The sequence below is a fragment of the Vidua macroura genome, chromosome 2 (assembly GCF_024509145.1).
Source record: "Vidua macroura isolate BioBank_ID:100142 chromosome 2, ASM2450914v1, whole genome shotgun sequence".
NCBI classification, from domain to species: Eukaryota; Metazoa; Chordata; class Aves; order Passeriformes; family Viduidae; genus Vidua; species Vidua macroura.
Genome location: NC_071572.1, coordinates 14,354,141 through 14,930,856, shown reverse-complemented (window position 1 = coordinate 14,930,856; position 576,716 = coordinate 14,354,141). Strand labels below are relative to the sequence as shown.

The 576,716-nt window shown below is 39.1% G+C and overlaps 3 protein-coding genes and 1 long non-coding RNA gene across 7 annotated transcripts; 1 reads left to right on the top strand and 3 right to left on the bottom strand.

The window, feature by feature from the left end:
* Positions 1-289,061: 289,061 nt before the first annotated feature.
* Positions 289,062-295,243, bottom strand: LOC128804181 (uncharacterized). Its single transcript, XR_008435961.1, has 2 exons — positions 291,621-295,243; positions 289,062-289,651 (listed from the first exon to the last, which is right to left on the bottom strand). It is a non-coding gene; the product is annotated as an uncharacterized LOC128804181 (long non-coding RNA).
* Positions 295,244-299,527: 4,284 nt separating this feature from the next.
* CNKSR2 (connector enhancer of kinase suppressor of Ras 2) lies at positions 299,528-501,794 on the top strand. Of its 3 annotated transcripts, XM_053971090.1 has the most exons (22): positions 299,528-299,790; positions 335,564-335,727; positions 347,680-347,882; positions 359,161-359,248; positions 374,240-374,281; positions 383,574-383,693; positions 390,220-390,279; positions 394,936-395,004; positions 407,887-408,033; positions 417,667-417,800; positions 421,513-421,724; positions 425,634-425,723; positions 427,081-427,295; positions 445,353-445,401; positions 446,289-446,461; positions 448,544-448,617; positions 451,044-451,115; positions 456,868-456,935; positions 461,505-461,605; positions 462,787-463,324; positions 496,868-497,064; positions 500,086-501,794. In XM_053971090.1, the coding sequence occupies exons 1-22, from the start codon at positions 299,727-299,729 to the stop codon at positions 500,299-500,301; spliced, it is 3,096 nt and encodes a 1,031-aa protein (XP_053827065.1). In that variant the 5' UTR covers positions 299,528-299,726; the 3' UTR covers positions 500,302-501,794. The 3 variants fall into 3 exon arrangements, with proteins under 3 accessions (XP_053827065.1, XP_053827064.1, XP_053827063.1); XM_053971089.1 differs by lacking the exons at positions 496,868-497,064; positions 500,086-501,794 and adding an exon at positions 485,673-487,872; XM_053971088.1 differs by lacking the exons at positions 496,868-497,064; positions 500,086-501,794 and adding an exon at positions 484,957-487,872.
* A 2,208-nt stretch (positions 501,795-504,002) lies between these two features.
* On the bottom strand, positions 504,003-505,790 carry KLHL34 (kelch like family member 34). The gene has a single exon (XM_053971827.1). The coding sequence runs from the start codon at positions 505,788-505,790 to the stop codon at positions 504,003-504,005; it is 1,788 nt and encodes a 595-aa protein (XP_053827802.1).
* A 19,617-nt stretch (positions 505,791-525,407) lies between these two features.
* SMPX (small muscle protein X-linked) lies at positions 525,408-566,635 on the bottom strand. 2 transcript variants are annotated; one of them, XM_053970624.1, is made up of 5 exons: positions 566,552-566,635; positions 562,962-563,021; positions 557,597-557,686; positions 553,864-554,017; positions 545,934-545,958 (listed from the first exon to the last, which is right to left on the bottom strand). In XM_053970624.1, the coding sequence occupies exons 2-4, from the start codon at positions 562,998-563,000 to the stop codon at positions 553,877-553,879; spliced, it is 270 nt and encodes an 89-aa protein (XP_053826599.1). In that variant the 5' UTR covers positions 563,001-563,021; positions 566,552-566,635; the 3' UTR covers positions 545,934-545,958; positions 553,864-553,876. The 2 variants fall into 2 exon arrangements, with proteins under 2 accessions (XP_053826600.1, XP_053826599.1); XM_053970625.1 differs by lacking the exons at positions 545,934-545,958; positions 566,552-566,635 and adding an exon at positions 525,408-526,425 and having other exon boundaries at positions 562,962-563,015.
* Positions 566,636-576,716: the final 10,081 nt, after the last annotated feature.

Sequence of the window (576,716 nt, the reverse complement as noted above, 5' to 3'; positions counted from 1 at the left end):
CCAGCATCTGTAGCTGCACAACATTACCCACTTTTGTACTTAAGAGTTTAGTGGCTTCATAAACAAATCCATATGACCTACAGTTGTAATAAGCTAATGCAATTCTTTTCCATAGCATGTATCTTCAGCATGGTACAGACCACTCCTCTGGCTACTCTCCTCTGTGCAAATGAATTATGCACCCTCTTTGTTACCTGGCTTGTGGTTATTCAGGTCTTTTCTCTGCAGTTTTAGTTACCAGTTCCACCATGATTAGCAAAAGGGGATCTTTCACCCAAGAAAAGTGCATCAGTGGCAAATAACTAAAAAACTCATATATGCAAACTAGCTTTGAAATCATTTCACCTCTACTTTTAAGGTGTATTATTTACTGCTGCACCAAAAATTATCTCAGTAATAGAAGAGGTATTTAATATATTTTGTTTTCTCTTTTTATAAGGTCTAATTGAGATTGTTCATTGTAGAGTTTACTGTGGCTCTGCTGCAGCTTGTTATTGTGATCACTTTTCCTGAAAATTGCATCTTCTGAGTCTGCCATAGAAAACCCTTTTTTCTCCACTACCTCCTCAGACTATATGTCTTGATTTGAGTTACAGTAGTGTTCACATGCTGAACTTTTCTTCTGTATTTGTACTCTATGGAACAGTCATCAAAATACCAAGAAACTAAACTGATTTTTTTAAAAAAAGATATTTTAAGTGTTTATCCTCTTAAAATAAAAGAATGATTGCAATGCCTAGCGTGGTCACAGTTTAAAATGTTGATGTCTAGCAATTCTCTTTTGAAGCTCTCCTACTGTATATACAAAAACATCCCATTGTTCTTGGGCTTTTAAGAAATACAACTGCTGCTGTAGCCTGTTGTGAAATTAATTCTAGAAATTTGTTTCCTGTTCAAAGGCTGGGTGCTTAAGACAGCAGGGGATGTAATTAAAAACCCTTTAAAAATTTCATGAATATAATAAAGTTAACCAAACCATTTCAGAAGTATGGTTTGTGTAACTGAGAAATAATGAAGTGATGCTTGTGGAGGTCCATGCTGGCATCTGCTCTGAAGAGCAATAGAGCATTTGCAAAGCTTAGAAAGACACAGAAATAGGAGGATCCTTGAAAGACAAAAATTATTAAGTCCATCTGATGATTTAACCAAAGTGCATTATGACTTGAAGGGGAGAGTAAAAGAGAATGTTTCACCGGACATGAAGGAATATAAAACTCACCCACACCCTTTCTTCTTCAAACAATAGCTCAACAGCTACAAGTGCTTGGCAAGTTAAGCCATGTAGGCAGTAGGAGGTACAGAGATTATGTAATTCTTCAGCTATCTCCCATTTTCATTTAAATGGGTCAGCACAGCTTGTACATAGAGTCTACTAGAGGCCATAGTTTCAATTTATCTGTAATTGCCTTGCCCTGCTATGCTCGGTACTGTGCTCTCACTGTTTTTTATGGACTTGGTTTCCCATAAGAAAAAGATTGGAAGAGGTTTAATGGCTGTCAGGGTGGCTGAAAATAGTGCTAAAGAGAGTCAGATAAGAAACGGAACCTCCTTGTGAAGAACCAGCTGCTCCTGGACACATCCAAAGGAACTGCAGGCTGAGCAGATTGGTTTTTGGGAATGAGTGAATCATTGGTGTGTGGTGGGGAGTGCTGATGGTTGGTACAACTGCCTGCTTGGCTTTCCTGGGCCAGGAGAACACAGATTATGGGGCTGGCATTTTGCTGCGTTTTTATTTTCTCAGGATATGTAATTTTCTGTTCTTTTCAAAGTCAAATTTAAATAGGAGTAGAAGCTACCTTAAAGCCATATTGCCCCCTGCATTTATATTCTAGTACTGCTCTGAGCACAGAGATGAAATAAAACAGGATCAGGCTCATATTTTTTCTCTTCTTATCTCCCTTGCTTTTTATATTTCCCAAATAAGTGTTGACCTCTGAACCCTTTTACAGAGTATTTTTTTATATTGTAAAATTACTTTTACAGAGTAATTTCCCAAGGCTTACAAACCACCTTCTTAGTCAGCTGACTGTTTTACAAACCTCTTATGTAGTATTTATTTACTATGTATAAGGATTCCCTTAATGAAGTTATTTTCCTGTATTTTTTAAAGTCCTTTAAAAGTTTATCCATATGGCAGTTACTCCATTATCTGCCTCCTCCTGATTTTTTTAGAGGACTGGCTGTGTACAGTAGTTATCCTCCTGAGATTTCAACTAACTTCTCAATTGCTTACTGACCTTTATCTTTGACATACACATAATTTTAAAAGGAAATATACTCTTCGAGAGTTTCATTCCTTCTGATTATGCCAGCTCTTTCAGAAATGAACAGCTGGAAAATTCTCTGAAGCAGACCTGTGTGGTGCCACATTAATGGAGTGCTTTCTTGGAACAGAAGAATACATTATAGCTTTAGCCACAAAGTGCAATCTAAAAATAATTCTACTCTGCTCCAGACATATGTATGGATTGATTATTTTTCTCCTTTAGAGGTGATTTAAGCTATTAAAATGTAGGATGAGTTCAAGAAAGGGAAGTGTGATTAGACCAGGTGCATTATATTTTCATCAGCTTCTGGGTTTCTTCTAAGAATTGTTAGTTTTAGCTTTGAAATGAATCACTTGTCATTTGCATACTTAAGTAAGACTTTACTTTTGGCAAACAGTTAATGCTGAAGTTTTAATGTGGAGGAGTGGAAATGAAAAACATGATTTTCAGGTAACTTTGCTGAATTTTATTCAAGATGGAGCTGTGTTTAATGCTTAATGTTTAATGTTTAATTGTTCATTGTCTTTGGCGCTGCAAATAAAACAGAGTTCACTCAGTCTGCATGACCTAATAAAATGCCTTTAGAATGTGAAGTTTAGTTCCATATTTTGTGTGTGGCATGAACGCATAAATAAACAAAAAGTAGACAGAGTTCTTCCTGAGCTGCTGGACTTCATTGAAGACCAGCACATTCCTGGTAATGCATCAGGCTTTGGTGATGTTGAGGGGAGGAGAGGGGGCATTGTAGGGTTCTACTCTCCAGGGCTCTGTCTCCCTTGCCAGTCAGTTTGTGAGGTGCCTCTGTCCAACCTCTGCCTTCCTGCACACCTTTTCTCCAGTGTGTTTCTTCCGTAAAGGACAGACCTTTACATGCTGTTAAACTCCTCTTCTGTCCATCTTTGCAAATCTTCTTAAATAACTGCTATTTCTTTGCCCTTGCCTCTTCCCAAGTACCCAAGAATGCCAGTGTCTCAGCTGGACTTCTGTCAGGTCCTGGAAGCAAATGAGATTGTAATTACCTGCATGATCTGTGGAGCAAGAACTACAGAAATCTGGCAATATTAACTGCTTTTTTTTTTTTCTTAAACTCAAAGCAGAAGAATACTGCTACTTGCACAGTGAATACTCTGTGGTGGTAAATAGTTCTGTCATGTTGCAGAGTTCAAGAAGTATTTGGAGGGTGCTCTCAGGAACATGGTGTGACTCTTGGGGATGGTCCTGTGCAGGGCTAAGTGTTGGAGTTGATGATCCTTGTGGTGCACTTCCAACCCAGCATGTTCTAGGACTCTGGGATTCTGTGAATACTAAATACATACGGTAGTTAAAAAATACAGTACAGTCTATAATATAAGGGTTTTTAATGCTGTCCCACAATTTGAATCTTTACTGTCTCTTAAATTCCCTAAAAGACAGTCCTAACTCAAGTTGATAAAAGTGCAAAAGGTGGATAATAGTTTTTGGCAGCTGGCTAGAGAGCATCTAAAATATTTTATATGGGAGGATTTTTGAAAATAACCAAAACCCCAAATCACTTGCAACTTCATTAGTATCAGTAACCAGAATATAACAAAAAGTTTGTATATGAATTGTCATAATTTTGTATTTCAGAGATGAATTGGGCACTACAAAGGTGGCAATAAGGCTGCTTCAGGCTTCTTGCAGTATGACTTTAAAATATTCTGTGGGCTTGAAGATTTTTTGATAAGCACCAAACCTGTAAACATCATTGTACTATATTTAGGGATTGTGAAATAAATGTAAAATAATTCTTTATGAGGGATAAGAGGCTGGTAAAAAACCAGGGAATGCAAATGGACTTTTTTCACCAACAGTGATTCATGTTTGGGGTAGACGCAAAGGCTATGTCTAAAGCAGAGACCTAGAACTATTGACATACTTATGGAGCAACAAAGTACTGCAGCCAGCGCCAGAGGAGATACAAATTGCTGGCAGCACTCTCACCCTTTTCCTGCTTCCACAGAAATGGGGCAGATAAAGCACAGTTTGTACAGCCCAGTGGTTAGATGCAGAGTGTGAATAAAACAGTATCATTCCAATGGATATCTCTAACTCCTGTAGTTTCATATAACTGCTGAGTTATACTCAAGGATTTAATAAAAATATGTCTGATTTATTGTCCTGGCTGGAAATCAATGGAAGATGATCAGCAGCAGAAATGTCCATTAGTATTGACATGGCATTCATACAAGGAAGCTTCTTGTGCTGCAAACGTAGTTTTCCATTTTGAAGAAAGAAAGCTGTTTGAGAAAAATGCTTCTGTATCAGTTGTAGTATTATTCAGAAAATAGAATTCAAAGGGAGAAAAAGAATCACCAGTTGTCACGTTTGCCACTTGAATGGGAGGTTATCCCAAAGGAGACTGGCAACATGAGTTATTAACACAGCTTCTCTGTTAGGGCTGTTTTTTGAGAAAATTTATAAACTAAAAAGTTGACAAAACTTTTTCTTTACAGATCAATGAGACTATTTTATAATGAAGTGCTGATAAGGCTGGAAACTACAATGGATGCTTACACCAAAACCATATTGGACATCAGTATTTTCTTCTATAAGGAAGAGGAAGGAACTGATTTTTAAATTTTTTCCCTGTTGTCTGGGATGGGGATTTTGAACTTCTGTGTGTTTAAAGAAAGACTTTAACATATTAAGAGTTATTCTACACAACTGGCAAACTGCACTTGGTCACACCCCATATGTGGACATGCTTTGGTGAATTTTCTTTGCTCTATTAAATGCTAATTTCTGTATGTATGACAAATTTAAGGGGCCAGTGAGCAAACTGAGGGGTTTCTGTGAGTTTTATATTCCTGATCCTAGTTCTAATTGCAGATGGAATTTCCTGTGCATTTCTCCATGTCCTGAAGTTAAAGTTTTGCTTTCACTTTCTCTTATTGCTCATGATGTCACATTTTCGATGAAACAATGACTAAATGAAGGACACCCACATTTCCAAGGAGACCAGACATCATTTCACACCAAGTAGAATTTGCATATATTTGTTTCTCTTTCTAATCCTGATAAGAATACTTGTGCTTCATGAAGGGTGAAAATGCAGAGTGAGTGTCCCACCGGCAGGGTGCCCCAAAGGGACAGGGCTATATGAGGGGGACGGAGTTCACCACCATCTGTCATCTCACTTTGCTTTTCTGCTTGCCATTAAGCTCAGAGTTCAAGAGCTGGTGATGGTGCACTTATTTCTCCTGCTGAGTGAACACAAGATGGCCTGAAAAAGGGGAATCTTTCAGCATAATGACATTATCAGGCAAGGTGATTTACTACTGGGGAAAGAGTCCATTACAGCTTCTCTGACCATGTTTCAAGGTTTTGCCTCTTTTCTCTCCAACCTTCCCAATAATAATGATGTAATATATTAAATTAAGTGGTAACAATCTATGAAGCGGTGGTTATCATTAAATATTTATGCTTCTGGAGTGTTGTAAATGCACAGTGACCTAATTAACCATAGGTAGTCTACAATTATCCCGTGGTAATTACCCTAATTTGAATTGGTTTATTATGGGAAATAGAATAGAATTTGTTTTCTGCTTGGTACTGAAAAATAGAGCTGGCAATTAACTAAAAACAGCAAATGCTTCATCCAACTTAAAAAAATTAAATTGCCCTCTTACAGCCTATCATAGTTTACACAATTGGAGCAGTTTTACAAACAAAACTAATAATCAGATCCAGCTTCTTTCCAGTATGAAAGACTACATACTTTCATAGCCTTGTCTCTCTGTCAGCGTTGACTGATAGCTGTGATGCACAGAGGTCCATAAAAAAGCCCAAAGGGCTATCCACACAGAGGCACACAGATAATTTGCTTTGTGAAGATATTAGAGGAGTTAAGGGAGCAGTGAGAAAGCACACGCTTTCTTTTGCTCTGGGAATAATTCAGCTGTGGACATGGAGAACTGAGTCTCTTGTTTAAGCATGATAAGCAATATTTCTGACCACTCCTCTCCTCCCTTGGCCACTGGGAAAACTAACAAGTGTAAGACAGGGAGATCCCAGGCTGTTTGCAAGAGAGCAGCCCTACTCTTGTGGAGCTGTCACAGGCAAGTGGATCTCTCCAATAGCCCAGGCAACTTGGCACTCATTCCAAATGCTCATTCCCAGGGTTCTGCCAGCAAGAGAGTGAAACACTCACATGCAGGACATGGCAGGTGTATCCAAATGCTGTTGGGCACCATCCTGAACCAAAGAAGGCACGGGATCTCTGGACTAGACTGATTCCCACTGGCCAGGGCCATAGCTGGACATGCAGTTCTGCTGCTACTGCTTAGCTGAGTAAAGGTGGTGTTGTCCCCAAAATCCCATCTCTACCCCTCCTTCCCTGCCAGATTCCTTACACACCAATGCTAGGGTGCTGGGAATAGCAGGAAGCAGGAACAGCCTTACCTGGAACTGCTCCTGGCAGAAGAGGATCTGTAATTGCAGCATGAGGATTGAGGACAGAATACTGCCACAGTGAGGAATCTCCTGTTTCTAATTTTATTTTCCTATCTGTTCATAAATGTCGTGAAAAATTAAAAAAGAAGTGTAGGGTGTTACAAAGTCCTGTCATACAAATGTATCTTCTAAGTCATAAATTAATGATTTGTTTTCTCCATCTGCTTTGCCTGATACAAACAGGAACAGTCTGCTTTTGCTGAGAGTGGAAATGCCTCTGCTGAAATGATCTCTTGGAAATAGGAAGATGCAAGATGAAAATGTTCAAGTAGATTGTAAAGCCTGTACACTGCTATAAACAGAAGAAAAATTCACAAAAGGAAATAAGAGTTGGAGGATAATGATTGATCTGTATCATAGGCTGTCCTCATGTGGTATGTATGTATCTGTTTTCCACAATTAAGGAAAACCTACTTTTTTTTTTTTTTTAACTCTACTTCTAAAACATAACCTGCCTTTCTTTTTGTTATGTCTCTGACTTTGTGTTGTTGGGACTTAGTTCCATTCTTTTCAGTGCTGTTTTTATTTTTTGCAACAATTACATTAGCTGCCATCTCCAAAGAGGAGATTTTCCAGTTATAAACGAGGTTAACTGTGAAAAGTAAGAAAAAGAAGATGCTGAAGATGTGCCTGAGCAGTATTACTACATCACTTCCAAAAGGTAATATAAGCTGATGCTTTGGAGACAGTGAACAATGGCTTCAGTCACAGTAAAGGAGGTAAATACTGTACTTCCAGTTAAATGATTTTTTTCTTCATTGCAGGAAATAAGCAAAAAAAAAATTGTAAATTGCTTTTCTCTGTTTTCCAAATATCTTGGAGGCTAGCAAAACTTTGTGGGTAGTTGTTAGCTATTTGCCTGTGGTTATGCCTGAGACAAGGAGGTTGTTGGTGAAGTTTTCTGCATTTGCATGGTAAATTTCAGAAGACCTTAGGGACAGAAGGTGGGGAAATATGTTGGTCTCATTGGTAGAATCAGCCCTGAGCTGTACCATGGTCTTTGCTTCTTCTCCAGACTCTAACCAGGGTATGCTGGGACTTCACTTTGTGGGGCTGAGGCAAGTGGAGGCATAATACAGAGAGGTGAGATTATAGAAAACAGTATTTTTGCTTGTCAGCTCAAATCAGACTCTCAGGAGGAAGATAATTGAGGCAGCACCTAACTGGAGAAAGAGCCAGAAAGGGCAAATCTCTTTGCAAGGACAGTCTATGGAGTATATTGAAAAATGATGGCTCAAGGACAGTCTATGGAGTATATTGAAAAATGATGGCTGTCTTTCACAGAAATATTATTAAAATTATATTAAAAAGTATGCACGTGCATGTCAATTTTATATTTTAATTTTTCTCCCTTAGCTCATCCACATGTTCCTACCTCTTGTATTTTACTTTGTATAAAACCTCTTCATTTATAAAGTCTTCTCTGTGAAACTCTTCTTTCCCTCCCAGGCATTTCCAGCACAACTCAGCACAGTGTGACTCACGTGTGACATTCTGCTCAGCCCCTCCAAGGGATGGAGACCCTGGCCAGGTTACTTCGTTACCAAGGAACCTGCAAAATTATCACTCAAATCACCCCCCCTCCTCCCCTCCTGTGTTGCCTGAGATGTTCATGTTTTTATGGAAGAGCCAGTTCCCTTAGTCCCTATTTTCAGGTTTGTGCTAGCAGCCCCTAAGAATGAACATTGAAGATGGAGGTGAAAGGGCATCTGTCAAGGTGAAGGTCTGCACAGACAAAGCAGAGTTTTGGCTTTAAATGGAGTTTACTGGGCAGTACTACCATAGAGACTGCAGACATGGATTTTTTGAGCAGTGCAGATTGTCACAAGAGCCCTAAATATGATCCTTTATCTATTTGCTTGTTTTTGAAGTACCTCACATTTTTTAGTTTAAGCAAGCATCAGTTGCATTTTACAAACTTGTTCCCCTTCAGTCTTGAATCTTGTATACAGAGGAATATAATGGCAGAGGGAAACCAAGCACAGTATCTGGAAAGACTGCTTGAAAACCTCTGCAAACCAGAATGAGGTTTAGGTGAAGTGTCTAAGTGAATGTAGCCTCCTTCAGGATTGCAAAGGGCATTGCCATCCAGAAATTTTGGCACAACTTGTCTGCAAGCTAATTCTGATTCTAGGAGGGACCTGGCCCTCACAGCATGACTCTGTCTGGGTTCACTATCCTTCATAAGCAGCAGCAGGTTTTATTTGCATTAAATGTCTCCTTGCTCTTATGGCAATGCCCTTCTCCATCATTCAGTGTAAGGGCATTTTTACATGATACCGCATTGTGCTATACAAATATAACCTTTAAATTTAATGTCATTTTAAAAATAAATTTAACTGCTTAATAGTTGCCAGAATGACATTTAGCATTTGCTTTTTGTTTTGAAATAGACATGCTTGTTTCGATTCCATGCTCTAGTAAGAAGTGCACTATTTTTAATGGGCTCAAACACACTGTTAAACTATTTTACATGTTACCACAGTATCCCCATTTTTCTTTAAGTTATTAATTTGTTCCAGCACTCCCTCCTTTGGCAAGAAACTCACTTGCATAAACTGTTGGATCAGCTTTTGACTGATTTTGAACTCAGTGATTTTCTGCTTCAGCAGAAAAAAGAGCTGAGTAAAAGAGGTTTTAGTTTAGAAATATTTCTTCTCCACCAGGAATTTGGGTGTCCATTAACTCCAAGCAAGAATGGAGACTCTTAGCTCTTGGCAGGATGGGCTTGCCACTTTATCCAGGTTCCAAGGATCTGTGCTGCTGCAGTCTCATTCCCACTTGTCCTCTGTTTCTCTGTGCTTTTCTGACTCTGTTCTTTAAGTGAAGGCATTGGTTTTCTTGGAAAGAGTTGCAAAACCTACCCCTCCCTCTGCCACAAATATCCTATAAGATGCAATACAGGTAATTTCTCAGAAGTGTGCTTTTTCTTTTTAGTGGGCATGTAAAGTGCTGCTAATCATTAGTGGGTGTTGAAGGTAAATGAAAGCCAAGCTGATGAGTGAGTGATGCCTGGCAGGTAAATCCGTTTCTTCTCTCAGTTGCTGTTGTTAGTTGATGTTGCTTGCAGCAACTCCTTCCTTGCTTTGCTTCCATGGAGTACTTGGGAAACAAGGGGAATATTTATTAAAATGATAATACCGCAATAGTGTGAGACATTTTTTCCTTGTTGGGATTCATTCTAAAGCAGTACATTACAATGGAAAATGCAGTCCTCTGCAACAGGCACTGCAGCAAAGCAAACCTTGAAGTGCTCTTGAAAGCTCTCAGCGGTTCCACTTGTGGGACGTGTGGAATGTAACGACTGCGATAAGTGACTCACCTTGCTCAGTCTCACAGATGCCAAACTGAAATGCACAGCTGTCTCTTTGGGGTTCTGTAACACTTCTGTTCACTGTGGTGGAGCCAGGTTCCAGATGGAAAATTTAAATTCTGTGAGACAGCCCACATGAAAACCTTGTGTGCCCAAAGTCAGGCTGAGTTGTGTGTTCAAATTCTCAGGGGACAGTTGTTTTATGCTTTCATTTTCAGGAGATTTCAGTCCTAAAGTGAACTTGAATCCAGGCTTCAGGCAACATTTACAAGGATACAACCCGTGAGGCAGGAGGCTAAATTTGGATTTGATCCACTGTCGGCCAGTAGCTCACTGTTGATGGGTGTTGAACACAGTCTGCTGGAGGCAACTCTGTCTCAAAAAGTCCCTGCACTAATGGTCAGTAACTATGAAGGAAAAAGTAGGGAAACACAGCTCAAGGCCTGTTACTAACATCATTGTCCTGAGCCTCCATTGCTAACACCCTTCAGCACAGTCTCCTGGAGTAAGTGGTTCTTTGCTCTAACCCAGTGGGACTGTTCCTGTGTGCTTACTCAGGTCAGTGATTCAACTTCACTTCCAGATATAAAAAATGGGATAATGCCTCACCTTAACTCTGTGCATATGACAGGTAAATCAGGGTAGACATCTAAAAATATTCAGGCATCTGAAATGCAAACTATCACACAATAAGGTTTTCAAAATACCACAGGTATCTAATTTCTCCTGGAGTGAAACACAGTGAATTACCTCAAACACTTGTTGCTTATATTGGGCTCAGCTCCCAAAGACTGTGTGGAAGGAGTTTGCACAAAGCTGTGACCCTTCTTGCAAACATGAATATGACTATTTTTTTTTTCATTTTTCTTAAAAAATGAGATGACTTTTGTTCAAGTTTTTCACTGAAATTAAGATTTACATGCACAAGCTCAAATAACACCCTTTTTTTCACCTGCCTACTGTTGCTCTGTACAGCTAGCTGACTTTTCAAGGGGTTTAAAGATTAAAATATACATTAATTTGCAACTCCCTTTCTTTTGTCAAGTCTTGGTCACAAATGCAGCTTTATAAAGGCATCTGGTTGATATGATTCAGAACATATTTTACAAAACCACTTGGCTCTGTGGAGAGATTTGATTTCTTTGTCAGCGAGAGTGATTGACAACCAAAAGCCACACAATGTAAAAAGAGATTCAGAGGCAGGATCTGACAGTCCATCACGACAGACCTGCCGAGTTAGCAAAGCCCCGGGCAGGGATCCTGCTCGGGGCTCGGCGATGGGGGCAGGCACTGCTCAGGTGATGAAGGCGTGTGAGGAGTGCACCAGACAACGCGCAGGGGATGGCAGGGGAAGCCTGTGCCGTGGGAGATGCTGTGAATCCCCTGCTGCCAGAGCATCTGTCCCTGAGTGTTACAGTGTGCTCGGGCTATACTTTCCTCCCTTTTCGGGGACCCCTGTGACTGGAATCAGATAAACAGGGTCCCTTCCTTCCTGCTCCTCTGGGGTTGGTGGAGAGCCAGAAAGCCCTCCCTGTCCAGAGCCTAGATAAGGCCATGACCCTTCCTATTTGGTCTCTCTCTTTCTTCCCCTCTATCTCATGGATTAAACAAGTTTGGAGAACCACATCGGGAATTGGAGCCTCTTTTGTACCTGTGCCCATCTCCTGACGTGCCTTCCCTCAAGGCCCCGTATATCTGGGCTGGCCTGGTGATTCGGGGGGCTGAGAGGGTAGGCTTGTCACCTGAGCGCTGCCTGTCCCCAGAGCCAGCCTGGCTGCGGTGCAGCTCGTCCTGCCCTGCCCGCGGACACTGGGCACAGCTGCTGGAGGCCCTGCGGGTGGCTGGGATGGGGAGCACAGGAACGGATCTTGTCATCATCCGTGCCACTCGGTGGGTCTGGCACCACCTCAAGCAGACATTTTTGGCCACTGCTCCAGTAGACTGAGCTGGGACACAACACCAAGTTTCGGCCCAGGAAGTCTCTCCGAGCTGTGCTTGTGAGTGTGGCCAGGTGCTGTGGAAGTGGATTCACGGAGCTGAACCTTTGCTGCAGCCTTCATCTGGGACAGCTGCTCAGAAACCTGTACGTTACCACAATCATGTTACAAGTGCTAAATGCTGAATCATGCACCTACCAAATCTGTCAGCAAAAAAATTTATAGGTAAAAAATAAGTCAGTACATCTCTTTAAAGTGTTGTCAGCATTTTATCAGGGTAAGTACTTAGATCTTGTAACTGTATGAGCTTTCCAAAATATTAACTTAATTGCACAGCCACCTTCTTATCTAATTTGCCCCTAGCCAGATCTTTGAATGACTCATACTTCAAAGATGATAGTAAACCCACATGTACAAAGGCACTTGGAAAAACTATTTCTTTGAAATGTAACTGATTACAAAGTAGTGTTGATTCCCTGTGCTTTCCTTGCAGCATTAGCTCTTCTGTGGGCATGGGGTGCTCTTGTAGTTTGTCAACCGCTACCACCATTTAGGATCAGTTAAGCTTTCTCACATTAATTAAAAACTGTAATTAAATAACCAAAAAGCCCTCACTATGACTCAGTCTCAGAGTGTGCATCTGGCCCTTGTTTGAGATGGGGGAAAAAAAAGTGAAGTTATGTCAGAAATTTCCGGGATGTTTTCTTTTGATTACCTCCTAAAGGCACTCTGATGAAATGGTAACAGCTGGGAAATAAAAGAGAGAGAAAGACATCTTTTATTGAGGTGGAAAGGACTGTGGCAAATTCTACTACTTATGTTGCATTTTGATCTCAGAGTGCAGTATAGGACTAAGAGATCAGGAACAGAAGCTGCAAAATAAATATTATTGTAAAATATCTTTTAATATTTAGCCCTGTAACATCTCAGTGAACTTTATTTGAAATTTACCCCATATTAACACAAAAGGGGAAGATGAGTGCTAAAGAAGCAGATTTACCCTGCAAGTAGCTACTACTGTATTTAATAACTATATATTTATGTATTTTAAAGGATTAGGGTATGGTTTCTGAGTATATTTGGGAAAGAAGAAAGAAAGAAAGAAAGAAAGAAAGAAAGAAAGAAAGAAAGAAAGAAAGAAAGAAAGAAAGAAAGAAAGAAAGAAAGAAAGAAAGAAAGAAAGAAAGAAAGAAAGAAAGAAAGAAAGAAAGAAAGAAAGAAAGAAAGAAAGAAAGAAAGAAAGAAAGAAAAAAAGAAAGAAAGAAAGAAAGAAAGGAAAAGAAAGAGTGAGCTCTGCATAAGGTTCATCATATTGCACAAGATCTGCCACCGCTAATAAAATTTTACCCCTTCTGTGTTGTTTTAGTGAGCATATGAGGGAGGGTAGGATACCTCAGTATCTGTCTCTTGATGAAGAGGACATACATGTTATAGTTAAAGCATTCTAATGATTAAACTGTCCTGATTGTAAAGACAGTACTTATTTCCTCATAACTCCCAATCTAGATCTTATGAGAACTGTTAAAAAACATTTGTTGAGCAGCTGTCTCTAGAAGGAAGAGTGCACTAGTGAAATGTATTTCTTAAATGGATACAGATTTTGGTGGACTGCTGTTTGGAGTTCCTCTTAAAAAAAGATTTCAGAGTGAAAAAATGTTCACTTCTAAATACACCTTTTTTTTCTACAAAAAAGAGGTTCAAAATTATATTTACTGAGCAGAAAATTTGGAGTTACACAAAGTAATTTTTTGAAAGTGGGAAGCATGTATGGTAACTGCTGGCTTTATAGCTGAATTTAGTTTAAAAGAAAAAAAAATATCTCTTCCAAGACAGAAATTTCCTTTTTATCAGCTCAAGATTGTAATTTCTGTCATGGAAGATGGCAAAAGAGCAATTTATTTGTTTGTTTACTTTTTATTTATTCCTATGTTCAAGTGAAAAACACATCTTAGGAGACTGTGATGTCACTTGTGAAATCATAGTCATAACACCACATTTGGGTCATCTAACTCATTTGGGTTGGAAATCCAGCTCCCCATCTTCCACTGGGCCAGATTGCTCTGAGCCCCATTCACCCTGGCCTTGAACACTTCCAGCTATGGGACATCCATGTTTCTCTGGGCAACCTGTGCCAGTGTCTCACCACCCTCACAGCAAAGAATCTTTTTCTAATATCTCATCTAAACCTGCTCTCTTTGAGTTTAAAACCATCGCCCCTTCTCCTGTCACTACAGGCCTTGGTAAAATGTCCCTTTCTAGCTCTCTTGTAAGTCCACTTTTGCATATATTGAAAGGCCACAATGAGGTCAACCTGGAGCCTTCCCTTCTCCAGGCTGAACAGCCCCAGCTCTTTCAGCCTGTCCTCATGGGAGAGGTGCTCCAGCCCTTGGATCATCTTCAGGACCCTCCTGTGGACCTCTGTGCAGAATAAAGGAAAGAAATATATGTCCTGTGCTTTATCTGGTCCCCTCTTCCCATGAAGGTAAATCTCAAGAATTAGAGAAGGGGAAGACCCAAGAAACACACCTCTGAAATGCTAGTTGACAAAGGGAGTTGTGTAAACACAAGCTGGACTGCTGTGAGTCTGGTGAATGTAATCTGTTAAAATTTATATTGCTGCTTTTCCATTAATTCTGAAGACAGTAAATTGCAAGGTTGAGTTTGTTCTAAGTTTGTCAGATGTAGCCACTTGTCCACCATTTCCAGGAGGAAGAAATGGCTACACTTGGACAAGAAGGCAAAATCATGATCCAAAAGCAAAGAAGGGGATTTTGCTTCATAATTTGGGATTATGAAGCACTTCTTCAGAATGTGCTTCGCTAGAGAATGATTTTAAGAATTGGGATTTCTGTTTCCAGCTATAAAAACCTTAAGAAGGTATTAGAAAATGCAAAGCTATGTGCATAAGCTTCAGAGCCACTGTGGCTAATTTATGTGTGTCTATGGGAAAAGGTGAGGTGCCTTATCCTTGCAATCTGTATTTTTCTGATGGGACAGTCCTTTCTGCAGGTTCTGGCCCCAGATCCAGCATGTTGCTTAATAACCTGAAGATTCCTGTTGGCAGGAGCAAGAGTTAAAGCAAAACCATGCCAGAGGACCTGGATCCTAGTGACACCATGGTGTCTGCTTGAGACACTTGAGAGGTGTCTGCTCAGTGCATGTCTCTGCTTCTGGAAAGGGAGGAGTAGGTGGGTCATGACGTGTCCTCACTGCATGGTTGAGGGTCAAGTTGAGAAACGTGGATCACACTGAAGTGAAAAGCTACATCCCAATCTTGTAGTACAGTATTACACAGAGATCCTGTTTGGCTCATGTCAAAACATAGTCTCCATGAGAAAAGACATCTACTCTCTCCATATGAAAAGACATCTACTCTCCACAAGGTTGATTAGCTCAAGCACAACACGGGGCAACCTACACCACCAGAGATATCTCTGTTTATGTTAAGTTGAGCTAAATCTATCTCTTATGCCTTATGCCATCATGTAGATATATCCTTTCATTTTTTATGTATATATATGCCAGCATTCATTAAAACCACCCATGTCTGTTTCCTGGTAAAATTGAGCAGTTTCACATTTTAGATGACAATCAGAATTCAGGATGAAAAGAAGGGACTTTCTAATAAGGAGCCCATGCAGTCTGTGGACTGCTATGGACTCTTTTTAAGTTTTTCTAGGCATATTTTCAGGTTTTTGATTGCTTGGTTCTCAAAATCCATGTACTAAATTGAAGCAGCTGGCTGATGTTTCATTTGTTCAGTGTGTATCTGTGCTGATCAGCTTTGCAGCTAGACTGAATGTTTGCTAAAATCTCCTCATCTCTGTACTGGAAAATGCTTCTTCTGAGAATTGTTTGAAACACATGGTCAGTCCACGGCCCAATCCTCTTTCTAAACTGGAATATGAAACAAAAAACAAGAGAATGGTAATTTTACAAGTCAGTGCAGTATCTTTACAAACAATAGTTCTATATTTCTCTCAGTGAACAATTAATAGCAGTGGGTTTCAGACGCATATTCTATAGTGGTATAAACTACATTTCAGTAGACATGACAAAGAAAACTTGTCTCTTAGTGGAAAATTTCAGTAAGAAATAAAATAGAGTTTCACTCTATAAAAAGTTTCCTGGCAAGTAAGACCTCTTACATTTGATCCTCTCAAATATTTGTATCAAAAAGGGGTGTCAAATTTCTTCAAGCTCTGCTTGAAGTTTATTTGGATAACTTGTTAAGTTTGCCTGTTGGTGGCTATGCTATGACTGACTGTCACTGATCTGGCTAAGCAGCCTCATTTTTGGACAGATGTGTGGAAACACTGAGGTAGGGAGAGGACAGTTTGAGTGAGATTCAAAGATTAGATATCTGCATTTCAGACAAGTGCATCTTATGAAGACCCCTGAGAAGCAGTGGATACTCTGTGTGATTCACATTAATCAGAGTAAATGAGATTGTGGTCTAGAAACACTTCAGGTTGTGTAGATAGAGACATCTGCATTTGATAACTACCAACCTGGCAATCATGGCAAGCAAAGTCACAGCAAGACTTTGTTTGGTCCTGTTTTCACTACTGACATGAAGCAGAAGGAGAGTTTATACAGGAAAAGGTATATTCTCTTTGTTGGTAGTGGTTTGATCTGTATTTGGAGAGTGTGTGCTTAGAAGGTGTCAGATATTAATTAAATACATAGATTACAAAAGAAAACAATGCATGATGGTTATGCTTCCAGGCTCTGAATTTCAATGAATGTTTAGGATGAGGCTGCAGATGCTTTCTGCTTTGCCCCACGCTTACCACCTCAGTTTAGCAGTTAATGGGATTTGCAGAAGTGCAAAAGGTCCAGTGTAGCTGATTAGCTTTTGTGTGCTGGCTCTTTTTTATTCTAGAATTGGGAAATGCCAAATGTTTTTTATCAGTCCTCTCACCCTTAGTCCTGAGTGCAGTCAAGTACCTGTGTGAGTCAAGTCCAAGCCGAGGTTGCCCTTGCAAATGCACGGCTAAGGCAGATTCAGGGAAAGGGAGATTTGTCTGTAGAAGCTTCCATCGGGTGAGGAAAGACTGGGGGAGCTGCTTTGGAACTCAGGACACAGTAATGGTTGCTTGCTTGCCAGTGCACGCTCCTTCTTGCCCCATATCCAGAGCATTGGCTCCTGGGCTGCGAAGGAGCGTGTAGAATTCTTCTGTTGGTTACTCTATCCCAAAACTCCTAATGGAGTAATTTTGAGACCAGTTAGGTTTTTTTTATAAAAAAAAAAAACAACCAACCAACCAAAAACAAAACCACAAACCCCCCCCCAAAACCCACAAAAAACCACCACCCCCTCTGCAAAAAACCCAACAGTTTTATCCAGTTTCTCAGAAAAACAGGAGATGACTTCATCTTATCATAATTGCTGAATTTATTTTTAAGGTGGGAGAGCATCAAAAGCTGAAATCTTGCACGCCTCCTTTAATATATAACATCCTGATTGTAGTGCCCCAGAAAAATTAACAAGTATTCAAATAACCCTAACTAAAAAGGATGTGAGTCCACCATTATCCAGACTGCATGACTCATTGATGTGAAGGGTGAAGAGCACAGCAGAGTGGCATTAATCACTTGGTTCTGCTACAGGAAGAAAAGCATTTGTGTGATACTTTATTTGCAGAATACCATATGCAGAATTAGCTGATAGTCTCACAAAGACTCTAGGGATGATGATGACAAAGGAACATCCCACTTCTAAATAATTTTGCAAGGCCATTTAGTTCAATTTAATTTTAGACTTTGCATTTTTCTTGGCAATAATACAGAAAAGATACTCAGATTTTTTCCTTTTTGATGAAAAAGAAAAGCTTAATTTTGTGTTTAATGGCTTCTTGTCTCTTGGATTTTAGAATATGACAAAAACTCACATGAGTCTGAAAATACAATTTCATGACTAGATTTTGTAAGAACAAGAGAGGAAAAAAAACCCCAACCTTATGACAAGGCTGAAGGCATCAACTTTAGAGTAAGTTTTTGGATGAGTTTTCTTGAAGATGCTCTCAGAAAAGTCATATGGTGTTAGCTGAGTTCTCATACCACAGGCAGCTGTGCTATTAGAAAAAGAAAAACAAATGGGTGAAGTAAAACACTGGATACTTAGACTCTCTGAAGAATACCCAGGATCAGAAAACAGAAAAGAAAAAGCAATCTGAATGGAGAAATGGACCAAAAGGGGTATCAGTGGCATTGTTTGTGATCACAGGTGGTACTGGTGGTTTTGGTGTATAAATGTTATAAATTACCATTAGCGAAAATGTACCTGGCTCAGAATAAGATTACTGGTGATAGTCATTGTACCTCTCCAAGGATCTCAGAGAAGATGGATAGAGCCCTGGACTGTGCTGGGCAAAGGTTCATGTTGCACAGCACTGCTCATAAGTGGGGCAGCAGACAGAGAAAATCTCAGATGTGGTTGATATTACAAAATCCAAACACAGAAGAAAAGAGACTTGGTGCATGAAGAAGTGACAAATTCAAAGTTGACAGTACAAAAAACAACATATGGAGCTTCATATGCTATGGCAAACACCACAAACTGTAGAATGGGCTGGCATTTAAAAAAAATGTTAATATGGTTTGATTATTGTTGTTGTTTTTGACTGGGGAGCTGTTGCAGAGCTTGTACTGAGAGCCAGCTGGGACTGATTACTGTGAGGATCAGGACACACCGAGCAGGGCAGAGCAGCCAGATCCAAACCCCTTGTGCAGCAGACCTCTGCCAGACCCCTGGCTTGGAGTGGCTGCTGGATTTCCTGTGGTACAGAGCACAGAAGGATTCCCAGTCTGAAATTGCTGTGTCTTAACTGGAGGGTTTTCAGATTTGTCCACACACCACCATTCTCACCTTGCATAAATCACTCCAAAGAGCTGTTATAAGATCAGACAGGGGGTTCTTTCGATGTGATCCATGGGGTTTCTTTTGGTGTTGTCAATAAGCTTTTCAATTATTGTTAATTCAGGTGGGGTGGGCCTATGATATCAACAGAAAGTTTTTGATTACAATTTTGATGATAATCAAGGCCTTTTAGCTTCTAATGTGCTGCTTTGATTTAAAATAACTCTCAAACATTTCTGAATTTGCTGAAGTAAAAAAAATGCTCTTAGTTTTTACACAGTCTTCAAAATTTGCAATCCTAAAACACACGGTAAACATATAATTCATACAGTGATATCAATAGAATTGTTCTTATGCTTAGAGATGTATATGTCTGCAAGACCTTAATTCTATATTGTCATAACTATGGACTAAGACATAAGTGTGAGCTGGGTCTGATTTCACTAGGAAGTTGAATATATTTTACTTTCAGTGGTCAGGTTCAAAAACTAAAAAAAAAAAATTCACTCATCATCTTTCCTGGGTCAGTTAACCAGTCTGAACCCAAGCTTTGTGTTAAAACTTGATGGCATTTTCTTCCTTATGATGGATATATTTGAAAAAATCAATGCTAATGCCTCCCCTTGCAAAGTATTAATTGTCAGGATGAGCTAAACACATTCAGCCGGTTGTTTCTGACCCACAGGAGATAATCACCATCTGTCTTCACATCACTTCCTACCTTTGCTGCCTGCAACTTTTTTCTGTCATATCTTAATACTCAGCAGTCAATTTAAACTCAGAAACTTGTTCTATATTTGTTTACCTTTGTAAAATGCTTCTATTGTTTCAGACCTGTACAAATATTTGTGTGCCTGAAATCTTGCTTTTTCATTGATGTAAACGGGTCTAAGAGATTGCCTGTCTTTGCAAATTGTATCTTTTCATCAAGAAAGACTCTTTAACCAATTCATCTGAACTGACCTGAGTTTTATAATGTCTTCCAAACTTACATAGTTCTAACACAAAAAAATCTAGAGTGAATTCTATATGATCATGATAGGGTAATATTTTTTCCCTGTCATACTGGCTTATTGAAGCTCAGAAGTATGTGTGCTCACTACAGCTTATCTTACTTCAGGACTCGTAAATTATTTTGGTCAATTTGATTTCTATTTCAAGAAATTATTTTCAAGTTCATCTTGAGAAGACAACTGTTTTGTTAACAGAATTATTGACTGAAACCTAAGACATTGAATGAAGTATGATATGATAAAACTGACGTCTTGTAAACATTTCCCTGTTCCTGAACACAACCTTAATTAAATAAGAGCTGCAACACTAAAATACTCTATATACACTAGGTTCATGCTACCTATGAATTATAAAAAATGGAAAATCAAGGGTATCTTAATAAGGAAATCTGTTTTTCTTTGGTCCTATTTTCTTACAGAAAGTTTCTCTTTCACATTTTCTCTGTTGCATTTTAAATTGCAATATTTCAGCTCTTTCAAGCTCTGTGAAATAAATCACATGTCAAGAAGTCACATATCTGTATTTCCTTCATATACACAGTCTGTAAGAGCACTCCTATAGACTTCCTACCTTGCCATGGGGAATCATTTATATTTTACCTTATTTATTCACAGTACAAGCAGGTCTTAGGTAATGAAAACAAGGGCAGTGGGAAATAATGTCCACAAAAAGTACTCAAAAGGTTTACATAAACTGCCATCTGAGCTTCTGTAACATGCAGATGTGACTGCGTGGATAACAGAAATACCTGTCCTTTCAGCTGTCAACACAGCTTGGCAATTTTACCGAATTGCCCTTTGGGTGCTCCATTTGCTGCAGTTCTTTGACTGGTCTTGCCTTACTACCTTTCACAGGCAAAGTTAATGGCTCTGATCATTCCTTTCTACTCACTTCACATATTCATTCTGACTCAGCCTTTTCTCTGACTCACAATCTGTTTCTATTTCCATAACCATGAGTGCATGTGAAACATGCTGGGCTAATGTGGAATGGCACAGGCATCGCAATGCGTTATTCATACCTGTGTGAGAAACAGCCACTCATTCCTTGGTGCATGTGCATTGACTCGAGAGCAGCTGCATTTCCTGCCTTCTCCCACTTATTCAATCACTTGGTAAACCTTCTTCTACAGTGCAGGGGATAAATCCTCTTGTTCTCTTGTCAGAATGGAGCTGCCTCAACATAACAGGATTACATCTTCAGCCAACTTTGAAAGAATTATCAAGAAAAAGAGAAAAAAAAAAGTTTAGGAGTTCTGATGGACTTGCTATGCTCTTGTTAAATCAAGATCAGTAGCTGCAATACCTGTAGGTATTCCAACTGCTTCAAATATTGGGGCTTTCTAGTGGAAAGCCCACTGTAAATGCAAAATCGACTGGGTAGATTCTCCTTGTGGATGTATCTTATTATATGCTATGTAAGATGCAAAATTGCAGGGAAATTTTGAGCAAACTGTGAAACTCCTGACATATCTCCAAAATCCACAAAACAAACAGAAACTATTAGCAGAAAGAATATCCTTTTCTATACTAACATCTGTGAGCAAATGGAACCAGGTAAGAGAAGAGATCTACAAAATAATCACAGCATTATCTATTACTTTAAACATGACATTAAGGTAACAAATTGGCTGGGTTTTTTTTTTTTTTTTTTTTTTTTTTTAATTTGGTTTTGGTTTTTTTGTTTTTTTTTTTTTTTTTTAAATACTGGAACATTATTACATAAAAATGTGAAAAACCTGGAGATTTCAATTTATCAGAATATTCTACTAATTCTACTTTTATACATAGATTATTAATTGGCAAATTTGACCTTTTAGATACCTTCTAAGAGGTCATGGACTCGCTGATTGCTATAGAACAGCAGAGTTGAATCTTCCAGGAGCTCTTACTGGCTATCCAGAAATGTGGCAACAGCTCTAGATCAATTGCTTGATGGTTAAAGAATATTGGTAGTATGTGCTGTTTAATCTACAATGTCAATACACGTGAATGAACTTCATACATGCAGTAAGTCAGGTTCTTACCCGTGAAGACATCCAGGTGTAACAAAGAAATCCTGACATGCAAGAAGATCTGATGTTCAGCCTGCCTTGAAAATGGCATAGTCTGTCTCAGAAACTTCTGGTGGACAGGAAAGTAAATCTTAAAATGCAGGTTTAAATACCCGGTTAGTCAGAATTAGAGGAAAATCTGGAGGTAGGTGGCATAAGGGCAGAAGTTTTAGTATTTCAATATTTCTGCTCTGCACAATGTTGCCAGGGACAAACACATCATATGTTCTGAAGAGGCTTCCCTGTAGTCACTGCAGCATCATACTGAGCACAGGCTCCAAAAGCCTTGAGTCCATTTGGAAACGCTGGAGATGACACATCTGGTAAATAGGTATGATGCTCTGCTTTTACAGCTCCAAGTGGGTGGATCACTGGGTGTCACTCTTGGGTATAGTGGTGGAAGCAGGGAAGGGAGGCCAAAAAGAACTTGATTGGGCCAGGGGAAACCTCATTTCTTCACTGTAACATTGAAAAAGTGATATCACAGAGCAAATATTATTGTAAAACATGATTTTGGCTTCCTTATTTCCACCCGCCCTTGTTTTACTGCGAAACACTTATTTTCTGGAAGTTTTGGATGTTTGATTTATTTGTTCAGGGGTTTTTTTTTTTTTGTTGTTTGGTTTAATGTATTTTTTTCTAACCACTATGGTGCTATTAATAGTAATTAAATCCAGTGCAGTAGAGTATTTTATCTTGCTCAAAATTATTACTAAACAAGAATTGATCAGACTTTTTTTCATCTTCAGTTTTCCCTAATAGCATGCCCCTTCTAATTTGCCATTTGCTGAACTTAGTCTCTTTACAATAGCAGCACAATCTTTACACACAGAAATTTTTGTCTTAAGACTGCTGTTATTTTAAGCTGGCCATGCAGTAATAACAGACAGCAGCTTGGTTTTTCAGGAAGTGTTTTAAAAAACAGGCATCAGTGACTCAGATGCAATTAGTATTTCAGTATAGCATGCACCTACCACCCTTCTGAGTAATTTTCTGGATTATTTGAACAATCTGGAGATCAAACTTTAAAATTTGCTGTTTTTCCATGCAGGATATTGCATTTTGTAGGAGAATAAGATATGAGTTGCTTATGCTATAACTAAAAACATATGAAGCACTTGGATACTCCAATTATCTTCTGACTCATTGAAATTTGTATACTCTCTGTGGACCTCCTAAACACTACAGTGAAAAGAGTAGAGGTTATAGATATCTGGGTAATTGAATTGAACTCAAATAGTTCATCTGGTTTCAGCAACATTTCTTGTATTTTTTACTCTGGAGCTGTAATTTCTTGTTGTGAAATCATCTTGGTGAGAAAAAAAATCAAAACCAAACCAACAACAACAAAATCCCACAACAAACAAAACCAGCTGCAAGAACTAGATTAAAAAATTCTCCATTTTTTTATTTTTTTTTTTTTTGCTATGTATTAAAGTTGGTATTTGAGTGCATAGAGCAAAATTAACTGGAGGGAGGTGCCAGTGCATCACCTCACACTCTTTCCCTGGGAAACCCCTGGGACCTCTAGTGTTGGCAGGTGTTGGCATCTGCTTTTCCACCCATGGTCTTGGTGACACTGATCTTTGGCCACCCTCCACATCGCTGGCCTATGCTCCCTGTGCACCCTCCTGAGCCCCAGGGCTGCTCCTGGGAGTTGCCAGTGCTCAGCTCTAGGGAACATCCATCTCTGCTGCCTGGCATGAAGCTTTCCATCCCACCAGGGCTGCTTGCTTACACATCCCTTTCAGGAGACAGTGCAAGAGGCTGGCAGTCTTTCTGAGGGGTCTTTATGTAACAATTAGTGTGGGGTTTATACTCCTTCAATCTTCTTTGGGACTCTGGGGTACAGGGATCTTCATACAAGAAGTGTGAACTAATGCTCTGTGCTGCATGTGGAGTGAAAGTTGTCTCCAGGCAGAAGCTCTACTGGAGCTCTGGTAGTGGGAAATGAGCTGTCTCCCAGCATTAACCAGGGTATTGGTAATTTCTCTCTGTTTCAATATTTTGTTTAATATTTGATAGCATTAAATAGAGAGCAGAAGACACTTAAGTGGTGCCAGGGACTTTGCACAGGAGTCTCATAGCCAGTTCCCAGAGGGACTCAATCACTGCTCTTTGCTCAGTAATGATGACTGAGTTACAGTGACTACATGGGCTGTAAATTTAAACCCCAGTGTCTTCTTACTGCAGTTCCAATATCTTTATTCTTCCCAGCTTGAAGATGAAACTTCATATGGAGAAGTTCACTGACAAATTCACTGCTTTAAAAGGGCATAAGCAATGCTGTTTGCTATAAACTTGTTAAACTGTGACATCAATATTTGGGATGATAATGATTATAGAAGGGCTCAGTGAGAAGTAATCTCAGTCAATGGACAACAGCTCAGAAAATGAGCAGAAATTTCTTGTCTTTATTTAAGACAAAACTTAACTCGAATCAATTTCAGTTTATAAAGATACAGAAAGCCTGCCAGTGGCAGAAATTGTGCATTGAAACAAAAAAATTCTGTGGAACTCTTCTCAAAAATGTTTGTTGTAGTACTGAAATTCCTAGCATGCTGGGGAATACTAGGGAAGATTCCTGGACACAGTTCAAGTCTTTGCAGTTAGATACTACCAGTATTAAAGAAAAACATAGCTGCTTGGAAAGAGCAGAATGGCTTTTTGATTGAAAATCAAAATAATAGTAGAAGCTTGCATGGCTTTCAGCCCCCTTTGCTCAGCATTCACTGAGGTCATACATTTAAATATGTTGCTTTAGAAAATACTAACAGAGTATAAGGCACATTACAGCTTTTCTGCTCAAATGAACGAATTGAAAACTACATTTCTTCTCCTGGAAACAGTCATCTCACACTATCATTGCCTACATTTGGCAATAAGTTTTAAAAGAGGCTCTCCTGTTATGTGGGTTCCTAAAGCTCAGAACATGTTTGTCACTAGACATCTCTGTCCCAAGGACACAGTGGCTTGCTTCTCATAATTTTGCTTTTATTTGTTGCATTTTTACCTCCTCCAAAAAAAAAAAAAAATTAATCAAGTGAAGAGAAAGTGAATTAGCCTTGGAATAAATTTATGGGTAAACATGTTCTTGAAAGCTCTTAACTTTCTCAGTGTAGTAGACCGACAAGAAAACACACAGAAGCAAGAAATCAGAGACTTGCCATAGTGCATCTCTGATTACAGTTGTATTCTCCTCATTTGAGAGAGCATGTGAGAGATGCGTGATTTACAAATAGTGCCCTTATAAACCTGACCAGTCCTTTGGGCTATGGATTCCTGATCGTACAGCTCATGCATTCCAGTGAAGCATTTGTATTCCAGGTACACTGCTTCTTTTTAAAATTCTTCTAAATTCTTCCCATTTCGCTTCACCTCTGCCCATCTCACCTAAGACAGCAGCACTCATCATAGATGCAGGTATTTCTCTACTACACTCTTTCATGGCACACGTTCAGTCTCAGGAGATTTGCTTTCACTGCTTCTGTATTTTGAACAGCTTGAAAGAAGCGATGGCTGAAAGAAGGGTCAACAAGTTAGCTTTAAAATGATAAATAGACTGGTTGCTGGCATGCCTGAGAATTTTTGGGGCATATTTTATATTTTCCTTCTCACTGGTGCTTCTTAATTTCATACAGAAGCTTGAAAGGACCTCTAGTATTAATGAAGATCATATAGAGATTATATTTGGCAAAAACACAGTGTGATCATGCTGCATCTGTTATCTGAAGTAAAAACTGAGGTCAGAATTTTAATAAAGAGTATATGAATATTTTTGCATCTACAGAATAGCACATGTCAGTTTTCAGTGCAACTGCATCACAATGACTGCTACTGCCTACGCTGACTATGCCAGACTGCATGGTCTTCTCTCTCTGTTAGGCTGGTAAGGTCCATGGAAAGCCAGCCAATGCAGAAAACTAAGAATTGCCTCCTAATCCTGAGGATGATATAGGCTTGGTACAAAATAATTGTCTTTGTGAATGCTGAAGTAGGAAGAAAGAAGAAATCAATACCAAAGAATATTGAGTAATTCAGCAGTAGGGTCGTATTTGTCAGCTAATATTTGGTGTCAAACACAGGAACTTTCATGGTGATTTTCAAAGGAAGAAGAGAACTGTCAACCAGACAGTCATAAGAAGGAAGATTACTGAACTGGAAAAGAAAACAGTCTGGATGGAATGGGTGTGAGTTGAGGCACAGGTTTTCCTCAATCTGTAGTCTGCAATGAATTTTCTGTAGAAATCCCTGATGGAAGGCCCAGTTTCTCATTAAGCAAAACCTTCAAAAAATTGAAGCAAAGAACCACTGCCCACTCTGGAGATGCTCTTGGTGAGCCCTTATTTTCAGATAAGAACATCACTGCCCATACTCAGTTTACTGCCTGGTTTTGATATTTGAATGTTGGAGAACTGGAGCTGGAAAGAAATTATCCCTGGCTATGAAATCACATTAGCCTTAGCAACATATTTGAAAGTTGTAAATGAAAATTTTCCTCTGACCAATGTAGAAAAGCCATTGCTCAAAGTGTCTGACCAAAGCATTAGTATTTTTCAATGAACCTAGCTCAGAACTATAAATGTATCTTGCACATGACAATGTAGACTATTGAATAGTTTCATTTCTCTAGTAAATAAGCAAAAAAAGGAGAGATATATCTCCTAGGATACACTAGAGCTATTTTGTCCAATCAAATATTTCCCAAGGCTTTTGAAAAACGGACAGAGGAGGATCATTGCTTTGCCTCAATTACATGCAACAGAGAACTGAGTTCCTGAAGGGAAGGAAAGTCTCCAGGGTAATTGTCTTCAAATCAGTTGTCAGACTCTTAAGATTCAGTTTATAAGAGCCTGCCCATACAATGAGAAAGAATTCTGTGTTACTCTGATCTGTTACCAGCAGAGCTCAAGATGAATTCAACAGTCTTGATGGGACTTGTACTAATGACAAGTATGAAAGAAGTATGCTATATTCCAAATATTTTTTTTTAGTTGATAAGTGATCTCTCAAGAGTTCTGTTATTCATTAATGCGTTGTTACCCAAACCAAGCTTTCCTATGAATGTTTGTGTATTTTATAATCATTATAGTGTATATATTCTACCTTGACTACTATCTTGAGACCACAAAAGTGTTATGCCAAAGAAACATCCTTTTTTAATATAAATCAGCTTTTAAAACACACTAAAAAGCCAGAAGAATGCCAACAGAGTTTCCAGCTTGTTGAGATTTGAAATTCTTCTGGAATTGTACCTCTCACTGACAGGCAGCTGCATTGTGTAGCCATTGTTTGGAGAAGTTCCTCCAAGCTCTGTGCCAAATATGATACTGTGATTTAATTTTAAAACCAGAAATGCAATTCTCAGTATGTAGACACTCAGATAACAGCAAATGCAGAGTCCTCAGCAATCTGAGTCACTAATGCTATTTCCAAGAGTATAGAACACATAATTTGACAGAGTGAACCTGTAGAGCTGGGATGAAGAGCACAGGTAACCTCTCCATGTAGGCAGTGAGGCTCTCTCCCACAGCACTGGCTTCTCTCTCCCAGCTGCTACCTCTGCCTCAGCTTATTAACTTTCCTTTCAGGCTGTTGTGCAGGGGTTTGGAAAGCAGTAGCACTTTCTTTCAGAAAAAAAATTTCCTTTGTGCCACTATGAAAACACATTGTCTTTTCTCAGGGGCTTTGTGTTTGAAATAAGCAGAAGGGTTGACAAAAACAGAGATACTGTATTTGCTGCTGGGTAATTGCTTGGTTTTATTAACAATCTTGGTCTGGGAGTCACCTAGATGGACAAATGATTGTGTCCATGCAGGGCTTGGTTTGAGGCAAAAGGGAACCTGGGAAGGCAGAAGAGAAAAGAATATGAGATAAGGAAATTGGTGTCCTACTTATGATTGTGGTAAAAGAGGTCAGAATTTACCACATCTCTCACTTAAAGGAAAAGATTCAGCAGCATAACACCTGAGGGTCAGAAGAAACAAAAAGGAAAAACACAGTAAACAAAAGCAGAATATGTGTTCTCAGCCATGTCTTACTTGTACTGCTGTGCATATAATTACAATAAACATGTTGATATGTATTGACAATAGAACCTCATTACTGTGAAAGGAGACAGTGGGAAAAATTAGTCAGAGAAGTCTAATACTGAAAAACAGAGCTAAAACCAATCCTACAGACTAACTGTAGAGGTGTAAAAGTAGATAAATTCTCCACAGTTCTTCAGTAAATTGAGGGAAAGCATATGTCAAAAATAATTAAACCAGCCAATACTTCACAGTCACAGTGTCTGAGTTACTCTTTTTTTCTGTATCTAAATTTCAAAGCAGCAGCCTCCTTTCCTTGTCTGCACAGCACACTGCTTCCAGATGGGTGACTTATGTAACTCTGTAAGAGACACCAACTCAAGGTCTGAGGTGTGCAGAGGAAACAAGAAGAAACTGATCAAGAGAAGAGAGGAGAGGAAGTGTCAGGGTAGTCAAGAATACTGCTCTTGATACAATCCTCAGCCCCTCATTCCTTTCTGACCCCTACAAGGATTGACAGGGCTGGGAGACAGGAAAGTTTGATGGACTCCATCAAAGTCACACATTTCTAACTGCTTAAGAAAAGTTTCTCTTCTTTCTATGCTAGTATCACTGTAACAGTGCAACTCTTCTAGAATATGAGGTATCCTTAAGCCTGTTTTTTTTTTTCGTTCCTCTTATTCCTTCCCTTTTGCATCCTTCATGATGTACCTTTGTGATGTATGACTTCAGAGTCTTCCCTCTGTTTCTATCTCCTATTCCTTTGTCTCTGTTGGAAAATTTCAGGGCAGGGATGGTAGAATGGAAGTATACTGTTGCACATGCAACTTTATATCTTCATTTTTCTCCACTGCTCTAGTGATGGGTATTACTGAGAGCTGCCCAGCTGTGGTACTTTTGTTGCCTTCTCCATTCAAGGAGGCAATAACTTGTGCAGCTCAGTGTCAGCTCCATGGTAGCTGACTAAAATACTGCCTAGATACTGGCAAAAAAAGGAGTGAAACCCTTTCCAAATGATTTGCTCTCTTGGCTATGCTCCTACATCACTGTTTCCTAAAGGATGCACAGTTCTTTAATGCCTGCGATAGGAAATCAGGGAATCCTACAGAATGACAACTTTCTTCAGCCTCCAGTTCCTTGCTGACACTTTATCAGTTCACAACAAGCAAAACTGGAACTTATCACTTACACTAAGAGAGACAAGAAAATACATTTTCTGCATCTTGAATATTTCACTGAGCTCTATCCCATCTGTCAATGTCTCTTTGATGTGCAGACACAAGCATTTGAAATTCCCTTGATCTCAAACAATGATAATACTCACTGCCTTAGCTATAGCAATAGAAGTTCCTCTTTGCTGATACAAGGCAACACACATTTAGCTGATTACATGTTGGGACCTCTACAATACTTACAGTAACCATGCTTTCCAAGATCTCAGACTACATGTCTCAGAATCCACACTCAGTGTTTATGACTGTGATAAAACATATGCTTGTTCAAACAAGTTTATCCTATCTGTCTTTTCAAGGTCTGCAGAGACACACTAGTTTGTGCAACTGCTGTATTACAGCATTATTTACCACTATTTATATGAAAATACTTATATTGTCAACACTTACTTTATGTACTTTGTCTAGATTTGCACGATAATGAATCTTTGTGCCCACTAAAATAATCTACCTGTCTATTTCCTGTGCCCCTGTCAATATAATCATCAACTTTTAATTCCCGTAATATGACACATTTTGCTGGAATTCCAGTCACGTGAAATGGATTGTATATTCAGGGCTGAGCTGGCAACATTTTTTATAATCTACCTTTTGAGATAAATAAAAGCTTTGGTTTCCAAAGCAATCGGTCATGTACCACTGGGCTTTGTCTGGCACCATCATCACTCTCTACCTTTGACATGAAATAGTTTTGCATTTGCAAGTCTCTAAAAGGACAGGATGGAATCTTTGTCTCAAATTCCTATATTTATTCTAGAGCAACGTGCCCAGATGAGGACAAGCACTCATCACTCATATAACCAATTCCTTTCAAATCAGTCTGACACCCAGGAAAACAAGAAGCTCTGGGAGGATGTCATGGGCTGCGGTCAGCAGTAATAGCAGCTCGCTTATTTATAGTACTTTTCATCTAGAAGAACTCTGAATGCAAACATGAAGGCAAAATTAAGAAAGTACAAAGTAAGAGCAAAGCATTGATTGAGTAGTGGAGACGCCAGCCTGTGTCTAAGGAATGAGGGGCAGCACTAATTATAAACGTATTGCTTTTATTGTCATGTTTTAGAACTTTAATGGTCACCTAATGTATTTTTTATGAGATGAACATACTTCTTTCAAAACCTCAGAAACACGTGCAACTGCTTTTAATTTCAGTGGGAGTTGTAAAAGCTCATTAGCCTCTAGATTTGTCCTTCAAATGTATTTAATTAAATATATAAAGGAGATAACCAGAAAGCCTGAACTGTCTGAGACACAGCACCAAACCTCTTTTTATTCTAGGAATAGTCATGAGTTGGTCAATTATCACTTTGAATTAAACAAATTGCACAGCTTCCTGGGTTGAAGTGGGCTGCAGATCGTGTGTCCCACTTTGGCATCTCCTGCGCTGATCCTTTGCCTACACAGTGGTGGAACAGAAGCAGCACTGCCGCAGATATTTCAGCTTTAGCTCAGAACAGACAAATGGCAACAGAATGTTTGTGGCAGCTTCACGATTTCTTTGAACTACCTTTATCCCAGAACATGAAAATAACCCAAATTTTCAGCTGACAGACAAAGTACTAATCCATTCCGTGCCTCACATTTTACAGACGTTGCATAATTTTCTGGCACCCAGCCACAAAAATTCTCATTTGAAGGAATGCTTTATGGAATGACAACATCCAGGAGAAGGGCTTGCAGGACATGAAGTGACCAGCCTCTCTGGAGCCCCCTAACCTTGTCCCAACTAAGCATGCTGGAAAAATTGTTATTTTATAGTCATGGAGAACTTAGTAAGCTTTCTGTAATGGAAATGGAAACACAGTGTCCCTGCCCTAAATAACTCACTTCAGTTGCAATGCCATGAAGGAGGATGGGTAACAAACCAGAATAGAAAAAGGAGTTTTTGGGAGGAAGCACACACTAGCTTTGACAAAGTTATGCAGAAACTGAGGAAGTATAAAGCCATATTCAGAACATCAGTCACTTAGCAAAGGCCTTGCATAGCAGGGTACAGACAGAAGTAAAAGATTTTTAGGAAAACTGTAAAAGCAGATTTTTTTCCCCCCCTCGCAATTTTCTTGAGGGCTTGAAATAAAAGAGGATCAATATGGTAAAAGCAGGACAGAATAAAGCAGCACACTGCCTTACACAGGATGTTCTGAGCATGGAGGAAATAGGCTGGTGGGGCAGCTGCAGCTGCAGGTATGTGCCAGGGTCTTGCTGGTGCTGCAGCAGGCTTGCTTTGGAAGGGCATTTACAGCTCCCAGGGTTTCCAGGAATATCAGGAACAGGTGAAATAGCCCAGCAGGTCAAAGAGGTCCTGGGGATTATTAAAATGAGGTGCTGGAAGTGGTCACAAGATATAAGACGTGAAGATCAGTGGGGAGGGCAGAGAAAATAAAAATTTCACAGTAGCATGTCACTAATAACATGGCATCTTCCAACCTATTTGGGCATCTGGACCTAGCTGTCCAAACCTGCTCCTGTTTTTCTTCAATTACTTTTTCTGTTCTTGTGGAATTTGTCTTCATTCTCTTCTTTACCATCACCTTTAAACTATTTCTGCAAGAACGTTTTCCTCCTTTCCTCACAGTGCATGCTGTGAGATAAAGAATTTTTCCTGATTTTCCATTTAATTTGCTGTCAGCAAGCCTCGCCATAAAAATTCTCTCTCAGTTCTTTACTTCACCTCTTAGTTTTTTCTTCATCTGTTATTAATTTTATAGATACTATTTTGCTCTCAAACTTACTGAAAACCATTTCCAGGAGACAATACAGAAAATCAAGCATTTTATTTCATCAGGGATTTATTCAATGGATTCTGGTTTCCCTTTGCTGGGAAGTAGCTGTTTCAGAAGACTGCTGCTGAGTATGTAACAGTCAAGAAACACAAAAATAAAATAAAATAAATATTTGGAGTAAGTAAAATAAAAATATGCATCATACTCAGAATAGGTAAAAAGCTTCCTACTTTTTTTGCCCCATGCATAGGGGAAAAATGCAAGAGTTATTTCCTGGGAGATCACCATGAGCTGTGCAAGTAAGAACACTGTTTTGTGCATTGTAAGGTAGCTTTTCAGAATGGAAATACCAGACAGAAATAATTTCCTAAGAGTGCTGTGGTTGATGGTAGATAAACAGGAGACACTCAGAGCTGAACTAGCAATGAACTCTTCTCCAGGATGGCAGGGTTGGCAAGATGTCAGAGCCCATTATCCCCTCTGGAAAAGCAGAGGGAGATACCAAAGCAGACAGACGCTCCCCTAATGCCTTGTCTAAACTACATTATTGATCTCTGTCAAGATCCTCTGCCTCCCTCTGTGTCTGGCTTGCATGAGGCAAAGCTGCAATGAGCAATCCAAAGCACTCAAATTACAAGAAGAGCTGTATTGATAAAAAAGCCATTTTTGGCTTTTTACCTTAGCTGTAATTGGGATAGAAATCTCATAGGTCAGGCTTTGCAGCCCAGGCAGGCTTTGCAGTGGGCAGATCATTAATAGATCATTGAACCTGATAAATTCCTACATGTGCAGGCAAAATTTCAAAAGCAGTGCTTGAAATGAGATGCCTTTGCTTTTGCTCAGCCTGAGGTTCCTATATCTAGACCCAGATTTTTTGCTTCTCTGAGCACTTGAGACTTCTGCTGATCTCTCTCAGAGTCAGGAACCAGCAGTTGTTCTGAAAATCTAGCCTGCGGTAAAATTTGGACCCGCTGTAGTTAAAAAGAACTTTTCCAAGATTTCATCTGATATAACTAATTCTGAACACTCAAGAATTAAGTGCTTAGAACGAGATGAATGCATTTCCTGCTAGGCAAAATGGAGAAAACTTTTAGCCACTTATCTGAAAAGCATCATCTGTGTGATCAGCAAAAAAAAACCAGTATCAGTGAAATCTTCGAAAACTCAAAAGAAGGATTCCTAAAACTTTTCTTATATGCCTTTACTTTAATTTAGATGTCAGTAGCCTCCCTTGAAAGAAGGAAAATTTGATTTTTTTTTTTTTTTTTTTTTTTTTTTTTGTATTTACATAAATTAAAGTTGTTAATACTGACTGTGAAGCCCAGCCCCTGGGGCACATGGCACATGTGGGCTGCCAAAAGGGCTGGGCCTCAGACTGTTGAAACAGCCTCTAATGAGGGAGAGTATGTCTCATATATATTTTATTAAAGATATGGCATATAAAATATACATAATGCCAAAATTCAAGTTTGTAACTGCAAGTCTGTTAACTTCCTAAGACAAAAAATAATTATGGGGGAAGAAGAAGCTCTATGAATAACTCTGGGAAGAAGAAGCCCTATGGAAAACTCTTCTATGTAGCAGAAAGGAATCCATTTCAGACAATTATAAGAGTGCTCCATTAGCATTTGTGCAGGTCCTAAGCAGTTACACAAGAATGCAGCTCAATGAGATTTTCTGAATGAGTAGATAAATAATAAGGCTCTTGAGACACATCATTTGCATTCAATAATAGCTAGAAAATGCCTTAATAAAAATGAGCAGCAGGAATACAGGGATGGTAGCCTGCTCACAAGATAGGATTCTGGATGTGGGGTTTCCACAGCTGTGTCCTAATTTAAGGGTCTAATTTAAGAAAAAATTAATTATACCCCAGAATATCTGTTTTTCCCACTGTCTTTAAAATGGGCTAGAGGTGAGCACTCAGCTGGGACATCCACATTGTACTGCTGGACGCAGAAGAACTTTACCTTCATATGGTAACAGTTTATTACAGCAATCATGATTTTTCTTTATATACCTCAATATATTAGCTTAGCCTCCATCTCCCTGCCACAATTTCTTAAAGTTTTAGTTATCAGGCATTTGGTAGGGCTTTAACACTGGATTCCAATGCTTTCTATCTCGTTGCTTTGATGGTTTCTGGGAGTACATAAGCAATTTGGAAAAGTCTCTCCCATTACTCATGTGGAAAAATATACAGGATGTCTTTGTTAAATATTAGATTAAAAATTAAATAATTAGATTAATTATATTCTGTCCTTTTCATCATGGAATAGTCTTAAATAATCCTTTGCTGTGTCCTCTCTTGGCTCAAGCTTTCTTTTGGGAGAATAGCTGCTCTCCTTTGCCATTCCTGGGCTGGCATTACTCAACAGTCTCTGGGCAAGAATTCCAAGCCAAACACCATGTCCAGTGGTTTCTGTCTGGAGAGGATATGGGTCTTCCAAATTCACCTGAAGTGAATAAGATTATAATAAAATAAAAGAGAATAAAAGATTGTGTTGCTACCATCTTTAGAATTTCCATTTCTCCTGAGGTAAGCAGTAGTTATTGTCTGTCTACTTATTGCATCATGTCTTACCTCAGACAGTATTTAATCCAAGGTAGGGTCAGAAGATTGCCTTGTAGTTTAATTGGAGATAAAAGAAAGAATTCTAATTTTAAAGACTTTTTATAGGCTGTGTTTTGTGAATATTTCCTTGACAGAGGAACAAGTATTTTTATAAGCTATATTTTCAGACCAGTTCAGTTGCTTAAGGGTATCAGCCATTGCACATTAATTTGGAGTAACATTTTAAAGCTTTAGAACAAGATTCTCCCTGGACATTTGTGCCCTGGTGAATATTGCATAAAGGAAAAGGAATAAGATTTTTTAGAATATTTTCTTTTTTTTTTTTTTTTCTTTTGTACACCATGAGTTCAGCACTTTTCCTTTGTATTATTGTCTGTAAAACAGATCTCAGAGGTAACTTTACCAAGTGTCTCAGAATTATATCAGCTCCCTCAGTGGACTGTTGTGGAACATTGCTTTTTTAGAAATGTAGCTTTTACCATTAACTTCTGGAGGGAACAAGCTGAAAGCTGTAAGTGAATGATGCTCTGCCAGGCATGACTCTTGATTGCTGTGACAGGTGATTTGGAATGGAAAGGATGGTGAGTAAGACGAGGCAGAGAAGCTGAAGCACACATATCCATGTTCTTTCTGTGGAAGATGCTACAGAAATGATGCAATGATTTCTGCAAATCACGTTTCCAAGGAAAAAGCAGAAAATCAAAGTGTTCTAATAGTAACTGTGGTGACATAATGGCATTCTGGAGCCAGGATAATGCAGGAATGGGGGACAGGGCATGTGAAACATTGCCTGTGCACAGCTATGGCCTCTCTGTTCTAGGAAGTCTGCATCCAGCTGGACCAGCTCCTGGCTACACATGGCCCCCTTGCCACGTGGCATACAGGGCAAAGGGAGTTGCATTTCCCCTGTGTGGGAAATCACAAAGATGCTGCCCTGTAGACTTCTGGTAAGCCCAGTCCCCTCCTATTCCAGCTTTGAGGTCTTTAAAGAATGTGATTCTTGGATTTTAGTCCATCAGAAAAATTATGTGGCTGCAGCCCAGTGAGATCTGTGTGGGAAAAGCAGGATTCTTCTCACCTAATTTATGATGTCTCTGCCTCTGACGTAGATAATCTGCATCTGTTCCACTCACTGTAGACTCCCTTGGACTCAATGAGGAGGAATAAACACTTTTAGGACATGAATCATCTGATGCATTTTAGACATTTACATTAGAGCTGGATCACTTCCACTGTAGCACTGCCTATTTCCTCTCTATTTGATTATAGAGAGAACTTGGCTCAGAAATAGATGTCACCATCTAAAGTTAGGTGGGATGAATCCCACACAGACAGCCTGTTGTAGATGTGCTAACTGAATGGGAGACTCAGGAGCATCTTTTTTTTCATGGTGTTCTGAGGAAGAAGTCTAGAAAAGGACTGAGAAGGGGGCGATGACCATGTTCTAGAAAAATCTGCGTGTGGTGCAGAGAATAAAAAGTATGAGTGCTGGAAAGAGCTGGAAAAGGGAATAAATACTGCATTGAGATGATTGCAGCTGATAACAAATTATTCAGAACAGTCTAATCTAAAGCTGACTGCAAAGAGATGTAGCAGAATCTCTTAATACTAACTAGATAATAAAATGAAAATGAATGCTCATAAGTGCAAAGTAATGCAAATGGAATAAAAATAACTCAAACGATTCATACATATTAACAGGCTCTAAATTAGCTATTACAATCCAGGAAATAAATTTTGGAGTGACTGTGAATAGATTTCTGGAAACATCTGATCCATGCCCATGGGAGGTCAAAAGAACAAATGAAACACTATGGATTTTTGAGAAAGGGATGGAGTAAACCCAGGAAATGTTCTTATGTCACTGCATAAATTCAGTGCTTCCACAGCTTGAAGGAGTGTACAGTACATCCCCAGCAGCCTCAAAGCAGGTATAAGAAAGCTGGAGATGAGAAAGAGAAGGGCTGCAAGGTGATCAAAGATACACAACAGCAAAGACAGACTTTGGCTTCCAGTCTGAAAAAGAGATGGAAGAGAAGGTAATATGATAAAAGCTTGTAGTACTATAAATGGTTTAGGGAAGGTGAATTGGGAATTCTTACATGCAATTCTTTTGTCTGTGAGGTTGAGGAGATATCCAATGATATTAACAATGAATTAAAAAGAAAACACAAAAGGAAGTATTTTTACAATATTGAAAATTGTCATAGCACTTTTTTCATTAAAAGGCCAAAAGGATTAAAAAGCAGCTATTAGATGATATAAAAACTATCAACTTTCTGAGTATTAAACATTGTGGTCCAGTAAAAGTTCCCAAATAGCAGCTCCTAAACAGCTAATTGCTTGAAAGCTGCATTTATTTTATCACTGTATTTCTATTATATCATGGAATACCTCTGTTTCCTGACATACTGGCTAATAAGTGCTGTTGATTCCATGTTCTGGGCTAAAATGGCATTTAACCTGATGCAGTGTGGCAGTTTTTGTGTTTCTAAGTGCAACAAGAGACTGAGGAATAGCCAAAAAGAAACACATTGGAGGAGGTCAGCATCATGGAGGATGTTTGTACCATGGGCTAGGAAGCCTGAGCTGAGAAGGGAGCAGTTGTACATTTCCTTGGATATAAGCCTGGCATAAGAGATGGCAAAGAACTCCACTGAAAGGCCACCAAGATGTAGCAACATAGATCTCTATCATGGGAAAGCCATTTGACTTGGGGAAACAGGTGTAATTTATTGTTCTTTTTAGTTCAACATCATTGTGAAGGCAGAGTGGTCTTAGCTGAGGTGGGTTCTGGGTTAGTGGCCCTACTTCAGTATCACATCAAAACCACTGGACTTGATTGAAAGGGGCTGCGCTTCGGGCACAAAGAGCTCAGAGCAACAGGGACAGCTGGGGCTGTACTGCAAAGCACCAGGAGGATTAATTCCCAAGGACTGCAGGATGGACTTTCCCCTCTCCCTCCTCCCACAGTCACTATGCACAGTCCTGGGCATTTAAAGGCTGAAGTAAATACAACAGACTCAGATGTATTCCTTTCCTAAAGGTACAGTCTGTTAAAAACTAAGGGAAGGAACTCTAGAAATCTGAGAGCAGACATGCAGTTTTCTTATAGGATGACTGGGCAGTGGATCATGATATCTTCAGGGGAGTTAGATCATAAGTGTAACTTTTCTCCCTGACTGTGACTGAAGACAGTGGAAGGGCTTCAGATCTGACTGTGTCCTGAATTGCATATTCCATAAATGTTGTTTACATTATAATGATATAATTAGGATGGCTTAATGACATAATTAAAAAAACCCTCAATTTTTATTATTTACATTTTTGTCTACAGACATGGATTTTTCTTTGCCTGATATTAGCATGCAGAGTTGGAGCTAAGTCTTAACCTCTTCTTATTGCATTCAGGAAATCAATTTGTTTTGCTAAAATGAAACGGACATACAGCCTCAAGGAAGTCCATTTGAGTGTGACTAGAGATACTCATGACTTCACCAAGGTGTCAAAAATTGTTCTTACTGCCTGCATTCTTCTGAAGGAAATAAATTAATTTAGAAAGTGTCATACTGAGTCTACTGAACTGATGGCAATATTCAGCAGGGTTTGGGATTGCACCCAAAGGGTCATTCTGTGTTGAACAGTATGATGAAAGAAAAAAGAGAAAATGCATGCTGATATTTAATCAAAATCCATTTATCTCTCCAGAATCACATCTGCAGCTTCCAGTGATTATCATCCCCCCGACGCTTCCCCCCCTCCATTACCATTCAGCAGAGGAAGGATGGGTGTTCTTTCTGCATTATCTAGTACCTACAGCCCTGTTCACTTGATTCCTATTCCAAACGTTTCAAAACCTCTCTTCCTGGTGATGCTGCCAACCGCATGGGCTTTTAGATTCCTGGTGAAGTTGTCAGGACTGGCATAAACCAATTTAAATTTATAATTTCTTTCAAACTAGGGCAGATTTGGCTTGGCAGCCTGTGGGATGTGATAAACATGGAATTCCAGCAGCAGACAAATGATGTAAAGCTAACCTTTTATTTCGCAGCTTTATCATAACCAAATTATAATAATTATAAGTATAGGTTATAATGGAGTTCTGTTCACACTGAGTGACAATCAAGGCCATGTAACATGGTAGATTTTGCAGCCCTAATCTAAGAAAAGTGACAGGTGCTCATGGAGTCTTCTGCACTGCAGCTTGAGCCATGACACACATCACTGGAGCAGGAGTCGAGTCCAATGCATCATCTTGGCACAAGTGGTGGGATGAAGGATATGGAATATAAACTGACAAACATCATTTGGGTGCAAAATATTTGTGGGAACCAGTGTGTTGTCACTTCATCCCTTCAAGTGTACCATGAGCAAATCTGCATCTGTTATGCAACCATTTTATCAGCAGAATCTTAGCATAAAGTATACATCAAGAAAATGTTGAAAAAATAAGAACTTTTCATTGGCGATATCAGGGGAGTTTGTTAGCAGCAACAGAGTTTTACACCTGCCTTGCCAGACTTGATCTTGAGAAAAGTGAATTTCTACACTTAAGCCAAAACACTGTGATGCCTGTCTTCTGCTCTTGATTCAACAATCTTTATATATAAAATATTCTGATGTTTTCGGGATTTTCTTTTCAAGGCTGAAGTAACATTTGAGGAAGCTTAGAAACACCCCACTGAATTCAGGAGCATTTCAGATGCTCAGGTTAATGCACCTCAAATCAGTTTCAGTATTTCTAAAAAGTGTTACATATAAGTACAGCATTATAAATGCCCATAATTGTAAATTATTTTAATCTTTAATGTTTTAACAGTACTACTAACACAGATATTCTCTGATTTCTAAAAAATGCTTTCATTATCTCTAGTTTGCTTTTAATGAAAACCTTGAGATTGCAGTCTATGATATCCTTCCTTGTTTTCCAATAGCTTTACTTTTCAATAATGATTTTGAATTAAACCTCTTATTTAGGTGCTTTTCCTTCTATTTTCCTTATGTGATATTTCCTCTCCCAGTCTATGTGACTTGGATGCTTTTCAGGTCTGATTTTAGTGTAGGCAATTTTCTCGAGAGAGCTTCAAGACTGCATTCTACAGAGGATATGTACAGCATTTTCCAAAGTGCTTAACTTCATATATGCATCAGAGATGATGTGGTAACAACTCTGAAGTCATTACTAAAACCCTTGTCTCCTTCCACTTGCCTCCCAAGAAGTAATTTCATTGCATTCCATGGTTTCTCTTCCCTGACTGTCAGGCACAGAACAAATGGTTAATGCTTTTAAAACAGGAAAGCTGAAACTGGCTGGACTTGAAGAGGTTGCAGCCTGGATAAATTCCTTTACCACCTGTGAGGTCCAATCAATACCCTCTCTTCCTTTAATATGGTTCAAAGTAAAAAACCACCACCACCACCAAAAACAGCACTCAAGGGTTTAATTTATCAAGAAAGGCATTTATATTATCCAGACATAGTATGTAGTGGTTGACACTCTGGACAGAAATCAGTAACTCCACATGAAGGCACATTTTCTCCAATGAGACATCTTTGAACAACATGTACTTCACATTCACATTTTCCTTTGACTGGTACCTTCTGTCATTGATGACAATTCCTGTGTGTGCCGAGACACTCCTTGCAGGGCTCCCTGCAGCTCCATGGACATCCTACTTGCAGTTATCTAGGGAGGAGTGTTTGCTCTAAATACAAAGCAGAAATGCAGAAACTGAACAGGAACAAACCTCTGGGCACTGTACTAAGACTGGCAGCACTGACAGTACTGCTGCATCACAGCCAGTTGCTCTGCCACTACCTGCAGCTGTCAGCTTCTAGGAAATGCCAAGTGTCATCATCTTGTACTTGGACCTTAAATACCTAATGCCTCCCAGCATAACTCATAGCTAAACTGAACAAAACTGCAGGGCCCCAGCAGTTCAGCTCTGTTCAACTCTAGTGGCTGATCCATTTTGACAACTGGTTTGGATTTCACAGTCTAGGTGAAAAAAATATGAACCATAGTTTAGCTCATTTTTGAGGCTGCTGAGTCATCTTCTTGCCTAGACCAGGGCCTTTCTATTTGCAGACTATCAAAAAATAAGTAAAGTTAGAATTTGAGGGCCACCTTCTGCTGCATGTTTTAGTAATACCAGTAATCAGGGGTTCACCTGGAACACAGACAAGTTAATTCAGTCTGGCCAACTGCTTCACCTCCCCTTCTCATCATCTGAAGTGCTGAGAGTGAAATTTAGAGGTTGGTTATGTAGAACACAACCCCCACTGATGTGTGGGCACATCAGTGTCTGCTGCTGCTACCTGCTCAATTAATTGCTTATCTAGGGAAAACTGGCAATCCTGTGGGACTTGTGTTTTTAGCATGGAAGGACCTGGATTTGCTCTGTTCAGGCAATAGAGTTAGTATCCTGGGAATTGTTACACAAGTACAGTTACACTTCAAAACAGATGTTCAAATCCATTAGAGAAAAGTGCCAAGGCAATTTTGAAATTCCTATTTATGTATAGAAAATTTCTATATTGCCCCAATCTCTGTATTGCCCAAATTGCAGTACACAGTTCTAATTGGCCTGAGCTCTTCAAGAGACACCTTTCTGAAAGCTTAATGCTTTCTGAAAATGGTAATGCTTCCTGAAAAAGGAAGAAGGACTCTATAGATGAAACTTGATGTACATTTCAGGAACTCAGCATGAAAGCAGGCAGGTTCTACCTGCCACCCACTCTTCCCATGGCTAATTGCTGCAGGATTACCTCTTCTCTCTCTTCTACTGCCCGTGTAGGTGAGCAATGAATTACATAAGGCACCAGGTACAAAACAGCCAAGTTCATTTTGGCAGGTTATTTTTCAGACAGGACAGTTGTCTGTTAGAGTCTGGGGCAAAACCACTTGCATTGCACCACAAACATGGAGAAGAGAGTGTGAGGAAGGAGGCCTGGGATTGTTTAAACTGCTGTAAGTGACACAGTTGAATGAGAAACTATGGCTGAAAACCAGTTTCATGTTTTTTCTCTCCTTCCCAGCAAATGAACATTATGATTGTTTCTCTGCTCCAATCTCCCATAGAAGCCAAATGCAAGGCAGAGTACTATAAAAAGGAAGTGATTCATCTCAGCTTCCTGTGAAGATCAGTGTTTTTCTGGATGATCTTGTGCTTAGTGTGAGCTTTGTGTGCTGCAAATGCAGGACTGTCTAAGAACTGCTCTAGGAAGTACATGCTGGTATCAATGGTTATCAATGGGGAACAGTAGTTGATGCCAGGGTCATGTTCTGCCATCTGTTTGTTCATCTTTCCCATGTGAAAGCCTATGAAAATTGGTCCTTCTTGTTTCTGCCAGGAAACAGCTGGCCACAACTGAGGAGCGGGCCAGAGGAAAGAGGGAGCTTGGATCTGGGGGGTGTTTTTGGTTAGTCTTAATTTTTTTCCCCCCCAGAAATCCCCAGGCAAACACTGAAGATATGTGATTGTTCACAATTCTTTTGCAGGGAAGTTGCTTCAGCCACCTTTGGAAGCAGCAGGTCAAATAAGGGTGTCATCTTCTTCAGACAGAAGAAACTTCAGGTTTCTTAAATATTAAACACTCAAATTCAGGCAACATAAGAATAAGTGTGAAAGGTTTAAAAATACAGAAGCTTTTCTAAGGGAGATTGTTGAGACCGATTACCTTATTTTAATGTTTATCTGTTACCAGTATAACTTCACTTGATTCCACTGTTTCTTCACTTGATTCCACTGTTTCTTCACTTGATTTTGTCATATCTGATTTACATCTTTATGAAAGAGAATGAGATCAAAGGAATGATGAAACCACTAAGAGTCATTTTGTCATTTATTCTTCTCACTGTCACTAAAGCAGGACAGTTTCATAATCAACACAGATCTCTTTATGAGCTTTTCCTTTATCCAGGAAAGTATTAAAGTGCCAGCCCAAGTCTACTGCTGTTCAGGAGGACATGTCTTGGGCTGATGTATATTACTGAGCAGAGATCAGTAATATCTTTATACCCTTTACTGTATTTAATTTATCTAATTGTATCTAATGCCCTTTATTATATTTAATTTTCTGCGCAGATGTTTATTATGTGGGTATTCAGGAGAGTATTCTGGAGATATACCTAATGAAAGAATCACTCTATTGAGCAGGACATATAAACATGTAACTAATATACTTCAGTTGCAATATAGCATTTATCTTTGCATTTTGTTGGTGCTTGTTTAGCTTGTTGGTCACATCAAAGTTCCTACTGAATTTACTTCAACAATTTCACAGAATCTGATGAGTTTTTATTTTCAGAATCAAATACAAAATGTAATAAAAGGCAAAAAAAAAAAAAGAAAAAAATGTTACTGAACTGCATTTAATTAAACATAACACAAAAAAAATAAGAAAGAAGGACATAAGTGAAGCAATTAAAATACAGGTTACAGTTGAGAAAAACAGCAGCCACACATAAAGAGAATAGTTTGATGGAATGGTACTAAGGTTATCTGAGTTTTTTGTCAGTTTATGTGATACTTCATTCACTTGGAATCAACCTCCCTTACATTTCTTAAATTGTTATACTTACATAAGATTGCAAAAAGAAAACTACACTCATCTTATTTGCATTTTGAACATGGTATAGGTAAACCAGCCACAAGATGGCAATACACCATGCTGTGAAAAGATAATTACTACATTTTGTCTGATTTTAACCCCTCCACAAATGGCTGAAACGAGCTGCCTTTTTAGCTTTGGAAAATTTAATGCAAACTTTGGGAAACTCAGTGAGGAGTAGTCACAAAGTAAAAACTTTAAGAACCACCCCCCACTCCCCCAATCCCTCTGCTACTATAAACAATTTATTTCTCATTTGTTTTCACTCTTCTGTTGTTTCTCTCCATTACTATTACTTGCAGGGAGCTATTGTTTGAAGGACTGAAAAAGCGACGGGACACAATATCCATTAGCATCCCTGCAGAAAGGGACAGGTCTGTGCTTATGGAGGCCACAGAGACTAAAGCTGATTTCTCTTGACAATCACAGCATGGCTCCATCGGTGGTGAGTAAGAAACAGACACCCTTCTCCCCTGGAATAATAAAAACAGAGACAGCTTAATGTTATGAAAAGGATAGAAATGTGAGGGTGCATGGTTCAAAGACATGTTCTTATGGACTTCAAATGGAAAGTTCTGCAGTAAACTTTAGACCATAAAAGGAAAAGGTGGCAAAAAGACACTTGAAGGTTTTGTCTAACTATAAAATAGCACTGAGTCACCAGTATGAGGTATTTGCAAGGAAGGTTAGTGTAATTACAGGAGTTAGCAGGTGAAGCCTCAGATGTTTTGGAAGGATGTGGCATTGCTGTTTGTTTGCATTCCATTTGCACCACAGCGATCTGGTACATCAGGGCACAGCTGGCAGGGCAAGGAGACATTCCCCTCCTTTTCCCTGGAAATGTAAGTCAGCTTTGTGATGTGGTTGCAAGACAGGATGCTGGGAAGTGCCTAGCTGACGTACTGCATTTATAGAGTCAGGATTAAATTAATCACTAGATCTGAAGGCAGGAGGAAGTTTTCCCAGGTCAGAAGGTCAGGGATTGTTTACTGTGGTTTATGTTTTCCTGGGTAACAGAAGGGTGTCACGTACATCCTAAGGCCACCTGGGAATTTCATAATTTTCTTCTTGTGATGTGTTCCAGGTGACTTTTGATCTTCTGCTACCGCCTTCAGCTTGTGTCACGTTGTGCAGAACAGGTAGATCTGTGGGCTGTCTTGGGTAAATACTTGTTACACCATGCACTACAACAGAAGGGCTCTGGACTAAAACATCTAAACATCTTTTTGTTATATGACCCTGTAGCACAATACTTCATCAGTTCTTGTCTCTAAATGCTTGGGTTAGAAAATGCTAAGGAACCACTGATGTAGCTTTAGATTTAGCCAAAAATAAGCAGAATATGGTACACAGAAACATAAAATCATTTTGGTTGAGAAAGAAAATCATGGAGTCCAACCATTAACCCAACAATGCCAAGTCCACCACAAAACCACGTCCCTAAGTGCCACAACTGCACATCTTTTCAAATACCTTCAGCAGGAGGACTTAACTACTTCCCTAGGAAGCCTGCTCCAATGTTTGACAACCCTTTCAGCAAAGAAATTTTCCTAATATCAAATCTAAACCTCCTCTGGTGCAATTTTAGGACATTTCCTCTTGTCCTATCTGTTGTTGCTTATAAATGTAACTGAGATATTGACCCTCACCTTGCTACAACCACCTTAGTTGTAGAGAGCAATAAGATCTGGCCCCCACCCCTTCCAGACTCCTCTTCCACAGGTTAGACAACCCCAGCTCCCTCAGCCACTCCTCATAAGACTTGTGCTCCAGACTTTCCCCCAGCTTTGCTGCCCTTGGAAATATTCCAGCACTTCAATGTCAAAACACGCTGTAGTGAGAGGCCCCAAAACTGACCTTGCCAGTGTTGAGTACACAATCCCTGCCTTGGAGACAATCACTGCCTTGGTCCTGCTGGACACACTAGTGCTGATCCAGGCCAGGATGTCACTGGCCTTTGTGGTCTGCTGGGCACATCCTGGTTCATGTTCTGTGGCTGTCAACCAGCACTCCCAGGTCCTTTTCCCACAAGGCTGCTTTCCAGCCACTTTTCCCCAAACCTGTAGTGATGCCTGGGGTTGTTGTGACCCAAGTACAGGACACGGCACTTGGCCTTGTTGCAACTCATACAATTGTCAGCCCATCAATCTAGGCTGTCCAGATCCCTCTGCAGAGCCTTTATACCCTCCAGCAGATCAACACTCCCAGCCAGCTTGGGGTCATCTGCAAACTGACCAAGGGTGCCTCCAGTCCCCCAGGCAGATATTCAATAAAGATATTGGACAGGCCCCAGTCTGAGCCTTGGGGAACACCAGTTGTGACCGGCCACCAGCTGGATTTTGCTCCATTCACCACCATTCTCTGTGCCTGGCCATCCAGTCAGGTTTTACCCAGCAAAGACCACACCCATGCAGGCCATGAACAGCCAGTTCCTCCAGGGAAATGTGGTGGGAAATGGTGTCAAAGGCTTTACTGAAGTCTATACAGACAACACCCACAGCCTTTCTCACCTCCACTAAGGGGGTCATCTTCCTACAGAGGAAGACCAGGTTAGACAACACATCTATTCCACTTCTGTCATTTTGAGTAGTTTATTCCCTATCCTGCTGGCTTTGAATTTCCATCCTGCTACTACATTCTCAGACTGCCTGCTGTCATAAAGATCAAAATAAGAAATCTGTTGAATTGTTGACCATTTCTGATGACCACAAGATCACATTTTATGCTTTTCTATCCTCTAAAGAAAATCTGACAATGCAAATTGAAATCCTTCCTCTCTCTTGTAGACAGCTGTGCTACAGTTTGTGACTGGAGTTTGAATTACTAATACAATTTTGACTACAGTTTCCTATATTTCATGTATAGCTTAAAAATTTAACAAGGAATTATATGCATCAACCTAGGAATTTTTTATTAGTTTGCTCTGCATGTTTCCTTATTACATCCACTAAAGAGTTGATGTATACCCTAATTAACCACTTTGATTCTTTTTATTGTAAATTGCATTTCAGCTACTGTCTGCTCCTTGCTGATGAACACTTGCAATGAAGACAAACATTTTTCTTGGAGGAATTGCATTATTACAACATGAAATAGATTGAGAGTAGTTTAATGAGTAGTTCAGTGTCTTCTTCTGAATACTGTTTATTCTGGGTACACCAGAACAAAGACATCATGATGCTGATGGAACTGTTTTATGAGACTATAATCCACACATGGAATATAGTCAAGCTGTAGGGTAATATATTCATTGTTCACATTGAACCTAAGAAGGACAGAGACAACTGGCATTTATAAGGTTTGTGTCTCTCAAGTACTAGATGGTTCCAGCTGAGTTTTTTACTTTGGCTCCAGTTTTTTTTGTTTGGTTGTTTGGTTTTTTTGTTGTTTTTTTTTTGTTTTTTGTTTTTGTTACCATAATCACTAATTTGTAGCAATCAGTGTTGTAGTTTTTATCAAGTTGCATTAACTTTTTATTTGACTTCATTTCATTGATGCTAGATTTGGAAGGAAAAAAAGGAGTAAATTCCACCTCTTGTTTCCTCTCTTTCATGTGTGTGAATGTCCAGAAATGCCTTCACAACATCTGTTATACAAGAAATGTGTCATAATTAAAAGGAGAAAGAGAGAACGCCCATAGAAAAAATGTCTGTCTACCAGTTCATAACAGCTTTTTACTATAGTCTGAGATGTGGAAGAGGTTATTAGAATGCTATGGATGCTTCAGAATTTTCAGTGGCTCCTTTCCTCACTCAAAAATATTTTTTTTTTTTTTTTCAGAAAAAGCCTGTTTGTGGGAAAGGTTTAGTCTCATTATTCATGAGACATCTCTCTTAGTCTTCTGAAAAAAAGAAACAAATCCAGTTTCTTTTTGACAACAATTTTTCCTTTATAAAATGAAGCATCTTCTAAAAAAAGTACCTTCATAATGATCGTAACAGAATCTCTTTGTCTAGACAGGATTCTTTGCATTTGCTTAATTTATGAATGCATTTTAGATTTTGATTTATGGTGATTTAGTAAGGAAAACTGAAAAATCTTAGGAATTTTCATAGAAGGGAAACTGGGTTTTTGTCCAGCTTTACTGATTGTGTGTCTCCCTGATCATTTTCTTTTATTAGCTCCACAGTCTACCTCCTATATCTGGAAAAATATTTTTCTTATATTCCTGTTCTCCTGGTCATAAGTCCTATATCTTTCTGATTTAAAAGAAAAGGACTCCAAGAGGTATCAGTTCAGTTTCCTCCTTATTCACGGCCTTCTTGTTGATACTTTCAATTTGTTCCTTGCTGGGTGTGGTATATGTCTCTGTAGCTTTCTGTGACCACTTCATTCTGTGTAAAACGATGGCTACATGCTGCTACCAGCACCTGCAGATGGGGAATTCTGACTGGATGCTGATTTTGCACACTTTATCTGAAATGTATATGAATGTTATAAAGAGAAGTCTTAGACACATATTACTGCTGGAACACATGTAGAACTCCAAGGCTTAAATATCTGGCTGTTGTTATGTGGGAAGGAACAGAAAAAACCAGGAACAAAAATCAGGACCATTCTCAGTGATTTTAGCTAAGAACCATGAACAGCTGTTTTTCTAGGTGCTATACTATATCAAGTAACTTATGTGTTTTGTGGAGTTATTTTGTTTGCTTGTTTGTTTCCACCCCATATATCCAAACAAAGTAATTTGGGAGCGACTCAAGGAAAACAGAATCACTACTTTCCAGTCAGTTAAAAATGCAGGTACCAAATTTTTCAGCTCTAAGTGTGTTGTTGCCGTGCATTTAAATGGGTAAGTGCACATTAAGATCACTGTAACCCTTTCAGATTTTTCCCATCTCTTTGTTCTTTCACTCTTTTCAGCCATATAGATTTTCCTGATATCCTTCCTTTCCTTTTCTTTACTCTGACTCATTGATTAGTGATTGACACATTACTAATGGGTTTTTCTGTGCTTCAGTTTCTCCCTTTGTGAAATAAGGAACATCTATTTTTGCTGTTGTGTCAAGGTAATAGATTTATTAGGAATACCTCAGCTAGTCATTGATATGTTCCCATTAGAAGGCAGCTCCTTAAATCAAACCACTGAGGTACTACCTCTCCATGCTCTGAGGTACTGTAACTTGAGGTGTTCAAATACTGCTCCTATTCTAAACTATCTTGAAAGAAAGTTAAAATACTATCTTACATTATACTAGTAAAGTATTCCTTGGGAAAGGTGGCTGGCTTGTTTGTAAATGGGATAAAATGCAAAATTTAGAATATATTGAGATAGTGATTTCTATCAGAAAGTAAAATGTAACGGTATCAGTTGTGTTTTTTTCTTAAAGTGTGTGTGTGCATGCTTGCTCCAAATACTGCTTTCAGTAATTTATGAGAATTATAAAAGCAATGGAGAAATAGGCACTGGTGCTTTAGTAAAAGCATTGCCAGCAAGTTGCAGGAGGTGATCCTGCCCTTCTATTCAGCTCTGGTGAGGCTGAATCTGGAGAGCTGTGTCCAGTTCTGGACTCCTGAGGACAAGAGAGACACAGAGATCCTGGAGTGGAATCAATGGTTGATTAATGCACTGGTACATCTCTCTTATGAGCAAAGGCTGAAGGAGCTGTGTATGTTCAGCCTTGAGAACGTCATCAGTGAACCTTGAGGGGACCTCATCAGTGAATGTAAACCTGGGTTTGCATGGCCAGGTTTGATAGCAGGGGGGCTACAGGTGGCTTCTGTGAGAAGATGCTGGAAGCTTCCTTCATGTCCGGCAGAACCAATCCCTTGTGGCTCCAAGACAGATGTGCTGCTGGAAAAGGCTGGGCCAATTTGAAATTATGGTAATACCTCTATGACAACATTCTTAAGAAGAAAAATTTTAAAAAATTATTGTGCAGGTGTAATTGCAGAGCAGGGGAAGGACTTTTCTCCCTGAGCAGTGGTAGAAACAACGTGTGATGAACTGATCTTAACACTCATTCCCTTGTCTCTCTGAGTTGCTGCAGGGGAGGAGGAAAAGCTGGGAAGGAGGGAGAAGTGGGGGGAAGTTGTTTTTTAAGGTCTCATTTTACTTCTCATTGTCCTGCTCTCATTTGGTTAGCAACAAATTCATTTAATATCTCTAATTCAAGCCTGTTTTGTCCATAATGGTATTTGGTGAGTGATCTCTCCCAGTCCTTATCTCAACTCATGAACCCTTTGTTATATGTTCTCTCCTCTGTCCAGCTGTGGAGGGGAGTGAGAGAATGGCTTTGGTGGGTGTCTTGTACCCAGCCAGTGTCAGCCCACTACAGTAAGTACTGGAAGGGAGTGTGTCAAGAGGATGGAGCCAGAATCTTTTTGGTGGTGCCAAGCAATAGGACAAGCGGCAACAGGTAGAAACTGATGCACAGGAATATGAGAAAGAATCTCTTTCCCATGCAGATCAAGCACTGGAACAGATTTCCCAGAGAGGGTGTGGAGTCTCCCTCACCGGAAGTATTCAAGAGCTGTCTGGACACAACCCTGTGCCATGCGCTCTGGGATGACTCTATTTGAGCAGAGAGGTTGGAACAGATGATACACTGTGGCTCCTTCCAACCTGACCCAGTATGTGATTCTGTAATTCGTGCATGATGTATAGAATAATGGTGGAGCTTGGAAGGCACAACTGGAAGTCATCTAGTTAGAGGACTCTGTTCAGTTAGGTTCACCTAGAGCTGGTTGCCCAAATCATCCAAGTATGGGCAGACTACATAAGTGGCCTGCGCTCAGATGCTTGCTCCACGTATGGAATATGAGTCTCCTCTTGAGGGCAACCTTGGCAAAGCTCAAAAAGTCAATGCTGTTCAGGCCTAACCTTGAAGAATGAGCAAACAAACTCAGCTGACACAGTGTGAACTAAGCCTCATCCTCTCAAATGTAGAGGGAGCTAATCTGGTGTGGTCATTTATCATGACTATTCATGGTCTATGGCTCTGATATGGCCTTCTTCCTGTACAAACAGAGAAAAGGAAATTCTCAGTTAACTCCTGCTTCATGGGAACATTTGGACTTGCTCATTTGGCCAAAGCTATGTGAAGAATCTCTCAAGGAGGCTTCTTCCCCTCCTGTCTCCCTCCTGCAATTGCCTAAGGCCTCTGAAGCACAGTGAGTGCCTCATCTCCTTTGTTAACTGCCTTCAGACTGCTCGTTAGACAGCACTATTCACAGCTGAGCCTGGCTGTTCACCAGGAAATGAATGTTATCCAAGTTTCGGATCAAAATAGAATGAATTAAAGGCTTTTAATCTCAGTCTTTGCTTGTTTTTCTCCAAGCTGCATAATTGAGCTGCCATTTCTAAATCATTGTTCCCAGCTTCGTGTCACTTAACATCTCTAGCATTTCAAGCAGATTAATCTTGAATCCTTTACTGTATAACCACATTTCAACTAGAAATAGCAGCAAATCCGAGACATTCTGAATCTCATCTTTGCATCATACGTAGCCGGTGTTATTGTTGCAAAGTAAAAACCAAGCAAGGATGAGTGTGTAGTGCTCCCTAGCATTGAGTGGATAAAGAGGGGAAGGAGTCTCCTCTGCACATGCAGAGAAGTGGGATAGCACAATCTGCGTTGTGTGGCAGTGGCTGAATTTCCTTCTGGGAGCTGAAGGGGACTCTTGAATGGCTACTTCCAGATCTCTAAATTTATCAAAGTCGACACCTTACTTTATGTTATTAAATATATATAATTTTATATTTTATTAAAATGAATCTCATTTGCATGGGAGGCTATAATTAGTGCAGAAATAGCAGAAATTACATTAGTTATGGTAAAATTGTGAAACAGCAAGGAGGAATGTGGGAGAAACAGCTACTGCAATCCCCACCAACAGGTTGAGAGTTTAGTGAATCCATAGGTTACAAAACATGTCAGTACCAAGTGGTCAACTTTATTTCCTTTTATAACTTCCATTTCATTTTTTCTTTATCTGTTCTTTCACTATCTTCTATCTCTTGTTGCAAATAGGGCTGTTGGAAAAACCCCAAACCCAACAACCCAGTATGACATGGACAGTTTAATAGTAGACCTGTATTACTTGGGAACTGTGTTGAAGTCATGAAGGGGCAGAGGCTTAGAATCATCCCATAGGATTACTCCATCTAAGGTATGAAAAGGACATGGCAAAATGGGATCAACGGCTGAATTTTATGATTTGCCTTCTTTGAGAAGGGGAAACTATCTGTATATATGTGTAAGATAGTATGTATCAACAACTTGAAAAGAACAGCAATGTCGTGCTCCCACTTCAGCTGTGAATCCTTAAAGCCAGCACTGGAAAATTCAAAATCCCTTTGGTTTAGAAAACATTCTGACAAGATTGTGTTCCTGTCTTTTGTGCAAAGCTACCTGTGCAGAAATCAGCTAAGGAGTGAAAAGGCACAACAAGCTGGTTTCTGATGGAAAATATATAAGGAAATTATGTGGGAACTGAATATAGGACCTGGAAATTCAGTTCACTGTTGTGGTGGAATGGGAACATTCTCTAGGAGGAGGAGATTCTCTCTAAAATGAGGTTTGGGGGTTAGGATGGTAAAGAATTATGGGGATTTAGAAAGGTTTCAGTTTCAGGTTGATGAGGGTTTGGATTGCAACTGTGGAAGTAAACGGTACCTAGAAAAAGAGTGTCTGTGGGGTTTTCTCATCCCTGTCTGCGCTCCCGATCTTCCCTGTGGGACTGACGATCTCTGCCTCCTATTGTCACAACCCCCTTGCACACACGGCCACTTGTGCCCGCCCCATCCCAGTTGTCCCTGCAGACGCTCGCTTTTTCCCGTCATTCTCCACATCATCCCCTGCTCAGCCTCCCGTACGTTCTCACCACAAACGGGGGAGAAAAAAAGACGTATGAAAGATGTATGGCAGCAACACTGCGAGAAACGGGCGCTGGAGATAAGGGCAGCACTGCCGAGGAAAGTCACCCTACTGCCAGCGCCAGCCTTTCTGCAGCGGCCAGGGCGCTCGGAGGGGGGCGAGCCGCCGAGCCGGGAACGACGGCGGCGCTCGGCGGCTTTTTCCGGACAAGGCGGCGCGGACCGCCCACAACCTCCGCCGGAGGCCTCCCCGACACCGCCCGGGGCCTCCCCGACACCGCCCGGGGCCGCCCCCGAACCCCGGCCGCCCTCAGCGCCTCGCGCCGGCCCCGCCGGCAGGTGGCGCTGCCCGTGCGGGCCGGCAGGTGGCGCTGCCCGCGCGGGCCGGCAGGTGGCGCTGCCGGGCCGGCCCGCGGGTGCAGCCGCCATTTGTCCGTTTTGTTTTGTTGTAGGGTGCAAAGGTGAGGGAGAGAAAAAGCCTCTAGACGGATTTGAGAAAATGAAAGTCTAAAGCAAGCTGGGTGGCAATGAGGACAGCGCCAGGAAATTCATCCCTCTTCTTCCCCACGCCCCCTCGTCCCATCTTTCACAGAATTGTAGAGTCATAAAATGTTAAGGATTGGAAGGGGCCTCAGAGACCATCTCGTCCCAGAGCCCCTGTCCTGGGCAGGGACACCTCCCACTAGACCAGGTTGCTCAAGGCCTTATCCAGCCTGGCCTTGAATACTGCCAGGGCTGGGGCACCTACAGCTTCTCTGGGCAACCTGTTATGGTGAGATACTTCTCACCACCCTCGCAGTAAATAATTTCTTCCTAATATGTAACCTAAATTTCCCCTCGTTCAATTTATTCTCATTAATCCTTGTCATTCCAAGGCACTACTATCACTATTGTTCCTGTCAAGAACTTTATGTCATTTGGGGGTGTTTCTGTGTGTTAGGCTGGGGATATGCTTTGACAATACCAAGGAAGCAGAAAACGAGTCCTGTGACATTGGCCTGGGTGCTCAGTAAAACCGTAGTGGATTCAGTGTGGGGATGAGCTTGTGGAAGGGTCCCTGTCAGAGCTGCTCACCTCCACAGGCCTTGGATTCATCTGGAGATGCTTTAATGTGTGTTTTGCTGCAAATGGTGCTTGGACTGCTTGGTGTTGAGTTTTGCTGGCACCAGCTGTGTGCCAGATGGTACTCAGTGTGTATTTATGCTGACATTTCGAGACATCGTGTGGAAGCTGGTCCGAGGAGGCTGAATTCTGCCACTGGTGGTGCTGCAGTCAGATTCTGCTGACCCTGACTGGAGAAACTAGCAAGGAGTTCACATTTTCCACCCCAAGGCTTTGCAGCAGGTAACCTGCTGTTTGTCGTTTTCTCTGTCCTCTCAGCAGTGGAGTTCAGCCATGTTGTCCTTGTCAAAGACTAATAGCGTTAGTGACATTTCTACTGGTTTTTCATAACTTTTCAGCAGACCTGAAATTGGCTAACCGTGTTAGATAGGAGAAAAAATGAGATTTATGGGTTCTGCATAAAAATCTTTAAGATGTCAGCCAGCTTGGTAAGGAGAGGGAGACTTTTCACTTTAAGAAATAAACTTCAGAGTAAAGGTTTGTTTCTATGACACAGCTAAAAGGGAATTAACAGTAAGAAATTAATCTTTAAGAGCAGCCCAAAGTATCAGGAGGGAGGGAATTTAAATAAGGGTAACATGTTAATTGGCTCTAATTTCCAGAGTTTCATCTGTTTTGCATAAAACTTGCTAGAACACAGCTGCTCTAAAATGAGTCTTGTGTTTTATGTCTATACACTACTCCATGTGCCTCTCATGACAGTTCAAAAAATTAGCAAAGGGGGAAAAAAAGAGGAAAAAGCTGGCTGTTATGGTTGCATTATAAAATTATTAATAAGGTTCCTTAAAAAATATACTTGATAAGATTACTTTAGATTTCTCAGTGACAGTGATTATAGTAAGTTACAATATTGACCATGGAGTTTAGAGGATGCCCAACTTTCTGTAGGCCTAAAGGCTGCCTGAGGAAAGATGCAAGAATTTAGCTCCAATGTAGTATCAGTCATTATCTTGTCTGACAGAATTAGAAACACATTTTTTACCATGGTAGAGGTTGTAGTCTTAGAATTCAAAAAATTTATGCAGCTGCAGGATGCTCCTTTCATCCCATTCAGGTGAGCCTGCCTTACAGTGCTATGCCCTAGACATGAATGGGGATTTTCAGTTCAGTTTTCAGGAGCAGCTGCATCAATAAGTCACCTTTTTAGCTGCAGTGCTAATGTACAGGTGTACATTAACACTAAAATCCCGTGGTAGCAATAAGATCATTAACAAATTGACTCATGTAGTTTCAAGACTTTCTTCCCATTTTTACCTGCTGAAAAATGTTCACCTTCTGTTTAAAAAATATTTCCCTGTCACTAGAGGACACTATTGAACAGAAAATGTTGCACTTGAGCGCTCAGATGAGAGATTGCCTGTTCCCAAGTGCCAGAAACTTGGAGAGAAATTCAGTTTTCAGCAACTGATTTTAACTCAACTTCTCAGTTTTTTTTTTTTTTTCGTACCTGTACTGTCACTTTAGTATCCTTACTCTTCTCCACTGGGAAAAACCCACTGGAATCATGTCAGCCAAATATCAGACCTCTTTCACTGTTTCCCTTACTGTTTCATGCACTTAAACTGTGGTATGTCAGGCTGAAATAACAGCAGTGGTGCCAAAAGACAGGGAGTAAACAGAGAACTGGGTTAAGGCAATTTCCTCCATGGATATGATGATGGCTCTGTCATTTTATTTGTGAATGTTGCTGATGTCTTTCTTCAATACCATTTATTATCTTTCATTTCAAGAATCAGAGAAAATTAGCAAGAGGCTCTCAAAGTTTCATCTTGAAAAAAACTTGTGTCTTTCCTATGGAAAAAAACAACAACATTTAACATATGACAAATAACAGGCACAAGAAATGTCTGTCTAAACAGGAGAGCTGCTGAGTAAAAGTCTGAAGAAACCAAGTTTTGACATATTTACAGCAGACTACTCCATCCTACTGGGATTAGCTTGCAGTATGAAACACCTTTATTTTGGAAACCATTTTGTGGTTTGATGTAACTGTCTGCTTATAGAATCTGGGAAAATTCCACATGCTATACCCTGTAGACCTTTTCTAAGAAATGTAATAATGTTTCCTCATATAGGGAGGAAGAGATGTGATGACCTAAGGCATGTATTGTTGAAAACAAGGATGTGGTTTTTCCAGTACTGTCCATCTGGTGTCTTTCATAACGCAGTGTTAATATAACTAAGTTTGTAGAAGACCAGAAGCAAAAGCAACTGCTTAAGGAACTGCAATAATGAAACCCTTTAACCAGTTTTGTTCTGAACACGGTAAGATTGAAGTAGATGGCTGATAGCCAACACTCAGCAGTGTCAAAGAAAGCAAACAGATGATAAAAATAAATAGGTAGAGAAAAATGTTTATGCTGAGTTCAAGACATTGAGACTGAAGAAGATGGAGATCAAAGGACTACAGAGAACTGCACAAACCTATGGTTTGAAAATCATCTTGCAAACCACTTGTAAAAATATATATATTTTGTAGTAGTCTGGCTTTCATTAAGAAGATGGAATAAATCACTTTGCCTATATTTTGGTAGTTTAAAAACTGTATGCTATATATGCAACAAATTTTTGGAAGTGACTGCTTATGCACAAGCACTGATTTTCCTGGAAAGCAGCATGGGTTAATTATTTGTTGAGTGAGGTGGAGTGCCAAGATACGGTTTGTGATTCCTTCTTCAGGCACAGGACTGGCTAGTTTCTATGTCCTTTTCCTCTCCTTATAGAGAGAGGCCCTGTAGAGTAGCAGTCTTATGAAGCATGAAGCATTCAAATCTTACGAAGCAGCTCAAACCCACAGCAAATTGAAATACTGTGTGAGCTGGCACAGGCAGGCCACAGGAAGAAACACAAAACCATGTATGAAATGCAAAGAGTAAATCAATGTTTGTTACCTCCCCAACCAGGGGATTCCCAAAGCAGCACCTGGCCAGAGGCACACGGGCAAGGATGCACCATGGAGTGCTGTCCATGCTGGAAGTTGGCCAAACCTGCCGTTCTGGATTCCTGAAGGTGTAATTTACCACTGTGCTTTGGTGTTTCCCACACCAAGGCTGGAATCTCAAGCATATTTGATTGGGTGGCTCTAGGTCTATCACAGGTCTGTTTTATCCAAACACAGATATTCTTGTCCAACACACAAGACTAAAGAACAATTAGTATGATATATGTGGTTTTGGCACCCCAGCTGCAAGTTCTTGAGTGTATTTAGTATCCTTCTCACTAATCTTCTATTATTTTCCCACAAATACTGAAACTGAAGCTAAGGAGGAGAGTACAGCTGGATGTTCCCAGAGTATGTTGTGACTCCATGTTGTGGCCTGCACAGCTGCTGGGGTAAAGGACAGTCTGTGCAAAGATGCTCAGGTCTGCTCAGTTCTATACTGCAAAGCATGGTGAGAGTCTGCTCAGGTATTGTTTTTTCTGTTGGCACAGTTATGTACTGGGCTGTAAGAGGATCCTGAAACCTCCCAGCTGGTATTTGTAGGGTCATTTACTGAAAATTGGTATCGAGACCCTTTAGCTTCCCATCAGATCTCAGCTGCCTAATTTGTTTGAACTTCCTCTTCTGTTTTTCTTAATGGTGTCTGAATCTAAGGCTCAGAGAAAGAAAGTAAAAAATAACTGAAAGGAAAAAAATAAGACTACAAGATCAGAGAGTTCATAAGACTCTTTTTATGTCAGCCACTAGATGACAGAAATACCACAAGTGTATGGTATATTACCTGGGTCTCTTTCTCACTTTATATACAAGGTTATTCAAACAATAAACTGCACTGCCTGATTCTCTCTGTATATAAGCACTCGTAAGAGTGCTCTGGTTTGACCTGTGCATTTTCTGTGCTTCTTTTGCTCAGTTTAGTGGGTGAAATTTGGGCAGTGTCCCACTGAATAATACATGTGTCTTTTAATAGCATTCATGGGTTGCTTTGTGTAGGCACTGCCAGAAGCCAGTGCTGATGCAAGGCTTGCACACTTGTGACACCAAGTACAGACAAATATGTAGGACTACTGTGTGCAAGGCTTTGTCAAACCTCTTGTGTGAAGTTGTTCTGGTTTAGGGTAAATTTGGGAGGAAACCTCTGAAGGGGTCCCTCTAGAAAGCAAATTCAAGCAGCACCTCCCCCTACTGGTTCAGGAGACAAAAATCTCCTACTAGAGAAGTGGAAAAAACGGTTTATTTTAAAGCAAAGTACTCACAAAGATGAAAAATGAATAATATTATACAATGGAACCTCTCGTTGTTCTGAAGAAATGGCAAATTCAGAAGTTCTCTTGTAGTTCAGAGTCCTTTTCATGGGTGTGTCCTTGGCTTTCTCTCAGTCTCTTCAGGACTTGGGTCCGGTGTCCTGGCCGCAGTGCAGCTTGGGGGCCCCCGGACAATAGTCCTGGTGTTCCTGGACTGAACAATAACTGAACAGTTCCAAAAAACTTCTGGCCTCAGCTAACTAAAAACAACTAACTAAAAGCAAAGGAGAGCTCTCCTACTGTCTGTGCTGCAGACAACACACCAAGAGAGAGCTGAAGCTGTTATCTCTTATGTTTTTGAATACAGCCGCAAAAAATTCCACTGCTTTTCCTTCTCCCCCACTTCACTCTCAGATCTAGTTTTAAAGGTACAAAACTTATTTCTGGGCTAAACAGATGAATGGGGATACAATTCAGCATCATAAAGTCACCCCAGGACAGAAGTGCATATGACACAGCCTTTTACAGAGTCAGCAATTAGAGAATAACCTCTTCTATGCTTTCATTTAGATGAGCAACTAATATGTGTGTTGATCAAAAGCTGCCAAAATAGCAACAAAATAAGCTATTGAGATCATCAGTGTGTTTGGTTTCTACCTATTTTGTAGGCTCTGGAGTTAATTTTTATAGTTGGCACCAGTTACATCTGTTTTATTTCCAGTCTCTTCTTTTCTGGGTTTGGTTGGGGATTTTTTTGTTTGCTTTTTCTTTTCTTTTTGTTGTTGCCGTTGTTTGTATGTGTGTTTTTAAAACTTTCTTACTCTTGGGTCACAATTTATTTATTAGAAGAGTATTTGGAGATGTTTATGTTTTCTTCTCTGAAATATCCCTGCCTTGTAATGACATTAGCTGGAGAGTGATGTTAACCTTTGGTTAACAGCTAATATTTTCAAAAGGCATGCCCTTCTGCACTCCAAAAGCAGTGCCAGCTCATTTAATTGTGCAGTAGACCCCATCCCTCACTTGTGCTTGTATAGGAGAAGAGAAAGAGGGGGATCATCCTCTATTACAGATTTAGCTGTGGGATGAGGAGCAGAGAGGAGAAAAACTTAGGTGCCAGATTTATATAACTGGATGCAAGCCACTGCAGTCTCTGCAGCACAGGCCACATGCCAGATCTCTTTCTTAGCCTCGTAAGGCAATTGATTAAATCAAGTTAGCCACTGTATGTTTCTAAACTTATTTTCTTGCTGGCTCCCTTTTATCTAATTTTCTTCCTTCCAGAAGATGCTGCTACAGCTACTCATAGCATTGCTGACTGTGAAAGTGGCAGAAACAGTGGATTTTTTTGTTAGTTGGAGCAATATGACAGTAAAGAATATCTGCCTAGGACATATTGCCCTGATAAAAATTCCATACAGTTACTGCAGGTTGTGTCCTCCCACTTGTATTTCCTGACTGGTGTTTAATGAGGCTCTGTCCTGATCTGAATGGCTGGTAGAGTGGGTAAGATGCCCATGTGGTTGTGCCACACCACAGGCAGTGCTATTGAAAGAACTGAAATTCTCCTAGCCTTTTGGTAGTGCCATGTCTGATGTAATTGGAGTAGGTGACTAGTTCTCCAGAACTTTTGAGGTGGATTTGCTTAAAAGCCTTTCTTACATTGAACTCTTGAAGTTCCACAAGATTTTAAATTAAAGAGACATCAGATTTTATGAAAGTGTACATTAGAATACTTAGCATATTTTTTCCCCTTAAGTAATGAAAGCTGAAGGTGACTAGAGATGGAATAAAGGCCTGTAATTGCATCTCCTTCTGTCACTGTCACTGCAGTTAGATTCTTTTCTCCTTCATGTTTCAGACAGCTCGGTAGCTTCCTGGGTTACGGCAACTCGGTGAAATCCTCCCTGACTGAAAGTTTCTCCTCCATTACTTCAGAGCTTGGAGCATCAGCTCCCCCACTTTTCCCAACAGTGCCTTTTCTCTTGTGCTGCAGGCACTCTGTTCGTTGCTGAGCTTCTTCTCTTCTTGTAGCACCTTGTAGACTCTGGAGTTTTCTCACGCTTACAGTTTGGTGACAAGGTAATAGCACAGACATGATAATAAGTGGAAATATGTTTAAGTTGATTAACTCTGGATAAAAATTATCCCAATTTTGCAAGAACACCCACTCTGAAATGAAATGAGGTCACTCCTGACTGGTGATAGCTCCCATGGCTACATTAAATCTTCTTCATCTTACACAGGAACTCTTAGCATTCTTCCAGGTCATGATCCCAAAATCTGTGGTAGATGGCCCCCGTAAGTCCCATGACAAGATTATTTTAACCTTACTCTTTCTGTGTAGGACTATTTACGAGTAATTTTTATGATTATTCGATTTTCATTTCCTCTCCATTTGAAACTTCTCCTGATGCTTTCCTTAAGCTAAAGGAAGTTGTCCATAATTTTTTCCATTCTCCTCTGTGTTATAGTTACTCCTGCTGCGTAGCTCAATGCTTGCTATGAAATGTTAACTAAGAGTGACATTTTTAGTGGTTGCATGTGGCCCACCTACTGCTGTTTTGAGTCCCTAAATCTCTTGCAGAAAAGTCTTAGTATTAATTGGAACAATACTAAGAAAACATTTATTGCTGATGGGAACACTTACAATGGGACATTTTTAAAAATGTGTTTTTTACAGGGAAGAAAATGCTAAAACCAAAATTCTTTTCAGAAAAGGTATGCATTTCAAACATGGAATTGTAAACACAATAAAATAAAATTTATTCTTTAATCTTGATATTCTGAACACAGAAATTTTCAAATGTGTTTTTGGGGCAGTGAACTCAATCTTCTATCTTGTCCTTGGGAAAAATAATTTGCATTGCCAAATATGGTTTCCAAATCCTCTCAAATTAAAATTCCTATTATTGAAATTGAGCATTGAGGTTGGATTTGATCAATAGAAAACCAGAATGGAAATTTACCAGGTTATCAGTAACCACTGGACTGGATTTGCAGGTGCAGATATTCAAAGGTTGCCTGGACACAATCCCACTCTAGGGAACCCTGCTTAAGGAGGGAGGTTGGACCAGATGATTTCCAGTGTTCCCTCCCAACATTACCTATTATGTGCTTCTGTAAATTCTGTGAATCCTTCATTCAGGACTTCAGCATTTCTGTGGCAGCACAAGCAAGATAACTTCTTATTTTCCTGTTCCTTATAGAGGAGATGGTTGACCAGTCTAAAAATCACCCTGGAATTGGTACCCAATTGGGGATCTTGTTGACTTTGTAAAAGGTGTTGGCCTACTTAAGGAATAAATCATCATGCCAACTTGGAGATGTAAGACTAAATTTTAATGTGAGTAACAGTAATCTTTTAAAAATGCCCAGACAAAAACATACTATAAAAACAGACCATGATATGGGCTTCTGTATTTATTTAAACTCCCCAAAGTTACTCACATATTCTTTCACATTTCTTAAGAAAACTTTCATGTTAAAAAGAATCTCAAAATTGAATTAGCTTGAGAAAAAATGTGATGATTAATATTTCAGCATTACCTGAATCTTGTTCTCTAACTGAAAATAGAGAATAATGACTTAGAAATTGTTTAAAATATAACAAAGTATACTGTTTCACATAGCTGCATCCTTTCATTGATTTATTTAAAATTAGCAATGATCATTCTGAAATAGATAAGCCTTTTGAGGGAATTTATAGTTTTTGTTTTGTTTACAGAGTACATGTAGGATTTTTATAAACAGTTTTAGGGTTGTGTGATTTAGCTTGTATCTGTACCATATCCTGTCACTTCATTTTGTTAAGATGGACACTGCTGTCAGAAATCTTGTGACTCAGATTTAGAGTTTGAGCTCACCTAGAGCTTATGTTTGGCTGCTAAGTAATAACCTGTCTCTCATTTGAGATGGAGGTTTTGATCAGTTCTTTCGTTCTGTTCCTTTCTGCATCTACACACACATATATATACTTCAGCTAACCCCAGTAATTATCTCTCTTGGCTGATTATTTTGGAGGTGATGATGTGAGAGTCATAAGCATTCATTTCTGTAGCGTTATCCTACTCCACCCCCTCACCATGTGTTGAATTGCTATGGTATTTTTGTTCATCTCTTGTCTAGTCTTCTCCAGCCTTCTCTTTTCTCAACATGGATTTACAAGCTTATAAGAACTGAACCTTTGTTATTTTCTCCTTTCTCCCCCACCTTTTTTTCTTCTCTCTTCTAACTTAATGTGTGTTAGTGAAATCAGGGAAGAAGAAAATTGGGCTGCTTGCTTTGCGTTGGTGTTTACTATGAGTCATAACAACAGCTTGGTTCTCTTAAAAACTTTTATGGTGGGAGAATAAACAGCATGGATGCAGTAAGAGAAACAGCAGAATGTACTGTACTTGCAGTTCTCTGACTCAAGGACATAATTGTGGATGATGGGAATGCATTTTGATAGAGGTTTGCACTTATTCATGCCATGGATATATAAAATTTCTGCTAAGGAAGCAAATCTGATTGCTCAAGGTTTGCCCTGGTTGCATTGAAACTGGACTTACTGGGAAGGATTTTGGCAGCAGCTGACCTTTCATAGAGCTACCTAAAATAACCTTGGTGTGAGAAGTGAGTTTAGAATGATTATTTTGATACTGACAACACACAGAAGTTTAACATGAGATGACGTATTCATCATACCTCTCTGTAGTTATCTGCCTGGAACTACCCACATTCAGAGTTTAAGAACTATTTCATTCTTATGCCTGGAATTACCTTGTTCCCAAACGGCTGACAATTTCTTACAGTTATATATACCCAGAGACAAGGGTTTGCCTTCCATTGGTACAGAACTGAGCATATATTAGGATTCCAAATGATTAGTCATATGCCACGTGAAGTGTATGCTGTCTTGATTCCTAGTTGAATAATCAGCTATAAAACACTCTATCCCCAAGTAAGGGACTGAAACAAACAGTAAAAGATGGAACTCAGCCCTGTGGCTGAAAGTCTGTTTATCATGGTGATAAACAAGACTCAAGATCACTTTCTTGATTGAAAATCTACTGGACAATAATATTTTGACTTCTTTGTGTTCAAAGAATTAATGCTGTTACAGGCAGCTTACAAGATAGGTTCCAGTTCCAGCATTTGGTGCAGAACACTGGGAAAACAATGAATACTCAGACATAATGTAAGGCTGTTAGGGTAATATACATAATAGAGTACATGTGAATTGAGACAGGAAAAAAACATCAGGATAAAGTAGAAGGCTACAACCCAGTGATTTCAATTCACAGTGTCCCATAAAATTTAAAAAACTATTTGAACAAAAATTACCTGCATGCAGTAGGAAAAAAATGCTCACTAGACAAACAGATCCAATGTTCAGCTCTGCTTAATGGTCAGTATTTGCCAGCTCCCCAAGCCATGCTATTTTACTGGCAGTAATTTTACAAGTGAATAGTGGTGTTGGTTGCTGGTCAATCTCAGCTGTCCTCATCTACCAGTGGACAGACTAGACAAGAAAACAAGAAGATGGGGGTTACACTTGTTTACACTTGTCATTGAAAAAATCCTTTCAAATTGATGGCCATGCTACTCTATCTTCATACAGAAAATATTTACCAGGAATACCAAGGAGCTGTTACTTTTATAAAAAAATAATGTTTGTGCTTTGGGGAACTGCAAAATTCCACAATTTTCACAGAGTACATGAGAACATGAGAAATGACTGCCTGGCTTATCTTGATATTCATGCTACTTATGGATGCAAAAGGCAAATAACTACACCACTTTGCCTTCTGAAAGAATATATAGCAAGTGATTTGTATCAGTACCAGCAGAATTGTTATGGGTACCTGGCATTGCCAATTATAAGCAAGAAACAGGCTGGAGTATTGGCCCAGAACATGCTGTATTAGAATCTGTTTTCATTAGTAAGACTAAAGAGAGAGACAGAACTATAAATATCATTGACCAATTAAAACTCAGTGGGCTGTTTATGTTTCACACCTGGGCATCACTTCAGAAAAAAAGTAAAATAGCCTGAGAGCTGAGATAAGTATAGTATCAAGTTCTGAAAATAAAGGCAATTATATGAATGCCAGAGTCACACCTGAGTAGGACTGCTGTGAACTGCCTACAGCTGCTGGGCGGAATCAGGGTGCATGCAAGGTCAATGGCTATGCTGAGCCTGCTCTCAGATGTTTCAGTGTTGGCTAAACTTTAAATAGAAGAAAAGAAATGTAAAAGCATGACTTCTGTCAAAATGGTTCACCTCCTGTGAACAGAAGATACCACATAATTTCTTGACTCAGGAGAAAGATTGGTCTGGGGATAAATTTTTGGACAGTCGTAAACTGTATTCTGCCAAAGACCTGAAGTAACCGTTTAGATTCATTGGTGTTTAAGAGCAGAAGGGATCATGTACCTTTGCCTGTTCTGTGATCTGGGATGCAAAACCTCATGCAAGTCCAGCATCAAGGCTCTGGTTTTTTACTTCATGATATGCTATATAGAAAATGTCTTAATTTACATGAAGTGGATAGTAACCTCTCCTCAGAAGTTATTTGCCCTTATAATTGCAGCAGTATGCTTTGTATTTAATCCAGATTTCTCTAATATTCATTATGCTGAGATTTCTATGAAAAGTATCTTTCTAAAGGTGGTGTCTCTATACTCTGATCAAGGGGGCTAAACAAACATTCTCTTGGATAGATTTAGTCACTTAGTCATAGACACATATTTTATGAACATGTGTAGGTTTTGCAGTTTTTCTTAAGGCACTTGCAATGTGGACACCTACATTTGTCATAGCCTTGCATTTGGATCTTCAGTTCAGTCAGTAATTTAGCCATGTACCCCAGCATCCTTCTAAATTTGAGATTAGAGTCCTCCATCCATTATGTGTTTCAGCATATGTTCTTTTTCATTAGATTTGTGTTTGGCTGTATTCAAATTGATGTTATGTAAATGAAACTATGTCACCAAATAGTTTCACCACTCAATCTGATCTGGTGCCACAATTAATTTGCACTCAGTTGCCCTTTTGTCAATTGCAAATATTGGTTATTCATGAAGAGATGGGTTTGGATGAGGACTCATGGTCAGTTTAGAAGTAACCCCTGCCAGTGTCAGCAAAAAAATGGTCACAGCAGAGCGGTCTGACATTCATAGTTATTGTTTAAACCATCCATCAACCAATCCTCAATCTGTTTAGTTTATTCCTTTTTTATGTGACAAAACTAAATTGTTTATCACAATGTTTTTATCAAGAAGTTTTATTAACATTCTTGCCATTAACTGAAACACAAATTAACCAAATATGTAGTCCCATCAACATTTAAGACCTGTTTTCCATAAAACAGTGATTATCATTATATTGTGGCTGTATTCTGAATCATTCTCTTTACTGCTTTCCCTGTGATGATAGTGCACTAATTAATATGCAGTTAACCAGGTTATTGTCTTTATCATTTTTATATTGCTAGCTCACATACATTTTTTTCTCCAATAACCTGAATAATTACTATTTTTAGTAAAAATTATTTTCAGTGTGGTACATAAAAAACAATAAAATATGCCAATTTTGCCAGGCAGTGAAGAAACATGAAACAGTACAAAATCCTTTTCTGGTAATACTGTGCAGGATGGGTTCTTCTTGTTATGCTGATGTTTAAAGACAATTTCACACTAATGGGAAAGTAAATCAGGAGAAGGCAAGAAAAAATTATCCTCTTCCAGGTGACTGTTTCCTTAATTCTCAGGTTTTTAATGTTTGTAGCGCTGGTTTGGTCACATCCTGCCTCAAATCATCAGCCATGTGGTTTGAAACACTCCAAAATTGGTGGTCTGGAATTGGTATAATAGATTTATGTATTTGTATGCCAAATAAAGTATAAAATAAAGTAATCACTGAGGATTGGAACAATTACTGTAGGCTGCTAACCATATGTGAGAACAAAGTGCGTGACTTTCATATGATTAGAATGAATCAGAGGTAGCCCACTCTGTATTTCAGTGACACTTATTAAATGAATTCATAAAATGAGTGTTTGGAGTGCTTTAGATGGTATTAACCATAGATCTTTTAGATTAAGGGTTATTTCTGTTTATGTCATCTTGTTTAATGCATAGTGTTTGGTTTGTACCTTCAGATTCTTAGTGATTGCTGCATTTGATTGAGGCCATAAAGGAAAAAAAAGCAAGATACAGGTGCTTTCGAAGTATATGGATGTCAAATGGAGCTGAAGTCACTAAATGTGGCATTTCATTATATCCACTGGCTTACAACATAAGAATCTAAATATAGAAATAATTAAAGGCTTGCTTGCAATTTCACAATCATAACTGCCAAGATTCCTCTAGTGTCTAATGGGATTTAGATCAGACCCCTATTGTCGTCAGTCACTGTTAATCAATATAAAAATGTATTGCTAAGGAATTAGGAGATTTGGGCTTTTGCCATTTTTAATTCTGTGAAATTTTTTACTATTGTTGTAGAAGGTATATTTTAAAGCCATATGTTGTGTAAGCGCCATGTCTCATAATGCAGCAAACATCTGCCAGAGTTTGGAGGACAGTGTTTTGAAAATAGACTGGTCTAGGAATTAATAAACGTGCACAAATTTATTGGATTTCTAAGTATTAAATGAGTTGAATTTTTTTTTTCCTTTTATAAAAAGCAAGTGCGGTTTATTTTCATAAAAGTATGTAATTGGTATGTAGCAACCCATCTCCTCATGAATAGTAGTCTTAAAAAAAGACCTGCCTGTCAAAAAAGAGGTCTCAAACCTCTCTTTGTTCTCTGCTAAATAAAAAGAGGTCCATTACTAGCTATCCAACCAATATAATCTTAATTTAATATTTAGCTTGGGCCTAATGCTCTGTGGACATTTGTATAGGGAAAAATACCCCAGCTCATGCATTGTCCAGGTCTTGACATTTGTGTTCAGATCAGTAGTTAGAAGAGGCTGGACTGAATTAATTCCTGTCTTTATGTTCAAGGAATTAGGTGGCAAGTAGGGGAGAGACATATGTATCATTTATGAACCAGCTGGAAATCATGTGTCACCATTGTTTAAGGTGGAGCAGCCCTGGCAAGCATGTTGCAGTATTCAGTCCCTGTGCAGGAATGCAGCACTGGATAATCTGTCTCCCCTTGTGTGAAGTAGCATTAATCACATGGCTCACATTTCATATGTTCCCGAGCTTAATATGGAATATATCCCTGTTGGCTCTACATGTTCCGTGGTTTGTGTCTTCATGAGAAACATAATTACAGCAGACAAGTGTTTGGTTAATCACGCTGATTTCCATGTGTGCAGTTTGCACCTTTACAAATACGTAGTGCTTGGAAATGCATCCCTTAGGTGATGGGAGTCAGAGGAAATCTGTCTTGGGAAGAGGAATAAAGCTTTGGGGACTTAGGAGTGGGAAGATAGGCAGAAGCCTGGTCTCTTGGGTAACCTTTATATCAATTATACACATTTGCAATCTATGCTGGTAAATTTTTAGTTTTTCACAGGTAGCTTGTGGGAGTTGCTTGTGAAAATGTGATGTTTTTAAACACAACCTTGCACTGAAAGCACTCTACAAAGTTTGGAGGATAAAGGTGGAGGGTCAGGAAGCATGAGAATGCCACACTCTTCAGGTATCATCTAACAGTTTATAGCCAGAGTAATAGGTCTTAAATATCCTGAGTTTTTTCAGGGGCCTAATCCACTAGATGCCACTTATTTAATAAGTAGTAGTATTATATAATACATATTTAATAAGGTAGTCTTGACACATTTGATATGGACTGATTCATCAGCTTCTTCTGTTGTCCTTTTGTGTCTGACACATTTACTCATGTTTATTCTGAGTCTGAATTTTTCAGCTTCAGACCAAGCTGGATACTGCTGAAATAAATTACTAATTACTTGAGAAAGATCTCTCTATATTTGTATTGTGGACATTGGACAGCTCTGAGTCTTGTCAGCACATTTAATGTACTCACTTCTAGGTTAAGAAATGAGCTGTGTTTGAAGGATAGCTCTAGGTATAATTTTCAAAGTTGGTCTAATAGCAAGTTTTCTGTTCAATTTTTTTTTTTACCTCTGTCTGGCATCATATAGTGATGAATCAAGTGATGCTATGCTGTGTGTCAGATTATTTCAATGTATAGTTTAAACTGAGAAGGATTTGCCTAAAATAATCAGCATCCTATTTTTTTTTTTTTTTTTTTTTTTTTTGGTGCAAATTATTATTTAGAAGTGTGTCTACAGGAAGCAATTCACAGAGATTGGATATACCATTCATGTCAAGAGGAAATGAGAAACAGCATACATTGTTTGGGGAAGATACTCCTCTGGAAATCATAATTCCATACTATTCTTATTGAGCAGGAAGACTGCCTGTAATCTTGCTTGAAATGTGCTTGTAAATTTTATCCATTGGTAGCAAAGGCATCCCAGTGTTAATGGCGTGAGAAAGCTGGACTGTGAAAAAATGGATGCCAAGCATACAGTAGAAGGCACTTCAGACTGTGCCTGAAAGAATTAAAATAAAAAATAAACCTAGTGTGGGAGGAAGATATTAAACTCACTGAGGAAGAAGTGGCTTAAGTCTTCATCCAAAGATAACAGCCTTTTTTATTCCCCTCAAGGTCTGTGGGGTCAGTCTGTTTCTTTGCTTGTCAGTGTATAGTTCTTACAGTTTGCATGTCTATGAATAAAATATTTTGAGAATCCCTGTGTGAAAAGTGTTGCCTGGGGTAGGTATGGTGGAATTCTGGGGAGAGACGTTATAAGGATTGCTTATGTTTATATCCATTGGGCCTTTAGATAAACTTCAAAGATAACATGTGGAATACTGGTTTTCGAATTCAACAGATACAGATGTACTCTTAACGCCTGGGTTTAGTAGCAACTTCCCAGGAGGGGATAATCTCTCTGATGTCTGGTTCACTTGGAGGCTTGAGGAAAGAAATTTCTTGTTTCAAACTTCACAGAAGCAGACATGAATTAAGGAGGGCTTTTTTGACCCAAAGCACTCTCCACCCAGCCTGTTTTATGATGTATATTAATCAAAGGTAGCTCAGGGATTCCCCTCTTTTAACAGTGATATAAAAATACAGAAATCACTATTTGTAGAAAACTCTGTATATAGAAATCTTTATAGAAAAAATAATCACTGCTGGGAAAAATAATCTAATCATACTGAGTTTGATCGAATTATTTTCTACCCTGCAACTAGTAAAAGTATTTGCAAATTACACTTGTATCTCAGAGTATGAAAAATTATTATTATTAGCAGTACAGTCAGGGTCTGGTTGTGATAGAGTCAGTTTGTTGAATTTCTGGGGAAAAAGCCTTACTTTATTTGCAGATTGATATATTTCAAGGCTAAATAGATCTCTAAAGTATAAGGCCAAAAAAAAAAAAAATTAAGTTTAAAGTTATGTGTTATTTCCAAGCCCCACTTGGAAATTTTGGAGATAAAATTGTCTAAAATTGTATTTCAGGTAGTTATATTGTGTACTCTGAGTACAGTAGTGCACTACAGTACTTAGAGCTGATGTCTATTTTGTCTGGAATATTTAATTTTAAATGCAAACCTAAAGGATAAGGAAAGAAGAAAAAGCTAAGCAAAGCAAAGAGAAAAAAAAAATGAAGCAAATTTTGCATCAGATAAAATTTGTTTTTCCAGTAATTACTTAGATAGATCTGTAGTTAGGCTTTGTTTTTTCTATCTCAAAAGGAAAGTAGCATGTAAGCAAGAAGTTTTACTTCAGGGACAGTTAATTATTGAACTGATTAATACAACTGTCTGGATACCAGGTAACCACCAAATCTGCCCTGTCACTCTCTCCCTCAACTCAACACAGAAGAGGAAATACAATGAAAGACTTGTGAGTTCAGATAAGGATGGGGAGAGATCACTCACCAGTTACAGCCATGGACAAAACAGATTCAACTTGGGAAAATTAATTAGTTGAATTTATTACCAATAAAATCAGAGTAAGTTAATGAGAAAATAAAAACAAATCTTAAAAACACCTTCCTTCCACACCTCCCTTTTTCTTGTGCTCAGCTTTCCTCTTGATTTCTCTACCTCCTCCTCTGCAGTGACTTAGGGGCCTGGGGAACTGGGACTTGGTCAGTTCATCACATGTTTCTGCTGTTCCTTCCTCCTCAGAGGAAGAACTCCTCACTCTTCCCCTGCTCCATCATGGGGTCTCTTCAATAGGAGACAGTCCTCCATGAACTATCCAAGGTGAGTCCTTCCCATGGGCTGCAGTTCTTCACAAACTGCTCCAGCACAGGTCCCTTCCATGGGGGCAGTCCTTCAGGAACAGGCTCCTCCACTGTGGATCCCCCATGGGGTAGCAGGTCCTGCTGACAAACCTGCTCCAGTGTGGGCTTTTCCCCTCCATAAATTCTGCAAGGACCCTGCTCCAGCATGGAATACCTATGAAGTCACAGCCTCCTTTGGACATCCACTTTCTCCAGCATGAGGTCTTCCACACAAGGCAGGTTCATATTGGCTGCAGTGTGGACCTCCATGGGCTGCAGGGGCACAGCCTTCCTCACCATGGTCTTCACCACAGAGTGTGGGGGAATCTCATCTTTGGCACCTGGAATCCCTCCTGCCCCTTCTTCTGCACTGACCTTGGTGTCTGCAGGGCTGTCACTCTCATGTGTTCTCACTCCTCTCTTCTGGGGCTGCGATTGCTCCTGTGCAGTGACTTTCTTCCCTTCTTCACTCAGTTATCCCAGAGGTGTTGCCACTATTGCTGATGGGCTCAATTGTGGCCAGCAGTGGGTCCATCTTGGAGCCGGCTTGGATTGGGTCTGTGGGACATGGAGGGAGCTTCCAGCAGATTCTCACAGAGAACAGATAGCAGTGGGACCCTGCAGTCCCACTGCTATCAAAACATGGCCAAGAAAACCCAACACAGCAACCAATTATTGGACTGAGGCCACAGATTCCAGCATAAGCTGAAACATGGATCTTTGGGCACAATAAAATGAAGAATGCCAGAGAAAAAAAACCCCATAGCTCTGAAAATATGTACCACCTTCTTTCAAGTCAAATAAATCAAAGAAACTGAAGTCATGTTACTCTGAAAACACTGTCATTGCCCTATTCTTTGGATCCTTTGTAGGTGCATTTTACTGTCAAAGTTATCCATAGGCCAAAAGATTCAGGTTGATTTAGATTGAAGATACTTTGTTGTTCTTTGTAAATAGATAACAGAGAGGATAAATGTGGGATGAGAAGAGCTGCAAAGGAAATTGGGGCTCATTCAATGTGTCTTTGGCACTTTATGGCATACACTCTAAGCTTTTTAACTCCTGTCATCTTAACATAGCCTGTAATTATTCCTCAGGGTATGTCAATTATTCAATGCCTTTTTAAAGCAACTAATAAGCTATCATTGACAATTTTATGATTTGACTTCTACTGGCATTAAAGTTACTGATTTTTTCCTCTTCAATAAATATTTCCCAATAATTTGATGAAGTTAATTTATTATTTGTATACTTGTGCTTTACTAGAAAAAAAATATCTACAAAACCTTACATAAATTTGGTACACATTAAACCAAAAATTAGCCAAATTGTGCTTTTTTCTTTTGGCTTAAGTACCATTGTTTGTATTCTTGAGGTAGGGGAAGGCACTGTGTTGCAATTTAATATGATCACAAGTTACAAATAATTGATTAGAAATGTTTCACTGCATTAAAAGCTTGTTCTTAAGATGGATACATTTGGTAGCATGTGGGTATTGCTGAGTAAGTAGCACTTTGCTACACTCTTACAAAGCAATAGCTGCTCTGTTTCCTAGAACCAGAACTGGGAAAACCCCCTATCGGGAAGCTAAAATTGCTTACAGATGTAGGTACTTGTGTACTACACGTCGCATGTTTTGCATAAACTCTCTCCTCATGTCCCTTCCCTAAAAGAGGTCTTTGAACTTCCATCAGCCTAGGACAGAACCAGTAATAGTAAAAATGTGTGGGCTTGACTGATGGGCACTGGTAAATGTGGTAAGAACCATATAACTCTGCTAAGAGCTCTCAGAGGAAATCCAGGTATCTTGCACCTTTTGGATTATTTTATCACCTGTACAGAGGTGGCCAGTGCAGGGGTACTGCTGGGTGAGACCCAGTGGTGACTCACTTTGCACTCACTTTTCTTTACTATTCTTATTCTTATAAAAATACGAAATCTTGTGATACCTGTTATTCATCAGAAAATGTTTTGAAAATAGCTGTCTTCATTTCTTGAAAGTGTGTAAAGTATTCTTCTTTATTCCCTTCCTGCCTTCCTGAAATGGAATAAAATAAAAATCTAGAGGTTGTGACAGTAGAGAAAATGTTTGATTTTAAAAATACCATGTAATGCTGTGCTGGTGTGTCAAAAACTGACTGGTGGTGCTTTCCCCTTTTTGAGCTGACAGGAGGGTATGAAACTGATGCTGGTAGGGTTTAAAAAACCCTGAGTTGGAGTATCTGCAGGAATAATTCTGTGTCCTGGGATGAACTTAGTTGGCCAAGTCATTTAATATTGTCTCAGTGCTTTGGGACACCAGTGACTAACTGTAGGAACTGTAGGAATGGTTTCCAAGCAAGCACAGTCCTTGTACAAACATACAGTATTGTTCTTGTGAAAGGAGATTGAAAGAGATGGACTTTCAGCGTAGTGATCACTGAGGAAGGGAGGAGGAGGAACCGCTTGGGAGCACGCTTAAAAATAAAGATGTAGATCAGAAATAAGGAGCTTAAAAAGAATGATGTAGATCAGAAATAAGTAGCTTATAAGAGGAAAGAGAAAACCTTTGGAAGGCTCCCTTATGAAGAAATTACATCTAGAATAGGAAAACCAAGAAGCAAAACAATGCAAGTGAGATCTAAAATTTCCATTATAGCTTTTAGAGGTGTTTAATTATCTCCAGACCAAAGCATCATTTAAATCAGAATCATTTCCTAAGCAAGAAGCCAGTGAGGTAGAAAAGCATCACCTGTAAGGTTACTCATGCTGACAAAGAGACAGAAACTTTCAGATATTTCTAATTTTCTGGAACCATAGCAGAGCTAATGTAAGAAATGCAAAGGGGAAAAAAAAGACTTCCCCCCCACCTCTGGCTGGAATTGTGCCTGGGTAGAGATCAGATCTGAGTTGTAATCAGCAACACCTGTTCTTCTGTTTGTGAAAATTTAACTGTCCATCCATTTAAGTTTTATTTTTCTTGTGGGGCAGATCAATAGCTGAATAACTGATTGGTTGACTAATTGAACAACTGAATTATTGAAGATTTTAAATGTGAATTTCATGATGTGGCATGATTAGAGACCAGGGCAGGTGCCAAGGGAAATTTTAAGTAAATGAATTAAAGTAGCAAAGGTAGAGTTATCCAAGACCCTTTACTCAAGGTAAGAGTATGCCTGTCAGTTCTTGATCTGTGTATCCTCAACTTGTCCTTTCCATAAGTAATAAACCTTCTTTTCTCTCCAGAGTCTGGAGTCCCAGCTTTCCCATTTCTAAGTAATTCATGCTGCCAGCACTTCTCAGCAAACACATATTTACACAATGTCAGGATTTCATTCAAAATTATAAAATGTGTCATGGCCTGATTTTGCAAAAGCTTTGCTCTTTTTTTGACCCAACTGAATCTTTCCTGAAATAAAAAGGATTTGAATAGAGGCAGACTGCTCCTCTTGTTGGTTGGAGAAGCTGTAAGTGTAGTATTACCATACTTTTGTCACTTTTATTTTCCTAACCATTCAATTACTTATATATATCTAAGTTAGTATCTTGGTGTTTGGCTATATTTTTAAGATCCAGCCTGCTGTTAGGAGCACCCCAAGACTTGGAATGAACATATTGGCATTTTTGTGACTGTCTTTTAAACAATTACATAGAATCATCAGATTGAAATAGATTTTTAAGATCATCAAGACCAATCTTAAAGTTTGTAACCAAAGGTCTGACCAGCATTCTCAGCTGGTATGCACAGTTGTGAATCATAGCAGAGGGTGAAAGCAAACGCCTATGGCTGAAAGCATATGGATATTTGTTGTCGGGAGTATTTATGCAAGATTTTCAAAATTCTCTCATGAGCATGCATTAATGACCCTGATTACCCATATGAATTAGAGGAAAACTTTATGGTTTCCCTTGTATTTAAGTCAGCTTGTGCTTTCCACTATAAAAACAATGTTTCATTTGAGAAGTCTCAAAGATGGCAGTTTATAGCTCATCTCTGATGATAACCAGAGAGATTTTCTGTTTTAAAACTTATTATTTCTTACTTCTTTCAGAAAATATTTGTAGCTAGAGAAAATAATTGAATATTGCAGCAGAAATGCTATACTACAAACGCCACAAAGGTGTTAAACCCCAAACCCCTGAATTTCAAGCAAACTCTAGCAATAGGCAGGAAATGTTGTATTTATGTTGTATCAAACGGTGCATCAAGAAAGGGCAGAGAACAGTGCATCAACTGCATGGGAGAGCAGTTGTTATTTAATTGTATAAAATTACATGCCTTTTTTTTTTTTCTTCAGTTTAACAACTTTAAGGTTCATGGAACATACATATTTACAGTACCTTGCAAAAAAAATACTGTTAAAAATTGCCTTGTATGTGCTGTGGTCACAAAGGGCAGACAGAAATTCTCAAATGAGAATACAGGAGACAAAGATATGGTACAAAGGTAATACAAAGTGATGAACTTGCAAAAGAATGCAGTTTTCCTGTTTTTAGCTAGTGGTGTAGGCACTTCTGTGCTGATTAGTAACAGGTTATTAACAAGTTTTTGAATTAAAGTAAAGGAAAAAAATGAATAATTTTATAAATTTCACTTACCTATTGCGTGCTGGTTGCCCACTTAGGGGCTTTCTAGTTAGAGGTTTAGAGTCTAAAAGAGTAATTGAGAACTGAATTGTGTTGACAAATGTAGCAGGGAACCATAGTTTGTTCTGGCATGGCCTTAAAAGGAAATTTGGTTATATTAGATAAGGGATCACAAAATCCCCATTTAATATCATGTACGGTAATCTAACATTGTATCAAATGTATAGTAGCTTTCAACACAGAAATGTTGCTGTGTTGACTGTGTTTTAAAGCATACTATTCTTTGGACTAGAGACTTGTATTTCTTTCTCCTCCTCAGAGTCTGGAGTGCTGGGTGTCAGTGAGTGATGAAGGAAAGGAGAGGGGGTGTTCTCCTGAGTGCTCTGGCACATCCTGATATTTGAGTATTGTTGGGTAGTGCTTGTCTGTAATCTTGTGGAATTCCAGCTGCATGTGTATTTATTATGCAGGAAATGCTGTAAATCGGGAGTGTTCCACAATCCCGCTCTGAAAACAGAGGAGAGAATGTCCTTTGGGAAATTACATGAAAAGGACACTTTTAAGCTAGAAGTGGAAGCTACATGGGGCTCTTTTCCTTACCCTGTATTGATATGGTGCACAGCAAGCAAATGGTGATGCCTCTGCTCATGACAGCAATAGCCCAAGAGTGGATTTAAGCTGGAATTTGTGCTCACCTTTTCTGTCATAGTGTGTTCCTTAAGGAGTTATATATGAAGCATATTGGATTCCAACTTATCTTTTTTTTCAGTTTTCTTCCTTATCAGCCCTCTAGAAGGCATCTCAAAAGCTGCACAAACACTTAACAAACACTGATATTTTAACAGAAAGTTTGACTTGCACAGTGCTATGATTTCCTTCGCAGTTTCTGTTTGGGAGAATCATTGGCTTGCCTCCATGGAATATTGAATAAACACAGTAAAATAAGAGTGAAAGATTAGAAATAATTCCTTTCTCTGTGCAAACCTATGCTAGGGCTGCCCTTACTGTACAGGAGACACATTTTATTTAAAAGCGTCTTATTTAATTCAAATTGTGCAATTCAGTTTGGCTTGTACTGCCCTTCTGAAAAACATTTCAGAGCAGAAGAAGGGCATTCATTGAAGAGAGGAGCACAAAACAAATGGCTTATTTGAGTTTCTATATTTCCCAGCTAGAAAAGTGTTCTGAAGGTAAAACCCTCTCTCATATCTGACTTAGGTGTATATGTTGTTTATCTTGTATCTCACTATATAACTCTCCAACTCTCTATCTCTGGTTTTAATAAAGAGAACATTAAATAGTTGCAATGCCTTTCATTGCTAGTGGATGAAGGAGGGTCTGCTAGTAAACTATGGATAGGTTTATGTTTCATTCCAATACTGGTTGAATAGTTCCGTAAGTAAATAGGTCATGCCAAATTAAATATGGAAACCTTATCTTGTATTAAGATAACTTCATTCATAAACTTAAAAACCAAAAGCTGTTGGTGAAGCCCACACTATTGGTATGAAGGATGCAACTTGTAAGATCAGCATCCTTAGTAATGGTTTTCTTGCTTTTTAAATTTGCAGTTGGTCCCACACCCTTACATAGTAAAAAAAAAAATTAGACATCTCAGACACCCATTAATTCCTATGTACCATAAGACTTACAGTTCCTATTTTATCTATGTTGTTGTAGGTCCTGAGACATAACTGAGTGTTAGGATTTTCATCAGCAGAAGTCATTAAAAACTCTTCCATTTAGGATTTCAGAGAACAGCATTCCTTCTGCTTATCTCCACAGAGACACCTCTAAAAGCCTTTTCCTAGAATTTATGAAAATAGTCCAAAAAACATTCTTGTATGTGCTCAGTCACGGGTCAAAATTCCATCCTTTGTCACTGGCATCCCAGAAAAAGAGCTGATCTTTGCTATAGAGCTGTCCAGAGGGCAAGAATTCAATCTTAATGACTTTCAAGGGTTTGTGTTTTGCTTTGGTTTCAATGCATGTTATAATTAGTGCATAACCAAAGCCCTCAAAGTGCTGTGTAGGAACAGAATTCTGATTTTGCATTTTGGTTTGAAGCCAGGACGATTTAATTGAGGAATTCCTCCATTTAATGAAGGATTTTTTCTTACATTTCACTAGTTGCTCTCTCTTGGTCCACACTAGGTACAAACCCCTTTCCTAATGACACTTTCTTATGCCTGTAAAACAAACCATTTTCAACAAGGCCACCAAATAATTCTGCTCTTTACAATCCAGGCCCTTGGAACAGGATGAATTATTATCTTGAAAGAATAAGTTCATGGAGATGAGAAGAATTTTGGATTATTTTGCTGTATTTTTAAGATGCAAAAGAAATTATTTGCAGAACTCTCCATAATGAAAAATATATGTGTTTCTGAGAGGATAAATACTCCCCATTAAGGTGGAACATATGTGGAGAATAAAAGTTACAGGATAAAAGAAGGGTGAGAAAGAACTGGATCAAAACTACTTTGTTACTGTTACTTTGAATGTTCAGTTTCTAGAAACTTCCCAGAAGTGCTAATTAATCTGTAAATGCAAGTCAAAGTATAGTTTTATTACTTGAAACATACAATTATCTGTATTACTAGTGTATCTAATTGGCAACTAATAATTTGTAGTATGTATAGGTAGATAATTTAGTTAAAATATATTGCCTCTCAGATTAGCAATGAAAAAGCTTTGACATTCTGCTGTGCAAATCGAGGGCTGTGTTACAGAATAATATATTTGGATTAGAAACAATGCTCTTTCAGTAGTTTTATAAGTATTAAAAATATTTAAAATATGTTTCCATATTTCCCAGAGTGCCCATTTAATGGTAATTTAGTTGTAGGAGAGTGTGTCACAGAATTATTTGTTGAATCAGGCACAAAAATATTTATTACATCTTAATATATACCTGAAAGCATCTCCCCAGCTAGTGCAGGATTATTACTTACTAGGTATTCTTCACAGTTTTGCTCATTGTTTAAATGTCACAGGATTCCCCCACTCCTTTGGTGTGACAAAGCTTTAATCCTACAGGCAGAGCTGTGAGTGGCAATCTAGTAAAAACAGAGTTGTGCTAGTTTTGAACAAGACGGCTCAGGCACTGGTAGCTGTCTGACTATAGCTTAGAAGAGGGCAAGTGCCAGGGGAGCCAGGTTGTGCCTTGTGTTGCCACAGGAATACACAGCTGGAATGCTGCTGTAGGGCTGTTGCACAGCTAAGGGCAAGAGGTACCTATCTGGGACTGTCTGCACTTCTTGACTGTCACAACAGGGATTACAGCCTGTTTCTGTAGTTTAGGAGCTGATGTTTTGGACTAAGCTTTGACTAACCTAGCTTGAAGAATTCAATCTAGCCTTCCTCTGTATGTTGTAATCCTTTGAGCACATCAGTTTTATCCACACTGTGTCCAGCTATTGGGAATTCAGTGAATTTTTCAGGTACATGAGAAACTGTGGTAAGGGTTTTTTTTGCAGTGTTATTGTCTGCAAATCAGGGGATTGAGCAGGACCTCTGGGTCAGTCCTGATTATGGGTAAAGACATTTCCCTTTCACAGTCAAGGAAAGAAGGAGGGAATGAGTGCCATGAGGAAATGCAAAGAAAATTAGGTGTGGTGGTTAAAACTCCTTACACACCAGTAACTGGAGTGATATATTTGTGCTTATGTTTGTGTGCTAAATCCACAAGGCATGGGATGCTGTAATTAAATTGTGACTACCATTGACGGAGAAGTTGCATTCTCTTTCTGTGTTGCTCTTAGGAGAACAGCTCTCTAAGTATTCAAGAATGCTGCAGCTTTTCTTTTCTAAAATCTAATAGCTATATCCCAGTTTTAGTCTTAAAGTTAAAAGTTCCCCTTGGCTTTCCTCACAGTCTTTTCTGTCTCTGGAGAGACACTGCCTGTGCTGCAGCCTTTGGACAGAAGTGATATTGTTATGTTTACTTAACACTTGACCTATTATCAAAGATGATGATTGTCTCTCTGCAGCACATGCTGGGTGCACATGAGGTGCCTGGGTCACAGGAAGAGCAGAGTAATACCTGTTAAGATGATCTGGTGAGGTGGATGTACACATACAGGCAACAATAGGGATCTATGTGAGGGGAATATTCAAGAATGAATCACTTAAGAGAGAGCAACTTATCCTGCTCCACTGAACACAGGACTCTTTATGACTCCTGCTTGCCTAAAGCTACTCCTGCAACACTTCCCTTGAAAAAGTGCAGTGAATTGATAGCATCTGTCAGAATGAATCAGCAGGTATAGTCAGATGTTCCCTGAAGGCCTTGTGCATTAGAAATCATGGTAACAAAAGAGCTTGGTTGAAGGTCCCTAGCTCATATAGGAGGTCTTTTCTGTGCTGTGTCCCTTACTGGGAATAAAAAACCAAAAAGTATCACAGTATTGCTAAAGGTAAAGTTGAAATGGTTGCTCTGTTAGTCAGAGCCATACATACTACCCTTAATTCAACAGAAGTGTCTATTGACGTTGCTGGCACTCAGAGTGATCAAGGGTGACACAGGCTTTCACACTCTCTACAGCAGTTTGCAATTTCTCTGAGAACAGGGTCTTTTGGGGTGCAGTCCTCAGGTTAGGCTAAGATGTGTGTCAGAAAGCTTTTTAATTTTTTTTTTTGTGGAATGGTATCTTTTCAGTTAGTATTGGAACTTTTGTTCTCTACTGACATCATCCTTCTATGGTGCCTGGTGACAGGACTTGTGGGAATGGCCTGAAGTTATATCAGGGGAGGTTTAGTTTGGATATTACTAAGAGGTTCTTCACCCAGAGGTTCGTTGGGCACTGGAACAGGCCCTCTGGCGAAATGGTCACAGCACCAAGTCTGACAGAGTTCAAGAAGGGTTTGGGCAATGCTGTCAGGCACATGGTGTGATTATTAGGGATGTCTTGTGCAGGGCTAAGAGTTGGTCTCTATGATCCTTATGAATCCCTTCCAACTCAGCATTTCCTGGGATTCTGGGATGCTGTGATGTTGCCACAAGAAGTGCCAGTGTGACCCATGCACATATTTTCTACTAAATTTTGCTTATTTAATATCCTAACTACTACCAAAAATGGAGTTCATTAAGGTTACACTGCACAAGATACCAGTTCACTTCACAAAGTGGAATGGAAACCAATTGAGGTTTCTCACATTTATTTAGCTGAAGTTTATGTGCTTTCAAAAAGAAGAAACATTTCCTGGATGTAATTTGTACCCAGGAAGGGTACCCTGAACTTCATGTGCTGTACAGCATACATACAGGTCACAGACAAACCATATGACAATATCTGTAAGCATCATAGCTAAAAACTGATTAATTTCCCACCACACTGCTGTACACAGTGTATTGCCTCTCCTCCACACCACAGGGATGCTCTGTGTGAAATTGCACTGTTGTTTTTGTTGGCCCTGCTCCTTCCCTCCAAGAAGCCAGGTCTTGAAGGATTAACAGGGAATCCACATTAACAGAGAGCGTTTATCCTAAAATTAGAGCAGATTTTTAATGTGCATCTTTGTCATTAAATAGTGATAAAATTCAGTGATGTCTTTAAAAACAAAAGTAAACAAAATTATTTCTCAAAAGAATCTGTCAAGGAAGAGCTAAATGATCCTCATCAGAATGAAGTGTCAGCTTATGTTTAATGAAGGATGATAGTTTTCCTTTGGAGATAGAAAATATAATCTCTAAATTTGAAATCCAGAAACTGAAGGAGGAAAGATGACTAAATGAAACTTTTTTTGAGCTAGAAAAACTTTATTGTTACCTGAAATACTGTGCAATGTTAGCACTTTTTTTTTTTTCTTCTTTCTTTGTTGGTTTGGAAAACAGAAATAATGATATTTAGTATTTTAATTTTTTATTAAAATTCTAATCACATGAACTGTAGATTACTTGTTCCTCAGTATCTGTGCTTTTTAGTGTCATCCACTTTTCATTGAAAAAGGTGGTATTATAAGGAAACAGAATTTTATTAGAGTTGTTTTATTTTCTGTAAATTTGCTAGAAGATTGGTGCAGCTGCTCTTTATGGATACAGAAAACAATGAATCTTTCATCTTCAGTTGAAGCTTGAAGGACCTGAAGATACTCAGTTCCTCTTCAAATTAGGTTAAATGTAAATAACTCTCTTTTTATTTATAAAGAGTATCAATCTGAATATATTAGTCATGCTTAATTCATACCTCTTCCAACCCAAAGTGTAAATGGCAATGCAGACAAATTCTGGTTTGGACCATCTTACCTAGAACTGTTTTCTCATTTTGTCTTCTTATTGCACTTTGAAAGATGTATTTGGTAAACAGTTTTCCAGTTCCAGAAAGAGGCCATCCTGAACTCCCCTCAATAGTGAAGAACACCATCTCTCTTTTTGAATGCTGGAAATGAAAAGCTTGAATATGCAGATAGTTTGCCTATAGGAATTCCTTCTGGATTGAAACTTGACATACACAATCTTCATAAAATAAAACTTTGCCTTGTCTATTATTGTATAACAGCCAATAGATAATGGGGGGTGGGGTGGGGGGAAGGGAAATGAAAAGAAAAATAAAAGAAGAAAATGCTTGGGACAGAAAATAATAGATCTGGATAATTTTCTGATATACTGTCAGTGAGTTGTCCCATATACAGAATAGATTATTAATAAATCTGCTCAAAGTAAATGCATTGTGAAAATCTAGTAATTTACAAATATTAAGTATTTCATATACAAAATAACAGCATATTTCACTGAAGACAATGAGGATATATTACAAAGTCTTATGGAAAAGATTAATTCTATTTCTATTCTATTCTATTTTCTATAAGGACATATTTCACCTGCTGCTATTTCCTTTCTTCTATGTGAATTAGAGTGTCTTTTGAATATGATAATGCCTGATTTTATTGCTCCTGTGTTTTCCTTAGAAAGCTATAGCTCAGATCTTGTGATAGTGGAAACACAAAATTAGACTGCTGGTTTTTTTTCCCCATTTAAAAAAATCTTAATTTTTTTATAGTAGAAGATTTTAAAGACAAAGTTATAAAAACTAAAATTATGCAGTAATATGAATCAAGAGAGTATTTGGAGGGCTGAGGTCTCCCCCTCTTCTGGTTGACAGTGTCATCAGAACTAAATAAGGGGTTATATCTGTTAAATAGCTTTTAGGCCTCGAGGTATTTTTTCAGATAATATGTAGTGGAGCTGTTGCTTGCAAATATAGTAATGGGATTAATTAGGCAGTCGACAAAACTCTATAAATGCCATACAAGATCATAGCCCATAACTGCCTTCTGACTTTTTACGCTTCTCTTTTAAGAGGTCCTGATGAATTATGCTAGATATAACTTTTTATGTTGTATTGAGTATTCATTTTGGTATTTTTAAGAAATATTGATCACCCATAATTTTGTGTGAGGGTTGCAGCTCCTCTAATTGTGGGAGTGCAGCATGTTCTCAGAAAGGAAACTCACTGAAGAAAGAAAACAAACTGTTCTCTACCAGAAAGCTGAACAGCATGTTGAAACCTCATGCAAACACAAGTTAACTGGAAATGGAGGGACAAATAGGCTTGGCAGTCTGTCCTTAAAGTATCATGCAACGAAAAAAATAAACTCCTTCACATGGAGTACATTTGAAGGGGGTTGGGAGATTATTTGAGATTTCATGTCAAGTATATTTGTTTCAGCAAAATATAAAACTTCATGCTGCATTTATTTTTTTTTTTTTGGTCAATGGTTGAAATGTTCTTGAACTGCTCTAGGTAGCACTGAACATAAATTTTCCCTCTCCTTCATTTTCATTCCATCCATGGATGCTGTCCACAGTCTATAGGAAAATACCTGTAAGAATATCTGCCAGATAGAGAGATAGACCAAAAGCATAATTCTCAGTAGGACAGGGCAGAAAATACAAAAAGCTATTACAAGATAAGGTTAGGGAGCTCACTCAAGAATTGCCATAATGGGAATAAAAACCTCAACTCAGTTAAGTGAATTTTATATTTTTCTAACAAATAATAAAAGAGTGGGATAATGACAAATAAAAAAAAAAACCCTCAACACAATTTCCCCCTACTTCTTCCTTCCTTCCAGGCTCAACTTTATTTCTGACTTCTTTACCTCTCCCCACTGACTGGCTCAGGGAAACAGGGAATGGGGTTTTCAGTCAGATGATAACACATTTTCTCTGCTTTCCTCCTTCCCTTGCTTCAGTGTGGAATCCCTTCCATGGTACATTGTCCTTCACGAACTTCTCCTATGTGGATCTTTTCCATGGGGTGCAGTCCTTCAGGAACAGACTGCTCCAGCATGGATCACAAATCCTGCTCCATGGATCACAAGAAAACCTGCTCCAGCATGAGCTCTCCGTGGGGTCACAGCCTGCTTCAGGTGCACCCACCTGCTCTGGTGTGGGTCCTCCAGGGGCTGCAGGTAGATTTCTGCTCTCCTGTGGACCTCCATGGATTCCCTTCTGTAGGAGTGAACAGCCTACTACACTATGGTGTTCATCATGGTGTTCCCCTGGGCTGCAGGGGAAGGTCTACACTTGCACCTGGAGCACCTGCAGCCCCTCCTTCTTCAGTGACCTTGAAGTCTGCAGAGCTGTTTCTCTCACACATTCTTAGTTCCCTTTCTCAGCAGCAGTTGTTCAGCTTTCCTGCCTTTTCTTAAATATGTTAGTACAGAGATGCCACCAACATCTCTGATTATCTCAGCTTTGGTTTGTCTTAGAGCCAGCTGGAAATGATTCTGTTTGACATCAGAGCAGCTTCTGGTTTCTCCTCACAGAAGAGGGAGCATTTCTGTAGCTCCCCCCGCTCCCAAAACTTTTCCACGTAAACCAATATACATTAACTTTCATTCCATCCATGTTGATGCTGCCCACAGTCTATAGGAAAATGCCTGTAAGAATATCTGGCAGATGTCAAGATAGAACAAAAGCATCATACTTTAATGTTGTGCGTGTGGAATGTGGTATTATACAACCGCTGTGCTTAGCTGGTGTGTAAAAAGCAGTGTACTGCAAAAATGCAAAAATAAATCTATTAGTGTGCATGCTGTAATAAAACCAGCAACAGCTTTAAAATTAAGAAAAGAAATACCAACTACAAAAATATAATACCAACCAACCAAAACCCAAAACAAAATCCAACAGATAGAAGAAAGAACAAAGGGAATTTTGCATTTTTAGGATCAGAGCTGACTGCTGTAGGGTGGTTTCAGCACATAGCTAGTAAAAGGTGAGTAGTTATTAACCATACCTTTTTGTTGCAAAGGAGCCAACTATGGGGCTTTGTAGGAAAGAAGGGTAGACTCTCACCTTCTCCTTCCACTTGCCTTTGAAAGCCATAAACTTCCCACCTCGTATCGTGCTCCACCTCTTGGGAGAAATCACCCATCTTGCATTTCAGCCAAAAGTCTCAGCACTGCTCGCTGTCCTGAGTTCTTCCATTTATGACACTCGGTGGTTTTCCTTTCGTAGAACTGACAGTTGAAGTTAGGAGCCATGTAGGTCACTGGAGGCTTTGCTCAATGGTGACCCTTGGTTTCATCAGTTTCTCATCTAACAAAAGCCTTGGGACAGGACTTGTTCATATTCTTATGTTCTACTTAAACATTTTTTAAGCAGTAGTTCAATAATTGCTATGATTACTAATAGACCTGTCTTGATATTTAGGCTGGGAAATGCAAACAAAATATGTAGCCTGTGAACTACAAAGCACATATTCATTTACTTGAACAACAAACACATCAGGTTCTTCCCCACTTCCCTACAGTTCATCATTTGGGACTGACAGAGCAGTGTCCAGCAGCAAAATTTTGTTTGCCATGGGTAGATGAAGTCCTAAAAATCCACTTGAATATGCAATAAAAGGCTAGAGAAGGGAGAGTGATTGTCTTAATGGCAAAAACATTTATAAAAAATATCCCTCTTCTGTAATGAAAATTCATTTAATATCCTGAGATCTGAACTGCTTTCCACTAGTGTCCCAATAGACCATGGTCTTTCAAATGAAGTTTAAAATGTGAAGTTGAAACTATTTTACTTTTCTGAACTAAGAAGTTTTGTTAGATGGAGTGATGACAGTGGAACTCCAGTGGAGTAAGTGAAGTGGTGGCATCCAGTGGCAAGCATTTGTTCCAGCTTCCTGTATTTATTAGTGCTGAAACAATTGTCTTCTCCATACATGATCAAGTTTATTAATTTGAGGTTCCTTTTCAAACATGATTGCATTTCATTCAATATCAGTCTTAACTTTTAGATTTGTACTTGTCAGTTTGTACCAACATTTATATAAATTATGTAACATTGTGATTGCTAGATTAAAATGGTAGGAATCTTTGGTAGGTAATATTTAACATTGTACTACATTTACATTTGATGAATTTCAAAGAATATTTTCAGCTTCAAAAATATATTTTTGAAAAGGCAGATATTTTCTCCAATAAGTTTTCAGTGTCCAGAGTTTAAACGTCATGAGTTAGAGAAGCACAGTTTTTATTTTTGCGAATTATATTTGAATAAAAATGACCTGACTTCGTAGTCAGTTTTCCCTTTGTATGACATCTGAAGTGATTTAGCCAAGTACATTTTTCATTTTAACAATACTGGATAGGGAAGAGAGTGAGGTTATTTGTCTTGGAAAAAAAACAAACAGAGAACTGTCTTTCAAATATCTTGTAGTTTTATTAAGAAGACTTTTTATTTAATCAGGTCACATCCCTTTTCTTGAGACCTGAATAAAGTCTACATAGTCACAAATTTTGAAGTAAGAAGGACAATCATGGATGTAATGTATTCCACGCTTCTACATTTTTGAAAACAATTTGTTTTACCCTATTTTAAAGTGTTTATTTTGTCTGTGTTCTATATGATGAGGTCATTTGTGTTAAAAATAAATATTTTTGCTATTGGACATCAACCACCACAGTCCAAAGTTGCTGGCCTTATCTGTGAGCTGCAAACATACATTTCATGGTCAACCACAAGTATTTTCTCACAGGCTGTTTTTCAGAAACCTTTAATGTCTCGGAAAACCATCCTATTCTTCTCTGAAAGCAAAATACCTCTCCAAATGCCTTAAGTTTTTTTCATTAACAGATTGATCTCCTACTGTAAAAAAGCTACTCACACAGTGAACTATATTGATTAATTAAGTTGGTAATGTGAGTGCAATTGACAAGCTAGAGATGTGGAAAATTGCAGGGAAAGAAAGGAGAATGTTATACTTTCTCTCTGTGTTTAAGTGTCAGCTTTGATAGCAAACATATCAAACATCTGTTCAATAACCTTTCTTCAAAGGATCTTTTTTAGAGAAGCCAGGCTGATGCAAATAGTCCCTTACCTTTGAGCTCTCCTACTAAGTTTGGATCAGACCTAATGTCCAGGTTGATGCAGAACAAGGAGAATGAGATAAATTCCTTCTAGTATAGCACTAAAAAAGAAAAGGAAAAAAAATTCAGTGGGAAACCAGACATATTTTAACAATCTCCCACACCAGACATACATATTTTCATCTCTATCCTTTACAATCCAAAGCCTTCTCTCTAAGTAATGCAACAGGTATCTTAGTCCAGCATAAGTGGGCTACACAGCTGCACTTACAATCCTTCTGTGCTTTCCAAGTTCCTTTTAAAGAATGGAGGAACAGGTGCCACTGATGCCAAGGGTAGCAGTGCCTTGCCCTGTCTTAAGATGGAGCTTGGTTCATTTACAGATGAGATTATATGGCACAGTTGTTTGTGGCAGCCAGAGAGAGGCAGATAACAATTTCACACTAGTTATCTGTGACCTTTGAGAAATCTTTCTGAATATGGTTTCAGAGAGTGGAGACTGTTAGCACAGATTGCCTTGTTGCTGCCCTAGTTACTTCTATAGAAGGAAATAATATGGTGAGGGTGGTGTTAGCAAAGCCAAAGCAAAATATCTTTATTTGAAAAATACCTGAAGTTTTTAGCCAAACTCTTTGAAAACACACTTTGTACCAGCAGAGGTTAGATGGTGATTGTTATAATTTCTGTCTTTGTGATTTTTCACACAAAAGAAGGCCCTGAAAAGTGTGTTTGACTTAATTCAAAGCATCAGCATTGAATCAGTGGTATGACAAGTCAGAGAAATTGTATTTGTAATTTTTTTTCATTTTAACTCAAATTATTACAGATGCACATTTCCTCGTAGTTATGTGGTATGGCTTTTAGGTGAGAATGGTGTTTCCCATTGTCAGTTCCTGGAGATTACATTAAAGTGGTTTCATGAATGACATATGGATCAGGAGGGAACCCTGAATTTCTAAATATAATTTTCTAGAAGTTTCAAGTTCCTCAAAACCCAGTCTAGGTGATAGTTCATCTCTAAAAAGCTGTATTTTAAGTAAAGCTGCCTGGCATTTGGCTCCTGTTGTATACCTCATAAATATTAATTTGATATGAAGAACAGAAAACCCATAGCAAACTTAAGCATCTTAAAAAAGAAAGAGTAATACCAACTGAAAAAAAGATTGTTTTTTCCCTTAACCTCTTGCTAAAAAAATATGCACGGCAAATATGCAAATATCTAAATGTGCAAGAGTAGTATATTAACTGTGTAAGTAATAAATGACCTTTAATTGTCTGAAGAAATTATTTTATACTGCAGGGTTAGCATATACAGCTGATGGCATTTTATAAGAAAGAAAACAAGTGATACCTTTTCTCTGAGTAGTTTTGTTTATTAATAAGTTCTTGTCATGCTCTTGTAGGTTGGTGTGTTTGGAATTTATATGGATTATACACAGAGAAAATCCAAGGCAACCAGCCATAATTTCAACGTGACCTTGACTTGACTGATGGTAGTAAAAATGACTGAAAGGATGAGCAAGAGCTACGGAAACAATGTTATTTTACTGCTACATGCACTGTAAATATCTCCAGAATCCATGCTTTACACCTGTAAATTTAGGTGTATTCTTCAGTTCTAGACACCATAGCCACTCCAAGGAAATCACAAAGAAAGGTGTAAGGCAATGAGAATGTGGTAGGTAGGTGTCTTGCCAGAGCTGTAGGAGACTGCATTTGTTGTGGACAATTTCACTTACACCAGTCATGAGCTGGGCTATACCAGCTTGCAAGGGAATGGTGTTTACCACTCTCAAATCTGGAATATTTTTTGCTTCTCTCAAGTGGGTAAACAAAAAAACTCAAAGAATTCAAAACTGATAATCAGTTTAAGAAAAAGTGTGACCTTGATTTGTTGGGTTGAAGTTGTACATGTGTGCACAAGGGTTACTCATTCTTTCCTTTTTTCCAGAGACAGTGCCATGATCAGAACACTGAAGATTATGAGGGCCCTGGGGATACAATGGGAATGAGGGCCCTGGGGATACAATGGGAATTGTATAACTAAATTAATATAGTATAAGATTAGTATAACTAAAGTTAATGTTTTAGCTTTGTGATCACTCTGTACTGGTGTCATACACTCTAATTCTCTAGGAATTACTAGAAGAAATTTGCAGGTTTTATCAGAAACCTGTCTTTTGAAAAAGAAGAATTTTAAGATTTTTTTTTAAGTGTACTGTTTCCCAGTGCAGAGTATTCATCAAAGTACAGAGTCTGTGCATAGATCAGCTTCGGGCACCTGTAGTACTTCAGTAGCTGCTGCCAGAGAAATCAAAAGCTCCAGCTTTTTGCTCTCACTATCCCATTCACCCAGTAATGATGGAGCACAAATAGGAACATTTCTCAGAGTATCATCTCTCTGATAATATGACCAGTAAGTCTGCAGGTGAAAAACTCATCCATTTTCTTATCCTTTCACATGCTGAGACAGTAGCAACTGCAGGTTTGAAACAGAAATTAATGTCACAATATACTCATATGCAAAAATAAGTGGCTCTGCTCAAAAATTTTATATTCCCTATTTTCAGTATGGGCAGTATTTTGCAAACTGCAGCAGGTTTCAGAATGGAAGAAACTTTCCTGAATCTCTTATAGCTGTAAACTGACATGTTGAGTTTGTTACTCAGAGCGAATGGCAACTGATATAAGATAACCAAGCAAATAATACCTTTGACATATCTTAAACACATTTACTTGATAAGTTTTTTGTCTCTTTTTGTCAGGAATGGTAACCTGAAGGTTTTTAAACAGTTTTTGTAAAGATTTGACCCTAAGAATACTTCCTATCTTTGATTGCAGCCTCGTGGGATTTGAGCTCAACAGTTTTATATTACAGCCCTAATTTTCATAGGCTCTGACTCTTCTGAGCTTTTGAAATATGCAGACTCCTGAGCAGTAAACATCTCAGACCTAGGCTGCATTTTCATGTCATGACTTCTCCTGAACAAGAACAGAAAATTACTTAAAATTTATATTCCGCGTAGATTTTATGTAACTTTATGTAATTTTACTAGAAATTTGATAATATTGCTGGAAAGCCTGAATGGATTAGTATCAACAGTCTAATAAGAATGGTAAGTAAGTGAAAAAATCTCTGACAATTGTGGTGAACTAGATTTTATTTTTCTCAGTGCCAGTGAAAGAATAAGAAAGTCAAGGTAAGGTGTCCTACAAAACAGCACATGAAAGCAGCATTGTGCTTGCTGCAGGTTGTAGTTCATACTATGATCTTATTTAAATTGTTACATGAGTGGTTCATCCTTTTCAATATTCTCTCTTTAATGTACCTGGTTATATATAGGAATTTCCTCCACGTAGTTACATCCAGGACTTCAGCATACACAGAGGAAAAGGATAATATTTACGAGGTCTTTCCCATAATCATTTCAGGCAGTCAGCCTATTTGCTGGGGGTCTGGGGAGCTTAGAATTGCTGGAGCTGTTGTAACCTGAGTGGAAACCTAGCAATACAAAGTCTAATTAAATTAAAACTACCACTAAAAAAACCCCAAAAACCAACAAAAATTAAAAGCAAAACCAACCAACCAACCCAAAACAAGGCAAGAGAGAGAGAAAATATGTTGTGTCATCTTAGTCCTTGTTGGCAATGGTTTCAGTGATCAGGATGCCCACTACAGAGTACAAGATGTACCCAAAGCACACTGAGCAATCTGTACAGATGTTCTGCACTCACTTTTGCACAGCTGTGGGCTACTCTATATGAGGGCCAATGCACTCAAAAGTCAGGCTGTGTTCTACAGTGCAACTGAACTTTAAACACATGGGTTTTAGGCTGAAAAAGAAGCTTTGATTCTTTGATTTTTCTTTTTAGGATAGTCTCTTGAAGGAATTAATGCAATTCTTTTCAACAGTATTGCAATGAAAGGTGATCATCATCTTTCCCTTGGAATTTTGTGAAGCAGAATCACTCCTAACAGCTTCATGATGGGAGACCTCAAGTAAACCTGTCAACCTTGAGGGGATTAGCAGGTTCATCCTGAGCAATGTGGCAGTCAGAGCTGAGAGGTGTAAAAGCTAGTGACTGGCTTTTCAGGGTGCTTAAAGACTTTGTGGAGCTTTGCATAGGGTTGAAAGTGGTAAACCCACTATTGTGACCTACGATATAAACAATTATTTACCAACTGCTTTAGTTTCTTTTGTAGTAGTTGTTCCCCACTCTCTGTCCTGACCTGTTCTGTACTGTTGCTAGGTACTCTTAAGTGCTTCTTATGTTTCACCCCAGTGGGGAATTGGGGACATGATAATTGCAGAACAGTGGAGGTGGCTAATAAAACCATAGTTCTAAAATGAGCCCTGCTTTTTCTAGCTTATTATTTTTTCAGGAATTCTTCCTTTGGGATAAAAATCTGTTGAGTCAGAAATGGATAAGGACAAGTGTTGTGGGTTTAGACACTAAATGATTGTGTTCAAGGGATATTACCTACCAAAGAGGTAACTCCCTCCCTAATTCAGGATGTCGTGCCTGTCTTTTTTGTTTAGCTGGAGTGAGGTGCACAAATGCAAAAAAGGAGATTTAGGATACAATATGGACAAATGCCTCAGACATTAATAATGTGAAATAATAAAATTAATACCTTATAAAAATGTATATTTTTAAAATTATTGCAGAATCTTCCGAATTTCTCTTTTACATGAGTTAATTCTTAAAGGTAGGTATCATTGAGCACTGAGAAAATCATAAATACAAATTAAAATGCTTCATATGTATGTCTACAATTTCTATATACTAACCAGTATCTTGATGCTATTAGCCCTACCAAAATGCTGAAGATCTCTTGGACTTGTTGCTATGAAGAATTATGGCCAAGTTAATAGGAATAAGAAGCAGCCAGATAGATATGAAAAACCCTTACAGATATTAAAAAATGGAGGCTGTTCCTTGTTACACTACCACACAAAATAACTCACACATGGATGCTAGATGCAAAGGGGGAAAGAAAAGAACCTAAAGAGAGATTTTATTTTCTGACTCTGTAATATATACAATAGTAAAAGTGACAGCGGATTGGAGGGTGCCACCTCTCCAACCACACTGGTCAAACTAACAGTCCATCGGTTTTCTTTACCCGCAAAGAAGAATGCAAAACAATCATTGTTTATATGAACAGTGTGAGAAAATTCAGTAGAAATGTGTAAATATCAGAAGGCATGGAAAACTTTTAGAAAAGCTTTAAAACTCTCAAAAAACCAGGGTGACAGTTCCTCTCACTGTAGACAAGAGGAGGCCAGACAGCAGGTGAAAAGAAAAGCACTTAAAATGGAAAAATCAAATAGAAAGGTAATTTCTATAAGTTACAAAAAATGAGATGAAAATATGTGAGTTTATATTAAAAAATTATTATACAAGTTTCTTGAACAAAATCACATACCAAATTACTTCCACTATAATTTGGGAAGTGAATTTATATTTTGATAGCACTGAAAATGAAGGACTGCTCATCTTGGGAGAATTTACAACTTTGATTTTTGTATGTCTTGGATGCTGAGAGTTCAAGAAATTATGGGCCTCAGGCCACTCAGCAATACTCTTGTGCCACCGCGCCCGCCCTGAAGCTCCCTGGCTTCGCCTGCCCGGCAGAGGCACGGTCAGCAGCAGGGGACACTCCCATGTGTCTCGAGGAGATTCGGGGAGCGGCTAAGACAGAGCACTTCGCTGTCTGCCTTGTATGGAGGAGAGGCAATGTCCGAGGAGGCAATGAGGGAGTGGACTCAAGGCCGGGGAAAAAGTCTCAGGTTTAATCCAAGCTCCGAGGAGCTCCGAATGCCATTGTACCCGACAGCCGAAAGTGCTCTCGCGGCTTTTGCAATCATCTTAAGTACCGGGGCGGTAACCAGGGGGAAGGGATGCCCACCAACCAATGGGGGAATTCGGGGGAGTGGAAGGCGGAAGGATAGACAGACACACAAACCAATGGGGGAAGTTCAAGGGAGGGCCCCCTGGCCCTCGTCCACTCACTCAATGCCCAAGGTGGAAGATTCTGGGAGAGTGGGATGGGGAGCCGAGTGATGGACAGGGTACCAGGGAGGGGACAGGGGAGTGAATGAGCATTTTCAGGGAGATTGGCATTGAGAGAAAGGCGGGAAAGCTCGGGGTGGAACCACAGGGAGAAAATGGGGGGTGAAGGGGCAAACCATTACAGAACTGTTACAGAGATATAAAACCAAAATACAACACTCTTGATAACCAGCTAAAATATGCTTACAAACACCTGTGTGTAGAGCAGCCACTGTCCCAAACTGGTTTGAGTGGGGTTCCACTGGTGATAGGTGTGTGTGTATCTTGAAGTCTTGTATTAAAATTCTTAGCAGCTGTGCTTGTATAACTGGAGGAAAGCATAGCTGTTTTAATTCATAAATATGGCTGAAACTCCCTGGCATTTTTTTTTTTGTGTGGACTGGTTGGTTTTGATTGTGAAAGACTCAAGGACTTTGCAGAAAGACTGAACAATGAGCCAGGAAAACATTGCAGAGCGTTTGCTGGCAATCCCAGGGGAATCCTGGAGACAGAGAGCCACCAGACAGACACAAGTCAGTGGGAAAGACCTAAAAGACCCATATAGCAGGTGCTATGTATGGATGCACACTAGTGCAGAAAACAATTTTAATAATTAATGATGACCATAAAGTCCAATATGGCCCTATTACAGCACAGAAAAAAAAAAGTTAAAAGTTATTCAGGAGAATATTGATTCATTTATTTGATGTACAATTTGGGCTTTTTCTTTAAGAAGCATTTTATGTGGATGTATTTCAAAATAGAGTACTTTTGTACTTTTGCCCACCATAGGATTTATAAATTATACAGCTTTTCATACCAATAAAATCCAGTATTGCAAGAGAACAAAGATTTAAAAAGGGAATGGATGATAAAAAGGTGCAAAGACCTGAAAAAAAAAGGATGTTTGATGAAAATGCCAGATAGAGTATAGGTCATTGCATAACATTGCCCCTGACCAGTCTGCATGGTCGGCATGCCCTGTGCTGCTTCCCCTGGTGCAGTCCTGTTAACTGAAAAACAAATTTTTGAATTTGGGATAAAAAAATTTCTTCTAAGTGCCTATCTTTTTCCCCTTTGTGTCATTTGCAGACATGCTTCTTAGTACCTGTCAATATACATTCTTTCTTTCTTTCCTTATGGGTGAAGTCTAGAAATTAACTTTGAAGTCCCTGGAATAGTGTCTGCAGATCATTATCTATGTACATCCCATTTAGTTTAATTGAGCTCCATTTAAACTTAAATATGTTGTCTTGAAAACCATTTTCCAGAACAGTCCTCAGAGTATCTTGGAAAGAATTCAATCCTTGAAAAAAATCAGTTCAGTGTTCCTAAACCTCTGCTCATGGGAAGTTAACATGATCTTTAATCATTTTCCAGGGCATTTTCCCCACTACTTTTAATACATTTTTAAGGAGCTCATTTTGTTAAGAGCATCCCAGCACTCATAATGAGTATGAGTAATACTCTGGTTTGTTTGCCTCAAACTGGAGCAGAGTTAAAACACAGTCTGCTTCAAGGAGCCAGCTGGTTTTGCATTCTCTTTCAACAAAGAGAGAGAATAAAGGTTGTTCTCTCTAGCAACTGTGTGCACTGTAGCCTTCACTGACTACACAGTTTGTGAACATACCTGAGCTCACACTGACCTAAGCAAGCCCTGGTTCTGCTGGAGTGACAGGGACTGTTGGCTGCAGATTCCCAAGGAGGGGAGGCTGTGAGTTAGTACTGTGCTGACCCCTATGACAGTGACCACACCTCACTAAGCTCTGAAGAGGAGCTTGGAATTGTCCTCTGGAGATGTTGGCATGGTTGTGACAGTGCGGGATTCCATTCATAGTTTGTGTTGTGGGTTTAAATGGCGTTTCAGGATGCAGATCTAGAGCTGTTTTCTACCCTTGATGAAACCTGCAGAGCTTTTATCTTCAAAGAGGGCCAGTCCAATCTCTCTTTTCAGTACAGAACTAAACTGTTTGTAAGAGGAATACATTATGTCACAACAGAAAAATGAAAAGAAAGAAAGAAGCTGCATGAAACTGCATCTGTTTCTTGGATGGCACCAGAGACATTTCTTGTAGTGAGGCAAGTTCTTCCCAGGGATTTTACTGGGAAAGTTTTGGAATGTAGCATGGTGCCACACTCCTTCCCAGTTTTTTGCCTGGCCTTCCTTTGCATGGAAAACAAAGCATGAGATAAAGAGTAGAACTGGGCCAATGTACAGTCAGCCCTACTCCCACCATGAGATAACCAAGGTGTATGAATGGCCCCTAAAAACTGGGAAGCAGACCTTTGTCCAGTGATATAGACTATCTTAGTGCTACAGAACATAGCAATAGATTCCATTGGTTTTCTTTGTCACTGATATGAGAAACAGGCAGGTTTAAGGAGCTCCTGTGAACTACCCTTTTGGAGCTGCCTGTCTCTTTCAGTGAGGATAAAAGGAGTTTGGGCAGCTGAACTCTCATTGTAGGTACCAAAGTCTGATAGAACGATCTGAGGCCAGAGAGTCCTTCAGTAGGGCCTGAGCAAGGGCTCTGTCCTTTGAGTGTTTCAGGAATCTGAGGACTCAAAGTGATCCACAAAGTCTAAATCTGGGGAAAGATCCCATCATACATGAGAATTAGGAAGAATGGTTCACTCATTGGTTTTTGAACAGAAGGGAGAAAAGGAAATAGATGCAGTTCTCACTGAAATTGCATGTAAATTCTATTTTCTAGTGACTACCTTGCTAGTGGTGTGATGCTATGCAATCTTTTGTGATGTAATGTTTCAGCCAGAGGGGACAGGAAATGAATCAATTCTAGCATGTGAGTGTCAGTAATTGTTTTTCCTAATATGAATTTGAAATGAAATGTATACTGCAAAGAATATTTCAGTTCTGGGAAAGATCAATCCACTCCTGAGGCCCCTATCCTTGTTAATAAGTTGCTTCCTTGCAAATAGAAACTCAGTGATCCTTAAAATATCCAGAGGCTTGTATTTTAAAAACATCGATGCTGCTGCAGGCAAGGTGATTGCAGCCATTAGTTCCTCTTTATGTCAGAGGAGGATCTGGCATCAAAACCCCAGAGGATTTCTAAAGTCTCTCACCAATGCCTTAAAAACAGAAAGTCTTTATTGCATTCACAATAGGAAAATCACTAAAGTGGGAAACTTCCCCTTCACTAGTGCCTCTGATGAACTGGAAAAATCAAAGCAATTGTAAATGAGAAATATTGCCTACTTTTCTTATAGTTTAAGTGTTTTACACCCTGCATGTTTGGTTCAGGTTTCATATATTCTCCCTAGTAGCCATAAGAATGAATTGGCAGACTGCTAAACACACAATTTTCTGGTTCCTTTTTTAGTAATCTGATGTTTTATGTGGTGTCAAAGATGTCTATAAAATAGATGCCTAGCCTTTCTGAAGTAGAGCCAACCTTTTCAAACCAAACAGATGTGCTACTAGTACTAACCATAATTATTAAATAGTAATTGTATTGCCTTAATATTTTGTAAAGTCTAAAATAAAAATTGTCAGAAAAACTACTGCCAACAAAAATTCTCATATAGCTAAATAGCCTTTAAAGCTGAAGTTACAATACAGAAAGCAATACCCTCAGCTGATCCACACTAAAGGGAGCAAAAAGATGGACAGCTGTTTTTTTAGCTAATTTGTTCTAGCCTATTTAAGCTAACACAACGGATAAGGTCACTCAGGCAACTTCAGGACCTGTCATCTGCTTTACCTGTTTGAAAGTAACTCTTGAGAGAAAACCTCATCAGAGAGGTGGAAGAGAATTGAAATTAGCATGAAATAAAGCATGTGTTGCTCACTGCTCCTGATGTTTGTCTAAGAACCGACATGTAGGAAAATTAATAAAGCTGGAGAAGTTGGTCAAGAATAGAAATTCTTCCTTTGCAAAGAAGAATGTGTTTCAGAGCAACTCCAGTTCAATGACCTTCTGGTGAATTTGGAGAGGAATTCTGGATAGCTCTGAGGTTCTTGTTGAATCTGCCTGGATCTTGAAGAACTGGAGTTTCCCAGCCCTGCAGCTCTGGGGGCTGTTCATGTGGCAAGAGAATGCAGGGGCTGAAGATCCCATATACTTATGGCAATGTGTGTTGCAGGTGGTGATGAAACTGGCTGCCAAAACTGTTTGCTATATAACATTGCTGGCTTTAACAGATTTTAAGTATTTGCTTCCAGAAGTGCAGTGAGAGACTAGGCTGATGAGGGTATACCTCTGTCTCACTCCTCTTCTCCCCTGTCTCTCTACAGACTTTATTACTCAGTGAAGGCAGTGTCTTTCTTTTTGGCCCTTCTGGTTCTCTTCTAGTTTCTTAGAGTCTTGATCTGCTCCTCTAGCTGATGGATGTTGGTAATAGGGGTTGTAAGTTGCTGGAGAAAGTGTCAAGAGCCAAGGATGGGGAGGAGGAATGTGGCTGTGGTAGAGAAGACAACGACAGCTATTTTTTTGTGATTCTCCATTCTGGTGGAGAATCCCTTCTCTGGGAGAGGGACATCTTTCCATGCAATTGCACATGGAAATATTTAATTAAACTGTGAAATTTATTTCTTTTTTTTTTTTTTTTTTTTTTTTTTTTTTTTTTTTTTTTTAGTTGAGAAAATTCCTCAGGGAGAATATACTTTGTGTCCCCTCTTCTTGTGAAACAAAAATATGAACCAGGCAGGTTCCTTTTGTCCAAAGATGATCCAAAGTTCCTAAGTATTAAGTATCATAGAGCAAACTTTAACAAAAGTTGCTTTATCCTTACTTACAATGGGCTTTCATTCCTTGTCTCAATTTTATGTGGGAATGAGTGAAGACTGTGCCAAATATATTTAGTTTTCAAATAACCCAATAGAGTAGAGCTGTGCTTAGGACATGATTAAAGAGGGTATGTCATCTGAACTGAGCACGTGTGTTAGTAGAGATGACAAACTGTTACTTAGGACTTCAGCCAGAGTTATTTATGCCAGGCTGAGCAGGTGTATTGATGAAGAAAGTTCCCTCTCAATAAATATGTAAATGTGTGTATGCATTGAAGAAGATGGGCAGAGACAGTCTCTGAGCTAATGGATGGTTGATTTTTACAGGCAGAAGTTCCAACTCAAGCATAACATTTTCCTTTTGTCTAGAATGCCGAAGGGCTTGTGTGCTCTGACCTTTACCTAATCTGACTTTATGACTGTGCATCTCCCACTGGTGTTACTGGGAAGAAACACTGTTAACGGTCTCTGTCAGTGTGTTTGCACTGGAGAGACAGCCAAGATAGCTGTAATTAAGATAGAGTAGCAGCAAGCAGTCTAGCTGTGGTCATAAAGAAACCCCATGCCTTTGTGGGAATAGTGTTTCCACCAGGCTGTCTCGCTGGTTTAGAAATAGCTGTAAGGCTTTGCTCCAGCAATGCTTCCTACTCCATGATCCAAAGATGCTCCTTGAGACACAGACTGTGGTCCATGAAATGACTGGAGTTGCTTTATTTTCTTCACATAAAAGTTCATTTCTTTTCAAAACAGTGATAAAAAATTAAAAGGAATGAATGAACACTTATATTTTGCTCTATTTTTTGCTTACTTACAAAGGAACAATTGCAACAATGCAGTGAGTTGTGGTGGCACAAAATGGGCAAAGATTTCTTAGGTAGAAGGAGGCTGAGAAACTGTTCGACTCCATGCTGTTCTGTTGCAAATGATATCGTATATCCCCCCCCAGAAGGAAAATATATTTTGAAGCCTAGCTGTGAGAGAGGAGGAATGACTGCGTAGTGGAAAATATCTCTTTGTGCAGTTTATAACATGGAAAGGCACTACTTGGAAAACTTTTCAGAGGTTCTATTTTTGTGTTAAGGACCATACAAATATAAATGCAGAGTGGCAGGTTAGAGCAGGAACAACAACACTTTGTGAGCCATTTCTGGCTGTCCTTAGTTCTCTTATCATTCTCCACTGAGCTGTCACCTCCTGCGGCATTGAACTATCATTTTGGGAACTTCTGATTTGGTGGAAGGGTAGCCTTTCCTTTGAAGGAGAGTAGGATTTATGCCAGTAGTTCAGAAAAGACCACAGAAAATTGCTGCTTGCCTCAATCTAATTTGCTTCCAGGGCTTTTCCCCTAGCTATTTTTTAATTGGGTGTGTGATTAGTGGGGAAGCAAAGTTGACTTACATTTAAAGATTGCATCATCTCTGTTGAATACCAGGAATCCCCAAGGCTCTGGCACTGCTCTCAGTAAAACAGAGGCTTTTCTGAATGGCTTGCATTTCTCCTGCCATTAATTCTCCTTTGGCTTTTTCTGCTTGTCTGTTTCTTCTTGCTCGTCTAGTAAACTAAACGAACCTTATTTACCTCCCTCAGGTCTTTTTTAGATTTTTCCCTGTGATTAGTCATTTGTCAAGAGAAAGGTGAAGCAGGTTTACAGTATTGCCAGTGCAAAGGTTGCTCACATGAAAAAGAAAGACCTAGCTTCCAGGTTCATTGACAGAATTGTGGAGATTTGCCTGTTGAGTAGATGACTTGCAAAGCTTTTTGCAGTATTGCTCTCTCTTTGCCTTAACCTGAATATGTTTTCTAGTGCTGTATTGTGTGGGTTATTGCTGCTAATTGCAAAATATGTCACACATTAAATCCAGAACACAGTGATATTTGGGCACACTTGTGCAGATCCTGAAGAAGTATAAGGAGTCTAAGCAGCTTAGTGCTTTTAATTTTAAAACAGTAAATGGAATTTCTATTTGTTGTTTATCCATTAACAATTTTAAAGGCAGAGAACTTTTCCTCTAAATGTAATCAACTCTTTGAGACTAAAATATAACATTTTCTGTGGTACATCAGGCTATTTTGTCGTTGTCTGTAGTATCCTGATACTGTCTGTGACAAGTAGCAGAAAGGTAGAATAGAAAAGAAGGAACATGACTTCTTATAGAGTAACAATTTAAAGAAACTTTATGGTGGCCTGCACAAAACAATCTTGGCCTGTGCTTGGGGCCTCCAGATATTATAATAAAAGCAGCTTTTAAGGATCATATAATTTATTTTTTATTGCTAAAATTCAAATATATGAAAAATTTTCCCTTCACTGCCATCCGTGCCATTAATAATACAGCCAGTCTGGAGTTATTGTTATGTTATTGTCTACATTTTTAGATACAGGTTATGAGGAAGTGAGAGCACAGCAATGGTGGTAGGCTTAATGACTTCTGCTTACATTTAGCATGCAACAAAGCCACCCACCATACAGCTGATAAGAAAGCTTAGTCCAAATCAGAGTATTTGAGCACCTAATAAGTGCCATGTATCCTTTATGATGTTAAAATTAGGTTAATGCAGTCATGTATTTACACCTGGCAAACAGTTCCTGCCCTTACTTCAGGTTTTCCATTGTCTCCTTGATCTACCAGGAGCAGGAAGGAGCTGTTAGGAAGGTCCTGCAAGCCTCATGGCAGTATGGAGGATCTGAGCCTTGTAAAACCACATGTATGGTTTGTTTGTTTTTTTTTTTTCTCTTCTCTTTTGCCTTACCCCTCCCCCCCCGCCACATATTCTTTGAGAGATATTCAGTGTATTTCCTCTGCACAATCTTGTTAGCTGAAAGTCTGGAATGGGAGGTCTTGAGGAAGCATGTTTTCAAGATGCTGGCAATGACAAAGTCATGGGTGACCAGCAATACTGTGTTCACAATCTTAGCTGGAGGGGTAGACATGACCATGGAAGGATGAGTGACAGGAAGAAATTCTGCAGGGCACAGGACCTCAGCAGAGCATCTACCTCTTTGTATAAGCTTCATTTTCCACCTTTTAAGCTCTTTGCTGCTATTACATGCTTGAAGACAGCTGGCCCATCCCTGTAAACTTGCTTGTGGGCTCCTGGGAAAGCACTGTTGTTTTTGTAAAATAAATACACTTCATAATTAATTAAAGTTGTCAGATTCCATGTCTTAAACTGAGAAACTATGCTGCATAATTTCAGTGTAATAAATCCCATAATATTTTGTGCCAAAGTTCCTACTTTGACTATATTCCTCTGTCTTCTGATGTGCAGGATGGAATGTTAATTTGGAATAAGGAGATAGCACAAAATATATGGGAATTGGAGGAGGTGATGAACCTAAGGGCATGACAGCATCCTATTTCTGTCCTACTGAAAAAGGACATAAGCAAGCCAACCCCAAAGTCCTTAGTGTTTGAAGGAAGAGCACCAAAATTTGCACAGCTTGGAAAAATTTTATTGCCCTAGTGATGCTCAGGGGAGGCACCACCAAATGCAGAAGGAAATAGGAAGCCCACAGCAGGTGCTGGAGTGGTACCTACTGCTCTCTTGCTGAGGTTGGTGAGTTATGGGATGGCAACTGAGATTTCCTGCAGGATGGTTCTACTTATGGCTGCAGCTGGCAATATCATAGTACCAAAGATAACAGAAGATTTAATCTAGAGGATGGTTTGGCATGATGGCTGCAAATGTGGCCCTGAATAAATTGATATGGAAAAAGGTTCTAACCATTATGGTGTAAGGTTCAGGAGCAAGTCTCAAAGAGAGGCATTGGATATTAACAGCCTGGTTTGCAAGGGATAGAGCTCTGAGGCAGGGGCTCAAGTCCCAAGCTGTCTCTCATGTTCTTACTAGGTTTTATTTTATTTTTTTTTTTTTTTGACTCTGACCCCAGTACATTCTAATTTTTAACAAGGCAAGAATTGTGCAGGAGCCTTAGTCTTAGACATCCAATGGTGTAACACCAGAATGCCAAGACACCTTTATCAGCCCTTAATCACCTTAATTTTACTGTGTGACCCTGAATCATGATGTTAGATTCTGCTGTTTAATAAATGTTGGAACAGCACCACTTCCTTTCTGTCTGCTTACCCAGCTTTCCTGAGAGGCAGGAAGAACAGGTTTAATTGACCAAAAAAGTGGCTTGTGTCTGACATTAACTAGGATAAAATGTGACATTCTGAAACTGCCCTTCAGATCTTGTAGAAATATAAAATTATCTGGTTCTGGCCACTCTGGAGACTCAAGTAAATATTCCTATACTTAAGATGGGATGTTAACAGGAGGAAGGAAAAACACTGCAGTTTTGGCCATGATTTCATATAGTTCTGACTTTCTGAAATTCTTATTTTTCAGTTGTAAAACTAAAACACACCTGTATTCTTTGTCTCTTCTCAGAAAATTAGAAGTCCCAATCATTTAAATCAACTTTGTGTAAGTCAGGGAGACTTAGTGGCATACAGTATGGCCTTCAAATGTTGTATTTCAGATAAAGAGCAAGACTCCTATCTACTCACTAAAAGTCAGTACTTAACAATAGCTCTTTTTCGGAACCCCAATGAAAGATGCCTACTGTGTCTAAAAAGTGGGTTATTTTAGCTCTAAATTGCCATTTACCTCCTACTCAGTATTCTGACACTTGGGACTATTTCTGCTTCATCCTTGAAAGCTTTCCCAGTACATATTATCAAGTTGAAACTCATAAGCAAAGTCCTGTCCTTGCATGACTTTTTCCTCTAATTTAAATAAATTTTTAATAAGGCAAAAAAAAAAAAAAAAAAAAAAAACCTCACCAAAAACCAAACACAAACCAGCAACAAAAAAAAAAATTTCCCTCTTTCCTGATGAAGATCTATGTAGCTAGCTCTTGCAGGAGTCATCAGATTTCTCAGCTGATAACTTATCTATTAGATTTGTCTGTCCCCACGTTTTTATGCATGAAGTATAAGTGATCTGTGTGGGAAGATTAAACAGTTTCTTTTCAATTTATGCCATTTCATAGTATAAGCCAGGTCATCTTAATACCAGTTACTTTATAAAGTCAAACTGCCTTAATGTGTGTACTTCTGTCAGCATTATGGTAATCAGTTTGGTGTTCAGGCAGTGTGCCATACAATATCTTTTTATAAATCTATAGATTTCTGCCCTTACCCAGACTTTTCTCATCCAGTTTAAAACTTGATTTTTCCTTTCATCCCTTTGTGACTTTCCAAGCAATCTTTGCAGAGCTCTAGTTATGTCAACTCTTTAGCTCTGGTGCCTCTAGCCAAAGAAAATGTTAATACTTCCCATATAAGAACAGAAATGGGAGGGTTATACACATCAGAGTAAAACCACATTTTATTTGTTATCTAGCATGCCCATTTTTTTTCAAGGGTTCCTGTAGCTGACTACTCTGCTATCAGGATTAAAACCCTTACTGTGGCTCTGAATTCCATGAAGCTTAGACATATCTGAAGAATTCAATTTACAGTCATATTAAGAAACTTAAAAACTCATGTTTTTTTTGAAAGAGCTGTTTAGTTTGCACTTTGATAGTGCTGCTAATCTACAGCAGAAAACAGAAGAAGACTGTCTTAGTTTAACACAACAGAAAAAGTTCTTCTCAGGCATAAAAAACTTTAAAAATCTTAATATTAGAACATTAAGAAAATGTTTTGAAATAACTATAGTGCTATTTTTCATGCTGCCCTCTCAAAATATGAGTTAAACAGTCTTGTATGCATTAATATGCAGAGTCTCAGCATGACACAACAGGGGAGAGATGAAGAGGAGTTAACAATTCTTACCCTGGCCTTATAGAATTAAGACATATTCTTAGACTTAGATAAAAATAGATACCATTAGGTAATGTTTGGAAATTTCTTTTTTTCAGATTGGACTACCAGTAGAGTTTAAGAAAGATAGGGAGCCACCTCTCACTGCAAATCAGTGTGAACTGACACCACCATTCTTTTTAACATCTTCTGAAAAGCCCAGCATGCAATATTCCCTTCCCTTCCCTTCCCTTCCCTTCCCTTCCCTTCCCTTCCCTTCCCTTCCCTTCCCTTCCCTTCCCTTCCCTTCCCTTCCCTTCCCTTCCCTTCCCTTCCCTTCCCTTCCCTTCCCTTCCCTTCCCTTCCCTTCCCTTCCCTTCCCTTCCCTTCCCTTCCCTTCCCTTCCCTTCCCTTCCCTTCCCTTCCCTTCCCTTCCCTTCCCTTCCCTTCCCTTCCCTTCCCTTCCCTTCCCTTCCCTTCCCTTCCCTTCCCTTCCCTTCCCTTCCCTTCCCTTCCCTTCCCTTCCCTTCCCTTCCCTTCCCCTCTTTTTTTTTTTTCACTTTTTTTATTCCTTTTTTTTTTCACCTTTCATTGCTTCATTCAGAAAGTCCAAATAATTATTGCCTTCATTCTACTACACCCTCCTACTTCTTTTGAAGAGACTCATTTGTAGAGTCATGGAAGTGCTACATTTTTGTGAGTTGTGTTTTCTCTGTGTGCATATGTGTGGAAAGGACGGAAGATCATCTGGAAGGATGCATAACTTGTTTTCTAACAGTTGTTGCATTTCCCTTTCTCAAAACTCTTTTCTCAAAACTCAAAAAGGGGATGCCCTTTCTTACTGTGTGTTTATCATCCAAATTAAATTTTATACCAACCACTTCTATCTAAAATAAATATTCTGAAGAAATGTGCTGAAGTTTAACATAATTTCTGTCTTGATGCTTAAATAACACAACTGAGGAGACCACCCAGGAAGCATCTGTATTTGACTGAGAGGCTGGGGTTTTTTCTGATCCCCATCTTTCATTTCAAGGAGAAAAAGCCTCCCTATAAGCAGACTACAAGAGCCAATATTCCCTATAGTAGAGAAAAAAAACTTCATATATTTTGATAATTCAGGTTTCTTAGCTGACCGCTGATTTCCTCTCCCACACTCCATGTAAATAAAGAATGAAAAGAAAATGAAATTAATGAAATCCCTCCCTTATTTGAAGGCCATTGCAAAGCTCCCATTGCATTTATCTGGGCTAAGACACTTCTGGAAATATTTTTAATAATTTACTCAGTTTATGATCTTTTCAAGCAAGAGAAGGTAACAGTCCTTATAAACATCCCACAAGACTGGGAAATTGTCTGGGAGCAATTTGATCCCAGAGAGGAAAGTGTTGATGATCCAATGCTACCAGAAGCAGAGTCTGAGAGGGCTTTTTAATCCACATTTATTCTGTTTTGCAGCCTGTTGTGAGCAATAGCTGTAAAAAATAGTAATGTGTCTCTTAAAAAATATGAGTTCAATTGATACAGTGATATGACTGCTAACAACACGCTCAAAGATGTGTGTTCCTCTGCTACACCCACCTGCTCTTATGGGGCACGGGAGTCTGCTTTCCTCTGCCACAAGATGATGGCATCAAGACCAGTCATGAGACGTGACTTGAGGTTCAGTAGAGCGATCTTAATGGGGCTACTGTCTTGTTCTTTGCAGATCCTTCTGCTACAGACTACTGGGGGTTTGGAGGGAAGGTCTGAATAATGCTTAGTCACAAGGTGATGTCCTGGTCCTGCAGCAAATGTGTTTGGCAAGAGAGCTGCTGTGGGTGACACATTCTGGAGATCAGGCTCTGAGAATAAAAGACTGAATCCTGTTGTAGCCTAAAAAAATCCAGCCGTGCCTGTAGTTGTTATTTCCCAAGGGCCCTAGCAATACTTGCCCTCTATGAGCAGGATTCAAATTAACAAAAAGTGAATACAGCTAGTGAAAAAACTCTAGCGTGGGTGGAAACTATTGTGTACCTTTTGGAGCCATATTGAAATTTTTCCTTAATTAACAGAAGAATAATATGAGAAGTGTGTTGGTTTCAAGGACCAACTAATTGATTTTCTGCAAGAATAAAATATGCTTTCTGCTTCAAACAATTGAATCTTCACTAAAGAAGTAAGAGGCTTGTTGCAGAGAACTGGAATTACAGCATGTGCTTTGCTGTGCTCATAGTTGTGACTAAAGTCAAACCAGAAAAAGGGAGCTGATTCTACTAATATGGCTCTTCTTCTTAAGGAATTGAATGAACCAAAATCTGCATATGCTTCACATGCTGCTCTTCATGGCCAGAAGGAGAGTAAGGGATGGACATCAGGGAGTTCAGTCAGTAATTCCTTTGGGCTAGTGAAACTCATTAAGCTTAAAAAGAGAAGGGGAGTTCCAGGCACAACAGTTTCTGACAGTCCCACTTGTGTTTGTCACTTCAAGAGCACTTCATGTTGAACTTTCAATAGTAGCTAATTCACTGCTGAATCAGTCTCTAAAGCCTTCGGAATAGTTGTGCCTTTGGAAAGGAATAATCTGAGGAGAGAAGAATCCTGAAAAATGAAATGAAGGAGGAAGGAATTCTCAGTGTCTAGGCCCTGACAGAATAAAAATTTCACTATGTGTTTCACAGTTTGAAATGAAGCAGACTAAAATGTCCAATTTTCTTGAAAACTCCTTATAGTGAATCCCAACCATGTGCTTAAGACTTACTGTTCTCACTGGAAATGAAGCATCAGAAAGGTAAAAAAAGTCTACTTGCAGAGAAGTGTTCTAATTTCTTTTAGAACATCTGCATCCCTTTCTGCATCCCCACAGCTCCACTCTTGCAATGACATTGATGCTGGAGTCAGTACTGTCCAGCAGCATTTCCAGCTATCTGCTTTCATATGGCTGGTTCTGCTTCACTTATTTTGACTCCTCTGAATTCCATCTGAGTTCCAAATTTGTATTTGGCTCTGCCTACCCAAGTGCATGTCTCGACATGTGAGTGTGCTCTGGTAATGACGCATTCCTTCCCTTGATGATGATGTAATTTTTGCCATCAATCCTAGTTTTGATGAAGAATTTAGTAATAGCGATCATTCAGATGAAACACCAATAACATCTGCTCACCCTCTTTTTTCCTAGACTTGTTTCTCTTTGAAAGGACCATCTGTTTCAGAGTACTTGCACTCTTCTGAAATGCCCCTTTTCCTTTTGCTTTTTTGTTTCAGAGTTTTATTCTTGTCTTTCCATCAAGCTCTGTAAAACTTCGCCTTCTGTTTCTGATAACTGTCTACAAGATTTGGATCTTTCCAACATGTCATGTTCTCACGACTCTGTTGTGCCTTAATTTTCTTTCAGTGCCCTGCCTCTGCTTAGCCCTTCTTCCTCTGCTCCCAGAAACTCTTGAGATAAGTGACCATAATGATTTGGTCTAACACTGACACTAGTGAAGTCACTGTGCTGACAGATCTCCCTATGGTAAAATATAAACCATGTATGCTATTACATTCAGTGAACTAAGTGTTTTGTTTCTTTTTCCCAGCTCCATCTTAAACTAAACACATCTTTGTCTAATCACTACTACTAAATGAATTAGTGCCATTCCATATGGCGCAGAGGCTTTTTGGAAAAAAAACCCACAAAAAAAAATCTCTTCTTCACAAATATTTTCAGAACTGCCACAACAACTATTGAAATTTGCTAGACATATTCTCCTAACATAACCTTGGTTAAGCCAAGGTATGATGCTTAAAATATTTGAATTTACCAGGAAATTTGCCTTTCCTTCTAAAGACTGTGTGTTAAAAGCTCTTGTTTACCTGTGAATCTCTTATCGGAGAGAAAATCATGTATTATGTTTCAAATTTCACATTGGTTTTGCTCATCAGAGATAAAATGGTCATCAAACCAAAACAGTAGGCTTTGGAAATCAGGAGGGCTCATTCTCAGTGTAGCCTGAAACATGCTTTGGGATCTTTGGCTTGCTATACACTAGATACAATAATAACACTCTCTTCAGACACCAATTGCCCAAAGGTTTATTTTGTAAACACTTTTAGATCCTACAGTGGAAAATGCTACATGAAGTTTACAGTTAATGATGTCCAACATAAAAAAAAAAAAAGATATTGTAAATCTTCCTCATGCTTTTTATCAACTGTTCTTGTGGATAATGTCCTGGTTAAATCCCAGTGCAAAATCCTGTCTGGATTTCTCATGTTCATTTTAACTGGAATAAATGCCATGAGTTTAGTCACACAGAGGAAGTATTCACAATGTTCCTCTTGATGCAATTCTTTCAGATGATTAGTTTAGGAGACTGGTCTCCTTAAGCTCCCTCTGTCAGTGGAGTGGGATGTTCCTCCAGATGACAACTGACAGCAGGAGCTTAACAAATGTGTCAGTAGCTCTATCTGTACGTAAAAAGGAGGGGGTAGAAAGGATTGCACCCACATTCTTTTGGCAGATTTTGTTCTAGGTCCAACTAGGTCCCTTTCCATAGCACCAAGCATGTCTGGATTTTCTTCTGGCCAGCATACAATGGCTAGATGGTCTTAAGATATATGATTTTTTTCCTCCAGTTCAAATTGCCCTAAATACTCTGATAGGCTGTGCTACAAAATATTATGCATACTCTCCAGACAGTGGCCCCTATCTGGAATAAACCAGCATTAGATTGCAAATTGGAGACGTCTAGTATGCTGACTTTAGAACAAGCCTGGGAGAAAAACACAATACATGAAATTAGAAGGAACAAAACAACAGAGTAAAGAGGTAAACACCAGAAGTGGACTTTCTGTAGTGTGGGTGTTCATTTTTTTTCTGGTTCTTTGTTTGTTTGTTTGTTTTTTCAGGGAAAAGTAACTGAATTAAGCTGTGATCTTTCCACTGTTGCTAAGCAATGCCCAAGTCACCAACATCTCTGTCTCTTTACTTTGGTTCTTCAGTGGAGCACTGAAAAGCAGACTTCAGCTCTGAAGTACACTGTTGCCCCATATTGGGTGAAATTATTAATGTGGAAAAATTAAAAAATAGGGAGGAAGACAGATAGAAATATTACAGAATTCTTTTTATGTAGTTAAACCAAGGTTTTGTTTTCTGATTGGCAACTCCCCTCTCTCTGGACTCTTGGCTCTGTCTTACTTCTCTTCCCATCTGTCCATGTCCTGATTTCCCTTTGGAAATGCCAAGTCTGAGCCCAAGACTAGGCTGAGACTTGAAACTCTTTAACATTTCCAAGCAGTCATGTGCAGTCATATAGGTGGGAATAAAATCTCTGTGGGTTAACATCTACCTACTAGAAAATGAATAATCTCCTTTATCCTTCATCTTCCTCATGCCTCCTACCCAGAAAAGGTGCTCTGTTATGAATGCCAGCAATTGCATGATGCTGCAGAGAAGGCTTTATATCATATAACATGGAGGAAGAAGCATCTGCCAGTAAATAAAAACAGTTCTGAGCGTGATTGTGATTATAATGACCTAAATCCTAAGAATCCTACCCTATAGCTCCTGAACTAGAACTATCATAGAGAGTACCCCATTTTGCTAGGCAGGGAATGAAAATGATTCCTGCAAAGGAGAACTTACAATCAAAGTACAAGATGGAAGACAACAAGAGGTTATTGCACATAGATAGGGAAAATACATGCTAAAAACAAAGAGGTGTGTTTCAATGTATTTCTTTCTGCTCTTCCCTTTCAGTCAAGTACAGCATTGCCAGTGGAAGGGTGAAGCAGTTCCATGTTAGGGTCATTACAGTGGTTTTGGGTTCCTTTAGGTAGCTGTGTTATTTTTATGCTTACAAAAAAGACTATAACAGGAACTGGAGAAGGGAAAAACTAGGTATGGAAAAGACAATGAGGCCTAATCACTTTTGGAAGCCCAGACAGTTTTTTAATAGTGGTTCCTTAGCTTCTTGACTCTTCAGTGTTCCAATTTTCAATGGTGGTATACTTAATGCTTACGCTTAAATGACATCTTTCAGGGAAGTTTTGTCAGTATTTTTGAAGTAGCACTGATTTAATAAGGTTTTTAAATGTAAAAAAAAAAAAAAAAAAAAAAAAGAGCATGGGCAAAGGATGGCATAAAGACGAATAATTTCAAAGGGAAAAAAAAAGAATATGCCTCTATGGGGATAATAATAGGTTAATGGATGAACAGATGATGGTAGTTTAGAAAGGTTTCTCTGAAGGCTCAATCTGTGGTATGTTAGATCCAGCTGCCCATTGCCCAGGGGCCTCTTATAGCTGTTGAGAGTTACTGGGACACAAGAATGCTTCAGCCCATGCCCTACTTACACAGTCTTGCTTTGAAGGCTGCCAAAAATCTGTTGGCAAAAACATTCTTTACCACCCAAAAATACCCCTCAAAAAGAGTCTCTTTTTTTGAAGGAGACAACCTCCCCAGCTGCCTTGCATTGCTATTTTGGTTTCTTGGTACCATTTGCTGAACAACTGTGTATGCCGCTATTCCCGTCCCCCAGTGAGTAGAGTTTTACCAGGGCCACTGAGAGGGCTGGAGTTCTCTTGGCCAGGCATATGATGTAGGAACACCTTCACAGTTCCTCATCCCCTCAAATTTGTGGCTTTTCCAGGTTGTTTCCTGCTTGGTTTCAACCTTCTGCTCTGGGCAGGAGGGAGCAGTCACTGCTTTGTGACAGATGGTCCTCCTTGAGGTGAGTCCTTTGTAGCTCTGCAGTATTGCAAACTCTCTGGGATCAGGGAAAGGGACACTGTTTAATACAACAGAGTACCATCATTTACTCTTTCAGATCTTCCTTAAGATCTGTGAACCTTTAGAAAACAAGACAAAGGAGAGAGGCATTAGGGAGAAAGGAGGATGGTGAAAGGAAAATCAGAGAAGAGGGGAGAGTATCCTTGCATCAGTAGAGCAGGTGTGACCTTCTGTCATTGCTCTCCACAGATAATAAAACAGTGAGTTGGATCAAAGGGAAGTTAAGGTGGTCTTACCTAGTATGGACACAACATTTTGCTGTGGGTAAAAACGTTTGTAGTAGGAAGTTATTAATATATATATTAAAATATACACTGGTTCAATAATTACATGTTTGCCAATAACTCTAGAGCCAGCAGAGCATCCTCTTAGAGCAGCTGACAGGAGCATTGTTCTTTCTGAATGTAGGTATAACAATTGTTTTCAACAGATATAGTGTAATTCCCCATGCTCAAATGCAGCTATACTTTACTTTTCTTTTTTTACTTAGTTCTGGGGAAAAGGGCATTTTTCTAATCTACTAGAAAAAGTGTTTGTGAAAAATCAACTGCTTTTTTATACAACGGATTAGTTTTATGGGCATTCAACACTGAACCTCCTTAGCATAACCCACTCTTACCTGCCCACACACAAATACTCCCAGGTTTTTAGTACTTTACACTCAGTGGCACTCCAGTTTCTGTGAGAGTTAACTGCTCTCTTTATTACTTCTTCCATTGTCAGCAGAATGGTGCTGAAATAAGTCTTAAAGAATCTTCCTTTTTATTGAATGTTAAGAATAACTTACTTCAGATGGCAGGTTGAATAGTTAAGAAATAAAACAAAAAATAGTAAATGTTCCTCCCCATATAATTTTATTCGAGTCCTTGCATGACTGAATTTAATAATAGAACTGTTACTGACTTCAGCTGGGAAAGGTTTGTACCTTGTCTGGAATATATTGGAAGAATAAGCCTGGAAATTGTGATGGATGCACTCGACTCCTGGTGGTTTGGTTCATTCTCCAAGGAGGTAAAGGCCTGAGCCCTAAATGGGACAACAGTTCCTTTTGTTCCAATCTGTTCTCTCAAAAGCCACAGAGAGGCAGAATGGCCCAGTGAGCATCAGTGCACATGAGGCTGGAACACCAACCATGTGATTTACACATGAACAGAGTGTGGGCTTTCCAAGACTCATTTATCAAGGGGCAAAGAAAGTTGTGGGTACAAGGAGTCGCATGCATACCTTTCCCACGGCGTTTAATTTGACTATGAATCAACCACTTTATCCCCATAACTATGACAGCCTAAGGGAGCCACCTTTGAGCTCTCCCTGCTAAGCAACCTGGCTGCATGGCAGTGAGCTCCCCTTGATCTGGGAAGCCTCTCAAGCTTGCTCCTTGTGACCTAGACACTTCTTTGGTAGGTGACTGCCATCATGCATAGCCTCGTACTAAAGGGCACTAAGGGTCTTTGTAACTTTGATTTTTATTTTGGTAAGTTTGGCTCTGCCTCAGTACTTTTGAATCATTGTTGTGTCCCTTGTGCAGTACTATAACAGAGTGAACCTTGCCATCAAATGTTGGTAAGTTGCAGTTTTATAACATCACATTTCAATAAAACCAGCTTTGCTGATATCTTTGATGCTAGTTCTTTAAGTGGTATGAATTTCCTATTTGCAGCAAACTGGCACAGTCAGAAAGATCTTGAATCAGGATTCACACATAATATTCTATTCTTGGAATGTTTTCTTCAGAGAAAAACGAAGTTTAGGGATCAGAGCTTCATTGTAGGCCTATGTGTTTATCTGTAAGCAATGGATGTTTTCTGTTGTCTCACTTCAAGAGCTCTTTACAGAATTATTATGGCTATATATAAAATGATACATAATAATACGTAATCAATATTATGAAATATCATCTGAACTAAATATGGGATACTTTAAAAGCCAGTAATCACTCCAGAGAATACACTTTTAATGAGTTTTCACTTTCAATTTGAGATACCGCAGTAACCATGCTGTTTAGTAGGAGATGGAAGGACATGTTTCTAGTCTTCTTTTGTATGTTTCCATTATACATTTATTTTTTCTTGTACTAATTTTTGTTCAGAACAAATGTTAATGATTCTACAAAATGTTGAAGAACTTTTTATTTTGTGCTTTATGCCTTTCCTTACAATAGTGTTCTCATATGGATAAGAAGGGCAATTATGGAACTGGTTTTTATGTTTTGTAATTTTCTTTTGGAAGTTATTTCACTGAGATGAGCTCTTTGTAGATAAAAAGACACTGCAGGGTTGTGCATGATGCTTGCACAGCAAATCACAGACAATATTTTGCCTGTCTTTCAGCCCAGAATGTTTTGTTCAACACCACACTACTTTTTTTTTTAATAAGGCCTTAACTTGAAAGAAATATCCCAACTAACCTTTATTCATTCTTTCTCTTTTCATTCACAGATCTCTTTTCTTGCATTTGCTCTTCATCCTTGATGCCTATTAAATCTCTGAAACTAAGGTGAAAGGTGCTTCTTACAGCTGAGCAGCACATCATCTCAGTCTTGTCTATTCCAATGACCCTATTTCAAAATTGGGGTTTTCTTTTCTGCATTGAAAATTTTAAACCACTGTCTTTCTGACAATTTCAAGTTTTAAGCTGAAATATGCTGGGGCAGGCCTTGAATTATGATTTGGTTTTGCATTACAAATTCATTGCTTGTAGATGCTCGTCATGTTGTAATGCATCTCTACACAGATGACAGGATTCAACTCTTGCCTGTTGTATTTGGCTTCCAGTGGTTGACTGAGCAGTGCTTTTTTTTTATTTTCAGGAAGGGCACGTGAAATGTGCTGAGCAGAAACAAAACACATTACTCTGTAATTCACTGGAGTATTATGTGCCCTTCATGCAATTTGCATGACAGCCACTGCCTTCTCTTTGCTGTTGGAATCTTTGCCTCTCTGCCATTCCCTTGTGAATTTCTTACTTTTGTTCATGAAATGCCAAAATTATTTGCCACTGCAAAACATTGTATATTCTTGCTAACTGGGACATTCTTTTTTTTTTTTTTCTTCCTTCCTCCCAGCGTGATCAGGACACAAGTTTGTTCTACAATACAGTCTCCAGTGATGTTTCATTCAATTTTAAATGTCTTATATAAAAGAGGTCTGCTTCTTTTATATAGAGACTATTTAATGGTATTTGAAGGCCAGATTGTGACTTGAATTTTGTATATCTATAAATCATGCAACCTACCTGAGTTCTGTTTTCAAGCGTACAGAATGTAAGGTATTGTATTCAAAGAAGAGGTACAAAAGAAGTGTCAGTGAGCTTTCTGCTTTGCACCACCTCAGGTCCCAGGGCAAAGGTGGAAGTGCAGAGTAGTTACTGCAGAACAGGCCATCAGTAAAAAAAAGTGTGCTGGCAAAGAGATGAGCATGACTTCTTTCACCCCATCTGGCTTCTCTGATGCTCTTGGTCATTTTTTTTCTCTTTCATTTGTGTTCAAACTGAGAGCTGTGGTGATAGGTAGAAAAGATCCCTATCTATTTATCAACTGAGTATCATCCTCTGAATTCTACAGAAAATGTTTCCTCTTTCTAGTTATACATTTTCATCAAAACTGGGCCATTTGCTGAATAATCAAAGGCCTTGCTTGCCTGTCCTAGATTAATCTGGGAATGAAACACCTACAATATTTTAAGCAGTCATGTTGTAAAATACAGATGGACTTCATGTACCTGTGAAGTGGAAGTTAGTGCAAATTCCTTCTTGCCATTAAGATTTTGCCAATGTCTGTGGATGGACTGTAAGCTAAGCTGTATTATCATAGTTCCTGGAACAACACAAGATCTCAGCTAGACTTTATTTGTGATAGGCTAGAAGCCAAAACTGACTAAACTTTGTAGGTTTCTTGATCATGACAAATGAGACTAAAATAAAATATGGTATAAATTATATATTTTAAACTATATATGCTGTTGTTCTGAAAGGGGAAATAGTGTGCTCACTGAATCTCACCTGACTATTCCTTCAATTTTCCAAATTCCTGTGGAGAGGGAAGAACTTGTGTTCTACTTGGGGATACCCTTTGTTGATTTACCCCATCATAAAACTTCCCTGTCTTGTTCTCATTGTTGTTTGCTCAGGTGAAAAAAAAAATAGTGTTTGTTTTTCTTTAGCTACTAAAAACAAGGTTATTCTGCATTTAAAGTTTCATTTGCCATATGTAGTGTTAGCTTCCCTTCTTTTTAGAGATTTAGCAAGTTCATAGTCAAATATTTTAGTATAAATCCATGTTTATGACTATGAGTACTTGACATTGGTGAGATTTCAAACAAGCCTGTAGTTAAACTGAATTTCTTCATATGGTCCGTTCCTTTTTTCCTTATACTGCAGGTGGTTCTTGTGTATTTAAGGTCTCTTAAAGGCTACTTAGTCATTTGTGCTTCTTTTTCCACTAATAACTCCACAGAGCAACAGATAAATTAATTCTTTCCATGTGGAATAAGAAGGCAGAGTCCTGATTATTGCCATTCTGGGTGTGAATGTAATGAGGTGTCAAGGAAAAAATAGGTTTGTAGTGTTTCTTCTTAAGTTGGATGTAATTCAGTTCAAGAATAGCTTATTCTGGAATTAAACAAAATTGTTGATGAGGCTTTCATAAAAAATTAAAATTTGACTCAGCTAGTAGTTCCTATATAAAAGATCAATATACTTCCTCATATAAAGAAACTGTGTTTGGAACTCATTTGTAAGAAAGAAATAGTGTAGTTGTGTTTTTATTGCTTTGTTCCTTCATCCTGCTTAGGCATGACTAAGTCAGTATGTGAGCATCTTTCTTCTGTCTTTAAATACAGTTAGTGGAGGCTTGTTTATCATCAGCCCAAATTACTGCCAAGAACTTCCTTGAGAAAGAAGAGATTTATTTTAAGACACTGAAAAATGATCTGTCTATGAGAATTGGGACAGAAAAGTTTGATGACATTCAATTGCTGTTCCTAAGCCTGTTTGACCTATGAGAGACCATTTGACTAAGGACCACAAGCATTCAACAGAGGGTTTGTTCTTTATAATGAGATTATGAGATGCTTGTTATCATAGCTCTTTTCCATCCTATCATTAGACAAAGCATGTTGTTTGATTAATTTTTTTTTTTAGGATTTTGCTAAGTTCTAAAAAACTAATTGTTGATAATAGAGTCAAGCAGCCGTAATAGCTAACTCTAAAGATATAATGCAGCATAAACGAGCAGAATACCTTGCATCTTTTCATGCCTTCTCATCTACAAAATCTTTTTCCTTTTCCTAACAACCAACAGAACCAGCAAATGATCATACTGGACTGTTTCTTCTTTATTGTGTACTTGCTTCTTCTCAAGATGATAACAGATCTGCTATTCAGTTCAAAGGAACAGGTTCAGCATCTGTACAAACAGCAAACAAACCATCTGTGATAATGAAGTCCTGTTGCCTTTGTATGTTAATACCAAAATTCAGAAGAGCTGTGTCTGCTCCTCTTGTTTGATTGGCTGGAGAAACCATGCTGTGATCACAGAAAACTGCTGGGATGAAGGCCCTGGCAGCATCTAGAAAAATATGAACAATGTGGATGCTACATCATAGCCTTTTTGTATTTGGTGAGATTAGCAGCCCCCAGATGTATAGGAATAACAGATGGACATACAGTGGCTGTGTGCTTTGTGCATAGCTCAGGGTAGTTCTGCTCTGGCAGATATTGATCAGTAAAGAGGATGTTCTGTAAGCTGTGACTATAAAGTTTTGGTCTAGCTCCATAAATTGTTTTTTATTTTTAAATAAAAAACTCAATAAAAATATGAAATTTGACATTTTAATGTAGTGAGATTCCTACGCTCAGTTTTATTGGCTGTGTCAAATGTTTTGTGCTAGCATGCCCTGATGTTGTCAAGCCTTCAATATATTGCACATACAACACAGATGAACATTTTTTCCATTCCCTTTTCTTTCTATATAAAATATTAGAAATTAGTTCTGTATTTGCTTGATCAGTGATAAACTGCTTTCATCCAATGAACTGCGAGTCTGTTGCATTTAAATCCCTAAAAAAGTTAAACTCTAATCTGTACAGTGACCTGAGTATATGATAATATCCTGAACCTAAGATAGAGTAAATTTTTCATTTGCACTGTTAAGGCAACTCTTTCTAGGACCATCTTAAATAAATACACTGGCAGTAAGGAAAGACAGTTAAAATTAAATTATGCAAAGGTGATTGATTACTAGAAAACTAGTAATAACTAGAAAAAAACTAGAAAAACTAGAAAACTATCTGATAAAACTCATGATACATATATGTTTAAAGTTCAAAACCAATATAACTTGGATTCTGACATAGCATGTGGTCCTTCTTCTTACTGACATGATAAACTGAAAGGTGTCTTTTTGAGTTCACCTTCAAACTTCAGAAGAAAGCTAATAAAATAAAAAAAGGTCAGGATTTGTGGGAGACAAACAGCTGCCAATTTTTAGAATATGAAATACCTCTGTGGTAATTCCACCAAACCCAGTAAAACTATTGTTGGAAGAAGGTAGGCTTCCACAGAGGTAAAGATGACCATTAAAATTGAACCTCAAACCTTGATACAAACTGTATCTTAAATGAAGACTCATGTTCTCTATTTTGATTCTTTCTTTTGTGATGCAATTCTTGCAACTATTCTTTTTTCTTAAAACACACAACTCATCACTTATCACAATGTACCAGTCTTGATAATTATTTTCAAGCTTCTCTATTCATGATCACGAGCATGCCTGGATCTTGACAGTCTTGAGCTATGAATCAAACTTGCAGCAAAATTACACATTTTTTAGGAAAGGCATTTAATACTCACTATGTCTACAAAGGCAGACTTCTCACAGCAATATCTAGTGACTAGGAGATGTGCACACCAACCAAAACTGAACATCATACCTATTTTAGGAGTATGAATACATTCAGTAGTAGAACAGCAGCAGATCTTGGCTTTTTAGAAGCATTTCAATTTTTTTTGTTCAGATGCTATGAAACACTTTTTTTTCTTTAAGCTTAAATAAAGAGACCAACTGACTACTATAAATGTTCTACTTATGTGTTTCCTTGATTCTAATGGAAAAGAACAACATAGGATAGTGAAAGAAAGTACATTTATATGGTATTGGTAAGTAAATGTGAGTTTCCTGGAAGTACTATTTACCTTATATGAGATTCCTCCCTTTCAGGCTCAGGATTCAGAAGCTTCCCCTTTACTAAAAGCAGAATTAATACTGCAACGTGAAGTCATGAATTAGTGGGAATACATGTGCTATTTTTGTATCTACATTATTATTCCCAGGCCAACACTTACATAGATAGATAATGGCAAGAATATGTTCTTCAGAAAAAATGTCTTTTCAGGAAAATACTGATGATTAGGAATCATTGTGTGACATCCTGGTAGTGGAGGTGACCTGGTTCTGCTTCCTCACTGAGCACATTTTCTCTGTATCTGATAGATTCATCCTGCATCAGGAGAATAAGGGAGTGGGTGAGATGAGATTTGAATTGGAATAATAATTATTCTACCATATAGAAGTTCAGGGCAACAGAAAAAAATTAACTTACTTTGAAGGAGAACAGGACTTTGTCTAGAAGATCTTGCAATTATATGGTTCCCATGCTGTGCTGTTTCTGCTGTCTTCAATCTCTTTTCTTAATTTTTGTTTTGTGTGACCCTGTTTCCTTGATATTGTTGCTAAAGATCTGTTCAGACTACAGTTCCTGTTTTCCCACCTTTACTGTCCACATGCCACAAGTCATTTCCCCATCTTGCTTTGTTGCCAGGCTCTTTCCTTTCCTTGCTGGCATTTGAAGTTCTTAAGCAGCTTCCCAGATTTGACTATCACACGCTTTAGTACAGAGTTCTCATCAGATTGTTGATGACCTTTATCACCTCTGAGAGAAAGGATTGTTAATGTGCTGGTGTGCCTGTTCCGTATTTCTAGGCAGAGTAATCGTCACTTAAGAGAACCTAAATAACACCATAATACACCACTCAAGATTGCAGCAGTGCAATCATGGATAAACAAGGTCCTGTCACCACTGTGTGTTACATTCTGTTCTTTCTATTAAACCAGCTTGTAAATTAGCAATCCATAAAAAAAATGGATCAATAGCAAACCTTTTGTTACTGGTAGAGAAACAATTCAGGGATATTTTACAACTCCAGTGCTTAGTGCTTTCTCCTCATAGTCTGATGGAAATTATAAAACAAAACACCTGATAATGAGGTGGCTGTTGAATAGTAAACTTCTGGGGGTTTTATTATCATTTCTATTCCATTGTTTGGGATCTGGAGTGTGGAAGGGGGACTGTTAGAAAAGTTTGTTTCTATAACAACACGGTGTAAAAATGGAGTTCCCTTTCTCAGCATCTTTCTTGAAGTGGAAAAATACCAGTTTATTTCAGATACAAGGTATTGGACGGCACTAGCAGTGTGTGAGACAGTAAGTAGTGACAGATGGAGTTAAAAGCAATGCTTGTGTGTGTGCAATATTGCTCTAGGGTGATAAAGCTGTTTTTCAAATTGTCCTAAGTTTTTTTTTAAAGCTGCATGTATGTGTGCTCACCTGAAATCATGTTGCTGACTCTGCTTTCTAACCCCTCCTTCTGATGTTAACATTTTAGGAAGGAATCACATTAGGGTATCGTACCTGAGTAAAGTCAATTCATCACCAGCTTAAGATTGAACATTATTGTGAAAATATGTCCTATAAGTCTTCCCATTTTCAAAGAAAGAAGAAAACAGAATGATTTTAGGGGCTGCCTGGATGAATGTTTTTGAGTCAGCTAAAATCCATGTACCTGGTAGTTCTTCTTCATCCTGTTACCTGCAGGACTCCCAGGACTATTCAGCCAGAGTCTGGATTAGTCCTATTCCACCTGGTATTAATGTGACAGAATTCATAAGGTTTATGAAGGCTCACAATATTGCTGATTTGATGTTACCTTTCCTGCTGTCACCTCCTCTCACATACATACTTGCAAGTGGGTGTCTAACTTTTATTGAAATGTATACAAAAGACTAATTTAGAGAAGCCTTTTCCTGGCTGCTGAAAAGATGAGGCCTGGTGACTAAGTTAGGCTTTGTTTTTTAGCTGTTTGTTGCATAGTTACTCAAATTCATGAGAGATATTTTAGGTGATACACTTAAAGGTTGCATTTCCAAACCAGAGAATCCAATATATTAACTTCCTGTCATTGTTCCTATTACATTTGAATTAGTTTATTCTGATTTCAGCAAGGAACTGCAGAACTTTTTTAAATTGTCAAAAATGCAAAATTAGAATATTCTGTGATTGCTACCTATGGATATATCTATTCCCTTCAATGTCTTTTCCAGTACCTCTTTTTAGGTTTTAAGGTAAAATTCTTGTGGTTTTCCATGTTGTGCATAAAAATGTGTAATTGTTACTCCTTGTAGCTAGTCCCTGGGAGTCAAACCAGATGTTCTAACTGGTTTGTAGCTTATACAGTTCGGATTCATTGGCCGGTTTAGAGCAGATAACCTTAAAGCCAAGTTGTGTTGAAAAAGGGAGCCTACCATGGCTCAGAGGAGAGCAGCAGGCAGTGCTGGGTCAGTGGGGTCAGTGCTGGCATGACATGAGCAGTGCTGGGGTTTATCCAGTCCAGATCAGCAGCCTGACTGGGTGAGCTGGGTCCTTGTTCCTTTGGGAAACCCTGGGCAGGAGGGTTGTGTGGAGGAGGTGGCCAGAGAAGGAGAAACTGATGTCCTTGGTGGCTTTGCTCCAAGGTGCAACAGTATTGTGGGCAGGAAACATCTCCAAGCCTTGTGAGAGAAAAGGATTTGCTGACTGACAAAGACTCAGAACCACCTCTGAGAGGAGCAGATACTGTTTAGTCTCTGTCTCTCATGTGCGTCTTCCCTTCTTTGTGGTAATGGGTGTGCATTTTATTTGGGCATGAGGGAAAGAAATGTGCTCCTTTCTTTGGTGTTGATAAACTGAATTACATTCTCCCATCTTAAAAACCATTGAAATTATGTGCTCCATCACAAAAGTGTATATTTGTTTTCTTTAAAGGGAGCTCTCAAGGTTAGCTTTGCTTATTTAAGCACCATGTTAAGAGAGAGAGCGAGAATTACGCTGGAGAGAACATATGTATCCATGTGCACAGAAACATCCTTGTGGGGAGGACATGGTGTGCATGCCCTCAGGAGGAAATGGTCTTCCAACCCCACACCTTCTCATGAAGGAATGCAGGCAGCAATACCTTTGCTGGGCTGCATGCAAGGCCCAGAACACATAGAGGAGTCTTCTCCCTTCCACCATGGGGAAAAGAAGAAAGGCCGGGTCTCTGGGAGGCTTTTTCTTTCACAGATGGGATGTACATCCCTTCTTTGCAATCTGAGTTCTAGCTAAATATTAAGATAGGACAGCATACAGTTGGAGTGCTACAGGCTTGCACGCTAACAGATTCAGCTTGTTCTTTCCAGATTGCCAAAGCTTATTTTAAAAGGTCTTATTATTGGAGAGCTTCCATTGTGTATCTAAAGCCACTGATCTCTTACTGTCAATTAAATGAAAACAAGTTGCTGTTGCTTTTCAATTTAAGGGGGACCTCTCAATAAAAATATGTTTACCAACAGTTACACATATGGAAGTGTTTTAAAAATATTTTAAGTGCACCGCAATTACCTAAAGGTGTGAAATGAAGTTGCTTGTGTTCACTGCGTCACAAGCAAGGCCTGAAATTTAGTGACTATCAGGGCTACTGGGCTGTTTTTCCATATATATGGCCAATAAAATTAGAAGCCTTATCTCTAGGCAAATTCATTTATATGATTATTTCAGCTAGAAAAGCTAAAGTATGAGTTTCTTAAGTGAATACTTATCTCTTTATAGTTGCAGAGAAACACTGATATATGAAACACTGATGTACTGTTCCATGCTCTTAAACACTTAATTTATACCATATACCTGTGTATAATGCAGGAAAGTTTGAAAGATAATGGCGGATTTGTGAGAAAAGCCTTTACTTTTAGCGCAGAAAAATATTATTGTGGTTTATGCAGTCAAATTATAACAAAATAGATTCTGGTTTTGGTGGAAAATGCATTCACATGTGAATCTATAATTGTAAAAGTAAGCCTCCTGTGATTCATGAAGCTAAAATACTCATGGGTACAAAACTGCTATAGTTTTGTGCAGAAATAGAAACATTGAAGCACATGTACTTCACTGCACATGAATCTTGGGTTCACATCAGAAAAGCTGGCTTTCTGTTGGTGCTTAACTGTTTTTTGTTGCACGTCTGTTGTGGTGGTGCTGTTCTCCTGACACTTTACAGCACTTAGAAATGGTTTAGGTGACTCACTTGCAGGAAAAAAAAAAAAGGGACTTGAAGCATTTCTAATAATGGAAAGAGTGACAAGGGAAAACGATTATTTCCAAATCTGCTCCATTACAAAGCTCTTAAACATTTTTTTTTAATGTACTGGAGCACAATAATTGTAACAGAGGCTTCACTTCCTTCATATATGTGAAATTCAGTACATAAATTAGCTAAATGTGTCAAAAGACACCTCAAATAATGTAGAAGGGCATATTATCAGTGGTGTTATAGCTGTGGGTTCTACTGGTCACATCAGTCCTCTCACTTCAGTTGAAATTGATATTGAAATCTGTGTAAACTGAACATCTTCCAGTGAGTTTGAACAATAATTTAAATAGAGGTTAGAAGGAAAAAGCTTTGCATTCATGATATTTCAGGCATGTTGTGAGCTAGAAGTGTCTGTTCAGATATACAGATATACACAAAGAGACCTGTACCTTGTAAGGTTTCACATGATCTACAGGTACAAAATATTATCTTACATTTCCTAATAAAGCAGTAATCATGGGAAGTTTCTCCCTTGCTGCTACTGACGATGTCAGCATGGCTTCGGGTTCCTTCTGTCTCGCTGCCAACTCATTGCATGCATATTTTTGTACATCGTCCTACTCTTCTTGAGATCACTTGGACAGCTGAAATCCCATGCAAGGGGCCTCACTAACATTTGTCATTAGTTCTGTTCCAGCTTGCATTGACACTGTCAAATTACTTTGGCAAGGTGGATGAAATATTAACATATAATCTTAGAATTGCTATGGTTTGAAAAGATCTCAGAGGTAACTGAGCCCAACCATTAAGATGTCCAAAAAACATCCCTAAGGACTAGTTTTCAGATATTCCTCCTTGTCATAGGTGGAATAGTGATCTGCAGGAAATGCAAATTCAGAGCTTGCTCTTCTTTAATTTCTTCTCAGTGAACTCATTGCAGGTGAAGGCAGAAATCTCTTAGTATATCAGGCAGAGACCTGTGCTTAGAAAGTACTGGTTGGAATTGAGATAAAGATATTCTGACACTTTTTAAAGTCAATTTCTATTGTATTTCTTGTAGGAAATGATAAGTTATCCAAGAATGTGAGGGCAGTTTGCCCTGCTGCTCCTCCCCTGTACTCAAGGTCTCTTTTGTTATTTGTGTTGTCACACTGTGTCTCTAGACCCCAGCTGTGATCAAGTTCTCATTGTGTGAGAGACCATAGAAATGGATTGTATGTCACAGTCCTTGCCACAATGACAGCACAGTTTAGCAGGGGAGGACAAAAAGGGGTAGCTAAGGTAACAGAGACACGCTGAGACTTGGGTAAAGTCACTCAGTGAGCAGCAGGAAGGAGCAGCCAGAGGACCATTGTTTCCAAGTCCCAATTGCACTGCAAAACTACTGACAGATGTTTCTTTTTAAAGGAAGACTCTCATCATAAAAAGAAAATGTTATTTTTGAAAATTTTCTTGCTAAAGAATCTTTAGAAATGGCAGATAGAAAAGAAACTGAGAAATCCTAGATGGATCATTTGAAAAAAAATTAGGTATAAATCACTTTGAAAAATATTTGAAATAAGACTTGGACCACTTTTAGTGACATTCTCCTAGCTACCAGCAAATTCATTGGAAGTTTCCTGTTATTTACTTACATTTAGATAACTTAACAAACCCCAAACCCAACTCTGCACTGGTAGTTGGTTCATAAAAATGGTACAGAAAAAAATTGCACTCACATTGACTTCTTTTAAACGATAATCTACCCGTATTTTTATTAGAAATAGTATTTTCAGTTGGGCTGGGAAATGAAATAACATCAAAGAGAATCTCATCATATATAGTAAATTTGAGTCTGTTTAACTCATATCAATATGAGAATTTACAAGCAGATAGATAAATCAGAAGTAGAAAGAAACACAAGAAGCAGTCTTGGAAAAAACTTACAAGTATGTGCTACAAGTCCACAGTTTATAATGATGTTAAATAGACTAGGAAGTAGAAAGAACAGACAGAAGGATCAGAGCAGTGGAGTAATGAACAATGTGAATTATGCTCAAGTAAGCCTTTATTGACTTTATTGATGTTGGTATTAATACCAAAATCTGGTAGGAATATATGTCCAAATGTCTGTATACTTTCCTAGTCATATGGGTTTTTTTCTCTAATTAGGTCTTCCAGAACAGCTGGGAAATCTGGCCCAAGAAACAGTTCATGTTCTGCTCATTATCTTCAAAAAGGGTAAGTATCTAACTCATTTGCAGGTAGTGTCTTTTTGAGCTATCCTGGTGCAGACAGAGGGTTTAGTTTTATAACACTAAATTCTAGAGAAATTTAATGGGATTTGAGTAAATCCATTATTCCTTATACTTTAAACATGAAATTTGACATTATCTAAGATAGATACAACATGTAATAAATTGTACATAATTTATGTTGAAAAAAAAAAAAGACTCTTGTAGACTCAAAATGTCCACTGAAGTGTGTTAATTGCCTTGGTAATTTAAAATTTAAAATTAAAGCACCTTACCTGCTGCATTTTTTGGAATTGTATTTGTATTTTTTATCAATACAAATACAAGAAAGGTTAATAGAAAATTGCCAGCCATGAATTATGAGTTTCAAACTTGTATTCCACTGGCTGCTGTACCACCTGTTAATAAGTAAACCAAGCAGCAGTTGCCACATCACTGAGAATGACTCATCTCTGTAATGAATACCAATTAGGATATCAACATATTCAACATTCTTATTCAATATTCTTGTTCTCTCTCAATATTGCTACATTATTGCAAACTCATTTAAAGAATTGTGTGGTAAAAACATTTATTTTACAGAGCAGAGAGAATGAAATCACAAAAATATTTCTGTATCTCAAAAAATTGGTCAATTTCTTTGAAATTAAATGGGCTGATTACAAATTTACATTTTTCTAGTGCAATGTTAACATTTTGATTTAATTTTTCTTATTCAGAATGCAAAAAAAAAAGAAAATTCCCCCAACACAATTTTCCACCATATGGCAGTGCTGGCTTCAGAGCAGCTCTTGTGCTAGGCACTTTACTGTCTCTTCTATTCTGCCCTGAAAATGTAACAGTTCAGCAGAACCCTGCTTCCACTGGCTCCTCTAATTTTAGTTCAGACAAACAAAATAGGCAGGTAGCACTGACGAGGGACAACAGTCTTGCAGGGGAATATTTGATGTGAGACTTTTTTTCACTTGTCCAATTAGAGTCCTCATTAAAACATAGGACTGTTGAACAGAAGGAGCTAGGATAATACACCAGCCACAAGTCTCATTTACCAAGATGCACATTTTATAGCTTACAGTGGTCTTTCTGACTACTGGTGAGCCAGAAATGGACTTCTCATGCTCTCTACCACTAGGCTTTGTCTATGCTAGATTGATTTTACAAAAAGTGAATCATGAGTCATCAGTCTCATCACAGCTCTGCTTGGGACAAGATCTGGTTATAGGATGCATGTAGCTACATACCTGGCAGCAATGGCTTTTTATTTTGGGTGCTGGGTCAGACCTTTCCTTTGCCTCTTTCAAGTTTGGTGGTTTTGCCATTGGAGAGGAAGGGTGTGATTGTTCCAGGATTTAAACTTTCAATATTTTCCCCTTTTCTGACCAACCTGTCCTTTGAACATATTCTATGATTGAGGTAATTTCATTTGATTGCAAAGTTACAGAAAAAAAAATAAAGGGAGAAAGTAACATCAACCCAATAGTGGAACTGTTCAAATCCCATGTATGATGCCATGCATGTAGACAAGGAGCCCAAGGCTTCAATTAATGAGCGGAACAGGTTTCCCTCTAGAGAGCAGCAATACCACCTAACCTAGCAGCTAGGTGTCTGCTCTCCTTTGCCACCTTGTCCCCAGAGGTCCCTGGTGAAGTGACTGAGCTGCTCATTATCATTTGCTAAATTGCTTGAGATACTAAGGTAAAAGGAGCCATTTTGGTTCTCTGTAGCCTACTGGGCTGTAGTTCTTGTGCATTAAATAAGGCAGAAAGTGCCTGAGCTACCAAGCTGGACTCCTGAGAGCAGCAATGCAACCAGGATCTGACTTGCAGAAGAACTGTTTCCTAGAGTCAGGGTTTTCAAAGTGAAAAGAAATTAGTATTTCTGTATAGAAGAATTTTCTCCCATGAAGATTTCTAGAAAGTATAGAGAGTTAGGTTTTATACCCTCCAAATGCTTTTGAAGTGAGTGAGCCATTTCAGAGTCATGCTAAATAAATGGGAGTAAAGAGGAAATCTGCACTTCATGAAGACTTTCTGACATACTGTGTGCTATGACCTGCCCTCAAGAAGGTGAGAGTAACCCAGGTTCTTGTTAATGGATCCCTTGGGGCAGATTAGAGTGAAAGAGCATCTAATGACTGGTGTTTCTATATATATATATATATAATTTGTGTAGGGTCTATTTTAGAACAGTTTGGTTGCAATGGAAAGCAAGTATGTAGCCATTTGGGTTATCTTTATCTATAGTAATATATCAATATGAAAGCATCAAAATATTACTTGAGAAAAGGATAAGAGTAGAAAGATGCATAATCACCACCCATGGATCTGCAACAAGATTTGATTGTTGTTGTTCATTGAAGTGATGGTCTTGATCTGGCTTGATCCACTCCCCAAGAAGCCCCCAAAACACAAAGTCTTATGGGTTAAGACTTAACACTCAGGCTGGGTGGGAAGAACACCCAGGTACCTCCCCTGTGGGTGGGGAAGTTTTACACTGTCTTTTGCAACAGACCCTGGATCTGCTGCAATGCCTTTGGATCACATGCAGTTCTCTGGTGGAATGCTTCAGGCGTGGGTCTAGGGGTGCTGCAGGGGTCCCTGATGGTTTATGGTGTTTCCTCAGCTGCCTCTCACATCAGCAGAGTTAAGCCAATAGCGCCTCATCAGACCTTCCCTGCAGGGAGGGGAGTTTTACGACTGAGTGCACCTCCCACACCTTGGAACTCTTGTTTCATTCCAAGCATTGTGCTGGTTTCCTAGGACATAAAAGTAAACATGATTCAATTTCACAGTGACTTCCTGAAGCTTCTCTAGATCCTCAAATAAATATTGTATTCACAGTGAACGCAATGCTGACACGTTCATTCAAGGAGCACTTACTGCAGATGAGAGTTATGTACAGTTAAAGTGTGCATAGAGCTCTTAAAGTGATGAAGGGTACTCAGCTCTCTCTGATAGCAAACCTGTCATCCCTGGTATTGCTTCAGAAGGAACCCCTACAGAGAAGCAGAAGTGGGGGGCTGTGTGTTGGATAAGATGTGCATACAGAGTATTCCCTGTGATACACAGGGAATGCAGAATATTGTGGCACTGTGAATTGCATGAAGGCAATTTATAGTGAAGAATAATAGAATCATAGCATCCATTAGGATGGAAAAGGACCTCTAAGGTCATAATCTCCAACCACTAACCCATCACCATCTTGTTCACTGTACTGTAGAACTGTGAGCCCAAGACTCCTGAATGTAAAAACAGGAAAATTCCCCTAGCAAGGTCCTGCTTGCCACACAGTGAGCCAAAGAGGAGAGAAAGAGCTTCCAAATCCAAATAGAGATGGGGAAAATAGGGGTTCTGTATGTTCCTGAATGCAAGATTCTTGGGGGACAAAGAAACCAGATCCCCTCTGGTGAGGAGATATATCTGTGAAATGGCTCACGGTTATGTATAGGCCCAATGTTTGTCTCACACAAACAGAGAACTTACAGGCCAGGAAGATTTATTTATACTTAGAAAAAACTTTGCATAAATGCATAGTAAAAGGAAGTTTTCTTCAGGGAAACACAAATGATTTGTGAAAAATATTGCCTAAGGCTTACATGCTACACTGTAAACAAATATGGATTTCACATAGATAATATGGGTGATTTATTGATAAATTCAAAATATACAAATGTAAAGACGGATATAAAAATGTTTGTTCTAAATTTAATCAAACATTAATTAAAGAATTATGTGAAGTAAGTGTTGTTCCATTATATTTATTTTCCTAAGGGAAGGAGAAAGGACTGGCTTTATAGTCATGTAAAGCAGGTGCTTCCCCACCACTGCCCATACAGAGACTCGATGTGTCAAGAAAAAAAATGCTGATGTTTCTTAACAATTTTTGCCTAAGTTATACTTGCCTGTGCAAATGTACAAGTAGTACTCTGCTAGATCTAGCAGTAGAGATGGATCCAGGAAACCAAATCAGGTTATGGTTTTGAAGATCCTCAGCTTCCTTGCTGTGCAGAGCTGGAGTTTGAATTGATCACTATTTCTACAGAGAAGTGCTCCAGGCACTTAAAGGGTGGAGAACTTCATTTATCCTTGAGAGAAGAGTCCCTAGAAGGCCCATCACAGAGATGAGATCATTGAATTGCTGGTTTGACAAGGACAAACTATTAGGAAATCTATATTTTTACTTGAGATGTAATTCAATTTTATGTTCAATTTCTAATTCAATCTAATTTTCTGCATAATAAGGACAGTGTGATTAATTAAATATAAATGGTCAAATGAAAAGGCAGTTATGTTCTTCCTTTGTTCAAAGTTGATACATGACCAGAAATACTACCAACCTGGCTGGACAGTTATAGTATAAAAATCACAACACTGATACTTCAGAAATTTAGTTTTGCATTCAGGCTGTGACCTGACCAGTTTTGATTTAGTTGAATTACCCAAGCTTGGATCTGAAGTTGACTGCAGCATAATTTAGCTATCTGATAGCCCTCCAAGTGTGTGATTGAGCTATCTGACCTTCCTGTGCTGTTTTTTCTTTTTCTTCTCCTGATTAGATTAGGTTCTGCCCTAAAATCCATTCTCTCATTTCAGCTTTTGATTTCTAGTTTAGTATAATAATAATAATAAACAATTTCTTCCACTGCTTCTCACTCTGTTACTGAAAATAATCCTTAAGATGTGTTACTTTAAATAAAATTAGTCAAAGCCACAGTTCCACCTCCTTCACTCACAGAAGCACTAAATCTGGTGTGAACCTTGTGTTAATGACTCCTCCAGGACTTAATCCTTACACTTGAGTCTTGGTTCACTCTCCTCAGGCTTTGGTTTCATCTAGTTTAACAAGTGGGTTTTGGTTTGTTTGTTTGTTTGTTTGTTTGTTTTTAACCATCCCCATTTGCAAAGTGAATTTTATTTTGGTGAAATGTGGGATTTCATCCCTGTGTCTGTGGTCCATGTACACATGCTGCTGTTTCAGCTGCAGGCATTGCTCAGCCCAGGTCTGTGAGAGGTGGCCCTTCTGCTCAAAGCATCTGCTGATGTCAGCAGTCAATAAAACAACTGGTGTTGCTTGAAGCTGAATTTAATTCACCTTCTAGGATGACAAGAATTCTTACCTGCCACGCAAACAGATAAGGATTTACTGTTAGTACATTCTAGATACCATGGCTCTTTAGCTTTCAATTTTTTTAATCAAGTAGAATTTTTTATCAAAACTAGCTAGCTGTGAGCATACAGTAGCAAAACTGCATCTAAAACGCAGATCTTTTAGGCTCCCTATGTGTTTTACTAACACTTGAAAAAAGAATTAATTCTGTGTGCAGTCTGAGTCATTTTGCAATGAACAAGCTGTTATTTATGTTTTAACATTTCCTGAAGAGACAATTTCTATAGAACATCAGGAAGCAGCCATAAAATGAATATGGAAAAAATTGACACAGAAACAAGTAGATTTTTTTGCAGTTGGCTATGCAGAATAATTTCATAGCAAAAGGTAGCACATGCAGTAGAAATTGCTGGCTTTTGTGAGTTGGCAGAAAATATAATTAAAATAAAGAAGTGACATCTTATGTGACAGAACCTGAGTAGGCAGCACAGCATTTATCACCTCCTGTTCACTAGCTTTTCTTTTTTAAAATTAGTGAGATTTATCTTATATGACGCCTACTCATGGTCTTGTTGGCATGAGCGAAAACAAAAAAAGAAATATAGCGATGTAAAATAACACCAGGAGTTACTGCAGCCAACAAAAAGGGACAAATTCATCCCTGATGCTGTGAAATAGAACTGCACAAGAGTGGATATAGGCTCCAAAGTGTTTCACTTCCTGGGGTTATTCTTGTTTGTTTTTTAGTTTTGTGCTCATACATTCTAATCCTATCTAGGCAAAGCTATAGATTGAGCTATCTTCTACAAAATGAGACTTGGACTCAGATCCTGATTTCAGCTCTGTAAATTTGAAGTTATTCTGCCAGAGTCAATGAAGTCATTCTGGGTTTATACTCGAAAGCCTTTAATCAGAATATGTCAGTGAGCAGGAAGATGTGGCACCTGAAAATCAATGGTTGGTGCTGCTGTTTTTCTTTCAGGCTGAGAATTTTGACATCTTGCTTGCTTGGTTTTCAGTGCTGAGTTTTCTGATTCAGCCAGGCTGTGGACTGAAACCAGTAATATTCTCTACTATGAGACATGGAATCTGAGAGGTTTCAGAAAAGAAAAGAAAACCAAGCCAAATCAAACCAAGTCAAACCTAACGCAGTTTAATTTTAGAAGACTCAAACAATCAATGCTTTGGAATGCAGGATGACGTGGCTTCAACAAAGACATGAAGGAGTGCTGTCAGAGAAATCTGCAGATAAGAGGAGCAGAGCAGGGAAGAAGGTGAATAATTTTATGCATATATTTATTAAACCAGAACTTGCAAAAGACCTCAAGTAAATCTGCATGGAGTGGGTGGAAGGACTGGAAGCATGATCCTTAGAATAACTGTATATACAAGGTTTTAAAAACCTACTTTTAGGAAGGCAGTGAGGTGAGAGAAAAGTGTGATCAGTATTCAGATTTTAATTTTTTATGTTGTTTCTGATGAGTCACTTTCCAATACCCACACTTGAAGAATGCTTCTAAATGTACCCCTCGGGTGCATGGAAGCACACACTTAATTACAAGCCAATGTTGATACAGTTATTCCTCCTCAGTGAATGGGATGGAGGCCAACATCCCCTCCCCTCCCCTCCCCTCCCACTGTCCTTAAGATGCCAGTTAACACCAAAAGTCGAGGCAACCATTGCTTGCAGTCCAGAGAGAGCAAAACCAGCTGTTGTCCTTTTCTCCCCTCCTGCCTGGTGCACCTACAACATCTAGCCTGCAGTCATTTGGAAACAAACACAAATCTCTCCTTGGCTTTGTGTGAGATTTGTAGGGTCCTTACATGCAAAGCAATGGCTTGGGCAGTATGTGGCTTGTCCTTTTTCAAGCTCTTTTTATTCCAGCAAGAAATATCTGTGGTGTGAGCGAACCCAGTTTGTCTGCATACAGAACCATGAACTGCACATCACGTTCTTTGGTTTTTCAGTAAGGATTTAGCACCACACAAGCCTAGAAGAAAGGTACATGAATACAGCACTGCACCTTCTACAACATCTTGGTGCACGTGTCACTGTGAAAAAGGAAAGGTGATAGGCTCAGGTGACCATGTCAATGCTGAGGGCTTCACCGTGTGATTTCACTCTGCACTGAGTGCAATGGGAGTTTTGGATGAATGATGACTGCTCTTCTGTACAATTCCATTACCCTGTGCTCATGATCTTGCCTGTCCTTTTTACTTATTAAGTGAGCCATCCTCAGACCATCTGTGTTTTTGTAGTAGCACCTTGCAGCCTTGGAAGTAAACCTCATAAAAGCCTAGTAAAACATCTGTGATCATTTTCTAGCTATCAAGATATTTGAGGACATTAAACACCAAGCTGTGTGGGTACCATGAGGCTGGAGAATATGCAGGACTTTATTATAAAGTTTAAGGTGGTGGATTGTCCAGTAATATTTGTTCTGTAGCAGTGCACTCTTTTAAGAGGTATCTCTAGCAATGGTAGGACTGTTTTACATAGAGATCTATGACAAACAGAATTGCTGCCTTCCTGCAAGTTACCAGTCTTAAAGTCATTCACATCCATTCATATTTTCATGATCAGGGTATTGGCAACAACAATGAATTTAACAAAAGAAAAAAAAAGAAGAAAAAGCATTTGCCACAGCAAGTTATAAACTGACATGTCTCATTTGAGCAGTGTCACTTACAACCAAATATTTAGACTCTGAATCAGGATAATGAAAAAACATTTTCAGGAGTGTGATGGAGCTTCTGTCTAATTGACACTTGTACTTCCCTGCAGCTGGGGAGGATAAAGTTTCACAGAAGTATGAGCAAGTCGACAGCCCAAGCTCCTGCAGGCTTGACACAGTTTGGGTGGACAGTATTTAAATCAGTTACATCTCTTACTCTTCTTGATAAATTCTTTTGCTAATAAGGAGAGAGGTGTCACCTTAGTTTGTCACCTAGCAACCCCAGATGAGTGCTCTGAACAGCTTTGAATGAATAGTTGCCGATGGATTCTTAAAAATAGCTGGTTTGTTTTGTTTGGTTTGTGCAAGTAGAAGGTGTGGTCCCCCATATGTGCTTGTGTGAAATGATAAGCAGGAAACTGAAGGGAGGGTGACACAGAAGAGGAAATAAAAATAGAATCATATGGTGTAATTGGCATGCATATATATAGAAAATCTGCTTCTATTCTTTTAAGTCAGCTCTGCATAAATTTGTATGACATACCTCAAGTTCCCTGCCTGTTCCATGGCACGCTACTCAGATTCTTTCCTACAGAAGAAATGGGAACATAGATACTTTGGTATGTAAACAACACCCCACTTATCCCACAGAGTAGAAAAATTGGTTCAGGGATTCATTATTTGCTTACAATAGGTTTTAAGATTGTTCATTCTTGCCACCATTAGACTTCACCCTTGGATTTTAGACTTAAAGAGCACCTGGTAGCAATAATTGAAATTACATTAATGGCAGCAGCTGGGTGTAGGGGACAGGGGTGGGTGTGGCCACCCAGGTCAAGGGGAATATCTCCCTGTCTGCCCTGGGGTGCTCTGACTCCCAGGAAAACACTGACTTTGACCCTCATTAATGGAGAAAGCCTCCAAAGCCTCAAAGTAAACTAGAAACCACAAAAGTGTGAAATAGATTGTAGAGATTGTAGATGGTAGTTTAGTATGTCACATGGGTGAGAAATTTAGGTTTTAGGATTTTTGGCATATTGTAGATGGGTACAAGATGGAGGGTACAGGGTGTTGTCTCAGGTTTCTTTCTTCTTTCTTCTTCTTCTTGGGTTTGGGTGGTGTATCAGAAAAATCTGCATTGCGGGTCTTTAGGGGTTAGAAAGGGAAATAATCTAGGTGCCACTCCTTAATTGAGTAGTTTAGTTTTTGATTAGACTTAAAAGGCCTTGCAACATGAGGCTGTTAACCATTTTTGTGCTGTTTTCCTGCATGCAAGGTCTGGGTGCAGACAGCATGCTAAAGTCTTGATAAGATAACAACAAAACAAGAACCTGAAGACTGAAAAAGTCCTGTGCGTCTGCTTTTCCTGACAAAGAACTGCTTCAGGAGGGTTTCCTTCTGCCAGGGGAGCCCTCAGGGAGCTGCCCAATGTGGGCCCAACAAATTCACAGGGAGGAAGGGTGGCAGCTATGGGCAATGACAGCTTTGCATCCTGCTCTCTTAACAGTGCTGTAGGGAGGGGGCCAGAACCCTCTCAGCTCATCTGGTGGAGTCACACCTGGACAGGACAGGCTCACAGTTATCCCAGAGCAGGTTGATATCCTGCAGCAATTAAAAACCTGTTAGCCTCTGGGGGCTGGGTTTGCTTAATATTCCCTCTGCAATGACCAGCCCAATGATGCAAAGCACCTTCATGACCACTTCAACTGACCACCAGCAACTCCTCTTCCAAAGATTTGTCTCTTGGTGACTGAACTAATTGAGTACTTTTACAAGCCCCTGCTGCCATCTTACATGTCATGGGACGTTCCTATATGAAAAGGAGCATGGTCATACTATAACCAGCTTCTCTTTGTTTGGGACACTGTATAAATTACTTAACATCTTGACAGATTGTATTAATATATTACAGTGAGCTCTCATTTTAAATTGGCCCTGTAACATAATTTTGGACATAATTTGAGGGCATAATTTTGTATGATTGTGCCTCATAAGGAACAGAGGATTGATTTCTTTAGAAATCCAAAGCTTCTGATTTCCGCAACATTAAAAGCCAAAAGTATTGCAGCTGCTATTTATTTTTGTGAGACACTTCTTTCATTCATGCAGTAATTTACAGCATATTATTTTTGTTCAGTGTAGCCCACTTTAAAAATAAAGACAGCACTACAGAATGCTTCTGAATTCTTTAAAAGCTTTCTTGGGTTTTTCTTTCAGTTTCCAGTGTTTTGTTTGAAAAATAAGAAACACATTTTTGTGATGAAGCCTGTATTTTGAAGCCTAAACTAGAGGACAAAAGAAATGTTTACAGAAAGTGGGAGAGAGGTTAGGTGGGTTGGCTAACAACAAGGTGTCATTAATGTTTTTGGTTCATTGTCTCTGGGGTAATCCATATCACAGTGTAGGCTAGTTTTTCTTTAGTTAATTCAATAATTTAATAAACCGGTTGTTAGCTGTGTTTCCATGCAAATGTGAAAAAAAGTGAAGATGTAACAGTGAAAATCAAAATATTTTAAGATGTCCGGTATATTAATTTTGCGCTGTCTTTTGGGTCAGGAAAGAGTGATGGATCATCTTCATTCTTCTCTTGTGTTGAATATTTTTCATGCCCAATTTGCTCTTAATTTTTAGTATTTATGTTGTTATTATTCAGTCTTCTAACTTTAGTAAGTGCTAGATTTCAGCTTTTCTCTAATTATGCTATTATTTCAGTCTTCCAGTTAGTTTAAGATTTTATCCCTTTTTTTCCCCCCTCTAATACTTCCGGAAGATTGGATTGTCATGAGCTAACAAGTCTCTGTGTAGGATCAGAAGTTTTGTTGAACATTATTTCCCCCCTCGGTTATTTGATCAGACCTTCCATCACAGTCTCTTGGCAGTATCTTGCCAGAGGCGTTGTACTGAGGGAACATTGTGCTCGTGTGTGTATGGATGTGGCCCTACAAAACTACATGTTAGGCAGGGACTTCATCCTCCAGTTTGAAAGGACCCCCAGTAACAGCCAGTGAAAGCATTGCCACGTGTCTTAGAAAGTATGGCTGATGTATGACATTTTCCTACATGAAAACCACATCTAACATCACATTTTTCCCTCCAAGCCCAGCTTTGGTCATCTGCTTGAATACTGAGCTGCTCAGGGACCCTGTGTGTTGCAAAAATGCACTAATTACATGTTATCACACCCATGCAGTTGACATGCTGTTGAACAATGTTTTTCTGTGACACTGTCATGTATCTGACAGGCCTTTATCACAGAGCAATGGATGTGAAGCCATTTTTTGGATGCAGTTTCTTGGTGTGTGCTGGGGCAATGTGCTTATGCCCCCCAAAATCCTTGCTGTGACTGTGGTAATGGCGTAGCATTTCTGATTCTTGTCTGCCTGTCGCTTATCTTAGCTGTGGTTGGTGCTTACCATCTTCTCTCTTTCCTGTAGACATTAGTCCCTGAAATTTGTCTCTTAGTGTAAAAATCCTTCAGCTGCTAATCCACCAAAAAAGCTAAGGGTATTTTTAGAAGTCCTGGTATTCTACTTGCTCCGCCAGTGGATTTAAATTTTTAAAAGCTAGCTATTGAGTTCTGCAACTAGGTCCTCCTTTTCATAAAACACAATACTGACTAAGCATTTTTTATCAATATAATGTGGAAATGATGTTAATCCAGTATTTTGACAGCTATACAGTGATAAAGCTTGTAGAAAATAAGACATGAGAAAATAAGGTCTGAACAACAGGCAGTATGGTAAGTGTTAAGTTTTTTGAAGCATGAAGTGTGTGAAGTAATTGGACAGATTCAGACATGATGTCCACCTACAAAAGTGTCTTTAACAGCAACCAATAAAACACAGAGAAAGAAAAATATCCCAACATGCTTTCCCTGGGTATGTCTGCTGAACTTCCAGACACCCATGGCTTAGGCACCTCTTGAGATAGTGCCTAGTAACCTTTTGTGCATTTTTTTCATCAGAAAACATGTCTAAACTTTTCTTTAATTTATGTAAACTTTCCTTTACACAATACTGAGACACAATGAGTTTTGAAGTTAAAACACATATCATTCAGAAAGCTACTCCCTTTTTCTTTGATCTCTGAACATTTCATTTGATGATCCTGGATTCTAAATTATGATTTTGTACACCTTTATTTCATCCTTTGACTTTGTTCTTCCAGGCTGAAGACTTCTTGTCTATATACTGTTTTCTTGTCCAGATGCCTTTTTTGCCTTAAGTGATGTTGCTGTTCTCTGCATCCTTCTCTGTACCTTGTTCTTCTGTATGTTCATGGAAACATCCTAGAAGCATACTGATGTGATGAGGGGTTATGCCTTGAACAAAGATTTCTCATTCATATATGAAGTGATTTCTCTCCATTCTAATGAATGCTTTCCCTCTCTCTTTGTGGCTGTCATGCATTTTACATGAGTATGTTTGAATCTTAGGATTTTCTGCCATTTATAACTGTTTTTATTTTCTCTTATGTTCATTTGTACCTGTAATAGTTCTTGGCAGATTACCATGCATTTCTGAAAATGGAATTTTCTCCCTTTTCTGTGGCTCTTGTTCAAGCAGTTTATATGTCTGAATTTACTAGTGCTGGTCCAGAGTTTAGTATTACTTTGAGTCTCTGTGTGAGCTATAATCAACAATTTTAGGCCACAGTTAAGAATGGTCCATTGAATCTATTAGCAAGGAACAAATGTGAAATGGGAGATAGAAATGCTATAAAATTACTTCACTATGCAGGCAAAGAAGCTTATTCCTGAAAAAAAAAGTAAAGCTAATAGATTAGCAAAGAGGTAAATGCACAGGAGATACCAAATAAAGAATTTTAGACTTTTCTTGGTGTTGTGGTTTGACACTGGCCCAACACCAGGCACTCACGAGAGCCGCTCACTCACCCTCCCCTGCCACAGCTGGGCAAAGGAGGGAAAAGGGAAAAAAAGTTAACAAAGACTTCATGAGTGAGGTAAGGACTGGGAGAAATATTTTAAGGCCAAAACAGGCTCAACTTTAGTTGCAAAATGAAATTTATTACTAACAGAATCAGAGGAGGACAATGAGAAGTAAAGTAAGCCCTTAAAACACCTTCTCCCCCCCCCCCCACCCCCCCCCCAGCTTCTCCCTCCTTCCCACCGACAGCGCAGGGAGACAGGGCAGGGGGCTTTGGTCAGTTCATCACCGAGATTTTCGTCCGCTGCTCCGGGAGAGGAGCCCGTGCCCTGTGAGGGGCCGTGGGGTCCCTCCCATGGAGACAGCTCTCCGTGAGCTGCCCCGGCGTGGGTCCGCTCTCATCAGCAGCAGCCAAACCGCACCTGCTGCAGCGTGAACTGCCCCAAGGGCCGACAGTGCCCCCAAAACTGCTGCGACCTGGGGCTCGGCCCACGGGGTGCAGCCCTCCAAGGACAGGCTGCTCCAGCCTGGGAGCAGGGCCCCTCTCCCCCCGGGTCTCCCACTGGATCACAGCCTCCTCCAGGCACCCACTCCAGCCTGGGCACCTCCTCCATGGGCTGTCGGTGGATCTCTGCATCCCCCGTGGATCCCCAGGGGCTGTTCATGGATCTCTGCATCCCCCGTGGATCCCCAGGGGCTGTTATGGATCTCTGCATCCCCCGTGGATCCCCATGGGCTGTGGGTGGATCTCTGCATCCCCCGTGGATCCCCACAGGCTGTGGGTGGATCTCTGCATCCCCCGTGGATCCCCATGGGCTGTGGGTGGATCTCTGCATCCCCCGTGGATCCCCAGGGGCTGCAGGGGCACAGCTGCTTCACCACGGTCTCACCACGGCCTGCAGAGCAATCTCAGCTCCAATGCCTGGAGCACCTCCTCCCCTCCTTCTCCCCTGACCTTGGTGTCACCGTGTTAATCCCTCACATGCTCTCACCTCCTCCTCCTCTTCTCTTACTAGAAGTAAAAATTTATGACTTTGTTTAGATTTTGTTCTTAAATATGTCATCACAGAGGCGTTACCAGCCTCTCTCATTGGCCCAGCTTTGGCCAGCAGCTTGTCCCTCTTCAGAGCCATCAGGGTTTGGCTCTGCCGGCCATGGTGGGAGCTTCCAGCAGCTCCTCACAGGGGCCATCTCTGTGGGCCCTGCTACCCAAAACCCGGCCATGGCAAACCAGTGCACTTGGCAATGTGGATTTTCTTTGTAATGAGTTGTAGGGATCACTTCTCAGTATGGAGAGTAAGCTAACAGCAATATTTGACTTTGTTTTAGTTTTTTGGTTTGTTTTTACGGAATAATCATAACTCAGACTGGATCAAAGATAAGTTTAATGAACCAGGGACTTCATTAACATTTTGCATTCCATATCTCATGACTGGATTAAAAGGACTTTCATGTTCTTTGAGGAGAAAATGTGTCGGCCCCCTATAGGACAGCCTCAGAATCCCAGTTGGACTTGGTACCATAGGGCCAAGATTATACAAAACAAAAATAATCTTCATCCCTTCCACTGTGCCTATATCTCTGCTTCAGAAAAGTTTAATGATTCACATATTTGTGCTTAGGTCTGCAAACAGGTTTATATTTTATCCTTTTTTCCTCTGTATTTTGTAACTGCTGGTTTGATTTTTTTACTTTCTCACAACAATAATATTAAAGCATTATAGGTGTATGTGTATACTTGTTTTTTTCTTTTTGGTCAAGAGCTTAAACAGTAGAAAACATTTTCTTCTCCTTCTGGCAGGAAAGAGCTGTTGTTTTTGCTTGCAGTCCAGCCTAATTTGCACCTGTGTGCAAAGGGGACTTGAGGGAAGAGGAGAATTCCTGTGAGACTGGCTTCATTTTTCCACGGCTAACAGAAAAATAGGAAGGATCAGAATGGGAACTTTTGTTTCTGAATGATGATGTCTTTGCAAAAAGTACCTCTTCAGGACCAGTGTTCACTCAGTATTTACCACTGAATCCTTACTGGCAGAAGCAGCAGCCAGTCTGGCTTTCTGGAGATCTGCTGGAGGCAATGCAGGACCAATGATTTATTTTCACCTTTTATAACCTGTTATCCTGCCTGAGAGCTGAAGTTGCCTATAGCCCAACCTTGCAACACCTTGTCAGAGTGCAAGTATTGTGTTCTGCAGCCCTTCCCCAGCAAATCTGGATCACCTGACAACATAAAGCAAGTCAGATCCCAGATTGTTAGTGCAAGAGAGAACATTTGTGGAGTTTCCAATAAAAAGTGTAGTGACCTCATGGAAACACATACAACTTACTCTGATGGACTTTCAAAAAGCAAATCTAACTACTGCATTTCATAAATTTGTTTGGGTGAAGAAGTGAACTAGATTATTGGATCACTGCAGAGAAGCTGCTTTTCTGCCAATTGACAGTCAAAATTAGGTAGAAAATTGCTCAGAGGACTGGAATTTAGTTACACAAATTTAAAATTAGAAGAACATTTTGTACTTTATGAAGGAAAACATATCTATAACATTTGGTACAAGCTAACATTAGTCAGGGTAATTAAATTCAATGTTTTTAAAGATTAATAGATGTTTTACTTCAAGTGCTTTAGCAAGCACAGAGCTTGGAGGAAAAAAGTATTGCTCTGCTATGTTTTCTACTTTCATGGGTTCTGATACATTAATTTGCCAGGGTCAGAGGAGTGGCTGGTTAGGTGGATTCTCTTGATTTCAGGTAGTTTTCATAAGCAAATTACTGTCCTAAGGAGATAAACCCTATCTTTGAAGTTATCTAAGAAGTTAAAAATAGAACTGACTGAAAAAGTATTTTCAGTTCCAATAGAAGTATTGATTTATTATTTACCTTGGAAATAACCAGAAAGATTAAAAAAAAATAAAAAGGAAAGAAAAGAAAGAAGAAAACCTAATCTTCTCCCCCATGCTATTTGCAGAAGTTTTTATTGTAAGACAAATTCTTGACACCTTCCCATAGAATTGAAAGGGAAATTGTATAAAGCTGTTTTCCTATATTTCTTACCTTCCAGGCTCATAGAGTCAGGTGCACATCAAAATGATGAGGCCAGCAGGAATGATGTCAAGCCAAGCTCTGCAGCATGCCATGGGGAGATGGAGCTGTGACCTCTGAGATAGCAGAGATGATTCTTGCAGTCAGTTTAGGGAAACTGGGACTTAAGAACTTTTTGGAATCTTCAATATCTGTGTCCTCTGTGCAGTCAAGCAGGATCCCATAGCTGCTTGATAAAACCCTTATGAGCCTGCCTGCTCACAGCAAATCCCCAGCACAACAGTCAGCACTGTTACAGTGGAAGAAATTAGGTAACCCCCACTGGTGAGCATGTGGCCCTTGCTGCATGTGAGGTAAAACTGTTTCTCTGCAGTGTTGCTTTGTTATTTTAAATCTCAGCTGTATATTTATTCCGTTTTTATTTTTACAAAAGCATTATATAAATATAATATCTCTGTGATCACTGACAATTTAAAAATGCTGAAAAAATGTTCAGTCTTTGTGGGGCTGAACACTCCCTTTGTCAGCTCTGGTGGTGGCATCACTTTGGCTGATGCATCACAAAACTATCTGATTACATGAAAAAAGTCTCAAAATGGTGATATCCCATTACAGGGCATCAAGTATTCCCCACACATATATGGCAACTGGCCAGGTCTCTCCTTTTACTTGGGAGCATGTACTATGTCAAGAAAACCACAAAACAAAGCACTTCATGCAGAATTTGGAGATGCATGATAACAGAACAGCTTTTATCCCCATCTCTTAAGGTGTTTGTAGAAGCCAAGCACAAACTAGCCCACAGGATAGCAGACATAGGTAATAAGAAGAAAAATTTCTGCTCTGTAAAATGTACTCCATAAATTAGACCAGTAACAATATGAACACTGACAATAGGCCATGCTAGATAAGATGGGGTGATTGTGGTAAGTGCTTTTGAAAGCAATTGTATTAAAAGACATGGATCTGATTTTTTTCTGTTTTTTTTTTTTTGTTTTGTTTTGTTTTGTTTTGGTTTTTTTTTTGTTTTGTTTTGTTTTGTTTTGTTTTGTTTTGTTTTTTTTTTTTTTTTTTTTTTTTTTTGTTTTTTTGTTTTTTGTTTTTTTTGGTTTTGGTTTTGGTTTTTTTTTTTGCTTTTTTGTTTTGGTAAAAGCCCTTATTTTTTCCCTTTGTGTTTTTAATGAGCAGGCAAGAGAGGGGGAATAGACTGTGCTACAACAGAAGTGAGTAGAGGAAATCTCACTTGCTGGAAGCAGTAGTTACAGGAGGATCAAGTCAAGCCACAGAACTCATCCTGGCAAGCGGAACTTGTTCTCACGCAACCCAGTCTTGTGAGTAAAAAGTCCTTGCATTTGGAGTATTGCAGGTTGATGCGTTCTATATTTGGCCCTCTAACAGTGATGAATTCAGAAAGGAGTCAGGGAAGTGTGTGCAGCAGTCTTGTTATAAGGGCAGCTTAAAAATAACAGGTTTGCCAGCCCAGAGAATCAGCAAAAGAAGGGACAACAAAAGATTTGATAGGAGATAGGTAGCATTACTTGGAATCAGCCCTGTTAATCAACTAGGAAATGAAAAAGAGACAGCATTTGAGATCTAAACAGCAAAATCACAAAATGGAGGATTAATTATTTTGAACACTGGGTATCAAGAAAAAAGGCACTTGGTTAGTAAGCATCAGTTTATTAGGAAATGTAGGAATTGTAAGTATCAGTTCCAAAGAGATGGAAGTGTTGGCCAATTAACACCTGCAGATATCATCTCTATCCTGTATCTTAAATCAATTCACCTTAGTGGAAAAGGTTTGTGAATCTTGAAAATATTGTTATGTAGGCAGTTCTGAGAATGAGATTGAAGCTCCGTGCTTCTTATCTGAAAGTATATAAGGCCAGTCACTAAAAGAGTTCAAATTTGGTGACTTTCTCATAATTTTGAGTATTAACATTTTTATTTTAAAATATTATAGAAATAAATTTTGACGTAAGTACAGAAGTTCATTCAAATTTGTCATTAGAAAATGACAAATATTTGAGGATGAAGAATAAAAAACATCGGACAGAACAGAACTGGCCAAAATAGAGGTGTTTCAAAATCAACGTGCATTTCCAAAAGGAGAAATTTTAATGAAGGAGCACTAGTGAAGTGTGCATGTCGCTGAATATTTTTCAGACCTCTGAATTTAATACAACTTCTGGACTTGATCATATTCCTGCTGGGTTCAGTGAATTTATTTTGACATTCAGAGCCAAGGGGTGGGGGAGAAACCTGTTTGTTAAAAATTATCATTATAGAGAATCAGAAATGAGTACTCATTACTGAACTCTGGGAGATTAGTCAGCAAGCAGCTGGCTTTGACCTTGGAATGCAAAGACAGAGGAATATGTGGGAGTCAGGGAGAACTCTGTCATGGCTTGACTGACATCCACCTACTCCTGTATATGTGTTTGAGATGTACATTCTGTCTTCCTTTAGAAATTAATCTTTTAGGAGCCTGTTTTCTTGGAATGCAATGTCTTAAATTGCTCTGCAGGAAGGGGATATGCTATGAGGAGCAAATGGGAAGTTTATAAGATCATTCATGTTACACAGCAGCCAAGAGACAAAAAAATACCCATGTCAACTATTATGAGTTCCATAAACTCCTAATGATTGACTATGGCATTGATTTTAATATGCAGATTAAAGCAAATGTGTTTAGTGTCAGGGGAGAAGAATGAAAATTAGAATCAGTTATGATTAAAAATCCCATACTGTGGCTGGGAAGGAAAGGTATTCCACTGTCAGTGAGGGGTATGGCTGACAGAAATGTGTAGAGTGCAAATGAAGAAATGTGTATGCTGTATTTTGTAAAGACGAGTGAGACATGGAACGAATGCAAAAAGGAAAATGTAAGAATTGTTTTCTTTAGACTAGCATATATGATATTGGTCTGTGAAGTAAATAAGCTTAGCAGATATATCTGTAGCCTCCTTACATTCTATAGAAATCAGTATTCAAATAACAAAATAAAACACTGAAGAAAAATTGTCTTTTGATTTTCTGGTTTATGTACTGAAACTGCTCTCATAAATGCTATTGGTTTCTATTAGAATTTGGATATAACTCCTATGGTGATCTGAATTTATTATGCTGCCCTGAAAGGTTGCCAAATGTGAATTGCTGCAAAGTGAAATTAAGTTGGGTTGCTTTCAAATATGTAAGTATATATAATACAAAAGTAGAAGTATGAGAAGTAATGTTCTTTTTGTACTACTCACTGGATTTTTTTTGAGGAATTTTAAGCAAATATATATAGATGTTTTTTGTGACATTGAGGAAGGACTTACATAAAACACCTTTATAGATTTTAATTCACCATCTTTAACTTGAATCCTGGTTAGGCTTCAGCGTTCTAGAGGCAGAGTAGAGCAGAGTCTCATACATTCTGTGATGGGACAGTCCTTAATTCAGGGCTGCAAAGGCTGTGCCTCCTAGGAGCAAGTCACTGAGGAGGCATTGCCCTGTTTGCACATGGCCACTTATGTAGGGCAGACTTGATTTCCTTCTCCATTGAAAGTCAAGGATTCAGGCATCACCTCCAGGTGGGAGAGAGGAGCACCTCTGTTGCCTCCTGCAGGACACTGTGACTATGATGCTTATTGCAGTTGTGGCTAAATACCACAACCTATTCGTGAGAATGCACATTTGCCAGGTAGATGGTGACTGCTATGTTGGAGTGCTGATTCCAGCTAAATACATTGTACTTTTCAGGAGATTTTTCTATTACCAATAAAAATCACCTTAACTGATTATAGGGTGAGAACAGAAATATCTCTTTAAAAGCTTTTAAAGTCTTGAGTGTTGTACTGCTGTAGAAAAAACCCATCACAGAGAAATTTCATGTTGGAGCTAGGATGAGGAAGATCTGTATTAAGACTCTATATTTTGAAATAAGTTTTAATTTTTTATAAAGTATCTGTGTTAGTGAAGGGCTGTCATAGAATCACAAAATGGATAAGGTTGGAAGGTCATGTGGTCCAGCCTCCCTACTCAAGCAGGGTCATCCCAGAGCACATGGCACAGGATTGTGTCCAGACAGTTCTGCAACATCTCCAGTGAGGGACTCCGTAGCCTCACTGGGCAATCTATTCCGGTGCTCTGTTAACACATTGCTGCACATTTAAGATCCAGGATTTATAGCTTCCCTTGCTACATTTTATGCCACCGGTGGGACTACACATATTCTGTGGCATGCCTTTTATTAATTAGGCTTTATCTATTTGGTTTGGGGACAGACAGAGGAACTTAATATATTATTACTAACTAATGAGCAAATTCTACTTTCTGATGATTAAATTTTCAAAAGTAATTTGAAATATAGATTGTATGCTCTTCACAGGGAGACATCATCAGATGGACTTCATTAATTAATCAGTAACATTTGCTGCATAGCATGACAATGCAGGTGCTAGAATAAAATAACTATTATTTGAAGTTGTTTTTCACATTTTTCATTGTTCCATAGGAGAATAGCCCAGGGCTTATTTTCTTTGTGGTGTTAGCTCCATTTATAACTCAAATTCCGTACAGAAGGAAAATGCCTTACTTTAATATGTGCTAGTACTTCTGGATTGAACTATTAATCTGAATCACCCAAACTGATCTTGTCTCGAGTTAGTGTAGCTGATTAGATTGTGTGGATGTGGACTGTATCTGTGCTGCTGCAGCAAGTCATGTGTTGGTTTGCTGTAATTTCCTTCTTCACGATACAATAAGACAGACAGTCAATTTCTTCCCTGGTTCCTTCTTGGAAAAGAAAAAAATTGTGACTCAGCTTATTGCAGCAGATAAAGTTGTGTGCAATCCGCTTTAGAAATCTTTGTGCCAGATTCAGACAGTGGTAGTGCCTTTTGTGGGCTCAGCTCTCTGTGTGAGAGAGCTAACTCAGTGAGAAATTTATAAGCTAACTCTTGCAGTGAAGACAGACTCTCTGCTTCCTCTAATGTATCAAAAAAGTCAGTAACCAACCTTCCTTTCCTTCCTTTCCTTCCTTCCTTTCCTTCCTTTCCTTCCTTTCCTTCCTTTCCTTCCTTCCTCCCTTCCTTTCTTCCTTCCTCCCTTCCTTTCCTCCCTCCCTTCCTCCCTCCCTCCCTCCCTTCCTTCCTTCCTCCCTTCCTTCCTCCCTCCCTTCCTTCCTTCCTCCCTCCCTCCCTCCCTTCCTCCCTTCCTTCCTTCCTCCCTTCCTTCCTCCCTCCCTTCCTTCCTTCCTCCCTCCCTCCCTCCCTCCCTTCCTCCCTTCCTTCCCCCCTTCCTTCCCCTTCCCCTTCTCCTTCCCCTTCCCCTTCCCCCTTCCCCTTCCCCTTCCTTCTTTTCCTTCCTTTCCTTCTCTCCAGGAGCCCGTGGCTGACACAGCACAGAGAGTGAGGCAGAAAAGAAGCAAAGGGTGAGATTAAAGGAAGGACTAAGCTTTACACTGTAAAGCATCATGTCAGATGTCTGTCCACAATGGTCCATCACTCTGGAGGACTAGGACCTCAAACCACTACTGGAACTGAAGTTCATACTGTTCAAGTTTGGCTTCATTGTTTTGCAAGGATTCTATTGACACAGAATGCTTCATGGGCATTGCTGGGGGAGTAGACACAACACTGGTAAAGCTCTCTGCTGGAATCTCACTTGCTGGCAGAGAATCCATTCAGCTGAACATGAAATTCCTACTGCTGGTTATTCATCTGTGTACTGACCTTAAAAGTCAAATTGTTAGGGACAGAAATGAATGTAAGCAGAAACATGCTGATTAAAGGAAAAAAGGTTGAAAGATGCAGTTTTTTTGTCCTGGCTCTAGACTATTTCTAATTCAAGTAAAGTAAACAAGTTACGTCCATTGAGAATTAAGCTAAAGTTTCTACAGTTTGAAATTATCCTCTGAATTTTGCTTGATTTTTTGACAGTGACAAAGACATCTTCATGGAGATGGCAGAGATCACGCTGACAGAAAAGATTCCCCTGTGTAGCTCCAGGAGGGAAGGGTGAATGTCAGGATAAGATGTGTTCTGCAGAGAATAGCTTTTAGGCCCTGAAAATGCCTGCTTCTTAAAGCAGTCATTGGAGCAATGTCAGGAGAACCAAGTCCTGAATTATCCTGATAGGGGACCGAGTCTACTGCTAAATAGCTGCAACACAATCATTATCACAATAGGCTCAGATTTCCCCTGCAATAATGCAGAACCACATAAAAATCAGAAACTATTTCAAAGAAATTAAAAGGACTGCCAAAAGGAAAAAAAAAAGTTTGTGGCATAACATGATGATAGCTTAAATATAATATACTGGAATGTCAGAATAAATGCATTCTATTTATGGAAAAAGAAAACTTGGAAGAGAACTCCAAACAAGTCTTCAAAGTTAAACATCAGAGGAAGGGGGATTACTAGGAGTTAAGAGGCTAAAATGAACATCACATTCAAATGGAAAAAGAACTTAAGTTAAATGCAAAATTAATAAGGTAGGAAAAAAGACTTTGGGCAACAATTTTATAGAGACATAAAAATATAGTTATTTGTCAAGCATATTAGAAAGCCTGCCAGAAAGACTGTGGGGCCAATAGATGATCATTGTTTAATAGCAATTCTCACAGGGAAAAAATGCAGAAAAATTAAACCAATTCTTTTCACTGAACATCACCACCAAGAAGACATTGAAATCAGAGGGCTTTGTATTACAGGATCAGAGTTTGAAACTAAACTTTCTCAAATGAAAGTGTCAAAAGAATAAGGTTTAGAAGACATAGATAGACTGAATACAGACAAATTACCTGAACCAGGTGCTATTTATTTGGGATCCCTGAGGGAACATAAATATGAAAATAAAAGCCTTCAGCTATGCTATGGAGTCTATTGATTAAATCAGTAGTGTACTAGATGAGAGTGAAAAGGCAAATATAAATGTAACTTTTAAAAAGGATTAAAGTAGGATAGGGAATTCAGACAATCTATAAATTTGGTGTTAGAAGACATGCTACAACTAATAGGCAAAACGGTGAGAAAAATATAAAGAGGAAGAACTGACACAGTTTTTGTGAAGGGATTAGTATTTTTCAAATCTATTTGGATTTTTTGATCATCACTGAATACACTGAAAATGTGATCCAGTTGATATTCTGCCAAAAAAACTTTATTATTAGGTCCTTTGCTGAATTCTCTGAAAGAAATTAAGTTGAGGTAGGATGGGGAGAAAGCTCTGCATGTTAATAACTATTTAAAAGGTAGGAAATGTAAAGGAGGGATAAAGAGTCTATTTCATAAGGGAGGAAGGTAATGGATTCCTTCCTCAGCATCTCTGCTGAGGTATTCCACTGTTAAATATACTAATAAATAGTTATACATGGTATAATTGAAGTGTGTGTGCCTGTATAATATACATATATGTATACTTATGTCTGTATTTGAATATACAGATGACAACATAACATGAAGTTCCTATTCTGTGCCTACAAATAGAAGTAAAGCACTAAGGAAAACCTATTGTGTCTATACACCCACAGTGGGATCAGCACCACATTACCATGCAAGACAGAGAGTCCAGAGTCACTGGGGATTGTTCTCTAAAAACATTGATTCAGTGCTCAGCACTGCTCAAAAAAAGCAGAGAGAACATTAAGAAAGGTATTAGGGGGGGAATAAAGGTGGTGTTTCCTATTTTGCCTTTTATGATAATGTGAATAAGCATAGTTTATCTGCATTGTGAGTACATTTGTGGAGGTCTCAGCATCATTCCTTGCCTTCCTAAAAAATGTTATATAATTATAAAAACACTATAGATCTCTCTTTTGACATATATATATACACTGTGTGTTATTTATATAATGTGGTAAGGATTGTTGCTGTGTAGAGCAGATCCATACAGGGAGAGATCCCTGATACGATTCAGGTAGCAAGGCAGAGGGTTGAGAGGACAGCTATCACTGGGGAGCAGATTTCAGACATGTGCCTTTTCATTCAGGACAGAATTAGTTTTGGGCCTCACTGCTATTAGTGGGGGCTAAAAATGTATGTGGGTCCAAATAATGACTGCAAAACCAGTATATGGAGATATGTCAGTTGAAAGTTGTGGCCACAGTGGCACAGCAGTGTTCCTTTATTGACTGGCACTGCTGTGGTCCTGCCCCATCCAAGCCAGATGTCTATTTGCCCTTGGCCCATGACCGTCTTGTACTGGCATTGGTACACACCTGAGGCTGTTTCAGGTCTCTGAAATATAGCACCATTAATCCCTTAGTTGTAGGGTTTCTGTTCTGTCATCTCCTTTTACTGGTTCGTGCCAATGCCTTGATGAAGGGGTGAGCAGGACCATATTGTTGGGTGTATTAAATTATAAGTCCTCCGGGTTTCACCCGGGTGCCCAGCCAGGGAAAACCCTCGGCTGACCGGTCCGCGGGGACGAGGTGGCGGGACCCGGATAGCTCCACCGTAGGGACGAGAGGACTCCGGAGTAGCTGTATTCCTAGAGGCTTTATTATAGGAGAGGCGCAGGAACAGGAGGAGGAGATGAGGGACACAAGCGCTCTAGGAGGCAGCAAACTCCGGAAGCCCCGAGGGAAGGCGGGGCTGGGTATTAAGGGCAAAGGAGTAGGAGTGGTTAGGGTACAAAACAGCCAATGGGCAATGGGTAAAGGGGGGGAGACAGAGTGGGGTGACATACAGAGAACCAACCGGGGTACAGAGGAGGAGTGGTATTCTAACAGCGGCCAATGGGGATAACACAATAATTGAACTTTCTGGAACTGGGGAGAGTACCAAGCATTGACGGACAGCTCTTCTGGGGCGGAGAGCAGCAGTTGATTGGCAACCTTTTCTAGACTGTTGCTGCCTCTCAAGGGAGAGCAGGAACCCCTCCCACAGTTGGGGTGGTGTTTGTCTTTATATTGGCTCAATCCGCCTTATACCTGTACCCTGAGCTGGGAGAAGGACAAGGAGGAAACTTGTCTGCTCTTCTATTTCTTGGTGAAGCATTTTGCACAGGCTCTTATAAGGGGCAGGGTGGATGGGGTCTGGTTCAGCTTGCTTGTGTTCTTATGGCTTGTATTGGTTTGTTGGTTTATTTCTGTTAGGTTTAGCTTCCTGGCTGCAGAGGAGGAAAGTCAGACTTTTTTCTCTTTTTTTTTTGAGAGACAGCTGAAAGGCACAGAAATTAATTCTAGGCCCGTGCTAATAGAGGGTCTAGAAAGTTTTCCATAGAGTTCTTTTTCCTCATCTTGGTTGTTTCATCTGTGGCCAGAAGGGAAAAGAGCTGGCAAGGTGCTCTCACATTGCCAAAACATAAGGCTCTACACTTCCATGCACATTTTGGGTCAGAATTGGTTGGTCTTAGGAGTCAGGTCTTGAAACTCTGACTTAGACTCTCTGCCCTGAGAGAGCCATTCCTGCTTGCTTCATGCCTGAGTGGGACAGAACAGATCTGCACAATCTTGCTTGGGAGCAGGATGTATCTTACCTAAGCTGAGCTCCAGGCTATGAAGTTGTGTACCACACAGGGGATGGTAGACCCAACTTTACTTCATTTGTGGTCCAAACTAGAGTAATCTCACAGACAAGTCCCATCAGGTAGATTTGATTTGAAGAAGCATTGTTGACTAATCAGTAGCTTATGTTAAACACATGTGTGGGAAGAAACCCCACACTTCACATACAGGTATATCTGCAATTAAAATAGAAGTGGGAATGCATGGAAGAGCTGCCTGTTGAAAACTATTCTCTCAACTCTTCTGAGAGCCAAGGAAATTTAGAAGCCCTTTGAAGCAATTTGTAGGTTGCAAAAATAAATATATAAATAAATAAAAAGGTTAATTGAAAATTGGTGTCACTTAAGTATTATGATCTTCTTAGAAAGGCTGACAACTCCAAGAGGAAATACTGATGCTTTGCATGAAATCTTGTTGTTTGATATCAACATTAGTACTCTATCTGTGTTAGAGCCAAAGTATTAATTTCCCAGCCTTTGGAATATCATAATTTTACATCATTAGGTGCTATTCAATGCAATAATCATCTATTTTTCAAAAGTAGAGAGGCTTTAAACAGAATGAAGGAGGAAATGAGTGTTTGCACACGCCAGTAGATTTGTCTGAAACCAAGTACACCTATTTCTGGTCTCTTGTTTCCATAAAGAATAGATTGACAGTGGTTAGCAGGGGAAACGTGGCACATGTAAATGCCAGACAAATAAATTCAAACTTTTTTTTTTTTTTTTGTGATGAATAGCTCAGTGTAAAGTTCTTGTTGTTCTAAATAATACTTATAATTTAATTTTCCTGGTCCCTTAAATGAACTTGAAGGTATTGTGACAAAAATTGGGGGAAAAAAAAGGAAAAGGAAAAAAAAGGTGAGTCTGCTCATACTTCCTGAGCAATTAGTTGCTAAATGTTTAACAAAAGGCTTCCTAGGTAAGACAGGGTAATTTGATGGAAATATTTAAGTGATTTGTATTATTTGGTAGAAAAATCTAACTGATTTCTATTACTTACTGTATCTTATACCAACCCCAAGTGATGGCTTTAATACAGGAATGTGTTTTTTCTAACTGCTCTGTGTGGTGAGATAAGGACGCTGAGCTTGACTGTTGCTCACAGAAGAACAGAGCCAGTTTATAAGGCATTCTGTGATGGAGGAAACCATGATAACATCATCTTGTCATCAGGCATTAGTAATCTTTGGCAAGTAGTTTTTTCTTTTTGATCTGCTACCCCCAAGTGTTTTCTGGTGGATCTGTGGACTCTAAATTGAGAGTGAATGTCTGATTGAAACCAGACATATTTTCCTTATCATTGCTGGATTCCTTTGAAGGGAAAATATTCTCTGTGTGTGATTCTGTGTGGAATATGGATTTTTGATACCCAGTGCACTGGATTTATTTCTTCATACTTTTTCATGCTAATTTTTAGTGATTAAAAGTAATTAGCTTTCTACAGAACCACCTGGAAAGCAGTGAGAGGGATATGGGGCTGGTCAGGGAAGGAAAGAACAGGGCTGGCAGCCAAGGGGGCCAAAGCCCAGGGCTGGGCTTCTGCAGGGAGACCAGCACAATGGAGAGATATAATGGAAGTCAGATCTCAGAAAGAACAGAAATTAAGTTTGCTGGGGACTGATGGACTGTGCAGTACTTGGGGCACTTCAGAGAGTCGCTGGATTTGCAGGAACCAGTCCTATGAGCAGAGACACCACACAGAGGGAGAGAGTAGATTTTAAACCTTCATTTGCACTCTGAGACAGTGGTTTTGGGTTGATAATGGTTAAAAATCTGGTTTGGGAGCTCACTCTAAGGAGATGATCTACACAGCTCCTGCTCAGACCTCTATCTGACTTGGTGGTCCTTTACAAACTCATCTTTGCATGTACTAGTTGCCACTGCCAAATACATTTCACACTTAACACACAGGTCTGATAGTTGCACCTAGAAAGGAGACATGCAAACTTATGATCCAGTTGCAATCCATTATTTTGAGTGATATAGCATTGTAGGATCTAGGACTGCTTGGAAGAATTGGGCCTGTACAAAACAAAGGCACTGTTTCAAAGACTTTTAGTCACCAATTTTTGAAGGAAGCCATGATCTTAGGAGTCTCCTTCTTTTTGGAAATATTTGCTCTGAGCATCTCCTTAACACATGGAACATGGCATGTTCCATGAATGTCCACAGAGAAAAGGTCTCCTGCTTTCTTCTTTGCCTCTTCATGTACTGAAACCCAGAGTTGTGGGATAGAGTTTGGATAATGATGAGACATTGTTATGCTTGTTGTAGACCAAAAGGTCAGAAATCTCCACCTGTGACATTCATAAAGATGTTTAGAAAATACAGTAAACAACTTTTTATGTATACACAGAAATGTTACAGAACAAAACAGACTGCACTCTATCTGCTTTTAATTTTTGGGTAAAGCTCTTTGTACTGATGAGTATTCCTAAAAACAGGCCCTCTGAGACTTCACTACTAAAGGAAAATAGACCAACTTTCAGTGTACAAAATACTCTCCTTTTTAAGTTATTTGTATGTCAAAGTATCTCCATGGAGCCTAAGAATGGGGCTTCTCCCTATGTGTCAAAATGACCTCCACTGTTACTCACAACAGTTTGTGATCACGTCACTTTTGGCATACTGGCAGATTGCTCATGTATAAAGGCACATCATATTTCCAGTCAATTTACTGTAGAGATTCTTTCACTACTGCCGGCAGCATTTTCATCTGAGTTATATCTGTGGAGAAACATCTATAGGTACCTAGTTTTTGCTGAGATCTATCTAGCATATTGGTGAGCCTGAGACGAATGCAACCCAAATCAGAAACTGTAGCTCAGTGTTAAAGTAAATATTTCCTAAGAACTTTATAAAAGTTGACACTGATGACCTTAGAGTGGTGTTTGTCATCCTGCTTTCTGAGGTGCTGATTGATTCAGCAGCAGATACTAGTTCTGCAGGAGTTGTTAAGTGTAGATTAAAAACCTAAGTTGGAGAAAATTTTGAGTCTGAGACCTCTTACAATTATGTCAAGGTTGAGTTGGCGATGGTAATAGTTGAGTGGTTTTGGCATTTTCTGTCTCTTCTGTTAAACAATACCTTTATTATAAATGATGTATATAACATAAAAATAGTGTGTAGCCTTTGCTTCTGATACTTTTAAATTATTATTGTCTGAGAGCAAGGTGAATATTTGGTCCCCTGCTAGTGAGAAGAAGACTATTTTCAGAACATGCCTTATACTTCCTATCCTTTCTCTTTTTCTTGTATTCATCAGATGCATTTTTTGCATGATTCCAGAAGTAATGAATTATTTGCATTTTGTATTGTCTCCGTCTCTGGGGTTTAAGATACTTGGGCTAAAGTTTGATGTATTAAGAATTTCCAGTATAAACAAAGGCAAAAGCAAAACTGAGTAACAGTAGCTGATTAACAAAAACACTATTCTGGAGGTAACTGAGAACTTCAATGCATTAAAATTTGAGAGCTTTCCAAGTCAGAGTTTAAAAACCCCTAAACTCCATTTTGGTGTACAAATTAATGTAAATTAGTACAATATTTTAATGAGGTGATGGAAAGTTGCATTAAGAAAAAAAATATGGCAACTCTGGAAGCAACTTTATGAGGATTGTGTAGGATATGGATATAGATATATGTAAGGGTGATAGATCAAAATCTGAGCATAGGAAAAAAGCATATCCAACCATCAAATATCAAAATATTGTGGAACTCACTATGAATGCTATCAGTATTTGGAAATGCCATTTAATACTCTTAGTAAATACTAAAAACTGACTTTACATTTGGTGTTGAGACATGAAATGGATGAAAAAGTGTCGATTATGTTCTCTGGAGAAGCTTCTGCAATGAACTGTTGCAAAATTCTTAAGCATTTGTGGTGGTTTTGCCATGGAAGTATGAATAAAATTAATTAGTCCCGAGGCTTGAAAAGTATATTCTGACCTATAAAACATATTCTGATCAGATTTAAAAGAAATATTAAATAGATTTCAATAGTCTATTGTGGGATGGAGAGGAAAGTGGGATTTTACCTTTTTCTGATCTTGTTCTAGGTTGAAATCTGTCTTCACAAGCTAGGGGCATTAGTGGGATTGTACCAAAGTGTTTACAAAGCCAACTTCTCTCTACACCCTTCACGATAACCTACATATCACAAATGTTTTATTGGAAATTTAAGGAATTTTCGGAAGGCATGGCACATACACTGTTTATACCACACTGTCCTCAATTGGACAGAAAATGGGGTTTGATTTCAAGTATTATGGCTGTAAGAAAGTGAGCAAAACGTCCAGAGGTGCTCAGAGACCTGTACACAGATGCTCTCAGGGGTGGTTCAAGCCTAGGCCTTTGAAAGATGCTTGAGCCATAACATGAAGAAACATGTCTAAAGCTGAGAAATGTTGCGAGCTGGACTAATTTTCACCTCCTTGTAATTTCACAGAGATGATGTTTCAGTGTCATGTTTCAATGATCACCCAAACTCACAGGCTGTTGGCCAACCGTAAGGAGACCTTGCACTGTTGAGCCACAGAGTGCCAAAAATGCAGCATGAGTATTGTATAAGCTGCTATGTTAATAAAGCCATCAAAATGCTATTATTATTATTAATATTTTTGTTATTTGTATAGATTGATGTGCTAATTTGTGTCAGGTGGTGCTATTAAAAAGCAGTATAACTTGCAGAAAGGTTATGCCCTGATGATTCATTTAACAGAAATTAGGTTTATTATATCCCCTAAAATTAATTCAGGTAAGAACAACATAAAGGCAAATAGAGCAGGATATAATTGCTCTGTAGAAACTGCTCTGCAGAACAAGGGCTCCACCCTTCCAGCCCTTCCAAAGGCAAACTTTATTACTGCTGCTGATGTCTCTCAGGGAGCAGGATGGCAGCAGAGGCTGCTGGTGGGGGAATCTTGCTGGTGCTCCTCAGTTGGGAGCCTCGGGCTGGCACTGTAAACTGCAGTGTTTCAGATCACTGCTGGGGACTGCTATCGTGTTGCTTTACAGGGTGCAGCTGCTGGGAGGGTGGAGTGGATGAAATCTTTCCATTTTATAAGCTTGTTTGACATCAGCAATTATCAGCTCACTGCCGTCTGTGAAGTATTTTCCCTGTTCCAGCAGCTGGGGTGCTGTTTTCCCGCTTGCTGCAGTGTAAAGATTAGATTGCTGTCTCTAGTGCTGAGATGCTGCAGGCTGAATGATAACTATGGCAGGCAGAAAGGGTGATTCCTAAAGTGCTCCCGGGAGCCTCATTGATTTATTTATTTATTTTTCCCTCACTGCTTGCCTGCAGGAGTCTTATAGCTGGTGCAGCATCAACAATCACTCCAGGTCAAGCTGCATTAGCCCAAGTGCTAACCTTCTAACAGATTCAGATTGATGAATCCAATTACAGGGCTTTACAGCCTGTTTAGCTTTGTTGTTGCTGTTATTATTGTTATTTATTCCTGTCTGCGTTTAGCTGTGCTGCAACCCATTTCAGTGTGATTAAGGAGGTTCCTTTTGATAATGTTTAGGCTCAACAATATAATGACAGGGATGCAGTATAAATTTTTCCTTTTGTACTTTCCCCATCTGACAGTTGTTGGTGTGAGCCTATGGGTCTTGCAGGTCTCAGTATCCTTATTTCTTCACAGCTTTGACTGCATTATATAACATCTTTATTTTTTCCCCAAATAATTCTGACAAAAACCAGTAAGGAAAACATTTGTTTTATCTAGTTGTTAACCAGATAAGACAGTATAAAAAAGATCGTCTCAGATGCAAGATAAAAATCTCTACATACTCTTAAAATGCTGCAGTTTCTTTCTTCTGTCCAAACTTATAATTCAATGGCTTAGGGCTGACTCATGATTTCCATATGCTTGGGACTGGCAAGAGAGACTATGTACAAAGGGCAGAGAAGGAGATAATCAGATTTGTGATGCATGCAGAAAAAGTCTGTAGCATTTAAGGTCTTTACCAAAATACTCCATGAGTCCAAGCAAGTTACAGTAAGCAAATTGTCTTTGAAAAAATTAAAGGATATCTAATTGAATTTTCTACTATGGCTTCCATCAATCTTGTAGTATGTTCTGGGCTTGATAACAATTAAAGCTGGTGATTAATTTTCAAACATAAAGCAGCTGAGAGAATATATAGAGGGACATATTATTGAAAATATTGCAAAGTTTTTCTTGTTGCAGCTCTGAATGTCACCAGACAGTTGTATGAACTTCTAAAATTCAAGTCAGAGAACATCTTAAATCTGTCAGGAAAGCCATATTAAAGGAATTTAAGTAATGATGGCCCACTAGTAGGGAAAAAAACAGCTGGAATTTTTTTTCAATTTTTCGTACATTTATATGCTATAAATGTCTTCCTTATCTTGGTCCCCCTTTTCAATATAATTTTTTCTAAATAACCGCTCTGGTGTTTTCTAACTACCTGAGATCCATTCCTTATGCCATTATCCGCCTCTAGATTAAAATACTCCATACCTACATAATAAAATTTATGTGTTTACTCAGTCCCAACTTTATGTGAACTAGTTCAGTGAAAACTAGGACTGGGCCTAAGTTTCTATCTGAAATTAAAAACCGTGGGTTGAAATTGAAAGGTTGGACTTTTGCATTTTTGTCATCCTCTTTAGGTTTTGAATAAGAAAATAACAATTCCAAAGAACAAACTGGCTAAACCTTTTCCTCATTTCCTTTGATATTCATACATGACCCGTGAATTATGAAACATCTGATGAGAGGTTATTTTCTGCTGGGATCCCTGGTAGAATCATGCAGTTTGGAGATGTCAGACCACTATGCTGACTAACACATGAGACAAGATTTAGTAGCACAGATGATCACATATTAATGTGCCTAAGCAAATCTGGGATTGAAGGTGATTCACCTATTGCAATCCTGGAGAGCTGGCAGCTAGGACATAACCATCTGCTTCTCTTTGCACAGAGATACTCAGAAGTTTAGAGGATTTCTTAGACAATGCTTTTCTTTAGTCTTGTGGAATTAATCACCTAATGGGTAAAACACTTGATGGATAAAAAGGCAATGTAGGAAAGGCAAAATACCATTTTTTCTTTAATGGGGTGGAGGGCTTATAGAAGAATTTTTAGCTGTTTTGATAAATGAAACATGTGGAAATGGAGTAAAAGATAGTTCGGAGTGTTTCATTAAAAAGAAGAGAAAATATTACGAGACTAATCGTTAATCCAGGTGTCCTTAGTTCTCTGTGGTAATGGGAGCATGACAGTATAGTTGACATTGGTGTTTGATCATTCTCAGCATCTGTAGATTCAAGATCTTCAAGCAAAATTAACATCACTATTCTAGTTGTTCATCTTCGTGTGATAGATTTTTTTACAGAAAAGAAAAGTTCTTTCTCTTTGGTGTGATTGTAATGCAGGTTCCGGCAAGGTTGGAAGGGTTGGATCCATAATTTCCCCCTCTGTATTCTTCTGTTAGTATTTATTTAGCTATACTTTCAAATTTTCAGCAACAACCGTCCAAAGCAGAATGCAAACAAACTTCTCACAGTTCCCTGGGAGAACTGTTTTTACAAATGACAATCAGCTTGCACCAATTATTTGAAAGCATCCCTTTTTTCAGAACTGATACAGTTGAATCTGTGAGTACCATGACAATCCACACCAATAACAAGAAATCACTCTAGCATGCCAGTCCTTGCACTGCAAGTCAGTTGTAGGTCAAATTGAGCTAAGGTTATTCTGATACAATATAAGTCCAGAAGAGTTCAGTTTCACATGCAATCTTGCGTTTCCTTTACAATCAGTTCTCAGACCTCATGTTTGTTGGGTATTTTTTTTATCTTGAAGCACAATTTTTGTGAAGCATCTCAGGTAAAACACCTTAAAAAGGAAAGAAGTTCCTGTGAGAGCAGCTGTAAGAAACTAAGAATGTGTTTGGGAACTGGAACCAGTTGTGTAAGATGGTTCTTCAACAAAGAATAAGTCATTATCTTCCTACTAAATCCAAATTCAGCATTACTCCTTGCAAGACATAATTTCCTTAACATATCTCTTCATTTTTAAGGCTGACATATCTAGACAAAATGGTAGCTGATGACAGGATTAGGAATGGTTAGTCAAGACAGTGTAACATCTGAATAAAGCTTTGACAGGGAGACTGGACCCAGCATGCTGATATTGCACAGGCCATCTTGTTAGATATTTACTGTGTTATGAAATAATATTTTTGTTACATTTCTGATAAATATAATTATAAACTACAAGCTAGGTATTATTTAGTGGTTCTTCATAGCAACCACTCTTCATGGGTTTTCAGCTGAAACATATTCAAGCTGCCAGTAGGGAACCAGGACCTATTTCTGCGTGGGAAAGATCACAGTTTCTCAGTGCTGCCTTCCAGAAATAGCAGGGAAATTCATCAAGATTTTCTGTACATTCTCTCCTTTTCTCCTACATACAAACCCATGCAGCCTTCTGAGGATAGCAAGCTAAGCCAAAATGAAGTGTGATGTAATGGTCTGTGATGCTGGGGTGAGGCAGGACTGACCCTGCATCTCCTGACAGCAACGCACAGTCTGCTTGTTACATGAGAGACCTGTAAGCCTGGCCCAGTCACCATCAAGGCCAAATACCATGCCATAGGGTATCTGATGGCACACAGACTTTGCCAGTTGTAAAGGATATCAAGGTGGCTGTTGTCTTACAGCAGAAATGACCAAAAACAAAGTATGCTTAGTCCTGGGTACATAGCACAGGGGATGCTGAATGGAGATGTTGAAGATTCTAAAAATATGAAGATAATACATTGATATCAACTGTTGGAAAATATCTCCTTCCAGAATTATGTAGAATTCCACCAGTGGGAGATATAATTTAAAACATAAAAACACCTGTGTGCAGAAAATGAAGTCTGTGTCAAAGATAAGCTAGAAAATATTATGCTCATGTGTGTAGTACAAGATGATGTTTTCATGGGTTTATTTTCAAGTGTATTTTACTGCAAAATAACATGGTGGAACTTTTTTGTTGGTTTGGTTTTGTGGGTTTTCTTCTTTTTAAAATGGAATTAGTTAAATCATGAGGCCATGGTGTATCAACAGTATCAGACTGGCTTACTTATCTTAATTTCAGCTGAGATCTAATTACATACTCCCCTGCTGGACTTTGCTGAGAGAATAATTTGCTTATATGATGTTATGTACAGGGAGCTGTGGTTAAGTGTCAAGTAGAATCTAAATCAAAGTAATAATCAGGCTTTTTTTAATACCTAGTTCTCTGTGTTAGGCAGAGATTCCAGTTGCAGTAGGTCTGAAATGCTAAACCTTGGGGACATTCTGTTGTGTGTTGACTTCCTCAAAATCTCTGTGCAGGATGGATTTGTCTCCTCCATATGTATATAAAAATGTGTGCAGACGTGTGTCACTGTCCCAGTGCTGTGTCTCCTCAGTGAGTACTGTGCAAGTGAATTTGAACAGGGTGAGTTTGCACCAGCTGAAGGTAAAGTGAGCTTAGGAACAAACAAGCAGTAGTTGTTTTGCTTTCTCTAAACTCACAAACTTCATTAATGCAGTGCAATGAGGCTGCAGGACCTTCTCTTCTAGAAACCTCAGTTTAAGTGGGAGCATTGCACGGAGGTAACACTGGAGTTGGAGCAAAAGGCAGTTTCAATGTCTGGACTTCAGAGATGTCTGAAGGTATTGTCAGATTGGTTGCTTATCTGAGGCCAGCATTTCTCCTCCTTAATCATCATCACAGGCAGTTAAAACAGAACTGACTCCACTCTGTATTATTTTAAAAGAGGGTAAGGAAGACAGATCCTCAGTTGTTATCTCACCCTCAGTGGGTGAGAATCCTATGCACTTTTGTGACATGAGCATGAGGCATCTTCATTGAGGCATGAAGATTTAAGGTATCCAGGAAATGGCACCTAATATTTTACTGCAATATCTTAGAATTTGCATTTCTTTCTAAAACATCTTTTTGCATTTTAAAAGTTATTATTAGACTATGCAAATTTAATATAGATTTAACTGTAAAGCATATTTTAATTTATTATTTGAATTATCATAATAGCAGATGTTTTCCATGCTGTGGTGGCAGTGCAGATTTTATGTCCTTAACACATACCCAGGTGGATGTAAATATTAGTACAGCCACACTGTTTTTCATATTCATCTGAGGAATCCAAAGACTAAATTTATTCTTCATTATCCATGGAGAGAGTATTTGTGATAGTTCACAGCTAGATTAGTGATCCAAACAGCAGCCATATGCATATGGGTTGTTTGCTGAGTTGTGGATTACTTTTGAAACAACAGATGAAAGACTACTCATTTCTCCAAAAGCTGATGACAAATGCAGACTGATTAACTTACTTCTAAAATATTTATCAAATGTACCTGTGGGTAAGGTACATTCTCAAAAAACAAACTCCTTTAATGATGGGATTTATGCTTCTATTTGTACCTTAATGTTTTGGCTCTGCTAAATTTGCTCATAGTTTCATGTTGCCACCATATTATCTGAGCAATTTCCAGACAATAACAGGCAATTATAAATTCCTGGGAGCAGGAACATTTGTGGGTTGTTTCATTACAAATGGGAGCTAACTTTAAATAACTCCTCACTAGTCTTTTAGATAAAATTCCTAAACCCTCAAGGATCCTTGAAATGCAGACTCACAGCCACTCACTAGGGGGGCTGGTTAGAGTTTCCATTCCTGTTTGACTCAGCCAGTTTGATTTTCCTTTGCAGGTAGGGTTAAATATTGGCAAAGTGAAATTTTTTAGATGCCATTTGTTGTATCCTTAAAAAATATTCCAGTATAAAGACTATGAGCAAGCTTGCTGATGGTAAGACTAGGTTTGTCTAACTTCTCTGGAAGCTCTGCTTGTGAATAGCTGTAAAGTTTCATCTTGACCTCAGTATTTTCATTTTAGTTTCAGCATGAAACCTGGCAAGCCTAATTTGTTTTGTTTTGCAGTTGCATTAGTCTAAGAGTGCACCAAAAAGATCCCATAACTGAACTTTATGAGAATATTATCCTGCAGCAACACACAGGATCACAGAATGATCAAGTTTGGAAGAGACCTTCAAGATTACCTAGTACTACCATCAACCCAGCACCACCATAATGACCCCTAAACCATGTCCCCAGGTGCCACATCCAGATACCTCTTGAACACTTCCAGAGATGCTGAGTGTACTACCTCCCTGGAAAACTCTTTCCCAATATCTAATTTAAATCTCCCCATGTGCAACTTAAGGCCATTTCCTTAATGAGATGTGGACCAGACCAACCCCCACCTGGCTACAACCTCCTTTCAGGTGATTGTAGAGAGCAATGAGGATCCCCTGAAATTTCTTTTCTCCATACTTTTCTCCACCCCCAGCTCCCTCAGCCACTTGCAAGACTTGTGCTCCAGACCCTTCACCAGCTCCATTGCCCTTCTCTGGACACTCTCCAGCACCTCAATGCCCTTCCTGAAGTGAGGGGCCCAGAAAATGGGCAGGGGATTCAAGGTGTGGCCTCACCAGCATTGAGTAAAAAGGGACAAGAACTTCCCTGGTCCTGCTGGTCACACTGTTCTTGATACAGGCCAGGTTGCCATTGGCCTTGTTGACCACCTGCCTCATGTTCCTCTGTCTGTTGACCAGTACCCCCAAGTCCCTTTCTGCTGGGCAGCTGTCACACCCCAGTCACTTAAAGGGCTAAACCAAGGTTCTCTTGCTCTAGGTAGGCACAAAGGTGGAATACCAGTCAGATGTCTTCAAGAGGTAAAATTCACACAAAAATTTACTGGCAAACTATGGAAAATCAAGGAACTTTGGCAAATGATTCAGTTAAACATAACAACACTTATCACAGCATAGACTTAGCCCACTGATCATAGAAAACCTTTAAACCCACTTGATATTTTGTTCTGTGGAAAGAGAAGAAGAAGAAAGGAAGGAAAACAGAAGGATGGGAAAGATATAGAAAAACAGATATATAGCTAACAGCTCCTGGGTTCCAGCGATGTAAAACTCCAAGTTCAAGGTAGAGTTAAAGGACAACGTGCTTGCCTTGTGGTCAGGCTTCTTAAAGCCTTGGCCTATTCTGGGCCTTCCTCCCAGCTGGGACTTCACTTGCTTGGCCACTCAGGGGCTGGGTTAGGTGACACTGAGGGGCTGCCTCTGGTGTGTCATGACTGACAGACACTGTGGGACAGGGGGGTATGGGGAGCAGGGCACTGCCTCACCAGAGCAAGGTCTGACCCACTCCCTACCACACATTCCAAACAGCCCAAGATGTCTCAAACCAGATTAGTCTGTCCAGTTTCTGACAGAAACTCTCAAGCCCCTCTTCCCCCACCTTGTAGCACTGCATGGGGTTGTTGTGACCCAAGGGCAGGACCTAGCACTCTACATTATTGAACCTCATGCAGCTGTCCTCAGCCCATCGGTCTAGTCTGTCTAGATCCCACTGTAGAACTTTCCTACCCTCCAGCAGATCAACATTCTCACCCCGACTGGTGTTGTCTGTGAACTTACTGAGTATGCCCTTGATCACCTCATCCAAATCAATTATACAAATATTAAACAGGGCTGGTCCCAACATCAAACCGTGGGGACCACCACTTAGGACCAGCCACCAGCTGGGTAAAGCTCAATTCACCACCTCTCTGTGGGTTCAGCCATCCAGACAGGCTTTTGCACAGTGACAGTGCATCCATGCAAGCCAGTTACTCCAGGAGAAAGCTGTGAGAGACAGTTGAAGGCTTTACTGAAGTCTATATAGACAACATTTACAGATTTTCCCTCATCCACTAACTGGGTCACTTTGTCATGGAAGGAGACCAAGTTGGTCAAGCAGGACCTGCCTTTTGTAAACCGATGCTGGCTGGGCCTGATCCTTTGGTTGTCCTGTACATGCCAGGTGATGGCACTCAGGATGATCTGCTCCGTGACCTTCCCCATTACTGAGGTGATGATGACAGACCTGTAATTACTGGGATCATCCTTCCAACCCTTCTTGTAGGCAGGCATCACATCTCCTAGTTTCCAGTCACCTGGGCGTTCTCTGGTTAACCAGGACTGCTTGTAAATGATTGAAAGTGGCTTGACAAGCTCTTTTGCAAGTTCCCTTATTATTTTCAGGTGCATCCCCTCTGGGCCCATAGATTTGTAGGTGTCTAATTGGCATAGAAGGTCACTAACCATTTCCTCTAGATTGTAATGAATGATGAATATGATGAATGATGAGATATATGTAAGTAACCAAGACACTATTAAAAACCAAAATTGTTTTTGAATGTTTATATTCAAACCGGGAGTCAAAGGAAATAGCACTAAAATGGCAAAACATTTTTTGCCACCACAATTCTGGAGTAGAAAATAATGAAAATCAACCAACCAAACCAACTAACAAGCAATCTCCCTGTATTGAATAAGACCAAGGTTGTCATCATTCAGAAATCAGAAAGGAAATGTCTACCTGGGACAGCTCTGTTGTAAAGGAAATATTTGCTAGTAGAAGTTTCAGAACAAGTTCAGACTTGTGTGTGCTTTTAAGATAGAATATAGAACAGAAATCAGCAGCACCAAAAAGCCAGTAATGCTTTCTTACCCATATTATAGATGTGTTAAGAGACTGAGTCAGAGGTTGTTGCAAACCTGAAATTTAAGGATACTTCCTTTCGGAGAATTTTGGCTGGTTAGAAATGATCTTAAAAATAGATAAAAGACATGATCTTTTACAGAATGTTTTCAGCTGCAGGAGAAAATTTTGAATACTTCTTAAGTATATTAAGATAAACACAAATGAAGAGAAGATGTTGGATCTCTTTGTGTTTTTAGTGCACCCAGGGGTTATACCTACACAGTGTCTCAGGTATAACTGTGTATTATGTAAACTGCATCTTTTAAAAGTATGTCAGCAAGTATTGAACTGCTTCCCTTTGATCACCAAATTGGCTCAATTACCTAGCTAAGGAAGGATGTCTGCTTCCTTGACAGAGACATTTCTCGTTTGCATGAGGCTTTTAGCCTCTTAATCTTTAGGGACTCTAGGGAGTCAAAGCACTGTTCTGCATCAGTAACCTTTCACATCAAATATCTGTCAAGAGAAGTACCTGAGGTGTTTGTCCTGCTGCAAATATTCTCTAGTTTTTCTGTCTGTGCCTTGGCTCTCAGGGTTCTTCTGTTGGCCTTCTGCTCTTCTTTGCCCGGATATGGCTGTTGAGAATGACATTTCCAAAATTATGATTCTGCAATAGGGCTTTCATGGATCTTTGTGAGGATGGTGCATGATTTCATCCTGATAACAGGATGAACTTCAGTGGATGTGTGATAGAGCCAGTGATGAGTGGTGTCCCTTAGGGGTCTCACTGGGGCTGATGCTGTTTTTGTTGGTGACATGGACAGTGGGATTGAGTGCACCCTCTCAGCAAGTTGGCTGACGACACCAAGCTGTGTGCTGCAGCTGACACTCTGGAGGGAGGGGATGCCATCCAGAGGGACCTGGGCAGGCTTAAGAGGTGGGCCCATGCAAACCTCATGATGTTCAACGACGTGAACTGCAAGGTCCTACACCTGGGTTGCAGCAATCCCAGGTACACCTAAGGGCTGAGTGAAGAGGTGATTGAGAGCAGCCCTGCAGAGAAAGACTCAGGGGTGATGGTTGATGAAAAACTCAACGTGAACTGGCAGTGTGCATTCTCAGCCCAAAAAACAAACAAATCCTGGGCTACATCAAAAGGAATGTGGGCAGCAGGGTGAAGAAGGTGATTTTTCCTCTCTATTCTGCTCTTGTGAAACCCCACCTGGAGTATTGTGTACAGTTCAGGTGCCCCCAGCATAAGAAGGACATGGAACTGCTGGAGCAAGTCCAGAGGAGGGCCACAAAGTTGATAAGGGGAGTGGAGCACCTTTCCTATCAAGACTGGCTGAGAAATTTGGGGCTGTTCAGCCTGGAGAAGAGAGGGTTATCTGGATCCCATAGCAACCTTCTAGTATCTGAAGGGGGCCTACAGGGAATCTGAAGGGGGACCTTTCATCAAGAACTGTAGTGATGGGAAGGGACTAAAGGGTACAAACTGGAAGAGGGGAAATTTAAGTTAGTTATTACAAAGAAATTTTTTACTATAAAGATGGTGAGATACTGGAACAGGTTGCCCAGGGATGTTGTGGATGCCCCAAATCTGGCAGTGTTTCCAGGCCATGTTGTATAAGGCCTTGAGCAACCTGATCTAGTAAGAGGTGTCCCTGCCCATCACAGGGGGTTGGGATGAGATGATCTTTAAGGTCCCTTCCAACCTTAACCTTCTATGATTCTATTAATGAAAGAGCTGCATGAGGTTTTTCAAGAGACAAGCTGTGTTACTTGGGAGGGCAAAGTGGAGGCACGACTGTAACCCACCACCTGCACTTGAGGAACGTGGTGGTAAACAGCAGCTGCTCAAAGAGCAGGAAGCTCAGGTGCACAGTGGGAGGGTTGCTAGAGGGCCAAAAAAAAAATCTATAATGATTCTGAAGCTCCTTCTAATGCTTTTGGACATACATAAGTGACTTCTGGGGCAGGGGACAGCAGAGGAAATAAAAGGGGTTAGCCACCAAGGAACTTTGGGAGGCATTACACAGCATATGCAAAGCCTGTATGTCTGAAGGAGTTTCTGAAGGCCGCCTGCAGTTCTAGGAAAAAGCCAGATGCTTTCCTGTGTCTGTACAAAAGCAACCATGGTATATCTTAATTTCTTAAGATAGTTACATTCTACTCATCTTTCATTTTAAGAGAAATTGCCTCCACAGTTTTATTCTGTTCTGTTCATATGACAGCTTATGTGAATGAGGCCTTCTTCCCATTTCCCTGCCATGATGCCACCCATTTTCTCTTTATATCTCTTTCTGTCTTGAAAGAGTTTTTAGTTATCTGCCTTTAAAAACTCACTTTGTTCTATTTTTTGTCAACAAGGTCTAAAACATAAGTGCTATTACTAATACAGCAAATGCAGATCATTTTTAGTTATAACAACGACAATTAGGCATTCGTATCCATTAAATGCTAAAATATAAAATAAAGAAAAAATTGTTTTAATCAGTATAAAAATTGTTTTAATCAGTATATCAGCAATCCAGTATAAAATTAAATTTTTTCATTTTGCTTACAACACTTTTGATGCTATCCACATTAATGAAAAGATACTAGGTTGGATCCACCACTGTATTGTTAGCAAAATTCCTAGTTAATTGAGGATATCAAAGATTTCACTTATCACTTATCTCAAACAATCAAAAAAGGAAATACAACCAAGGTGGGGGAAACAGGATTAAAATACATATATATTTTCTTTTAAATTGTAATGAAATTTAAGGATTTAGTCATGATTGGTTGAATTGGAATATCCATGAAGGAAACACTTTTGCTTTGTCTCCTTTAATGGGAGTTCGTGCTTGTCAACTAAACTTTCAACATGGGGAATTTGTAGTTACAAAGGAAGCTTATTCAAATAAATAATCTACAATGGGGTATTTCTCAATAGTATAAACAAATAGTATAATGTCAGATGTACAGGAAAGTTATTAGAATGATAGAAATAAAACAGTCAAAGGATTTATACACATTCCATGGGTAAGAGATAAAAGTAGAACATCCTTCAACTGGGTGTATTTTTTATGTGTTCCAGTGGTGGGAATACCTTCATTTAACAGTAGGTGATCTACAATAGTTTGCATCTTTAATTTATTACTTATATATTCCTCAATGCCTTGTTACTTACTTTATTATAAATTATTCCACAAGCAACTCTAATGAAGTTAAGTAAATTGATTATGTGTAGGAAGATTTAATTTTGTTTGATGAAAAATTATTTACAAGCAAAATAGTGGTGAACGGGTTGGCTACGAGCTTCAGGGGCTTAGTCATAGTCCTTAGTTCCTAAAACAGTTGAAGATCACACTTTGTGGAAAAAAAAAGATGAGTTGTTCTACTTCTGTGTCTAAGCCTGCAATATAATCTGGGGTTTAGATGCTATTTCTCCTACACTTTTGGCTTGGAACTTATTTCCAGTGATTTGAGTTAATGTGAAATTATTTGGAAACTTTAGTTTTACTTGAGGTGGTTTTTTTATTTTTTATTAAACAAGCAAAGGAAAAGCATTTTTTCTTTCTTTAGAGGCTGGTGCAAATATCTTGTGTATTTCCAGTCAGTGTAGCTTTCTTGCTAAGCATCAAAGTATTCTTTTTCAGAGACATTTGAGGGGAAAAAGTAGTTTCTTTAAGTTTGTGTTTCTTCTAGAACTGCAGTGTGCCATCCAATTTATCTGTTCAAGAAACCAGTTTATGCCATGGACTTGTTCAAGTCCATCGGTACAGTATCCTGAGATGACCATTTCAGCTTTCTGAAAAAGGGTATGAAGGCTTTCTGAACCAGACTTAAGGGAGAGAGCAAGGCACATATAGAGAATGTCTTCAGTGGCAAAACTGAAGACATTCATTTACTATCATAAACATATACCTTCACGTAGTGTTACATGAGGGAGATACACAGAGAAACACACAGAAGGCAGTTCTTCCATATTTATATTGCATACTTTCATGAAATAAATAATTTGTGTGTGCTTATTCTTTCCAGGGCTGTGGCCTTGAGTCTTTGTCACACATCAGCCTTTAAGGTATTACAACCTGGCCCTGTAGATGAGGGTACCTCAGGTTCCTGTTAATAGATCTTCTGGGGCAGATAAGAGTGAATTATCAGTTTTTATATGTATATTCAGTCTTAGATTTCTGAGTAGCCAGTGGCTCTTTTTGCAGTCCTTTAAGGGCAACACCCAAAATGGGACAAACTGCCTTTTCTTTGCCAGATTTCAGTTTACATTCTCTTGTCAGAATTGTAATTTCATCCACCTCTGCTAATGGGTCATGCCAATTGTTATGAGGGAAGGCCATAGTGGGAGGAAAAAAATTATCATTACAATTTCTTCATGAGGGGAGAGCCCCCATCGACTCTCCCTCAGTGGTAATACTCTTCAGTCGCCCTCTGGGGATCAGTGTCTTTCTCCCCAGTATCCCTCTCCAAGGGCTGGTTTGACTTTTCCCAGAGAAAATCTTGCAACAGATCCAGGTCACGCCAGAAAACTCAACAAAAGCTTTAGACCATACAAATCACTCCTCCATATCCAAGGGATCCTGTAATGCCCCAGCCTATTTGATGGGTTTAGGGGAAGATAATTTAAATTACTCGGGGCAGTGCATGGGAGAAGCAACAATTCTCAGGAGGTTCAATAACAAACTGGTCATTAACCCAGAAAGGGTTAATGTTTTTCTCCCCATTTACCTTCTCCAGCAATTGGCTTGACTTTCTTATGGAGAAAATCTTACAACAGGTCTGGGTTGCACCACAAAACCTTTAAACAGGTCTGATGTGTCCAGGTCATACCAAAAAGAGAAAAATTATAGCAGTGGGGAGCAGTCGAGATCAGACATATCCTGGGTTGCCATAATCTTCAGCCAGAGATTCCAGCTTTGACTGGAAATTAGTTCTCCTTTGTCCAGAGCTCTGGCTGTTATCCTTGTAGAAAAACCTGCTCAGCACTTTTCAGAGTAATCCTTCAATTTAATGCTACAACTCACCCCTAAAGGCAAAGGTAACTGAGGTTCTTGTTAGTAGATCCCTTGGGGTGGATTAGAGTGCATTGACACGAAATGACCGGTGTTTATAAATATATATAGGGCAGGTTTATTTTCAACACTGGCTTGCCTTGTCAACAATCCACTTGTGTTGCAAAGCACCATGAAGTTTGATATCTTGTGATGCTGGGTGAGGTACAGGCACATAAAGAAATAACAGACTTGCATTCTAATTAGCAGAAGCTGTGAGTGGTGAGGATGACAAGAAAAGGATGACAGAGCAACACATGTAAAGGATTCTATCATGAGCAAAGTGGTTCTAAATCATTTCAGGGGCTGTGAGAAGTTTTGCAGTTGACTGCTGTTTGATTGATGCTAGTGAGTATTACAGCAAAACAACCTGAAGAAACAACACTGGAACAAGTTGAAGAACGAGCTAATAGATAGAGGACAATTATCCTCCATGTATGAAGTAATATTTTATTATGCTAATGTTTCCTTGAAAAATGGTGGCACTAAATAAGCTAATGTTTGAAAAATAATGACAGATAGTAATGAATTCTCAGATTAAGTACACACAAAATATAAGCAGCAGATTTGTGTGTCAATTACTCAGATCTCCCATGTGATCTGGCAGGAGATACCCTAAGGAAACAGTTACTGCCCATGGCAAGGTAGTTGATGAGTATCAACCAATCTGGAGAAATCTCTTCTTAGTTAAGCAAATTATAGACAAATCCTGCTCAAGTACCTCCTTTCAGTGAGAGGAATTCACAGTGCCGGCAATAAGAGATGTTCCTATCTGTTGATTTGACAGTCAACATCACAAGACTACAGAGATTACTTCTATATCAATCCATCTGTTGAGATAAGACTTTGTGCTTCCACTTTTGCACTGCCTCTGCCATAAGTGACTTCAGGAAATTTCAAAACACATTTTGAGCTAAATTAAAATCAGAGGATGGATCAGACCTCCCTGGAAGACTGAAAACAAGAAAAATATTCTCTGCTTAACTTTCTTGTGTAATTTGAAGATTTCTTACCTGCCACCAAGGACAGTACACATCAATAAGTAATTTTTGTCTTTAAGAATTATGTGATTCTTGAATTCAGTCCAAGAAACAAGAAGAGGCCAATGAATATATGAGAAATATGTGAAATAGGGACCTCTGTCCTAAGTAATCTACTGAATGAAGCAGCAGAAGTTGCCTTTAGAATGCTGGCAATGCCTGGGGACGGTGTCTGGATCCTCACTTCTGGGGTGAACATAGTGTCCCTGGTTTGTCTATTGAGAACTTTGTGGAACAGATCCAACTTTGAAATAAGGTGATTACCATGAAGAAAAGATTTTTCCAGACTGATCCAAATCAGACAAGACTGTCATTTTGAGCTTCTTCACAGAGAGAAATTGTTATAAATAGAATGGCCCAAATATTGCAATAAGGACAGTTCTATTTAATTTTTTTTGGTATTAGATTTGCAAAGCATTTAGTTCATGCCCTGGTATACATTTATGGTGAAATGCTATCTCAAGTACTCAAAATAGTATGTAGGATGCTAAGGATAAATTATTTATGACCTTTCATTTTGTCTGTTCCAAGAAGTACTTAGATTATCATTCCTTTGTGATTGACAGTTTCATGAAAGTATCTGGCAGGTACTTCCGACTATAATTTTTTATCCCATATTTTAACATGTATATATATATATTATTATTTATTACTGATAAAACTTTCATTGACTTCTATGGTAGCAATGAAATTCCGCATTTTTAGTAAATCTCAGCTTCAGAATCACATTCATGTAGATTAAAATCTTAAACTCACAGTGACTCATTAGATGTAAAATGAAACCTCCTCAAAGGCTTTTGAGTTTTTTGGATTCATGTGCACATATGCTTATGGGGATGAGTCAAATGCTCTAACTTTTGAATATTTAGAACAGTCTCACTCTTGAACTTCAGAAAATTTTGACATTGAATTTTCATGTTATTTAAGAAAAAAAATGTAAGGAGGAAAAGTACACAGAAACAAAAAGGGAATATTAGAAGTGTCACACTGAAGTGCATGTATGTGCCTAGAATTTTGTTACGAAGGCATCTGACAAAACCACTGTGAAAATTTCTGACAGTAACTTTATTCTCTTCTGTGCTCTAAGGGCCACACAAATAGCACTGTCACTTCACAAAAATGTCATGCTTGGTATTCACCAAATAGTATTTTACTGTTTTCTATGGCTCAGGTTGGTTTATTTACTATTCTGAAGAAGCAGGAAATGTTTTTTGTTGGAAATGCATGAATATGGGAAAATTTTAGTTTTTTAAACTTCAGCCATTTTGGAGTTACTGAAATTTGAACAATGTACTGCTATCTTTATCAGAGTAATGTGTGTTGCTGCTGGTGCTGACCTCTGCCCGACATTCACAGGTGAAACTTTTTATCAGTTTATCACTCAAAAGACAAGTCAGCCAAGGGAAATCAATTTCATTCTACTCATCCACAAGCAACCTCCTTGGAAATTACTACTTCCTCCTGTTTGGGAGAGATTTTTAACCTTGTCTGTATTTTTTGAATCCTTTGTCAGTTTAAGAGGTGCATTCCCAGGTCTGTGTGCCACATGCCACTTACTTTCTCAGCCCTTTGACTGGCAAGTAAAATACAAGCTGAATATCGTCATTTCCCCATGAAGGAATCTGTTTCCAGCACCACCTACCTTTTGAGAAGTCATCCCAGCCATCTTTGGACTGGGAATCCCACTGGGTGCCTTTGCTCCCCGGTGATTATCCCCATCAGCAAACGTCAGAGCGAACCCAGGCACTGCTGAACACCGAGGGGCTGTGCTGTGGAGCAGGACAGGGCTTGTCAGTATGTTAGAACAGCTCTGGGATGGCTCCCAGGTGACTTCCCAAAGCTGTAGCTGACAAAGATTTTCCATCAGGTTCCTTTCATCTTTGTGCCTATGAATGGCTCTACTCCTGCTGGTGTTAATGGTCCTGCTTTTTCTCACAAAGAAAATTCTGTCATTTTTCCCACTGTTGCTCTTCGTCTTTCCATTTCTTTTGAAATTTGTGGGGGCTTATACTCTTTTCTAGCTTTTTTTCTCCTTTTTCCTCTTTTTTCATCCTGGAAAATTTATGCTTAGATTCTCAGCTGTTATTCTCTTCCTCCATGTTGTAGAGCCTGCTGCTGAATAAAAAATCCCTGTTTATTTTCTGTTTCCATTTTCTCTCACACATACACCCTTTTCCTGGGTACCTGTTGCTTCTTTCCAGGATTTCATGCCCATGGAATGTTCAGAGGCTGAATAGAGATCATTTAGTGACTCACATGCTGCTATGCAAGGCACAGATCACAGATGCTGGTGTAAGATGTCAGCAAAAGTGACTGAATGCTATGACTTGAGCTTGCCTGAGAGATAACCTCAGGCAAGTCATCTCTCTTTTTTGTTTCATCTCAAAAATGGCTCTAATAATATCTAATGCCTTTGTGATTTATGGATGGAAAACACTATGCACAATGCAGTTGTAAATTACTGTTGTTGCTGTTATTGTTGTTGTTGTTATTATTATTATTTCTGCAGTCAATTTTTTCCCTTTAGCTCCTTCCAGTTAAATTAATGTTTATGTCAACATCCTAAAAGTACACACAAGTTTACCAATAAAGAGCAGCTTGTTATTGTGAGGCCCATCTTTCACAATGCAAATCTAAAGGGTTAAAGAAAGGGCTACATTTGTGATACTTTGCTTTTAAGGCATTTAGTTGATATTCAGGTGTCAGCTATGAAACCTGCTTGTTGGTCAGCTAAGCTTTTATTCTGTGAATCCTTTTTGTGAGTGGTAGGGAAACAACAAAACACATACTGGATATTTGGGCTAATGATGCCAACTGGATTCTTTCTCTAATGGCAAGTGCTAGGCTGTCTCTCTTTTTAATTCAATGAGATAGAGAGCTGAACCCTATATTAATGACCAGGATGCAGACTCCAACTGACTAACATTTATCAAGAAAAAGGTGATCTTCTTTCATGTCAGTGTCAGACATTGAACTGCACTGAAGAATTCAGGATGTAACTCATACAGCAGAGTTGATTTACTAAGAAATGGCTTCAATATACTGAGGATTGCTATTTTCTTTTAACAAATTTGTATGGCAAAACTACTAAAAGGCAGTTAAATACTTCTTGATGGAGTCCTTCTGCTTTTCTTTCATTTTATTTATTCCTACTTTCCCAAACAGCACCATTTGTACTCCTGATTTCTGGCTGGATATATGAGAATATAGGGTGAGGTTAAAAAAAAAAAGCATTTTTGAACAATTAAGGTGGAATTTAGGCCTGCTTATTTCAGAGCATGACCACCCAGGGAGTGGGAGGTGTGGGTTATGGTCCTTGCTGCTCATTATACACGCAGCTAAGGAGTTAGACTCGCGCTTGGTCTCCGGGTTTGATGAATCTTTCATTCTTGGATGCACATCTTCAAAGAAGCTTTCAAAGTTACTTTCTGTCTGGATTCACTCTACAGGAGCTGTGCATTTGAATGCCCTTAACCAAAGACCAGCTGGACCTCTGTCTCATGTATACCAGGTGAGAGGTTCAACCAGCAGGTCACAACCCAGCGGGAAGGGAGTCCCCATCACCTTTGGAAGTCTCCTGAAATGGGCATTTAAAACACTTCAGCTCACACCATTGTTTCCAGCTGTCATCAGACTCTCACATAAGTATGTCATATCTACATACAAACATCTATCCTCTACCAAGAGATGGACAGATTTTTATAGAATTCTTGTTTGGATTTGGGTCTGAATCATGGTTTAATTTTAATTTTTAGCTATTTTTTCCCACTTGCTGGAATATACTTAGGTGTCCAGTTTGTTTCTTCATGATGCAGTCCTCCTGGATTTGATATCCTGAAAGAATGAGTGAAGACATGGCACATTATTCTGCCTAAATACCTCCTTTGTATTTGGTTCTTTAATCTGAACAACTGAGAACATGTCTTTAAAGCAGTTTGTTACAAACTGCTTAAAATCTGCCTCACATATAGTTCATTAAATGCTGAGTGATGAACACATCACACATTTATTCAAACTGACCTCTCTAATTAGCAGCTGTAAAAGAGCTGTCTAATCTTCTCCAGTTATCTGAATGTACTGTGCCTGTGGTCTCATGTCTTGTTAGTTCTGTTTCAACCAATTTCTTCAGTCATCAGTAAAGTCAGCAGGAATTAAGGCAGCTCAGCGTTTTGAAAGATCCTGCGACTTTTCTAGGTGCTCAGATCCATGTTTGACCCAAATTCTGGCATGAAAGCCCTGAGAGCCACAGTTCTCCAGCACAGCACATGCCATCAGGAGTAAGGCAGAGCTCACCAGTGCTCAGGAAGCTCCCGTTTGGATTGTTTATAGCTTTGGGCAGCTCTCCACCTGCCTGTATGAATGATAATGCAATAAAACAGCCATTAACATTTATGGTACAAATGATAAATCCAATTAAAAAGGAGACAGCGAAAGCCCCATGCCATGGCAGTGTTCCACATGAAAGAGACATGTACAAGATTTTACTTAAAGAAACCGTGGGATGAAATTAGGAGACCAATAAATGTATTTTTGAGGCTCTTTCCTTTGTCCATTGACTGCCACTTCAGATCGAGATTACTGACTCTATACAGGGCAGATACTGAAACTTCTCTATATTAATCCATTATTATTTTGTCTTCCCATGGCATTATAATGATATGCTGCATATTTATAACCTCAGAAGCAGACTTTAATTCAGTCACTCACACCCTCTCTGTTTAGCAGTGTTTACTTCAAACCCATGGTTAAGTTCAGTTGAACATTCAGTTCTCTGAGTTGAGAACTCAGCATCTGTCAGAAAGACGTTGCTGGGTCTACCTGGACTTTCGATCTGACCCAGAACATTCATTCATTTATTCTCAAGTATGTTTCTAAATCAGGAAAATGAACTGTATTTTATAGAGACCACATGGAGCCATTATTAATGTCCCACAATTCTTATGTATTAAATATCAACAAAAGAATTCAATAGCTGCTTCTCTTAGAAGAAACACTTCTATTCTTTTTTTTTGGTAATTTCTTTTATTTCTATAAAAGTTTGCATGAAGTGGTCTTTTACAGAAAAGAATGCAGATGAAATGATGAATCCTGCAAATCAGGCATACAAAATTTGCTGTCTCTGGATCTCTTCCATTTGTTCATGTTTTTTCTAAATCTGTGAACAATATTCTGCTGTGAGATGCTGTGTGTGTTTTGCATGTAGGTAGCAGCTGGATAACAATTACAGGAGGGCAGCTCGCCAACCAATTGGCAAGTGCTAAATTGAATTGGATATTCAAAAGCAGGAATATAAATATTTTGGTTCAAAGTTTAAGATATTGAAGTATACCATTTGGCACCAAAAGCTTTTTGTAAATAATTTTTCTTACTCTGCAGTCATGAATCATTCCAGCAGTGGATATATGCATTAGTGATTCCAGCCACAAGCTGCTGAAATTTGATGTTGGCTGATGCAAAAATGTAGCTATTACAGTGATTTGACATCTAGCTCCACATCTTGAGTAGACACCACTACCCCATTTAAACCTAATTCCTCAGGAGTGACATCTCATGCACAGGGATTATGAGTCATTAAATAATCATTTGGTAACACAGTGCATCCCTTGCCTCTGGAAGTGGTGTTCAGCATGGTGCCTACTCAATTAATCAACCTTAAAATAATACTTTCCACTCTTCTAAATTACACTTCCCTTCTTAAGTTTGTAGAAAGGGCTCATTTAACTAGAACACAATTTTAAAGGTAGAAATGAGCCTAGGCAATGTAACTGGGGTTCAGATTTGAACTCTGTCAAAGGGCTGACTGACTGATTGGATCTGCTGCCAAATGCTACCTTATGGCTGATTTGAACTGCTCTGCTGGTGCAAGTCAGAAGGAAAATCATCAGATGGAGCTCCCTGATGACCTCTCCTGCAGAAGGAAACCCGTGGAGCATGGAAATGTCTTGTGGGGAGCTTCAGCAATCCTCGTTTATTTCAGTGGCCTTTTGGGGCTCTGAGCATCAGGGAGCATTCCAGTAAAATTGGGGTATCCCTGCTCGATGACCACTTCTGGACTAGGCTCACTTGTCCATGATGGAGAGCAGTTAGTTACCACACTCAGTCTGCTTGTAACAAATACAGCCTAAGTAGTTTAAAGCAGAGATTCACAAACTATTTTTATAAGATACCATGGGGGCAGCAGGTATTGGGAACAGCAGTATGAGTAAAGACAAGGGCAGATCTGGCTCTGTGTCAGCTTGTGTATGGCTCAAAATAGCTCCTGCACTATTAATGACACCTATTATAGCTGATAACTCCTATTAGCCTCCTCTCTGCGGCTGAAACCCCTGCAAGTCTGGCTTCCAGCCCATGACCATTTAATTCATGTTCTATAATTGTAATTCAGTATTCAGGTCTGAGTCAAAATTTCTTCAGATTTGGGGCTTTAGCCTTGACTCAGCCTTGACTCAGCACATCTGAAAATGAAAATACATGGAAATACTCTACTGACAATTTGTACTGAATTAATGTCATACATATTTAATGGATTTTTGATTTGAGAAAGCATTTTTTGTTTAAAATATGATTTTATAAACACTTAAAATGAATAAGCACTTGAAACTCTATTTATTATAATTGTATTATATATATATATATATATATATATATATATATATATATAATTGTCTTATAATTGTATTCATCATCCCATGATCTTGCATGAAATAGCAGTGATTTCAGCAAAACTTTGCCACTTTATCTTACTCAAAGGCTTGACCCACAGGCTGAAAGATTATAAAACTACTTATGTAGGTGAAGTTACAGGACATGAGAAAAGATTGTTGCTGTAAAAATAAACATTGCTATTCTTCTTGTGAACGAACTGGTCTAATGAAGTCTTGAAACACTTCTTTTTCTAATTAAATTTTGTACTATCAAAGTCCTGTGAACACTGCTTCAGCAGGGTTTGATAACATTAAGCTAAAGTAAAGAAAATATTTAAAAATTGCATATTTAATGGCAAATGGTCACAGAGTCATTGAATTGTTAGGGTTGGAAGGGACCTTGGGAGACCATTTAGTCCAGCCCCCAGATTCTTGGTCTGTTAAATATAATTTTTTTAATTTATTCAGTTACTAGGACTTTATGAATGATTTGTGAATTTGTGGTTCATTAATGATTTGACCTGAATGATTTCATACAATGCAGTTTTGTAAAATTAAATTTACCAGGAAATAACAACATTCACATACGACTGATTGTTCCTTTGCCTTTATGGTGGGACCATTTTCCCCCTTGAATTAATCTGTTTAAAAGTAGTTATCTGGTTGTCTATGCTTACTCTGTAATCAAGGAAAGAGATAGAAGGGTTGAGTAGTCTTCTGAGGACATTTGTCTTTTTTTTTCCAGTGACAATAGAGAAATCTGGAGGAGCCAACTACCTTAGGCTATCTTCTGCCAATTAAGATAGGAAAGATAAAACCCACTGTACTGTACAAATCATATTCCATCTGTTCATTGGCAGTTTGCTCTTCCAGTGGAATAGGCCAGAACTTTGACTGCATATTTTTCATAAGATGCTTAATTTTTCCTGTACCAGGTGTAATCTATTGTCAGAGAGGAGCACTGTGGAAGGAGCTCTGACCTCCCTTAGAGGAAGGATGTGGGGCTTCACTGGGTGAATTTGTTTGAGTATGCATCTTTTGAAAAAGGCTACCTCAACTGGAGTAAAGGTATGAATAATCTGGATCTGATATTTTTGCCTGAATGACTGGAGTCTCAGCTTTCAGCTGTAGTATCTTTTCAGATATTTGTCTGCTGGTTGGATATCCCTCCATCATTGACTTTATTTCCCATATAGATGCTTTGAATGAATTCAGCTCAGGTCTTAGCCCTTTATTGATAAGCTTAATCAATTCAGGTCTTTGAGTCATTCATTTTAGGATTTTTTTTTTCTAATCCCTTTATATCTCTCATGGTTCTAGTCTGATTCCTTTTCAAAATGTGGATACTGTCACTGGATTGTATCCTAGTGCCAGTTTTGCAGATTATAGAATTTTCCCAGTCTGTTATCCCTCTTGGTTACAACATTTTACTGTCACTCATATGCAACAGATTATCCACTATGGTTTGCAAATTGATTTCAGAATTATCATTTTCTAAGACTAAGTTTGCTCTTCTGTAAGGATGACATCTGGCTTCTTGTCCTGTTTCAGCATGAAACCTTTTTAAATTGCACAGATTTTGCCTTCACCTTTTTTTTTACCAGCATCTTGTACATGATGTATTCCCTGCTTCATTTGAAATTCCTGTGGTATCTGTACACCCACAAGGTTTATCAGTAACGCTTTCATACTGAGTCATCAATAAAAACATTACATGGCATGAGGACAAAGACAGATTCTGGGAAAGCCAAACCAGGACGCTGCAACTTAGTAGATCCTTGGTTTACAATCCAGATCCTACCTTTTAACTATTTCTGTAATTCCAGATGTAGGATTTATGAAACAGAAGTGTCTGTTTGAAAAACACAAGGTTCCCACTTTAAAGTTGTACCAGCTTCTCTTTGCACCCAGTTAGTTGTTTATGATGCATGGCTCATGATGCACTTCTTGTCAAAGGGACACTGAGATATTTCAAAAAAGCATTGACCTGCAGTGGTTGGATGTGAGGGACAAATATCTGGCTATGTGCAGGTTACAGGTGTGAAGTTTGCAGCCCTTTTTCTTGCCATTGCTTGGGATATTCTCTGCATAATATAATTTATTGGGTATATCCAGATGCAAATACAGTATTTTTTTTTTTTTTTTTTACAGACAATGCTGGGTAAGTTCTGTTTTGTTATTGAATCAAAGAGTACTGTGAAATAACCCTGAGCATCCCTTGCAATTTGCTGCAGTGTCCTGGTGGCGAAGCACAATTTGGGTCTTACAGCCTCTAAAATAACCACACAGGGAGACTATGTTTAAAGATGCACTTGTCTTACAGACACTGTCTTCACATTTAAAAGGTCACAAATCTCAGAGTTTTTGAGGTTTGGGTACTGTCTGGGGCTTGATTAACTAATGTGTCCATTCCTGTAGGATAAAAATCAAACCTGTTTTTACTGAATGAATGGAAGGGAAAAACCATTCAATTCACAGAAAGACCGACATCACTTTGCTTCCTTATTAGTGACATGGTAAGAGGTCAGATGACCACTGATGTATGTTGGCCTTGTCAGTTTTTGCTGCATTAAAGATAGATGGTCATACTGTTGTGCTGAAAAATGGCTGTTATTGGAAACTGTTGAGGAACACTTTGTGTGAAATTCTTCATTGTCCAGAAAAATGAGACACTTTGCAGTCTCCAGTGTCTTATATGTAATCTCTCTGTTTAAAGTTCCACATTGGTGACATTTATTTTTCTCTGTTTTAACAGATGCTTCCTTTCAGCAACGCTATCTGCCCATCAGGAATCAAAGCAAGTCCAGATGGCTCAAGAGCAGATGGCTTATGGTTTAAGAAGCATGGGTCAGATTCACCCATACAGTGCACCAAGTTCACAGGAGTGCTCTTCTTACATCTAGAGATTTGGAGATGCTGAATAATGATTTTTCTCTGCATTCCTACTGTCAGGCTGGAAAGTTAGCATGTATGAGAGAGTGAAACAGAAGGTGCTGTAAGAGGGAAAGTTCTACATACTCTACTCAAGGAAAAGAATTAATTTCTCATATGGTAAAAAGGCACAAAGTAGCAGTTGTAAAGACAGATATCTAAGAAGTATTTCAAAAATCTGCTTTGCTCTGAAATTGTGAATGAGGCTCATGTTAAACGTCTGATAAATGTTGCTGGAGACAGCCAAGGTGTTTCCAGGGAAGAAAAGAAAGGGAGATCTAGCAATCTCACAGCAACTTCCCTATTACATGACCAGAAATGTGTCTCTTGCAGCTACATCAGACAAATTATTGCCTGACTAAGTCTAAACAGAGAGCTGTTTGCAGCCAAGTAACTGTGATACAGGACATCAGCATCAATTGCAGGACACTACAATTACATATTACAGTAATGAGTCAGGGCAAAATTCTGTTTCAGAGGTCTAAAAGGCATCTCACACAGACCACAGCAGTCAAACTCATTCTCTTCCCCAAATTTGTAGTAGCACAATAAGTCTTCAAGACCATGTTCACCACTACTCTTCATTGTCTGCCTCCACTCTAGAGGGGCAGGAAAGAGCCCCAAAATTGAGTCCACATGTGCTTCAGATGTTTCCACATCCAGTTATGTGGGTAACTAAAAACCAGGATGTGGTTAGTACAAGTAGTAAGACTATTATACATGACATATGTACATTGTGCCAGTAAAGTGTCTTGTTTTGGAATACATGTAAGGACAGAGTCCACACAGTATTTTTTATCAGTAAATCCCCACTATAATACAGTCAGGAGTGTTATCCCTATAATTTAGGTGAGCAAAGAAACAGGGAATTACACCAATCTAGTCTTTCAAGATCATGCAATACAGCAGATAATGGAAAAGAAACCAGCTCTCTTAATTCTTACTTATGTGCTTTGTTTGTAGGCTCTAAAAGGGAAAAAATACAGTTTTTTAATCCTCATAGCTTTTGCAGAAAGGAATAGGTTTGAGAAGGGAGCTTATAGGTAGGAAGATTCAAGGTAATCCTACTGACCTAAACTTAACAAATATTTGGCTTCTCTCCTTTCAAAGACTTCCTGTTCCATATGTTTTGGATTCTTCATGGTGCTCCAGGTGTGGCCTCACCTGTGATGAGTAGAGGGGAAGGATCACGTCCCTTAACTTTGCCTAATGATGCCCAGGGCACTATTAGCCTTTTTTGCAACAAGGCTCATTGCTCATGTTCTTCTTGGTCCTCACCAGGACATCCCAGGTCCTTTTCTGCCAAGCTGCTTTGCAGGTGGGCCATGCCCAGCACGAGAGTTGTTCCTGCCCAGGGACAGGAATTTGCTTTTCCCCTGGTTGAACTTCCTGAGGTTCCTGTCAGCCCATTTCTCTTGGATGTTGAGGTCTCCCTGCATTGCAGCATGACCCTGTAGTGGATCAGCCATCCCTCCCAGTTTTGGGTAATCAGTTGACTTGCTGACTGCACTCCCTCCCCACACTGCTTCACCATCCAGATCCTTAATGAAGATGGTAAGTAGGATTGGATCCAGTATTGTCCCCTGGGGTGTAACTAGCACTGCTTGATACAGGCCATCATCTAGACTTCATGGCAGTCTGTCCTGTGTTTATGTCTCTATGGCTTTTCATACTTGCCTACAAACTTCACACTAAAAAGAAAGACTAAAGAAGGAAAAGGGATGAGAGAAAAAAAAAAAAGCAGCATCTCCCATACAGAAATTGAACATGATAATTTTATTTTCTATTGCATTGTGTTTGTTGTCTGCTAGACATTGCTTAACATTTCCATTTGGTCCTTGCCTTCTCTCTCCCTTTCTTGATCTGGACTTGAAAAAGAGACATATCTGGAGGAATGCTACTTCCAGGAAAATCCTTGGAGATTAGCATAGGCAGGCATAAATCAGAAGAAGCTTTAACATACTATATTTTAGAGAAAGGACCAGTCTAGCCCAGCCCAGTACTAAAGATGTAATTGGGATAACTTAGTCCATCAGGGTCTCATCTGAGCTTGAGGACCTAGCCCCTGATGTTAGTTCTTATACACAACATTGCCTTTCTACAACCTTTTATTTGGCTGAACTTTGCAAAACCATCCTATCTGGTAGGAAATGCAGGGAATAATATTAAGCCTCTAATGGCTTGGTTTCAGAAATCTTAATCCTACTGTATATGCAATCAACACAACTGTGACTACCTGCTATCCTCCTAAGTGTGCCTTTTCCTCCTAAATACATAACCAGAACAAATATTCATGTCCTGCAGAAATGCTTAATGCTGACATGACATGTATTTATGGGAGCAGAGCCAGTAGAGCAACATGAGAAATGTGTTCTGCCCAGCTCTAGCTAATATTCTCAATCTCCTAAGGTTTCTGAATGTCATCCCAAGTATAATTTAGACCACTGAGAGGGTTACATATCCCTGTATTTTTCTCCCTGTGTCTCTGCCAGTCATCTTCAGCAAGCAAAATCAAATCTTTCCATCGAAGAGTTGTAACATATTACATCCACTTTGCATAATTTTCTATGAAAGATGTATAGCAATGGAAAATAAAAAGTCCAATGATGGCATCATCCAAAATCTCTCCAAAACTTATAGTACAAACTGATTTTAAAATATTCGCTTTGTCTTTGAAGAACTTTAAACCTTTCTCAATGAAAGAGAAATTATCTCTTCTAATGGGATAATCTGACATATTGGATGCACAAGCCATGGAGTTTTCCTTATAAATTGAATTGACATGTTCCTTGTATGATAAGTTTACATTGAAAGAGTATGTATGGTTCAGCTACCCAAACCAGCTCTAAACAAATTATCCTGGGTACCAGCTGCTGTGTAACTCTGTTAGCCAATAAGTCCATCAAGGCTAATGAGTTCTGCTGAGAGGCAGCCAGCATTAACTTAGGTAAAGTGTCCTGTTGCCATGGCAATGTCTTGCTCCTAATTTGATAATTTGACTATTGTGGTGATTTTCAGCAGCTAAATATCTGTAGCATATATTTTGAATATTGTTTACATGTAGGAATTTAGGATTTGGAATTAAATAATTCAGAATAAAATTTAACTTTAGTCTGTGTATTTACACATAGTTGGTGTAATGAATTTCATATTAACAGCTATTTATCTCAGTGAAACTAATTGTACTTCATGTGAAGGGAAGTATGGAACCTGAACTTATGAAAATATTATTGAAGATAATGTGGAATTTTCTGGCAAACTCACAGCTTCCATAAATACACTTCCTAATGTATTTCCTAATGAGGGGCTATAAATTTTTTGGTAGGAGAAGGGTGAGGTAAAGCCTTTCTCATCCTAAGGTTTAGTCTGGCATAGAATTGAGAATAGTATGCCACACAACTTATAAAAAGATGCATATTTTAAATGTGCTGGATACACCTTGGGGACGTGGTAAAAAGCCAAGTTTTCCACTGGGTGTTCATGGATACCTGGTGAGGGTATAGTAAGTGTGCTGCAGACCTTCCAGGCTATTCTTTGGGCTTCCCTGTGGCTTGGTGTACCATGTCTATCCCAGGTTTTTATCCCAATTGAATGGCAAATCTACATCTGCACCAAAGCAGAAATGTCTTTTTTGAGCTTTTACTAAAAGTAAAATCCAGGTGGTCCTATAACCGTGAAGGTCCCAAATGAAAATAATTTAGGAAGAACTTAGTGGAGACTCATACATACAGAAATAACATTTTTTTAAAGAAGAGCCATTTAACTACATATGTTCTAAAAGAATTTTCTTATTATTTGATTTCTCTGACTTTAAAGCTATTGGCAAATGTTTTGTGGATCAGCAGGAAGGAAGCATGTGTATGGAAAATTATTTGTCCTGGGGCTGCTCTATTCTATGGATTCTTATTGAGTATATAGATCTAACCTACAAATTCTCATAGAAAATGACACTGAAAATAGAAGTGATTAAACAAAGGATATTTTTGTAATATTCTTCCCTCTTACAGACACTCATTAGAAATTTAAAAAAAAACACCTTCCTATAACAGAATATATATTTTTCTTAGTAACCGGAGAACTAGGCCATGAGAAATATTAAGTTATTTCTGACTAGGTGCACTGTCATATTAGAATGACAGTGGTCCATCAGGAGCCCCACTAGATATAACTAACTGCATAGTTAAAGATGGACAGATTTCTCTCCAGATTAGTAAACCCCCACACTTGCTTAATGTTGGCCTTATGAAAAAATCTAAAACTGTATGGGTGTTACATGCAGAAACATAAAACTCTATGACTTCTCTGCCTCAAACCAAAAAAATCTACTTATACCTAAAGGCAAAACCCCATTGGCTTGTGTTTGAAATTGAGTGCTGAAAATCACTAGTCTTTTGGAAAATGCAATTATGTGCATCGAAAATGTGTGTGGGTGTAAGAGCTTGAGAGACAGAGCCACATGGCATGGCTGTTTGCAAGTCCCCCAAGCTTTTTCTATTTGAATTCCTTTACTTCCCAGAAACTATTCTCCAGAATAAGTGGCATTTCCAATTTGTCACATTAAAAATGTAACCAAAATTACCAATTTTTCCCCAATATTCAAAGGATGAGAGTTACATTAGCTTTTTATCCAAGACAGTCTGCTGTATAAAAACTTTTTGCACTGTAGTTTTTTTAGCTTTATCGCATTAAACTCCAGTGAAATAATAGAATTCTCTTTCTGAACTCAAGCAATTTATGTGTTATGAAGTGTTGAGAGTAGATTAATAATTTTTGGGAAAGGGACCGTAATAACCAGTCATTCAGCTTTGTGAACTCTCAAATAGCATAAGCTGCAGAGCACACCCATGCAGTCCTTTGTCAGCTTAACAAAGTTAAGCTAAAGCATACTTTTCAAAGGTATATTCTAATAGGGTGAAGATTTTGAGTGTGAAAAATGTCATACAGCTCTTTATAAAATCTTCCATTGCCAGATTATGGTCTCCTTTCCCTGTTAAAAATTACCGCAATGGAATTCTTATTATGCACATTGTTGTTCCCTGGGATAAGAATACCTTATTGAGTCAGGAAAAATCAAACTATTTCTCACTTTTGCATGAGTAGTTTTTCAAATTCTGCACAATTTTATGACTAATCATGGCCACTTCATAAATATCCTGACATTGTTTCCAAGGTGCATCCAGCATTTGTACATAGAATGTCAGCACAGGCCAACTGGCTCTGCTGAGTGAATGGAGCTAACAGGAACAGCACTAGCAACGGCACATGCTGTGTCCAGGCTTTCCCATTACTGGAAACACACATCCTGGGACTCTGTGCCATCCCTCTGCTGGATGGCACAGAGCCTGTGCCACTTTATCTCATCTCTGTTGCAGCACGTGCTGCTTGGGTGATGGCAAAGGGTTGTAGGGCCAGGAGAAAAGTCAGCGGTGACACAGAGGTTCAGAGCACAGGCAGTGACGGGCTCTCTTACCCTGGGAGCTTTGCTGACTGCCTGTGCCAGTGTAGCTGAAATAACCAGCACCACTGACTGGGGGGAGTGCTGAGGAGTGACCAGTTTCTTCTCTCACATTCCTCTCATTTGCTTGCCACTGCTTACTTAGCGTTCTTCTGGTGGGGGAAAATCATGGAGTGGTGAATGGGCTCTCTCTTACTGGGCTGCCTGGAGAGATGACTACTCAAGTGGGCAGTGGGATGCAATGCTGCCAATGCTGCCCCTAAGGCTGGACTTTGAGCCATGTTAAATATCATGAAAAATGTAGGAGCTCTTGCTCTTGTGTTTAAAACTGATTTTGGTCTACTCTGATGCCCAGTACTAAGCATACCTGCGTAACTCTAAACATGCTGCATGCCACAATCACACTTCATTTTTTCTTTTGTGGCAAAATGAGGTAGTGTCATGAGCTGAAGCAGAAAGATCTTTGACATTTGCACAAGTAGATTTTTATTTCTACATTGAATTGAAGGAAAATTAGGTTCAATGTGTCGATTATATTAACTGTTGTGAATGTAAGGAATGTTTGATGGGAATTTGATAATTAAAAGAATTTCAAGGGCCTGTCAACAAGACTTCAGCTCCATAATGGAGCCACTTGAGCAGAGAGTGCTCACAAATATATGATGAAGTTGAGAGATTAGAACATGGTAGAAATAACTGTACATTAAAACAAAGTAGTCAATAAAAAAGCAAACACTCTGAAGTGTTTTAATAAGACTACACTAAATCACCCTCAAACAGCATTCAGCAACACATGCCACGGGGATTCAGGGATGCTTATCCCAACTCTTCTGTTCCTCACCTTTTCTGTAAGAAGGCTTAATCTTTGCTGAAAAATTCAGATTTGTCACTCTCTAACTTCCTTCTATACGTTCTTGTAAATTACTCTGAAGAAACCTTGTATATTTAGGCCTTATTGACATGAAGCTTGACCTCAAGTCATTTGGAGTCATCTGCAATCTCTGGAGCTGGATGCATGTTTGACCCCATGGAAGTCATTAAAATGTTGAATGGAGGCTAAGAGCTAAGTCACTGCATTCAGCTAAATGCACACCAACTTCTTGTCAAGGAGTTAAATATGTATTGCATAGATAACCATGGGATTTTTATTTTGGGTGGGAATTTAAACAAATTATTTTGCATTTTGAACCATTGCCAAACTCTTCTTCAGCTCAAAACGGTGTAAGCTTTTTGGCCTTGCCTGTAGACTCTTTGGCAGCAGGGTTTGGTTTTTTAAATTCCTTTCTTTCACTGAAGGCAAAAGTCTGATCAATTTATGATCTTTAACAACAAGAGTCTATGAACAGAACTTTCTCCTAATTTTGCTAGCAACACTGCTAGGTGGCAAAGTGTACATGTACAAATATTTCCCATTCATTTCTGTTGCACACAAAAGCATTAATTGTCTAATAATGCAGCACAAATATGGACAGCAGTTTTGTCAGAAATGTTCTCACCATTTCTTTCTTTATTTGCTGGGGCCTTTGTTAGCACCTGGAGGTGAGTTGCTCCAACATATCGAGCACCAGCAGTCGTGCTGAGCAGAGAGATGAGTCAGTCCAGCCCTGAAAGGTTCCTGCAGGGTGACCATACCTGCTCACAGCCACCACTGCTGCTAAGAGCAGAAAATGAGCTACAAAATGCACAGGACAGGTTTTTATGCCAGTCTGTGTAGGGTTTTGTCACCTGTCTTAGCCTTTAGGGCAGTATTTTCCAAACTAATAGATAGAAAGTATTCTACAAAGGACTGAAGTGTCTTAAATGCTTCACCCCCACTCTTATTCCCATGCTTTCCAGAAGGAGGCAAACACTAAGCTGGGAAAAACAGAAGTAACCAATTCACTGTCAGTGTTTCAGCTGTTAAATGATCAACAGTGTTGTTGTAAAAGATGAACACTGGGGTTTTTCAGACTTCTTTTCCTTTAGAAGAAACAAATGGTTTTTGGGATTTAAAGAAGTTTGAAGATTAAATCATATTCTCTGGGAAGTGTATCTCTAGAGCAAGAATTTGCCAACCTGTTTCAACTAAATATTTTGGAAATATCTCAAAAGTAAAATCCACTACCCCTCAGCAGTTTCTGATGAGACCTGGTGCACTGATCACATTACTGTATTTCAGGGGAAGCTACAGCCCCTTCAGTCTGATGTTGCAGGATCAGTCATACACTCTAAAGACTTACCACAGCTCCTCTTCTGCTGATGCAGCTTTTCAAGATCATATTTGTCATAATCAATGAAACACCAATTTTTATCTCCATCAGCTTTCCCAAGCAGCCAAAATCTCCCTGCTTCCATTTTGAGTGGTTCTTCAGGTTGCACATAACTCAAGTACTTTCAGCACTTACAACATTCAGAGCTTCTGTTGCAATGGGTATGAGTCACGTATCTCAAAATCTTTTTTTTCTGGGACTCTAGCCAAACAAGATCTTTATTTTTCTTTTTGCCTTTTTTTTTTTTTCCCTGTGCCTCCGTAAAAAGACATGTCACTATCTGAAAGGGAAATACCTTAAACTTGAAACTTTGCCCTCAGGTGAAGCTGTTCCACTGTTGAAAGGTCTTGTGTTTTTAAATGTTTAAATAATGGATTAACTGAAGGCCTGCATGTTTCTTAGAAACAGAATGAAAAATTTGGGTGATTTAAGGTGATTCTGGAAGTTACAGAGGCTGAACTGCCTCTCAAATACAGAGGATGAGGACAGAGGAGCAGGGGCAGGCAAGAACAGTGCTTCATCATAACAGAGCAGATCACCTCACTTGCATGCTGTTGAAGGACACTGACTGAAAAAAAAGAGGAAATTCCAATTTTGTTTTGGAATAGTATGTCTGAAACCCAGAAGTTATTATTTATTACATATTGCGAACAAATATAATGGTGATTCCCCTGCATCCATGGTAATAAAGGCTCTGAAAAATATAAATTACTCAGAAGAGACAATCTGAGGAAGTGAAAGGCAGAAGATTAATAAGGATTGCTGTGCAAAAAAATGTCACACCTAATAATCCTGATTTTTTCAATAAAAGTTCTTATGTCCATCATCATGTTATAATGGGAAGCCATGTGAAAGGGGAATTTTTAGGTTTGCAAATAGCAAGTAGGACTTCCCCACATTGCTTAATAAATAAGGTTTTTCTTTTCTATTATTTGTTTCTCTATTTATGTTGTGTAGCTAATGGTGTATTTGAAAAGAAGATGAGAAGTCAAGCTTTCAACCCTCTAAGAACATGTTAGTTGTTAATAATGTTCAGGCTTTATTTAACAGTACATAGAGAAAGGTACAGACAGAAATCATGATGGGCAAATTAATGTATTCCCATTAGGAACTGAGGAGATCTAGACTGGATATATATCTCATTTCTGGTGGGTCCAGACTTTTTGAAGGCAATCAGAACTTTATTTGAACTTCAAGACAAGCAAGCTTGAAGTATTAGCTGAGAGGAACGTTTACTAATGTTGATATATAGATGTGAATTTTTTCTTCAGTTCTCACACTACATCTAAAATTGGGAAAGGATCTATTTTAGGTTATTCTTGTCAACATAATATTATTATTATTATTATTACTATTTAAAACTTGAATCTCTGAATAAATTTTGGAAGTATTACCCATTATACTTGGTAATTTGACAGATAAGGAGCTGTGTGTTTCAGTATTTGAATTAAGTTCAACAAACATATAAAGTGTTAATATATCCTATACGTACAAAAGATAGACTGCCAGTAAAAATAAAATGGGCATGATAAAGCAATTTTGTAATTATGGAAAACTGCTACAGATACTGTTTTATTGAAATAAGTCACTGCACTGTGAGGCTTCACTTCTATTAAGCTTTTTCCATCCATACTGTAGTTTCAAATCATGTCTAGCAATGATAGATGTCAGCTGGGGAAAGACTGAGATCCAGAAGGTCTCTGCAGCAATGCAGTGTGGTGATAAACACAGTTGTAACAAATGTGAAAGAGCTGCTCAGGAAAGCAACACTTTGTAGATAATGATTTTAATTCAGACACATGCAGCTAATAGTAAATGGGCATCACTTGAGCATGGGTCACAGTCCTGCTGCGTGGTAGGTGAACAGGAGCCATAAAATGTGCCAGTGGCTAAAAGGGAAAATTCAAACTAGTTCAGTATCCAAGGAAATGGGATCTAATTGCATACAGAGGTTTGGAGGAAGAAGAGATGTCAGCTAGGGAAACAACTGGTTGACTGTTTTTAGCTGCACTCCTTTACCAAAGCTGAGGTATCTTCTTCAGAAGTGTCAACAAAAAAATGGTATCTCCTTCAAATGTCAACAAAAAAACCCATCACTATAATATCCCAGCACAGCAACACAGTGTATTTTCACCAAGTTTCCTTCACAGAAATGGCCAAAGTAGCTTTCCTGGGAAATAACTAAAAAACTGATGAAGTGTAATTTGAATTTTATTGTCTACCTTGAAAGGAAAATGGAACAACATGTGATGGGTAAGCATTTTTTACTCTAATCATACTGGAAGATGCTTTGCTCTGATGTTGATATGAGTAGGGAAAAAACATGATTTTTTTTTTTTTTTTTAGTAGAAAGGATGCCTATTTTTGCTTCTTTTTCCTTTAAGTTCTGATTGCCAGCTCTGAAAATTCAAGCAGGGAATCAGAATGGAGCTCAGTCCATCCTCACAAGTACAAGGTTGTGCCATTCAGGCTGTCTCCTTGTTACACAGGGGCAAGTTTTGCTCTCAATGATGAGAAAAGTGTTCTACTGAAAATGTAATGTCAAACTGAGTAACTTCTGAATGAGTAATCAGATTAATCAGTGCTGGAGGCACTCAGTGCAAGTCAAAGCAAAGGAAGTGGTTTACTTGGAGAGGCTTTTCATGAAAGTGCATGCATTCCTTTTTATCTGCATGTTTATGGATAGAGTAATGTATTTGTAATGCCATGCCAGATGTAGGGGAAAAAAATATCCATTCTGTTACTTGTAACTGGCCCAGAGCAAGGAGGATAGAAGTGTAGGAATGGAAGAGAGAATGTGTCTTCTGCTTCCCAGACAAAGTTGCCCATAGACTAGGTAACTGCCACACTTACATCTTAACCAGCAATGACTTTCTCCTTCATCCTCTGTTGAATTGAGAAAACATATAATTAGATCAATTCTCAAATATATTACACCTAATTCTATTGTTGCTTTCTCATGCTGGACTCTCCCTTTCCCAAAACAGCACCACCAGCTATAGATCTTAAAGGAAATCTGCCTCAGAAAACTTCCAAAAATGTATTACTCATGTTATAGGGATAGATAAATAACTGTTAGATCACATAACTAAATTTAGACATGGTATTGTTGTAGGTAGTGGTCCAAGGTGACCGTAGCTCATTACAGTCATCAAATAAAAACAGATGCCTATAAGGGGCTAAATTTTTGCTGTTTTACCATCAACAGAATTTTCTGAACTGCTGTATTGTGAATAATTGCATAGTTACTCATAAATATAAATCACTATGAATTGCTCAAGTTCCTACTGAAATCACTCTCTGAATAAATTAAGTCTTCATATGTTGGGGAAAGTGGTTTTGGTAAAACTGATGTTGTAAAAGTGTGTGACTTCAAACTGACTGAATGAAAAAGTTTATGTGAAAATACAGGCCTAGGATAGACTTGAGTTTTTTGACAGAGTTCAATTTCACTATAAAGTTAGCAAGCACCTTTGTGTTGTACTTTACTGAGAGGATAAAACTATGATCTTCTGCTCAGGTTGTACCAAATTGTTCACCTCAGTTTGAAAAGATAAAGATGTTACATTTATTTTTACACCACATGTGGAGCATGGTTTAAAATGCTGAAGAATGCAAGGTTACCATTCTCTAGAAATCCACAGTCACTTAAAACTTTCAGTGTTATGTGTTCAGAAGACATATAAGAGCTGTTATTTAAGAAAATGCTAGAAATTCAGGCATGGATTTCCTAAATTAATGTTATCCTGAAGGTACTGACAGGGGGGATTCATATACTGAGTTGGTAGGTAATAATAACCAGAAAGAGAGCTCCTCCCAGGAGGGGTAGGCTCAAATTGCATCACTGGAAATGAGGAGAAGGATATTGGTCTTGCCTTTTAACTCAGCAAATTATCTCATAAAGTGTGAGCACCCAAGATACAGCAAGTGACTCCCTCTGTCAACAAGATCTGCAATATAAATGCAATTCATAGCAGCATTTGCAGTTTTACTGCATTTAAATATACCTGCTGTCTTGAAACTCTGAGTATTGCTGTGAATTTATCATCTGATTGCAGAGGTTCATTTCTAACTCCTACAAAACTGAGAACTAAATGTCTTAAAGAATTTAAATCCTTCAAACTATCTTCTCTTATACATTTTATCTTTGCATTCCCACAAAAGAGTAACATACTTTTATTATTGTAGAGTGTGCAAAAAGAAGTGTGTCTGTGTGTATGCAGTAGTATATGAAAATGTGCAGTGGTATCACAATAGAGCCCCAAAGCTGAATGAGCCTAAATTGAGCCTAAACTCTGTCCTCCAAAACTACTGAATTGTTGCTTCTGCTTTCTCTGAAAGACTCCTGAAGGATGAGCCACCACCCAAGAGCTGTGCCTCATTTGCATGTTTCTCTTGAGGCTTCATCTGTACTCAGGGTGGGAGATGAGGATGAAGAGGGGAGACTGGCAACCACAGAAAACAGCTGTCTGAATGATGGGATGTTAATGCCTTTCAGGCTATGACTTCTAAGTATGGAACAATTTGATTTCAAAAGTAGAATATTCTGATGAAATAGATAATTACCCTGCTCCACAGAGAGCTTTCAAACTGGTTCTGAAAATAAGCACCAAATACTTTTAGTTAACTAGTGAGCCAATCACTTTCAATCTTACTTTAGGACTTTTTCTATCTTGTCTGTCTGATGACTGGAGTAAGCAACAACTAACTCATGAGTAACTCACTGATTTTGATAGCTGTCAGTTTTAATCCTCACTTAGGGCTCAGATGTATGGCTTAGTTCAGCATAACAGGCTGCCCTGCATTACAAGTGCCCTGTTTACACTTTTGGTCAACAGGAATCAAAAATGCCACAAAATTAATTTCACCATCTTTCATCACCGCATTTCTCTATCAGGTTGTTTTCAAATCTAAATGTAAATCAACAGTCCAAGATCTAGATCCCATAAAATATTTAGCCAATGCATGCTAGTAGAGATCTTTTTAGTGTTCAGCTTGCAAGGTAGTGTCCAAAGACTTAAAATTTTGTTCTCTCTGCAGTTCATGAGGGAAGTCAACTACTGGACTTCTGAAAAGCAGCTGTGTTGAAGATGGAACAGTCTGTGCTAGACTGGCACTTCTGTTTCCTTGTAATAGTTAGTCATTCAGATACTAACTAATGAAAAGCATCTTGGATGCTCGACCTCTTTCTCATTACCATGGAAAAGTCATAATACAATGCCAGCTTCTTACAAGATGAATTGGATTGCCAGATTGATAGTGCATTAGTAAAATAAAAAAAAAATCAAACCCATCACATGCAGAGAACAGATGTAATTTCTAGGTAAAATGTTCAAAATGTTCAAAATCTATGTACGAAGCTGGGACTTAACCTTTGAGCTTCTGTCTAGATGAAACAACAGAAAAATAATCTCTTGCACCTCCCTTAAGACCTCCCTTACCATCTCAAGTGAAGACCTCCTTTAACAGAGTAGGTGCACATATAAGATTCCAGTTCTGTATGAAAATTCCTGATCTATGGCAAGGATTCAGATGCATAAAGTGACTGTTCAAATTTAAACAATATCAGAGAGCACATATAACTAAAAGGATAAACAAACCGTAGCTCATTTTTCTCTTCTGAGACAATGCTATTAGCTGAATTAATCTCGAATTGTTGTAATATGAAGCGAGGAACAAACAAGCACAGACCATCCCAATGCATGGAAGTAAAGTACAACCAAGCAAAATCTACCCCTGGTATGGTCTGGTCAAATTTCTTCTTTGATAATAGGTGCCTAACCTTCTATTGAGCATACCCAGAAATATTTATCTATAATTTACCATAATCTTAATTCAAGTTCTGGGAACACCCATGTGTCAGTGTGCTTGGGTAAATGCTGACTGCTCACAACTATATGCAGATTTTTAATGCATGAGAAACAAAGAAACACAGACAAACATTTTATGCTTACTTGCTCATGGAAATGAGGGAGATTCTGTTTTCCTTTTTAAATCAATATATAAAAGAAAGCAGACATTCTGTCACCTTATCACCTCTGATTCTGTAGAGAACAATAAATGGAAAAAGATTTCAAGTAAACAGACATCACTTGTTGGTGTGAGTCATCCTGATGAAAAATGGTGATAATGAGAATGTTATATTGTGTATCTAACATGGAATCTTTATTTCTGAAATAGTTTGTCATTCTGCTTTTTAAATTTTTTAATCTTTATTTGTGCGGGGCATACAATGGCTGCATCATAAAATCCTTTGTGTATCTGTTATAGAAAAGGTGTACAGAAGGCAAAATTTTAGAAAAAATGCAGTACTTTAAAAATAATCCTGATGCAGAACCATCCTAAGCAGTTACAAACTTACCCTGGTTTTTGTGGCCTTTGAACACAGGCAGTATAGAGTTCTATTAAGAATTTTCTTTTTTTCCCATTTAAAAATTGAATGAAAAAAACATAGTGCAAAATGTCTTTTTGCTGGAGTATTAAATAAGAGGACTTCCTAACCGATAAAATAGGTTCCTTTCTCTTCTGAAAACCCTATTTTTGCTATGAAAGTGATTACCTGACAAAAATAGTAGTGGAAGACAATATCAGAAATGAATTCTGCTACCTATCATGTAGTTCAGTCTACTCTAGAGTGTTCTGGTACAGGCAGTTTAGACAGAGAGAGACAAAGGCAGGACTGTAGATGCTCAAATGCAAACATGCACTGCATTCTTTCCTCTTCCCCTTCCTCTTTATATGCCAAGTTGGTAGTATCTCTCCAGACCTGTTCAGGAGTAAAAGGAAGATATAACTGCTGTTAAAAAAGAAATTGGTTCAAATGCCACTGGTTATCTAGTTATGTCTTTTGGCTGAAGTGGTCACCAGTGAAATAAGTTTTTTTTTCTTTCCCAAGGCAAGATTACGGTCTCTGAAAGAATTCATAGGGGGCATTGAAATCCTTCTGACTTGACACAATATCATCTCAGAAGAGGCTGTGACTAGTCAATAATACAATAAAAAAAGTTGGGCATAGAGAGGTGTTTTAATTTTACCTGTTATTTACAGGAGAAAAACAAAGAAGTTAAAGGTGTTTAGGGAAGTGTTTCTCTGTTTTTTTTTTTCAAATAAGGATTGTTATAGCAAAATCCCTGCAGCATAAAATAGAAAGCGTCAGTGGTTGTTAGTTGCCACAATAGTAAATTTATCCAGAAGAGAAAGAGGGAAAAAATTGGTTAATAACCATAACCCTTTGAAATTTCCTGACCCAAAGATAGTGATTTGTAAAATCATTTGTTGCTATAGTAAATGTCAGTTTGGTACTAGTAAGCATTTACTCAGTTTTCTGCTTGGTACATTTAATATGACTTCAGTGTTTTACTTGAGAAAGTAACACATCACCTGGTGAAGTGACTGATGATGAATTCAGGAGAGCACAAATGCCAGTCACAAAGAATCAGGTCGTTTAATGCCCACATTAGCTCGGCTCCCATGAATAATTCTCTGTCCTTGCAGAAGATGTTAAGTGAAGCCATTAACTATCCTCAGCAGCTATGGATAACTTCCAGCAAACCACAGAAACCAATAAACACAGGTAGTATACTTTGATATGTTCAGTCTAATGTAGAACTTTCTCATATTTTCTAGATCTATTCATTTATGGAAACAAAGTTCACTCTAAATTCTAAATCAGAACTGTGTGCCTTACTGCCTCATTTTCTGTTTCTTAATTTCAGACTGCATAATTCACCAGTCATGCCTGGACATCTGTCCCCAGACCATCGGAGGACGCGGAACATGCTGGAAGAAGAGTGGCTCCCTCCACAGTCAAAGTGGCACAGCTGGAACAAGCTCAAACAGACCCAATATGTGCCACTCCTATTTTAGAGGTGGATTCACCTGTGGTGAAGGTAACCCAAGGTCACAATAGAAAGTGGTGCTGGAGTCAGCAGCAAAGTGAAATTTCCTGGCTGTCATCTCCATGCTGTCCTCCCGCATCACCGATTGCTCTGCTCCTCCAGACCTGCAACCTGGCAGTGTCCCTTGCACTAAATAAATAAGATAAAAGCAAAACTGTGGCAGTGGAAAGCCAAACACTCCAAAGTGATGAAATGCCACAAGTAAGGTGGCCTTTGCCAACAGAATTATATATCTTATGTGCACATAGGTGTGCTACCCACCCATCTCTACACATGTCTATACACACATATGTATGCTTATATTTATGCTGTAGTTCTGTCTTCAATTACAATGTAACATATAATTTTTGACAGCATTCCCTAATTATAGAATTATTACAAAGCCATATGGTGGGACAGAACATGGCTCATCTCTGTGGTTTCATGTCTACTTTCCAGGGGTCACTCCAGTGCTAGAAGGTTATCTACTGCTGCCTTGATTAAAAGGCACTTAATTACTCTTAACAAGGTGTAAAGGAGATGGGTGAATTAAGTTATTTTCTTTTTTTAAAGACATCAATCTCTAACTGAATTGTCGTAGCTACAGCTGGGGAGTTTGAGAAATGTACTAGTGAAATTGATTACTCAGACATGTGTGATTATGATTCATCTGGGAGCTTGGAAAAGAAAAGATGTGCAAGTTCTTCCTCAGCCCCATCAATTTTCCTTTATTACTTTATTTGAAACAAAGCTTGGACAACACAAAATATAATTTGATTTTATGATAGCCATAGGAAGTATAAAAGATATTTTTTTTATACCTACCCATGGCAGAACTACAGGCTAAAGATCAGTTTGAAACAATGGTTTTCCTCACTTCATTTGCTAACTATTTCAAAGGCATTGCATTCTTATTTCTTTCAGGCAATCATAGACTTTGGGGCTGGAAAATTTGTTCTCCTACTAAAGCAACACACCAGATACTCTTGACATCTTTTGTCTGGCAGTATCTAGTTATCAAGTGCTCCAAGGAAAGTTAAAAAGGGGGTTATGCAACTGATAAACAATTCACCCTTGAGGGTTTCAGAAGATTTTTCCCTGGCTTGTGGGATGGCACATCAAGGCAGCAATACTGCCAAAGCACTAGTGTTTTGTTTCCTCCTTATGAAGAGTTCTGGATGTTTCCATGATGAATAAACACATCAGTGTATCTTTAAAATACTATACTAATACTCTTGAAACATTCTAAATGTCTTCTTCTTAAGTGTTGTCATAGCTGACATATGAAAAGCATCCCTGGGCTATCCAACCTTGTAAATTGATTTCTCCAGCCCTTCTCCCCAGGCCGTAGCTCTCTTCTGACTCAGACTCCAGCTGTGTGTGTTCCCACGTGCTGGCATGACCTGGGACATGACTACATGAAACTCTTGTTCCTAGTTTGTAGTTTTTACCTGTTAACTGTGGGGTCCTCTGCATGCTTGACAGCAGGTCCCATTCCAAAGTGTCAGTGCCTCTAGGGAGGGGCAGTGAATAATGCAATGAGTAGGCAGTCTGCTTAAAGTTTTTTCGCTTGTTTGTTTCAGGGCAAAATCACTGCTGGTTAAAAATACCTGTTTAAAACCAGAATATATCATTTCCATTTTTAAGGTGCCTGTCCCTCTCTATGGGGACTTTGGAAAGACCAGCATCTTCTCTGTGTTCCCACAGGGCCTCTCTCTACCCGCTTGTCTCCTTGCTACAGCTTTTGATCTACCCTGGACATTCCTAAGACATTCAGCATCATTTAATGGGCATTAAGATGTTTTCTATTATTTATAATTGCTTTGACCTTCTGCCTCAACTGAGATCTGGGAATTGCGCCATTGCACTTCAAGCAGGAGTGGTGGCTTAGGGCAAAGCAGTTTGTAGAAAGAAGTATTTTTTTTTATTGGCCCAACTACTGTGGATGGAGAAAATAGTTATCTTGCAGGAATGCAAAGCCTTGTGCAGGTCTGAAATGAAAACTGCAACCTTCAAAGAAAAATGCACATAGAGAGAAATTACTCTGAACTTAATTTCTTTATGTTAACAAGTTAGATTACCAGAAAGAAAAGGCAGATGGTGGCTGTGAAATGGAGACAGTGTCTTAGCAGAGGGAGGGGTGATAAATCGTTAGCTCAAAAATTTTCATCTACTTCATGAGGTTATTCCAGGAGCACAGTAGCCTTATAGAGGTCATGACCATCAGTAACCATTTGACTAAGAATCAACATGCCAACTATGCAGTAGGACTTATGTCTCAGAATGCTAGAAAAACCTGGAAAACTATTTCCTTTATCTAACCACTCCAAAATTATGAGCTAAAACAAGAAGCAGGCTAAAATGAAGTGCTTCTGAAGTTTTTCTATCCATTTTGCAAGACTCCAAAATGTTATAAAAATAGTGATGACGGGTACTGATCACAAGAACCAACACAACAGCAGCTGCCCCAGTCTCTAACTGATAAAAAACATTCAAACATCTCCAATCAATGAAAAATCTGCTAACCAAAGGTAAACTGTCTGCTCTGAAAGCCAGAATGGCTCCTTAGAGGAACAACCACATACAATGCTGATGTATGGGGAATAAGAATTACTTTGTTGACTTTTTTCTTCATGTTTTTGTAACAAGACAGAAATTAAGTCTAGTACCCATCCTCATATGCCAATTTCAAGAAGAAGACAAGGAAACATATTGAGTCTCAAGACAAAATCCCATCCCTGACTGCTCTATCAACTACTTATGGAAAAAAAGGCAGAAGAGAAATAACAAGCCAGTTATCATTACAGTTTTTTCCTGTTTCAGAAAGGAAGTCTGTCCTAAATCACAAATAGTGCAAACATGCAATTAGATAACACTAAGACTAATGAAGTCAAGGAGACTGTGCAGAAAATAACATTTTCTCTCCAGTGGACCAGTTAATGACCATAACCTTCTACCCTTTTTAGTACTATCATGTCCACCAGGAATGTTCCCAGCCTGTCCACCAGGTTCCACTCCCTGACAGCGTCCTGCTTTGTCATCAGTGTGGCCCCAAGATAGATATCAACTTTCAGTGCTCTAGCCCATGTGAAACAAATGTCATCTAGTCCATCCTCACCCCATGCAGCTTCATTTCTGTCAATTTTCTTCAAAAAATGGGCACAGTATAAGCATAAAAATAACTTTATTACATTTGGACTTTATCAAGATCTACCTAAAAAAAAAATGGGAAAATTTAAATGAAAATAAAAAGAGAAATCTAAATCTTTTTATCACTAAGGCTGTGCTCTATCTCATATATGAAAGCTTTATCATGTGCACTGTAAACCTGGATCTCATAATTGATTTTTATTTAATTCAATAACAATTGTCCCTCCATCAGACTCTCTTGACTATAACTCCACTGAAATCACCTTAGATAATGATCAGTACCAAACTGAAATTTACCAGTTGTGGTAAAACACTCATGGATAAATATGCTTGTCTGAAGAATATCAGCCACTTCTCAGCTTTTCAAAGCTTATCTCATTTGCTGCAAAAATATCACTCATGGAGATCACCTTAATTATTTAGAAGTCCTTTCCTGGACAGGAGTACTCCTTGGGCAGGTGGTTGACATCTGTGAGTTAAAAGGACTGAAAATAGTGTCAAGTACTATTGTTACCAGCATATTTTGGGACCTATATAGTCAATAATGAACAATTTATGAGGTCCTAAGTCAAAATAAATGCAGAAGCAGAACTCCTTCCTTTCATATAGCTGCAGCCTCATTAACTTCAGCCTCAGGAACACATACTCAGCAGGTACCGCTGTATTTAAAGAGCAAACACCGAGTCCGACAAGACATCTCACAACCACAATCATCCTTGGATCCCTTACAAAGCATTTCTGCAAGCCCATCCACTGTGCCACATTCCATTCCAGACACAATAGCCAAGACTAGACAACTGTGATGCATCAGGATGAGCTCCTGTAGTCAAGGAAGGACAGAAACGTCCATCTTCCAGTGGGGGATATTGCTCTCAGTGCAGACACACCATCCCTGAGATTTTTGGTGTTATCCACAGGGACACAATGGAACATGGAAACAGAAGAACGGGTACTAGAAATCATCTCTCTTACTAGTACTAAGAGATTAAAATATCTTTTGAAACCTGTTTTCATTTAACACATTTCAGTCCACCACAATCACTTTAATCTTGAAGAGGGAAAAAAATATTTTTCACGGTTGTCCAGAGTATTGAATAAGCTTTTTTTCTCTACAGGTACTAACCACATTTTTTTTTTTTTTTTTTTCAGACAGCCCAATGGGTTAATTTCATCTTCCACTGCTGCTGTTTCTATTTCAGACCTGAAGGGGGGCTGTGTGTTCAATCACTTCTTAGTTGATTCCAGCTTTAACACACTAGTCTAATGAAACATTTCACTTTTCCCCACAGACTTTGATATAGTTCTGCTCTTAGACCATCCTGGCTATACTACATCTGCAATACTCACACACAAAAATATTGTTATATCTCTGTATTCACGATATTCTTAAATTTTAGCTCCATGGCTGTCATGCAGACTGGACTCCTAAACTGAATGATTTATGGAATTACTGCTGGATTTCTGTGCTTCTGTGATCCCTGCCTGTGTTATTTGGGTTTAGAAATTTTAATGTTTCATAGGCAGGTCTTTGCCTGGGGTAGTGCTCCACAGTCCTCAGGCCACAGTGTGGCTCTGACAATGGCACCTGGTTTTAGGCTGGGAATCTCTGCCCCCAGAGCAGCCTGTGAAGCCAAACTCACCCAGTGCCTTCTGGAACCAGCAGGTGTCAGAAACACGTTCATTGCAGAACCAGTGAGAACATAATCACTTCCAGCATCTATTTAGCGTTTTCCTAAATAACAAACACCATGCTCATATGAAGCTGGTAAAACTGTTATTATCTCTGAAAGGGGAAAACCAAGGCATAATGCAGCCAGAACCTTAAAAAAAAAAAAAAAAATCATGCTTTTTTTACCCAAATAGCTTGGTTTTCAGAGATAATAGTCATTCACACCTCCCACAGAATTTGTTTTTTAGATGCAGAAGTCAGAATGAGCTGCAGGTGCTCAACACCTCTGAAGATCAGGCCAGTCCTCATGGCTGACTAATTGGGAGGGGGAAGTGTTTGAGGTGGGGTGGTAGGTTGCATCTTGCTGAGGCTCATCATTTCCCCAATGTGGGCCAGGTACACATGGCATTTCAGTAACAGTCTGTTGAACGTATTGCTTCTCATCCCAGTATTAATTTGTAGGATCACATTGCCTCTCAAAGCAAGATTTTATTTTCCTAAAGAGTTCTGAATGAAAGCCTAGTTAAATCAGTTAACATACTGCTCTCTGCACACACAAGAGAGCTGAACATCCTTATTCTTTTCTAATTACATAAAACCAGCATTCAGGAACTAGAGAGCCACATGGTCCATGCAAAACTCATTAGAGAGGGCACACATCTTGCCAGTGATGAAGGAAACAGCAGCCTGACTTAGTGCAGACTCATGACTCCCTATGACTTGTGTCCAATTTCCTGGGGGCACTGACCCTCACTCTTCTGTGAGTGAGTGGTACCAACATTACATTACAGAGAAGGAGAATGCTTACATTGTTTAACAGCAAATAGCCAAGAAAACTCTGAAGCAGGTCTGTATCTGTTACCTCTGCTGCCTGGCCATGAGGGATCTTCACCAGACAGCCTGGTCCTAGGACCAAGCAAGATAAGTATGGGGCTTTTTCCAGTAGTATTTTCCAGTTTGTCACTTGGATCCAACCAAGTTTTGTAGCTTGTGTGTAAAGTAAATTTTATGTGCTGTGTTTAGTTTTTGATGGATTTGTTTTTTGTTTTGTTAATTTGACTGTCAAGGTTTTCAATAGCATCAACAGCAGTAATTTAGCTTCTGTTACCTGTTGTGGGTGGCTTATGTAATGTTAAATTCTTTCTTTCCTGCAAAGCATCCAACTGCCAAGATCATAAGCATTATATAAATTAAATAACTAAATGAGAGGCTTTTCAAGGACTCAAAGAAAATTCAGGGCTTTAGTATTGCTCAGAAAAAAAGCAGAATGACAGGTATAAAACTATTAGGGTGTGATTTCCTTTCAAAGCAAATTCCATGCAAATACTACCTCCATCTAGAAGTGTGTAGGTGCCTCCACCAAGGCCACAGTGCTTTGTTGCTAAGCTTCGTGTATATGAGAAGAAAAACCTCCTTTAAAAATCTGTCTTCACTCTAGGAGACATTATCACCTCTGCTGTACACAGAGAAATCGAATTATTTGTCCAGCAAGAGGAACCACCAGGGCTTGACCTCTTCCTCACGTGTTGTTGTGTCTGCTTTTTCTTCCATGTGCTTGTCCTTCTTATGCATAACCTCTCCTTCCTTTACAAAGAAGACTCTAAACAGAAGTCAAACCTGAGCCCTTTTCCACTGCAGGACTGCAAGTAGTTTTGAGTTTTTCTGAAGATTTGAATTTTGAAACAAAATTATGCCACTGTACATTTGGCATTGCTGCCACATTAAAAGGACCCAGAATCAATGCAATTCGTGGCAATTCCAACTCTGGGCTCTCTGAGGGCTTGTAAACTAACTGTAGTTTTTTCAACACTACCATAGTCCTCTGTCCTGTTCTGCTGGCCACTCAAGGGTATCCAACATGTTTTAGCTGATGGCACTGATCCTTAGCAGATCTTTACATGCTGGGACACGGTAGGATTTGGAGTGAGAAATGAAGCTGTAAACAAATCCCACTGTTCCCAGATGGCGTGGCTTAAGATTGTAATCTCCATCTTGTCAAATCTCATTTATTTACTTTAGTTTAATGTACAGAAAATGCATATTTAATATTTTCACATTTATGGAAATAAGGGAAATTTAGTTTTTGGAAAAATTACACCACCCTTTATAAAACACATGAAAGATCCAGCAGTAACTGTTACAGCAGAGATGAGGTGAATTAACTCACTAGAAATGAAAAGATAATTCAGTAGAAGGGCATATGTAGTAGAGAAGAAACCCATCAATAAAAGGCAGCCAGATATAAAACTTGATGTCCTGATTGCACTCTTTATGGACCTCAGCTATTAAGCATGCTATAGAACAAGAAAAATAATTTTCTGCAAAATTGTATATCAGTTTTGTGCCATCAGATGAAACATTCTATGATAGTCTGAATTAGTCTTTAAAGTGACCATTCTCAGATATGCTCCTATCAGGGGTAATAGAAGAGCTCTGTGTGAGATGATACACATTCAAGGAAAATAAGTGATAACAATGATTGCTTCAATAAACCTATGGTTAAATCATACACAGATATATGCCAGTCTAGATGTAGCTTGACAGTGAAATCAGCCATTGTGCAGGGTGTGAAGAACATAAAAAATATCCAAAAATTACTATCTTTACAAGGTGCTGGCAAATAATAGGAGAAAAAGTGTGGGCACGGCATATCTGTCACATAGGTCACCAATTATTGCTGTATCTTTGAATTGAATGTTTGGAAATGTAACTGTAGCTTGTAAGTGAACTGAGCACAGAAAAGAAGTTCTTCATTTCTTGCTCACCTTGATTTAAGCAGTGTCAGGGTCAGTGCTGTTGGCAGTGCTGAAACACAAACACACTGCTGAGGGGGGAGGAAAGCTGATTTCTCCCTCCAGTTTCCTCAGGGAGTGAGGTTTGGGGTTTATGTCACTGAGCATTGAAGTGGTGAAGATAAGGCAGCATCTTGTTTCAATTCATCTTCCCAGAGTGGCACTTCTCAAACACTTTGGAAGTGTAACCCACTTTTGGCTCGTGCCTGTTCGCCCTTTTTGCTGGCAGCTGCTCGTCTCCAAGGCAAGGCGATGGGAATTGGCTGGAATTACTGGCTGCTAGCACTGACACCCATTTGCTCACTCTGGTTAAGCTGAGCTGCTGCTGGCACTTAGAGATAGTTAGCAGCTATCCAGCTAGTTGAAACACTTGCAGCCCAGAAATAAAAAATCTGTTCATGCTAAGAATGGAACAGCAACCAGCTTAGGAGGAAACTGTATTGCCACAGATATATCTCATCTAGCACTTCTTGAGCTATTTCAGCCTGCATGCAGCTCCTCATCCATGGCAGCTCTGGAATTGAGGTGTAGCCATGGTGTTACTGACCTGCAAGAGACTTCCTGGATCATTTGCTTTCATGGAGAGCTCTTTTGACCCTTTCATGCACTTGAGAAGTTACATGTAGGAACAGAAGTAGTTCTCCTGTCACTGGAATATTGCTTCAGTAGCCCTGTCATTAGAATCCTATTGCCGATTTCCAGTGATTTGTTCCTGTGCCGATCGTCAAATGTTATTCTCTAATTTTTTGTGTGTGTTTTAGAGGTTTTTTCATTCCTGCATGGCCCCTGTCTCCTCTGCCATACTTATTCATAAACACCACTTACATGCCCTCTCCACTGTTATTTTTCTACCATAAATAAATGAAGTCTTTCTGTCATATTGTCCTGATTTTCCATACTCCTGAACATACTAGCAGTGTTAGATGTCTACAACTTTTTCTAGAGCTGAACTGGATGGAATTTGATAAGGACTCCTAGAGGAAAGCTCTACTTTTGAGAGAAGCCTTGATATTTTCCTGTTTCCACTGGAAACACCACACGTATTATACCCCAAGGTCTGTTTTCACTCTTTGTTGGTTGATTACCTCAGTGAATCATAATTATTGGTGATCATGTGGTACATCCAGGACCCTATATTTCCCATTTGAGAGTCCAGAGGTACATGTAAGCTGTACAAGTAAGATTTCTGGCAGTGGATGAGGAGTCACCTTGCACTAAGAGCTGCACAAAAGGGGGAAAACCCCAACTAGTTTAACATCTATAAACCTCATTACTGCAAACTCTGCTTTCCCATAGTTTGGAAGTGGAAAAATAAATAGCTCTGTGTTTGTTTCTTAAAGCCAAAATTATAAAACACAGTTTTATAAACTGACTGTGTTCTTAAAATTTGAGCCACAGTTAATATAATTTTTTCTTAGAATGGATTACTCAGACCTTATTCTGTATTGTATGATGGCAGCTCAATGCTACATCTCATTCACATGTGCTTGTGTTTTTTGCTCACAAAACTCATAAATTATTTATTCTGTGTGCAAAACCATAGTCAACAGCACTCAAGAGGAAAAGAGTGGATGATTAGAAAACTGTGGTTTCAGATTTGATGAAGGCTCAAAAAGATATCACCTACCAGATGTGTCTTTGAAGCATTCTGGCCAGCAGCAGTGTGCTGTGTTAACAATGTGCTGCCCACAGGCTGAAGGGTTTCTTTTGCTCTGCTCAGTGCTGGTGAGGCCACACCTGGAGTGCTGAGTGCCAGCATTGGGCTTCCCAGGGCAAAAGAGAAATGGATGTACTGGACAGCATCTCGTGATGGGACACGAAGGTGATGATGGTGCAACTCTTCTACAGCAAAAGACTGAGAGCTGAGCTTGGCCCAGAGGAGGTTCAAGGGGTGTCTCCTCTATATGGATAAGTGCCTGGAGGGATGGTGCAAAGAAGATGGAGCCAGGCTCTTTTCTGTGGTGTCCCCAGGCAGGACAGAGCCAATGGACACACATTGAAACACACGAGGCTCTGTCTGCACATCAGAAAACACTGCCACTGTGAGCAGGACCGAGCAGGGAGGTTGTGAGGTCTCCATCCTTGCAGATGTCAAAAGTCGTCTGGCTGTGGTCTTGGGAAACTGGCTGTAGGTGGTCCTGCTCGAGCATGGGGATTGGATGAGATGGTCTTCAGTGCCTCCTTACAACATCAACCACCCTGTTGATTTTCTGATTCTATGATTCTGTGATTTTATATGCAAAACCACCCTCTTCTTTGAAGGAAATATAGTAATCAAATTCGGGTTACGTGGAATGCCTCCTTTAAAAAATGGCATGTGCAACTAAAGGTAAATATTTGAAGGAAGGACATTAAAAGTTGCTGTCCTTATGCAGTAAATTTTTTGTGGGAGTGTCTATAGAGAGATTGCATCAAGTATTCCAGTTCAAACTTTCTGTGCCTTGCTTATGCTAAGAAATACAGCATGTTCCCTTCGTCATGAAAATTATTTTCAATTTCTATTCTGTTTAAGTTATATATTGAATTTCCCTATTTGGATACTTGGATAGGTAGCAAGAAGATGGAGAGGGAGTTGCTTTGTTTTCATATTCTGATAGGTGCTTGAAAGCTGTGGTATTAGCTGTATGTGGAAACAGATACCTTTTGGAAACAGTTACAGATTAGGGGACTATTATTTCATGTTTAAAAATTAGACTCTTAAGGGGAACACGTAAACAACAAATTTGCATGTCCATAGCTGACTGATGAGAAACGCATAACTCTCTGCTAAGTGCAGCTGTTGATACAGAAGAAATGCAATGCAAGGGATTTGAGAACCTATGTAGAGAGAAATTGTAGATATTAGTCAGAAACTCTCTCTGTTTTAATTTGGCTAAACTACTATAGTACACAACTGTAGCTAAAATTACCCTCAATTAAGAGAATAGCAGAGAAATTCTAAAACTTGGATAACAATAGTCACAAGTTTATGTAAACCAAAAGAATTGCTGCAAGCACATCATGAATAAGCTGTGGTTTGGGAATTGAACTGGAAAAGCTGAAATCCAGTAATCAGTGAAATTCTGCTGTTGTGAAAATGTGTGCAACCAAGAAAAAAATCTGCCAGTCCTCCTCTTACAGTGTTGATGATGGAGATCCCCCCTTTTCCCCTCCCATTCCAGGTACTGTCAACTGCCAACTTCTCTTAGGAAAAGATATTTGTAGCACTTTGTTAGAGTGCTTGAATCACTGCTGATTGTTTGTTTATTACATATTAATCAAAATCTAGACTGTATTGTGATATTGACAGTTTTGATAGACATCCTCATGTATATAAGAAGTTCAATTTTGTCCAAGGGGAAAAAAATAAAGGAAGGCTTTTAATTACTACAGATCATTTTAGAAGATAGCTAAATGAAAATACCACATGAGCAGTAGGAGTGACTTTCTCAGCTGTCTAGTAGTGGATCTGGCATAAGAAACCCAAATGCTGTGGGCCCCTCCTATTGCAACACCTCTGCTAGGCTGTTCTTTTGCATGAAAACAAAGCTCTATAGGAGGCAAGAATGCTTCTACATCTCAACACCATAGTGGCTTTTAGCTAACATACCTTATTTAAAAAAAAAAAAAAAAGTTTAAAAGCTTGTCTCTCTGCAAATCTCTAGAGTTGCAGAATTTTAAACTAGCATTCAAGCTACACTAAAAGTGATGACCAGTGACTGTCATTCATAGCAAGAATATGCCAGCCCAGATATATGAGGCTTAAGTACAAAAGAAGGCAGGGATTGAAAAACATCAAAAAGTACATATGCACGATATTTCCTGGGGTGGTGGGTGTCACAAGCTACTGAAAATTAAATTCTTACTTGATAGAAGGCCTTCAAGGAGGTGTTGGCCCTTAGCTTGATTGTCTCACAAAAATAAATGTTTTCATTTAACAATCTGCATCTATTTTCACCATCAGTCTACTGCCTCAAGTTTCTTTTTATCATTCCTTTCTTTCCTTCTTTCTCTCACTTTCTTTAATCATAAATGTAATATAATTCTAATTTCTTTTAAAAAATGCAGAAGATATTCTTGCAACCCTAAGAGTGCATGGCTGGCCAAAAAATGCCATAGAAAATGCTTCATTTAATAAAGGACTTGGAAGAAAGCTGGCTCAATTGCAGAGCAAATCTGCATAACAGAGCCTAAAAGAGGAAAACACCTTCTCCAGAGGAAATAGATCTATGCATAGATGAGATAGTATTCCTTTGAGGAGTGTTTTATGTATTTCACAGGAAGCCAATATATTGTCTAATATTTTTATTTCAGGCTTTACACTTTGTTTTATGAAGCACATTTCCTTGGGGGAAAATTTGCTTTAGTTCCTCATTCATGGCAATTCAATGAAATCACTTCGAGCAAAAGGTGAACATTTGTTAGCAATGCAAAAGAACTCCTGTGACACTTCTCTAGGATGGCATTTACACCTCCCAAATCCTTCTTGTTACGCCTGTTGCTGGCACATAAAATGAAGCTCCACCTGCTGCAGCTGGATTCATGTCTAACTTTCTGGAACATACTGAATTTTCAGAAATGTGACTGACAAATGAAGCATAAACTATGTTCTATTACTCATCCTGCACTATAATGGGAGTATTTAAAGTTCTTTCTTGGCCCATGTCTGCTTGAGTCACTCAGATGAATAAATGGCTCTGTCAAGACATACCTGACTGAGAAAGGCAGCAGCAGAGTAAAACTACATGAACACAGGAACAGATGCAGCTGGACACAAGCCCTTATGAACTCTGTAAGTTGTATGACCAGGGTGATACTTATAAATAAATGTAACATGGTCATGCTTTTAAGCTAAGCAGAATCTTAAGCTAGCTGTGGTCAATTACCTAGAGATAGCCACTTATAGAAGGGCTGAAATTTTACTTCAGCCATAGTTAGGCAAAGATGTGTAGACACAAGGAAAAGCAGTTAAAATTTGGTGTGAACATGTTCTTGAAACTTGAAGACAGAGATGTGTGAGATGGAAACAGTCAAGTTGTTTTTGGAGGAAGCAGTCTGTATGGGATGGGGAGGAGAGTATCTAGGGAACTACAGAAGAGCCAATGCAGTAATCAAAGTGGGAGCTGATTGAAAGGGTCGCGAGCATTTCTGTTTTGATATGTTGGAAAACAGCCACAACTTCATCAGGAAAGGAAAATAACAAGGTTAGGAAATGGATGGATTTATGGCAGAATGAGAGAAGTGTTTAGCCAGGAATAAGGTGATATTGTCATCACAGTGGAAAGGTTGTCTACAGGAGAGTGACAGGTAGAAAAACAGAGGTTGGTTTCATGACCATTCAGAGATTTTGGAGGCAGGCTGACATGTTGATTCAAGTCTGAGAAAAGGATCTCCAGGTTAAACGAGCTGATTTATGAGTACTCAACAGAGGAGTATAGAAAATTATATTAAAGAATATGAAAATACACTTATGTGTCTGTTTTCTGTGTTACAAACAACCTGGGAGAGTGTCCTAAGCCCTTACAGCAACAAAGCCCTGGCCTGCCCCTTGCAAAGAGCTTGTGTAAAACTGAAGTTTCATTTCACCTGCACATGGTGTGGTTGGGAGTCCTTTCCTTGTTGAAGAGTACAATATACCATCATATTTTGATCAAAACAAATGCATTTTATATTTCTGGAATGAGTCAAATCCTTTGCAGATAAGTCAATAAAAATAAAGGTCGTGCAATGCTAATCTGTTTTACAAAAAGTGTTTACAATCTCAAGAAAGTAAGAAGAGAACATCCTGTTTTACAACACCTTCCAAGCACACTCCTGGTAACAGACTGTGAGCTCAGACACCATACTAATGTTGAAAGAGGTGATGACTTTAGCTTATTCAATATCAAAGGCTAACTGAAATGAAATATCACTTTCATTCTTTATTGGTTTCGCTTATATCCATCTTTCAATTAAAAAGACATGAAAATGCACAAAATGTTCTCTATGCTCCTATGCTTTTATGATAATGCAGGTATATGCCTAGATGTGTAGATCTGCAACTGAATTTGACCTTATTTAAAATAAAGCAGAGAATTTCAAATTGTGACTTATTTACTGTGTCTCTCAAACAGCTATTCCCTAGCTCCAAGTATTGGCATAGTCACCACATGTTTACATTTATACCCAAAAAGCAGTGGGAATTTTTTAGAATTTATAGCACTCCTACAAAACACTTTAGTTTTGATGGACTTGGCTTGTTTTGAATATAAAAAGGATCCCTCAAAAAACACTAAACCCATTTTGGACAGCTCTGTTTAGATTCCTAAGTGCTTTACCAAAGGAATCAGTTCATCTGAAGTATGGCACAGCATTGTGTCCACAAAAAAGCAAAGTCCTGGTCATAAATACCCAAGGCAGCATAAATATCAAGGCAGTGATAATGAATAGACAGCTCTCCCATCTACCTGCCACGTGAGCTGTGTTCACACTCGTAGGGTTGAGAATTGTCCTTGACCCAAGCAGACACAACCACTACGGTGTGAGATGTTCATTAGGATCCAGTGCTTTGTGAGCTAGGGAGATGCACAAAAACCCTGCTGCCCTTCTGATGGGACCAGCACTGTGCCCAGAAGAATTCCCCTCACGAAGGTACTGCACTCTGCAGTATTAGTGCTGGCTGTCTTCTGACCTTCACACACCCTGGGAGCTCAAATTCTGAAGGGTATAAAGCAATTAAAATGTGCTGTCTGCTCCTTACGGAATGAGAGGAAGGAAACTCATCAGGTTACAAAGAGCCCAAAAAAAGACACACATCTGCTCATGTCATCATCAGCTCACAGGATGAGCAGCTGGAGGATTCCCAGCTCATAGTTTGGATTGCTAACACAGGGGATCAGCCCATGGGAATTCATGCGATAGAAAGCTGAAGGAGAAGCCTGCATTACTATAGGGAAAAGCATAATTGTATTTATGTTCATAATTTTTACAGTCGTGAAAATGGCTGATAAAACAAGAAGAGGCCTCATGGACACTTCTTGAGTAACACAAGGAGGTCAGTGGAGTTAGATCAGGAGTCAGTTTAGCTCAGAGTATTACCATGTGGTGATCAAAAAGTGTATGGTCCTAAAATGAACTTCGAATAATGACATTTATGGGGAAAAAAAGGACATTCACTATATGTATTTATAATGAAGTTATAGTTAGGAAGGAAAATTGTAATTGAGGACCAAAGAGAATGTAATCTACATTATGGTAATGTGAATTATAATTGGCATAAAGACACAAAACAGGGACATGCAACGTGCATTCTGCAGACTATTTTCAAAATAGAATGTGCTATAAATTAACAACTGTTAAGTGTAGGTGTCCCAACCTTAGAAAGGCTTAGGAATGCTGTTCAATTTCTTTTTTTAAAAATAAAAGAATCACAGAATCACATAATAGTTAGGGCTGGAATGGACCTCTAAGATCATCCAATCCAAGCCCCTGTCAAGGCAGGGTCACCTGGAGCAAGTGACACAGGAGGGTCAAGTGGGCTTTGAATGTCTCCAGAAAGACTCCATGACCTCCTGGGCAGCTCTTCCAGTGCTCTGCCACCCTCAAGGCAGAGAAGTTTTTCCTCGTGTTGATGTGGAACTTCTTGTGTTTTAGTTTGTGACCATTACTTTTTGAAGCATGCAAAAGTGTTCTGGTTTGTTAAATTATTGAATTTGTGAAATTAAAACCTTTACAAATATGTATCTGGTATGAAAAAAAAATTTAAAGATTGAGAAAAGAATTTCCTCTGAAAACAGCTGATATCCTGGTAATATCCAGTGGATGCTTCAAGCAGGTTTATCAGAGACCTATACCAAATCTTCCACTCTTGCATTGAAATTTCATTTCTTTTTCCACTGCTGTTAATGAAAACTCTACTTTTCATATTTATGAGGAAAAATAATTCTGATACCCTGTCATTTTCACAAAATACAGAACTTTTGTATTTCTACACAAACTTAAAATACTTGGAAGCAACATTAATTTGTTACTAGTGATGCATGAACAACAAAAAAGAAGAGGCAATTAGTAGCTGTGCATCTCTTCCTAATTAAAAAACACCAGAAAATTTTAAGAAAGATGTGATTGTTGAAAACAGTTCTGGTTGTTTGCAGCATAACTGCTGATAACAACAAAGGTAACTTCACTGTTGCCTCAGTTAGAAATTATTTCCAGGAAGGACACTTACTTAACAATGTCTTCCAAATACTCATAAATTTCAGATTAGGACTGTGAAAGTGCTTGACCTTCAGTTGTTAGCTATTTCTAAGTTTTATTAGAGTATTAAATAAATTATGGAAATGGTTTAGGGAGAGAAAACTATCCACAACGTGAGTATGAAAAGTTAAGTCTACATTGTAGATATGAATTAAAAACCCAAGTGTCTTCAGATCTTGTACAGGAAATGAGGAAGGGGGTATAGCTATCCTATTGTAACTATAAAACTGGTGGTTTTCAGGCTTTTCCTTTCAGATGACACAAATGGACCTGCAGAGTTAGTCTTACTTCTGAGCAAGACAGCTTGGAGAGAGACAGATCGTAGCCACTGCTAACAGAGGTGTTGAAGCCTCAGGGGCGCTGGTGAAAGTTGTGTTTATTGATGTACCCTATTCCTGATGCTCCTGTGCTGCACCATCCCACACCCAGGTCTCTGTTTCCGTTCATCAGCTCCTCGAGCTCCCCCTTGACTCCATGGTGCATAACCAGGGGGTTTTAGTCCCTCCTCCTGCACACAAATTCTGTGCACACTCCAGGCAGGATCGAGCCCCTCTCTGAACACCCTCTGGTTTGAGATGACTGCCAACAGCTATTTCTACATTATTGTTTTCCAATCAATTTTGATGCTTTTTGTGGTTCCATCATAAAGAAGTTTCCCAAGCATGGGTACCAAAGTGTCATTTGATAGAGTCAAAAGGGCAGTGCATATCCAAATGTAAATCCTGGGTTTTTTTTCTTCCAACCACAAAACCTGTCCCGCTACCATGGAAGAGAAGCTGGTTTGTAACCTGTTCCTCACAAACCCATGTTGATTATTGTTTATCGCCTTTATATTTTTTCCCTGTTTACAAGCAAATTGATTGATGAATTGTCACCATATATCTGGAATTGACACTAATATGATATGTCTGTGAAAATTTTTACTCCTCTTTTTATTTTCCTGATTTAGAACTAAGTCCTAATTTTTTCCTTTCTATGTACATTTAATACCTGGTCTGCTCTCCTATGGATTTCTAAAAGCAGAATGAATTATAGTAAGGGTATCACAGACGCAACCTTCCAGATTAGCTTTTAAATATCAAGATAACACTCAATATAATTCAATTCTTTCAAAAGAAATTCAGTACTTGTGTATTTTTCATTCCTCAGTTCATCTGATTGGAACATAATCCATATACAGCTAAACAGATCAATTTTGAATAACTTTTCTTTTTCTATCCTTTGGTGAACAGCCCTCCTCTCTTGCCCTACAAACTCAACAACCAAAAAAGAAAGTAAGAGCTAAGGAGATTTTGTTTGGTACAGCATCATTTTAGCCTTAACAATAGAGGGGAGCTACTGCCACAATGCAATGTCTTCATCCTGTAAAAGATCTCAAGTAACTGGATTCCTTTATTGAAAGCAAGTTGATTCTCCACTCTAGTATTTCTGGGTAAATAACTTCCATGCAGCAAAAAGAGTCAATTAGGTTGAACTAACACTTTCCCAGGAGCTTGTAAAATGGCACTGCTCTCTTGCATGCTGTTGAAGAATAAAAAGACACCCACAAGTTCTCTGCATACAAAGTTAAAATACAATATTGGACTGCTGAGAGAAATTGTGCCTTTTCAAATACACACTGCCACTTCAGCAGTGTTTGTTCAAAAGTCATTACTAACCTTTGGCATCTCATCTGGACTACTGCACACTTGCCACTAATGTTGCATTAATATCTGAGCAATGGTAGAATGTAAAAAAGTCAAGGAGTCACAACTGTGAAATGGAAAATCTAGCCAAAATCTATGGTAGTCATCAGCAAAATCAGTAGAATATTTCAGAAATGTAGGAAAAATACTGTATTTAGCACTATGCTGCAAGTAGTAATTTTATACCACTATTTTACAGTCAAATTAATCTTTACACCAAAGTAATTTCCACCTGTGCTTTTAGCTTCTAGCTTAACCTTTCCTTCGACAAAGTGTTTTGTTTGTCAAGAGAGAGATGGGATAGAGGAATCAAATTTGTTATAACACAAAAAGTCAGTGTTTTTCTTGATGGAGGATTGATCTATACAAACAGAGCTGTCTACATTGTAGGCCACCAACTTGACCTTACTGTGTATGTCTCCCATTGGACTCAGTGGAAAAAAATGGGCAATTCTTCTGCAGGGTCCAGCCAATGCATTTCAGATGCCCTACCTTTGGATAAGAGGGATGAGACCTGCAGCATGCCTGTCATTCTCCACAGACCATAAAGAAGTGCAGCTAGCTAGCTCAGAGGTAAATGCTCACAGGGCAGATATTTCTGTTAAGAGGAATAAGCACTTACAGAAATCTGACAATTATCTTCTGACCCCTTAGGAACAAGAAGGAAATATTTCTGAAAAAGCATCTGGAATAGGTGCCAAGCTCTAGCATGCCCAAAGTAAATCATACTGCTAAAAAGGTGGCTTGTTTTGTTTTTAACTTACATTTCCTTGCTTGTTCACCTTGGATAGCTCACCATTTGTTATTCAGGCCAGATCACAAGGAGCTTTCCCTGGGCAGTTCACATGGAGCATGATGGTCTGTTTGAGACAACTCAGCTCCCCTAGGTTGCACAAGGTGCTTTTTTTGTTGTTGTACTGCCACAAGTGATCCCTGAGTCCTGGCTCAGGGAGGTGTGGGGAGGGTAAAGCCTCAGCAAAGTGGCTGTGGCCCTTCCCACACAGGGAGGCAGCCCAGAGACAGTAAGGCCAGAGCTGACAATAGCAGGGAAGAGAGAGCAGTCCCTGCCTGCCCCGGGGTGATATTTGAGCATGGAGATCAAATCCCTGAGGTGAGGAGTTAGAAATTCAGGTGTGTTGCTCCCAGCGGGAAAGTTAATCTGTTATCTCCTTGCTGCCCCATCAAAATGAAGGTTGTTTTCCTTTCTGTCCAAATAGTTGAAGTTACTCTATTTCCTGGGGGAATTTTGGGCTTTTCCTTTTATGTCCATCAATTTCCTTTCACATTTTCAGGCTGTAGCCCTACAGATAAAGAAGAGGCTAGGTGCACATGCTCAGGTCTAGAGTTTGGTTAAAAGGAACAGTAAGTCCATATAGTAAATTAAGGGTTTATATACTGAATCTGTCACTGAATAGAATCCGGCAAGCTATATCCCTGTTTTCCCCTGGATCTGAACCAGAAACCTTGTGGTTTACACCCCTGTTGCTGGGGTCAAGGCCAAGAAAGTGTATATTTATGAAACAGAGTTATCCAATCTCTTCAAGTTCTAACCACATTTTTTACCTGTTTTAAATAGGGAAAGATTAATGACTTCATTTCTATCTAGCTGAACACACTCAGGAGATGCAATGCACTGCAGTAGCTCTTGCAGCTTCAGATAGCCATGGAAACAGGAGGCTGGGAGCAGGCTAGAAATGTGCCAGGGTAAAAACCTAGGTTCTCTGATTGCTCTTTCTGTGCTTGTTTTCTTGCCTACTGGGTTCAGGAACAGATTCTGACTGCATCTTAATGCTTTAAGAATTGTGCATTTATGAAGAGAGAAAAAAGTGCTAAATATATACATGTAAAATCTGTGTTTCATCCAATGAAAAAGATGATGGCAATCTCCTTTACTAATAAGAAAGATCCCAAATTCTCCTTTTTATGTGACTTGTTGATGTTTATGCAATTTGATGATGTTTAGACACTGTAGTAAGATAAACAGTTCATTGGAAAATACCTTTGGTATTATCTAGGGTACATCTACATGTCTCACTGCTAGCTCCATCTCCCTTTTATATGAATAACACACAGCTATGTGTTTATATACGCAACACCTTCCACAACAGCATTCTGATTTCCAGTGATGAATTTTTCTTTTTCTCATTTTTATTTTTAGTATTTTAACTTTCTTTGCAGAGTAAGCATTGACTTAGCACTTAACATCTTACTGATGTTTTTTCCAATAAAGCTTGTCATATAGAATCACATATATACTTAAAAATGAATAACATTAAAAGTATTTCTAAATTATTGTCTATAAAACCTAAAATTTTTAAATGGTCTTGAGAATTTTGTATCATGATAAAAACAGGCTATGTAGATTGCAACTGTAAATCTTGAAAATTTGACTAATAGGAAAAGAAACTATAACTTCACCTCAACATATTTTTACAAACTCCAGAAGCAGTATAAATGTATTTTCTGGCCTCAAATGTAAAAGGACTCAAAGGCCAGATATTTTTAATGAAGTCTTACAGTGATGGTTTTGGCTTCTTCTGCTTTTCACCCTTTTTTTTAAATGTAGTTTAAGCCTGTATACACTTGAGGTTTAAAATGCATCCACAGAGTGAGAAATGAGAAAAGTGCAGCAAGAGCAGGCACCTCAGCAAATTTAAATGTTTTAGAGTTGGAAGTCCCCATATGACAAGGAACATTTGGTGATACAGAGTTGGTCTGCCTTTGTTTGCTTCCCAGGGATGCAATGGACATATTAAAAGGACAGGCTTGTGCACATTTCCCCCTGAGACATACACTGACAGAAAGTCATTAAATTAGTTCTAGCCCAAAACATAAGGAAGAAGTGAGCCTAATTCTGTGCTTAAATCTCTGGTGATATTTTTCCAGGGCTGAGAACATGGAGGTTGTTGGGGTTTTTTTTGGTTTTTTTGGGGTTTTTTTTTCAGTTTACTCAGAAACTTATGAGAAGTTGCAAATATTGTCTGATATTTCTTGAATATATATTGGGTACATTTCCATGCCATTTGTTCTTGAAGGGAGTGCAAATTCTCTATGGATTAGCTATGGAGAAAAAAATGGTGGTGACGTTTTGAACTATTTGTCCATTGTTTCTGAAGTATTCATCTCTTTCAGTGCCTAAGCCAATTCTACTGCCATGGCTGCAGATATAAATCTCCACTGTCATTGGAGCTAGACTGGTGTATAAAAGCAGCAAGTAGGGACAGGAAATAAAACCTGTCCACTGGAGCTGAAATTGAGTCTTTTTCTTTCTCCTTACTTGGTATTTGTAATCTCAATTCTTAAATTCAATGTAATAGAGCACACTACAGAAGGGTCAAGAAAAGATATTTTATAATCTTCAAATGATATGTAATGAAATAGAGAAAATTACACCTAGAAGAGACTCTCAAGCTGGAACAGGCAGGTAGGTCTTTCTCTTTCCAGTAGCCATCTGATTTCATGACTTGGACATCAATTTATAAAATTGATAGCAGCATTTTTGTATAGATTGTAAGATAATTAAAAAAAATATTTGAAGCATATAGGAAACTATAAAAGTAGAAGCACTTTCCCAACAAAAAAAAGGAGAGACCTTGTGAGAGTCTATCTGCATGGAGCTGTCGCTATGCTGAGCTCTTCTCCATGGAGTGGAGCCAGGGCTGGTGATGCTGGGCGGCCTTGTGGAAAGCACGACAGAGGGAAAGGCCAAGCACTCCCCATGACTCAGCTCATCTTCCTGCTCTAAATGTCCTCTTGCTACAGTCACACTGCTTAATTTTTCATTACTCATAACAAGAGACATCTGAGATTGCCAGGAGAAATTTAAAACAAAGGAGATTTTCTAATTAAAAAAACCATATGAACTTTAAAAATATTAGGAGTAGCAGCAGTCTATTAATAATGTAGAAAACTAATGATTATTTTAGAGAAGTATTCGAGATCTTTCTCACAGAGTAAATGTGTATATCTTTATTGCTCCAGCCAGAAAATCAGAATAATTTAATAACACTTCAGACAATAAATATTAGTGTTTTCCTGAGGAAATGGTGAGTAGCAATCTGAAAATAATACAGTTAAAAGAAAGTCACATAACATAAGCAAGCTCTGCTTAACTTCACCATGTTGTCTCTGGAGGTGCCTTGTCAGCACTTTCCTGCTTAGATAAGGAGATTTTGGGTGAGTGTCTTCTTGTCATTCCCACCTGGTCACACAAGACTGCATAGAGCCAAGGTGCACTGACCCCTGAGCAAGGTGGACATTGCTCAGGTGGCAGCAGAAAGCCCTGCTGAGACTCCAGCACAGGGGCTTTGCCTGTCCCAAAGCCCACCCAGCAGCTGCAGCAGAGCAGTGGGCTTGGTGCTGGGCAGTCCTGGAGAGTACAGGAGCTGACATCTCCAGGCAAACATCATTTGTCATGAGTTGAGGAGTACCAGAAATACATTACAGAGTTTATGCCCTGGTTAAATATGAAAGAGGCTACATACAGACCTGAGCAAGATGTGCAAAAATGATAGCATTTGGTAACAGATGGCCACTTGAAAGATTTATAAACCTCCCCCAGCCTTGAGAAAAGAACTTGAAATGCACTTACTCTGTTTGGATGGCAAAAATTCATGGTCCCAGCGGATTAGGGCTTCAGTTTCTGGGAAGAGGGCTGTCACCTACTTGTACCTACTAGAACACAGTACTGAGTTGTAGCAAACTTAATGTGTCATATACTTTGTGTCATCCTCTTGACTTCATCTGGCTCCTTTGAATCTGTCCTCTCCCACGCCTACCACAATTTACCTCTACTTTCCAGGGAATTGTTTAATGTTCCCTCCAGGTCCCACATAAGTGTCCCTCTACACTTTCTGTCTGCATCATACTCTCCAGAAGTGTTTGTGCAGATGAAGAATTGCCTTGGTTGTATGAATGGGCAGAAAGAGAGGTTAGGGCATATGACCCAGCAGTGTGATTCTTGGTCCCAGATCTGACCTGTCTTCCTGGAATCCAGTTTGGGATTTTCCACTGCCAATCCAAGCAGAATATGATTTGAGAGAAAATTTCTTCTTTCTCTTCCTAACTTTTCTCCATTCCTGCTCCCTCTCTTGCTTTTGGCAATTTCATTATCCTGCCCATCAATTATTCTTGTTACTTGGGTGTTACCTGAAGTTTCTCTCAGTTCTCACATCAAGACTATGCAAGACTCTTCCACACAGTTTGTCAAAGATACAGCCTTTCTTATCCATCCGTGCAACTGAAATTCTTGTCCAGGGTCTAAGCTGTCACCTCACATCTCAAGCTAAAGCAGCCTTTCTAACTCTTATCCTTTCATAATCATTTTTTACATCCGATTTTCCCACATTAACAATAGGATCCTTGTCTTTGTAAATCCTCATTAACCCTCCAGACTACCAGCACCTGCTTTCTTCTCAAGGTTTCCTTGTGTGATCTATTACTTCCCATCTTCTTTACAAGTAAACACTCTTCTTTGGCCTGAATACCAACCTCTCACCAGCTTTCACATTTTATAAAACAATTATTTTAATTCTTTTTTTTATGCTATTCTAGTGCTTGGAAAAGTCTGTCCTGCAAAAGTACTTTGTTATTTCTCTTCAGATCCTACTTCAACATCTTCCTTGGCTACAAAACCAACAAAAATTAAGAAGTACACTGCTCCTGTGGTTGTACCACTGCAATGCTGATTAATAATATCTCCTAAGATATTAATTATGTCTCCTTCTGCACCTCTATGGACCTGCATTCATTTGGTCTCTCAAACTGTAGATCCAGTGGGTTAGGAATTAGGGCTTTATTCTGTGTTTGGCTGGTACTGCAATGTGTGCTCAGAAAGTAATTGACCCTTGTATCAGCATCTTATCAATGCAATTCCAAAAAGGGCACTTTCACTCCATCTCCCATCTTCAGGATTTTTGTTGAAATTAATAGCTGAGCGAGACAACTACTAAAGCAAGAATTGAAAGTGGAGTTCTGTAGTGCTGCCTCATATTGTGTTAAAGAACAAAAGACGTGTTATTCAATTAATTTTCCTACTGTGAAGTAAGATAGGTACACCTAGGCCAGCACTAGAAGTTAATCCTCCAATCAGTCTTAAAAGCTTCCAACAATACCACTTACCCAAATGAGGATATTTTACAATACAGTGCTGAACTATTGTCCTTTTGTTGCTATTAATATCAAGTTTGATTCTCTGTTTCTGCAAAATTAAGCCAACAGCAACTTTTCCTGTCTCCTTCAATTGGCAAAACAATTCATTTTATTGTAGTTTCTGCAGAGGGTTTTTAATATATTTTAAAATGGTCTTTGTTCTCACTAGAAACAATAGAAAACAATGTTTTTTCAGTCTTGCTTTATAGGTTGCATTCTGCAGTTCTCTAGTCTTTATTGTTTCTTTCTTCTCTGCTATTTTGCTCTTTTACTAAACTTGCTGTTAGAGCAGAACTCAGTGGTTCGTTACTGACCTAATCAGTATCAAGTAAATAAGTAAATGAAAACAACTATTTCCTTTAATAACTTATATATTAATACATCTGAGAATGTCATTAGCCATTTTCAAGGCCGGATCATGTTGCTAATTTATATTCAGCTCATGATATACAATGCCCCCAGGACCTTTTCTAGCAGAGTTGCTGCTTCACCAGTTATTCCTCATTTCGTATTTGTGCATTTGATTTCTCCTTGCTAAGTGTATCACTTTGCACTCGTCTTTATTGAATTTCATCTTATTGATTTCAGGTCCTTACATTTATCAAGATAATTTTGAATTCTGATCCTGTCCTCTGAGGTGCCCGCAACCCCTGCTAGCTTGGTAGGATGCTCAGCTTTTATGAGCATACAGTGTATTTTGTCATCCAGATCATCACTGAAAATATTTCATAGACTGATATTTAGATCTGACCCCACTGGAAATGCCCTCCCATATTGACAGTGAAACATCCATGCTTTCAGAAGGGGTTTTCAATTACTCTTGCATCCATTTTAAACCACTATTTTCTTGATCATATTTTCCAATATTTCTATGAAAATATTGCTGAGATGGTCAAGGAAAAAAATAACTGGGAATATCCATTTGCATGTGAAACAAAGTTTCAGCAAAAACCCAAAACTTCCCAATTTAACTGGAACGAAAAAAAAAAAAACCAAAAAAAATGAAAGGTCAGGAAATAATCAGAAGCTGTACTCTGTTGCAGCCTGATGGGCAGATTGAAAGAATAATTAAGCTGTCAGACAGATAAGCTGACAAGAGCACTAAAAATTTAAAGAAGTTATAGTGAAATGAATGCATTTCTGAGATTCCATGCAAAATCCAGCTTTGTGAAAGGGATAACAGAAAATGTCCAGCTTCTTGATTAGATGTAAATTAGAAAGAATCCAGGCATTAAACTAAGTGAGCTTTAAGATTTATAAATAAGTATTTTGTGGTTAAAACTAAGCACTTCTGAAAATATATATAGTCACATTACAATGCATCGGCTTTTAACGGGGGATGAAGAGTTAAGTAAAGATAAGTAAAAGGAAACTCCTTGATGTAAAAAATGTATTTTGTGGAGCCACAGAAATGGCCAAAAGAAAACACTCAAACAGATTCACAGAAAATAGTCCTGTCAGGGCCTGGTAGGTCACCCAGAGCATCCCCAGGGCGGGATCTCCATGAAAACCTGTTGTGAGAGATGTTAGTCTGACCTCTACCCAAAACCCTCCTGTGCTGGGGTCTCTGGGATCTGCCAGCAATTAACTGCTCTGCTTCACCTACTCTAATGCTGTAGAGGCTTTCTTGAGGAACAAACCCCCCTTTCCTTTCTGTAATTTCAGCCCACTACTTTCAGTCCCAATCCCAGCAGACAAGAAGAGCAATTTGGGCTGGATACAGCTGCCAGCCCCTACAGTGGCTGTCATCTCTGTGCCTTTCACCAGCCTGCTGTCAGAAGGAGTCATGAGCATGGAGTGGGGATAAAACACATCATCACAAGGCACAAAGCTCTGCAGATTGGTGAAAAACACTGCAGAAGCTCCTATTCTGGATGACCTCAGACCAAACAACTGAAGTAAATTTGATGACGTGGGAACAAAATCTCCTTTATTCCTCCTATATTCAAAATGAGAGACACTACACTATAGGAGTAGACAGTTGTTTTTTTTCATGTGGGACATTATGCTGTGGTGAAATCTCATTTTTCAATGTCTTATCATTGATCCTTCCTCCTGTTATTTCACCATGGCAACATTTTGGTCCCATTACTGAGTATACAATTAAGATTTCAGATTTCTAATTTCAGACTGCAGATGTACTGATGGATATGAAGCACCCACGCCTGAGATGTATTATGTGTGCTGCACAGGCAGATCCTCTGCAGCAGAAACGTATGCTTGCTTTTTCACCCATTACACTGCCATAATAATGTTTTCCTCAAACCATGCATCAGCCACAAGAGAAGTGGAAAGCGGTGAGGCAATGAGAGAGTGGGGCTAGCAGCAGAGAGGCAGCTGGGGCAAGAGGGAAGGTGTGGATAAGGGTAGGGGTAAGTCAGAATGGTGGAGAAGGATGGGAGAGTGAGGGTGCAGAGCAGGGATGAAGAAAGTAAAAAAAAAGTCAAAAAAAAAGTGGGACATGAGATGGAGCCTACTGAGGACTCAGCAGGATGGAAAGGAGATGATGTGGGCAAGGTAAGAACAGCCTCCATGCAAGTGTTAGAGAAAGGGTGGCCTTTGATAAAGAGGCATGATTAGGGTGGAGGAGAAGCAGAGAGAGCAAACAGTTTGGGTGAAGGGAGGCTATCAGATAATGGAACAGCCTAAGGAGGTAAAGAGTGACAGCTTTCTCCTCCCAGCTGTAAACAGAAATTAAATGTTACCAACATCTGAGTAGCCAGAATCTGCCTAGGCATCTGCCTTTTCAGCTTGAGATAATTGGAGATGATGGTGGCAGGCTTCCTCAAATATTAATACACTTATGAAATATAACTCTTTGCAATTTAAAAATCAGCCACATATCTTGAGGGACAAGCATTATACTGAGAGTTTTTAAGATACGAGCTTGGCAATAAGACTGTTAGCAGAGAAAGCATTTCCTCTCTGCTTGAATTCTCCTTTATCTTAAGAAAATAAAAGTAAAATGTAATAAAATGTATCAGAATGCCTGACACCTAATCACATAGCTTCTTATTTGTATTCAGCAACCAAATCCTTCTGAGGCAGCAGTTATTAAGTGCACAGAATCCCATAATGCTCTTTAAATATCATGAGCAGGAGCAGCAAAGCACAGGGGAAGTGAAACTGCTGTCTCATGGCTCTCTTGTTTTACCAAGCCAATGCCCAGTGCACATTGCATTTTCGGTGTTTGAGTTGTGCCTGCTGATGCTTGCTGCTCATGGGGAAGACCAGCGGGCTCCAGTCACTTCTAGGGGAAGTCTGGTTTGTCAATAGTGTGGCCACTTTCAGACAGCATTTTGGAAAGCTATTTATTTCACTCTCACCATGGTGGGATCTCTGAGTGATAGGGAAGATTGTAGATGGAAAAAGGACGGGGGAAAAAAAACAGCCAGAAAAAAAAGAGCAACAGTCTCCCCTTTTTGCTTTTTCAATTCAAAAACTAAGGTTCCTTCAGTCCAGACAGGAGAGAAACACAGGGCTTTTGGGGTAAGTGATGTCCATGACTTCCTGCCTGACTTCCACTTAGGGGGATGTAGTCTGAGGTTCCCCCTTTGCAATTGGCCATGGCCATCTATTTTACCATGAACCATTGTGATGCTGTTGCATTTCCATGAGACAGCCCAGTTCTTGATTCCTTGCAGACTTGTGACCACACTTGACTCAGCAAGAAACATCGAGGCTCTGCCTCTGTGCTGGGGGTGCAGAGCCAGCAGCTTTCCAGCTGTGATTTCGGCCCAAGAATCTGCACTGTGCTGTGGAGGACAGGGGACCAGGACACCTCCTGGGGTGCTGGCACAGCCACCAATGCCTTGGCTACTTTTCTCTTGAACTGAAGCCAAAGAACCACAAGGAATGTGTTCTTGCCTTTGCAATCCCCAGGGTGGGCAGGGTGGACCTCTGCACCCCTCTAAAGTGCAAGGGCCTCTGAGCAGTGGGGCTAAGGTTGCCAAGGGACCCACAAGGCAAGGATGGGGCACAGTCACCACCCTGGAAAGGCTGTCTGTGCCTCAGAAACAGCAGAGGAGTCTTTGCCAACTGCCCCTCATGTTTCTGCTTCATGGGAGGGAAGGATCAAGGACAGCCAGCAGCACTGGGATAATCCCTGGTGCAGTGTGAGGGGGCTGGGTCATGGCTCCTCATGTGTGCTGTGGGTAAGAAGCTGACAGCTGTCTGCTTTGATAAAGCTGAATTTAGTAAAGGACCCATATTTCTCCAGGTTGCTGCGCTGTATATGAAAGTGTCAACAGTAGCTAAGAATCTTTTGCATTCCAGACATAAGAAATACTAGGGCTTCCACATTTATATGTTTTTGAAAAGCTGATATAAATGCATAAAAGAAAGCTGCAATCCATGGAAATTACTGCCCTGAATTTTGTGTCCCCGTATCCTAGTAAACTTAGAGGTGTGCAAGAGCTTCTTTTAAGGAGAGCAAGGAAAATCCAAACAAGCAGGCAAGCTCATAGACTGCCTAGATGTGAACTGCGTTTTCTTTATTCTTGACTTTGTGAAAACCTGCTTGCACTTGAGAAGAGGAAAAGTCTATCTTCAGCTGCCCTATTTACACGACAAGAGTGTGACCAAGAAATCAGTGCACTTAGCAGAAGAGAAAGGTATCTCGTAGTAACTAGGTCATAAACACTCTATCTCTCTTTTGCTCTTCTTTTTTTTTTTTTTTTTTTTTTTGGTTTTTTTTTTTTTGTTTTGTTTTGTTTTTGTGTTTCAGTACAAAAACACATTGCTCTTTCAAAAGCTTCATTGCCAAACTTCTCCCTGATGTGAGCTTTTATTTTCTGAGCACTGGTGCATTGCCTATTACAGGATGTCTATGCATCAGAGAATGAGAGGAACAGAAAATACCAAGGCCTTGTCTTGCAATATCCCCTTCTGCAAATCATGCTAATAATAAAATATCATTCCCATGATTTATGTTGAACATTTACTCAAGGGCCAGATAACCCTTACCCATGTTGTATTATTGATGTTTTACTGATAAATGTGATAGGTGTTTTACAGGGTTAAACACACACATTTTAGAGATGCAAGCTGAGATAATGTGGATGAGGAGAAAGGCAACTTGACCTGAAAATGAACAAGCCACCTTACAATTCTTCCAGTTTTTCTTTCTCCAAATAGGTTTTACAGCCCCAGTGCAAGAAGGGGGTGGGTCTCAATTCCAAACACTGTGCCTTTTTTCCCCCATAACCCCATCAAGATCATTCCCTGTTGTGTAACTGCCATTACTGGAGATACAGCATGGTCCCATGAAATCCTCCATTGGCAGTGAGACAGGTGAAAAAAAAAATACTCAAGTTATTCATATTTTGATTATTCCAGTCATCTCAAGAAGGGTAGTGGTAGAAGTGTGATAATTAAATTCTAAGAAGGTAGTAAGTCAAACACTGCTGCAGAAGACTGCCATGGCCTGAAAATGAGGCAGCGATGAGATCAGAGATTAAATGCTACTTCCAGAATGCTACAAAATGAAATTTGTTTTTGCAACAGGAATTCTAATGTGTCTGAGCAAATGCACTCACAAACAAGGACAGTCAGTGCAAGGGGAGACATGCTTTGCAGAAGTAATGACAAAGGAGAAGTTAAAGTTAATGGGCAGCTAATTAAATGGGAATCAGCAACAAGGCTGAGCTGAATTGACAGGCATTGCTCCTTTGCCCACATAAACTCTTGGTAATTCCAACAGCAATTCCAACTTTCCTCAGAGACATGTCTTGGATGACAGGAACAGCACTCTGGGTAGAGTTACAGGATATGTTGTAGTTCTTAACAGCACAGCCTGGCCATTGCCAAAGTCAGGATTTATGGGTGGGTGGGGAGGAAGAGGAGGAGGGGAAAGCTGCTATTTCCTAGAAAAGGTCTGACACACAGTGAGCATCCTGGCAGATGGCACCTGGGTCTCTGAGAAGTCAGCAAGCCTGAGAGGAGACCTGTTAGTGCTGGGGAGTATGGAGGGGATGGGTGAGGACAGAGCATGAAATGGAGGAGAAAATGTAATGATGTGGTGATTCTGGCTCTTAATCTTGATGACATGCTGCTGTTTGCATTTTTTCTTGTTGTTGTTTATTCTAAAGAGCAATGAATAATAAATTAAAAACTCTGAACTGCTTGGCTCAAAAGGTTGCTTTTACCCAAGCTGCAGATTCCAAAGGGAAAAGCCTTTCTCCAGTTTTGGTGGAGAAAATGTGTTCCCACATAAAAGTTCCCAGGTATGGAAAGAGGCAGACACATGCACACACACTTTCTGAGATTGGTATAGTTTATGATTAAGTGCAGGCAAGCTGTTCTTATTTTCACAGTGGAGGCTATAAATGACAGTCCTGCAGTTCAGTGAGGGAAACTGTAATTTAAAGTTTCATGTGGGAATGATCTGAGGTATTTTGGCAACCACTTCCTTTAAAACTTTCTCTTTATTTTTAAAGGGAAAAATATTTGTTATTACTGAATTTATCATACCTGACAGGAGTTTGTATAAACCTGCACAAAGCAATTTTTTCCTGGTTTATGCCATTAATGGAAAAATTTCACTGAAAGAGATGAAGCAAATTTTGTGGCTAAAAATAATAGAGAAAGTAAATTCAGACAGGATAGATTTCAGAGTACTGCAATTATGAAATATTTAAATATGGATTGTTTTGAAAAAAATGTATTGTCTACAGTAATTCTACCAGTTGTGTTTCTGACATGGGGTTTTTTGGAACATTTAAGCCATCTAGTTTGATAAGAAGTGTTTATGTGCCAGTGCTGAAAACAAGAAAATTATCAAAAGCATCACTATAAAAGGTAATTTCTCTGCATCCAGTGTGGTTGTAATGCTTCCTGAAGTTTTCTTGCCCAGATCTTCAGAACTTTATCTTGATTTCTCTACCAGCTTAAACAACAGCTGCACAACAGCATTCCTGGATCAAATGAAGCACATTGAACAAAGTGACAGAGGATAGATGAAAGCTTATGTCTGCAAAGATCAGAGAGGAGACCAGGAAAGCAAGTCTGTAGAATTCTTCATCTTGTCTGCTCTAGGAGATGAACTTACAGGGTTGTCATTGTTTAGGCAAGACTTTTTCACCCCATCAGTGCTTTGGCCCCCATTTTCTGCTCCTGCTTATTTGAATCAGTGCATTCCCACAATCAAAGGAAAAAGTGGATTTAAACCAGTTATGGAGCCTTTGGACATGTCCTACACAGATCAGCAACTCAAAGCCCAGGAAGTTACAGACCCCTGGTCTATCCCAAAGCACATCTTTGATATTCAACAGAGGCTTTTTTTTTTTTTCAACTATGTCACCCCACTGACATAGTGCATTTGTCAGAGCATTAAATCTGTGTTAAAAGGAAACTCTTTGATACCAAAGCTGTCAGCACTGTCATTTCAGTTGCCTTTAATGACAGAAGTATGCAGTATGAGATCAACCCTATTTTAATTTCATAACTGCTGACTCTGAAAAGTCACTATTCTCTGGACTTTTTTTAGTGTTTTCTCCCATAACAATTACAGTTTGGTTAACAGTATAAATTATCACTTGCTTAAAGCTGCAAGTTGCAAGTTACATACTCCCCAAGCCTGCTTTGCCCAGGACACTTTTAGATTAAAAGAAAATCCTTTCTTCTACCACTGTTGGTGAGGACTCAGGGAAAAAAGAACATTCCTTCCGTCATAGATTTCATTGTATGGTAAATCCTTCCTCATCTAGATATTATAAACTGTATCATAATATATTGATCTTAATTCCTGGTGGGTTTTCACACTGAAAACTGTTTTCCTTTGGGTTTTGGTCTTGTTTGGTTTTGGTATTTAATGATTTTTCAGGTAGGGTTTTTTCATTAATTTTAATCAAATACAACATTGTGGCAGGAGATGGAGAAATTCACTGCAACATCCTTATCCATCACAATATCTCTCTCCTCATTCCCGTGGTGAATCTCATACCTTTGAATGTGGGCCAGGAATGAGACAGGAAGGGCAAGTGGCTATCCAATTGTCTGACTGTATGTGCTGCAGAAACTCTGCACAAAGTGGGACTCCAAATTGATAATCATATCAATTAAATCAATGTGTATATTATGTCATTTATAGTCCAATGACATTGAAAATGTTGCTTTTTAGTTACTAGTAATAAATTAAACTTAACTGCCCAGAGAATTTGACTGTGGACTAAAAGTGCCAAGGAATACTCAGATAATACAGTGACTTACTACAGCTACTAAAAAGATAAAACATGTAATTAAAGTTCACTGAGGGAATATTCTCTTTAAGAAACATATGTATACTACAAATACCTTTAAAAATGTTATCTTTTCTAGTAAAATATCTGAAGGGCAGAAAGTAGCTCTATGAGAAAACAGTGAAGTTGTTCTCTGCATAAGGCAACACTCAGTGCCTGGTAGACTACAGAAAGGGTTTATACACCTGGCGATAGTGAGCAACCATTGAAGTGGGCAGCTACTTGGCAGCGTAGTCATAGACCTCTGTCAGCAAAAATACTCAAAACTTTAACAGTCTTCCAAGCATAGTGTACAGAAGTGGAAACCACCTGGCATGTAGCACACAGCTGTATGATATTATTATATATTATTATTAACAAAACACAGCTGCTGGCTGATGTAGATCCAGCCTTTCTGAGCTGTCTATTTTTCTGGAGGACTTTAGTTAAGAGAACCAAAGCTGTTGTGGCTGTCACCAGGGTGACCATTTTCTGCCAGTTGTTTTAAGTCTGTGCCAGAAAAGTAACCACCTAGAAATCCCAGCGCTGACTTTAAAAGCCTGAGAAGTGTCTCCTCTTTCCTCCCCCAATAAACAAGTCTTTTTTCCTTTGTGTTGTCATTTATATTAAGAGGTGTTTAAAGTTAAATAGGCACTCCTCTAAAACAAAACAAACAACCAAAAAACCCCAAACAACAACAACAAAAGACATTTTGAAGCAGTACTTAGTATTTTCTGTTGATATGTGTTGATTTGTACCCAGACTCCATGCAGCTCCCATGGTCTGCCAGCCTAAGAACGGTGACGCTTCTGAGGTTCAACCCTGCAAGAGGTGGTTGCTACTGAAGTGCCAAGACTTAAAACTTTCCAGCGTCTAGCTTATAACTTCCTTGAAATAATCAGTTTCTGCAACAGCTCCTCAAGCCTTTCACATTGTTACAGTATGTATTTCATCAATTTCAATATTGCTTCCAGTACAGCTCAGTCTGTCTTGAAATGGAAGCAAGTGCATGATTAACCCATTCAATTATTTTACTGCACTATAATGAAAGCTGTTCATTAATCCATTATTTGCAGATGAGAATGCACTTGGCACCAGCAAATTATTTCACTTAAACCTTGCACAGGTACCAGTTAATTTGTGATCATAATGTGCTTTTGCTGTATTTACAAAAGATAAACAAGGCAAAAAAATTCTTTTGCAAATATTGGAGTGTTCTGACTTCATTAATATACCCTCAAGTGCATTTTTAAATTGTTTAACCAACAGAAGCATCTTTAACTTTTCTCTGGTACTTTCATAGTGGACATTGTGTCCCATCTTAAAAACAAGTAATTACATGCCATGGCATCCAAACTAAATAAATGAAATTTCTGGGTCTGGGAATAGTTAATCCATTTCCCTTAGCTTGTATCCACACACTTCCTGTGCCCGTGAAAACATACTGTCCAAGTGACTGAGACTGTAAGAATCCATCTTCTCACAGACATAGAAGAACTCAGATAAAACATTTCAGCATCTGAGAATTTAATTCAGTTAGTTCTTTTAATGTTTACCTTATTGCAACAGCAAGAACTACCTAATAAATAAGTTGTTAAAATGAAATGTCCCTTTTAGACTTCATTTTCTCCACACTCTTCTATCAGTTGACAGTGATCAATATATAACCTTTCCACAGCAGGGCTGAGGACTACAGATATTCCTGTATATTAAGACATTTCTGGTGTCTTTGACTGACAGCAGTGTGGTCCTGAGTGGAAGAAGAGCAGTGCTCTAAGCTGCCCTGCAAAAGCTGGTTTCTTCCACATGCTCCACTGCTCCTGGCCCAGAAGAGTCTCTGTATGTGTCAGTCAGTGCAACAGGCAGGTTAGTTTTCTATTTACAGCAGTTCTCTAAGTCTCTTGGGAGCATTAGCTAAAATCTTCCAGACATCCCAGATTCAGACTTCACTGCTTTTCTCCTTTCCAATCTGAAGTTGGGGCTTGCTTTCTGACCTCCAAAAAGGTTCGGGTACATACATGTCTAAATCCACCAGAAAATGAGACTGAGGCATTGGGGTCGCCATGGCCACTGGATACTGATGCATGGCTTGTGACAGAGGTAGTCTTTTATGCCATATTTCATTCACATCTCAATGAACTGTTAATTATTCCATGCAGTTCAGAGAACAGAGTTCACAAAATCATCTGGCAAAGTGCTCCTGAGAAAAGGCACATGTCACAGGCTTCTGGACCATTTCTGCTAATGAATGGCTGAGTGGCTCCTGAGTTTCCCTTAAGAGATCACATTACACATTCTTGGCTGAAATGGGAATCAGAAGATTTCTTCATCCAAGGAAGACAGTTCAGCATGTTTTATTTTTCTCATTTTAATATACATTTTTGTATCTTCACAGGCACAGGAGTGACAGAATGAAGAACCAAAGCAAGTAAAACTGCTTTTAAACATAAAGTACAAATTTTCTTAATTGGATACTCTGTAGATACTTGGCTTTTGAAGGAAGGTGTTTGACAATATGTGAGGCTTTTCCATGGTTTCATTAAATAAATTGCCATTTTTTAAAATCAGCAGAGTCAAGTAGGCAGCATTAGACATCACTTTCAGAATAGTCAGACTTCATTCAATTTTGCTGTGACCCAACTCACGGTTTGCATAATAGCAAGGTGTCACATAGTTACAATAGTAGATTAATTGTGCCACACTCTACAAGCTTCAGCTTGGCCAGTTCTTGGCTTTCATTCTGGAGTTTCAACATATTGCTGAAAATGGCTACATAAAATCTCTTAAAAGCTAATTTTCACCATAGGTTGAAATGCTTACACAAGTGAAAGCATATTGATCCTCATGCCCACCCCTTCCACTGTAACTGCTGCAGTTTAAGGATTTGATGAACTGTGAAGCTTTTGCTTTGATTTCTTTAATAGTCTCTAGAAAAGGCGGAACAGTAGAACAATTTATTAGCTGTATCTGTGAGAGAAGAGGAACCATGGATACTCTATCATCTTGGAAGATATTAAATGGTGAGGAAAACAAGTATTTCAATTTGGATGATAAACTTTTTCTACTTAGGCCTATCATTTATTATTGCATTTGTAAGTCATCTGCTACCCAGGAGTTTATAATCTGATTTGCCTCTAGGCAGGTATTTTTTAGCCTGTTCTGTCTGAAGGGCTTCCTTGCTAGGAGAAAACCCTTGTCATTTAAAGGGACATAGGAAGGGTGACAAAATGTTATATATTCACTCATAGACTGGAAAAAAGTTCATAATAAAAAATGAGGTCACTTTTCATGTGCTGCTGATGAAGGATAGACAAATTTTAGGCACATCTGCATGTGTGTTGGTTTGTTTTTTCCCCTGTTACATGGAGTATTATCAGTATTATCAGACCACAGGTTGGAAAACACTACCCTAGTGACACCAAGTTATATATTAGTTATAGAAATATAAATTATGACAAACTAACGAGAAAATTGAGAGAAAGGGCAGATAAATTGTTTTGTACTGCATTTCTCTTTCATTTCTGGTTGCAATCAAGTATTGGGTTGAGAAAGTCACTGGTTCATCACCAAAGTCCAACCTGGGCTAGAAGAAATTGCCAAAATTAGGAGCTGTGAAATACTCCAAAAAGTAATTTACAGTACTGTGTTTCAGAGTAAATGCATGCTGAATTTACATCTTCAAGCTTATATTTCACCTGACTTTTGTCTGGGACACAGGGAAAGAGCATTGCACTTGACTTTGTTCAGAAGTTCTGTTTTCCTACTATAAGAACTAGGAGCATAATTTATTTATTTTTAATAAAGATAAAATTTCCAAGAAAATATCAAAACATGATGTATTGCTTATTAGTATTTTGCAGGATCTGAAACTCACTAAATCCATTTAATTTTAAAGAATAGCTGTAAAATTTTGTCTCTCTCATATACAAATGAAAAGGTCAAGAGGTTGAATCCAGCACAGTCTAAGAATCTAGCCTCTTTTGATTTTAGATTTATGTAGAAAGGCCTCCACTTTCTTTTTTCTTTTCTTTCTTTCTTTCTTTCTTTCTTTCTTTCTTTCTTTCTTTCTTTCTTTCTTTCTTTCTTTCTTTCTTTCTTTCTTTCTTTCTTTCTTTCTTTCTTTCTTTCTTTCTTTCTTTCTTTCTTTCTTTCTTTCTTTCTTTCTTTCTTTCTTTCTTTCTTTCTTTCTTTCTTTCTTTCTTTCTTTCTTTCTTTCTTTCTTTCTTTCTTTCTTTCTTTCTTTCTTTCTCTGTGCCTCTGGTCACACACTAGCAGTATGATCTGGCCAGGATGTTCCATCATACAGTATAATGAAAAAATCTGATATAGTAGTGGGCATAACCCATTAACAGTTATGAATCTAAGAGTAGTCTACAAGCCTTCTGCATTATTTAATTTGTCAGAAATTACTAATAGTCAGAATCTGGGAGGTGAGGAAGCAGAATGGTGAAATTATCTAAATACTCTGTTAACTGCATATTGTTTCATCACTTAGTAGATTAGATAAAGGTGAAATTTTTTTCTTTGGGAATGTTAGATTCCTGACAAAATTCGCCCATGAGATACCAACTAGTGCATAGCTTATTTCTCAATGATTTGGCTAGTGTGTAGGCAATTTATACCCCTAGACACATTAAAAAGAGCAATTCCTCTGTTTAGTTTCTGGGTTTACTGCAGTTGCTCTAGGTATTTTCCATTCTCGTGATGCTTGATGTAGCAGGATTACTTTTGAAACAGGAATAATACTCTACTTATCTTTAAAGTTGTTAGGCAACATTTCTCCTAAAACACAATATGTCTGCTGTCCTCAAATCAAGTAGTGAAAAAGAAATCTGCCTAGGGGCATGAGTCCTGAGCAGAGTCCAGTTTTGCAAGCCTGTGAAGCCCTTGGACTCACTCAACAGTGCTCCCTAAGGCAGGTTGTTTTCTTGTGTTAAAACAACACCACAGTGGAGTTCCTTTGTTCTGTGATACAGCTTTGGTGTTTTTCAGATGGATTCAGTTGTCTGAACATAATGGCAAAGTTCTTTTTGATAGCTGAGAGCATGGAGTTCATGTTTGTCCAGGATTCAAAAAGCATTTTTTCTGTATAAAAAGCTCACATGTACAAGGTCTTGGAAACAAGGCCAACCTGGGTGCAGGGTCTGGCTGTCTATATGGAAAAGCACATCTAAGGACTATCAAGGTTTTGTACAAAAATACAAGTCCTTAAAGCTTTGGCATAAGGTTTTCCTACTGACTGAGACTATTATCTGTTGTGAGGAAGAAATGCATGAGAATGGGAGAGTGATTCTTGCAATTAGTGTCTTCAGGATTTTAATACTACAGAATGTATTCGAGCCAGTGCTCTTAATATTCAGTGATGGATATTTTCCATTTTGACCCCTCTGTGATCCTGTGGGAATCCCAGAATGGGTCAGGTGGGAAGGGAACACAGTGAATCATCTGGTCCAATCTCCCTGCTTGAGCAGGGTCATTCATCCCAGAGCACATGGCACAGGATTATGTCTAGACAGTTCTGGAACATCTCCAGTGAGGGACACTCCACACCCTCTCCAGATAATCTGTGCCAGTGCTCGGTCACTGCACAGGGGAGAAGTTCTTTCCCATGGTCAGGTGGAATTTCCTGTGCATCAATTTCTGCCTCTGGTCCTATTGCTCAGCAACACTGAGAAGAGCCTGGATCCATCCTCTTGACACCCCCCGTTCAGATACTTGTATCTTGACAGTGATAAGGTCCCCTCTCAGTTGTCTCTTTTCAAGGCTGAGCAGACCCAGCTCTCTCAGCCTTTCATTGTAAGAGAGATGCTCCAATCCTCTGATCATCCTTGTTGCCCTGCACTGGACCTGCTACATGTCTCTCTTGTCCAGAGGAGCCCAGAACTGGACACAGCACTCCAGATACACTCATCTCACTGGGGCTGAGTGGAGGGGCAGGATCACCCCCCTGACCTGCTGGCAGTGCTCTCCCTGATGCACCCCAGGACCCCACTGGCCCTGTTGGCCCCAGGGCACTGCTGGCTCATGGACAGCTCACTGCCCACCAGGACCCCCAGGCCCTTCTCTGCAGAGCTGCTTTCCAGCAGGTCACCCCCAGCCTGTGCTGGTGCCTGGGCTTGTCCTTCCCCAGTGCAGGACCCTGCATTTGCCTTTTCTGAATTCCAGACCATTCCTCTGCCCATCTCTCCAGCCTGTCTCCCTTCTGAAGGGCTGCCCAGCTCTCGGGGGTATTGGCCACTCCTCCCAGCTCTGTGTCTTCAGTGAACTCGCTGAGGAGGCCTCTGCCCCATGTCACTGATGAATATGTCAAAGAACACTGGGCCCAGTATTGAACCCTGATGGATACCAGTGACAGGTCTCTATTGTGCCACTGTTTATGATCCTCTGGGATCAGCCATTCAGCCAGTTCTCAATCCACCTCACTGTCCACTCATCCAGTCCACACTTCCTGAGTTTGCCCATGTGGATATTGTGAGAGACAGAATGAGTTTTGGAAGTTTAATTATGCAGTCTGGGGAGTGCGTGCATGAGAAAACCATTTTGATCTATTTTAAAGCTGTGGCCTGATGATTTCAATGCTTGTTCTGTGAGAAATACTTCATAATTATTTAGTTTTCAGCATTTCATTCACAGAGATACGCATACAGTTATTACAACCTCTTCCTCCATATAAATCTTCTCTCTTTCAAATGGAAGGGTCTTTTGTTTCATAGTTTTGTTTGTTTCTTTGTTTGTCTGTCATCACCTCTGACTACTTGAGGAAAAATTTTCATTGTAGTAAAGCCACAGAATGACATCCTGCTCAGGAAGGAGTGTTATCCAGCCCTTGTAAAAGTGCTTGAAGAAGTGCTGTGAACACCACTTCTTCTATACCCAATTATAGATAGGAAGATGTAAACTACACACATCTTTGAAGATGTTGGTCCCACTAAAGGTGCACAGGGACATAATTTCTAGGTTTGTCCTTCTATTCCTTTCCCACTAACATTCTATTTTGATTTTGTTCCCTGCTGCCTATCAAATGGATGTTTTCATCAAGCTGACTGTGATGATTCCCTCTTCTCCCTCTGGACTTGTTAGTAATCATTTAGAGTTCATATTTTTCTCAGGTACATCACATTCATCAACAAAGGATTTTACTAAACATTTTATTGCTCACCAATGCAGTCTTGCTTTAATTCTTCCCAACCAGCTCTAGTTTTTATTATCCTTCCTATTTTTAACTCACCAGTGAACATTTGTCTATTCACCAGCTGCCTGTGCTTTCAGATGTCTCAGGATGAGATGCAAAGCACTGATCCTACTGCATATCACCATAGCATTGCACCTGTGACTTTGCCCACTGTAAGGCTGACCACTAGCCCTATTCTTCTTTCTCTAAACTCTAATCAGCTGTTAATAAATATCAAGTTAGCTTCCTAAGAACCTTTGTTGAGGAACCTTGCCCAAAGCTCTTTAAAAATACAAGGATGTATTTAACAATATTATACCTCTTTAAAAGTCACTGATTCCTCCAAAGAGATTTGACAAGTTTGTGCAGCATGAGTTCCCTTCTCAAAGCCTTACAGGCTTGTCTGCCATAGAGAACAATTTTCCCATTCTTTCTCTAACCCTTTCCTTTATTGCAGAACCTACTGATTTTCCCAGGACTGCTGTTAGTTACACTGTACAATACAAACAACAAGTACAGCAGTAGTAGTATTTTTCAGCCATGGATTTTAAAGCATTTCTGAAGTTGTGCAGAAAGTAATTGGCAGAGATGGAAGCAAGAGAGAAGTGAAAGTAAAAAGAACCAAATATACCCACAAACAGGGAGTGTACAAATCCCAGGTTTCTTCAGGAAAGGTTTTTAAGGAACAGATTTAGACCCCACAGAATGCAGAAGAAAGATTCCTCCAGAATTCTGTGGGCTTTGGGTCAGATTTTAAATCCTGAAACCCTCAGTATCCTGTCAGCTCCCTCATCATACCAAAATGTACTAAAAAAATCTACCAGAAGACTGGAGAATACTTCAAAGGAAATATGCACAGAACCCCATAGGAAAACGTGTGTTATAAATGTGAACTCAATTCGATTTACTCCTCTCTTTGATAGTAGAAATAACCTGTAGCTGAAAACAGCTGTGAGCATTCTGAAATGAGGAAAAACACCATTAATGGTCTCCTTGTCCTTGGGTTACTAGTATAAAAAGAATCAAGGATTTCTGCTAGTCATACAAGTAGGAATTCACTAGATTTGTGTACAAAATGGAGGAAAAAAAGACATTGTGTTGGTTTGCTTTTCTTTCCCTTTAAGAAAAAAGGCTTTCGATTTATCAGGTCCAATTTAGAAGGTCAAGTATCCACTGGATTGGAAGGAAAAACTGTAATGTTGAGATAAATTTCAGAGGTCAGTTTCCTCTACCTTGGGACTTTAATAAAGGACTTAAGGATGTAAGATCTTCTGGTTCATTTGCATTGTTTGGACATGTTCTCATGCTTTTAATAAAGGCTGTGCTGTTTCTCAGTAGCTCTGCACAGGAAGGTTTAAGGCACACAGGAGGTTACACACTGCGTGGAGTATGATAGAAGAGACTCTTGCTCTCATATAAAAAAATGGAAAAACTTACCAGAAAATCAGCAATATAATGCATGTCATGAATAGATATCCATCTTTCACATTTTTACAAATAAATGTTACAAAAATTTATTTGTTAATAGAGAGAATCTTGTGTCAAACAGTAAACACTCTACCACAGGAAAACACTTTTGAATGAAGTTAGCACACAGAAGATATATCTCTTCTTTGGAAAGGCCATTCTGTAAGAAGGTGTGTAAAGCATGTGTGCATTTAGCAAGATGAGGATGGGAGGGAATGTGCATGCTGTTTGTGGATCCATGAGAGAGAAAGGTGAATGAATTCTGTGTGGGAATTACAATTCTGAAGATTTTACATTTTATATGCTCAGAGGTAACCATTATTGCAAAATCTAATGGACATTGGAAGTCTATGATCTGTGATAATATGTCAAGTCTGTATGAAGTCTCATGTTTATCTATAGAGAACTCTTATATGTGGTACCAAATAATAATAATTTTGAAAATAATTAAATTTAGAAGCATTTCTCAAAGATAACTGTACCCTCCAGTTATTCAAAACTGTCAAATAACTTCTAGTTGCTGCTAGAATACATGGTAGCATTAGCAAATGACCACTGTAACTCCTCATTGCCTCAAAAAAAATAATGTATGAGCTTTATGGATGTTGTTGACTATTTTAGAAGGCAAAGTATCAATTCTATCAGAAAGAAAGATATTCCCTTTCAAATTTTCATGACTTCCCAAGATCTTTCTTCAGTTCTTTAAATAAAAAAGAATTATTAAGATTTCACGGCACAGTTATGCAAGACAAAACATGTTGGAAATAGCTGACATTGTTGGGAGGGGTGATATGTGGTGTACACTGCTATCAGTTGATCAAAGCCTCTGCAACATTTCTGAGATACCAGAGGTCTTCTTGAAGAATTTATGTGTGTAATGCAAGTAAATTGTTAAGACTTTCAATGAAAATCTTTGAAAATCTCCATCCAAAAGGCAGAAAAAGGAGGGATAAGGCAGAATAATTTTGCTGATCAAGATGGATAGACAGAATAATCTTGCTGATCAATGAGATCCTTGCCCTTGTGAATAGCCAAATGCTGTTGGGATACAAAGAAGTAAGAACAATGGCAATAAACATGAAATAAAATGACACGAGCCACTTGAGATGGAAAAGGAGACGAAGACTGTCTGAACAGCAGCCCACCTTTATATACACAGGTCTCAGAAGGTCTTCAGACAAATTGTGGGCATTTTGTAACTGGATTGTTGACTCTCTGCCATGCTGCATCACAAGACTCCTGTACACAGAAGGCACAAAGGAATGTTCTGTTTCTGAAACAGGCCTGGCCAGAGGAACAGACACATGTACATATATGTCTATATATGCATATATAGCCATATGCATAATAGGTATAATACCTGTGTATATATACAGCCTGCCACAGCCTGGCAACCTGAGAACAAGAGAGAAACCAAAAGGTTGTTTTCATAATTGCTTGCTCCTTGGAAATTGGAACATGTGAAATTAGTTTGTTGTCATTACCAAGGTTTTTGATCTATCCTGAAAAACCTAAACTAAATTGTTTTGAATGATGGTTTTTGCATAGACTTTGTCAAGAACATGTATTGTGTGACTCGATATTTTGTTGATGCCCAGTGGCGTCCCGAATTGCTCATCTCCACAGAGTGATTGCCCCATGGTCATTATCTTGTGGAGAACTTGAGTATCTCCTCATTATAAAGTTTTCCTTTTCCTCCTATCCTTAGAGGGTATATGAGGTCTTTTGGGTTTCTACCAACAGCTTATTGGTACCACAGGACACTAATAATCTCATTCAAATACATTGCAGTAGAGAATTCTTCCTTTGGTAGAGCTTTTAGCCTCAATTTTCAAAGTTGATGGTGGACTTTTTTCCAAAGGAAGGAAACTTGTTAGAATTATGTATTTTTTCCTGCTCAAACTGGAAACAATCAAGAACTTTAAAAAATATTTTAAGAAAGTATTATTTTTAAATGTAATCAGCTCAGTTGTCAAGATTTGCAGCATTTGACAAAGCAACGGTCTTCATTCACCCTCAGTTTTATCATATGAAGTGTTTGTGCATGAGAAATGCTCTAATCTAACCCTCCAGTGGCCACAGAGGTATGAAATGCCTTATTCACTCAGTGTCTTCAAAGTATTTGTACTTCAGAGATGACAAGGAAAGCCTCCATGTAAACAATTTGTGGAAGGATAATTAAAACGACAGGTTTTTCCTTCAATGAAAATACTGTCAGGTGTCAATATTTTTAACGAAATTTATGTGTAAATAGTCACAGCACTGAATGAAGTGATAATGCAAATCAGATGGGATGGGGATGTTTCTCTAACCTTAGTATCTAGCTCTGAAAACCCTTTCAGAATTTCTAAATAAGAAGTAGAGCATTCAGTGGGGAGTGCAGCCATTTTAAAAGTCGGACTTAATGCATAACTTTCAAGCAATCATTTTTCTTTGAACTGCATCTTAAATATTCAAAGGCATTCTCTCTGCAGAGCAGCTTTTAAGAGGATTGGTATGCCAGACACACTTCATGTTGTCCTTATCTTTATTTAAACAAATCAGCTTGGTGCTCTGAAGTATCAAACTAAAATCTTCTGAGCTGAGCAATGCCACAAAAAGAGCTGTTTGTACATACAAATAGCATCAATTGTACCAAGCACAACAGAAAACATAGCCCACTATTAAATGTATGCAACTATGAAGTGCAAATTTTTGGCTAAGGGGCTCTACATCTAGGAATGTTTTGTCCAGAAGAGCTGAGTCTACTTAAATAAAATAAAATCTACTAAAATAATAAATCCTGTAAAGAAAACCAATTTGATAACATCCTCATGCTTGAAAGGAAAGAAAAAGATACAAACATTTTCAATATAATTAGATCTTTGTCAGCTCTATTGTCATTAATGTATAAGCTATACATTGACATGATAATGAGTCATAGAATGACTTCTGGAGCAAGTAACATCTTGAAACTCCAATGAGCCAAACAGGGAATTATCTAGGCTTTTTTGGTTAAAATCTTACGAAAAAAATGAACATGTAATGATAAATATTGTAAGTAGGAGATTGGGGATCTTAAACTCAAATATTAGCTAAAAAATCCTCACCATTTAAATAGAAATTTACAATAATTAATTTTCAAATTGCACTTTATGTTTTATAGGCATTAAAAAGCACTTCCAAGAGTCCTTTTGATTATCATACCATCAATAGAGAATAGCACATCTAACAGCATCTGACACAGAATAGCTTGATTTCTAGATTTTGTGTTCCATAGTGACTAAAGCACATAGATTTTGATCCAGAGCTTGGTGTTAGGTGAAAAATTCCTATTGGTTTTAATGGATTTTGTAATTGCCTCACAGTAACTCTTGTCCCTCCTTTTGTTAAAACTGAATCAAAATGATGCTTTTGATTGCCAATCAGTAGCACTGGTTAGATCACATATTCCTATGTGTGATCACATATTTGGGAGTTCAGACCCACATCAGCTTTCTAGAGGGAAGGAAAAGGAGAAGAATAAAAAGCAAGGCAAGACAAGGTAGGTTGGCTGAATGTACAATTAATGCTTGCTTTGGGATAGTGATTACAGATATTAGGTGTGCAGATTGGTGATATAAACTGTCATCGTTATAAGCATAGAAGACCATAAAATATATTTCAAGTTGGTTCTCTGTATCTGGTACTCTGCAAGACAGCTTGTATGTTCAAAGTCTTTTGCTGGTCCTGTAGCTTCAGTGAGAGTGGACTAAATGCCTGGAAACATATTTGAACTTTACCTACTTGAACGAAACAACAGGCCTTTCACCTACATGTACCTTTACTGCTTTTCTGGGTGGAACTGGTGAGCTGGATCTGGAGAGTGCACTTTAGACCCCACAGCATTTTAACTCCCCAGAGACCAAGCCTGTCAGGTATTTTTGGGCATTTAAAGGAATAAAAATGTACAGAGAGTAAAGTTACCCAGGTATTACTGCAAATGATGCTATGAATCATTAAACCAAAAGGGTATATGAAAATCTTTGATGACAGCAATGAATCCACCAAAAAGACATTACATTACTTTAGCCTTGGATTGTCCTTCAGTGATTTCTCATCAAGCCCTGGTGTTTCTGCCATTTTCTCCAATTGTCAAGATCAGATAAAAAATGCATATTCCTTTACATACCCTGGAAAGTATGGTTCATAGCAGTAGTATAAAGAGCAAATTATTGCCCCATTTAAGCAAGCGTCAGCAGCTGGAAATGCTGTATGAGGTCTTTAATGCTTTCTAGGAAAGAGAGAATTATGTAAGACACAGAACAATAAAACCACCAATATTAGTTTTGTTTCAGATTCAAACATTAATGTTTACTAATTTTCAACAAAAATAGGGCCCTTGCTGTGTTATGAGCAGATAATTGGCAAGTAAAAATTTGAAAGAGTTTGTCAGGATTAAAAAAGGACTTATTTTTTAACTTCCTAATACAGAAAAAATTGAGACATCATATGGAATGATCAAACCTTCATAAGAACTGTCTAGCAAAGTTAAAGGAAGATCTGAAGTCTTGACCCAGGACTGTAACCATGAGGCTGTCCTCATTTTTGGAACTGAGAAATGAGATGGTATAAAATCGACTCCTTAAAGTGGTTGTGATTATTTCTTAATTTTTTTTTAATATGGTATTGAATTCTTATACTTCTTCTTTAATAATAAAAATAGTAATGTGCAGCTTGGCAAAAACCTAATATTTTGACATCAATAAATTAAATAAATTATTTTCAAATTTTAACAGCAAGGTTAAAATCAAGAAGCATATTAGAAGTGATTCTTTGGACAGTTTCAGGCATACTTATTTGCCTTTAAGTATGGGCATTTAAATGACTATAATTAGAAGGCTGGGTGGGGACAAAGCAGTTTTAATTTTCATACAAACCAATACAACTTCCATAAGTATTTAATTCCTATGTAGTGTCAGGAACACCTTGATGTGGTTAGTATGCTAGAAATAGAAGATACAATCTTGTTTTCACAGAGGCCAGCATGTGATTTTCCCATTGGCTCCAAAGGCAGCAGCACTGAGCAGTAAATTAATGCAGAAAATGAAGCAAAGCAAGATGTTTCTTTACTAAAACAAAATGCTTGTTTTATGCCAATGCCAAGGCTGATGCCAATGCTGCTACTATATTGATGTAAACTCAATTATATCCCTATAGCCTGATTAAAATTAAACTTAAAAATTAAACAGCACAAAGGCAAATTCTTCTGACACAGCAGAGTCTATAGATTAATTATGGGTGTTTGGGTATTGACTGCTTGAAACTACTTTTGTACTCTCTCCTATGGCCATGTTCCCCCCAGCAAAAAGCACAGCAATATAAGCCAAGAACCCACCTTTCTTTGCATTACATTCTTCTCAGTCACGACTGATTTTCCTTGGGACTCTGTTTTTCTGTACTGCCCAGCATGAGTCAAAAAACTTCAGCATTGAAGCTGATTGTAGATAGTGGATTTATGGATGCAAAACCTGCAGCAATCTATCGAAAAAAAATTCCTTTCCTGATGTCCTAGGCATTAAAGCCATGATATTTAGTGCAATGCTGTGAGTCAGGGTTATCTGTCATGCCTTGAAAAAGAAAAACTAATGACTTGTCAGAAAAAGTCTTTGATATATCTACATGCTCCCCTTTATAGACCAGGTAAGAGCTGCAAAATGAGGCATACCTAGCACCACATAGTTTATACTCTAAATTAAACTTCACCAAAAGTTTTATTTTTCTGCTAGGAAGACAAGGCACACATGTAGCAAGACTTCTGTACTCTACCATTGCTGCTGCACTCAGTGATGTTTGACACAAGTTTCCATCTGCAACCCCAAGTGTTGATGTTTGACACAAATTTCCATTTGCAACCCCAAGTTTTGATGTTTGACACAAGTTTCCATCTGCAACCCCAACTTTGCTGTTGTCCCAATGTACTGCTGTTGCAAACCAGTTCTCTCAAATCCTTAATAAATAGCACCCCCCATATAACAGAGACTTTTGGCTGCACATAAAACATGTTAGTGATCAAGAGAGATCCCCACAGCGGTGACTCTGCATATTACCATGGAAATGACCTTAGGATATTCTGGTACTGAAGGTGTTTTTTACCTAGACTTCATTAAAGCCTTTGACACCATTTCAAAGTGTGGGACAACATTCTCCTGGAGAAATTGCCTGTTCTGGGCTTGGATGGGCTTGCCCTTGGCTGGGTGAAAAACTGGCTGGAGGGCTGGCTGCAGACTGGTGGGGAATGGACTGAAACTGAGCTGGTGCCGATCACCAGCGATGCTCCCCAGGACTCAGTGTTGGGGTGAGTCCCGTTTAATATCGTTATCAATAATCTGGGTGAGGGGATCAAGGGCTCCCTCAGCCAGTTTGCAGAGAACCCCACCTTGGATGAGAGTGTCAATCTGCTGAAGGGTAGGAAGGCTTTACAGAAGGGTCTGGACAGGCTGGATCAATGGACTGCTGTGTGAAGTTCAACAAAGCCAAGTGCCAGGTCCTGCACTTGGGTCACAACAACCCCAGGGAACTGTCCAGGTAGGAGGAAGAGTGGCTGCAAAGCTGCCCTGCAGAAAAGGAGCTGGGGGTGCTGGTCAACGGCCAGCTGAACATGAGCCAGCATATGCCAAGTAGCCAAGAAGGCCAATGGCACCTGGCCTGGGTCAGCAATAGTGTGGCCAGCAGGACCAGGGTAATGATTGTCCCCCCGTGCTCGGCACTGGTGAGGCCACACCTCAAATCCTGTGTTCAGTTTTGGGCACTTCACTACAAGAAAGACATTGAGGTGCTGGAGCATGTCCAGAGAAAGATGGAAAAAAGGTCTTTCCTGGGGAAAGGCCAGAGCACAAATTTGGTGAGGAGCAGCTGAGGGAGCTGGGGTGTTTATGCTGGATTAAAGGGGCGATCAGGGAAGACCTTTTCACTCTCTGCAACTCCCTGAAAGGAGACTGTTGCAAGGTGGAGGTCAGTCTCTTCTCCCATAAAACAAGAGACAAGATGAGAAGAAATGGCAGAGAAGGTTTAGATTGGACATTAGGAAAAACTTCCATCACAAAAAGGATTGTCAAGCATTGTAACAGTGTGCTCAGTGAAGTGGTAAAGTTTCCATCCCTAAAGGTATTTAAAAGACATGAAGATGTGACACTCATGAATATGGTTTTTTGGTGGACTTGGAAGTTCTGGATTAATGGTAAAACTCAGTTATTGGAGAGATCTTTTCCAACCTAAATGATTCCATGTTTTGGCATATTTTTAGGGCTTCTATCTCCTTTAAGTGCTGTCTTGCACATGTGCCTGAACATATCTAAAGTGCCTAGGTATTAAAAAAATAGCCTTTCCAGGAAGTTTATTAAAGTCAGTTTGACTTCCCTTTTACATTACCATGAAGTTTAATAAGAGGTTTCCATGGTGTTCTCTTAAATTGCTTCCAGTTTCCTCAAACTAATGCTGCCAAGAAAACCAGACTCATCTTTGCCAAATGTTAATATTCTGGATTAAGAGAAGATCCCACTGTTTTCTCTACCTCTTTTAAAATGTCTGCAGTCCTCAAATCACTTTTAAAAAGCAAAAAAGAACCCTGCATGAAGCATTTTATTTCATTATTGAGAATAGTAAAGGCTAGTAGTAGGGAATGGCCGGAGAAGAAAAATCTGTGTTTAAATCTCCTTTAGAGATACCACACAGAGCAGCAGAACACTTCTCTATGTTAAAATGGGGTATGGTTCAACAGCAGCATATTCTGTTTTCTGCACAGCTGAAAGCATTTTGTAATGTATTTACCTTCTGACTTAGCCAGTGCATATCATCAGAGGGAATTAAGGGCACTGTTATATAACAGCCTTAACTCAAGATCACTAACCCAGTAACCTCAGTAACTCAGTAACTCGATTGTGGGTCTCGTTTACACTTAACCATTTTCACTTATTCATTAAGTGAATTTAGCTCTCACTTGTTACATTTACTTATTTTCAGCATGATTTCACTGACTTCCTTTCTAATGTATGCGTCCTGATTCTGTTGGCAGCTCAAGATGGTGGTTCACAAAGGGCCTGTGATCATCTTGAAAACATTCTCTCTCTCTAAACTCAATATTGCAGTTCTTTCAGTGAATACCTAAATTATTTTAAATCCCCTCCTTGATCTATGTGCTGTTTGTTTTATTTTATAGACTCCTTACTTTTTTTTTTTCCTCAGTATTTTGAAAACAGTAGCTGACTCTTCTCTCTGCTTTGTTTATTCTTAGTGTCATTGCATGTGGACTACAGGACAGTCAAAATAATACTTTCAAGGTACCCTAAACAGCCCTAAAATAAATGTTCTGCTGTAAATGCAATTTGCAAACTCCATTTTATCTCATTAGAGTTGCGCCTACAAGTACAGGTCAAATTAAAATCTAGAAATACTCATGCTTCAAAAATCTGTATCTATGCAGTAAATACATAGGAGAGCTAATATCTTAGGGTTCAGATACATTTAGTGAATCTCAATCTACAGCCAGACACCAGAGTTTAAGCAAGCATGAGGGGAGTTGTACTATGTACAAAAATCCCAAAGATTTTGCTAAAGAACAAGTTTCTCTCAGTGAATTTGTAACAGTCTCCATTACAAGGACCAAGATTCCTAGTGGGACTTTTGACTCATGTTCAGCTGTCAGCCAGACCTTGCCTTGAGCTAACTTTTATTTGAGGAGATTGGCAAGGTTTAATAAGCTGTGCACAATACACTGCATTGTCTTCCATCAGTCCTTTCATGCAGTGCACTCGCCAAGCACTGGCTGCCTCTAGTGACTACCAGTATCCCAGGGAGGCTGGTATTGGCAGAAAACTCTGCAGTGGGACAGGAAGTTTTATTTGACTTGAAGGAGGGCTCACAGCATGGTTTCCTCTTGTTTCTGCAGCCACACTGCACCTCATTACCAATTTTTCAACACTATCCTTTCTTGTTGATGGGTAAGGGGGAAAGCTGCATTTGCAGATGACATTAGCTTGAGCATGGCTATTTCTCTTGGGAATTCAGAATGTGTTGATGACAGAGTCCTCTCTGCTGATTTACTACACATAAAATAAGTCATATTGCTCTGGTTTCTGAGCAATACAAAATTAATCAGCTTAACTGCCAGTACCTTCAGAATGTAATCTCTCTGTTAATTTACACAAATGTGATGGAGTTGACCAAGGATGAAATATCAAATCCTCATGAATGGTCATGATACTGCTGTTCAAATGGTATATATACCTCAGTAGGATCAGATGTTACTAACATTAAGGTGTAGTTAGCCCATTTTTTCTTTTCTGACAAATCACAGGATCAGTATTTGGACAAGATTCTTGTCTCCTTACTTTGTTTGTTAATAAGACCTTGCTTACCACACACTAATTTTTGCCTATTGAGGTCACACTTCTTGTGTTTATGTTCAGCACAGAATTTGGACTGAATCAGTTGCCTTTTTTTATGACTAAATTAATCTCTCCACCTTTAGCACTGGATTACTAGCAAAACAATTTGAACTTTAGCTGGCTTCTGTTAGCTTGGATAACTTTGAACACAACCCTTGCAGATGATGTGAACGAGTCAGTATGAAACACTAATTTTCTTTTCCAGCAGCCTTTCAACTTTGCTGAAAACAAAATGAGATTTTATTGTCCCAAGTGGAACGGATAAGGTCACTCAGACATTAGTCTTTGCCAGAATAATTTAAGGCCTTTCTTAAAGAAGGAGAAAAAAGAAGTTTGATCCAAACTATTCTAAAATTGCTGGTACCAGTACCCTATTTTACTGATCCACAGAGATAATGTTTCTGTTACCTCTCTCCTTAGTAAAGGTTAGATCTCAAGTGAAAATTTCCTGTAATTTCTGGTAAAATTATTTTTTCCTCTTTTATTTGTTGTAACATTAGGCCTTGGCCAGAGGACAGTATATGACAGGTCACATGTGCTGAGGTACATTTCAGTCATGACAAAAGTAAAATGTTGAGAGGAAATAGAATAATGAACATTTTTGTCTAAGAAGTTGCCCAGTCTGGATCTAGCTGTGGGTCTCCAGACCTTCTACTTGTCACAAGTCCCACTTGTTACTGACAGTGCTGGAAGTTGCTTTTACCACAGTCATGTCCCATCTCCAGCAGTACTTTCTCAGCACAGTCATTTATGACATCCTAATTCAGCACTTCTCCTTAGAGTCATCTCTGACATTTAAATGCACACTTTACAGAAAGTCCAGCTGTTTGGTCTCTTATTTATTTTTATTTTTTTTTTTAAGTGGCCACAGTAATAGGAAGAATAGAGATTGTTTTGCTATCCACCTGGTTCTGAGTGAAAATGGAAGTGCTGATTTAACAAGTGTACTCCCACATGGTTGGGGTCTGGGCTTTTTTCTCTGTAAACCACAAAAAACCCTTGAGAATAACTGAGGTATTTTTGTGAATAATCCCTTGCATTGTATGGCCAGGGTCACCAGAGGCCAGAAGAGCTCAGGGGAGGCCACTCTCCATTGGAATTTGATCCCTTCATTGTTCTGCCAAAACTGGAGTGTTTTGACCTCTGGGGCACATTATAAATCTCTGTTACTCATTCAGACTTCTGCTTTGAAGCATTCACTATGGAAAGAGTAGTGGACTCTGTGTGGTTCTAATGAAATGATTCAGCCCCCTTTAATATTTCATACATATGCAGAAAGCACATAATGTGAAAGCATTTATACTCTGGCAATACAATACAAACAAATGCTGAAGAAGTAAAAGTTGAAAATGGGTTTGATTTCACCCCCATTTGCACAATTCAGTGCAACACAGCTGGGTACAAAATTTTAAAACACTTAATTAGCATATAAGGTGGCATTGCTAGTTTTTACTGCAAGGGATGCTTTCCCCCTATTCTTTCTGTATTGAGAGGCTCTCTCTGATTGTATGGTAGTCTGGGAAAGCATAGCACCACAGGCAATGTGCAAAAGACCTGTCTGAAAGTTTTATGCTCCTTTTGTTTGTTGTACCTTAGAAAAAATGATTACTCATGCAGCTGTTCACACTTGAGTAACAAATCAAGGGGCAACTTGCAGCTCCTCATACAGTGAGTAGAGAGGGCAGATTTCTGCCTGTGAAAGGTGGAGCTGCCAGAGCAGTATGTCAGTAAACACTGTCAGCTGCTTCATGGCACTGGGGACAGGGGGAGAATGGGTATTGTGGTGTAGCGAAGGGTCAACAGTCAGAAGTGAGGCAGTGTCAGAATGTCCTGCAACCATTACACAGGGTGTTAAATAAAAGTGGATTTTTTTTTTTTAATGAAAAATCATGTCGACAACATCCAATTCACAGGTCAGAATGTAGACTTGTATTTCTAATTGGCTTAGGCCTTGATGACATTTAAGTTTCCAGTCTGAAATTTTGAGTCTATGTTGCAGCACCTGCCTCCCTTGCACTTTTTTCTTCCCCTGCCTCCCTGTCTCTCATAAGCACACACACATAGATTAAAAGCTAGAAGCTCTGTGAATTCAAAGTTTTTTTTCTCTACAGATTCTTATGTTTGTTGTTATTAAATTAAAAAAGCATCTGTGTTAAAATTCATGCTGGTTTGTTCCATTTTGTGCTAGTAATAGTGTTAATGAAACCTACAATGAATGCCAAAAAGAATTCATTCTGTTGTACTGTAGCAGGTAGTTAAAGACCACCTGTGGGCTTACATCAGCTGGAGTGAATATGAAAAACTATTAAAATTAATGCTCTATATAATTCACGAAAGCTACCTGTGTGACATCTGACAGATTTACCTGGTTATAGGCCAGCTCTGCTGCATTTTTGTTACTGACCTTAGCCCAGTGTCCACTGAAGATGACAGAGACAATTTTTAGATGAAAGTGTTGCTGAAGCAGGCAAGACCCAGTCTGTACCTGTAGTGACAAAATCAAATTTTTAGGGATATGGTATGGTGAGGCTATTTGTGTTTTCTGCAGATTAATGGAATAATTTAAATTTAATTAATGAAGCAGTTAATAGTTACTGCACTGACTTTGCAGTCAGTGGATCACTTCAGCAAACATTTTATAACAGTAGGAGTTCATAGAAGGCATTATCAGGGAAACCAACCAGCAAGGAGTTTGAATAGTTTAATCTTGAGGTAACAAAAGCATGACAACCATTTCAGGCTCTGGATCAGATACAACGGGCTGCAGAATGGTGATATTCTTTAAGCGTGCCCAACAGGATTTGGATTGAACCCAGGAAATAAACCAAAACCCTAGGCAAATTCCTATTAAAATACAGACAACATCAAAGGCAAGAGCAAGGAAATAAAAAGACTGAAATAAATGTTTTGGTGCAAGGATAATTTATTTTCATTTTATCAACCTTTGCACATGAGAAGATTTTTTAGTTTCTAGAACTGCATCTTTTACAGCCATATCAATACAGCAATCCACATTTTCCTCTTCTACTGAGGTTTCCTTCTGTCAGTTGAACAATTAGATGTTTCTCCATTATTGAGTCCATGTTTTTATTTGTTGTTTGTTTTTTTCTTTTTCTTTTTCTATTTCCATCTCTCAAAAGCCCTCTTGACATTAAGAGAAGGGAAAAAGAGATAGATGTTCTCTTTCTCCTCCCATGTAAGTTAGAAAGCAACCAGAAGAATAGAAAGATAAAATTTATTTTGGCAGTTACTAAGACAGAAAAATAAGTGAATTCATTAAAAAAATTTGTCTAGAGAGAAACACAGATGAGTTGCCTGTTCTCTCAAAAAAGAGAGTTAACAGTTCTCCTAAAAGATGCTTGGTGCAGTGTCCCTTAAAGTCAATCACATAATATGATCCTAATAACAAGCAAATAAAGTAAAAACAGATCAGCACAAAATCTGAAGGCCCAGCTCTTCTATACATTCCTGGAAAATTTCCACTGACACAGAGTCCCATAAGGATACCTAGAGCTGAGATTCATCCAAAGATGATGAGAAATCCCTCTGTGCTGAAACGAGAGTGGGCAAAACCAGAATGAAGTTTGATAGAGCAAATGACCAAAGTAGCTACAAAGTCAGATATAGGAAACAGCATCATAAGTAGATGAAAAAATCAATTTAAGAAGCATGACACACACTTGGATACCAAAATTAAAAGTAAAGTGTGTAATCATTGTTAAGCCCACTTTTGTGCTCTGATGAAGTCTACGCTGTGACCAGATGGATTTTCCATATTCAGTAATTATTCACTGGAACTTTTAAAGAAAACTGTTCAAACAATTGTAGACTAGATGAGTAAGGACTGCATGTCTGTAAAAAGGAATTACAGGTTTTGAGCAGCTGCTTTTCTGTGCCAGGGGTTTCTCCAGTCCTCTCATCAGCAGGCAGGTAGCACCATTAGAGTACTTTGTGGGAAAGGTTTAATCTTGGCGCACAGAATTTCAGACAAAGGGCCAGGGATGGTGGGATGGTGTGGTGCTTCTCTGGATCAGGTGCTGAGGAGCTCTTAGGAAGACTGTCACATGTCAAGTTGCTGGGGTCCTATTTCTCCCTCTTTCTGGGCCCTATCTTTTGATATGGACACTATCTGGGCCCTATCCTCTGATTTTATTGTAACAGCTCTTGAATACATGAACAACCTTCCTTTGGGTCACTGTTCCATTCCTGTCCCACAAGCATGACTAGGACATGTAATCCTTTAACTGCCTCTGTGAAACAAATAGTTCATGAGATAAACACACTTTCAGTTCAAACAGTGCAGTAAGCTGCAACACACTCTTTTCGCAATAAAAGCATCTCAGTTATGCATTAAAAGGTTCTCACATGCCAGGCTCCAGCTTTCTTGCACATCCATGCAGAAGAACATAATTAACGGCTCTGTACAAAAGTCATTAACAATTTCTCATTAAGCTAGGGGAAGTGCAGTAGCAGTTATAATTGGGGAAATTTGCATGCAGATATCTCCAGTTTCTACCTATTATGAAAGATGCCAACTTCAAAGATTTTGTTACAAACCCACCTATTTTATATTTCCACTTAAATATGCACTGGGGGTTTAGCTAAATGCTGACTGTCAGAACAAAGGGTCAAAGCTTAGTGCACATGCATAAATATGTTACTCTAATACCTTTTATTTATTTTGGTATGCAGCTACATTCTTCTCTTTGTCTCACATCTGTCACTCAACAAAACTAATAAATAAGTGTCAAGTCAAGACAGGGAATCCCCTTTTTTCACACTGCTGCCAGTATGCCCTAATTTAACTTCTTTTTTTTTTTTTTTTTCTCTTGTGAAGAAATAGGAAAACAATTTTATTGATTTTCTGTTGAATTTTTTTGAAGTAGGCTGACCTCATTAACATGTGTTCGCTGATATCAGAGTTAAGTTCTGGGAACTGTCGTCCATATCATCCCTGAAGTCCATTTCCTAAATGAATTTTAGTTTTGGATGCTTCTGAATAAATAGAGACTAAGCCCCTTCCCTTTTTTTCCATGGTAGGCAATAGGCAGAATGCAGGAGAAGACAAACTCCTTATCCTGTTAAGAGTCTAAGCCCCCCAAAAGTAAAACAAGGTCTTGGAACCCACTGTCTAACAAGAGGTCCAATGGCTTGCAAATTTGGCGAGCACTTCATGCTAAATCAGATTAGATAACTCTCCACAGTGAACTATGCTATGTATCTTTCTGTGACTTGTCAACAAAAGACATTTCTGAGACTAAACACTGATTTGACAGGAAGTTAGACAAATCCACTCCAACAACTATCTTTGTCATTCCAAACAGAATGGGAGCATTTAGAGAAAAACTGAAAAAACCCACAAACCCCCACAATTGCATAGCTCCAATGAGATGCAGAACTTTACCATAAGTGACCTGGTGCAATGCAGCTTTTTGTATTTTACAGAAGTGAGGTTCAGCAGAGAGGGTGGAGCTCAGAGGGACAGTACCCTGACCACCAACATCCATCCGTGCCATCCATTGTGCAACCCATGTCTTTGTTTTGGACAGCCAGGCCTTACATTTACTGGACAGTACTTCCAAAACACCCTGCTCCTTGGAAGTTACAGTCCAAATAGATTTTAAAAATTCTTGTGGTTTTACCCCAGCTGGCATCTAAGCCACTGGAGTTAACTCACAGTCACTCATTCGCCCTTTCCAGTGAGACATGGAGAGAATCAAAAGGATAAAACTGAGAAAACTCATAGGTTGAGATAGAGTTTAATGGGTAAAACAAAAGCTGCTCACACCAGCAAAGTGAAACGGGATAGTCATTCAGCACTTACCATCAGTATGCAGGTCCTCAGCCATTCCCAAGAAATGGCCTCCATCCTGTGTAACAGCTGCTTGTGAAAGCAAGTGCCATAACTCTGAATGTCCCCCTTCTTTCTTTTCCCAGCTCACGTGCTGAACATGACATTTTATGGTGTAGGATACCCCTGTGGTCAGTTGGGGTGAGCTGCCCTGACTGTGTCCCCTCCCAACATCTTGCAGCCCCAGCCTGCTCACTATGGGGTGGGGTGAGAAGCAGAAAAGGCCTTGAGGCTGTGTAAGCACTGCTTAGCAATAGCTAAAATATTTGGGTGTTATTACACTCTTTCCTTCACAAATCCAAAACACAGTCCCTTAACAGCTACTGTGAAGAAAATTAACTCTACTCCAGCACAAACTAGCTTACCAATGTAATTGTTCCTTTACCCTGCTCTGATGATGCCAAAGAAAAAGATGTATCTTGTTAGGTTTTGTTCTTAGTAAATATTTCCTAAACATGTTTATATCTACCTATGCTTCCAGGCTGTATACACAAAATATGCCCTTCTGCCTATGTAGGGATGTTAGCCTGAACCCTAAATATTCCCTTGGTGTTAGCTCAGGTGGCTCCACATGGCATGACATTCTTCAATTTAACATTACCCTGATTTCCTATCCTTAACTACAGAGCACTGTCAAGCATCAAGGGCTGGGCCAAGGGCAAGCCGAGAAAGTTCACAAGAAAAATAGTCTCCTGGGCCCCATTCTTCCCCAGCCTCATCTGTGCCACTGACATAAAATTCAAAATTACGGATGTGAAATGTATGAAAAAGAAAAGTTATCTTCTTGTTTATAAAACTACTGATTAAAGGATTTCCTTCTCTTAATTAGAAAATAAATAAATATTTAAAGTGAACAAATGCAAACAAGAACCTCAAACTAATTCACTTTGGCTAATCAATTCCACATGGAAAATAAACTCATGCAAATCTAAGTCTTCACATGAATGCATCTTTTCAGTGACATGTTCATGAGGTCATTTGTTTCAGATTAATAAATCAGACAGTTCTAGCAGCAGCATACTCACCAACATCAACCTTTTTAATCAACAGTTCATTTGCTTCATGGAGTAAAGTTGGCCTGCTCATGATTGCTATTTTCTGGTTAAGAATATGCTGAAGCTGTCGAACACAGGATGCAGATGGGTTTCAAGAAAGGCTGGTGTTTATTCTGCCCAGTGGAGCGTGCTGGAAAGCTTTCCTTGTACCCTGAAATATTGGGCTTTTGTCTGCTAAGTCTGTGTCAACAAAGCACAGGCAAAGTAATTTCTAGCACACAACAACTGGAAAATAGAGGATCAAGGACCAGCAAAGAAATCTCAGAATGGGAGGATGTGTTCCTTTGCACTGAAAGTAATGAAGGCAAAATTAATATATCTTTATTGGTATGTTAAATAAATTGAAGTTTCTTATCCTATTTGTTTAATGACATCCACTGATCTATTAAATTGAATTATACTTGATACATTGATATTTTAAGTATACAACACATCCTTGAAATTTTAGATTTTGTGGGGGAAAATATTCAAAAAGTAGTAAGAAAAGAGGGTGAAAGTCTGAAGTTCAACTTTCCCCACTAAATTCAGTGGTGAGGTTGCTATCGGTTTCAATGCATCAGCCTCAGAATTTTGCTGATGCTCAGAAAGCATGAACATCAGTAGGATGCTGCTTTTCAGCCAAGGCCATCATATGACCTAGAGTTTCCTTTTCATGGGCAAGATCCCATCCTATGGTAAAAATTCTCACAGTATTTTCTTATACTTGTGTAATGTATACATAATGTATATATATATTCTTATACTTGTGCAATGTAGTCTTCGGCGTATGTGCTGATTTTATCCTGGACACATCCCAAGCTGAAAGGTGTTTGTGCAGCCCAGCCTGCCCCTCACCCATTGGGTCCCCTAGGAGTGACACTGCCCAGGAGGGATGCTGTGTGGAGAGGTCACTGTGGCACTGAAGCCCAGCAATTTAGACATGACCTGGTTTTTTTGGTTGGTAGAGAAAACTTGTTTGCAAGTCAAAACCTGCTTTTTTTAACCAGCTCCAATGTGTGGGAGCCAATCATCAAAACATGGTGTCTATTTTGGTCTTGTTTAATTATGTGGGGTGTTTAAATTCAAGCTCTGAGAGGTTTATCATAAGTTGAACTCTTCATTTTCAGAGCTGCTACAGATTGAATCATAAAAACAGCCCTTGGAGAAAGAATTTATAATTTTTCTGTGTAGTTTTAAGCTCAACTTTTAACACCATATGCAAACAAACCTGATTAAAGATGATATCCAAAGAGGAAAAACCATACATTTTCAAGACTTTTCATTGACTTGGAGTTCACAGGTCAAATACTTTCCCCAGTGAGCCATGAAGAATTGTAACTGTGTGTATAGCCTTCAAAGCAAAATACATGCTGTCATGTGGCCCTGATCCCAATTACCTGCTCTGTATTGCCAGGTAAATGGTAGGTATTTGTGCATACTCATTCCTTTGGGGCTTTTAAAGGTAAGAAATTATCACTTTAAAAACTTGCTTCAAAATCTAATATCTTATACTTGCCTTACACTTGTTTCACTACCCAGTTACTATGAGAATCAAAATCGAAATTTCAATAGTTCCCGTGATGCACTGGATTAATAGATAGATCCTGATGCACTGGGTTAATAACTGGAGAACTCCTTTACCAGGAGGAGCAAAAGGGGGAGACATCAACTGGATTATTTTAACATGCAAGTGTTAAAAATGAAAAAAACTGAAATACAAACCTTGCAAATGGCCACTTTATTAAAATTTCAAGAGAAGGAAAGGGGAAGGGGAAGGGGAAGGGGAAGGGGAAGGGGAAGGGAAAGGAAAGGGAAAGGGAAAGGGAAAGGGAAAGGGAAAGGGAAAGGGAAAGGGAAAGGGAAAGGGAAAGGGAAAGGGAAAGGGAAAGGGAAAGGGAAAGGAAAGGAAAGGAAAGGAAAGGAAAGGACATAAATTTGCCTCTAAGTGCTAAAATGTGATCTACAAGTGAACGAAGGTGATGACAATTCTTGATAAAATGGATTCAGGTATTCTTAATAATTATATTATTGCAATAATTGAAGACTGCAGTAAGATTTTAGTCTTCCATTGCTCTAAATCTTCCAGTGAAAAACAAGTTAGCAAAAAATATTCTGTGCTCCAGAGGGTGTGTTTGTGCAGTTTCAGGCTGTAAACATAGATGGAACAGATGATAATAGAGAATGGAAGAGGGAGAATGAAAAGGGAAAATGGGGGTTAAATACATAAAAATGAACATATGGCTAAAATTGATTGCAGCAATAATTTCAGCTCCCCTCACACTGAATTCTTTAATCTTTCATTTCCTGGCTTATAAAGGAAAAGGAAATAATGAGAATGCAATAAAAAATGCACATTCGTATGTTAGCCTGAGAGTACAGAATAGTGCTTTTATTAATTTGCAATTTAGAAATATTCTGTGGAATGAAAAATGAAATTCTCTTAGTCAGGAGTCTGGCTCTGAGTCATTGTGAGGGATGCAAACTCACAAGTCAGTCTCCTCTCCAGGTTTGAGGAAAGTCCTTCTGTTTCCAGACATTAGATGCTCCAGTATTTAGCAATCAAGAACACTGATGAGCTTTCACAGAAGCAAATTCCTGGTTATTTCTTGGGTTTTGCTGACAGATTTGTACATGCAGAAGAGTTCTGAATGGGAGGCTGCACTGAACTGTCCATTTAAGAGTGTTAATAATGAACAAATGGGAAAAGTGCAGGTAAATGACGGCATTAATAAGAGGCACACCTGTTAAACAAACAAGTTTTAGTTAAAATGTTTACATATTTAAAAATTAAAAATGAAACCTTCAGAACTATTTTTAGTATAAAATTTTCTATTTCTTGTCTCATTGAAATAACTGGACTGTAAGTGGACTCTTTTTTTACTTTTATTCTTTCTTTGTCTAGTGTGAGACACAGTAAGAAAAAAATCGTGTACGAGAATTTCATCACAACTTAAGAGGAGAACGGGACATATTAATTTCTGTGCTAAGACCTCTAAGACAGGAAAATATGAGTGGGATGATAAAAGTGATTAGCTGAGAGCATCTCTCTATGTGCTTTGGGCCTCAAGTTTTCAACTGGTGGAAGGCACCACAAGTACATTGATTTCTTTCAAATTATGCCTGCAAAGAATCTGGCTCGTTTGTTTTAGTAAAGTAGTCTAAGAATGTACTAAAAAATAGCTTGTATTGACAGGCTTTTAAATGACAATATTTAAAACAAAAACATGTGGTTACCAAAAAGAGTGATTTTCAATGTCTTGGTGCTACCAGAGAAAACTGTGTTATTGCAAATGCACAGGTCTTTTGTAACAAATCACACAACCCACAGGGGAACACCTTCCTGGGCTACTGCACCTCAACCTGACGTAATTTCCACAGAAGACTGTTCTGTGGATCCCAAGATTTCAATTTCTAGAGGGTTTCTCTCTTTTTATCTGTGAAAATATTGCCTACGACCTGTAAGCTGCTGTTCATTTTCCAAAAAATCTCACACTATACGCATGTGCCAGTGGCTTTACCCTGATGATCTCAGGCTCCAAAAGGCGGAGATATAGACTGACAACTGGCAAGAGCTGTGCCAAGCTTTCCTGCCTCTTGGCCTCATGAAAGGATCCTAGGCCATAAAGATTCCTTCCATTTTAGCTCTGGTGTTAGCTATATATTGCTTAGCTTCCTATAATCCCCACCTTGTCACATATATTTTCTCTTCCAAGGAATGCCCTGGAAAGAAAAATTATGCTTTCCCTTCCCATCAAACTCCCTTTCCATTCCCTTATTGAAGGCTTCTGGTTGAGCTGTATGAAATGGTACTGAACAACCATTTAAACACAGGGACAGAGGTGGCTGGTCACCACCTGCCTTACTGAGTTGCATCCCCAGAGCTCAGGTTTCAGCCCTTTGTTCCCTCCATGTGGAAAATGCTTCCCTGGAAAGAGGAGGGCATAGAGGGTTAATGCTTGAGGAATGCAGGGCCAGGATTAAGGCTTGTGGCAGTTAGTTACTCAGTGGAGCTGCCTGTGCACACCAGTTTTCCTGAGGCTTGACACAACGGGGAATTTTACTTACCTGAAAATTCTCTTTTAACCTGAGAAGGGCTCCAAACTTCAATAAAGTTGGACACATGCGTAAGAACTTGAATCTTCTAACGCTAAAGCAGTAAAATCAACTGGATTTACAAAACCTGGCTTTGAAATACAACCCTGAAATATAAGAGAAATAAACCAAGTAGAGAACCACCTCACTTTGATCCCGAGAGAAGTCAGAACCCTGCATCCCTCACTCCCAACCTCATTGCCACGCAGGGGTGGCTCCCTCCTGACGTGTGCAGTCTGCAAAAAAGTGAACTTGCAACACATGCAAAGAGCATTTCTGGAATACACACACAGAATTTATAATATCCATTCTATGCCTCCTCCACGCAAAAGTAAACTGTATTTAAAGGCATTATACATGCTTGCTATGTAATTACATCCATCAGAGAGAGTTGCTTCCCTGCGTTCCCCTGCTGTTGCCATGGCAGCATCCCCATGTTTGCTAAGTGCAGGGCACACGCTTTTAATTATACTTACAAAGCAGCTACATTTCAAAGGAATACAATAAATACAAAGTTGAAGTGAGGGTGCTGCACCGAAGTGATACGAACAAATATACTTTTATCACGTCTGCATCTCCTGCACACTTCACACCCATCATTAGAGCATTCTGCCTAATTCCCTGGTTCCTTTTGTACATTTATGGAAAACTCCACATTTTTGTCTGCCAGAAAATGCAGGCCCCAGAATTATCTCTGCTTCTAACCTGGGAGCTGACTGTTATGAAACCAAAGCAATTGAGAGAGATCTTTTCATTTGTACTGATCAAAATGTGCCAAGGGGAATGTCTCTTTACTTAACCACTGTAATATGCCATCTCTGCTCTCCACCCCCACTGGTGCCTAAGTCACCCACCCAGCAAATGCCTAATGAGCTGCCCCCCTGCTGCAGTCACCTGTCTCAGTGCTACCATGTCAGTTTTGGTGACAGCGAAGGTGACGCAATCAGTTTGAGGTGCCAACATGACATTGATCAAGCAGAACGTATTTCGATGCACAAACCAGCAGCCTGGTGCAGAGCACACCACCAGCACAGTCTTTGCTTCCTTGTGGATGAATAACATGGAAATTGCAGTTGATATAAATTTACATTTTTACCCCTATAAAGAAACAAGGAATTCCCTCATTCTGAAATTAATGCTCTCCCTGAAGTTGAACAGGGCTTATACAGATGCTGGATTGCAGATATGAATTATGTATTTTCTGGGGGTGGCATGTCATGCAATTTTAGTGTTATTCAAGCCACAAAGATCCATCAAGGGAGAAGTAATTAGAATATTTCAGAGACCCAGATTTACATTTCTTAAAGCTTGTGAGCAAAATGAAATTGGCTGCCTCCAATTTACATGTCTGCAATCATACCATGAAAAACCTGTCTGATCTCAGCTTTTGGATCCAAAACCTCTGCGGGGGAAACCAGGTGTTCTGGCAAATGATGGTTTTGCTTTGGTGTCACTTGTGCACAGTTAATTCTGAAATAAATATGTGCTAAGGTGTAGGAGGCACTGTGTTGTTGCACCTATATAAGCAGATGTGGTAAAAGCCATTGGATTTGATTTACAAGAGAGAAACCTTATTTCCAACTTATTTATTTCTATTCTTAGTTTGTTTTTTCACGTATATTTATTTTACGCCTTGTGCATGGGAAACTGTGGTGTTCTTACCAGGGTGTATGCACTCAGCCACAGGAAAGTGAAGGAATTCTGCCTTCTTAATCAACTATGCTCTGACTTAATTATCTGAGTAAGCAATGTGGCCTGGATAAGCAGCAGGGCCTGGACATGGCTGACACATAAGAACACGTGGGCAGTAATAATTATTTTATTTTAAAAAGGAAAGCAATTCTACTATTTGGCCTGTTAGCTTTGGCCAGGCGCTGTGTATTTTCTGGCTGTCTGTTCTGTCCAGGTAGCTGCCATGGCTCCTTTAAAATTACAGTAAGTTATAGACAGACTTTGAGTCTCATTTGACTCTAGCCTGCTGATATGGGTGGCAGAAGTCTTTGGGTTGCCCTGGCTGGAGGGCTGTGGATTAAACAGGAGGCCACAAAGCTCTTTCAAGGCAGAAGTTTGTTGTTTCTTGTACCACATACCAATTCTCAACACTGGACTCAACAGATCCATTATGTTTCCTAACTCTGCCAACAGAATAATTCTGTAGTGGTTTGGACTACCTTGTGCAGGCTCACATTTCCAGACCTTTTGGTCTGCAATAGTTTCCCTGCAGATCTGAGAAACAGAACAACAGAATGACTAGGCTGGAAGACACCTTCAAGATCAGGAGTTCAACCCATGCCCTAACACCTCAACTAAACCATGGCACCAAGTGCCACATCCAATCTTTTTAAGCACATCCAGGGATGGTGACTCCATCACCTCCCTGGGCAGACCATTCCAGTACTTTATCACTCTTTCTGTAAAAAAACTTTTCCTAATATCCAGCCTATATTTCCCTTGGTGCAGCTTGAGACTGTGACCTCTTGTTCTGTCAGTTGTTGCCTGGAGAAAGAGACCAACCCCACCTGAGTACAACCACCCTTCAGGAAGTTGTGGAGAGTAAGGTCACCCCTGAGTCTCCTTTTCTGCAGGCTAAACACCCCCAGCTCCCTCAGCCATTTCTCACAGGGCTTGTGTTCCAAGCCCCTCACCAGCCTTGTTGCCTGCTCTGGACATGCTCAGGTGTTTCAATGTCCATCCCAAACTGAGGGGTCAGAACTGGACACAGTTCTGGACACAATGTACTGATGAAAACAGAAATGATATGATCTAGACTGGTTTATGTCTATAAGTATTTGATAATGCACACAGATATATACCTATGTATGCATAGATGTACATGTACATGTGGAGCCTGTCCCTCTACTGCCCTTATGTGGAGCACAGATGTTACATAATGCTTCCATCCGGGAACAGAGAAGCAGGGATATGACTAAGCAACAGAGCGTGACTTATGAATAACAAATTGTGCATATTCCCAAAGATATTTTTTTAGCTGATCTCCAAGGAAAGAAATCTCCAAAATTAATACATTTGAGAAAACTCCCATCTTCTAGAGGACTACAAGGAGATAGTGGAGGACAAAGAGCAAACAGAAAAATAGGCAGAATTTATTCCATAAATTTGCATTGCTCCTTGTAGATAACTTGTCTCTGACAATGACTTCATGCATTGATTCAGATGATTAATATGTGGGTCAAGATAAGTGCAGTGGGGTTGAACCCCAGCTTGCAGCTGAAGGCAGAAAGCAGACCCCTCTCAGGCACGTTTTGGGGCAGATTAAAAATCAGTAGGGTGAGATCTAGAAAATTCTATCTCCTGATTCTACTTGACCAGAAACCTGCATGCAGACACCTACAGCTTTATCACCCTCTTGCCTTGCCCCTTTGGGTTGTCAGTACCTTCTGTATAAACCAGCATCTGAAGATATCAGTTTGCACAGTATGAGCCCTGTAAAGGGCTCATAGCATCAGTTAGGCAAGCACTTCTAGAACCTTTGAGCCAGTTCCTTGTCTGGAAGAAATCGGCAGAGCTCCATTCCCACCAATAAAGCTGTGCCAGATGACTCCTGCTGGTCTCTAGGACTCAGATTTCTCAGAGAAAAAAAAATTTAATTGACGATAAAATAAGAGAGGAGGAGGGAAAGCTTTTAAATTCCTGGAAGATGATTTGGAGACAGAAAATGAAGGGCCAGGGGCAAAGAAACAAGGGCACATTTGAAATTATTCAGTAAGCTAATGGGGAAAAATATGGAAGAAATATCACAGATAATGGGAGAAGGGTAATTATTTTCCATCTCCTCTCTTAATCCACGTTTTGTCAAAGCAATCATGATTTTCCCATGAAGACAATATGATCATCTGATCCAAGGAGCTTTCACTTAGGTGAGACATCTGCTGGCAGCAGCAGCCCCTCAGCCCTGGAATCCTTGCTCATCTTAGTGCTGATCGGGTGGTTGTATGGGGCCGTTCATTATCTGCTGAATTTCTAAAAGGCTCCCCTTGGAGCAGGTGTACCTACACAGGCACTGCAGGAAAAAAGGCACTGCTGAGCTCCAGCTCTCCCTTGCTGGTCAAACAAAGCTGAGTTAGTAAAAATCCCTCTGCAGTTTATTGCAGGGGGGAGGACCCAGGGAAGAGTGCCATGAAAGGTTGGCTCCAGAATACGGCACCTTTTTGGACTGAGCCCTTAAACTCAAGTCCTTTCAAAGCACAGTGAGGCCAAGCCTTTCTGCTGACCTTTTCAGATGCTCACCAGTGGCATGGCTCTTTATTTCCCCTCAGATCCACTGTCTCTGCACTGGCTCTCTGTGCCATTCCCCTTGCTTCTCCCCCAGGACAACACAGTGTGATCTCGTTTATTAGTCTTGCTAACAAGGCCTTGTTCTTTATCTTTTCTCATTCTCTTTTGCTGACTTCTTCCATTAATCACAAGGTTTGCTTCAGTCTGTGCATTTCACAGTTTGCCATGACATTATTTCTCCCCATGCAGGGCAGCACCCCCTGATATGGACAGGCTCTTGCTTCCTGGGTACAGGCATTTGGATTGCTGAGTGACAGAATGCTTAACCCAGTTCAAGGCTCCACCCAGTCCAATATAATGCTGATCTGGACAGTGAAGGCAGTGATTTAATGGCTGATTACAATATGGGCCAGGCAGGTTGTGACAAAACCAATCTTCTATCTGTAACAGATGCTAATAAGTTTCATGATGTGGGTATAACTTTGATCTTCATCTGAAGCCTGATTGTAGAGAACCTAATAAACTACCCCAAGGAAATGAAGTGAACACCTGCAGTTTTCCCAGGACCAGTTCAACTGTGGACCAAGGCTGAAGTATTTGAAGTCCAGCATTAAGAGGGGAAGGATGCATGTTTGGGCAGGCTACTGAAACCTTTAGTTCCAAAAGATCTACTACCTGATTTGGAAGGACTTCAAATATCTGAAAGATGAGCTCTATATATATTTAGCATCCAATTATAAAAATAACTAAAATGAGTGCACACTATAAATCTTTCCTTGATGATATTTGTGTCAGAACTGGTGATAAGACAGCAGCATAGAGATGACAATTTGAAAAACTCTCCTTTATTATGTCTCATTTCATACCTTAGACCAACTCACCAAGTTTCCCTGCAGCTGTCAGCTCTGTTGAGATTTATTCACCAGCAACCAAGATTCCAGGCATTCCCAGGAACATTTACACTGACATGTTCCCCTCTTCCCACTAACCCTCATGTATGCCCACATTTTCTCTTTCCAGCTCCATTTCACTGCATTTTCTCCTTTCCTTAGGCAGGGCAGTGATTCTGCTTTCCTTTCAACATACTTTCCTGAACATGGTCACCCTGAGACTCAACAGTGCTGAAAAAGTGTCTTAATAGAGATAGCAGTGTTTGGGGTTTTTCATTGGGATTGATTTATTTCATAAAATCATGGAATAATTTGGGTTAGAAGGGACCTTTAACGGTCATCTAGCTCAAGCTCCCTGTAATGAGCAGGAACATCATCCCTGATGAGCAGACCAGGTTGCCCAAAACCCCAGCCAATGTGACTTTGAACGCCTCCAGTGATAGGGTACCACATCCTCTCTGTGCAACATGTTCCAGTACCTGGCCAACCTTACAGCAAACGTTTCTTCCTAATATCTAGTTTGAACATGTCCTCTTTTAGTTTAAAACCACATACCCCTTGTCCTATCACAACAGGCCTGGCTAAAAACTCTATCCTCATCTTTCTTATAAGCCCTGTCGAGTACTGGGAGGCTGCTAGAAAGTCTCCCCAGAGCCTTCTCTTTTCCAGGCTGAACAGCTGCAGCTCTCTCAAGTCCCTGTGTTCACAGGAGAGGTGCTCCAGCCTCCTGAGCACCTCTGTGGCCCTCCTCTGGACCTGCTGCAACAGGTCCCTGCCTTTCCTGTGCTGAGGGCTCCAGAGCTGCATGCAGTGCTCCAGGTGTGTTCTCTCTTGAGGCATAGCTGTGCTGGGTTGTAGATAACACAGATAACAAAGGTAAGACCTGCTAATACCAAGTGAACAAGCTCTGGAAGTAGCAGAGCAGTGTCAGCCTAGCTCTACTCAGGAGGAATAAATCTCAGCCACTGAGCTGGTTGCTCTGTCCCACTCTGTATTGTATTGGTCAACTTCAGGGGCCCTGAACACACCTCTCCTGCATGGCATAGGGAACTGGGGAGGGATTTCAGATAGTTTTCATATTCTGAGCTCAAAAATGAGCAGAAATTTCTGTGCAGTCATGCATGTGAACTCTACTAAAGGAACACAGACTGCAACACTCTGGTTTCTTTCCTATGTGGATTTTTTTTTTTTTTTTTTTTGCTTCCTTCTACCATCTTCAAACACCCCAATTAGCTATTCATGTAGCAAACAGTCCCATTTATTGCAAGCTGTGTCAAAGATTTTTAGCATGGACTGTTGGACTTTTGGCAACTGAATTGCAGATTTTCTTCTATTGAAATATTCCCTTTCTGGTGAAAAATAGGGGTACATTTTCTAGATATTGTGCATTTGACTGAATGCACTAGTATATTATGACCTTCCTGTGCACAAAGCTTTCTTTTTTTAGCCTATGTTTTGTACTTTGAAGAGCCACTTTAATGAAGCTTCACAGGTGTGAATGTTTTTCTTTACTTTCATGACAACAAGCACTGTAACATATTGATAGTTTCAAGGCAGGTTGTAGAACTGAAGATGTTTGCTTTCCTAGAGTAAACAGGCACTTCTGATTCTGCTATTTAGTTTGGTCAAAAAGTATTACCAACCTTCCCCAGCATGATATTTACATAGAAGGAATGCAAGCTCTTGTCCAGCTCAAGTGATTTTTATGGTTCAATGAATAACAAGGTATTAGTCACCAGAAGGTCTTTTGACCTCATTTATTTTTACCTTCTTTTCTGCTAATAAGTTTATTATTCTGATTATGAACTGCCTACTCTTTACTCAGAAAAAGTCAGCTTCCTGGAAAAATCTGCCAAATGTAATTCACTTTCAGCTTGATACCTTGGAAATTAAGACAAAATAATGGTGTATTGACTCGAACATAAGTTTGCAAAACAGAAGCCACTTCAAAGCTACTCTTCTGGCTTTTCAGCAAGCACAGGAATATGGAACCAAGGGCTTCATATATATTGAACAGAGGAAACACTTGAGCTTCTACATGCTTAGGCCCCTGATGTGGGATCTCCAGGCTGTTTAGACGTGAATCACCTCAGACCTTTTCCAGCTGAGCAACAAAGCCCATCTGGCCCAGACAATGCTGGCTGTTGTAGGAACAGCACAATGGTTTTGCAGCATGAGCAAAGCATAAAGAGAGACAGGTTGCAAATTCCTTGGCGATGACACAGGGGAAGACCTTTTCACTTATGAGACTGTGTTAAATGGCTACTTGCATAACCCATACTTCTCCCAGGACCTCTGCTGGAATAAGGATCTGGAAGCAGCATCCTGCCATGTTAGCAGATGGACATGGGTAAGGCAGCCAAGAGAGCAGAGAAAAAGGGATGCTTACAGGGAAATCACATAAAGGGAGTTCATCCCAACTGAAGGATGCAGACAGCTGCTAACAAGTTTGTTGAATGCACTGGAGAGACATAATTATAATATGACTATACACAAGCAAGGAACTGGGATTAAGACCTCAGCAACAGCAAGGCAGGTTTTACAGTATGAATCACCAGCAGACAACTACTGTTGTTTATGAAAGCAGGTTCATTACCCTCTGCAGGCAACGCTGTGTCTTGTCACGAGATGAGGCTGAAGCTGGCATATTATCCTTGCTGAGATCACGTGCAGCTCTGTACTGCTACTCAGCATGAACAGAGCCATCAGAATCTTTCTCTAAACCAGCAGAAAAAATGCATGAAATTTCTCATCTCCAAAAGCTCAGCTCTGCAACCTCTTCAGTAAAACAGAATATTGTTGAGGGCTTTTAATTATACACTGCAAGTAAAATGGCAGAATTAGTCTGTTTGCCAACAGGTAGTGCCCAATCTGCCTATTTTCCAGTTGGATGCTATTTAAGGATAATATAAGCTGCTCTCCTGCTGCAGTAATAGTATAAAAAAGTTCTGCTACTGAAACACACCTTTGTATGTTTTTATGTGTTTATTAGGAGCTGTGAAATTTAATTAAATACAGGGCAAGCATTCTATCTTGTCAGCTTAGCTGACAGGTCTGAGATTCATTGAGCACAGATGCTCTTCTTGAAAGATCTCTGTTCTGTCCTAAATGTTAATCCTGCCTCTTCTCCTCTGTTTTTTGTTTGGCTCTTTGTTTGTTTTTAGTATGTGTATGTTTGTTTGCATACGGGGATTTTGCAGCAGTGAATGCTAGGACAGCTTTTCGTGTAGGTTACAGAAACACAGAATCACAGAATGGTTTAGGTTGAAAGGGGTGTCAGAGATTGTATAGTTCTAACCCCTAAGTAGATGATCTTTAAAGTCCCTTCCAAACTCCACAATTCTATGATTCTATGAATCAACACCCAGTATATTCTGAAGCCTTTTATACATCTACAAGAGGACATCTGTCAAAAGCAGCTAATAAAGGAGACAGAAACTCTTGTTTGAGTTCTTTCTAGCATGGTTAGAGTTTAAGGATGTAAAGTTAAGACAACAAATGGTTTGTGTCAATGTGCAGATCACTTGGAGGATGAAATTTTTGAATTTTTATTTATGCCTTAGATTGGCTTCAGGGGAGGAATAGGATGCATCAGGGCTGACAGCCCTTAGCCTGAAAGCAGGAATCCCTCTGTGGCACTCAGTTGCCTTCTGCCCTGGAGCAGACCAGAGTAAGTGCATCCAGAGAGCTTGCTACTGGGGTGCTGGGAATCCTGGCACCTAAAATGGGGTTCGGAAGACACTGGAGACACCAGAGCTTCTGAGATTACACACTTCAGTGCCTACATCCTGTACGGATGGACCCAGCTCTCATGTAACTGGCTGTTGGCTTTTTGCTATGAATCCATGTGTGTTTCAGTCCTCACCTGGAATGGCCACTGACAAAAAAAGGCAATAATTCTCTCTGTCAAGTGTCTCACTGCTGAGCCCACCAAGAGAGGGTGACAGCTGTGGTTTTTATAGTTGTGCTGTGTTAGAAAGTGAGCTGCACTTGTCAGCTGACAGGTAAAGCTGTTTTTGTTTGTGGTGAACCTGAGAGGGTTTAGAGAGATGACTAATTCATGAAAGTTTCTATTGTCTGCTAGCCCAGCCTCTTAGACACTTTGTCACCTCACAACTATGCAATTGGTTACTTTTGCTTCCAAAACCAGCTCAGACACACACTTCTGAGCTGTGGTATCAGTTATTAAATGATGCAAATCCCTCATCCTTAATATGTCATGGTCTGGAAAAAACCAGCCTTACTGATAACAGTACACTGAGACCTTCCTTTACGTTTTGTTTGGAATGTTCTTTGGAGATTCCAGCTTGCCTCACTGAAAACCCAGAGGATTTAGGGCTTCCTTGCCAGGGCTGGGACTGCAGAGAAGCCCTGGGAATGGGCTGCTGATGCGTGGGTGTAGCAGTCCCCAGACTGGTGGTATTGTGATGTTAGTCACTGGCAAAGGCGAGGGCAAACAAACAAGAAGAAATTCAAAGAGAACATCAAACCACTGTAAGCAACCTGAATTATGCAAGAGTCATAGAGTGAACACCAAGAGAATTGGATAGGAAAATTACTGAAAAATGTATAGCAACATCTGTCTTATGTCTGTATCGGACTCAAAGCAGAGCTGGAAAACCTGTTTTGATGACATGCCAGGCGAAACAAAACTGTTTCCTGTCCCTCAAAGAAAATGAATACAGAAAAATGCCACAAATTATTTCTCCTTCTACCACATTAACCCATTCAGAGCCACCTATCCACTTCTGTAGGTCTTACAAATTCAGAGGAGGCAGCACCAGCCCCAGCAGCAGTGCTAAGTCAGCTCAAGCAGGAGCTGAGACAGCCAGCCTGTAGTTACCAAGGAGCTGCAGCCTGGTGCTGAATAGGGGGAAGCTGCTCTTCTGTCACTGTGGAATATTTCTGACCCAGGGTGAGCCCATGCTGAAACAGGGGCTGGTGAACATGGGAATAGATGGGATATACTGTCAGTGCCAGAAGCCATGTGGCTGCAGGGTTGCTGCTATCCCAGCTCCAGGGTCATCAGAGCTCAGTTAGAAAATGTCCCTGTTCGGTTCAGTTGTTGCAGCTCCAGGCACTGAATTTGCTCTGGGAGAGTAGAGAGGTGGTGCCTGCTCTGCCTCTGAGATTTTTCCCATAAAATTCATGAAGGAAAGGCTGTAGCAGTGCCTCCTCCTCAGCTGATTCTGCTTTTCTGTTTAGCAACCAGTCACCCATAAGCTGAAGTGTGAAGTTTAGCCCTCTGGAAGAAAATATGTCAGGCCCTCAAAGGACACATGGGGCACACGGGAATCTCACAGGCACCTCTGCTCTGTGCTCATCTGCAAAGATGCCAGGAAGCAAAACACTGTCAGGATTACATTACTGGAGGCAGAGATAACAAAGCAAAATATTTAAGCTAACAGTTTAGCTTAACAGTCCAAGACAGTGTCATTACCATCAACCAATAATGATTTCTAAAAGATAATTTATAAAAGACTGGATTGAACACCATCTGAGCATTTTGACAAAAACATAAGAAGATTTGATATCTTTGTTTTTTAACTTTTGTGCTTTTTAAAATGAATTTTATAAATCTCATTTCATTTTTCTGCCTCAAGTACATTAGTTTCTATGGAAACATGGTAGTCATTTATGTGCATGGTGTTTTCTGACATCCATATGGGGAGTATAAGGACAAGTTATGTCACCATTGTGAAATGCAGGCATTTATGTGATGCTTACCATGGTTCTATGTGCAAGAGAGAGGATGAGAGACGATATCTTTGGTCTGTTATGTAACAGATGCTAAAGCCCAGATACAGGGAGGCAGCAATGAGCTGAGCTGTAGAATTTAACACATACACTTAATACATTTATATTCACACCAAAGAAGAATTTAGGATTCACTTAATATTTTTATTTTGCCTATTTGGTGCAACCATGCCTGTCTTCACTGTGTAGAGCAACACTGCAACTCAGTGAATTAATTACCACAGAAAGCCTAATGATGTAACTCATCCTTCCCGTGACAACATCCAGTATTGCTGAAGAAAAAAAATAAGGAAACAATCATGTTGTTTCTTCTTTCATGAAAATGAGAAAATTATATTATGACACCATCTGTAAATAACAGAACCACTGGCTGTGTAAGTATTTCATTCAGGAACATAAAACAAGTTTCCAGTGAGTCATACTTGTTCCTTATATTTTAAACAGGCTTTTATGAATCTACATTTCATATCTTCTGAAGGGTTAATGAAACCTTCCCTATTTGAAGTATGTTTTAAAAAGCCATGCTAGTCAGTTCAGGATACTTAGAGAATAAAATTATTGCTGTACCTTGGGCACACTATAGAACTAGAATGCACCCACACAAATCCTTTTGCTGTTATGTGAGGACTGCACTTTGGGAAGAGGCACTCTGCTCATTGAAATTACCACAACGTTGCTTCTTATGCATCTTTTGCTTTTGATTCTTAATATTCAGAACCATAGTTTGACAATTTTTTATCATTTTTACCATTAATTTCCTCTGTCAAGACATGGAAATCATCTTCCTTGAATAAACCTCGGCTATGCAAATTGAACTGCAACGGGAACATTAACCTTTGATGTACAAATCAGGTAATGTTGCAGGTACTACCACAGTACTAACAACCAGCAAAAAGCTGTAGCAATATGACAGGGAGGATGAATTCAATCTAGCAAGCAACTGATCCCAGCATTTATTTACTAAGAGGACATAACAATATAGGCAATGTTATCACTTATTATGAACAACACAAAGAAAAACATACTTTTTCAGACCCCTCCAGCTGATATGTGGGATTCTATGTATTCTTTCAAAAATATGTAGATTTCAAATGTTTTGATGTCTCCTGCTGCATAGGAAGAGTTGTATTTTCTCTAAGAACACCATTAGGAGAGACATAAGTATCCACATTTCTCTGTCAGACCACCTTCAAGTGCTCTTCTAGGGGATTTAGTAAGGGCTGCCAACTCTGTCAGCAGCTTGAGATGAGCAGAGACAATTGTCCTGGTGGTGCACAGCAGGACAGCTCAGTGGCTCCTGAATCATTCATCTGCTCCCCAGCAGAGCTGAGTGGAACACAGACCCAGGCTAAAGGATATGGGCAGGGCTGGGCTCACACGTGGGAGTTCCACAGGGACTAAAGGGACATTTTGCCATATGTAACACCTTGTTGTAGTCAGTACCTTTAGCTTACTTTTTGTCATGTCTGATGGGAGTGCTTTAATCCCCAAATTCTCTGCATTAGACAAATGAAGCCCTCTGTACAGGCAGGGCTTTATTATTTTCAGTCAAAACTAATAGAAAATAAAAATCTATTGGTATGAGGGCAGATGAATCCAAATGGTTGAAAATGTGGGATTGTGGTACTAATGGGAGCAAGGTGGCATTTTATCCCAGCTCCCTGGACTTCATTAGGAAACAAATGACACCTAAGAGAAGGTAGGTTGTGGTTCTGGCAGGTGGGTATTGAGCTGAAGAAGCTTATTTACCTCATGCATCACCTGGCATTGCCAGATAGCCTTGGTTCTTATGCCTATGAGAGCACCAGCACCTGAGCCATGGCCACCTTGCTGGCAGCTGAGAGATCCCTGTTCCTTCCCTGGCCAGAGTGTGAAAACAGCCCAAAGTGACCTGTGATAGAGACAAACCCAGGAGCTGCTGGCAAGAACAGCACTGCAAATCCCTGCAAAAGCACTGGCAAGTCCAGGTTGCCCTGACTTAGCCCTGAATCTACCACTAATTTCAGTCCTCAGTGAGGTGTCAGACTTAACACTGCTCCTCTATTAGCTGTTTCTGCTTCCCTGGGGTTTACCATCAAGTGAAGGTTGGTGGGGCTGGCTTGCCATGTCTGCAGGGAAGAATTTGGTGAAGAAAACTTTTTATTTTATGTATTGTGTCTATACTGCCTGAATTCTCAAGGCATCCCAATTCATCTACAGTGGGGTGATTCCACTCTAAATTAATTTGAGGCTGAGAATCTACTTTTGAAGGGAAATGCTAAAATACCTATCCTGATGCAGAGAATTCAGGTCTTGAAGTATGTGACTGGCAGTACTATGGGATAAGGCTTTTGCTGAGTGCAGGATTTATTGGTACACTGAATCCTGTATCACAGCTTCAGCTTCACACTTCTGTGTGTTTTTCTTTCTCTTGTCCTTCCAAGGACAGCTGCCTGAATTAGCAGGAATGTCAGATGGGTCAACTAGGAAACAATCAGCCTGGTAAAAGCAGAACAAGAAATGTAGAGTGAAGGGAAACACTGAATATTTATCTCAGTCTTGGCTCTGTGATGGTTCCAGATGTCAGTGCTGTGTCAGTGGTGGAGACAGCAGACAGGCTGGCCACCACCCTGAGTTGCTCCTTTAGGATTGTCTTCCATTTCCAGCCTAAAAATTTCCTAGGAAAGAGTGTGGGTTTCTCAATACATTTTCTGAAAGAATTTCATTAAATGCTGCAGGTAACGTGATCTGATGTTCCCTAATATCCCCTAAAATATCCCAAATATACATAGGAGGAATGTGGAGTGGATCTGTGTGTGTAATGTAGAGGGCCAACCCCAAGATGCTGCTGCTAACACTCAAGACTGTGGCCATTGAAAACAAACTGTGTTTCTGGCAGATCCAAGGAAAGCTGGTCCTATTTAGCTTATGTTTATTCAACTCTGTAAACTGGTCCTTTTCACTTTACTGTCCTTTAAAGGCAGCCATTAATTTCTCCTCTCTTAGCGCTTTCTTCTGTCACTGCTATAAAATATGAAAGTTGTCCATGCAAAATCATGAGCAAATTCCCTGGTGGACTTTGGGTAGTCTCATGTGTGTTATAAAGTCAAATTTCTGCCTGAGAGAGCTACTTTGGTGCTTTTGTTCTGCTTTATTCTGAGAGAAGTGAAAGGATATGAGGACTAAATGGGACTTTTTGTTAATTAGCACCTCAGCTGGAGCAGAGGCTTTCTCTTGGAGGAGAGGTTCCTAACAGGCTCGGCTCCCAGTGCTGAGGCACTGCTCCACTGGCAAATGTTCTTCCACAAGGTTGGGTCTTTCCCACATGGCCACTCCTGTCCTTTCACCTCTGCCATCCCCAGGGTCACAGCCATCATCACAAATTTTGGCGTAGCTGGGGATTGATACATTCATTAACTAATTTGAAAACGGAAGCCAAGGCATCTTCCTGGATGTTGGCCAAGACTGGAGCCAGGTTGGGGAGCTCACAACAGCCACAGCAGAGTGGCCAGCCAGGCTCACAGCTTGAGGCAGCCTGTGGGGCAGCTTTGGCTTCAGGAATTACTCTGTGCCAGCATGGAGTAGACAAATGCCATGGCCACAAACTTGTCAAGATTACCAGGAGATTCAAGAAGGCACTTTATTTTAAAGCTGCTCAACCTCATCACCCATTCACTGTGCAGAACCAGACAGAAACCCATGGGATTGCACCTGTTGTCCAAACGAAGGCATGATGTCCTCAACAGAATCTTGGAAAAGACCTTTGGTCTACAAAGACATCTCTTTCTGACCAGCATCACCTGAAACTTGTCTGGGCTCAGCTTCAGAGCCAAGTGCTCTTTTTTTCCATTTTCATAGATTTTGTGGTATCAGATGATCTCTCTACATCTCTATATTTCTATATCTATATCTCTATGCCTCTAAGTCTCTATATTTATATAATCACCAGATTTTTAAAGACTATACATACGCACACACACACATCTATATCATCCCCATCATCTCTAAGTGCTACTGCATGTTGTCATTTCCTAAGGGGTTCCTGTCATTTTTGATGAGGAGACAGGATACCATGAATATTTTTAGGACTTTAACTCTGAGTATGGCAGTTTTTCACTGGCTTTTTTTGCCTCAAAGGATCTGTACCAGAGAGTATAGCTCAAATGTTTTTCTCTGAGCCTTACAGGGGTGCTAGGAGCAATATCAGACAAAGTCGGTGTGGCACAGGATAAAACTGAATTAGGGATTTTTCTTTCTCACTCCTTTTCTATTATGTTAATATTTAACAATAATTCATCAGTGAGCTTGCATGGACTGATATTTTCTTGGAGAGGTTATTGTTTTACAATATTCTTTAGGAGTAGGGAACAATCATCATCAGCCAACAAAAAGGGAGCAGTAGTGTTTCAGTGAAGACAAAGGTCATCCCCATCATACAAGAAGAAATCACTGACAGCAGCAGTGAAAGGTTGTGTCCCAACCATCACAAACCCATTTTTCTCCCAAATGTGTGAGGTCTGCAGGTTTATGCCATGAAAGGTGTCCAAAATTCTGTGAAAGCATAGCATAAATGAGAAACTCCCTGCCCTACCACCTGTGCCTCTCACAACAGAGCTTCCCCAAGAGTCCTCATCAGCCCATGTAGCCAGAGGAAAAGAAGCTAAGAACAGTCCAGCACCCAGTAGTCTCCAGCTGCAAATGACATTGTGTCCTGATTCAGCCAAATAACTTTTACAGGGTTTCTACTAAGGAATGTGGTACCTCACTAAACTGTAAGCTAGAATTTTGGTGATAGAAATAATATTTATGCTAACGGTGATTTTTTGCTTTCAAAAGGCAGCAGTCCATTATTTTTTTGTGTTGGACAATACTATTTTCATTTAAAATTATGCAAAATATTATAAAATAATCAATTTCTAGTCCTTTAGGGTATATGGGAATTATCATCAACTTCTCAGCATGAACTTGAGTGCTTTTCTCAAGAAATTTGGAAAATCAAAGCAACTGGATTTTACCACCTCACACTATAGGAATATCCTTGAGTTTTAGCAAGTGTATGCCTTCATACTTTATTTTCAACTATTTTTATCTTCAACTAATTTTGTTTTCTATCTTCAGTTAAGAGCAAAATATCTGAGAATAAAAGCTTCAGTATATGTGACTAGAATTTCTTCTAGTCATAGATGTGAAAACCTAGCAACTCTCATAGGGAGCAAATGACCAGTACTCAAAAATGTCCAACACCCACAGCTCACCCCAGGAAGAAATAGCAGCTAAACCAGTACTTGTGTCAAAACAGTCTCGACATTTCTCCAGTGCTATTTGACTACACTTCAAATCAAAATGCCAGATTTTAAGATTACTCTATACACTATAGTCTCTCTGTAGGAGTTAGATCCTTTTGCTGTCTCCTGCACGAGCCCCTTTGAAGCAAAAGGATGATTTTTCTACCGTGTTTTGCATCTGACATCCACTTACTCTTTCGCATATCTATGTCTGTTGTGACACAATTATTCAAATGTCTGCTTATGATTTGGTTGGTTAGAAACCAATTTACTACAGAGAATACATATATCCATACAGTCCTGCCTGTGTTTGTTATCCTTCTGAGGCCCCTCAGTAGGAGCAATTTTTCCTTTCCCTGCTTTGAGAACACTAGTCAGGTCATGAGGGCTACACACACTGGCTTTACATCAGCCTGTGGCAATGTGCAGCCACTGGTGACTTCCTCCTGCCCCACTTTCTGCAGGACAAATCTTTTGGCTCACTGCTGCCTTTTGATCTCCAGCTAGGAAAAACAACTTGTCATGGAACTGAGCACAAAGCATGGATTTTTGCAAACATGGATTTTGGATTAAGCTATTTTGTCTACACCACTTTTAGAGAAGTTTCTTACGGAGATGTTGTGCTCCTTTCTTTCACAGTGACCTTACGTCATTATACTCTAAAGCTGAGGAACACCAAAATAAGCATCCACATATCCATAGTGTACTCATTAATATACTGTAGATCTATTTCAGATTATAAATGACATGTGCTATTCAAGGACATAAATTTCAAATTTGGAGCACGCAAAGAGTCCCTAACTCTATAAACTGATTTTTACCATGGCCGAGGAAGGATCCTATTAAGGCAATAGAGAAAGTTAAAGAAAGAAGGTCAACTTCACAAAAAGGATACATTAATAGAGGAATGCAAATGCTGTGCACCACAATCTATATGAAATATTGATGAGATTCTAGAATAGCTTCATTAATGTACTGCTGTTCAGATAAACACAATGGCTCAGGTACTCAAGGTATTTAAACCACAGAACTGCCCTCAAGACCCTTTTCTAATGCCTGTACATATCAGACCTGAGCAAGACAATCCAGGCAGGCAGCTGAGACCCATGAATGAAGGGTATACAGGGCACTGCTGTGAATGCATATGAACATGTAGGTAAAGCTGACCATCTTACTCCATGTAACATTTTCTCTAAAACCTCTATAACATGCAAAATAACTTTTCCTCTAAAACATTTCCTCTAAAAATCTCTTTTTCCAGGCCACCCAGCTTGCATTTGTACTTGGGATAAATGAACAGAGCCACAAAAAATGCATTACTGCAAAGAGACTTTAATAGGGGAAATCCTTCCCAAGACTACATCAGACCTTTGCACTCTGTCCTTGCTCTGATCTCTCCAGGTACCCCCAGGCAGGCTGGTTTGGCTGTGCTTGTGGCCTGGTGGGCAAGGGAGCCTGGCCTAGGGAACACTAGGGAAACTACTGTTTTCTGCTAGGGAAATTTGGTTAGGTGAAAGCAATTAAACTGAAACTGGGCCAGAGAACTTACCCTAATTGCATTTACCATGAATTGCATGGCATTTCAAATACCTGACTACTTAAAATGTCTTGAAACTTGTGCTGGTCAGAGCTAGCTTGAAATCCAATGCTACGTTTTTACTGATTCCTGAATTATTACTGTTGTTCTTAATTACTCAGAGTTGTATAGCATTTGATCAGTGCTTCTATTACATAAACACGTGAGCTGTTGCTCCAAGGGCTAGCAGTCACTAAACACCTGGAACCCCTCTGTCTCTGGTTGCAGAGGACAGGGCATGAGGGCCAGTGACCAGGCTGTGGAGAGGATTCACCTGGTGATGCCTCGGCACCTTCTGGCTGCAGAGCACCTTAAAGACTTCCCTGTGACATAGGATCCACCTCATCCAACACTGGCTGGCTGTGTTGGCCATGTACCTAGCCCAGACCTGTCTCTCTGCAGTCAATAAAGAAGGAGATGCATTCAGAGGGCAATTTATTTCATCTGTCTCAAGCAGAAAATGAGTCATTTCCCAAAGAACCGTTTCTTTACTCGCTGACTACAGGAGAAACCTAAGAGGCCATCCATCCACATTCTGTGCCCTCAGAAGTACTAAAAAAACCTGCAAACAACCATAGAAAGGTCTGTTGCTAAAGAAAATGACTAAATTTCTTCAAATCCAGCCAAGATCTTATGAACTTGATTCAGACATGAAGCCAGAGCCTATGTATAGCCCATAGCTTTTGGATCCTTGGTTGAAATACAGTAAGATTGCAAGAGAACGGAACTGAAAGACAACGTCTTGTAATGGAAAAGTGTTAGTATTAGACAGTGTTAGACACTGTAGAAATGTTGGCATAGCCTGGCAGCCTAATTTTCTATATGCCATGTAATTACATGAATGGATCTTTTTGTTAACTTAAACCTGCTGAGAGATATAAATGTACCTGCGTGGAATTGGGGATGTTTGTAGTTTTGTTCATGTCCTTTGGTTTCCTGGTACATTGAAGACATTACATAGATAACATGCCCCATTAGATGCATAGCATATTCTGCAATGAACTAAATCATACTCATTTTATTTACAGAGAATCATGAGGATATACTATTTTTGTCTGAATAAATAACAAATGCATGTACAGCACAGTCTTGATGACTGGGATCCTAAAGAGCATGTTACTGACTGTAACACTTCAGTTGTGCTTTTCTTTGTTTTCCATGTTAAGTGTTTCCAAAAGGACATCCTAATAAGAGACTATACCTCCTCCAGACACTCCCTGAGCAAGCTGTGACACTCATATTTGCACAGAACTGCACATGTATGTCTGAAAATTCAAACATGCTCTCTTTGTCCAGATTAGAAAATGAACTACTAAAAATGTGTCCTGTTAATCTTTTGCAAATCACCACTAATCTTCTTCCCACTGTTTTTGAATACTCTCCTTCCGATTTCTCTGCTGTTAACTATTTGATCAAGGAAATGTAATTCCATCTGGTCATCACAGTTTCCCCTTTATACTTCAAAGAAATGCTTGCATATTTTTCAGGAAAATCATTTTCCACTGTTTCACACAGAGCTTTATTTTTTTTTACAGAGTGGGTGAATAGAATGTTCTGTACCAGCATGTACTAGCAAAAGCCATAGACTGCAAAGGTTTCCTTGCTGCTTTAGCAAAGAATAAAAATGTTTATTAAGGAGTTTTTTTTCCACATTTTCCTGAGATAAGAATACAGATTATCCAATTGTTGTTTCAAACTAGTCTCAATCTTTTTTCCTTTGTAAAAATAATACATGTATAATACAAAATAATACACTTACACGAGTAATACAGAAATAATACATGGTCACATCTAAAAAATTCTAGGACATTAAACTTAAAAGTGCTATTCCTTTTTCTTTAAAGAAATCTGGTATTATTTTTGTTTATGGGACACTACACGTATGAATTTTTAAGAAACAGAAAATAATCACTTTGTGATATTTGAGAGAATGAATTCTTTCTTCATAGCTTTCATTGACAGGGAAACAAATTGCAGCAATAGACAGGTAGGAGCAGCCTCCCATTCACAAGTCCTGGCTCCCAAGGGGCACTTCAACCACGCCAATATCTGTTGGAAGCACAACACAGCAGGGCATAGGCAATCCAGGAAGTTCCTGGAATGCACTGAGGATCACTTCCTACTCCAAGTGACAGAGGAGCCATTGAGGAGAGGTGCTGTGCTCTGCTGGACCTTGCTCTCACAGATGAGGGGCTGGTGAGGAATGTGAGGCTCAAGGGAAGCCTGGGCTGCAGTGACATGGCAATGGTGGAGTTTGAGAGACATGGATATGACAGATTGTCCATTCAGTGGATGAGGAACTGGCTGGATGATCACACTCAAAAGTGTTGTGATCAACGGTTCAACATCCAAGTGGAGACCAGTGAGTGATGAGTGGTGTTCCTCAGAGGAACACCAGATATTGGGACTTCTTTGTCAGTGACATGGACAGTGGGATTGAGTGCACATGCAGCCCAGAAACCCAAATATGTCTTGGGCTGCATCAAAAAGCAGCATGGGCAGCAGGGCAAGGGGGGGATTCTGCCCCTCTGCTCTCCTGAGACCCCACCCCTCAGCGGAGTACAGTGTCCAGCTCTGGGGCCCCCAAAATCAGAAGGACATGGACCTGCTGGAACAAGTCCAGAGAAAGCAACAAAGATGATCAGAGGGCTGGAGCACCTCTCCTATGAAAAAAAGGCTGCAAGGCTTGGAGTTTTTCCATCTTGGAGAGGAAAAGGCTCCAGGAAACCCTACAGCACCTTCCAGTACCTAATGGTTTACAGGAAAGCTGGAGAGGGACTTTTCACAAGGAAACGTAGGGATAAGACAAGGGGGAATTTCTTAGTGAAAGAGCTTTAAATTACATATGAGAAAAAAAATTATTTACTGTGAGAATAGTTGTGGATGCCCTGTCCCTGGAAGTGTTCACAGCCAGGAGGATGTGGCTTTGAGCAACCTGATCTAGTGGAAGGTGTCCCTGCCTATGGCAGGGAGTTAGAACTGGATGCTCCTTAAGGTCCCTTCCAGCACAAACCATTCTCTGATTCTTGGGTTACATAAAAAAGATACACTCTAAGATGAAGTGTCAGTGTATTACATGGTGGACAAGTATCAGAATGTAAAGTAAACAGTCCATTTTAAGAAACAGAGGCAGCAATCCAGCAGTACAGGTATGTGTGCTCAAAGTCCTATATGTGACTATTTCTTATGCTTAACACAAGTGCATGTGTAAGTGTTTTTCCAGACTGGGGCCATAACCTCTGCCCATTCTCATTGCAGGAGAGTTGCTACTGCTCCCTGTCCTGTGCTTCTGCACAGGCCTTGTCCCAGGTGTTGCACATTCATGTCTTTCAAATTCTGAAGAGGGCAGGTTAACCAAAATTAAATTGTTCAAATTAAATCAGAGAGGAATGAGAGAAAATTGTTATTTGAAGCTGAAAGAAAGTGCAGCTGCAATTTGGAAATGAAATGCAAGGCTAAGTAGGAGCAATGAGGGAAGAACACAGGTGTGTTGCATGAAAACCCTAGCAATGAAACCCCTCTGTGATATGTGAATTGAGAATTGATTTGGAAAGGGTAAAACTATCTAGACAAGCATGTACTGAACTGTAGCATCAATTCATAACCTTTCACCACAAATAAAATCCTGAAGTTCTTTGTATATTTAACTGATGAAAATCGGACATCTCAGAATTGGAATCACTCCATGACAGAGCAGTTTAATACAAGTCCATGCAATAGCATTGCATCTTTGGAAAGATAGAAGCTTGGGGTGAAATCCAGCTTCTAGTGAAAACAGGTGTTTCAGCATTGCCTTCCTCTGGGCCCAAATCACTCCTAGGATCTGATGCTACATTTGTAGGACTGTAGCTACAGCTGTGTAGCAGCCCCTATATCTGCAGGAGATGGGAAGAAGACCCAGGCAACTGGGACTGCACCATCACCCATTTGCAGCCTCACACAGGAGAGCCCATCCTGGGTGAGACTGCCCTAAATGAGCTTCTTTTGTCCTTTTGGGAGGTGCACACTTGAGGCTCTCCTGGCTGTGCTGCACCCAAAGCAGCAGCCTATGGTTTGCTTCTGAGGTTTCTATTTCCTCTGACTGTCTTCTCCCAGGAAATGCATTAAAGCAAACTCCATGTGGGGGCTCCGCAGAAGGGACCACACCAGGCTAAAGAAATGGAAACCCTGGATTTCATTATCCCCAAATTTGCCAGCAGTAAGACAAATCTGGCTCTTCAGGGGCATCTGGGGAGGGACAGACACTGTCTTTGGAGATTTCATTGTCGTGAGTGGAATGGTTCATTAATCATATTATGGAGTCGTTTTAAGCAAGTCTGTGGCATGTAAAGTGGTACTGAAAAGGTCATGCTGTTTAATGTAGGATAAATAAAAATGATCTTATTTTAGCAAGAGTCAATCATATTTCAGTGTTTTTAAGGCAAATACTGTGTCAAGTGCCAGCATATTTGGTAAACAGGTTTTTTTGTTGTTTTCTATAGCCCACAGAGAGTAGAAAGTGACCTTGTTTGAAGGAGAAGTACCAAATAATATGTCAAAATATTATTAACATCTTTCTCCAGTTTCCCAGGTTTTACTAATCCAAGTAACTGAGTAAATAAAAACCAAAGTGAAGTAATCAATTAGAGGGAGCTTGAGGACAGGAAGTCTAAAACAGGAAAAATACTCAAAGTGTAAAACAGCAATGCAGTTTGGCCATAGGGTAAATATATATTTATTAGTAGAGCTTCATTATTATATTTATATATTAGGATATTATGCACTGAGTTGAAATATGCATAATAGGTAAACAAGATGGGGTAGTTCATTAAGAAAATATAAATTAATTCCTTAGTCTCTTTCAAAAATCCAGCTGTATGAGTGAATATTTAAGGTGGAATATGCAAGGCACACGTGGTACAAACTTTTTAATAAAGTATTAAAATACTTCATTTAGAATGCTCAGCCTAATTATCAGACTGTTCAGGCCAATATACCAGCTACAAATTACTTTTGATAGTAAGATGCCAAACTGAACACCTCCAGAAAACCAGAACAGATGTTCTCTAGGATAAACAATCTGGGTCATTTCTGTAATTACACATTTGCATGAGAATCAAATTACTTTGTTGAATAAAATATTTTTTCAGACTGTATTCTTTGTTAATCATTAAACCAACTGACCTGAGTGGTTCTGATGTGGCTTTTTGGCCTTCCCCTTTTCCAATACTCACTTCAGTGACCTCCTTAATCATTCAGTTAACCTGTAAAAGACGAAAAGGGAAAAGCCTACGTGGTGTGTCTGTATGTAATATGAATAATGACAATTATTTTTAAGAAACCAAGAAGAATAATGCTCAAGACAACAGGTTAAAAATGCTCATCTAAAAGTTTTATGAGAACTGATTTTTCTCAAAATACACCAAACTAAAGGAAATCATGTATGTGGAAAATTAGACAGTGCAAGAAGCAAAAGATCATTAAAGAAAAAATGCAGACTCTACTACTTTGAGTATGTTTCCCTTCCACAAGCACACAAATAGCACTGCTAACCACAAATTTCCCAGACCTGCTATGCATAGATCTGTTCATGTTTTGTCCACGTGGGTAAACCTCACCATTACATGAATAGACAGGGTAGCAGTGTGCCTTGTAGCAACCAGCAGCAACTTAACTTTCCCAGCAAGTACCTGTGAGAGTCTGAAATCTGATGGGTAGGGGCCAGGGGAGGTGGGAACAGGACGAAAAGGAGACAGGTAAAGACAAAATATACAGCTGTGGGAGATATGACAAACATCTAAACCTAGTGAGGCTTGGTATATATACATGAGTTTCCTCTTGTAATGTCAACCTAAGAAAATGTTTCCCATATTTTAACATTTAGGGCTGTTCCTACAGTAACTTTATTTATTTGCTAAAAGCGTGTTCTTGTGCTTTCTACCAAAAATGTGTTATGTGTTTTGCCCTCATGAGAAAGGTTCAGATATTCATTCTCTTATTGAAATGCTTCCTCTCATGTTTAGTCAATATGACATTAAAAAATACATTCAAATGTTGCTGGTGTTTAGTTTAGGGTAGTTTTCAAAAAGGTCAGTATTCAAAAAGTGGCAACAATATGCATTGTTTCATATAATATTGGGAAATGTGGGTACTCTAAAATCTGTCCATTTCCAGAAAAGTAAATTTTCTGGCATGAACACTTAAATACAAAACCTTTAAGCAGTTTGTTTTGTAGAAGTTAAAACAACTTGAGAGTTCAAAGAAATAAAATATTCTAAAAACTATACTTAAAATTAAATACTATACTCAAAATTAACAAAAATGTACGGTCAGTTTCATTCTACAAATCTCTTTCTAATTTTTTTTCTTTTTCTCTTGTCCTCTGTGTCACTGGAGTAAGTAACACACTTACTTGTCACTTACTTGTCACTTCTGTGTCCTCTGTGTGTCTGGAGTAAGTGAAAAGATCAAAATTAAAAGTGGAGGAGGAGGAAGACTTTTCCTTACTTCCTACTGGAAAAAAAGTTAACTTCTCACCAGAAGAGAAGTTAGCTGCACTTTTTTGTTTTTAGTATATTCTTGCTAGTGATAGAAAAAGAATATATTTGAAGATTTTAAATGTTGTTTTTATTTATTCAAAAAGACCTACTTTTCACTCCCATTTTCCTCTGGGGTGGTGAGGTGGGGAGAATAAGGGAACATAAGGATTTGCCATTATTTCAACATAAAAATGTCAAGCATTATAAAAATATCGTTCTGATTTTTTTTAGAAGCGGTATTTCCCCACAGAATGCTGGTAGTGCAATCTTTTTGAAATATTCTAATTGAAGAGGTCAGACCTTTCAGCTTACACTTTAAACAATTTTAGCTTTCACACATACATAACCCTCACTGAATTGCCACACTTCATGACTGCATCCTCAGCAGGCTCCAGGGATGAGATGAAGGCGCGAGTTAAACACGTCGGAGCAGCGCTGCGCTCCTGCAGCTCCTGGGCAGCTGCTGCCCACCGGGGCCTCCCACCCCTGGCCTGTTCCCACCCCTGGGCTGTTCCCACTCACTCCTGGGTTGTTCCCACTCACTCCTGGGTTGTTCCCACTCACTCCTGGGCTGTTCCCACCCCTGGCCTGTTCCCACCCCTGGGCTGTTCCCACTCACCCCTGGGCTGTTCCCACTCACCCCTGGGCTGTTCCCACTCCTGGGCTGTTCCCACTCACTCCTGGGTTGTTCCCACTCACCCCTGGGCTGTTCCCACCCCTGGGCTGTTCCCACTCACTCCGGGGTTGTTCCCACTCACTCCTGGGCTGTTCCCACTCACTCCTGGGCTGTTCCCACTCCTGGGCTGTTCCCACTCCTGGGCTGTTTCCTGAGCAGCCCCTGGGTGAGGCAGGGGATGGTGTCCCTGTGTCTCTCCCTGCAGAGCAGCTCCATGGTGAGGGCTGTGAGCTGGGGCACCCACCCAGCCTCAAACCCCTTCAGGATCATCAAGCACATGGCTCCTGCCTGAGGGGATCTCCTTGCCACCCTGTGCTTCTGGTCAGAACCCAAAACCCAAAACACAAAGTGATTTGGGGTTGGGGGTTTTAATCTGTCCTTGAGCAGGGTCTCATCCCCAAGAGAGTGCTGGAAGATTTATGCTGAAAATCCCTTCCTCTTCTCCTGCCGCAGCTGCAGAGGAAGCAAAAGGCCGAAACCCAAACACCAATTAATAGCACCAGCCCCCGCTAACGCAATGAACTCTGAGTGCTCCAGGTGAGCATCCTCAGCAGAGAAAGAAATGGACTCTGCCCACACTCCTTAAATATTTTAAATAATATAAAAGGCCTCTGTTAGACATACATTAAAAAACATGAAGAGCTGCCTCCACCACAAACACAAATCAGTGTGAAGTATTTTATGAGCTCAGTCAATTTTAGATCAGTGTAAAAATAAAGCTTTATTCTTGGTGAACGGAGCAGCATAAATAACCAAAGTAATTCTTCAGGGATAAGTCTGAAGATGCAAGCAAAAAAAGCCTGAGAAAAGAAAAACCACACAAAACCAGAGTTTTTAACACCACCTGTATTTACTGTATTTAGAATATAGAAACATATATAGCTGTGGTGCACCAGGCAGAAAGGTACTTTGAAGAAGCTTTCTGCATGAGAACTTTCAAAGATTAGTAAACAGATATTAGAGGGGATATTTCAGTCTTAACTCCTATTTTTAAAGAAATTAAATCCTTCCAACAAATATCCTCAACACCTTTCCATAAATTTGATATAAACGTTGCACCCTCCTGAGACTTATGAGGACGTTGAAGAACTTTCTCCTTGCCTCTGTAGTGCTAAAATCTTTTCTTTCCAAGATGTGCTGGAAATTGATTTCTTCCATAGATTTAGTTTCCATGCATTTCATTCAGTATAGGGAGTTAGCAACCTGCTTCCACAGCAGGACTCAAACTGTGTGTGCCCACACAGACCTGCAGCACAGCATCGCTGTGGCCAGTGTCTGCCCATGAGTTTTCTGTCAGTTTTGCCAAGTCTCAGCACTGAAGCCTGTCCAGCTTGCTCTGTCTGACCTGCCCTCAGCTTCACTTTAACTTGCTTTAGCTGTGCCTGCAGTTTTCCTTCTGACCAGGTTCCTGTGGCTATTTTGGTTTGTTTTGCTTATTGCTGTATGGTACTGCTGTGGTTTTGTGACTGCACAGGAGTGGTTCAGAAGGAGAAATTCCACCTTGGTGAGGCAGCAGTGCCTCTGGGATGGCAGATCCCATGTGTGGTGTAGGGGAGTACCAGCACTGGGTGACAGGAGATGGGGCACAAGTCTAGCTCTGGAGAACCCAGAGCCATAAACAACTCACCAGTGTCAGATAAGGAAATGCAGACCTGAGGCTGGACAAAACTGATTCTAGGGCAGCAAGTAGAACAAAGAAACAGTATCTAGCATATGTATAAGGCTCTGTCTGTCCTCAGCAAATTTAGATCTGATGTAGTGTTCAGACCATTTTAGAAAGAACAAAGATGCAAAAGCATGTTAACTGACATGCAAAAATGCACCCAAATAGATCCTAGAGTGAGAAAAAGGAAACTATCAACATTAACACCAAAATCCTCCCGGTGAAGAACTACAGATGCCAACAACAATCCATAATCCTGCCAACTCCAATACCTGAGCAAAAGCAGCCACCCACAGGCCTGAAAGGGCTTGGAAAGAGGGCGCATTTCACCAGGAGAAGGGGTAGAAACTAAGGAGTCACAGTTTTAGCTGTATTATTATTACTATTACAGTTGCAACCTTTTCTGCATAGACATAGTGTCACCCTGTTCTTTTAAAAGTTTAAAAGTTCTTTTGAAAAAGTTTTCTATACCTTCTAATGTTTGCATATTTCTACTGGAGTTCTCACGCACTGTTCATGTAAATAATGATTGTTTTACATTCTTCTTTGTGAGAAGAGAAAATAAATAGACTATTAGTTTAACCAGTGTAGTTGGAGAGGTGGCAATTTCATCCTCCAATCCACTGTCACCTTTAGAATTCTATATATTGCGAAGTCAGAAATAAAACTTCCTCTTTTCCTTCTTTTACATCTTGAGTGAGTGCGTGAGTTATTTAGTGTCATAATGCAACAGACATCGTCTTTTCTTTCTGTAATAGTTGTACATGGAGTGGTTATGACTTTTGGATTAGACTCCTAAGGTCTCAATTATACTAACAATAAATTTCTGCCTTTAGATGCAAGTTGTTACTGCTTTACCCATAAAACTAGATATTGAGCATAATAAGTAGCTTCACTAGATCTAAGTCATAAAAATATTACTTGTTAGCAGCACTTGAAACAGAATCTCTTCCTCAGGGGTTTAATATGACAGACTAAAGAGTCTCAAAACTTTTGACTTAACACAGCATCAACTGAAGATTCATTAGCATTTGCCAAAATGAAAGGATATCACGAGGTCAGATTTTCAGGTGGCATAAGCTGGTTTTGTTTTTTGGTTGTGTGGGAAAAGCAGAGCCCTCATTTCAGACTCTGTTTCTGGGGCACATGGCTTCCTTGGAAACCTGAGGTCTGGCACCATAGTAAGAGTTACTCTGAAGGTAAAATCTTGCTCTATCTGAAGTCAGTGGGAATTTTGCCACTCACTCATTTGTACTTGAGGTTTCATCCAAGGGAATTTCACCCAAAAGCAAACTCTTCACCCAAAGAAGTCCATGAGGAAGGACATCAGAATGGATCACAGTCAAGCTTGAGTCCACTGTTAGGACATCACTACTTTGCCTTGTGCACAGCTGGGAGTGAAAGCATGGACACATCCCATGAAAATATTATGGTAACACACAGTAATCTGGACCTGTTGTCTGTGGGATTATCCAGCTATGGTTCAGAGACACATGTGGCTGCATTGGATCAGGTGATGTTAGTTATAAATATAAAAGAAAAAAAACCCAACCAAACAAAACTTATCCCAAAAACCAAAACCCCCAACCAACAAAAGCAAGAAAAAAAAAAAAAAAACCAAACAAAAAAACCAACCAAACAAAAAAAAAAAAAAAAAAAAAAACACAAGGGAAAAAAAGCCAACAAGAGGCATATAATCATATGCACCTGTTATTAAGAAAATACAACATTATTAGAGTTATGACTAGTTGGAATGCCTGGAAGAGATTTACCACAACAGAGAAAAAATCAATTAGCTATGGATGGATACCATATATATATACGTCTTACTAATTTCCTTTAGGTTGCGTGAGTAACTTTTAATTAAGCTTCATGTTAAAATGGGTATATTTGAGTACACATATATGAGGACACCTTATAATGTTGATCATAAACGTAATATTTTAGTTCCCATATGAAATATATCAGGAACATTGCTGGCCTATTTCAGTCAAGTTACATTGTGTAAAGATATAAGTCTGTAAACCAAGACTGAAGGGAGTGTATGGATGACCTCTTCAACATGGGTACACTTCATACACCCCAGGAAAATTCTCCTGTTGTCCTTGAGATAAACGATGGTTTTAGATGGCTTTATGCCAAAGAACGTGGCTTCATGCAGTGCTCTTCTGACTTCTGCTCAAGCACACACATGCCCAACATTGCTTTTGTTGCTTTGTCACATTAGCCTCTGGGTTTGTGCACATAGAGTATGGGCTGCATTTACTTAAACTTAGGTTTTTTGAGAAATTAAATGTCTGGGCCTGAATTATTCACTAGCGGATCATTTTGTAGTCTGTTGAGAGACATGGTTATTTCCAGAGGGCAATTCCTCTTCCTGTAAGATCTTGAAGACAAATCATCCTCTAGAAATGCCTGCTTCTCTTAACTGGGCTTTGGAGGTGACCAGCTCAGACTGAGATGTCTAAAGTTTGCTTACTTAAGCTTAAGCAAGATGCATCACTCCAGAGACTATAGTGGAGGCACACAGTGTTTATCAGTTCTTGCCTGTACCTGACTAGAGTGCCATAAAACAATATCAAGTGATATATGTGACTCAAGATTGATGATTGCTGCTTATTAGAAAATTTTGTATTTTTCATCTATTAAGTTTTAAATTTTATAGACTGAAGTCAGATAATGACCTCAGAAATTAAAACCTTTTTTTTTTTTTCCATAGAAGATTCATGGCCTAAATTATTTTTCATTACAAACTCCCAATTTTCTATGATTTTTCTCAATTTTTAAAAACATTTTTTTTCTGTGATAATTATAAGAAAATAAATTCTAAACAAGGTATATATTATGTTAGAAATACTTCACACATAGTACAAAAGACACTCAAGCATCTCAGCCATTCAGTTAAAACAGATCCCTATGATCACTTAAAATTTTAAAACATTATTTTAATTACTTTTTTAATTGCCTTTTTGTTTTTAAATGAACATATGAATGCCTTCATACTATAACCCCCCCCAATTAGCTATATTAAAGTAAGCACAGAAGAGACTCAAACCTTCACAAACAGTTATTCTAATAACATTTTATTAGCAAAACATTACTTTTTGACAAATTTACTATGAAGTCTCTTGCATCAGACACAGGATGATATCCATCACTAAGCTAAATGCCATAAGATCATCTTTAAATGCAACACTAAGCTTAACATAGAGAGAAAACATAATCTCTGACTGAGGAGCTCCTTTTATGAAGTAATTCAGGAAATTCAGGATCTTAGCTCTGGAGTAACCTTGGGACTGCTGCTTCCCTGCCAGATGGAAAATCTCAGGGATGACACGTTTGCTCCTGAGGGGAAGGATGCTGCCCCTTTGACAGCCTACCCACTCCACACCAACTTTCAGCCTTGGAGCAGGTTATGGCTTGCATCTTCCCTGCAGAGGAAAGGCTGATCTCCAGGCTGTGTTTGTGCATGAGGGGCAGGCAGCAGACTGACAGGGGCTGGGCTGCTCCGGCTCCCAGGTGGAGCAGGTGATCCCAGCAGGCACATGCACATGGATACATCACAGAATCATGGAATGGCTGGGTTGGAAGGGACCTTGAAGATCATCTCATTCCAGTCCCCCTGCCACAGGAAGGCAGGGACACCTTCCCCTAGACCAGCTCTCATACATACACATATAAACACAGGCCGACACACAAGATCACATTTTTAATGCTGCATTTGCCTTCCCAGAAGTGCATTTTGTTTCCTTCCTTGCTGTTGCTACCCTTCAAAACCAATGTAATCAGGGGTAGCCCTTGGACTTCAGTGTGACCAATCTCAGACACTGTAAATCCAAGTGCCATGTGCACCTTGGGGCCACACAGCTCCTCTTGGTATCCAGTCATGACTACAGAATGACATGACAGTAGTGGGGAGCCAAGGATTATAAAAAGTACAATTATCTGGTACCAAATCCAAAGTTTATATCTGGAAGTGTACACAGGCATTTGTGAGTTTCATTAGCTCAAACATTCATCATCTCTGGCCTGATCCCTGGGCTGTAAATTCACCTGCAGCTGGAGGGAGGGCATTTGTTGGGTCATTGGAGTCTTCTGGTGTATCTGATGTAAAAGAATCCTTTTTTTTTTTTTTTTTTTTTGTTCAAAGATCCAACTTCCATACTAGGCAAAGCACAGTAAATTGGGACAACTGATAAACTCACTTCAGCTGTGACAGAAAGATGACTGTAGACATATCTTCAATCAGAAGAAATGGAACCAGAAATCAATCTCTAATTTTAAAAAGAAGAGAGAGAGGTATAGCGAGCATGGCATTTGGCATATAGGAGCACATTTAATGCATTGCTGATATTAGATTTAGTCCAAAGAAGATGTAAAATGTGTATAATGTGCTGGACCTACCCCTACCGACACCTCACACTGCCTGCTGTATGAGGCAGAGGCAGCCAAATCTGTCCCTCAGTGCTGTCCTGGAGGGTGTCCTGGATCCAAGCACCCTCAGAAGTGTGCAAACTTCTTGTTTTGGGGAAATCTAGAAGGTTCATGCCAAATTAGACTGGAACTGGACTAACGTGGATGATTAGAGGACAGAACCTGGAAATGAAGAAGGGAATTGTTTTCTGAGAGGACAGATGTACCTGATGGAGCCACTACACTTTGGGAAAAAAAAAAAAGTTACTTATTCACCAACAAACAAAAGCTCATTTCTGTTGGAGAGCTAGTCCTAGTATAGTATGGTTGTTTTCTTTTTTTTTTTTTTTACTTTCAAGGTAGAAGTACTTAATATTGTGTATTTATTAAGCAACTATTACAGCAATTTTAGTGCAATAGCAGTTAGTGATGGGTTCCATATTAGTTCACAAACAAGGAATGGTATTTGTAAAATAGCATAGTTTAGGCTTCCCAAACTAACAAAAATTGTAGACCAAGCCTATTATGAAAGCATGCAGGAAAGTTAATCAAATAAAGGTGGAATGTAAGTTTGCCTAACCTGCAGGTTGATAAACACCATATGGGTGCTCTTACAGAGGAATAAAATTGCTTTCATTTTCTGTAGCTTAATTCTGTTTAAATTGCTGCAAACTCCAGCCTCTTTATTCTGAGTGAAAACACATGTCCCAGGAGTTTAACATGCTTGAACTTATGCCTGTTAACTTCACCACTTGATTATCCGTAACTTTCCCAAGTCTCCCCACCCAAACTTGCTGTTAAAACAAGTTATTGTTCCTACTTACATACGAAGTGTTTAAGCAGGCATTGCAATGTTCTCCACACCAGCTGCACTTCAGCAGTGTGGGGCCCTTCTAATGGGCACTTTTGCCCATGTTTGCAAGTGTTCTAAGAAGTTAAACTCCAAAAGGGAGACAGAAAGAGAACTAACTGAAAATCTTTAAAGAAATCTGGCCCCTTTCTATGCACTTTTTCTGAATTTGTCCCACGGGGCACTGGACCCACTTCTTTCTCTTATGTGAAAAAGATGCCAGAATGGCAATGCACATCCAAGAAGACTATGGCAGACTAAAGTTGCTGTCAAGCCTTAGTAAGAATGCTGCTTTCTGGTCCTCACCTCTACCAAATTCCTCAGGAAGACAAGCTACAAGTTGTTCTTTTGCACCTTACCTGCAAAATGTCCTTCACCATTCAAGTACTTCTTGATATACTGCTGCTGATTTAACTTTAATGTTTAGCATTGCATCATATTTCTTACCATTTAAAAATATGAGAAGTAGTAAAAAGAAAAAACAAATAAAGAGAATCAGATCAGCAACAAACACAAGCTAATTCATGGCTGAGGTACCAGACTTTTGCCCAAACTGTCTGGAATGTATTTGATGTACAGGATGACAAGAAAATTCTCATAACAACTATTTCATTAGTGTGCTCCTAAATAGGGCAAGAATATTCAGAAGATGTGCATCACCACTAAATAATTCACTTATTGCAGGTCTTGTTCTATGGAGCATGAAGGCAATACTGCCTTGAACTATTTTGGTACAGACTGACATCAGATGTGGCTTCCCACCTGTGGCAAGAGTGCCCCTGGCATCACACAAACCACTTCCAAGGCCACAGCCAAGGCACCTCCCTCTTCCTATATGGATGCTAATATGAATTGCCCAGAAACAGCCTGTTCACAGGCCATTACTAGCAGCTGTTTATGCAGGCATCCACCTGTGGCTCAGCTCATGCCACCACTGCCTGCCTGCCTTGACTGACCCCAGGCACCAGCACTGCTGACCCTGTTTGCAGACAAGTGGGCTTGAGAGATGAAGGCAGTGGGAAGGGTGGGCTGTGAAGGTGCTGCCCCAGTGTCAGAGTACGTGACTGGGGAAGATGTGAACAACAGGGGTAGAGACAATATTCAGTGTCACCACCAGTGATGACAGTCTGTTTTGGATGTGAGCAGCCCAATTGTACAGCAAGGATTTCAGTGTGTCTATGAGTGACAGGTTAGAAAATAATTTAGAAATGAATGATAAAATCTATACCTCTCTATGACTCTGGTTAACAGACAGCTCCTTATTTTCATTGTTTTTAAAGGAAATTTTGCATTTTCTGTGTAATCTAGATGAGAAAAGTCCAAACCTACCTTCTTTGGATGAAAAAAGTCTAAGCTTCATGGATACTGTTGCTATGTACATCTTCACGACTCTGTAAGTGGACTCTAGGTTCCCTATGAAAATGGATCTTGGATGAGAAAATCTGATTTTTTTGGAAGCTCTAGAATTATATTGAAAAAAAATGCAGAATATAAGAATTACATCAAGAATTGTAGAATACAAAAATTATGTCAATAAAATCCCAGAGTGATTTACCTTTTGCTAAATGATATCCTAAATTTTAATACTAAACCTTGCATCTCCTAGTAAGTTTAGATTATTTAATATGAACATATGAAACATCTTAAACTATGCCAAATTTTTGTGGGTGACCTCAAATTCAACTTCTAAGGAGAAGCAAATATATAGGGAATTTATGCAAGAAAACATGCACACACATTTGGAACACTCTGTAACCAAGAGCCTATGAGAAAAGGTAAATATTAAAAAAGAGGAGGCAGCTGAGACAAAGCATCAAGAATTAAAAATATTTAGCTGATACTAAATATTTTAAAAAAGAGAGTTCAGAAGTGTTGCCTATCTTACTCTGATATTTTTAAATTTCTTTCCACTTCTGATGATCTGGAAAACTTAAAAAACTTAATATTATTTAAAAAAAACACTCTTACTAGCTAATTAATGTATACTTGCTGCATACTGTAACTGATATATTGGGCATGCCAGGAGCAGCCCTCTCTGTCCACCACTATGTCAGGGCATCCTCCTGTGGACACCAGGAGTTTCTTGCTGTACCAAACCTTGTGAGATAAAAATCCGAGGGTGCTGCGGGACAGTCTTTTGGGAACATTTCTGGGAGTTGTGGGCTTTATTTTGGAAATGTCAAAAAGGGAAAAAGAGCCTTGAGGCTATGAGGCTGAGAGCCAGGACTCTTAGACTGCCAGCTGTGCAAGCCCCATAGCTTGTGTAACCTTTGTGTGCCAAATTTTCGACCTCCACAAAAAGAGGAATATAAATATTTCAGATGGAAATACTACACATTTCCTTGTTTTGATACTCATACTGCTTGAGAGAGTGAGAAATACCATATAAATATGAAAGCAGTGACAAGTGGCTTTGTCCAGCACCAGGACAAATAGAGTGGAAAAGCTTTTAAAAGGCCAATCCCAAGTATGCACACATGAGTGCATGCAGGAAAAGAAAACCTCAGCTTGTTCAAGACATCCATGCACTTCTTGAGAGTTAATGTAAACAAATGGAATTGCCCATATGAATATCATGAAGCAATATAGACTGGAAACAGTTAAAGGAGTCTGCCTACTCTATTCTGTGGCAGAAATATAAACTACATGCTGTTTGCATTCAAATGTCACATCAAAAGATTAGGTGTATCAATTTGGATAGGCAGTTGTGAAAAAATGCTTCTGGAGTACAGGAATATTAATCTACTGGTCAATCCTTCCCCAACATAGCATGTTAAAAGATTAACTTCCCTTCAGTACCAAATTCCTATTGAATATATGATTGAAAAATTCTAATTTTATGCAATTTTTAACTCTTGTGTACTAGTGACTTACAATGATAGAAAAAGTACACAATCCTGTTTTTCAGTCTGACGCAGTTATCTCTGATGCTTTGAGCTCCTCTAAGTAGTCACTTGACTACAAGTTATAACACACTTGACTTTTCATATATAAAGGATAGCTTGAGATATTTTTGAGCTTTATTCAAAGTGTGAGCAGTGCACACACTGGATTAATATCAGTGGAAAACTTTCAAAAAACTCCAGTTTTTTCTCACCATAAGTGTTCTCTTTCTTTACTTTTCTTTTTTCTGAAAACAAAATAAGCTAATTATATGCAATCTTGTGGTTTTATGACTGTATTTCCACAGGTTTTGGTATGTGTTTTTCTGTTGCAGTTGTTATTTTAGAAAGAGCTAATATGACTGACAGAGCAGAACAATTTATCCTAGAACTATATATCTTTTTGTGGGCAGATACGCCATGATGAAAAAATAACAAAATTGAAATATGATACAACTTTCAAAAACATAAAAAACTCATTGCTCTTCTCTTTGACAAGCTTGTCACAAAGGTGAGACTAAAACAAACCTCCAGATACTCGATATTAATAGGCAGTGATGAACAACAAGGCTCCTGCTCTCTCCTCACGTGCCAGGGTGTTCAGGGGAAAGCAGCGCTATTGAAGTTGAAGTCGATACACTGAATTCTCTTCCATACACTTAACACTAACTTTCTTGGTGCTTTGAAGTTAATGGAGTTATTCTGAAGTTAATTGGGTTTAACTCAGAGGAAAATTGGACCCACAGAATGAGTGCTAATACAAAAGGCTTTGGAAGCCAGCCTGCATTGCTGGTCAGAGATTAACAGCGTAGCAGAAAAGGACCTCTCAGAAAACAAGAAAGACAGGAGGCTGATGCAGAGGAACTTGCCTACTCTTTTGAATTGGCAGCTGTATCACATACTGTAGTGGGGAGGCACTCAGCACTACTCTCCACCAGTTCAAATCAATTTTCTCCTCGGTTCTTCACCACAAAAGTATGTGTATGATGTAGAATGAACAAAAGAGAACTGTCAAAGTGGTTAGCACAGGTCTGGGATAATGGGATAATGGTTACAGGGATCAGAATTAGTTAATATCTAATGTCTTGAAATTATACATGCAACTGTGCTGAAAAAAAATAGATCCAGAAAATACATTTTATTGTATGTTGTTTGAAAATCTGTCCCCAGGTTAAAAGACAGCATCACTTCTAGCTTCTCACAGTAACATTGGATCAGTTGGTCAAAATAGTTTCTATGATCTCAAACCAAGAATGGTGCCACCAGCTATACCCTAAATTTCTTCCATGGTTACTGAGTGCATTTGCATAGTAATTGCATTTACAGTACAGTATGCAAGCCCACATAAAGTGCCCCAAATAAAGTTAATTCCTAAGACTTTTATATCCTTCAAATAAATGCATATTAACCAGCAAGGTTTTATCTTTCCCATCCTGACTCATTTCCTTCTTCAGTAAATGATCACTCTGTAAACCATTGACTTTCTCCATTATTATTGGCAACTATAAGAAAGATTTCTTGCACTAACAATAAGACAGGTGTCATGTGAATTGGGATACATTCATTTTGCTTTATACATTTGTAGAGAATTTAATCTGTAATTACTGGAGATGGTGACGACAATTTTCTGTAGAGTGCTGGAGGAAGTGTCAGATGTAAAACCTGCTCAACATTTTCCCCTGTTGGGCTGTTACTTTCTCTCTCCTAGACTGAAAGGAAAAAATAGGCAGTTGGTAATTTTTCAAATACACCACATTGAGTTCATGTTAGATTCATTGCTAGCATTGCCAGCAGGGAATACCTTTCCTTTTAATATGAACTATGAACAAAGGACACACTTTTGGTTGTGCATGTTCTTGCTTGGCAAATAACTGACGCTGGCTGACAAAAGTCTCATGAAAACAAAGACACATCATGGTCTTTTAGGCCATAATGGCCATTCAAGCCATCCTAAAATTATCTCTGAAGGCTGGAGAAGTGGTTGCACTTCCTTCTCTATAGACCTTGCCTGTGAAATTACACAAGCAGCTCTTCTCTTCTGTTTGATACTTGAGTGTAACTGCTAGCCTGCTGCTACAGCTGCAAGCTGGGCCCAAGTACCTGCAGATATAAATCAAGAGGGTTTAGTGGGCAAGCAAGAACTACAAAAGCTTTTGTCCCTCCCTGTGTCACCAGTTGGCATAGCATGTTACCCATGCCAAATGACCAGATCTGGTCAGGTGGCCATGGAGGTAGACTGAACCCAAAATGTTGACTTCACTTAAGGGCTTCGGGGAGGATTTTTAGCTGTGGAACACCATGGGCTTTTCTGGCTTTTCTATTTCTATTGGTTTTCCATTAGTCAAGACTGATGGAACAATATTTTTCATCTGGTAATGGTAGGAGACCCAGTCCATGACTGCCATATGCTGACTTGGTTTTGAACATTGTTATTTCCAGAGTGGACAGATGTAGTCCAGTCAGCTGAGAAATAACCTTAGCTCTGGAGTGGAAAATGTAAAATTCAGGCCGGTTCAAGGGACAGCAGCTGACCTGCAATGAGAATGAAAGTGGGCAAATAAATCATTGTGATGTCTGCAGACTCTGACCTGACCTTCATCAGTCCCAACAGACTCATTCCAGATTATTTGCAAGATGACTTATTTCTATAAAGCCATATGGCCACATTTGCACAGTAGGAATTCACATCAGCAAAATGCATTATGCAAACTTGGATACAAACCCTGTGCACAGATGCAGGGCAGGTCTTCAACTGGATGCAGCTTCATTTTGGGTATGAAACCATATATGCTGCAGCAGTGCAAATGTTAATATGCGCCTCTGCTATGTATCTGCTGCTGAAAGACTATTTGAACAAATCTGGATATGCTAGTGCAGTGTTCTCCATGTTGTTCAACATCATGAGAGGATGCTTTCCCAGTTTTCTCTGGGATTCACTCCTGAGAGAGTCTGGAAGTCTCACAGTTATCAACGCTCTCTGGCTAAAGTGCAGGAGTCATCTCTGTCATTGCTTTCCCACTGTAATAACTTTAATAATAGTAATAAAGCTAGATGAATTATGTACCTTTTCCTCCTTCCCATGTTGAGCAAGAAGAGAACCAAAAATCTATATTAATTAGGTTATATGGCACGCTCATTTAATTCTCTAGAACACTTAGAGTACTACAGAGAGGAGCACAATGGAAATGCCTTGGAAGATGAGATTAGATGGGTGTGATACCCGGGTCTCACTGGGATTAATAGAGTTTTTTTTTAAATTGGGGTGGTTAAATGAATCTGAAATGGTGTGCATTTTCTCTGAGCAATTATTAAAACTGCAGTTGAGAGCTCTGCCAAAGTTTTTGATCTGTGACTCCTGTGTCCTGACTTCCCACTGCTCATCCTTTGACAATTACACAAACAAAAGCTTCTGGAGACTTCAGGACTGGGGCAGCACCATGATTACCATCAGACTCTCTGGGTAGGAGAATGGCCAGCTTTCTGTTGGGACTTTGAGCCTCTGAAGGTAGAGGGAGCTAAGAAATGAGTGTAAATGGTTTCATTTGTAGTGTGTATTGACTACTTATCATCATCCTACTCTTTTTCAAGCACAGGTATAGAGGAGCTGGTTGTGGGAAAGGAAGCTCTTGTGATACTTCCAGTTGATTCTAAATTCTTTTGAGACAGAGATTAGATTACCTTCCCAGGTCACCTCCAGAGCACCCCAGGGTTCTCCTTTGGGATTTATGACACCTCCAGGACATCCTTGACCTTTGGTTGCCAAAGTACAGGGATTGGGAGACCAGATGGAGACAGTCCAGCCCAGGCTTCTCCTACTGGATGCTGCTTTCAAGACATAGTAGAGTAGAGCATGAACCGAGACACAGAAAGGGAAAGTAACGTCAGAGCCTGTGGCAGGTTCCATCCTTAATTCCTTAGGAAAAAATCTATCTAGATCCTGGAATGTTTCCAGGCATAAGAATGCTCAAATGTTGCCCAACACAGCTAACACCTCCCAGACAAGTCCCAAGCTCTGTTAGGGTGTTAACATGGCCAGGAACCATTCAAAATATGCTGGCTACATGCAGCCACTTGGTTTTGCAGGTAAAGGCTATTTAATGCAATGGACATAAGCCACTCTGTGGTAGCTGAGACCAGTGCTTGAGAATGAGTCAGGCACTATTAATCCAGCAGAGCTCAATTCATTAGCTCTAGTAAAACAAGGAACAAGAAAAACAACAACAAAAAGCCTTTGTTGAGCACTTGGGCATGTTTTGGGAGGAGCTTGCTTTCTTCTCTGATTAATTAGTTTTTACTACTTATCCTTGGCTGAATTCCTACTGAGTCACTTTGGGTATTTGAAATACACCCTGTCCAATCTACCTGCCTTTTAAAAAGAGGTTTTTTTCTAAAATTTGTCCATGTTTTGGACTTATTAGCATTGATGATATTCACATTTTCTCATTTATTTCCTCCCAGCTTTAATACTCTTCCATATCTTCTGACTTCACTTTCTCACTCTTTCTAACCCTCCCCAGCTTTAATTCTACCTGTACCTACTTATATATACTTTCATTTCCTCTTATGCTTCTTGGTTTTCCCAGTTTCTTGTAATATTTTCTTCTGATTATTGTATTGCTTCCTGTGTATCGTATTGCTTCCCTATCACTCCTTTCATAATGCCACCTTTTTGTCTTGACCCCTCGTTCCTTTCTATACTGACATTTTCCTTCATTATCACGGTTATTTAATACTAGAAAAGTTTGCAGAAATATTCCTTGTCCTTTCCTTTGATAATAACAATAGTCATTTTCCTTATCATTGTTTCTTATGCTTTAACCAGGCTTGTCTGTAAACAGCAGTACAAAAAGAACAGTAAGGAGGTGATGGTATAGGAAAGTCCAAACCATAGTAATGATGTGATATATGAACGCTGTGTGGTATTTAAATCTAACATGCACTCTGGTGAAAATCCATCTGCAGGCATTCTCTTGATTTGGCCATTAGATTCACAAAATTCCCTTTGATTTCAATGTGACATCATATGGACAAACCTTTAGGTCTATGTACAGTCAAAACAGACCTCCAGGAAGAATTTGGAGTCTGGGAAGGACAACTCATAGTAGAGGAGCTTAGGTCATGAACTTCTCTACCTATAAACATGAAGCTGGATGCATTAAATCTCAAAGAACTTCTAATCATAGCCTTATCAGGGCACAACAAGGCACATTTAATTGTAACATCAATAAGCTGCTGCACACCAGGAATATTTGAAAATATGTGGTTATTTTCCTTTTCCTGTAAAATGCGTTTGAAAGTAACAAATGCTTCTTGAAATTCAGGACTATTTCCATAGAAATAGTTTTTAGAGAAAGTTGTTAGGTATGAGAAATAAAGCAGACCTGTCAAGTTTCCCTCATCAGTAGGAGCCAAATTATTGCTGTCCAGTTCATCCACAAAAGCTGGCTGATATTAAGTCTTCTGGCACTGGAAGATTTATATTCTCTTTAATTTTTTCAGAATAAATACTCTCCAAGCAGGATGAAGCCCGCACAGCACGAACAAAGAACATGCTATATTTAAGAGGTCATGTCTGACTTTGAACATATGGTAACAATTCTTGAAGTCAGAAATAAAATGTAATACTTGTAATATGGCATGTAATACTTTCTGTACTCCACCAAATTACCAGGGAGACAGATTGTGCTTTTCTGAGTATACTGACAAATGTCCCTCCTCATTATGATTTTGCCCTTTTTGTATTACCATATCATTATGCTTTTTCTTCTGTACTCCAGTATGCAATTTAGATTACTGCATTCTTTGGCAACATTAAATATTTTCAGGATTGCTTAGAAAATTATCAGATATTTATTATTCTTCAGACAATATGAAATCATCAGTAGAAATATATACCTCAAGGGGAGCCACCCATTGCATTCAGCCAAACCAGCCAACCATTCCAAAGGCAATAAAATAGCGTTTATCACCAGGAATAAACTGTGACATTTCCTTCTAATGAGGTTTCCAAGCTTAATCTTGTTAGCAGCCATTTTACATTTGTGATGCTAATAATGTGGGGACCTGAGTAGGAACCTGATGTTAATAATTAGTTGCTGTTTTCTTTTATAATCTTCTTCTATATGATTTTAGCACAGAAGCACACTTCCCTTGGTTTCTCATTGTTGGGGGCAGGGCATTTCTGTGGCAGTAGTAGAGGTGGAGCCTTAGCTGAGCTGATGAACAAACAGGATCCATGAACTCGTGCCTGAAAAACAGAAAATGAGAAGGCCCATGTAGCACAACCTATGTGTATTTATTTTCACAAAGGAAAAGAAAACTGTTCTTTTGAGATGGCAACTCCCCACACAGCTCCAACTCAGAAGCCAATGCTTCTGGAAAACCCTCTGCATCTGCAGGGACATATCTGTTGCCCCTCTGCCACTGGCTTGCACCTTCCTCATGGCAGCATGGCTCTTTCTCATCTTTGTTGTGAAGCAGCACCAGCTGGGAGGAACCATGAGATGCAGAAAGGCAAGAGCTTTCCACATTTCCAGGGATTTCTCTTCTTTTCAGTGAAAAAAGGAGCCAGTGACTTGACTCAATATGGAAGGAAATGAGAAATGGATAGTTTGGGCCAGAGAAAGCAAGACCAGAGGAAAGATTATTCCCACCACCACAGGAAAGGCTGGAAGAATTTCTTTGTCAGGCATCAATACAGGAGAACATGTCAGATGGTTGGGGTGGTCCTCCCTGGTAAAAAAACCTATTAAACCTTTGCATGTCCCCCCAAACCTGGGAAAGGAGGAAGTCTCAGCAGGCAATAAATTGAGTCCATTGCTTGAGAGAGGAAGTGGGACTCAGATTGTGTGGTTTGTTTTTTTTATTTTAAATGAAGAAACCTAATTAAAATTATAAGAATTTCCTGGGGAAATCCTCAGCCTTTTCATTTTTAAGAGCCTTTGTATTACAAAAGGTGTTTGAAGTCCTTGAATTTTTACCCTTTAGCCACCTTTAATCTAATTTCTAATCTCTTAATAGCCTTAATTGAGTTCTGAATACTTTAAATTATTAAACATCTTTGGGGGATTATGATTTCTATTTCTGATTATACAAAATAGTATCAATTGCCCAACAACATCCCCCCCATTTACGTCAAATTAAACTACCAGGGACGTAAGGCATATACTTCCAAGGCCAGGATATCTGCATTGGAAACACTTTAAAAGACTTGTGCTTTCAAGCAGGTTGAAGATGATGAGTGGTAAGAAATGAGGGAACAGCAAGATCCCAATGTAGGCCCTAAGTCATTGTAGGCTCATTGTCTTTTTGTCACCTTTGCTCTATAGGTAGAGGCTACCCATGGCCACGGAGCAAGCAGTGGCCAGCTGCCAGGGGCAGTGGGCCATGCAGATGCCCGAGGCACAGACAAGAGAGCCACCTGCTTTTCTCAGCTGGGATGGATCTCCTTCCCATCCCCATGCCTTGCCACATCCCCATTGCTCCACTACCAGGGACAACTGCCCAGATTTAGACCCCAGTCTAATTTAGCTTGGGTCTTCAACTGCATCTAAGCCTCTTTGTTCCTCTGAACTTTCTTATCTGCCCTGTGTCTACCCTTCTCAGAGGCTTACTACCTTACTATGCCTCTGATCATGAACCTTCCTCTTCCTCTGCTTGCCCATGGCCCCTGGAACCAAGGCTATTTATTATTTCCTTCCCCCTAAACATCTTCCCCACTTCCCCTTGGAAGATGCCAGCCCTGGCAGGGGCAGCAATCCTCACCAGACTGAGGCACCAATTCAGGCACCACTCCAGAGGCAAAAAGGCTCTGGGGAACAGAGGACAGACAGCAGCAGATATGGCATCCAAAACAGATATTTGCAGCATGAGCTAGTACCAGTGGAAAAGCTCAATTCTTATCAAATAAAGCCTCATTTGTAAAAATCAGGAATTTATTTGCCTGAAAACAACAAATGAACAAACTTTATTAATGTGGAGAAAATATTAGCTTTTTTTCCACTTTTCTTGCTTTTGCTTTTTTAAATTTTACTCCAACTCTTTTTATTAGACCTCAGCTTTAGTTACTGTTAATTTGCCTCCACTTATTTTCATCTCCCACCTAAGAAACAGCTTTAATATCCAGCACCAGAAACAACATCTTTTGACAGCAAAATTTGTTTCCCTAACTTCAGGGCAAGATTTCAAATTGTCATTTCTGAGTATCTTGCATGTTTTCTAGACATTCTAGCAAAAAGTCCATGAAGTTTCTGAGGAACCCACAATTGTGTTTGTAACTCATCACTGATACCCACTGTAGAATCTGGCTTTATATATATAAAACAAATTACTATTCAGTGTACTATTGTTAAAACCTGGATCTAGCTGCCACCATTATTCAGGATGAGCAATGCTCTACTTCAGTTGTCCTATTGATTAAATATGCACAAAATGTACATTATTAGACAAACTTGAACTATTTACTGGTATTATTTTCAAGTCTGTATTGCTGTAGCAGCTATGATTGCCAGCTGAGCTCTAGGGAGATTGGTTTTTTTTTTATAATGTACCATTACAGAAAAGCAGTATCTTCTGTGAGCATGCAGTCTGAGGTGCTGATCCATGAGGTGTGTGTACTCAAACTTTGCTGCTGAAGCTCTCCATCAGTATCCATGGCTGTTCAGAGAATAGATATCTAAGCATATATGTAGTTTTATACTTCTGAGTTCAGATTTACAGTTCAATTTTAAACTTATTCCTGTTCTTTTTATTTTTTTTGCAATATTGAGTTTTATTGTGTACCTTCTTTTACATTTACTACCTAATAAATGCCTTCCTAACAGGAACATGCATATTTAGACATATTTTTAAATATATTAATTTTTTATGGACTATATGGACCAGAGTAATTCTAAAATATGAGTTAAGACATAATTCTGTAGTTCAGTGTCTCTGCAGGACTGTCCTATGTTCCTTACGTAAAAAGCCTGACTCATACAAGTGTGATAGCAAGATGAAGGCCACTAAACTGAAAGATGAAAACAGCCAAAAGATGTTGGTTAATGCATTTTGGCTGAAACACTTTAGTTTTAGAAGGTCAGCATAAAAAGTCATTCAGCTCTCCTTCTTACCCTAGAAAGAGAGAACAATAATAAAATCAGGCAGCAATAAATTTAGAGCAAATTAAAAAAATACTTTTATGTAGCACATGTCCTGACTATAGAATTCATTGCTGTAATAGGTCACCAAGTTAAATACCATGGATGGATAATTTTATCATTACTCTTGAGCCAAGTCCTCCCTACCATAGCCAAGCCAACAATCTTCAGTGAAACTGAAACAAGATCTAAGTAAAACAGTAAAATTTACCCCAGTATTTGTGACATGGTTATACTCCGTGAGAACAATCAATGTAATTAGATTCCATGCTCAGCACTTCATCTGTTTACTGAAGTGGAAGAGTGAACTCCCTTTTACCACCCCATAATTTGATAAAACCTCCATAAAGGGGTTTTAAAAATAATAGACACTGACCATGGGGACAGTCCTGGGTCACAGATGCTCTACTGAAAAACTTGCTGTAGCTACAAATTACGCTGGACAGCTATAGGAAACCCAGGGCATGCATAATTATGTACTATAGGACTACATACATAGATTTGTACTGAGAACCTACTTCCCCTGTCCTCACCTACAAAGAACATTTCAGCCCAATGAGAATTACACGATGACACTATAAATTACATGCCAGGCTTCAGTCTGATCTTGCATATTTATACTTTTAAACCTTTCAAACTACTAGTTTCTAATTAAAATTATACCATGCTCTTTCAACAACAATAACTCAGTATATAAGGATCTTGCATACCTTTCAAACCTTTCACAAGGAAAAAAGTCAGCCTTAGTTTGCAAGTGAGTTTATTGTTTCTGTGGCTTTAAGTAACACAACCTCTTTAGAAGCAGACGGCTCGTCAGCGTGCTGGCTGGAATGTGACACAGAAGAAACGAGTCTAGAGCTAAATTCGAGGAAAATTACTGTGTGCAGGCCCCAGTTTTCAGTAAAAAGAAGATTCATAAGATAACTAAGTACAACCTTTAAAGTGAGAGCCAAGTCTACCTAACACTAGTGGGGAAACTCTACCTTGGTCTCCAGGGAGAGGCATTACCAACCCTATGGCCGCTTTACTGCCCCTCATCACTACTTCAGCCTCACATAAGGAAGAGGGAAAGCTTCTGCCTTTGCCTTTACAACACAAAGGAATTGATTCCTTTGCTATTACCACTTCAGGGCTCAGGGAATCATCTTTTTTCCTCACATACAGATATTAAATGTCAGTATCAGCAGTTGGCATTCAGCAGCCAACGCTGTCAGAGGGAACATCTCGGTGGTCATTGCCTCAGCCTTGGCAGGAGAAGCAGGGTGAATGCAAATGCAGGCAAAGCCGTACATTGGCCAACTTACCAGCAGGAAAATAACCTTTAGTACTATTCTCTGCCTGGAGCTCCAGAGGGAGATGCCACCTACTCAGAGCAGAGGCTCCTAGGAAGAGTGCCGGAAAAGGGTGCCACGGCCATCCTAGAAGGAATCGTTGTGCACTTGGGAGGGGTTCCTACCAAAAGACACTGTAGCACAGGGCCCATGGGAATTGCCTTTTTTGGGGTAACTTCCAGGATGATGCAGCCTGGGGAGACAGAATGAGGAGAAAATTAACAGCTCCAGCAGTGATGACCCGCTGCAGGGATGGTGGATTTTCACACCTGCAGCCTCCATACGTTCGTGGTGCAACCCGCAGGACAGGGAGGACAGACGAGCACCTGCGGTGCTCTCTCCATGCTGTGCTCGCCAGGGTCCGACCCCCATTCTTCTGCCTGACTTCGCTCCAGCTTGCCCCATTACCGCACCCTCGGCGTGAGGTGCAGCTCCTCTCCTCTCCTCTCCCTCCCTTGCCCGGGCCGCCCGCACACCGCGGGGCAAATGCCGCCACCCCATCGGTGCTGCTGGCACGGCTCCCTCGGGGCGCCCGGCGACACCGTCCATCATTGCCGTTTTACAGCCGGGCTTCACTCTCTCAAAAAAAAGAGAAAAATAAATTTACTTTTCCCGCCCACGCAGCGATGCTTAATTCAGGGAAAATAAAATCCAACAAACCCAGACACCAAGCGCCAGCTCGGTGCCGCTGGCTGCGCTCCCCCGCTGCCCGGCCCGCCGGGAGCAGGTGCTCGGCGCTGCCACCGCCCCAGACCCCCCCCTCCCGCCGGCGGCGGCACCTTGCGAGTCATCCCGGCTCCCTCCCCTCCCCCCGCCCCGGGCGGCCGTCGGGTGTCGCTTCCCATTTCACTTGGAGATATTTTCGGGTGGCAGGAGCCGCCTCGTCATTTCCGCCAGGAGAAAAAGACACCGGCGCGGCAGCCGCGGCGAGCCGCGGGAGCCGCTGGGCACGAGAGCGGGCAGAGTCGAGCCGGAGCCCCGCTCGCCGCCGCCAAGGACCTGCCTCTCGGCGGGGCCGGGAGCCGCCGCCGCTGCCCGCGGGTTCGCGGGGGCGGGAGGCGTCGGAGCGTGCCGCCCCCTTCTCCCCCTTCCTCCTCCTCCTCCTCCCCCTCCCCGCCGAGCCGGCAACATGAACTGAAATCCCCAGAGAGGCACAGAGGCGGCGAGCGAGCGAGCGGAGCGAAGGCAAGCGGGGATATAGCGGCTCTCTGCTCCCGCCGCCGGGATTCCGGGCAGCGCGGTCCCTCCGCCCCGCACAGCCTCGCCCCTCGCCCGGAGAGCGGCGGCCGCCCGAGCCCCGCGCCCCCGAGTCGCCCATGGCCCTCATCATGGAGCCCGTCAGTAAGTGGTCGCCGAGCCAGGTCGTCGACTGGATGAAAGGTGAGGAGCGGTACCGGGGCCGCGCGGTGCCCTCTCCCATCACCCCCCACCCCCGCCCCGCAGGTGCGGGGAGCTCCGCGGCTTCCCCCGCGCCGGGATCCCGCCTCCTGGCAACGCCGGCTGCCCCCACGCGTTGGCTGGGTTGGGAAGGGAGGCGGGAGGCCGTCGGGGCCACGTCGCTGGGGCCGGGGGCCGCGCTGCCCCCCTGCCCCGGGCTCAGAGCGGGGAAGGCGGCCGGCGGTCCCCGGCTGCCCACAGAGCCGGGGAGGGGGCTGGGGGCGGAGGCGAGGCTGTGCCCGGGGGAGCCCGGGGTGCTCCCGGGTGTGGCGATGGAGCCGCCCCCCAGCAGCCGAGGGACGCGGGAGCGTGTCCGGCTGCTCGTGGCGGGTGCGGCGCGAAACGCCTCGCGAGTGAAAGTTCAGCCGAACGTGCGGCGCTGGCCGGTGCTGGGGCAGGCACGGCTGGGGGAGACACCGCTGCGACCTCCCCCGCGAGGAGGGGCCGGGGGCGCTCCGCGGGCGGCGGGGCCGGGGGTCGGTCCGCGCCCTCGGAGGTGCCGCGGCTCCCCCCGCTGCCGGGAAGCCGCCCTGCCGGGCGGGGCCTCCTCCGGCCGGGCCGGGGGCTCCGCGCCTCAGGCGGTCGCCGTCCCCATCTCCGGGGGCTGCGCTTCAAGATCCAGGATTGAAGGGAGCGCGAACAGTCTGGGCTCTGGGCTGAGTGTGGTTGTTCCGCTGCTCCGCTTCTCCCGCTCCCTCACCTGTCCTTCCCTCAAATAAACTCTGATGGGTATAAAATTTGGACCTTTTGGAAACGCTTTTCTTTTATTCTCTGTGTATGCTATTCTGTGGTTTTAATGCTGTAATGTGAAAAAGTATTTTGTTGTGTGATTTTTGTATGTGTGGGGTATTTTCACATTACCTTTAAGTTAAGCTGCAGCTGTGTTTTGAATAAATCACCATCTAGTGTTATATATCTTTATAAAAAGATAGAATGACCGGATGGGTACAAGTTTTGAACAACTGCTACATTGTGGGAGTTCTTTATAACATGCTGTGTGCTACCAATGTGACAGTTTCATCATCCTTAAAATTTCAGGCATATAGCATATGTTTCCAGTTATTCAATCCTGGCATTTACAGCTAGCGAGCTATAATTGTATTTAGAAACATACATCGCTTTGCACTTTCGGAAGCATTCTCACTCTATAGAATAATAATCTAAAATAATTATGTAATAGTTCATATCCTGAGAAATAAATAAATATTAATAAGAACCTTGAAGAAGCTACAGATGATCAGTATTAAGAGCAAACAGTTTTCAACTTCAAAGTGTTTTTTACAGCAATTTGGCTTCCAACATTTTTACTTAAAAATAAAAAGATTGTGTAGGACTTTTTTTCTAATCAGTATGTGAGATACATTCCCCATAATTTGGGGAATGCATAAAAACAATGAATTTACAGATAATGCATTTTTAAAACACCTAAAAATGTAATAAATCAACTACTTTTCATAAATGACAGGTGAAGTGCTTTGCATACTCTGCTTTTGTATTACATTATTATAAAATCAGTAATTTGAAAAGAACAGGCTAAATGGTAGCATTAGAAATTGTGCTGCTGGATAAGGGTTTGTAGTTAGAAACCTGTGACTAACACTCAGAGCTGCTGATCTTTTAGAAATAATCATGTAAACTTTAAAAAAAAAAGGCAGTTATTTCAGTCGTGCCCCCTTTCTGGAATACGAAGCCTGTTTTTTAGTGTTTAACCTGTTTTTTCTGGCCTGAGTGTTTGATTGTTTCCCTGGAGGACTTTCATTTTTACGGAGTGAACTCATATATGTTGCTTTGCGCTTCCATTTCTTCATTTTGTATTCTGTGCAGCATGGGAACTTTCACTTAGGTGGTGCAAGGAGATAAAGCACCTGCCTGTGACTGGCACTCTTGGAGGAAAAGCACCTAGGAAGCCACTCTAGTTTCAAAAGTTGAGTCTGGAAAGGAGTATGACCAGCAGCTGGGGGCACGTTTGCTCCTGCCTGATGGGTCACACCTTGCTGAGTTTGTAGGAAGGATGGTAGTGGATAAGGGCAAGCGGTCTTTGCTGCAACAACTTTGTTTTCCTTACTTACAATGTGTCGTGTTGCAAACATTGGTATTGAAATCCATATGAAAAAATGTTCTTCTAATGCTTTAAGTGCTTTGTTTCCAGCAAATTCTGTTTCTGAAAGTCCTCAAAATAGCTGATTTGTATTTTAAGAGGTACCCAAGACAAGTTTGATGAGTAAAACATGAATGTGTCTGTCATGAGAAGTGTGGAAGGAGTGCAGTAGTGGTCTTTGCATTAGCAGCAGTCAAGTCTGGTTGTATAAATTACATTAAACTTCAAGATGTGAGAATATTTTGCTGACTTACTGGGGGTTACTTTACAGAATTAAACTGTTGAACTTGGTTTTAACCTCTTCCTTGAAGTAAGTGCTCTGCTATGTCATATGCCTGCTCAGAGCAGCTCTGTAGAGAATTCTTCCAAATAGATTTTGATGTTCAAAGCAAAATCTTTCCTGAAAAAGGAAAATCTACTGTTCAATATTGTTTACAGTTATCTGAAAGTAAGGGGAAATGAAACACTTTAGATTTTATTGTTCTCAGTATTTTTGTGATGGTCTTGTTGGTATGACCTGAACATTTGCAGTAAAAGGCCTCATCTGGAATTCTTTACTTAGGCAAAGGAACCATTACCTCAGTGGCATTTTGCTCAGTGTAGTGATAAAATGTTGGGCCTGAAATTACAAGATGTGAGAAATGAACATGGAGAAAGTATAACTCAGAGGGGTTAGATAAAAGTGCCAATCTCTGGGTTGGATGTCTGTATAGGGAACAGACTCAAGGCTGGGTATTCATGGAATAAATGCAGTTTCTGCAGTATCTTGTCAGTTTTTAATTCCTCGACATGCACATTGTCTGTGGATCCTTGTAATGGCCTAATGCCAGTGCTGCTGAGCTACAGAGCTGTACCTGCAATTGGTTATACAAATAAGTAACTATCTAAATTTTGACTGTGAAAATGTGTTCAATAAGAAGTTTTGGACCAAAGTACAGGTTAAAACTTGGCAAATGAAAGGGACAAAGTGAGGGGAGCCTATGTCAGCATATGAATTTTGCAGGGTTTAAAGTGAACCCCGAAGAGTAACTGTCATAGAGCTGGAAAAAGTGTAGATAGATTAGCTCATCTCTCCCACAGGATGGCATATTGTACATGGGGGATAAAACGAGTATTTAAATTGATTCAAACCATGTATTATTGTGCTTTTCATATATTTAGGACTAATTTTAAAGGTCCTGTATGGATCAGTGAGATGAAAGTGTGTCAGCCACCTCCTTTGCCTCCCCTCTGGAGGACACGTGTTGATTCCACTGCTGAGTCTCAAGACGTTGGCACATTACAAAAGCAAGCGTCGTCAAACGTCATGGCTTTCACTCACTCAGGAGAGGAACATGCCAGATGTATTTTAGATTTCTGAGATTCTGAGAACACATAAAGACACTCAGTTACTTAACAAACATTAGGATGTTTTTGACTGAGTCTTCTAATCTAACTTCTTTGGTCTGAGGTTATTGATGATGGCTGTATTTTGATAAGGGCTTGCTGTTTTTAACAATATTCGAATTTTAATTCAGTACCAATCTCTCAATGGCTGAATCTGTTCCAAAAGGCAGTCCACCTGAAAAAAATCAATATTACTGTATCTAACAAAGCTTTAATACATATTTTTTGCTTGCTGAATGACAGCTCATAGGGCTTATATGAGGCTCATATGAGGCTCATACAGCTTAAACTGTTGTAACAGTAGTCATACTCAAGGAGCTGACATCTGAGGCATGGGGTTGTCTTTAAAGGCTTCTAATGCTAACGACTAAGGGCTTTTAACCTCCATAAAGTCTACTCTATCAGGGTTTAGAAGGATGCAGATATTTAGAAGGACTGGGGGGGAGAGAAGCAGAAATATTAACATGCTAGTAAAGTGAAAGTAGAGTACCAAAGTTCCCCATCTGTATGATTGAATATTGCATGGGTTTGAGAACTGTTTCTGTCTGCTGTTTGTGTGCTGAAGTTCATGTCCATTTTCAGTGGCACATGTGTTTGCAGAGTCATCATGGGCTGCCAGCAACTGGTGTACACTACACCACTTGGTGTAGTGGGAATTACGTGTTATTCATCAAGAAAATGCAACAGTTTGTGGGAACGCTCTGACACTAAATACTCCAATACTTAATGATGATTTAAAAAAAGTATTGCCATGGGGATCCTCCTACTCCTGTTCGTGCATATGCAGAGCCCTAGGACTGCTTTGGCAGCACCCGGGTTTTGCTGCAGTTCCTGAACCATCAGTTAGCAACAGGGAAGCTCATCAGTGAGGTCACAAATTCTGTCACAGCACTGGGATCTAGCAAATCAGTTTAAGCCTTAAAAAAAGTAAGGGTGAATCCTGCATTCAGGGTCACTATCAGACCGACCTTGTTTTTGGCCATGGCTTTCTCTAAAGACTGACATGGACTGAATTTAGGGGGAGCTTTTTCTGGAATGTAGGATGGACTACAGTGTTACAAAGACATGTGAACACCTACTTTATGTTAAAGAGGAAGTGTGCTTCCACAAATGTATGTGCCTTATTTAGGGCTTTCAATTTTGTCCATAATTTCTAGGTTTTTTTCTAGTGGTTTATTAAGTTAAAGCTTCTTTCTTATGCTACTTCCCTTCATGTTGATTTTGGCAGGGCCCTTAAAAATTGTGCCTATTGGAAATAATATGGAAAAGGCTGAATTGTCTCAGGGGACAAAAAAAAAAAGCTGGATGAGAGTATGAAAAACACTTGGATTCTGAAACTTTGATTCCTTGTCAAGTGCGAGTAGGTGACTGATGAGTGTCAGAATAGTCATCAACTTAGTAGTCATTGCTAAGTGCCATATGTGGAATAGATCAGGCATTTTGCAATTTGTCAGCATTAAACCACTATTTTCTTTCTCCAATGTAAAGCAAACTAAAATTTTACAGTATCAGAGGGTACATGTAGTACTCCATTAGCTTTGAAGTGATGCTATTAAATGGAATTATGACTTTTACTGTAATGCCTAGCAAAAAAAACTGTAGAAAAATATGAAATAATGCCATAGCTGGAGTTTAATTTTGATGAGCACACAGCCTCTTTAATTTATGGATAGTTACTCTGTAAGAAAGTAACAAGAATTTTAGTCTAAGTGGGGGACTTTCTGGAGAAGGGAGTTTATACAAAGACAAGTAGTCAAGAGTCAAACTGCACTGTTCCAGACTTTAGTTTAAAGGACTCGAGCTTTAAAACTGTATTGAAAGCAGTGCTGGAAGATCTCTCTCCCTCTAAGTTGTTTATTTTTCCTGTGGATCTCTCACTTTTTGCTTGCCCTTCTGACATTAGGAGTTTTAGCAGTATCAATGTCCACCACATCAATCACAATGATGTCTTTTAGAGCATCTTTGTTTGTGATTAGAAAACCTCTCCTGCCATTGTTTATCAGCAGAAAATGAAACTGCAGTTGCAACTGGGATGTGTCAAAGCCTAACAGCCGGGTGTTGCCATAGCAAAGGCAATGTTACATAAGCAGCCACTCTGCAAATAATTCATGCAGCCAAATTTTAAGCATAACATCAGAATTCATTTCTAAATTTATGATCTTTTTAGGAGGGAGCTTTCCTAGATGAGGTCATTTCAGTCGCTACTGAAATTGATGTGCTTAGTTGCGAAGCTCTTTTAGCACTGCCCATTTACACCTTTATTTTGTTTGAACATATTGTTCTATTTCTGAAACATCTGTTAGTTTAAATATGGCCTCACAATATGTTTTCTCAAGTGGTTTTTTGCAACAGTTTGGTAAAGCTCTGTATTTTGATCTTGTTCAAATTTATTTGCACAATGCAGTATTAAACCAAGCAATTTACAAATGCCTTTTCTGGTTAATCGGTGTCAAGAATTTTGCAAGGCAGCAATATAAACCAGATCACTTTTCAGATGAGAGGATTGAAATATATATGCAGATGTATTTTTAGAATCTTTGCAAATAGTTGTCTTTAAGCACTCTAACAATAATAACCCAGGCAGTTTTATCTTCTAAACCCCAAACTGACAAATGGTCTAGCCTTTCTGTCTGATCTGCAGAAGTGTAGATAACCATTTAATCTCAGTTAAGTTGCTGTAGCTTTTGATTGTACTGTATTTCCCAGAGACAAATAGTAATATTTGTTACCATTTTCCAGCGGAATAAGGAGAAGCTGTTTACTGAGAAATTTCTCCCTGTATAGGCTTGTATTCAAAGGTATGCAGCAAGGAGAAAGAACTCATTCTTCAAGGCTTCCATTCTTTGTAACTGCTTTTTCTTCCCAAGAAGGTACAATATCCTCATTAAATCATAACTGCACGGATCACCTGTAGCAAGCACTTACTTTCATTAGGATAACAACTTTAGATTTTTAGATCTGAATAAAGCAAAACTGTGCTTTCACACTTACTGCTTAAATTATTTACTTAATGAATACTTTAAACCTTCAGTTCAGAAGCTGAATAGTTACCAAGACAAATGCTGAAGAATAAGAGTTCCCAAATACCTTGTTAAAAGATCCGGTCTGGAAACACTGTGTTGGGAAATTCTGAAAGGTCACATTTTCTTCATTGATCTCTTCCAGCTTTTCAAATACATTTGCTTTCTCTAAAAGATGAAGTAAGGAGGTGGAGATGAGTTGTATGTTTTCAGAAGAAAAATTTTGGGGGCCCAGTATTAGGTTCATATTATAAGAAATCTACTGCCACACAAATCTGCTCGGAGCATTGTCAATTTCCTGTTATGAGACAGGCCTAGCAGGGCAGTTCCTCTTCAGTTTAAAACAGCTGACTGTCCAAGAGCAAGCATCTACTGCTTCTCATGATGTTCCTTTCTTGCACTTGAAGGATGAAGGGCTGGAAGACACAGATCCATGGGTCTGGGACAGCCAAGATCTGGAATGCTTAATGCATGTCCTCTCATATGTACATTTTTGCCCTCCATGTGTATGGGGTTTAGCAGATATCTGGGTGACAAAATAAATTTTTCCTTAAGGTTTTCAATGCAGGCATTTTTCCTATGCAAAGGGAGTCCAGCACTGTCTATAGTCAGTCATTTTATAGTACTGGAGACTTAAAAATCTACCCCATTTTGTGCTACTTATCTGCCAGATAATATTATCTTGAAGAAAATAGCTGTGGATGTCATCTTGTAGGATGTTTGGCATTTCCAGCTTATCCTTTAAGTAGAAATTTAGGGCACTTGGTACCTCAGATGAAGTGGCTAGAACAGTAATTTCAAAGTGTTTGGCTTTACATGATTAACATCTGCTACAGTACCATATGGTGGGAATTTCCAAGTAAACTATTAATTAATATTGGAGTACACCAGAGTAAGCCTTAATTAAACTATATTCAGCTTAAGTGTATTATTTTGATATAGTCAGTTACAAAGTGCTGTACATACCTTTTTCTGTTGTGTGAAGGAGAGGGAGAAATGTTGATGATAATTATTTGAGCCTTTAAATTGAAGGTTCAAGTAGCTTTTAAAATAAATGGTTTAGGACCATCAGCCTCAAGCATCCATTGATTTAAGTGGAACAGGGTCTATCTTTGGTGATGTTAAGTTGTGCTTTGTGAATGCTGTAGTGACTCCTCTGCTAGGATTTTACTGGTGTGGGGTATGGGTGGTCAGAGGGTGTCCAGCAGAGCTGCACGAGCCATTTTCACAGAGCTTCAGATATTGCTGAAGGGGCTGTGCCTTTGCCACTTGGTCTAGTAGCACTGGTGGAATAATACATTCCTGTGTGAGCTGGCCAAAATAGTCTGGAGGAGTGTTGGGGTGGCAGCCAAGGTTGTTCATGAGTGTGGGTAATGCTGGGACCTCTCCTTGGCCTCTTGTATTTGGAAGGATGAGCATACCCATGTAAAGAGCTGAGCAGCTGGTGGGCTCACCTCTAAAGGGCTTTTTCCTCCCACAGGGAATGATTGCCAGCTGTAAATAAGTTGATAACATTACTGGTTTTGTTAAAATGTAGAATTTATTTTTAGTTTGGCCAGATCCACCAGTTGCCAGTAGCTACAGCTATAAATGACATATTTTTAAATATGTTTTTTTCCCTGTTTTCTCCTTCTTCTTATCTCCTTTCTCTCCTGATAATCTTCACATCAATAAGAAGGCCAGGAAATCCTTCCTCTGCGTATTGAGGCCAGGTAAATATAGGTGGGATGTGCCAGTGTTGACTGAGTAATTCACTAGATGGCATTCTTCCCTCTGAGTCAACACTGAAACCCTTCATGGGAATGGCAAGAGAACTTAGTCATTTTAGTGAGATGCCAACCTGAAATCTTGACCAGGTGTGGTTGCTGAAGGCTTGCTTCATAGTGCTGGGAGAGTTAGCTGCAGCACGCTAATTAAATTCCATGTTAATAATTAAAATCTTTGTAACTGGATTCCCCTCATCGATATCCATTACTAACATGCACCTGCCTTACTTTATTTAATTGCTTTGTCGTTTTGTTGGTTGCTTTTATGTAGTTGGCAGTTTGATTTGCAAGGTGCAGTGCTGTTCTTGTCCTTGTTTTCTTTCAGATTTTTCTCTTTGAAGAAATATCAGCAGAGGGATCTGCTGAACACAAAGTAGAAGTTGCTCTCTGAAAAAAACATCTTTGGTTGTGTACCCTCAACAGTTGTGAACCTGCACTTGTCCTGCTTTGTGTACATCTTTTAAATACCAAAAAATAACAATTTTCTTCTTGCTTCTTCACTTTGAGTGAAGTGTGACTGGAGACTTTTTTGTGAGATATCCAAGAAGTACCTTCTTGAGTGTTCAGCACTGGCTGACTTCTGGCTGTCTTTTTTATTGTTGCTTTATCATCATGGATAGAACCATGTGCCCTTTGTCTCCATTTCTCTTCAGAGATCAAGAATGGCTGGTTTTGGTAGACTTTATTTTATTAGAGCTAATATGAAAAGAACCCAAACCAAATTAGTTAGTCTGTTTTTATTTTGGTAGTTCACTTCTACTTGTTTCTAAAATTTTCCATAAATGCAGGATGACAAAATGGTCCTTACTGCTTTTCAAGAGGTGTTAATTATTTCAAATGTTGCAGTCTTTAAGTATTTTCAAATAAATGAATGTGGAAGCTTAATGTTTCTTAAATTTCTTTTAATGTTTTTGGATGTAGTGTTGAGTATTGTGCCCCACAAGTCCTCTTGAAAATATCACCAGTCTGTAATTTCACTGTTGGATACTGGACTTCAAAAGCAGATGTAGTTTTTGTTGCTTCAGTCATTATTTCATTGTATGTTTTAAACTGACCTGATCTTAGATGTTTAATGCAGTCTGGGGTCAAAAGCCTATTTCTGGAGTCCTGATAACTGAGTCCAAGAGCACAGTGTAGTGTGAATAATTTGTCATGCTCTGTGTGTGGATTTGACAGAGGTTCAGCCTGGAAGTGTAATCATTGCACATAAAAAAATTCCATATAAGTGTCAATCTGAACATTTGAAAGACATAGGACAAATTATCATTAGAAAAATATGATAGGACTCCTCGAGAGCAAGTAAACTCATTTTTGAAAAGAACTGGATAGTTCATAGTCTTTAAAGGACTGTTCTAATTATGAGTGCTTTAGCAAACTTCATTAGTGAGAGCATTGGGATACCTAGTGAGTTACAGTGAGGCTACTGTTTGCAACTATAGAAAGTATAATGATGTATATGTAATCATGAAGTTTCTGTATTTCCTATGATTACCATGTTTTCTTGTTGGTTTGATAAGGTTTTTTTGGATGTGTTTTTTTGTTGTTCTTGTGGGGGTTTTTTTCATAAATTGGGTTTGATGTTCCTGATGTACCTTGGCTTGAATAAAACAGCTGAAGAGTAGTGGCAATGAAGAAGTGGTAGCCATCTCACAGAATCATAGAATTGTTGGGATTGGCAGGGACCTCTGGAGATAATCCTGTCCAACCCCCCTGCCAAGGCAGGGTCACCTGAAGCAGGTGACCCAGGAATGTGTCCAGCTGGGTTTTGGATATCTCCAGAGAGGGAGATTCCACAACCTCCTTGGGCAGCCTGTTCCAGTGCTCTGCCATCCTCAATGTAAATAAGTTTTTCCACATGTTAGGGTGGAACTTCCTGTGTTTTAGTTTATGGGCACTGCTTCTTGTCCTGTTGCTGGGCACTACTGAAAGCAGTCTGGCACCATTTTCTTGGCCCCCATCTCCTTTATGGAAATGTCAGTATTTGAAAATGGTCTTGACTGTTTACCAGTCTGAGGTCTTGAGAAACAACAAAACAAAAATTACTTTTCTGTGAAAATCCCATGTATTGGGTAGTATTTGCTAGATGAACAAAAGATTAAATCTATTGCAGAGGTCTGAAGGCAGTTTCTTTTCAGTTACTAAAATTCTACAAAGTTAGTTTACAAGGAGCTCACCAGTATTTTGGTTGATCTGTATTGGGCAGTAAAGCCCTTTCTGTTATTTATTTGGGCATCATCTAGTTTTTCTCTTGCATTTTATCTGCTGTTGCTCAGCTCACTGTAAGCTGTGCTGAACTATCCAATTATAAACTGGAGGTAACTAAAGCTAATGAGCTATGAATGAGTAAACCTAAACAGCCTGGACAATTAATGCCTGCCTCTCTTACCAGGGGTTTCATGGGTATTCCTGACACCGTTGCCTTCCAAAGTGGGGTGCAGTGGTGTGCTGTAGGTGGCTGCCTGGGCATCCAGCTGCTGTGACTGTGGGACAGAGGCTTGAGTCTGCAGAACAGCATGTCCTGAATGTTTTCCACCTCTGCAGATCTGAGCAAATGCCTCTTTAGAGAAATGATGGCTCTGTTTAATAGAATAACTGAAAATAGAACTTCAATATGTGACAGGTCCCTTCAAAAACCCAGAAATTAATTAAAGTTTGTTTTCTAGTTCAAGAGAAGGTAAAGCTGAATACAAACATTGCTGCCCCCTCCATTATTAAAAAAGATATTTTAAAGACCTTTACTTTACAAAACATTTGTTTTTCAGTTGACAGTATATTGTAGTCTGTGGTGGGAATGGTGACATTTTAGATTCAAAGGGAAAATGAACATCTTATAACTCTTCATTTGTGCACGTACAAAGTCAGGCAGAATGAAATAAGACCTAGAAGCTGTAATATTATAATTTCATTAGATTTTCTAGCTTTGTTGATGTTCAACAATGTGGTGTAGGTAATTGACTTGTATTCATCCTAAGAGCCAAAATTGTAAACCCTAAGCCTTTCCCTCTTGTTTCATGCTCTCAAATACTATGAGGAGTTTCCTGCAGAATACTGTTTTGATAAATCTTTTCTAAATCAAACTTCAAGAATTACAGTGAGACCTCTGAAGGCAAAGATTGATGTGTGTTAGGGTTTAGTCTGAATCAATGGTAGAATTGTTTATAAAGTTACAAATGTATCTAATATTCTTTTGATAGAGTCTTTGAAAGTGTTATAGCAGGTCACAAACTTGTAATTCAAAGTTTTTGAGTTCAAAGTATCTCAATAATGTCAAATGTTAGGCCTGTACTCACTAGAAGGAAAGTGGCATCCAGTCTACAGGAATTCAGAAACGGGCATAGAAGTAGCTTTTTGGTGGTGTGATTTTGGTGTTTAAATCTCAAGAGGTATTTTTTAAAAATTTTTGTTTGTTTGCTCTTGTTTTTTGTTGTTGTTGTTTTTTTTCCCCTTTGTTTGATGCTCACTATTTTAGGATGTTTTTGTCACTCTGGAACCACTCAAAATAATAAATAGTTTAATAGTGAAATTATGCCATGAGTGTTGAGAAGAATAAATCCTTGTAGCTTGTGTAGAAGAGCACACCCTTCTTATGTGGAATCAAATACACTAAGAACACTTGGCTTGAACTTTTGATGAGTTCTTAAATGTGCTTCTTTCAAAGTTATTATCATATGACAGATGGAGAGTAAGCTAGCTAGGAATTCAGAGAGGTTGAATACAGTCAGGTATAAAGAATTGTCTGTCTGATTGGTTTTTTGGGTTTTTTTTACCCTTTTTCCCCCCTTCCCTTAATGGCTTTTTGCTGTGACATATGTGACTTAATATTTGAGTTTGCTCTGTGCACTCTAATCCAATTCCTTTGTTTAGTCAAATGATTGTTTTTTGTTTTGTTCTGAATTTTAGCTATTGGTTTCTGCATTGAATGTGCATATTTAATTAGGATATGTTATTAAAGATTAGATTCTCACAATGGGATGTGTGCCAGCTCATGAAATGAAGTCATGCTTGTCAGGAGATAGTAAATAATAAGCTTAGGAAGGTTTAAAAGATGTGTCTTGCAAAACATTAGCCCCTGTAATGAGTGCAAAGTGGCAACAGCACATAAATATCAATTGTTTTTCTCCAGTGGAGCCGTTTGAATATGAGTTTTCTTAATTTGAATTAAATTTTCTTTTACCAGTTTAATGAAACAAGCAAGAAGGGATGTTTGTCTTTTCAGAAGCCAGTTTCCCATCCCAGAACAATGGCTTCTTTTGAATTGAAGGGGAACAATCCAGCATTCATGCAATATCTTGTAATCTCTGTTCACAAAACCACTTTAAGAAATAAGAAACTGCTGTCCAGTGAATCTCCATTTCGCTGCAAGGATGTGTCTTGGATTCACAGCTTTGCTTCCAGGACTGTCTATATTTTATTCTTTATTTTACCCAGAATCTTCTAATAATCGTGAGTGCAGGGCCTGGGAGTTTAAGGTTCCCTGTGCTCTTAAATGCCTTGAGCATCCTGGCTGGTGTGCCCAGGGTGGCATTGGCAACAACAGGATCTGGAGGCAAGGATGTGTCTGTCTCCATCCTAATTTGATCAGACAAAACTGCCTGCAATCATGGCCTGTGATCTTAAATTCAGGCATCTAATTTCTGTCTTCAAGTGCCTGAGTCTCTCTCCTTGGGCCTGGGCAGACTAAGTCTTCTGCTAATAATATGTGCAGTGGGCTTTCTGCTGATGTTTTTGATGTTGCCTCTGGTGCTTCTGGGAAGAGGAGCAGCTGGCACAGCCCTTCTTTGGGTTGCTCCTCCAGCCTGAAGCAGAGGGGAAGATGGGAACCTTATGTTGGAATGCAATTGTATGATGTGGAAAGCAGAGTCCCTTAAGTGAAGTGCAGAAAAAAGGTCTATGCATACACACATACTCTTAGTCACTTTTTTTTTTTTTTTTACATTATAAAATAATGCATACCCAATATGCTGTGGGTACCGTGCTACCATTTTTGGCCAACACACAAAACATTGGTACTCAGTACTGGAGGGACTTAGAATATCCTACAATTAATTCTGCATAAACTCTTATCCCAAGTGTCTGAAAAAAATTACAGGAAGCGGTCCTTTTTACTGCTGAATTTTTTTTCTCTGTGCTGCTGGACCTCCTTTATTGCTGGCATTTCTGGGGAGTTACCAGTGTTGCAGTAGCAGGAGAAGGGGCTGCTCATCACCTGTTAGTTGGGTGATACTGCTCTGGTTCCTCCTTATTACAGGGGAGGGAGAAGGTTTAGTGTCTTATGTCATCTTCAGTTTTCTGCACTGAAGCATTTCTAATTGACTGTCTGCTTTTTTTAATGAAAGAAATTTGTCTTGTAACAGCTTTATATGCCCAGCTAATTAAAACCACTGTTATATTACTTGCCATGTATCCTCTTTGTTAGGCAGAAATTGTTTGCACTTTGACAGATTCATTTCTTGTTGATATTAGTTTTGTAGGATACTGCTGTCTCGAACTTGTATAACTTAGAAATAATAAGGTGTTTTAAATACTGGCAAATACAAAGTTTTGTTAATCATTAACACAGAAAACATTTTCAGTCTTGTTTAGCTTCATAAGATATGGTTTGTTCTGCCTGTGTGAATGCCTCTGCCTTATGTGGAGACTAAGTTGAGTGACCTTTAGTTTGATACATGAAGCTTGGGAATGTGTTTTAAATAAAGAAATGGTTACAATGCCATAATCCTTTTCTAGTAACCTTTTTAAAAGGAAAGATGCTCTTTTTTAGTGAAGAGGCAGGATTGTCTATTCTTTCTTAGGCACTGGTGGTGGCTGATGTCTTTCAAATTACTTGAAGCCTTGTATGTTTGTTCTGTGGTATCCTTATTGCAGAGCTCCCATTTCTTCTGCACAAATATGAGCATGCACAGGTGGGACTCAAAGACTGCTGTGCTGCCTGTCACTCCTAATTTGAGACTGGAGGTCTGAGGAGCTTCACCCACCTGGGAAGACTGAGCTACCTCCTAAACAAACCATGCTTTTTCTCCTATCCTTTGCCAAAAGCTGTGGGGTGGATTGAGGATTAACAACCTCATTACTTTTATCCCTGCTGTCAAGCAGTCCCTTGAAAAGGTTTTTGATGGTCATGATGATGCAGATTCTTTAGCACACTGAAAAGTAAAAAAGTCATTATTAGTGGCTTAAAATTTCACACACGAGGCTTCTGTTCTGTTTATTTTTGACTGAACAAGTTGGATTCTTTTTGCAAGTACAGAAGTCTTAAAAATTAAGACTAACCACCCCCACCTACCCAAAAATAAGGGATGGGGAGGGCTTAAGTAAGCACCTCTCTTCACCCCTGAGTAAAGAGGATGTTGCAGCCTGGATGGCACCAGACAAGGTGAAGTAAATAATTGTGTAGGTTATTTGGAGGAAGAGATCTGGTCACCCAGTGGTAATTGCTCATACTTCTGGCTGAGCAGTAGAAGCCATCACATTTTGCCATCTGGTTCACCATTATTCTGAATGTAGGAGAGAAGAGACAATTTGTAATTCATAACCCACTATGTTGGAAGAGGCCTGGTGCCAGAAAACAACTGATTGGGTGCCTCTTGTCTTGGGCTCTGTAATATGTAGGTCCTGTATAACTTAGTTTGTCACATGTAAAAAGAGAAAGGCAATGTATGAACAGACAGAAAAAAAGGTACTGTAATTTTCTTGTATTATATATATTACCTGATTGTTTTAAGGAAAATAAGGAACCCCTTCAGTATAAAATTCCTGCCTGGCATAACTTAACAGGTCTGGTTTGATCTTGCACAGCACATATTACTGTTACACTGATGAGCGAGACACTGGAGGACAAATTTGTGTTGATGGAAAATAAGCAAATATGCCACCAAAACCTAGTTCAGAAATTCCTTGAAGCTTTATGAGAAATATCAGAGCTGTGACAAAATACTGGTACATGGTGTTGCAGTGGCTGTATGCTGAATCTGTATCCTGTTTATTCCAAGGGCAGGTGGGGCTTCTGTACACACTGCCCGGTAAGTCACCAGCTGTGAGTTGGGTTGCAATAGGACTTCAAGGATTTTTAAAAGTGCTCTGAAGAGAAGTAAGTGTACCAGATAATTTGGTGAGTCTGTACAGTGTGTTAATGTGCTAAAAGAAACTCAAAATACCAGCTGAGGTCCTCAAGAGTACTCACTATTAGTAATGATAGTAAATGCTGACATTCTGGTAAGCTCTAGCTGTTATTTGCACCAGTATTTGAGGAACATTTTAAGGAACATTTTAATGGGTATTTATGGACTTCCTCAAGGCAAATTTGAAATAACATTATCTTACAGTTTGAGACTGAACTGTTTCTGTTTGTGAGTTTGCATAAAAGAAATTATGATACTAAGATACCAACACTAGTAGGAAAAGCATTGTGACATAGAAATTACAGAAAACTAGAAGTTACCAATGCAACACGTCATGTATAAAGCATACACCAATTTTCTTGATTTATTTCCTATATGGTAAAATATTATGACAAATGCTTATGGCATTTACCATAGGCCAAAGGTGGATTACAGGGAAGGGCAGGTGGAGATGCTTTCATACTCTTGGTAGAGGGACTAAAAGAAGGTCCTTCTAGGTCTGTCTTTGGCATTATTGGTGTGGACACTGAGCTGCTGATGTGGGAGCAAGGTGAGGGTAGCAGGGTCACTGCTGGAGGTGGCTGTGGTGCTGGCCAGGGGGGCACCTCTTGCCACAGCCCTGAGCCCCCTACAGCGTTCCTGGGTTATTGATGTGCTCGCCGGCCTGCATGCAAAGAAAGGGAGTGATCAAGTCTCATAGTTAACAAAGAGAATTCTTTCAGGTTGGTTGATCTGTAGAAGGCAGGGGGAGGGTGGTAGTGGTAATATTGCGGTTTTATTCAAATTAGGTTCTGAAATTGGTGACTACCCTTGGACTGTGCAGAGCAGGGGGAAGTGAGAGCCTTCCCAGCAGGTGGATGTGAGCCACCTGGTAAGACAGGTGGAAGGCAGTCCTAGAGGGAGTCACTCTGTGTCACCAGTGCTTAAGCCACCACATCTGCAGTGTTCTGATTCTGACTCAAGGCAAGCAAAAGAGTCAAGTTTATTCTTTGCTCCACTGTTTAGTGAGAAGCTCTGTAACAGCTGACAGTTCTGTTTTGTTTTGAACACTCATTAGCACTTCAGATTAGCTCTTAAAGGACATGAAACATTTAATCACCATGTCTTTTCTTGTTGGCAGTAGTCACTAGAAGAATGCTTTAAAAAAAATTGTAATTAAGTGAAAAAATTGTACTTTAATGATTTTACTTGGGATGCAGCAATTTCAGTCATTGAGATTGCTGCCCTGAGGAAACTACTTTTTCTTCTCCCTTAAATAATGTTTTTCAACTCTTGAAATAGTAGCATAATAATTCTACATGTTATTTTGAAGCTGAGAAGATCCCCTTTTACTGCCTCTATGTTTGGGCATTTCTAGTGTGTGGTGCAAAGGTGGAACTTTTAGTAATGATTGAAACTGCTGATTTCTCAAAGTCTGCTGTTTAATGAAATGTAAGCGTGACACAGCAGTTTTCTGTAGCAGTGACACATTCATTGAATTGCTTTTCTCTTCCCTAATACTAGTTAGCTCTTAAAAAAGCTATTTGGAAGAGACTTCTGACTAAGTTTAAGAAGGAGCTCTCTTAATTATAGGTTAAAGGAAAATTTATAAGCCTCAGAAATCCTCAAAATACTGAAGCACAGTCTTTTATAATGTTTTCAGCTTGATATTCAAAAGGTTTCAGTAAAATAAAACAGCTAGTTCTTTCAGGGGTCTGTAATTATAGGACCTATTTCTTAAAATGAGATCTGTTTCTTTGCACATGATCAGCATTTAATCAAAATAATTTTCATATAACTACTTGTGTTCTAGAAGTAGAGAATATGTGAAAGATAAAAACAAGCATCCATTTTTAATAGTATGTTCCAGGGAACTCTGAAGGGAATGCCATGGAAAATACCAGTGAAACTTTGCTAATCAACCCCTGTCCTTCCCTTTACTCTTCTAAATAGCCCAGATCTTTCCCAAGCCGTGTCAGGAGACGTCTTCACCATGAAGGTGATGACTGTGATGACTTCTGCCAGCTGTGCTTTTTAGGAGCATGCAGCCAGCTCTGTACCTAGTGGTGCATGGCAAGGTGCAAGGCATCCCATGGCATCCCATGGCATACAATGCCAAGGACAGTGGAGGAGGCAGCTGAAAGGCTGAGTGAAAGCGAGAAGATGGGGCTGTGACTTCCTACAGCTTCTCCTCTGGTTCTGAGGGGAGTGGGTGGCTGTTCAGCATGGGGGAGCTCTGAGCAGAGATTGGGGGGGTTTGGGTAGAGACAGGGCATGGTCACACTGAAATCTTCCCCAGATGGAATGGATGCAGTGAGGGACTCAAGGTATCCACACTGCAAGGTATGGACAGAGCAGGTAGAGCAGGATTTGTACAGGGAATTTGGGGATGAGAGAGACGTGACTCTTGTGGGTGCAAGACTCAACTCTTCCTGCTTACACTGAAGAATTGAGACTGGGCTGAGACATTCTTTTTTCTCTTTGCCTCACCCAGCCATGGAAAAAGAGTGAGTGGACTGCAGGTGATGACTGCTGCAGTCAAAGGTCTTGGGAAGAACTGAGATGCAGGAAAAATAAACATTTTTGTCCTATAAATGCTGAATGGTAAAGTTTTCTGTGAAACCTGACCATGAAAAATAACCCCTTGTTAAGTTTTTCCTGCATGCCAATGGGGTATATTTTTCTGCTGGCATTTAGAGGATGCTGAGTCATGAGGACTGGGTTTACAGAAGAAAGTCATCTCCTTCTCTCTGGAGCTTAGCTTCCTTCATACAGAGATAGGTAAAATAACTTCTTTGCAGGTCTGGCTGAAGTGCAACAATGGTAAGAAGTGGTGATGGTGAAATTGGAGAGTAAGATGCAAACAAGAAAAGGTCAGTTATTACTAGAACTAAAAATACTTTTGTGGGCTTGAAAATACAGAAGATATTTCTTTACATAAGGGAAGAAGGATTGTATATACTGCACAGCTTGTAGAATCCTAAAAATGCATTTATCCTCAGCAAAGCATCTGAAGGTATCAGAAACCATAGGATGTTACAAGCACCTCACAAGAAGACATCTGGGACCCTGATTCTTGAGATTTCAGTGCAGCTTTAGGCTGGAGAGCTTTTTCCTGTAGACAGTATGGTAGGGTTTGAGGTTCTCTGAAGACATGTGGTGAAATTCTTAAAGTTTGATTATCAGGTGTTAATGTTCAAAACACTTGCAGATTTTTTTTTTCTAATACATTCTATATGTATTCTATTCTAACATCTATTCTAATACATTCTCTTTTTCCATTCTATAACATGGAAAATTCTTGAAGACTAAATTCATTGAAAGTTAGAATTTAATTATTTTGCCAGTATTAAAGCTAACATGAAGGAACAAGTCAATAGGCCTCATGGTTGTATAAAACTGTATCTGAATTAATTTTGGAATATATTTTATAATTTAACATTGTCTAGTAAAGTGTGTTTAATTGGAGGGCCTTTAAAAATGTTTCCAAATTCTGATGCTTTTGAGATTTTCACAATATTTTAAGGCAATGGCATTATTTTTTGAGAGAGACTGTAAAGGACATACTTAGTCTGATATATGTATTCCTTCAGTAATATCAATTAAATTATTAGGACATGAGTAGCTCCACAACTTTCTGCTAGAACTAAGGCTTCATCACCTAGGAAGATGTGCAAGCTCACCCTTAGATAAAATGTTAGCGTGATCTGTGTGATCTTTGGTAGGAGCATTCACTCAAAGTTAAGATCACAGATGCTCTCAGAAATGAGGCCTATATCTGAGAACTGCAGTGTAGCTGTGGTATGTATACCTTGAAAAGCTTTCTCTGGGGATTTTCTGATTTTGACTTTTTTTATTTCTGCAGCTTTAATACTGCATTTGTGCTAACATCTACTCTTCGTTTTGCATGTAGATGTTCCTTAGTTACTTTATTTAGGGTGGTATGTTTCTGGGTTGCCAGTAGCTGTGAAAATAATGTAATAATGAATAATCCTGTAAAACTACTTTTGTACTGGCAAGGACTTCTGTTTTATCTGGGATGAAAGGTTTACTTTCTGGGAAGCTAAAAAAAGCATTTGTTATTTTTTTATGCCTGTACCCTCATAAACTTTTTCTAGTTGTTTTCCTCCAAGGCATTTTAGAAACATTGCACTCTCATTGGTTTTGTTTAATTGCTTTTAATTGTTTTAAAATGTTTAGGCATTCACAGAGTGGGGTTTTTTTCCTTCAAGATGGGAATAGACTTTGAGAGGATTTAGAAAGTGCAATTGCTGCCAGCTGTCTTAGATATACATTTAAGCTTGCTAATTTACTTGGTGAAATTCTTTCAAAACTCAGAAACTTTAGGATCTAATGATTTAAGTTGGGCTGTGAAAGCCTCTAATCCTCTGTGTCCAAACTAGCCTTCCTCATCCTGTGCACAGAGAGAAGAGAGACGTTTTGGGATGGAATTCAATAGCATCAGGCCAAACACTGAAAGATTGTTTGCACAGCTGTGCCTAAGCGGTGACCAAACTGTTAAACAACCTAGTGGGGAGAAAATGAATAGAAACGCCTGTTGGCCAGAGGAATGAGTTTCCTGGACAGTGCTCAGGACGTTATGAAGTCATTGCACATGCTGGGTCAAGGCTTTTACCCATATTTTCCCCTTGTGCTTGGGAAGACTTCATGCTTTGCTTTTTCATAATAATATAATTGGCTTAAAGCATCTGAACAAAGTTCTGTACTGACTGACAAATGATGCACTATAGTGTACTTACCTTTAACTTCAATTAGGGAGCCTTTCCCTGCCAGTAAACTGATTCACTGATGTGAGAGGAGACAGTGCCTGTATATCTATCTGTCTTGCTTCCTTGCAAATTGTAGATTATGAAACTGGACTACTGAGCAATAATTTAATCAGTGGCATCAGAAGAGCATTAAGCTCCATTAAATGTTGGGTCACCATCAATGTCAGATGAGTATTAAATTATAGCTTGCAACTTAGTAGTACTCATCCAAAAACACAGTGCTTCAGTTCTTGGCAAGCATATAACAGTTTATTATGAAACAGATGCTTCAGAGCTTAACATATGACTGAAGTGTCAAGTTGTATCAGAGAAGATTGTCCCAGCAGTAATGTGGTGCTCAGACTTTGTGAGACACATGTTAGCAAATCACTCCCTACTTCAACGATGTGGGTTAAACTTGTTTCATTAACAGCATCTCCTGTTGAATGCTTGGAGGTCAAAGCACTGCTCTGCTTGCCAAAGACTGGTTTATGTAATTCTGTCTGCAAATGGTGGCGGGTGCAGTTCTCCTGACAGGAGGGAGGATCCCTACAGACTGCTCACAGTTTGAATTTTTGTGTAGAACAAACACAGTTTTCTCTCTGGTTCTAGTGCAGCACAACATTGCCAGCTTGGAATTTGGAAGATGTCTTTGATACCTCTATTGCTAGTCACAGATTTTCCAAGTGACATGAAGCTAGTGATGCCCTTCTGGATGGCTTTGCTAATGTCACCAGCAGCTCTCATGCAGCAGCTAAATCTTTGAGGCTCTTGTCAGTCTGCTATACAGCTCCTGCCACTTAGGAAAGCTGCATGCTGCAGGAGATGCTGACCTTGGAGCTATGCAGAGAGAGAGAAGGATGAAAAATGGATGTTTGGATAAAATGTTTTTTTTCCATTCCTATTTAGGCGGAAAGATTACAGGGCGGAGCTAAAGAAGAGAGGGAGTGGGTTGACTTGGAAGAGTAACAGATGTGCTGAGGAGAATTTTTGCTGGTGATGGTGCTGGGAAAGGAGTAAATGAGAGTGATGCTGATATAGGTGGAGCTTACCTATATGCAACCTCTAGCCCGGTGGTAAGATAGGTTCTCCAAATAGTAATCCAAAGAAGATCTCTGTACTCCTCTGCTGAAGATGGCACTTAGGGTTCTTGCAAAAATTTTGCATGTGGTTAAGATTTTCTTATCTGATGGTAACCACAAGTTGGCCACATTATGAGCACAATATTGGGGCAAGATAGTTAAAAGAGTGTTACAGTTTTCTGTTTATTAAGGATTGCATCACTGGTGCTCAGGTGTTGACAGCTAATTTCTTATTACTGTGCAGAAACCATAGTACATTTTTTGTGGCAGTGGATGCAGACAAAAAGGCTGCAGTTTCAGCTGAAAACTTGACAACTGGCTAGCAGGAAGTGGTCTTCAGTCCTATTAATTGGAAGGGTTGCCTGAGATGATGAAGCAGTGTGTTGCAAAACCACTCCAGTCAAAAGTCTCCAGAGTGTCCTTCTGCCCATAGTTTGCACCCTAACATTTGGGGTTCATTTGTTTGTTAAAAAGTACTGTCCCAAAAATCTGCATGTCCTGTATTTTTGTTTTCAAAACTCTACCAATAACTTGTTGAAATTTTGATAGTAAGCTATTAATATAAAGTGTCAGATATTCCTTCGACTTTCTACTTGTCTACCTATTACAGTTCTAAAACTGACTGTTATGCAGAGAACCAACTCTGAAGGGAACTTCATCAGAGCAGAACCTGTCATGAGGAGAACTGCACCTTATCTTAGGCATTAGAATTGTCATTTCCTCTCTACCAGAGCTTAACTTCATGCATGCTTTATTATTAAAAGTCCTGTTATTTCTGAAATAGATCAAGTTAGGAAAGACATTCTAAAAGATCTGGAAGTTTTAAGTTTATTACTGTTTAAAGTTTATTACTGTTTCTTAATGTGGGATGAAGTAGAACACAAACACTAGCATGCATTTGATGCAATGCAAGATCAGAATACAGCTGATAGATACATGGTTGGGATTTGGAAATGGTGAAAAAATTTTGAGAAACACAAATTATATGTTTCATACTTGGACATAAAAATGTCCTCTTTAAAAAAAAACAACCAAAAAAAAAAAAAAAAAAAAAAAAAAACCCAAAAAAACCCAACACTAAGTCTCACTCAGAATGTTATTTTTCAGTGAGCCCAGAGGAGTTTGTTGCAAGTAACAGGGAGTCACTTCTTTCAGTTGTTAGCAACAAGTAGGAAGGCATGCAAAGTCAGCCAGAACTAATATCAAAATAGTAATTATTAACTTATTCATGTTTTACAACTACTTGAAATTATATCTGTCCAACCTTCTGTTTCAGGTTTGTTTTAAAGGTTAAATATGGAATAAGGAATGTTTCATACAGTAGAAAAATCAATACATATAAAAAGTCCTATTAAACTCAGCAGAGTGAAAATTCAGGGTTTTTTTTCACCTTGTTTTTGTCTTTCTTTGATTTTTTTATTTTCCTGGCTTTTGATTAGGTATGGATGAAGTGCTGACAAAATACATAGGATTTTTATACTGTTCTCTTATCACTTTTCAATATATATAATGCTTAAATGGGTAGGAGATAATGGAGCAAGACCAGGAAGTATACTACAGTTGCCTATATCCAGCTAGCACAGGAAATGCTAAACAGCACTTAGCATAAAGCTCCTGCTGATGTCTTGTGGAAATGGGCAGGAATATCTGTAATCAGTGCACTTTATCCCATGCTGACTAATACAAGTATTTAGTTCTACCAGACAGGGTTATTGCAGAATAAAGGATGAAGATCACATAAAGGAAAGGCAACCTCAAAATTATGTCAGTGGTAAAATGTCACCTGTTTTTTTTTGGTTTTTTTTTTGTTTTTGTTTTTGTTTTGTTTTGTTTGCTTTGGTTTTTTGTTTTGTTTTGTTGGTTTTTGTTTTTTTTTTCCTTTTATCTGATAAGCTATGGCAACAATAAACTAGAGCTGCAGTTGAACCTCAGCATTGGTTGTTTCCCATGCCTTCCACGTGCCTCAGGGCAGGACTGTTTGTCAGTACAGCTAAGGGAAATGCAGGAGAACGTCACTGTACCTTGTGCTGCCTCTGTACAAGTAGAGCTCTCAGTGGCAGCATGTTTTCTGTGAAGTTCCTGGCCTCTTTCTACATGAATTGCTTGGGAGGGTGAGTGTGGTGTGCATCTTCCACCTCCCCACAGACAGTTGTCAGTGTTGCCTGCAAGAGTGGAAAGTGCAGGAATTTCAGGTTATTCATAGGATTTCCCAGCATTAGGCCTCTGAATGGGTGAAGTAAATGTGTGTATATATATGTTCATTATAAAATGTTAAATGACAGCATTTTGCACAAATGTATTTAGTGTGTAATACTATTATTTAATGAATTACCTAATCCTGTCTTTGGGAAGTAAGTTTAGGGATTCATACCATTAATTTATTGCTATGCAGTTAATAGTTTAAAATAAACTGTTATTATTTTTGTGTATGCACATGTTAGTTTCCATGTGAATGTTCATTTCACTTTCCTGGGGATATAACATTGACAAGACTTGAAAAAGACTAATGTTGGAGTAGATTAATTCAGTCTTTGAAGGGTCTAATTCCTAGTTACAGCTTTTTGCTCATATGGATAAATGGTACAAGCAAGTGATTATGTAAAATGAGAAACTAATTGAAGTGTAGTTTAGCTTGTCACTTCAACAGATCTTTTTTTTTATTTTTATGTATTTACAGCCTCGGCAAAACTGACAACATTATTTTGAAAAGTATATTGCCAAAGAAAATAAAACCCCAACAGATATATTTTGCCATGATCCAGTTATGTGGTTTGCATTTCCACTTTACAAGCTTGCAGTCCATGTTGTAGATTTTACATGATGGAATGTATTCTTCACTTCTAATGAGCGAGAGGAAAAGTCTGGAAGAGCACACATATAAATTTATCCTTGCCTATTCTCTTACGTAAAGCTCTCTGCTTTGGATATAGTTTGAAGCAGATTGTGTTTGTCAAGAAGCTTAAAACCAAAATGTTTTTACTTCTTAACATATCTGTGCATATCAGAATGTAATAAAGCTGTACTTACAGGACTGTTTTTGAAGTAATTTGAACATATTCTGTCCAATTATGGTTGATGTCATTAGGGTTCTCTCTTAATTGTGAAATCCTTCCTGAGAGGAGGCAGATAGAGGCAATGAATGCTGGATGATTTTGCTGATCATAGAAGGAAAATGAAATGTATGGGGAGGAAGAGTAATTTGAAGCATGGATGAAGTCATTGCATAAGTACTCCCAACCAAACTTAGCATCTTGTCCCCTGTTGTTCTAGAGAGAGAGGTTCACTGTAGGTGTAGCAAAACTGCGGAATTGCTCCCATTGCAAAATAAATCGGCTTGCTTTTAACCATGCTGCTGGGCTGTATCAAAGCAGACCCTCTGTGAGGGCATCACTAAATAAATCTTGAAGCCTTATTTGAACCATTAGCAGATTTCTCCAGTGGGTGGGAGACTGTAAAGTACAGAGATAAAGGAAAGCTTTAACAACTGTTGTATTATTTCTCCGGGGACACAGTGTTCCAGCTTATGCCAAAAGGATGCCTTCTGGCATAATAAATTATTGGCAGCAAAGCTGGTTTTCATGGTGAAAAACTCTTAATAAAGACTGTGGAGGGGTTATCTGACTATTTTGCATAATAGCATATAATAGCCCATGTGAGGGAGGAAGAAGAGGAGGCCCCTTCGTGTAACAACAGTGTGCTTCAGGTGGCTGCTCCAGAGCACTGTAAAAATGCAAACATGGGAGGGCATTTGAAAGAACAACCAGTACTTATTTACTTACTTGGCTAATGTCAGGGGTTTGCTTGGCTTACATAAACATCTTTTGACTGTCTAACATATTATAGTTGTTTATTCTCTTTAATATATGATTCATTTATATTTTCCAGAGGTGTGGGATGGTTACTGAGACATTATATGTGAAGTGATGAATATTAGAATTATAGCTTTCCCTTTCTTCTTCAAGACACCCCTACACATATCGAAGTATTTGACCAGTGATTTTAAGTTACAGATGTTTCTTTGTCATGTGTAGGGGGATGCACAGCTTTTTCTGCCCACAAGTCTAAAACCATCCCAAGTCTCACACTGTGCTGAGTTATGCAAACTCCACTCTAAAGACCTTCAAGCCTGGGAAATGCATGGGCGTTGTGAGGACGAAAAAGGAATGGGAGGGAGTTCAATCAGAGTTTGAAGAAACTTTTCCTCCTGTCCTGCCTGGTGCATGCTTGCACATCTGATGGTTTGCACTTTCTATAGTTGTATGGTGTGAAGCACAGCTGCAAATAATCATGGGAGACAGTGAAAAGCTATGGAAAATTAAGTCTTTCCTATCTTAAGTCCTGAGGGTGTGTTTCAGACTTAGCCCCTTCTAAACTGTTGAAGAGGTCAATACCACACCTATTTAGACAAAGCCTGCCATCCTTAGGGAATATGGTGGTTGCATTTCAATGCTTTCAGTAATATTGGGGAATTTGTTAGTTTGTCCTTGTTACTTGGTGCAAAATTGTTTGGGGGCAGGTGCTGCACATGAGTGCAGCTGTGCTCAGAGATGTGCAGCTGTAGCCCAGGGCTGGGGCAGACAGAGGGCTGGTTTGCTTTGGTCCTTTCCAGCTCTAGCACTGCTATGTTGGTGGTGTGCTTGAGCCTGGTGGTACTCACTGCAGCCTATTTTAATGTCATCAGTGCTCAGTGCTTGCTAGAGAGATGTGTTGGAGAAGTAACAAAGCCACATGCCGTTATTAGATGGTCAGTTGTTTTTCCTGTGTAAACCAGTGGTGTAGTCTCCGTGTGCTGGTACCAGAATATTGTATGTTTGGGGATAAGCTGTGTTTTAATCTTATAAAGTTGCTTTGTTCTAGCCTCCAGAAACTCTAAAGTCTGAAGGACACTGCTGAGAAAAGCTTTTTGTTGTGTTCATTCATATATTGCTTTGTATTGTATGAGGATCCAGTTAGTAATAAAGTTACTCCTTTAGCTGGATGTGTGATAGCAAATTTGTAGGAAGCATCAAATGCCTATAGTGATAGTGATGCAGACAGCTGTTGTACAAGGAATCATTTTAGAGAAGAAAAATGGTAGCATATGAAATTTTAACATTTAATGAAACACAAATGAAATAGGTGTTAGTTAATGGTATTTAGATCCCTAATTTTATAGTGGTGGTTGAAAAATCCCTATATGCTAAGGTAGTTGCAGTGTGTTCTAGTTTACTTGTGATAATGGGAGCAGAAACGTGGTACTTTGAGGAAGAAGTTAAACATTGATTGGACCCAAGGAGATTTCCCTTTCCTGAGGTACTCTGCCAGCTAAAGTACATGTGAAAAATGGGGAGAATGATAGTGAGAGTATGAAAACTGCCATGTGAAACAGAGTAGAAATTAAAGTAGCTGTTGAGGGATTTGCCTTTATTAGCTAGCCAGCGTGAATTTCTTGGGAAAAGAGAATTATATTGAGCTTCTTGGGTCAGGGCCATGTCTACTTGTATGTTACTTTGTTCAATCTCACAGCATTGTGGGACCCTGAATAAGACTAGACTGGCTGGATTCTTAAAAATCATAAGCCTGGATCATACAAATATATTATTACATGTAAAATGCCAATGTCACTTTTGCCTCTTGCTTTTGCAAAACTTTGATGGTACATTCCTGTCGTCAGTTCTGCTCCAAAAATCATAAGGGCATAGACTTAAGTAAGAAAAAATAATGCAATTTCCTCTTTGAAATTTTAGGGGAGTATTTAATTCAGTCTTTATAGTCTTATAATCTTAATGCTTGGATAACTTTTTGGAAAACTTCTGGTTTTGGATCAGATATTTCTAGTTTATCTCAAAATGCCCCCCCTATTGGGCTGAACTTCTAACCCCGAATTTAAAAAGCTGTCATTTTATACATTTTACTATGAAAGTGAATGCACACTTTCTCATCCCACTCCCACTGGGGCTGTCCTAGGCCCCTGCAGTTGGGTGTTGTGATTATCAGGAGTAAGTGAATGTGTTCCTTTGATTTTGCTTCATTTGAGGGATTCCTGATATTTAATGATGCTGTGGGTTGTTTGGCTTCTCTCCCTTCCACTATCAAAGAGATTTCTGCTGCCATTATCAGCTACACAAACTTTTCAGCACACTTCAGCAATTCTCATGTGCAAAGGCCACAGCTGTAGTTGAACAATGCGTTCGTTGTAATCCAATAATAAAAGTCCTAAATATAACAATAATTATAACCCCTTACATTGAGAACAATATTGATAATCAGGGATACTAATCTTTGAATTTCATAGAAATAAAGCTTGAAACTGGTTGTTGCAGTCTTATTCATGATTTAAGATTGAAAATACTTTGCAAAACTAGTATGTGGTTGTGTAAAGATTTGGCTTTGCTGTACAGATAGGCATAATGGAAGCAAAAAGTAAACAGAGAAATACAAATGATTAGGTTTATGAACAGCTAAACAGAATGCTGTGGATATTATTCTTGTAATTAACGAGTCTAGCTTGCCATAATAAGCACTGATTATAAGTAGTCTAAACCGATTTTATTAAAATATGCCCTATTGGACACAGCACCCAGTTTGGTCTTGTGTATCTTTAAGTCATGCTTATAGTTAGTTCTACATGTGCATTTTTGGTTTCTCTCATCTCCCTCTTTAGTTTTCTTTTTTCAATAGAACACTTTTATGATTGGTCAGTGTGAAGTTCTTTGTAAAGTAGAGCTTTTGCTGAGCCATGTGTGATCCACACAGTCTTGATATTTCTGTAATTTTCTGATGAACAAAATTGTCACTTATTGCCAACATGGTCATACAATTAATATATCCAGGCCTCATAAGAGGGCAATCCCAAAAAGAGAATGAATCTGTAGGCATTGAAATAGCAGATCCTTCAGAGTTGGATTCCTTGAGCAGGATTTAATTTTTAATTGTGTAGTTCCTAGTGACTTGAGAGAGTGCATCCTTCATCTCAGACTTCTGTTTTGATCCATTTCTGTCATAAATACACTCTTTGACTCCCAGGTTCTTGCCCAGTGTAATGCCATATCCTTGTTTGCTTGTGGCTTTCCGTTGACCAACCACAGGTCCTTCTCCTGACAAGGACCTTTAGAAGAACGAGTCAAGTGAGGCTGAATTTGAATTATGTTGCTGCTTTTCATGTTCACATCTCTCTTCTGTGTTCTTCATTTTACAAACTTAACATGCATTTCTGGATGTAGTAGTATATACCCAGTGGATATAAAGTGGGTTTTTTAATTGTGTTTCTCTTTCATTATCTAAAATAGTAGTTTTTAGTTAGCAGTACCTTTCAGCTAATGTTTAGACTGAACATTTGAAAATTCTTAATAAAAAATACATTTAAACTAAACTGCACATAGAAAACATGTAATCTTATACTATATTCTATGAATACACATTATGCTTGAATGAATAATTATTTGGATGTTCTTGGTAATTTTTAATGTTTCTCTTTAATGCTTTTGGAATTTTGTCTTACTCTGCTATGTCATAGAAAGGGAGAGAAGGGAATGAGAGACAGAATAATTCTAGAAAGTGAAGAACAGATATGTTTTGCAGCTAGAGGGCTTTCACCTGAAATTACAGATAAACAAGATATCAAAGTGATTGTCCAGCTCTTTTGCAAGTACTGCTGTAATCCAGGCATTTGGCAATTCTTTTTTTCATTAATCCACTACCCATTCCTTAATCTGCCTGCAATTAATGTGCTGGGTTTTTTTTTTTCCAGTTTCAAATGTATCATAATGTTTTTTCAGTCTGTACTGAAAGCTGCTTCTGGTGGTTCATTGAACATCCTTCCTCAGTGCTCCTCTGGGATGGAGCATTACTTTTTTGCAGCTATCCTGTTCACAGTAGGCTTTTGCCATCCACGGCACTTAAAACGTTCTGTTCTTTGTGTTGTCTTCTGGCACTAATAACTGTGACATCTGTTTGTCACATGTGAAGCCCAGGAGGTGCTGAAGACCCTGAAACAGCGAGCATCCCTTCCGTGGGCAGAGGAAAATTATCTTTGCCTTTCAGGGGGGGAAGCGGCTGGCTTGGCCCGCCCCTGCTTTTGGTGGTGACATTAAGACTGAGGGGCATGGAGAGTTTCCAAATGCCCATCTCCCATGTACAGATTGTGGGGAAAACTGGCCTTTCCTAGTCTTGCCTCTCATCTTTTGGTTCTGGGGAGAAAATGTGAGCGGGGATAATTGCCTGCTGTGGCTCTCTTGGTGGAAGTGGAAGAGAGGGAGTAGTTTTCTGCTTGGTTGCCTTGCTCTTTGGCATAACTGAAGTTTGTACTTTTGTACAGTTAAAGTGAATAGACTAATAGCCTATCAGCCCTGGATTAGTAAAGCCTAGGTGCAAATGCATATGTCATAGCAAAATTTTTTAACTTACCAGGAACTTGGCTGAATTTTCAAGTTTGAAACATATGTAGACTGATTTGCAGTCTCAAAGTTTGTCAGTCCTTAAGAATACTTGGCTTAAATTTAATGGTGAGCAGGAATAAAACAACTGTAACTTTTCAGAGGTCACTTCCATCATTCTAGTTTAGGTAAAAGCATTGCAAATAATAGTTTGCAATATGAAGAGGCGTTGAGATAGAATTTAGCACTCTACATATATGCACACCCAGTTTATATTAAATTCTAGCTTACTTTTCTTTTTCATGGCCTGGTAAAGTCTGTGCTGCAGTCCATTGCTGATGGAGTTCAGGTACTCCTTCTGTTCATTTTGTTTTTTTTTTTTTTTTTTTGTTTTGTTTTTTTTTTTTTTGTTGCTGTTGTTGTTGTTACTGTGTGCCTTTCCTTCCCATGCAAAGTTATTCCATGTATTTTTTGTATGTTACTGCTTTTCAGTAAGTGCTGTGTTTATAGAACAAGGACTTGCTCAGGGAAGTTGTCAGTTTGTGTCCACACTCTGATATACCAGGGGAATAGAAAAATATACTCCCTTGTCAAAGTTTCAGGTATGATAATAAAACCTGTAATATTCATCATCGTTTCCTTAACCCAAACTGAAAAGGTGGCTGATAAGGACAGAAAGTCTTTTATTTCCACTGTAGTTTCCCAACCTTGAAGAAAAATTATTTTACTGCTAATTTGGGGAAAAATATTCTACCTAGTTGCCTCTGTTTTTAGAACTGTATCTGAGCAGCTGATTTTATTCAGATCTAGCCTTAGAAAGAGCCTATTTTAATATTTTTTTAGTCTCTTATAGGTGGCAGAAAAGACTGAACTGCTTGCAGAAGAGGAGCAGACTGGGATAATATATATATTTCATAAATATATTTAATGGAGAAGCTTATTTGAGTTTCAGTTACTACAGATGTGCGTAACGTGTTGTGGCACTGAATTACAGGGCAGTTTGTTGGTTAGCTTGTTTCAAAAGATGACCTGTTACACACATCAAAATAAGACAATTCCTCAGAATGATTGTGAAGTTATTAGTTAGGAGACTGTGACCATGGAACATTTCTCTGGAGGATTGTACTGGATCTTGCAGTCTTAGTCCAGAAAATCATATTAATAAGAAAATAAAATTAAACCTTTCTTGATTAGTTTCTAGGATGCTGTTGTAATAAAAAGAATTAAGTACATAGAAATCTGTCTGATTTGCATCTGTGAACTGGTAAAAATTGTTAATGGTTTGATGAACTCTGAATAGGCCCATGGAAGGTAGAGCTCAATGACAGAGTTGGGGAAAAAAACTAGCTCCAGTATGTTCTACTTGCAAGAGGAACTTTTCTAAATAAATTTTCTTTTTTAGTGTTTAAAGCATTGAGTCTTCTGTACAGTTTCTTTTGGAGGAGCTTTTATTTACTTTCTTGCTGGTTTTTATGTTTTTAATCCCACAAGTGAAGTGGAGCTTGCTTGAGACTTAGTGTAAAGAGTTGTTCCTTTTCTGTCAATGCCCAGAATGGTCCATCTGTGTACACGACACCTCAGGTATACACCAGCTAACAAAGATGGGCAATGGATTAACATCTTCATTGCTCTTGTAGGTGTGAGTCAAACAGGCCAGGTAATGAGTGTATAATGGGGTCTGGATGGCATTGCCATACTCTCTGGTTGATAAAATCAGGTGAAAAGTATGTGGGGTAGGGCAGTCTTTCTTGAGTAGTTAACATCACTGGAGGTCTGTGTTATTACTGGAACTCAAGACCAGGGATCTTTCAAGGAAAAAAGAGGTTATAGTATATAATTTCCTTTAAAGAGTAGGTTTAAAAGGAAGAGGACTATCGTCATACAGTTTAAGAGGACAAGTGTCATACTTTACCTCTCTTACTACTAAAACCCCTGTGCCTTTACATATACTCGAAAAATCTTGCAGTTATTTTGGATGAGGAACAGAGTTGTTGATTATAAGACTATTACTTGTGTATTGACACCACAAAATCTGGTTTTTATATATTCGGGGGCCTTATACATCCAGAACATAATCATGAACCTAGGTTTTGGACTGAGGCCACTTCTTGAAGTATCCAGGAGTGCTGGATATGCTACAGTCTTAATCTCACCCATGGCCAGGAACAGGGAGTAGTGCATCAAACTGGGTTATTTGCTGGAATTGCTGTGGTATGGGGCTTGGTGACATACTCTCATATGACAGAGGGGAAGAAGCAGAGCAGCCCTTGGCAGCTAGAAAAATTGCTAACTACATTGAAGTTGGGTGGATTTTGGATTTGCAGGAAATTAGGAGAAGACAATAGTATTTAGTTGTTATTTAGTTCCTCTCCATGCACCTGATGTTTTTTGGTACATCTTGTCCTGTCCCAAGTTAATGGCATCATCAGCTGGGAATGTTCATTCCCTGTAGCTCCCCTCCTGTTGATTTGAAGGCAGCAGTGGCTGTCTGGATGTGTTGTGGCTTTGGGGGCAAAAGGTGTGGGAGAGGAATGCTGGCCTTTTTGTATTATTATTATCATCATCATCATTATTGTCATCATCATCATCTGTGCGCAGTTTTGTTTACAAAAAGAAGAGTTATTCTTTAATTTAGAAATAAAATGACAGAAATAAATTACTTTAAAAGGATGTTTAGGGAATAAGGAGACATATTTGTGGCAAGCTATTCTGAAAACGTCATCTAGTTAAATTATTTGTTGTTTCCTGGCTGTAATTTTTATGGAATTGGTGAGTCAAACAATTGTCAGTAATATTTTTGTTCTTTTAAACTTTTTTCTCACCCTGTAGGAGCTACATGCATCCATCTAGATTACATCTGAATGACAAAAATACTTAGATAGCAGGAGGAGGAAGAGTAATGCCTTTACGTAGAATTATCTGTCAGTAACTGTTTATTAAGTGCATCTGTCATGTCTTATTCTGGATTTGTGTTGCTAGTGCCTTAACTGGTAATTCATTTTTTGATACCTGATGACGATGATTATTTTAATGTTATTCTCGTTCAGCAGTCTATGTAACCAATGTACATCTTTAAGTTCAGGAAGAGCAGAAGTACACTGAGTCCCTCATACAGATCGTCAATATTTTAAAAAGGACTGGCCTCAACACAGAACCCTGAGGAACATCACTTGTGACCAGACACCAGCTGGATTAACTCCATTCACCACCACTCCCAGAGCCCAGTCGTCCAGGCAGTTTTATGCCCAACCAAAAGTACACCCATCCAAGCCATGAATAGCCAGTTTTTCCAGGAAAATGCTGTGGGAAATGATGTCAAAGACTCTCCTGAAGTCTATGTAGACAATACCACAGCTTTTTCCTCATTTACTAAGGGGGTTACCCTGTCACAGAAGGAGCTCAGGTTGGTCATACAGAACCTACCTTTTCTAAATCCATGCTGGCTGGCCTGATCTCTCAGTTGTCCTGTATGTGCTGTGTGATTGCAGTCAAGAAGAGCTGCTCCATGACCGTTCCTGGCATGAGTTCAGACTGAAAGGTTTGTGGTTGCCCAGATCCTCCTTCCAGCACTTCTTGGAGTTGGACATCACCTTTGCTGACCTGAAGTCAACTGGGACCTCTCCAGTTAGCCGGGACTGCTGGTGGAAAAGTGGCTCAGTGACCACTTGCACCAGCTCCCTCAGTACTCTTGGGTGGATCCCATCCAGCCCCACAGACTTTTTTGTGTTTAGGTAACGTAATAGGTCACTGACCATTTCCCCTTGGATTATGGAGGCTTCATTCTGCTCCCCATCCCTGTCTTCTAGCTCAGGGGGCTAGGTCCCTGGAGAACAACTGGTCTTGTTACTCAAGGCTGAGGCAAAGAAGACATAAAGTACCTTAGTCTTTTCTTCATTCTTCCCTACTGTGTTTCCCTCCACATCTAATAAAGGTGTGGCTCTCCTTTGGTTGCTAATGTATTTACAGAAACACTTATTTTTTTCTTTTATGGCACTGGCCCAGTTAATTTCTAGTTGGGCTTTGGTCTTTCTGATTTTCTCCCTGTATAACCTTATGATATCTCTGTACTCCTCCTGAGTTTCCTGCCCCTTCTGCAAAAGTCATAAACTCTTTTTTTTTCCTGAGTTCCAGTCAAAGCTCTCTGTTCAGCCAGCTGGTCTTCTTTCCAGACAGCTCAGTTGTCACCCTGTCACAGAATCACAGAATATTCTGGGTTGGAAGGGGCCCACAAGGATCATTGAGTGCAGCTCTTAAGAGAGTGGTCTGTACAAGGATCAAGCCCACACCTTTGGTGTAGGTTAGCATCATGCTCTGACCAGCTGAGCTGATCTAAGCAGCTGCCTATGGAGGGAGCCTCTCCTGCCCTTTTAAGATTTCTTTCTTGAAGAATGGGTTGAGCAACTTCTTGATTGGAAAGGGCAGTGAAATGAAGGCAATAGTTTCAAGTGCTTGATTAACCTAGACCTTTAAGTGGCAGAAAATCAGGCAGCAGGTTCTGGAAGGACATGGTTGAAGTCTGCTGGAACTGGGGACTTTCTCCTGTATCTTGAGACTGGAGTGCTTCTTTTACAGCATGTTTGTGTGTGGTTTAGTTTCAGTGTGTAAATTCTAGAGGTTAAAGCCCTATGAATATTGTGTTGGTGTAGCAGGGACAGAGTGTGGGTGACTCCTGCCCATGGGCTGAGCCAGGAACAACAGGCTGGCCTGCTACTGGGGCATCCCTGCCTGCAACACCAACATGTTCCTCATGTGAGTCTCTTCTGAGGTGTGGCTACACCCTGAAAGGCACGAATGAGAACCAAAAAAGCAACAACCACTTTCAGAGAAGCTTTATGTTGTATACTGGGGCTCTTACAATATAACTGGGGCTCAGCAGTCAGATCAATCTTTTATCTTCCATGTTTCTTCAGATTTTTCAGACATTTTGATTAGCAAGTAAGAATGTTCTTGGGTTCTTCCAGTCCAATGAGCAGATGTCTTTTCACTATTAGGGATTGTTTGAAGGCATTTTTCAGAAAGGTTGTATTTCTCAAGAATCAGCAAAATTAATGCATTCAGAGCTTTGTCAAGCCCTGTTGCTTGGTAGCAGTCATGTTGATCCATCGGAAAGTATTCAGACAGAAATGTTAAATGGACCACCAAATACCCAAGAGTCTTACTTATCCCCTTGGTGAATGAGTGCACATGCTGCAGAGCTTCCCTGTACTGCCTGGCTCTCTTAGGCAAAGACTGATGGGCAAGAGATGCATGGTGGATTCTCTCACAATCTTTTCACTATCAGGGATTGTTTGAAGGCATTTTTCAGAAAGGTTGTATTTCTCAAGAATCTCTTTGCTCCAAGTGAATGTCTATGGCCAGCTGCATGTCATTGACTCATAATCAAACTGAAAAGGTATGCCCCCCCAAAACAGGACCTGTACAACCCTGCATGCAGCCATGTCCTGAAGAAATGTGTTGCATGACATTTAGCCATGTTTTTTGGCACAGTGGGCCTGTTTCTACTCCCAGATTACTGTGTTCTGAGAAGTGCAGCCAGCTCTTGATTTGAGTGGCTTTTCATGGTTTGTGCACTCCTTGCAGGTCTTTTTGTGGTACATTGAGCTGGATCTGCTGCTGCAGTTGGGGCCCAGTTTTTGCATTTGCAGTGCTACTGCCTTTCTTGTTCTCTAGAGCTCTTTGCAGCCTGTTTTAGAGGCTGGCATGATTCTGTGAACTTTCAGGTGACTCAGCAATATGTGAGTGACCTTGGAGTGGGAGAGATGCTGTGGTGTGGCACTGCCACTTTGTGTTTGACTCTGTGTTCCATTGTTCCCTTTTCTCCTCTTCCCTTCCAGATGTGAAGGAGGCATCCCTAACATACCTGTTATTAGGGGCTGCCCAGATTGACATTCATAGCACAGTCAACTACAAGAATTCAGGGCTTTGTTCAGGGTTGAGGAGCCACAGGTAAAAAAGCCATGGCTGCTGTAGCTCTTCAAATCTTAAGGTTTCTGAGTAACATAAAGTTATTTTAATGTTAAAATACTTCTCTTAAAGATAGGGCAAGAATCCTCTTCTGGCTTAATTTTTGGCCAGTTTTATTTCCTACTAGGGTACAAAATGTTGCTAACTTTTGTCTTCCCTCCGTCTGTCCTTTTGTTGCAGGTCTTGATGATTGCCTGCAGCAATATATAAAGAACTTTGAGAGAGAGAAGATTAGTGGTGACCAACTATTACGAATTACTCATCAGGAACTGGAAGATCTTGGAGTCACACGAATTGGCCATCAGGAGCTTATCTTGGAAGCAGTAGACTTGCTCTGTGCACTGGTAATTTCTTGGGGCAAATGGGGGGGTGAACAGTGTTCACATATTCAGACTTTCTGTACTCAGATTTTTAGTCCTAAATACTTATGTAAGCAGCTCAAGACACTCCTGATTTGTAACGTGTGAACAGTATAGCATTTTAAACCAGGGGCAAGATAAAGGGAAAAAAAATCTATTGATAAGAGTGATGTTTGTTAAATAAACTATGAACTCATATCAGAGATTTAGGGCTTGCATATCCGTCTTTATAGAATAAAAGTTTATCTGAAATCACAAAAAAACTAGACTCTGTTTGGTTTGGAATGTAAAATAGTTATATATGTGAATGGAGTAATTGAGTGTTGGTTGCCCTTTACAAACAAAATGTTCTGATACTAACCATGTCATTCTTCACTGGTCCTTTCATGCAAATTATGTTTTAGGTGATTTTTTGAGCCTGATGAAACAGAGCTGCTTCTGTTTCACAGTAGAAAGGATTAAATACTAAAATCATTATCTTATGTGTAAATAATATATAAATTTTTGATGGGGCATAGGGAAGGATTTTGGTAATGGTCTTTTCAGTCAGGTCATGTTGTGCATAACTAGGATTATCTGCTCAGTGAGGGCTGTGGTGCTGACTTCGCCCTCCTTATGAACTTCTAGTGTGTGTCTGTAAAGATTAGTGATAGATTGGGTACACAGCATTCTCCACTGTAGAAAGGATTGTGAATAGCTCTGTTAAGATGTACTTCACTGCCTAAGGTGCTGTTTTGTGGGTTTTTAGTACATACTATTCTTCAAGCCTCAGAAGGAGCTTTTAAGAAAGCTGAATCCTGGGAGAGGCAATCAAAGACGGTAGGCTGAAAGGCTCTTCAGAAGGGCTTGTCAGTTCTCCATATGCAGTAGCTTTTCTGAATACCCTGTTGCATTTTTTGGGGTATTGTGAAGTGTAATGAAAAGGAGAGAGTGAAAAAAAAAAACATACCCAAAAAGTTAAAAAAAAGGAGACAGCTTTTTCATACAGGAAAATATTTGATTTTAAACACAGATTATCTTCTGTAGAATACAGTTTCTAGTAACATTGCAGTGTGAGTCAGTGCAATAAATTGTTTTTAAATAAGGAAGTTGCAATCTTAAAGAAATGCTACTGATATAGTAGGGGACATAAAGAGTTATTCACAAAGTACTTTTCTTATCAGACACTGCAAAAGAAAACAAGAAAGTAAATACTTCAGTTAACTGAGAAAGATTAAGTCTAAGTTAGGGGGAGCACCAATGACCATTTTCCCCAGTCACACAGAGAAAGAGATTGTGACTCTTTGAAAAATAAATTACTGGTAGGGAAAAAAAACCCTTGTTTATTAGCTGAAATTTCTTTTTTCTTTGGTATGTAATTACAGATATAATCTTCAGACAAACAAACACAGCTTGTCTTTGTAGCTCCTTTATCTTAGGCAAAAGTATATGGAACTAAGTTGAATATAAAATAAGGAATTTCTAGCAAAGGCTAACACTGCATCTTAAATGCATGAAGCAAGTCTCTCCCTTCCTGGTTCTTGTTGCATGTACAGTATTGTCTGCTTTTCTGAATTTGTCTTAGAGAAAATTGCTAAAACACAGTGGCATGAGTTCAGATCACAGCTTCTAATTTAAGACGAGGTTTTTGCAGTCTCACAATTGGCTCCCGATGGCTCCTCGGGGATACAAAATGTTATTGTTATATTGATTTTAGTGGACTTAATTTGAATTTATTGTTTACCAATCAGATAAACCTCTTAGAAAATTTAATTCAGAGGCAATCCATTTGGCTGGACTGGTCCTATACTTACAGGCTTTTCTTATTGCATCTGTGAGTGTCTATCCTGGGTAGGGCTTGCCTTTTCTTGTGATTTGACTTTAATATTAGCTATATTGTTTAGAAGAACATTAAGCCTATGACTGTCCAATATAGGATAACTGCTAATTTGGATAGTGGCTATGCAAGTTTTTTTTTTTTAATTATCTGATTTTTTTTGTTTGTTTCACAGTAGTTTGACAGAGGTTTCATGATAGAACTTAGCATGAGTTACAGATAAATGATCCAAATGAGTTACCATCTCTTTGGATGCTGGAGATGATGGGTGGTATGATGGGTTATGGATAGTAAAGTTAATTATGCCTTGCAAGCTTAATTCCACATTGAATTAAAAGTAATTATTTAAAAAATTAAAGGACTGTTGCTTCTGCTTCTCCCCTCTTTCTCTCTGGGTTAATGAGTGACCACCTAAACAGTTTTTGGCATTGAGGACAACTGAGGGGACAGAACCCCTCCCACTGTTTATCTCCGTTCCCACTCTTCAGGGGAGAGTTTCCCTACACAGAGTTGCTGTCACTTAGGAAAGTTTATGCAATGTTGATTGCTGATGTGCTTTTTTCCTGACACCCCTTCTCAGTATTTTTTGGGGGTAAACTTCTGCTTGCAGTTCCCTGGCAACTGTGGATATGGCAAACAGCAAACCAGCTGCTTGTGTTGCGTGCCTATAATTCACAGGGCTGCATTTTCTTACTGGGGCAAGGCGGAGAGCCTGAACAAGCTCCAGTATGGAGAGTGCAAGGGACACGCCAGTGGGAGCTGTTCAACTGTGCTAAACACACAAACTGCCACAGTAAGAGTTGGGAGCCAGATATGATTGATAACACTATTTAAAGGATGTTCTTTATGGGTTTTTGACAGAAGGTGGGTGGGTGGCTGGCTGTGGTCTCTCACATAATTCGCCTCCTGTCATCAGCACTTGCAACAAATGGATCCTCCAGTGTTTGTGAGCTGATCAGAGGACAAATGGTGGCCTGTGCTATCCATCTTTAGTTGAGTCTCTCTTGGCTGCCAGCCTGCCATACTGTGTTCTTGACAGCAGAGTAAGCATTCAGGGGGTGAGATTCACAGGTTTTCTTTTCCTGTGGTGCTTCAGGGAAGGAGGAATAAAGTCTTTGCCCAGCTGCTGCTGCTGTTATAGGTCACGCTTGCTGGTAATGGGTGGGGGTGTACATCCTGCATACCTTTGCTGGAGCTGAACATGCTCTGGGAGAGAGCAGGCAATCCAATGAACGTAGTTTGTCTCTTCCCTCTCTCCTTCAGACTGTGAAGGTGGGAGCAGCATGTTCAATAGATTATCATGCCTTGGTGCAGCTTTGTGCTTTTCAAAATCCATATGTCAGAAAGGGCACAATGAATGAAATGTTGTCTGTGCTTAGAAGAAATAAGTAGTTATGTCTGTGATGGTATTTTGTTGCTGCTAAGAGTTTGTCAAATGGTGTTCAAGGTGAGAAACCTTGAGAAGCCACCATGATGGGTATATGCTGGCAGCATTACTTTATTTCCAGCAAGACAAATTTCCTGTTCTTGTCTTTCTGTTTAAATTGGGACATGCAATCACACTGATGATGTCAGCAGGTAGATTTTTACTTGATGTGGATGGACATTTTTATTCATACTAACAAAATCACCCAGAATAATTGACCTCTCCAAACTGATAGAAAATGATAGACTGAGGAACTGCATGTCCAGCTCTAGAGATACAGGAGAAACTACTGAGTTGAGTGCCATGTTTCTCCACTATTCACAGATAATAAAATATACAGTTGTTCATCAGTTCTAACAATTACCATGAAGATCTTATCCTCAACATGATCCTTTTCAATATGTGTGAGGGTGAAGCTAGTCTAACACAGCCTTTCATTTAATCGTTAAACAAACAACAGTGTAGCAGACTTCATTGTCACAAAATGTGACGAGCCTTGTTTCTTTGATGGCTGCTTTAAAAACTGAACGTGAATGAACAATGCCAGTAGAAAATAAATTGAGAAGAAAAGGAGATGATGCTTAGAAAAAGAGAAATGCATAATAAAGAACAAATTACTTAGATAAGGCCAACAGATCACAATGAGTCATCACGTTTGGAAAGCATCAGGGGATCTTGTAGCTCCTGCTATACGTAACTGGCCTGAAGAAAGCAAAGAAATTACATTATTCTTTTTCCATCATCTGTTCGTCAGGAGATGAAGTTTCATTTACAAAACGGGTTATGACCATTTTTTCCCAAAAAACACTGTGCATTGCCTGGAGAGCACAAAGACTGAAGACTCACAGCCAAACATGACTTCTTCCATCTTTAAGAAAATGATCTAGTTTACCACAATACCTTGATAAATGAGATGCCAGATGGAGATTCCTTTTTTTTTTTTTTTTGCTTCTCCAAAATATCATGTTCATTGTATTTGCATGAAGATTAAATTAGTTTAATTTGATTTTGCAAATATTTTTTAAACAAGATCCTAAAGTAGGTGTGTTGTTACAAGAATATTTGAAAAGCTTAGAAAATAATTTTTGGATGCTTTGAAGTTTTTCATTAATAAAGAACTTTATGAAGTCCCTGTGAATTTGCAAAATAATTCTTCAGGGAATCTTCATTTATGTAGAATAGAGTTAGGTTAAAAAATAAAACAAAACAGATTTTGCTTTCTAGAGCATACTAGTTACAGTACTAGTTACAGTACTAGTTTCATGCTAGTTAGTTAAATCTGCTATGGCTGTACAGGAATTTATTGCACACTATATTTGAATCTGTAGAGCTAAAAGATTGCAGCAGATGAAATAGCATTATTATTTGGCAGAGAAAACATTGGTGTGCACTAACAGCATGAAATTACTTATCATTTACCGCTAACACAAAACATTTATATGCAAATGAATGTAAAAAATAGACCTACTTTACCTATGAATGATTTGATTCCTCTTAAGAATTATGCCTTTTATCTTAATTTCATCTTCCTGCCATTTCTCACACAGAAATACTTTCCTTTGCACTTATCACTAGTCAGATCTTAAAACTGTTTTGTCAGTAACAGTGAATATTAGACGTAATCATTATGGTGCTAAATGAGGAAGGCTTCATTTCAGAATGGAGATTTATGTGTACTGAAGATGGAATTTACTGTTAGTATTCTGAATGCTCATAGCAGAAAAATTACTTACCGTTTTCATTATTGCCCATTGCAAGTTAAAGTTCTGCTTATATATCATATATCATATGCCTCCCTGTCCTCAGCCTGAGCTAATCTAACTGCAGTGCAGTTAATCCTGAATGCAGGAAATCCTGAAGTCCATCACCAGATCAATAAAGCTGAGGAGATAAAGAATTTCTGATAGCTCATATAGATCACATTGAAAATGTGTTAGCAAATCTTTACACAGAACTGCAGTAAATGCCATGGTGTGCCAAAGGCAGTAAATAGGTCTTCATGCAGAGGGTGAACGTCCTTCTTCCCACCAGCCTCAAGAATCAGTCATGGATTCTAGATACTTTTTAATTGTAGATTTTGTTGTTTTTTTGGTTTTTTTTTTCTTTTCTTTTCTTGGTTTGTTTGTTTTTTTTTTTTTTTCCTTTGGACTGCGTGGAGGTTTGGGCAAGTATGAAATACATATACACACCCTCGTTCAGAGAGTCATAGTATGGCTTGGATTGGGAGGGACATTTAAAAATTTGTAAACCCCCAGTTAAAAGCAGACTGGATAAAAAGATCTGTTAGAATGTAAAATGCTTTCAAAAGGTAGTTTGTCCATAACAGTACTTATTTCCTTTTTCAAAAAATCATTTTGAACTGCTGATTATCTGTTTAAAACTTTTGGAAATGCATGTAAGTGGATATGGAGCTGGTAGTTCAAATTATGGAGAAATAAGAGCATTTGGCAGGCTAGGGACAAAATTACACAAGAAAGTAAAAAAAACCAAAAAAGTAATGAGCACTTGGTCTTTCAGAGTCTGTCGATTGAATAAGAGAAAGAAGAATAGTTTATATAATTGCTCTATTAGTGCTACAAAGCATGGCCCAGGCTTGGCTTTTTAATGTGTTCCTTGACTGTGGTGTAGAAATTAAGGGCATTTTTCCAGAAAGGAGATAATGATGATGACTATGAATCTTTCCTGGGTTCTGCAAGGGTAAAAGTATCATGCACCTGAGTGTTTTTCTGACTATAAACATTCAGGACAAATATTTATACTCCTTGAAACGGTTTGCCTTTTAATCAGTGTATGTTTAATAATTGCAGTAAATGATAAGTGTCATTTGAGCTATCTGGGGTTACTGTCCTTATCTACTTATTCTGTGTTTATGAAACAAATGTGTTAGGATCATGTGTTGTGCACTTTCAAATTACCCCATATGTCAGTGCTATTTGAAGGAGAGATAACCTTAGTGTTAACATTTCGAGACGCTGGAGGAAGGGCCGTTAGAAATATATGTTGTAGGCAGATCTGATGAGGTATAAAGTTACATAAGGCACCTTCCATATGACAAGCTGTGATATCAGTTGCTAGCAGCTTTGAGCTGGTGAGCTATCTGCCTCATACTTTGTAGGATGTGTTCAGCCAAATGTTTTAGAGAAGGAGTTTCAGATCCATTTTCTTCATTTTTAAAATCAACTTCAGAGGCAAAGGGAACTTTTCTTGGTGAATTTCTGTCCACCACTAATTTTCAGGTGTGGTTTTGAAATGCCTGCCATGTGCTGTGGTATCTGTATAATGCTGTTTTGATTATTCATTTAAAATCTTCCTCAGGTTTTTCAAGAAATGAGGACCCTATAGACTTTACTGTTTTCAGGTTGTTTGTTTAAAAGCAATTAAATAATGCATACCGAAAGGATACTCAAGAATTAAGTGTGGAAGATGAAAGCAAGGAAAGATAGTGAGGAGAAGAATGTGAAGGTATTTTAAGTCCATTTCTTAGCAGCCATATGCTATTCTTGCCTAAAACTCCTGTGAATAAGTGAAAAAATGACTTTTTATTGCATTAGAGAGAAAACTTATTATTTCATTCTTGTGATAGTTATCCGTATTACTGAGATATATCAGATGTATTTGAGAAATTGCACTTCTTTACACATACTTTATTGCTCAGTATAGCTATCTAGACTATAAAATATGTCTTTTCAAAAGGTTGCCATTTTCTTTCTTCTTTAAGTTATATTGTTTGTGTGTGTTACAAAAATATTTACCAAATTAAAATAAACCTTCACCTTCTTCAGTTTATACAGTCATGGTTGCTTTGTGCAGAGGAGCAGCAGAAATTAATCAGTGTAAGTGCTCCTATCTGCTCTGCTGTCTGGTGAAGATACTGCTTTTATTTTCTTCTTGCCCACAAGCACCAGTATTACAGCAGCATCTTCAGTTCCCATCTTAGGTCTCTTCAGCAGAAGTGAACACTGGTCTCTGCATGCCTTTTGCTCCACATGGTTTCCAGCAGGATGGTTTTCATGCCTTTTGTGTCACAAGGTTTTCAGCTTTCTGGGCTGAAGAAAAGACACAGTGATTTAGAGTGGTAGGCAGGGAGGCCATATGTTCATTTCCCTGTCTTGAAGTGTTTGTAAGAATCAAACAGTGTCACTGAACTTGATACAGCATTTGTGCTTGGAGACATAGAGGTATTCATGGTTGCATAAAAGTTGTGATTGAGACAGCTGTTCTAAGGGATTTCTGGATTTGTTAATGGGACTGTGGTTATGTCTGTGTTGCACATTGCACTGTGTTTAGATCTGAACTTGGCTTATTTAGGTAGCTGAGATGGCCTTGCACTTGCAATGGGCAGTATAAAAATACCCTAAACTAAAGTCCTGGCATCTTCTAGACAGTCTGTCTAAGCCTGAAGAGATTAGTTAGCACTGTTCAAGTTAGGAACACTTTACTTTTCAACTGTGCTAAAAGTGTTAGATGCACTTCCCTGCCAGCAAGAATCAAGTGAATTTAACGCAGGAAAGAGATGAGATCTAAATTTTATTTTTTTTTTAAGTTAAGGGAAGCAGGGAACACAACTACTGAACATTGATCAAGCTAGTTAAATAAAATTTTGCTTTACTTTCACATTTGGTTTATGAACTCTCTTCCTACTCTTGGGGTGCTGGTGCAAGGATGGGCTTGCAGAGGGACCAGGCTGGCTCTTCTTACAAAAATACCCAGCAAAATTCATCAGTGGTGATTAGAGCTGCTGCTTGTCAGCATGTGAAGAAAAGAGCTACAATTCCTCACTCACACTGTCATATGAAGCCACAGAAAAGTAATTAGCAGGTTAAGATGTCTATTAATAGCTCCCACCACCTTCAGTTCAAACACCTGCTGACAAGCTATTACTCTGTGTAGTTCAGCTTCAACAGGTTCTTGTTTTATGATTGCCAGAAGAGACTCCATCAGAGCCGTTTCTGTTGGAGTGGGGTGTCTCTGAAGGCGCTCCCTGGCCTCTCACTGAGGAAGTGGATGCCTAGACTTGTGTCACTTCTCGTAATCTCTACAGGCATGCAGAGATTTCTTTGTGGTTCTTTCAGTGCCTGTGAATATATTTTGGCTAATGAAAGTGCAACTCGTGTTAGTGCTGGCTAAATGCAGACTAGGGGAAAACAAAGAACTGTGTCCTTTGCCTGCAATTATCTTTTTACAGTGCTTGAAAATAAATGTAGCGCATTTCTAACAAAACCATGTTGTTAATAGTATATTATTGAATATAAAGTGTGATTCAACTTGGCAGTTTTTATTTAAGCAAGCTTTTTTGTAGTATTAGAACACACAGCTCTGGTTGCTTTTAATGTGGTCCATTAAAAGAAATATTAGTGATAAACAAAGTGAGGATTTTGTTAGCTGGGCTGCTGCTTTAGCGTCCTTCTACTTAAAGGCTTCAATAAACACAGCTGCCCTGAATATATTTTGCCTGAAATTTATCTCTCTATTTTCCATCTCTGGCTTTATCTGTATGATATTACAGGTGGAGGCTTTACCAAAGTCAGTGCCATTCTCATGGAAGACTGAATTCACATTGGTGCAGTGTTCTATGTTAACACACACACACACAAACACGCACACGCGCACACACACACACACACATTTGATGAATATGTGTGAAAATAGGCTTTGAATCTGTTAACTCTGCCTCTTCCTTCCCTCGTATCTGATGATGAAAAAAAGAAAAAGAATGTGGCTGTAGGTGGCCATCACTTAGATATTAAGAGGAAGCCACTGAAGTTTTGTAGCTGATTTTCTAAAGAAGTGTATACATGAATGCAGCCTATTTTCCTGTTGTACAAAAAAATTTTGAGTGTTGTTTTGCTTGGTCTGCAGTGTTCAATATTGCAGATTTTCTTTTCTTCTGGTGCTTTACTTTTTGGTGGTACTGGAGGTTTGTACACTGCCTGCCAGGGCTCCCTCTGGGGTGGGCATGGACTGCCTGCACAGGCTGGGAACCTGCACCTGCCTGTCCAAGCAGATGAGGTACAGGCAAGGTGACAAAGAGGAGATGGGAAAAGAGGGGGAGTTGAAATAATCTGGGGTTGTTGAGGACCTTTGGGATCCCACCTCGGCCTCAGAGTGGTCTCCCCTGGCTGTGGACCCTGTGTGGGGCATGGCTGGGGTGACAAGAAGGTGTCTGAGCTTGTATGGCACCTTCCCCACACACCCCCCACCTCTCCCACCTTAGTTTTGTATTTGGATTATCAGACTCAGCTCCTTGGGAGCAGCCTGCTGAATGAAGAAATTCAGCGTTTCAGTGTACTAGAAAGAAGGCAGCCCTGTGAGAAGGCCCGCGGCTGCCTGCAGCCTGTGCTTGTACCCCCCACGTGTGTGGGTGTGAGTGCCATGTTGTTGGGGCTTGCTTGTGGCTGGTCTTTAAGACATTTTTGGTGATCTGTCATTCAACAGAATATCTTTCATTTGTTTCTTCCCCCATTAATTTTGCCAAAATGAGCTAGATGCTGAAGAAGCAGAATGAAGTAAGAACAAACCTATTACCTTTTTCAGACTTACTCCCCTCATTCCTTAATCATGCTCCCTCAGCCAGACCACAGAAAGCTGCAGAAAAAACCCAGATGTATTTTTATCTGATGTTTATCTCTTTACTTTGGACTGATTTAGTAAGTTATTAGTTATGAACCATTTAGCTGCATAATAAAGTACATTTTTCTTTTCAATCCAAATTAATTGTTTTCATCTTGTAATTTTTTATTTATAACCTAATGCTATCTGTTGTATAATTGCTCTTAAATATTTACATGGTGGAAAAGTCACTGCCCGAATATACAATTTGTCTAATTGGGATTGATTGTGATGGCAGGGGACAGCATCTGTGTAGATGAGAAACAGGCCTGCAAAGCCTTCCTTGCCCATGATAGGGATGTTCACAGAAGTTCCAGTAATGGTTTATGAAGTGCAATCTTAGTAATGGTCAGTACCCCCCTCAGCCGAGTTCCAAAATGCATTTTCTGCTGCAGAAGGATGGTTGTTGGTTGAGCAGCTCCCTCACAAAGTGTGCTCAGTTTACAAGCACACAGAGCTGGCTGGGAGGTGGCAGACGAGCTGTGTGCTGTAGTCTCTCCTTTCCATCGTGAGCCCCCCTTGGCGTGGGAGTGGATGTTGTGGGAGGGCTGGGGGCTCACTGGGAATGGCTCCAGTATAATGTTCCTGCAGTCCCTGTGTATTAAAAGAGGATTAAATTCATTTAGTAGATGGTTTGGATTGGGAGCATGACAACTGCTGTAAATAATCACCACCTCACACCCTGCCCCCCCCCCCCCCCCCAGTTCTGATAGAAAAAAAGACTAAGGGGAATAAGCTTCAGCAGTCTTACATTAGCATTGATGTAATCTCCCATCTCTCCTTGTGGACAGATTGGCAGGAGAAGCAAACCAGGGGCATGGGAGGAGAGCTGGGGAGGTCATGGAGTGTCATTAGGAAGTAGATTTTTCTGTGTGCATCTGAGGGGCTTTGTGCATTCTACTTCATCATTTGTGGTAGGAAATGGTCCATGTTCTGTAACGAGTGGCCCATTCCATTGTCAACTGAGCAAGTTGTCAGCACCCCATGCTATCACCCTGTGACGTGGCTACAGTGAGAACCTTCAAAATTCCATAATTCTCTTAGAGGAGTACTAAACTCAAGTCTGTGCAACTGCTTATTCCTTTGCAAAGGCAAATAAGTCCTTTTTGTAATAACTCTATCACTCTGTGTGTGTGTGAGGAAAACAAATCTTTTCTAGAAATGACAAATTGCTGATGGTACTATATTATTTGTAATTGAACATCAAATTAGGGCATTCTTGAGTGCTGTTTTGGTAACATTTGTACTTTTGAAGAATTTCCAGCTACTGTTAATATTGTTTGCTAATACTGTTTGTTAATATTTCTGCATAATTATTTCTGTCTCTTCTGCACAGCTAAGAAATGTAATTTAAGGAATGTAACTTTGTTAGATGGAAACAAAGTTTAAAACTTGACTTCAAATGAGTGAAAGAGAGGTTGAGCAGGGCATCAGTGTGTTCTCTGGTTTGTGGTTGTGATCGTTCTTTACTGCTAAAAAAGAAGAGAAGTATGCTAATTAACTTACTTAGGTCTCTGAAGCCAACAAAACCAATTTAGTGTCATACCATGTCCATGCTGCATACTCCTGCTAGATGCAAGGCCTGGTGCCAGGTGTGTCTTAGGAATTATTGTGAGTATGGACATGGGATACCAATCCCTTATCATCAGGTCTGATCAAGGCCAGGTTGGATGGGGCCCTGAGCAGCCTGCTCTGGTGAAAGGCGTCTGTGCACGTGGCAGGGGTGTTAGAACGAGACGATCTTGAAGGTCCCTTCCAACCCACACCATTCTGTGATTCTGGTGATCTACTGAGAGTGATGCGCTGCTTTGAAAAACAGTTTTCCAGGCTAGGTTTTCTGTTTGAGGTGTTTTTCTCAGTACACTTAGAACAACCTAAAGGATCACTCATAATTTTGCTCTTCTTTTGTTCTCTTTTTATGCACTTCAGAAACAGAACATTCTATACATTTAAAAATGATTGAGTGGGTGTGTTTCTGCCTTAATTACTAGGAATGGTTAAGTTTTGAAGTAGAAGATCAGTCTTGCTGTTCTTGGTTCTTCTGTTCATCTGTAAAGCTAACTTTCTTTTTTTTTTTTCAATGCAGAACTATGGTTTGGAAACAGAAAATCTAAAAACCCTTTCTCACAAACTGAATGCATCTGCCAAAAATCTGCAGAACTTCATTACTGGGAGGAGGAGGAGTGGTCACTATGATGGAAGGACCAGTCGCAAATTACCAAATGATTTTCTGACATCAGTAGTGGATCTGATTGGAGCAGCTAAAAGTCTTCTGGCTTGGTTGGACAGGTAAAATCTCCTAAATGTCTCACAGGTAGCCAGATCATGCACATGGACAAGCTCCAACTAGTTTACAAAATGTAACATAGAAACTGAATGAAAGCAGAATTCATTCACATGTTCCAAGGGGATGTTTGTACCAAATCTTTTTTTTTAGGTCAGTATGCAATTCAGATTAGCTTTTCAATACAAGACCTCCAAATGCACTGTGACCCTACACATATATATGCAACATATATAAGCAGCAGGATGACATCATTAGGTTATATAGGTATTTTTTACTAAATGTAAAGCAGCAATTTAACCTGCATAAATCAGATTCATTACTTTGATATGATCAAGTTCACAAAACTGATCATATTTTTCATTTTATGGATGTCAGCATATAATGAGTGAGTATATGTGTGTGTGTACAAACATGCATGTCGTGTTTTAGGTTTTTTTTAATAGCAGTGAAATACTTCTGAATGTCTAGAGGTAGTGCTCTACACTTTTACCTCTATTACCTAAGACGTATGTGGGACCAGGGCTGCAGTGCTTTTGCTACATTTGTAGTGACTTTTTCCAATTTTAACAAGAATAATACACAGGTATTCAAGATGATAATTGAAATTTCTAAAGTGGTTGAAATTAGTCTATCTGTAAGTCTTTATATAATGCATCACAGTGAATTTTCATCAGAGAAAATAAAATGCTTATCTTGATTTAAAGGTGTGTCTTATTTTGTTTCTAGCAGCTGAAGTTTTGTTCAGAGTATGATCTTTGTGTAACTTTTAAAATCCAACAGAGTTATTTAGTTTTACTGTTGTGTGTTTTGTGTTTCATTTCTCTGAGGAAAACCACTTCTCTCCCATAAATGATTTCCATATGAATGGTTTAGATGAGGCCTGAATCTTTTCCACTTCTTAAGCTGGACTGCAAGCTCTTTGTTTTGTTCAGGAGATTGCAGCTACCACTGCTTCTTCTTTTCTACTCCCTCTCTAGCCCTTCCTCAAGTTTGAAACCCAGAGTACCCAAAGTTGGCTCCTAAATTTTTCTTTAGATATTTAACATCAGTGTGTAGAGAATTAGTGCAATCTCATGGAAAGAGTTTAGTATTGAGACTTGAAAAAATGGGAGTATATTTTTAGCTCTGTCTCTAACCTGTTAGTGCTTGGAATACCTGTAGGCTTCACTTTTTCTCCCTGCAAAATTGTTATTGGCAGAAGCAACATATTATAATGGGCTTTGAAACAGAAAGAACAGTAGAAAAACATGTTCTTTTGCATAGATGGGTCAGTTTTTCCCACTTATTTCTATTGAGGGATAATCTTGTTTGGTTTCTCATTGAAACTGTGGTCATGCTTAAAGAGTGTTGGTTAGTAAGTCAAAGTTCTTTTTGGGTTTTGGTTGTTTGTTTGTTGGGTTTTTGAGTTCTTTTTTTAATAGTCTGTTATTCAGAAGTAAATGTCGTATATATATATACGACGCATGTAACACATTGAAGAACAATGGGTTTTTTGCAACTTAATATAAATATAATAATGGAAGTTCAGGAAGAAGGTAGTTATTAATGCTAGAAAACATCTGTATCTGAGGACTGCTGTTTGACTGTAGTACTGTGCACTACATGTACTTTTTCATTTAGCTGAAATGAAATGACAGCTGATCAAACCCAGGAATTCCAAAAAGTCAAAAATGAGGGAAATGATGGTGGTATCACACTTTCAGCAATGCTGTCTTGAGTGTCCAAAGAAAGCTTCAGATTTCAGGAAAGTCCTTTTGAAGATCTAAACACCTGGTTCTAAGAAATGTTTTTTAAAACATTTTAAGAATTTTCTGATTTATGAGCATCTGGGTATTTTGGTAAAGTTTGTTCTTCCTTATTTGTGAACACCCCAAATGAGGATGAAAGTAGGCCAATAACTACATTTTTCTTAGGAAGTGGGAACATCTGGAGATCAATATGATTCTTCTTCTTGTATACCTTCTAAGAAAGTATTGGGGCCACTAGGGGGAGATAGATTTAAAAAATTGATCAGTAAAAGTTAGGAACATGGACTTAATTTTATTCTGCACACCTGTTACTACAAATCTAGACCCCAAATCTTAGTTTTTTGGTTGTTTTCTAGTGCTGGTTGCATCTTGGGTTGTGAGAGGGGAAACCAAACCATTAAGATGAATGAAGTGGCTGTTAGGGTTGTTGACCCCATTGTAACAGCCCTGCTAGGCTGCCCCTCTGCAGTGGCTTTGAGGTCATGTCTGGGAAAAGCAGCTAGCAGCAGTTCCAACTTGCATAGACTTACAGTGATGTGGGTTTTATATGTAGAAAATGGTGATGACTCCATACAGGTTGGCTTCATCTGCTGCTGTAGTGACTACTCTGTTTATGATGTTTCTGTGGGACATTTAAGACCTTAAAGGACTTTGTTAGGTCTGGCACAATTATCTAAAGGAGTGTGAGAGTTGTGATTTGCTGAGTTACTTTCACTGTAGTCTTGCAGTGCTACTGTGCAGGGCCAATCCAAGGACACTCTTTGTTCCAGGTCTTTGCCTGGAGCAGTCCTACTTCAAGATGTGTGTCAGAAATTAAGTTTTACTGAAAATTAGGGTAGCTTTTATTACCAGGCTTTAAAAGTCTTTTGGGTTAGTTTCATTTATGAGCTGGAAAACTTAATAGAGAATTCTATTTTCAAAAGAAATTGTCTGACGATTTTGAGGAGCATGAAATAACTCTCCAATAACACCCTGTAAGGAAACTGTCACCACACTGATACATTTGAGTCTAATTTTAACTTCCTGTTGCTTTCTTAGCCCACAAAATGAAGTCTTCTCTTTCAGGAGACTACATAGCTTTAAAATCTTTTGTTTTATACTTTCTTTGTAATCTTAAAATTCTTTCAAGTGAATTTCTTGTAAATATCAGTACCTTGAAAAACCATGAGTCTTTTGTGAAAGGGTGATGCATTTCTACTTGATGCTTAACATAATTTAGACAGATGGAAACCCACACTTCAGGCTATAGCAAGAAACTATTTACCTGATCAAAGCACCTTGGCATTGAAATATCTCCTACGATACTTCTCAGGAATTACAGTCAGTCAGGTCTTCTAGACTTCCAGATAAATCACTGGAGTTCTGTTCAGTCTTTACTCCTGTAATTCATGAAAGTTGTATTCTTTGAAATAGTAATATATTCACCTTTCTTTATCTTCCTTCTTCTCTGATGTGTCAGTTTCCTGGAAATTCTTCTGCCTTTTATAGGGCTGATTCAGTCCATCCTGGTGAGAAATATTTAAAAATGTGGAATTAAATTAGAATTACTTATTGAAATTTGCTACTATGGATTTGCACTATGAATGTGTTGCAATTTTTTGGCATAAAGATATTTCTAAGCTCATGAAAGTATTTTTCTTCTGTGCACTAGTATGTCCAGTAGTATCTGTACATTTAATTGGAATTGAAATTAGGCATATTTATTTCTGTTAATCCTGATTAAGGTTTCATTCTTAGACCACACATTTGCAACTCACCTGAAAAAACACTTTGTAAAATGTTGCTTTGTGTGTGGATGTGTTGGTATTCACTGTCATTGGAATTTCTGAATTATGTATACATTATCCATCCATAGCTTTTCCATGGTGATCTAACAGCAACATGAACACCTCAAGGATTTTGAGAGTTGCAGCTACTTTTTTCCATCTTTAACAAAATTCTGTTAGGATTTTACCGTGTTATTTGTATCTTCAATGACACCAGTGAAAACTTTCCAGTTGTCTAGAGGCAAGCATAAACTGGAAAGTAATGATATCATAGAGATCCCAGAAAATTCTTCTGAGCCCCAAGTTTAGAGCATTTACTAATGCTTGTAAGTAGCTTTCTCTCTGGTTAGGACGCAGCCAGGTCTTGTACTGTACTCCCAGCTCATTTATTTTCTGCTAATTTGCTGATACCTATTGGTTGCAGTACTGAAATCGTGATGAATCCTGAATGAAGGACTCATCATTCATCCAACAGATTTTCTCCCAGATCTTAGCAGACCATCTGACAGGCAGACAGAAGGTTGTATCTTCTTCGGAAGCTGGCACAACTTTGAGCGTTGAGTTTGTCACCTAAGGAGTCAGAAGCTGCTGCAAAGTGAAGACAGCCTTGGGAGCAAAAGGATTTTTTAAATCCTTTGAGCACATTATTGTTCCTCTTCAAGTCCCACTGTAAGTCATATATTTTTCTTTCATGGGACAGCTGGATTTAACAGGTACAGCTCATTACTGTAGTCTTGACTGGGAAGAACTGTATTCTTTGTGGAAGAGGAATGGTCCTTATCAAACCTGAACTGAGGTGACATTTGATGGCACCTTCATGAGCTCTGTCTCTTCCCATTTCTCTCCTTGCTCTGCCAGCACAGAGTTCTGGTGATGTCATCTTCCACATTGTTCCCTGTTTGATATGTTCTCTTCATTCACCTTCACCACACTTCAGTTGTCTTTGCCAACCAAAATCCCTGGAAATCTGTATTTCCTGCACTAATCAAGAATAGAATTCTTAGTTGTGCTTCTGGGCTTCTTCCTGTCTGGCCTAGTGTTTGGGCCATATTATCTAAAGCTAGGACTCTTTGCACCATATGTCTTATGCAGCATCAATAGAATATTTTGGATCTTAAAAATAGGACTAATATCTGTATAAACCATAAGTGCAGACTTAGAGAATAGGAGTGAGGAAGGATTGGTTGTTTTTAGGACTGTGTGAATTCTCATTACAGAGACACTAAGATAATGTGGTAGGTTTTTTTTTTTTTCTTTTAAGAATTTAAGAAAATACAGTCAACTTCCCATGAGATAACTGCTACAACATTTTGCGTCTGTTGTTGTGTCACAGATTTTAGTGATCGTGAATTAGGATTTGTCAAGCACCACTGGATTTTTTTAGTGTACTGTTTGACTCAGCCATTTGTGTGGGCAGAGATTCAATATGTCTTTCACAGCAACTCTTCTGTAACTTTTGTTTTTCATACTAGCACTATCCCCTTTTTGGACATAAAAAACTTGAACTGCTGCTGAAGATAACACTGCAGTCTAAGTAGGAGAAACAAAGAGATTTTGTGGAGATAGGTTTTTGTATTCAAGACTTTCACTGCTGTGGCCAGAGAAAAGCTAGCAGGCTGAGAAATGTGCATCAGTCTGATTAACTTACCACTGCTGTCTGAACACATGGTAGATGAACAAAACAGAAAAAGAAGGTGAGCAAAAAACCTAACTGTAGATAGAAATTGTTGATTATATAAAATATATGGTGAAATTGTTGACAGAAATTAAAAAATGTAAACTTTCACAGTCAAAGGCCTTTTTGACAAGTGTAGGTCTGCTTTTAGGGTCATTCACAGAATAGTGGGGTGTAATCCTATAACTTCTAGACCTCAGGTGGGCAAATTATTTTGGAACAGGCATGAATTGCTACACTTCTGCAAAACAGTTGTATCCATACAGAAATCATATTAAATAAGAGTAAAATCTGTTCCTGAAGTTAAGGACATTTGAATGCTTCAGTGGCTGACAGCAGAGCACAATCTCCAGGCCTTACACCATCGGCTTTTTTGGGTGATGCTTCAATGCATCAAAGAAGTGTAGCTGGCAATGATGTAAATGCTCTTGGTTTATGAACAATTCTGGGTGTTCAGGTTTAGCACACCCTTTAAGTGTGCATTGTGTAAAGCTTTGTAGTAGGAGAACGTTCCCCACTCCAAATGGATGTCCTTCCTTTCACCATGGTGACATACTAATGCATACATTTCCTTCCATTGTAGGTAGAATGTATTCAGCTGGGTTTCTTTGCCTCGTTGTTTTTGGTGAATGAGCCCTGGTGATGTTTATGGTGTGACTATTTTGTAGTTTTAGTAAAGAGGTGCATTGTTTGTAAGCCCATAACTTCTTACTTACAAAGAAAGTATTACTGGTTTAGAGTCTCCTTTATTAGAAACTTCATACAGTCCTGTTAGCTGTGCTTGGTTATTACTTGTCCTGACAGGGTAAATCTGCTTTATACACAAGGTGGTGGGAGTAAACAAATGAAACCAAAGCAAAAAGAAATAAAGACTTTAGTGATTCTTTACTCACCACAACAGTATTGCACTATCTGTCAACTGGGTTTCAGCCTTAAACCTTTGAATCTTGTTTCCTTTATGCATTTCCCTTTTTGCTGTTTTGAGTGGTGTATCAAACCTGTCAGTAAGTGCTGCCTCAGAATGCTATGGTACTTAACTGTATTGTGCTCCTGGAATAGCTGTAGATGTTTAATAGACCACTCATTTAAAGAATTCCTTTGTCCAGTGTGAATTTTACTGCATTCTTCCCTGATTCTACATAAAGCAGTTCCATTAGAAATACAAATGAAATGTTTGATTCATGAAAGCCTAAAACTGTGAATCTTAGATGGCTTAGGCACAGTGTATATACAACAGTATTGTGCATTCAGATTTTTATTTGTTAATAAAATAATATTAATTTAATTAAAAATAATTAATAAACATTAATTATTAATCAATAAATAATTTTATTAATAATAATAATTTAATATGTTGTCTTTGAAGATGGCATTATATTACTGCTTTGGTTACCTCTCTTTGAAAGATTTTGGACTATCAAGTTTAATCAAAAGGCTCTGCGGATGTTTTCCCTTGTTAGGAAGCTAAAATAAGTATAATATTGGTTTTAAACTGCTCACAGTGTCTATTATTATAAAATATCTCAGTACTATAACTAGTGATGAAATAGGATTAATTTTTGATTTGGGTTATGCTTTCACTAGCAGCAGTCTGTATTTGTCCAAATTGCAGCTTTTTAAAGTGAAATTGTTATTTCTATGTATTATTTTCCCTTAATGTTATATGAAGAAGACAGATGAGGGTAAATCATATGAGGACAAAAAAGTTGATAATGTAGAAATACTGGGGGTATACATCTCCTTCACAAATTTTAAATTGTTTTTGAAGGAATTTTCTTCATGTGCAGCCAGTAGTTATGAGTATTAATGGCTGTTGAATTGCATAATTTTTTAATTCTGTGATGGAATTAGCTATGCTATGTTAATGTGACTGTTTTTTCTACCAGTCCTTCAGGGTGGTTCATTAATGAATGTTTGACAATATAACTTATTTTTTCATTCTGAAAGATGCTGATACTGCTAAAAATGCTATTTAGGTCTCAATTCATAAAAGTGAACACGCATGCATGTGTGTTGCAGCCTACATTACATGTATATAAACAATTTCAGAGGTGTTAGCTTATTTATTTCAAACACTGGTTTAAAAAAGTATGAAAAGAACCAGTAGCTTTTTCATGCCTTAGGAAAACCTTACATCCTATATAGATCAGGACATTGAACTTTATTGACTTCACTGTTTAAAAAAAAACAGAAGTAAGCACCAGCGTTTTTTCTCTGTGGATGAAGTGTTTCGAAGCTCTTCATCTTGCCCTGGTGTCTCATGAGGTAAAGGTTCACAATGTAGGTTTACACAGTGGAAAAGTTTTGTGGTTTCCACTTTTCCAGCTGTATTCATGATCACAAAATGTCTATGAACTTAATTATCCTTGAAACCTATTACCCACTCATTTGTGAAAGTGGTTTGAAAATGACTAATGGCTTCAAGTGTTGGAAAGGAGAAGGATGGAGAAAATGTGAGACTAAAGGCAAAAAATACCCTGCATGTGTTTGCAAAAGCATTCACGTGGTTGTGTAAATTTATTTTCCTTAAGATATCAGGTGTAGAAGGGTTAGACAAACAATGAAAATGGGAAACCAGCAGAGGTTTGGAAGAGGAAATGAGTGGAAAGGGCACGTGGTAGGCATGCTGTTGAGCTACAAAGGTGTTTTCAGGTGGATGTTGCAAAGAAAATCACAATTTTGAAGGAAGAGCAAACTACTTGCAAGAGAAACAGTAAAAAATGTTCCACAAATAGGGAAATGTGTATTGGAAATATCTTGGAAATGACTGTGAGAGGTGAGACAATGAGACACTGAGACTGATGTTACAGCAGGAAGTGGGGCATCATGTGGCCCCAGACCAAGGTAGCTTTTTAGTTCTTGTTTAACTTTAAAAGCACCAAATTGGACAGTACGTGTGTTGAAAATTGCAAGTTTTTCTCAGGGAATTTTCTTAACTGGAGTTGTATGAGGTACCTCAGACCTGAAAATCCTAGGGACTATGAAAAATGTGGCTTTGAAAGAAAAGCATATAAATTGCAAGGTGATAGAAATGGCTCTGCTAAGCCAAGGATTTTTTTTTTTTTTAAGTAGAGAGAAGTTGTCTAATTAAACAGGGAATTTCTTATACTTGGTGCATGTCTTAAGGAGGAAAGGGTTTTAGCAGCCACCTGAAGTTATAGTATATGTAGGCTTTATTTGCATTTATACAAGTTAATTCATCTATTCACAGTCAATAATATTGTGCTGTATTAAAATGATAAGCAATGGGCATATTACCAACGAAGAGATTTTTTGTCAGATTGGTATTCTACACTTTGTCTCATGTGAAATCCAGTCAATGATCCTACAGTGAAGTTTGTTGCTATTTTGATTGAAACTGCTGGCATGTTGTTAAACTATGTCTTGCTGCATTTTGCCTACCAAAGTTGAGGCTTGGGATGGAATACCAAAATACATTTCCTTTGGAGACAAATATTTGGAGAGACCCTTACCATTTCTCCAACTGCTTATGTAGCAGTGGCTGTGTAATCGTGTATGCAGATTGCCTCCAGGGATATGCTCTGAACTGGGGACAGGGAGGAAAGGAAATTGCAATTTTACTGGTCCAGTTTGCAGCAATACCCCAGAGAGGCATCTGCAAAAATTGGTACAAGGGATTTGGTTTAAAAGCAACAGAGATCTTTAGAGGAGGCAATTGGAGGATCCTTTAGGTTTTCTGCAGGAGTAGAGTTTATATAAAACATAGACCTGCCTCCTTATCTTTTTAAGTTGTGAAGCAGTTCTCAAAATCTTACATCTTAGTTGTTAATTTGTAGTAGTCTTCTCCCTCCTGTGGACACACTTGCTGCCTGCTTGACATGCTGTTGCCAGTAAATCTTCATTGTGATAACTTAAATGTGACTAAAATGAGTAATGTCTCAGTCCCTTTGCCTGTTCTTTAAAGTCAACGATGTTTATTTGGGGCATTTCTAATGATCTTCACTAGGAGTAATGATGGTAAAAAATACCATTATTTTCCTCATGAACCATGAAACCAAACTAAATTACAAAAGTATGGGGGAAGATGATGCAATATTAGAAGCCAAAGCCTACTGTGTGATTTTGTTTAGAGAAATGCTGGAGGCTGTGAAATGTCAAATAGATTCCAGTTGTGTAATTTCAGGATCAAATTGTATTAACACCCATACTTAAAGTAAAATAATACCATTTGCTGGTTTGATTCCATTCATCTTCAATAAAAGTAAGTTCCTAAATGAACATGACCTTTTAAAATCAGGGTTTCAGGTAGATTTCAGAACCTCAACAGTTACAATTATGGAAGGAAAAATCAGCGGTTTTGTATATCTTGACTAGTGTACTTCTTTAAACACAATTATCACACAATACCCTGAGTTAGAATGGATCACAATCACTGAGTCCTACTCCTGGCCCTGCACAGGACTCCCCAGGAATGACACCATGTGCCAATGAAAGCATTGTCCAAATACCATCTCAGTTATGGTTCATAACCAAGCAGTTCAGTTACCTTTCATCCTTTAATATGCTCATGTATCTCCTAAACTTCAGAAATAATCTTTGGGTGTGCCTGTGGGTTGGCCTGCTCTAGTGTGTACCTACTGTATGGTCGTCGTATGCTGCAGAAAACTTGGACTCTGAATTGTGTGTATGTGTATCTATGTCCAGTAACTTTCATAAGGCACCTTTTGGAACTTACCTTAGCTTCCAGCATCTGTACTTTCATTTTGAAAGCGTGTACTGGTTTCCTCTCTAGAAAATAAAGGCAGAAAGTGTATGTCCTTGTGTGATGCATTATATAAAATTAGAGGTGGTAGACTTAATTAAGCACCTCAGGGTTAATTCTTGGTCTTATCAACCGTCAGGGCTGGATTGCAAGCACTAGAGAAGAAAGAGAGCATGAGATGAAACCATCAGAGATAGGCGAGTTCACATGGGGTTATTAATGGACAATTCCAAATCTGTCTGCACTAAAATTTCAGTAATTCTGTGTTAAGAATTACTGTAATTTAGAAACCTGTTAGTACCAGTAGAAACAGAGTATTTGCAGTTATCGCTTGGACTTGCTTATAGCAAAGTTCTTTGTACTGGAAATGTCTTCAGGCTTAAATAAGGAAGGCATAATACCAAGCAGCGCTGTAAAACTCTTCAAGGTATCTGCAACTGTGTGTGAAGTGATTAAAGAAGCCAGTTGGGGAAGGGATTAGTCACCCATCCTAATATAAAAACAACCTCACTACCACCTGCTTTTTTTTGTTTGTTTTAAATGTTTGAAGCGCAGGTATATTAAGAACAAATGCTATCTTTGTGATGCTAATAATGCCCATAAAATCCTCATTTGAAACACTGATAAAGTCGAGCTCTTGACTCCTCTTCGAGCAAATAACAGTCCTACCTAGTGTTTGGCTACTTCTTGAATAAAGAATATAGGTCACATATATGAGTTTACAGTTTGAGGGGCTTGTGGAACACAAATCAGATGACTGCCAACTTCACTAACCAAATGCATTTTAGCAGTGCCTCTAGAAAGCAAACAAGCTTCCAGGTAGGCAAGCACTTTAAACATCCTGATGTGAAGTTTTAAAAGGCTAAGACACATGTAGGTATGGTCTATGAATGTTGGATTACACTGTTAATTTCACTAAGCGGTTCTAACTGTAGCACAGTGTGTGAGAATGTTGGGTTGTGCTTCCACTTCTCAGCATTCATTGATGCATCTCTGGCTTTAAATGCTGTTTTCCCCTCTAGATAAAGATTCTACCTATTCCAAGTCCCTCTGATACTTCCACTGGTTATTAGATAAATCCCAAGAATCCCAGTGAATCAGCCAAAAGCTTCTCTGATCTCATTCACATCTGGACACTGTTCATATCACAGGAGAAAGTAGTGCCTCTGGCTGTCTTCATAAGAGTATTCCCAAACCAATGCAGAAGGCCAGCTGGGCTTCTTCTGGGGGAGTAAAGGTAGTCCAGAAGTAAACTGTTAGAAATAATGTTTTTATAACTGGAATTTCTGAAAGAGGAACTTAAGACTGCAAGTGGATATCTGCTAGTGCTATTCAACTTTTTTCCTTTTTTTTTTCTTTTATTTTTAGATCACCTTTTGCCGCTGTCACAGATTACTCAGTAACAAGAAATAATGTCATACAACTCTGTCTGGAACTAACAACAATAGTACAACAGGTATGAGACAGTCTGCTTAGCAGTTTATTTTTTCCTGAACTGTAAGTGGCTATTACCTTCTTCCCCACAATTTTGTTTAACACTGCCTATATCATTGTCCAACCAAAATAAGGGAATATTAGTATTTAGTAAATGCTTTTTAAAAATACTATTTTCTGGTTTTACAGTACTAGTTTGTGTTGTGCTGTGTATATATGGCTCTGCATATCTCAGCAGTAATATTTATCTTGGGTTCTCTAGTGTAATATAATCACTACAAATTGCGATAACTATTTGATAATTTGCATATTTAATTTCTTATACTTTGTCTTTAAATTTTAATTACCTGTCTGGTTCAAAACATCTGTATACATTGAACTTCAGTAATCCTTTCTTTCCTAAAGTTTTTATCATGTAGACACCTGTTGAAACATGTTGCCATGAGGTGGTTACAATATTTTGGTTATATTTTTGTACCTCCTACTTGCAAAAAATCCAGAAGTAGTTACTGAGAAGTAACTTGCTTAATAAGCTTCACAGGGGAGTGCAGACCTGAGAACCTTCCCTGCCCTTCTGTGTGTGTGTTAGGTCTGTCTCTGTGTCTGTCTGTTGTTCTGCTGAACTGTAAGCTCTCTTTGCTGCCAAGCAGAAGTTTGAGGGATTGTTTGCACTTGAGAAGGTAGAGTGAAGAAAGAGGGAGAGAGTGGTCTAGGTAGTAGGACCACTGAGGAGACTTTCTGGTTTTCACAAGCATTACACCAAACTAAGAAAAACTAAACTTCTGACCTAGCTGTCCAGACTGGTCAATTTCCACATTAGCTGTGCATCTCTGTCTTTAGATAGTTTTTAGATGAGGGAAAGAGCCACCTGATCAATTTTCATGTGTCCCCTTTTAATGAGAAAGTGGGTAAAGTAGCAACCACAGCAGTATTCCCCAGGAATTAGGTCAGTATCAATTCATCCGAAAAATTCATCCCTATCCATGATACTGCTAATTCACTGTGGTGTAGGTTGATATTTCTCTAGGTATATTTTTCAGTGTGAATGAGAATAAATGTTACTATTTAATACCTTTGGAGAACAACGTTTTTACCTTCTCCAAAAATGACATAATTCTGCAATCAGAAAGCAGTTAATGAATCCATACTTTGAAGTCAAAAGGACATTTATGTGCCTAAAATTTAAGCATGTACTGAAATTGAATTGGGCTGTATTTAGAAGAACAGTAATGAAAAATTCCATTAGTAGTCTCAGACACATGTGGTTTGAGCTCTACTTAAATGCATTCCAATGTAGCATTTCAAAATGTCTTAGCTGCTGTTTTTTAATATGCTCACTGAACACACTGAGAGTCTTCATTGTGCTTTCTTATGGCTGTAAATTAAATCTTTCAATATCACCTCTCAGGTGTTTTTTCTGTCTCAAAATCTTGTTTTCTTTTGTATTTTATAGTACCGGACTAGCTTAGGGTTTTTTTTGTAAAAAAATCTACAGAAGGCAATGTTGTAGTTTTTCTTTTTAACAGTAGTGAACGGTTTCTTATACTGATTAAAGATTTATAAAAGGTATACAGTCTATACATTTTAATAACTTTGAACTTTTAAAAGACTTTTGTAAAATTTAAAAATAGAACTTCAGTAGCTGAGTTCCATCAGGATTTTTTGGTGTTGTTTAAGTTACAGTCAATGTTTAGATTTATTAACTAAAACGAAAAAAAAACCAATTCTTTAGTCATGATGAAGAATAAAAAGCACTAAGCCTAAGGTGGCTTCCTTTAATTGTTTTGCACATTTTGAAGCTAACTGTAATACTGTGTTTCTTCATAGAATTAAATTATATTGGGTGTCCCCCTCATTATCAGAGCTAAATGGATAATGAAGCAAAACGACAGTATTGCATCACTCTTATAAGGATGATGTCTAAGAAAAGCTATTGAGTGTCTATGTTTTAACTTATAAATAATTAGAAAAGTTGGAGTTAGAGACAGATTTTTGCACGAAAAGTGAGAAGACGCATGCTTTGTTTTAACTGTCAGGTTTTCTACGTGTGTTGCACATTGCCCCAGGCCTGACAGGCCAGTGTGCAGTGGATATTTGCCAGTGAGAGCAGGTCCCTCAGACCACTGCAAGTTATCACTGTAGCCTGCACTAATCATATGTTTCTATGCAGCTGCTTTATTTTGGCTTAGGTTTTTTTTTCTTCCCCCTTAGGCTTTTCAGATATTGTTTCACAACATCTTCTGCAGGTTTTGACTCTTAATACTGTCTGCCTTGCTGGTGGCTTCTCTAATTCAGGGCTTGCATTCTTGTTCATTTTCATAATGAACTCTTTCCTTGCAGAAAACTGGAGGGGAAAAAAAGAATTTAAAAAACAAACAAATCCATGAGACTATTACTTTTGCTACCATTTCCTTGCACTCTCTCTCCTACACATATCTGCCTCTCAGTAGGAATTGAAGGCTGAGTATTATCTGTACTTTCTGTTTCCTCTGCTATGCATAAAAAAGGCCTGTTATTTCTTGATGGTAGAGGATAGATGTTAAAGGGCTATGGGTGAACAGGCTGTGTGTGTGTGAGATTGTTTTGGATTGTGCTTTGTTCCCATTTGGTTCATTAATGAATTTAGATTTGTGTTGAGAGAATTATTCCAGTCACAGATGCATATCAGGAAGAACATGAGAGCATGTCTTGATGGTGTTCATTAAAGTCTTGCTGTTGACTTAGTTGGGTTATTCAGCTTCAGAGGGTGCCAAGAACTGGTTCTTTTGAGTGTGCTCATTTTGGTTTAGAAAGGTAGCAGTAGCTACACTGATAACTTTAGGGAATAGAAGATTTCTTGCGTTCTTAGGCAATCTGTAGATAGTTTTTATTTTCATTCTCAATGCTCTTATTCCTCAGGAATTCATTAAGGTTTCACTAAAGATGCTTTTTTTTCTTTAAAATGGAAGCCCTGGAAATCTTGGGAATATCTGAAAAGTCTAATTTTATATTGACTTTGTAAGTTACCAGACGGTTAAAGAAAACTTTGCTGCTGAACACACTATTTCTTTTACTGCTCTTTAATAGTGATCATTAGTAGCCCTCATCACATGTTTTTTGCTTTCCTTAATCAGCTTTCACAATGATTTGTGGTGTTTATTTAGTTTTAAAACCACTGATGTTTATCTTGCAGCTTTAGTGTCTTGTGGGATTTACTCAGGAGTATGCTGCAGTAGAAGCATAGCTATAGGCCTTGTAAATACTCCTTTGGAAAAGCTTCACTGCATTTAATTCTCTGCCTAAAGACCTCTTTGAAGAGGTGTGGTGGAAGCAATGTAACCAGGGTGGAGATGGAGAGCAGTCACATGGCTGAGATGGATCTGTCTTGCATTGTTGCCACAGATCACACTTCTGACATCAGCTGTCTCACAGCAACTTCTGGAGGTAACCTCAGATTTTGGATGACACAGGGTGAGTACCTGAGTGATGCAATTTGGGAGGCCAGGATGAAGATAGCAAAGAGAGACCAAGATAATCCTACACAAATGCACTGTCTGGACTTTATGGGCACCTGTGATTTTGAGCTGAAAGCTGTGCTATTAGAGCACACAGAAGTGCTCTGTGCACTGGTTTAGCTGAAAGGTTTGGAACATTTTCCCCATTTAAAGACATTTGAGATATAAAAAGAAAGCATCCATATATCCCTTGCGCAGTGGACGCACTTCCCATCCCAGGGGATACTTCTGTTGGGCTTTTAGCCATGGCTGTTTTTCAGATGAAAGATATTGAAAATAATCCAAAATTATTTATTGAGATACGCACTATTTTTTATGTCATTGTGGATTTTGTAATCACACAGCTGTAAACTCAAAAGAGAAATGTTTCAAATGTTAAGTTTCACAGAGAAATGTAAGTAGAGGCTGTTTTCTATTTAAAAGGATAAAATGGAAATTTACCTTCCTAGCTCCCCTGCTCTGACTCAGAATCCAAATGCAGTGATATAAAGTGGTTCTATTCATTTGTTAAGGACAGTATCAAATTCATGAATGAAGAAGAATAATTAATATCCTGAGTATCAGTCTTACAAATGATCTCTCATCTTTTCTATCACAATTCCTCACTTTTGTTTTTAAGTCCTAATTATTAAGGACTTTAAGGACTCACTAAATATAGCTTAAATTTTTAAAATTTCAGGTCATACCAAATTGCTAATTATCTCAGGTATCTTTAGCTAATAAAATGGTTTTAATAGTTTAGCAGTGTGAAGCTGTGATTGGATCATCATTAAAGCTGCTTTGAGCCTCTGGATTGTAGGGATTTTCAAAGCAACATATGTTTGCTGGAGACAGTTGCTTACTAAATTTTAAAGTTTTTTTATTTACATTTTTAGCATTATTCTTTCCACCCCAACTTTATTACCAAATGTTTGCAGAAAAATCTTTGTTAGCCTGCTGTGGTAACAGTCACTTCCTTCCCCCCTTTTTTAGATAAAAATGCTGCATGACAAGGAGGCCACATTCTTGAAATTTTTTGTTTATATGCATAGCACACTGTTTATTAAAAAACAGTCCATTTTTAATAAGTGTTCAAGTAAGGGGTAAGTGTACAAATAGGTAGCTACATAGATGTGGGGAAGTAATAACTAAATAGCTCCCCTTGAAAACAATTCACAGGCAATATCTGCCTATATATATGAAATCAAAAGGGTCTTCATATGAGAATATTATAACTCATTGTGAGTAATGCTGACAGGAATTCACTTACTTTGTATCCTTCAAGTGCTGCTCTTATGCAAGATTTTCTGTTCTATAGGTTTCAAAGCAGCTCTGAGTAGTAGTGTTTCAGGGTACATAAAGATCTGTGCAATTATTCTCTTCACTTTTAAAAGTTAATGTGTAATGCATATAATGTATATATAGTCAAAAATAGAAACTAAATGATTGTGGGAAGCATGAAACTGTTTGTTTACAAGAAGCTATATCAAAGTAGTTTAAATGTATGCTCTTTAGCTATGTTTTTTTCATACTAAAGTAGCTTATTTCTCTTAAAGCACACTTTTCTGAAAATTTCAGATGTAATTTAATGTAATGTAAAAAGTGCCTGAGGTGCTTAGCATTGATGCCTTTTTCTGATTCTGGTAGTTTGTTTCTGCTATTTGATTATACAGGTTTTTTCCCCTTGAAATGGCTTACTTGTATATATATTCTCTTTTGATGTAAGATTTGAAGTGCTTTTTGGAAATGGAATTAGGCATGGAATAACTGAAAGATTAAAAAGTCAGTAATAGTCTATTGGGATGAACCTCTACTAGAAGTAATTTGCTGACTCATTAGTTCTCATTGAGATAGGTGCTGTAAAGAGGTATGGGTTTTTCTTCCTAAGCTGTATATGTCTGTGATGTGACATTTTCAAAGTAGCTTATGAGGCTGCCACCCTGTAAAGGTGAATTTGTTTTCTTTTCCATTCTCAGAAAAAGTAATTTTTTTCCCTAGGTGATAGAAGGAGAAAAAAAAAAAAACAAAACCAAAAACCACCAAACTACTCAAGATTGCTTAGTAGGTAAAGAACTTAGTGACCAGAAAGAAAAAAGGAGTTCATATTGACTTGTTTTGTTATTTTTAGGCTTTTTTTTCCCTTGCTTTTCTTCCAGATTAATGACTGACAGTCTCTGAACACAGGGGAAAAGTGAAACACAAAGCAGAATAATTTCTGAAAAAAGAGTATTCTTTTTGAAAGGGCATATGTTGGTAAACCAATGCAGCTGTTAAATTTTTCTAAGAAATGGAGCTTGAGTGAGTCAAGGTAACAGTGAAGGAGTCAGGGACTATGGAACCCACTTATTTAACCACATGCAGGAAGTTGCAGAAAGTTGGTGAAAACCTAGATAAAGTGTAAACAAGAGAGAAAATGTGGGTTTGTATCTCATGTGGGTTTGTATCTCATGTTTCCTTTAAACAAAAGGTTTTTTATTAGACTGATTTGGGCACTGTGTCCATGCACACTGAGTGGCATCACAGTCTCCATCTGAATGAGGCACACAGAGGATATGCCCCTCTTACTGTGTAATTCTGTATACATGGCAACATTCAAGATAAATGATGATGTATTGTGTTGGTCATATCAGTAGATGTGAAGCCTGAGACTCTGCATTTCTATTACTTTGGAAACTGATCTCCCTTCCCAGAGGCAGGGCAGTCTCTGTAACCAGGTACAGTGAAGCAAGATTCCAGTTCTGTACAGTGAGTTACAGAAACCATGTGTTGCTAAGTAGCTAGTAAGAGCCTTAAGCATAAATTAGTGTAGTGTCTATCTTTATTTCAGGAATATGTATGTGTTTGTTTGCTTAAATCCATTACAAATGCATACATTTGGAATGATCCAATATGAAACATTGAAGTTGTAGCCCAGCCTGGAATGCCGTCTACCTCAATATTAGTACTTTTTTTCAGTTCAATTAATTTAATTTTTTCTATTGGCAAAATAACCACCTAGACAAATATAAAGCATGAGATATTGTGCTGCAGTTGTATTTTTAAAACCAGAATTATGTAGCATGACACTACTAGAGAAAAAGCAGAACTGAAAAATTAAGAAGTTATTTACCTCTAAATTGTCTTGGAAGTGACATTGAAAACTTAAGAACTGCACAATACATTGTGCTACAAGCTCTATTTTGCATGCCAATAATAAAATAGTTTTGAATGCTTGAAGCTTATTTAGAGGTATGGGAAGTGTTTTGACTTCGTTTTTTTTTTTTTCCTTTGGATGGGCAATTTCTTCCTCAGTTCCTATCTCTCATCTGTTGATAGTTTCAGTGGATTTTTTTTGCCTCTGAGAATGTCACCAAGTAGAAGAATCATCTGAGCAGCTGAAATTTGACTTAGACCATGTAAGCACTTGGATTCTGAAGGATATATGAACAAGTATCAGTGATTTTAGTTGGTGCTAAAATACTGGCTGTGGTTTCTGACTGAATGGTGTGCTGGCTCATTTTAGAAAAAAGGAAGAGGTGTAACTCTGTATATGCAAGTAGTAAGAATTAATATGTGACCAGATCCCTAAGGAAAGCAACATGATGTCTTTTACAGAAGGGAGAAATAATTGGAAATGGAAAATTACTTCAGAAAGATAGAATAAAAGAGCTTAGTGTACCTATTGCATCTCTCTTAATCCAGCAAGCAATTTTTCCCAGTAGTTGCTTGGTCTGTGGGTGATTTATGTAAGTTGTATTAAATTTCTACATGAAGTATTCTGTTACTATGGTGATAGGTGCCACTCCACACAGATTGTTTAAATAAAATTAAAGCAATTCTTTGTACTCAGTAGGTTGGGTAATTGCTATTAGTTTGTACACAAGGGTTATGAACTTAGACTACTGCAGGTTTATTGCATTTTCAGGGAAAGGCTCTAGACTTCTAGAAGCATGTGTGTAGGTTGCATAAGCAATGTCCTTTTTTATAGCATTTATTTAGTAGCTTGCATTGTATTTTCCCAATAGAGATTTTTTCCTTCTCCTCTTCCTGCGATGCCTGCTCACCATTCTGCTTTCTCCCACCTCTCTGTTCTTATGCACATTTCCAATGGGCAAGGAAAGAGTGGGTCCTGCAGGTTCAGATGAGTTCTGGCTTTAGTGTGGAGGGGAAGGGAATTAATTACAATATAATGAGGATGTTATAGACCCAGTGGCAAGACACTGCAGGAATTGAATAACTAGCATAATTGAGAAAGAAAGCAAATATTTCTGAACAGCAGTGGGAATGAAATCGACAGGATTTGTGTGGGAAGCGAAGAGGAGTTGAAAATGGCACCCAGGTTGTGAGCTTGTGGGACATAAGGTGGTGGAGCTGTTGACAGAGATAGGGAAAGAAAGGGAGAACAGGGAGCGTTTGGGAAGAAACGTGATTTCAGCTCTTCAGCATCCTGTGTTAGGGCTGGTGGCAAATATCCAGAAGGAGATTCTGATCTGTGAATGTGAACAGAAGGGCTGAGAGATCTGTGACTCATCCACACAGAGATGATAATTAAAGCAGCATGATTTTAGGAGGCTGCTGAGCAATAGGGAAGAGGTTGCAGAAAAGGGGAGAGTTGAGGATAGAGCTCCCTGGGAGTGTCGCAGTTGAAACAGCCATAATGGGAGACCTTTTGAGCAGCCCAGTGGAAAGAAAATCATGGAAATAGTATATTTTAGGATGGTTACTTAGAAATACAGTGTAGATTAACAGTGTATGTGTAATTTTAAAATTTATAATTTTCAGTGTCCAGGGTCCATACCTTTTGTATCCAACGACCTGCTCGACCTCTTAAAATATAAGATGTGGTAAAGCACATCAGGAAACGACTGACTGTGTCATGCTCTTATTTCTTAGCCTGTTGCCAGAGAGACTGTTACCTGCTTAACAGTAGATTCTGTAGCTTTTCGGGCATTTAAGGTTTTGTACTTTTGTACTTTTAAAGGAGGGTTGGAGGAGGGGGTTGAATGGAGCTGTATATCTGCCAGTTTGTATTCTATTATTCCAGTAATTACCCAGACATACCTGTAAATCACAATCTAAGCAGGGTTCCATAATATCCATCGGTTTTCTAATCATCATGCTCTACAGAACACAGCATTTTGTCATAGCCAGCCATATCCTGGGCTGCTTCAAAAGCAGGTCAAGGGCGGTGATTACCCCACCCTACTCCATTCTTGTGAGACCCCACCTGCAGTGCTGCATCCAGCTCTGGGGCCCCCATGTAAGAAGGATGTGGATCTGTTGGAACGACTCTAGAGGACACCACAAAGATAATCAGAGGGCTGGAGTGCCTCTGCTATGAAAACAGGCCAAGTGAGTTGTTCAGCCTGGAAAAGAGAATGCTCTAGGGAGACCATATAAGCACCCTTCCAGTGCCTAAAGGGGGCTACAAAAGAGCTGGAGAAGGACATTTCACAAGGGCATGTAGTGACAGGATAAGGGGGAATGGCTTTAAACTGAAAGAGGGCAGTTTTAGATTATATATTGGCAAGAAATTCTTCAGTGTGAGGGTGGTGAGACACTGGAACAAGTTGTCTAGAGGGGTTGTGGTGCCCCATCCCTGGCAGTGTTCAAGGCCAGGCTGAGTGACGCCCTGAGCAACCTGGTCTAGAGGGTGGCACCCCTGCTCATGGCAGTGGTATAGGAACTAGATGATCTTTAAGGTCCCTTCCAGCCCAAACCATTCTAGGATATCATTCATTCAAGTCTACTGTTTCAAAGCTGTCATTGTTTATTCCTGACATCAGCTATATTAGATATATTTTCCATGTATTTTCTAATTAGTGAAAAGCTAAATTAACTCAATCTGTCTTACCCTTGTACCTGTTTGGAAACTATATACCAGTGTCTTTATCTGAGAAGTGATAAAGGATAATAGTGAATGAAAGTACACTAAAGGTTGTAAAACTTCTGCCACCTTCATATGTTGGCTAAGCTTTAGACTTTGTCATAATTATTGTTGAGAACTTTTGTGAAAACCTTCAGTGATGACGCCAGCAAAATTCAGTCTTGTGCCTTTCTTGCTGTAGCTGAGTTGGGCACATTCAAATCAAATGAGCCCTTCTAGAGCCAATGGCATAAATTCCCTAGACCTAGTGACACTTGAACAGGTGCCTTGAAGCCAGAACAACTTCTTTTGCACTACTGAGACTGGAGGGGATGGAAGTTATGATCTGGGCGTTTCAAATTAATTATTTTTTATTGTTGCTAAGTAGCAAAACCAACAGATCTTCCATTTTACTTATACTGCTATTAAAGTATTCAGTTACAGTTTTAATCAATTTGAGAAGCAAAGGGATGTAAAGAATTGTTTGGCTTGATTCCAACCAATGGCTACATTGCCCAAGAGGGTTTTATGCCAAAGGTTTGACAATTTATGAGAGTCTGAACCCTCTTTGAAACAATTGTGTAATTCATTTTTTTTGTTACAAATAGAAAACTGTAATTGCATAGCTTAGAATATTTTGCATGACTTGAAAAACAATGATGGCAACAATTTTTTCAGACATGTTTTTAAGCAGTATTTAAAATCTAGCCCTCCAAAAACTAGACATGGAAGATGGGTGGGATTTCTCATGTATTTTCCAGGTAATTTTACTACCGCTTTTAAGATGGTGTTCCCACCACAATTACCTACATTTTTTATTTGCAACATATTGTAAAAAAACAGTGCAATATTCACATACATAAACATACATATACATATATAATAATAGTATATTAGCCTCCTGTAAATTCAGTTGAACTGCAGAGAAAAATAAATGAAGAAATAGTGAAGGAGCTCCACCACAAGCATGATAAAAGCTACCCAGACAATTAATGATTTCATGGAAAGCTCTTGCTCTACACAAGTTGCTCCAGTTGAGTCAAGCACACAGCCTGCCTTTTTAGGCAATGGTACTATCATATGAATTTACAAAGGACATTTTTGGGTTAATATGTTACCTGACACTTGTGACATTTGGGGTTTGTTCCTGAAAATCATGTAGTCTGCTTCTATATCAGTTCTGCCCAGGAATTTGCCTTGCCTTATAGGAAAAAATAAATTAGAATGACTACATATACATGAGCAACTAAGGCATTCTGCTGAGCAAGAAAATGTAATGAAAGGAGTCCACTCCATCTCTTGGGTACTCTGATGTAAGGATTACTGGAAATGCTGAAATGTTGGTGAAAGATTTAATGCATATTTTTCTGCATTTCTCCCCTTTTTAAAAATCCATTAATTATTTCTATGTATATATTTCTTTTTCTGAACTAGCATAATTTTATTCTGAAGTAAAGTTATGGAGTTAACAAGAACTTAAGACTCCCAAGAAGAGTGCAGTGCATCAGCTGCCTGGAATACATGGCAAAACTGTGAATAATAATAATAGTTGTAGTAGTGGTAATAATGATGGAAAGTTTTAAGATTATAGCCTGCAAGTATTCTGAGAGAAATGTTTGACAGGTAATTGCAATAGGTAATTTGACAGGTTGCCAACTTGGACTTGTAAACCAGATCATATAGATGCAAAAATAGAAATGTTTTCTGCAGAGTATTTATCCCACAGTTATAGCACTGGAGAACTGCGGTAACATTTTTTATGTGTGGGACATGGGAGCAGTAGGGTAAGTTGGCAGGTTGTCTGTATCTCAGTTCTTCACTTTTTGAGTTGAGACTTAATCAATGTGGGTGACAAGAAAAGAGAGAGTAAGAAAAGTACTAGTGTAATTAGCTGATCCCATTTCCCCAGTTCTGTGAGATACTAAGACAAATGTTTAAAAAGAAGGTGGTAATACTGAGGATAGAAGAGAAAAAAAAGGAAAAATGAAGCATCATAAGCACTGCTTTTGAAAACAAAAAAAGTCCATAGATATTTGTATTTCATATATGTTGTCTCATATCTGATTTGTTCCAGCAGTGTCTGGGATGGGATGGGTAAAATGTGTACATTTTGCAGTGTTGTCACCAGTCAGTGCTGTCTGATTCAGTGGGTTTAATTTAAACATCTTCAGCAATTATTCCTTATGACATTATGGTAGGATTTGTGCAGAAACAACTTTTTTTTTTTTTTTTTTTTGGAGACCATGTGAAGGTTATGAAGGTCAGAACTTCTGGAAGAAATAAGCAATGCCTCTCAGCTACAGTGTGGTGTAGGTCTTGCTAGTCTTAAAATTAGGTTTTGAAATTGTACTGGGATTGAAAATGCAGAAGGACCTGGTCCTTGATTCCTTGATTTGTGTGGTTTGTTCTTGCTGCTCTTATCTTCCTCCCTTATTGCTTTTTTTTTTTTTTTTTTTTTTTTTTTTTTTTTTTTTTTTTTTCTCTCTTCCAGTTTTGGAGCTCTTGTTTCTCTTTGTTTAGGATTTTAGCCTAGTTCCAGCTCTGTGACAAAGGTCCCTTTTGCCATTTTTCTGCGTGAGGCAGAGCTGGAAAGAGTGACCATGAAGATCTGATATTAGTCATCAAATTGTTCCATTGTATTTCCCTTTTAAAGCTCTCCTTTTTCTTGTGGATGATACTCTGCCATTTTTCTCCCTTAAACTACTAATGGCCAGTATTTGACAGTATCTTCAGGAAATGTAAATTAACACAACTTCTTTTTTTTGCTTTATTAACAATGTGTGTCATTAATGTTTTAGGAAATAATCTACAATTAGAAGATAACCTAACAAAGTTTCAGCTGAAGTTTTGTTTGGTTGGTTAGAAGATGACATAGCCTAGCTATACTTACAGTATGGCAGTAAATATATATGCAAAGTTCAGAGAATAAACAGCTAGAAGTAATACATCTCCTCCTTGCTGTAACTGTGCCTTTCAGTTCAGGGATAATCACAGTATTGGTTTAACTAAGAGAATAGCAAATTTTTAGCATGTGTAGGAGTAAAGCTTTGTTGCAGATTTTTGTGTGTGTTCTTGCTTTTCTAAAGTAGAAAAAAAGTTGATGTTAAACTTGCATATGATCTGTTTCTTACCTTAATTGCAATATTTTGATACTCTAGTTAAACAGATATTAAAGAAATTCTTTCTGGAGTAAGATATAGGCTTGTATGGAAGAAAAAGACATCTTCCAGGTGTGGGTGGTATTGCTACTAAGAATAAAAAAATATTTATAATTGCATAGTTAGAGACTTTTTATAGTTCTCAAGTGCTTTAAGATCCTTTAGGTGAGATGAAATGGGTATAAAAAAGCAATAACTGTAAATGGTAGAGGCCCCCAGTAATAAGCAGTAACCCTACCATTCCACCAAGGGGTGTTTGTGGGGGGTGGGCACAGTTCTCTTCAGCCCTTGCTTAAAGACAAAGCACAGGGCAGTAAAGGGAAAATAAACTGTTCCCTGTGACAGAAAGTGCCATGTGACTTTTGCTCCTGGGGTCATTCAGAAGCAGTTTCAGCCCTCATCTCTAGGGATGGCTGCAGGAAGTGGAAATAAGCTGGAGGGATCAGCTTGGTGACCTTTTCCTAAGTTTCTTTGAATCCTAGACTTCAGGGCTGCTCTGGGTTGCCATCATGGTTCTTGACATTCCTGCACTTTCGCAGAGTTCATGCTTGAATTATGTTTAGTTGGATGTCATTCATGTATGGAAAAAGTGTATTTTGGAATTTTTTTTTTTTTTTTTTACCTAAGCGTTGCATCTGCTGTCCTCCAGTCTTTCTGTCTTTTAGGGTTCATTGAACTGTTAATTTTTCTCTTGCCTGAATGTGAAGATGTAGTATCAACAATCTGCTGTTGCTATGTGATGAACTTGTTTAGCAATTCCTCTACTCAGACCCTGGAATTGTAGGGAATTGTGTGTTGAGGAGGGAAATTCGGGGTGAATCTATTAATAGACTGGATGCCTGAGAAGTTTTCCTCTTGTTTTACTATCTTTTGTGGATTCAGAAGTATTTTGATCTTTTTTTTACATATAGTCTTGGTTTGCCAGAAGAAAGCATATTTCTTTAGCTTCCTTCATGGTTGTGGGGGAGTTTTCAATCAAGGATTTAGCAGTATTTCTCTGTTATTCACTGCTTTCTTGTTTGTAATAAACCCCTACAGCATTTGAAATTAAATCCTTCTTCCCTTAGTAGTGAGACTTCCCAAACAGTATCCTCTTTTAATTGAGTATTTAAACTTACAGTAAATTCTTCCTATTACCAATGAAATTATTATGTCTGCTTAAAAGCACTTTTATTTCTTCAATATAAATGTTGCAATCTCTTCCTGCTATTTTTGCAAAATGATTCATAAGTAACCATGCAGAAAATAGATGTATCCAGATTTAAAATGTTACATGCCCTCCCACATATAACAATGAAATGTGTGTTTTGCTACTAAGATTGCAAATACTTCAGTGATGTCTGCATATAATTAAATGTGTTAGATTTTCTTTCTGGCTATACTTACTGGCAAATGTTTCCTGAATGCCAACAGCTGTTATTAGGAAAATGTTTCCCAATCAACCTGCTACTTCTGCATAGGTGGCTTTATATACAGCTTAAGAACACATTGGCTTTTCTTGCCTGAGTAACACACGAAGTGTTTCATAGATTAAAAGTTCTTTTTTTTGTTTGTTTGCTTGTTGTTTTTTTTTTTTTGTTTTGTTTTGTTTTGTTTTGAAACAGTTGCATGTAAAAAAGTTGGTTTTCTAGCAGGATAAATTGATTTTAAAATGAGACTTTAAACATTAAAACTTAGTCACATCTTTCATGTGGTTTGTCAGATAGGATATAAGACATCTGTTCTAAACAGAGCTTGCACTAATTACCACAAAGTTACAGCATCTGAATGAACTTAACAGTGGTTCTTTCACCAATATTGATTGTATTTCATGTGCTCTCTGCCTTGGGAATTCTATTTCCTTATATCCACTGAGATTCTGACCTGTCAGAAAAACTTTTGCAGTCCCATGCCCCATCTGTTGGTGTTGCTTATGGAAGCTGCCTCACATGCTGCATGAGGTAATGAGAAGGTACCCCCAGTCCCAGCAGGCTGTGGTTGCCTCAGGTTTAATGTGTGTGCTTTGCGTGCAGTGTTTCTCCTCCCTCTTGTCAGGGCGTGTTATAAACAATCAACTCGTCTTCCCTCTCCTCCAAGGTTTTCCTTCCCTTCTTCAGCAGTGTGCAAAAATGTCAGTTCAGCTCAGCAAGAATTGTTCATCTCAGTCCCTTAAGACTGTTTCTGGTATCTCTATTTTCCAGTGGGACCATTAGAAGCAGGTCATTTTTGTCCATGCTCAGGGATGGCTGGTGGAAGGCACTTGTGTAGTAGATATGTGACTAACTGGTACATGCCAAAAGCATATAAAGTGGGAGAGTGTTGTCTGTCTCAAGAAAGGAAGCAGCTAGAGCTAGCGAATAGATAGAAACATTTACCAGTATCTCCTTTCCTTTCAGTGGTAGCTTCACACTTTCCATTCTGTCTAAATATTTCTGTCTTTGAAATATTTTGTTTCATCCTAAAAACTTTTCAATTCAGTTCTGTTCTTTTAAGGGTAAGACAAGGAAGGGAGAATGATTGGACCAATTTAACCAGCTTTTTCTGCTTTCCTTTTTCAGGATTGCACAGTATATGAAACAGAGAACAAAATTCTTCATGTGGTGAGTACCATTTGGATTTCTCATAACCAAGTTTGTATAGACCACACACAATTTTAGAGCTGTATGTTTTGTGCTTTTTGTATGCAGTGGCAGTTTGACAACTAACTAGACTGAGTATAACTGAGTAAATTTATGGAACTACTTGTGAGCAGGTCAGGAACTTTGAAAGGGTTTGTGTTTGTCTGGCTCAGGCTCATCTGTTATTTGTAAACCATGTTTAGAAGAGTGATGTTTTTAAAAGGCAGTTTTTGGAGAGAGGGATGATTGCTAGGCTTCTTTGAAATAATTTATGTTTGTGTTAGTGATATAGCTTAATTTATACAGCTTTATTCCTCATAGGAGCCAGGAGATAGCCTAATGATAGGAAAATTAATGCAGTGTTTCCCTTTGAATTCTCAGCATAAATACAATAGTCTCTTCTGAGAATCTTTAGTCCTATTTGTGGTAAGTAAATAGATGAAAGATATCAGGGCATCAGAAAACATGATGAATTTGAAAGGCTGGTGTATAGAGTGTCAAAAACTTGTCTGAGAGCTGCACCCAAATTTTGGGTATTAAATTGTGTTTCAAGTTGTGGCTGAGCTTTGGTGAGTATTAAGTTAACCCACCACTTGTTTCCAGAAGTTAGAAGTGAAGATAATCCCTTTAAGCGTGAGTAATGAATTAGTTTAATTTATTTCACATTCAGGTAGGTTTTGATATCTTACTGTTCTTATTACCACAGCTTAAGTCAGAAATACTGCATTTCTTTAAGTGATCTTCCCAGTAAATGTTAAAATACTTCTTTTTCTATTATTCATTTTATTCATAGTGTACCTATATGAAAGGCTTGGCAGGCTGAATCCTGTAAGCTTTTGATGCTTTGGTTTCACAGTGATGTGGAATAAAAAGTATCCTTGTATTTTTAAGTTTCACTGACATTTTTTCAGGTGTGAGACATAAAGAATTAGCAAATTTAGTGATGCTGACATCGTCATCTACACTAGGTCGATCTCTGCAAGTATTTAAGTAATAACATCTTTTATTACATAATCTTGGCAGAAGTTGAAGTGCTATGAGTTTGAAATCGATATATATAGCCTGGTTTTCAAAGTATGCTTGCTGTCTGCTGTAAGAGCTGAGAGTTGTGAAATCTTCTATATACACTATGTACCTTTTACTAATTGGCAGAAAGCATTGTAAAGGAAGCTGCCAGAATTTAGGACTGAGGAAACATCACTTTATACAGTCATCAACAGACAGTTTTGAAGAAACTGAGAGGGGTTAATTCAGGATACATGAGTACACAAATTGGAGGCAGGTTTCAAAAGTTATCTTACATCATTCAGACTCTTGTAGATTTATTTCTTTAGTCTGCAGTAACTTCATTGTGGTCACAGGTGGACATAGGTGTAAGTGTACCTTCTGGGATCACTGCTCAAGCTTGAAAAGAGACATGAGCACAAACAGAGCCTTGAATGTGTTAGAGAAGCCGTGGGTTAAAAATGACCCTACAAGGATTAAACACACCTGTACGGATTACATGTAACTTGGAGCATTTCTGACCATGGTGCATATCAGCTGATCCGTGGGATTTGATGGGGGAAAGGCTGACCAAAAGCAATTGGTAAAAGAAGTAAATCTGTGACTAATAATTAAATTATGGCATTTGAGATCAGAGTAGGCAAGCTCCTCATCATATTTTCAGTTTGAAAGGTAGTTTTTTACATGTGCACATGAAAAGGTTGATGATAGAACTGGAATTGAAGGCACAATTCCCTCTAATCCTTTTCTTTGGAAGATAGAAAAGGTGTCATGGGCTTAGCCCATTAGACAATCTGAAGGGAGCAATCCAGCAGTGAAAATGGGTTTCTCTGATACAGAAAGAACAGCAGTAAATTGTGGGAAAGGCATAGAAGGAACTTGAGTAAGAAATACTGGGAGAAATAGGAAAGATTGACAGGACATGGGCACAGATAATGTAGGAGAGAAATTCTCTCATTTTAAATTCCAAGATCACACAATTCCAAGTCCATTTTCAGAGTCCATTTCCCATCTGAAGTGACAATTGACCAGCATCCCATCCAGCCTTTGAATGATCAGATACAAACATAGAGCTGGGTTTGCTGAGCTTAGACAAGAAGTTGAATTAAAACCTGTGGGCTCATCCCATGTAATTTCATGTACCACTTTCTCTTCATGACACAAGGAAATAAGTTTCTCAAAAAAGGGAAAGGAAATTACTAGCAATCAATTAGCATTTCATGCAATTAGCATAAGGAAGTCCTTATTGCAAGGTATTGTTCTTACTTAAGATTGAAGTCAAATTTTAAGAGATCCTTCTTACATAAGTAGGATAGTTTTGCATAAGTAAAATAGAAATACTTTACATAAGTAAAATAGAACTAGAGCTACAGAACAAAAACAAACAAAAAAAACCAAACAAACAAACAAAAAACTAAAACCCAAAACCTTAAAGGACAGTTGTGTATTCTTACTTGTCAGGACACCAAGATATTTACCACCTTAGGAGAGTAGATTTTTCTGTTCTGGGTTGAACATCTCCATTGTCCATGGAACGAAAAGGGTTTGGGTTTTTTTTGACTCATGCTGTGGATCAAGGGCTGGAGCTCTGTAAGCACAGATCTCCTGTGGTGATGCTGCCCTGTTTCCCCTGGAGTGAGCCTGTGCCAAACTGGGGAGGAAGAGAACACGTGGACACAGCGGGGATGTGAAACCATCCTTTGCTATTGAATTGCATACAAGGAAACCTCCAAAGCTAACCTATCACTGAGTCTTCATGGCTTCATCTAAAGCATGGTGAAGTAGGCTAGATCCTCAAATAAATGACTGGTTGGTTTGCTTTAATTAGGTAGGCCAAAAAACAGTTCATGTGCTCATACTCTAACAGCACTAATTTTTTTTGAAAAGCAAATGAATGCCCTCGTTCCTTCAGAGGTGACAGTGTGGATGTACATGTGGAGATGGCTGAATCACCTTGTCCCCAGACAACATGTTTCAGTGTCAGTTAATGTATTCACATGCTAGCTTTTCAGGATTTGCTTTTTAAGAAATACTGTTTTGGGTAGACAGAACTCTACAGCTTCAGCTTATATTCAAGGAAGAAATATTTTTGTTTGCTCCAAGCAATTTGAGTTTCAAATGCTTTAAAAAAGCATTTTGATTGTCACGTATGGTATTGGGTTAGGCAGGAAATGAATCTTTTTCATTCAAGTAAACACATAAAATGTATCTAAAGGAAAAAGGTCTGATTGAATAATTATGAAGTTTTAAGATGAAATTACCTACTTGAATTTGTTTATTTCTTCTAAATGGAGTTTCAAAATGTGTCTGGGGAAAAAATATCTTTTCTATAATTTTTTGTCCTAGAATTGTAGGAGTGTTGAAAAAATTATTCAAAGACTACTACATTTCTTAAAGTTTTGGGTTTTTTTCTGTGACTTCATTCTCAGAAACACTTGGTTTCTATGGAATAAGAAGCATAAAACCACACAGGACTCATGTGTTGGGTTTTGCTCATTAAAATTCGTAAATATTCGTGAATAAAGAGAAATGCTTTGCATTTCTGCAGCTTCATTCCTCAGTATGTTTTTTCTGGGGTAGCTTTTACTAAGTAAGCAATGTAATAAATAGTTAAATAATACTAATAATAATTTAATGATATAAACAGAAATGAAATAGCACTAGAAAATAATGCTAACAGAAGTAGATGGCAGTAAAAGAGATTAATTTTTTTAATATCTTAAAGAAGAACAGGTTCAGTAATACATGGGGCCTAAATAGGGAAGGATAAGCCATAGGTGTGGTGCTGGCTTCAGAATTGAAAATCACTATGCTCTTGCTAATTCATATTAAGAATCTTTATATTGATTTTACTTGAGATGATAAAGTATTTAGAAAACAGCTCAACTTAAAAAGCTATCAGTTCATATCTGCTTATTTGGGGAATTATGTTAATCCTTGCAAAATTCTGACTGGAGTTTTAAAATACTTGAAGAATAATTCATTGATTCCATCCAGCTGTTCAAGGCTGTGTTTGTTGGAAATACCCAGTTCAGATTAATCCATGTGAAGCAGTAGAGTATAAGAAGGAGAGCAAAGCTAGAAGAACTAATTATAGAAAGTAGAAGCGAGGCTTCAGTCAGATTAACAATAAGTTTTAACTGAAAAAAATTAGTAATTTTTCTTTTAACTTTGTTTGTTTAATTCCATAAGAAAAAAGGACTGTTTTTTTGAGGAGTTTCCCTTTTTAAAAATTAGGCTGCATTTCCTGCAAACAGAAAATGCAATTTTTTTGAGTTGGAAAACTGTAGAAAGTGATCTACAGAGGGAAGCTAATACTCAGAGGTTTTTTCAAAAGCAAATGAGCTATGTAAGTTTAAAAAGAGTTACTAAATTGAAAAAGAGAAAACAAGCAATGGATCAGAACGTTCTCTTTTTCCAAGAGCCTTATTGAAACCACATGATGATAATTTGCTTCTGCCCACTATATTTGAATATTTCTTATAGAAGTATAATGGACTAAAAATACATTGTCAAAGGTATAATTTTATAGTCTTAAAAAAAAAAAAAAAAGAAAATGTAACCACTTTCTGCTTTTCAAGAGTCTATACCTTGTAAATTGAACTGAACAAGCTTCCGTTTAATAGAAGCTTCTCTTTTTGCAGCCAAAAGCAGATGTAGTTCACTGTTTAAACTTCATGTTTGTGCCAGTGCATGCTCAGGCCCACTTGATTTTAAGATTGCTGGAGTTACTGATGTATTCTGTACGATGTAACAATCGTTTTGGACTAAAATTAATTAATATTTAATAATAATAATTAATAATTATTTGGTTTGGCTGGCTTCATTCATCTTGGACAGCTGTTACTAACTAAACAGACGAAGCTTAACATTACCCGGACTTTTTTTCTTACTGTTAGTCTTGAAAGTCCATATGTCTTACTGGTGTCCTGTTCCTCACTCTAATGCCATAGGTGAGTGCTGATGAGGGAGGCTGGTGCTCTTCTTGTCCTCAGTCCTGGGCGCATGTTTAAGCCAGGATGTTTCAGTATTGCAAATACTTGGCAAGATAGATTTTAAACTTGGCCACTAGGCTGGGTAAAATGAAGGGCAGGAACAAACCTAAGTCTCTTTGCTTGACCAGAAATGCTTGGTGACCCTAGAGCTGCCTGAGTTGAACAGACAATGGATGGACAGGTTGAGGAAAGGCCACTGAGGCTGTGCCCACTCTGATGCAGAACACAGACATTTTCCCAGCACAAATTGAAGTAGCCACAGAGAATTGAAGCAGATGTAAATCTAATTCAGTCACCTTTAGGTCCTCATCCCCCTGGCTGAAAGAAGGATCAGTTGTGGAAAAGATGTTAGAAATTGGTACCTTACAGTCCAAAAATACAGGTAGAAACTAAATATTATCTGTCATTCTTCATGCTTTGAGGCATAAAGAAGTTGCCTGCTGAGGGGAAAAATAATGTTTCCCTTTGAATTTCTACCAAACAGCGAGGTGCTGTGTGGTGATATTTTTTGTTCTCCTTTGAATCATTTAGCTTTGCACATAAAGACTGTGGTGTAGCTTCAATCTGCAATTATAGGTGTGTCACTTGAATAGAGAGGAGAATTTATTACTGAAGTGCAGTGATGAGTTACTGCAAAAGAGAACTGAAATCGTTGCTTTAAGGCTCATAGTGAGAAGAGGGACCATGTGACAAAAGGAGAAAATGTAATTATCTGTTGGTTTCTCTCAGTTAATCTTTTGTAGCTTGCCTTTTTTTTTTTTTTTTTTTTTTTGGCTTGGACAAATCATTTCCCTGTGTGCAAATACCTTACACACTGGGAGCTGAGTGCAGCTTGAAAAAGGCTAAGGATTTTTAATGCCTGATGTTTTTTGTGGGAGCAATTGGATCCTCAGCTTTCTGTGTGTCTTACTGTAACTAATACTGCATTGCAGCAGGCTTAACACTTACAAAGCATAAAGGATCCTGATGTCGTTGACAGTGTTTTCATAATCAGAAGTGTAGTTTTACAAAGCCTCCAAAGGTAGTGAGAATTCGAGAGAAAAGGTGACTACCATCTGATTTTAGTGGAACTAAAATACATGCCTATGATACAGATTGTCCTGAATAATTCTGCTGAGAAATAATGTGTTCAGAAATCGTTAGGAACAAAATGAGTGGAAGAAGTGCAATGTTTGAGTGCTTTGTCACATGGCAACATCTTTGCCTTGGAAGGCCCTGATCCACCGAATAGGTCCAAGGTCTTTTTCCATACGGATGCCTAATGGGGAGGAAGCGCCTTCCTGGTGAACAGACTGTTTCCTTTGTACGCCGATTCGTGCTGCTTAGCATGTTACCAACACAAACTGTGAATGAGATATTCCTGAGAGTAAAGGCAAGGAAAAATGCATAATTTTGCCTGTGTCAGCCTTTATACATGTTTCCAGTGAGGGCCTAGGTACCCTGCCTTTGCAGTGGGCAGAGAATATCGGCTGTGTAAGTGTGTGCTCCTTGCTGTCCTGGCTCTCTCTGGACAAGTTCAGAGTTAATGAAGATTTGTCTTAAACATACACCAAATAGATACCTGATCCTACTTACAGATCAGCTCTTTAACCAAAGGAATATTTAAGGAAAATATTTAAATGTATAATAGTTTATAGGGATAATGTGTTGCATTATCCCCATAATTAATGTTGGACTGCAGTGAGAATATCTAAGAAAGCTGTGAGACCCAAAAGACCATACTCTTTTAGAAATGCATTGAAGCATATGGCAGATTTTTTTATCCTAGCAACTTGGTGATTTTAGCACCCAATATTCCCAGAGGTCCTCTTGAGGAATATTCACAACACATTGTTTTAGGATTGCAACCAATTAACTGTACTGGAATGCTGATCACCATAGGCATTACTGTTTAGACTGTCTGTACCCCTCTCATGGGGGGCAGAGGTGCAGCTGCTCCAAGGGGGTATTTAATGCATCTCAGCTCAGGCTTCTGCTCCATGCCACATCCTGGACTTGCCCAACTCCTCTCCTTTCCCCATCATCTGTCAAGGCAGCTGGGAACGTGTTTTTTAATGAGGAGCCACATCTGTGAAATGCCATACCTTGTCTTAGGTGGTAGGAACACTCCCTTTCTGTGTGTTTTGGCATCTCTCTGCAATGCAACAGTTGAATATTGGAGAAAAAAATTAATTCATTATAAACAGAAGTTTTTCTGAACTTGCTAAGAACTCCATACATTTGATGGGTTGAGAGGAGATTAATAGGAAGAATAGATGGATGAATACAAGTCATTGTATGAAAAACAGATATGAAAAACTCCATTTTCATCTGCAGAGAATAATTTATAATGTGGGTCTCTTCACTTTGCACAAATAGCTGAGTGCTCTGTAATTTTTTTAAGCAATTTTTCAATAATTGTCAGTGCAGTTCCAAGATGGAAATAGAAATAACATGCCAACACTGTATTGAAAAACACAAATTAACAGAAATCTAAGCTTTCATTTTTAGTATGTAATTTCATATAATTTTACCTTTTAAAAATGTCTGCTCAAAACAATTTTAATGTGTCCAAAAGCCATTTAAAAAGCCCAAATTTTAATAAACTTCTCTTTTTCACTTTTTTTGTACTTCAGATAAAGCACAAACCACTCTTAATCTCATTTTATATATTTGTTGATGTCCTTTGTTCAGTAATGATTCTGCATCATGAAAAAGTAGAAGGGTAGTGTATGTGGCTATACTTGAAGGTAGTATTTTTTCTGGAAGAAGGTGATGTTGGTATTATAAATTTTGTTACATTTTCCATTTGATTCTGATTTGCTTATTCTCCCTGAAACATTACTGCTCAATAAAATAAGCAGGTTTTATGCAAACATAATCTTTCAACTGTTCTTAAATACTTTAAAAGGGAGAAGAATGTACTGGTCTGTAATAGGATTAAGATGTCACTGTCATTGGTTGGGGTTTTTTGGGTTTGATTTTTTTTGTTTGATTTTTGTGGGATTTTTTGTTTTTCTTTGTTTTTTCTGTTTTTGTTTATTGGCGCGGGGGGGGGGGGTGGGGGGGAGTTTTGTTTGGTTTTGGATTTTTTGTTTTTGTTTTTTGGTTGGTTTTTTGGGTTTGTTTTTTGTTGGTGGATTTCTTTGTTTGTTTGTTTTTTATCACTTTTTAAAAATTTTCCTTTTTGCATAAGATATTTGTAGTTTGCAATTTGGAATTATAACGGCGATTTGGCAGGAGGTTATATCCATTTTTACATAACGTTTCCATAGCATTGTTGCAGATTTTTTTTACTGTAAGAATTATACTTTGGAATCTTGGAAGATTGATTAGAACAACTGTTGTGTGCAGTTGTGTTTCAGTCATTTGAGGAGACTGGTTAGCTTTCCTCTTCTGAATTTCAGAGGAGTTAAGCTGGTTCTTAATTGCTTTTGGAGATGCTCAGAGTTTTGGGACCAGAAGAATCTCCTAATCCCTGATAAAAGATGCATTGGAAATCTGAATAGAGAAATTGTTTAAAGTTGCTGAAAGGGGACTTCCTGGAAAACACTGAAACTCTCAAAAATCACTTTCTTACAGAGAATGATAGGAAAGCCTCACAGCTTTCCTGCTTCTGAGAAGAGGTTGTTCAGGGACTGAGAGATCAGGAGATAAAACAGTACCAATTTCACAGTCTCAGCCTTTTTAGAATTTTTTTTCTGTCTTGCTACAGAGGCTGCCAACAATAACTGGTTTAAGAGTTATGACATTGTGAAGTGGTGCTTTATTGTAATCTTCATGTCTGCAATAGGAAATCATGTTTGGCAGCTGTAGAACATGAGAAATGCAGTCCAAAGACAATTAGCATGTTTTATTAGTATAGAATCAACTTCAGAGTTAATGGGAGTTACCTGTCATCATCAAGAGCCTGATTTTCATCTGTGCTGAACAGCTGCACATTCAAGGGAAATTAGTGGGCTTTGAGACACTTACTGTCTGCAAAAGATGTGGATAGGGTGGGGGTTGGGGCTCACCACACATTCCCCGTGTCCCTGAGCAGGACATCTATCCCTGAGAGGGCGTGGGAGCCCCTCTTAGTCTCTGCTGAGATACAAAAGCATTTGCCTCCTGTTCTTCCCTGGTCTGGTGCTGTTAGTTCAGGGTCATCACAGATTATTATTGCTGCCTGAGGCCTTTCCCTCTGTGCCTTGTATGCACTTGAGAAACATGGAGATTTCAGCTATATATTGACACTCGAATAGTTAGCAACGGTGTGCTTATTGTGACATTTTGTTTTCTTTTTTCTTTCCTAGTGTAAAACTCTCTCTGGCGTCTGTGATCACATTATCTCGCTCTCTTCTGATCCACTGGTTTCCCAGTCTGCCCATCTTGAGGTGATCCAGCTTACAAACATCAAGCCAAGTGAAGGGCTGGTAAGAAGTACGCAGTTAATCAAACCCATCATCCAGGATGAGAAAGTGATGTTTTTAAAATAAGTTGTATATATGAAAATGAATAGGACATTATAGCCTTTTCTGTTTTTAAAGTTTGAAAACAGTTTGATTCCTCATGCTAGTGTGGTTTCTCATGCAGCTGGGCCAACAGGAGGGGATTTTGTAAAGCTGACTGAAGTATGCACAGTTTAGTGAACAGGGAGAAATGAGTAAGAAATTCTTGCCATTTATACCAGCTTCTGAAATATGGTTCAGATTGTTCTAGGATCTTGAAGTCAGAAGGGACTTAAATTACTGAGATCAACTCAACCAAGAAGTTTGCGTGGGCTTATGCACAAAACCTGTCAGATTCTGGAAAATGTTTCATAGTATCTCGGGGATACAAAGCTATTTTATAAGTTATTCTAGGGCTTCATAGCACTGCTGATAAGTAACTCATCAAATTTTACTGCAAGAATTCTGCATTCTTAATCAGGTGCTTGTGAAGGCTCTTAATGCAGCTGTCCTGTGTTTGTTGTTCAAGAGCTGACCATTGATCTCTTGTTTACTCAAGTATCCAACACCTGCTGCATGGAAAAAACCAACACTGGTAACAGTTCCAGATGTCTGACTTTCCATCATTAATAATATCTGTTCCCATAATTTTTGGAGGTCGAAAAGAAGGTGTTTGGAATACAGTTAAAATTTTTTTGTCTAGAGAAATAGCTTTTGCAGCTTCTGCCCAAGCTTATTCTCATTCCATATTCTTGAATAGTCTTGAAGGAGGACTGCCATACTCTCTGCAGCAGGTTTTTGAAGCTGTCTGGTTGTTGTAGTTTTAGAGAATATTTTGGTTTGTGGGTGATTGGTTGTTGCTGGGTTTTGGCTTGACGGGTTTGTTTTTCTTGGCAAAGTTGGTATGCCAAGTTATTTAGAGCAATTGTACACTAAATTAATTTTCCATTCTTTTGGAAAATTGCAATTAAAATATGAGAAAAACCCCAAACACTTGGATGAGTAAATATGGCCCCATCCTTTGTTTTAGTCTGCAGTTTGTTTTCCCTTCCTCTTCTGGCTTTCTTTTTTATCTCTGAATCCATTTTAAACTTGTCCTTCAGGATTTCAGCTTCTCATGGATTCTCTGCTCCCTTTCTTTCCCTCCCTTTCCCCTGTAATTTTAACTCTTCCATCACCTCATTGCAGTCAATCTTTTAAAACCCTTTCTTCTATTGTAATGAGAAAATCTTCTTCCTCTTTGTCTTGATCACCTTTTTATGAGTGCTGTCTGTTTTTATCTGAACTTGAATTTTTTATCTTTGTCTTCTGACTGTTTTTTTTTTTTTTTTTTATTTTTTTCCCCTTCATTTTAGTCTTCATGTAGGTTGGTATGAACTCCCAGGGACTGAGAAATGTTGAATGGTATTTTTGTAAATAAGAGTGTGTTTCATGGGTCTGTTCCTGCTGGGTAGCTGATGAGAGAATCTCTTTCCCTCTCTGTGCCTCTGTTTTACACCCTCTGTCTGTCTTGTCTGTTTAAACTGGAAGCTCTTCAAGGCAGGGTTTTGTTTTTTATGTATTTGTGAACCAATTTAGCAGGGTCTTGATGTCATTGTCATAAAAAATAATTATATGTATTTTTTTAAAAAGGAAAATAGCAACCATGCAGTATACAAGCCTTAGAAGGATACAATGCCATTTTGACAGAGTCATGGTTTTTTCCCCTCATCCTTGCCTGCGTGCCACTATTGTGTTGCCTCGGCATTGTGCCTCTCCTATAGATTGTGAGCTCTCCAGAGCAGGCACCAAGGATGTGGATTCGCGCCGGGAGAGTGAAAATTGTCCCCTTCCCTTCGGAACCGCGCCAGTCTGGCCAACAGATCACCTGTGTCACGTGCTTCTTGGTGATTTATGTGCTTTTGGGTTCTTGGGCTTCTGTTTGCTTTTTAAACTAATACCTGCCCCACTGAGTGCTGAGGGTGTCAGTTTAAGAACTGATGGTGGAGCTTGGAGTTGTGAATATTCTCTGCACATCAGAAATGCTGGGATAAATGTGAAGCTCATTCATTTCTGGACCTTCTTCCAGAATTTGTGCAATGATGGAGGTGGAAAAATGGTTTATTGTCAACTTTCCTGTAGATTTTTGACCCACATGACAGTTCTGTGCTGGCTTTACCAATCACTAAATAAAATGTTGAGTAAAAATGGAAGGACTTCAGACAGAAGAAAAAAGACAAGGATGGCTGCTAACTGGGAAGATTTTTTTGTCACCTCTCATAAACAGAATATCTACCATCTCAAATTCAATAGCTAAGAAGCTAAAGTAAATTTGGGAGAGAAAAAGCAAAGGACATGAGAAGGAAATTAAAAGGTTGGAAAACAATGCTCTTTCCCTAAACTCATGGTAAATATATGATGGACTTAAGAGAGTGCTTGAAGCTTTTACAACTTAAAGAAGATTGGCATGATCAGGATATTTTAGTCAGCACAAATGTGCTGTGTTTGGTCTTTTCATGTGGAAACGTAAGTATTTGTGAGAGGTAAATGTAAATTTTCAGACTAGTACCTGAATGCAGAAGAAACAAGTAAATGTGTTGCTATGTCTCATAGACATTAAAACTAGCTAACATCTCTGACTAAATAACCTTTCAAACAGCTAAACATGTCAAGCAGAAAATGCTGTTAGGTGTGATGTGGAGAACCTCTTGTGTATGGGGTAAAGCAGTGTTATGGGTGGGATTTGGTATTGGTTTTGTTGTTTGGGGTTTTTTTCCATCTTTGTTTTCCCTCTATCCTTGTCTCTTGTGAGTGGCTGCATTCATGTTCTCCAGTGAGTGCTGCTGGGGGAAGAGATGCTTGCACAGTGGCTGTGCAGTAAGGGTGAAAAGAGTTCATGGTAGAAAGTTATTTAAAAAGCCTTAAAATGGATTAATGTGGTCAACTTTGCAATCACCAACATGCTCTCATGTGTAATCCTTTCCTTTTCTTCTTTTTTTTTTTTTTTTTTGAGGACTTGCAAGTTGTTTCATCTGTATCAGTAAGCAGAATTTAATTTGGTATGTTTTTACATTACTGATATACAAAGAGACAAAACTGACTAGCTTAGGTAGTAAGTTTTACCATGAAACAGACTTTAAAATGTTGCTTCTTGACTGAAAACAGTGAGTATATTTAGACAAAAAGCAGAAAAACAAGTTTTTCGTGGTTGGTTTTTCTGCAACACTCACTTTCTACTTCATTTTTATTTTTAATATAGAACAGAATATCAAAGATCTGTAGCAAAGATTAATCTTGACTTTCAGTTGTTTCCTGTTCATATAATCATTTTCATCCCAGTCAGGTAAGTGACTGTGATGTGATCTCAAGGGTTCAGAAATGCGAAGGTAAATTCATCAGAATACGAGAGTGATAGTTTGGGGTTCCTTTTTGCCTGCTGAAGCAAACACAAAAGAAGCTTGTCATGTAAAAAATTGCTCATAAAATACAAATCATTGATACAGCAGGGTGTGGCAGCTGATTAAAGTGTACTGTCTACTCCCTTTCCAGCATTCCAGTGTACTACTATTGCTGATACGTCTCCTGAATTTTTTTGTTTGAAATACTGAAAGAGCTGTGAAAGAGTTATGAACAGCATTCTGAGAGCTGTTTGGGGTTAAAGAGGCACATGCAGCTTTGGAGGGCTCCATGAAAATGGAGTGAAAGCAAAAATTCAGTTACATGTGTGATGAAATTAATATATTCTTTCCTTTTCCATCCAGTATTGCATAAAATACTGAGAAATATGTTATATATTTATATACATAAAATATGTTAGAAATATATGACATTCTGTTTTCATTCTTGAAAAAATATAAACAATAACAAAGAAAGGGGAGGAAAAAAAGAAGAAAAGCACAAAATATCTCTTTTCTAACTCTTAATCACCAAGATAAATTGTAATTGGTTCTGAAATTAGAGCTCTACCCATAACTGATCAGGACAATCTCTCATGTAATTAAGCATGAGTTATTCAGTTTTTAATCTAGGCATACATTTATTCCTGATTACTAGGTTGGTTATTTTTGTCATATAAACTGAATTATCTTTCCTTTTATCTGGTGGAACTGATTCTTGTAAATTCTTAGGGACTTATCTTTGAATACCTAACACTTTATCTACCGATTTCTTTCAGTGCAAATGGACAGAGCACACACTGATCTCCCCTGTATTCTTGATTGCTAAAAGTACTGTTGATATTGTGCAGCCACAAGGAGGCAGAGAGAGGAAAACTTGTAAATGTCTGTGGTATTCTTATTTCCATTCCAGATCAAACAATTGTAAGCCAGAAATGTTCTTCTCTTCTCTGTACCATTTCCCATATGTTGTTCACTTAAAACAAGGAGTGAAGAAACATGGGTGAAAGAGGCTTATTTTTGTGTTGCAAAATGTTACCTCTCCTCATTTAAAAGCTGCTTTATATCAAGAATTATGTTGGCTCTTGTAAAATTAATGTGACATGGTACTAATATAACATTTATTAATTTTGCACATGTGGAATAAATACAATCTAGGGTGGGTATTTTTCAGCTTCTTTCTTCCCTCTCTTTCTTAATGTGTGCAAAATCTTGATCCTAGCCTTTTAAGAACATTCTGTCAAAGTTCTTTCTCCTCTTGTTCATTTTCAAAGTCTTTTAAATTTATTGGAAAAACTAGACTGGATGTGAATTGTCCTCTGGAATGGTAGCACACTTGGATGAACTTCCTAACCTTTGGAGCAATGCTTTGCACAAAACTAAACACTGTGTAACCATTAAGTGTGAGACTTTTCCCTCAGCTTTCACCCTGATGTTTAAGGTTGAAAGCAGTAACTCGCTGTGCATAAAAATAAAGATGTGGCTTTCTTCAGAAATTGGTCTGCTTGGGGACCTGACTCCAAGTTCCAGTCACCATGGTCACTGTGATTTTAGCTCTTGCCATGTTGCAGGGTGTGTGGCCCAGTGACTTAGATGGGGATCCTGAGAGGGACTGAGGTCCCCATTAGTGGTGGTTTGAGGGTAGGTGTGTGTACCAAGGAACAGATACCAACATATTTCAGCCTCTTGTGTGGCTCATTATGCTTCCTGTAAGATATCTGTATATGAGTGTTAAGATGTGTGTATATTATTAGTGTTTCCCTACCTCACAGGGGTGTTGTGAGGATAAATGTATGAAAAAGCCATTCTGTATTTGAGTTAAGCAAAAGCTGTGTGATGGAGCCAATCAATGGACAAATTGCTGAAGGTACATAGAGGAGCTGGAAGTTGAAGGATGATGTCAGGGGGTTTCTGACCATATATTAATTAGTAGGTTCTGGATTTTTTTTACCTTCTAGCTGTGGCAGCTGAACATTTTAACTGAGTTTGATGAGATTAGCTCTATATAATTGTGCAGAACAAAATAGGAGTTCACTTTTGAGCCCCTGTCCAGAGAAACTCAGAAAGTCCCTGTCTTGTTTTACTGGGGATATTATCCACTTTGTTAATTTAGGTGTATGTCCTCATATCTGCTACCAAAATGTCTGCCAGTTCTGGTCCCAGTGTAGATTAGTCCGACTCAATATGTCTTCTTTGCCTCTTTACCATACCTACTCCCCAGTGAGTGCACTGGGCTCCTCAGCTAGGGACAGGCTTCTCCGTGGCACTCTGATTAAAATGAGAAAAAGTAGGTTATGGAGAGGATGTTTACTCGGGTACTCAATGTTTACCTGCTTTCTGTAAAGTGGTTGAGGGAAAGGAGTTTCCTCAGAAATTATTGAATGCTCAGTATATGCCAATTATCCCTCCTTTTTCCTTCTCTCAGTGTCATAGTGGATGTTGTTAAAATGTTTGAATTGAGACTTGGTGGAAAGGAATATATGAGACACTGTCTTGGACTACCCATGCAGGAACTTCTGTCTGTTCACAAGCTATCCCTGCTTTTTCATGTTTTTTTTTTTTAAGAAGTGGGGTAGCTAACAAAGTTGATGTTGAATTTTTCATCATTGAGTTTTATAGCTGAAGTGTTCATTGGGATGAGTGAGGCTATTGGGAAGGTCTTACAGCCATTTTGCAGGCACAATTCCAAGCACTGGTTAGCTGTTTGAAAGTTGTGTTTGCAGCGTTGCCTACTGAAGACTCCAGATCTTTTAAAACTCAATGTAATTTTCAAAGCGAAATAGACATATTGATCATACTAAGGCAATTTGTGTTTCTGGGGCTTTTTGGAAAGCATTGTTCTATTTGTAGTTGAAGAACTGTATTTAAAAAATGGGGAGTATTTATGGATATAACTGTGATAAACATTTTAGTTTTCTATTGCTAATTAGGGCCAAAATGATTTGGGCTGTTCCTGAAGTGTATAAAAAAGCATTTTGTTATGCAGAGACGAATTCCTCATGGCATGCATTACAGTCCACCTATCTTAAAGAAAGCAAAAAGAAAAGAGTGATTCTTTGAGATATGCAAGTTTTGTTTGGATGGTGATGGTTTGTGAAACACTTTAAAAATTCTTTCCCATAATGTCTTTTTCTTAGGGTATGTACATTAAGTCAACATATGATGGTCTTCATGTAATTACTGGAACAACAGAAAATGTAAGTATTGTTAATACTGTATGTTCAGACCTGGAAGCCTTTCTGACCTTACCTGTGGTTAATGCTTTCCCTTTGCTATAAACTACATTTTGCTTGCAAACTTGTGCTGGTTGGCTGTTAAGGACCAATGGCATGTTGGACAGCAGAATGCTTGTGCTTGTTTACCTCAGAATTGAAAGAGTTGTTCCCATTTAAAGACCAAGAGAATCAGTCTTGATTTGCTCTTGCAAGACACCTAAAATGCTCTAGTTAATCCAGACAGGAAGCAGCTGTCTTGGAGTTACTTTGCTCTGTGAATAAATGATAAATGTCTATATTGTATTTAGGCTGTTATGCTGAAGTTTGCTGCAGTATTAGACAAACAGCTTTTATATTTTCCATCTATCAAGCTTCATCTTTTAATAAATGAGTGCATGGAAATGGACATCCCTCCACATTGACAAATAACCATGTATTTCTGCATGAATTTCTGAGTAATGCCTATGGAAAGGAACACTTATTACCAGGGTCCTAGTTCTCACTGAAGGCATTAAAGAGCAATTAAAACATAACAAGACTATGTTTCAAAAGCCTTTGAAATACAATCTCCTTCCCTTGTACACTATATTTAGGGAACTGGCTGTCTGTTAGGAGTTGAGCAAAATTAGAATTTTGGGGGAAAAGGCTTCTATCCATGGTCTTCAATTAATGTGGAGCAATCACTAAACAACATTGAACTATTCCATTATGGTTTAGGCAAGTCCTTTGAAAGATTTTGATGGCATTTTCTTAAAATGAAGCTGTCAGAAATGTTTGTTTTATCATGCTACTGTGTCATCCTGTGGGAAGTGCAAACGACCTACATGACATTTACAGCTGCTGCATCTGATCTGCAGTGAGGTTCTGTTAACATCTCAATAAAATAGGAATATTATTTTCATCCTTTCATAGGAGCTGCAATCTGATAGCCTTTTTCCATTCTGTTTTCTGCTGTGGGCAGAATATCCATGGGTCATAACCAATAGATAATACCTGTTGTAAAATTTGTGTGAATGCAACCTGCCTTGGAATAAAAAAAAAGTAAGAATTTCAAGGAAAATAAAAATTCTAGAGAGTCAGGCCTACAGCTACAGACATCATTAGTGAAATTAGCAAAACTAAACAAACCAAAGAGAACTACAGTTGAATTTAATCTAGAAAATACATGAAATAAAGAGAACAATTTTTACAGTTGAATCTCTTAAATTAAAGAAGGTACAATTTCTTTCCATAACTTGCTAATGGATTTAATTTCCCAGGGGCAAAGATAAAAATAAAATCCTAATGCATTCCCTCAAAACCCTTATCTTTTGTGATTCGTGAATATAATTTAAAGCTATGTCAGGAAGCTTCAGTCATGATGACTCTTCTGCTGTTGTTATGGAGTCTTTCACTCGCTGTGACACCCTGGAGGTGCTCATGGCAGACCAAAAAACCACTTTGTTATCAATGGAAAAAGCTATTGTGTGTTAAAGCAGTTGTGAAAATGAGTAGTGCTTTAGAGAAAGAAGGGCGTCTCCTGCTTTTAAGAACACAGTTTCTAGCTGCTTTCTTTAACAGTTTTGATTTTGGTAGGTGGGAGGAGAGAGATCTAAGCAGCATGTCCAGAATAAGATCACAGTGGTGCACGTGTGATCTGACCTGCTGGCCTTAATATGTTTACTCTTTGCAGTACAGTTTAACTTCTAGGAAACAAGAATCCAAATTCTCCTGCATTTCAACAAAAATTTGTGTCCTTTTAATTTCCAAGCCTTTTCTTCTAAGTGAGACAGAATTTTCTGTCTGAATGATCCTGGAGAAGAACATGTGTCTTACTAAACGCAGTATCACGGTAGTGCTCTCCACATTAATGTAAGAGAATAGTTCTGTAATGACAGTTCTGCTTTTTCTGTCTGGCCTTTGAGGTGTTTGATGTCCAGCTGCAAAGCCCATTAGAGTTTGGATCTTGCTGTCTAGGAGTCATCTCCCCCAGCACATTAGCCCTGCAGATCACAGCAGCTGAGCTCTGAAGCTTGGACTGAGAGAGAGCAGTGTTCCTTACAGGTCACTGCCCTGTAAGGGCTTCTCTCTGGTGGCCCTGTAGCATTAGAGCAAGCTCAGCTTTCCAGTTTGTGTCTTCTTTTGTTTGGAAGTAACAATCTAAAAGGTGTTTTGGTCCAACAAAAGATTTTAGGTTCCTTGTTGAGTAGCCCATCTAGACCATGTTGGAGAGATTATTTTAATTCACAAACCGAATGTGTCCTTCAAATAAGACCATTTTGTCCTTTGGTTTGCCAATAAAAAAAGAGCATTTTTCTAAAGTAATAGCATGCAGTGCATCTCCAGCAGGAATGTGGCTTTGAAGGGGGATCTCCCAGTGTCACCATTTACTGTGGTCTGGTTTGCTTTGCATGGTGCCCTTAGATCACATGGAAGAGAGATTTTCAGAAGAAATACTACCAACATCTCCACTGTGGGCATGCAGCAATTGTGCTCCAGGACTTTCAGACAGTGTGGGTATACCAGGGGAATAGGAAAAAGACATTTAGCCTAAAGGACAAAACTAAATCTCTTCTAAAGCATAAATATAAGCAGATTCTGGATAGCTTTTAGTTATTGATGTGTGAGCCTCAGTGACAGGTGCTTCCATCTCTTCAACTCCCTGTTGAACCGAATTACCAGCTAATGAGGATACAGTTGTGGTGTGGCACACTTTGTTCCTCCTAGTAGGACTTCACGAGTGGATTCTGTGCTTAATGATCAGCATATGCATCTAAAAAAGAAAGACCTTATCGATTCTCCTCTGTTTTCCTTAAATAGCCATGATAAAAGATACTGTTTTACAAGCAATGTCTGTGTTTTACTGGAGAGGAAAAAACAATAAGGAATAGGAGTTACACCCCCTTCATAAGACCACAGCCTTGATATCTTTCCACATTTTTTTTTTATATCACCTTGTGTTTGAGGCATAATTGCAATGAGGCATTTTTTTAACATAGACTTTTCCAGTTTGAAGATTCTCAGACCATGTTTTAATGTCTTGGCAAACCATCTCTTTTGTCAAGATATAAGTTGCAAATGCTGAAGATACTGTAAAGGAAAGGATGTTATCAGAATAAAGTCTTGAAGAGTTCAAGGGTAATGATACAGAATTCACTTACATTTGCATTTTAAAAGTCTTAGGTGTAACTACATCTGACCTAAAAGAGCTGTATTACATAGGAGGATTATAAAGATTTTAGAGGTATGAATAAGTGTGAGTAGTGAAATGGCAGACAGAAGACAGATTATTAGGACATAATCACCAGTGGTAAAATTTTTCCCCAGGTCACTCGGCCAATATCTTTATTGCTTAAATAGTGTCAAAATATCAAGGCTGATGTTCTTTATATAGAGTAAAATGATATTACCAGCTCTGTTTGATTTAGGATGTTCTGTGCAATGTCTGCTAGGAATGAGTCACAAGTGACCCTTCTTTCAGCCTCTCATGTCTCTTGGATATCTTTCATTTGTACACTGTCCTTAACTTAGGCCATGAATTATGTGCAATTCAACTAGAAAGTCATGGCTTAGCTGTGGGATATATGTCTTGAATGGGGATGTAGTACATAGGTTATTGCAAAAAGTACACTTTTCAGGCCTGGAGCATTTTCTTTAGATGGACTGCTATCTCGCCTGAAAATTAAATTAATTTCACTCCTTAACATAAAATTTGTAGCAGTTTTTTTGGAAATCTGCTCCTAAGCAACATGTTTCCTTTGGGTTCTTTTTTCAAACTGTCAGTCTCACCTTCTACTGTGGCGTCAATTAAGTGCCTTCTGGCAGCCACAGTATTGTGAGAAAAATTAAAGTGTGACTCTAAAAAACTGAAGGAATTTATTTTCCTTTGAACCTAGAGCTATTCCCCTCAGAAAACAATTGGTCTACTGTAAAGAGAGAAGGGAAAGTTCATGGGGCTTTCACTGTAATGAAAGAGGCAGTTTTTGATGTGGTTTTTATTTGGATTTTTTTGTAGTTCTCACTGAGAATTTTTTTGAGGCAAAAGCAAAGTACAAAACTATTTTTTTTTGAAAGTGTGATCACTGTAGGATTCTGATGGTGGTTGCATTTCTTTCACCCTAATAGTGTTCCAAAACCACAGTTACCATTAACTTAGTTGCTCTTCCTAGGTTGTACCTAACCCAATCTTCTCTTCTTGTGTGCTCTTGGCAGATCAGTAATTTACTAAAGCTCTCTGCAACATATTGAAATGTAGAATAAAAAGACAATTTTATGAAATTTGTTTATGAAGAATTGTCAGCTAGTCTTGATAGGTTAAAAGTCAGCCAGAGACTGGGTTTTGAGACTTAAGATATATCTGGTAGATTAAAGCATCCTTTTGTCAGTATGAAATTCAAAAGAAATCCTTAGGACCTTAGGACAGTTACCATATATGTTCATACCTTTCTAAACATGTGATTTTATTGTGTAGAATAGTGCATATCATTTTTCTCCAACAAGAACAAACTGATTTATTAAATATTTCTTTAATTCTTTATTTCACAGTAGAATGTCTGTCAATCTCACCTGATTTACATAGCTTAGCAATCATACTGCTGAAAGAGAGATGATGACCGGTAAGACCTGTATTCTTGATCATCTCTTTTATTTTAAATTCAGTCACCTGCAGATCGGTGCAAGAAAATCCATGCTGGGGATGAAGTGATTCAAGTTAACCACCAAACTGTGGTATGTATAACTATGTTCTGTGTCAATTGGAGATAGAGGTGTCGGGGCACATTAGCACATGTAGAGAAGAATTGTGTAGAAAAATGTGTTTTTATAAATCATTATTTCTTCTAACATCTAAATTTTCCTTTTCTCTTTTGAAACCACATAGTTCTTAAATCTTAAGCTAAACTCTGATCATCTGAGCATTACAGGAGATCTCAAGTTAGGCTAAATATCTATGGCTTGGGAGATCTGTTAGGCTGTTTTCTGCTTGCACATGCACAAGTTGGTTTAAGTGTAATGGAAATTTTGGGTTGAACGGATGCAGGGAGTTGGAAATATTGTGCCCGTGTGGGTTTCACATCAAGAATGCTTCCTGGACACTAGAAAACTTATTGCTTTCCAAACATACCAGAAAGTGTAGAGTGTGGTTTTTAAGACAAGCATGTGAAATTTCCATAGGGGTACATAGGGTGGTTGACTTAATTTAAAGACACGTTTTAAACTTGGAAACTTAAAATTAAACAAACCTTTCAAATATGATAGTCAAGAAAACTCATACCATGCAAATTGCCCTTTGTGGGAACAGATACTTGTTAGTGCCTGGTGATTTTTCTGGGGGGATTCATGAACTTAAAAATTAATTTACCTTTTCTAAGGTAAGGCTTTCTAAGAGAAAAGGCAGACTTACAGTATAGAAAACAGCTATTCTTTTTCTAAAGTATGACGTTTCTTGAGAGTAGTGAAAGTCAATATATGGTATTAGTGCAGCAACCATCTCTTAAAACTTGTGCTTTGTCATTCCACATGGGGCTCCACTTCCAGCTTTAGGCCACTGTATATCATGTCAGCTCCTCTGCACAGATTAGGGTAATATTTCAATATACCTTCGAGTTAAGTTTGAAATCAAATATACTGTACATATGTGATGAGAAGCTATCTTTGGAGCTATGCAATGTAATTTGATAAATCTGAGCAGGTCAGGGTGAATTTTAATACTGTTTTGGCCATACAGCTTCTTTATAAGTGTTGTATCCCATGATTAGGAATATGATGCCTTTCTAGGTACACATCCTAAATTAAATCTTTGTTTAGGAAAATGAAAGAACAGATTTTTAAGCTTTACTGTACAATTAGTGAGGAAAGTTCAACTTATACAGAATGTCTTAGGATTTTTTGGGAGATGGTAAATTCCATTCATAGGAAATACTGAACTTGGGGTGCATTTGAATCTCTGGAGTGTACGCAACCAAAATAGAGTTTGCAGTAGATGTCTTCTTATTTTATTTATTAGGCCTATTTTATTTATTTTCTTATTTATTAGGCCTTATTTTGGGGGGACAACCAAACAAAACACCTGTAAGTAGAAAAATTATGTTGTAAATATTTGTTTGTTTTTTCTGCACTGTTTCAGATCCAGCTAGGCTTTTGTGAACACAGGTATTTCATTTATGGCCATGTTAACTTGGCTTTTAATGCGGCAGTATTTCTAAAGAGGCTTAGTGGGGAAATGGGCTGGAACAGTGATGCCTTGAGAAGCTACCTGGAACAGAGGCTAGACAGTGTTAAAGAAATAAAGTAGGTATTTATTAAAAGGCCTTCAAAGGATACACCTTGGGCAGTACAAGAGCCTGGCCAAGGCTGCACCCAAGATGGATGATGGCTCACGAGTTTTTGCACTTTTATATGGTTTGGTCCATTTACATCCTGGGGTTAATTGTCCAATTATGGGTTTAGGTTATGAAGTCCCATCCTCCCAGATTGCTCTCCTTAATTCGCTGTTGTTTGTACCTTATGGGTGTGAAGCTGCAACAGTGTCCTTGGTTGTCAGGCTGGAAAAGGATTGTTTTGTCTGACTGAACTGTGATGAGAACTTGCTAATACTTTAGTTAGAGTTCAGAGTTACATACTAATGCAGAGTTACACACTAATGCAGTACAGAATCTGGAAAACATGAAAGCTAAAACTTAAGGCAGCAATAGTACAAGGAAGGGGACAGCTGGGACAGTCCAAGCTTTTAACGTAAGATGTTTGACACCTTATACAACTTCCATTCACAACATCTTTATTTAAAACAGTACTTTTATTTTCTTATGGTGCTTGCCTTGAACAACAAACCAGTGCAGCAAGATCATAAAAGTTCAAGGGAAATAAGCTTTTTGTTCAATTTCCTTCAGTTGCTGTCATGCATGTGCTTTTATGGAGGAGGAGATAGAGGAATAGCTCCCAAATCATGCTTTTAATTCTTTCTGAATTCTTGGGCTTTCTCTGTTTATAGAAGTTTGGTAAATGTTAACACAAATATTCAGTTTTAAAGGTGGATGGGATTTACATTTAAAAGTTTTTTAGGGCTATCCAGAAATGTTCATGGAAGTCTTTATGGAAGTAACCTAGTTCTGTAGGGCTCTGTCCTAAACTCTGTCGTTTGTCAGGATAAGGTGTCCATACTTTCTGGCAATTGTAGTCTGTCCTTCAACCACCCTCTCAAAATTTCAGTATAATTCCCTATCCTGCTTTTACAATCTCCGTAAATATTGTGTAGTACTGAGAAAGGAACTAAAATGTCATGATCCCTTCAAAAGAAAAGATATTTTTGTCAATTTCCCTTTACCATGGAATTTGTCTTGAGACTATACGATGTTATTTATGTTATCTTTTTTACATAGATGTGCAGTTACCCACAAATATATTATTTTATATTGCATATGTCAGGGAAGTGTGGTATTGCAGAAACGAAACATGTGAAAGAACATGATCTTTCATTTCCCCATGGGAACAAATGCTGGATACTCTTGTCCATGCAATTTCTTTCCTGTTGATCCCTGGGGGTTGTTTGGAGTTGATGTGTGGAACACACACCACTTTGATGAGCACAGGCTCATTGTTAATGTAAGTAGGGTGGTGTGCCAGTGCAGGCATCCAGTTGCACTCTGTCTCTGGCAGGACAGAACAGGCAACAAACAAGTCGTTGTCACATCTGTGTTAGACCAGTATACGCTTTGGCCAGCCCATGCTGCTTCTTGTTTCTGCCAAACTTTAAATAATTCTCCTCATTAAATTTTCACACTTAAGCACACCTCTGTCATGTTCCAGTGGAATTTCACTTGCAGCAGAAAGCCGCTGCTGCCATTCAGCAGCTACCTTCCTCCTGGATGATAAGAGAACTAAACTATGTCAGTTTTTCTACTTTAATTTAAAGTCAACCCGATTGTCTTAGCTGAAAGCATTAAACCTGGTTGACTATGCCCAAGAATGGAAAGGGAACACTGTCAGTGTAAATTAGTAAATCACAAATAGTTATGGAAAGTGCTCCTTACTGCCTCTGGCTTTGTGAGTGGCACATTTGGTCCTGTAGCTGGGCACTGGCATCCCACACCCAGTGTGTTCTTGGTTCTGTGCTCCAGAGCACCTGATCCTGACCCTCTGCTGCAGTTCAGTGCACTAGAACATGTGCTGGGCATGGTAAGTCTCATCTGTGGGATTGGTGTGGACCTGATGGAGCTGTGAACAGTCAAGCCCTGAAAGGTCGACATTGCTGTACGAGTCCTTTCAGGAAGTTCTTTCAAGGAGAAATTGGTGCAACAAGAGATGCTCGTGATCTCATATGACTGGGACATGGCTACAGTATCCATACACAGTATTTCTAGAAGTATTCCCTGCCAGCTGATTGTGATCTTGCTCACCAAATGCCATTTGGTATGAGCTACAGCTCACTCAAAACCAGATTTCTTTTATTCTGTCCTGGCTGTACCCCAGAATGGACAACTCTACTGCTATTGAGCCCTGGTACTTTACTTGTGTGATTATATGAACATACAGGGACAACATTCAGCAGACAACATTCATATTGAGTTCTTAAATTATTTTTCTTTGGGGAAAAAATTTCTTTTGTAATTGAGGACACAGACTGCTCTGTACAGCTACTGTTTGGGAATACACACCTGGGCTGACTTTTAGACGCCAAAGTATCTTTTGAAAGCAGTGTAATTATAGTAAGAAATCCTCTGCAGACACCAGTTGACTTTTTCTGTGAGTATCACTGGTGTGCCTTCATAGTGTCACCACTGGCAATAGCCACATTTCTGAGTCCATATCCAAGTCTAGTATTTTTATACAAGGTATACTTAGGACTATACTCCTGAGGATGTGTCTGCTAAAAACTGCTGCAGTATTCTGTGGAGTATTTTTGTGACCTAATTGATAAATTCATCTTTCTGCACAGAATACACTGGAAGATGATTTATTTTAATGGCTTTATTTTAGAGAGTTTTTTTCTGTTTTGCTTTTTTCCCCTGCATGGTAGCATTTCCATAGGGAAAAAAATCCTCTAAGTGGTGCTGTAAATGGTATTAATATTTCCAACATAAATATTGAAAGACAATATGCTGCCAAAATTTTTTTTGCACATATTCCTGATAAAAATTATTTTCGTATTCTCAGTAGTTGCTACTGGCTACAAATCTTGTTGCAATTTATATTTGCAGGCAGTTTAAATTAAAATTTTAACAGTATGTTCTCTATAGTGAGAATACTGTAAATTCTGCAGTTAAAATGGTTATTTCAGAATATATAGTTAGAGTATTTTTTATGCCAGGTAGCAGATATTAAGTAGAATTGGGGATTTCTATTATTAACATTTTTGATGCCTCTAGAACAGAATACAGATTATGTTGCTCTTTTTGTCTCATAAGAAGAGGTTAAAGAGGCTTACTGTTAGTGTATGTTCAGGTATGTGTATTTAGAAAGGAAGGCAGGTATTATTCTTCTGCTAATAATTTCCTTTTAACTGAGGTTGCTGAAAATTGAAGTACACTGTAGAAAAGATGATGAAAGCTTAAGGAGGGATGCCTTCAATGTTGTGCATATTAACACAACTGACATTACAGTTGTGCACAGCCTGGACCACATATGAGTTAGGATGGAATAATTTTGAATACTTCTGTGCTTTGTGCAGGTAGCAGCTGTGTACATGACACAGCTGGTCTTCAGGTTCCAGCCTGATCTTCTGTTGCATAATCTGTTGTCTTACTCTGATGAAATTAGGAGGTAACTGTAAGGAAATGTAAGGCAGTGATAGTTGTTGTAAAAATAGATCAAAACAGTAAGAAAAGCAAATCCATGCTGTGTCCCATGGGAGGAATAATTAAAGCAAGGGAAATCCCATGATTTGAGTAGATGTACTGTGAACACGTACATTTTTATTTTAAAAAACTCAGTACTGGATTAAAACAACTCAGTGGTTTGAACAGAGTATATAGTCTATGGCTGATTATTTTAATAGAAGTAAAATGTAAAAAAAAAAAAAAGAAAAGTTCTCTCATGACTACATAATTACTGCTTTTTAAAGACAATTTCGTTTAACTCCATATACCTGTCCTTTCTTTAGCTAAGTGATGCTGCATAAGTTTGCAGCTCACTTACAGGCTTATTTTGGATTTGAATTTTTTGTTTGTTTGTTTGCTTGGTCATTAGCGACCTTAAGTTGTTTTTTTTTTTTACAATTTCTTTGTACACATCTTAATTTATTTTCACTATATTAATTCAGTCTCAAGAAACATCTGCTTCAGGGGTAACAGCACTGTTTAGCTGGGAATCTCAAGTAGTTTATTTATACACTGAAAATCTGGGGGAGGTCAAAGACTGTTGAAATTACTGACTCACTGGAATAATTCTAAAATATTAAGTTTTGATAATGTAAATCTAATCTGAAAGAAATAATATATGTGTATGCATGTATGTTTACATATATTTGCTGTTTTAATTCCAGGACAAACATTTGGTGATGATACTGTGCAATGCACACACACATAAATCAAATTCCCATTGTGGGATGAAGCACAGGGCCACAAAAATGAGTTCCTGTAAGGCAAATGTGGCTGGGGGTTAAGACTGGAGGGTCACTCCTGAAGAGCACATTCCTTATGCCACATGAAATGTGGAGAACTCGGCTCTTCCTCTCCCCTGAGGAAGGGGGAAGCCATCCACATCCTTACTGCAGCTTAATCTGTGAGAAAGCAGGGTGTAACACAGTCTGCCAAAATTCTGCTTGAGCCTCCAGCTCCTGCCACCTGAGCATTGTGCCTGCTCAGATATTTATCAGCACTTGAGTTTTCTTAGCACTTGCCCGAGGCTACCCAAGGATGCTGAAATGCCTCTTCTTAGGCTGGGGAGATACTGTCCTCTGCCAGAAGCCCTGCTGAAATGAATAGGCACCTGGGCTCTCCATATATTCCCTGGAAGCTCTTGAAAATGAGGCCAGGCAAGGACTGTGGTGGCAGCACCTTGGTTCATAAGAGTTTAATTTCTGTGTCCTTGCTGAAGAAAGGGGTAGGGCCTGTTCATCACAACAGGGCTCCCAGACCCTGTTCTCTGCAGTGTGTGTTAGTTTGTATTGCATTTATATTACACAAAAAAAGTGGTGTCTGGGAATTGGGACCAGAACCCTCATTTCCCATAACCCAGTGCAAGGAGCTAATGGTTTCTTGCCTGTTGTAAGATTGAGGTATGTGTTTGCATACTCCCATCAGCACAGTACTTTGCCCCCGTGGAAGTTATGTATGTCTTGGTGCTTGAGACACCTTTGTAAGGACTGAGTTTAGTCCCTCTGAGGATAAATAATGCTGAGATCCATGTTCTGAAACTAGATGGAGGGTTGAGTGGAAACCTTCCAATTTGCCAGTAGCTGTCTTTTCTGGTTATCTGTACTCCTGGTTGAAGAGACAGATGCCTTATAATCGCCACACTGTAGATGGCCAGTCACTGCAGGTACCCAAGTGAAGGGAAATGCTTCAAATTTCAGAGGTACACAAAATCTGAACTGGAACCAACCCCATTTTTTTAGAGCCATACCCTAAAATGTGAAAATGAGACCCTTCTTCCTCAGAAATTGTGCCTAGTAACTGACCTTTATGTCTGTAAAATATATAACCAAACCCATAAAGTTGGAGTCTTTGCTCTTCCATCAAATATGCTCATTTATTTGTTCTAGGCTGTTGTACTAGCAATGACTCAAAAGCAAAACAATGGGGTATCTCTGAGCTGAAGGTTGATTGTATCAGTACAAAATGAAAGGTAAGCATTGCTATTAAACAGTGTCCAAGCTTCAGTACAGAACTGATTCTCTGTTTCTGGATAAATCAAATTTTTAGTTCCCCCATGAATAATACAGATGGTTGGCTCCTATACTGAGGTGCTCTGTAGTCATGTTACTAATATTTTCAAGTTTGTTGAGTTATGGTGGTACTTTGCTGTATTTTGCAGAAGTTAAGCTCTGGGTCAAATACATGTTCTGACAAGGAAATGTGTTTAGGGCAGCTTAATGAGAGGTAGTGATTTCTGCACTCAGCTCTCAGTTTGGATCCTAACTTGGTTTACTCTTGGGAAAGTCTCTTAATTGTGATCTTTAGTGTACATAGACAAAAATGAATTTTAAAATCACTTATTTCATGGTTTGGTGGTAGTAAACAAAAGTTTTAGTGAAATATCAGGAATTATTCAAGTAAAAGATGTGATTTTTTTCAATGTACTTTACGTACAAACTGTATTGTTGTGACTTTGGGCAATGATACAGTGCAGTATGATCAGTGACATTCTAAGGATGCACAGAAGTGACTTTTAACAGTGAATTAAAATTGCATTGATTTAAATAATATAGCCAATATACTCTTTAATTAGAATTGCAGCCTCTGCAATCACAATATTATTAACCTCTCCTCTTTGGGAGAAAACCATTATGCAAGTACAGATGCTATTAACATGCTAGCTTAAGAACCTGGATAAATCCCTGAAAAGACATCTACTGCTCTCCTGACACTGCTTCCCCTACTGCATACAGATACAACTTTCATCTCTGTGGTAGTCCATGCTGTAAACATCCTTTTGTGGTTTCCTCACCAGTTACATTTTCTGGAGACAGAAGACCTATGGCTTTCCATTAATTTTTTGCCTTTTCAGGCATCTGCAGTGAAGGGAAAGGAAGAAGATACTTGCTACTAACATTTGTTTCTTGGGGCTAGCAGCTGACTGTCCTTGTTTCTGGACAGTGTTCATGGAAATCAGTCTGGTCATTTAGCAGCATCACACTGTTGAATTTCTTGTCAGATTCTGAGTTGCTTAACAACATGCTATGTTTGATATTTGTTATTTGAAGTGCAGTGTTGGGGATATTTTTTTTCTTTTTTTTTTTCTTATTTTTCTTTTTTTTTTTTCATGAAATGCAAGATGGTGTTTGATATGGAAGGCTTAAAAAAACCTGTTTCTTAAGGTGAATACACTTTTCCTCCTAGAAATCGTTTAGGTTTTTTTAGCTGAAAAATTAGTAAAAGCTTGAAGTCTGAAATGTTAAGTCTGGGTGCATGCAACCAATTACAGGTAACATTAAAAGAAAAATAATTTTGGTTATCTTCCCAGTTCACCAGCTTTTTAAATTTAGACACTAGAGTGGATTGTACATATTCGCATAGTTAGAAAATAGGAAATGGCTTAGCAGATTATATTTAGCAGCAAGGTATTATTTTTTCTTCAAAAGTGTAAAGATACAACTACTTTTACCTTTTCAAAATCTACAAGTCAGAAAATAATTAAAGCAATGAAAAAACCCACCAGTTTTCTTTTCACAGATGCAGAAAGCTTTCATTAACTTTCATGGGACTCTGGTCACCCTTAGAATAGAATTATGCCTGTGTAGTTTCACTGTGCACTGGGTTTGCACGCTGCTTTTAAATGATGCAGCTGTTCTCTGGGGATACAAATCCTAGATTTTTCAGACTGTAGGTTATTTCATAGCATCCTAAAAATACTTGGTGTAGGGCCATCCAATTGCACTTGAGCTGCCTGCATGTTAATACTTTACAGATCCCCTTTCTGGATCATAACATACAGCAGTACTCATGAATGAGTACAGGAATATGGGAATACTGTCATGAGTACAGCTGTGAAAAAAAAGATTCAATGAATGGTCATCCTTACTTTCAGAAAAAACAAGATTATTTCCAGTCTTCTAAGACTGTCATAAGAGGGGCAACAGATTCATTTGGCGGGGGGCGGGGGGGGGGGACCTATTTAAGAGCAACTTTTAATTATTTAAAAGTGAAATTCTTGAGAATTTAGAATAGAAATTCAAAATATAAGTTTAAAAAGCACCCTTTGCTAAAGCTTCCTGTGATTTGGGTTAGTGGGTGCTTGGCAAGGAGATGAGGATGTGTCAGGGCTGTGCAGGGTCCCCTCCTGTGTGCCAGTCTTGCCCTGCTGAAGCAACCTGGGTGTCCTGAGTGCCTCTGGAGCACTCTGGTGAGGCTTCCCAGCCTGGTCACAGTCCCTGGGCATGTAGTGGTGGAATGGATGAGAAATGTGGAGGTGGCCTGATGCTGGTGCTGTAGGCACCCTGTGTGCAGGCTGTGTCTCTGTGCAGGGTTCCCTCCATTTGGGAGCATGGTGCCCCTGCCCGTGCCACCCCAGCAGCACTGTGGATCTGGCCTTGGGCCACTGGTCCTCAGGTGTGGGTCACCCCTTCTGTCCCTCCCTTCCCTGGCAGACTCCTCCAGCAGAGCTGCTGTAATGTTGGCAAAGCCATCTCCCCACGGCCCCTCAGGGCACCAGTGGCTGCCCTGGTGCCTCCCTGCACGTGGCCATGAGCTGCGCAGGGATTCAGGCATGGGCAGCAAAAGCCACTGCTGGGCTTAGGCTGCCATCAAAGACACCTCTCCTGACTGCTGCTTCTAGGTGGCACTAATTTAACAATGTAAATTTATTTTAAAGCAAGCAACAGTAACTTCCTTGGCCCTTAAAAATGGCCATTTGGTCAGCACAGTGCACTGTTTTCAAAATTAATTGCTCAGGTTATTTTACTGTAAGTAAAGTTGTCTGCTAATTCAGTCCTCTTACATATATACTGAATTTTCAAACCAGTGTTGAAACTTTCTTGTTACTGTCCTTTTGTTTTTGTAGTACATGGGCAAGGATGTGATAGGAAAGGATATGATAAGAACTTAAAAAATTCTGCCCAAAAAATGTGGTGATCAGAAGTTGCAAATTTTTAACTGTGGTAATGAGAAAGGAGATGTTAGAGAGAATAAAACCAAATTGTAGTTAAAGGGTAATTTATGTGTCACTGAAGTGGATTTCTGAAAAAGAGTTTTCAGTTCCAGATATAGTCCCTGCTTTTTCTGCTTTCCAACCTAACCTCCTCAAAAAAAAATTGTTTTGCCTGTGTCAGATGAATTTTGAGAGGATCTGAACTATGTTGGAACTGAAAAACAGGCCTCCTATGTGGACATCGATTTCCTTCAATTGATTGTTGTCTGCCTTTTATGTGACTTGTTCCTCTTAGGCCAATTTAGTACTTTTTGTTCAGATTATGAGAAGCCATCAAGGCCTGTCTGAACAGCCAGAAAACTTTTGTCAGGAACTAGATAAAAGCAGAGGATGAAATCAATTTGAAATTTATAGTAAACTCAGAATTTCACTGTGAAAAAATAAGATAAATTGTTTTTATTCATGAGCTTCTAAATTAAATACATCAGATTTAGTGCTTTGAAGCTATTTTTTTCTTTAATCCCCCAAACTCTTATGAAGAGACTAGATAATCTCCCATTTATTGCAATGTAATGCATATTTCAAATACATGAGACAGTTTATCTCTGCAAAGTGTGAAAGTGCATTTAAAATAATTTTTTAAATGCTAGCATAACCCAAACGCCCCAGTTTTATTTATATTCCTCTGGCTATTTCAGTGAGAAACAGATGGCTTTAAAGTACAGTTTTCGCATGCAGTGTCCAACCAACTTAATTGGGAAGAACTTTACATCCTGACTCCGTAACTGGGGTCAGATCATGTTCTCCTCAGGGCTCCCTGTGCTGCTTTGTTCAGCAGAAGGATTCTGCTCCACAAATCCCTCTTCAGTTGTTGCATTAGGGAATTACAGTGTGCAGTACCTTAGGTACAGAGATAGCTTACATGAACTGTAGGCCAATAATTCCTTCTTTTGGATAGCAAATGAAACCTCACATATGCCCACAGTGACATTATGTAACTGTGGGGAATATATTGCTTCTAAGCAGTAGTGGAAGTCTCTAAAATAAGAAAACAGTATTGTAAATAGCAAGGTATTTTTTATAAGATTGCAATGTCCTTACACACAAAGCTTGGGCTTGACGATATTTTGTTTAAATGTTGTTGAAACACAGTGGAAACTTCAGTGGGATGTGAGAATTGAGATGGAGTTGGTTAATTTAATGTTGCATTTTGTTTGAAGTATAATAGCCATATACCTAGTACATGGGACTAAAAATAAGGATTTCAGCATGCTTGGAAGTTTTCTGTGAAAGCTGAAAAATATTCTACAAAGATGCATGTTATCAATACCCTTTTTCTTTGCATACAATAACCTTACTGTAGAAGTGCCTCCTGGATATATTGGGCTTTGCTGTGGTGGAAACAGGACAGGTAGGTCCACAGGAGCTGAAGAAAGAGTGATGGGATTTGAGCCACGTCTGTGATTCAGAGTTGTTGGTAAAATCAGTGTTGGCTCAAGTGGGATGCTTGTTTGGGAGAAGCAGTTCTTAAAATAAGTGATACTAACCAAAGTGAGGTTTGGTGTAATAGGGAATAAGGTGCAAAATAAGTAGCAACACCCTACACATGATTATCTTGCTTAAGCATAGGTAACATATGTTTGTGTCGTGTTGCACTATACCAGTGATAAGGAACATCTGTGCTCTTTGTTCACACTGCCAATTTGATTTTTCAAATGTAAAATAACCTTATCACTTCAAAGTTCTAGTTTTTTGTTTTTCCTCTTCTCAGTTGGATAATTTTCTTCTTGACACTGTTCTTGTGAAAATTGTGAAAGAAGGAAAATATCCATAACTGTGATCATTTACAAACTAGGAAAATTTACTTGTTTGTTTAGCAGGGCAAGGGTGGGGGACAGAGCAAAAAGGTAGAAAAGCCATCAAATTTACAGAAATAATCACTTTCTGAGTCTACAGGCCAAGATTTTGAAGGGGTGTATGATTCTGTGTATTGCCGGTCTAGGTGCCAAACTTGAAAAACCATACTTTTACTATCCTAAAGCATTTTGCAATACGTACCTTGTAATCAGGCCATATTCAGACTTAAAACCATTGTCACAACTTAAAATGTTTTAGTATTTGAAGTACTTTTTCCAAAAATGCAAAATCAATTATTCAGATTCCTTGCATTTATAAATATAAACTTGTTGCTTTCCATTTTAATCAAGGTTTTAATTTTAAAATATCTCAAAATGCTATAATTAAATTAGGAAAATTTTATTTTGGGCTAATATGTAGTGACTGGACTACATTTCTGTCATTGATTTACTGTATTTGTTTCTGAAATCATTATGAAAGAAGCACTTTTAAAAAAGGCCTTATGATTTTGACTTCATTTTTATAGCAGTGTGAAGAGTAGGTTTTCCTGAGCTGGTTTATGTTTGCCTGAGCTGCTAGGAGTAGTAGTGTATGACTACATGTGGTTAGTGGACTTTGAATAGTAACCACGAAGTACAAAATGCTCAGTTTTGAAATGAACTGTCAATGCAAAAGCCAGGGCTTTTTAACTTTCTATCCTCTAAAGTCTATTTATGTACCAGAGCTAAGTTTGAAAACACCTTTAGATTTAATTGTGCATTTGCAGTGAAATGACAGTAGTTTATTAATTCTAAAACCTGAAATGATGCATATACATCTTAATGCATTATAATAACTATTTTAGTTTATGTGATTTTTATGCGGTGATTAAGTTTCGACATTTCTAGAGTTAATCTCCTTTATGATATATATGCCCTCCTTTATGTTATTGACTAATCTTATTTAAAAAGGGAACATTACATATTGAATAATGTACCTCAATTTTATTGTAATGATTTTACTGGTTACCAGGTGGGGTGGCAGTTGAAAAATTTGGTGAATGCACTACGAGAGGATCCGAGTGGTGTTATCTTAACTTTGAAAAAGCGACCTCAGAGCATGCTTACCTCAGCACCAGCTTTACTGAAAAATATGAGATGGAAGCCCCTTGCTCTGCAGGTAATGAAGCTTAATCATAAGTCATACACCATCATTTTAACTATAGATTATCTCAATGATGCTTTATTGTGCTTCATCCTCAGCAGCATATAGATTTACTCTTGTATACTTTGAAAACTGTTTCTGAAATTATTTCTCTGCGATTTGTTCTCATAGGCTTAATTGAAATTAAACCTGTTAAAACTTTTCAAAGTTAAGAAGTAATCATCCCAGTGTTCTACAATGCAGAAAAATAGCCTCAGATAATTTTTCTAGCTAGGGAGAGACAAACATACTTCACAAACCGATACATTTTAGTTTGATTTCTTGTGAAGATCTCAGTACAATATAACCTCAAAAAAGAGGGGATAAAAATGTTTGAGTTCTCACTTTGGTCACTCATGGAGTTATAGGAAAATTTATAAGGTAATTGTATTCAATAAACCACTTGACTATCAGAATTTCCTCATGTAAACAAAGCTATACTTGTGTCAAAGTTGTCTTTGAGACTGAAGGCTTGCACATAAGGAGGCATAGCACAGGACATCTGGCTGGGCACTTAATTTTAGTAAACCTCAGCGTGCTGGAAGCCGTGGAATGGTTTCATTAAAGCTTTCATTTAACTCTAGGATAAAATGTCACTGTGATGGATTACTCTAGGAAATAAAAGTTATGTTCAGACTGATAAAGGCATGTAACTAACTGATGGAACCAACAATAATCCATTTTTCCATTCATTTCAAACAGAATACTGTTTAGAAATTTATTTTGTTTGCATAAAGAGTGCATTCTTTGGGACATTTTTATTACCACACTAAAAGTTCTAATTAAAAATTAAGTACATATGAAAGAGAAAAGACTTCTGCAAAGTTTGGACAAAAGGAAAATGGGATGCCACTGCCATTATCTGTGGTCTTATGCCATTTGACATATTAGGAGATACCTAAAAAGTTAATGCTGTGAAGAACTTCTTTCATATGTGTGTGTGTATATATATGTGTGTGTGTGTGTATAAATATTTATATAATGATGAAATGCATTATAATCTTTGAAACTAAGATTTTAAATGATTGAGGTGTTTTGGCCTTTCACATACAAAGAGCTGAATACACATGTGGCAAAATCTTTCAACCAGAAATTAGTATCTGAAGATAAAATTGCAAATCGGGATGCATGAAATGAGTGTATGAATGTCTATACTTGAAGGCTGCACTTTTTCCATAGCTTTAGTGAGAATATAAATACAAATGTAAAATACATGTCATTGCTTTAAATGGGGTCAGATGCTTTCAGTCTAAATGCCGAGCTTGGGTGAGTTTGGTATTTCCTCAGGTGAATTGGGCCAGGCTCCTAAATACTCCATTTTGCTTCACTTTATCAGAATAATTATGCTGCAGACCCCATATCAAAAGTTTCTGACAGGTACTTGGGTCTTACTCAACTGATCTAACTTCAGATCTGCTATATAAATATCTACATGTCATTCAGGTTTCTCCTTTAAACTCCCTTTGGCCAGCAGACATGCATTAGTAATTACTGATTAATTCATCTTGGCCTGTTTTCTACTGACCTGCCTTTAGGATATGGTGGATTTGCCCCTGCACATCTCTTTCTCTGCATTTGATGATAAAGGGAAGCTGGACAGCTAGTTTGAATGTAGATTATGTGTACTGGATGACATTGACCCTAGACAATGATTTTCCATAATCTTACAGGTTTGGGCAATGGGGGGCAATGGGAGTATTGGGGTTGGGAGGGTCAGTTCTTGCTGTTAGCATGAAAAATATGAATATTTTCAAGGCTAATATGAGCACAAATAGAGATACTGTTAAACAGTGCAGATATAATTCTGGTATCATGATGTTATTCTGATTTTATCAAACACGACATCAGGAAAAGGCCAGAACCTCATTCAGCACTTATGTGTGCAGTGGGCATATGTGTGTCTGTTGTAATTTATAATTTTTAGTGTGAGATAAAACAGTTTCCTTAAGTAGGTGGAATGTGGACAGAGCTCCAGGGTGAAGTGCAAACTTCAGAAGACGCATAATGTGGAAATTTCTGTTGTTGATTTATGCAGATCAGAGTTGAACAGATGCTAAAGTCAGCTGATGTTGAAGTTTAAATGCAGCCCAAGTGTGAAATCAGTACTGTGTATTTTATCAATAATAAGCATCAAAAGAAGTCTGAGTGCAGTGTAATTTTATAGTTGTTAAAATATGAAGATATTATGTTTATTTAACTAATTGTCTGAAAAAAGTCTTCAGAAAAACTCTTAAGTGTAACAATTGCAATTTGATGCTATGGCTGTTCTGAAATTTCTTATGTTCCTGATTTACATAAAGGGGCTATTCTTTAATAAAGCTTGGGATGTAATGTGAGAGGAGAGGAAGGAAAGTGATAGCAAATACCAAAAAACATAAAGGAAAGCAGTGCTTAACATTAACTTTGCAAGCAGGGGAGGTCATGCTAACTTGTTTTCCCATATCAGGATGTCTTGAAAGATTTGAGAATGTTACAAATGTGCTGTCATCCCAGAGTTAAGTTAATTGAACTATATGTATTATTCAGCAGACACAAGCTATAAGGAAATTGTGACTCAGTAATAATTCTGTTGAAGTGTAAAATATTCAAAAGATTATAGAGTGAGATATGGGGATGAAATTCTGATAAAATGAGGAATAGGGTCAGCAAAAAGACTGCTGTGGTCTTTTTGTTTCTGCAAATAGAGTGAACACAGGAAAAATGTGTTGTCACAACCTAATCGTATTGTGATGAATGAAATGGGAAGGTGGAAGTTTGCCCTAATGTAAGGAGGATGAGACAAAATCAGGCTTGAGTTTTTTGTATATATCCCACCAATCGATATGTTAAACAGCTGATGCCATCGGTGTAAAAGGTAAATATTTCAGTGTATTAAGTTAGAAGACTCATTTACATTAAAATTTACATTGTGATGTTTAAATCGAGAACCTTTGAAACTTAATTTTAGCTTGAAGTGAATAATGTGGAGGCATATTGCTAAATGACATTCAACTTGTTCAGTCTGCAGTTGTGTTTAAGAACGTGAAGTTTGCCATTTGCAGCTACATTACAAACTAGGCTTAATTGAGAGATAATAATTTCCCCAGCCTGTGAGCTGGGGAAGTGCTCGATGAGTGTCCCAGCTCAGGCAGTGTGCAGGTACCACCAGCGTATCGAGCTGGTTTGTGTGGGGGTCACATGGTGTCCTAGGAGTTAAATTATAAACTGACAGTGAAATGTTTAAGAGCTTTCTGCCCACTGTTAGTGATCTAGGTTAGCCATATGCCAGCCAAACATTCACAGTCTCCAAGTGTGGAAAATGCTTTTAGATCATTCAGATGTTAACTGTTTTTAATTGGCATAAATGCTTCTTAGAATTTTCAGCTGTTTACTTTGAACAGCTCTGCCTTTGCATTGCAGTCTTGCCATGAATTAGGAGTTAAATGCAGGATACATAATTATTGATTAATTTTTAATAATTTGTGAGGGTTTTTTTCCTTTTTAGCAGAAACACATTTATTCTTTTCATAAATATTCTTGTCCTTAGAATAAATATGAAAGGTTAGGGGAGAGAAAGAAAGAAGAAGAAGAATTATGCATCTGGTATAGCCATCCTGAAACTGAATGGTTTGATGTACAGTAAAATAATTCAATTAGCCTTTGGCTATACCATGCACCATTACATAATGAGTTTGTATTTACAAGTGCACTAATTCCAGCTCTAAGGTCAATCATTACAGAAATAAAAAACTTTTTTTTTTTTCTTCCCTTGTGTCCTGATTAAAGAAAATGCCATTTGGTTGATTGGAGATTTTTTTGTGTGTGTGTTTTCAGTGAGTTGATTGTCTCTTTTAATATCCATCAGTATCCAACCTCTTACGGGTAATCAAGGTTCTCCCATGATGCATTTTAGAATCATGTCCAAATTTGTGAAGTCAAGGGATTTTTCAGCCTGTGTTTTTTGTTATCGCTTTTTCAACAGTTGAATTAGACATCTGTGGCCTTGGGGAATTTAGTGGTTGCCTTTTGAAAAATTGAAAGTATTTATTAATATGATATTGTACCATAAATGTTAAGGTGTTGTGCCTGCAAGACAAACCTTACTAAATTTGCCTTTCAGTTACTTTTTTTGATAGGCTGATCCATTGTGTGAGAACCTAGAATGATATTGCAGCTTGCGATATTTATATTTCTGACTGCTACTGAATGTGGTGAACAAACCAATTAACTTTAATCCTTAATTTTTTTTTTTTATTTTCCTTGTTTGACATAGAGGTGATTTTATCTTTGAACTCTCCAAATTTTTGTCTGGTTCAAAACCTAACCAAAATAAATTTCCTCTACTCTAGATTGTCTGTTTTATTTTTCCTTTCCACTTTGTGTTATTCTGGGAAGTTTCAAAGGAAGGCCTCTTCAAGTACTGTTGGAATAAGGGTGGAAAGTTCAATAAAGATTCTCAGAGCATATGAAATTTGGTGTAAGTTGCTGTCAGCACACTAGCAAGAACCTAGCTGCAAAGTCCTCCTTTGTCTTCTGGAAAATGCTTTGTTAATTACTCAAAAGAAAATGGATTTCATTACAGTGTGGAAGACTCTTCATCCAATTTTTTTTCAATACAGAAAAAGAGTACTAGAGCAACAAGTGCCATGCTTCGGTTAATTTGGAATGCATCTGCTAGTGTCAGTGAGAAGGCTCTTCCTCATGGCAGTGAGGATGGGGCAGGTCCAGCTGCCAGCCACATCTGGTGTGTTGACTTGGAAAAAACCTTCTGACCCCTCCTTCACCAAGCCTTTTTAAATGTCACCTTTTGTATATATCTTTATAGTTTGCTGTACTGATTTGTATTTGATTAAATTGTACTGTTTTAAAAGCACCAGCAGCTCAGTATCTGTAGTTTTTTAACAGAACTTGTTTTGGATTAGATGTGCATCATATTTCCACTGTTATATATTAAGATTTCCATATTCCTAAGGAGCAAAGGCAACAATAAGAAGTCCTTTGTTTGAAAGAAAATGCTGCTTTTATTATTTTTATTCAGTATATTTTCCTATTTGATTATATTGCCTCCTTCATTCATCTAGACACAATACTGTTTTCATCATTTATGACTAGAACTAAAGATCCTACCCTTTTTAATTATTAAATTTGAATAAAATGCTCACTTGTTTGCTTTTAAATTACTTAGTTGTCTTTTAACTGCATGGGAACTGGGCATTCTTTGTAGCACTGTTAAAATGAATTCTGACTGAATTAGTTACAGTATCTCATTATTTCATGTCATGATTGTTCTTATAAAAAGTTTATTTTATTGGAAACATTTTGTTCGATGTATTGTTGTAATTTTGATCAAATATGAAAAATACATTGGCAGTAAAATCTGCTTATTGATGCAAATGCTGTATAAAGATAATGTAATTTAAAATTTTGTATTAACTTTGCTTATATTTTGAAAAATTGTATGTCTTTTTTGGAGCAATGTTTCTCAAACTCATATTGCAGCTTCCAAGGGTGTTAATGAAAGGTTCAAAGAGTTCTAAAAAACAATTAAAAGAATTTTAGATGGTATATATTAAATATTGATTACAGTCATTGTTTAGATAGAAAAATCAAAAAGAATATGCTAACTCACTGGGACACCCTCTCAGTTTCTTCAGGACCAGGGGTGCAAAAAGCACCAATGGGTCCTGTTAGCATAAGGGAGATGGGAACCACAGGGCAGAGCCAAAAGGGACAGAACAGCTACTGATGAGAGGGGACTTGTGTGCTGTCAGTCAGTGCTGACAGGGATTTCCTTTTTCCCAGCTGCTGTGAGTAAAGACGATTGGTTTCCTGTTCTGCAGCCTAGTGACAGTTTAGAGAAGGCTCTGTAAAGACTAATGAACATGAGGGTGGGTGGTGCATTCAAAGTGTTTGAGAAATAGTACTCCAAAATATATTGAATTACAGATTTTGTGTCTCTTATTGTGGATTAAGATTGATGCAGGGTCATTTGTGGGACATTTTTTTTTAGGTTGTTCCAGTTTTAATATGTAACTTCCAAACTTCCTCTGTCAGGCTTTTCCCATGGGCCAAGTATTCAACTCTCTAGACCTGAAAATGTTTTAGTTTTATTGCTGTTTCAGCAATCCCACTTGCCCTGGCCAGCCTGCCAGAAGGAACTGCAGCAGAAGAATCTCTACTCTTTGGAAGAGAATTAAATCAGTGATACCACTGATCTCCAAGACATCCCGTTGAGGAATACTTGACTGCAGTTGCATGTGGTTTTGTGTCCAAGGTGCCTGCATGTGGCCCTCTGAGTGGCTGCCATTGAAGCAGAGAGCTACATGAGCTGGTTGCTTGCATGTGACCAGATTGACTTGAAGAGTTGAGGTCTCTAAATTTCAATGCAAAATGCTATGTAAATGTACCATACACCTAGGCCATGTTCTGAAGGCTTTCTTTTCAGCCAGAGGGGTCTGAAGACTTTTTCATTCTGTACATAAAAATGTAAGCTGAACTTCTGCAGCACAAGGTGGTAGTTACAGCAAGGCTCTTGGTGTGTTGAGCTAACACCAGGAGAGATCATTTAAATGTTTTTACCATGTAAAAATTCTTAGTAAGCAACTGATTTATTGGTGTAGTCATGATAAATACTGGGGTTCTTTTTTTAAAAAGAAGTGACCTAGTTTTAAATTAGGATTTCCCTTTTTTTCTAGTTGGACAAGGTTTCTGTTTCTTTGGAAATAAGCAGAAAGTTGAGTTTAGCAATGCAAAAGAAATATGGAAAAATATATGAAACATCCTAGTGTGTTTTGGGACAATCCTACAGGATTGTACCTCCACAGGAATTGGATTGGATTATGATTTCTGTCCCCTTGGGAGCTCCAGGTGCCCTGGGATGCTGAATTCATTTTGCTGTCCTGTGAGGTACCACAGTCATTCAGAATGTCCACAGTTACACTGTGTCTTCACCTCTGACAGTATCTGACAGGGAACCACTGGCCTTCAGTAAGTTGGATAGCTTGTGGCTTTCTGTGTTAGACTGAATACCATTTCTTCCTGTTGCACTCACTGTTTCAACCACCTTCCTGTGCTGAAAGATGAACCAAAATACGCATTTGTCAAAGATGTCCAAACCCAGACTGATTTCCGGGATCAACCAGCAAACTGCCTGGAAGACAAACTGACTTGTATGTAAGGGCTGTGTGTTATACCAAACAGATTCCTCAGACTTCAGCATATTTTTTTTTCTTTTTCCAGAAGTTAGTGCAGTATCATTCGAATTTATATAGCTGCAGCCAGGTATTCTAGGCTGTAACACAAGGGAAATTCTTTCCCTGTGTCCTCTAGCCCTCCAGCACCTTGTCAGGATCACCAGAGGCACATCAAACTCTTTTAAGTTCAGAACACTTTTATGCTTGAGCATTATTTTCCCTGTGTAAGATAAACCATAAGGTCATGTTGACTGCCACAGTTCCAGTCTCCAAGTCCCCCTCTCCTCTTACCTCCCTTTTCATGTAGGTAAAATAAAGGGTTGTCTTCTTCCTCTAAATGGAGAAGAGCAAACCCATCTACACAGTTTGTCTTCATCTCAGTGCTTCTGCTGGTATGAGCCATGAGCAAACAGCTTGGGCTTAACAAGTGTAAACAGGATCTAGGTCACAAAATCCTCTTGGCTTACAATGAAAATTAATTCAAAAGGCTACTCAGCAAGCCACGAAGTGTTATTGTTATAGAAATGCAGAGTATCAGAGAGGTAACAAACACTGTTGTATTAGTGGTTCAAAAACATCTATGGCTACAATGTCACAGATAAAAATGTAAAGGATAAAATTTTTGTTTCTCTGAAAGGGGGGGGGAATGTTTAGGGTGTTTTTTATTGTTTTGGGTTGTTTTGGGGTTTTTTTACCTGTTTTTGCTGCCAATTTTATTCTTATTTTTGCAGACTTGTCTTGTTTTTAGTGGTTGTAAAGTCTTTTACCTGTCTGGTTTTTTGTGTGTGTCTTTCTCCCTTTCTTCCTGTAAATACTGGCACTCTTTCTTTGGCCTGGCTGTAGGATACTCACATTAACTCTAATGAGCAATGGAAGAGTTAAGCAGCATCACTGTTTATAGGAGACAGATTTTGAACATTCAAAACCAGAAAACTTGTGTCAGTTTATAGCTGTTGCTCTAAAGGTGGACTTGCAGAGTTTTAACAAGCAAATTTTAAGCATGCATTTTATTATGTATGGACTACATAGCACCTAACACAGTTCTGTTCCAAAAATGAGGCAGGATGAGGTTTCTTAAATGATATTCATTGTTCCTACATACAGATTGTAAAAAAGTAACACAGTGGTGGGGCCTTGGCTTGATAGGCATAGATTTGTATTGCTTATCACCAGTGATAAAAGGCCAACATTCTGGCAATGATCCTGCTTTGAACTTTTTGGGTTTTCTGCTACAGTGTCAAGATTAATATCTAGAAAATGAGAACTTATTCTGCACAGAAATACCCTTTTGGTCTGTCTTAAAATATTGGTAATAGTGCTGAGAAGGATCTTTCTATGCACTCATTCAGTCCACATTTAGAGCTTCTCTGCCATGAGTACAGTGTGAAATGTTTGTGTCTTTAAGTAGTTACTAAGGTCAGAAATTTTAGGTATCATGAACTCTCTTCAATCCTAGCACTTCTTTCTTCAAGGAGTAAACTTCCAAAAAGATGGAGGAGAAAAAACTCTTTTGAAGCAAAACTCCATTTATTTTAATATTAAATTCTTTTTCGGATGTATGAAGATACTCTTGTACTTGCTGTTCCGCTCTTTCTTTTTTCTTCTGCCTGAGTTTAGCTATCACACAAACCAAGCTACACAAGGCTTTTGTTTATAGACAGCCATGTTATTAAGTAGACTAAAACAATCAAAGTTTCCTTCTCATTTGATTTTTCTGCATCTGTGGAGAGACTTAGGAAATCTTGTGAAAATCTTGTGAAAAATGTGATTAAGAGAAAGGATCCTATCTGGACTGGATGATAGCTAGAATGCATGATTATTTTGCAGGGAGGGTACAGTTTATTTACCTGTGAGTAAATGTTACTTTGTAAGGAGTGTGCCCAGGGGAAGGAAGAATAATAATAATCTCCAGTTGATTCTCTCATAGTGTGTGTGCTCTGAGGATGCAGTACCTGATTTAACAGCATCTGCAGGCATAAGCTGAAGCTTTTACAGTTAATTCTTAAGCTGTAGAGCAGATGGAAGGACTTGACATTCAATTTAATGCCTACTTATGCACCTTTTGCTGCAAACACTAGACTTTTTCTTTACTATGTTTATTTAAGGAATTAACTGGATTCTGTATGTTATTTACTCGTTAAGATTTCACCAGTAGCTCTAGTGATAACTAATTTTATGGGCATTGGCAATAAACTTGCTGTGCTAAAGGGAAAAAGATGTAATCAGAGGAGTCAATTTTATAAGCACAATACATGTCCATTTGTAGATCTGTCCTCTTAGCATGAGTGGTTTTTAGTCAGTTTAAAAGCATACAGAACGTTAGAACTGCTATTTCTTTAGCTTTGTGAACTATATTCAGAATGTTTTGGCTTTTACAAATAAAAATGTGTAATATATAAAGATAATCCTGATTATTTCTCTCTCTCTTTTGAACCAGCCTCTTATTCCTAGAAGCCCTACAAGCAGTGTTGCTACTCCATCCAGCACTATCAGCACACCTACAAAAAGAGACAGCTCTGCCCTTCAGGACCTCTACATACCCCCTCCTCCAACAGAACCTTATGTTCCAAGGTAAAAAAGACCATTTCACAGTACAATTTGTTACAAAAATGTTTGTGAAGTAACGGGCAATTCTGTCCATACCTATATATTAGTCTTCCCTGTAAATAATACTGTATTAATACTGTATTTTGTAGGTAAACTGGTTATTAAGGGTAGATGTGTTGAATCAGACCCAGAATATTCTGAATCAGTATCTTGTCTTCAAAAATGGACAGTAGCCTTCAGAAAAGAAGGTTCAGTACCCTGTTTTCTCAAATATAGGATAATCAGTTGACTGCAACAGTCTCATCCTCATTCAGAAGAGCAAAAGTTACCTGAAACCCTGAATCTGTAACTAGGAAAGGAGCTCATATTTGTCCCCTTGCCCAATAATCATAATGCAGCAAGGGAGTCTGAGTTAAATGCAAGAAACCTTTCAACTCCAACAACATCATTGTTTAGTCCTGCCGTAGCATTTTCTTTTTCCGATATTAGAGCAAATTTCAGATTTGTGTTTTAGTGTGGCCACTCTGCCAGGCTGTGCAGTGACCATGCTGTTCCCTGTCATTCCCTGTCAGTATGGCTGATACTCTGACCTGCCACCTGGAACAGGCATTTTTTTCTCTCCTAGGTGTCTGGACTTGCTGAGCCAGAAGAGCAGCAGATTCTCCTTGCAAATTCATTAGCCTACCTTTACACAGCCACAAATTATTCAGTATATTTCCATAATGTACTCAGATGTTGCATTCCTGAAACTCTGAGAGAATTGTGGCCTACAAATAGTGCAAAAAGTGGCTGCCCAGAGGTTTAGGTTTGTATTTAAGAGGAATCAGAATTCCTAAAGCTTCCATGATCTTAGGCACAGGTTATCATATGTACAGTTAATGTATTTTTAAATTAATTCTTGCTTTTCTTTTAGTTACCTTTCTTGGAAAAGTTATAAGGGCAGCATGTTCTTTCTTGTACCTGAGTTTCTTGTAGCTGAGTTTTTCTTACACTTTGTTATCAGCAACTCCTCTAGCCAGTTAATAAGATGTATGACCTGATACTGACAGGACTTTCCAGAGCATTGCCCAAGAATGAGGTATATGGCAAATTAAATTGCCTACTGGGGAGGAGAAGTTGAGATTCTATGATAAATTCTTATTCTTCAGAGATATGAAAAACCTTGCAGGGCACAAGTGTGATTTTGACTTCATGAGGATGTTAGAAGCCTTTTGTGAAGCCTTAAGCTGTGTCCCATGTTCCTTCCTCATCTGTACCTGGCTTGGTTTCTATTTCTCAGAGAAAAAAAATAATTATTTCAAATGTGGTATGTATAACCCAGTTGAACTAACACATACTCTAGTTTGCTATAACTATTTTTTTTTCTTTAAATTAAATGAGAACATTGTTAGTCATGACACTTGAATTGTGCACAGTAATCTAATGCATATTTTACCTCCCTGATAACAATTCTTTGGTATGCTCACACAAATATTTTAAGGACATGGTTTTCAGAAAATTTACAGAAAAGAACCAAGTATTTAATTCTAATCCATTAACATAAAAAAAGCTGTGAGGAAGAAAAACCCAACCAAAGGGTAGTCCTTAGGTGTGTTTCTCTTTGAATGCAGTAGTCATATGGTAAAAACCTAGTGCTCCTGAAAATGATTATGTTTACCATCACAAAAATATTTTTATTTGAGAAGAATGGCATCCTCATTTTTAAAGTATTTTTGCTAAACATTCACTACTCTTCAATTTTTGAGTTCTGCTCTAGAAATTGAGAACTTCCAAATGAATTTTGATTATTTTTAATAACATCTCTTAAATCATGATGATAATGCAGTAGTTTGGACCAATTCAGATTAAATCCTTTAGTACATATTAATACAAGCTGTAATCTTGTAGAGAGATTAAGCTTGGTACATTTGAATTTTTTCATCAGTTTAATCCAAATAGACTGTTCTTGATTTCACCTGTCACATAGGGTGCAGTGTTTCTGAATAATTTTTTTTGGCATTTCATCAGGTTTTCATTATTAACTATATTAAATCATATGTGTATTTTGGGTATTATCAAACTGCTCAACATCTGTTTCTCAGTTTGTTGTTGCCATTCTAAAGGAAGAAAAGCAAACAATCAAGCCTCCTTTTGTTACTGGAATAGAGGAAAAGACTTGATATTTTGATGTAAATTGTAAAACTCAAAGCTTTGGTGATGATACCCACAGACACTACAGCTGCTGACACATCCTCTCATGGATGGCATGACAAAAAGGGACGAACACTTTCCATGTGCTGGTTGTGTGTCAGTGCCTGCTCATATTTATCAAGAATCTTTGGGGAACTGGAGCCCTCATCTCTAGAGGGCTGTGGCAAAGGGTGTTTGCCTGATGGCTCTGTATTAACTCCATGCTTGCAGTAAAGATCCCTCTAGGTCAGGCTGCTCTGCCTTCCTTGGGCCAGCCCCTGATGGTGGTTGCAGCATCAATCAGCATCTGGCTGGTTTATGTCAGTCTCCATCGTGTTACCTGCTGGGATCCCAGCTCTGTCAGCACAGAAGGGCTCTCTGTGACTGGAGGAGAGCCCACAGCCCTGTTGGGGCTGCACCAGCCTCCCTCACTAAGCCAACACCATGCCTGCTCTGGGAAAGCAGCTTGCCAAAGTGAGTGTGAGATCAGTGAGGGTTTGTGGTGCTGCACTGTCACACCGAGGCAGGATGGCCTTTTCTCATCCTTCATGGCTGCCTGGGTGCCGTGAGGAGGCTTTGCTTGGTCCTCAGATGGAGTCTCAAGGTGCCAGGTGAAGTAGGGGTCAGCATGCTGGCCAGCTTGGAACTCACATGGAAGTTCACAGGGGCCGAAGGACTCCAACAAGAACATATGGCCCAGTTTGTCTCTTGATTACCTCTGGAATACCTACTTCTCTCTTGACTACCTTTTTTTTTGCTGATCAGAAATTACTATCTGATCAAGTCTTTTGTAGCCATCTCCAGGTAGTTGTAGCAGCACATATACTAGTTGAGTCCTGGTTCATCTAGTGCAAGAAAGGACTCCTAACCCAGCACTGCTTGCTCTTGTTTGATGCCTTTGAGTAGTTTCCATTTCAAAGAGTGGGGCAGGGGTGGAGGAGAGCAAAAAGACCATGGGGAACTGACACAAAGTGCAAAGTTAGCACTGTCCTGGGGTAGCAGCTGGTAAGCAGGTGCTGCATACTGTATATGAAACTGCATGGATGTAGCTATACAACTTCTAGAGCTGAAATGATTGTGCAAAACTATATCAGGTGTCTGTACATCTTCTGTGCCTGATTCTTCTTGATCTGGGACGAAGTATAAGGAATCGGATTGGGTTTGCTGATGCTTGCCGTGTTGCCATGTCTTAAAAGTATCCAATGTAAGGCCAAAAATGTAAGGCCAATATTACTCCTCTGCCCTAAATCACAAAGTGCTAGGTAGATTCCAGAAAAAACAAGAAAAATGAAAAGAGTAACTGCAATTTTATTTCTATAGTATTTTTCAAAAGAAATCAGTGGGATGGATAAATCAGTAAAGAACTGAACAAACAGAAATGTGTGAGGTAACTGGCATATAAATGTATACATATGAATATATGCTGTGTGATCCTGATGTGGGGTGGATTTCATCTGTTTCAGTGTATGAAATATTGACATAAGCCTATATTTATTGCAATATTCACAGTATTAGAAAAATCACTGTCTTATCTCAATACATTAAAAACTTTTCTTTTTAACTAAAGGGATGAAAAGGGTAATCTCCCCTGTGATGATGTTGGCAGACATATAGTGGGGAAACCGGTTCATACAGGATCTGAATCTCCAAACTCATTTCTGGACCAAGAATATCGGAAACGCTTTAATGTGGTTGAAGAAGATGCAGTTTTGTACTGCTATGAGTATGAGAAGGGAAGAACAAGTGGTCCTGGAAGGAGAGAGAGCACACCGACATATGGTACAGCATTGATCTCATAAAGATAATCACTGTTTGTTGATTTTAGGATTTTCATGCATCTGCTTTTGTTTTTAACCATGAAAATATTTCTGGTGGCCATTGATTTTGCTGAGAATTCAATGCTACTTTAGTCTAATTTCAGCCTAAGAGCTTATTCTGTTATAGGAAAGAAAAATACTTACTGTGATAGGTAGGTCCAGTTTACAACTGATGGGTTTTCTGAATATATGTTTTGCTATCAGCTTAGTTTTCCAGACTATGTTTCAGTATCATTTTATTGAAAAAAGCATATACCAGAAGTTCATATTTTTTTACTAAAAATACAGAATGGAAATTTTCTCTCATTATAAGGGTAAGACTTGAATAAGCTTTGGAATTCAGCTTTGGAAAAATTTTCTTAGGTATAATAGCAATCAAACTCCTTCAGATTTACCAAGAGATGACATGCTGCTTTCATGCTGCACTGCTCTCTAAAACTCTATAATTTTTCTTTAGTCCCAGAATTGAAGTATGACTGATGACAGTGGTCTTCTTTTGGTAATACTGTATTAACCTCCTGTAACTTCCTAGATTGCAAGTGATGGCTTTTTATATATAGCAGTTCCTTATTATTTGAGAGCATAGGTTGTTTAAGAAGCAATTTTGCATGTAAACATGCACATGTATTCATGCTACATCCACATCTTGGATTTTGGCTTATTTAGGATGAGAATTCAGGAACAACTTCTGTAAATTCTGTAAATATCAGGCAAGAATTCTGATGCTCAAACCTTTGTACACCAGCTTATTTTACCCTTGAAACTGTTGGGACTCTTCCTTTACCTTGTATGATAACTTGTTTAGCTTTGGACTGGGAGAACTGGTTTTCTGTTGCCAAGTATAAAATTGTACAGGCATAGAGTTTTTGGGCTATAGAAGAAAATGAAGAGGAAATCTCATGTTTAAAAAAGGTATTTTGACTGCTATAGTATTAGCTGAGCACACACTTGAATATTTTTTCAACCTACTTGCTGTGTTACTTCAACTTTAAAAGTGAGCACAAGCTATATGTTAGAGTCATTGTAACAATCCTATCATCATATCCCTTTGTGAAGAAAATAGATGTAAATTATGAGGAAGCATAGATTTAGTACATTATGCAGCCAAGCCCCAAAATCACCTGGGAACCTTGATATAAATTGAACTTGAGCTGTATAAAGTATCCTCAGGACCTGGAGCAATATGCTTGCACAACATGAAAGGTTGCATTTTCACAAAATGCACTCTTTCTACACAAGTACACCATCCTGCTGAAAAATCTTCAGTATCCTTTTGATTTCAAAGTGTTTTCAAGAGTTTTCTAACCATGCCCATTCTGTGCAAAATAACTGCTAAGTTTTGAAAATGGATATATCAATTTTATTGCTCCAGTATTTCAAATATTACAGTTGGTGGCTGCAGTCAGTTCCATTAACAGAGATGTACTCACTGTTCCAGACATTAAATTTTAATACTGGTGGTTGAGAGTGAAGAACACACTTCTTCTTCAAGGACTGCTGAATCCATTATTTTGTTATAAGATAGCTTTTTTAGCCTTTTTTTTTTCTGTGAGCAGAAGGATTCATAAAGACATGGATCAAAGACTCCTCTGAAAATCAGTCATTATTTAATGCATTTGTTTTACAGTCTTTTACTTTTGATCTCACGTTTTTTAATGAATTCAAGTCCATTTTTAATGAATTGTCAAGTCCATTTTTATTTAAGTGTATTTTCTAAAAATATTACCATTTCAGCATTAAATTCTAAAGTTTCCTGCATGGCACTTGTTAACATAAGGTTTGTGGGTAGGCATGACCTTAGGGTTTCACAGAAATCTGGAAAACAACAATAACACTCTTCTGGCTTATGGTCACCCATTAAAGAAGGTCAAAGAGAGTTCCCAGGCCTAGAGAAATAATTATTTTCAACATGTACGTAACATTAATTTTGTGATGTGTCAACTTCTTTACAAAAATTTTCTCAGTTCTCCTACATGAGAGGTTAATAAGGCCCTCTGTAATTTCTTTATTGGAATCTTTTGACATTTTTTGACAATGTTAAAAAGATATTTCTCTTTCATGCTCTTACTGGCTTTGAGGTCTTCTATAGTTGCTGCTAATTGGTCTTGGAAAGCTTCTATTCACATGCAAGATAAAAATTTTCCTGAGTGTCCTCCCAATGGAAAAGAGATTAGGGAATCCATAGGAGTGTAAAAAACAAGGTTGTTAGGAGAGGAAACAAGCAAATGAAACTTGAGTTTAAGGAAAGAAACAAATTTGATTATTGCAGTTTTAATGCCAGATACAAAAGCAGGTACTTTGAACAGCTGAAAGTTTTGCAGAAAATTTGTTGTTACTTTTGATAACAATCAATTTTGTAGCTTTTCAATTTTATTAAGTGTGCAGTTCCTATTAATAAAATACTGTGTGTTTAGCCTCACAAAGAAAAGAAGGTTTTATTGTCTAGAAGAAGAAACTGTTGAGAGCTGTTCCTGATCAAGTAAACATGAGCCGAATACATCCCCGCTCAGGAAATGACTGTGTGCACTAAATCTCACCAGCTTCAATCAGACTTCAATATGTGTCCCTAAATAGTAAAATGAATGATAAAAGAAAAGTTTAAAATATATGTGATTTTCCTGAGTAGTGAAGTATTTGTGATCTAATCTTGTGGTCTGAACAGAACATAAAACTTTTCTGGCAATTTTTTTTTTTAAGATAATAAAAAGTTTTACCATTATGCTGCCTGCATGGTGGTGGTGGTGTTTTCCATGGACACAGTACTTCAGGAGGGAAATTGACATGTTTCAATATTTTTTTTTCATTATAAACATGTCTATTTTTTTCAGGGTATCACAGATTTAACCTCAAAAATATGAACTAAGATTTTATGTAGGGATTTTCTACTAAAATAATTTACAGGACTTTTGAAGTTTTTACTTTAAGCTTTGCTACTTTTAAAAGCAAACTATTTACTTGCTTTTTGGATTTATGACTGATAGATTGATTTAAAAAGAGCAAGGGCTGATCTTGTTAGGAAAACATTTTGTTTTCAGTCTGTCAGATAATATGCCATGTGCTTTGCTTCTCTGTTTTGTTTCAGTACATTATTTACCTACACTATGTTTCAATACAATATTTAACTTGCTAAAGAATTCAGACCACTCTAGGTGGCCCCACTAAGTTCCATAGCACACTGATTTTCAGCTATATATGTGCAATCCTTAAACAGAAATCATAGTTTACAGCATTTTAAAAAATCATTTCAGCATCTTCCAGTCAAAATTTAAAAGATAGGATAGTCTTCAGCTATTCTTTTTATTGCTATCTGAAGTCAAAGTGAATTTAGCAATAATAATGTACTTTGCTTTCTGTGGATGAAATGCTACAAAAGAAATTACATGTAGAAGTTTTCTACTTCCTTTCTCACTTAGTCACTGATGGATCTTGCAAGCCCACATTTGCTATTTGTGAAGGTACTTCAGTGATATGCACAAGTTTCTGTTACCAACAGTTCCCATGTGCTTTAAAACAGTTCTCCCATGTGTGTGCCAGGGGCTTCTAGAATAAGAAATAGATACTACTCAGTGAAAACTGAAGTAATTTGAATGCATTTGTCAGTGTCAGACGTCACTCCACTGATGATTTGGTAGGGCACTGGATTTATTTTCTAAACTTAAAAAAAAAATCCATTAAATACTTAGCTGCTTCTTTTCTGTTAAAGAAAACAGAACTCCTGCCTTGACCTCTTGTTCAGAGGCAATGCTGGATCCTCTTTCATAAGCAACCCTGTAGAATAGCAGCTTAGCACATAATTTGTTCTTTCTTCTAAAGAACCTTGGGTTAATGCTGCCTTATGGTGCATGATCTCAGTTTTTTCCTCTGTTTCCAGGGAAGCTGAGGCCTATTTCTATGCCAGTAGAATATAACTGGGTGGGAGATTATGAAGACCCCAATAAAATTAAAAGAGATACTAGGAGAGGTAAGTAATCTGAACACACATCTTATACAAGGTATTATGGGTTTTATCTTGCTTTAAGCTATGTATTTCAACGTCATTTTGCTGCTTGCTTAGCTATATATGTTTGTGAACCTGTTTTCATATTTTTTTATTATATATATTTTTTGCAGAGTCTATTTTAGGATTGAGGAAGTTGGTTGGAAAACATTCTAGAGCAGAATGAGATTTACTTCAAAATCAAAGAGGATAAGATTCTTCTGGGTTATAAGGCTTGGATGCATAACTCCATGTACAAAATTATGACCTCTGAGATTGCTTTTATCAGCCAGGAACAAAATGTTACAGTAATGATAGCTATTTCTGCAAAAATGCTAACTAAATATTCAGTAGGGATCAAAAAAGGAAACACTTAGGAATTATTAGGAAAAGAATACAAGACCAAATTTAGAAGCATTCTTATGCTGCCGTGTCAGTTGTTGCTCGTGCTATGTGTGTGCAATTCCAGTCTCTTAATCTCTTAAGAAAAATACAGTTGAATTCAAGAAGGTTTAGGAGACAACAAAAATTAATCAGATGCCTGAATTGACTCCTAAACTGGGGTCAGTTACACAGGCTGCCCATTATCAGTTTGGGGAACTTAAACAGGACATAATAAAGGTTTATAAAAGCTTGTGTGGAGTTAAGTTAGGAAATAGGTTTGTCAGTGTTCAATCTGAAACAAGATCAAAAAGATCAAATATCTCTGTCAGATGCTGGATAAAAAGAAAATGAGCTGCTGCAGTTCATGTTCAAGCTGAAGAGCTTCTTGCCACAGGAGGTAGTGGGTACTAGAAGTTCACATTAATGCAAGGAAAGAGAAAATTTTGTGAAAAAGTTTTCCTAAATTGACAGACATTGCTTCTGGGTCAGCTACAAATTGGTACATGCTGGAAGAGTATTCAGGAAATGTATGATATGGTGAATGATCTCCAATGAATGTTCAGAGCAAATTACTTTAAAATGTGTGGTGTCACTAACCTTTGTATTGATTATGAGTCCTGGTATAAAAGTAGCAAAACCCCAAAATTTTCATAAGTCCATAATTGCTCATTTTTTTAAAACTCCAAGACAAAATTTAGTGATGTGCATCTTCTTTCATATTTTGTTCCCTTTATTTAAAATATACCAGAAAACTGTAAGAGTCATGAATTTTCCCTACCAAAAGTTTGCTTTCTTATTATATCTGAACCAAAGAAACATACGGGTTTTGTTAATGAAATAGTCCCAAAGAGTTAAAATTGGCAGTAGATCTTAGCAAGAATATTGCATGTTCTGGAAGCAGGATTTACATGCCTGTAACAGTTCACAATGGTGTTTTGCATTACTTTCCTTTCAACAGAAAATTCATTGCTTCGCTATATGAGCAATGAGAAAATAGGTCAAGAAGACTACATGTTTCAAAGGAATAGCAAAAAGGATACTGGGAAAAAGTCCAAAAAGAAAGGAGACAAGAGTAGTAGTCCAAGTCATTACTCACTTTTGCCTAGTTTACAAATGGAGTCATTGAGACAAGAAGTCATGGGCACACCTGGACCAGAAACTGCTTTGTACCATGTGAGTAAAAGTAACATTAACAAAAGTCATTGCTCTGTGCTTGTGATAAGAGACAGTCTTGGTTTAATACTGTTGTTCAAACCTTCTCTGGACTGCTGCTGTTGCACTGATTTATATTCTTCAGACAATAACTAGATCTCAACAGAATATTTTAGAATTCTTGATTTTGCTGTTAAGATGAAGGATGGACAGCATTGTTTTATTTCCTGTGTTAGAAAATGGCACTTTTGAAATGCAGTGTGGTATCTCTGCCTTGACTGACTTGCTGCTGATGGAAAGGGAAGCAACAGCAGTTTCCTGACTGGCTAGAAAAGTTCTTCCCAGCATCTCTATCACTGCAATATGCTAAGTGTTGTCAGACAGCCCCTTTACTCCAGGTACTTGGAAGGCCTGATAATGGCAGGAAAACTTTTGGAAGATGTTTGTTTTCCTTTGAGGTAAGAGGAGCTCTAATGCATGTAACTGTTTTTAACATACAGCCCTCAGGAATGCAGGTATAAATGTGAAGGTAGTGGTTCCACTGAATGGGATGCAACAGGAAAATTGCAGCAACTTGCTTGTTTTTAAGAGCGTCCAAAAAATGGAGTTAGAAGATCACAACATATTTTAGATGTGATAAGATATTCACCTCATAGCACTTTCCATGTATCAAGAGAATACTCATCTCTCAGTGACATTTGTTTCTCAGTATATGTTAAATTCCTGACACTATGCAGTAACAAAATATTTTCTTTTAAGGTACCATCTTTTTTTTTTTTTCCCTTTGGTTCCCTCTATCTCATAGTAAGTCTAGTTTCCAAATTCTGTACAAAAATTAATGATGTACACAGGAACTGGCGATTCTCGAAGCTCTGGTTTGGAAGTTAATGAGCAGCAGCAAGCATAGAATTGACAACAAGCATTTTTCATTTACTTTCGATATCCCTCCTCAAAACACTTGAAATGTTACCACCCCAAATTCCACCAGTATCAGCTAATCCTTCTTGTGCATCATTACCATTAAAGGATCTCTCTCTGTAATGCCATTAAATCATCAGCATCTATTTGAAAGTTTAGTTGGAGCTTATTCCTTTATAAAAATAAATAAAGATTATCCATTCTTTAGAATACAAATCAGTATTGATCTGCTAACTGGCTATGGAGCAAAATGCATGAAGTAAACAGAAAAAGGAATCTTGGACTATTGATTTGTCCAAGAAATGGGAAATGGAAAGGAGCCCTTCACAAAGCATTTGCAGCACTCTGCAGCTGAATATTGCTGATGCTGCCTCTGGAAGCTGGCTGCTATCATGCAGTTCCAGAGTTTCTATTTAGTGGTAATGACACCCAAGTATTCTGGTGCATACATCTTCTGCCACATAGTAGAGTCAAAGGTTTTGTAATAAATTGGGCAGAACTTTTCTTCCAATCTTAAATAAACAGTACAGTGAGCAAAGAATGGGGGAGTACAGATAACAAACAAGGAACTCGTATCTGTTTGCAGTAAAATTTTATTAAGCTATAGATAACAAATCAGACAGTGAAAACATGCTTTATGATCAAATTGCATCTTAAAGATCACTAAAAGAGTGGCTGTCCTATTACAATTTTTTTACAATCAGCAGCTACCTAGGTTTTCCCAAAGATTTCAGATTATTTGTAAATGGAAGCCTCCGGATACTCATGAGTCGAGTGTAAAAGAACTACCCTGATAGTAGTGAAAGAGGTGGAAGTTTTTGTTTGGTTTGGTCTGGATTTTTTTCAGAAGTCAATGTTTTCATCATTCTAGAATATCAGGGGAAGAGAGAATGCTGTGACTCTGTGCTGTGTATACCACAAGCCAGTAGATTTTTCTAAAGTAAAGAGCAGCCTCTATTCAACAACGTGGCTTTTGTTGAATTTGAACCTGTAGTGCCTCAATTGTTTGCATAAGGTCCCAGTGCTAAAGAACACCCCACCAGAATTGTTAAGTAGCTCCCATCCCTCATTGCTCTTGTTGTAAAGAGTATTTATCTGTTAGCCTGTGTTTACCTGGCTTCTATGTCCAACCATAGTTTTAAATGTGCCATTATCTTCTGGGTTTAAACATCTTTTGTAACCAAATTTATCCCTCAGTATAGGATTTTACAGGTTATAATCAAATAATTTTGTAGACTCCTCTTGCTTGCAAGAGTTATAATGAGCTGCTTAGGTTTTTCTTCAACGATTGGGTTTTCACATCCTTTCCTCATTCTCAAAATTCTTTCAAATCTTCATATCTAATCCTAAACTATCTTAAGCATCCTTCCTAAAGTATGTTTGCCAGCAGAGCACATAAATTTCCAGGAGCTGCATGGAAAGGTTACACAACCATTCCTGTTCACTACTTACCTATTTAAATGCTTAAAGGACTGATTACTGATTTTAAGCATAGCCTTGGAATGAGAGGATGTTTGTTACTTGGTTTTAGCTTTATTTTTTTCTGTAATGATATTATTTCAAATCACTTATCTACAAGATGGATATTCCCAATCTAAAAGCTTTTATCTTGCATTATTTGTTCTTAAATATGATAACCTTCTATATAGTTGGTCATTTTGAAACATTAACTTCTTGGGTATGCTTGCTGAATAATCCATGTCTCTGAAGCAACCCTAAGTATGAAATATGTGAGAGTAAGGATTCTGGACCCTCAAACTGGGCCTCCATGGTTCCCACATCCATAACAAAGGAGTGTTGAAGCTCCAGGAATCTGGGGTCTGGTGTGGGGTCTCTTTGTCCTGAAATTATATTTATAATGTGTGTATTCTGTGAAATAGAAATCATGAACGTTTAATTTCTTCTTTTTTTTCTTCTATTTTCTTTTCCCTTTTACTGAATTCCCTGGAGTAAAAGCCATGCTGCTCACTCAGCAGTCAGGTTTTGTGTCATTCACTGGTCTTTGATTCTGTTTTACCTTTTTTCACTGATGCTTTCATTCTTTTTTTACTCAATTGATATAAATGTTAAATAATTTTGGACTGAAATCCCACTAGTTAATGATGAATTCCCTTCACCATTCCAGGCCTCTTTCCTTTTGGATTTTGCAGCTGTTGATGTGAGCAGGTTGATTACCTTTTTACTGTGAAGCTTTTCTGCAGAAAGGCAGCTTTTACAGTTATGCTGACTTCAGCCTTTATGTATGGCTCTACAGAAAAGAAAAATCTTTGATCAAAAAACTACACTGCTGAATTAAATTACCACAGCAGAAATGGTATTATCTTTTGTGCTGTAAACAAAGTGGATGGTGTTCAAAAATTACCATGGTAATGTAGAAGTACCTGTTTATTATTTGCTAAAAGCTATTCTGTAAAATGCCAGCAGATTCAAATTGTAATATTCTGAAATGATCACAAGATTTTGGCAGTCTAGCATTTTCTGACTGTCAGGAAACTAAACTTGCATAAAATCACTGGTTTCAAAAGTTTTGTTTGTATTACTGACCTGCCATTGCAATCAAAACTGTCTGGTCAAGGGTACATTGCAGTTGCAGCCTTGAAAAGTGAACAGGGTTTGGTTGTATCCACTGAACGTAACCAGTGTGATAGCTGATACCATAGCAAAGCAAAAACTAATTTTGTTGTGTCTGTGAACTAAACATCTCTTGTATCCTCTTCTGGTGTTTCTGAATCCTCATATATAAATTTTCTGCACTGCTTTGTTTTTGTTTTTTTTTTTTTTCCATCCTAGAAATTGTTTTCAGTGTTTTGTTGCTTTCTAGACAAGTTTTTGTTCTTGCATTCTATTTTTCTTCCTCAGTGTTGTAAAAGAAACCAACACAGAGTGTTAATATTTTTATTAAGCTGAGACAAACTGTTTGAGCTGTTGCTAATCTGATGTGCAAGCAGGTGTTCAATGTGATCTATTTCTGTAGGTAGAAAACAGCACATTTTGTCTTGAACTTTTGGGGCACAAGAGATGAAAACTCTGACACATTGTTGTAGTTTCTCAAGTTCATTATGTTTTCTGTAAAGGAATTTTCTTGTGTGCTGTGTTGTGTGTTGTGCTTTGTTTTTATTGAAGGAAAATAATTTGTTATTTAGGAGGGAGATAGAGTCATGGGTCAAAGAAGTTCAATGTCAGGTGAATAATAATTTCAATGTCAGGTTAATAATAATCAGTTATTAATAACTTAATAATAATAATAATTTTGTAACTGGATCAATACAACTTTCCCTTAGTCTAGAAGCAGAACTTCAATGTGAAGAAAAGTTTGTGATAGTAAGCGAGATTGCTTTTTCTTGCATAACTCCCTGCTATATACAATAGGCTGTAACTTACATAGATAAACTTATATTATTGACCTTGTTTCTTCTCCCTTCCTACCTCCCATTATTCCTCTGCCTTTTCCAGTGCATGTATGCTCACTTGTTCATGTGTTCTTACCAGTACATAGTGACTCGACTGTTGTAGGAAAAGTGACAGAAAAATACCAGCTTCTCACTATGCTGTGATAACCAGACTATTTAAAATAGTTTAATTAATAGTGGAGTTTTCTTAGTTATTTTATTTGCATTTGAAAATAAGGTAAGTTTAGTAGCAAAATGTGGCACTAGAAGTTCATACATCTGAAACAGGTCATTTAGTAATGGGTTGAGGAGATAAATCAAGGTTTTGTACCACTGGGATTTTGCTAAATTTACATGCGTAGATATGTACACATGCACTATCTTTAATATTCCAGAATATTCCAATATTCTTTAATATTCTCCAATAAGGGAGAAATAAAATAACAGCTATCAGCTGGAGTTGTGCTGCAAATTGAATTAAGTTTGGCAAACTTCTTTTTTTTCCTCTTTAGCAATGTCTAACCGTCCATGTGGTTGAAATGCAGTCTGATGATTCTTAATCACGTAATTAACAGCAATATTTGCTGCAGTGAGCACCCACAGAGAGTCAGGCACTCTCCTTTCTACTCTGCCAGTGAGGCAGCAAGGACCAGGGTGTGAGCAGGGGTCAGTCTGAGCTGTTCCTCCCTCCAGTCCTCTCAAGGTGGCCGTGCCAGGTCAGCTCCTTGGGTTTTCTCTGCAGAGCTGGTGGGGCAGCATCATCCTGGCCAGGCAAGGGTCGCCTGGCTGCAACAGTGATCTTGTTGAGAATACTTCAAGTGAAGATTTGTTTATGGACCTATTGCAAAAGTTGGTCTTAATTAATAATATAAATTGGAAAGGAGATAGTAACTTTTAGCCAAAATAACTTCTACTTAAATCATGCATATTTCCAAGTGTTTCTTGCCTCCTACAGACCCCTCCAGAAAAAATACAAGAAAATGCTTTCTAAAAGTTGAATTCAAAATGCATATATTTAGGTGTTGTCAATACAGAGAAGAATTCACCAAAAAACTCATTATTTTGAAAACTTCAGGTCTAACTCTACTTAAGTGGTTGATTTTCCCTTACTTCTCCGGTTCCTCTCTGTAGAAAGGCTGCAAGGAAGTAAGAAGTGAAGATACTTAAACTATATTGTTTTTGATGAAAATTCTTGAAACAAATGTGCTTGTATTTATAAAACCTTTAATCGTAGTACCCAATAACTAGCATTTTTTAAAGTGCAGAACATGTGCATACAGTTTCCTAATAAACTTATGTGCAAGTTACCCATCAACTTATCACAAAAATCTTCTTTACAAAAATGGCATCTAAAAAACATTTAATAGTGGAGAATGATTTACTAAAAAAACAGCCCTAACTAAACTACCCCACTGAAAAACTAGCAGTTTCCTATAATTGTAAGTATCACAGTATTTAAAGAATTTCTGTTCAGTTAATTCTTTTGTTATGGATATTTGTAAATAAACAAAAAATTTTTAGAGAACAAATTAAAAATCAGTTGCACAGATTTTAGGTAGGTGTCTGAAATTTTGAATGCCATTGCACTCTTACAACAGATGGAGTTGGTTTTTTTCTTAAAAATTTTCTTCCTAAAAATGTCTGGAGTCCAACTACGGCAAGTTTGGCAAGTTGGACTAAATAACAAGGCTCCCTTTTTCCTTTTCTTCTCCTTGTTTTCACAATAGTCTATAGTTAGACATGTAATTGTTGTAGAATAAAAATCTAGAAGTTGGTATCAAAGTGTTTAACCTAAGTGCATAGTAAAAATATTTTCCAACAGAATCTCCATAAATTTTGTTAATATTTGAATTAGTGTTACTTCTTTGCTGTGGTCTTTCATCTCCATTTAAATATATGTATTAAAATAATACTGAAACTGGAAATAGATTACAGACTTATGTGTTTTAATTATACGCAAAGGAAATCTTAAATTCTTGTTTGAAAATGTAAGAATTATGCAATGTAAAAAAAATTATAGTTGTGTTCCAGTTAAAAACCATTGGCATTTTTATATTCCCAGCTAAGAAAATGCACTGGATTTCAAGTAACTGTCAAAAATTAAATAAACATAATGAACAGTTTTAGAAATAGTTGTGGAAAATTTCAGTCTCTAATTACCACAGTAAGAAATTATTTTAAAAAGAATTTCTTCACTGCTTTGTTGCAAATTAGCCTTTTACAGTATAAATATATTTGTGCACACTTTAGCTTCTACTATAAAGGCAGGAAAATACAAGTCTTTACCAAAAGTAGTACATATGCTGTTAAAATTTCACAAGTGAAAAAACTGTAATTCCTCATGATGTCTAGACTTCTCAAAGACAGCTGTCTCAGACTGGACTGTGAGGAGGCTCCTGGGCTCAGTAGAGAGTCCAACACTCTGAGCTGCTGTGGTGCCTGAGTTTCTCCTCGAGTACTTCATGTTCATGAAGCTCCAGCAGCGCTTGGCTGGTAAAAGCTAAACACCTGGATATCCTCTCTGGAGGTGACTGGAGCATTTAACACATTTACGTCTTTCGTCTCTAGGTTATACTGGTCACATCTCAGCTTAGTTTTTGTAGCCTTAGGGGGTTGTTTGTCTTGTTCTAGGACTTCAGCTCCTTGCTCCCTTTTCCATCAGTGAGCGTGTAGTGAGGAAATAAGGCTGTGATGGTAACGAGGTCCACATGTGTGGAAATGGAAGGAACTCTGCATTGCAGTAGAAACTGAGCTGAAAAGGCTTATGAAGTTATAGAATAATCTGATTTGAAGCCTGATTTTAAAAGCCTCAAAGTCTATTTAGAGGCAAAAGTGCGAGTAAAATGTTTCATTTAATGCAATGCAGAGAAGCAAATTTGGTTGTGCTATGAAGGCATCATGAGCTTCTCTCCATTTCTCATCAGCCTAATCTATGGTTCAGGTATAGACAGCCCTTTGCTCTGAGAGATATTTAGAAAGAACAATGCTGAAAAAATTAAGGGAAAAGAAGGATAAGGAAAAGAAACATAATAGGAAATTTTTACCTTTGTCTTCATGAGGCAATGGGTAACACCATCATGTCCCACAGCCACATTGCCCATGGGCAGCTTTGAAGGCCTACACATTGGCACATGTGGGGTTTCGTTCAGTGGGATACTTGTGGGTGTGTATATTTGATTCAGACAGGAGAGCAGGATGTCTCACTCACATTCTCAAATTGGAATAGTGGTTCCAGGACTTGGCCAGCTTCTACACGCCCAAAAGAAACCATCTAAACAATATTGTATGTATCCTTTTATTTGAATGCAGCAGTTCACAAATGTAACAGACACAAAATAAGTGATAAAAATAGTATTCATGTTGTTAAAATCTGTGTAGAAACATCATCTAGGTCATAAGTGAACTGTGTAGCATATAAAACAAATAATACAGTAAAACAGTTAACCAATAAGCAAAATACGCCTTTCTTGTGACAGCTGGAAAATGATTGGCATAGCCATTAAATTGTTGTGGTCAAAGGTAATTTTTTGCTATTCCATCTGAGTATGGTAAAAATTTGGTTCAAAATAAATCTACATTTCTGAGAGAAAAAGCAAGAGAGAAACAGCATATAAATTCCTTGCTAATGGAAGATGGCTTTATTTTATTTTTAGACTAGTGCAAGCAACAGAGAGGAATAGAGGGGCCTCTGAGTCTAGTCCTCTGCTATTACAGTTAACCTCTTTCATGAAGTCTTATTCAGATCTATGTTAAATTCCACATTCAAATAGGGTATGAACTGCCTTTTACTAATGATGGTACCTGTTACTAATGATAAAGGTGATAAATTGGGTGAATGGGTAGCCAGTTGTCATAATTCCAAGTAAAATGTTGGACAGAGGAGAGGAAAGATGACAGCAAGAGAAAGGCACCTAATGAATTTGCTGCAAAAAAACTAAAACCCAGATGCCTCAGAAAACAGCATAAACTGCATAGGATAATAGGATAATTCAGTCTGGGGGCAACCTCAAGAGGTTCTGTGCTCTGGTCTTTGGCGCAAAGCAGGGCAAGCTCTGAGGTCAGACGAGGCTTCTCCAGGCTTTGCCCAGCTGGGTGATGAGCACCTCCTGAGATGGAGACTGGATGAAGTCTTGGCCAACCTGCAGCACGGCTTGTCTCCCCCATGGCAGAAAAGTTGGAGATGAACAGCAAAACAGGTGTTTTGGCAATAGCTGAGAGTATAGCAACTTGCTCAGATTTAAGGGATAGTTTCTGTTGTTTCATTGCTGCTTAGCTAAAATCATCTCAGGAATGTGCCTCAGTAATCTCACATCTGTTTTCCCAGTTCCAGACTCTCCGTCCTTTGAACTCAAGACTGAAGAGAGTAGATGTGCATATGCAGCTTTTATATTTGAGTTCTGTTTAACTCAATTTTGTGAAACGGTAATACTTAGTCTTCTTGGGAGGGGGTGCTAAGTTCTTTTAATTATATGGAATAATATCTACATTGTTCTTGAGGTATATTATTTCTTTCACAGATTAGAGAATATTTTCATATCTGCATTGTTTCTCTTTGAAAGAAATAGTTAATACCATTAATTTGCTCTTACTGGAGAAGTGGTTATGCAAATGAAATTTGAAGGTATTGAATATGGGAGATTTTTCATCTAATTCTATATACTCTCTGATTATTACCAAAATCCAGAGTTAATTATTGCTGCAAAGCAAAATCCCCTAGAGATGACGTAAGATTGGTTTATGGGCGTCATGAAGCACATTGGGAGTCTTTTGTGGAAATTTTTTATTTAAACTTTTTCTATTAACTGCTTTTGCATTGTGACCATGAGGGGAAAAAAATAGCGTGTCGTAATTTCTTTCCATGACAAAGCTGGGGAATTCTTTAAAAATGAGAGAGTTACTGTAAAGGTCATCTAGTCCAGCTGTGCCAGTCTAGATTTACTCCTTACTGCATAGAATATAATGGTCTGAAAATGTAATTTTATATGGTCTAGAGATATAGATCTATAAACTAATAAATCTCTCAGCTCAGAACATTTCCTAATTTCCTTTCACATCCCCATTCTGTATTTTTTCTGTTATCTATTTCATAGAATCATTCCTGATTGTATCCTGCTTTTATTACCTGATAGAGGACCATTGCCTTTGTAGATATTAGCATTGTTTTTACATCAGTAAGGTACATTACCTGTAGCTGGTACAATCACAGTAGCACAGTTTTATATTTTATTAATGTCGAATCAGTGATTTAGTCCCTTGGTTATTCCACTTTGATAAAGAAGAGATGAAGTGCAGCACGCAGAGAAGTTTATGTCAGGTATTGTACAGGGGGGACTCAGCATGAGTTACCACTGTAATATGCTGGGGATTGTCACATCCAGGAGAACTTTGATCCAGGGCCTGACTTCTCTACTGGCTCTTCTCTGTTCTCCTTTCTGCACAAGGGAAAGGGAGATACTAGGACTATGAAAGCGTTTAACAAGGACACTGGCTGGCATGTGTCATGCAATTTGGCATTCTAAAAAAACAGTACTGAGTGGTGGAATGTTATTTGAATTAATGGAGCACATATGCCTTTTTCAGAGTATCATTTTATCAAAATGCTTTGACAAAGAGCTCCATTGTTTATGAACAAAGGATTTTTTCCAAGTGGGGGTTTTGACTCCACAGGAGTGTCTGCCCCATTCCTCTGCCCCACTTACACAGTGGTGGCCCCTCGAGCCCGCTGCTAACACACAATATGGGAGATTGTATGGTTCCACCTGGGAGGAAAATGGCTCTTTGCAGCACTGCAGCTCCTGAACTGAAGCTGTTTTATTGGGTGTTTCTGTTTTACCGGAGAGAAGTGCTTGTTGCTTAGTGCCTGATCCCTGAGTCAGCCAATCCATCTCTGCTACTGTGCTGTGGAGGAAAAAGCAACCTGGTATTTTTCATAAAGCAATAACTGCTTTTTGTCCACTTCTCAAGTATATCCCTTTGCTTTCAGATTAACCCAAGTAGATAGCATTTCCAACACTACAGAATTCTGGCTTTAGAATGATGTGTAAAATTTATTTTTAAGCTGGTTTGTACCCATAAGATCACCATGGCCAGCTCAGAATTAAAAAAAAAACCTAATGTTATCTTTCCCCACCTTCTGCAAAGGTCTGCTTCATCTTATGCTTAGAGGAAATTTTACTGAATTCCAGCAAGTAATGAGACTTTTATCCTGCAATGAACTGGTTTTTTTCTACCTTAATTCAAAAGGGCAATGGAAGTGGTTGGTATGAATTTTAACAGAATGTATAATTCCTGATGTACAGAAACTCTTTCCTTCTTTTCCCCTGAAAACTTCCCCTCTGTTGAAAGCCAGGAGTTTTCTCTTTCATTCCCCAAAGGATATTATGTCCAAGTGCTAACAGAGAATAACTTGAAATAGTGTATCTTCCTTAAAGCAAAAATCTGTTTTCTCAGACCACCTACATCCTCTTCACTTTTTTCTGTCACATAATCAGAAAGAGTATGAAAAAGATTGTGCTGAGGGGTACAATGAGAAGTGTTGCTCACTCCTCCTGTAGAATGAGGTGTATGTGTTTGTCACCATAAGCAAGCACCAAGGTGTTGTAAGGTGGTATGGGACTTTTATTCTAGGCTAATGATTTTTCCTCTGCAAAGACCATGGGCTTGGTGGAAGATGTTATTAATGCCCCAGGGGTGACTTCTGTTTTACAGCAGTTTGTTTTCTTCTGAGAAGATGCAAGATTGGCTCCATGTTCTGCCACAGACCACCTCTGTAATCCAATAATAGATCAAGAATAAGTTTCTTAAATCTGCTTGGATAGTCTTGCTATCTTTAGTCTTGCTAGTTTTAATGTTTAGATAAGCATACGAGGAAAACCTACCTTCCGTGTGAATAACACAGAAATTTTCTAATCAAACCAAGATTTTTCCTGGAGGAAATTGCAAAGTTTGGTATCTACTGGAGGGGCATAGCAGCAGGGCACAAGCATCCACGAGGCCTTTGGGGTGACTTGTCTCAGACACACTGTGGAAGGACAAAAGGCAATGGACAAAAATTGAAATACAGGAAATTCCATATAAACATAAGGAAAAGGTACTTTTACTGTGAAGGTGTTTAACTGGAGCAGGTTGTCTGTGGTGTTTGTGGAGTCTCCATCTTAGAGATACTGAAAATGCATCTGGCTACAGCCCTGAACAACCTTGTCTGCTTTGAGCAACAAGGCTGGATGAAATGATCTCCAGGGCTAATTTCTCGCCTCATTTGTTTTGTGGCTTTTCTGATTGGTCCATTCTCCTCAGTAAGAGGTTAAACTGGGAACTGTTGGGGAGTAGAAATCCAAATAAAGGGTTAAATACTGTTCTGTAACAGGCGATAGTTTAGTTTCTATAGTTCTTCTTAAATGGGTACACTTGAAACACACAGTGATGGAGCAACTGGTGCATCTTGGACTTTTGCCATTAAAGGATACATACAGTTTTCAAATCCTCCCTTTCCCTCCTAGATTTCTTACTGTCAATAGAAAGTAGTGTGGGAGGTACCAAAATTGCATGTTTCAAAGTAGATGTAGAGCAGAAGAATGATCACAGAATAAATTATTCTAATGAGCAGCTCTTGTCTAGTTTAACTTTTTATTCTCATTCTCTTCAGGCAGCTGTGACACTGCTGCAGTTCAGTCAAAAAGACTGGGGAAATATGAGAACTCTCATTTAATGTTGTCCAGGAGTTCTACTGCTTTGGTATTTCAGTTGAAGAGTCCTGTGGCTTAATGGCTAAGAAGGAAAGTCTTTCCCTGGTGGTGGAAAGCAGCACCACTGTATATTATTTTTCCAAATAGCCTGAAGATGTAAAAAATCATTTTATTTTTTCATTCATTGTGCTAACAACTTCACTCAAAGTATTTGCACTAGCTTCTGTAACTGCTGAGTTGTATCCAGCTACTGTAATGTTTGCCATAGAGCCCCCCCCCGCCACCAAATGATAAGAAAACATTTAGAAATGGGAGACTGAATATGAATCCCTGAGCAGAAAAGCTGTGCTTGCTATCACATTTCAGACAATCGTAGTTCTGCCCTTAGCTAGCCTATTTTTCTTGGATAGGCAGACATAGGAGCAGTTGTATGAAAAGAAGAGTCATCTTTGATATTATCAACCCTTATAGACTATGTGATAAGGAGACCATCCTGCACAGCTCATATAGCCATTGCTCACTTCAGAGGTGGCAGCTTCAAGATCTCAGCCTACTTTTTTTTTTGCAGTAAAAAAGTCTTAAGGCACATACATACCATATCTTTCTCCTTGTGGTCATTAGCAAAATGCAAGAATGAATATTTGCTGCTGATTGGCAGAAGGTTTCAAACTTTCTAATCTGACAGAGATCTTCCCTCATGATGTCTTTGTAACACAGCCCTTGAAAACTTTATTTTCCACAAATATCCATTAAAATAATTAAAACTGTCAGCAGACAGGCTCTTAATGGAGACTAAATAAGATGGTAAACAAAAAAGATTTTGGCAAAATACTGTGTTGTGAGTACCCTTAAGCATGAGATGTTAATACTGATATAAAGTGTGGTGTTGTATCTAAATAGGTTTTCATTTTCCCCCTTTTCACTCTTCTTTTAACTCTGAAATTTTGCATCTCAACACACTAAATGAAGAGAAATATGTATGTGGTATATCAAAACAGTGAAAATAGAACATTGCCAGTGTTCTCAAAGCATTGAGAATGATCTCTCAAAGTGGGAGATCGATTATATGATTGGCAGAACCAGCTTTCATTTTTTTCCCAGACACTGGCTTTTCCATCTGTAGCAGAAAGTTCCAGTAATCAGATGTGTTACAAGCTACCCTGCTGAAAGTAGAGAAAGCTATCTTACAGTGACAGAGGGGAAGTGCCTGCCTGTAAACAGTTCCTTAGTGTTCCTTAGTGTCTAAACTTGCACCTTGAGAAAAATTGGATTTGACCCAAGCTCTAAATAAAGCTGTAAAGATATGTACCATTTTCCTTTCCAATCAGACTGAGCTCAGATTTGGGTAGAAGGGTTGGATATTATTTTTTCCATAATTTGGTTCTCTCTTCCAGCTTTTTTAAAATGAGTGAGTGAAAAATCTCTGAAGAATAGTGGAGAAACAAAAAAAGTCCTTGAATGAGAATTTTAGGTGCTGTCCAATATGGTCCTTGTTGCTATGGTCAATCTTCAGAGAATCTTCAGTTGTGGTCTTTTTTGGTAGACCTACAAATTCTGTAACCATGAAGAAGTTTATATAACTATCAGAATATATTTATTTTTTGGACATGGATGTAACATTCTGTTGATCACACCTATCTAATTTATATTAGATATTAGAGAAACTCTAAGGAGCAGCTTAACCTCAAATCTTTAGACATCTTCCTCAGACTCTTGAAGTTTGTCAAAATAACTAATCTTCTCGAATTAATCATTTTGATAACCACTCTATTTTTTTTCTACTTTTATTTGAGCTATCAACTGGAATATAAGTTTTCTAACTTTCATTATAACAGTTTTAGCAAACATTCTCCTCTTCTGATAGCAGTTTCACTCCAATTTAATATTAGTATTGAAAGATCAGTTTATAGTTTCCTATTTGGCATGAAACAAATTCATTGAAACTTAAATATTTTCACACTTTCATTTAAATACATTTTTTCCAAATAGAGAGTTATGAAATTACTACAAAATAAGTTAATACCAAATAAATTTTCAGGCCTCTAAACATTAGTGACTAACTTTCAATCTTGTTTCCCTTCTGAGCAAATACAGAGCAGTCACAGGACTAACCAATAATAAATACTTTCTCCCAGAAGAGAAACCTGAATATCTCTGAGAATGAGACAGAAACATGATGGTTTCATTTCTTAAAAATGTTGTGTTACACATACAAAGATGCTGATGTGTGACTGTGTGCATGCAGATAGTATTGATTAGACCACCTGTAGGGGATTATTTTCTTGCTAAGGAGCAAGTACAATTACAGGCCAGTGGTGATCTCTTTGGTTCGTATGAGCCTCCACCTGCAAGTTTTTTACAATGCAGCTGCATTGCTGTGCTGTAGTCCTAAAAGGCTTGCCCTGGGGCAAGTTGCTCTTTACAGGTGCGCAGTCTTCTGGCCTCTTGGAACTCTGTCAATCATTTTGAAGACTATTAGAGTAAATACAACCTGCACAGCAAGTCTGGTAATGAACAGTTGCAGGAAGAGAGGGACTGTTAAGGCTCTTCCCTGCCCAATTAAATCTCCATTGACTATTGGAATTTGCAGCTAAGACCTCAGAAAGGCAGGGCTAGAGGCATGCTAGAACATTTTTAAGAAAAACCTAACAGACAAAAACCAAACAAGAAACCTCACCCAAAACCCCCACAAAAACCAAAACACCAAACCAGAAACAGAAAAATCCCTTTAATAAATGGTGTTTTATTCCTCTTAAAATGCATGTTCTTTGAGGCTGCTAATAGGAAAGGCAGGCTTATATATATGTTAAATGTTTCTTTGATATTATCCTTAGAGATGCACTTGTCCAAGGGTTTAATCTAGGTGTATTATTAAATGGAACAAGCTCAAAGATCATATGTTACAGGAGAAAATCATTGTGTCTAAAAAACTCACTGAGTCTCAGTGTATTCAAAGGGGTTTTGATGTATGTTAAACATCAATTGACACTTGCTTTTGGGTAATGGAAAGTTATTCTAGTTGTATTTTGGATGACTGGAAAGCATATAATTCAGAATATTATTAAACAGTTTCAAATTTTTTTCAGGAGTGCCAATTTCCACTTGTCTTAAGGTACTCATCTATTTAATCTTTTTAGTGTCCATCTTGTTTCCATTTTACTCATTATTTTGAGTTAATAACCACTTTCTTTAATATGGAATGCTGCTTTCTATTTCATTTCATGCTTGTTCTCAGAATTAGTAGAAGAGATGGATTCTTGGAAACTGGGAAAAGATGTTTATGAAAGCAGTTACTCAAAGCTCAAGGTGTATCAGACTCAAAATGCAGTGAACGTACATTGAATCTGGCTTTGTGGGCGAGTGATTAAACAGTGTCTTACAGCAAGTTTGCATTAATACAACTAAATTTCTTGCTTTGGTGTAAATCCATGGGTTTAGGGTTGATGTAATTCAGAAGTAGTAGTTACATTATTTCCGTATTTGCCACATCACAGAACTAAGCTGCAAAAGGGGAAACATTATGGTGGCCAACAGTTGCTTAAAGAAGCTGTGGAATGTACCTCTCTGGAAATAGTTTATCTGGGCTAGAGATGACTCAGATGATCCAGTATTGGCTTCAAAGCAAGCCTTGCTCTGATCAGGGGGAAGGACATGATCTCCTGACACTGCTGAGAAAACGGCTGTAAGCATTATCTTCCAACTGCAAAGAGGCTGTAGATTGCATTCAGTGAGTTCCTAAAAAAGCAACAAAAGAAGAAGCATTTTTAGATTTCATCCTCACTTTTTTGTTTTTGTTGTTGTCGTTCTCTAATTACATATTTTATATTACATATATATTTTCTTAGTTAAGTAAAAAGATGGTGCTGTTTTTTGCAAAGGGTCAACTAACTCAAAGCCTGAAGTCTATGTAAAATAATCTAAAGTGTTAGTTAAAATTGCTGCAGTTGAAATAGTTCCCAGGAACTTCTCTCATTTGTAGAATTTGCCCTTAGTTATGATTTAATTCAGTGAGCTAATTTAGAATAATAGCTGAATTTAATAAAACCTTTCTATTTTGCAATATAACATAATGTATGGAAAAATGGTTAGACATGTAAATTACATGCTTTCTTCCTGTTAAAAACTGATACCCCTTCATTACCTTTTCTTCCCAAAAACTGACTCAGAAGTAAAAAGGTGTGAAGTGAGGTTTGCAGGTTCAATTTACAGACAAAATATCTAAAGAGAAGGCTTTTCATATGTTCTCACCTGCTCTCAGAATTACTTGTGAGAAAATGGAGCAGAGATTTTCTGTTTTGACACTGTGAAAATAATAGTGCAGAAAAGTCATAATAGTACAGAAAAGTCAAACAGCAGAATGAAATTGTCTGAGTTATGAACTGAGAAGTGCTAAAGTTTTGGATTTGTATGTGTGTGTAGTTTTTCATCCACTTTGAATTAAATAAGATTTTCAGAGGGATTTACACACTTCTACTCAGCCACTCTCTTATTCCTGGGTCATTAAGATCTCTTCTAGTCCTTCGCAGGTGAAATATTTCATGTGATGTAGGTGGGATGGTTGTTGCTGTTTTGGTTTGTTGAGAGCTGGTGCTGATTTAATTGGTACCAGTAGCAGAAGAAAAAGGACAAGAGCCAGAAAATGAAAATGATTGGGATCCTTTTTTTACGTCCCAGTGGAGGCCTACTTTGACCCACTGAGGTAGCAATATAGTGGAGTAGATTTTGTCAGATATGGTCTCCAAGGAATCAGCACATCTAGTAAGTCAGTTAAATTTTTTAATTACACTTAATTATTGTCTTGCTAATAATTTTTCCCCATGGGCATGTTAGTTTTTGCTGCATGAAAATCTCTCAGCTGTGAGGCAAGAGATCCCTTTGAAGCTGAGTCTGCTGCACATGAGCTCAGGGGTGTGGGAAGCAGGGAGGAGAAAATTAGAACAGAGTCATTAAGGTTAGAAAAGAAATCCAAGATCATCAAGTCCAATATTTGACCAAACAATATCATGTCAATTAAGCCATAGCACTGAGTGCCATGTGCAAAGCCAAAGCTGCTCTTTGAATTGAACCTAGTCTTGTAAAGTAGGGTGAGGGTTTGTCTTAGGACTAGGAACAGGATTTGGAATTGCAGAGCTGTCAGTGCTTTTGCTTCGATTTATTTTTACCAAGTGGCACAAAAGTATTGATTTCTGTATTGATTCCTGGCAAGCTGAAATAGGAAGTTTCAATAAGCAGACACTCTAATGTAGCCTTTTTGTAGTTTTAACACTGATAACATTTTCTGCCTTTCTAGAAAATTAAAGTTCAAAACAAATCAAATCACGTCTTTAAATTTTGGCTGATTCATTACAGATGTTTTTTTTTTTTAGTTCACTGGGAATTGTGCTTATCTGAGTCAAAGTTTTTAAACAGGAATGGTTATAAAATGTGTTAATACTTATTGATCTTATTAATAAGCCAAGATCTTAAATAAAGGAGCAATTTCCATCCTGTCTCATTGTCAAGGGAGTGGGTTAGTTTGTGGGAGTGGATCGGCCGAAGGGAAATACTTCCACTTAAAAACCTGGTGAAAAAATAAAGTTCTAGTTGAGACTTTTTATTTGGGAGACTTTTTCCCAGTTGTGGCTAAGCAGAATTTACTGATGTCTTTCAGAATACTAGGCCTGGTTCTGAGAAAATTGTCTGATGGTCTAATGACCACTGTATGAATACTTCCACACCTGCATTAGACAGCATGTTATTTTGCATATTTACATATAGATGTCAAGAATACTTTATTTAGTGTCTACATTAGAAATACATGGGCTGTGTAGCTTCATTATTGTAGTAAACAAAGAGAGATATTCTTTCTTTATTAACAGAACAAGAGGAGAGTGACCATTTTGCACAGAAACTACAGTTGGTTTAGCAACCTGACTGGTGATCTGTTTTGAGGTGTTTGACAGTGTGCTTTTGCTTTACAACCTTATGAACAGGTGAACTAAAATTACCTTTTTTCTTAGGCCTTAACATAATATTTCTTTTATTACAGGTATGTGACTGAATATAAATGTTGTATTTTCACTTCTTCCATTTTGATTTTCTTGTAGACATTTCAGCAATCCTCTCTACAGCAGAAAAGTAAAAAGAAGAACAAAGGTAAAAAATAAATTTGTTTTCATATATGGGTAGGAAGGGAATTGCCAAGATTAATTTTATGGTATTGCAGTATGTGAGGAACTCTAACTTGTTAGCTCCAATAAAATGCTCAGTTCAGATGATCATGTTGAGAATGTATTAGTCCATTTCTGATGTCTCATAGTTTCCTAATGTTCCTCTACCTTCATGTATCTGCTTTTATCTTCTTTTTTGAATACTTAGACTCTAGCCTCTTTGGGGCCAGGGTTGGTTTTTCCAGCTGTGTTCAGGTAATGCCTCACTGCAGCACTTGCTCATTACCTACGCACTCAGGTAATTTATATCATAGTAAATTTTCCTCCTTTGATTTTAAAGTACAAAGGCCTTAGGAACTGTTTAGTTTCAAAAAGAGCTGCAAAGAGAGGTTTGTGAACACCTGTGAAGTACTTTAATAGTTGTATTTGGTAACCAAGTGGGAAGTACATGAATTTACATGTTGTGCTCTTTATTCTAATGGGAAATATGTTGAAAATTGCAAATAAGCATTTTTCTTATTTTTAAATATCTTGCCTTTCTTTTCTCTATAGTGTCTTCTGTCTTCTCTTTCTTCTCTTTCTGTGTTGCTTTTTTTTTTTTTTTTTTTTTTTTTTTGTCTTATCCATAGGATATGAGCTCTGAGATGCTGAACATGGTTTGGTTTGATTTGCTTTGGCCTTTAAATTGTGGTGGTGTGCATAAGCTTTGTGGTCAAAATAGAATGCTTGTAATAATTTTTCATGGCAATTTGAGGTTGAAATTTTTAATTAATTTTCTTAAACAGATATATAATATAGTGCTTTCTGACTAGGTGTCTTGTTGATTTAGTGGACAAATCAAATGCTTTCACATCACCTCGTTGTCATTTTCAGCTCCTATTCCTGGTAAAAGCAAAAGACGGATCTCATGTAAAGATCTTGGTCGAGGGGACTGTGAAGGCTGGCTTTGGAAAAAGAAAGATGCCAAGAGTTATTTCTCCCAGAAATGGAAGAAGTACTGGTTTGTCCTGAAGGACACATCTCTATATTGGTATATCAATGAAGAGGTAAACATCTGTACTCATGGTCTCAACAAATACTTTCTGTAGTGTGAAAACAATGCTTTCAGTGCTTATGTATGTTAATAACTTTATTCACCCAAATATTCGTGCCGAAATTAATATTAACTGTCTGAAAAAATTACCGTGAAGGTTTTGAGATATCTGTTCCTTCCGATTCACCTTTTACTAAATGGAGAAATAACACCATTTTCTGTGTCCTCATGACACCAGCGTAGAATAAATTTATCCTCAAACCCTTGAAAGCAAAAAGGTAATTACTTAATCCTGCCATTCAAGCTTAGTCATGGAAGTGTAAACTTTAATGTTGTGCTGCCTGGTGTTCCTTGTTTATCTCTGCTAGGCAATTAAGGAAGATAGTTCTGTTTTCTCAGTTCTGTTCTCCTGTTGTTTCTTCTTTGTAGCTTTTGATATGATTTCAGTGCTCATAAATGCTGAACTTAAAAGCACAGGAGCATCCCAGCTGAATTGTGTACAGCTTTCATTATGCAACATTTTCTGCATTGGTACACATTTATTATATCAACTTCAGCTGCAAAGCTTTATGCCAGTGTTATGATTCCTTGATTTTTAATCCTATTAGACTCATTAGTATATATGCTGAGATAAAACCATTGTTAACATCTATATGCACTCTGTCCTGGACTTGTTCTTTTAATCACAGCAAGCATTTGTACATAACTTTTTCAAAGTAATCCCCAACTTTTCCCTGAGTAAACAGAAAGCAAGTTGTTCTGTGGCCTGAGCTCTTGAAGCCTGTTTTCTCAGACTCATTCCATGTGTGCCTTGATCCCAGCTTCAAATCAGTAACTCCAACTCCCTCCTCTCCATTCTCCCTCCCTTGGCTACTACAAGGTTTTCATCAGGGCAGTAATTGATGCCTACAAGTGCAGTGAGTGGTCAGTACCAGGTCCAAGGGGCAGCTCTGAGCTGTGCCATACTTCCCATGTGGAGGGCAGCGCTCTCAGCAGCTCCGTCTCCCGCCCTATCCCAAGTTTCCCTGAGGTTTTCTGAGTTTTGGTTATTTTTGAGACCTCAGCACAGTGTCTGTCATCACCAGTAGAGTCAAAGGCTGGTAGGGGGTGCCTCAATGGCAGGTGGACAGACAGGCAAACACTGCTCTTGCCAAAACTCTGTTTCTCTAGGCAGCCATTCAAAAAAGAAATAGCAAGATTATTCTAAACAGTGTCTTTTTGATTTTAACATACCTGCTAATGCAGAACCAGTAACAACCCTGTACCTTCCACATAGTGACTCCAGCTCCAGTTTTATATGTTGATTTGTGCCTTTTACTTATTTTTAGGAAGGCGTATAATCATATGGACTGCATATGTGGTGTAAATAACCATTTAAACTCTTAAGAAAAGATGTACATTCGTAGAATTCCTTCACATAAGTTTGTGTGTTCTCCAGCTTCATTTCTGTGATCCTTTATTAATTTTGCATGCAAAGTTATGAGCAGTTAAATAACTGAGTCTTGTGTTATTGATGTAACAGTAGCTTAATATAAATAATGCTTTCACACTGTGAAAAGTCAAGGGAGATTGCATAGCTGATAAAATAAACTCTGTAAAATCTTCAGAGGAGAGGGGAGGAAGGTCAGATATATTCTGAATGTTGTAGAGAGATGAAAGTAGCTGAAGAGATATCATGCCTCTTAGCTGTGATACATAAAAATGATAAACAACACCCATTGAAATTGCTTTTTTTCTCTGTTTCTTCCACTAGGATGCGTTCTCCTTACTAATTAGTCCATTTTCCCCAAAAATTAACTAATTACAATAACTAATTGACTGAATACATTTGGTCATTTTATATATTTTCAAATGTTGTTTCAGCTGTGAAATTGTTTAAGAAAACTGGGTATTTAAAATTGTGTTTTTCACCAAGTCTTGCTACTTCAGCAGAAGTCCCAGTGACTTCTGTGGGAGGTTGGCCAGAGCAGAGCAGACAGTAGTATTTCTTTTGTAAGAAGCAGGCAAGTGAAAATATTTGTAATTTTTCAACATGCTGGGGTTTTTTTTTCTCCTTACACTTTAGCTACAGTAATATCTGGAACTATCTTTGCAGGATGAAAAAGCAGAAGGATTCATCAGTCTACCTGAATTTAAAATTGACAGAGCCAGTGAATGCCGCAAGAAATAGTAAGCATGCTCAAAAGTAATGCAGTGATACAATAAATGAAGTGCAAACAAAAGACAAGGTTTTCCCTTAAAACAGGGAGATAATGGGCTTTGTTACAATTGTCATGAGGTTGTATCACAAAATAAGCTCATATGAAAAGAGCAAATTATTTTTTTCTGTTTGGAGTGCCATCTTGCCCAAAGAAGGCTTTTTTTTCACTTCATCGTGAGCCACAGTGCTTGACTAGACCAAAATTAATTATGAGCAAGAAGGTTGTTTGGCTGCTTCTGTCCCTTTATTTTCCGAGTTTTACTTTCTTTTTTTTCCTTTCTCTTTGGGGTTGCTATTTTTTTTATTTGTTTGTTGAGGGTTGGAGAGTCTTTGTGTGCTTCATGCTCAATAAACAGCTTTAAGCATAATACAGAGACCATCCAAATATGAAAGTCCCCAAGTTCATATTTAATGCAACTCCAAATTAGTAAGCATAATCTCAAAGTTTGCTGAGACATTATTTCAGTCCTGAGGCAGAATTAAAAAAAAGAGGATGACAGTGATTTGTTGTATTTTTGTTATATGACCTAAAGGTCTTAAAGAATGTTTCTTCTCACCTGTTTATGCTGCTATCCAGATTTGTGCCATTGCACAAATCCATTTATTATTTAGATAAATTCAAGCATGTGTAGCAATGTGACAGGAGCATGCTCCCACAGAGATATTTTTAGAGTCATTATTGTTCAAAATTTTTTGCCTTGCCTTCTAATGATTTGTACAGTTTTTTAAACAAGGCTTAAATTGCTGAAATTCGTGCAAAACATAATTTTCAAATGTAAAATGATATGATTTGTACTACCTACAGTTCTACAGAAGGCACCAAACTTGTATCAGTTGATCTGTATCTCTCTTTAGGATGATATCTACACTTAAGGTGGTCTCAAAGGGCAGAAGATTAAAACTGATTTAAAAAAAAAAAGATACATTGGCTTGAGCTTGTTGTCCTGTGTCCTTGGGACACATGGCTAAAGTGCTTCATTGCTTCTTTTTTGTTGGCACAGGAGCATGAAGTGAACTCATTTTTCAGAATTGCACCCTGCTTAAATTGTTTTGGTTTGGTTTTACTTGATTTAGTGTCTATTGAATAGCAGCACATAAAATGTGGTTATTAAGATTCTTTGCTTGGGTGGAAGATAAAGGGAAAAAACCCTCTAAGAATCCAGATGACAGATGCTGTAACAGTTTTAAGAAGTCCAGTTTTAGGTCCCAGTGACTTGATGATGTCTTTCTAAACTGAGCAGATGTCACTGTACATCTGCTTTGACTTGCATAACACTGTTTGCTGTCATGTGTTAGAGGAATCTGTTTAGTCTCAATGTTATGTTACCTTCTCTAGCAGTAAATTTCCTGTTACCAATTTCATTTGCCTGATTTCTAAAACATAGATGTGTGTACATCTGTATGCACACAGACATGTATATTGAAAATTGCAAGCATGATAAGCATGAAGAATGTCATTGCCATTTTTCTGAGACCCAATTGATTAGAGAGTGAGAATTATTTTTTTGCATTACATGTGTGTGTGTATATATATATAAAATCCATTATGTCTCAGAAAAATGGTGATGATGCTCATCATGTATCATGTTTGCAGTTTTCCTTATTTTTTGGGGACTGTTACATTTTTTGTTGTTAAGAGACACTTTCAGATTATTCGCAAAATGATTTTTCTCTACTGTAAATTATTCATTATTTCAAATGCATTTGCTGGGTCTTCAGGTACTTCACCATAAATCTTTATCCAACATAGTTAAAAGATTCTTTCTAGTAATTTATTTTATATTATGTATGAAATGCAGTAATTCTCACATCCCAGTCATGTTGATTACTCTGGTGGAAAGGAAAGATGAGATGTAATTGCCCATTGCTTAGGATGACCTCATGAACACACTGTTGATTTATGACCGCTTTTCAGTAGTCAATCAGCACATCACAATTTCCTGCTTGAAATGCAGTCATTAGAGCTAAAGGTAATGTCAAAGTCATTGGGATATGAGAAATCACTAGGACTGAGAATTTTACTGTTGTATTGAATTAATTGTTTAGTCAGTTTTCTGTTCAGAAAAAATTGACAGTCATATGTATATCAGCAAAATTACCCAATACATGAAATTATATCCTTAACTGATGAATTTTATCCACATACAGTATACTGCAGGTGATGGTTGCACAATTATTTATGCACATATGAATCAAGGATTATTTAGAAGGGTCGTTGAAGAGCACTTTACTTGGTGAAACCTGGCACAATCCTAAAAGTTGTACGTTCATACACTCTTTGGGGGCATGCAGAAATATGAACTCATCTCATTCCTTGGTGACCACGTGATCTTACGTTTCAGAAAAAAAAAACAGTTGTGCCATTACATTTTTTAATTGTGTTTTTCCTCTACAGTGCATTCAAAGCCTGCCATCCTAAGATCAAAAGTTTTTATTTTGCTGCTGAACATCTAGATGATATGAACAGGTAAGGATATCTAGCAAAGTTCAAGGACCCATTCCATAAACATGATGCTTCTTGAAGCTACTAATAACACGGGTATAATAAATTACTTGTTAGTCTAAAAATATAAGTTTAATTGCTGAGAAAATAGGTGCAGAGAAATATTCTTCCTGATTGGCTTCATATGTTAATTATTTAATTCAAAAAAATTACCTCTTTTTTTTGATACAAAGGTTTGAAATCTTTGGAAACATGATTCCATGTTTCTAAAAAGAAATAAATACAGTGTGTGAAACAACATCCAAACAAAATTTCAGAATTCCAGGTTTCTGGTTTTGGCTGTGTGGCACCTGCAAAGGTGAGGTATCTCCAACTGCTTCCTTACATACTCCCAAATACGTGATGCTTCCTCTGGGAGTCCTTCTGTTTCTTGTCCTGAAGGGAGTAAGAAGTTGGAGAAAGATTTAAAGCAGTCACTGGTTTTCTTATGCCAGTCTTGAAAAAGGAGTGGGGGTTACAAGTAATTAATTTTGCAGATTATCTTTACTTCCATGAACTTGGAAGTGAAATTTTGGTTGTGTTGAATTTGAAGGGGGAAATGTCAGCATTTCAAAAAGAACAAGGACTTAAGTCTTAGTTCTTTGAGTACTAAATTTTACTGTATCTGTTCTTGGCCACTTGTGCAGTTTTTCAGAAAAAGGATTGAGACTTCAGCACAAAATAAACACAATTCCTCTTAATTCATTTGAATGGTAAATTAGAACATGAATCCCATGTTTATTCAAATATTAGGGGGGGTTATTTCATTTATTTTCACAATATAAACTGACATTAATTCAGTTCAAAATATTATGCCATTTTCATCAAATGACAGAAGACACAAACAAAAATCTATTATTGCAACCTGAGAATTGTTTTGTCTTGGATAATGTCTCTTGATATCCTCGCTGACCAGAGCTTTTTTCAAAACAGAAGAAAAAGGAGATAAAACTGAATCAATAAAACTTAGCAAGTCCTACAATCATGGTTTAATCTCTCCTGTGAGTACTAGATTCAACTACCTGGCAGAGGACCTTCAGGATACTGCCAGTTCATTGCTGATAACATTTAGGTGGAAAGGGATGCTGATACTATACTGTGCCTGCTTTCCTTTAGAAATAGCTGTCTGTTAACATTTTTTCAGAAGTTTGTGCATGATTGAGGCTCATTTCAAAAGTCTCTTCACAGTTAGAAAACTTTAAACCTTTTTATTTGTTTGTGAAATTTTAGGCTTGCCTTTCCTTGATAATTGTGTCAAGCCAGTCACTCAAATTGCAGTTTGTTGCACAGCAAACAGAATAATGGCTTGGTCAATATTCAACATATCCTGAACAACAGCAGTAGCTGAATCATTTCTGTCAGCAGGTCCTCACTCAGTATGACAAGGCACCTTCTTTTAAGGATAGAAATTTATATTTTTTTTTTCAGTAAACAGAAGGCAGCAGAAAATGTGTAGCAATATTTTAAAAATATATTGCGCAGTATAAAACCCAGAAATTAAAATATTTTTATCTTCCCACACAAATATTACATTTTGAAATTAGTGCTTATTAATTCCTTTAGAATGAGCTCGACAAAGTTTGGATCTGAGTTATACACATGTAAGTTCAAACTCTGTCAGGGTCTGTGGAATTGCTTGAAATTCTTACATTTGAGTTGCCATCAGAGTCTTATCAAACAATTTTATTTTTTCTCTTTGCTTAATGTTTTAGAAAAAATTAGTTCACTTTCTCAAATATTCAATTAACTCAATAGATGGGAAAAAAGTGACTAAAAATAGTCTTTCAAATGCAGGGATAGTAAAATACTTCCTGTCTAAAAGTATTTTGAAGCCTAGATGAAGTAAAACATGGAATGAGATTATGAAGTTAAATTAATTATCTTTTGATCATTTTATGGGATTTTTTTGTCAAGTTTCTGACATAAATTCTAGTATCAGTTTTGTTTATATTTGAAGCAGAAGAAACAGCAGTAGAAAACTGCTAATACATAGAATGACTGAAAGTTCAAAATAGTTCAATTCCTTCATCCCTCGTATAAAATGATTCAGTTGTTTATATTTAAAAAATGTTTGCCAGCTATGAAGTTTTTGTTTGTGTGTATCTACTCACATAAAATGGGTATTTTAATCTCAGGTAATTCTGTCACTATTCAAATTTTCTTACTACTTTTATGACTGTGCCACACCATGGTGCTGGTAAGGAGTCTGGAGGGGTATAATCACTGAATTTTTTTGCTGTGCCTTTAGTCCATATGGTAACACCAGAAAAATGTTCTTTTTACCTATTAGCATGCTTTTTCCATGTGAGAAGAAGCACAGAACATCCTTTATAGATGCAAAGTACTTTTTTTCTAGTGTAAATGTATGGTCATGGAAACGTGTTGCTTGGAAATTCATTGTTATTCTCTTCGCTCTGGTTAAACTGCATTCAGGTATTCATAGACACTCTAAGGTATCCAAATTACCATACATCAAGTTCATCCTATAGCCTTGAGTTTCATGATTAAGGAGATTAAGGAGAATTTGACACCCTGCTTTGACGAAAAGTACTGCATCTCCTGAATGTGAGATAAGATAGAGAAATGTTTCCTACTAGTCTGTGAGAATACTGTGCATCCTTCCTTGCAGAAATTGCAGGTGTTCAGAAAGTCAGGGGGTTTTAATCCTGTTCTATGTGTCATAAAACTGTTTTAATTAAATACTGACAAGAAATGAATGTGCTGTTCTCAAAAAGAAAAACTGAATGACTACTGCAGTTACCATTGACATTGTATTTATTGTCATACCTAGAAAACAGATTTTAGAACTCTCACAAGAAAATTGAAGCTGCATTTGCTGTAAAGAAGCAATATTTTCTTGGCCTCTTGTCCTCCAAAGGTTACAGTGCCTACCAGGACACACACACTGAAGGGAAGATAGAAATTTTCCCATGTACTAGGGCTTTGTATCTATTAATATGCATATTAAGAAACATTTGTGTAGCTGTATGATTGAACTTTTGTCCCCAGTGCATTGTAACCCAGGCATGTATTGCTCCTCTTCCATTCTGCAGATCTGTACGTTTCCTCTTTGATACAAGTCCAGCGTGTTGGATTTCTCATACAATTCTAACTTGAACAAACCAGAACTCTGGCCATGCTTTATTAAAATAATGCTAATTCCCTAACCCTATCTGAAGAAGCTTTAGCAGCCACATATCAGAAAATATGCAGAAGAAGTCAATACCATTCCTTTAGTTTCCAGACTGGCAAACTACTCAGAAGCTGTGGTTGTTCACAGTGTACACCCACATCAGTGGTTACAGCCACCTTCTGGTTCACCCCACAGGCACTCAGGTCATAGTCCAAACCTCAACACAGATCATGACCTGCAGAAATTCATTAAAGGTGAAGTCAGCCTGCCTCTCTCTAAAGAGTGAAAGAATGCTACACATTTCCTGGGCTCTCATTAGATTTTAGTTTTCAGGAAATAATGCTTTTCTGGAAACCATCATCTGTCATCTCTGTAAGCAGCATTAATTGTCTGTCAGTTGAGTGTTCATTATTTTAATTGGCTACCTCAATAATAAGCAAACTTACCAGGAAATGCTATCTCATGCTTAGGGCAGAATGAAGGACAGGAGAACCCTAATAACTCAATTGCCTAATGCTTTGTGGTCAGCAGCCCTACCCAATGGAGATCATAGGTGGATGTTCCCTACTGGCAGTGCAGGTGAGGGTGGTAAACTGGGAGTTGAACTGGGAACGTGAAACCCTGAATAGGTGAGAGGCAAGCAAAGCACCATCCCCAGTGTCTGCCATGCCATTTGACAGAGCAGATGCTTGTCATCTTGTGCTGCTTTACCCTTTGGGCACAGACAGGTCTGTGGCTTTTGTTGGTCCCTCTGCAGCACGGGGCTGGAGTGCTTTGGGTGAGATCCCTGTCTCTGTGCCTCTGATGGGAGCTGGCAGAGCTGGCTCAGCTTGCAGCTGAACTTTATTCCCCAAAGCAGGTCCTCACATACCAAGAATGTGAGCATAAAATACAGCTTTGTAGTGGATCATCTTTTGGCTTTGAAGGTATAACATCATTGTCTGAGATGAGGTTTGTTGGATTTCTGTTCCTGTGTGCTGCTTGTTTTTACAGCTGTATGGCACTTCCTAACCATTACAACTCAAATTCTAGTGTCCTCTTCAGCTTCCCTATTCTTCTGTCAGAAATTTTGATTGTGTGGTAACACAAAGTATTCTACAATCACTTTAGGAGCAAATCCCTAGCTTTCTTCCCAATGTATAATGATTGACATTAACATGGTTTACAGGTCAAAAATGTGGTCACTGTTTGTGCAAGGACAGTGACAGTCAGTGGAAAGTGTCCCTGCCCGTGCCAGGAGGATTTGTAACTACAAGATTGTTAAGATCCTTCCAGCCTAAAGCATTCTGTAGTTCTCTGACTCCATGATGACAGGAGTTAATTTGTAGGAAAGCAACTGTATTTTATGATGTGATGCTTGCCCTGCACTGCAATTCTTGAAGACAGGCATGCAGGAGACATTATGAAGGGATGTCGTCTCCTGAGACAAACATCCTGTTTCTGTGCATGTATGCAAACAAAACCCATCAGGCACAGGTTTCTGAAACAGGGGTTTCCCACTCCTGAAGAAAACGCAAACCTGACTGGAGTTGCCTTTCTGTATACCCTAGCAGTTAAATTGCAAGCCAGTAGGTTGGCAAACCAGGCCTGTCAAATTCTGACTATGGGATGACTGGAGCAAGTAATTGCAGGTTTACCATGGAATGGACAACACGGGACATTGCCATGGTGATTTAAAGCCTCGTTGATGAAGGACCTGATTCAGTGTAAGCATTTGGCTGATGAATACACTGAGAGCCCCATGGGGGAAGAGCACAGGTTGAAACTGCCCTGCTACAGACACTGCAGTGTATGCTTGGCAATGACAGCCCTACTAGAAGAGAGCAGCAATAGCTCATTTGCTTTTTGGTTTGGGTTTTTGGAGGGGTTTTTTTTTGTGTGTTTGAGTGCTGGGTTGTTTTTTTGTTTGTTTGTTTGTTTTGTTTTTGTTTTTGTTTTTTTTTAATTTGTGCAGTTTATGGAAGCACTTTTTCAAATCTAAATTGAGATTAAAGCCTTAGATGTAAATTGCATTGAAGCAACTATCTTTCTCCCTGCATTTCTCTGACAAAAACACAAAAGTGAATTCTGATATGCCTCCTTCTCTTTGTACACAGCACTGTAGGTAAGCTCTAAAATATAATGGCATAATTAAACTACAATGTCTGTTTGGAAGTGAACCTGTTCTTCTTACTGCTGTTTCCTGCTCTGTTCCTCTGCTAAGTTGCCAATTCAGGCCTTAAAATATTGCTTAAATCTCTGAAAAGTGATATTTATTCTTAAGAAATCAGAACAGCAGGAGTATTTGTGTAATGGCATATCTGTGAGCAGCAGACTTAACAGCTCTTTGATTATCTCTAAATCCTTTATTTTACAGATGTTTGACATCATACATGGTTTTCCATTTGAAATAAAATCCTTGCTGTGAAAACAGTTTGTTCAACAGCAAAATCATAGATCTTTGGAGACTCCCTGAATAAGAGTATCAAAGAGAACAGCTGTCTCATATGAAAAATAACATTGTCCTTAATCTCCTTCAGATGCTTCTAGCTTTGTTTTTGCTAGAAATGCACACAAAATTAAGAGGCTGGATCGGTATCACTGCTTTTTTTAATATTATTTCAGATGGCTCAACAGAATTAACATGCTTGCTGCTGGCTACGCAGAAAGAGAGAGGATCAAACAAGAGCAAGGTAATGTGTTGTTATTTTGGTTTCTTCTGTCAGCTCTTATCACAAGTTCATCTATTCTCTTTCCCCTGCTGTGTATCAGGCCTCATTCTTGTCATCTGAAAGCAAATCACATATGGGTATTGCTGTTATTGCTTTAGAGAATTCCTTCTCTGTCAGGAGTTCTGACTAATTCCTTCAGACTCTGATCTGCAGACACTTCTGAGATTATTTCTGAGAAGGTTGCAAATGATAGCTAAAAAAGCAGATATACTGCCAGTAAGCTCCATATATGGTACCAAGGAATCTGTGTCCCTTATCAGAAGAAACTTAAGAATCTGGAGGCTAAAAAAAAAAAATTTGAAACATTGCATTTGTGTTTGAATTCACAGAGGACAGGAGTGCATGAAATTGGTCTTGGGAACAAAACCATTTTTCTAAAGCCTGTTGAGATAATTGGATTTACTCTAAGGACTTTAATTTTAACGCCACTTAAATTTTGTGATTCCTACTGCTTTTACTGTATTGCAGTGTGTGCTACAGCCCTGTTGGCATTTCACTTGGAGTTGTAGACTTAAAACATTTTATATGTTTATTTTTTATGCCTAATATTTAATAGGTTAAAAAAGCAGCATATATAAAATAATGTGTTGATTTTATTCGAACTGTTGCAGCAGAAATTGTATTTGCAGACAGAAAAAAGAAAGAGTCAGTCCAATTGTGTTATGGAAGTTGTTTCTTAGAATTGCCAGTGATATGGATGCGCAGAAGGGTTCCTATCCAAGTATCTGCTTTGGCAAGCAGATAGCTTTTGAATTCATGCTCTTTTTAACATATGTACCCAGCAGCAGGCACCAGAAAATTGCAGTGGTCGTCATGATCCAGAGCTTATCCAGATGCCTTTCAGCCTGCTTCCCACTCAGTCAAAACCTCAGTTTTTAATTCTGTGGCTCTGAAGCCTTCATCAGAAAGATTTTGGGTTTTGGGCCAAAAAACTCATGTCATTTTTGACATCAGGCCCTCTGCATTCACACAGCCCAGGGTACCCAGCAGCACCATGCTCACTGTTCTTCAGTCGTGTTCTCAGTGCCTCACCAGACCTGGAAATCAGTTTGGAAATCCATATTTCCTAAGCAGCACTACAGTAACCTGTTTGAAAGAACCTGTGTACCATCTGTTATCACTGCTTGAAGAGGCTGTTAACAATCTCTGAATCTCAGAGTCTTCAAGGAAATCCTCTGTTTTGGCATTCAAAGCCAAATTACAATTTTTATTGACAGCAGGTTGGCACTGGAATTACAATGCCATGTGGGACAGTAAGTGAAAAGGTGTATGTTATGCTAATGCTGTCCAAGTGCACAATTACACACATGATACACCTTTCAAAATCCAGATGGACGTGGAAAAATATTTTTACTACTAAGAAATCACTGAGTAATAAAATAGCAGATGATCCACATAGACATGAGATGATGTGCATTCAGGCCTTATGTAGCTTATTATTAAAATGTCTCCCTATTGAAGATAATCAGTGAAACTCCACTGACTATGCAAATTATATCCCAGGCACTGACAGAGTTCTTTATTACCACTCTAACACCATTCACTCATGTTGATTTGTTGTAGGCAGGTAGGTAGAACTGTACCCTTTGTGTTGCTTAGTTGTGTTTCGTGTGGGTGGCAGATTCTCCCCTTGCTGCTCTACACTGTTTTAATGCCTCTGGTGATTTTCCTTGGCTCCCAGCACAAGGGCTATTACACAGCTCAGTAGTGTCCCTAATTAGCAGAGGCATCAAGTTAGCAAAGTAAAACCTCTCTATCACTTCAAGCATTTTTGCAATTATAGAAAATGAGCTGGAATTTTCTATATTCAGTGACTGTACCAATTGTCATCTGCATATTTGATTTGACAAAAGCTCTTTTATTTCTGTGTGGTTCAGCCCTTTGCAGCAAAGCTTTATCATACCTCTGAAACAATTCAACAGGAGTTGTCAAATCTGTCTCAATTAAGAGTTGAATGGTTCTGAATCTAAAGTTCATAAATATATTTCAAGAGCTTCAGAGAAGCACGAATCATCGAATTGTGGGTGTACTGCTGAGTAAAACGTTACATTCTGTACAGAACAGTTTTTTAAAAATACCTTCAACTTTTCATATGAAATACAATGCATGTTAGCAATACATCAAGGGACTTCCTTGGATGGAGAAGTTATATACTTTCCAGTCACATAAATCAGAGGGAAAAAATCCCTAGTTTATATAAATAGGTATATTTATTCAGGAAATAGCAGGTCAGTGTTGGTTTGTATATAATATATTCAGTCTATTAGTCATTGAGAAAACTTTCAAGATATGCCTGATGCATAGAGCTTGTCCATCACTGAATTGGACAAATCTACAGAGAGAAGTACAGCAGCTGTTTCATAGCATCATACATGTTTTAGATGGACTCTAATGAGTCAGTTGCCAAAAGCAGAGCATTTATAAAAATTGGTGGGAGGCCATTTGTTGCTGCAACAGCCATTTTCATACATTTTATCTGAAAATTGACCCCTGTTACTGCAGAAATTTTCAAGACAAGCTATAGGCTGCCAACAGAATTCCCTGTCTGAGATAAGGTGTGCAAAAGCATCATCCTACAGAGTTCTCTTGTATGTGGATTTGACAGCAAGAACACCTTCGTATTTTTAGCCAAAATTGGAACCTGCACTGAGTCTGCTAAATTTTGCTTTCGGAATAAGCAGTTGAGCTCCAAGTCTGCAGAAATGTCACTGAACAATGCAGTTCTGACAGGTCTCTCACCACACAGTACACCATTAGGCTTTGCTGCAGTAGGAACAAACATGCCTACGTGCCAATATTTTCAACTGTTTTAAGTTGCTGGAAACAAGTTTTCTTAAAACTAGGATTTATTTAGAAAAAGAGTTTTCACTGATTTAGTCTTTCATTCACCAGAAAAAAAATTATTTGCAGATGTCTAGAGACATAACTGTTAGGATTTTTTTTAATTTTGTAGTCATGAAAACTTTATGCAACTTATTTATTATGCTGTTTAAAGAGAATGTCTCAGCTATAAGCTTGCAACAAGCAAATGAAAAGGCTCGGAGTAAAAACAGAATTGCTATTGTGTGGAAAAATTGAATAGATAAATAAGGCTGTCCCCACCAATACTAAAATCTAAAAAAATACAAAACTATAGAAATTCCTGTTTCAAGATGATGTCATTTCAAGGTAGGTTTATATTTTAAGTCTTGAATAAGATTAAATATGGTAGATCATTGATCATAGCATACAGTAATTGTAAGAAAAAAATCATTAAAGACAAAATTACATGTTGTACCAGCTCGGATTTTTAGTTTAGATAATTTGTGAAGCAGCAATCAATCTTTTTCTCCTTATCTATCAAAGAGAGAGTAGTAAATGATGCACTTCTTTGAACACTTGAGGTGAAGTGAAAATTGCCTGTGATTAATCTGTAAGCAGCCTGAGCTATAGTGTCCTGTCGTACAGTGATTTACCCAAATACTGGAAGGTAATACAGTCAGAAACAAAGTGACAACAGAAATGTTTGCATAAGTCTTACAGTGTGCAAAAATGTTAAGAGTTATCTGTCTTGAACTGAGTTAGCAGTTAACTAGGGTTTTTTTTTTTTCAGAGAATATTAAGGTTCAGTGTCCTTTTAGTTAGATGCTGTTCTCCTTAAAAAAAATCTATATTCTTCTATGTGTTTTCTCCTTTGAAATAAGCTTGGCCAAGGCTTGATTTCCTGAAAAAATGAAACGCTATAGCCCATTAAACTTAACCCACAAAATCTGTGTCCTTTATACTTTCTCATCCTTCTTTTTGAACTGTGTTCTTAAATGTCACTGTCATATTTTTCCTTAACATATCACCTTTATGGTTTTGCATGGACAACAGGACGGCAGCTGTTTTATGAAGCAGATATATGATGTAAAGTTTTTCTGTCTTGCCTCAAATACAGCTGTTTCTTTTAAAAATTGAATTGAAAACATGTCTAACTGGTAGAATATAATGGAGAAAATGGGTAGAAAAATAGCACTGATTATTCATGGGTGTAATAACTCCTACCTGTTTGATTTGCCAGTTGATTAAATACAGTTGTTGATGTTATTTGCAGTCAACAAGACTTTAGCAAAGCTATATTTTTAATCATTTCTGTTCAAAATATATTTCAGTATTTTTCAGCCAATACACGTCCAATCATAATTATTTTTGTGGCTATATAAATATTTGAAAGTCTGATACATGTGTTAAGAGTATTCTATATTTCTGTTGCATTTATAAGGTGTGCACAAGAGTTAAATTCATGGCTCATTTTCAGGTTGCTGTCCAATAGCTCTGTAATGGGACATTAGGTTTAGTATACTCCATAATATTTAGAATTTTCTCTCTTTAGATTAAGACAATTCTAAGTTGCAGCAGCTAATACTGACAGCATCAGCATTCTGGTATTTCACTGCCAATAATACTAAAGGAGGCATTTCATGTTGCTTTTGTGAAAGCAAATCTCTGATACAAAACTGCATCAAAATGTGTTGGCAGTTTTTGACCTGATCCTTGTGTAACTTGTAGATTACTGGAGCGAGAGTGACAAGGAGGAGGCTGACACTCCATCGACACCGAAGCAGGACAGCCCCCCGCCCCCGTACGACACGTACCCACGGCCACCTTCGGTGAGTCACCTGCAGCTGTCCCTAGGAATGTGTGCCCAAAGTGCCACCTTTGCCTGCTCTCCTGCCCAGGAGCACATGCCTGCGCCCAGGATGGCACTCAACCGTGTGTTCTTTAGTCAGTGCTTGACTTAAGGCATTGGTTAAGCAACACACATTACAGACTTCAATGGCCATCGTTACTGTTTCCACTGGTTTGTAGAGAGCAGGGATTTATAATCCCACTTGCTGTACAAAATAGATTAAGTTACAGAAGTTTTTTTTCTTCTTGTTCTTTGTTCATGATGGACAGCTACTCATCCATGCAATCCCTCACCACCCCCTTATCAGCATTCTGAGAAAATGTTATTACCTCAGGAACAACACAGACTCTTTATAAGGCTCCAGCAGTTGTGCTGTGAAGCATTACAGTAACAAATTACACTTGAATTTCCAGAGAAATGCCAGCATAAAAATGTTCTGTTGCAAACAGCAAAACCAGGTGTTCTCTTATTGTGAAAAAGTAGTTTTCTCTTATAGAGAAATATAAATTAGAAAAAAGGGGGGTTTTGTTTTTTTTTACTTGAAGCAATTGTTGATATAAGACTTCATTACAGACCTCTAACTTACTCTCCACTGGAAATTTTAACTTTCATCTCTGCATACTCAGTGTTAACTAATGCATCTTACTTGGATATGGGTTTTGGAGTGAACAATGGGGAAATTCAGAGGAAAGAGAGCATACATGATGTTTAATTTAAAGGCAGCACTTCATCTTACAAAATTGTAGATCTTTGACAGTACTGAAGCACTGCAAGCATGATTCCAAAGAAAAGCAAAATAGGGTAACAGGCATTTGGATAGCATTTTTAAGGTTTTGAATGAATCAGGTACATCTTTTCTATGTCTTCCATAGTGCCATATTTTGCACTATTTTGCAACATTTTCTGCAAATTTTCTTGGCTTATTTTATGGATTAAGTGACATAGTAAAGATACTTACTATGAAAAGCTATCAGTATTTGACCTACAGGTGTGACATACAGACATGGCATTAAAATTGGGATCAGGACAGGTTAATTAGGTTAAGTTTGCAACTTATTAATGAACTGGGCGCCATGGCTGACAGCGAAAAGCGACGGGTTATTATTAGCAGCAGGTCTCGGTGTGCATTGATCTGAAGGTTGCGCGTTGTTGACGTTGCAGATGAGCTGCACAAGCCCTTACGTGGAGCCCAAGCACAGCCGCCTCTCGTCCACGGAGACGTCCCAGTCGCAGTCGTCGCACGAGGAGTTCCGCCCGGAGGTGGCGGGGAGCACCACCGAGTCCCCGGTGCGCAAGACGGCGAGCCAGCGGCGCTCCTGGCAGGACCTCATCGAGACGCCGCTCACGAGCTCGGGACTGCACTACCTGCAGACGCTGCCGCTGGAGGACTCTGTGTTCTCCGAGGTGGCCGTGGTGTCCCCCGAGCACCGGCGGCAGTCGACCTTGCCCACCCAGAAGTGCCACCTGCAAGACCACTACGGCCCCTTCCCCCTCGTGGAGGGTGAGCGGATGCAAGTGCTGAACGGGAATGGGGGAAAGCCCCGAAGTTTCACTCTGCCTCGGGACAGCGGCTTCAACCACTGCTGCCAGAGCCTCTCAGTCGGTGCTGCCGACCACCACGAAGAAGCACAGCAGAAGGAGGTGGAGGAGGAGGAGGAAGAGGAAGGCAAAGCAGCAGAAGAAAACCAGGAAGATAAAAGTAAGTATGGGATATTTCTGTGGCTTTTCAAGTGTCCTGTTTGTGTAATGTGGAGGTTGTTTTTCCTTTTTCCTATCAAAGATCCCCAACAGTCTTTCAACATCCCCCATGTTTTACCGGGTCCCCGTTGTTGCACACCTCTTTGGTCTGCCTTATGTATGAGGCCTAATAACCAGAGTGCTGCATGACCTCTCATGTTCACCAGACATTTCCCTGTAGGCTGGTCACCAATCACCTTCTACTAGTAATCCTTAGAATAAATGGATTTTGCTCCCATGCTTTCTTCACATTTACACTTGCACAGTGTCCTCCTCCACTGTGTGTTCAAGGGACATACTTGGTAAGATTTCCAGCCAACCCCATCTGAGCTGTAAAAACCTCTTGGTAAATCCTGGAGTGCAGAGTCAGGCTGTGATTGTGCAGTATCCAGGCAGGCAGGTCACAAGACATCCCAAAATCTGTAAGAAGTTGAAAAATATATTTTCCCCAGTTCCTCTCATTGTGATTTATAAGGAAAGAAATTCAAAAAGCATTTCAAACAAACAAAAAAAATTATGGACAACAACTGTGAGCAGCAAGGCTTAAAAAAATCATAATGCTGAGTAACTATCAGTTACATGGCACATAAACTCCATAGGTATTAGTGCTACTTATCAAACATAATCCAAATAACCAGGACTTAGAGAAGGTCCCTGCCATTCCTGAACATGTAAACACATTTTTGTGTCTGTTTCATGCTCTGTCCTTCGCTGTCATTTGTGGAGCTTCTCAGCATGTGCTGCTAGCAACATTGAGTCCACATCCAGGTTGTGGGGTCAGTCAGTGAAGCGTGCACTCATGATTTGTGGGGTTGCACTGCAGTCAAGTTATCTGAAGTTACAAAGAAGGCAGGCTAGCCCTTGAAGCTCTCCAAGGGTCTCTGCTATCTGTTCTTCAAATTCAGCTTTTTCACTGCAGTAAAGAAGTACAAAAATGGTTAAGAGAGAGGAAAGGATAATGAAAGCTTTGTATGATTAACTACCTACCTAAGTTAGCATTATTATTATTAGCATCATTAAAGTTAGCACCTTTGTTGAGCATTAAAATTCATATGGATATTATTTAGTATACTTGGGAGAGATCAAAAGTTGCCCTTATGCTTTAGGCATTACCTTCTAAACATCTCCAATGCTATACTTTCTTCTTCTGCTTTGAGAAAACAGTGGTTTCTTTTGCAGAAATTAAATTTGATGTCATTAAAAGTTTAAAAAGGCACTATTTCAATTGTGTTCATGCATGACACTTTGCAAAAAAACTGATACATTTATTAGAGTAGTATTAGATTCTTACTGACTGTGAAATGAAGGTGTCTAATTAACAGGGTTAAATTTCATCAACCATGCAGCACATTTTGTCCTATTTTTGGCCTTCAAATTTGATTTTCAAATGGGTTTTTACTGATAGAAATAAAAAATATTTTTTTTTAAGTCCTTACTGAAAATGGAAGGGGTCAAAGAGACTTTCCACTGGCTTTGCTGTGCTGTTTGGGCACTACTTACAGATACTGTTGCAAGGTCTACGGGTTTTTTTAGGTGTTTTAAATCTCAGTTTCAATGCCTTTGTGTACCTGATTGTAGCATTTTATAGCATACTAATTACTAGTGAAAGGCTAGCACTTGATCTAATGGACTTGGGCTTTTCTCCATCCTTCTATTCTAATTTCCAGAAAAGGAGAGCAAAGGTGTAATTTTTGAAGTGGTCTCCCTGTATACATATGCTTATATTTTTTATTTGAATGAGGTGGTTTCCTTGGCTGAGTCTTTAACAGGAGATTATTTTTGAGATATTGATGACCAGCTAGACAGATCAAGTGCTATCAGTGAGTTGTTGACCTTGAAATTATAAAACCAGAAGTAAAATACTGTCTTGTCAGTTGAAAGTTTAAGTGTTGAATTGCTTGTTGCTATGACTGCAATGTTCTGTTTGCAACACTGAGTTTTTCCAGTGCCCTTACCAGTAAAAGGCAGGAGGATTTCCTGCAAGTGGTGTTCTTAAGTGCAAAATGCAGTTTCTGAGTTGAGAGATTTGCTTACATCTGCTAAGTCACTAACATGATGGGTGACCTCGTGTGTGCCACCATCACTTCCATTGCTCTGGGAAAATGAAACATTGCAACTGGCTGGAGAAAGGAAATCCTCTCTCTTTCACAAATGTTTTAACCTCACGTTGAATGTTCCCTCATGTGGTATCAGAATCTTTTAAATATATTTATTTGCCTTACACGTTTGTGATCCTGACACAGTTCTGGGCTCTGGGGTGATTATGTGTGTTCTTGTGTGTACTTGTGTGTGTTTTAAAGCTTAATCATTCCTATTGCTTTGTGTGTGAGACAAGAACACAGCTCCTTTGCCGTTGTCAGATGTCATTGCCAAAAGTTTGTTTTCTCAGCTTTCTGTTTTTACATTCTCACTTCTAGAACCACATGAATTTAAATTAAATAGTAAAATGCAGTCCTGTTTCTTCCAGCTTCTCTTGCAGAATTGTTTTCAAATAACTGCACCACAAACTAGGAGCTCCACACTTTTTTCAGCTGCTATAATTTAACATCGTTCTGTTGACTTTGTACTAAAGTTACACAGATTTGCAACAATTAAACATCTTCTCTCAGTCAGTCACCATTTTATGTCTTAAATAGATATTTCAAGGCTTTACTGACCCTGAAAATAGTTCTGTGTATCAGCTCTGCTACAATGCCTAGATATATATGGCAAATTGAAAATATGGGTTGTCCTTTCCTGTGTTTATCCATCAGGACCTACCTTTGTTGTGTGTTCAGGTGCTTATTTTTGTCCTGTTATATCACATTAACATTGCACTGCTAATCCTTAATGGATTGTTTTATTTCCCAAATGACTTTTGTGTAAATCATTTAGATGTTCCATATTGACACCATCTTCTAGTGGTCTCTTGCTTTGTAATTGAAGAGGATTCTCTTGTGGGATATTTGAGCTTTTCCATGTGTTTGCTCCTGACTATGCAAATGGCAAACCACGCTCAGACCTGCAGCACCAAACATGCCCCTTGCTGTGCTGTTCAGAGGCAGCCTGAACACAGAGAGCAGGTTGGAGGCTGTGGCACAGTGTTTGCATTTCTGTGATTCAGTTGTGAAGGAAGAGTTGGGCCTTTTCAGGTTTGGTTTCTGCTAGTGGGAGGTAATAGAAGGAGACAGCAGCGTATCATGACACTGTCACCCTCTTCCCCTCTGGCCTCACCTCTGTCTGCACTCTGTGTTTCGACAGATTCTGCCACTTACTGCAAAGAACACTTCTACAGAGACTACTTCCAGGTTTTGTCTCAGGAAAGCTTGTTTAATTTTTTGCTTTATTTTTTAAAATTATCATTGGTGGTGGTTCCTTCATTTTCAAAGACTTCTCTGGTTTGTACATTAGTAGTTTCAGCATCTAAAAGAAGTACATAACTAGCTCTCTGCAGGGTGTAGCTGGCTGTTGATCCTGTCAACTTAGTTGCAGAAAAACCTGCACTTTTTTTGTATACTCCCTGAAAAAGTCTTTGGAGAACAGCATGTCTGGGGAAGCCTCAGGTGCTGTCATCTGCCCAGAGACTGCTGGGACAGGAGCTCTGCTGTTGGCTCCATGTGCTGCAGGACTGGCTGGGGTGATACTGGCACATTTTCCAGGGAACTCACACCTGGGAGCTGCAACAGTGTGCAAGGGAGTTTTCCACTGTGCTGGCTCCATAAAAATTTATTCAGGGAACATGGATAGAAAAGCACTGATGTCTGTGTTTGAGTTTGAAAAGGTATTTGCAGCAGGAAGAAATCACTTAGATTGTCTTTGCAGTGTTAAACTCCATTTCGTTCTATGTTGTTTCTTGCCTCTTTGTTCTGCAAGTTTTCAGTTCTTTTTCTAAACTCTTAATGCAATCATTCTTCCTGACATGTGTTTAAGGACTTTTTTGTTGCTAACCCATCATCGTAATTTTGGATAATACCTTCTATATAGGATGGACAACTGTAACAAAGCCTTATATAAATTCTAATAAATTACTGGCTGCCCTTCTGGGGCAATTAATGGCTGATAGCCGCTTGTTTGCTGCACTGGTTTCACCCTCCAGAGTGTTTACAAGATGCTACAGTCTTCCTCATGTGACTTCTGTCACCTTGGAAAGATTACAATTCTGAAGGCTGGGCAAACTCACAGGTATTCCCTGGCATTTTGTTCCATCACCACAAGCTCTTGAGCAGGTTTGCAACATCTCCTGGCATCCCGTGCTTAGTCCCACACAGTCTTGTGAATGCTACCTCAGAGGAACACAATAGCCTCATGCTCCAGTCTCTGAAATTTGCCTTTTGACCCTAAACTACTGAAAACACTTGCCAAAGGCCAGAGCAGGAGCTAACGTTGGCATTTTGCAGCTCTGAGAGATGTCCAGTCCCTGTGAAGGGTTTCAGGAAAGCTCACCTTTATGTCAGGGAGGGCTGGTCACTGAAAGAGGTATCAAATGACTGTGCCAAGGTACCAAGCCTGAGAGGTTTTCTTCTTTTTTTTCCCAGTAAAAAACTACAAACTAGCCAGAGAATAAGGGAAACTGAGGACAATTTCTCCCATGTTGCAACTTCCAGGTTGCAGAGATTAAATTGAAGGTGGCAGTGCTTTCACAAAATAGGACAGAGGAGCTAAGGACTCCCTCCCATGACTAGCAGCAAGTATCATGTACTGTGCCCAAGAAGGTGTATCCATGGGGCATCCTAGGCAGCATTTGCTTTCAAGAAGGAGTTAGTACCAGTAAAAAATATACTCTGAATAAGGCCAGGTATTTCAAATTCTAAAATACAGGTCTAGGGAGACTTCCCTCTTTTTAATGAGGGGGCTGTAATGCATGTAGATATGTCTCAGAAGGATCAATGTTTGTTAATTAAACACTATGTTACAAAGTTCTACCCTGTGTACACTTCTAGGTTTTGGTTCTCTGCATTTTAGGTAGAGTGTCTTTACTTTGGCAGGTTTTAGGCAACATGAAATGTGGTAGTCAGTCTGGATTGCACACACTGGAGTTGATGAGGATGTGTGGCTGAAATTAATAGGGCAGTTTGCTTTTCTGACAGCCTCTTTCCATTTTAGAGAGGACATTGTTAGTGGTGTCCTGTTGTCTGACCATCTAGTTTTATCCTCACTGAGAGACAAGGGAGGAAGCATTAAGATACTGCTTCTTCCCCTCTGGAATTGATGCCCAGAAGTGTCTTAAATAAGCAGAGCTATGAGAAATTGAGGTAATGTTGCACATTAGGAAGTATTCCATATGAAACTGGTGAACAGCACAAAGTGCTGCACCTTCTGGGACACTTAGGAGGGTGTTATTCTAACTTACTGCATCCACTATCAGTCCTGCACAACCAAGAGCATTTGCTAAGTTGGGGGTTGTTTTTTTTGCCTGACATCCTTCTGGGCAACACAGCCCATGCATGCTCAGACACTGGAGTAGGTTAATGAAATGTCTCCTTTTTCTGAACTTTGTTTTTGTGATCTGATTTTTCATTCCTAATTCCTATTTGAGCCTTCCAGTGGCACCTGACTGGGCATTTGCACTCCTGTGGGCTGAAAACCATCAGCATTTTATGCCTTCTGTACTTTTCCCACTGCCTCCAAGGCACTGTTTTTGCTGTTAACTCAGACTGAGCTTACCTAAAAGTGCTGCCTAATTATGTTCAAAAATATGACCAGCTTAGATAAACAACTGGGAGTAGATATGTTCATATCTGAGCATGTTCTTTAACTAAAATACAAAATTTATAAAATAAAGCTTTTTCAATTCTCATATGCAAAAGCAACTCCACTGCAGAAGTGAGTTTGTATTCTAAATGATGGGATACAAAACCTCTATATTCTGATTTTAAATTTCAGTTCAAGGGGAAAAAATTGCCTGCAGTGTTTGAAAGCCAAGTATTGAATCATTTACTGAGTAGCAGCTCAAAAAGCAATATGGGCTGTCAACAAAAATAAGAATAATTTTAATTTTCTCCTTGTTAGTGTTTATACATATAGATGCATTTTGCCCACAAATATTTTGTTGCCACATTTAAAATTTTATTTGATTTCCATTGCCTATGCTGCTAAAAATACAAAGGAGAGATTAATTCCTACTTTTCTTTTGGTTTTAATAGCTTTGGGTCTTATTGCCAGTAAAGGTCATCTGCTTTTGCCGGAAATATATGGATTAAATTGTCTTTTTATATGCAAAAGAAGTTCACAAGAGAATTTCTTACATGGACATTCTTCCAAATTCTTCCTAAGTTTCCTCAATTCAGTTACGAAGTTGAGGACTGTCAGTGGAGCTATGCTACTCCCTACCAGAGACCCCCTTGAAACAAGGAATATATACATGCAAGAATATATTTCTGGTGGAGCTTTTTTATGTTCTGCATTAATTCTCTTGCCAGGTGTTGTGTAACCAATCTATTTTTACATGTAATTTTTCCACTTCATGGTGTCAGCAAGCTCTGTCTCTGCTGCTGCCCTGTCTGGGTCTGGCTGCAGAGATGCTCTCCTTGGGAAAAGTCACTCATAAATGGTAAAACACTTCACAAGCAACAGAGGGATGGCAGTCCAAGTCCTCTAGGGCTCTCTGTTTACCCCACTGCTGTTCCTTCCCAGTTTGTTGGCCTGAAAAATTTTGATAGCAATATTAAAAATGCCCTTTTTTGTGCTTGCTGCTTCCACTCCCTCAATTCTTAATGTGCTTTCAATTCTGAAGTTATAGTCAAATTTCCTAAGTGAAGATATGTAGATTGACTTTATTTTTTGAATGAAAAGGAAGATCCAACTTCATTTTTTCATTAACCCATAATTTTCCATTGAAAAGATGCTTTTCCTGTCCTAAAATTTAAACTTGCATTCATTTTGGTTTCAAACATGAAAAACATGCATTTTTCAATCATTTATATAAAACTTCTCACTTAAACCTGCTGAAAATTGTTATAAAGACATTCTTAGATTTGACTACTGCAATTTAATTTCAATTTTTCCATGACAAAGCCATTTCTCACTGGAAGTTTTGCAGATCTGGCATAGTTATTCTTTGAGATATAGCAGAGACTTGGCCTAATCTGAAGGTTTCTAAATGCAAAGGAAACAGAAATCTACAATAAAAAAAGTTAGCTGCCTATAATTTACATGAGAATGTTCTTTAGAAATATATAATTTTAAACTTTTAAAGCTAAAAAATTATGAAACCCTTCCTATAATCAATGGCAATTAAGTCAGAAGATGATGGCATAGTACCAGTAGGACTAGGGGAACAGAGAAGTACTAAAGTCTTTTCAGAATGTGTTCATTACATCTCCAGGTGGTACCATCTGTTGTGTGTGGCTCTCATGTTCTTTCAAGGCAATCACTGAAACAAGGATGAACTTGAGTCAGTAGTGCTTGGAATGACATGGGAGGGATATAGTTTTATTAAACTACTACCATGCTGGATGTCTGGAGGGTCACCATGTAAACATGCATTCTTGTTTAATTAATGTTCATCATGGGAAGTGGGATAGGATATTAAAGACTTCAGTACAAACGGTCAGCATCCTGCCAAAATTTTTTTTGCTGGACTCTAAGAAAAGGCAGATTTGTTACAAAGCAGTTCAGTTTAAACTATTTTTTAAAACAAGTCCCCGGAATTTTTGGGTTTAATGTGAATATTTTCATGGAGGTCTGTGCAATCAATGTTGTAGGACGATTTTTTGTGAATTGTCCTATCATGCTAGCCTGGCCTTCTGGCTGCCTTTCCTTGCAGTCACTAGCTGCTACTCCAGAGGGTCACAGATCTTGTGTCTAACCTGGCAGCCCTATGCAACTTCCTTGGATACCCCTGGACAGCTAAAATGGCACTAGATGCTTATTTTTTGGCATCTTAATCTCCTTACTGGTTTCCTAAACCTTTCCAGTGCAGGAGGGCAGTGTATATAGGTTAAAATCTTGGTCCCTGCAACGACCCTGGTGAAGCTGTAAGTGTGATGTGCTGGTCTTGGATTCAGGGAGCTGGAAATGATTTGGAAGATTACCCATTGTAACTCTGCCATCTAAATCTGGAGCTGCCATACCTTCCAAATCTTAAACACCCCTGGTGGTGGGCACTCTTCATTCCCTTCAGACAGTGCTTTTCCTCTTTGCTGTTTTGGGAAGGAATTTTTTTTCCCTGCTAATGGATATTGAATTGTTCCCTCTGCAATTTAAGCTCAGCATTTCCATTCCCTTATGGCACAGAAAACAGACTGCTCCATTACAGCAGCCCTTCTTCCAAGCTGAAAGGTTGTTGTGAAGGTTGGGTTAGTTTTCCTCATACTTAGTGTTTGCTAGGCTCCTCTTGCTGAGCTTCCCTGGGTTTTCCAGGCTGACTTCCACCCCTTCTGCCATGGCAGAGTCCAAGCTGGGCACAGCACATCTGGTTGAGACCAGGGAGCTTGCTCTGCCTTGGCTGTTTTATGCTCTATACTGTGATAGGCATCTCTTTGGCAGCCATACTGTACTTCATATTTCACTTGGGGCTCTACAGTGTCCCAGATGGTTTTCTGCTTAATGGTTGTTTTTCTAATTGTAGTTGTTCTGTTTTTTTTTTCTGGGCCTCTTACCTATCCACATTAAGTAGCTCATGTTAATAAAAGCCTCAGCTGAATTAAAATGTCAAATTGGGCCAAAACCAACCAACAAATATATATGACATTTTGTAAAACTAACAGCCTGACTAGGTTAAAAAAAAAATAATACCCTGATGTTTGCCAGGCTCTGTGTCTGTCAGCACAGCATTTACCATATTGTTATGTAAAACTTGGCAAGGGATTTCATCCCTCCAGATCATTCCAGCTCTGAGACTGTGCTCCAGCAGTCTAGGAGATGTTTCCTCACACTTTGGTGCCCGTGGATTTTAATAAGTTTATTCTCTTGCACTGTTCAGGCTATTGGTGCCATCTGGGACTGTTCTGGATGCAGAGCAGCCTCAGGGGAACCCCATATAGGGCAGCCCCCCCCTTTAAAAGGGCCTCTGGTGTCTCCTCCATCTGGACTTGGCTTTGCTATCAGAGGACACCTTGGATAGGGAAGGTGACTAATATTGTTACTTCTGAGAGCTGAACTTCTAGAAGGAAAATATGGTCACAGACCTTCTGCATCTAAATAGCCAAAGAAGATGTTACCTGGAGATAAGTGGGGAGCAGAAGTCTCCTTTTGTCACCTGGGATTCCATCCATCCCTCAAAAGTGTTTAATGCTCAGAGTTTATAGCAGCCATGTGTGTTTAATTTGTAAGATCTTCTGTTACAAATTAAGAATTAATTCAGAATTTAGAAACAAATGTGATAATACAATATTAACAAACAAACAAACAAAAAAAAACCTGTAATCAGGCAATTTTGCAGTTCTCATCCATTGTTAATAAAATACGTTCCTACCTTTGTTTTTAAAACACGTAGTTGAAAAACAGGAAGATAAATATTTTATGTCTCCTTTTGTGCCCCAAATTTGCGAATTTTGAAATCTTTGGATGGTTAACAGTCCAGCATCCTTGTACTAGTGTGGTGCTATTAAATACCATGATTATATGAACAAAACATGCAACAAGTTCTCTGCAGGATCTTAGTGTATTTATATGAAGGAAATGACTGTATTTTAAGTGGGATTTTTGCTTTCTGGCTTCACATTTTGAGAACTGCTGGCACAAAATAATACCAGCTAATTATCTCTTCTCTTCTGGACTCCAGAGAGATAAACTTCAGGCTTTTGGAATGTAAAATATCACCACTGATTTCTTTAAAAGTATTCGAGTTGTTATCACCATTAGAGAGAGGGGAGAGAGGCTGTCAAAAAACTTCAATTTAAACCATCTTTCAACCAGTTTTTGAAGCATTCATTTAATCATAAGATTATTTACAGGCCTCAAGGAGGAAGGAAAATTAAGGAAGCCTCACTTAGGAGATTTCTCCTAGTTGTAAATTCAGGAATGGACAGAATTCAGGCAGTGGCAAGGGCAGGAAGTTTACCCTCATCACTTTATCCAGCACCACTCATGAAAGTAAGTAAGAAAACTCAACTGGAGATCTTTGTGCTTTTAGTTCCAGGTTAAAAGGAGCTCAGATTTCAAGCGAGGAGGGATGACTTGGGGAGGCTCCAGGAACAGCTCCTGGCATGGTACCCAGGGGCTTGGCAATGCCAGAATCCCCTGTTAGTGGAGTTTCCTACATGTGCAAAGTGGTCTTTATGGAATACCTGAGAGTTGGTGAATGTGTGATGCAATTAGAGAGTATTTTCCTGTAGTAAAAGTGGTAAAATCTGGTCTAGAATTTGCATAACAGTATTTCAGTAGCTTCTACATTTGGCATTAAAGTGAGATTTTTTTGCTGTACTAATGTGCATACTTGAAAGCAAATCTAAAAATCATACTAAATCTATAAAAGGCTTGAAGCTGATTATTCTGAGAGTTCTTGTTTCTTTCCTCCCTGCTAGAATGTGTCCTGCCATTTATTTTAAACTTCTAATTAAAAAAAAAAATATTCTCAAGACATTTTCTTCTTTTTTTTTTTATTTTAATCTAGCTAAGTACATGTACATAATTTTACAGCAAAACATTTATATTTCTAACTTTATTGTAATGGCTTTAAAGACAACTGGAGTTGCTGGCTTCTGTTTCTTTAGAAGACAGAAAAGAGAATTTTTATTTATTTACTTCTGGCTGTGTAAAGAGCCTGGGGAAAATTCCATTTAAATTTTACACTCCAAACTAAAACTATCCAAGACTGAATTATTAATTTTTTTTACATTGTTCTGCTTTCCTTCTCCAGTGTCACTGTATGATCTAGGTATTTTATGTCCTGTTTCTTAATGTATCCTCAGAGTCTCATGTGATTATTTTAGAGGCTAGAAATACTTATTAATGAACTAGACTAATTTCACCATTCCAAAAATATTTTATACCAAGACACTGAAAATTTAACAGGGTTTATGAAATGGTGAGACTGTGGAATAAAAATAAAATTAATAAAAAAAACCCAACAAACACAAATGCACTTTAGACATTACTGCATTATGGATTAATAAATCAATAGTTTCTAAGTTCTCTGCTCACTTTGTGTTTTAACCTTGAGGTCACAAATTCTGCCAGCAGATAAGGACATCTTATAGTGGCTGTCATGAATCTTACAGCATAAACAGGCTACCCTTGTATCTATGCAAATTCTAAGAAGTTGTGAAAATTCATTTTATGAAAGCCTTGCACAATCTATAAAATACCTGTAAAATGTCTTTGTAGTAAAAGAAGAGGAAAAAAAAATGTTTTAGCTTTTCTGGGAATACCCGTTTAAAGCATGGCTGAAATTTTTGGTACAATTATATCTGAACTATTGTTAGAAGGTGGAAGGAAGTGTGAGTGTTTTCATAAAGGTAAAAAATATTGCCTTGAAGACTCACAGTTTGGAAATGGGTTTTACAGTTAATGCAATTCAGAACTATGTCAGCCACCTTCTTCTTGGCCTGTCCCATCCCAAAAGACAGTTTTCCTAAGCTTGTGTATGTTGTGGCTAAATAACACTGGGATTTATAGGAGAGTATAAAAGTCACTTGAAATAAAAATTAGACTTTTCAGTTTTGAGAACAGAACTTAGATCTTTATGGATTTCATTAGTCCTGAAATTTAGTGAAGGTTGAATATGGAAGGATGAGGGCATGGGTGGATGACCATGAACAGCCAGTACCTGTGGCATCTGTAGTTTATACTTAGAGGAGAACAGGCATGGAGGGGTGAGATTTTATATTCTACATGGATTTGGCTTTGCTGCCAAGGCTGTCAGAAAGCTGTGTGCATTTTTCAGTACCACTGCTCCTTGGAATGATGGGGACTAGGAGGTTGCTGAGAGTAACCCAATGAACAAAGGAAAGCACACGCTCCCAAGGTGGTGGAGGCTTAATTTACCCCTTTTCTTGAAAAACAAAATAAACAGTTTATGCAGTCTGATCTGTAGTATTAGGGAATTGGAAACATCAGGGTAGCTGGGGAGGAGACTGCAAAATTGAGTAGGGTAAGATGGAAACAAAAAGTAGAAGACTAGAAATAGGGCATAAATCTGTAATAGTGAGGATAAGCTATGGAACAAGTTTAATTAAGTTGTGATTGGTTTTTGAAATGAAAATCCCATCAGCATCTAATTCTCTGTGCCACAAATGAGGATGATGGTGTTATAAATCTTTCCCCACTTAGAAAAACTGTTTTAAAAGTATTTTATTTCTACAGTGACACATTTCTCTTACAGCATAACCTACTGTAAATGCACCTATACTGCTTTAGGCTTTACTTCAAAGATTTATACTGTTTAGCATTTTGTGCCAAGGTGAGCCACATGGATGGATTTTATGCTGGAGCCTTGTTCTGTGCATTGGTCATGCCAGTGCATTGAAATATTTCTCAGTGCAAGTTGTCTTCCAAGGAGGAGACTCTGGCATAACCTCATTATTAAGTTGAAAACCCTGTAATATCAATGTCCATAATTAGTTGCAGCAACAGGTATCTTTGGCCCCTTAGCTCTTGTCTGCTGAAAGTACTAAGTAAAGCTGAGACTTTTTCTTCAGATGACTTTCTCAGTTGTACTGTATGGAAATAGAGTAAATTTTTTAAAAGGCAAATGCATGAGGCTGTTTCTTTATTTTGCCCTATGTTTTGCATTTCTCTAGTCTGGTGTTGCTCATCTTTAGAAGTGTTATTAATGATCAAAAATATACAGCCAAGTCTTCATCTCTGATCCTCCTGGGTTTTAGTAACTTGTTTCCTCCTTCCAAGGCCAATGGTTGAGTAGTTCCAGGTGTGCAGGGGAGATTGTTCTCTGCACTTAGATTTCCAACTGTGGATTTCCAATTCTGAAATCCCCTAGGGTTTCTCCACACACCTTCTAAGGGGTTGTTTCAAACATCTTCAGCTGAGTGTGCTCTTATAATGTATACCAGTATATGGGGTTTTTCTTTTGTTCTGCTTTATCTACACTACTTCCTGTATTTATATGTAGGTAGAAGCCAAAGCTCCTTAGTTCTCTGTTTTTGTAGAAGCTGATTTGACATTTTTAACAAGTGCAATCCAAGAAGAGAACTAAACGGAGCTGTTTGCTTAAAGATGTTTCTGCCTGATAGGGAAAAAATAAAAAGGTTTGGTTTTGATGTTGGTGAGGCATGAAAAGAGACATGTAATGCTTATTCATGTACAAGACTGCAGAGAAGAAGAAAGTAAAAAAAGACGATGTAGCTTCTGAATAAAATAGCAGAGGACAATAGCTAACTGAGCAGCTTGAGAAATGCATAGGAGGGAGGTTGCTGTTATGGGATAAGAACAGAGCTCATCTACATGATAGTTAGTGTTTTTCAGGCTGTAGAGATGATAATATTTTCTTTGTTTAGTAGTGATATTTTAGTGAAAAGCACTTAAGCAAACCAAAGCCAGAGTGCCTAGCAAATTGCTGGGAATATATCCCTGATAACAGCTCTGGGTCTTGCTACAGCTTGTCCAGGGGAACCTTGCTCGTGCATGTGACTGGTGTGGACAGCAGAAACCCCTCCATATGAGCATCCTTTGGCTTACTATCCCCTGAGGGAAGGGCACTCTCACCTGCCATTTTCAAAAGGTGGTTGTTCTTACAGGTAGCCCTTCCCCCAGCACCTCAGGGTGTTTTGGTCCATTTGGATTCCCTTGCATACAACAATCACCAGTTGTGGTAACAGTAAGGGATTTTCTCCTCGAGTCTCTCGATGCCCTTTCTGCCACTGTTGGCAGGACCAAGGGCTGAGTGTACAGCAGCTCTGGGGAGTGGCACTGCTGGAGGCTGCCAGGGGAGCAGGCTGAGCCCTCCACATCATTACTCAGATCAAGAGGTTTCTTGTAAAACTAGTTACATTTAAAATGTGTCCCCACCTCCCAGCAGATTGCTACAGCAATGCCAGTGTCAGGTGTCAGTGGTGGGCTGCAGTGGTGCTCCCTCCCACCCAGCACCTGCCTTTCTCCATCTCCTCTTCCTCGTCTCAACCTGATCTGCCACCATCTCACACCAGCTGTTCCCCTGTGACCAGCTGCTCACAGAGCTGGGGTAGCCCTTTGGGGAACAGCTGTCCTCACTTTAATAAGACTTCTCTTTTCCTTGGATATTGTTAACTTTGAGTAAACTAAAAGTATTTTTCCCTTGTTGTGATCAAAAGACCTGGATGAGGTAGCAGAAGCTAGCAAGTAGTCATGAACATTCTGAGATGACAACGCTCTCATTTCCAGTTGAAAGCTGCAGAGATCTTGTTTTCATTCTCCTGAAAAAGAACACCACTTCTAACAACTCAAAAGGCCCATCTCCAACACAACTCTGGTGTTTCTGCCAGTAGAGGAGCTTGACATACCTTAGGAATGACAAGATTGGTACCAGGTGGGCCTTGTGCACTGCTCCATCACTCCAGGGGGACAGCAGGTCTCCCCCAGGCTCTGCCCTTCCACACTGGGAAGGGGTCAGCTGTGCAGGAGAAGAGACCCAGGGCCTGAATCACATATTGGTGCTGTAATATGTTCAATGCAGGATTATTTTTTTCTGTGGAACACTGCCATCATACAGAAGTATGGCAGCTACACCTCACCAAACGGTGTGTGGAGGTGTAGCTGTGGCAGTTTTGGAGATGCTTGAGGATGAATTAGGAAGGAAGAGGCTAAAGAGAAATAATTTTCATACCGATGTCTTTGTACCTTTTTGCAAAGGTCATTGAGGGTAAAAACCTTCTGAACTGGTGGAGGAATTGGTAGAAGAGTAGGAATTGATGGGAGGGTAGATGTACCTCCTTACTGGCTATCACCAGTTCACCAAGAATTTTATCAGGATCTTTCCTTGAAAACCACTGTGTGCACCATGTCCTCTTGCCATGAGGGTCTTTGGTGGGTGCCTGTATTTCAGAAAAGGCTGGGAAGGAGAGCTAAGGACTCCTGCATGGCTGGGCATCACAGTGTCATGAAACCCTGGCATGGCATCCTTCAGCTTTGTCTAGGTTCCTGGCCAGTCTGATAAATCCCTTTTGCCATCCATTTTCATGAATGGCAGCCTTGTGGTTTTCAGAAAGAGCATTAAGTGAGGAGCTTGAACACATAAGGTGATATGACAAAATATTCCCTTGATTAGTTTGCTGTTTTTTCCCCTCCTAAAGGGCATACAGAAATACTGTCTTAGCAGGCTTCAGGAGATACTATCTATGCTGTATCTCATCCAGTCTAGCATGTTCAGGGATTTGAAATAATCTAAAATTTGCTATTTATTGCTACCTTTAAGGTTAAAATACAGTCAGGAGCTTCTGATGTTTTCAGCATTCTCTCCTGAAACAGGAATCCTTAGTGTAATGAAATTCCTGTGCAACTCTGATTTTCTCTTATTACACTAGTGATAGCATTGTTTGGAATGCGAAAGGCTTAAGATACACTTTTTATGAAAAAATTGGATCCCCTCTGAAAACAGCTTTTACACATTAAAAAGATGCAAGCAATTCTTAACAAATAATTTAGCAATGTTTGGCTTGTCAGAAGAGTACCTTGCATAAAACCTTCCACTGCAAGCTTTTTATATAGAGATAATTATTCTCATAAAAAATAATTTAAATTTACTAGATGAAAGTACAAGCCTTCAGCATCCAACAGATGTAATTCTTCATTTTATACTCTAAAATAGATAAGGAATTTCCTCCAGGCAAACAAGGCCATTTCTGTGTTGGTCTGATGGGCTTTCAAGACACCATAGATAGCCAAGAAAACAGCTCAGTCATTGGTTTAGAAAAAGAAAGGTGATTCCTGTCTTATTTTTATGGGAACCAAACTAATTAAAAGCAAGACTTCTAAAAGCAGTTTCTTTATATGCTAATTTTATGCAGTATTTTTCAGGTTGTTGATAGGAGGGGAGGGCTTCAGGTCTGATAGCATTTTTGTTGCTAAATATGGTCCTTCTCAAACCTGAAAGACACCTGACTGAGTCAAAAATAGAGTTGAGCAGAACGATAATACTTGCCTGGGAACAGTCAAGGCAAGTTGGATTGACAGATGAAACACGTGCTAGAACATGAGGAGAGGAGAAGGGAGTACCTTTGTTAAACACAGCACAACCAGCCAGGAGTGGTGCCAACATTTCACTTGTTGGCCTTGCCAGAGCAGTAATAGTAGAGTCCATGTTTTGTGTGTGTGCCCCTCCAGTGAGCTCTAAATTAAATTAAATTATCTCAACATGATCAATGTTAATATAAAAATAATTATAATCTCCTCCCCCAATTTTCCCTGAGTAGGTTTTGACACCGTTCCCACTGGAGGTTTTAGCAAAAGCTGCTGAAAAACCTCAGCTGAATGTGGCACAAAAAAGATAACACTTTTTTTCTCAGTCTGGTCATTTTACCTTAACCACAAGGTGTGCTATCAGTAACTGAGAGTGTTCAGATGATCTGTGGCTCTTTCACTGACCCAGGCCAGGATGGCAGGTTGCTTCATCTGTCAGCAGTTGTGGCAGGGCAGCATCTCCATCCTCTGCCCTTGGATGTAGCCTGGCTGTGGGAACATCACAGTCTGGCTGGGTACACCAGGGATTTTGTCAGTGTAATGATGTTTTTTGTTATCAGTATGGAAAGCATGAGAAAAAAGCAATTATGTTGCAATGTTTATGCCCATGATGATGGGTTGTTAAAGTCTTCTCTGACCAAAGGGTCTTCTACTGGTTGAAGTTAAAAGTTTATTTGTGTAAATTTAAATTTGTTATGCTGTAATTAATTCCATATGTTTCTGTCTTCTTTTAAAGCCTTGAGCAAGTTAATGTAAAAAAATTTCCAGAAATACACTGCTTGAAAAAGTAATTTAAAAAGTAATACACAGAATAATTTGTCACAATAATAAGACTAATTCTGCTTAAATACTCCTTATTAAAAAAATCATTGATAACAATGCAAAAAATTTGTAAATTGCTTTTTTTTTTTCAGGGTTGATGTCCAAAGCATTAGTTGGGAAACAGAGCTCCCATCTTTGTATTGTGATAGACTGGAACTACAGTTCCTGCTTTATGATCAGGAAACAAGGACATGGCTTTTCAAGCAGTTCTCAGAATAAACAATGCAGGAGGTTTGGTAGATTAAATTGAGCTTTATATGCCATTGCAATAATAGCCTGGCTGATTGTAGCTTACAATAGTACTAAGAATTGTATTGAAAGGACTCTCACCATTAGACATATGCCTCATGTGCTTGTCTTTGGGATGTAACATAGACTTGTCCTGGGTGATGTTTGTCCCATAGGCTTATGTAACTTAAGTCTCTGTGTAATCCAGCAATTAGAGTGCCAATATGCAGAAGTTTTAATATCATTATCAGAATTCATAAACTGCCCAGTGGGATGCTAAAGTTGTGATTACATCCTATGCCTTCTAAATATATATAAAACTATGAGAAGTTCAGCCAGCTGCTCTTTCTTTTTTTTTTTTCCTGAACATGGTTATTCAACTGTGTCTCACTGGTTATGTCCCAAATTAGAGGCCTTCCTTTTCTGGGAGCAGCTCTTTGTATTGCTTTCCAGTGGTTACAAAATGAACTAGTCTGGAAAAATAACCTTATTTTCTGACAAAACCACACTCAAACTGCTCCATCTTGAAGCTGTGAACTGTCACTCCAATAAGACCCTGAAGGAGAGAGCTTTGCAGATATTAGAGAGATATCTGAACAGCATAAGAATAGCCATGAGATATATCTAATATGGAGGGACAAAATAGGGGCAGAATTAGGAATAATATAATATAATACACTATAATAATATAGTAAGAGTTAGTAATTTAGCAATTTGATGTGCTACATTTTTGTTTATTTAGTTCTTTAGTACTGGTTAGACAGAGGGTTATTTAGCAGTAGCTGTGGTACATGAAGTGCATAGGAAAGCTGTGTTACATTTGCAATTTAGAAATACTGTGCTAAGTGGGAGGAAAAATCCCTGCTGATCAGAGCCCTGTAATTTCCACTGCCTTGTTCTCATGGGACCGAGTGCAGCACCTGTAGAGGAGCAGGCACTGGAGGCTGTACGTGGGCTTGACACCACCATCTGTCCTCCCTGTGCCTGTTCCTCACCGTGGTGCTTCCCCATAGAGCATTTGTGCTCTTGGTGTTCCTCAGTGAGGACATGGGGGACACTGAAGCATATATTGTGATGTTGGAAAAGCTGAAACTTGCTATTTGCAGATAGCATACTCCTGTATTATAATTGTTTGATTTAGTGCCCTTTACTGCAGTCTCCAGAGCAGTGCTGAGTGACTCCTGTTATTGCTTCCATACTTTCCATACCTAACTGGATTCCCACAGGATAATGTGGGGAGGCGCTGCTTTGGAGTATGGTGTTGGGGATCTGCAGCAGATGTGTTGCCAAAACCCTCCTTCCTCAGGCAGTCTCACTGCCAGGCTCTCCCACCAGCTCCTTTTCATCCCTGCATGGCATCTGTCTGACACCTGGAGGTGGTGGGAGCTTCCCACCATTGAGCAGCAGACAGTTTGCAGATCTGCCAGTGTTCCTCCCCAGGACTCTGTGTCAAAGAGCCCTGAGCCATTTCCCTAGTAAGGAGGAAGATGTATCTGCCTGTGGACTTCCAGCAGAAGCAGCCAGGTCACAGTTTGTGGCACATGAGGAAGGTTTTCTCTTCTGTGTTGTTCTTTACATTCATTCTTGTTGGGAACCTGATCACTCATGCAAAGTATTTACTTTTAGGGGAAAATGCATAACTAGATATGCTTCATTATTGGACTAGACAGTAGGTAAGGGCTTCCAGTCAAAGTTCTTCTCTCCTGAATATGTAGACAGATGTAGAAATAATTACACAAAATAAGATAAAAACTAAGGAAAGGGTAGATCTTCAAAAGGCAGATACAGGTTTACTGATGGTCACTATAGATGGGAAGTCTGAAATTTTCTAAAACTTCAGTATGTATTTAAAAAGTAAGTTTATTAACCTGCTATTCTTCAACCTAACCCCTTTGAAAAGTTGTCATAAACATGCCATTTAATAAAAAGGTATCTTGTAGTCTGTTTAGGCAAAATATATAATGTGAATATTGATAAGAAAGTGTACTCTTAAGTGGCAGTGGTAAAATCTTGTGCTTTTTGTTATGAAAAAGCACATCAAAGTGAAAACCCTAACTTTATACCTTATTATTAATGACTGCTAGTGTTCCTTAAAAATTTATTTATAGATCAGTCTCAAAGAGAAAAAGTTGTCTCACCTTCTGTGCCCCTTCCTTACATAGAACTTCTTGTGTGAGAGCCATTTTGAGACCTTACTGATTGTGACTCTCAAGTATTTCTCTCATGAGAACTTTCTGCTTCCCTTTGCTTACATTTTATTGGCTTTTGACAGTTGGAAAGGCGTGTAGAGCATCCCCTTGCTCCTGCTTGGTAGGTTGATCCCAGCCCAGGTGCATTCTGTCTCACCAGTTTAGATGGGTAAAGTACCTCCTACTGCTGCAGGTTTGCTCAGATATAGAATTCCTCACATCCTACATGACCATGTCAGCTGAATAAATAGGCAGAGATTTACAGCAGACAGTTTTGTGTCCATAACCACTCTGGGGAAGTCATTTGCCATAAAACTTTTCTCATAATGCACACATAATTTGGTTAGTAAATGCAGTAAGTTCACTTTGCTGTATTCACAGGGTCACATTCGTTTTTGTATGTGAATGGCAGTTGGTTTATTTTTCAAAATGTTTGCAAGTCTCATGAGTTTCATAAGTTGTAGTGTCAATAAATATCTGTCCAAAGCACGTTACTCGTTCTTTGTTATTTGTATTTGTTCTCCTTTAAAACAAATTTTAAAACCCTCATCTAGAAACAAAACCATATGCTGGAGATTTTTTACATAAATAATTTTGCTAATGTTAATGATACAGAAAAAAAATGTGGGGTTTGTAAGGATAAGGAGAAATAATTTTTACTACTAAAAAGCAGTCTTTCTGAACTCTTAGTTATTATCAGTAAGTGATATTGAAAATCTATTTTGAAAAGCCCCCTAGGGCCTGATAATTCTATTCACATTAAGATAAATAGCACAGCATATGCTACCACTTACTTTAAGAGGTTAATGGAAGGCTGTTCATGCACAGTGACTAATCCAAACTGGGAAAGTGAAAAATTACCGGTATTTGATAATTTATATAATTTATATAATAATCAAACCTTAGCAATATTACATAATAGTCTTTACAAAAGTATGTCTTACTAGCAAGTTTTTTTCAGAAATAGTTTTCTAGTGCAAAATTTAGTTGAATTTTATGTACCTAACACAAGTCCTGTCCCACCATGTGTTGAAGGTAGCACAGTTCTTCCACAGATAGAGGATGTGTCCCAGCCAGACTCAGCTGGGCACAAGCAAGAGCTGAGTATAGACACACGCTAGATAATGCCCTTGCCTTAACTTCAGTAACCCTCGTTTATTTCACAGCCACCTTGTTTCACAAAAAGGGAAGTTTCTTTTGCCAAAGCCTGGCCTTTGAAACAAACTTTCTGAATTCTTAGTGATTAAGTTGTATGAACAACAGCCATAAGATGACAGGATCTCCCGAAGCTGCAGAAGTGATACCTATGAGGCAGCAGTATCCTCTTAGTGCCCTTTTCCAAATAAATCCAAGACTCTTATTTTCAATGCTACAACTGTTCGTAGTATAGAACAGGATGAAATATGAAAAACATTCCCTTTTGTACTCTATGAAGTCTCCCTTTTCTCAACCCCATGAGTCCTGAAATGTGCTGGTTTGGCCTTTTGTTTGTCAGGGGTTTGGGATTTGGTTTTGGGGGTTGGGTTTGGGTTTTTTTCATTTCGATTGTGGAATCAAATGGGTTTTTTTATTTTAAACAATAGGTTATGTAAAAGTTTCTCTTGACTGCTATACTTAGAATTTAGTTATATAAACTGTTTTCCTCACACTTCTTCTTCCTCCTCTCCTTGTTGACGCACAGAGTCCCAGGAAATCTCAGTAATAGAGAAGAGGCTGAACTGGGTTTGAGTTCTGTGTAGCATTGCTCACTCTCTGCCTCTCTGAAACTCATTTTCCAATTGCTGCCACGTGTGGAGTAAATGTCACCAATGTTTCCATCTGGGATTCTTTCTACCTTGCATTTTCTGTCCCTGAGAAAATATTTCTTGCCTGCTTTCCAGACCTTTTGTGATATGCCCAAGAATAAAAATGGCAATGCTTGATATTTTCCTTCCTTTCCATCCTGTCTTTTGGAAAAAAAATCTCTTTAACAGGGGTTAAACAAATCTCACCAGTTAAATTGGAATGAGTTTGTACATCTTTACATTATGCACAGTTGAATTCTTTCCCGAAGTGTTTTTTTTTTTTTTTTTAACAACGAAACATCCCCCAGCTTTTCATATCTGGGATTCAAAATGACAATGGATGTTAAGATCCATGGAGTTTCATTTTTTTATTATGATTTAGTGTAGTAGGCAATAGGATAGGGAATGCACTGAGAGCAGCCAGGCTTTTGAAACTGCCTGTGCAGAGACTGCATATCCACAACAGAAACTCTAAGTAAACAATTTAGCTGTATGCTGTTTATTCCACCTCTCTCTTTCTCTTTTCTTTGCTAACACAGGTCCACAAAGATTCTCGAGTTCTCAAGCCCTAGCTTATGGAAGTGTGTAATGTCAGTGTGGTTGCAAAATCACACGATCTCCTAGCTCTGTATCTTATCCTTCACCCAACATTGCACAACGCTGGACTGTCAGCTAGGAGAACGAAAGGAGCCAGATTGTGTTGTGCCACCTCTTTTTCTAGTTCACGCATAAGTTGCCACCAGGATTATTTTTCTGTGTTTGTAGCACGTTTGGTGGATTTGGGGCACATTCTTTGCTTCCATTCTCCTCATTCATGTGACCCTTTCCCAGTGCTTCCAAATGAGCTAATGCGTCTTCAACATGGAGAAAACCAGCCAAGTTGGTTAGGATGTGTATTGTTCTCTTGTTTTATTTGTGGGTTGTTTGGGTTTTTTTTAATTGGTCTTTGTTCTGTTCTTTTTAAAAAACATATCTACAAAAAGAGAATATATAACTTTCTGCCCTAAATACCTCTTTTGCATCAGGGATGGATATTTTAATGGAGTGAGGTGTAATAGCAGAACAGTGCCATGTCTCTGTCCTCACAAGCATTGCTGCATGCAGATTAGAAAGGCTCTGTAGTGCTGCTACTGTATGCCAGATTTGCTATTTGCTCTTGTTTGCATGATAGTATTTCTAATTTACTAATATGATATGGAAATAATGGCACATCACCGATCTTTCAACATATTGTATCACTGCTTTATCATATTAGGCTAATACACTGCGAGAGTTGATAGCACCTCTCCATGTCAAATGGGAACCACATCTCTTGGCACTGAACCGATTGGACTCAAAGGTTGATAAACTTATCATTAGAGAATTGGCACGACGGAGACTCAACTTCAGCCTCTTGCAAGCAACCTAATGGCCTCCGTTCAGAAAGTCAGTTCTTCTTGAATAACTTTGATGTTTATAACAGAGAACAGACCTGTTAAAGCATAGACAACCACATGCCTGAATATGAGGCCTCCAGGAAGGTGTCAAAGGGCATGGCCAGTCTTTTGAAGAATGCACCCTTTCCACAGTGGGACTAGGCACAAAGTCACATCCAGTCTACATGGAGCACATTTGCAGAAAATACTGCCCCCCGCACGGGAGAACGGAAGGGGAAGAGGGTCTTGGCAGGGGAAGGGCTTTGATGTCACTCAGTTTTGTTCTGCACACCTCAAGGAATTAAAGAGGGATTCAGCCATGGTAGCTGTAATTTCCCATTGCTTGTACTGAACTCCAGTGAACCCATTCAGGCCAACCAGACAGAGTCCTGTCATTTAAGCGTGCTTCACATTAGTGAAGGAAGTTTCCTTACTGTGTCATGCTAAACTAAGTGTGTTCTGTCAAGTGGAGGTATGTACAGACCTTTCAGAGACTTCCATTTATCCAGTGGTTTGTACTGAATTCCCAGTACTGGCACTCGTTCGGATGGTGACGGAGAAGATACCTCACGCTGAGATTTATTAGACTCTGCAGTTAAACTCTTTGGTTCCTCTTTATCTTCTAGGACTAAAACATGTGAGTGATGCTGCCTGGCCAAGCAGGCACAAAGTATTCTCTGTATCGCACCCAGACTCCAGAGGGCTGTTTTGGGGCCAGTATTTGTCTGGATGTCACTCAAAGTAGATTCAGATATTGTATTTATCATTATGTTCTGAGTCCCCTATGGGTTGATGTTTGCCTCTATCTCTGTGATTAGAATGTGGATTTTCCTTGATATATTTGGCTAAGGGTGTATTGTAATAATGTTAATGCTAATTACTTGATATTTCATACTATCTTACGGGGAGATACTTTTAAAAAATGTATTTTGAAATGTTTTCTTTCTGTTTGCTCAATGTATGGTATTGCATTCTGTTAATACCAATAAAATTATATATATATATAGTTATATATATATTTCCCTTTTATAAAGAAGTAAATTATGCTTTTTTGCCTCACAAACAGGAAATGTGCAGTGAATAAAATTAACTCATTCTGCCTTACAGCAGGTGACAAAGCTTATAATAGTTTTAATATTCTTTTTTTGAAAAATAAAAACTATAGTATTACATAAATTAGTTGGACATTCATCAAAATGCATGTTTTATGTTTCTGCTCAATGGGACTGTCACAAAACAGCCTAAATATTTAGCAATGTTGTTTTGGCATCTTTAATTTTTTTCTAATCAGAAACATGCACTGTATTGCTATTATTGATTACAAAACTGTACTGTCATAAATTTTTGCCTGTTGGCCAGATAGACAAACCCACTGAGTTTGTCTGTAGGAATTGATTTTAAAATTTAATTTAGTGCTCTTTCCAATGCTTGGCAAAGGCAGAATTTATTTTTTATATAAGGTTGCCTTTGAAGTACCTGCCTCTGCCAGGAATGATAAATCACTGCTAAGTACATAAAGATTCTGCAACCTGAAGGATACGTGATTAAAGTCTTGTTGGAATGGCCTGCCACCTCAGCCAGTTCTTTACATTCTGTCATTAAATTCCATAATTAGTTAGAGGTGAAATGTTTTGGAAATGAATTAGAGAAGCAGAAGCAAGGATGTGACTCTAAAATGTCCTTTGGCTGCCATTTGGGGTAACACTGATGGCTTATTTGCTGCTTGTAGCCAAAGGCCAGCATATATCTGCACTAATGCCTATTAGATTGTCTTCAGCTTCCTCTCTTTCTTTTCCCCACCCTTTCTAACATATTGTATTGAGTATCATTGTTTTGCAGAGGCATTCAGAAGGGCTGTAATTAGCAGTCCCTGGCATTTAATTGCATACACATTTGTTAAATATTTTTCTGTATGCCTTAAAATAAAGTATAGAAAATGGCAGTAAATGTTTCTTTAATGAAGGCATTTGATTTATTCATGAAGTCAGGATTTTTTTAAAGGTGTTATTTTGGGCTTAATAAAGGAAATAAGCCAGCAAATTTTCTGTCTTGCTTTTGCATAACCATCGTGTGTCAGGGCTGACGTTCAGTTCCTTTCTCTTGTTCCTTTTGTGGCAAACACATTCTGCCCAGTGGGTGGGGAATGGACCTTTCTGCTGTGACCACTCTCATGGCAGTTTTGAGAGCACTTTATGCTAAAGTTCATACATGTTCACAAGTTTATTTTGACATCTGATGATATGAGTGATGTCTAGAAAAGCCACATGGAATTATTATATTTCTCTCGTCACAGAAATAGCTTTTGTCCTGAAAGGTACCTTGAACTGTGTGGTGCTTACAGACCATGGGGGTGTGATGGGCATTCAGCAGCTGATGGAGGGTGCCTAATATTTGGCAGTGTTGTGCCCTGCATAATTAAGATGTAAATCAGAGTGCAGCTTAACTAGATTGGAATCTGATCAATGCAGCTATCATAATGTGCAGTTATAAATCCATTAATAAATCTGAATAGCTGAATAAATATGACATCTTCTGAGATAACATTTTGGGAAGTATTTCAGGTCCCTTTCAGAAATGCCTGGGAGGTGCTTCCCCAGCAGACCACAGTGGGTTACAGGGGTAACTGAGACAGACGTTCAATTAACCTGGCCCCTGCCCACACTAAAGTTTCTCCCATGTTGAAGGTAGAATTGCAATTCAGTAATGATGTGTTTTGGAAAACTCCACTCTTGGTGCTACATTTTCATACAAAGAAGCAATTTGGGATGTAGCCTGAAGTAGAGTTCATTTTCCAGGTGGGTGTTGCTCACCAGGAACGTGTCCACCATCTGTTCAGGCTTGCTTTCAGGTATCAATCCCATAAGCCTTGACAGGCACTGCTGTTGTGCAAGCGTGACTGTGGCTTGATTCTGACTGGTGAGTAATGTTGCTGGGTCCGTATCATTTGTCACTTAACCTTTCACAACTTTGAGTGCTGCAACCTTGGGTTAGGTTTGTAATACCAGTATTTTCCTCAAGGAGTAATTGCTTCTATATATTGTGAATTAATATGTGTAGGGAACTCCTCATCCTGTTCCAAAGTTACAGAATCCCCACATGTCTAGCAGTTTTGCCCAGTTTGCTCCAGCTCCTGGCTTTCCTCATAAATACAAGTTTTCTATGGTTTTTGAACTTCAGGGCCCAAGGGCAAGTGTACCATCAAAGTGTGATTGGTCTGTTTATTTCACTTCAGCATTGATAGCTTGTGGTAAAATTAAACAGCACTCATATCAGTGTGCAGCACAGAAAAATGTCAGGATATCCTATTTCATTGTGTACAATTCTCTCAGAGAGTCACTAAAATCAGCAGATGAAGGTTAAACTGGTGTCTTCATAGGCAGCTTAATGAGTAGAATACCATATCCAAAATCAAGGAAGGATCCAACTATAACCCTACTGCAGAAAAGCTCTGCCACTGATCAGAATTCCATTACTTTGGGAAGCTTTGGAGTGACTTCATTCTTCTGCCCTCTCTGAAATCACAGCCCACCAATATAACCTCATGAAACAGCAGGACTGCGAGCAAAGAGGGAGCTACAGATGCTCATTTGAGGCGTGCAAGAGCTGTGAAGAAGCAGCACGAGCAGAAAAAGCTAATTATTTATTCCCTCTGTGTGTCCCCTTCTCACTAACACAGTAACCCATTAGCTGGCACCTGTACTTCACTGCTAAGTGCATGTCAGAAATGGCTGAATGTTACTGTCAGCTCAACAATGCAGATCTGCAGGGCGAGACATCGAGGGTTTTTCCTTATGCTCAGTTTAGTGTCAGCTGTGTTTAGTAAGCAATTCCAGTTGTGTGGAAGGCTGAAGAGATGTGGCTGAGGTGGGTGTGAGACTCAGAGCAAGACCAGCCCAAGTGTCCCATGAAAGCTGGAGGTTGAACACGTGAACCTGCTCCAGCCTGCCAGCTCACACTGCAGCCAGCAGGGCACGGAGGCCTGCGGGGCCATGGCTCGTCCTTCAGATGTCCCCACAAAGGTGGCTCCAGTGAAAAGAGATTCTCAGGGATCTACTGACCCAAAAGGAAAACTGCTAGTGCCATAAGTAGTTCACAATAAGAATTAGACCTTTGGTGCCACAGATAAGGCTTGGCATCTGTCAGGCCTTACAGAGGCTAGGGCTACATCTTGTAAAAGATGGTACCTGCCTGATTCTGGTATTGAACTTTGCTGTAGCAGAAAATGCCTGAAATACCTTCAGATATCTATCATTTGGGAGGTGAGTTTTCCACTTGCCTGCACAGTTCACTTTATTTCAAGAAACCCAATTTATGCTCATGCATATGAGAGGAGAAGCAGGCCCATACCATTGGGTGTAAAACTCCAGCAAGTGCAGGATTCTGTTGTGTTGGTGCTTGCAGTGAACACCCTCCCTAGGGAGTATCTGCAGGTTTATGTAGTAGGAGAGAATAAAAACTGTGTACAATTCTCCCAGTAACCCAAAAGTACTTCTACTTTAGAGGAAATAATGGTATAAAATCCAGATTTAATACCTGTGTTGAATAAATACAAAATAATAAATACAATAAATATAAAATTCAATGACCCTTCAGCTACTAAAATTTCACTGAACACATGGATCAAAGCTTGTTTTAAAACAATGCTCCTCCCTTCTTTGATTCAAGATTTAGGGAAAATCCTGCACTTTCACATACACAGGGACAGAAAGGACAGAAGATTACATGAATCAGAAGAAGGCAGGGAAAGGGAAGAATACCAGAGAGAAGGGTTGCAAAGACTGGGTACTGCTCAAGAAGAACTTGTTTTGCTTTTAATTTAGTTTTAATTCAGCTTGCTTTTAGTTTTCTTCACTTGTAGAAAACATTTATATGCTCATGTGTGTGCATTGACATATATATATAAAGATGTGTGTGTGTGTGTGTGTGTGTGTGTGTGTGTGTGTGTGTGTGTGTGTTTACAGGTGTAATCACATATCCAGTCCAGCCTTGATTTTAAAATCGTATAGGACATGGCATAGGTGTCTTTGTACTTTAACAGGGAAATCTGCTCTATTTTACCAAGAGCAGATGATTAGCTACTGTTTCCATGTAGACCTGCATTTTGTTGCACCTCCTCCTGCCTGCTGTACCATGCCAGGCTTTAAGACTGTGTTGCTTCTTCCTTTTCTCAGTAATTAAGGATGTGACCTGTAACATTTTCCTACCAGGAGCTGACTTTCCATGTCATTGTGGCTCCCCCCATACCTGTGCAGGAGTGACATCATGCACAGCCACAGCTGTGCAGACACCATCTCCTTTAAGCCTTACATTGATTTCACTGCTTTGTTCCTTTTAATGGGGGGGGGGGGGAGGTGGGAGGGAGGTGGGAGGGAAGGAAATACATAGCTCAGTCTGCCAGCCAGCCATCTAAATAGTGTTTAAAATTATTAATTCCCGAATGTTTGTATTAGAAGCATTTGGGTATGTCTCACTCTTGGGCAGTTTGGACTCTTAATGATTAACCTGAACAGCAGCAAAGATGGATTTAGGCCTTGCACTGAGAAACCAACTGCTTCTTCAGAGGATTTCTTTTCTCCCCTCCACTGCAACACTGCTAAAATCGACATCCACTCTCCTTTCATCCTTCTTCTTTTTCACCTTGTATCTAGTACCTAGGGAGATCCCTTCAGTCTCTCTCCTAAGTGTTCCCTGGGGTTTAGAAGCCCAGCCAGGCTGTTGCACACTGTGGGCACAGCGGAGCCGGGGCTGCAGAGCTGCTGCAGGAGGCTGCCCCTTCCCAAGGGGTCAGCAGGGCTCTGTGTGCTGCTCTACCTGCCTGGCAGTGAAACCACTGCAGGCCCAGGCAGGCTTGATAGTCCCTGTTGTTAGACATGGCAGAGAGAACCTGCTGTGGCATAGGAGGATTACAAAAGCTTTCTTGCTGCTGGGATTATATGTGGCAGACCAGGGTGTCTGTTCCAAACATGGACACATCAGGGTCAAGAAGGAAAAGGAAAAAAAAAAAAACACCCAGAGGTTTGTGCTGTTCCATCTAACTTGAGACCACTTCCCAGAGGCCTGGGATGCTTCTTGTTTTGGGGGGGTATTTACTGCATTTACTGTCACTCGCAGAAGGTCTCTGGGACACTTGAGGTAAATGCCTCCCCTACACAAAAGATGAAGCAAAAAGGTGTAGCTCTCAAATTGGAAGCAAATCTTTAGGATTTGGAGGGAGAAATAACATGGCAGCTGTTTAATAATGTAATTAGTGATGTATTCTAACAAAATTGCCTCCTTAATATCCTGAGAAAGCTGAGGTTAGCTGGTTCCTCTGCCAGAGGGAGTGAGCTCACCAAAAGGAGTGAAAATGGGAGTATAAATTTCAGTGGAGCCTGGAGATTTCAGTCTGACTGTGCCTTGTTCGCTTCCTGTCACAGACTTCACAGCAGCTTGGCTTTCTGGGGATTTGCAGAGGTTGGTAAATGCAGGGCTGACTGCAAGGAGAGGAGTGGGCGTGTGTGAGAGGAGTCGCACAGTGAAGGAAAGTGCGTCACTGAGCAGAAAATGTAGCAAACAGAAAAGAGGATAGTGGGAAAATGGAGAATTCCATCAGGGTGGCAGCAGTGTCCTTCAGTCAGAATGAGAAGTCTAAAGGCAACGGGGTTGAGCCTGGGTGGTGTCTGGAGGCACTGGCAAAGACCAGAGGAGCCCCAGTGAAGAGCTTTGATCCTTGAAAAATATGACCTTGTTAGCAGGGTAGTGACAAAATTTATTAACTATCCTTACATAGGCACTTCTGTTCACTCAGCCCCACATGAAATCATGGCTCCTCTGGTAACTCACCGAAAGACAAAAACCATGAAAGATTTTGGCAGCTTGAGCTTTAGCAGAAAAGTGAACAGAAGTGCAGGGACCTCCACTGAAAACTGCTAGAGGTTATTCCATATATTTAGAGCAGATTTAATGAGAAGTGTGTGCCTAGAGATTCTCTGTGTCCAGAGAGCAGTGTGTCAGCCAGCTGGGCTGCAGTGGTGACCTTCTACAGGGTTCTAATTCAGTACCTTCTTCCTGAATCATCAGTTTGTACGGACCAATCGTCTCTTGATCTATGTCAATATCAATGGTAACTTTCTCTCTGGTCACTTTTCACAGAAGTACATTATGCTCTTATGATCTTGGTTTATAAGAGGGAAATAATGGAAAGATGAATTGCCTAACAGAGCCAGGAGGTGATTACACTTAGTACATCACAGAGCTTGGTGCATGCTCTTTTCAACAGCAAGTGACAACACAGTATGAGAAATCTCACTAGCTTTTTCCTGAATGCTAAGAACCCAAACAGTTCCTGACTTGTTGGAGTTTCACCTACTCAGCCATAATCTTCATCTCTCTTTCCTGAGAAAATGTAAAAGTAGTTACAAATATTTACTGCCTTTTAAGGGCAAAGTACAAAAAGTTCAGAAACTTTTCCTATAGAAAGCAGGATAGTGAAGAATAAGAATAATAATAACAAACACAATGTTAACTAGACAGATGTATTTATTATCTCCAGAATTGAATGCAAATAGCTTTGCATTCACTTGAAGACAGCAGGAGCTTCTTTGTTACAAAATTCAGTACCTGTGTATTCTTGCATTTGGAATATAGGGTTCTCACCAAATTTAGATCCCATGTGTTGCAGTTTGTGCAGCTTTATTTCTGCTCCTGAATTACAGAGTTGTTCAGGCTTGTGTGGGGCAAGGGACAAAATTACAGTTTCAGAGAAGACACCCTGCCTTTCAACAGTATGTGGAAACTGTGACCTGGCAGTGCATTCAGAGAAACAGGAAAGATGCAACCCCCTACTTAGCAGCTGAATGAGTGAGAAAAACAACTTGTGTTGGCTGCTGGTCTGAGGTCACCTGCAAATCCTATTAGACCACATTTTCTACTTAAACAAAACATTACCAGAGGTCTTATTCTTCCTTAACAAGATGGCCATGCTGTAAAAGCATGACTTGCATACAAATCCACCAATTTTAAAAAAGAAAATCTGTGTTAAGCTCAGCTCTATATCTTACAGAATACCTCAGATGCTTTATGGTGCCAAGGGTTTCACCAACACCTACAGGAAATCAATCAAAGGCTCTAGCAGAAGGCTGAGGGAGGGGAGATGTGTGTGTAATCTCATTCCCGCCTACTGAGAGCCATTGAGAGCAGCAGCACCACCTTCAGCATTTCTCTGGAAAATATTAAGGGTTTGGGATGTGTTTTTGTGCCGCCCACTGCCCTCTCCCCCACCATGGGTGAACAAGGCATCTTGCCCTCTATAGAGCTTTCCCAGCCTCAGCAGCAGCAAGGCATTTAAGGGACTTGTTTTTCTTCCCTCCTCTTTCCTCTTTAGGAAATCCTGTCCCCTTTTTGACATGCTGCTCATAGTGACATCACTGAGTCAGTGACGGAGTGTGGGGGAGGCAGCCCCAGCCGTGTGGAGGTGATGTGCTGATGCCTTCCAGAGACCTCCTGTCAGTGTTCTGCTGCCCAACCCAGCCTGTGTCCTGCCCCCACAGTCCTGTGCCTTTCCTGAGCAGGCTCAGAGCTGTTCCCATTCGGGGAGGGCAGAAGTCTGGTGTCCACGCTCCCTGTGAGGCCCATGTTAAGCCTTAGTGGGGAGTTTCTGTGTTTTAGGAAGCCATGGGTTTTTGATGGCAAGCCTGGATGTAGTGGCTGGTTGCCAATCCAGTCTCTAGGTCAGTCTAGCAAAGTGAATTTAGATGGTGTGGAAACAAAGTACTGGCCTGCTTCTTCAGCAAGCCATCCCTGCCCTAATCCCCTCAGGGTACAACCTTGGCAGTGCTGCTGGGGAAGAGACACCTGAGGAAAGCTCTCTTTTGCCTTGCCTAGCAAGAGATGAGAAGGAGAGAGAGAGAGAAACAGGTGTCAAATACTCATGTGTCAGACCAGGAGGGAGTTTTCCCTTTGCCCTTTAGCAAGTCACTCCCACAGCTGTCAGACTGGTGGACATCAGCATTCAGTAACAGGAACTGATAGAGAGATCCCAAATTTCTGACCTCATTGCTGCATAGACTTCTTAAGAAAACATAAAAATCAAGAGCACAAAAGATTTTAACCACTCTATGATTATTCAGCTACTGAATGTTTTGCCCTTTAGCCCATTAGATGTTTTAATAAGAAAGAAAATTACAATTACTATTTTATTTCCGTTCTGGCCACCATTGACAGTGATGAACCCAGCTCACCCAGCAGGGTAGCACAGGATGGGATGATTTAGGGAGCTCTATGCAGACTCAAAATAATTCCATCGATAAAAAGTCTTCAACCCCTCTTCACTTCCATATCTCTTTAAAAAAAAATTTAAATGTGTGCTTTAAAAATATCTGCCTGCTAAAAGGCCAACTGATGAGAGATGAAGCAAGATTAGTTGCTGATTGCAAAATTCTTGGATTGTATAAAGATTTGTATAAATGCAGATCTTTTTGTGATGGGGTGAGGAAATTTGGGTTTCTGGAGTTCTTGCCTGAGCCTAAGGAAAGATGTTGCCCTACTGCATAGTATGGGCTCAAATGGGAGGTGGTCTCAGGGAGCTCTTGATGGACTAAAAATGTCACTTCTAAACACCATCTGTCTTTTCTCTTGGTGACTGATAAGAAACCCTCTAATCAGCTGAGGACACCGAGGTTCTTTGCTGAAGAGTGCTTCTGTATGTGATAAAACTTTCAGTAAAATGACTGTCTTGGAGCAGGGCCAGTCACAGGGTAAACGCTGGGAACCAAGCAGCCTTCCTACAAGAGCTTCTAGGAAAGCCTCTCGAGGACACAGGCACCTTGAGCCAGGAGAACAGGCACCAGTGTGAAAGCCAAGGCTGGCTGGGAGGATCCCGAGGGCTCTGGGAGCAACCACGCACAGGCAGTGCCTGGGTGCTGCATGAACGTGTGTCAGTGTGCAAGGGGCAGCAGGGACACAGCTAAGGGACACAGCTAACACTGTCCCAAGGGCTGCCCCAGCTAATCCTGATCCCCACTCTGCTAATCCTGACTGCACTGGTGCTTGCAAAGCTTGTATGGAGTCACCGAAGAGTTTCCTCTGGGGGAAACATTGTGTGAAAGTTTGAAGTAGTTTGATGTTTTCTAAATGAAGCATTTCAGATGCTCATATCAGAGTAACACTTCATCCCCAGCTTTCGCTTGGTTTTGTTTTTAAAGAAGCAAAACCTTTCTTTTCTTTTTTATTTTTTCTTTTTAAATGCCTTCAGTACTAGTTAGAACAAAATTAAAAAAAAAAAATTTAAACCTGTAATAAATATATACTTCTCATATTTCTGTATTTTGATATAGTACTTAATAAATTTTGATTTTTTAAAACCAAACTATAATGCAAACAGCTCTGTTTTGGTTTGCCATGCTGCCAGGTCATGGTTGTGCTCTTATATTCAGTCTCTAGTTTGCTGCTGAACCATGAGGTAATAGTAAAGTAACAGACCAGCATAAGTGACAGCATTACTGACTATTGAACAACACCACTGAGTACCAAAAAAAAGAGACAAAAATAAGTGAACTTTCCAAGGAGGGAAAAGCACATGTCATTCCAGGGCCACCATCGCATATTCTTGAGTGCTGTTATTGGCACTTTCAGTCTGAGATGTGATCCCTGATGGGTTCCTTAGCAGGATGCTTCCAGGGCTTCTTCTGATTGTGACAATGAAGTCACCAGAACTATGTAACTGCAGTACCAGAAATCTGATTTCTGGTAGTAAGTTACTCTAATATTACTGTACCTTGAGCTATTGCTCTTTTTTCCCTCTTTTGCTGCATGTCAAGTTTTTACATCCTTGAAAGATTTTCTCCCTTTCTTGTGAAGGCCAATAGCAAGAAGGAGCACTCGCAGTGCTCTTTTCTGGAACTTTGGAGGTGTGAAATATTCTCTTTATGGTCTAGTTAAACCTGTTAATCCTCTGGCAAAGGTTTTTGATAGGTCTTCATGTAATCACATTAATGATACATTATTGCTTTCTCTATTTCTTCCTCCTTTTTTTGTTTTCCCCTTTGTCTCATTACAGTTGAAACTATAGAGGAAAAAACAGCAGACTCCTTGCAAGATTTGTACAGAGCCTTGGAGCAGGCCAGCCTGTCTCCTTTAGGAGAACACCGGATTTCCACTAAGCTGGAGTATAAGAAATCTTTTATAAAGAGGTGTAGCGATCCAGTAGTCAATGAAAAACTGCACCAGCTGCGAATTCTGAAAAGCACTTTAAAGGTGAGATAAAACAGGGAGGAAAAATCCTGCCCCAGGGTTGGATCGGGCTGTATTGTAATCAGAGATTATTGTGTGCAGCTGGAGTCCAGGCTGAGCCCAGTGTGCAAACAAGGGAGACATGGGGAAGCATTGCTTGAAAAGAAGAGAAAAATGTGCCTGGGAGAGCAGTCAAAGTGAGGAGATCAGTTTTAATTTCTTTATTTTCTTGTATTTAATATCAGTCAGCTTCTCCTCTTCTAGCTAGTTTAACAGAAGTTGACACCAAATTATTGGAGGAAACCTTAATCCCTGTTTTATCCCTGAATGTTTTGAATTATCAAAACGCATTCATTTTGTAATTGCCAAAGTCTAAAGTTAAACAAAGCCAGCCTTTAGAAGAGAACAGTATCTCTTGCAACACTTGACTGTTTTCTAATCGATGAGCTTGTCCAGGAGGAAACTGTATGTTTGCTTTCTGTGTAAACTGATAGGAGCATTGTATTTAATCAGTAAGATTGATTAAATAAGTAGTGATAATGATAGATTTGAAAATTTATATGGTAATTTTAAATGTACTACAGCTTTTTTAGCCTCCTTGTCAGCTTCCTTTGTTTGTTACAGCAGTTTCAGTTATGCCCTGATAGAGATTTCAGGAAACAATATGAATTTCCTCAGGGACCCTGTTAACTATATTAAATTACCACATTTTAATCCACCAGATAATTGTACAGTGCATTTTATAACATCTTTCATCAAAGAGGGCTTTATAAACATTAATTAATTTAGTTTTCTATCACCTAGAGAAGCATTTAGACAATATTATTTTCATGCTGTGGGGCTCCCATCCTGAAAAGAAATCCTACATGTGCTTAACTTTCTGTACTGCATCATCTCCTTGAAGGCAACTTGCATTATTATCTTGGTATGCCAGTCTTTGCAGGATTGAAGGCTGGCAAAAAAGGGCAACATTCACAGCTGTCCATGACTTCTACAAACATGAGAAACTGAAACAAAATCACTGTGCTCTCACACACGTCGAGGTGGCAGGAGGTTCATGCTGTAGTTGTGGGTTTGTACCACAGTGAGGTCTCACGCCACAGCTGTGGTTCAGCATCAGCAGCCTGCTGCCATGCTGAGTTGTCTCTTTGTTAGTGGTTATTGATACCTGAGATACATTCCTGCAAATGAAACTGCTTTCCTTCAGGGAAGTCCAAAAAACAGCACAGCCTCTTGATCCAGCAGGTGCCTGTTTTTGTGCTTCTCTGGAACTTCTTTCCTTTGGACCAAACAACACAATTTTTTCATTCTCTGTCCATGAGCCATATTTTCTAAGCCAGTCAGCACTCTTGTTTGGACTGTGATTGGTGTAAATCATGCTTAGGTACATGAGACCAATAATGGCAAATGCAATGGCAGCAATGAGCAAAGAGAGATAATTGTTGTTTTCTGCATAGAGCAGCAGTGTAGAGTGACACATGCTTGGTTTGCAGTGACAACATGGTAACTTGTGACTGGCTGCATTACAGCTCAGAGCTCCACCTCTGCCACACTATTGGCAATTGTATCAAACAGTAGCTACTGCTGTTACCTAATCAATTAGTCTTTCTTTTTATCAGTACCTATGATTTCTCCTTCCTGAATGCAGCCAATTGCACTAGTCTTTTGGCACTGATGTTCTGAACTCTCCTTGAATTTTATCCTACATAATAATATCCAGAGACAGTCCTCCAAACTGCTTCTGGCTTTTGATGTCCTATCTTCTAAGTCATTAATGAAAGACCTCTGTGCTCTCTGTCCTGTGATAACACAAAATCATTCTCCTTTCACTGAGTATGAGCTGCCTGGCTGGGAGTGCAGAGGTGTGGGACCAGCCACAATCTGTGAGAAATAAGTTATGGCAGCTCAAGCAGAGATCTGGTGATCAGGAGTTCCCATGGTTTCTTTTCCACAGCTTGTTCTCAGCTCACCCTCTCTTTCTGGAAATGGGTATTTTAGCAGGTAGTGTTAATTTGCTATTGTTTGCACAGCAATGAAAGTACTGCTTATGGAAGATGTCTCTGACCCTTCTGATCTGTCCCATCACACACAGCTTGATATTTCCCCTTGCCATGTTACCCAGAAGGATTTAACATACTCATAGTATGGACATGGAAAATGTGAGTTAGCCATGAGGAGAGTGAAACCCATTTTGCAGGGAGGTTGGGGGAGATTGCTGGTGGCCATGCCATTCCTGTGCTGAGGAGCAGTGCTGGGAACCACAGGTGTGTGTTAGCTGTGTTTCCAAGGATTATGGCAACAACCATGAGTGGCTGTGGGTACCTCCGGGGTTTACGGTGACATTCAGCTCTGTGAACCCGTCACCAGAGAGGGAATATGGGACAGTCACTTCCCCTGCCTCGATGGGTCATGAGGAGGCACCAGCAACTATGTTATATTTTCCCTTTTTCTGCCTTCTCTTTGCCACTTTGTCAGTGGTAGAAGAGGTTGCAGCCAGCCAGCCGATGGCATGCAGCAGATCTGTAGTGAGGATGAGCTGTCGTTCCCGTGGGACTCCTTGCACAAGCCTTTGCAGTGCAGAGCTCAGGTGCCCCATGACAAGCCTGGTGAGGAGGTGTAGCTGTGCTGGCGGGCAGGAGGCCGAGTGTGTGTCTGCATCCCACACACCCACGCAGTACTTCTGATGCTGATCAAGAGCAAACAGATGGCACTTTGTTGTGTGAAACCCATCCTGAGAAATGCGAGCAGCTAATAGTAAACAGTACAGGACTTGCTTTTTCTGAACAAGGGGACAGGTGGGGGAATAGGAACTCTTACTGAGGGTTCTGGACAAGGCAAGGAAAGCCCAAGTCCCACAGGGGAATGTGGGACACCCTGTAGAAAGGCTCCTGTGTGTGAGTGCTCATAGATCAGATAGTCCCTGTGCTTTCTGGGGCTCTGAGGCTTGAGTTCGTACCCCCCATTCTCTGCTTCCACCCCCGTGATTGATTTTGTCAGTGACTCATCACCTGCATTAACTATTTGTTTGTTCCTTTTCTCTCACAGGCCAGGGAAGGAGAAGTAGCCATTATAGATAAAGTTCTGGATAATCCAGCCTTGACGTCTAGAGACTTTCAAGAATGGAAACAAATGTACCTTGATCTCTTCATGAACATCTATGAAAGCAGCCCCCCGAGGGACTCTGTTAATGGCTCCTCTGAGGTTGAAGCACTTATAGCCTCGTTAGCGCACACTCACTCTTACATAGAAACACATGTATGAAAGTCTCTCTTTCTGTCCATTTGCTGCACCCCAGCCCTTTACTTAAGTGCATAAAGTAGTTTTTATATCAATATGTGAGAGCTCTAGTAAATTATATTTTAATGTTACTCAGCTGTGTGAAACCTTCAATGGTCAACGATACCACTTCTTTAATGAGGATTTGTATATTTTATAAGCTACCAATGCTCTGCTTGTGTTTACCTTCTGTGAATTAAAAAAAAAAACCATGATCTTTAGCTATTGAAGAAAAGTATTTAAAAGCATTTTTGGAAGACTGTGGCCTTCATGCAGGAAGTTCCACATGCTATTAAGCTTTTGTTATCAAAGGTCAGTTTTACAATGATATTTTATATTATATAATTCCAGTATTGCATTGCATTTTTGGAGTGCAGGTACTGTTTTGGTGGTGGGAGAAAACCAATTTTTATATTTAATGAGAAACTCTAGGAGTTTTCTTATATAACAGGGGAAAAGTATAATGCAGTGGTTGTATTTCAGTTTTGTCAAACACATCAAATGGTGAAAATCGGCAGACAAAAAATGACTAATGTGAGTTTAAGTGTCAAAAGGTTAGGTATTATTTCCTTGTGCTTTTTTAAAGCCTGTTGCTAAGGTTTACCACCACCGCAAAGGAATGCTGGTTTGTATTAAATTAAGACCAAATTGTGTGTTGTCTCTTAATCACATTAGATTGATGAAAAAAAAAAAAAAACTGTCATGGTACTGTGATTGATGATGCTTTTGCACTGAAGGTATCAGTATAATGTGCAGATTTTGCAAAAGAGAACATGTAGACTTTCAACATTGTTGGTAGCAGCGTTTCTTTAGCCCAGAACAGCAGCAGTGGAAAATGTTTCCAATGAAATGCTTCAAATCTGAGATGCTTTGAAGATTCCCACAATAGAAAAGGAGTGAATAGGATTTTTCAAGTAGTTTCCTATGTGTTTTCTCAGCTGTGAAATCCCTGTATGGGGGATGATGTGTGATGAGAGCAGAATTGAGCATGGAACCTGAAAAATAACCAAGGAGTAAAAAAGCCTCTGGTTTGCTTTTGAAGGGGAAGGATGTCTCTGGGTTCTGCTGAGTTCACAAGCCAATTAAAATGTTTTAACCTTTCATGAGATTTGTTATCTGCTAAGGACAACTCAGTGAATATGAGGGGAAATAGCTCCTTAGAGTTAGGCACATGCCTGAAATAAAAGTGGGAGAGAACTCTTAAATCATATATTTACTTTTTATGAACTTGGTTTTGAAAAATGTTAAGAGCATGACAAAATATTTCTGCTGCTCTTCAGTATTTTGCTGCACAAGTTAGGACTCATGACATGATTTAATAATGCTCATGTGGAAAGGAAAAGCCTCCTGTATACTTTCATGAGTTGTACTCTTAACCAACTTGAGACTATTGCCTGTACAGCTCAGTGAATGTACTTTAAACTTTATGAACTCTGATATTTCCTGGCAGTTATATCCATGAAGGGATGAAGGAAAGAATGGACAGATTCCTTCCTTCCTTCCTTTCTTTCTTTCTTTTTTTCTTTCTTTCTTTCTTTCTTTCTTTCTTTCTTTCTTTCTTTCTTTCTTTCTTTCTTTCTTTCTTTCTTTCTTTCTTTCTTTCTTTCTTTCTTTCTTTCTTTCTTTCTTTCTTTCTTTCTTTCTTTCTTTCTTTTCTTTCTCTCTTTCTTTCTCTCTTTCTTTCTCTCTTTCTCTCTTTCTCTCTATTTCCTTTCTTTCTTTCTTTCTTTCTTTCTTTCTTTCTTTCTTTCTTTCTTTCTTTCTTTTCTTTCTTTCTTGCTCCCCTTTTTCTCTCTTGCTCTCCTTTTTCTTACTTTTCCTCTTCCTACCCCTCATTTTCTATCTTGTTATTGCATTTAGATTGCAAATGTTCTGCAGATTTTGCACAACTGTACAGAAGAGTGGCCTTTCTGTAGCCCATTTTCAGTAATCCTGTATTCAAGTTGTCTGGATGACAAATCATGTATTAACGTTTGTATAGAATTCTGGATCCAGTGTAAGATTTGTACTATTAGAAGAATATTGTTTGTATAAACTGGACATTTATTTACTGCATGGGTACTGACTTGTATATTAAATTTGTGAGGTTTTTGTAAATTTCTCTTAAAAATGCTTGACTTGAAATGGATTGTGCTATTGTTCCAAGCATTTAGATTCTCTTGCTATTGTTTTACTGGACCAAAAGTAAATATATTCATATGAAAAACTCTTTATATCTGATGGATGTATATGCACATTGTGTAGTTGATTCCTTGTCAAAACCAAGGCAGTTCAGAAGACTTAGATCTGTTGCTATGCAACAGCCATTCTGCCTGCACTTTACATTAGTAAAGTTAGCTTGATTACTTTAAAGGTGAAAATTAAACATTACAGTTTTTTAAGCTAGTCTAGTGACAAAGAACATGTGTCCTCTCCATTGTGCTGCCTTCTTTTAAGACTATTAAATGTTCTTCTATATATATTTTTATTGTATTAACTCTCAGCCTAGAAAGGGAACACTGTAAAATGAAGTACAATAAATTTAGCTTTTAAATGAACATTTATGGTTCAAGATTCACTTTAGTCCATACCAGATTGATTCTGTGTCATCTGACCATTGCGTCTGCATTTCACATATTCATGTATCTTAAAGTACCCCAGTGTGACTTCAAATGCTGCCAGTGTGGCCAAAAGGGAGTGACAATATGACACTATTGCTGATTTGTATGTAAGCAGACACTGAGTAAAGACTTCTGAAAACCTTCAGTTACCTCCCTCCCCTTTGTATTCTTTGATGAAATTAAACCTTTTTTGACTGCTGGGTTCTCTCACGTAGCAGCAAAGCATTTTATGAACAGGTGTGATAAACAGCGGATGGTGCTGAGGTAAATGCCAAGGCATCAGTAACAGCTTGTTACTCCTGTAAGAAACTTCTTGGAGGCTAAGGATAAGGATACCCGCTCAGCTCTGGCCATCTGAGCTAACACAGGGTTTGGATACAAAAGAAATGTACATCACCAGTAGTGCACATCTCTAAAATAACACAAAATAAGCATCTGGAAGGTGTTCTACAACAAAGGCCACTGAGAGAGAAATGGCTTTTATCAAACACTGTTTTAACTTTCAGCTGTAGCTGAGTCTACATAGTGAAAAGTCCATGCTTTCTGTCCATGCTGGTTAGCTAAGACATTCTTGCCTAGTAAGTAATATATCAAATAATACCTTTTCCTTGGCAATACTTGCTACTAATTCTTGTAGGCATCAATTTTCTAGTCTTTATACAGCTCTCTTTCCTTTTGCTTAGCCATAGCATAAAAACTCAATAGCACTTACCATCTGGGAAAATTGCCTTTGATTAAGAAAACAGAAAAGATGGATTATATTTTTTAATATTTGAAAAATTCCACTTGCAACACCTACTAATTGCTATCTAGATATTATCCAAAAGTCAAGGATTACAATTCTCACTCATCGCCTCTAAGTGTGCTACTTGCTACATCCTTGCTCAGTGAGATCAGCTTCCAGCTTTATAAATCCTAGATGTGTTTCCTGTGCTGGAGCCAGATTTTCTTGCCTGTTTCCACCAGGCATTTGGCTTATCCAAGCAACACATCCACTTTCACATTCAGTGCCAGTGCAATTTTCTTCTTCCCCAGGACCGCCCTGCTCACTTATCTCCTGGGACAGATATTCCTCAACATGGGAGCTCAGCAGTTGGGCAGCTTCTTCTGCTGGCTGTCACTGTCCTGTTCTTCGGCCACCTCGGAGAGCTGGAGCACGGCGCACTGCAGCCCACACCACGGCAGAGGGGCCTTGCAGATCTCTTCCCAGCCATCGTTGTCAATGTCATAGCCAACCACGTCTTGTGTGGAGACCTCCAGCGAGTTTTGCCATTTCTTTCCCCCAATAAGAAGAGCTGTTTCCTCTACCACTGCCAGGCCGTAGGAGAATCGATCGTAGACCAGTGGTTTCAACCGAGTCCATTGGTTTTGATCCGGGTCATACCTTTCTATTTCAGAGAAAGGTTCATATAGTCCCAGAAAGGTGAATATGGATCCCCTGATTGTTGCCATCTGATGCCCAAACCGAGCAATGCTCATTGGGGCACGTTTCACCCACTGCCCTTCAAGTGAGCTCAGAGAATAAACGTCATTGCTTGTGCTGGCTGAGGCCGAGTACTTGCCCCCAGAGATGTATATGGTGTTCTTGCAAACAGCACTGGCATGGCCATGTATCCTGCATGGCAATTCCCTGGCCTTCGTCCATCTATCCCTGCTGATGTCATAGACTTCCACAGATGAATGCAGCGACCCGTCCTCACCCCTTCCACCAATGGCAAAGATATCCTTGCCTAGGACACAGCAAGAAAACTGGCATCTCTTTTCCAGCATGCCCGTGATTTGGGTCCATGTATTAAATCTTGGATCATACCGATGGACCTTGTTTGTAACCAATAAGGTCTTTCCAATTTTAGCATCACCCAGGGTACCACTTTCTATCTCCCCACCCAAGACATATAGGAAGTTCCCCACCACACACACGCTGTGGTTCTGCACCCTGTCCTGCAGCTGTGTGAGGGTTCGCCATTTGTGATTGTAAACATCGAAGGACACCACGTCAGTGACGAGCCCCTCGCTTGCTGTGCCTCCCCCCAGCAGAATGATCCGAGTTTTCTGGTTCCTCAGTGTGGTGGACTTATCCTGCAGGACAGGTTGTTTGAATACAGATGTGTGATAATTTATTGCTTTTATGATCAAGCACTTAATACCTGCTGAGAGGGACACTTCTGACTGTGTGTAGGTTTTTCTCAGCTCTTCGACTGGGACGAGACCATATCTTATGTGCTCTAAAAGGCTGCTTGCGTGATCCAGCCTGGATTTATCCTGCTTCAACCACAGCAGGACAAGATTCAACAGGCGGCATTCTTCCACCATGGGGAGATCTGGTGATTGAATCACTGCTAGCAAAGACCTGAAGTTCAGCTCGAGAAGTCCTGACAAATCCAAGTCCAGCAGCTTCCAGACATTTTTGATAATGTATTTTTCTGCAGCTGCTAGGGCATCTGGCAGGTAGAACTTCCTGGCCACATTGGCGGAGTAGCAGCAGTTTTCCAAGGCAAGATTGTTAATTAAGTACTGATTGCACAAGCCGATAGCATCAGTGACTTGCAAGTAGCTTGCAGCTTCCAAGGTATCCTCCAGGCTTTCAAAGGAAAGGGGCAGCAAGGATGTGTAAATGAAATCCAGGATGTGCTGGAGCCCAGTGGGTGAGACAACTTGTAGGTGAATGACACTGGCTTTAGACTCTTGGGTATAACTTTTGAACATGGCTCGGAAGTAGTCGCTGGAGCATGCCAACAAGGACTTGTGTGCAGGAAATTCGTTTTCTTTCACTTTCAGCAAAATGTCACAGAGAAAGCCCTCTGATCTCAGGCTCTGATATTGAGCGAGCACGGTGGTGCAGTGTGCTTTGCAGTAGGACAGGAAGTAGCTCATGGCAGACAATGCAATACTTTTCCCTTGAGCTATTAGAGCTGAAATGCAATTAGATATTGAAACAGCTGCCTTACTCAACAGCCATTGCTTGAATGCCCAGCAGACCTCCAGCTGTTAGAGAAAAGCCCAACCCAAAATAACAAGTCAGTATCTTGCCTGGCATAGGGGGACAGTTAGTAGATTTGTAGTGAATTCAATTCATTCCCTTATAGAAAAAATAGCTGAACGTCATATCAGCTGTAGGATGCTTACTTTTCTTGCCTCCACAAGTTGCGCAAGGATGAAGAGTCCACAGTTGTGCCGAGAGCTTGCTTGGCTGGCCATCAGGTGACAGATGAGGGAGCTAGATGACAGTCCCAATAAATGGCCCTTCGTGTCTGCTCCGCCGTCGCCCCCAGCCCTTCTTGCTCCACAGGCAGATCAAAGGGATCCTCTCTGGCTGCCAGCGCGTGGCTCTGAGCAGACACAGATGAGAAGAGAGCGCTGACTTTTCTCCTCTTGTTTGTATTTTGAACTCCGATCAGTTTAGACGTCACCACCCCGGGACAGCAGCCCCCTTTCCGTCCTCTTTCCGCATGGTCCTGGGAAGCCTCGGCCGAAGATCAAATCAGCACCCAGGGATTATTACGGGAAGATTTTTCTGAGCCCATAAATCTTTCCCTGGCAGCCACTAAGACAACCAAAATACCATGATTAGTCAGTGGTTCGATTTGACATGCATTTCTGGCTCTTTGCTTCACGTGACACCTCCATAGCTCACAGCTACCAGAATAGCCACAGGCTCATCCCCTCGTCCCCCTGGCCTGGGAGCCAACCCCGGGCGGTTGAGAAATGGGGCCAGGGACTGGGCAGACAGAGGAGCTTCCAATGACAGCCACAGCCAAAGCAGCTGACTTGGAATGACCTGGCTGGAAATCACAAGGGTAACACATTTGCACAAAGTGGCGACAAAAATAGATTCCCCCAGTTCGGCCATAATAAACCAAATTCTGTTTATAGAGGAGGCTTTGCATAATTCTGCTCTCAGTTACCAGCTGGGAACCAACCCAGAGCCCCCAGGGGTGGGCCAGCGCTGTCTTGCTCAACTTCCTCACTTTCAAATTGTCCCAATTAGAAGCACTTATACAGGGATTATCCCTGATTTTCACCTGGGCACTTCAGGGTCTAATTTCTACCAGGAATAGCAGCTCTGGGCAGGCTACACATTCTGACCTCTTAAAGCTTGCTTTTATTTCTTCTTTTTTTCCCTGCATAACTCTGGGTGAAGGTGTTCAGGAATCTCCTCCCAACACCTTTCTTTCCAAATCAAACACTCTCAGGACTTGCAGACCTTGCCAGGGTTGATAAATACCTGATCATTTTGCTGCACTGTGAGCCAGCAGACTTGGGAGCAGAGAAGGATCCCACAGGACTGGAAAGTTTCGCTTTTTGCTTAAGCCCAAGGTAAAGCCTTTTTACTGTATTTGTTTATATTTATTTATGTGGTGTCATTAAATTCTGGCTTACCCCTGTAGCTAAGCAGTGTTTGGAGATGACTGGATCCTAATATGGACTGTGCATGCTGTGTGACTGTTCCAGTGAGCTTAAACTGTCATGCTAAACAGACTGATACCTACACATGCTCTGCTCTGTTTGTGGGGAAGGATTACAAAAACATTATTTTTTTGTTGCTGTATAGCTCTGAAAATTGATTTCTTGTTTGAATCCACTTTCCATCATGACCATTTATAGACCACAAATCAGGATCTTTTGCTAAAAGATCTTGCCCTTTGCTAGCAACACAACATGTATGGGCAGTAGGGATGGAGGAGAAAAGGGATGCTTGTTTCTTTTTCCCAGCAGTTTTGCCAATGTCCAAGTTGGGACAACTCTAAGGTATTTCACAGTTTCACTAACACTGTGCAGTCGATTCCAAGCTTCAGTTTTGATACTTCTCCTGTTTTGGAAGTAGAGACCAAAGGCCAGATACCTCTATCAGTCATGAGTCCTGGTGATGAGGGACCAGGCCTTAAATGCTCCCACTCCTAGAGACGCTTTCCCCAGTTAAAGCCCACCAGGTACCAGATTTCTGTAACACAAGGCACAGATAAACCTCCACTGTTTTGAAATAGCAGGTGGGCACTGTCCATCCCAATTTCCCTGGGAGCCTGAGGTGAGAGTCAACAGTTCTTGTCCTCCACCAGCCCTTAGGCTGTGCTGCCATAACTGCTCTGGCACAGCCAGGATGCACAGGGAGAAATGGGGAAAACCCAAAACCAGAACAGCACAGAGGTCTCTATGGCCCAGGCCAGGTTGTCAGCCTCCCTCACTGTGTGACCTCCCAAGCAGACATAGCACAGCAGAGGTGAGCACTGGCTGGGCGGGTGGCTGGGGATGCAGCAGCAGGAGACACCCCGTGCACAGAACTGGGCTGGTCTGCTGTGGGGCCGGGGCCACAGCCCCAGGGCACTGCTGAAGTGCGTGTGCTGGTAGCACAGAGTAGCTGGGACCGAGGACACATAAATCAATCCACTTCCCCTGGATCCAGATTTGAGCAGAAAGAGGTCAAATGTATGGCTTGGCCAACTGAGGGTATTGCCATTAGCAGCCAAGGAATATTTCTGACCCCCATATGACATTCCTGCCTCCCTAGTGGGGCACTCCTGTCCAAGGTAATGTGCCTTTTCCTCCTCACCAGTTTGGCTGGAATGTGTAAAGTACCAGCACAGTTCCAGCCACAAGCTCTGTAATTTCAGAGGGGGCAAACGAGGCTCAGTCTGAACGTCCCTGTGCCCGGAGTGATTCCATGTTAACCCAACCAGATGTGCATCACTTGCTTTCCAAAGGAATTCCATCCATGGGTGGCTCTTTATACAGGTCAGTTCCTGGCGCTGATTTAACTGAACTGATTTAAAACCAGTGCCAGGTAAGCAGGTCCTCTAATTGTATGCAGATTTACTGTGCTATTCTCTCTCAGACCTACTGCATCTTCATGGCCAGCCAGCTAATGGAAGTAGTAAGAATCATGATCCTTATAAAGCTGTTTATTTGCCTGGAGATTTTTTTTGGCTTATAATTGAAATAAAACCACATTCTTTCCAGTCCCTTGCTCTGGAGTGATTAAAAAAAAAATATCATTATCAAAATGAGGTTTTTCCCTGCTTCACTTCCAGGCAGTTAGCCTTGTCTAACTAGGGAGCCTGCTCAGCCAAGACCCTCCTTTGTCAACAAACAAATTATCTTCATGCAGAAGCTCAGGTCTCCAGCACCTTTGGAAGAATCTTTAATGTCCATTAGTAAGAGAACAGATGGTGACTAAACAGCTGACTTACAAATCTCAGCATGAGACCTAGCACTAAGTGGGATGCAGTCAAACCAGGATCTTATTTTCCTTGGGCATAATTTGGAAGATCAGATCTAATGTTTGACTCACTAGATGGTGCTTAAAATTAGGGGAAATATTAGTGTTTCAATGATGCTGATTTGGTGGGATAGATAATACATTTTTAATCATGTGCATCATTTAGACTTTAAATTAGATTTAGATTTCAGGCTTTCAGCATATTTTCTGTTGAACTGACTGCTCTATTACAGTAGGCAGTCTGAAATAAAAAAAAAATTTAGATGTGTGCTGTGAAAAATATTGGCTTCCACACATGCAGAGGTTTTTTTGCTATAAAAAAAATTGAAAAATGGCCCAAGTTGCAATGTCATGTTCAGTTTAATATTACAAGTAGGCCATTGGTTAATAAACAATTGAATTATTATTTTAAATGTTGCCAATTATTTTTTAAGGGTCAAGATTATAAAAAGAGTTGTACAAGTGATACTAGGCTCATTACTTACAAGTGGCTTACTGTAAAATATTAGTTGCAAAAATCCACAGCAGAGGATTACCAGGCTACATTTTGTTCCAAAAGAAATCAGTGTAGTCCAGAGGACAACAGAGTAAATATTTCAGATGCTTGATAATGTACTGCATGAACAAATAACAGCAAAATGAGCCAAGTAATGAGCATTGCTATACAGGTTTCCTAGAAGTGCTAGTCAGAAAGATCATATTGATTTAAGTTGTCTTGTAAAAATCTTTGGACTCCAGTCTGTTCTTTATCCTTGAATAATCATTCACGGTAGTATTTGGGTCAGCATATCTATTTAAAGCAAAGGATGTTTAGCCCAGAAAGCAGTCCTTAAGAGCAAAACAGTAAGAAGGAGGAATTTTCTTGCAGCTAAAAGCAATATCTGGTAAGATCATGTCTGTGAATAAAAGCAAAAGAGAAGGTTCTCAGCTTGCATGAGGTGGGCTTAGGCCATGAGGTTTCCATTTTGGCAGGAGGAGGCTGGGGTTGCCTGTGGCTTTAAGCACTGTGCAAGTGGTGCCCACAGGACACTGTCCCTGTGAGCCAGGGGAGCAGGAAGGCAGCACAAAGCAGTGCCTCCCCCAGCCTGTCAGAGAAGTTCTGCAAACCCTCAGCACCCTGTATCCATCCATGTGCCACCTCAGAGGGGTCTGTGTCTGGGGACAGTGCTGGCAGCAAAAGCTTTCAGTGCAAGGCTCCATCTGCCCATGGGGAGAAGTGAGGTTTAGCATGGTCAGGAGTCAGAGCAGGGATGCCAGCCAAAGCTTGCTGCAAGACCATGGCTGCTAAGCCATGGCTGTGTGGCACTCTTCTGTGTTCTGTGGAAAAAGAGGAGGAAAGGACGAAATACCACTGGCACACCTGGGCTGGGAGTGGCCACGTCCCAGCTGGGTTACTCCAGCACCAGCTACACATGTGCAAGAAAGCATCCTGTGTCAAATTGTGAAAGGCAACATGAAATAACAGACTTTCAATCAGACAGTGCCTCATTTATTTCCTCTTCCTGTATTTTTCAGGTTTTGTTTGCCTCCCATGAAGATAGAAGCTGTTCCAGCTTCCACTGCCATCTCAGTGGGTTAGACATGAGCTTCCCTGGTGAATAAAAACAAGTTGGAAAATTTTAAACTTGGGTTCCCATTCCAGAGTAACTGCAGTGGGATGAGTCAGGCACTGCAGCCACAGGATAATGAAGGAGAATGTGTATTTTAATGAGCCCATTTCAGAGCCGATGCACTAATAGCTTTCACAACATCTCACAGCTGAGGGTGGAGGGCTGCTTGGGGTTCATCTGTTCCTGTGATGGCCAGGTGGCACCAGAGATGCTCTGCACTGAGCCCTGGCTTCCACCCCTGGGCAAGCAGTGCTGCCTGTGCTGTTGCTGGGGCAGAGAGGGACCTGCAACCCCTGCCCAGGGGCATCTTCCCTCTGCATCGAGCTCAGGGATGCTCACAGACACCTCTGGCTGCTGACTTTGCACAGCATGGGTTTGTACAGCCCTAGCTGAAGCTGCTCTGCTCATGGGGTCCCTTCTACATGTATGGAAGCCGTCCTGCTATAAAAGGAACATTTCTGACCCCCATGTGGCATTCCTGCCTCCCAAAGACCTTGGGGCTGGTTGAACTCTGTTCCCAACCCTTATTTGCTTGGGTAATGTGATGGGTGATGTAGTGGCAACAGCTGCAGCCTGGGCTGTGTGACCACTCATGGCAGGAGAGCTGGGCTTTCCCTTCTGCCCTGGCTGGACACAGCCACCCAGCAGCTCCCTGCACACAGCCCAGTCCACCCTGGCCTGATCTCCATGCTGATACCTGTATCCAGCACAAAACACCTACAGCTGGGATACACACCTCAGGTCTAAGAAAAGGATAAGGGGACTAGCCTGCCACGGTTCAATGGTCTTTGAATGCATTTACTTGTAATTAGGAGGAGGATGAGTTTTTATAGGGATAGAGATGTAAGGCACAACCAGTGCTCTGAGAGCACAGAGGAGAAAACTGACATTTTCCTATATAGGGACACCACAGAGAAGAAGTAAAGCTGCAGTGTTGAAATAAACCTGCATGTCTCTCAAACCAAGGTGCTTTTCACATAAGCTATTAGGATTCAGCTCTACTATCCTCTTTGATTTCCTAATTCACATTCATGAAAATGTTCTCCAAGACATGGACTGTTGGTGAGCAAAGTAAAGGTTACAGTGTAATCAGCAGCTGTTACTGCATGGGACAATGAGATCCTCATGTCTACACTCAGGTGATCACTCAAAGTGTTCCTAAAGTCTGTACACTGTTGCCATCATTGCTGTGATCACTGTTAGCAGCACCACCACATCACTTAGTGAGCTGGACTTGGTCCCTCCATGTCATGTAAGCCTCAGGTTTATCCTTGGGACTGAAGGGATTGCACCTGCACATGCTGATCCTTTTTCATTTATTCACAAGCTCTCAGGTTTGAGAGTGGGAGAGCACCCATGGGTGAAGTGCAGCTGGAATTAATTGCACATGCCAAAGGATGAAGGATGGATGACAAACCCCTAGGTATCTAGAGGGCTTTTTTTTCCTCAATGACTCCTGACTGAATAAAGCCATACTGGAGTGTGACAAAGGCATTGATGGAATGTGTGTCATTTGCCCCCCCAGTCTTCATGAGCTACTGACTGGTGTGTGATTAGCAAGCCTCTCTGATCACTTGTCAGGCTGATCTCAGAGCCAATCCATAGTGGCATGAGGTACTGGTGGCCCTGCTCACCAAAAAGGGAGAGAGACAACTCCCTCCACACCAGACATAGTCTAAATTCCACTCCTGAAAGAAATTCCTAGGGTAGTTACAGAAATTGTGTATGCCAAATTTTCTTCCGCAGGCCAGAGTCCTAGCAGACCATGCAGGATTTCAGTTATCTCCCCTCTTTCCCTGGTATGATCTGGATGCCAGCTGGGCATGCCCATAAACTGTGGATAGCAGTGAGCCAAACCCCTCATCTCCAAGGCACTCTCCAAGAACTAATGTACTATGAGCTCACTTTTATTAATTTTAATTTTGGAGTTCTTATGACAGGAACAATGCAAATACTGACTCTGTTGTGGAAGTGCAAAGGTTTACCTGCACAGAAAAAACACACAGTAAGCCCAAAACAGCTTGAAAGGCTGTTCTATTCGGCAAGTTTATTTTGGTCTCATCTGTCTAGGGTAAGGATTGACATAAGTGACTCTTGAAGGGAGTGACCACTCATGCCCTGAGCCCCAGCAGTGTGCACCTGGCATGACAGTGCAGCAGCATCTTCCTGCTACAATAGCAGAGTTTTCAGGGGACCTTGGCATTTTGCCTGAAGCAGGAAAATCATTGCTCTATGTTAGTTCTTCTGTCACTCCCAAGAAAGGAAACTGTAGACAAGTGAAGAAAAAGCAGGTGAAGAGGACAGATGGACCTGAAACTCTTTGGGGGGAAACACAAACTTTGAAATGTCTAAGAGCAACACACCTTCCCAATACTGCGAAGACTTACCTGCCCTTTGGTCTTCCAGGTGGCCCATCTCTTCAGGGCAGGTGGTATCTCTCAGCAGAATCTCAGCAGAATGTCTGGCATTATAAGTCAGCAGCCCTTGGATGCACTGCTCCAGCCTTGCCGAGGCACCCAGCAGTGCCCCCGGGCAAGCACACACCCTCCTCAGCAATGCGGGTCAGCCAGAGGCTGGGCTGGGCTGGGCTGGCAAAACCCCTCCTGCAGTAAACAGACAGTGGCTCTGGGGGTGAGGGTGGGGAATACAGTTCAGAAGGACATCAGGTTCTGCCAGAAAATTCTTAGTCCTCACACACAAAAAAACAGTACAGTTGCACCTTCCTCCTTCATTTAAGAAGCAACGCTGGTGTCAAGGAACCTCCTCTGATGCCAACAGAGTCATGTCCAAGGGGAGGATGCTCATGAGAGCTGAGTTTCAGTGAGAAATGTGGTTAAATGGAATTACCACACAATCGTGTTAATTCCATATCCTAGCATTAAAAGGAGGAAGAGTATAAAAATAAATGTATATGTCTCCATTTTTTTAAAATTACAAGTAATGCCATAATTAATATTTTCTGAAGGTCATTCAGGGACAGCAATACAGTAGTTTAGGCCAACCTGACCATATTGAAAGGGTGTAACTATGGCTTCCCTACCTTTGTGCTCTACCAGTCTTCCCCTTTGCTGAACCATGGTCCAGCAAGCAAGTTACCACAAAGAAAATTTCCTGAATTTGTACTGTGAAAATGAGAAATGTGGTCAGAAGAAACCTGATTTCAAAAAGTGATTAGGTTTATATATGTAGAGCAGTAGATAACCTCTCTGCTTTTACCTTCATTTAGCTCACAGTAACCTATGAATATGCCTACAGACCTGGCAAAAAAAAAAAAAAAAAAAAAAAAGAAACCAAAACAAAAGTAAACAAAACCAAAAAACAGCAAAAGAAAAGTCAAAATATTAACTTCACAAATTAGACTGGAGGCAGACTTTCAGCCCATCATTATGCAGGCAGATACTGTGCACTGCTGGTATAGCATTTCATTACACAGCTAAGTCAAAACTTCTAAAAAAATCGATTGTGTCTCCCATACTTCCCATCAGCAGCCCCATAACATCATTTCCAGAGTTTGAAGATTACAGTGTCTGGAAAGAAAACACTCAAGCTCAGGACATACCTTGAAATAGCCATATCCACTCACTTTTGACACACACCAGCTGTACATGTAAAATAAACAGTCTGTGCAAACAAACTGCACACTCTGATATTTCTGCTACTCCTGACTGTGGCTTAGAGGCTGTAAGTTGAAAGTATAAACAGAATATGAAAGCAGTCACCATACAAGTCACCTGTCTGTTTTTCCCCAAGCAGGTTTATTTGCCTTTGATGATATAAAATTGCTGCTAGAAGTCTAACAGATCTTCTGCAGGGAGCTATATTTTGCAATTTTCTTCAAATGAAGTTTGTGGTTGAATAAGTGTTTCTCAGTCCAAAGTTTACAGAGTTATATGAAAATAGAGAATGGTTTTGGTTCCTTCCAAGCCAATAGAAATTTTGCTATCAACTCTGGAACAAGCAGAAACATAACTTTCTTAGCACAGAGAAGCTTGGGAGGCTGTCTCAGCTTAATTTTTCAACCTTATATGCCAGCTTTCTCACCTGATATGCAGGGTATAATCAACTCCCAGTGGTCCTGTTAGAATAAAGGTAATTTTAAAGATCAGACCCTTTATAACTGAGCCCCTTATCTCCTAGAGAAGAGAGTCTGGTGAGTTTCTACCTACAGCACTTTATTTTTAATAGGTTAACTCTTGCTGTGTAGAGATTGTCAGTGGCTTGTATGGAGAGAGCAGGTCCTGGTAAGCAAGGATGGGGAAGGGCAGCAATAATCACTGCTAGGATGATCATTCTGCAGCCTTCACTGATGCTTTAGGGAGCAGAGTCCTCAGACACCAGTGTTATGTGGGAGCCCCTGCTGATCTCACCTGGGTTACTTCAGAAGCAATATTGTTTCCTAGTGCTTCAATTTCTGGAAATGTTTAATTAAATGATTAATAAAAATAATTCATTAAAAAAAATATTGATTTCTTTTTTTTTTTTTCCCTGCTAGTCAGATCAGGCATTCTCCTGATTTTCCTCTTATTTTCAGAAAAGAGTTACTGGAGAAAATACTGCATTTATACAGCTTCTGGAATTGCAGCACATTGTCATAAGTCCAAAAAAAAAAAGTATTGCAGAGAACTTCAGTTCCTACAGGCCATTTGTGGTTTCCCATGTACTGAAATGCTCAACTGAAAAGAAAAACAAGAGGATAAATAGGCATAGCTAAGACATCAGAAACAAAAGGATTCAGGTCACTTCCAAAGGCAGAAAGAGCAGTTAGAAGCCAAGGTCCCATCAGGCAGCTAAGCAATCCTAATGGCTACTGCTCCTCATCACAATGTCCTTCCTACTTACTCAAATTCTGTGATTCTGTTATCAAGGTGACACCAAAGTGTCAGATTTGTTCAGGACAGTGCTGTTTGCAATGGGCACTTTTGAAACACTCAGAAGGTGCTGGAAACCACCCTCCCATGAGGCCACTTTCTTAAGTCACTGCAGTCAATAAATCCTTTTGCTCTTAATTGTTTGGGTTTCTCTTAGAAACAAATATTTACCAGCTTCTGGTTTGGACAGCCTTCTAAAGGTCACAAATGCTAGCTCCAAGGAGAGCCAGGCTATTCAACCTTAAACTATTTAACCTTGGCTTCCTGTGGCAGCCTGCACTGCCATAAAAGCAGGCATCACTATGGGACGTATGTGCAAAGATGGGGGGGTAAAGTTCTTCTCCCCTTGGCCCACCTCAGCATGTTATTTTTAAAAGCTTATGTGTTCAGTGATGAAAATAGACATCTTCATTCTTCTTCTCCTTTTGGGTGGGTTTGATGTGTTGGGTGCTAATGGTATGCCCGGAAATTAGAATTACTTTCTCATTAACAAAATGTGGATGGAGGGAAGAGAAAAGGATTTTCTTGTGATTGGTATTAGTGGTGAAAATTCGTATTAGGAATAAAAAAGGGTTCAGGTTTTCCAAAACAACTTTAGTTCTTCTACGTCCCCTACACAGCTATAGGTGGGAAGCTGTAGCGCCAGAAAAGCTTCAACTCAGCTACTAGTCTCAACTTCTGAAGAGTATTCAGACATGAAATTATCTCTATCAGTATTTCTTATACCTACCTTTCATTTCATCATGAAAATGAAAGATTTCCAAAAATTCCAACCAGGAGAATCACTGGGGAAGGTATAATCCCACTTTGTGCCTTGACTCTTTTCGTGCTGACTCTTTACATTTGAACAGCATAATTTCTAATTACACCAGTCACTGCATACTCATTTGGGTTTCTCGCTTGTGAAGATAAAAAAATGTGTTCTGAGATACACCTTCTGCATGGTGAAGCAGTTTGAGGTTTGACTTTTAAACTTTAGTCATCTATCCTCTTCCTTTTTTCTCTTGTTTTGGTTTTGGTATGTTCTCTAGTGGCATTAGAGAAGATGGAGCCTCCCAGGACTGGGAACCCTTTCTGGTTCTTCTGAGTGCGAGCCTTCTTGCTTGGGTTCAGCAAGAACCAGCTCACTTTCCTTTAAGACTCATTATTTTTGTCATCTGACCTAGAAAAATCACAAGAGACCAAGGTCCCCCCTTGCATGTAGGTCAGTCATGTCTTCGGAAATATAGGGTTTGCTTTCTCACCTCTGGGATGGAAATTGATATGGTTGTCATAATATTCCAATTTGATTGCTCTACTGAGTGATGTATGTTTCCTGCAGAGGCATAACATGTAATATTACAGATACATGATATAAATATGCAGGCAAATAATAGCAGCTTTAAATTAGGTAAGAGTTTCTAACAGTAAAAACAACAAAAGGCTAGGACAAGTTGCCTAGGGAGGTTGTGAGGTTGCCATCATGCATGGCATCATCTTTAAAGTGTTCTGCAAAAAATATATTCCTTACAAATCTGCCTGGAGGCAAGGAGATGGATTAGATGGCATTCTGAACTCCTCTGTGGGCTGTACTTAAGGTTCTTCTGCTTCTAATAAGTGTTCAGTCACAAAGTCCTCAGGCTTTGGTGATTCACACAAGTGCATTTCTAAATAGAGGTGCTTTACTGAAAAACAAAAAGCTTTAAATAGGAGAAAGCCTGGGATGCATGCTGGTGTGTGATACTTTGGAGACATCATAATTGCTGTTTGCAAAATTTACTAAGCATGTCAGTAAGCTGAAAATGTACAGAACAAAGGGCATGCAAAGTGTCTGCCTGAAAGCACTGCCTCTCTTCACAGGAAGAGCCATTGGAAGGTCAGTGCCCAACATCACTGCTCTTTATAAAGCTGCTGCTTCCCAGAGATGTCATGACTTGAGAACTGCTGAGATAGATCCATATAGAATGCATTTTTGACAACTGAATGCAGTAGTGTGGAAATGAACTCCACCATCACTGATGTCAGAGCTAGTTTTTTCTTATTTTTTCTCCTACATGTCATAAAGATGAATAAAACAGGTAATTTTCTTTTTTAGATTGGTAGAGGAGAAAAATTTCTTGTTCTGGATATTAGTAATTTGCATTTCTCGATGTCACTTTCTTCTCTCTTTTCTTGAGGAGAAGGAGCAAGGTGTGCAAGATATCACTAAGCCAAAAAAGCCAATAAGCAAGACTAACCACAGCCATATTCTTCTCATTCATGCTGGCCCATACCAAGTTGAAAGAGGTGCAGCACAGAGACCCCCTGAAGAAATGGAAGCTGCTCTTGGTAAAGATTTGCCAGACAATGCAACACCAGTGAGACTGCTGGGATACAATAAGACAAATTCTGGAGGAATTATGCCTCCACATTGACATACATTGTGTTTCCTGAAATCCTGCAATTCAAAATCACTTCCCCAATGTACTGGTTCACTTGCTGCTCCAGCAGGACAGAATGACTTCACACAGGAAATCACAGCCACACTAAAGAAGCTCACGGAGGAATGAGATAGCCACAGCTTTGTGGGAAAGGACTAGAAATCCTGGGCACTGGGCTTTTCCCCCACAGATGTGAGGAGCTCCCTGCAGGGCAGGAAGCCTCAACCAAGCAGGCTAGATGGGTGCAATCCCAGGAGAGGCTAGCAGAGCTAGCAGAGCCTGGGTCTTGCTGAAGGGAATACGAGGGAAGGAGAGGAGCTTTCCTGGCCTGCCTCCACCCTAGCAGGAAGGGGTTTTGGAGGCTGTGGTCCCACCTCATGTCCTTCTGAATCAGGCTCCTCCAGAACTCCTGATCTGCTGGGGCTCTTTTCCAGGTGGAGGCTGGTGATAAATCCATGGTGCACAGCAGCAGAGCTTCACCTACCCCTGCAGCTGACCTGGCCTTTGGGTTTAGGTCAGAACACAACTGATTTCAGCTGCCTTGCTGGATGTGTGGCAGAGGCAGAGCACGTTCCTCTCCTCTCCTCTCAAGGGCAAGGGAAGAGCCCACATGTCCCATTTGAGTCATGACTGCATGAATTTGATGTCAAATGAATTTTCTCAACTATATGGTGCCGTCCAGTGTAATTTTCCTAATCTCCACGGAGCTCTTACCCCTCGCACTGCCCCACCTGATTGCTCTCATTGTGAGGATGCTCAGTAACATTTTATTGGGGAAACAGCCATAGCAGGGAATTAAGGGATGGCCTCATTCAGAGGTGTTAGTGGCTGAGTCACTGGGATGTCATTCAGGCATGAGGACAGACTGTGAAGGCCTTCAGATCACATGCGTGCATGACATTTAGAAGAGGTGGGTGACCTCACAGGAGATTATCTGAGAGCTCTAAATTGGCCATAGAAAGTGGCATTGGAGGCCTTCATTTACCCTCAATAACCTTGAGCAATAAAAAGAGAGGATGAGCATATGGATGTGCATGCAGGGAGCGTACAAGAAGTGCTGAGAACATTGTGAAGGCCAGAAGGCTGGTAAACCATACCCCAGCTCCAGGGACACGTATCTGTCATGGAAAGAGGGAGGGGGAGGACACTATGTGCTTCACAGGGCAGAGGACTTTATTTGTTTTATTTGATTTTGTGTGTGTGTGCTTTTGCTACCTGTCTGTGCAATAAGACATTTAAGAATTTGTGCTTTTTACCTAGTTTCTGTAGGAAAGCACAAATCTGGATGTTCCCTTGACCCTTGTAATTCTAGGTCATCAGGTCAGGGCCAGGCTTGTCAGCAATGGTGACAGCAACCAGCAATACTGAGAAGTAGAGCCCTATTTATTCAAACCTTGCTGTTTCTTCCATTGCTCACCAGCGTCTCCAAATCAGCACCTCAGCACACACAAGGACTGTTGGGTGGAAGCAAGGAGAAATATGGTTTTCCTAAGTTCAGTAACAATAATGATCCATAGGGCCTCAAAATTTGTCCTCAAGTCTTTGGCCTCCTCTAAGTGTTTATCTCTCATGGTTCAGTCCAGCACGTATCTTTCACCAACCTGCTGGACCTGCTCAGGTGAGCCTGCTGAGCTGTCTGTTTGAAAAATTGGGAAGAAAGAAGTGGGATGGCAGGAGGGATTTTAGAATCACAGAATCACTGAATTGTTTAATTTGGAAAGGACAGGATCACAAAGTCCAATCTTGAAACCAGCACTGCTAAGTTCACCACTAAACTGTGTCCATTGTCCTCCTCTGGACTCACTCCAACCCCTCAATGTCTTTCCTGTAGTGAGGGGCCCAAAACTGAACACAGGATTTGAGGTGTGGCCTCACCAGTGCCGAGCACAGGGGGACAATCACTGCCCTGGTCCTGCTGGCCACACTATTGGTGACCCAGACCAGGATGCCATTGGCCTGCTTGGCCACCTGGATGCATGCTGGGTCATTTTCAGCCACTGTTGACCAGCACCCCCAGGCTGACCCTGTTATACCACACAGGCTTCCATCCATTTTTCTCCAAGTCTGGAGTGGTGCCTTGGGTTGATGTGACCCAGGTGAAATACCTGGCAGTTCCCTTTACTGAACCTCATACAGCTGGCCTCAGCCCATCAATCCAACCTGTCCACATCCCTCTGCAGAGCCTTTCTGCCCTCCAGCAGATCAGCACTCCAGCTTGATGTCATCAGCAAATTCTGCTAAACAGGACTGGATCCATAACTGAGCCTGAGGGAATACCAGTTGTGACCAGCTGTCCTCTGAAAGTTGAAGGTGGCAGTTCTGTGGACCCCCCGCTCCTTATTTCTCCAAGAGTCAAAAACTTTTATTGTTTCATGATGGCTTTGCCCAAGACACACTCCAACCATCACATCACCCACGAGTCCTCTGTCCACAAACAAAAGGGCACAAACATCAGGGCACCTCCCCTGGGTAGCTCACTCACCAGCTGTGTCAGGTAATCTTCCACACACTCCAGGAACCTCCTGGACTCTTTCCTCCCTGCTGGAGCGTATTTCCAGCAGACAACTGCAAAGTTGAAGGCTCCCATGAGAAAAAGGGCCAGTGATCGTGAGACTTCTCCCAGCTGCTTATAAGAATATTTCATCTGCCTTACAAGAATATTTAATCTGCCTTACCTGAAATAAATCTTCTCCCTGCCCTGTTTCTCAAAGCAGAAACCTACACCTAGGCTGTCTTCTGCCTCTCAGCCACACCTTCCCCATTTCATTTTCTATGAGTTCATCCCACTTGCACTATCCTCCTACACTTGATGAGTTGATCTGCTATATTGGGTTTGCATTGGCCTGGCTTTTGGTAGCAGGAAGGCCACAAAAATGACTGTGAGAAGCTACTGGAAGCTTCCACTATGTGAGCCAGTCCCTGGTGGATCCAAAGATGGATGGGCTGCTGGCCAAGGCTGGGCCAATTAGAGATGGTGGTAACATATTTAAGAAATAAAATATTTAAGAAATCAAAACAAAAGTTGTGGCACAGTTGTAATTATTGGCCAGAGAAGAGCAGAGTAAGAACATATGAGAGTAACAACTCTGCAGACACCAAGGTCAGTGAAGAAGGAGGGGCAGGAGGTGCTCCAAGTGATGGAGCAGAGATTCCCCTGCAGCCCCTGGTACAGCCCATGGTGAAGCAGCTGTGGCCCTGCAGCCCATGGGGATCCACAGGGATGCAGAGATCCACCTGCAGCCCGTGGAGGAGCCCCACACCAGAGCAGGTAGATGCCTGAGAGGAGGTTGTGATCTTGTGGGAGACCTGCAGAGAAAGGGGCCCTGCTCCCAGGCTGGAGCAGCCTGTCCTTGGAGGACTGCACCCCATGGAAGAGTGACCCACACCGCAGCAGTTTGAGGGGGACTATTGTTCCTGAGATGGATTCATGCTGGAGAAGTTCATGGAGAACTGTCTGCCATGGGAGAGACCCTAGGCTGCAGCAGAGGAACAACTCCTCTCCCTGAGCAGCGGGAGAAGCCACGGGAGATGAACAGATCACAGCCCCCATTCCCTGTCTCCCTGCACTGCTGGAGTAGGAGGTGGAGCTGAAAGGAAGGAGGGGTAGGGGGAAGGTGTTTTTAAGGGTTTACTTTACTTCTCATTATGCCACTCTGATTTAGCAATAAATTATCTTCATATCTCTAAGTCAAGCCTGTTTTGCTCTTGGAGGTATTTGATGAGTGATCTCTCCCAGTCCTTACCTCAACTCGTGAACTCTTCATTATATTTTCTCTCCTCTGTCCAACTGCAGAGGACAGTGAGTGAGCTGCTTTGGTGGGTGCCTGGCAGCTGGCCAGGGTCAACCCATGACATCATATACTCGTATGGATCACATATGAGTATATGATCACATACTCATATGGATCCTCCTCATGCTCAAAAAAATGTGTGAATCCTGCCCCTTGTGTCCAAACTTGCCTCACGTGGTCGACAGTTAAGGATAGAAGATGCAGGGCTTGGAATGTCAGTCTCCTGTTGGAAGGGAAATGTGTTATGGACCACTAAAACCCTGCAATTGCTCAGCTAGGAAAGTATTAGATGGAAATGAAGAACCACTGTATCAGATGAAGATTATTCTCAACAGAAATTATTGCAGTACCTGTAAAAAACATTCACTGTGGATGCAGCATCTGTAAGAAAGAAAAATTTAATTCCAGTTTCACTAAAGATACAGCGAAGGATTAAATAACTTTTCACAGTATGACATCCAGACAAGACTTAACATCCACCAGTGCTTAAGAAACCCCCAGCTGGTATCAGGGCCAGAGAACTCTGACTTTATTTGCACTTGCAGTCAGTCACCAGTCTTCTGCAGGATGCCTTTGCAAGCATCCACCTCATAGATTACTACAATGTAGTGAGAAGCAAGTAGAACATATGGATAGGTGTGCTTATTTTATAAAAGGCTTGAAATGTCTTCCAAAGACACAGGAAAACTGGATTTTACCAGGTTTGACTGATCTTATATCCAACCCTCCATTTTTTTGTCTCTACAAAATATTTCATCTTGGGGCTGCAGTATTTTTTGAGGACTGAAAAACTGGCTTTAGGGGAAGTTTTCTTTGTAATTATTTATGCACCAGTAGTACTAGGCAGCCTATATACCAAAATTAGGATCTTTTTTCCAAGCGCATTATTTAATCTGCAAAAACTCATTCAAATTAAATATGCACACATTAGAGAAACTGGGACTTAGTCACAAGGGTAAAAGAAAATTGTTTCAATATTTTGCCCCTAAAGCTAAAGAAAAGATACAACTATTTTTCTTGCATCCTCTTCCGTGATTCTCTTCTCTCCACATCAATTTTTTATATTAAAAAGTGGCCAAAGTGCCAGATTTTTAAATGTCTTCTCATAAATAATTTACAGACTGCATAAAAAAAAGAGATAAATAAAAAAACCTTTATCACCCTTGTGAGTACACTGAGCGTGGTGCTGGTGAGATGCCATTGAACTCAATGAACTGTACCTCCAGACTTTGATTTGGGGAACTCACATCCATAAACACAGTTGCATGAAACTACAGATGCTTTACTGATACAGTACTTAAAGCAGTACAGTGGGGAAGTACTGCTTTTTTTTTTTTTTAACTACTTGCTTTTACTACTAGCTTACACCATCACAGAAAAGACAAAACTGCCAGTTTAGTTCTATAATTCAAATTAGTGCATAAATCCAAGCCTCCAGAGTTTTAAGACAGATAACACTATTTGCCTCAGAAATGCAGAAGCAATATAATCTTTTAACTGAAAGTGATTAAACCAGAGTAACCAATGGAGATAAATTCAAACTCCCCAAAATTTTCAAGTAACAGTAATTATTATTTTACCTCTATCTTTATCTTTACCTCTAAGCTAAATGTGTTTGGATTTTTCTGTGCAGATAACCAGAAAAATCATTAAAGTGTGGTTTTCTTCACTAGCCAGTGATTAAAACTCTCTTCCTAAATGTGTTGGGGTCTTGCTGTCTCATTAGACTAAACCCTTTGCTGTGGGCACTGCATGACACCTATTTCTGTTTTTTCTAACAGAACATGTTGCCACAACATCATTGAGCAATTTCTCTTAGATTAATAAAATCTCCTTTTTGGCATTAAGACAAAAAAAAAAAAAAAACCGAAAAAAAAACCCAAAACAAAACAAAACAAAACAAAACAAACCCACAAACCATTTACAATGCAGAGCACTGGGTTGGGAGTAAACACAGGAAATTCTCCCCCACCTTTCATGCTCAGTGCTTGGTGCCACAGAGGCAGAACTGTCCTGTTGATTTCACACCAGCCTACCACACAGAGACCAGGGCACAGAGATGACACTGAAATCCAGGTATTTTGCTTTATGTCATGGGTCCTCTGCCAAAAGGGTCAGGGATAGGGGTGAAGTGGAGCTTGTCTCTCTGGCTCAGCTGTAAGTGTTTGCTTTGGTGCAGCTATTCCTCTGGCTCCACTCTCTAGGGGTGGTCATTAGGGAGGTGATCATACACACCCGTCAGTGAGTTTGGCTCACACCCACAAAGACTCCCTGGTGACCACAGGAAATGGGCATGATTTTAGCATGATCTGTTATTATGTATTTCAGTGCTCGTTCTTCATTGTAAGACCTCAATCCTTTATTTATGCCAAACTCTAACATCTGGGGGATAGAATTTCCCATGCCAGAAGTACTAGGCTGCAGAGTTGCCTGGGACATCTTTCACTGATCTGTGTGTGTCCTACAGTCAGAACCTTTAATAAGGCTTAAATGAAAAATAAACTCACTAGCACAAGATGGTTCAGTCCAGTTGTAAAGTTTGCTAGCTGAGACAGAGATTCTTCACAGCCTCCTTTTTTCCTAGTACTTCGTTGCTAATTTCTTGTTTTATTAAGGATTTCTTGTAGTCCTTAGACTTAACTCAGGGTTCTCACTGATCTCCACTTCCCATTAGGTGTCAGTCTCAAGGGAGTGTAAAAATTTTCATCTAAAATAAAGATAATGCTCAGAAAAAGTATTCTTTGCCTCTGACTGGTCCCTCCCCACTCTGAAGATGTTTCAGTGGCTCCTGGTGGTACCCCTCTATTTGGAAACAAGAATTTGAAATCTGGCAAAAGAACCACACTCCTCTGTCAGGGATGAGGATTTTTTCCTTCACCTACACATGAGTATTAAGACTGGAATGTGGTCCCAACTCTCTTCATCCCCTGGAATTTCCACTGTGAAGTTTCCTAACTATAAGAGGAGGGAAATGAGGCTTTACCTTCCCCCAGTTCTCTGAAATTAGTATTTTTAAGTGAGTAAATAAAACAAAAGCCAAGGCCCTGACTTATCTCACCTTCAGCATGCTTTCAGATCGAGGGATTACATGTTTTCTCCTTGGTATCATTTCCAGACTAGGAGGAACAATGCAGTCCAATATCAGTGACTGATAATGCAGTGTTGGGGAAAACTGTTCATTTTCGATTGAACAGACATGTTAATCTCTTTGTGATGTAAATGAAAGCTGCTCCTGATACACTCCATCTCTTGACATTTCCATTTCAACCTGTCCTTCAGGGATGTGCACCTCCAAGAAATGCATTAAGGGAAATCAGAGCATATAAGGATGAAGCAGGACAGTAACCAATGTTGATATTGCATATTCAAAGAATAACATACAAGAATGTCATTTTAATTGAGCTGCAGAGAGTACAGCTCCTTTCTAATTTCCTGTACAAAGTAATGCAAATATATGGAAACTTAAAATTCATTTCAGTTAGCTCTTGCATTATCTGATGGAGCAAACAAGAATTAGATGGATGTCATTGTAAGTAATATTCAACTCGAAATCTGTTTTCTAACCAGAATAATTATCTTTATTTTATTTGAATAAACAAGAGCCAGGCAGAGAGTTTCAGAGTATGTAGAATAGTTTCAATCAACATTAGAAGAGTATTATTAAAAACAGCTCCTCATATCCCTTTACAGTAAGTAACATAAAAGAGACCATGGAGACACAGTGTATTAAATTTCTCTTACAATAAGATCTCATCTCCAAATGGAATATGCATCAGTGTTCTTTTATGTACAGTCCATATAAAGCAAGCATCAAGGATTAATCACTCATAGAAGAGGTGCTGTGATCATACATTACTTTAGCCCAGCATCCATATTCCAATGTCCCCTTTTGATTTGAGCTTTTGAAGATAATGATCCTTCAAGCTATATTCATGAACATGTTCCATCAAGGCTGGATGACTGTTTATTTGAATAATGGTTGCAGGTTTTCTGTCAGCTACCTCACATCTTGTATATTCATTGTATAAAGGTGATGCATAAGTATCAGAACAGCAGTGCATTTTAGATTCTGGAGGAAAAGAAACACTTTGTCTCTAAAACAAAAGAAGATTTTAGCTCAACTCACCAGAAAGACCACTGCTTTTAATATTTTGATTTCCTTTATTACACATGATACATGATGCCTTTTCTATAACTAGGAACTCACAACAGAACATGTTACATCCCTCATTTATTCTGCATTTTGTGAAGTAATTTAAAAACTTTTTTGTATACATTGACATTTTTCAAAAAGAAAGAAACCAAATTAATTGAAAATAATAATGTAATCTTTTAAAGTTTTTTCTACTTTTGCTCAAAATTCAAATTACACTACTCCCCGTTCTCAGGTCAAAATCATTCCTGTAATACACATATTCATTGCTACTTGCTTTGTTCTGTTTTATTTCAGCACTACTTTCCTATGTTAAACAAAATGGACAACGAGAAAGCATTGATATAAATGTACAAAGAAGATGCTTCTTATGGGGTATTGAAGAGTTGGGAAATTCATAGTCTTCATACAAATATATAAAATATTTGAACTTTTCTCCGTTCATTGGAATCCATTCAGTTTCACTTGTCAGATCTGTGCAACAAATACAAGACCAGATATTAATCATTATCAGTGGACTCAGGTATTTTCAGATCATGCAGAAAAGCTGTGAGGGGGAGGACACTCCCCACACCTGCAATTTTTCCTTTGCTGACAGCACTTGTTTACAGCCAAGCTCAGGGAATACAAATCTTTGTGATCCACTAGCTTCTCCCACCTACTCTCCAAATCTCTGTCATCAGACATGCAACTCCATGATTCTGTCAAGACTTCAGGCCTTTAAAGCCTTGAGTTTTGCCCTTGGTACAGGGTGCTGGGGCTCTGCCCCGCCCCACTGCCCATCTCATCACCAGCCATCCAGCAGAGTGTGGACAGACTCTGGGTGGGACTCAGATCCTGAGTGGGACTCAGCCCCAGGAAAGCCCTTCCACTGCTTCAGCAGGCACAGGAGGCAAATCCTGCCATATGGCTCAGCAGGGAGTGTTGCAGGGAGTAGGGATGCATCAATTCATAAAAATCAAAATGGTATTAAATTTTACCATTAAATACTACCTACTTACTGATATATACATATATATGTCTGTGCATTTTTACTTTTTAAAAACTGCTTTGGTTAAAAACTGCCTTTAGTTCTCTTGCCTTTTCTGTTCTGCCCATTAGAGTCTTCACTGGTGAGACTCCATCCAAACTGAACAGCCCCGGAGAATTTTCAGCCTCTCTTCTTTTGGTAGTGTCTATTTTCCTGTAACTACTTTTGTCACAGCTCCACTTCTCCCCTATTTCTGCTTTAATTCTCATGACTGACCAGCACTAAGGACAGTATTCTAGAAACAGTAGCAAAGTATCTTCTGTGTTCTTTTCATAAATCCCACTTATTTATTTATTTACCTAAAGCAAGGTTGGGAGGAGTACGTAGCTTCTGTCTGGGGCATGATGAGCAGTTTCCTTTGACCCATCTACAGACTCTTTCCTGCATAGTCACAGCTAATCTGAAGCCCAGCATAGGGCCTATTTCTGTTCTCTTTGAAGTTAAGAAATACCATGGTTGCTATTGATATCAGTGGTTCTAGACAGCTCAACACTGAAAACCTGAAAACAGGTTTTGCAATTAACTCTCAAAAGGTCAAGACACTAACTTTCTCAGCACATATGTTCAATCAGCTAAGATATAAGTATTTGGGTATTTGATATACTTTGGTATAAGGTATTTGAGGTGGAGGAATATGTCTACTTTTGGTAAATTTTATTGAACTCATGAACCTTTAACAAACACTTAGAAAACAAGAGAAAAAGTCACAAGACAACAAAAAATGAAAACCTTCTATATTCACAATGTGTTACATGATGGGAGTTTTTGCTGTGCTCCTGAACACATGCAGGCTGTGCACATTTGAGGGACATTCAAAAGGCTGGATTGCTCTGCTTTGAGAAGAAACTCTTCCCTGGAGAAGAGAGGTGCTATTAAGAGAAACCCTGCACGGCTTACACTGACTGCTTGAAAGTGATGGCAACCTTTAAATAAAGAAATCAAATGTTAATTAACTTGTCTTGAAATAAAGTGAGAGGGTGTCATTGCCCACACTGGTGGGTGGTCATAACACCTCGTGTAATGCTACCAACAACACTCTGTGGCCATTAGCAATCAAACAATACAGCCATCTCATAGCTGGGCTCAGTAAGGCAATGCATCGTTCTGTTTCAGCTGAAATTTCCTTCCAGTCAGGTAATTTAAGGTATTTCTCTTTCTCCTCTCAAAAACAAAATCCAGCTTTAGGGCTGTATTTGATGGCTCCCTGGGATACACACGCACAGGTAATCCTGTCCTATGTAATTACCTCCTGCCTACACACACTTTCCGTATGCTTCAGCATTCAGGATTATCCTCCTTTCTCTTTCAAACTCTTCTGTACCTGTTCCTGAGTATCACAGGGTGGCTGTTTTCAAGTGGTATGTGAATAAAACATTGCTGGTTATGACTGAACTTAAGGGCTCAAGCCTGGGATCAGGAGAAAGAGTGTGCAGGGCACACCAGGCAAACCTGAGCACAATGTGGTCCTTGGCATCACAAGTGTTTTCTGATCCTTCTGCTGACAGAGGCCAGTGACAGGTTCTGCCTCCAAACACATTGTGGGCAGATTGTGGCATGATGGATAGCTGTAATTTAGCATTCTGGGTTTTAGGATTACATGATATTTTTTTGTACCTTTCTAGCAGATTCAGCATCTGAGATTTAAGGCTGTGTTTTCTGCAGGTGTCACCCTGGAAGACACATCCGCCTTTCATGGGAGCTACATGCTGATCTTCTTTAGGTAGTTTAATCTTTCCTTACTTCCTGAGTTCCTAATGACAGCCATCCTGTGCTGGGCACATCAAGCCCCCAGGACTGAGGTAACACAAAGAAGGTGGGTACAAAGCCTTTGGGTACAAAAAAGACGGAGACAGACATTCCTCACTGTGCTGAGTGACAGGAAAGGAGACAACAGGCACAAATTGAAATATGGGGAATTTCATCTAAATAGGAAATAAAGCTTCCTTTACCATCAGGGTGGTCAAACACTAGTCCAGGTTGCCCAGGAAGGTTGTGGAGACTCCATTCTTGGAGATATTCAAACCCTGACTGGACATGGCCCTGTGCAATGACCTGAGCAGGACGTTGGACTGGATGTTTTCCTGAGGTGGTCTTGGGAGTCAGGCAGTCTGTAAGTCTGGCAGAGGCTTTGCTTGTCCCAGGGGAAGCTGTCCTCTACTCATGAGGGCCAAGGTGGATTCATGGGCCATGTGCAAGGTCCCTCTTGCCCCTGCCTGGCTGTGGAGACTTCAGTGAGTTTACCAACTAAAACAGCAAGGTGTTACAAACTATATTACTGTGTTGCTAATAAAACAAGTAATCTGGTTGATGGGATTACTTTTGGTCACATGCTCCATTTTTTCAATAACTTCTTTGTCCTTTCTTTGTTTCCTCATAGTTCCCACACCTTTGACCTTCAGCTCCCATTGAAATCAATATCCCTTAATGACCTTCATGACCTCAGGGCTGAAAGGTCCAAACTGGAATTGTATCCCATCCAGCCAAGCAAGCTCCCCTCCTGCCATGACACAGGTCTCTCACTAGGCAGTGGACCACCAAAAGACCTGCTGTGTCCAGTTCTTCCAGTCACAACTGGGACACAGCAGCTCTAACCAAAAGAAACCTAGCCTTCTGGGAGACCATGTGCCTAAAAGGAGGAGCAGTAAAAACCAAAAACTATAGCTCCCAGGAACCTGCCCCTTGCCATCCAAAAGAAGCAAAAACCAAATTGCCATGATGATAAATATTTCCATGGGGCTCAAGTGCTGAGGAAAATCAAGTCCACTTTTCTCAAAATTTTGTCTAAAGCATGCTGCTTGTAAGTGGTGCTATTTTAACACCTGGTAACTGCATCATCTTTCTCTCAGGTATACTCTCTGCTCTCTGATTGCTTATAATTACTACCTGATCTCCCTTTGCAGTCAGTGGACTCTCTATTATCTCCCTGTGATGCTCTAATCCACCCAGACCTCCCACTGGCCAGCTCCAATTCTCCCTGTCCCAGCTCCCAAAGGCATGTTATTTTTAGAGAACAAACTCCTCCGGAGATCCATGGGAGCCTGTAAACTCAAAAATAGGTTGCTTATGGTACATTAGTAATGCTCACAGTTATGTTCTCTGGTGATTCTTTCAGCTGCTGCAGGTTATCACCAGACTCCCTCGCTGCTCCAATCAACCTTGCACCAAACAGCCCCCACCTCAGCCATTTAAAAAATGGATATACTTGAGAGCAAATGCATAAATGTTGTCCTGATTAAAGGTGGACATAAGCACATGCTTAGAAGCACTTTGAATCATGGAATTAGAGGAGTTTTCAGCCCTCAAGACGTTCTCTATTCCCTGACTGAGACTCTGCAAGGCTATGATTGCAGTCAGTTGGATGCCACTGTCAGCTTCTGGAATAAAAAAGACTGGATCCCTGAGGTTTCTGACCACAGAAAACAGCAGTAGCTATTTTTAATATAATAAATTGTTTAATGTTTGTGCTGTTCAAACAGATGCAGCTTCAAAAATAAATTCAAATAAAGAAATTAATTCTAAAATCTCATTATTTTTTCCTTTTTCAAAATTACAGTTTTTAGTGCTGCATCTCCCTTTTATTCTCTGAAAACACCCAACTAGTTAACAGCAAGCACACAAAATACTTATTCTAAGAAAAACACCAGGAATTCCAGTTGTCAGTGTTTTCTGTTCTTAGAGAGCATGCTAGCTGAAAGAAGAAGAAACATGAAATCCATCCAGATTTTGGTTGTTTCTCCAAATATGCAATAAAATGACCACATTTGCTAATATGCTAATATTATATAATTAAAGACCCTGCATGAATCACTTGGGCACTAAATAATTTTTCTTTCTTTATTTCAAAAGTTGCCAGCCCTATATATTTAACCCCAAAATTCTGTTAAGACATCCTCTTTTATAAGAAGTAACTTTACACAAGAGAAAACAGACATTAGCACTTCGAAGAAGATCAGTGATTATAGCAAGTGCACCAAGGTTCAGTAAATGCCTCCCACTCAACAAGCTTCCAAAGTGAACGACCACATGATGTTTACTCCTCACCAGAACCCATTTATAGATCTCTTACTCACCACTACCTCAGTCATAAATGCAACCCTCAAAAAGAGGCAGCAAGGAAACCTCTATTTGGGAACAGAGAGAGAGTTCACAGTTGGAGAACTGGCTCTTGTCTTCAAAATACTGTTTAGCCAGGCTCTGGATCATGATTTAAGTCATCACTCTAAAGATTCCAAATTACTGAAAGTGTTTATTACATACCAAGTGAATTGCACACAAACAACAGTTATGGCTGCTTGAGGAAAATTCTGCACAATTTGGAAAAATTGATAAAAAGGGTTAAAAAATGCCCCTCCAAAAGTGCAAATGGGAAATGAAAGTAATGACTTATGGAATTAGGAGACCTAGGAAAGAGTTTTGTTCCCATTATGTCATTTAAAAGACATCTGGCCATTCCCAGCAAACAGCACACTGGGAACGAAAAGGGTATCAGTTACAGTAAGGTAAGAAGGGGACAGAGGTCGTGAATGTCTGTGAGTCTGGAGCAGAATTAGCCTAGAATTACAAACACACTGCTCTACAGAAGGAAAAACCTGGGCAAAAGGTAAATCCAGGGACATGTCTCTTTTCATTGCTCTAGTGAATTATCAAGGTGAAATAAAGCCAGACTATCTCCTTAGACTCTCTAATTCTCCTACACATCTGGTAAAAGCCTTGACCTTTTGGAGTGCCAGGGGATCTGCTTTAATTCGTCTCCCCTCACTTCCCTTTGATGGGCAGCACTTGCTACAATCAGCTCCTGCCATGCAACTACTTTAATATTTATATCATATCGAGATCACTGTCCACACAGATGCCAGAGGAAGCCGTAGGAAGTCAGATGTGCTCCAGGTTAACATATTAATACTGCGATGGGATGCCAGAGAGATGGTTTAAGTTGCAAAGGGGAAGGAGTTCATCCCTTGACTCCTTTCCAACAATATCTGGTTGACTAAGTGAAAGATCCTACTTTAAATTAAACTATTTTAATTTCCTGCATGGTTTTTTACAAGTTATTTCAACACATTTGTTATATTTCTGTCAGGATAATGAGAGCAACTCTCATATAGCTGAGCATAAATCATATGTCTTTTAAAATATGTTTTCTCGCATTTATATTTTCTGGGCATTGCTCCTGTGAAATACTGGAAAGATAAACATATATGCCTTTTTTTAAAATTATTTTTTAACTCCTTTTTTTTTTTGCCCTTTACCTACAGTCAATAAAAATATGTAACAAAGCAGCTGAAGATGGAAATGTAAGTTGCACATATACATACATGCAGGGTTTCAAAACAAAAAGAGAAAGGTCAAAATTTTTATTATTTCAATTTGTCTGACAAAGAACTCTAGGCAAAAAAATATTTTGTACCAAAATGCAAAAATAATCTTTTAAATAACAAACATTGCTATCTTCACTAGGAAGAAATTATTGGAAGCCATATGGTCCTTTATCATACATATGTTCTTTCTCTAATTTAAGTCTCAGTTCAGACAGTGTGACATGGAGAGTGAAGGACAGTTTTGACCCTTTCACTGTTTGCAGTTCAGTAGCGCACACACAAAGCAGCTGCAGCCAAGTGCTGTGTAACAGCAGGTCTACTCCGACACAATAGACCCTTTTATTTAACACAGGAAAAGTCAGGTAGAAGCATTCCTTGTGCTATACTATTATCAAAATTTCTTCTTACCTGCACTGGCACAAAGCTTTGACACCAAAGGAACTTGCAAAAGAGACACAATTTCACTCAGTGGTTCTGAAATGACAGCTGCCAAATAGAAGTCTTTCAGATCAACTTGAATTCTAAATATTTGTTCTCTGAAGGACCTAATGTCCATAAAGACATGATACCTGTCATTTGTTATATTGCCTTTTTTTTTTTTGTAAGTGGAGCCCAGATGCCAGTGATCCACACATATGTGGCCCACAATCTTGCAATAAGTAGCAGTTTCAAAAGTGAAAAAAACCCTCAGATATCAGCATTTCCAGTGAAAAATAAACAAATAGCCCTATCTCTTGACTAGAACTAATTCAAGAGTTTTGGGATTTATAGTGTGCTACAAACTCTACAACCTCTAGAGCATGGAAATGTGTTCTAAACTTCCACATTTCTTTAGCCTTACCAGTTATAATTTTACTTTTGTTTGGGCATTTCTTGGCTGAGATCAGAAAGCTGCCTAAAACATTATGCTGGGCTGCCAGTTCTCATTTACATGAAGTAGAACCTTAAAGAGCATGGGTTTCTTTAGCTAATGGATTCACTACAAATGCTGATATGAATACATTGTCTAGAAAGATAAAAAAAACAAGCTTCTTAAAGCTGGTAAAATATATCTTGAAGTTTATCATACTTGAGTAATTAATAAAGAGACTGAATTTTAAAGGACTGATTATGCAGAGCACTTTAAAATGTTATTACAAAGAAAACCCTATATAAATTCAGCTGTACTCTGTTACTGGCATTATTACTACTTCTGCAATGACTTTTTCTGGAGGTATCCTTTAAATTTTCTCTCCATACTGTGCAGGTTTTAAAGCACAGTGGCTGTAACAGATGCTTACCTCATATTAAATTCAAGTTTTCATTCAATTTTCTGCTTTTCATTAACATTTTTACTACAAATTCTCATAACTTAAAGTGTCACCCCTATAAAAAGATTTTGCAGACCCATCTTCAGTTGCTTTGGGACTGTATGAGGTAATTTGTGATTCATAATGGCTAGCAAAGATTAAGCAGCATATACCATATGCTATGATTAAAGTTGCTGATAAGGAGCTGCTGTGGCTCTTTTTACCTCTGTTAATGAGAAGTACGCTGCAGCACTTTTTACCTTTTAAATTAGTGTCTTCTGAAGGAAAAAAAAAAAAAAAAGAAGCTTTTCCTTTCTAGTTCTTCAGTAAGCTCTGTCAAGTCCATGCAGGTGTGTGCCTATAATTATCATTCTTGGCAATTATTTATCAATATAGGGAAAATTGTTCTCTGAGTTCATGTTAACTGCTTCTCATTCACCTATACAATCTCTGCGTTAAAAAGCATTTGTCAGTGTAGGCATCACTCAAGAGCTTGGTCACTGTTGTCAGATGTCATCCTGACCATATTAGCAAGTACACCCAAATAGTCTGTTAATGAAGCCAAACGACTTAAAGAGCTTAAGTAGCAAAAAGTTTATGTTGGTGAGATTAGACAGGGATTTCTTGGACAGTTTAATGGTTGTTCATTTTCATTCCCCATAACAGCAGACAGTGAAACTTCATAATTACCATTGCAGCAAATTCATCAGTAAGGAAGCCAAAGCCTAATGGCTGATCCTGCAAAGTGTTTATTGCCTTTAAAGTGCAACAAATCCTATTGATTTCTCCAATGATAACCAAAAACACCCAGCTGCTTGCAGGCACAGGGTGGAAAATAGCCAGTAGCAATGCACCTGGGTGGTCGAGTAGCGTGAAAGAGAAAAGAGGTTGCCAGGAGCCATTATGGACTGGTAAATGTGATGTCTACAAGGCAAAGATATATACAGAAGGGACCAGACGAAGTACTAATACAAATAAAATAATGATTGGTAAAATAGTCGGTACAAAAAAAAAATCAATCAAACAAAAAAAAAAAAACCAAAATAAACAATAAAAATATTAAAAGAGGAAGTAAAAGAAAAGCTGTGACATTTAAAACAATGGGGCATCTTTCTTGTACAGCGAATGGTGATGCAATATGAAATGCACCCTCTGAGAGTTGATTGCCTGACTGGGGTTTCTCAGCCAGGGCGTGTCTCTGAAAACAAAGTTTCAGCTAGGAGATAATGCCCATGGTGGTGAGTGCTCTTGCTGCAGAGGCTCCCTGCAGCCACCACCTGGCAGCCCACCACAGAGATGACGTGCAGAAAGTATCTCCGAGGTGTCTGCAGCTGGAGTACACAAGCAGGAACAGGATTACTGATACTGGACTCTGTAACCCGGATCAAATGTTAAAAATAGGTTAGAAATGGTTGTAAAATAGTTGATAATTGTTAAGCATGCACTGTTAGTTTGGTTATGGTAAAAGGGGTGAAAAGGGTAGTTAGTTATAAGAAATACGGTACTCTAGGTACCATATTACACCTAAGTAAAGTGCACCACCCCCAAGCGAAATGAGCCAGCCGGGACAGAACTGTAATGGGCCAATCAAGCACCTTAAACCTTCATGCAAATGAAGGATCCAAGAAGAAACCAATCCAAAGGGACAAAAAACAGGATAAAAAGGGGGCATCCGACCCACTGACTCCCTGCCACTCCACCTGGAACATCGGGGACATTGCTGCTCAGAGGACCCAGCGCTGGCTCTGCAGCATCCTCGACGGGAGCGCTCCTGCTCAGCCCCCGGGCCCCCTTGCTTTAGGCCTTTCTTTTTGTTACAATAAATACTGAAATCACTTTTAGTACCGGGAGTGTGGTCCCGTTTATAACATCAAACACGGTCAGATTATTATACAGCTAAACCACGGGATTCCTGCATTGCTTCAGAAGTGACTTGTGAGTGTGGGGGCCACAGCTTTCGGGCTGGATGGTGAGGGAACGCACCAGAAACACTACAGCTCCAAAAAGCCAAACCCTCTCGCGCCCCACGTGGGACGGCACGATCAGAGGACCAAAGTCATTGTGCAGCTCCCAAGCCCTGGCTGCCGGCGCTTGTGGCAGCCCCGGGCGCTCGGTGCCGTGGGAGCCTCGCCCGGCAGCTCCGCAGAGCCCGGGCCAGGCTCGACTCTCAGAGCCCGGGCCAGGCTCGACTCTCAGAGCCCGGGCCAGGCTCGGCCCCCAGAGCCCGGGCCAGGCTCGACTCTCCGAGCCCGGGCCAGGCTCAGCCCCCAGAGCCCGGGCCAGGCTCAGCCCCCAGAGTCCAGGCCAGGCTCGACTCTCGGAGCCCGGGCCAGGCTCAGCCCCCAGAGCCCGGGCCAGGCTCGGCCCCCAGAGCCCGCAGCCGCAGCCGTGCCTGGCACACGCGGGCACGCTCGGTGAGGAACCTCCCAGCCTTGTAAACCCTCCAGCAGCCTGGGCTGGAAAACTTCGTCATGATCTTAATGCTTGTGTCTGCACCAGAGCCGCAGCACCGTGGGTCGGGGCTGCTGAACAGCTGTTGCAAGCACTTAGAATTGTTGTTTGGGGTGGACAGAGAGCTGGAAATCTAACAAATCAAAGCTTCTTGACAAAAGGGCCTGATTTAGTTTAAAAATTTGGATTCATTCTCAGGAAATTGAAAATCCCCAGATATTCTGTGCTTTTGTGGGAAAATTCAGGGCACCCAGTTTTGTTTTGCTAGAAAAGTATTCGATTTGGGGAGGCTGAAATTTGGAGAAAGATGATGTTATTTTTACTGACATTTTTTTGGTAGGGAATCCTTTCTGCAGTCTTATTGTAGTCCCTCAAACAGTGCAATAAAAGCCATTGTAAGGGTGGGTGATCACCCTCAAGATTGTTCTGCCTCATGCCAGATGAACTCTAAAAGGCACAGCTGTGCTACATAATTAAATTATGAACAATGATTTTCAAGATGTTTTGCACAAAAGAGATTCTGGAGAAAGGCACTGGCCTTGGATTTCTTTTATGCTGGCATTTCATTTGTGCTGGCTCTCCAATCAAATATTAAAGCTTTACCCGAAATTATGTATGAAACATTCTCACAAATCCAAATGCAGCCTATCACACAGCAAAATGCTGCTGCTGGAAAGGTTCTATGATTTCACACCTGAATGCTCATGTCTTTTGCTATTGTCATGCTGGCTGCCACTTAAAACTCCTGATAAGCTGGCATTTTCTCCAGAGACATACGCCGAGTGCTAAGCAGCACTGCTTCGTGTCTGTGTGGTTTTCACATACAGAGAAGGGTTTAAATATTGTCTGTATTTTTTTTAATTAAAAAATGGTAAGCAAAAGGTTAAGATTTTTTTTTTTTTTTTTGCCAGAGATGTTAGAGCTGCAGGGACAAAGACTTTGGAAAGTGAAATATTTGGCATGCTGCTGATTCCTACGGAGTCCCTCACTAATGGCATTTCTAAGGTGCCATTGGTCTTTGCTGACAACTGATTTTTGTGAAGTCAATGGCTTTTTCTTTTTTAAGAAAAAATTGAGGAACTTAATGATAAAAAACACATATTAAAATAATATTGAGTGGATAAATGACTCACATAAGCATCAGTTAATCAGTCAAGACTGAACACGAAGTCTAATACTGGTTATTAATATTCAAATATTAAGATATCAATACCAAGTTTTCTTTCCCCTATACTTAAAGTGAGATAGGCTACTTCAGAGACTTACTGGTATGTAGAAAAGATGATTCAGCATTGCTGTGCTTGTTTTGCAACCACGCATAATTTTGTAGCTCTGAGATGGTATGAGGAAAATTGTTATGAATCATAAAATTCAGGCAACACAATATAAGGCAGACAGTATGTTAATTCACGTGAAATGACAAGCACATAAACACTCACTCTTAGCTTCCATACTGCCTGATTTTTCACTTCCTATCAGACTTCAATATTGTCCAAAGATTTTTATTTCATTATCCATAGGAATTCATGTATTGTCCAGGATCCTAGATCTGCCACTCATTTTTTATTGTAAATGCTTTCCATTTTTGTACAACTTTAATGGTTGAGAAGAAAGGTCTAAGCTCTGGATGTTGGCTGGTTAGACTTTCAAAAGCCATGTGCTCAAATTTTGGCAAAGTAGACTGTTGTCTTATGTTTGTCCCTGAAAAACAGGCACATTTTATATTGATTTTAGAAAGACTATGTTAAAAAAAAGTTTTATAAATCAAAGTCTAATCATGTGTATCCTGAAGGTAATTGATTTCTGGGGTTGTTTTATATGCTTATTTTGGGATTAAAATTATATATATATTTAGATAATGACTTTTTATGAATTTCAAGTTCTGGGGCAATGAAAATAGAAGCAAACAGCATCTTGGTGTGCTGCAAACATGCCCTTTCTTCCTTCAGTGAAGCAAAAGGGTGAAATGACAAGAGAATTATTAGGTTGGATAATTACTAGAGAAAAAGACGAGTTTGCTTGATTTGTTGCTTGAGAGTTGGCATGGGCTGAGGCTGCTGAAATTTATTTAAAATGCAATGAGTTTTTGTACCTTAGAGTATGCCAAGAGTCAAAATGGTCCAACATTTTTCTGATGGAACATTTCTCCACTGGCAAAGTTTTGTGATTTGAAAATATAACTTTTTATGGAAACATTTTGCTTTCAGCAATTCTTCTGATGCAACATGGAACACTGAGCATGACTGATCTGGCCAGTTTTTTATCCCAGCAGCTGCCCAGCAGGCTGGTGCTGCTCTTTGACTTTGGAAGCTTCCAAGGGTCAGCAATTTCAGGTCTGACAGACTCAAAAACCCTAATCCCTGCTCGAGTCCTAGCATTCAGAAGCTGCTAGACATTGTTCTGCAGACATAGCTTCCCAAATCAGAGGAGAAATATCCTATTTTTTAAAACTGTAAATAGCATGGTTAACCCCAGCTATTCCTGCCCCCTTTTGATTCAGCTGAGGGCACTACCTAAATATGCAGTATAACATAAACTTGGCATTCCCAAACTGGCTCCACAGCCTCTGCCTCATCTCAGCCTCCTGCTGCATTGATCTGCACCTTCATTCACATGTGTGATGCCAAACACTTTAATGGTGCCCTTCAAGATTCATTTTGACAACTACAAGCTGTAAAAATGAGCTGTATACCCAGTTTCCCCTGACTCAAAGACTGACCCATAGGAAGTGAAATATTATTTTTATGAATGGGTCAGAAGCCAAGCCCCATGTAGATGCTAAGCAGTACTCACACATACAACAATCATGATAACAATAATAATAAAACCCTATTTGGCCCACAGTGATTCCTAGTACACAATAAGTCATGGCAAAAATTTGAGACAAATGGAGGGCTAGGCAAAAGGCAGCTCAGTTATATTTGGTATAATAATCAGCAGACTTACAATAGGAGCTGCTTGACTGCTGACACACAGCAATGACTATTATTTTTATGCAGCAGGCTTCCTGAGCCCTCCAAGGGCAGTATTTGGAAAGCATTTAGCTGATTAAATATGCAAGCCCCTAGGAGTGAGGCACTTACCGTTTCTTTGGGAAGCTGAGGAGATACCTAATTGCAGGTTTACAGAGCTCAAAGTACTTTAGAAGCTTGCCCTCTAGTTTCCCTGAAGAGTTACTGCCACGATGCAGTATTTACCGATATGTTTTGACTGGGATTTATCTCACTGTAACAGTTATTTCCCTTTTTTCTTTTTCCCCACCAAAAAAAAGTAAATTCCCAAATGCACATCCTAACAACAATCAACAGTGTAAATAAACTAGATTCACCATTAACTCTTTGGGCAATGTTCTGTACTAAATCATTATATCAATAGAGTTGACAAAACCACAATTCATTTGAAAAGTAATACTTGGGGAAAAAATAGTCTTTATTAATGGCAAACCCAGAAAAACAAGAAGACAAAAGATTGTCAGAAAAGAGTTTTTTGCATTTTTAGCACTTCAGATTGCTGAAGCAGCTGAAGGACACACTGTTCCTTTACATTACTATTGAGAAGAGGCTGGGAAAAGTAAAACAAGCACATTTCTGTGGTAGCCAGGGAAACACAGAAGGGCAGCAGCACAATCTACCTGCTTCTGCTATTGGAGTTAAAGGGAAAAAATGCAGCAAACCTCTACAGACCCTTTTTGAACAGAGGGCTGCTGCCCCTTGACCTGCCACCCTGGGGAGGAGGGATCATCCTGCAGATGCTCCCCTGCTGCTGCCTGATGTGCTCCCCACTTTAAAACTAAACTGAAATTAAAGTTACAAAGAGAATTCACTTCAGAAGCTTCCCAGAGGTGAACACTAGTGAGGGCTTTGGCAGGATCTGTGTTTGTTTGGAAGCCTGAGGGAAGGAACATAGCTCTGCTGTAATTCTGGCTCTTTCAGGACTTTTCCGGGATATCATAGGCACTTGGACATGTTGAAGGTCTGTGAGAGTAACACACAGTGTTGTGTGCTGCTTTGCCACTGAAAGAGAAGATGTGCCCAGAGATCCCAGTCAGCTGAAGTGACATTCAGTGGTCCTTGCTGGGCTCTGAAGGCAGGGGAAGTTACTTCTTCTCGACTGTGAGGCTAGTGTGGAGCCAGGTGGCTCCTCAGTACAGCTGCACTGCAGGAGCAGGGATGGGCAGCACTGGGGCTGGGGCCAGCCAGGTGCTGCCAAACCTGAAGCAATCCCTATCCCTAAGCTCTCTCAGTCTGATTTCTTTGCTTTCAATGCATTAGCAGCAAGCTCTGTGATCTTGAAGAGACTGAGAAGATACTCCTCTCCAAGAAAGACAAAAGAAATCTCAGATATCTCTATTTGAGCAGCAATACCCAATTTATTCATCCTGAATCCTGCCTCTTCTGCCACCTTACCCAGTCTGTACTGCAAATAACCCACATTCGACTCTCTGCTAGTTACAGTTTCTAAAAATGTTACTTTCTCCTGGTCATATGGCTTCTTCTCACAGAATTCATAATGTGTGAGTGAGTGTTGTTCCATATAAATATAGTGTACATCTGATATGCCTACAGATAATATCACAACACAACTGAACTATGATTAATTGTGGTACTAATCATCCACCTGTTTTCTTTCAACATAACTCTGGCACGTGCGATAAAAAGAGGGCCTGAGACAATGGTCACATCCCTGCAAATATACTCACAGATGAGACAGAAGTTGGCTGTAGTTTTATTTTCAATACATTTAAATCGAGACTTAGTGGTTTCTGTGCACTTTGCAAATACTTTTCCTGAAATTCTTAGCACCTTGTATGAAGCAAAATATATTGAAAAATACAGCAAATGGGAGGAAAAGGAAAGGGTGGTGAGAAAATGATTGCCAACTCAAAATCCAACATAGTTTTTACATAACCCACATCCTCTACAGCCTCTTCTGCATATTTAAGTCTCATCCTAGGTTTTATGGCTCCTTTGCCATGGAAAAGTGAGAGTTCTTAATCAGCTTGGGAAATTTGACAGGCGTCTTGCACCTAACCCAGAGAATTGCCTCAGAGATGGAAAAGCATGAAGCCAAGACATCATATACAAGCTGTTAATTTAAGTTGACATGTTACTGACTGCATTAGAAAACTGTGTATTCTGACATCTGGTCTGTACAGGATATGTTAAATTCTTCACATTATCTCACTTCTTCAAAGCTATTGCAGGTAGTGGGGCAGTTTGTCTGTGGACAAGTAGCTTAATATGTGATACATAAATCCATAAATTTACAGTACATGTGTAGTGTTTTCACATCAGTAACTAGTGTGCAAATATATATATATATATATATATATATATATATATATATGTTGTGTATTAGAGTTTCAAAGATAAGCCCATCTTTTTCTAAGGAATAGACAGGTTTCTCCAAAACATAAATGAAAGTGGTACAACATGTTGCCTGTTGTGTTAATATTTGATTTGCAATCTGTGACAGGTGAGCATTTAGAAATGAGTTATTAGGATTGACTGGAAGACATATGGGAGAACCAAGCTTTCTCACGGCACCGTGTTTCAAAATAGAAAATTGTTTTTTGACTAAACAAATTGAAAAGAAAAAGAATATGTTTCCACAGACAAATAGAAGGAAAAGCTGAGAGGAATCACCTGCTGTTAAAAAACAGTCACCAGAGACCAATTATATTTTAGTTTTGAATTTGCATGGCCATGATCTACAATTTCTGTGGAAAATATTTCTTTTGTTCAGCTCGGCAGAAAGGCTCCTCTCAGAAGGTGTGCAGCAGCTTCTGCTCACACAGCTGTACCACCACAGGTGCTGGATCTGACTGCAGAAACACAGAGCCCCATTCATTCTCAGCAGTGAGCAATATGCACTTCGAAGATTCAAATTTGGACTGTGATTTTGAGATCCACTTATGTGATTTATGAGCACAGTTACCACTGAGTGACCTTGGGGTTGAGCTCCTTACCACTAGAGGACAGTCCCAGCAATCTGGATGCCTCAGGTGCAAATGGGATGCAGGTACTTAAATCCAAAATTGTGGTCCTCAAAACCATGAACCAGCTACATCATAACCTCAAACTGTGCTCATGCCCATCTAAAATGACCCGAGTTTAAATAATCTTGCTCATCTGAGTGCCAGGGAGACATGTAAACCTGAGCAGCACCCAGAAGCTTGGTGGGTTTCCACAGAGACTGTCCCCCTCAGCACCTACTAATTGCATCAGACTGTACAAAAACACAGCAGCAGCCACCCTAGTTTCTTTCAAATCATAGCTTGAGGAGGCTGCTGTTACACAAATTAGCCTTTAGACATGGTACGCAGTAATCCACAGGCTAAGGCACATGGAAGCAAGTTTCCTTAATGTCAGTTGAGCTCCACATTGCTAAGCTGCCATCAGGCTGACTTATCTACAGATAATTCATTTCTGCACAGAAGGTGAGCTTTAGCTTGAAGTCTAGAAAGGGCCCCCCTGCCAAGCTAGTCTGCAGTCTCCAGAGAAGCAAGAATTGTGGGTTTTAATCCTTTTGAAGCAAAGAAGGACCTGACCTGGTTTATTCATGCTTCCTGGCTGTGTATGTGTGATAACCACTGAGCCAAGGCAGAAGGGAGGGGCCACCAGCACATCCCTTCTCTTGTATGTTTGAAAATTTTTCTACTTGCTTTTTTAAAAAATTGGAGCATATCTGGAGGAGACAGTTCACACTGTTTATTCAGGGTGATGGGAAATGTCTCCTGGCTTTACTGAGAACATTGCTGAAGCTCCAGGGGGGAAAAAATCTGATTGTTTTCTTTTTTTTTCTGTTAGCTATGTCTAAACAGCTTTCCACACAAGCTTCACCATGCTGCTTGCAGAAGTGTCTCAAGGGTTCATAACAGCACATGCAAAACCATCTTCTCGAGGTGGCAGAAGTGTGGTTTTCTGCAGGGCAGAAAGTTTCTGAAGGGATCTGTGTGATCACAGGCACTGAGGACTATGGGTGAGACAGGACTCTCTACCTCCATTTTCCTCTCTCTGTAACCTTGTACATCTCTTTACAGCCAATTTCCTGTTGGGAGGAGCCAGGACTTATCCCTGAGTAATGCTAGAGGACCCTGGCAGGGGAAGACAGTTCTGGCCTTCATCTGTCCCTCGGGATACAGCAATTGAGGCAGAAGGCAGTGCCACAATGTGGGCCAACTCTTCTCCACTCCTGCCTGCCTGCTTTCAGGGTCTAAGGTACTTCAGCTCCCCTCTTTAGTGATGGAGTCAGTGAGCCAGTAAGTGTTTACAGAAGCTGGAGTTCAGGTAGCTGTTCCTTCTGGTAGATCAGGCAAGAGGATCACCTCCATGGCAAGTAGAACACTGGGAGATAGGGAGATGAAATGTCTCCCTGAGACAGGTCAGAACACAGCAGGACAAGGTGTTGTTCTGCCATCCTGGATGGCTATCTGGAGCTGCCTGCATCATTCTTCCCAACATGGATCTGGTCCCTGTGCTGCCAATAAAATTCCAGACACTGCTGAGGGATGTCAATGAATGCTCCATTGGCTCAACGTACTCTTCTGCCATGGCATATGATTTTATACCATGGACTTGCCTTGATGAAAATGGTTAAGATGTCAAAAATCTCACTGGAGATGGAACCCCAAGGACTTGACTTTGCTTCTTCTTTAGCTCAAAAATGAGGTTTTTAGCCCCAGGTCAGCACAAGGTTCTCTGAGAGCCAGCCTCCACTCACCTCTATGGTGTCTATTAAAGCAAGGCATTGACAAAGTTGGAGCTGATCACCCTATTTGTCATCCTGCCTTAGGGAAACAGGTGTTCTTAACTTCAACCCAACTGCAGATCACTTCACTTGGACATGACCCATGACTGCTTGTCAAGTGAGCTGTGGTGTTCTGTGGCCAGGTTTAACACAGGTTTGGCCAGGTTCTTGTTCTCTACACATGTAAGGCAGAACACAAACATGGTTTGTCACAGACTTTGGAGCATTCATGAGCTCAGCAGTGGCTCGGGTGTTATCTACTTATGTGTTAAACTGTAGTAACTGGAGACAGACAACACTTAGCTGAAGAATTAATTTGCCCCAGAGAAATTATTCACATATATGATAGCATATTGATTCTGTTCCAGAATAAAAATTTTAGAAGTATATAAAAAGCAGAAAGAGATGCACTATTACATTATTCGTTACTTTTTAAATGAAGGGCTTAAACTAAACTGTGATATAGCCACCCGGACTCACTTTACTTTCAGCAAAATGGACTGAAAAACTGAAAATATGTCTCATCTTCTCAGAGAGAGCTCTTCTTTTCTTGAGAACTAAAAGAGAGAAATATTACATATTTTTCAAAAATAAATGCTTCTATTCAAAGCCTGAAGAGACAGATCAATTCAAATATTTTCAGACAAAACCACAAAACCAAGGAAATTGAGAAATTCAAAATTAAAAGGTTTGAGATCCTTCATTAAGTATTTAATGGAGGTCTGAGATCCTTCGTTAATATTAGCAGAGGACATACTCTATCCCATCTTTAACAATCTTTGGGAAGGATACTGCACTCAAGAGCAGTGTGATTTGTAAACACAGAAAAACTGAAGGTGTTCTTTTCCCTATATTCTGCCTGTTTTAGCTCAAATATTTGGTTTCAAGTCTTTGCATATGCATTCTTTTCCATTTCAGTACATACTTTGTGTTGGTTTCATCTTCTGTACAAAGGCAGCACGTTTCAAAGCTTTGAAACAGCAATACCCAGTTATTGTCATCATCCTTCCCTCAGAACAGGAGCAGTTTGGCTTTGGGGAGAGCTTTTTGTTCTTTGATGTTTCCTCAGTAAAAGCAATTTCAGCAGCCCCGCTGCCCCTTTGTGCCCAGCCCCGTTTTAGTCCCTGGCTGCGGACACGGCCGCTCCTCCCGGGCTCATCTGCCGGGGAGCGGGGCGAGCCCGGCCAGCGCCTCCCTTCCCTAAGTGCATTCCCGGCCACAGCTATTATTTGCTCCGAGATTGCTTTTCTGTGCCCTGAAAGGCTCTGCAAACTCACGTGGGAGTAGCAGCAATTTTAAGACAAGGTGTGCTCCAAGGCAATAAACGAGAACAAAGACCCAGGAGAGCGAAAAGCTGAAGGACTCGATTTATTTCTTTTATCCATTGAATAACTGAATTATTAAATTAAAAGCAATGCTACATCAACTTTACCAAGGTGGGGGAGTAAGTTCTGAACAGCAAGACTGAGGGCTTTATTCTTGCTTTTCTGGAATCCGTCTGTCCGTGAACATCAGTCAATTGTAGTCAGAGGCAAATACAGCCCTACTGTTACAACCAGTAAATGGCAGGACAAAAAACCAGGCATTATACTTGTTCCCAAGTTGAAGTAAAGGTTAGTTCAGCTGAATCTCCCTTCAGCTAGCTAAAACCTGCAGCAAATCAAATTTGAAAAATAAATTTTGACCAACACTGAGAGTAAAACAAATACATATTTCTGCAGGGAAATGCTCATTTATGCTGTGTCCTTTTTTCACGTGGAAATACAGCATATTTGAGACTCCTTTGGCAAATCAAAGGGAAATTAGGAGATTAAAACAGCAGCAGACAGGGTCAGCAAAACCCAACTGCACTGGAAGCATTTCCTCAGTAGTGTTGACAGTGGGGCAGTGGATCTCGGGATCATTGTCATGGTGAGCTCTAGCTACATATGATGCTCTACCTACACACAGTGAGCTCAAACACTACAAAATGTTATTCTCTGAAGAAATTTGCAAACAAGTGTGAAACAGAGGTAGCCTTGGCACCAAAAGAACTACATTTTTTAAAAGAAGGCACACCAGGAGCAATTTGGTGGCTGAAGCAGAGATAGTCCTGAGTACAAAGCACGGCTTGGGACACTTGTAGATGGCCTGCTCCTGGACAGGGGTGACAAGGCTCATTGAGCCAGTTCTGCAAGAGATGACAAAGTACAGTAATGCGGTAATTTATGTAGTTTTTAAGCACAAGGCTGTGAGAACATAATTAGGCAGTCTTCTATCAAATGAAATGAATAAAATCTATAAAACAAAATGATGAGGCACTAAATTTAGAAGAAAATTCGTTTGATTATCACATCAGAGCTGAGATATTTCAGATCATACTGTCAACTTAATTGGCTACAATTTATGTAGATTTGATAAAACTATCTGAGCTGTTACTAATGTGGGAAGTCACACTTCATGTATTCTAGAGCAGTTAGCCTTTTCACTCTGATGTAGCACTGAAAACCTTGTGCTGAACACATTTGAACTGTATAGGGTGGGAATGACTGGAATTGCTTGTTATTTTGTGTTCAGATGATTTGTGTCATTACAGTGTCAGATTGCTCCAGGCATACCTAACACCAGCAGGACAGTTTCCAGGAAGAGAGAAACAGCATTGCTCTCATCTCACTCATACCTCTCTAACAGTGATCAGTATGATCTCGTTCCTGCTCTCCAGTTTCTAATGTCCACAGTTCCCTGGTTACAACTAGTTCTGCATGGATTTATTTGCATATGACTTGGGATAGGTGTCTTTCAAGTCACAGGACCTTCATCTAAATACTTGGACCTGTTCACACAGTAAATAACTGAAGTTTTAGGGATTCCTGGTATTCTGTTCTGAGGTTTCCAAGAGGAGTACATTCCAGTAGTACCTGTTGTTAGATGCTGTAGTTCATGGGCTAACTCTTAACACATCTAGCAGAGATAAGCAAGAAAAAGCCTGCTGACTGTATTCCTTCTTCACACTTCACTGATCCTCAACATCTGGTATCTCACAAGACCTCCTGCCTTTCTGAGCTTCTTCTGAGGGATGTCACCCCAGAAATTGCATCTCACTCAGACAATTGAGTGTAAAGTTTATTTTTTATGAAAATCTGTCATGAACAGCATGAATGAAAATAGAGGAGTTATTTTATAAAAGAGTCTAACAAAAGTTCAGGACTAAATAATCAACAGAATGACCATAGGGAAGCAGTTATTAAATAGCAGTGACCTATGAAAATTTTCAGCTTTCAAACAAAACTCTTGGACCTTTCTTCCAGAAATGGTTCTCGCCTGAGAACAGAGCAGAGATTTGTGGGTCCACACTCCTAGCATTGGATGTATTTTGTTACTTTAAGTACATTAATGTTTCAAAGGGAGAGGCTCAATGTAGACATTTCTCCTGTCTCTGTGTAGAGGCCTGTCCATCTCCACATGTCTGCAAACTCTCTTGTGTATGGTGTAGATAGAGCAGTTAGTAACATGCTCAACTTCTAAAAATTAGGACACACTTCTTCAAGTTATTACTTTGGGCTTGTCTCTTCCAGCAATAATAGTAATAAAAAAAGCTCTGCTTGAATATACAGTTTGGAAATAAAAGACTTCAATTTTTTCATATTTTTTTGTTTTGAAAAAATAAAAGCATCTGTTATTGTAGTTTACTTTGAAGTAAAATGTTTTCTGATTCTTCAGTGTTTGTTTTGAAGTTATTAGTCAGTTTCCAAAACCACAAAGCAGAGTCTTCCTAACTAGTTTATGTAGAAGCATTTGTGGTTTATAAGAATGTGCCCTGTTCTTTACTTGGCAAAATTAACCTCCTAACACACACCTTCAAGCCTTCTTAGGCCTCTAGAAGGCAGGCTCTCTCCAGCCTGTTCTCCCCCTCCTCTTCCACAATTCAGCTAGAGAATGAGAAGGAAATTTCTCCTTGACTTGCAAAGCAGTGATGTGTGCTGGGGCTTACCACAGCATTGTGCTGGGCAAGAGACTAAATTCAGGACAGACAGCTGCAGGCCATGTTAGAGGAAATTGGGCTGCTTTGGCTGGGGTGGAATTCATTTTCTTCACAGTAGCTGGTATGGGGCTAAATTTTGGATTTATGCTGAACACAGGGCTGATAATACAGACATGTTTTTTATTATTGCTGAGCCAAGGCTTTTTCTGCTTTTCCAGCAGCCACGTTGATGAGGGGCTGGGGGTGTGTGGAAGGTTGGGAGGAAACACAGCTGGGACAGGTGACCCCAATTGTCCAAAGGGATATTCCAGACCGTATGGCATCATGATCAGTATATAGTGGGGGAAAGAAGGAGGAGGAGGAGATGTTTGGAGTGCTGGTGTTTGTCTTCCCATGTCACTGATATGTGCAATGGGGCCCTGCTCTCCAGGAGATGGCTGAACTCCTGCCTGCTTTTGCGAAGCTGTGAATTAATTCCTTGTTTTGCTTTGCTTGCTTGCATGACTTTGCTTTACCTATTAATCTGGTTTTATCTCAGCCCACAAGTTTCTCACTTTTACCCTTCCAATTCTCTTGCCCCCAACACTGGTGGGCGAGTGAGTGAGTGCCTATGTGGTACCTAGTGGATGGCTGGGGTTAAACCATGGCAACTAATTTTTTTCTTCTGATCGCAGAAACTCTGGGAAACAAAAACATGCTTTTTTTTTTTTTTTTTTCCTCGAGGAGGTAGCAGGATTACAAAGATTCCTCTGATACTAAATAATGTCCTGGACATTCCATTTTTCTCTTTGAAACGAAATTTCTAGCTCTTCTGTTTTAAAATCTGAAAGCACGTCTTAAGTAGACTCAAAAAACCTGGAAGGCAAACCAAAAGAACTTTAAATATGCTATTAAAAATCCTACAAACCTCCAACTACCTAGTTTCTTAGGAAAATTTTACAAGAAGAAGGGACCTGACAAAATTGGTGGCTGGCCATGAAATCCTTGAGTGCTGCTGGTCTGGGAGTTCTGAATCAAAACCAGCAGAATGGTAGGAAACCATAGATAGAAGAAGACAAGAAGCACTTTGAAATTAACACTGGCCACACAGTGAGTATGTTGGGGGATGTCCAGTCACTGGGCACCACCAAGAAGAGCCTGGCTGTGTCCTCTTTGCACCCTGCCTTTAGGTACTTATGCACACGGAGGAGATCTCCCCATGACCCCTCTGACTTTGGCAGGAGGGTCCTACAGAAATGCATGATGCACATTCTGCACCCCATAGTTCCCACTCCAGGAGATCTTATCTCCTGACCTACCTTGGCATGCAGGATTCCCTTCTCTCACACAAGCTTTGGCTGCTGGGACTCAATTAAATGAACACATATCCCTAAAACTGCAGTGCTATTTCAAGAGCTCACAGCAGGTCAGAGTTCCTCTACTAGCAAAGCACTGTTGTTTTTCTGGAGAAAAAAAGCAATAACCTTGCTTGTAACTGTACTACAGTTTAACTGTACTCCTTGAGCACAGGAATAAGATGCAAACACTAACCTGTGTGTCAGAGCAGGGGCACCAGGAGAGGTAAATGGCTGCTGCTAACTGAGGGGCAGCTTTAGAGCAATATATAGTAGGAAAGTGCAATTAAATCTTTAGTGGGCAAAGTTATAATGTGCATTTTTAGCCTGGGGTGATCGACACATTTTTAAATGTAAATAATTAATAGCAACACCAAGGAACATCTTGTGTGTATGGATATAAGACCTTTATTCCCCAAGGAACTTCTGTTAGGGTTTTCTCCCCTTTCTTTTTCCCCAAGTGATGCCAATCTCAGAGACTGCTCTGCTGACAAGATTTCTCATTTTATGTGGGGCAGAATTCTCTGCATAATGCAAAGGCTAACCTGCCCTAGGAAGCTTTTGCTAGTTCTTCAACCTTCAAAATACAGTTCCCTTGCTTCTGTAACCAGACAACAGAACTACCTTCTACCTACTACTATCAAACCACCCTCCCCAGCTCCGGGTAAAGACAACAATTTGTCTGCAAGTACTGCATCAGATGGTGAGAAACCATCTCATCAACATTGCAATGGGGATCCTGACAATTCCTTTCTCCAAACACAATCTGAATACAATGCTAGGAGTGCTGCCCCTATGTCCATGACAGACTGTTTTGTAACTTCAAGACAGTAAATTTCTCTTCTTGCCTTTTGAGAAGTTCTTCCACTAAGAATGTCTTCTTCAAGAGGAAAGGACTAGACCACTTTAGCTGAAGGTTTAGGTGCTCTGAAACCAAAGTCCAGCATTTAGACTCCATGGCCCTTTACCATAGAAAGATTTGTTACATAGCCCTCCACACTTCAGAACACAAAAGGTGAAGGGATACAGAATGAAGAATGAACAGGAGTTGCAGAAGTAATGGGCTGCCATGATCTGTATTCTCAGGTGAAATGCCAGTTTGTGCTCAGGCCCATTTTCAAGTACAATCACCATACTAGTTATCACATGAGATATCACAACAATTGGCAATAAATCCCAGCCACAGCAGGCTCCATTTGTCACAAACTAAATGCTTCCTACCATTACTTATTCAATAGGGCATATATTTCTAGTGTATGATATTTTGCTACTATTTTGTTTTGCATATGCTTCACTTCTGTGCATGTAGAAATGCCCAGGTGTGAAGGGAGCAGAAAAAAAATCTGTAGATGGAGAAAATGGAAATTAATCATAACTCACATTGTGTATTAAAACTGGCTGCGTGTAACACATCATGTACAGGTATGGAAGAAAAAAATCTTTATGACAGATGATGCTAATTAGCTAATTATAGATGATAGACCAGATCCCCATAAGGGATGACTACAGTAATATCTTAACTGAGGAGCACTTGATGGCCTTCAGTGGATCCAGCTTCATGACATCTCCCTAATTACATTCCTCCCACAAACTGTTCTACTCACTACTATGATCTTAGCAAGTCTATTCATATTTCCTAATTTGGTGAAGAGCAAGACCAAAGATCTTTAACAGAAATTGCTCTAAAGTGCAAATTAAGTAGGGATGGGTTTGCAAATAATGAACTAACCTAATGCTTTGTAGGTTTCTTATTTTTGCTGCTGGGTTTGCTTTCTAAACTGAGCAAGAAAACATGGATCAAAATTAATACAAAATTAATCATGTTAGCTTGCAATTTACTGAAACTAACCATGAAATATGACAATACAGGAGGTAAAGTTGGAAATAACTGCTGTGGTTCTAAAAGCTTTGATATCTGTGGCATGTTCAAAGTGTACTTGTGATTTTTTTTATTGTATCATATTATAGGATCACAAAATATTGGAAATTATCCAGTTTATTTGGAGTTATTCTAACTGTTTCAAGTAGGTATTTCCTACGGAGTACCACAAGAAAGAAAAAAATAATATCAAAGGGAAATCCCTCAATAGTGAATATCTGAGAAGATTATAGTACTGATGTAAGATATAATTAATTTCCAAACTGTGAAAACCAAACCAAACCTCATCTATCAGTACACACTCTGCACAGGCATACTCCATTGACCAGTTAGTTCACCATTCTTTTGAAATCATCACAGCCAAAGGATGATCTCTAACCCCTTCTTGTAGATGGAGCAAAGTATCAGGCATATGTGACTGTGAATTTCTTGCAGACTGAGATAATCTTCTCTGGATTTGCTTGATCAATCATAAAGCAGCTCTCTGACAATATAATATTTTATATAAGGCTGCAGGCCACAACTTAAGCATTGGATCAGATGAATTTCCTCTTATAGGGGACAGTCCTTAGATTTAGTATCACTCAAAGCTGCTGGATATGGCATATGATTAATTTACATCTCAATTTTATGTGGAATTCATGCACATGCTTAGTTCTGCACAACATCCAAACTCACAGGCTCCAGCGAGTACTGTACCTGCAACTCCTGTGGAAACTGAGTTTTCAGATATGATCTGTGACTGCAGTACCCAAAATCTAGAAATCTGTATCAATGTCAGAACTTGATAACCAATACATCAAAAGAAGGACAGAGACAGAAATTACTTCATAATAACCTCACTGCTTTCAAGATGCCCTTTACTTTGCTGAGCTTTCTGTAGAAAACTTTAGAGTGAACATCTGAGCATGCCCTAAATGTTTCTGTCAGATTCTCAGTAAGGTAATTACTAAAAAAACTTTTAAATGTTAAAAACAGCAATCATCTGAGAATAAATATGGGGCTAAATTTACATTGCAATATCTCTTACAGGAAAAAATCTCTTTAAAGCCTCACATTAAAAATTCATATTTCTCTGGGCAGTGCTTTAGTGAAATGACTAAAATGTTGCATTTTACAAATGTTATTCTTTCCTCCCAAGTTTCCTGAAGAGAAAGACTCTGTTGCATCTTTAAAATATCAGGAACATTATGACACAGCAGGGTAAAAGCAAGAAAAGACTCAACACTCTTTCCTTCCAAATGGCGCATTTATGCTGTACATAAAAACTAAGTTAATGATGCAGAGTGCACTGAGGTAGTGCACTCAATTTATACACCATTTCTTTTAAGATTCCTGGTTCTTAGCACTTCTGCATTCCCAGAACCCCTTTGCATTGCTTTCTGTTTTCCTCTGGTCTTCATTTATGTTTCTGTGCAGTAAATTCCAGATGATTTTCTCCTGCTCAACTTAACTCCTCTGCCTCTCTTCAGGATAAAAAGGATTTATCAGTCAGTATGCACAACTAGCAATTGAGGTGAATATTATGTGACACAACTATCTTTTTCTTACTGTAGCCAGGGTGGGTTTTTGTTGGTCGGATTTTTGTTTTGTTTTGTTTTGTTTTGTTTTTGTTTGGTTTTTTTTTTTTTTGCATTAAAACTTCTCTGTACATCTGAGTTTTCATTGTAAGTGCCTGACACACCTTTACTGACTCAGGCTTTTCAAAGGAAATAAAAGGATAATTTCATGGACAGAAATTATCATTAATTTCTATAAGTTTCAGAATGTAGAACAACAAATGTTTATGGGTCTTGTTTGAAATCAGATATAAATTATTCTGAAGTTGGCACTGAAGTGCTGAATATTTTGTTTTAAATAAAATGATCATAGAGTGGTTTGGGCTGGAAGGGGTCTTTAAAGGTCATCTAGTCCAACCCCTCTGCAATAAGCAGGATCATCTTCCACTAGACCAGGAAGACTGCTCAGAGCCTCATCCAGCCTTTCAATGTTTACAGGGATGGGGCATTTATCACCTCTCTGGGCAACCTGGTCCAGTGTTTCATCACCTTCACTGTAAAAAACTTCTTCCTTGTATCTAGTCTGAATCCAACATCCTCAAGTTTAAAACCATTACTCATTATCCTATGACAAGAAGACCTACTAGAAATTCTGTCCCCATCTTTTCTAAAAGCCCTCTTTGAGTACTGAAAAGCTACAGTGAGATCTGTCCAGAGCCTCTTCTTCTCCAGGCAGAACAACCTCACTCAGTCTGTCTTTCCTAGAGATGCTCCTGCCCTCCCTTCACCTTTGTGACTCTCCTCTGGATTTGCTCCAACAGCTCCTTGTCCTTCCTGTGCTGGACTACAGCAAGTCCTGGAGTGACACAAATAGCATTGGGTATGTTTGTGTGATCAAATACATGGAACCATTAGTATGTAAATTTTGAATTACATAAATAATTTAATATCAAATAACTAATATTCCAAAGGAGCTTTTTAAAAATATTGACCTACTTGTCCATCACTGCAATAAATTTATTTGCATTGTAAAACATTCATTTGTGGTTATATTGTAAAAATACAAGTTCAATATTTTGCAAAACTGGAACTTGTGCTTATGAAGCAATATGTTCTTTTTAAGGTGGCTTCAATGTTCCAAACACACCAAATTCTCAGTATGCTGAATAGACTACTTCAGGCTGGTTGATGGATGCCATATATCATTGCATACAGTCTCCAACACGATCTATGTTTGAAGTAACAGCAAATCCCAATTATGACCTCTAATGTTTTTTCTTTGAATTATGAGCTGTGACTCCAGGTCCATTGAAGTAATTGAAAAGCCATGTTTTTACTTAGAGAGGTTTCTGGATCAGCCTGCTCCTCCTAGAGCCATGCAGACAAGCTCTCTCCTACTCACCTGCTTCTTCCAGCTACTGTTCAGCTTTGGGGACATATTTCAGCTCACTCTTTATGTTCTGAATCTCTGACAAGTTGACAGCAGGACCTGGAAGCTTCTTAGCTCCTGGGAGCAGCTTCTTCTCTTTCTCCTCCTCTGTTGAAGCAGGAGCATTCTGCACAAAAGGACACCAGTGACTTTCCTGCTGCAATAGCAATCTCTTGATCATGAGCATAGATCAGTTATTTGAAAAACAGGAAATGATGTTTTTATACTAAGGGAAATCCCAGTGGAAATTAGGGTGTAGGCATGAAGAGATAGGTTACTTTTTGGTTGTTGTCTAAAATGTCTAACAACATTCTAAAAAGAATAGAAGATGCTTAGTGTAGAGGAATGAGGATTAGAATGAGAGGAATGAGGATTAGAATGGGTAAGAATTCACAGTGCCAGGCAATTACTAGAAAAAACTGACTGGAGAATTAAAGGCAACTCCAAATCTTTCATATTTTAGATGACAAAAAAGTAGAACCATTTTTATCATCTAACTCCTTTGAGAGTTTCAATGTTGCCAGACACTTGGAGAGGAAGATCATCATGCACTTCTGCAGCTCTGGAGAAGAGCTATGATAGTAGGTTATGGGCTCCAAAAGCTCCATGCAAGTTCAACATGAGTTGAAATTTAACTTTTCATAACCTCATTTGCAAGACCAGAAGGGGTTTTGCCATTTTATATTTGAATTAGGGTAGTGTTGCATGGCTATTTTGCTGACACTGTAAAAATGCCAGTTAAATAACAGCAATTACATAATAGTGAGCAACTCAGCTAATTTCCCAATGGACCACAGTATTTCAGCCCTTGGTACTTCCTCAGCTGTACTATTGCTTCTAGGTGAGTAGAGCAGGTATTTAGACCATTTCTACCCTAGACTGGGTAATATTTTGAAGGAGTAGATTTCCAGGCATGAGTTTATTGTCGTTCCAGCCTGTTGTGTATTTTATAAAGCTGGCATACAGGAAGAATCAAATACATGTAGAGATTAATTTATATTTTACTACAAATAATTTCATGATGAAATTATTTTTTCATTTTTGATTACTCTGTGAATGTCCTATTGTGATGGGCTTTTTAGAGTTCAATCATGATTTAGATTTATTAGCCACCCTTCTTGAAAAGGTGTCAAATATTATTGGCCAGTAAACATCTCTTTTTTTGTTCTCTATTGACTAATAGACTACATGCTAATCAGGAAGAAGACTGCAATGTCAAATAGCAAACAAACAAGGTATTGTAGAAAACTGTCATTTTCTTCCTATCTGATTTTTAAGGACTTTCCTAAGATCACCATATATAAGAAAACCAAAGTGATAATTACATTTCTTAGCTCGGTACACTTGTATTATCTTTCCTCACATTTTAGCCAATACACAATTAATTAATCCAAGATAATACTAATAATATTTTACTTTTTTTTTGCTAAATGATTTCAAATCCTAGCCAGTAATTCAGCACCAGGAACTGTATGTACTGCCTGATACCTGGTTTAATGATCTAACATCCTGAAACAGTAGCAAAGCACAGCAAGAGAATAAGTAAATTGATACAGAAGCTGTTTGGAAGGATGCACAAAATTGTACCAGTAGTCAAAGATGCCATGAGCTTGTATTGTTTCCTTTGACAGTTTTCCTAGCTAATCTGAATAATCAGGTGAAAAAAGCACTCCCTGAACCCCGTAGTACTTATTAGTACATAGCAGAAACTATGTAAAAAAATACCATTTCAAGCCATGTGCAATACCATTCCTCTTGTAGAACAAGTGGTGCAAGCTTTGCACACATTTTGGAGACTTTGTGCTCCATAAATTGTTGTCAGCTTTCTCTCCCAGCCTCAGGTGTTTGCTATTTATGACCTCACTGCTCCCTGTATCACTCACTCCATGTGCAACACATAGCCAAGGTTAGACTAAAGCCTTCAGTTTTATGGAAGGAAGCCTGAAGAATCACTTAAATATCCAATAAGGGTTAAAAAATACAAGCATGGGAAAGCTCTGACTGAAGAAGTGTTATTTTCTGTAATTCCCACCCTCCATTTCTTTTCATGTTAACATATCTGCTCCACTGACCTTCAAAAATATACATTTCTGACTCCACCACCCCTTTGAGTAAGATCTGTATTCCCCTAATCTCCTCTGTCAAGGCTTTAAAATACAGTGGAAAATGCACTGTTAGCAGTGATTATGCACTGTTAGCAAAAGTTGTCTAAAACCGCTCTTAAAAATCATGAGCTGTATGGCAAAACTTAACAAGATGAGAAAATTTAAATGACAAGTTCACTGGTAGCATTTTTATTCTATTCCTATAACAAGATCTTTTTCTGTAGTGTTTAATCCCATTGGTTTGGTTGAGTATTGCCCATAAAACCTGGGCCAAGAAGTTCCATAATGTCCATCTCCTAGAGAGTATTCATACAGCTGAGAAACAAAGCAACATTCAATTACCCAAACAAATGCAATTATCAGCACCAGTCATTTATTTTATTTCTCAAACACTACTAGAACTCACACATGCTATATTAGTTTCTGCTTAATAACATGCACTCCTTCACCAGTTTAATTACTGCAGAGAGAATATGCTTTGATTCCTTTCCAAGGGAGAAAGCCACAATATGTGTTCAAGGTCATTTTGTATGTTTGTTTTTAAAATCTTCTTAAGACCCAAGTCAGCCTAGGCTTGATTATTTTGGGAAAGTTCTCTGTAAACAGAGCACAGTTTATATCAAAATATGGCAAAATTCAGAAATAAAAATCTGACTGAGACAGGAAAAGAAGCATTGGCTCTTACATAGCCTGTCCTGCCCTTGGCTGTGAGGAGCAGTGGGAGCTCTGGCCCAGCAGGATGAGTTCTCATGTAGGGATTGTGAATCCAAACTAAGTAAACTGGCCAGGAAACCAGGAATACCCATATTTTTTATCTTGCTTGGAGTATCTACCACTACCTTTTCTTCCACTGTGGGTGTTAGGGTCTCATTTATTATTGAAGTTAATGGTAATTAAGATGCTTTAATATGATGCAGAAATATGATATCTGTGTTTAATCATAACCTTTATGACCAATGTTAGTTAAGGTATAAATTGGATTTTATATTCAAAACTCAGTGTTAAACACTTCCTGTCAAATACAAGCATGAAAATACAGAATTCAGTCTAAAATGGAGTATTTTCACCACTGGGCAGGTAAATGGGTTCAGAATTTCTGGTTTAACTTGTAAGCATCTTCACATTCAATTTCTTCTTGTTGATAAACCTTCCAAAAAGCATTGTGTTTGAAAACCTGTTCCAATACTGGAACAAAGCTGTAACAATAAATCACACCACAGGGCGACAGGTAGCAGCAAAGTCTTCCAAAGCCTTGCTATAACTTTTCCTGCTGTATCTCATCAGCTCCCATCTAGACAAATACTGCTGGTGAAATCCTGGCTCTCTCTCCTAACAGCAGATATCATCCCACTGGGGAAGCAGAGCTGCACACCCTTGGAACAGTTTATATTCCTATAGGTGCCTTGGCACCAAAAGCAGAACTATTTATACATGAAGGGTTAGTAAGTGGCCATTTATTTCCATGAATGATCAGTGCATGTTCAGCTGTGGTACCTAAGATTGGTATGTGGAGCTATAAGATCACTTTAAAGGCTTTTTTCCATTTTATGGCAGGGATTCTCCTCAGAAAAAAACAAATCAAAAAAACTTTTTTTGCTTACCCCCTCCACTTCTTCAGGTGTAAATTCTTTTCTTTTATGAGGGTGGCCCGCACCAGGTCGAAATGCTCCCATTGGGATGTTAATATTAGCCTGTGAGAAGGAAATTGTGATGCATGTAATAGTGACTGATAAATAAAGATACAGTTGGTAAATGGCAAAACTCGAAAGGAGTGGGACAAGCATATAGACATTTATCATGGTTTCCAAGCACTTATGCCTTCAATGTATGCATCATCACACCACTCCTGTGGAAAGAGAAGTGCTTCCATCTCCATTTGAAAGAGAGAAAGTGAAAAAACAAACTAGAAAGCTTTTGAAGTTCTGCATTTTAGACTAATGCTGTCTGATTTCATTGGACTTTTAAACAAATGAGTACTGGACACTAAAGTGTCTTTAGGCACCTGGGTCTGCTTCAGTTTGGTCAAGGTCAAGCAGCAAGTGAGTGCCAAAAGCAATGTTTAAGTGTAAATCATACAAATCCTTCAATAACACCCAATGACTGGACCACTCTCTATTGTCCAATGACACCAGTTTTCACCTCACTTAATCACAGGAATCTTAGAAGGGAAGCCTGCCATGGGTCATCTTAAGCCATAAGTATTTAAAATGTGATTTTACCAACAAAATTTACCCATGGTTGGTACGAACTGCAAATACTTGAACTAGCTCCAACACCAGGCACACCACTGGCCCCTGGCTTCTGCAAACTCCCTCCAGAATTATACCCACACAACAGCATCAATCTCATCATTTATCTGGGGCAGAAAGCCAGTAGCCATAACATAATTGGGGCTGATAATGGATATCTTAAAAGTAAAGATTTTGGGGAATAGAATGGCATAAAACACTGCTTAGGAAAGAGCAGCTGAAAAGTATCCATTTCCCAATGTGACCCAGGCAAGATTGTTTTAAAAGTCAAATGGCATGATCAACTAAATGCACAATTTATACTTATTCTTATCTCGTGATCTCAGAAGAGAAGCTTCTCCTAGGAAATGTCATCAAAATACCACGACTCCCACTGGTAAAACCTGGGGTTGAATCGATAATGTTACAGAGAGGAAGCAAAGAACCTTCTAACAGCGAGCTCTGTTCTTGTCCTTTACCATCTGACTGATCTGCACTAAATGAAAATGAATAATCCCATCCTTCTGCTCAAGTTATGGTCTTGCAGATTGTGACCCACTCAGGCAACCACAGGAAAACAGCTCACGGTTTTCAGTAACAACAACTGTTCTGACAGCTGTAATCAAATGATGAGCAAATGAAGAATCCATCTGCCAAGAAATGAATGCTTTTCCTGTATTCTACTTACCTGTTTCTCATTATCTAACTTATGCAAGATGACACTGTAATTTCAGTAGGGCTGCCAAATATCTGCAGCGTCACAGACAACTGGGTATTTGTTTCATAAAGGTTTTCCACTGGGCATTAGTTTAGATATTGTGAAACTTTTTGCCTGCACTTTTTAAGTTCCCAGGGGACAGGGCATTTTCAGCCTCACAATTCCTAACTTATTATCTCATTTATCTGGGTGGAAAAAACCCAGCTTTGCCATTTCTAGTTTTAAACAACTGCCCCACCAAGCTCTGGTCATCTCCAGACAGATTTGATTTTTGGAATGGGAAACTTCTCTGCAGATTACAGCTAGCATGGTCATACAAGTTTGCAGAGTTGAAACTGTAAGAGCTATCTCTCCTTGTGGTGCACATCCTGGACTTGGACATTCCTTCCCCTTGGAGGTAGCCAAAGCAGAAACCAGCCTCCCATGGAACACTACAGCCCTTGCATTTCCCACTGTGATTGACAGACCAACAGTGACTAAAAGTGGTTCAGAAAGCAAAAATGAACCACCAAGTCCCAAGCTGCTAATTAAATTCAATAAACCACTCTTTGGTCTGCTTCAGCACTTTCCCAGTAATCTGTGTCACATTAAAGCAGTTTGTACTTTTTTGCCTGCATGAGAGACATTCATGTCAGCGTTCAGGTAGGAGGTACACAGTCATGACAAAATAACTTAGTAAAATGAGCATCCTTTAAGACATAGTTAAAAACTGTTTGTATCTGATAACACATACTGTAAATTAAAATATTTACATTATGAAATGAAAATATGACATTTCCAAACAATTCCTGACCACAATTACCAAAGGCCTGAGCTGTGAATCTCTCTTTATCCAGTGCTGGTCCTGTCTCACAGATGAGCAGCTGTGTAATGGGTGTGCCAAATTCTGTACACCAGCATAGCTCTGCAAGGACTTGTGCTGTGTTCAGCATAATTTCACAATTTTGTTTAAAAAATATGTTTCAAGACTTTTGTCACCTGTGAGTTGAGATGGAGATATGACCCTAGGGGATCTTCATCCAGTAAAATGCTAAATAGGAAATTTTCTGTTCTAGACTTTGGAAATCCTAAATTATAATTGCTTTAGACAGACTTTCTAGGTGTGATTGTTATGTTTAACCATGCTAATTATGAAAACTATTGAGTTTGCCTCTTCCTTTGTTTGAAAGGCCTACCATATTTAGTGTCATTGCAGTTCTTGCAATGACTGGGGAGGTACGTGCACTGATGTACTCTACCAGGGTCCTTCTGAACAGACCAAAGGGAAATTACCTGTAAAGATGACATACTAATATATTCCTGGTTTGACTCAATTGAGTTGGTACTTTGAGATTTTTTTGGTGTGTTCTTTCTGGTTATTAATAGAGAGAGGGTATTAAGGGTAGGATACAAGTGATGCAGCTGTGCATAAGGTGAGGACTGTTATGGATAAGTCCTTCACAGCATCACAGCCATTCCTGGATGGATGATGATGGATGACTGAGTAATCTGGAAAGACACTTTTGTATAAATGTATTTAATTACAAAAAAAAGGAAGGGAAGGGAAGGGAAGGGAAGGGAAGGGAAGGGAAGGGAAGGGAAGGGAAGGGAAGGGAAGGGAAGGGAAGGGAAGGGAAGGGAAGGGAAGGGAAGGGAAGGGAAGGGAAGGGAAGGGAAGGGAAGGGAAGGGAAGGGAAGGGAAGGGAAGGGAAGGGAAGGGAAGGGAAGGGAAGGGAAGGGAAGGGAAGGGAAGGGAAGGGAAGGGAAGGGAAGGGAAGGGAAGGGAAGGGAAGGGAAGGGAAGGGAAGGGAAGGGAAGGGAAGGGAAGGGAGAAAGAAAAGAAAAAAGAAAAGGAAAGAAAAGGAAAGAAAAGGAAAGAAAAGGAAAGAAAGAAAGAAAGAAAGAAAGAAAGAAAGAAAGAAAGAAAGAAAGAAAGAAAGAAAGAAAGAAAGAAAGAAAGAAAGAAAGAAAAAGAAAGAAAGAAAGAGCGAGCAGCTGTAGAGAAAACTGAATGAAATCCAGAAACAAACAAACGACAAAAACAAACAGCAAAAAAACCTAGAAACCTCCTCACCCTTACCTCTGGGCAAAGCCAAGAGTGTTAAAGATAAAAAATTTTCATTCAGAGCTGTTCACAGCCTTTAACACACTGAGAAGGGGAGGTCAGCAATTGTTTCAAGCAATTAACATACTTTGGTCCTCTATTGCCCCAAACTACACTTGGGACCAATTGCTGCCTTTAACTCTCACACATCTGTATTTAGTAGCTATTGGGAAGTGAACATTTTTGTCTATATCTAGTACAGTCAGAAAAAAGTCATTTCAGACACAGAACACCATGGAACACTTCTGTTAGTGAGGTGCCACTACATTCCCATTGCTGCAGCATGATGTGCATTCCCCAGGGCACATCAGTCCTATTATACCAGCACACAATAGCAAAGGATCATAAGATATGAATCACAATGTATAAAAGTAATGTGACATTTTGAGTCATAGTTCTTAGACTGCTCAAAGCATCATTTCAAGTGCAAGTCTCCCTACTAGAACCACCTTTTACACGATGCTTAATAGATATATTTTAAATTTTTGCTGTAATTTTTCTCATGATTCAAATTACCTTTGCAAAAATTAAAGTTTCTTAAAATATTACACCTAGTGCTTAAATTTAATGCATTTTTAAAATTAACAACCTAGGAGCATTGTTTATATTTAGAAGTTGGAAGCTATCCTAGAAATAAAATGCAGCCTCTCATTACATCTCTAAGAAAAAAATGTAAACCAATTAATTCTTTAGAAATAGATGTATGTACCTATGGAGTTTAAATGTAAAATGTAAATAAATACTTTTCAGTTATTAAAGAGCCATATTTTTTCATTAATCCTACAAACATTTCTATAGTCACTGTAAAAGAGGGATGAAAATTTGAACTGAGTCAAATCAAAAGTCTAGCAAAATAGCATTTTTTTTTCTAATTTCAACAGAATTAGAGTACAGTATTTTGCATGCCTATTTTGGCAGAATTGATGATGATAGTGATGATGATGATGATGATGATGATAAAAAGAATCTGCATTTTCATAGTGCCTTGCATCTTCACTATGCTGCCTAGCCCCTGGCTAATTAATCTTGATACTCCAATCCATTGCATTAGTATTATCTCAAGAAAACTGAGAACAAAGAAGACTTCAGAAATTCCATTTTGTGTTTCTTAGGTAAGGCAACTTGAACTCGTAGTAAAATTTCATTGGAAGTGCATTTTACAAAATACATGAGAATTCTGTAATATTCTTCAGTTCAGAAGATATTTTGGCCTTTTGACAAGAACCATTCATAACATGAACTAAACACGTTCTTCATGACCTTACTTCCTGATGATGTTGGGATAATTCTCCAGCTGTTTCTTTTACAAGTATGCAACAATCAACTCTATCCTCATAAGCAACAAGTATGCAACAATCAACTCCATCATCCTTCAGTATATCATTGAAGAGGTATGTGGCAGACAAGAATCTTTCAAATTAAAAGATCAACATTTCTCTCATTTTCCTTTGGCTTCTAAATAAATGCTTCTTAAACAATTATTTGAACTTGAGGGTTTTTCTCCTTAAGAATGCAGCCATGAAAAACTTCACAACACCCATGCTATCTTTTTAGCCTCTAATTCTCCCAGCATTATATTGGCTTTTTGGAAAATCTAATGGTTGCAGGAATTATTTTTACTTAACAGTTATGCAGATGCATTACCATATTTTGCTTAGATGATCCTCCAATAGGCATAACCTAACACTGCAAAGACCATGCAAACACATGATTAATGAACCTATCTGATCCAGTATTTTTTGTCAGCTCAGATCAAAAGATGATCTCCAGGTCACACTTTTTCAGTGCTTTCATATCTACTAAGCTTTTCACTTTAACAGCATAACCCCAGCTAGCACTCCTGTGGTGCTTTGTCTGAGTAAAAATGCAGTCTGCCAAGCAATGGAGGATGAGATTTATTATTTTATTATATTAAAAACATAAATGCTGTCTCTTACCTGAATGGCTTTGACATGTGATGCTGGTTGTTTTGACATTTTTACAACAGAGGCTTATCCCTGCAAGCAAAATTGGAAAGTGTTACAGGCTCTGACATTCTGATAGCTATGGAAGATAAGCTAGAACTTAACCCATGCTGCCTCTTGACAGGCATCCATTTCATCTGCCCAGCTCCTGTTTCCATCTCAGTTTCCAAACTGCTTAGTTATTCCTTCTGATATCAGGAGGAGACAGAACACCTGAGCTTCACCAATTAATCTTTCATAGCCACAAATGAAGCTATCTCTTTCACATTAAAAACAATAATGAGTAGAGATAAGGAATCTCTCAAACCTTAACAGCACTGTAAAATGAGTAAGAATTAAAGGAAGCTTTTGAGGACAAGCAGTGTATTAATAGCCCAGACACAATATGTATGTGGGAATTATTAGAACTTTCAGTATAAGCCTTCTCTCAAATAAAATGTAACTTGTTAGAAAATATTGATAAATGCAGACATAACCATTTTCTGACTCAATCCTTGCAAATCTTTAATGTCTGTGGACTGAAAGTGATCAAGATGGTCAAGCAGAAAAGTTCTCTCTGACAATTGCTAGAGCACAAAGTAGCCTCCCTTCAAAATTTTAGATCATACAGATTCATCAATTTTCTTTAGCAATAACATCAAAAATTACATATTTTTCCATATAACTTTATGCAAGTGGAGACATATGGACTGATACAGCATTAATATACAATAGCAAAGGGGAATACACCAAAGTAAAAAGAAATTTTATTAGCAGATTATTTGAAACACCATCTCAGCCTTTTATTCTCTCACTGAAAAGTTGTATTTTAACTGGACTAGACTTTCATCAAAGTCTTGTTATTTAACTATTACAATATAAATTAAGGCAGTAATTTTAAAAGCTGAGAAATTAATCCATCAGTAAAGTCACTGATCACCACCGAACTACAGCACATTTTTGATACTGTATTTAATCTTAGCTAGGAAGGGAAATAATGAGAACAGAAATAAATGACACAGGAGAGAACAGTAAAATACACTGAGAAATTAAAAATGTGAAGACTTGGGTACCTCAAAGAGTATAACTGCCACATGAGGCAGTCCCCAAAAAACATACAGATGAGTTGTAGGTTGGTTTCACCTTGGAATATCAGCAATATCAGCCTGAAATTGTATTGCTGGGACTGACTAGAAGACTTCCCCCTGCATATTCTCACATCAGTTTTAAATCTGTGTACGATGCTGAACAGAATTAAAAATACAAATGACCTGCCATTAGAGGTCTCCCTCTGGTCACACTTTCAGCTGCAAAAAGTGGTGTCCAAACCAACACAGCATTCAGTCAGAGGACAATCATGTTCATAAATTTGGGTTTAAATTGCTTCCACTTAATTAATAAATCAGAAAGAATCCCACTGTGCAAAATAAAACCAGCATTCTTTTAATGAGCTTTATATTGTGGTTTTATATATACAATCTTAAAATGAGAGGGATTTTAAAAAACTTTAGAATTCACTTTAGGGGATGCAATCTTAGCAACTGACATTCATGACAAAATTCAAACAGATTTCAAAAACACAAAAGGATTTACTACACTCTGTCTCCTTTATTTTTTAAAACCTTTATTAGGCATATAAATAACTGTTCCATTGATCAGTGACTGTATTCCAAAATAAACACAAAACAATCCTCCAACTGACTGGGAAGATAGGAGTCAAAATATAGAATGTTTAATTAATTTTTAATCGACTTCTCATCTTTCTAATCAGAATGAAAAATGGAAAGAAAAGCACATTTTAAAATGCTTAAATAACATTAAATGTTTTGAAACATAGTGGATCTACTTCCCAAACTCTGCCACAAAGAAATTCTTGCTAAGATGTACTTCATCTTGCATGCCTGTGCATTGCAAAAACACCCATACACACCTCTTGGGCCACTTAGAGATAAATGGCAAGGAGTTACCCTGAACCTCAGCTTTGAAACAAGCACAGCATTAGTGCTCCTCAGTGAGGTGCTCTGGGTTCACAAGCAGTCAGTGTTGGAAATTACTGCAATCAGACACCGGTTCCTAAAGACGGATGCATGATACAGTTGTGTAGGACTGCTGTTGGAGGAGGTGATTTTCCTACCAGACCGTGCTGTCCTCATTACTGCCAGAGAAATCAGGACAACAGTACACTACTGAGTAAAAATAGATCTCTGGCTCTTTCCCCTTCCCCCCCTTCCCTGAATTTCCTTACAGAGCAATACTGACCATCAATCATAGGAAAATAAATTTTAGATTACAGAAGCATCCATTACAGAGGTGATTAGTTAATTTTTATACATTCCTTTGTTCTTTCATCATGAATCTCAGAGAGAGAGTCAAGAGTACTGCACTGATTGTATTAAGTTACTTCTGGTATTCCAATCAGCTCTGCAATCTTGAAAAAATCCCACTTCACCCTCATTTCCACAGCAGGATTTCATGTCTCTGGCAGGCAGAGAAATGCAGACTTGCTGCCTCTATTCCCCAGTGTCTTTTTGGCCTCCCCACACCTTACCTTTTACCTTTTATGGGCTGCATGCTGAGCCAAACTTAGAAAGCAGTGGCAATGCTAGTTCAATTTGGAGCTGGTTTATGGCAGCCTTCCCTTGCAAATTGCCTTGCTTTGCGGGGAAAGTACTCACGAGCAGGACTACTTGTGAAATATAAGACTACTGCAGTGAAATAAATGAGTGTTTTGAAGCGAAACTTTGTAAAACAAAGGAACCTATCTTCTGTCTCTCTGCTAAAAATAATTTCTGACAGGGCTGCAGCAAGATAATAAGCTGATTTATTCAATTTGCTTTAAATACTATGAGATATCATAATGCCATCTTTTGTAATGCACACAAGAGATGCACAGTAGCACACAGACAACAGCAAGAGCCCTCCCCCTGCCCCAGCTGGAAGCTGTCCTCTCCCCCCACTGCATGCACAGCATCAAGCACAACAGGCATTTTGGAGACCGAACTGCAGTGTAGTATCTTATTAAAAGACTTTGACAGGAACTACACAACTGTGAGACCCAACCAGTACTATGAAAGAAGAGAAACCCCTAATCGGCAGCTCCCAGCCTGTTACATGAAAACTTACTACAAGCTCTAGGCAAATGTGGTCACAGTTTCCATAATACATACACAATAATCTTCATTATAGTTGCCTGTTAAGCTTAGTGAAAGAAACCTCTCTTACATCAAAACCATAATGTAATATTTCACTAACTATAATAAACAAACAGAAAACAATAACCTGTCTATGTACTACAATATTCAGGCTCATACACACTTATGAGACATGAGGTATTTAAGTGACATTTTATTTTAAATTTTTAGATCCCCACAGACTATGAAGCAATAGCGATCTGCTCTGAATACTCTGATACACTGCATGAGACTTTAAAATAGGCAGAAACCCACAACTATTGCAGTAAACTCACAGCAATTCCTAAAGAGTTCTCATGAGGGTCTTTCACGATTTTAATTGACCCCTTCAAGGTTAGCTAACTTATTTACTTATATAAAAAAAGTTCCAAACCGTCAAGTGAGTATGCACACCTCCTTTTGATGCTGAAAGAGGTACCTTCTTCTACCAGCTCAGGTATTAACTGTGACCCTTTTAATGTGTCTGAAATAGCTCCGATGCTTTCAGCCTGGACGGCACTGAATGCTGCTCCAGGCTGGAGTGGGACTCAGCAGAGAAGCAAAGTGTAAAAGGGAATTCCTGTCATAGCTTCCAGTTGTTCTTCCTAAATATAGAGTTTGATTCACCCTGTAACTTGGTCCCCTGTGACACTTGACCATGGTAAAAGCAGGGCTCAACTGTCAAGCAGGAGGTGTTGAAGGAACACACCTTTAGGTCCTTTTCCTGCCCTCCCTCTCCCTGTCATTCCAGGCTTTTCCCCAGTGCCAGGCATACAGTGGTAGCAGGTAACACAGAACTCCTCCCATGGCATTTGGGGCAGTGTGTGCCTCCCTACGCCACACTGGAGAAGGAAATAATTATGGAGACGTAATTATGAAGAAGTCACCTCAGAGGAACTATCTAGGGGAGGTGAATGACAAACCAACATGACCGTATTGCTGCTGCTTTGGGAGCAAACTCACACAGCAGCTGCCCTGGGGTGCCAGGAAGGGCTCCTGAGCATGCGGGGCCCTAACAACCAGCTGCTGAGCCTGCAGGCAAGGGGATGCAGAAAAGCCAAAGGAGGAGTGTGCGTGTGTGTGTGTGTGTGTGTGTGTGTTTGTGTGAGAGAGAGGGAGAGAGAGAGTTGTTATAGCTCATGGCAGAAGTAAAACATTACACAATTGTGCTCATGCTGGCTGGAGTATTGTCTTAGTTAGGGCTACTGATGGAGATCTCACAACAAGTCATGTGTGAGACATATCCTCAGGTTTCCACTTGCAGAAGTGCAAATTCCTGGTCATCTGTGCATCTTCACAAGAATGAATTTCCCTCTTCCTCACTCCTCTGCTGTATCTGATCTCCACTGGACCCACAACAGTAATGGTGACAAGAGCAGTGTCATTATGGGCAATAACTGTCAAGGATCTCCTTTGAGTTTACCTCATTTGACAAATGACCCTTTTAATTTCAAGTATCTCAAAGAGGAAGGTGACCAAGCAGGCTGCTTCATTAAGCCTGTGACTCACTCTCCACTGCCCTCTTTCCCAAAAATGTTGTCATCTGGAAGCTGATAAAGCTGATGACTAGCTCTGGGAGATTGCTGACGACCTACAGCCACCTCCTTCCCAAGCAGCCCAAGATGGACGAGACAGAAGCAGGCATGCAACCAGGACATGCATTGGTGTAGGTCAGGACTGATGGACATACACACAGAAATCAGCTCATTCCAAGGAGACCTCTATTCCTCAGATAGGCTGATTATGCCTGTTACCAAAAATTTTGAGGCATGAGAGGACGGACTACTGCACTTGAAATGTGGTGGAGTTCCCAAGAGGGCTCACAAAGCTGTTCTTTGGCTAAAATAGAGCAGTCTGCAGCCAAAGGCCCTGCTTTCCAGGTGGCTGAGACCACATTAAAACAAAGTCAGACTCAGGTAAGTGACTTTACATACCTCCTTCTGAAGGTTCATATTTACAACAAAAGTACCAGAAGGAAATGGAAGAGGCAATATATTTTTGTAACATGGTCCTGTACGTTAACTTAATTTATATTACAATAGTAATATTACAAACTAGCTGTCGAATACACAGGTCTTTCTTCCATGTGTCATTAATTAAGCAAACTGTTTAGATTTTATAATTTCTTCATCTTGCAAATATGCCTAAGAAATATCAGCTCAACACTGTTCCCTTCAACAAATTTTCATAGTACTGACAAGTAATTTAATAGTTTTAGTGATGTGTAAACAAGAGTCTGTCACCTACCTAACACCCAGTTACTATCACTATACCTTAACTGTATTAAATTGTGAGGATAAAAGGAGTAAACTTAAATCTTATCACTAATATCAGAAAATCAAAGTCTGAGCAGATTATGAAGGGAAAAATAGTCACTCAGCATTGTTTAACAGTGTATTATTGCCTTTGAATAACCCCTAGGATGCACAGCCCCATGACTTGCAGAGTCATCTGGTAAATGCATGCAGCAGATGAATTAGTAAGTAAATAAGGAGGCATATGTGCATTTCAGAAGACGAATTCAGTGTCTGGCAAGTTAGGGCCCTGTACATTGACACACATGGCATAAAATTATTATGTCTCATGTATAGAGATACAAAAGATATAGCAGAAATGCATTTATTTGAAGTGTAAAATCCCAATATAGTTAAAAATAGACTTCGTGGCGTTGCTAGAAGCTTGTCTAATTAATATGCTTCCTGGCACAACTTAGTAGTTTTGAAAGTGAAGTTGATGGTTAACAGAAATGTGTGTGTCTTTACTTCTCCACTAAGATATTTCACTGCATAGTGTCAGAACTGTTTTTTAAAGCTGTCGCTACTTTATACATTTACGTAAATGTTTTGCTTTTTGAGAAACCTCATGAGCATAGATAAAACTTCCTGAGCGTGCCAAAAGAATTAATTTTTCTATTGTAGTCCACAATGTTTTAATGTAATGCAAACAGTGTAATACAGTTGAAAATGCAAGTCCATACATAAGAAGTGACAACTTTAGCTCACTTGAAATAAGACTTCTTTGAAGTAAAAAAAAAAAAAACATTTCTGGAGTTTTGCTTTAAATTACCATATAGTAGCAACATATTATAGATCTTCAGATATGCAAAATTTTGCCTCTCTGTCTTTACCTTAGCTCCATAAATTACAATTTATTATCAGGTAAGAATAGTGGGCCCATGACATTAGGTATTTGGCTAATTAATTCCTATCTTTAAGTCCATTTGTATTTTTTTATGAAGGATATGCAAACTAAAGTTGCAGTGCAACTGGTATAACTATTCTCTTCAGTCAACACACTGGAATTACTGGTTAAGATGTAAAAATAAGAAACCTGCTATGAGACAGATTTATCAGAGGACTGATGCAGAGGATCCTGAAAAAAAAACCCAAACTCACCATCCATTTTCTAACTCACTCAGGTTTTATTTGTATTTTTGGGTTCTTTCCCCTTAGTAAAGAGGCATCCATGTAGTAATAACTTGGCACATAGACTTGATGAAAGGCAGAGATTTTTATCAATGGTTCCCAGTCACATGTGGTCAGACAGAACTACAGAAATTTATAATACAGTAGAGCTTTCAATTTTACCAGGTATCACAAATTATTCCTAAGCTTGATTTTAACAGAAAGCAACTTTGAATCATACATTGCAGAAAGAGTATCAAACCTCAGCAATTTTGTCAGAAGAAAAATTGTTTGAGGAAGTATCATCTACTGGTTGTACATGTCTTCCCATTTTGCCCAATCTCTATTTCTTAATATCAAGAAAAAAATCAAGCACTTGCCCTTGAGTTTCTACTTGTATAGTTATGCCAACAACAATAACATCAAGTTATTTAAATAATGGATGACATAAAATAGCATGCAAAAATGTTTGCTGTTATCTAGAAGGCAGGAAATCAATACAAAACATATCTAAATTAGCTGATTTTGTTTCTGTGGCATTTCTGGGCTACTAAATATTAATTCAGCTCCTGCATATTCTCTTTCTTTTCCATAGAAGAGCACGATGATTATTATCACAGACTGTTCCATAAAGAAATAATTATCCTTGTATTAAGGAGATGGTCTCATTAAAGGCTCACAGTGACCTTGTTCTGAATTTCAGAGTTACAGCATGATGATTAGTGTTGTTAGCATCATCTATGAATTTGTATTAAGTTCTGAAAATTGCCTTATGAATCCAACCCATACAAATTCTAGAGCATCATAGCTTTGACCACTATTACCCAAAAGCTATATTCTCTGTTGCTTTGTATTGTGTAAAATTTCTAGTTACCCAAATGTTTTCAGTAACTGAAAGATGATGATGATGATGATGTACAAGCAACAAATTTGTTTCCACTTTTCTCCTGGTAAATTTTAACCAGCATATCTGGAAAAGCTGGTAGCATAAGAGCAAGGCTAATAGCGGATTTTGAATATGAAATTTAAATTACATGCTGATTTTTGTAAACATGCTGTCTACTGTAATCATTCAGAATTATTTGGAAGAGAAACAAAAACCACGACACTGCACCATCAGATACTGTTCTCAGCAACTGATTTTGACAAAACAGGAACTGACTAAATCACTGTTGAAACTTTCAACAGAGAGACTACTAATTGTTTTCACAAATTAGGGTAATTCAAGTAAGCATGTACTATCTTTTTCAATACCATCACACACTTATTTGATGATGCCCATCCCCATCAGCTGATCATATCAGCTGTGCACTATTAGATCTTGTCAGATTAAGACCTTACCTGACTGCAGCAGGGAATTTTGCTGTTGACTCAGTTCAAAGATATATATGAGAACTAGGTACAGATATACCAGAGGACTTGGGGACTCGGCACCACAGAAAGTAATTTATTTATCTGTTCTGATAAAGCATGACAAAAAAATTGCAGCTATGGTCCCTCTGTGAGCGCAATCATCTGAAGTCTAACAAAGAGAACAATGACTAAATTCTGCTGATTTTCTCATCTGAATGGCATATTGAGAGGAAAGAAATACATGTTAGAGACATTAAAAATCTGTCTGGTAGAGAGATGCACCCAAAACAAGTAAGATGAGGAAATGGGCTGGAGGAAGCAGAATTTCAAGGACAGTATAAATAAATGAATGCCTTTCGATAAAAAGTTACCAACTCAAGTACAACTGCACCTGCTGAATTATATGTGATTTATCAGTTGCTATCTTTGGTTTGTACCTGTTGGACAGAAAATAAAAGATAAAGATAGTTAAATCGTGGGTGTGGAGATTTTTAAAGTTTGAATCAATATCAGGACACTTACACCTTAATTCTCAAGAGTAATAAGGAAAAAATCCTTACCTTGTCACACCTCCAATGTTCTGAAAAACTGGAGCCATTAAGAATGAATTCTTTCCATGGTGATGGGATGAATAAATCTACTAGTCATACCTATCTATGAAGTAGTCAAACATGATCTCTATTAAACCTTATTTTTATTGAATCAAATCTGCTACAGAAACATTTTTCAATTATCTGTGGCCTCCTGCCATACAAATATTGCAATGTTCAGAGAGAAATTGCCAAAAGAATTCAGTGTTGGCACAGAAAGACAAGTCCTCCAGCTGCTCCACTGGGCAATGATGTTTTCCAATACAATATCAAATCTCCAGGATCAAAAAGTGTTTCTCTTAGGAAATTACACAAAGAAGTTTTTAAAATCTTCACATCTTACTTTACACCCATATGAATTAGAGTTGTGGACAGGTAGTATCTTCTATACAAGGACAAAAAAAGAACCTGGAAAAAGAAACTATATTAAGCTGCTTCACTTCATCTCCTCTGGCTGTGCAACACAAGTTCTTTAAGTAAACTTCAGTTCTCAAGATCTGGAGCTAAAAGTGATGCTTGAAAATCATTTGTCTTGGAAATTACTTTCGAGAACCGCAGACTGCTCTGTGTTTCCTCTGCCCACCAGCTATTGGTGAGGTACTGACTATTCTCTGACTAGAGTGTCCATGAAGATGTTCCCTGTTTTATTGCAGCCAACTCTCAAACTATTTATTTTGATTGGTAAGAAAGGAAATGCTCTTAGCTTAGGCTCCTAACACAAAGTGGTCTGTGTAAGGCAAACCCACAGTTTTGTCATCGATAGTTCACAGGTGCTCTGGCTGACAAGGGGCAGAGTGGATTTGTAGTACTGGGACACCAGTTAAAATTAGTTTATCCACTGTGTGCAGTGCTATGTAATCACAAAGCTGCTCCCCTCTGTCCTTGAGGTAGATCAAAGCCAGTGCTGGTTTAACTGAGTGCTGTGCTGCATGATGAAGAAATTCAGGAGCTGCTTCAGCCATCTCTGCAGCCCCAGTGAACAGTTCTGGGGATATCCTCACTGGTTCATCCTGTGCAAGACATTCCTATTGCTCAGAACAGCTAAGGTATCACATGCACAGATTAATCCAGACTGGATTAATTTGAGCAACCTGGTGTAGGGGAAGGTGTGCCTGCCCACGGTGGGGGATTGGACCTAGATGGTTTTAAGGCCCCTCCCAACCCAACCCAACCTATGTTACTACTAAGAGAAATGTTTCAGGCTTTAGCAGCCTATGAAATGATAACTGCAGACTACTTTGTCTCAAACCATTACCTCACTTTGACTTGCTTATGCTAAGGGCACTTCTTTACCTTTCCCTTCCCTAGGGTTTAAGGCTGCCCTACAGGTTTTGGGGTTCACAGTTGATAGGTCTAATGCTATCTTGTGCATTTATTTCAGGTTACAGTAGGCATAAAACAATACTTGTTAGACTGAAACTATTAAATTTATTTTGCATTCTGCAGTAGAATAGGGGATTGTGTCCATAGAGACTTCAAAGGTAATTTAAAGCAAAAAAAAAAAAAAAATCTCTCAAACCTTGAAACAATTTTTTTATATTATGCTCTTTTATGGTCTCCTCCTTCACTGACTAAGACCTTTTTTTCCTGTAATTTAGATAACTCACTTTCATGGATAGACCTTTAAAGTTGTAAAGGGCTCCCAACATAAGAGCTAATGCTGAATAGCTGTTCTTCGGTAGATTTTCCTCATGTAAAACTTCTAAATTACTACAGAGGATGCAAGCAAGACTATAATCTAAAAATGGGTAGCATAAGCCTGAAAATAATATTTTTTATGGAACTGTATTCTAGAATAATATTCAAGCCACATCTCTCAGGTTTCTCCATTTCCTTTGCTTTTCTTTAAAGTCTGATACCTATTTCTCCTTAGAATGCAAAAGCTTTGGAGGACCCTCTTTTATATTTAATTCCAGCTGAGATTTGCCTAACAGAGTTAACGCAGATGGGTACATGCTGCAAACTGACAGCAAATAAGAAAAAACTATCATTTGTTTTGCCATAGATCAACACTGTGAGACAACTGGTGAAAAAGCATGTACAACTACTGGTTTTTTGCTTAATAATCTAGTAAAGGCATATTTCTAGGAACACTTGTGCTTTACCTATGTTTTCACATGAATAGTGACTTAAGAACAAATTTCATTTGTTTTAAGAATCAAAATTCCACCTTTCCAGCAAGTATTTTTGGTAACCAGGTTAAATACTGCAAACAAATCCTGAACCTTAACAGAGTATTTTGACCTTATTTCTATTTAAATAAAACAAGACTGTTTCATACTGTAATTGGAACATAAAAAACACCCAAACCATTAAAATAGTGTAACATTGTGCTATTATCTGTTTTAAACAGAGCAAAGATGAAAGGGTATTTTTTATTTTCTTGTTTGGATTTCAGTTTAAAATATCACACATATAAACTATATCCATAATTCCACTACCTCTCTCCCCTATATTGAGATTTTTTATACAATAATACTAGTAAGGTAATGAAAACATATTTTTCCTTCACAGTCTCACAACCAATGCCACACACGTCTCTGTAATATGCCAGTCTCTGTATGTCTCCTTTTGTTTCTCAGATTTCTTTTTTATTCTGATCTCTTTATTTCCTCCAGAAGAAATCTCCTAACCTGCAGAGGTGCTAAATGGACCATCCATTTAATCTTTTCCCACAGATTTCTTCTTTCATGCATTCTACTATGTACTTTAAATTCTCAGGTAGGATTGGAGGCTCATTCTGGAAACATTCCTGTACTCTGTGAAAGCAGCCCTTCACTTTAAGTTACAGTGGCACATGAACACTTGCAGAATCACATTGTATCCCAGCAGTCCTTTCCTGTCCTTAGCTCATCTCTATGCCCAAAAATCTAGTGATGAAGATTACTCAGAACATATTTAAAACCCCATTTACTTTCCCCAAGGCTCAAACACTTATCCAATCAATTCATGTTCTGATTGTAGTATCTTCAAACTGGTAAAATTTACAACCTCTCCTCGACAAAATCAGCATCTCAGCTGATTTTAGGTCTGAGCCTGTGATGAACTGCAATTGGGTACAATTTCCCTGAAGCCATGCAAACCCCTCTAATTTAAGACTTTTTGATAGTGCTGTTCAGGCTAGTTTTACTTTTTTTTATGCAACATGTCTTCTATGGTAATATCTGAATAATCACATATCTACTTCAATAATAGATCAAAGTTGAAGAGATTAATTATTAGACATATTGTTAATTAATCTCAAGATAAACATATTTACCATGTCTAGAAAAAAGATGCCTATGATATTAAATCACTAATTGAACTTGATAATATCTTAATTAATGTATTATTAACAGAGTCAATTTGGTATTTACTTGATAAATTATATTTAATCAGTATTATTGTTTATGAGAGAATTTTTTTCTGCCTAAGCTTTTTGCATGGACTTATATACTCTTGTATGATGATTGATGTTTAACCTTTTCCAGCATTCTTTGATAGTTGCCCTGTTGAGGTTCAGCCTTGCCCTCCCCTGACGCACCCCTCAGCTGTGACTCCTGACACCCTGACAGCTGAGCCGCTCTGGAACAGCGTGTGGACACTGTGCACTCACGTGGTGTCTGCAGGGCATTCTGCTCTGGCCACTGCTTCAGCTTAATACCTGGCTCTAAGTAAAACCAAGCGGGGGGAAATGAGCATCGGTATCTGTGCTACCTCCTGAACCATTCTAAAGTGGAAATCTTTCATCCTGAATACCGTTACTTTTAAAATGTAACATGTCACAGTCCACAACAATTTAATTCCATGGCAACAAGGACAAACTTTGCCTCTCTGCCATGGGCAAAACACCTGCTCAAGTTACCCAAATCAGAACACTGGGGCTGGCAGTTCATTCAGAACTGATGGAACTGTTCATCCATCTTCTGCATTTTAGAAAATTCAGATTTTTGTTTGTTTTCTTGAGACAAACTTCCCAACAGTAAAATACAAACTGTGTGTTTTATTTTCATTCCTTTTTTAGTTGCACTTCCAATTTCTATGAAAACTTAATAAAATTCAAGTCTGTATTTTTATGGTACACTAAATGAATGTAGAAACAAAAATACAGTAATGTTACAAAACCTGGTCACCAAATGGTTCATTTAAACATGCCCATTTTAGTTTGCTTTATTTCAGTGAGGATATGACACTAGGAAAAGTACTTGTGTTCTCAACTGTTTGAATATAATTCCACTCCATTGCTTCTGAAAACCACCACTGGTTTATAGTCTGTATATTTACATTAAATTCATGTTGGTCTGTAGAACAACTTGAGTTTTCAACCAGTAAGGTGTAGAATAAACCATATTTGCATAATTTTTTAATGATTTGATAAATTTCTTAGACTGGTAACCAGTGCAGAAAAAAATCATTATCAGATCTCAATATTCTGTTACTGTTTATAAGCTCTTTTAGATGCTGGGGACATCTCAAAGTCATCTATGAAAGTGCATAAATTCAAATTCGGTTGCATGCAGCTGGAAACACTTCCTGTAATTCTTCAGATTTTATGTCCAAATGCAGTTTTTTCCAACCCTCTCAAAAGGCATCAGTCAACATGAACAGCTTCCATGAAAAAGTGGGGTTATTAGAATGATGGAAAATCTAAATGCAAGGGGCAGATGAGCCCCGAGCTGGGATGAAAGACAAAGGAATTGAGCAAACACAACAAGCAAAAGCCAGCGTGCACTACCAGCATCAATTCCTGCTCTGCACCCACAAATGCCAATGAGGAGAGGTTGCCCAGGGCTGTTTTCTCTCACTTGCTGAGGAAGTCAAACACTGTAAATAACAAATGCCTCCTCCTCCTTTGCTTAGTTTTTTTTTAATCTAATGCCACATGGTATGGAATATCCCTTTGGTTAATTTGGGTCAGCTGTCCCAGTTGTGTTCTCTGCCAGGATCTTGCCCACTGATGAGGAGAATGTGGCAGGGACAGCATTGATGCTGTGCCACACCCGGTGTGTTACCAACACCTTCGTAGGCACCCATGCAAAGCCGTGAGGACAACGAGCTCCACGTCAGCCTGACCAAACACAGGCCTGTGAAGAATGCGTGGTTTATGATTGGCTTTTCGCAAATATTACAATGAATATTATAAGTGTGATGTTAGAAATTTATGCTGTATTAATTCTCTTAAGCAGTGTGTTAAATATAGTTTTAGGTTACAACATAATGTTAAAATAGAAACTCTGCGATGTAGGATTTTTT

What these genes read in the sequence shown, in the direction of transcription:
- CNKSR2 (XM_053971090.1), top strand. Translation starts at nt 299,727, where the DNA reads ATGGCCCTCATCATGGAGCCCGTCAGTAAGTGGTCGCCGAGCCAGGTC. An exon ending in TAGACTTGCTCTGTGCACTG is followed by an intron (nt 335,728 to 347,679) that starts GTAATTTCTTGG and finishes TTTTCAATGCAG; the next exon opens with AACTATGGTTTGGAAACAGA. An exon ending in TCAAGCCAAGTGAAGGGCTG is followed by an intron (nt 383,694 to 390,219) that starts GTAAGAAGTACG and finishes TCTTTTTCTTAG; the next exon opens with GGTATGTACATTAAGTCAAC.
- SMPX (XM_053970624.1), bottom strand. Translation starts at nt 563,000, where the DNA reads ATGTCAAAACAACCAGCATCACATGTCAAAGCCATTCAG. An exon ending in CACATGTCAAAGCCATTCAG is followed by an intron (nt 557,687 to 562,961) that starts GTAAGAGACAGC and finishes TCCTTCTCACAG; the next exon opens with GCTAATATTAACATCCCAAT. An exon ending in CACCTGAAGAAGTGGAGGGG is followed by an intron (nt 554,018 to 557,596) that starts GTAAGCAAAAAA and finishes CCTTTTGTGCAG; the next exon opens with AATGCTCCTGCTTCAACAGA.
- KLHL34 (XM_053971827.1), bottom strand. Translation starts at nt 505,790, where the DNA reads ATGAGCTACTTCCTGTCCTACTGCAAAGCACACTGCACCACCGTGCTC.